Source organism: Mastigoproctus giganteus, chromosome 13 (genome assembly GCF_048544385.1).
Source record: "Mastigoproctus giganteus isolate SK-2022 chromosome 13, ASM4854438v1, whole genome shotgun sequence".
Classification (NCBI taxonomy): Eukaryota; Metazoa; Arthropoda; class Arachnida; order Uropygi; family Thelyphonidae; genus Mastigoproctus; species Mastigoproctus giganteus.
In genome coordinates, this window is record NC_143587.1 from 119957452 (window position 1) to 120454230 (window position 496779).

At 37.7% G+C, this 496779-nt stretch overlaps 1 protein-coding gene across 3 annotated transcripts; it reads left to right on the top strand.

Annotated features, from left to right (window-relative positions):
• The first annotated feature begins 42108 nt into the window (after positions 1–42108).
• Positions 42109–461752, top strand: Hyccin (PI4KA lipid kinase complex subunit hyccin). Of its 3 annotated transcripts, none has more exons than XM_090388084.1 (13): positions 42109–42465; positions 231133–231223; positions 239606–239713; positions 269613–269747; positions 294010–294054; positions 312740–312820; positions 347270–347391; positions 353961–354056; positions 357952–358110; positions 393380–393467; positions 400802–400961; positions 417439–417642; positions 461012–461752. In XM_090388084.1, the coding sequence occupies exons 2-13, from the start codon at positions 231182–231184 to the stop codon at positions 461698–461700; spliced, it is 1929 nt and encodes a 642-aa protein (XP_090244210.1). In that variant the 5' UTR covers positions 42109–42465; positions 231133–231181; the 3' UTR covers positions 461701–461752. The 3 variants fall into 3 exon arrangements, with proteins under 3 accessions (XP_090244210.1, XP_090244212.1, XP_090244211.1); XM_090388085.1 differs by having other exon boundaries at positions 42138–42162; XM_090388086.1 differs by lacking the exon at positions 417439–417642.
• The last annotated feature ends 35027 nt before the right edge of the window (positions 461753–496779 follow it).

Below are 496779 nucleotides of genomic sequence, written 5' to 3' on the forward strand. Positions count from 1 at the left end.
AAAAAATCTCTATAGGCACTTTGAATGGACAGTCAAGTGTGACTGCTTCATTACGGGCGATTTCAATCTGCCTCTTGTAGATTGGAAATCATGGACGGGCAATACATCGTGAGGAAACAGATTTATAAGCAATCGAATGATTTTTATTTTTATTATTCCAGCATGTCAGAGAAAGTACAAAGGGCGCTAATATCCTCCACTTAGTTCTCACCAAAGAGCCAAACTGCATCCAAAATTTGGCAGCACGGGAACGAATAGCGGGCAGTGATCACAATGTCATAAAATATGTAGTGTCCAAAGAGATTTCTGTAGTCGAGGGAAAAGGAGAAGGCTTCAATTCCAATTATAATGGACTGAGGTTTTCCTGGGCTCTATTAACTGGAGAGACAACGCTAAGCTGCCAGATAAGAGTTCATTTTTGGAAGTATTTAAGGAAGCTACCAATACATTTATTCCAGTACAGAAGTTTCGCAAAAGAAAGATGCTCAAGTGTATGACAATACAGGTTCAGGATTTAATTTATCTTAAGAAAAAAGCATTGGATATTTACAGACTGTCGCGATATACTCATTTATGAGTATTACATGCGTTTATGTGACAACTAATGCAGTAAGAAAGGAGAAAGCTGAGTACAGAAAAATCACTAGCAGAGATTTCTAAAAATGGAGACAAAGGATTTCTTTCGTATACATGACTAAGAAAAAACAAGAGTGAATCAGATCGGTTCCTTACTTGATCGAATTGGAAAAGTCATAGAAAGTCCAGCAGAAATAGTAGAAGAGTTGAATAGATATGTACTTTGCAACGATATTTATAGTTGAAAAGCCAATCGAAATGAGGGAGACTACCCTCCGTTTCCTCTCCTCCAATAACCTCAAATCCACTTATACTCGATCATGAGGAATCATATCAAAATCTTTCCTAAAATCTAATATATGATGTGAAAGCTGTTTCTCGATCCAGCTGCTTTATAACCTCGTAATTTGAATTAGCCGCCAGGCTAATTTCAATTAGTACTGGACTAATTCAATTTAGTAAGGGAAGAATTTCCTTTCATGAAACCATGGTAAGACTCATTAAGAATGGCACACTATAGCCATAGTTGCCGATGCGCCTAATAAATCGCTAAACCAACAACAACTCATTAAGGATACTTGTCGAGATGGTCCTGTATTTTATCTTTAACCCACAGATTCCATAATCTTACCAACCAGAGAAGTCAACTGACTAGTCTATAAATGGCCATCACTTCTGTAGCTTCTCAAGTCCAAAAGGAACAGTCCCTAAATCTAATAATGATGATCTTATTAACACTACTAATGATTGAACGCACTTGCTTGCTACCTTTTTCAGTATAACTGAATGTATAAGATCCGTCTGTGGAGTGCAGTATTCCTCTTCAGAAAATAAGTTTGTCAGAGTTTCCCCACTAAGCTGATACTAAGACTTACAGGATATTAAGATTCAAGAGTTTCCCTGCTATTAATTTGAAACTATTTTCATATTTGGAAACTCTGCCTTGGTAGCTTTTTAGATAAATATTTCTGTTTTACCATTACACGAGTGTATCATTTATTTTACAAGGGTTCAATTCTCCTTCAATATCCCCCCCCCCCAGTAATAATGCGGTTTCAATTGCAAGAATGGTTACAAAGTATTAATTAAGCAGCCATGTCAGTTGGTTGCCTATTATTCCACAATTATGATTTTGCGAGGGACCTAGTGAATTTATTCTCTCTCTCTTTTTTTTTTTTTTTGCATTCACGTATGAATAGATGCTTTTCTCCGTTCTTGGCTCTCTTCACATCAACTTTTGAGTATCGTGGCTTTAATAGATATGAGGATTAAAATCGACTCTTTTTCAGGTCTTATCTAATTTGGTATCTTGCTTTCGCAGTAATTCTGATCTGTAAAGAATGAGGTTTAAAACCAGTAAGATAAATAACGCGCCTTATTTTCTAGCTCATCACTCACATTTCAAGATATTCCTTTCATAGAACAAAAACTTTAATGCCACACGTAGGTATAAAATCAGATCAAGGCCATCCTCCTAGACTCAATTTTAAAAATACAGATTGAGCTCTGCTCAGCTGCCTTTTTAGAAATCTTCACTGGAAACAATCACTTCATGGCAAAGATATCAATTGAATAAGAGAGGATTTTCGCAAATTATCACTGAGGGGCCGCTTTACTCAATAAATGAATGAGGTTGTCTTTTTTTCACTCCGAGCTGAGTTATTCGGCCTCAGGCGTAGATAGCAAGGTTCCCCCCTCCCCCAGAAATTAGGGTTTTTTTCGTCCAACAAAGACAAATCGACCAGAGAACACACACACAGTTTACAGACAAAATAAATATATGGGTAGACGTAATCATTTACGGGAAATCCTAATATCATAATCATAATCTGAGGTTGTCCTTTATTTCGTTCCTTCAGATAAGGAGATAGAAAACACATGCACGGTATGGTTTTCATCAGAAACAAAATAACTTATTAGTCAAAAGACCATATGTAGAAATTTGTTCAAATCTACAGGGCTGGACCATTACTTTATGAACGGGATACACCCACTTTGTGAACTCTGAGCTGAAATCAAAAGTACACATTAACAACCAATGTTCTAACTTTCTCATATCAAAACAACCACAGCCTTTAATCCAAAAGTAACCTTAAACCATTTTGGAACTTTTTAAAAAAGAAATAAATCTGCCGATAGTCCCCCTTCAAGACGCCGGAGATTACACCTTTGCGTTTTGGAAGAAACGATATCAAATGCAAAGCATCAGAGATGTGCAACTTCACCGATCACAGCAGTCGCCCTTAATATAATTGATATTAATCTTCAGGATATAATAACTGTACTATTCAAACTCACAAATACTTTCTCTACCAGACCCTATTAGATTCGACTTATCTTATAGAGAACATGTATGCTTCAGCTTTTCGAGGTTCAGATTTCCATACATTCAACTTCTCCATCAACAGATCTTTTTAAAGAAGCCAACATCTTGCTATATTTTTACGAACTGGTCCGCAAAAGTGTGACAACTATCGCCCCATAAGTTCCTTAAATTGGGTTAGTATAATTTCTGCTTGGAAAGGACTTTTGACTCTATTGTTTACAAATATGATGCGGCCTATCTCAATCCATTTACCACAGACACACAGCATGGATTTATAATTGATAAATCCATGATCACACCTCCCTCTCTCTCTCTCTCTCTCTCTTTCTTTCTCTCTCTCTCTCTCTCTCTCTCTCTCTCTCTCTCTCTCTCTCTCTCTCTCTCTCTCTCTACATTCTAGAAGCTGGCAGGAGAGAAACTTCCATATGCATAGCTCCATATGATCCCAACTCCACATCCATCAAAACAGATTTTTGACCCATTCAGCTTCCATTTTCAATTACCTATACCACAATTCATTCAGCCTGCTCACGGAACACCAGAATATCGTCCAATTTACTGTGAACCACATGGCTAATTAAACTGTTTCAATTGATAAACTACTGCTCCTTTAGCTCTAGGTAAAATGTAAAATTCATCTTTATAAACAGTTTTTGTTCATCATGTTTTCTTTTGTCTTATGTCTGATTACAGTACTGTCATGACATTGTGTTTGTGTGCGCCTGCTTTTGTTGAATATATCTACGGATCTAGGCCACCCCCTACTGAAGAAATGTCACCTCGCTTTTAGGAAGTATTGGTGAGTTTAGTGATATAAGTTTGGTAAAGATTGGTAAAGGGGTTGTTAAGAAATAAGCAGATGAAGATTTACAGACTTGTAAATTTTTTAATGAGATTTCTCTATAGACTTTCAATGGTAAATAAATGGAATGGAAAAAATGGAAAGTCATGTTTTCTTGAAAATCGTACAAATAGTTCATTGTAAATATGGCTTGTATACTTAAAATAAATTTTCTGCTTGTGCTTCGAGATAACCACATAAGGTCAGAGGAGCTCACATCACCGTATTTAGTAGTCACGACATGAACTGAAACTATAGTCACTCGAATCCTTGAACCTTTGTACCCCCGTATTTCGCCTCTCTGCCATGGGGACTTCCTTATAAATAGTTTAAATATTTTCAGTTCACCATCTAAATGGATTCCCAATTGTATATGCGCTTTTCTGAAATAAAATAAAACATCAACCAGAAGTTCAAAACGTTAGCATAAGGTTGAAATCTGTACGAACACAATGCCCCACAGGCTCAGTTTTTGTGGAAAAGCAGCGGCGCATAAGCCAGAAATCACTTATCGCAATCAGCAGTCTCCTCGCATGGTGCAACAAACGCCACACACCAGGGGAAATTGTCCACACACCAGTGGAAATTGTTCTACAGAGTAATGAATCTGACCATACACCATTGCAATCAAGTGAGTAGAGAAAGTCTCTGCCGCTGTGCACTGTCAGCAACGAAGTTCGGGAGGGAGATTTTATTGATTGCTGTAGAGTTTCAGGCATATCAGCAACTTAGGCGATATTGCGCCTTATACAATATGTCTCCAAATTGTGTGTTCTATGATCAGTTTACTGGACGAAACACCCGACTTTCCGGGAGAGGAAAAAAAAAACGATGCTACCATCGCCTGAGATCATTGCTGCCCTCGACTGAGCCAGGTTGCGAAAAAGATCCATAAAATTCCTCGCATCATTGACGCGATTTTTACACCCAAGTATGGGAAGGAAGGCGATTCTACAAACTGTGCTACCCATGAGGATGGAAGGTGAGGGTACGGTGTTGTGAAGTTTCTCATTGGATGGCTTGCGATCTTTGGTGGTTGTGCGAGAACCATGAACGCAGATTCAAACATTAAAGTTTTAAACAGTTTAAGGTTTAAAACTTTAATGCTGTCTACGATATGGAAGTTCTTTTGTGTTACAACAGTATAATGCTCCGGCAAGAATGGTTCATAGGCATGAATGCACAAAAGTTAGAATGGACTGCTCAGAGCACTGATTTAAATGTTATGGAACACATAGGAGAAGAAATGAGACGTCGTGTGAGGGCCAGATTCCCGCATTAATAGCTGAACTGAACAGTGTTCTGTAGGAGGAATGGCAGACAGCACACTTGGGACTATAAAAATCACGAAGTAACATAATCACTTGGTGGGGTTGAATTAAAAAGTGGAGGAAGAAATACAGTAGATCTGGGTGTTATGATACGACCGAATATGAAGTTCTCTGATTAGCGTAAATGGTGTCCTATCGATGATTTATCGAACAATAGCCTGTAGCAAAGGGAGATCATAATTCCACTGAATAAGATAATTGTAAGGCCACAGTTGGAAAACTGTGACCAAGTATGGAGGCTTAAAAGAAACAACAAAAAAAAAAACTATTAAGCTTCTTATAAAGGTCCGAAGACGGGAAACTGCATTGTGGGATCGGCAAAAGGGCAACCGTAAGAGGAAAGACTTGGATTACGTGCGTTGGAGGGGGGGAGTTTTGGCCTGGAATGTCGGAAATTTTCTTTTGCCCAGCGAGTTTTTGCGTTCCAGTAACAGAGCAGCAAAAAGTAGCATTAATATTAGTGTTCGTTGGTGGCTAGACTAAGCAGAAGGGTGAAGTGTTTCACAGCAGCCAGAAGGAGACTGATGGAAAGAAGACTCCACTGAAGCGAGTAGTAATGACATTAATGTGAAATCGACGGATATCCGGATACTTTTTTTGGAGGGTAGTGTTATGTGTATTCATTGCCTGTCGTGGCTGCAGATCTCAGCCCAGATGAACTTATTATTTGGCTTATGACGTTTGTTATTTAGATTAATTAAAATAAATTGGGTGGGTGCTTTGCAACTGTTTCATTTCATTATTCGTGAATTATGATGATGGTCCTGGTGTTTATTTGAAAAAACTCTGGAAATAAAATATCTTAAGTTTATTGTATGTTTATTTCATATTTGTTCAACAACATTAAATATGTTATTTTGTTCAATAAGGATTGAGCATAAATTTTCATGAACAACCAGACTGCTTGCTATTTCTAGCTGAGGTGCGGAATTTAAGATAAAGCCAAAATGCATCATATAGCAACAGCGCAATTGACTTGTGCGCACAGTGTGACCTTGGCGGTAGGTCAATTTTATGCCTGCTCAGTTTCGCCTACGTAAAAATGGACGTGACACGCGAGGAACAGTATGCTGCTCTCAAATTTTGTTTCCGTCTCAAAAAACATCAGCTGAAGCGTATGAAATGTTAAAAGAGACTTATGGTGAATCTGCGCTTACATGTAAGCGTAGATTCACCATAATTCACCATTTAAACAGTCCAAAGTCCAAACCACCTGCACAGTTCGCAGGTAGTTTGGACTGTTTAAAGAAGGGCGTGATTCAATCCAAAAATCTGTGTTCCTGGAGCTCCAGTCACTGCTGTCACCATAGAAAACATAAAGACAGATTCTGTAATCGCAGGAGTATATTGTAGTATAACAGTAAGGCAACTGGCAGAGATGTTGAGAGTATCAGCCGGAGGCCTACTGTATTCGCCATGGCCATTTGCATATGACACTTGTTCTGCATGCTGGGTTCCAAGACCAATCGTACATAAGCACCGGCAGGATGGAATGGAGGTTTGCCGGGAGCTGCAACGGATGGTGAGATTCTGCACAAGGTGTTAACGGCAGATGAGACATGGCTTCTTCATTTCGACCCAGACAGTGAGCAACAAAGCTCTGTTTGGAAATCTGCGTCATCGCCAACACCCATCATCGGTGTTGGCGATGACGCAGATTTCCAAACTCGCTTTCTCAAAGGGCATACTGCACATCCACCTGCGTGCCAAGTCATGCGACTGTTACGAGACCATATTACCGAACTGGACTGCACAATTTGCAGATTCACATTCATCGCAACCGACAACTGCATGCAGGTGGCTGTATCACGACAATGCGAGACCTCACATTACTCCTACTGTCATCAGGCAGCAGCTTAACGTGAAATATGTTTCTCATCTGCCCTACAGCCCTTACCTTGCACACTGCACTTTTTTTTTTTATTTTTAAATTTAAAAGAAGGTGCTGCGAGTAAAACATTTCCAGTCGTTAGAAGAAGTTGTAAAGACATAGGCGAAAATTCTTAAATGCATATAAAAAAATAGCTTCCACCATATTTTTGAAGAATGGCAGAAACATTGGAGTAAGTGCATCAAATGGGAACTACTTTGAAAAGGCACACGAAAATATGGATGATTAATAAAGGTATATTGTGAAAAAAATATGATCATTCTTCATTCAACAGTCCTCGTATTTGAACTAGACAGGAAGATAAACGAAAGGCTGCGTACAATGTACATGAAAAAGCGCATGCCCAGAAAAAAAAACGCAATTAAATACTGTATAACAAATTCCTTTTTAGCTCTTTCAAGAAAGAATGGTGGCTCCATCTAGTAACGGAATAGGGAAATATGTGAAGGTTTTAGGTACATACTTGAGCAAGTTGTCTCATTATTTACTTAAAATAATATTGTTTAAGCATATTATTCATCAGCTATATTATTTTTCGATGTTAACTTTAATTTAATTTTTTTTTCTGTATGCAATAAAAGATTTCTATATATCAATGACAAATTCGATTCCCTGTTTCCTTGAAAATTCGCTGTCTCGAGGGGAGGTCTATTCCTAAAGCATATATATATTATTATTACTATTATTCACATGGTGTAAGGAAGCCTGAGGCTTATGCTGCACCAGCCAAAAAAAAAAAAATTTTTTTTTGAATTACCCTGAGAGAGAGAAAGAGAAGTAGAAGGGAATTACCAAGAAAAGAAGAGAAGAATGATGATATCCAGCTCAGGACCCTGGGTATGCCAAGCCCATACTCACCAGATGTGAGCCCCTGGGAAAGGGACCTCAAATTTAAATATGGCCGGGGGCCTATTTCATCCTTATTCCGATCTGATGATGATGCTTCTTCAGTTGTGCTGTCATTTGCAATAAATATAAATTGGTGTTTTTTTTATTTCCTAATTAACCATCTGTAATTTTTTGTACAACTTTTTTTCATCTGATCGAAACAAAAAGAAGGCTGCGGTTCTCTACAAAATAATTATCAAATTTAATTAAATAATTAAAATCGCAACGTAAAATAATTTCTCTGGAACAAACAGCGAAAATATTTTACAAAGAACACTTACTCGCCGATGAATCTCAAAAAATAATAACCAGCTTTTATTTCTATGTAACTACATTCTTCATAATGACATAATTTAAGATAGGAGAATATTGGAGTACACGATAGAGACAATTCCTGTATATTAATGTGATTTATATTCTGAATTTTGTTAACATGCAATTATAATCCATAAAATGGCGAGTAAAATTACTGTATAGACCCATCAAATACGTTGCCTAGCTTAAGGCTGCTGTCCTCCAGCTACATACCATAAATTCCATGTATGAAATTTATTTCAATGTATGCAGTCAAGAGGAGGTATTCACATTAGTGTGCTCGACTGGTTGGGTTTACCGCCGTTCTTTAACAGGCTTCACTAATTATGTGTCTGAAAATTAGCCAGTTTCTTGGTTATGATATTTCTAGAGAGAATTTCGGAGGGGACAAAAATCTGTGTGGTTAAAATGTAGCAGAAAAAAAAAAGCCGAACTAAAATTAAAAGTAATAAACAGCAAAAAGTCGAATTAAAAAACTGACCGAAAGAAAAATAAATAAATAAATAAAAAAACTGATCTTTTAAAAACACTGAAACTGAAAATAACTCTTTACAAACTCAAAATATTTCCTTATTTATATAAGAAAATAACTTGTGATTATTATTTAATTATATGAATTATTTTAATATCAAAATAATTATTTAATTAAAATTATTTTATTATTTATATAAGAAAAAGTTTAAGTGCACTGAACTGCAATACAGAAATCATTAGAAATAACAAAAAAACAACCACAAAACCAATGAAACTATCACGAAGGCTATGAATAATACATATTCAAAAAAATAATAATAATAAATCGCGATTAACTGTCATAATAAAATTTTTAACGAATACACTTCCATCACGCGCATGTTTATGGACACAAGTCACTGTTCGCAATGGGACCCATCAAATGGAAATTCAGCTCTGTAATCAAAATAACGCTTTCTGTTGCATGCAATCTGGCTAATTCATTTGAACTCACGCAATTTCATAGTAAGGTATAATGTAGTTATACTAGGAAATATGAAACATTAAATAACCTTAGTTTCGAAACTGATCCACATAACGTTCATTGACATTTCCCGGTTTTAAAAAAAAGGGCATATGTGCACATTCACAGATTCTTCTCCCTCCCCCTTTTAATTTTTCCGTACAACATTATTCTGTTGGGCAACTCTGCGTTATCAATTTAGCTTCCTACGTTATTCAAACATCAGAATCGCGCCTCGTGTACAAGGTTCAATGAACAATTATTATTTAAGATTTCAACATAAATTTCATTCAAATAATAAGCGGCAAATTAGTACTATCATTAGAACCTTTTCAGGTAGGAAGGTTAAATTAATACAATATTACTGGAACATTTTTATATAAAGGGAAGAGAAAGCATCTTTGTTTTGAATTTGCAGCATCAGCAGTATGCAATACTGCTGATGCTGCAAATTCCTTCTCAAAAGAAAAATAATTTGTTTTTGGTAAACAAAAATTCTCTCTTATTTCTGTATAAAAATTCTCATCAAGCCACGAGTTTGGTAAGTCAATCTCAATGTAATTCATGCTGCATTCAAATTCAATATCGTTCTAATGCTTCTACTACCAACTACAATACAAAACAAAAATTCGCTTACCTTTTCTATCTTTACATTCATCTCTAATTTGTCTTTGATTGCCGAATATTCACCAAATTGATTATCTTCTCAATAAACTGCTGCTTTGAGCACATTGCCTTTCTTCACTCTGTCATTATATTTTCAAAACTTCAAGGAGAGTCAATTCCTTCGCCCCGAGTTACGATACTCATGCGACTGTGCTATCATGTTTTTTTAACTTGCTCAATGAATTAGTATTACCAGCGGTATATGATGCAATACAGCAAGCCTAAACAGTACTAGCCAAATTTTGAATAAATGTAAAAATAGCCACATCATTTGTCCATCCCCTCTAATAATTTGTCTAATCCTTTCTCAAATACTATCTTGACACAATAATTACATTTGTTACAGGAGGATAAAAAATGCAAATTAAGAAATCTTAACAAATATACCTCTACGTAAAATTTGGCTTAAAATCGCATTGTTCCAGTTGTACTTAATAAAATTAGCTGCGCGCAACAGAAAAAAAATAATAATAAAAATTGTGAGCGTGCCCACCGCGCGGAAGTTAAATGAAACTTCTTTAGAATCTTTTGAACCGTTTATTATTTCAATGTTACAGTGGTTTAATATTTTACAATTGTTTTAGAAGTTTATTACAAATTTTTTACAGATCTCTCCTTTGTACTCAATGGAGGTGGTTTCGGTGGTTGCATTGCACGTATTTTTTCGGTGGTCGCATTGCACGTATTTCTACGAAATTTTTTTTCGTAGAAATTTTTATAAAATATGGGAGAAAATGATGAAAGATATATTTTGATTTTTAAATTTTTGAAATCGAACTGCTAGAAGCTGAGATATGGCGATTTAAAACGTAAACGCGACACGAGCGATTATTATTATTATTATTATTATTAGCCATATGGTGAAAGGAAGCCTGAGGCATATGCTACACCAGCCAAAAAAAATTTCTGAGTTACCCTGAGAGAGAGAGAGAGTCAGAAGTAGAAAGGAGTCACCAAAAAAGAGAAGAATGATGATATCCAGCTCAGGACCCTGGGTGTGCCAACACCATACACCGTGGCCGCTCTGTAGGGGTACATTCAAGGAATTAATAGTGGAAGCTACTAAATGTTTCATAGCTATTAAGAAATATTGTTCAAGGTTTAGGCCTAAATGGTTGTCAAATGAACTAATGACACTCGTGGCAGAGAAGAAAAATGCATGGGATATATATAAATTACCAGGCGACACAGAAGCCTATGACATATATAAGCTAGTCTGTAATCAAGTCACAAAGGAGGTTAGGCAGGCGAAGGCAGATTACGAGAAATCTTCGGCAAAGGATGCTAAGAAAAACAGCAAGGATTTCTTTACTTATATAAACTCTAAAAGGCGATGAATCTAATTGGTCCACTTGATATCGATGGTTCGACCGTTGATGATCCTGCTCAGATAGCAAACAAACTGCATGAGTATTTTGCATCTACATTCACACATGAGGAGTTATTAAGGTTTGAAAATTCCACAAGGTTATCAAATTGTAACAGGGTGCTTAATGATTTTGTAATAATAACCGAGAACAAAGTGGGGGAGAAATTGTTGAAGTTAAACACAAGAAAGGCACCTGGGGTGGGTGGGATCTATCCAGTTATATTAAAGGAGGCAGCAAAGGAAGTAAGCAAACGCTTAGCCATAATTATGAGAGCATCCTCGGACTCAGGTCAGGTCCCCACGGACTGCAGATGTGCAAATGTGTCCCCAATTCACAAAGGGGGGGATCGAAGGGTGACACGAGTAATTACAGACCAGTTAGTTTAACTTCTGTTCTGGGTAAAATAATGGAGTCACTGGTTAAAGATTCACAGCAGGATCATCTAGACAAGACTGTAGAAATAATTCAGACACAGCATGGGTTTGTTAAGGGAAAGTCTTGTCTGACAAATTTGATTGGTTATTATGATGTGGTTACAAAGGAACTGGATCCAAAAAATAATTTTGATATCATATACTTGGATTTCAGGAAAGCTATTGACACTCTTGCGCATAGAAAACTACTGTACAAATTGGAGCAGAATGGTATTAAGGGTAAGTTGCTACAATGGATAAAAGGATGGTTGAGTGGGAGAAGACAGAGGGTGGTAATCAATGGGTGCTGCTCTTCGTAGACTAATGTTATTAATAGAGTCCCACAGAATTTGGTGTTGGGTCCACTGTTGTTTTGTATATTTATCAATGATATTGATGAAGGTATATCAGGCTTAGTGTCGAAGTTTGCGGATGATACAAAGGTTGGCAAGGTTGTTAATGATAGTAATGGCAGTGTGTTACTGCAACAGGATCTATAAAATTTGGGCAGATGGACTGAGAAGTGGCAACTGAAGTTTAACATTGAAAAATGCAAAGTACTGCATATGGGTAGAAATAACCCCAGAGAAACGTACCAACTGTGTGGTGCTACACTTAAGGAGGTAGAAAATGAAAAAGACCTGGGAGTAATTCTGCAGTCAGATATGAAGTTTTCTGAGCAATGCAGACAGGCTGCCAGGGCAGTTCATGGGGTGTTGTCAATGATATACAGGAATTTTGCTAGCAGGGAAAAAGAGGTGATTGTCCCTCTGTATAAGGCAATGGTCAGGCCACGCCTTGAGTACTGCGTCCAGGTCTGGAGGCTTCATTTTAGGAAGGATATAGATTTGCTTGAGCGTGTACAAAGAAGGGCAACAAGATTAGTAAGGGGAATGAAGAGATCCTCTTACCAGGAGAAGCTTAAGTCCTGCAAATTGCAGCAGCTGGAGACTAGACACCTGCGAGGTGATCTGATTGAGGTGTATAAGGCCTTGAGTGGGTTGAGCACGCTGAATTCTGATGGGATTCGTCCACTTGTTCAGATTACGAATCTAAGGGGGCATAAATTGAAATTAAGGAAGGACAGATGTAGAATAGATTATGCGGAAATTTGCCTTTAGCCAGCGGGTGGTTAATTGCTGGAACAAACTTCCATCTGTCGTTGTGGAAATTGATAGGTTAAATAAATTTAAGGAGGAACTGTACAAATATTTACAGCGGATTGTTTTGTAATCTTTATTTTATTTTATGTTTTTTTTTTTTTTTTTGGCTGATGCTGCATAAGTTCTTTCTTGTATCACATGCCACTACTACTGATTGCATCATGAGTCGCTGCTACGTATTTCATTTCGTGTCGCATTTTTGCTACGATTTTGTCAAGCCACGGGCGCAAGTTACTTCCATGTGAAAACTGCCTGGGGCGCGCCTAAAGAAGATTCACTTAAAAAATTATAAATAAATAAATAATGAAATAGTCTTAAGATTAATGAAAAATGATGCAAGAAAACAAGCTTATACAGCAGCAATGAAAAAAAAAAAATCCAACTTTACCTGTCCATCCCCTCCAGTATTCGCCCTCGTGGGTAGCACAATCATTTTTCTCCACACACCAAGTGGAAAGGACCCGAGTTCGAGTCCCGTCGATGACGAGAGGAATTACTTAGCTGGTCTCAGGTGAGGGAAGAATAGTTTGTCTCCAGGAAACTCTGGATTTTCATCCAGGAAACAGAAAATCTATCAGAGAACACACGCAGTTTATAGACAGTGCACAAGGAGCGATATGGCCTTAGTCGCTCATGCTCCTAAAACCCTACAACAACAACAACCTGTAGTACCCTGTCTAGTTCTTCATTGTATTTATTAAAATTTCCCAATTGCACAACACCAGTACAACGAACAATTGTGCAACGAAATAGAGTGGGCCAGTAAATCAGAATGTCTCGGAATTGGGGATTTTAATTTTTCAGATATTGACTGGAACTTGTGGATTGGTCACTCGCACGCTAGCAAGACTTTTGTGGATTTTTTGCAGGATTGTTTCCTACAGCAACATGTTCCAGGGTCAACCAAAGGGAGTAATACTCTTGATCTGATTTTTTTTAATTCATGCATTCTTAATGCATGAATAATCACCAGTGATTATTCATGCATTAAGAATTTGCAGCTGAAGGAACCACTAGGTGACAGTGATCACAGTGTACTGTACTGATGTGGGATTTACTTAAAGATGTAACTACCATCAGGAGTAAAGGGAAGGGGTTTGCTTTCGTAAAGGTGACTACAGTGGTCTCAGACAGTTTTAAATTCTATACAGTGATTACGTTAAAAACAGCAAATTCTAAATGGGAAGCCTTCAAGAAATTAAGCTTGGAAACTACTAGGCTTTTCATACCAACTAAGAAATACTGTTCACGATTTAAACCTAAATGAATGTCAGATGAACTAATGAGACTCGTGGCAGAGAATAAAAATGCATGTGATGCATGCTAAATTATCAGGTGACACAGAAGCCTATGATAGCCGTATAAGCCAGTCTGTAATCAAATCACAAAGGTGGTTAGGCAAGTTAAGGCAGATTACGAGAAATCCTTGGCAGAGGATGCAAAGAAAAACAAGGGGTTCAAAGGGTGACACAAATAATTATAGACCTGTTAGTTTAACTTCAGATCCGGGGAAAATAATAGAGTCAATGGTTAAAGAATCATTGCAGGATCATCTAGACAAGACTGCTGTAAGAGTTCAGACAGAGCATGGGTTTGTTAAGGGGAAATGTCTGAACAATTTGACTGCATACTACGGTACAGTCATAAAGGAACTGGATCAAAAAATAATAATTTTGATATCATATATATATACCTAGATTTCTGGAAAGCTTTCGATACTGTTGCACATGGAAGACTGCTGTACAAATTGGAGCGCTATGGCATTAAGGGCAAGTTGCTACAATGAATAAAGGGATGATTGAGTGGGAGAAGACATAGTGGTAGTCAATGGACACTGCTCTTCTTCGATTAATGTTATTAGTGGAGTCTCCCAGGGTTCCTTGTTGTTCCCATTATTGTTTTATGGATTTATCAATGATATCAATGAAAATATATCAGGCTTAACGTCCAAGTTTGCAGATGATACAAAGGTTGGCAGGGTTGTTAATGACAGTAAAGACAGCATGATACTGCAACTGGATATAGAAAAGTTACGCAAATGGGCTGAGAAGTGGCAGCTTAAGATTAACATTGGCAAAATAAGAGAAATATATATTTCTCTTAGAAGTAACCTAAGAGAAACGTACCAACTGTGTAGAACTACGTTCAGGAAGTGCAGAACGAAAAAGACTTGAGGAGGGGGGTAAATGTTCAGTCAAATATGAAGTTCTCCGAGCAGTGCAGATGGGCTGCCAGCGCAGGTCATGGAGTCTTGTCGATGATATATAGGAATTTCGCTAACATAGACAAGGAGGTGATTATCCCCTTGTATAAGGCAATGGTGAGGCCACACCTTGACTTCTGCGTACAGGTCTGGAAGCCTCATTTTAGGAAGCATGTAGAGTTGCTAGAACAAGTACAGAGAAGGACTGATAAGAGGATCAAAGGGGTGCTCTTACCAAGAAAGGCTTGAGTTCTGCAAATTGCAGCGTCTGGAGACTAAACACCTGCGAGATTATCTGATTGAGATGTATAAGGCCTTGAATGGTTTGAGCAGGCTCAATGCTGATGGGATTCTTCAGCGTGCTCAGATTACGAACCTGAGGGGGCACAAATTCAAAGTGTGGAAAGACAATTGTCGAATAGATGTGCGGAAATTTGCCTTTAGCCAGCGGGTAGTTTATTGCTGGAAAGACTTCCATGTGTTGATAGCTTAAATAAATTTAAGGCTGAACTAGACAAACATTTGGAGTGACTTGAAGGGGGAAATGGGAAAGGGTTTTTTTTTTTTTTTTTTTTTTGGCTAATGCCGCTCATGCTTGCAGTCTGAGCTAGAGAAAGACTTCCGTCGGCATTTAGTTCAGTCAATCCATTCAGAACCATGAACACATCACTCAGATCTCCTAGCGAATGCTTAGTCTCCAGACGCTGCAATATGCAGAACTGAAGCCTGTCTCAAAAAGAGAGCACATTTTGTCCGCTCACAAATCACGTTGCCCTTTAATTGCACCCTGTCCAACGTATTTCCTAAAATGAGGCATTCAGACCCGTATGCGGAACCCAAGGTGCGACTTCATCATTGCCTTATATAAAGGGATAATCACCTCCTTATCCCTGCGAGAAAATTTCCTGTATATCGTTGACAAAACACCATAAGATGCCCTGGTATCTCGTCTGCACGGTTCAGAGAACTTCAAATCTGACTGCCACAGTTACCATCAGTTTTTTTTTTTTTTCATTTTCCACTAACCGTAGTGTGCTACCACACAGTTGTAAGTTAATACGGGACTATCGCTAACAATGTGCAGTACCTTGCTGGTTGTTGTAGGTTTTCAGGAGCATCGGCGACTAAAGCAATATTTTTTCGTGTATACTGTCTGTAAATTACGTGGATTCTGAGGTCGATTTTCTGTTTGCTTGACGAAAAATCCGAGTTTCTAGGAGGAAAAAAAACCATGCTACCCTCGCATGGGACAGACTAACTCAGCCACGTTGTGAAAAGGTACATAAAAATTTCTCACGTCATCGATGGGACTCGAATGAAGGCCTTTTCCACCCGGTGTGGGGAGAACGACGATCCTGCCAACTATGCTACCCACGAGGGTCAGTACCATACATTTGTCAGTGTTAAACATCACTGCCCATTTCTTAACCCATCTGCTTAGTTTTCTAGATCTTGTTGCAATTGTATAGCTTGGCTACTATCGTTAAACACCCTGTCATTTTTGTATCTTATGAAAGCTTAGACATTAAGCCTGATATAATTTCATTCAATGATCGTTTGGGCATTTCGTAGAGTCTCCTTCTCTACACCAAGCGAAAAATGTCTGAGTTCGAATCCCGTTAATGACGTCAGAATTTTTTAAACGCCATTTTCTCCAATTTGCTTAGTTAGTGTTAGCAGTGGCAACCACTGCAAGAAAGAAAGATTATTAAAAAATAATAAAAAAAAAAAACAATTCCCAAATAACCTATCCATTCCCTCCAATAGTTTGTTTACTTCTTCCTCAAATTTATTTAAGTTATCAACCGCTATCCACGACAACAGATAGAAGTTTGTTCCGTCAATCCACCATAAAGGCAAACTTCTGCACATCTATTCTGCAACCCTACTTCTTCAATTTGAATTTATGCCCATGTGCGTAATCTGAGAAAGAGGAAGAATCCCACCAGCACTGAGCTCGCTCAATCCATTCTGAGTATTAAACACCTCAATCAGATCGCCGCGCAATTGCCTAGTACCAGACTATGCAATTTGCAGAACTGAAGCCTTTCTTGGTAGAAGCATGAGGTTGTTCCATTCATCAATCTCTTTCCCCTTCTCTGTACTCATTCCAGCACTCTACATTCTTCCTAAAATGAGGCCGCGAGACCTGTATCCAATACTCATGATGTGGCCTGACCTTTGTCTTATACAATGGGATAATCACTTCCTTATCCCTGCTAAAACTAAACTAAACTATTATATTAGGATTACCTGGAAAGTAACTTTCAACAACCCATGTAAATTGTATGTTCTCTGGTCGATTTGTTTGCTTCGCTAGACGAAAAACCCCATTTTTTTTCTGGGTAAAAAACCTTGCTATCTTCGCCTGAGACCGACTAACTAAGCAAGGGTGTGAAAAAAGGCCATAAAAGTTCCTCACGTCATCGACAGGATTTGAATCCGGGCTTTTCCACCAGGTGTGGTGAGGACGGTGACGATACCATTGTGCTACCCACGCAGACCCTTATCTCTACTAGAAAAATTCCTATATACCATTGACAAAACCCTATGAACTAATGTCTATGAACTGTCCCAAGTCATTTTCCTTTTCCACTACCTAGAGTATAGTACCACACAGTTGGTATGTTACTCTAGAATTGCTGTTATTCCAGATCTTGTTGCAGCAACATACGTTCATTACTGTTATTAACCACCTTGCCACCTGAGTATCATCTGCTAAGTTAGATATTAAGTCATTGGGACATTAAATACAGAAAACAACAATGGGCCCAGTACCTGACCCTGTGGGACTCCACTAGTAGAAGAGCAATGTACATTGATAACCATTTTTCTCTTCTCTCACTAAACCATCCCTTTATCCATAGCAGTAACTTGCCCTTAATGCCACAATGCTCCAATTTGTACAGCAGTATTTCTATGAACAACAATATCGAAAGCTTTCCCGAAATCTAAGTATATGATAGGAAAATTATTTTTTGCATCCAGTTCCTTTGTAAGTGCATAACAGTATCCAATTAAATTGATCCGACAAAATCTCCCTTAACGAACTCATGCTGTGACTGATATATAACTGTACTCCTGTCTAGATGGTCCCACATTACTCCTTTAACCAGTGCTTCCATTAATTTTCCTGGAACAGACGTTAAATAAAGAGGTCTGCAATTACTCATGTCACCTTTTGATCTCCACTTTTGTGAATTTGTGATCATCATCATTAGTCATTTTCAATCCATTGCAGGATGAAGGCCTCTCCAGCAACTTTCCAGTTCCTTCTGTTTTGTGCAATGGCCATTCATTTGTTACCCACAAACTCGTGAATTTCATCTGTCCATCTCCGTCGTTGTCTTCCAAGTTTTCTTCTAGCTCGTCTTGGGTACAATTCAGTTATTTTCTTAGTCCATCTGTCATCTTGTCTTCGCGCTATGTGTCCTGCCCAAGACCATTTTAGTTCTTTAGTTTTGATAAGAATGTCGTTTACTTGGGTTTGCTGACTAATCCACGTGTTTCTCTTCTTATCTAACAGTCTGATTCCCAATGTAATTCGTTTCCTTCTTCGCTGTGTAGAAGCTTCTCTTCCATTCTTTTGGTGAGTGCCCAGGTTTCACTTCCATAAATCATGATGGGGAGTATACATTGGTTCATTATTTTACGTTTCAGACAAATTGGGATATTGCTCCTCAGTATGTGACTATATTTCCTGAATGCTATCCATCCAAAATTTATTCTTCTCTTGACTTCCAGCCATTTATCATTATTAAAGCTAATGACTTGTATATGTATATGACTCGACTCTACTTTTTTAGTTAGATAAAAGTATATGACTTTACCTTTTTAAAAGTATATGATTCTACCTTTCTGTGGCATACTTGTTCATTATTACTTCTGTTTCAGCTGTACTCATCTTTAGTCCAAAATCCTTACTGACTCTGCATAACTGATTAAGATTTTCCTCTAATTCTTTGGGATCGTGGCTTATGACCACAATGTCATCTGCAAATCGTAAATGGTTTAGGTACTCTCCTTTCACATTGACTCCTTACTGCGACCAGTCTAATCTTCTGAAAGCTTCCTCAAGGGCAGCAGTAAACAACTTCGGAGATATTGTGTCTCCTTGTCGAACTCCTTTCTCAATTTTAAATTTGCTACTGTCTTTGTCTAGTCTAATAAAGGAGGTAGCACTCTCATATATTTTCTTCAAAATCATAATATATTGGGTATCTATGCCTTGTCTTTCCGTGCCGAAACATTGCCTAAAGCTGTATGGAGTCAAATGCCTTTTTCATAATCCACAAATGCCAGGCATAATGGTGTTTTATATTCATTTGCTTTCTCCATTAGCTGTGATATTACGTGAAGGTGATCCATAGTTGAGAATCCTGTCCTAAAGCCAGCTTGCTCTTTCGGTTGATTCTCATCAAGTATTCTTTCTAATCTGTTAGTAATGACCCTTGTGAACAATTTGTAGATGTGGGATAATAAGCTATCACAAAATGTATCACAAATTGGTCTACAATTTGTGATACATTTGCACATCTCTAGTCTAAAGAATCCAAGGCTGCTCTCATAATTATGACTATGGTTTTATTTACCTCCTTTGCTGCATCTTTTAATATAACAGAGTAGATTCCAACCACCACAGGTGCCTTTTTCCATGTTTATCTTGAACAATTCTCTTCCACTTGCCTCTCCATCATTTGAAATTCATTTATCTCCCTGTTAGAGTTTGAAAACTTCTGGCATTTACTTCCCTAAAGAATTCCTCATATGGGAATGGAGATGCAAAATACCTATTCTGTTTTTCAGCAACCTGAGCTGGATCATCAACAATTAAACCATCAATATCAAATGGACCAATGTGGTTCATCCCCTTCCTTAGAGTGATTACATAAGTAAAGAAGTCTGATGTTATTCTTTGCATCCTTTGCCAAAGATTTCTCATAATATGCCTTGGTTTGCCTAACCTTGCCCAGACTAGTTTGTGTCTACCATAGGCTTCTATACCACCTGAAAATTTATAGGGACCCCATGGATTTTTCGTTTTCGCCCCATGTCTCATTAGTGCTTCTGATATCCATTTAGGTCTAATCCTTGAACAGTATTTCTTAGTTGGTATGAAAAGCCTAGTAGCTTCTATAATTATTTCCCTGAATGCGAATTTGCTGTTGTTAAAAGTCTCTGTATAGAATTTAAAAACTGTCTGAGACCACTCTAGTCACCTTTACGAAAATAAAAACCCTTCCCTTTACCCTTGATGGTAGTTACAGCTTTAAGTAAATTCCACATCAACACATACTGATCACATCCACATAGTGGCTGTTTTATTTGCAGATTCTTAATGTATGAAGAATCACTGCTGATAATCAGATCAAGAGTATTGTTTTCATGCTTTCATCTAACATGTTGCTGTAGAAAATGGGTCATTCAACTCCACAGAAGTTAGTCGATCTCAAAAGAGGGTATCTTGGTTTTATTTCTCCCATAAAGTAGGTTTTTCCATCCAGCAAACAGCAAAACCGGCCCAGGTGATATATAAGAAATTCGCTTAGGTACAATGGATTTAAGCTCATCACAGAGTAACTGTAAGAGAAGAGATAGTACAGTGTGTTCAGAAAGAAACACGACGTACTAAAGAAACCAATATGACATTATTTTGTGTACATTACACAGATTACTGAAAGTGGTGTGATTTGTTCCTCACATAAGCGTTCATGGCCGGTTCATGTTACAAAACGTGATCTGTTATGCTAGTTTTGAGAGATGAAGAACCTCAGTTTCCGGCAAAAGAAACCGCGACCCTTTAGGTACCAACCAACTAATTTGGCTACTATGAAAAAAATGCTTAATAATTCTCCACATTTTGATAGCATTAAATCCGTTTTTTTTTTTTTTTTTTTTGTTCCACATGGTGGGACATGCAGCGATAAGCACTGCGTTGCCATGAAGTCAGCACAATGACTAAGCAGCGTCTCAAGGAGGTACGAGAAGTGTGAGCGTCCACAATGTCTTATCTTGTTGGAACCACTTCTTGCTCTTTATCATTCAGCATGAATGTTACAAGTTTTTTTTTTTTTTGCAAGTACTTCTATGGCGTTCACAGAGTTCTTAAATTTTTCATACAAGCGTTTAATAGCAGACTTGTCCAGAAAAGCATATTCATTATCAAATTTCACTGTTAAATTCCCTCTTGTGGCTTCATATCTGCAGTTTCTAATGTAACTTTATAAAATGAAAATATTTTGTTGTAGACTGTGCACTATTCTTATACTTAATGGTCTGAAGCAGAAAGAAACTTAATTCAATGAGTTGCATTTCATTTTCAATACACAGCATAACGGAGTTAGACGAGAGATAACTTATCTGATAATCAGTTTGCTTTTGTCCTTATTCGTTTAACGAAAAATAATTTTAATATTTAGGTACCTGAGGGAGAAATTTACAGTGAAAAGGAAGTATCTGCCTAAGGTTTTAAGTGATTTCTAGAAGCCACATTAAAAAAATCTGAGCAGAAAAACGTTATACAGTTTCAAGAGATTTTCGTGGGGAGTGAAAGAGGGAAGAAGTTGGCATGCGATATTTGAAACATGCTGAACGACGTTCGATAAGTTTCAGTCCATTGAGGAATCGAAGGAAATTCTTTTCTAATGAATTAAATATAAGAAAAATAAGCAGTTAAAATTAAAGTTCCAGAGATTTTTAATTTGGGTAATCATATTCTGGTTTTTATAATAATTGATGAAGAAATCGGCAGATTGGACGATTAGGGTAAGAGGATGTCAGTATAATGCAAATGGCTGCTAATATGAAAAGTAATGGATGATAAATTACTTTTCACAGTAACGTAAGATAGCATCAGACTAACTAAATATCGCAGGTAACTCGCAAACTGTATGTTTTCCAACTGAAATTTGATAGACTTTAATTCTCAGAAAATAAGACAAGACAATAACAAATCAGCAACACGAAATGGTTACCTTACTGACATATAACGTAGAAAAATTATAATTTCTCTTCAGCGCAACCAGCGTTTCCAGTGATTCCTTAAGCAGACAGTACTAAAGCAGTTAAAAATTTTTGATTTTTCAAAGCAAGTGCACATTGACAGCAACTCCTAATTATTATCTAATGCACGGTGAACGTATTTTTTTCTTAATATTATGTGGAACCTGTTAGCTAATGTATATCGATCGTCTCGAAATAACCGTTATAAATTAGCTAACAGGATTACTGTTCCAGTTTACTCTTCAAACTATTTTTTGTTACTTTTTGATACTAATGGAGATTTTGAGTAAAACATTTTTACTGCCACACACATTTCGATTGCAGCAAGTTCGTTTACTAGAACAGAAATATTTCTTGTTTGATGATGGGACCAGTGTTCAACTATAACTTCTTCCAGCTTCTGCTGGAGAAAGTTAAAAGGTCACGTCGTTAGACTGATCACTAACCTTTTCGTGTGCACCGTTGTCGTAGAAACTGTACTACCTTTACCTACATACAGCCAGTATCATGTCATCGCGTGTAAATTGGAAATTCAGACTACCAAACCAGTAATTTTTCAGAGTTACTATCGTTATAAAAAACAACTAGTGAAGAACGAAATGAACAAACGTCTTATACTCTGCTTTACTGCTATTTTTGCTTCTAACATTTTGGATTTTATGCTGTTCTGAACGACATTCATTTGAAATTGTCATATTGTTTTATTATTTTCAGTAAAGTTCGATAGAGTGACCATTGTTGTTCAAATATTTAGAAATTAAATAAAGGATACTACAATATATTATAAAATAAGAAATATAACATAAATATAGAAATACAGTATTAAATTAAAACTGCGGGTGGTGAGCAACTAAATAGCAGGAAAATTCCATTTTCCGAAAATCTCGCCTGGAAGGACACCATTAACACTATCTTAGACACTCTGCTTCCTTCTGATCGCCGAGCGTAATCTCGACTAATAATAAACAAATAAGACTCCTAAACTACACTACTACTTCTGAATCTCAGCCATATGCGCAGATGGAAGTAGACATAGCTGTCCTAAAAATTAATAACTCCGGTTGCCCAGGCCTCAACCTTCATGAAGGCATCTTTATTAAGCAATTCCACAAGCTACGTCCAATGGTTCTTCCGACCCTATTCAACAAACGTCGAAATACTTTTCCTGTTATCTGGAAGACAGTTCTTCTTAAATCAATTCCTAAACCTTCCAACTTCCCGAGTGGCAAGTATTTTCTTCCTTTTGCTCTGTTATCCCATTTGGCCAAAACACTTGAAAGATTGATTACTATAAAGATTATCTCTCTTTTACTAATACGTTCTTGTATCTGATGATCAATATGGTTTCCGACCAGGACAAGGTACTGAAGAAGCACTCGTTCCTACAGCAGACAGTACTAATTTCTTGCTATTCTTGTTGATTTCTCTGCGGCCTTCGATCTGTTATGGTGGTCTAGTCTATTTCAGCGCACAACATAGACTAGATGTTGTGCGCTTAAGCGTTGCTGATTGTCCTCTCTCTGTAATCTTCTAAAAAGTTATTTTGAAAGTTATACAGTTTCTATTATTTCTGGGTCTAACTCCGTCTCCCGCTGTGTCACTAGGGCTGCCCTCAGGGCTCTGGACCACTCGTCTGGAACATCGTTCTTGACGAGTGGCTCCTTAAACGTTCACTTCCAAATTGGCTTACGCAGATGATCTCACTCTGCTGATTCGGGGCCATTTCCGTACCTCTCTTGAAACCACTATAAATTTAGTCATATCATATCTCACTCTCAATGGTCAACCATAAATAAAATATCCATATACTCCACAAACACTAAGGTGATGTTGGTTAAGCGTTCGCATAATATTTCACGGCCACCTGTTGTAAAACTACAAAACAAATCACTGTCCATGGTTTCTTCTCTAAAATTACTTGGTCTGATCATTGATAGTAAGCTTACATTCACTAAACACTTGGAACATGTTTCAGAGAAAGTCAAATAAATTACTTTCTCACTTTTACATCTCTCCAAACAGTCTTGGGATCTTAATTCTCGCTCCCTACGGTTGTATTATAAAGCTGTGTTTTTTCTCAATATTTTCCTGTAGTGCGGTCGCCTGGCTCTGGTGGGTTAAGAAGGTTTGAGCTCAGACTAAATTTCATGGCATTCAACGTCAAATGCTTTTGACGGTGCGCAAAGATTTGCAAGCCATCTTCTTCCGGCTATCTTCCACCTGGAACTGTTCCTTTTGTACCGAGGCATGCGCTTCTACATCAGGCATACTCTCTGTGATCTTCCTGAATATTACCATCATTGTTACTTCGGATCCCTTTTGATACTGTTGCACATAAACGGCTGCTGCAAAAACTGGAGGAATGTGGCAGTAAGCGCAAGTTGATGCTATAGATAATGGGATGGTTGAGAGGGAGAACACAGAGAGTGACAATCAATGGACACTGCTATTCGTGCACTAAAGTTATTAGTGGATTCCCTCAGGATTCGGTGTAGAGCCCATTGTTGTTTTTTATAATTTATCAACTATATTGATGAAGACATATCAAGCTTAATGTTCAAGTTTGCAAATGATTAAAGTTTGGCAGGGTAGTTAATGGTGATAATGACGTTATGCTGTTGCAACAGGATCTAGAAAAGTTATGCAGATGGACCGAGAAATAACAACCGAAGTTTAACATTGACAAATGCAAAGCACTGCATATGGGTAGCAGTAACGTACTAACCGTGTGGTACTACACTCAGCGTAGTGAAAAATGAAAACGACTTGGAGTTAACTGTGCAGTCAGATATGAAGTTCTCTGAGCAGTGCAGACAGGATATCAAGACAGCTCATAATGTTTTGTCATTGATACACATTAATTTTGCTAGCAGGGATGCGAGGGGAAGGTGCTCTTGCCCAGAAAGGCTTCAGTTCTACAAATTGCAGCGTCTGGAGGCTAAGCACCTGCAAGGAATTTGATTTAAGTGTTTGAATGGATTGAGCAAAATCAATGCTGATGGCATTCTCTGCTTGCTCAGACTATACACATGAGGAGGTGTAAATTGAAATTGAGGAAAAATTATCAGTGACAGTTTGCCTTCAGCCGGTGGGTTTTTGATTGTTGGAACAAACTTCCACCTGGTGTTGTGGAAATGGGTAATTGGAATAAATTCAATGAGGAACTAGAAAGGCTATTGGAGGGGATGGATAGGTGGGTGATGTCGGATTTTTTTTTTTTTAGTCAATGCTGTATAAGCTTTCTTTCTTGCATAATTTTTCACACTACTAATACTATTACTATTTTTACATTTAACAAAAGCAGTAATAGAGTTGGTATGTTTAAATCGCCTATTATACATTTGTTTATTTTTTGAAACCCTTATTAATTAAAAAAACTAATTTAAAAGAGAACCAATGTGGAAAAGTAGAGATCTTTGCATTTGTTGAACAGGAGTGTTAAAAATACGTGTATTAACAATGTTTACGGTGAGGATATCGGCCAAATCATTCGGATTTGTATTTTATATATAAGGGTCATTAAACAAATAATATACCTGCCAAATTAATACATTTTATTCAAAACACATGAATGATTAAAATCTGCATTATATATATCAGCCAGATATACATCAGCTAAATACGAGTTTTTTTCTTTGCCTGGATTAGAGTCTACCCTTAAGCTCTTGCTATTTATAATTATATTCTACCCTTATTATATAGATCCTTCCTGGAATCACAAACTTGCCACACTCCCAGTACTGTGTCGAGACTTCATATCAGTACGTTATTTCGTTTCTACAAATCTAACATTATCGCTAACTAAACATTATTTTGTGTTTGTAGTTGAATTTTCCCTTACCGAGAAAAACGCCTTCGTGCGTAAAATTACAATCAGCACGGGAAACCGAAGAACTCTTCATATGGTTTTTCACAATCATGCTATCTCTGCGTTTTAGTTCTAAGAAATTTTTCTCGCCAGTCATGTTTATACACTTATTTGAACAATAACGTCATAATTATTATTTTATTTGAAATTTTTTTTGGAAATATATGAAAATAACATCACACATATTTTAGCAATAAAACAATAAATAGAACATACGTTATAATTATTTTTAATTCAGATATTTCAACTTCAGTTATTATTATAATGAGGACCTTTCCCACGATTTGAATCGATGTTGTTAGACGAAAGGGAAATGGGAGAAACGTCCCCTTCACCATAAAAAAAGGAAATGGATTTTCAAATTCAAATATCGAACATTTTTTAACTCACTGTTAGAACTGGAACGATTTTATTATCTTATCTTCGTTCCTATATTCATTATACTGCATTATGTGAAATTTTATTCTTCAATGAACAATGGAAGAACAGAACATACAATATACGTGAATGACGTATCATCCTAAAGTGAAAGTAGTGCAGATTTTTGATTGATTTGGTAGTTGTTGGCGCATCGGCTTCTGTGGCCATATTGCACCTCCCAAGGTTTTTGCAGTACTTTGATCCAAGCGGGAATCGAACCCGCGACCTTTGGGTTGCCGGGCAGGTACTTTACCCGAAAGTAGTGCAGCAGCACCAGTAACCTGAGTTCATGCAGGTCCCCACCCAAAGGAAGGGAGATAACATTGTGAACCAGTACACGAAGTGCCATACCAACTTAGATTTCCTGCATCCGTGGCGAAATATAGCAATGAGTATTTGCTTTTCATTCATTTTTATTAAAGTACAGTGTTGTATAATAAATTTTTTATATTAATTATTGAATCATAATAATATGAAAGCATTTAATTAAATTGTAATATTAATTTATTAATTGAAATATTGTTTTGCTTCAGGAGGCAACCGTACTGTTTTATTGTTGTTGTTGTTGTTGTTGTTGTTATTTGGTTTTTAGGAGCATTAGCAACTAAGGCCATATTGCTCCGGGATATGCGGTGGTCATTCCCTGAATGACCTTTCCGCATCCTCCGTATTTGGTGGTGACGGGCTCGACTGTTTTATTGCGTCTGCTAACTGTGACCAGAGTGAATCCGAGCAGTGGGAATGCAGAGGTAGACTTGCGAGACCACATTATGTTGAGGAGCTGAGTATGTCTTGTTGTATTTATACCACATTTAAAAATTTCATCAATTTTACACAACATGATTCCCTACCCCAAATTTTACTTCATCAACATAAATACATCACGAATAGTCAGAATAATCGAACAGACTTATTTGCGAAAAGAACCAAACCACCCTCCAAGAAAACTTCCTAATCGATTTTACAAATATACATGGTTGGAATTCTAATTTAATGGTGTATTTCCATTTACAAATCTTCCAAGTCAAACTTACTTTTTTTAAAAAAATAAAATCAGAATTATCGCTTATTTCAACCACTACTTGTCTCCTTTGTGCTAATTATTCGTTATATGATCCTAAACCAAAGTAAATCAAAAAGAGAAGAGGGCTATTGTGGAACCTCTTCTTAGCCCCAGGGGCTCGCAAATGGTGAGTATGGGCTTGGCACACCCAGGGTCCTGAGCTGGATATCATCATTCTTCTCTTTCTTGGTGATTTCCTTCTCTCTCTCCCTTTCAGGGTAACTCAGATTTTTTTTTTTTTTTTTTTTTGCCTGGTGCAGCAAAAGCCTCAAGCTTCCTTGCACCATATGGCTAATAATGATAATGAGAATGATATCTTTTGGCTTAAAATCGTTATATTCCATTCTGTCAAAATAATTTGCTTTGACAAATTGGTATAAAAAGCATTTGCGAAATGCCAAAATGTTAATGTTCGTCAACAAGATAGTTCTCAAAAGTGTTTAAAACTTAATTTACGAGTGGGCATAACCATAATATAGTGAATGAGACTCGAGAAATGCTCCAGCAGGCCATAAGGAAGATAGACAAGCGGTACACCCCACTCAACCTAAGAGAGGATTTCCCCCACACACACAACCAGGAGGCACAAACGAAGCTAGAAAGATGGGCAGAGAAGACACTCCATGGCAGACACTACAATGATCTCCATCAAGATCACATAGATAAAATGCTTCCAATGCATGGCTCACGAGCGAGACGCTCTTCCGCGATACTGAAGGATTCATGCTCGCCATCCAAGACCTGGTAATCAATACCAGAAACTATAGACAATACATCGCCATGGAGCCCGGAGTGTCCGATGACACATGTTGACGATGCTAACTGGCCTCAGAAACGATCCAACACATCACCGCTAGGTGCAAGGTGATCACCCAGATTGATTACACTCATAGACATGAGCAGGTAGCCAGGATAATACATCAGAAGCTAGCAAGGAAATACCAGTTGATCGAAAAAAGTGTACCATACTACAAGTACGAACCCCAGGCAGTACTAGAGACCCCAACCCACAAGCTGTACTGAGACCGCGCCATAATAACGGATAGGACAATCCCGCACAACAGACCGGACATAACGCTTGTGGACAAGAAGGAAAAAGCTACCTATCTGATTGACACAGCGGTACCCAACACTGGCAACCTGCAGAAAACCCATGAGGAAAAAATCAGGAAGTACACGAACCTAAGACAGGAGATCAAATAGATGTGGTATATGCAACAAGTAACGACCATCCCGATCATCGTGTCAACCACCGGTATGGTGCCAAAGACCCTACATAACAGCCTAGCAGCAATAGGTCTCCCAGAGAACCCTACAAGGAACTCCAGAAAGTCGCAATCCTGAACACCTGTAGGATAGTCAGAGAGTTCCTCGACCAACAGTAACACCAGACATAACAACAACCACCCTGTGTACTTGGTAGCAATACCCGTCACGAGGTGGAAACCCAATCAGGGTGAAATAATATAAGAGCAATAATAATAATAATAATCTCCTCATATCTACTGTCCTCTTTAAATTCATATGTCATAAGTTTCCTCCTGTTCCCCTCAACCTTGAGGATTGTCTCTCCATGACATTTTTCATTACTTCCTCACCTCTCAACACATATCCAATCCAATTTCTCTTCCAACTTCTGATCATTTCAGTCAAACCTTTCATCTCATCCACTCCTCTCAATATCTCCTCATTTCTCACTTTCTAACACATTTTATCTTTTCCATTCCCATATCTGGAATATTTTAAAGCTTCAACCAGTGGAATTACAGTGTATAAAGACATCACAAAACAAGAGTAAGCGCTCCAGCATAGGTTTTAAGAACAAATGGATAAGTGCCATCAGGACTAGAAGATTTCTTGGCATTAAGATTCTTTAGGATTTTTCTCTCTCTCTATCTCTCATTGAATGGAATGTGATTATTATAGTAGAAGGTGAATTACCAAGATTATTACTGCAAGAGCCAGAGTAAAAGTTTCATCTTTATATGCGTATGCAAAATAACCCTCAAGATATAAAAGTGGAGTTAATATGGATAAAGGTTAAATACGGCCAATACCTTTGCGAAGAGACCAGAAGACACCACCAAAATTTAAATAGGAAGCAAGTTTTCCTGCTTTTAATGTTTTCAGAATTGAGTTTAGATTTGTTAAATAACCTGTTTACATCTATTGCGAGGCAGAAAATAAAACTGAAGATCTGGATGCAAGCCAATTGCCATAAGGTAAATTCTTATCTTGGACAGCCTTAATACATTAATTAGAAAACAGAAATTTAGATAAAGGATGAGAGGCCCTCGTGGGTAGCACAGTTGGTAGGAACGCCATCCTCTCCACACCAGATGTAAAAGGCCTGAGTTCAAATCCCGTCGAAGACGGGAGGACTTGACTTGTTATGGGTCTTTTTTTCGCAACGTGGCTGATTTATTCAGTCTTCGCGAGAGTAGCATGGTGTTTTCTCTCGGAAATTAGTTTTTCGTCAAACAAACAGAAAAATCGACCTCAGAACACACGCAATTTACAGACAACATACACCGAGCAACATGGTCTTAGTCGCCGATGCTCCTAAAACCCGATAACAAAGAATAAGAGTTTAGGATGAAATGAGGAATAAAGGAATTTAACCTGCAACGATAATTTCATTGACGATCTGAGAACAAATATTTGGATCAGAGGATTTAAAATAATAGTCCAACGAAGGAAAAGAGAAAGAGAACTCATGCAGTTCATCCTATACCATACTGTTTGTTTCTTTGTTTCTTTGTAAGGCTAAATGATAGAAGGATGAGAACAGAAATGGAACAGAGGCTTCCGTAGAGAAAACACCAGCCAAGTTATGATTGGAGGCACTAGAAAAGTACTAACCTAAAATATGTTTACTTTGAAGGTTTAATGGCGAGGGAAATATTAAGAATGTTAGGTGCGTAGTTAAAATTGTCTATTATTCTAATAGGTAAATGCCTAAGTTATGGGAGGTCATCAGTAATTACAAAAGTCGCTTCCATCTCTCTCTCTCTCTCTCTCTCTCTCTCTCTCTCTCTCTCTCTCTCTCTCTCTCTCTCTCTCTCTCTCTGTGTCTTTCTCCTCCCCAGCAGGTCAAGGCACATAACTCAACAACCACTCTCCATATCTCCCTATCCTCAAATTCTCTGCATCTCTCCAAGCTTAGTCGATATTTATAGAAAATTGAAAATAGCCGGAGTTCTGAACATTGTCTGAGCAAGAGGAAGAAAATCCTATCAGCATTGAGCCTGCTTAATCCATTCAAGGCCTTATACATCCCAATCAGTTCGCCGCACAGGTGCCTAGTCTCCAGACGCTGAAATTTTCAGGCCGACCGGGCTAGCCGGGTGGATAAAGTGCCTGCCTGGCAACCCAAAGGTCGCGGGTTCGAATCCCGCCTCTGGCTTGGATCAAAGTACTGCAAAAACCTTGGGAGGCGCATTATGGCCACAGAAGCCGATGCGCCAACAACTACAAAAAAAAGAAATTTTCAGAACTTATGCCTTTCTTCGTAAGAGCACCCGTTTGTTCCCCTTACCAGTCTTAGTGTACTTCTCTGTACTCGTTCTAGCGACTCTACATCTTTCCTAAAATGAGGTTTCAGACCTGTATGCAGAAGTCAAGGTGTGGCCTGACTATTGCCTTATACAAGGGAATAATCACCTCCTCATCGCAGCTTGCAAAATTCCTATATATCATTGACAAAACCCCACGACCTCGGGCAGCCTGTCACACTACTCAGACAACTTCATATCTGACTACACAATTACACCCAGGTAATTGTGCAGTCAGATATCGTGCCCATTGTTACACTACCCTGAGTGTAACTGCGTCCATTGTTACGGTACCCCGAGTGGAACACAACCCAGTTGGTATATTTCTATGCAGTTACTGCTACCCATATCCAGTACTTTGCATTTGTCAGTGTCAAACTTCAGTTGCCACCTCTCAGCTCATCTGTCCAACTTTTACATATCCTGTTACAGCAGCATACTGTCATTACTGTTATTAACAACCCTGCCAACCTTTATATCATCTGCAAACTTTGATATTAAGCCTGATATACCTCCATCAATATCATTGATAAATATACAAAACAACAATTGGCCCAACATTGAACCCAACCCTGGAAAACATCACTAATAACATTAGACCACGAATAGCTGTGTCCATTGATTACCACTATCTGTCTTCTCCCACTCAACCGTCATTTTATCTATTGTAGCAAATGCCCTTGATGCCACACTGCTGCAATTTGTACAGTAGTCTTCCATGTACAACTGTATCAAAAGCTTTCCTGAAATCCAAGTATATGATACCAAATTTTTTTTTGTACCCAGCTCCTTTGTGACCATGTCATAGTATCCATTGAAATTGGTCAGACAAGGCTTCCCTTAACAAACCCGTGCTGCGTCTAAATTATTACTACTGTCTTGTCTAGCTGATCCTGCAAAGCTTCTATGACCAGTGACTCCTTATTTTTCCTAGAACAGAAGGTAAACTAACAGGTCGGTAATTACTCGTGTCACCCTTTGATCCCCCTTTGTGAACTGGAGATACATTTGCACATTTGCAGTCCGTGATGACGTCCTCTGAGTCCAAGGATGCTCTCATAATTATGGCTAAGGGTTTGGTTACTTCCTTTGCCAACTCATATAATATAACTGGATAGATCCCACTACCCCAGGTGACTTTATGTTTAACTTCAACAATTTCTCCACCACTTTACTCTCAGTTATTACAAATTCATTTAACTCTCCGTTAGAGTTTGATAAGTATCTGACCCTCTCCTCCTTGAATAACTCCTCATGTGTGAATATAGATGCAAAATACTCATTCAGTTTGGCAGTTATCTGAGAATGATATCTAAGAAGGTATGAATGTAAATGCAAAATACCCAATCGGGTATTTTGCAATTACATGCGAACCATCAATATCAATTGGACCAATCTGATTTATCCCCTTGTTTCCGGAATTTGCATAAGTAAAGAAGTCTTTTCTGGTTTTCTTTGCATCCTATGCCAAAGATTTCTCATAATTATGAGAAAGCCAAGGTAGATCATAATCGGCTTTGATCATAATTCGCTTGTGATCATAATCACAAGCGAAGGCCGATTATGATCTACCTTCGCTTGCCAAACCTCCTTTGTGACTTGATTGCAGACTAACTTACATCTACCATAGGATTCTGTGTCGCCTGATAATTTATATGTATCCTATGGATTTTTCTTCTCTGCCACGAGTCTCAATAGTTCATTTAATATCCATTTAGGCCTCAACCTTGAACAGCATTTCTTAGTTGGAACAAAAAGCCTAGTAGCTTCCAAGGTTAATCCTCGAATTCTCCCGATTTAGAATTTGCTGCGGGTAACATTATTAGTTGTATAGAAATTTTAAATTGTCTGAGACCATTGTAGTAAAAAAAAAACAAAAAAACTATTATATTAGGCCACCCGAATATTTAAATGCATATGCCATGCTGTGTGTCTTATGTCTGTTAATTGCGCTGGTTCTATGGTCGATTTCTCTTATTTGTTGGACTAAAAACCCCAGTTTCTGGGGGAAAAAACCTTGCTATCTACGCCTGAGACCGACTAAATGAGACTCGGAGTGAAAAAAGCGCTTTAAAATTCCTTGCGTCATCTACGGGATTCGAACCCGTTCCTTTTACACCCGGTGTGGGCGATGTAGTCACCTTTACGAAAGCAGAACCCTTCCCTTTATCTCTGATGGTAGTTACATATTTGAGTAAATCCCACATCAGTACACTGTGATCGCCAACTAGTAGTTCCTTTATCTGCAGATTCTTAATGCATGAATAATCACTTCTGATAAACAGATCAAGATTATTACACCCGTTTGTTACTTCTTTAACATGATGCTGTGGGAAATAGTCACCCAATAAGTACACAAAATTCTTGTTAGTGTGCAAGTGACCAATTCAAAAGTTCCAGTCAATATCTGGATCGTTAAAATCCTCTATTAGAAGACACTGATTTACTGGCCCAATCCATTTCTCTGTACAGATATTCGTTGTAGTGATCAGAGTGATAGCACTACTCTCAATTTTGCTTTTTCTGTACTTACATTACACTGAACAGACTCAACGTTGCCACTTATGTCAGTTGGATTCACTTCTTTAGATTTTATGTGCTTCTTAAGTAATAACATAACCCCTTTCCCGCTCCCTCTTCTGTCCTCTCTATCCTTGCTGTGCACATTGTACGCCCCATTTCAAATTCTGCATCCCTTATATCTGAGTGACACCACATCTTGGATATCCCAACAATGTCCGCATTTGATGCCGTGATTTTACTATGCTTTTTTACTATAAAAATTTATTTATTGTGCATTGGTCTACATGCAAGTATACAACCATCAGTTTTTACTCTTACTTACCCTAACACAGTCCATGTATTAACTTGTTCCATGATTATTCCCAGCAGTCCTTGAAATCCCCAACACCTTACTTTCAAGTCTGTTGCTTTTTCCAATAGAAGCAGTGCAAGAATCACATTCACCTCTGCCTGTGGCTATTGCTAATCTATTAATCTGTGTATATTCCTCAAGCTAGTATTTTTTTCATCCAACTAACACTGCCTCGATGGTATCAGCAAATATTCTTTTACCCATTCTGTTTTAAGGGTATCGCATCCTTGTAGAAGTTGGCTCTCCTGTTAAGAACCACAGACCACTCTGAGAAAAATTCTACCCCATGAACACAATCTTTCCAGGGATGAAATGATTGAAAAAGCTCTCATCATAAATTCCCGCCCACCATTCCTCTTCCACAATCTTTCCAGGGATGAAATGATTGAAAAAGCTCTCATCATAAATTCCCGCCCACCATTTCTCTACAAAACGACAGACAGAAATCAAATTTAACCCTAACTCGCGACTTTTTGTCAACATTGCCTTGTACTTTTTAAGTACGTCTGAAGATCCCCTACTATTAATGGCATTAGTGACAACGTGTACAACAATATCACCTTTTGTGCCCTTAAAAGATGATATTTGTTCTACGACATAAAATAAATTTTGATGTCGTAGAACAAATATCATACCCTGGTCCTGTTCAACCTATCCTTTTTGCGTATATTTATATTTCCCGTTTACCTGTACATATATTTCCCGTTTTTCCCTGACAATAGATTCAAGAACAACAACAACTAGCTCCTGTGGGACCAGAGCATTCTGCCTTGAGGGTTGCCGCTCTGTCTCCTGATGATCCAGTGCAAGCTCTGGATTTGATGAGGGGAACCTGAGAGCTTTATGGGGCCCCTAATTTAAATCTTTCCAGGGCACCCACTCTTGTCTTCATGCTCTCATAAAGGCCCACAACAAAGCCGAGCTGCTGCTAAATACCCTCACACTTGCTACACGGAACACACATAAAGACATTCCCCCTTGGCAATATCATATCCCGTTGTCCGCAATTCGCAAACATCAAAAAACTAGTGCATTTCATGATTCAGAGGACAACCGATCGCCTTCAGTTCTCCCCCAACCAACAGCACGCCCATTACCTTCAGCCCCATGCTTTGCTGCTCTGGTCTGAGGCATGAATATTGTTCAAATTCAATATAGTTAAAAATACTACAATGAACTAACACACCTAATGTAGCAATAACTGTATGCAGGCTATGCTATGAAGTTTATGTTATATATATATATATATATATATATATATGTATATATACACTGTGTGAAAAACATAAGGACCAACACTATTTCTAAAGGTTACAAAATCAAACGAAACAACCTGTGGTGATTGCATAACTGTGCCCGTTCAGTAGAAAGCTGGTGCACGTGCAAAAATTTGAATCGTGATGAGAGGGCTCACATAAACAGATAAAAGCAGCAGTTCAGCAGTTACGTGCAAATTACCGAATGGTGAGGACGATTGTTACAGACGTTCGATTGGTTTCATACAGTGCTATAGACAACGAAATGGCTAGTAGACAACATCTGGATGACTTTACCCGGGGTCGAATAATTGGAAAGCTTGAGGAAGGTCGAAGTAGGAGGAGTATGGCTTCAGAGTTCGATATCGTCCATAGCATCGTCTCACGTGTGGAGTGGGCCTTCAGAACGACAAGTATAGCTGTTCGAAGAACTAGTAGTAGTCGTCCACGAAAAACAACGCCCAATGATGACAGTTATATACTCCTACAGGCCAAGAAGGACCGACACCAGACAGCGGGATCCATTGCGAACCAGCTGCACAGGAGCATAGGACGCAGGATATCGCGGTTTACTGTGGCCAGGCGACTCCACAAAGGTGGACTGTTTTCCCGACGGCCAGTATCCTGTGACCCTTAAACACCTGCCCATCGGAGACACCGTTTACAGTAGGGCATCGAACACAAGGACTGGACAGCAGCGCAATGGGGTAAGGTACTTTTTACTGATGAGAATAGATTCAGTCTCAGCAGCGATTCTGGATGTCAGCTAATCTGGTGAGAGCTTGGCACATGGCATCACCCCGCAAATATCATTGAAAGGGACCAATATGGCAGTCGAGGTGTTCTTGTCTAGGAGGGCGTTATCTTGGATGGACGTACACAATTCTAGATACTGGAAGGCGGCACTGTAACTGGTGCACACTACTGTACTGAGGTAATCCTTCCCCATGCGTGTCTGTTCCGAAGTGCCATTGGCCCCGAGTTCGTGTTAATTAATATTATTATTATTATTATTAATAGCCGTGTGGTGCAAGAATGCCTAACGCTTAGGCTGCACCGGCCAAAAAAATTTCTGAGTCATCCTGAGAGAGAGAGAGAGAGAGAGAGAGAGAGAGAGAGAGAGAGAGAGAGAGAGAGAGAGAGAAGGGAATCACCAAGAAAGAGAAAGAAGAATGATGATATCCAGCTCAGGACCCTGAGTGTGCCAAGCCCATACTCACCAGATATGAGCCCCTGGGGTTGAATGGATGATAATGCCACAACCCATCGCACTGCAGCTGTTGATATGCGTTTGGAAAGTGAGGACATTCTTCGTATGGATTGGCCTGCCCGTTCCACGATCTAAATCCCATCGAACACATATAGGACGCTCTGGTGAGACCACTAGTGGCACGGGCTCACCCACCAGAAAATGTTCACCTGCTGAATATGGCGCTGACAGAGGAATGGACGATGTTACCGCAAGAACTTATCAACAACAATAGTTCTAAGTATGGACAGGCGGTGCAAAGCCAGCATCGACATTGGGGGGGGGGAGGCATTTCTCCTACTGAGGGCACCTCTTCCCTTTGTTCCATCTTTGGGAGTAATGCATCTGTAGCATGGCAACCAGTGCTATGTTGTCATTTTTGAATAAAGTCCCTCTGTACTTTTGTTTCTGTTGTTGTGTCGGTGTTGTTTCCTTCATCATTTCTGTACTTCATGAGGTTCCCTGAGTATGCTTTTCCCATATCCAGGACACTCCTATGTAAAGCTAGAGGTGAAAACCTGACTGGTTCTTAAGTTTTGCACACCAGTGTATATATACAGGGTGTCTCAAAAATATTGGTACAAACGTTTAGTGGAAGTAGGTAACATCTAAAGAAATGTGAATCGCATAGGAACCCATAACCGGAATCGTCACGGGAAGGTAGTAGCAGAGACACAAGAAGCAGAAATGACACAAGACAGTAATTAGTGGCAAACATTTATTTCACATAATATTAACAATATAGTACAAGATGGATGCATTTCATGATGTTACAACAGATGCTCGAAGGTTCCACCATGAGACGCGATGCATGCGTGACACTGACGCAGCGTGGATTGGCGGACACGGTCGAACACACCTGGAGTTTCTTTGACAGTAGCAGCAGCTTAGACGAGTCTCGCCACGAGATCCATTTCCGTCTCCATAGGCGATTCATAGACGGTAGATTTGAGGGGGTCCCCCACAGAAAGAAATCAAGGCTCAAAAAATCAGGTGAGCGTAGAGGCCAGGCAACGTGTCCGCCACGGCCAATCCATCAACGTCCAAAACGCCTGTTCAAATGGTCACGAACACACCTTCCATAATGGACAGGCGCCCCGTCATGTTGAAACCAAATGTTGCGTCTCACATTTGCTGGAACATCGTCAAGTAACCCTGGTAGAACTTGTTCAAGAAAGATCCGATATTTAGCGGAGTTCATGCGGGGTGGTAACAGGTATGGGCCGACTAAGCAGTCACCGGCCATACCTGCCTACACATTTATTGCGAAGCGATGTTGTGGGGCATGGGGGCGCACACCGTGTGGGTTGTCATGAGCCTATACATGAGTATTGTGCTGATTGAATAAGCCTCATCCGTGAACAAAACATAGGCTGGAAAATTCAAGTCTTGAACACTTTCTTGGAGAAACCACTGTGCAAAATCCACACGTGCAGGATGATCTTGAGGGAGCAGTAACTGAACCCTTTGGAGATGAAAGGGGTGTAAGGAATCATCGTGCTAGACACGCTTTACACTGCAACGAGACACTCCTAAGGCAGAAGCAATGGCACGTGTGCTGGTAGTAGGATTATTCTGGACAGCATTCAACACACTTTCTTTCATGGCGGGAGTTCGCGTCGAACGTGGTCTGCCCGCACTACTCCCGTTAACTCTAAATGACCCATAATCACACAAATTTTGATGCACACACGCAAACAAAGGGTGGTCCGGTACATGTCTGTCTGGGAAGCGTTCTCCGTAAATTCGTTGAGCGGCTTGTCCATTGACCTCTGCTAATTCATACACTAGGTGCTTGTCTGCCAGCTCACAGTTGGTATATCGATGCATGCTCATCGTGCGGCGACTACTGCTTCAATGAGTAAACTAGAAATTTTCCCTCTCGCGAACTGATGAACAGCGCAGTCTACCGACATACGGTGACGTTTCCAGTTATGGGTTCCTATACGATTCACATTCCTAAACGTTTGTAACAATATTTTTGAGACACTCTGTATATATATATATTATATATATATATATATATATATATATATATATACTGTATATATATATATATATATATATATATATACAGTATATATACTGTATATATATATATATACAGTATATTTCAATATCATGATGTGCCCCTTTTTTATGTTTGGGGAATGCGGACAACCTGGAATGGTATATGATATTGCCAAGGGGAATATCTTTCTGTCTGTTCGATCTGTAGCAACTAATTGCTCTCGAATTGGCTGGCTATATTACTGGTGTGCACTCTTTTTTGCAGAACACTAGCATTAAAAAGCTAGAATTTCTCCTACCACTCACTCTATAACACTATTACAATGGCGGCAAAATTCGAACGATACAAAGATTCTATGTACATATTAAGTAATTACCTAGAAAATCTCTATCTAAATTAAAAAATAAACTAACGAGCGTGGTTAAGACTGTAAAGCTATTCATAGAATACGATTTAATATGACAATTAGAGAAATAAAACGGCAAATGTTTTCAAAAAACTAATCGTTCCACACAGCTGAAATTCTTGATAATTCGTGATTATTTGCCTTTTATCTCGTCGAAAAGAAAATTGTCCCTATGCAATAACCTGAATATGGCAATCATGTTGCCAGTCTTGCTTATGCTGTCCCGACTTTTCCCATAATTTCTACATTGATTTACCAGAGGCTTATATATTGAATTACGATCACATGGAGTAATTGCCCAGAGTTCCTGTTCTGCAGTCAATTTATTTTTCGAATTTTTGAAGGTTATGGCGACAGTCTGCAATGTTGCCTTATAACTTTTCCATATATGGCAAGCTGCTGTTCCGGTCGTGGAATGCCTTTTTTTTTTTTCCCCAGCCACACCTGTTCTTTTTATTGATATAGCTACTGATTGAAATTTCTAAACATTGCGTTGACACATGAGCGAAATCTGTTAATCCATATTGATACTTCCGCAACACAATCAGTCATGACCAAGCGTATCTGTAGTGTTGTTTTTGCATCTCATTCCTATTTTGTAGAATGACCGATGAAATGACCCACCCTCCACCAAGGCCCTGCAGAGCGCTTCCTATAGGTCTGTCGTACATGAACCAGCACAACACAGGTTATTTGATTTGCTCACGACGGCAAACATGTGGATATTAGAACACTGGATTCTCTCTAATGTGTTCTTGTTTATACTCTGGCACGGCCACCAGGTCAGTGGAGTTTACAATAAATCAGTCAATACAAATGCTAATCGTATTTAGCGGTGACGGGCTTGAAGCACGGTCCACTCAAAGAGCGTATGCTACTGCACTCGCTCTCCTGACCACATGGCTACGTCAGGCCTACATTGGTATACCATTGGGTTTTCGTGTTTTGCACCAAGTTTTGACAAAAAACATTTTTATCTTGTTTTCAAGTATTAGTGTTTTAGTTACAAATATTTTACGATTGGAGCCTGATTTAGAACAAGTTTTAATTGATTATATGCTGAAAATATAATTTCAACTACTATTTTGTTTAGTTGGGCGTGATCGACTAGTTTACTTGTGCAGGGTAGATTTATGACTAAAAAAACTAAGCTATTATATTAGGGCCACCCAGTAATTTCTTACATATATCCGTATTTGTGTCTGTAAATTGAGTGTGTTCTCCGGTCGATTTGTCTGTTTGGCTGGAATAAAAAAAACCTCAGTTTCGGGGATAAAAACCTTGCTATCTACCCCTGAGGCCGACTAAAACAGCCATGGAGCGCAAAAAAAAAAAAAAAAAAAAAAATGTTATTAAAGTTCCTCGTGTCATCGATGGGATTGAGGTGTGGAGAAGAAGGTGATGATAACACTGTGCTACCCGCACAAACATTAGCATTAGCATTAGTAGAGGCATATGATGCAAGAAAGCAAGCTTATTCAGCATCAGCCAAAAAAAAAAAACAGAAAAAAAAAACACACCACTCCCATTTCACCCCTCCGTTAGTTCGAAATACCTGTCCAGTTGAGCCTTAAATTTGTTTAGGCTATCAACTTCAACAACAAGTGATGGAAGTCGGTTCCACCAACCAACCACCCGCTGGCCAAAGGCAAATTTCCGCACATCTATCCGACATCCGTCCTTCCTCAATTTGAATTTATGCCCTCTGAGGTGATTATTCTGAGCAAGATGAAGAATCCCATTGGCATTGAGCATGCTCAAACCATTCAAAGCCTCTATCAGATCATCTATCATACACCTCTATCAGATCATCTCGCCGGTGCCTAGTCTCCAGACTGTAATTTGCAAAACTTAAGCCTTTCTTCGTAAGAGCAACCCTTTGTTCCATTCACTAATCTTGTTGCCCTTCTCTGTACCCGTTCCAGCAGCTCTACATCCTTCTTGAAATGAGGCCTCCAGACCTGTATACAGTACTCAAGATGTGGCCTAACCATTGCCTTATACAAGGGAATAATCACCTCCTTATCCCTGCTAGAAAAATTCCTGTATATCATTGACAAGACACCAAAACTGGCGGATTTTTAAATTAATAATAAATTAGTAGTAGTGGCAAATGATATAAGAAAGCAAGATTATACAGCATTAGCCAAGAATTTATAAATTTGTAGAAGTAGATTACAAATTATTAGTGCACAAGTGCATATTGACGAGGATTTTGGGAGAATATGTTACAGTAGTGATGAAAAACCTCTAAGTTATTATTACTATTATTAGTCATATGGTGCAAGGAAGCCTGAGGCTTTTGCTCAACCAGCCAAAAGAGAGAGAGAGAGAGAGAGAGAGAGAGAGAGAGAGAGAGAGAGAGAGAGAGAGAGAGAGAGAGAGAGAGAGAGAGAGAGAGAAGGGAATCACCAGAAAGAGAAGAATGATGATATCCAGCTGAGGACCCTGGGTGTGCCAAGCCCATCCTCACCAGATGTGAGTCCCTGGGGTATTTAGACCTGGCGAATTACAGACACTGGACAGCTTACATCCAAACAATAGCTGCTGATTTTGGTGGAAGCGTACGAAATCGATCTTACATATGCATCTGGTGGCTATGAACATTACCTTTCCTGTAAGGGAAGGCTATTCCAGTGTTTTCACCGCTACATCGAGGAAATGTGACTGCATCAGGTGACATTTCTTTATGAGAAGCATTTAGACATTTTTAAGGATATCATTAGTTTCATATGTGTTTATTGTCCATATCTGTAGCAACTACTTGCCCTTCACTACCCTGGCTGTAGTCTGCGCGGTAGCACAGTGGTATCGAAACCGTCCTTCCCACACCGGATTGAAAAAGCCCGGGTTCGAATCCCGTCGATGACGCGAGGAACTTTAGTGGGCTTTTTTCACTCCGTGGCTGTTAGTCGGGCTCAGGCGCAGATAGCAAGGTCCTCCCCCCAGAAACTAGGGTTTTTTCGTCCAGCAAACAGGCAACTCGACCAGAGAGCACATGCAATTTACAGACAAAATAAATATATGGGTAGACGTAATCAATTACAGGGAACCCTAATATCATAATTTTTGTATTACCGGTGTGCACTCTTTTTTTTTTTTTTTTGCAGAATAGCAGCAGGTAATTTTCTTATTCATAGATATTCGAAATCCTACTCCAGTGTGAATATATTAAGCACGAAAGCAAATAAGGCTACGAAGCGTCAGTGTATTATGTCTGTAAAATTGCACCCGGTTTAGGGAAGGTGACTATTTCCAATGTGGTACCTGCGAGGACCCCTATGCCATCGTGAATCGCATATAAACTCCGAAAGGTTGCCGATCTCTTTTTATGTTGCACAATTGTTAGATTTTTTTTTTTTTTTTTTGGAAGTTTGCAGTAAATAAAATTTCTGTCAATAGGTCGCGTTGTTATAGCTCATGAATGATATCTTATCATGGGAGTAGTATCCGAGTGATGATTATTTGCGAGTTTGTGGTGTGTGTAGCGAGTGTTATTGTAAGTGAATAATTACCGTATTGAGTAATTATTGATGATTTATATTAGATGATTGTGCACGTATTTAAACCATAGAATGGTAATGTTATAAAGTTATTAACTGTTAGCAGCTTATTTATGAAGTGTAGGCGGTGACCTATACCCTATACTGACGTTTCTGTGCTGTTTCCTTAATAACTGGCCCTTTTACTATCTTTTCTGTACATTATTACGATCAAAACTTTGACAAAAACTTTCTATGGATTATTCCAACATCTTTTTAGAAGTGAGCATGGCAGTCGTCAAATTAATTTGAAAACACAAGTAAGTACTTGTTTCTTTTACTTAGCACGGCAAGCATATTCACGGTATATATGTATATATATTTTAAAGCTAATCCTTTTAAATACATATTTTGTAATCGTTTCTGCCACGAATTACACATTAATAGTGACTTGTAGTAAGTCAACTATCACAGCTCTGCATTATTTAGTATTTTCTTGTAGCTGGCCATAGATATTTTATTTTTTTTGATATTATCAGCCGCATTTTAACGCAGTTGTTATGTGCTAGTAGTTATAAGTGGAAGTACACCAGTAGTTTTAATATAAGTATTTTTTTTTTCCCAAGGAATATTGCGTATCTTTTCAGCATAAGAATGAGAAGACTGCTTTACTCATAGGAACGTGCGGTTTATATAGTTCGTACACTAAGGTTACAGATGCGATGATCATTAATAAGAACGTGGAAAAACGACGCAAGAGAAAGTTATTGTTATGTACAGTTAAGTTTTCCTTCTTCGTGAGAAGGAAAATCGTACAACCACGGGTGCAGAACGCTTCTTTAAATTGGTCTATAGAACTTTCTAGCAATTCAAAAGTAGTTTTGCTATCCTCTCTGATGAATTATATTATTAGAAACATTGTTTTTGCTATAAAAATTGCAATGTTATGTCTATCCTTTGGCAGTATATATTATTTGGAAGTTGTGTATTATTTTTTAAATGTTATTATCCTTGTATTCTGTCTCACACTCAAAGAAATGTGCTGGATAGTCGCACTGCTTTAATAAGCTGATATTAAAATGAAATGCCAATGATATCAAAGAAACTCGTTAATAAGAATTTATAGTAGTAAAACGCATTGAACAATTCACCGGAACTGAATGTCCGAGTATATATATAAAAAAAGTAATTCTTAAAGGCAGCCTGTCATAAGAAATAATAGGCCATAGACAACAAGCAGTATTTGGAGGTTTAGTAAATTTCAGAAAAATGGTTGGCTCACTAGTAAATTTCAGAAAAATGGTTGGGTCACTCATTGAAGTTGGGGGGGGGGGTATACTTTGTGTGCTAATGTACATCTTAAATAGCTGTTTGCACAGAATCCTTTTCTGTGTCATTGTACTAAGGACAGCCCACCACATATTTATTATTATTAGCCTAATGGTTCAAGGAAGCCTGAGGCTTTTTCTGCACTAGCCAAAAAAAAATTTCAGTTATCCCAGACAGAGACAGAGAGAAATAGAAGGGAATCACCAAGAAAAAGAAGAATGATGATATCCAGCTTAGGACCCTGGGTGTGCCAAGCCCATACTTGCCAGATATGAGCCCATGCAGGTGGTTGAAATATTTTACTCTCCCAGATATGACAACTAGCATGAGTTCTTGACCTGGCTGTGTGTCTCTTGAAAAAAAATTAACACTGAAGTATTAAAAATATAGTTCTTATTTTTAGCAATGATTGGGAACAGTTGAGTATGCAGGATTCAGTCTTTCCTACTTATCCTTCACCTCTTTACTCCTTGGGCCAAATGGATCTACACATTAACATTGGTGCCTCCGTAGCCAGGTGGGAAGGAGCAGCAGTGCGTAGCACACGTTTCTTGATTAGACCGGGGTTCGAGCCCGTCACCACCAAATACGGAGGATGCGGAAAGGTCAGGGAATGACCACCGCATATTCCCGGAGCAATATGGCCTTAGTTGCTAATGCTCCTAAAAAACCAAACAACATTAACATTTTCCTGTTTGGGAATTATAAAAAAAATTATTTGGCTGCATATAATCTTCTATTGTATTTTATTGGTAATAAAATTCACCACTATCAATAGAAGGACCTGTTAATTCATCAGTGGAAATAGTTGAGAGAAAGAGCTTTGTGATTAAATATTCAACAAGTAACTAGTTGGTCATGTATCGTTAATAGCATGATGGTATTAATAAAATCAAACAAATTATGATATGGTGTAGTAACATAAAAATATTTAGATGGATTAATTTTTTTTTTTTACAGGAAAAAAAATAACATGATTATAAAAATAGTCCACAGAATTTTATTTTTTAAAGGGGGAATTCCCTGTAGATGTGTAATAGAATTTAATGTTCTTTTAATATTGTCATTGTTACTCATTAAATTATTAGAAAATAAGTTGCATTTACTTAGCCTGGTTTGTATCAGTTCTATCAATCCAGTTAATTTTTCTACAAAATGCTATTTCTTTAAAAGAATAATCAAAACAAACTGGTTGTTAAAAAAAAAAACACTCGTGACACTTGTGTGATATGGTTCATTTGAGTGCATGAGCTTATACAGATCTAAAGTTTGGCCTGTGCATTTTTTCTTAAAGGGAGATCTGCATGAAAGATCTGTTTATCTTTCGATTTTGCAGTATAGAATTGGTATAGAAATACTCATTTTCAGCTGATTTTTGACCATTTTTATGTTTGTTAAATTTTGTATTTTGTTGGAATTTTTATACATTTATCTGTTAGCATATAAATTATTCTTTTAAGATTTTTTTTTAACCATTTTTAAAATGTTGCTTTGTAATACTGCCTCATAGGACTCATCATTTTGTAAAGAATATACATAGCAAATGAGTTGTGTATTAATAAGTAATTTTATGGGTAATAGAATTTTTTTTGCTGCAGTATTTCTCTCAAACTTGGTCCTGTTCTATATTTCTCAGATATTTGTTGCCACTACCTTTTAGTATTAACAAGATAGTTGTGTATTAGCTTGTTGGTTATCTAATGGAAAAAATCATATTTTGCAACAGATATAACCTAGCCTATTGCTAATAAGAAAACATAGCTTTTCTAAGCATTTTTACCATGGATAACTTGGTTTTTTATTGTACCATTTTATTTTAAACGTCTGTATACAGTATGCACCTCTATATGTATACAGTGATTTCTGATTAAGTAATGGAATGTTTAATTATCAGACAAATAGCAATTAAAAATAGCTAATTGTGGTTCTCAAATGTATCAGTTTTGTATTACAGCAGTACAAAGTATAGTGTATGTGATGAATTATTCAAAACTGACACATTATCTATTATGGCATTTGTTCCCATTTTTGATTTCAGTTCAAAATATTATAGGTGTTTAAAATGACCACTATTGATAAGTATGTTGGTGCATTGTAAAAGAGAAAGCACTTATTTTCTTAGTGTCCAGATGTCTGCCAGAGGTCAACCTTTCAAGTGTTCTTTTAATTAGATTTAATTAAATTAATCAATTTTAATGTTAAAATTAAGTTTAAATTAATGCCGATTTTTTAAATTACTCTATATATAAAAATAATAAATTAAGTAGAGAAGTGTTTAAATTTTTTTTTTTTTTTTTTGTCGTCTCCTTTTCCCATTATTATATGGGGTCAGTGTTTTTATTGTTTTGGCATGCAATTTTTACGGCCGGATGCCCTTCCTGACGCTGACCCTTTATCCGGGCTGATGATATAAAAAAAAAAGTAAAGTGCAGCCATTATCAACCCACTGCAGGATGGAAGCCTCCTCAACAATTCATGCTGAGGGAAATGGACCATAATCTGCCACGCTGGTCCAGTGCGGGTTGGCAGATCGACCGTATTCAGCAGTTAGGGGCTTGAACCCCGGTCTAACTCAAAGAGCGTGTGCTACTGCACTCCAGCTCCTGCCCACTCGGCTACGGAGGCTGATGATATACAGTGTTCATTCCCTGACCTTCTGCATCCTCTGTATTTGGTGGGCATGGGCTCGAACCCTGGTCTAATCAAGAAGCGTGTGCTACGCACTACTGCTCCTGGCTACAGAATTGATTTAAGCACAGGTATATTTGTGTCTTTGTTATGACTTTCATAGTAATACCTTATTTGGATAATTAAATGAAAAGTGCATTGTATAGCACTGTTGGCATGAGTTATGTTATCAACCCCATTGTTGCTATATTAAAACTTTCACTTACAGCCAGCCTCCTGCATGTGTGTGCACGCTTCTGTGGTGTACAAAGTATAAAATGAAAGAGACTTGTATACTTTTATGTGCACATATTACTCTTACAGAGGTCCCCAAAGATAAAGGCCCAAGAATTAAATCTGTAAATTTCATTAAGCTATATCACCTTTTGCACCCACTATTGATGTCACCATAATGGGAAGGGTTGGGTAGACTATGTATATTGTGATTACTAAGCAGTATCGTAAAGAGATCTCCACATTAATGAAATATGTGGGTGCACTGGCCAGAGGGAAATCTTGGATAATGCAAAGATCAAGTTCTGGTTGATGTTACTGTACAACTAGTTAGTGACACGTTACACAGTAATCCCACAGGAAACCAAATTCACTTCAATTGAGTGTTGTAGGTTGCATCTAGAAAATTGTATACAGGTCTGGAGGCTTCACTTTAGGAAGAATGTAGATCTGCTGGAATGGGTGCAGATGTCAACCAGGATTTTGTTGCCATTCTCTGCACCCATTATAGCATATCTATAAATGCAATGAACAAAAGGGTGCTCTTATCTAGGAATGTTTCATTCAGCAAATTTCAGCATCTGCAGACTAGGCACGTGTGTGGTGATCTGATTGAGGTGTTTAAGGCTGCAAATGGATTGATTAAATTGAATGTTAATGGCATTCTTCCACTTGCTGAAGGCATAAATTTAAGTTCAGGAAGGATGGTTGTAGGATAGATTTGGGAAGTTTTCCTTCAGTCAGCGAGTTTTTTTATGGAATAGGCTTCCATTTGTTGTGTAAGTGGGTGGTTTGAATAAATTCAAGGAAGAAATGGACAAATTCTTGGAGAATGTTGGATGAAGTGTGTGTGTTTTTGCTGATGCTATATAAGTTTACTCTCTTGCAATCTTTTGCTGCTACTACTGGTTTAAAATTTTTGCTGTTCTGGAGTGTGCTTTGTAACTGAATAGGACAGTAGTCAAATTTTTAGTGTAGAAACACAAAGATAAACACATGCAGGTAGAAGAATCATGGAGATATTAATATCAGTAATGGCAAATGATGCAAGAAAGCAAGCTAATACAGCATCAGCCAAAAAAAAAAAAAAAAAAATCCTACTTCACCTATCCATCTCCTCTAATAAATTGTCTAGTGTCTTGAATTTATTCAAACTATCCACTTTAACAATGGATGGAAGCTTGTTCCAGCAATTGACCAACTGTTATTTGAAGGAAAACTTTTCACATCTGTTCTGCAACCAACCTTTGTTAATCGTTAAACACCTCAATCAGATCAACTTTTTTTTTTGAAAACTCCAAGCATGAGAAATATTAGAACCTATAGTGCTTGACACCTTCCATGGGTTGATTGTTAAGAAGATGAAAAAAGATACTTGAATGGGTTGAGCATGCTGAATTCTGATGGGATCCTTCCACTTTTTCAGATTACAAACCTAAGGGGGCATAAATTCAAATTAAGAAAGGACAGATGTAGAATAGATGTGCAGAAATTTGCCATTAGCCAGCGGGTGGTTAATTGCTGGAACAAACTTCCATCTGTCGTTGTGGAGGTTGATAGGTTGAATAAATTTGAGGAACTGGACAGGCATTTGGAGGGAATGGTGTTTTTTTTTTTTTTTTTGGCTGATGCTTTCTTGCATCACATGCCACTACTACTACTTGTTGACATTGGACTTGAATTTCTTTAAATAGTAATTTTCAGGAAATACATACAAAGGATAATTGTTCCAGAAAACAGAATTTAAAAGAATAAATGAGGAAAAAGAAAACTTAGTTCTCTCAGTTTGAAGTAGAACAGTAAAAGAATGCTGACTGGTTGTGGCACATATTCGGACTAGTTTGGAAGAGGAGAGGAGGAATTATAGAAGCCAATTCAGTACAAGGTTGCTAATGGAAATATCTACAAAAATGGCATGCAGCAGAAATAGAACATCTGAAACAGAGTTGACTTTGTAAGAGATGGATCATTAATTAACCTAATTGCCCTCTTTTGAAGAGTATCTAGAAGCCTGAGAGAAGTTTTGGGGGCACCACCCCACATGTGGAACAATATTCCTTGGTAGGATGGATTTGCAATTTGTACAGAGTCAGCAGCTGTTCAGAAGCAAAGTAATGCTGTGAGTGAAAGAGAAAACCTGGTTTTTTAGATGCAGGAAGCAATGTTTGTAATGTGCTTATACTAAGAGAGATTAGAAGTCAGGGTAATCCCTAATAAAGATATGCAATATTGCCTAGAAATCTGATGTCATTGAAGATAAGCATAGGAGCAGAAGAATCCTTTTTCCAAGATAAGATAGGACAGAGTTTTAGAAGGGTTGAAATAGAGTAAGTTATCCTTGCCTCACTGGAGAATTACCCAGAGATTAGCATTTAGGGAATTGGTAGTGGATGTTTGAGAATTTGAATCCGCTTATGCAGGCTAAAGCTTCTCAAACTGGAAGGTGGAATACAATGTGTTATCATCTAGGGCTCGACAAATGTTTGCTAGTGGCAAGTAGATACAACTAACTGGCAACTACAGACTAGATCAAATAGAATGTCTTTATTAACATTTAACAAAGTATTATTGTAACATTAACAGAAGTTTTTGAGACCACTTCAAACATAAAAAAAAAAAAAAAAAGGCAAACAGTGATAACCACTGCCACGATAACGGATATACTGTGCTGGTCTCCTGTAGTTTGCGGTTGGGGTGACATGAACCACACTAGTGCATACTGGTTTGACATTACTGTTATTCTTATTAGGACTTCATGCCATTAAAGAAAAGAGAGCACTTCTTTGGGGGTGAGTCCCTGTTTTATGTAGTGAGTAGGGTTTTTATAATTTGTTGAGCTCTGATCATCAGCAAAACTAGGAATAGGATTCCCAGTCAATGGAAGGTCATTAATATACAAGAGGAAAAGAGTGGGAGAAAGAATTGAATCTTGAGGTACATTAGTACAAAAGTTCACCAGTAGTGACCTGTCAGAGAGAAAACTTTCACTGAATTACAAAACACAGTTGACAAATTATATAATGGAAGCTTATTTAAAGACCTTTATGCCAAATGCAGTCAGAGAAGCCTTTGAAATGTCAAGAGCAACTGCTAGTTTCACCAAACTTTCCCATTGAATTTGTTCATAGATGGCTAACATAAGCCAGTATATCACCAGTGGATCGACACTGACGAAATTCATACTGCCAGTCATTGCTCAGGTGGAAGATTTCTAAATAGTTTAGGAGTTGGCAGTTAATAGATTTCTCCATTACTTCAGAAAGAGTAGAATTAATTGCACTAGGATAATAATTGGATGCAAGGGATTTGTTACCCTCTTTAGGAACTGGCTGGATATGAGCAAATTTCCAAACAGAGGGAACAAAACCAGTGGAATGAGAAACAGTAAAAAGGCAATGCTGAATAGAAGTGAGCACAGCTGCACAGGCTTTTAGAACAAGTGGAGAAATACCATCAGGTCCTAGCACTTCTGTGGCATCAAGACTGTTCATAATTCTTGCATTCTTTTGGAAGAAGACCACAGGAGGTATCGAACAAATGTAGTGGGAATGGTAGGAGGTAGTTTACAAGATCATCAATATATGAATTAGAAGAAAAGTAGGATGCTACCAGGTCAGCTATATCTTTAGCTGAGGTGACAATAAAACTATCTGGTTTTGACATAAGTGGAAATAGAGATGGGCAAACCCAGAAAGTAACTTTAGAAAGGGACCAGAATGCTTGACTACCATTTGGAAAAGAAGCAAGTTTCTACTCTTAACCTGTACAAAATCTGGTTTGGGCTTATTAATTAACTGCTTTGTAAACAGAAAATGAACATGGAGATTTTGATACAAGCCAATTTCAATATGCAACATTCTTATCATGAACAGCCTTGTCACCTTCATCAGAAAACTAAGATTTAGATAAAGGACCAGATTTTAGGGTGGAGTGTGGAATAAAATATTTCATCCCTACAAGAATAATTTCTGTGACATGATCTCGGCAAATATTGGCATCAAATGATTTTAAGCAGGAATCTGACCAAGGAAAAGAAGAAAGGAATCACAAACAGATCATTCCATTTGCATTCTTGTAATATCCAACAACATGAAGTTCAGAATGACCACGAGAGAAAGGTTCCATTGGAGAAAATTCCATCACTTGAGGACCACTTACTTTGACTATATACTTGGAAGGGTTTTTTGTGAGAAAAAGAGTGTTGACTGTGTTGTTAGGATTGTCCAATATTCTGGCTTGGTAAATGAACAGTCTGTGCGAAGTCAGTAGTAATTGCAAAAGCCTCAGCATCTCGACCAGCTGGATCCATGTAACTAGAGAATGGAAGCCAGCCGGAGTTGCGAAAGTTAAAATCTACAAGGAAAATTACCTCAAAGTTAGGAAAGTGGGACTAGAAAAGTCAAGTTTCGAAGAAAGGAAGTGAAAGAGTTCCAAGTGATTAGTGGAGATGGGAGAATGATAGAGGTAACAGATAATTTCATGGAATGGGATAAAGAGAATTTAAGACAGAAGATTGAAAAGAGGAGATTCCAAATTACTGTCTTCTCTCACAAGGAATATCTGAGCAGACATGCACAAGTACCACCTTTGAAGTAAAAAGGAATCATACAGCGAATAAGTTGTATAACTGAGTCATGTACACCTAGTATTGCCTGTTAACATGGGCATTATTCCTCTGTCTGTGTGTGGATGTCACATCTCAACCCCTGCTTATGTTTTTTCTCACCTGAGGTCACCTCCAGTATAACAGGTGCTGTATTTTAGTAGTTGCATATGGGTGTTATACTCAGGGTTACTAACAGTCCTACCACCATGAAGATGCAAGCAGAGGATTTGGTTGTCACAGAAAGACCAAACAGCTCCAAAGTTTGGTCCACTTCAATTGAGTGTTGCCTGAATATCAGTTCCATCAGTGTTCTAGATTGATGGCCACATAAGCCCAGCTTGATATCTGCAGTAATGTCACTGACACCCTCAAGGGCTGTGACAGGCTCTTGGTCTCCAGATGATGCAATTTGTGGAACTGATGCCTTTCTTGGTAAGAGCAGCAGTCCGTAGCACACGCTTCTTGATTAGACTGGGGTTCGAGCCCGTCACCACCAAATACGGAGGATGCGGAAAGGTCAGGGAATAACCGCATATCCCGGAGCAATATGGCCTTAGTTGCTAATGCTCCTAAAAACCAAATAACTAACTAAATAACTTGGTAAGAGCACCCTTTTGTTCTCCTCACCAGTCTCATTGCCCTTCTTTATGCATTTTTCAGCATGTACATGAGGCCTGGCAGAGAACTTCATATCTGACTGCACCATTACCCCAGGTCCCTTACATTTTTCACTATTCTGCATGTAGTACCATGTAGTGGGTATGTTACTCTAGGATTACTGCTGTTCATAAGCAATACCTTGCATTTGGGCCAAAATTTGTACATTACATCTTGTTGGAGTAGCATACCTTCATTACTGTCATTAACCCTGCCAGCCTTTCTATCATCTGAAAACTTACATTGTCTCATACCTCCACAATATCATTAATAAATACAGAAAACAAAAACAGACCTAGTACCAAACCCTGTAGAACTCCACTAATAACATTAGCCCATGAAGAGCAGTGTCCATTGATATCCACTGTCTTATCTCACTCAACCATACATTTATCCATTGTAGTAATGCCACACTGCTCAAATTTGTATTGCAGGCTTTTATGTGCAACAGTATCAAAAGATTACTGAAATCCACGTATATGATATCAAAATTATAATTTACATCTAGTTCCTTTTGTACTTTATCTTAATATCCAATCAAACTGGTCAGACAAGATCTACCTTAATGAACCTGATAAATGAACAAGATCTACCTGTGCTCTGACCGAATTATAGCTAGCATTTTTTAGCATTAGTAGAGGCATTTGATGCAAGAAAGCAAGCTTATGCAGAATCAGCCAAAAAAAAAAAAAAAAAAAAAAAAAAACCACTTCGTTTAAAATACCTGTCCAGCTGAGCCTTAAACTTATTTAGGCTATCAACTTCCACGACAAGGGATGGACGTCTGTTCCACCAACCAACCACTCACTGGTTAAAGGCAAATTTCCGCACGTCTATCCTACCTCTGTCTTTCCTCAATTTGAATTTATGCCCTCTCAGGTGATTATTCTGAGCGAGAGGAAGAATCCCATCAGCATTGAGCATGCTCAAACCATTCAATGCTTTATACACGTCTATCAGATCACCTCGCTGGTGCCTAGTCTCCAGACACTAATTTGCAAAACTTAAGCCTTTCTTTGTAAGAGCACCCCTTTGTTCCATTCACTAATCTTATTGCCCTTCTCTGTACTCGTTCCAGCAGCTCTACATTCTTCTTGAAATGAGGCCTCCAGACCTGTATACAGTACTCTAGGTGTGGCCTGATCATTGCCTTATTAGCATTAGCATTAGCATTAGTAGAGGCATTTGATGCAAGAAAGCAAGCTTATGCAGCATCAGCCAAAAAAAAAAAAAAAAAAAAAAAAAGTAACATAAATAAATAAAAATAACCACTTCCACTTCACCCCTCTGTTCGTTCGAAATACCTGTCCAGCTGAGCCTTAAACTTATTTAGGCTATCAACTTCCACGACAAGGGATGGAAGTCTGTTCCACCCACCAACCACCCGCTGGCTAAAGGCAAATTTCCGCACATCTATCCTACATCTGTCTTTCCTCAATTTGAATTTATGCCCTCTCAGGTGATTTTTCTGAGCTAGAGGAAGAATCCCATCAGCATTGAGCATGCTCAAACCATTCAAGGCTTTGTACACCTCTATCAGATCACCCCGCTGGTGCCTAGTTTCCAGACACTGTAATTTGCAAAACTTAAGCCTTTCTTCGTAAGAGAACCCCTTTGTCCCATTCACCAATCTAGTTGCCCTTCTCTGTACTTGTTCCAACAGCTCTACATCCTTCCTGAAATGAGGCCTCCAGGCCTGTATACAGTACTCTAGGTGTGGCCTGACCATTGCCTTATACAAGGGAATAATCACCTCCTTATCCCTGCTAGAAAAATTCCTATATATCATTGACAATACACCATGAGCTACTCTTGCAGCTCGTCTGCACTGCTCAGAGAACTTCATATCTGCCTGCACCACCACCCCCAGGTCCCTTTCATTCTCTACCACTGTCAGTGTAGTACCACAGAGTTGATACGTTGCTCTGGGGTTGCTGTTTCCCATATGTAGTACTTTACATTTGTCAATGTTAAACTTCATTTGCCACCTCGAAGCCCATCTGCTCAACCTTTCCAGATCCTGTTGCAGCAGCAGCATAGTGTCAGTAGTGTCCTTGACAACCCTGCCTACCTTTGTATCGTTTGCAAACTTCGACATTAAGCTTGAGCAGTGCAGACGGGCTGCAAGAGTAGCTCATGGAGTATTGTCAATGATATACAGGAATTTTTCCAGCAGGGATAAGGAGGTGATTATTCCATTGTATAAGGCAATGGTCAGGCCACACCTAGAGTATTGTATACAGGTCTGGAGGCCTCATTTCAAGAAGGATGTAGAGCTGCTGGAACGAGTACAGAGAAGGGCAACAAGATTAGTGAATGGAACAAAGGGGTGCTCTTACGAAGAAAGGCTTAAGTTTTGCAAATTACAGTGTCTGGAGACTAGGCACCAGCGAGGTGATCTGATAAAGGTGTATAAAGCCTTGAATGGTTTAAGCATGCTCAATGCTGATGGGATTCTTCCTCTAGCTCAGAAAAATCACCTGAGAGGGCATAAATTCAAATTGAGGAAAGACAGATGTAGGATAGACGTGAGGAAATTTGCCTTTAGCCAGCGGGTGGTTGGTTGGTGGAACAGACTTCCATCCCTTGTGGTGGAGGTTGATAGCCTAAATAAGTTTAAGGCTCAGCTGGACAGGTATTTGGAATGAACAGAGGGGTGAAGTGGTAGTGGGTTTTTTTTTTTTTTTTTTTTGGCTGATGCTGCATAAGCTTGCTTTCTTGCATCAAATGCCTCTACTAATGCTAATATACCATCATCAATATCATTTATGAATACAGAAAACAATAATGGACCCAACACTGAGCCCTGAGAGACTCCACTAATAACATTAGTCCACGACGAGCAGTGTCCATTGATTACCACCCTCTGTCTTCTCCCCTCAGCCACCCCTTTATCCACAGCAGCAATTTGCCTCCAATGTCACACTGCTCCAATTTATGCAGCAGTCTTCCATGTGCAACAGTATCAAAAGCCTTTCTAAGATCCAAGTATATAATATCAAAGTTATTCCCTGCATCCAGTTCCTTTGTGACTGCATCATAGTATCCAATCAAATTGGTCAGGCAAGACTTCCCCTTAACAAAACCATACTGTGTCCGAGCTATAACTGAAGTCTTGTCTAAATGATCCTGCAGTGCTTCTTTAACTAGTGCCTCCATTAATTTTCCTGGAACAGAAGTTAAACTCACAGGTCTATAATTACTTGTGTCAGCCTTTGATCCTCCTTTGTGAATTGGGGTCACATTTGCACATCTCCAGTCTGTGGGTACCTCCCATGAGTCCAAGGAAGCTCTCATAATTATGGCTAAGGGTTTGCTTACTTCCTCTGCTGCCTCCTTTAATATAACTGGATAGATCCCATCCACCCCAGGTGCCTCTCTTGTGTTTATCTTCAACAATTTCTCCTCCACTTTACTCTCAGTTATTATAAGATTCTCTAGCTTACTGCTAGAGTTGAATGCACCTCTGGCATTCCCCTTGCTGAATAACTCCTAATGTGTGAATGTTGATGCAAAATATTTAGTTTGTTAGTTACCTGAGCAGGATCATCAACAGTTGACCCATCGATATCAAGTGGACCAATCTGATTTATTCCCTTCCTTCTAGAATTTACATAAGTAAAGAACTCTTTGCTGTTTTTATTTGCATCCCTTGCCAAAGATTTCTCATAATCTGCATTTGCTTGCCTAACCTCCTTTGTAACTTGGTTACAGATCAACTTGTATCTATCATAGGCTTCTGTGTCATGTGTTAATTTATGTATCCCATGCATTTTTCTTCTGTCCTATGTCTCATTAGTTCATCTGACATCCATTTAGGCCTAAACCTTGAATAATATTTCTTAATTGATATGTAAAGCCTAGTAGCTTCCAAGATAAGTTCTTTGAATGCTTCCCATTTTGAATTTGCTGTTGGTAACATCTTCAGTTGGTCCCACTGTATAGAATTTAAATACCGTCTCAGACCATCGTAGTCGCCTTTACGAAAGCAGTAATCCTTCCCTTTACCCCTGATGGTAGTTACCTCTTTGAGTAAATCCCACTTCTTGATTAGATTGATTAGACCTGGGTTTGAGCCTGTGACCACCAAATATGGAGGGTGCGCAAAGGTCAGGGAATGACCACCGCGTATCCCTGGATCAATATGTCCTTAATTGCTAATACTCCTAAAAACCAAGTAACAAACAAACATACTGAAGTGCACTAGCTTTACGATAGAGGGCAATGACTTTAATAGTTATGCTCCCTGGCTTTGTGATATTGAAGTCTGTCTGGTGTCCATTGGTTGAAGTGCAGGAAGATTCAACTCTATTTCAATTTCAGGGGATTGTTATTGACTGGATGGTGTCAATTGTTGTAGCATGTGGGATTTTTGATTTGTTTTGCTCACCAATAGGTCTAAAGTGTAACAGAAGTGTTTTAAAAAATAATTTAAAACATGCATTTTTAATAGATTGAAAGTGAATATAGATTCACATATAGATTGAAAGTGACTGTGGCATCAAAAAGAAATTGAAATGAAAGTGGACATTTGAATTATTTCTTGCTGATCTTTGAAATTTCATGTGTAGAGTCATTTACTCCCCTACATCTAGAGACGTAACAGTTTGGTGCAACTGGTTATAGATTTATAAACCATTAATAAGTAGTGATCATAGTGTATTAATTTGTGCTATATATCTAAATAGATAACTGTTGTTAAGCATAAAGAGTAAGGTTAATTTTTGCAAGGGAAATTATAGCCTTAGGCCAGGGGTCGGCAACCTTTTTGAGTGAAGAGCCATATTTGATCTGGTGCCTCCGTAGCCAGGTGGGCAGTAGCAGCAGTACATAGCACACGCTTCTTGATTTGACCGGGGTTTGAGCCTGTGACCACCAAATACGGATGCGGAAAGGTCAGGGAATGACCACCGCATATCCCCAGAGCAATATGGCCTTAGTTGCTAATGCTCCTAAAAACCAAATAACATTTTTGATCTAATTAAAAAAATAATAAATAAAACAGAAGAGCCACACCTCAGCTCAAGCTTTGAAGGTAGGGGGGGAGTTTTTTAAGAAATGGAATAGTGGGAAGGTGTTTTATTAAAAAATAATATTTTGAAATATTATTTATTAATAATATTTCTAATTAATGTGACTTTTGTTGAGTTATCTATTATGGAATATGATACAGCTAAAGGGAGATGGTTTCCATTATTTTGTTCTTGCTGATACTATCAATTCAGTGTTAAGTGGATTGGAAAACTATCTTGATGAGATACTTGTCAGTCAATTCGGCCTTGGAGAGACTGCAAGTCTCGCAATAGACTTCTTCTCAACATGTTTGTGCTTGCTAACAGTTGAGTTACAGGGATGAGATACACTGAGTGGGTGGGGTGCAAAAATATTTGCTGATGCTATTGAGTAAGTGCTAGATGGGTTGGAAAACTGATAGCTTGTGGGAGGGGGTCAGTAAACAAACTAATAGATTAACAGCAGCCCAAGTGATTCGTACATTACTTTTGTTGGGATGCAGCAGCCTGGAAAGCAAAATGTTGGAAATTACTGGGATTCATGTGGGACAAGTAAATTCGTCAAAAAAACAAAAACAAAAAAAAAACAGATGCATGTTTACTTGTACATATGCCAATGCTAGAAGTAGAGTAAACAAAGTTGAATTTTAGTTCTGGCTAAGTCATCAGATATGGGATGTGGAATATGAATATGGTGAGTACAATGTGTATACAGAAAGAATGGACAGAATTGGAGTGTGCAAGGAGTTATGCAACAAAGGGTCGCATAACTCCTTGTAAGAGCAACAAAGGGTTGCTCTTACGAAGAAAGGCTTAAGTTTTGCAAATTAGTGTCTGAAGACTAGGCACCAACGAGGTGATCTGATAGGTGTATAAAGCCTTGAATGGTTTGAGCATGCTCAGTGCTGATGGGATTCTTCTTCTTGCTCAGAATAATCACCTGAGAGGGCATAAATTCAAATTGAGGAAAGGCAGAAGTAGGATAGATGTGCAGAAATTTAGCCAGTGGGTAGTTGGTTGATGGAACAGACTTCCATCCCTTATTGTGGAAGTTGATAGCTTAAATAAATTTAAGGCTCAGCTGGACAGATATTTCGAACAAACGGAGGGGTGAAATGGGAGTTTTTTGGGGTTTTTTTGGCTGATGCTACATAAACTTGCTTTCTTGCATCATATGCCTCTACTAATGCATAATGCTAAAACAATTATGAGTTGAGCCTGTTAGAAGCAAAAATTTAAGTATAATTTCATGAGTATAATGATTCATAAGCATAATGCAAAATGATATAGACAAATAGTGGGCCAGTAAATTGAATTATCTTATAATGGGAATTTTAACTTTCCAGTTATTGACTAGAACTTGTTTGTTGGTCACGTATAGTAATAAGGTTTTTGTGGATTTATTAGAATTGCATTGAATTTGAAATTTAAAGTTGAATTTGAAAGTGTCTGCAATTCCTCTCTAACACACTGCTTTCTACAGCAGTGTGTTAGAGAGGAAACAAGAGAAAGCAATACTTTGGATCTGATTATTAGCAGTGACTTTTTGTGTATTACAAATCTCTAGATAAAGGAACTACTAGATTTTAGTGATCACACTGTATTGATATAGGATGTATTTAAATATAAACTACTTTAAAAGGTAAAAGGGGAATATAGTTTGCTTTCACAAAGGTGATTAACTACAATGGTCCGTTTTTATATTCTATTCAGTGGAATGAACTGATGTTACCAGCTGAAAATTCTAAATAAGAGGCATTCAGGGACATTCTTTCCATTTTATACCAATTAAGAGATGCTGTTCTTGGTGAGACCTTAGTCCTAATCCTTGAACAGTCAGAGAAACTAAGACTAGTGGCAAAAGGAAAATATATGTAGAATATGTATGAATTATTAGTGTATATAGAAATCCTGTGCTAAGTATATACAAGTCTGAAATCAAGTCACTATTGAGGTGAGGCAAGATGAGGGGTCTCTGGCAAAGATTTCTTTGCTTTGAATGGGATAAATCACATGGATCAACTAGATTTGAATGTTATAAATGTTGATTCATTTCAGGTCATCGAAAAACTGAATAAATTTTTTGCATCTACATTTGCATGTGAACAAAATTTTAGGGATAGGGATGTCAGAGGTATATCATTTTTCATGTGAACAAAACAATGATTTTATGATAACTGAAAAGTGGGAGAGAAGTTGTTGAAACTAAAAATAAATAAGGCACCTGGAGTGGGTGGAATTTTTTCAGCTATATCATTTCAGCAAACAAGTAAGAAAACTTTTAGCTACAATTTTGAAAGCACCTTTTCACACGGAGGTCCCTATGGACTGCAGATATGTGAATGTTTCCAATTTACTGAGAGGAGTCAAAAGGTGAGATGGGTAATTACAGACCTATTAGCATTAGTAGAGGCATATGATGAAAGCTTATGCAGCATCAGCCAAAAAAAAAACCCCACTTCCATTTCACCCCTCTGTTCTTTCCAAATACCTGTCCAGCTCAGCCTAAAATTTATTTAGGCTATTAACTTCCACAACAATGGATTGAAATCTGTTCCACCAACCAACTACCCACTGGCTAAAGGCAAACTTAAGCACATCTATCCTACATCTGTCTTTCCTCAATTTGAATTTATGCCCTCTCAGGTGATTATTCTGAGGAAGAATCCCATCAGCATTGAGCATGCTCAAACCATTCAAGGCTTTATACACCTCAATCAGATCACCTCGTAGGTGCCTAGTCTCCAGATACTGTAATTTGCAAAACTTAAGCCTTTCTTCGTAAGAGCAACCCTTTGTTCCATTCACTAATCTTGTTTCCCTTCCCTGTACTTGTTCCAGCAGCTCTACATTATTAAGAGTAGGAGACCAGCGGAATTACTTAACAAGTACAGGTCACTGTTGAAAAAAGCCGTGAAGTAGGGTTGAATTTTAAAGTGTCTGCAATTCTGCCTAGACACGATAAGACGGAGTGTATGATGAGAGCCTAGTCGATCAATTCGGCCCTGGAAAGATTGTGCAAGGCTCAAGGGATAGAATATTTTTTTCAGCCTGGACTGTACTTGTTAACAGGAGAGATTGCTTCTACAGGGATGGGATACACTTAAATAGAAAGGGTGCAAGAATATTTTCTGATGCTATCGAGGCAGTGTTAGGTGGGTCGGAAAACTGCTAGCTTGGGGGGAGACAAAGACTAATAGATTAACAGCCACTGGCAGAGGTGAAGGAGATTCTTGCACTGCTTCTATTGGAATGAGCAGAAGCCTGAAAAACAAGATGCAGGATATTCCAGAGACTGCTGGAAGTCATTGCGGTACAAGTAAACACATGGGTTGTGTTAGGGTAGCTAAGAATAGAAACAGGTGCTTGTATACTTTTGTGTACACCAATGCTAGGAGTTTAGTAAATAAATTTGATGAATTTGAGGTATTGCTGAAAACATCAAAGGCAGATATTGTTGGGATATCAGAGACGTGGTGTCACACAGATATAAGGAATGCAGAACTGGAATTTGGGGAGTACAACATCTACAGAAAGGATAAACAGGATAGGAAGGGAGGAGAGGTTATGCTATTAGTTCAGAAACACATAAAATCCAAGGAAGTGAAGCCAGTCGACATCGATGGACAGGGCAGTGTCGAGTCAGTTTGGTGTGACATAAACATAGGTAAATCAAAATTGAGAGTAGGAGTGTGCTATAGGCCTAATGACTCTGAGTATAATAAGATACTGTACAGGGGAATAGAATGGGCCAGTAAATCAGAGAGTCTTATAATGGGGATTTTAATTTCCCAGATATTGACTGGAATTTGTGGGTTGGTCACTCACACACTAGCAAGGCTTTTGTGGATTTATTGGATGATTGTTTTCTACACCAGCATGTTCGGAAGGCAACTAGAGGGAGTAATACTCTTGATCTGATTATCAGTAGTGATTCTTCATGCATTAAGAATCTGCGGATAAAGGAACCACTAGGTGGCAGTGATCACAGTGTGCTGAAGTGGGATTTACTCAAGGAGGTAACTATCATCAGAGGTAAAGGAAAGGGTTTTCGCTTTCGTAAAGGCAACTATGATGGTCTGAGACAGTATTTAAATTCTATACAGTGGGACCAACTGATGATGTTATCAACAGCAAATTCAAAATGGGAAGCATTCAAGGAACTAATCTTGGAAGCTACCAGGCTTTACATACCAACCAAGAAATATTGTTCAAGGTTCAGGCCTAAATGGTTGTCAGATGAACTAATGAAACATATGGCAGAGAAGAAAAATGCATGGGATACATACAAATTAATGGTTGACATGGAAGCCTATGATAGATATAAGTTGGTCTGTAACCAAGTCACAAAGGAGATTAGGCAGGCAAAGGCAGATTATGAGAAATCCTTGGCAAGGGATGCAAAGAAAAACAGAAAAGAGTTCTTTACCTATTTAAACCCAAGAAGGAAAGGGATGAATCAGATTGGTCCACTGGATGTTGATGGTTCAACAGTTGAGGATCCTGCTCAGGTGGCTAACAATCTAAACAAGTATTTTGCATCTACATTCACACATGAGGAGTTATTCAAGAAGGGGAATGTCGTAGGTGAAGTAAACATTGGCAGTGAGCTAGATGATTTTCTAATAACTGAGAGGAAAGTGGAGGAGAAATTGTTGAGGATAAACATAAAAAAGGCACCCGGGGTGGATTGGATCTATCCAGTTATATTAAAGGAGGCAGCAAAGGAAGTAAGCAAACCCCTAGCCATAATTATGAGAGCTTCTTTGGACTCGGGAGGTACCCAAAGACTGGAAATGTGCAAATGTAACCCCAATTCACAAAGGAGGATCAAAGGCTGACACAAGTAATTATAGACCTGTTAGTTTAACTTCGGTTCCAGGAAAATTAATGGAGGCACTGGTTAAAGAAGTACTGCAGGATCATCTAGACAAGAATTCAGTTATAGCTCAGACACAGCATAGTTTTGTTAAGGGCAGGTCTTGTCTGACCAATTTGATTGGATACTATGATGTAGTCACAAAAGAACTGGATGCAGGGAATAACTTTGATATTATATATTTGGATCTTAGAAAGACTTTTGATACTGTTGTGCATGGAAGACTGCTGCAGAAATTCTAGCAGTGTGGCATTGGAGGCAAATTGCTGCTATGGATAAAGGGATGGTTGAGTGGCAGAAGACAGAGTGGTAATCAATGGACACTGCTCAATATGGACTAATGTTATTAGTGGAGTTGCTCAGGGTTCAGTGTTGGGTCCATTGTTGTTTTCTGTATTTATAAATGATACTGGTGATGGTATATCAAGCTTAATGTCCAAGTTTGCAGACGATACAAAAGTTGGCAGAGTTGTTAAGGACACTACTGATGCTATGCTGCTGCAGCAGGATCTGGAAAGGTTGAGCAGATGGGCTGAGAGGTGGCAAATGAAGTTTAACATTGACAAATGTAAAGTACTACATATGGGAAACAGTAACCCCAGATCAACGTATCAACTCTGGTACTATGCTGACAGTGGTAGAGAATGAAAAGGACCTGGGGGTAATTGTGCAGGCAGATATGAAGTTCTCTGAGCAGTGCAGACAAGCTGCAAGAGTAGCTCATGGTGTCTTGTCAATGATATATAGGAATTTTTCTAGCAGGGATAGGGATGTCATTATTCCATTGTATAAGGCATTGGTCAGACCACACCTTGAGTACTGTATACAGGTCTGGAGGCCTTATTTCAAGAAGGATGTAGAGCTGCTGGAACAAGTACAGAGAAGGGCAACAAGATTAGTGAACGGAACAGAGTGTTGCTCTTACGAAGAAAGGCTTAAGTTTTGCAAATTAGAGTCTGGCGACTAGGCATCGGCGAGGTGATCTAATAGAGGTGTATAAGGCTTTGAATGGCTTGAACATGCTCAATGCCGATGGGATTCTTGCTCAGAATAATCGCCTGAGAGGGCATAAATTCAAATTGAGGAAGGACGGATGTCGGATAGATGTGCGGAAATCTGCCTTGAGCCAACGGGCAGTTGGTTTGTGGAATAGACTTCCATCACTTCTTGTTGAAGTTGATAGCCTAAACAAATTTAAGGCTCAGCTGGACAGGTATTTTGAATGAACGGGGGGGGGGGGGGTGAAATGGAAGTAGTGGTTTTTTTTTTTTTTTTTTTTTTTGGCTGATGCCGAATAAGCTTGCTTTCTTGCATCATATGCCTCTACTAATGCTAAAGCTACATTCTTCTTGAAATGAGGCCTCCAGACCTGTATACAGTACTCAAAGTGAGGCCTGACCATTGCCTTATGCAAGGGAATAATCACCTTATCCCTGCTAGAAAAATTCCTATACATCATTGACAAGACAATGAGCTACTCTTGCACACTATCTGCACTGCTCAGAAAACTTTATCTGCCTGCACAATTACCCCCAGGTCCTTTTTGTTCTCTACCACTGTCAGTATAGTACCAAGAGTTGAAAAGTCACTCTGGCGTTACTTCTTCCCATATGTAATACTTTACATTTGTCAATGTTAAACTTCATTTGCCACCTCTCAGACAACCTGCTCAACTTTTCTAGATCCTGTTGCAGCACTGTACTGTCATAAGTGTCCTTAACAATCCTGCCAACCTTCGCACATCTGCAAACTTGGACATTAACCTTGATATATCATCATCAATATCATTTATAAATACAGAAAACAAAAATGGGCCGAACACTGAACCCTGAGGGACTCCTCTAATAACATTTGTCCACAATGAACAGTGTCCATTGATTACCACTCTGTCTTCTCCCATTCAACCAACCCCTTTATACATAGCAGCAATTTGCCACCAATGCCACACTGCTCCAATTTGTTCAGCAATCTTCCATGTGCAACAGTATCAAAAGCCTTTCTAAGATCCAAATATATATCAAAGTTATTCCCTGCATCCAGTTCCTTTGTGACCACATCATAGTATCCAATCAAATTGGTCAGGCAAGACTTTTCTTTAACAAAACCATGCTGTGTCTGTGCTATAACTGAACCCTTCTCTAGATGATCCTGCAGTGCTTCTTTAACCAGTACCTCTGTTAATTTTCCTGGAACAGAAGTTAAACAGGTCTATAATTACTTGTTGCCCTTTGATCCTCCTTTGTGAATTTGGGTCACATTTGCACATCTCCAGTCCATGGGTACCTCCCCTGAGTCCAAAGAAGCTCTCATAATTATGGCTAAGGGTTTGCTTACTTCCTTTGCTGCCTCCTTTAATATAACTGGATAGATCCCGTCCGCTCCATGTGCCTTTTTTATGTTTATCTTCAACAATTTCTCCTCCACTTTCCTCTCAGTTATTACAAAATCATCTAGCTCACTGCCAGAATTTAACTCACCTCTGGCATTCCCCTCCCTGAATAACTCCTCATGGGTGAATGTAGATGCAAAATACTGATTTAGTTTGTTAGCCACCTGAGCAGGATCATCAACAGTTGAACCATCAATATCCAGTGGACTAATCTGATTTATCCATTTTCTTCTAGAGTTTACATAGGTAAAGAACTCTTGGTTGTTTTTCTTTGCATTCTTTGCCAAGGATTTCTGATAATCTGCATAATCTCCTTTGTGACTTGGTTACAGACCAGCTTATATCTATCATAGGCTTCCATGTCACCCATTAATTTATATGTATCCCCTGCATTTTTCTTCTCTGCCATGTCTCATTAGTTCATCTGACATAGATTTAGGCCTAAACCTTGAACAATATTTCTTAGTTGGTATGTAAAGCCTAGTAGCTTCCAAAATAAATTCTTTGAATGCTTCCCATTTTGAATTTTCTGTTGGTAACATCAAATGTCCCCACTGTATAGAATTTAGATACTGTCTCAGACTACAGTAGTTGCCTTTACGAAAGCAAAAACCCTTCCCTTTACCACTGATGATAGTTACCTCTGAGTAAATCCCACTTCAGCACACTGATCACTGTTCCAGAGAAAATAATGGAGTCACTGGTGAAAGAAGTAATGCAGGACCATCTAGACAGGAATTCAGTTACAATGTAATCACAGCATGGATTTGTTGAGGTGTGATGTTACCCGCTGAAAATTGAGCAATCTGATTGGATACTATGATGCAGTAACAAAGTAACTAGATGCAAAAAATTGTCATATACAGTACAGTACTTAGATTTCAGAAAAGCTTTTGATAGTGGTGCACATAAAGGACTGTTGTCTAAATTGGAGCAGTGGGGTTTTAAGAGCAAGTTACTGCTGTGGATAAAGGGATGGCTCAGTAGGAAAAGACAGTGGTTATTAATTGACATTGCTCTTTGTGAACTAATGTAATTGGAGTCCACCAGGGTTCAATGCTGGGTCTGTTGTCATTCTCTATTTATTAATGATATGAGTAAAGGTATATCAGGCTTAATGTCTAAGTTTGTAGATGATACAATGGTTGGTAGGATGGTTAATTACAGTAACCAAGCTATGCTACTGCAAGAAGATCTAGAATAATTAGGCAGATGGTATGATAAATGGCAGTTGAAGTTGTAACATTGACAAATGCAGGGTACTGCGTAAGGATAGCAATAACCCCTGATTAAAGTACCAACTGTGTGGTACTACACTCAGGGTGGTGGAAAATGGAAAGAGACCTGGGGCAATTGTGCAGTCAGACATGGTGTCTGAGCAATGCAGACAGGCTGCCAGAACAGCTCATGGAGTTTTGGCAATGATATACAGGAACTTTTGCTGGGAGGGGTAAGGCAGCAATTATCCCATTGTAAAAGGCATTTGTTAGGCTGCATCTTGAATACTTCAAACAGAAGAATCTAGACTAGGCACCTGCGAGGTGACCTGATCAAGGTGTTTAAAGCTTTGAATGGATTGAACAAGCTCAATGCTGATGGTATTCTTCCTCTTGCTTAGGCTACACACGTGAATATGGATAAATTCAAATTGAAGAAGGTTGTTCAGAAGTTTTCTTTTAGCCAGTGGGTGGTTGATTGTTGTAACAAACTTGTTGTGGAAGTAGATAGTTTGAATAAATTAAAAGTAAAACTAGACAAATTTTTGGATGGAATGGACAGATGATGTGGGAAGGTTTTTTTTTTTTGTTTGTGTTGCTTTTTTGCATATTTGTCACTACTAATGCTCTCAAATGTGTTAAAATCCAAATTAACAATGTCAAAATTCACTTCTCCATCCGGATCCCTATTAACTCTATCAGAATAGCTTTCCAGATTAGTTAAACATGCTTTTCCTTTAATAGAACCATGTTATATATCCTTCAGGATGCCATTTATTTACAGGCATCTGTATCTTTGGCTCCAAATCTCCACCGCTGAAGTCGGACCTCACTAGTCTAGTTACCCACTTGCTCTAGAACTACCTTTATGTATTGGCAAAATGTTGCCACTGCTGTAATCCAAATAAATCTCGCTTGAGTTCACTGTGCCTTTTATAATCAATCTTAACGGATCAGTGTACTCTCTTGCTAGCTCACTGAGAATTACTGGATATATGCCATCAATTCTGTGGGTCTTATGTGCCTTTAGCCTTATTATATTCAAGTATTTCTAATAAACCATCTTCAATAATTGTAATGTTACTGCTCTTCTTGATTTGTACGATTTCAATTTACCATGAAGGGTCTTTAATCTGTTAAGATTAGTGTTAAGTATCTGTTCATTTCATCATATCAGCTTGCTTATTTTAGACTTACCTGCAGCAAGGGGCTGACTTGATTTCCTCTTTGTATTCATATATAAAAAGGTCCTTGTCCTTTTTCTTAGCCAGTGATTTCTCATAATCAACAATTGCCACCCTAAACTTTTCTGAGGTATTCCTACAGATCAGCTTATAGACATAGTAAGCTTCAGTACTTTTTATATACTACTTGACACGAAAGCTCTATACTTCTCCCATGTGATATTCTTCTGCCCTATTAAACTGGCTAGCTAAATTTTCATCCATCATGACTAGCACCTTCCTCTTGCCTTATCTTCTTATGGTTATAATTCCCTTGTGTTTACCCTCTCTGAGCTATCTTCCTGGTTGATAGAATTAAAGTAGCATCTTACTGTCATGTGCACCTGCACCTTTCCTGAGATTGAAACTCATTCTTTTTAACAATTGTCACCTCCCTCATACTCATCTAACTTAGAAATCTGTGATCATTCCTGAGAGTTCCTATTGGGCTTGTGGGCAGTGATCAGGACTAGAATGTTTCTCCCCCCCCCCAGTATCTAACATGTTCATACAAGTAACAATCATCTAGTTGATTTAACAATTGTCTTCTATGTTGGGCCCCACTTCCACTTGTTCCAGTCATTACTGATTCATTAGGCAAATTGAAATCACCCACAGGAAAACACACTCTTGCCATATACTTCAGTTTTGTGGTCTTGAGCATATCTCCCCCTTCCTCAACTTTTATTTTTCCTTTGCTTTCAACTACCTCACACAATGGAGTCTGCACTGGCATCTGTAAATTACAAATCTAAGGTTTTGTCATACTCTTGTTGCTTTTGATAAGAATGACACTCTCCCTCCCCAAGTCTTTCTTGTCTCTCCTTTCTCCTTCTTAAATGAATTATATATGCCAAGTGAAACTCATTATTCCCTACTTCTGGATGACAAAGTTTCTGTCAGCATTAGTTGGCCTAACCAGGAGTTTGACTTCATTTTATTCACAGCATTACTATATACATAGTTAAGACTAAGTGCTATTGTGTAGTTCACTATCCTCACATCCTCTAGAAAACTGTCTTAAATTCATGTATTTTTCTTTTTATTTAAGAATTTCTAACCTTTTCCTCATGTAGATTTCAAAATTACCTCAATGTAATATACAGTATATAAAACTTTCCTTATTTATTTCCTTAGGTCATTACTCTTGTTTTTCTGTGACATCACATCACAGCATCTTCTCTTATTTATATTAAGCCAGGTGAACTGAGTGATCATAAGGGCACTGACATACTGGGATACCTTTTCACTGTTGCAACTACATGAAGCTTCTCACTACAGAGCTGTTCAGTTTAGTACCAGTTTAGTATCTGATTCCAGCTTGTCATCATTGCCCCACTGTTTTCTGTGTATATTATAGTTCTTCTGCTTTCATTAACTGATTTCTTATTCCACTCTGTGTTCTTTAATTCTATCATTATTGGCTAATATGCTACAAAACTTTTGGCCAAAAGTCACAAGATTGAACTTCAATATGAATATTTTATCTATCAGATAAATATGTTGCTTCACCTAATGCATTTCACTGTCATATTCGATATGGCAGTTATCAGTGTTGGAATTTAAAAGCTCAGTTGTTTTATCGGGTTCTTAGTTATAAAATCATTTTTATCTTTTGAACTTTATTCTTTGTTTATTCTATTTCAGCTTTTGACATATCACTTACTTTTTATCAAAGCATTTATTTTATCCCAGTTTTGTTTAATACAGTACAGGTTTTACTTTGGTGTTTATTTTTTTGATAATTTTTTGATTTCTTTTTCTTTCCTTGAAGTCATTAATTGGCATATGCAGTATATCCTATACACCAAAAGCAGTAAAACTTGTATAAATTTCAATATCTATTAGAATTAAATCATTGTGAACTTCATCATTCCTCCAGTATGACGTTCACTTGTGTTCTCCATGAATAATTTTTTAATTGGAAAAGTGTGCTATAAAAAATCTTTACCAAAACCATTTCTGTCAGAAAACACCCATTTCTATAGTAAACTTTCTATAGGTTTTGGTTTTTTTTTTTTTTTTGAGACTTTAGAGTAGATCAGATTTATGTTTTTTTGTTGATAACATGACTGGTGATGTTTTTTGATCATTATGCCATTTTTCCTCAAAAAAATGGATTGAAGAAAAGGTACTATGTCTGCCATAATGATATGTCAGAAGTTTTACTCTGACATAGTGGATGTAGAAAGAAAGCTGAAATTAGGCATGCTTCTTATTCACTGGCAAAATATTCTTGTAAAGCACATTTTAGTGCCAAGAAAAGAATAAAGAAATAGTCCAAATACAGGATGTCAGTATATTACAACCACATGGTTCTGCAACTTTCTGATGCATGCACACAACTGATTAAACTAGAATGCTAGGGAAATTATATACAGTATATGCATGCCACGTCATTTTCTTTGTTTGCTTGGTGTTAAGCATTTAAGAGGTCACTATACCATTATTTAATAATAAGTAGGTTTATGATAGATCTGCATATATATATATTTGCAGGCATTTTATCCATGTAATTCAATAGTGATTCTTCATGCATTAAGAATCTGCAGATAAAGCAACCACTAAGTGGCAGTGGTCACTGTGTGTGTGTGTGTGTGCGCGCGCGCCGACCGGGCTAGCCAGGTGGGTCAAGTGCCTGCCTGGCAACCCAAAGGTCGCGGGTTTGAATCCCGCCTCGGGCTTGGATCAAAGTACTGCAAAAACCTTGGGAGGTGCATTATGGCCACAGAAGCTGATGCACCAACAACTACCAAAAAAAAAAAAAAAATCAGTTTTTTGCTCTTGTAAAGGCGACTATGGTGGTCTGAGATAGTATTTAAATTCTATACGATGGGACCAACTGATGATGTTACCAACAGCAAATTTGAAATGGGAAGCATTCAAAGAATTAATCTTGGAACCTACTAGGATTTTCATACCGACTAAGAAATATTGTTCAAGGTTTTAGGCCTGAATGGATGTCAGATGAACTAATGAGACATGCGGCAGAGAAGAAAAATTATGGAAAACATAAATTAACAGGTGACATGGACGCTTATGATAGATCACAAAGGAGGTTAGGCAGGCAAAGGCAGATTATGAGAAAACTTTGGCAAAGGATACAAAGAAAAACGGCAAATAGTTTACCTATGTAAACTCTAGAAGAAAAAGGATGAATCAGATTGGTGTACTGGATATTGATGGTTCAACTTTGATCCTACTCAGGTGGCTAACAAACTAAATGAGTATTTTGCATCTACATTTGCACACGAGGAGTTATTCAGGAAGGGGAATGCCAGAGGTGAATTATCCAATTTGATTGGATACTCTGTGGTCACAAAGGAACTGGATGCAGGGAATAACTTTATCATATTTTTTGATCTTAGAAAGGCTTTTGATACTGTTGCACATGGAAGACTGCTGAACAAATTGGAGCAGTGTGGCATTGAAGGCAAATTGCTGCTATAGATAAAGGGATGGTTGAGTGGGAGAAGACAGTGGTAATCAATGGACACTGCTCATCATAGACTAATGTTATTAGTGGAGTCCCTCTGGGTTCAGTGTTGGGTCCATTGTTTTCTGTATTTATAAATGATATTGATGATGGTATATCGAGCTTAATGTCCAAGTTTGCAGACAGTATGAAGGTTTGCAGGGTTGTTAAGAACACTGACAGTGCGCTGCTGCAACAGGATTTAGAAAAGTTGAACAGATGGGCTGAGAGGTGGCAAATGAAGTTTAACATTGACAATTGTAAAGTACTACATATGGGAAGCAGTAACCCCAGAGTAACGTATCAACTTTGGTACTACACTGACAAGGTCTAAGGTATGTTTGTGTCAGATGGCACCTGGGATTTCTCCCATCTCCGTGCGTGTTTTGCTGTATCGAGGATAGTACACTGTCAAGCCAGAGACTTGAAAGTGTGTGGGCCGTATCTGTGCAGTGTGATATGTTGTGCCCATTGTTTGTCCGGCATTGTTAGTTGTCTTAGATTTACACGAAGCCAGTAGAATTTAGACGTTGATTAGAATTTGGCGACATTGTTAAGGGTGTACTCTGTCGATTTAGTGAGAGAGGGCGGGGGAGACTGAAGACTAGTGGGGCCCGACGTTGCCCATACCTTGCCATGTGAAGGCTAGCCGGGTGTATCCAGTATCACAACAAATTGCTCTGGCAGGTCCTGCCACCTAGTTTCCTGCGATTTCAGTGGCTAGGAACTATAAAAAAATTATGCATTTGACATTAATGCTTAATGGGATTGCTGTTAGGAAATCGCTGGTTGGTGTTGAACGCTAAAGAAATGTGTTAAAGGCCTAATAGGTCGGGCAAAATTTTGATGTTATTAAATTTAGACATGTGAGGCTATACACTAGATAAAAGCTAATAGTGTTAGTTGTTTTAGATTTACACGAAGCCGGTAGAATTTAGACGTTGATTAGAATTTGGCGGCATTGTTAAGGGTGTACTGGGTCGATTTAGTGAGAGAGGGCGGGGGAGACTGAAGACTAGGGGAAAACAGAAGAATAGGGATGATAGAGTAGGCATCACCAAGGTCAGTGGAGAAGATCCCCACTGGGCAAAGTATGGGGGGATAGGCAGGGAGGGGAGGAGAAATAGATCTGGCTCCTCCCTCCCCTGCCTGGGAATGGGGTTTTAAAGGGAACCAGGTTAGAGTACCCAGTTCAGATTGCCAATGGCGTGTTGGCAGCAAAGCTGCAGAATGTCTTCATCGGTGTCATGTCCAAGCAGTGTCGAATCCGGTATGAAGGTCAATCTGCCCATCCCGCTCTGGTGGTGGGATATGTTAGCTGGCAGTGGGGAAGAAAACAGGTGAGGGGGTGGGAGAGACACACATTTACTTCATTCATAATCTGCATTCTCACTCTACTTGCATTCTTTTTTTTTTAGTTATTTATTTTTCTTTTCTTATTTTATAATTTTTTTTTTCCAATTTTTTTATATATAAATATATATATATATATATATATATTTTTTTTTTTTTTTTTCACTTTTGTGTTCTTTTTCTCATGTGCTTACACTTTTATTCATTCTTCTAGCTCTCATCTCATTTATTTCTGCACTGCACTCTCTGGGCACCTCAACTTACTGTTATTCTTCAGTTGTGGTGCAGGCCTAGCCGCAAGTTTTTTTTTTTTTTTTTTGCAGGCCAGGGGAGAATGCAGTTGATAGTGTTTATATATATACTTTATATATATATATACTTTATATATATACTGTACCAACAAACATTTACTAACCACAGGTTAGTAAATGTTTGTTGGTACAGTATATATATAAAGTAATGCAAGTTCACCAAGATATCGACAAGGAATATTACAACTTTCTGAAAGTGATAAAGCCCAAGAAACCTATAGGGAAACAGAAATCCAAAGAAGCAAAAATTTAGTCAAGAAACACTTGTCATGATGAACCGAAGACGACAAATGAAGAGCAAGAAAAACACTGACAGGGAGAAAATTGAGTATACTGAGTTATGCAAAGCCATTAGAAAGAGACTCGGAGAGGACATAAGAAGATTTAACACAAGAAAAGTAGAACAGGCATTAAGGGAAAACAAAGGATTTAAATCAGCAGCCATGAGCAGTAATACAGGAAGACAAATGATACTGAAACTGAAGAATAGCGATGGTGTACTTATAAACAGCAGAGAAGGCATAATTCAAATAGCAGAAGACTACTATAGAGAATTATACAAGGAGCGAGGGAATGATACCAGCAGTGGGGAAGATGGATTGCAAAGTAGCAACATATATGACATACCCGATATTCTTCCTGATGAGGTAGAACATGCATTGAAGAATCGGAAATCCCCGGGGGAAGATGAAGTTACTGTAGAGTTGTTAAAATTGGGAGGAAGAGACATAACACAAAAACTGGCAAGGCTCTTCACAAAGTGCATTAGAAAAGGTGTGACGCCTAAGCAGTGGAATAATGCAATCATAGTTTTGCTGCATAAGAAAGGAGATAAATCAGAAATTGGAAATTATAGACCAATTAGCTTGTTATCCCACATCTATAAGTTGTTCACAAGGGTCATTACTAACAGATTAGAAAGAATACTTGATGAGAATCAACCGAAAGAGCAAGCTGGCTTTAGGACAGGATTCTCAACTATGGATCACCTTCACGTAATATCACAGCTAATGGAGAAAGAAAATGAATATAAAACACCATTATGCCTGGCATTTGACTCCATACAGCATAAGGCAATGTTTCGGGCACTGGAAAGACAAGGCATAGATACCCCATATATTATGATTTGGAAGAAAATATATGAGAGTGCTACCTCCTTTATTACACTAGACAAAGACAGTAGCAAATTTAAAATCGAGAAAGGAGTTCGACAAGGAGACACAATATCTCCGAAGCTGTTTACTGCTGCCCTTGAGGAAGCTTTCAGAAGATTAGACTGGTCGCAGAAAGGAGTCAGTGTGAACGGAAAGTACCTAAACCATTTATGATTTGCAGATGACATTGTGGTTATAAGCCACGATCCCAAAGAATTAGAGGAAAATCTTAATCAGTTATGCACAGTTAGTAAGGATTTTGGACTAAAGATGAACATGGATAAAACAAAAGTAATGATGAACAAGTATGCCACGGAAAGGGAAATAATGATTGAAGGAGCAGTAATTGAAAAGGTGGAGTCATATACTTATCTGGGACAAGTTATTAGCTGTAATAATGATAAATGGCTGGAAGTGAAGAGAAGAATAAATTTTAGATGGATAGCATTCAGGAAATATAGTCACATACTGAAGAGCAATATCCCAGTTTGTCTGAAACGTAAAATAATGAATCAATGTGTACTCCCCATCATGATTTATGGAAGTGAAACTTGGGCTCTCACCAAACGAATGGAAGAGAAGCTGAGAACTACACAGCGAAGAATGGAACGAATTTTCCGTGTGATCAGACTGTTAGATAAGAGAAACACATGGATTAGGCAGCAAACTCAAGTAAAGGACATTATTATCAAAACTAAAGAACTAAAATGGTCTTGGGCAGGACACATAGCTCGAAAACATGATGACAGATGGACTAAGAAAATAACAGAATGGTACCCAAGAGGAGCTAGAAGAAAACCTGGAAGACAAAGGCGGAGATGGATAGATGAAATTCATGAGTTTTTGGGTAGTAAATGGATGGCCAGTGCTCAAAACAGAAGGAACTGGAAAGTTGCTGGAGAGGCCTTCATCCTGCAATGGATTGAAAATGGCTAATGATGAATGCAAGTTATTTTTAACTTTGTATTCTTTCAGCCAATTACATTTGCTCTTCAACCCATTCACTCTTTCCCACTCTTTCTTTCACCAAAACTGCCATTTATTCCCTTTTACCATAATTCCTTGTTCACTCTGTGCCCAGCCTATTTATTCTATTTTTCATTCATTCATTCTTCTTTCATTCTGCATTGCATCTCCTTGCTACTAGCTTACTGATATTTTTCAGTTAATCTGCTTCCCTGGCTGCCTGTACATGGTTACTTATTTGATGTGGGGCTCTATGTTCCTACACATGGCGGGGTAGTCCTGGGGAGTTTTGTTATGTCAGGTTTCTGTCAGGGTGCAGAATACTGCTATCCTAACAGTTTTTAAGTCATTGTCTGGGCGTGGTGGGAAACTTGGGGCATTTTACTATTGATTATTGTTTAAATCGCTGGGGGGGGATTGATTTGCCATTCTTTGGGTTACTCTACGCATTTCGAATACTTTCTGTGTGAAAGATGTAAAAGCTTTATAATTTTGCTCTTCTATGATGAACAGATGTTCTTCCCTGGGAAGGGGACCTATCTGTGCTATTAGCTCTGTTCTGGGGATGTCATATATTATACATTCATATAGAATGTGTGCCCAGTCTTCACTTTCGCCACAGGTGCAGTTTGGGTCATCGGTCAGGCCTAAGGAGGTTAGTTTTGCCTTTAGGGAGCTGTGACCTGTCAATATAAATGTTGTAAAAAGTCCAGGGGCATACCACTTAGGTGGCTTTGGGCCAACCATTGACACCCGTAGCAGAAACGGTTTGGTAATAAGACCTCTGGTTTCCTGCTCCCACTTTGTTTGCCATAGCTCATGGAGCTTTGTGGCTATTCTTTTTCTTTCATCATTGAAGGTGTTGAATACCCCCAGAAATTCTGTGGGTATGCTCTTTTTAAATCTATAATATAAGCCTCTTTTGGCTACTTCCAGGTAAAGTGGGAGAGTTCTGGCCAGCAACTGTAGTGCAGGTGTGTGCTTACTGTGTGACATGCTCTGGTAATAGTTAGTAGTATTGTCCTTTGTATCAATTCTAATTTATTCCTATTTCTTACTATGGCCGAGCGGATGAACCACACACCGGCTCCATAGGTGATAACAGGTAGGAACATTGCACGGTATATGATTGCCAGGGTCTTTCTTTTGAGTCCCGAGTCTGCTCGCCTGATCCTGGCAATCATACCTGCATAATTTCTCACTTTATTTGTCAAGTAGATCAAATGTGGGGGTAAAAAGTTAATTTTGAATCAAAGACCACTCCAAGATATTTCAGTTCTGTTACCATTTTTATAGTGATTGTGTTAATTTTGATTTTTGGACGTCTTATGTCGAAATTGCCTTTTAGAAGTACTTGTTTGGTTTTTCAGGCGATTTGAGCATGTGCATTTGTGCCCACTCCTGCAGCTGCAAGAGGGTGGCATTTGATCTTTGCTCTACAACCACTCATGAGTTACCTTTTACAAGGAAAATCATGTCATCTGCAAAGGCCAGGTTTTCCACGGGCCCCAGATCCACGGCCAGAAATTCGTCCAAAACAATGTTCCAAAGGAAAGGGCCAAGGATTGAATCCTGCGGTTAGCCTTTATTCACAGGGCTTGTCAATTCCTGGAACCTTGTGTGTGTGCTGAGACACTTCTGTATGTAAGGTAGCTGTTTATTACCTTATAGAGGTTTTGTGGGGAATTTGCCTGGCAAAGTCTCCTAAGGACACTAGGCCACCAGAGTGAGTCAAACGCCCCAGCAAAGTCAATGGAGATTGCCCGCATATATTTCTCCTGTTTTTAACTGTTGTCAGTAGGTGGTGCATGGCATCCTCCGTAGAATTGCCCTGCTTAAAACCGTACTGATTGTTGGAATGCAAACCGGCTTCTGTGTAATATTGAGCTAATCTGCTGTATATTAGTCTTTCGTATATTTTCCGTAGTGCAGGGAGTAGGGCTATTGGTCTTATATGATTTGGGATTAGTAGGGAGTTTTTTTCAGGGTTTTTGAGAATTAATCTTAACACAGCTTGTTTCCATATTTTTGGGAATATACCTTCTGTCATACAGTTATTATATAAAAATTAGAAGAAATAGTGCTATTTCCTCTAATTTTTTGATAATCTCAACCTCTAAGTGGTCAAAACCTGGGCATTTATTGTTTTTGGTTTGAGATGGTGCTATTTCTAAGTCTTGTATAGTGAACAGAGATTCAATACTACACTGACATTAGTATAGTGTATTCGTGTCTAATGGCACCAGGGGTTCCCCCATCTCCATGTTGTTTTCATTGTAGGTTACCAGTTCACTGGGAAGGCCAGAGATTTAAAGTGTATGGTTTTTGTGAGTGTAGTGTTTCGTTGTTCTTCTGGCCATTTAGCCGCTGGACCCCTGCTGGGGTCCAACGTTGTCCACACTATGCTTCGTGGAGGCAGACCAGGTACCCAGTAATTTTAAGTTTTCACTCTGGCAGGTCCTGACACCTAATTTCCTGAGATTTCAGTGGCAAGGACCTATAAAAAAATAAATAAAATAATTTAATAGTATTGGGAAGTAGTCACTGAAAGGTAGGCCGTAAGGGGTTTTTGTATGCATTTGGAATTTTGACAATTTTTTTTTTAAAATTTTTGACATCGTATGGGGAATTCACTAGTGTTTAGGCAGAGTAAAGGGGAGACTGAAGACGGGGAAAGCCAGAAATATGGAGCCAATAGGGAAGGTGACCCCAGGTCAAAGATTTAAATTTAGACTATGTGGGGTTACGCTGTGAAAGTGAAGAGTAGGGGAGAGACTGAAGGCTAGGGGAAGGAAATAGGAAGTAAGGGGTCGATAGAGGAGGTGACCCCTGTGGTCAGTGGGGCAGGCCCATGTCCCACCAGGAGGGCGAGGAGGGGAGGAGACAGTGAAACCATCTCCTTCCCTCCTCAGGGAAGTGGAAAGAAAGTACCATGCAAGAGAGCACAGGTATAGCCTGTGGCGTTGGCAGCAGAGCTGCAATGAGGTCAAGTCCATGGTAGGTCTTCTATTTGAGTTCTACTTCTTCTAAAGAGATGTCAACTTCTAGGGTTGTAGGTCATTCCTGGGACAACTCCTGTATTTTCAGTTCAGGTTGTTGAGGTTGTGCTTGCAGTCTATAATCAAGTTTTTCGGTTTTAATCTTCTTTCATTTAAAGAGGAGAAATGCTGGTTGGTGATATGTTTTGTCTTTGCGTTGTCATGGTTGAGTGGCATTTCCTCTTTTCCTCAGTGTATGGCAATTTGCACCCTTCTCGCGAAGAGGTCTTGGCCGAATCGTGACAATGCTTTATAATCCTCTTCGGTTTCAAGGAGGAGAAATTCTCTTCCTCTTGGAAGAAATCTCACTTTTGCAATTAGAATACATCTTAGCTCTTCATATATGGGACAGTCAAACATAAGATGGTTCCAGTCTTCTATTTCTGCACAAGTGCAATGTGGGTTGTCTGAAGCCAGTGAGCTTTGCATTGAAGGGGCCATGCCCTGTTATTAAGTATGTTGTATGAAAGTCCTGGGAAGAACCATGATGGTGATTTTGGGTATACTCTATTTGTGTGTGGAAAAAACTTGCGGGTGATCTCTCCTTTTGTGGTACCACCCCATCTGTTTTGCCACTCCTGTAGCAGGTGGTTCTGTAAGCGTACGTTTTCTGCCTTCCTATTATTAGTGGGATCGGTTGTAAAATTCAGGAAGGTAACTGGGACTCCTTTGGAAAGGTAATAGAGCATTCCAGTTCTAACGATTTCTAGGTCTAATGGGAGTGTTCTTGCTATTACTTGTAAGGCTGGTGTACTCACTGTACTGCAGGTGCGGATTATGGCGTGGAGGATGGATTGCTGGGTAGAATCCGTGTTCTTCTATTCACTACTAGCATGGTTTTATCGTACCATATGGCTGAAGCATATGAGATTGCTGGGATGAAAACTGTCTTATAGTGCCAGTGTTCTCTTGTTGAGGCCCCAGTCTCTACTTGAGATCCTGGCCACCAGGGCCGACTAGTTCCTGATCTTCGTTCTGATGTATTTAAGGTGTGGCTGAAAGGATAGTTTGCTGTCTAAGAGAATACCTAAATATTGGAGATGTGGTGCCAATTTTTTCGTGCTCATCAATTTTAATTTGGTGGGGTCTACGCAGGTCGGAGAGCCTTTAAGGAGAATGGATGAGGTTTTCGCAGGTGATATTGTGAGAAAGTTCTTTGCTGCCCAAGTTTGAAGCAGTCAAAGGGCATGATTGGCCAGGGTCTCAAGCTGAGCTCTTGAGTTTGCTTCCACTGTAAGGATGAGGTCATCTTCAAAAGCGTGGGATTTGACTTCCCCCAGGTCCATCCTCAAGAACTCATCAAAGACAATGTTCCAGAGCAATGGTCCCAGCACAGACCCCTGTGGACAGCCTCTGTAGATCTGTTTTACTATATTCTTGTACAGGGTATTGATCTCGACCTTTCTCTGTGATAGGTAATCTTTTATGGTGTCGAATAGATTTATTGGCACCCTGGCCTACCAAGGACACTTGGCCACCAGAGTGAGTCAAATGCCCCGGCGAAGTCGATGGAGATCAGGAGGAAGTATTTCCTGCTGCATTCCCTCGCTGCAGTCAGCAGGTTTTTCAATGCATCTATCGTGGAGGAACCTGGTTCACCGCTGGTAGTCCTGCTGCTTATTGTGCTGGGAAATTCTTTTATGCAGCAATCTTTCGTATAGTTTACTCACCACTGATAGAAGTGCAATGGATCTATAAGAGTCTGGATTCTCTGGCTGTTTGGTTGGGTTCTTCAAAATTAACTTAATATTTGCTGTCTTCCATTCAGTTGGGTATTTTCCTGCTTCCATACAGCAGTTAAACAGATCCATCAGAAGCTTCGGTGCATATTCAGCTACCTTTATAACAATTTCTGGCTCGATCAGATCTAAGCCTGGACATTTCTTGGGTTTGATCTCTGCGACGGCTACTAGGAGCTCCTGCTGTGATGTGTCATAATTCTGGTTTTCTTGGCACAATTGGTGCTGTTCTTGTTGGATTGGTATAGCTGGGTCCTTGAAAATAACGCCGAGAATATTTTCCGTTGATTGCTCCCAAGTTGTGGTGAGCAGACCCTGCAGTGTCAGAGTGGATGTTAAAACTTCGCCTCTGGGTAGTTTGTTGATGGTGACTTCGTAAACCACCCCCCAGGGGTTAGCATTTCCTGTTGTGGAGACCAAGCCTCCCATGATCTCTTTACTTTTCTTGATAGTTTCTGTATAACGATTCCTGACATTTCCGTAGTGCTGCCTAAGCACTTCAATTTCTGCAGCTGGCCAGGTCCTCTGTGCTCTTTGGAAGTCTTCTTTTAATTACTTCTCTCCTTAGTTGCTGAATCTCAGGTGGCCACGAGGGAACTGCCCCAGGCAGTGGGTTTTTTCTTTTTCTGGATGTTGCACTGGCACTTGTAATAATTTCTGTTACTTTGTGTTGTCATGAGTCAGGATCACTCCATTGGTCCAGCATCACTCCAATGTTGGTTATTTTCTACCGTTGCAGTCAGGGTGTTCCTGAAGAGCTTCCAGTCTGCTTTATTTATGGCAAATCTGTTATGGAGCTGCTTGATTGGCGGTGTTCTTGTTAGTTCTGGTAATTTGAAAGGTTATTACACGGTGATCTGATGTTGTCCACGAGTTTTGCGCCCTCCAGTTGGTTACGAACTGTGCAATACTTCCTGTAGCAAGAGAGACATCAATCGTGGACTCCCAAAGAGTGTTGCAAAAGGTCGGGAGTTGGTGTGGCTGATTAAGGACTGAGATCTTGGAGCTGATGAGGAACTCCTCAAGAAGTTGGCCGTTCCTGGTACCCCGTCTGTCCGGTGTTGTGCTAAACCAGGCTGGCAAGTGGCAGTTTACGTCTGCACCAATTATTATCTTTTGATTCGGTAGTACATCAAGGAGGTGTTGTAAGTAAGAGTCTGAGAACTAGGGTTGCCGGTGCGGACGTGCCTTTCCGCCACTCTTGGAACAGAAGTTTTTTCTGATTTATTTTCTGCTTTATTAGTTTAAATCGACATTAACTTATTTTCTAGAGTAGCTTTATATTCCTATTTACAGTACTTAAGTTTAAACTAACTTAGATAGAGATTTTGTAGGTATTACTTAGTATCGGAAAGGGTATCAAATCCACGTATTTACCGTTCGTAAAGAGCCGCCATTGTTACGGGAAAATTAATCAGTAAAATCTATTAATCTTGTCGAACTTCATTGGCAATTAAATTATACTTTTAACTATACATATAACCATTTAGGTTACGTAACATAAATAATTAGTAAAAATAAATACATAAAGATACGGAAGTTATATAAAGGGATTTCATAGATAACACTCGTTACTGAAACAAATATTTCGTAGATAACACTCGTTACTGAAACATAAATATAGCGTTATAACTGTGTTGGGATACAAGTTTAGATTTAATTTTATACTGAAATTGAAATTTTATTGAAAGTAAATCGAAATCATGACTCAAACCAGAGCAGCAAAGCAAAAGGCTCAAGCTAATGGGAATGCTGTGGCTCAGGGGCGAAATGAGGCGGGCAGTTGCCCTCTGAATCACAGCCTTTTAAGATGCACTATTTGCTTGATGTTTGCCGAGCAATCAGGTATGGGACATGATACTGCCATGGGGGATGTCTTTGTATGTGCACGATGCAAGGAGTGTAAGGAAATCAGGCAACGACTCAGCGTTGTTATGGGCCTATATAAGAGCTTAAAGGACAGGGTGGATGCCCTCGAAGGATTACAAGTGAGAGGCCCATCAAGCTCTCAGCTGCCCACACCAATGCCAGAGCTTGCACTTGGTCATCGCACAACACAGTGGCAACCCCCAAGGCAGAATGCACTGGTCCCAAAGGAGCTAGTAGTTGTTGGTGACTCTTGTCAGGGAAACGGGAAAACATGCTTCCTAAAAAGGATAGGTGGAACAGGACCAGGGTATGTCTGCCACGGGCAAACGTTGATGACGTTGTAGAGCGGATATCATCTTTTAAGGGCACAAAAGGTGATATAGTTGTACACGTTGCCACTAATGATATTAAGAGTAGGAGACTGGCGGAATTACTTAACAAGTACAGGTCACTGGTGAAAAAAAGGCGTGAATTAGGGTTGAATTTGAAAGTGTCTGCAATTCTGCCCAGACATGATAGGAGGGAGTATATGATGAGAGCCCTGTGGATCAATTCGGCCCTGGAAAGATTGTGCAGGGCTCAAGGGGTAGAATTTATTTTCAGCCTGGTCTGTACTTGTTAACAGGAGAGACTGCTTCTACAGGGATGGGATACACTTAAATAGAAAGGGTGCAAGAATGTTTGCTGATGCTATCGAGGCAGTGTTAGGTGAGTCGGAAAACTGCTAGATTGGGGGATACAAGGACTAATAGATTAACAGTAGCCACTGGCAGAGGAGAAAGTGATTCTTGCACTGCTTCAATTGGAATGAGCAGCAGCCTGGAAAATAAGATGCAGGATATTACAGAGACTGCTGGGAATCATGGGGGTACAAGTGAACACATGGGTTGTGTTAGGGTGGCTAAGAGGAAGAGCAGGTGCATGTATACTTTTGTGTACACCAATGCTAGGAGTTTAGTAAATAAATTTGATGAATTTGAGGTATTGCTGAAAACATCAAAGGCAGATATTGTTGGGATATCAGAGACGTGGTGTCACACAGATATAAGGAATGCAGAACTGAAATTTGGGGAGTACAATGTCTACAGAAAGGACAGACAGGATAGGAAGGGAGGAGGGGTTATGCTATTAGTTAAGAAACACAAAATCCAAGGAAGTGAAGCCAGTCGACATCACTGTACAGTGCAGTGTCGAGTCAGTTTGGTGTGACATAAGCATTGGGAGATTAAAATTGAGAGTAGGAGTGTGCTATAGGCCTAATGACTCTGATGAGTATAATAAGAAACTGTACAGAGAAATAGTGGGCCAGTAAATCAGAGAGTCTTATAATGGGGGATTTTAATTTCCCAGATATTGGGAAATTTTCCTAGATACTCACACACTAGCAAGGCTTTTGTGGATTTATTGGATGATTGTTTTCTACATCAGCATGTTCGGGAGGCAACTAGAGGGAGTAATACTCTTGATTTGATTATCAGTAGTGATTCTTCATGCATTAAGAATCTGCAGATAAATGAACCACTAGGTGGCAGTGATCAGTGTTCTGAAGTGGGAGTTACTCAAAGAGGTAACTACCATTAAAAAATGGTAGTTACCTCTTTGGTAAAGGGAAGGGGTATTGCTTTCGTAAAGGCGACTACAATGGACTGAGACAGTATTTAAATTCTATACAGTGGGATCAACTGATGATGTTACCAACAGCAAATTCAAAATGGGAAGCATTCCAAGAACTTATCTTGCAAGCTACTAGGCTTTACATACCAACTAAGAAATATTGTTCAAGGTTTAGGCCTAAATGGATGTCAGATAAACTAATGAGGCATATGGCAGAGAAGAAAAATGCATGGGATACATACAAATTAACACGTGACATAGAAGCCTATGATAGATACAAGTTAATCTGTAACCAAGTTACAAAGGAGGTTAGGCAGGCGAAGGCAGATTACGAGAGATCCTTGGCAAGGGATGCAAAGAAAAACAGCAAAGAGTTCTTTACTTATGTAAACTCTTGAAGGAAGGGGATGAATCAGATTGGTCCACTTGATATCGATGGGTCAACTGTTGATGAACCTGCTCAGGTAGCTAACAAACTAAATGAATATTTTGCATCGACATTCACACATGAGGAGTTATTCAGCGAGGGGAATGCCAGAGGTGTATTCAACTCTAGCAGTAAGCTAGAGAACCTTGTAATAACTGAGAGTAAAGTGGAGGAGAAATTGTTGAAGATAAACACAAGAAAGGCACCTGGGGTGGATGGGATCTATCCAGTTATATTAAAGGAGGCAGCAAAGGAAGTAAGCAAACCCTTAGCCATAATTATGAGAGCTTCCTTGGACTCAGGGGAGGTACCCATGGACTGGAAATGTGCAAATGTGACCCCAATTCACAAGGGAGGATCAAAGGCTGACACAAGTAATTATAGACCTGTGAGTTTAACTTCTGTTCCCGGAAAATTAATGGAGGCACTGGTTAAAGAAGCATTGCAGGATCATCTATACAAGACTTCAGTTATAGCTTGGACACAGCATGGTTTTGTTAAGAGGAAGTCTTGCCTGACCAAATTGATTGGATACTATGATGCAGTCACAAAAGAACTGGATGCAGGGAATAACTTTGATATTATATACTTGGATCTTAGAGAGGCTTTTGATACTGTTGCACATGGAAGACTGCTGCACAAATTGGAGCAGTGTGGTATTGGAGACAAATTGCTGCTATGGAAAAAGGGGTGGTAGAGGAGGAGAAGACAGAGTGGTAATCAATGGACACTGCTCATCGTGGACTAATGTTATTAGTGGAGTCCCTCAGGGTTCAGTATTGGGTCCTTTATTGTTCTCTGTATTTATAAATGATATTGGTGATGGTATATCAAGCTTAATGTCCAAGTTTGCAGACGATACGAAGGTTGGCAGGGTTGTCAAGGACACTACTGACACTATGCTGCTGCAACAGGATCTGGAAAGGTTGAGCAGATGGGCTGAGAGGTGGCAAATGAAGTTTAACATTGACAAATGTAAAGTACTACATATGGGAAACAGCAACCCCAGAGCAACGTATCAACTCTGTGGTACTACACTGACAGTGGTAGAGAATGAAAGGACCTGGGGGTGGTTGTGCAGGCAGATATGAAGTTCTCTGAGCAGTGCAGACGGGCTGCAAGAGTCGCTCATGGTGTATTGTCAATGATATATAGGAATTTTTCTAGCAGGGATAAGGAGGTGATTATTCCCTTGTATAAGGCAATGGTCAGGCCAAACCTAGAGTACTGTATACAGGCCTGGAGGCCTCATTTCAAGAAGGATGTAGAGCTGCTGGAACGAGTACAGAGAAGAGCAGCAAGATTAGTGAATGGAACAAAGGGGTGCTCTTACGAAGAAAGGCTTAAGTTTTGCGAATTACAGTTTCTGGAGACTAGGCACCAGCGAGGTGATCTGATAGAGGTGTACAAAGCCTTGAATGGTTTGAGCATGCTCAATGCTGATGGGATTCTTCCTTTCTTTAATCTTTATTGTATACAAACATGGTATATATACAATAGACCCTTCACAGCAACAATGCCAGGGGTTTTACATTGGTTGGTAGACAATAGCCTTGGGGGAACGGGACCCACATCGAAGTTCGGGCTCATCTCCCAGAGCCAACAATAAAATAGAATCAGTGTCAGATTATTTACAGGACATTTTATGCTTTTGACAGTATTTACCATGAAATAATAAAGATATTCATATTTACATTATTTATATTCATAAAGATATTCTTGACTTTATTTACAACACATTCATAAAGATATCGTGCTTTGAACATTATTATGCTGCCCTTATTAATGTACACTTTGCCTGGCCATGGTCAGGCTCTTAAGGATCTGTCTTCGGTACCTCCGACCCTTCACAAACCTACAGAGGTCGCCGTCAATTGAAACAATTGTGGGGAGCATCTCCCTGGGGAGAAAGCAGTTGCTAAGCGATAGTCTGTTATAGTGAGCTGTGAGCGTGGGAGCTGACCTCAGTCCGGGTAGAGGGATCCTCCAGCCACACAGTTCCCAGATGCTTGGCTCCGAGACCATTCCGGTTCTCATCTTGACAGTGAGAACAAGGCGTTTTTCAAATACAAGATCTGGAAGTCGGGCAAAGTGAAGTGACGTCGCCATCGCAGTTGTCCTTTGCTGGGGTGGACGACGATGTTTTTGCGTGATCCAACGAAGGAGCCAGTATTCGGCGGAGTACACGCGCTTGATGTTAGTAGGGGCCGCGGACACCCAAATTTCCGAGGCATACAGTACGACGGAGTATGCTGAGGTGTATATGTATCGACGAGTCACATCCAGATCCCTAACGTGGAGCAGTTGTTGTTTTGTGGTCCAGCGCATTTGACAGAATTTTGCTGTGAGCTTGTCAATGTGGGGGTTGAAGCTCAGTTTATAGTCGAAGACAGACTCCCAAGTCTGTATGCATCTTGACCACTGGGAAGGGAAGGGAATGCCGTCTAGAGAGGCTTGGATTTCAGTGGGTTGGCGCTTCAGAGAAAAGACAATTTGTGCTGATTTGGCAGGGTTAATGAGGAGGCCAAATTGATGAAGATAGGATCCTAAGTTATGTAATTTTTCACAGATCTTTTTATTGATGTTTGAGAGATGTTCGCCGGGTTTAATCTGAGTATATATCTTAATATCATCGGCATAGCAGAGTATGTCTTCTCTCTGTTGCACAAACGGAAGAATAACTGCGGTGAATAATGCTCCGGAGAGAACTCCGCCTTGGAACTCCTGCAGTGATCTTTCTACGGATTGTGTGTTGATTTGCTTTAAGAAGAATGGTTCTCTCAGAGAGCAGGGCTGTGATAAACCATAACATGTCACCTTTTATGTAGAAGTAGTTTTCTAGGAGGTGAACAAGTGAGGGGATACTGATGGAGTCGAAAGCAGCTTCCAGGTCGATGTAAGTGACAGAAAGCTCTGCTTTAGCTTCTAGTGCACTGAGAATGGTGTTGGTTATCGATGTTAAATTGGTGATTGTGGATCTACCTGGAATGCCGTAGTGAATCTGTGGGGGTTTGTGAGGCATGATTTGATTGGTGATGGTGGAAAGTAATGTCTTCTTCATGAGCTTCAAGAGGCTGGAAGAATGAGAGATTGGCCTGAACTGTTTAATGAGGGTTGCAGATTGGCATTTAGGGTGTGGCCTCACAGCATATCTGTTCCAGAGAGGGGGAAAGTAGTGCTGCGTTAATATACGGTTAAAAATTGATAGTAGCGGATCGATGATAAACTCTTCCTCTTGCTCAGAATCACCTGAGAGGGCATAAGTTCAAATTGAGGAAGGACGGATGTATGATGGATGTGCGGAAATTTGCCTTTAGCCAGCGGGTGGTTGGTAGGTGGAACAGACTTCCATCCCTTGTCGTGGAAGTTGATAGCCTAAATAAGTTTAAGGCTCAGCTGGACAGGTATTTCAAACGAACAGAGGGGTGAAGTGAAAGTGGTTATTTTTTATTTATTTATTTTACTTTATTATTATTATTATTTTTTTTTTTTTTTGGCTGATTCTGCATAAGCTTGCTTTCTTGCATCAAATGCCTCTACTAATGCTAAAGTAATTAATTGCAAAAGTGATTTCTTCTCCGCGCCTACAATATAGTGCGACAATGTAAAAGGTGCCCAAGGCTGTAATAATGTGGGCACAGGCAGCCCAAGCCGTACAAAGTTGTAATTCTGGTAGCAGTAATATGTTGGTTCCTGATTAGGATAGCCGCCCAGGGGGTGTCTACATCCATCTGAATTATCTTGTAGTTCAAGGGATATCCCCTAACACTCTTTGCTTTCACATATGGCTCCTGCAGTATGACAATATCAGCATTTCCCTTGTCCGCTTTGACACGAATTTGGTCGGTCACTGCTCTGGCCCTCTGTGCATTTACTTGAAAGAACTTAATCATAGTAGCGTTAAACTTTTTAATACGTGTCCCCATAATTGATTCGTCCTTGGTATAAACTTCTGGCTTTTATGTAGGTTGGACACTTGGGATCCCTGATTGAATGGTTGTAGTCTATTCTCACTGACTTGCAGTTTATGCAAACTGGCTCCTTGGCTTTGTTGGGGCAAGCATTGTAATCATGCCCTTTCTCAGAGCAGTGACTGCAGGTGGGGGTGGTTTGCATGTATGTGTGGGGGGTGTGGCCATATTTGCAACACCTAAAGCATTTGGGCACGGCTATATGCTCCCGGAAGCAGTGGCTTCCCCATTCTATGTAGATCCTGGCTTGATTCTTTATCATCTGCCATGCTTCCGGAGAGAGCTCCACAATCCAGTTCGTACTTGCGCCATTCCTGGATTTAGTAGAATATCTTGGTATTACTAGATTGTGTGATTCCGCGTCAGGAAGTGTTTCGCAAATTCCTCTGATATATTTCTTCTGCTAGGTGTTGTGGTGAAATTTCTTTACTGACGTCAAAAATGGCTATGGACAGTCTTTCTTTTGGGTGGCTCAGCTTTGAGTCCAAGGGTTGCAATCTTGGGATTCTTAATGATGCTTTGCAACTCTTTTTCACTCTGTTTCAATTACCACTCCTACATTTCTCATCTTTCTAATTCCCTTAATTCTTGTTTGCTTTAAGTCCTCTTTCATGTTGGCTATTATCTTATTTTTTATGCCCTCACTAGTACAGGTTTCTTCTGTATCCTTTGGCCGGAATATCACTATATTCGGCATTGGTAGAAGCGGTTTCTTTGTGATTGGTTTCTTTTCCACTGTTGATGGTGTTGGAAGCATCAGAATAGGAGTGAGAATGCTGTGGCGTTTGTTTATCTCTCTCTCTCTTCTAGTAAGGCATCAAGTTTTGCCAATTTTTTTTTTCTTTTCCAGATGCTCCGTAAGAAAAATTGTCTCTAACTGGCTTCATAAAGCGACAATGTTGCTGCGAAAGGAAGTAGTAATCTGGCTCGTTGGCTCTTTCATAAGAGTTTCTAGTTTTGTCCTCAAGACAAGTACCTGTTCCAACACTGTACCCTCTGGTAGGGTAGGATCCAAGGACACAAATGATTGCTATTTGTTTTGGGCCATTTCTTTTTTCTGCTTGCTTTGCTCGGTCGTTCTCTGGGAGAATTTGCGAGTTGTTTCCCTGCAATTCCTTTAGTTGGGATTGGCTCCGTGTCTCACGATCAGAATTGGGTACAACCGTTTTCTTATACTTTTTCTTTGAGGTTGGGGTAGGCTTGGGGGTCCTCAGTCTCATCCAACAGCTTAACTTCAGGGACATCTTGGGATTGATTTTCTCTCTTATCCTGGCACACAAATGTTTTCTCCATGATAATTCGCCTTACCGATTATAGTTCGAATAAATGGGATGTCTGTATGTATCTTTTGAAAAAAATAAAATAAAATAAAAATTCCCTTTTCTTCCGATTGATGCAAACCACAAGTTCGTGGGATAATTTGTTTTAAAAGCTAAAGTTGATAACTCTGTCAGACGTTCAAGATTAAGAAAGAGTTGAGAGTCAGCCACGAAAAGTTTATGGAAGTGGGGGAGGGACACAGAATTCATTATAAAATCAGTTATAGCACAGTGGAAGCGGTGAGGAAGACAACACATGTCTTGGTTTCGCTGTCGTCAGCGAGGTGAAATTCTCACCAGGTCAGTGAGAGGAGACCTGGTGAGAATTTCAAGGTCAGAAGAGTTCCAGAATGTTCAAATACATGTACGCTCAAGTCACAAGCAAATCTAAACACTGTCAGCACACAAGGGGAACCCCACCCAGTCAAGGTCGCCTAGATATATTCGTGGCGGCCAAAGCAAAGAGTGACCGCGCTCTCCAATGCTATGTCTATGGCGGCGTGGTGACCTGACCCATAGACAATAGCGCCAGATAAATAACGAAAATATCTCAGCGCAGAACCCAAAAAATAAACTTACTCCCAGGATAGTCCACACGACGAAGAATCCGATGGCATAAGTTTTAAAATGAAACTCATTGTTAAGACTAATTTTAAAAGAAAAAATCAGGAGCAGTAAACTTGTGCGACTAACCCTCAGGATACCGAAACGTTGGCCATACTACATTGACAGTGGTAGAGAATGAAAAGGACCTGGGGATAATTGTGCAGGCAGATATAGTTTTCTGAGCAGTGCAGACAGTCTGCAAGAGTAGCTGTACAAGCTCATGGTGTCTTGACAATGATATATAGGAATTTTTCTAGCAGGGATAAGGAGGTGATTATTCCCTTGTATAAGGCAATGGTCAGGCCAAACCTAGAGTACTGTATACAGGCCTGGAGGCCTCATTTTAAGAAGGATGTAGAGCTGTTGGAACGAGTACAGAGAAGGGCAACAAGATTGGTGAATGGAACAAAGGGTTGCTCTTACAAAGAAAGGCTTAAGTTTTGCAAATTAGTGTCTGGAGATTAGACACCTGCGAGGTGATCTGATTGAAGTGTATAAAGCCTTGACTGGTTTGAGCATGCTCAATGCTGATGGGATTTTTCCTTTTGCTCAGAATAATCACCTGAGAGGGCATAAATTCAAATTGAGGAAAGACAGATGTAGGATAGATGTGTGGAATAGATGCCTTTAGCCAGCGGGTAGTTAATTGATGGAACATACTTCCATCCATTGTTGTGGAAGTAGATAGCCTAAATAAATTTAAGGCTGAGCTGGACAGGTATTTGGAATGAACGGAGGGGTTAAATGGGAGTGGATTGTTTTTTTTTTTTTTTGGCCGATGCTGCATAAGCTTGCTTTCTTGTATCATATGCCTATGCTAATGATTAATTGCCTGAGGGGAAATAATTCAAACTGACTAAAAACAGTTGTATAATAGAAGATGTGTGGAAATTTGCCTTTAGCCAGTTGTGATTGATTGCTGGAACAAACTTCCATCTATTGTGGAAGTTGACAGCTTAAATAAATTTACAGCTGAACTAGACAAACTTTTGTAGTGAATGGATGGGTGAAATGAGTAGGGTTTTTTTTGCTGATGCTGTATAAGCTTTCTTTCTTGCATTGTAGCTTCTGTTAATGCTAATCAGGTGTGGAATATTCTTTTCTTTAGTACTTTCCCTGACATCTTGATACATATCACAATCATCTAGTTGATTTAAAAATTTTGTCCTCACATTGAGTTTCCTTCCCATGCAGAGGCTGTCATCAAAATCTTCACAATCACCTGTCCTGTTGATTGTTCCCACTCTCATACCTTTTGCTTCCAACTATTTCACATCGTACAGATTCTATACTATTCTTCCCTCAGAATATCTTACTAATATGATCTGTTGTGGTATAACAAACAAGAACATTTAGGTATGTTCAAGTGTTACTTTGACCAATATTATCAGATAAACGTGTATCTATATTATACTTGTTCTCCCCCCTCCCAAACTAGCAGTTTCCCTGAACCCTTATCAATAATACTGGAAAAAAGCCTTGCACCACCTCTGTTTAAATATATCCCATCTCCACAAAATAGATTCCTTCTACCCATCTCCATAAAATAAATTACAATTGCAGGTCAAGCTGATAAAAAGAAATTCCCCCAAAAGCTTTGCAGAGTCCTTCAAGTCTTGAGTTAATTCACAGGGATTTCAGCATATAATCCCTCCTATCGTCTCTGGGCAGAATTGCAGACACATTGACCTAACTGGTGGCATTTCTTCAGCATGGTTCTATATTTGTCTTACAAATCGTCAGATCGCGTATGTTTAATATCATTACTCCCCACATGAATAATATTCCCTTTACCCCCTTAAAATCTGACAGTCTGTTGGTGACACCATTAATAGTTGCCCCCGGCTGACATACCCTGGTTCTATTCCACTTATCCTTATTTCAAAAAATATTCCCTGTTTCCCTGACAAGGAAGTCTCCTAATAGAACAAAGTCCTTCTGAACCAGAGCAGTTTGCACTTGGTTATTCTGCTCTGGGGCCCAAATTGAGAATGCATCACTTGGTAGGTTACTAGAGTCTTGAATCCCTGACAAGCTCCCAGTTACATCCCAGTTACATTGTATTCTCTAGGGCAATTGCCCTTTTTTTTTTTTTCAGTGACTCAAATTGTTCTAACAATAGCGCCTCCGTAGCCAGGTGGGCAGGAGCAGCAGTGCGTAGCACATGCTTCTTGATTAGACCAGGGTTCGAGCTCGTGAGCCACCAAATACGGAGGATGCGGTAAGGTCAGGGAATGACCACTGCATATTCCCGGAGCAATATGGCCTTAGTTGCTAATGCTCCAAAAAAAAAAAAAAAAACAAACCAAATAACCAAAAATGTTCTAACAATGCACCAAATTTTAACTTTAGATCGGTACACTCCGTACAATGGTGATAAAGAAAAGAATCACCAGGTGAACTATGATTATAAACTAGGCTGACCTTTAAATACATGCCACAGGTTCTGCAAATGATTAAACCACGATTCTCCTGGAAATTGCCATCTGCTATTTCCGGATGAATCGTGATACCCTCTGACAAAGTGTTCAAGGTGATTGTGCCACAACTATTTTTAAATTTTAAACTTTTAAAAAATAATAAAGTAACTTTTAAAAATTATATTTATAATATTATAAAAATTAAATTTATAAACTATTACAGGAAAAAAAACATTATCAAAATGAAGTTTACAATGTATTAAATTAATTATTTAAAAGCAATTAACCTCTGAACTTAATCAGATCCACTAATCCTATCTATTCACCATGAAGAGCACCACAAAACAAGTCCCTGTCTGAAAAGGACTCAGAGTAAAGTTATCAGACTTCACTCCAAGTTGGATGATTTCTGATATTGCATCATCCCTACTTCTGGAATTAGCAGGAAATGTCCGACTCCCACAGACATTCTCATATTTCCATTTTTGATGCAAACCTCTCCTATATAATATACAAAAATTTGACTCCAGGGGCTCACATCTGGTGAGTTTGGGCTTGGCACACCCAGGATTCTGAGCTGGATATCATCATCCTTCTCTTTCTTGGTGATTCTCTCTCTCTCTCTCTCTCTCTCTCTCACAGAGTAACTCGGGGATTTTTTTTTTTTTGGCTGGTGCAGCATAAGCCTCAGGCTTCCTTGCACCATATAGCTAATAATAATAAACAAATCCAAGCTTAGTATTCTAAAGCCTTGAGGGCCTCCTGGGTAACGAAAATAGACTTGTGCAAAACTCACAATAAACAAATAATCAATAAATACCTTGCAAGTTACTTCAGTAGTGTGCTCCTTTTCTGTGGAAGTTTGATCTGCTGCACCTCCCGCCAACATCAAGAAACTATGGGGTCTCGAATTCGGAAGTGGCCAACTTGTGGGCTCACCAGGTCTACATGACAGCCAAATCTGCACTCTGCTTGCTCCAACCTTTAATACATGCCCACAGAACCCATGTGCTAAAAATAAAGGCATTCATTCATTTGTGCTCATCTAAGCTAATTATATTATTACCTTGGTGTAAATAGTATCGGGAATCAGAGCCTTAAGGTAGGCAAGTAGGGCTGCTTGTATTCAAAGTATTTTAATCTGATGAAGGCTGCCACCCAGCCGAAAGCTAATTCATTTATCGTAGTTTTTAATGCTCTGTGTAACAAAATAGAAATTAATTTTTGCATTATGAATCCAGAGCACGTAGGCCTGTTTTATTATGCATGGACTATTCTTGGCCAACCAACATATGATATGGTCGTGAGACTCCAGAAAGATTTTATCTTCATAGCCCGTAGCAGGCAACACCTGAGGTTTGCACATAGATGCAAAGCTAACTGGATTATACCGAAAGGGTTTCGCTACAAACAACCGTTTCCTAGTGAGCGTATGGGACGTGCCTGTCAGAACTTCGGCTTCAGAACTCTATGCATATGGATCGGCTGCCTCCATCGTGACATACAACGTGCTTCAGCGAGCAAAGCAGCCCTACTTGCCGACCTTAAGGCTCCGATTCCCGATCCTATTTACACCAAGGTAATCAATACTTTGTTGCCAGGCCGTCAGAGAATCAGATCGTTATTGTGCCCGACAGAAACGTAAGTTCAATACTTTGATTAATGAATCCCGTCAATTTCGGCGCCAGCGTAATGCCCCTCTCACAAATTGCACGGATTTCGTATTGAACCTAAGCAGCAAGCAGTTATCTGCAGAACAAATAAACTTATTGACCCTTGGCATGACATTTGCCGTTCTTCCAAAGCACCCACCGATCACCGACATCGCCTTGGGTGTGAAAGCAAGCTTATCACGCCTCCCAGAAGATGTAGCCAACGCAATCCGCTTAAAGACTGCAGCAGTTCTACACCATGCTCGCCCCCGTCTCTTCAAACTTCAGCCGTATACAGATTTCTACCCTCAAGGCACTGAAACGGGATTCGTCCATCGTCATTCTACCGGCGGACAAAGGCCGTCGTACAGTTGTAATGAACCACACTGATTACATGGCGAAAGCCTTACTGCTCTTACGAGACACTACCGTCTACAAACCCCTAACCATCAACCCCAACAAGGCTTTGAAACGATGGGAGTCAGAGGTGAATATCCTCAACACTTGGCTGAAGCAAGGGAAAATCACACAGTCAACCCGTAATTGCCTCCGGGTGTCAGATCCCACGGTTTTACGGCCTGCCGAAAGTGCACAAAGAAGGCACACCACTAAGACCTATTGTATCTTGCTGTGGATCACCGACTTACGAGCTGTCTAAATTTGTCTCGAGACAGACCTATTGTATCTTGCTGTGGATCACCGACTTACGAGCTGTCTAAATTTGTCTCGAGACTTCTTTCTCCTCTAGTTGGCAAGACCACCTACACCGTCTCCAACAGTGTTGAGTTCATAGAAAGGATCCGCACTATATCCATCTCGCAAGATCAAGTCATGGCATCGTTCGATGTCGTATCACTCTTTACCTCCATCCCAGTGGAACTTGCCATCTCTTGCGCAAAACAACTCTTGGATAATGATGGAACCCGTAGCGACAGAACTAAGCTGACGCCTGATGACATTTCCGCCGCCCTCAGACTGTGCTTAACAGGGGGTGCAATCATGTTTAATGGCTCAATCTACCAGCAGATACATGGCACAGCCATGGGTTCCCCTGTCAGCTCGGTCACAGCAAACATCGTGATGGAGGAGTTAGAGGGATGTGCGTTTACACACGCACCGGATCACATCGCCTTTTGGTGTCGCTATGTAGACGATATGTTCGTAGTGATCCCTAGAGACTCAGGTCAGCGACTCCTAACCCACCTCAACTGACTGTCGCCCTTCATAAAATTCACGATTGAGCTGGAGTCGAACAACTCTATACCATACCTAGATACACTTGTCCGGCGCGAAGACACATGCTTGAAGATGACAGTTTATCGTAAGCCTATGTGTGCTGGCCAATTTACCAACTTCCAGTCAGCACACGCACGGGGCCACCTCCTCTCAACCGCCCGAACCTTGCTAACTCGCGCCTGGACACACTCCAGCTCTGCAGATGAAAGGCGCAAAGAGATCACCAGAGTCAAAGTAGACCTTACGAGGTGTGGCTACCCCATCGACGTCCTTAACAGGTGTGATCTACAAGCACGTGACGACCAAGAGCAACGCCAACAGTGACGAGTCATCCAAGAGGGCATTCATCCCATACTACCCCAACCTGTCACAGCAGATCGGTAGAATCCTAAGATCGCATGGGATAAAGTGCATCCAACTCCCAGGCAAGAAACTGCGTTCTCTCCTTTCCAACATAAAAACACCTGTCCCCACCCTTCTACAGAGTGGTTTGGTCTATTGCATCTCTTGCCGTGACTGCACGAGCTGCTACTTTGGAGAGACTGGACGTCGACTCGAGAAACGCCTCTCAGAACATAAAAGGGCGATCCGTTTGGCGGATGTAGAACACTCAACTATTGCCGAGCATGTCTGGACAACCCACCACGACATCGACCCACACCGCGATGTCGTGGTTGTGGACAAGTCCCACCATTACCTAAGGCGCACCTGGTTGGAATCGTTAAGTATAAAATGCTCGGATACCTCGTTGAACAGGAACAGTGGTTGTCAACTTAACCCCATCAGAGAAGCAGTAATTCTGTCCATAGACAAACGCTGGCCACGTCACCACCATACGTCACAGCCACAAACATCAACAAACAATTAACCACGTGCCTCACGCACCATCCTGGCAGTGTATCTCTATTCCAACTGCCATTCAAAGTATTTTAATCTGATGAAGGCTGCCACCCAGCCGAAAGCTAATTCATTTATCGTAGTTTTTAATGCTCTGTGTAACAAAATAGAAATCAATTTTCGCACCATAGACAACTCTTTAGAAACTACGAAATAGTTGTAGTAGGCATCATTTGCTCTGTTTCTCATATTATTCTCTTCCTTCACAACGAGTTGCCATGATATTGCACTACCTAAATTTAGTTATTTTTAAATATTGTCATATACACCTTTTTGGCATCTCATTGTGTAATCATCTTCAACTGGGTCGTCACATCTGCAATACCAGGGTACCTGCCCATCCACTAATGATAGGCCAATAGCCTTGAAACGGTGCCGTCTGGGTGGTTGGTACTCACTGAGAATAAGTAACAATAGTCTATTAGTGAAGCATTACTTATTCGAGGTAGTGCAATGTCATGGCAACTCGTCGTGAAGGAAGAGCACAATATGAGAAACAGAGCAAATGATGCCTACTAAAACTACTTCATAGTTTCTTAAGAGTTGTCTATGGTGTATCTACACCGATATTATATAGATAAACTCTTAACGTATTATTTATGCCATGAGCATTTAGTTATTTTTAAATATAAATTAATGGATGACATGGAAGCCTATGATAGATATAAGCTGGTCTGTAACCAAGTCACAAAGGAGATCAGGCAGGCAAAGGCAGATTATGAGAAATCTTTGGAAAGGATGCAAAGAGAAACAGCAAAGAATTCTTTACCTATGCAAACTCTAGAAGGAAAGGGATGAATCAGATTGGTCCACTGGATATTGATTGTTCAACTGTTCATGATCCTGCTCAGGTGGCTAACAAACTGAATATTTTGCATCTACATTTACACATGAGGAGTTATTCAGGAGGGGAATGCCACAAGTGAATTAAATTCTGGAAGTGTGAGCTAGATGATTTTGTAATAACTGAGAGGAAAGTGGAGGAGAAATTGTTGAAGATAAACATAAAAGGCACCTGGGGTGGATGGGATCTATCCAGTTATATTAAAGGAGGCAGCAAAGGAAGAAAGAAAACCCTTAGCCATAATTATGAGAGCTTCCTTGGACTCAGGGGAGGTACCCATGGACTGGAGATGTGCGAATGTGACCCCATTTCACAACGGATCAAAAGGCGACAAGTAATTATAGACCTGTTTTACTTCTTTTCCAGGGAAATTAATGGAGGCACTAGTTTAAAGAAGCACTGCAGGATCATCTAGACGAGACTTCAGTTATAGCTCGGACACAGCATGGTTTTGTTAGGGGCAAGTCTTGTCTGACCAATTTGATTGGATACTATAATGTGGTCACAAAGGAACTGGATTCAGGGAATAACTTTATCATATATTTGGATCTTAGAAAGGCTTTTGATACTATTGCACATGGAAGACTGCTGCCCAAATCGGAGCAGTGTGGCATTGGAGGCAAATTGCTGCTATGGATAAAGGGATGGTTGAGTGGGAGAAGACAGTGGTTTTCTCTCCCTTGAACAGTCTTGTCTTTCATATAAGACAGGACTGTTCAAGAATTGAGGTCAGCTGAGTTATCTTTACCTGGAGATCAGCATTTAAAGAATTGATAGTGGGTATTCGAGAAATTAAGCTGCCCATTGTAGGACAGTTTCTCAAATTGGAATGCGGAATGCAGTATGCTAATGATAGTGTATTGTGTATCCAATTACATATACCTAAAATCATCATAAAATTAAATAATTGTCCAGAAAAACAGGCAAATCGACCAGAGAACACACAATTTACGGACCCAATATATATATGGGTATATGTACTGTATTAACTTACTGGGTGACCCTAATGTAATTGTTGGTTTTGTTTTTTTGTGACTCTGGATGCTCAACATTGATCTCGGTATTTTGACAAGGCATATTGTGGTATCTTGGACTATCTTTCTGGATGCAAAGGATAGTTGTGCAAGTGCCAGTGACATCTGCTGATGTCACTTTGTTCTGCTGAATTTGTAGTCTTGTGTTACACTCTGATTTTACAATGATTCTATGGATAGGATTTGCAGTCAGTGAATAAAAGTCATTAATATACATGAGGAGTGGGAGAAAGAAATGAAACTTTTGGGAATGTTGCATTAGTGTCGATGTTAAGAGCCATCTACCATTACCCGCAGTGAGTGGTTAGAGAGAAAACTGGACATCCAATTACAAAACAGTTGTCAAACCATAAGATGGAAGCTTATTAAAAGACCTTTATACCAAACATGATCAAAAGCCTTTGAAATGTCAAGAGTAAACGCTAGAGTTTCGTCAAACTTTTACACTTAATTTGTCTATAGGTTACCATAAGACAAAACATATCACTGATGGATCAACACTGACAGAATCCGTACTGGCGGTCATTGATCAGATGGAAGGTTTCTAGATAATTTGATTTGGTGATTAATATTTCTTCGTTACTTTACTTTAGAAATAGTAGAATTAAGTGCAATGGGACAATAATTGGATGGAAGGGATTTGTCACCCTTTTAATACACTGGCTTGGACATGAGCAAATTTCCAAGCAGATGGGGGGGGGGGAGACTTATGGAATAAGAAAATGAAAAGAGATGACACAGAATAAGAGTAAGCTCAGCCACACAGGTTTTGAGAAAGTGCAGAAATACAGGACTTGATGCTTTCTTGGTATCAAAACTGTTCAAAATTCTGATATCGTTTTGACGGAAGACCATAGGAAGCATAGAGTGGAATGAGGTGGTTTACAAGATCTTCGATATGCAATTTAGAAGAAAATTTGAATGCTAGCAAGTCAGCATTATCTTTGGCTGAAGTGGCAATACAACCATCTGGTTTTGACATACACAGATAAGCCAAAACATTATGACCACCTACCTAATATGTTGGTCTTCCACGTGCAGCCAAAACAGCTCGTACTCAGCAGGGCATGGATGCTACAAGATTTCTAAATGTCTTGTGGTATCTGGTACCAACATGTAATCAGCAGATCCTTTTAGCTCCTGTAAGATCGGTGGTTGAGACACCGCAGATAAGAGTTGCTGTTCCAACGCAAACCACACAGATGCTCGATGGGATTATGTCTGTGGAATTTGGAAGCCAGGGCATTACCTGGAAGTCTTCCTGATGTTCTGCGAACCAGTCTCGAACAATCCGGCCAGTGTGGCATGGCGCATTATCCTGCTGAAAGATGACACTGCCAGAGGAGAAGACTGTTGCTATGAAAGGGTATAACTGGTCAGCAATGATGTTTAGGTAGGTGGTAGACGTCAGAGTGCCTGGCACATGGATGACTGAACCCAGGTATCCCAGCAGAATATTGCTCAAAGCATGACACTGCTGCCACCAGCTTGTTTTTGTCCCATGGTGCATCCAGGTACCATCACTTCCCCAGGTAAATGATGCACACATACCTGGCCATCCACATGGTTCAACAGGAAACGTGATTCATCAGACCAGACGACCTTCTCCCAATCACTCAAGATCCAGTTTTGGTGCTCGCATGCCCATTGTAGGCGCTATCGCCCATGAACCGTGGTTAGCATGGGCATCCGAGCAGCCTGTGGCTACGCAAGCCCCATTTTCAGCAAGGTTCAATGTACTGTGTGTTGTGACACATTACTCCCGTCACCAGCATTCCAATTACTGCGAGTTGCACACAGTCGCCCTTCTGTTGCCACGTACCATCCAGGATAGCCTTCGAGCATCGATGAGCTGTAGTCGTCCAACAACTTGCCGGCGGTTCATGGGTTTTCTCTCCTTGGACCACTTTCGCTAGGTACTAACCATGTCTGACCGTGAGCACCCGACCAGCCGTGACGTTTCGGATATGCTCTGAGTCTGCACGTGTAGGCACAGTGGTATCGTCACCGTGTTTTTGGTTGGTTGGTTTTTTTTTTTTTTTTTTTTTTTAGGAGCATTAGCAACTAGGGCCATATTTGCTCCGGGGTATTGCGGTGGTCATTCACCTGACCTTTCCGCATCCTCCGTATTTGGTGGTGACGGGCTCGAACCCCGGTCTAATCAAGAAGCGTGTGCTACGCACTGCTGCTCCTTTCCACCTGGCTACTGGAGGCGCCTCGTCACCGTGTAGAAAAGGCCCGGGTTCGAATCCCGTCGATGACGCGAGGAACTTTAATGTGTTTTTTTCACTCCGTCGTTGAGTTAGTCGGTCTCAGGCGTAGATAGCAAGGTTTCCCCGCCCCAGAAACTGGGGTTTTTCGTCCAGCAAAACAGACAAATCGACCATAGAACACACGCAGTTAACAGATATAATACACAGCACGGCAAATGAATTTAATTATTCGGGTGGCCTAAATATAATAGTTTGTTGTTGGTTTTTGGTTTTTTTTTTATATGCTCTGAACCAGTTGTATGGCCTTTGTGAAACTCACTTAAGTCCGCTGCCTTTCCCATCTGAAGAACAAGAGTAGCCTAGTGGTCAGGCGCGCGGGTGCATAAGTACACGTGCCTTGAGTGACCGGGGGTTCAAGCCCGTGACTGCTGAATACGTGCTGTTTCTTGTATTCTGTGTGTATCTTGTAAAACTCCTCTGACCGTTTGGTCGTCCCGGAGTATAAACAGAAATTTATTTATTTGTTTTACTGATTAACGGAGCTCAGTATTATGTGTTTTTTTTTTTTTTTTTTTTTTTATACAGTGTCCCGACCCGCGCACGTGACATAGTTCACCTGCAGTTGCTTCGATTTGCATAACAACTCGCTTGGCTCATCAGTGTATGTGGGAATGGATATGTGCAAAAGTTTTGGCTTTGACAATGACCGGAATACTCGACTACCGTTTTGACCAGAACAAGTTTTCTAATCTTTGCCTATTTGAAATTTAGTTTGGACTGATTAATAATTATTAATCAGTCCAATTGTGGTTGTGAAGTTAAAAATACATTGTTTTGTTTTCCCTGTTTACAGTTCGGAGCTGACTTAACGTGGACAAAAAGTGGCTTTTACAAACACACAGAATGAAAGAAACTCAAATATGAGAGTTCGAAGAAACATTGATAATGTGATTTCACTATCGCTTTTAGGAAGCGTAAATATTAAATAGCAGCTTAGTGAGGCTTACAGACTTTCGATCTGCAAACATAACAGAAGAGTTACCAAGAATCGTGAGGTATTATCTAAAATAATTGACTGCATTAAATTTTGTTGACAGTTTGAAATTCCTTTATGTGAACGTGACGAAAAAGAAGATTCTGAAAATCCAGGAGTATTCAGAGGATTAATCAATTTCGCCTGTACATTAGATTCCAATTTAAAGAACCATTTAGAAAGTAATGCAGCATTTGAAGGCATTTCAAAAACTATTCAGAATGATATTCTTGACTGTTTGCTGCAAATATGCCGGAATGAAATAAAAAGAGAAATTAAAGAAGCTTCATTCGTAGATGTAGTAGTAGTGGCTACTGTAATGTCATGGCTGATGACACAACAGATGTTTCAGAACATATACAAATGGTAATTGTTCTGAGATATGAACTGAATGGAGAAGTTTTTGGGGTTTTTTCACTCCGGATAACCAAACGGCAGACGGAATATCGAAGTGCATTCTAGATCAGTTAGACATAATCCTCGAAGGAAATACTCAAACTAGTTGCTCAGACATTTGATGGCGCAAGTGTGATGAAAGGCAAGAAAGGGCGAGTTTAGGCTAAAATAAGAGAACAAAAATGCACACCAACTGAATCTGATGATGAGAAATGCAACAAGTACCCAAGATTCAAGAATTTTCTTTTCGAACCTCATGTCGATGCCAACATTTTTCTCGAGATCACCACAGCGTCTCTGTTCTCAGAAAGCATATGGACAGCCGAGTTGCCCGACCTTCCCCTACAAGATGTAATTTCAATATACGCACCGTGAACAGCGTTTATGAAAATTGACTCCTTAAAAAAAGTGCATGGAGGAACTACAAGCGACAGCAAACGCAAAGACGATTTCAGAAGCAACTGGAATTTTGCACATCTTGAGTAATGAAAAATTCGAGTTCTGGTTAGAATTTTTCCAACAGATAATGCCTCATGTGGAAGTTATTTATAATCAAATGCAATCTCGAGAAATTGAGGCAGTTAAAATACATGAATATGTAGGAAACTTTAAGAATGCCATTTTAAAAATCAAGAATTCAATGTACTGTAAAAATCCTCCCAAAACACTCACGATTGAAGCGAAGGAAGTATGCGACTATATAAGTACTGTAGTAGTAGTGGCATGTGATGCAAGAAAGCAAGTGTTATGAGCTTATGCAGCATCAGCCAAAAAAAAAAAAAAAAAAAATTCACGCAACCATTCCCTCCAAATGTTTGTCCAGTTCCTCCTTAAATTTATTTAACCTATCAACTTCCACAACGAGAGATGGAAGTTTTGTTCCAGCCATTAACCACCCGGTGGCTAAAGGCAAATTTCTGAACAAGTGGAAGAATCCCATCAGAATTCAGCGTACTGAACCCATTCAAGGCCTTATACACCTCAATCAGATCACATCGCAGGTGCCTAGTCTCCAGCCACTGCAATTTGCAGAACCTAAAGCCTCTCTTGGTAAGAGGATCCCTTCATTCCGCTGACCAATCTTGTCGCCCTTCTCTGTACACGCTCAAGCAAATCTACATCCTTCCTAAAACGAGGCCTCCAGACCTGTACGCAGTACTCTAGGCATGGCCTGACCATTGCCTTATACAGAGGGACAATCACCTCCTTATCCCTGCTAGCAAAATTCCTATGTATCATTAACAAAACCCCATGAAGTGTTGACATAGGTGAGATATATTCTTTTACAAAGCAATTAATTGCTGTTAAATTGTTTAACAAGGAGAAGTTTGCTATTTTTCGTACGAAAATGCCCATGGAGGAGGTACGGGAGACTACTGAGGCATATCCCATGATTGAAAGAGAAACTTTTTTCGGAATTACAAGTTTTCTATAGCAGACATGATCTACACAATTATTGCAAATCAGCTGACGCTGAAATTTATCTCAGAAATAATCTAGCTGAAGTTCTTGGTTAACTTACAAAACTCAGTTCTTTTGAGCATTCAGATGACTACTTCAGAGCCCTAACGCTGCCATTCCACATTAAAAATAAAAACATTTTTAAGGAGCACTATGAATCAAGAAAGGCTAAATGCTCAAGCAATGCTTTCAATAGAGAAAAGCTTGGTCAACAGTGCACCAAACTTGAATGAAAAAAAGTTAATCTATTTTGAACAAATAAAAAACAAAGAATGGATTTTGTTTTTAAATTAAAGTTAGCGTGTTAATGGTAAATGTCTAGTTAATGTTTAGTAGTATTTTTAACTTGCTTATTATTATTATTACTGTGTATGTCTACATTTAATGTAAATTTAAGATGCAGCACCCCCAAACATTAGTCACGAGCCGCCACTGGTGGAGAATGATAAAAGCAGTGTTGCTGGAAGAAGCTGTACCTATACTTAGTATTCGCAGCAACGATCAAGTGACGTCGGCGTGGGACGCCAGCGCCACCTGATATGTATAAGAATACAGTTATTCATTTTCTTTTCATAGTTTTTAAATAAAGGCTCTACAGTAATATTTGTTATTTAGTTTTGAGCATTACCTATATCAATAAATTTTCCATTTGTGTTAAGTTTTTTTTTTTTTTTTTCTCTTTTAAGGCTATCTTTTGCTTCACTGATCTAGATTATCGCTTAATCCGGATGACCTCTCCCCCAATTACTCCGTATTAGCGAGGATTTACCGTATATATCTCATTTAATTGGGTTAGTTATTCTAGAAATTGAAAAAGAATCATACGTCAATTACAACTAAATTGGTTCAATATAGTAACCTTCCTTAACCAAGATTAAAAAAAAAAAAAAAAAAACTAGCAAGTTGCACTATAGCAGCCAAACCTGCTCACCTCGTTAATTAATGAGAACCTAAGAACTATTAATCGGAAAGTTCATTTCCCCCTTAACAAAGATAAAATTGTTGCATTTTCAAGTATAGGTGGTAGATAACTTTCATCAACCGGTGAAATACCACCACTTTGCTTATTGGAGGCTTCAAGTGGTGAAACCTATGTTTAGTCTCTAGAGCAAAGTTTCCGGCACCCCCTCTCCCCATACTTCTCCTTCAACCCATGCACGGTACTAAGTACTATAGGTTTTGATACCTTTCGTGTTTGGGGTTTTCATAAAAAAAAAAAAAAAAGTGTAGTGAAACCACTTAATAATTATTATATTAATTCTTTTTGCTATGTGTATTTTAGTGCAATTGCATCATTTATACACAGCTAAATATAGATTAGCAAATTTGCAATAGCGGCATCATTTAAGTTACATATTGTGAATACCTTCACGACGAGTTGCCATGACATTGCACTACTTCGAATAAGTAACGCTTCACCCGAAGGAGAAGACTGTTGTTACTTATTCTCAGTTGATACCCAGACGGCACCGTTTCAGGGCTGTTTGGCCCATCTTTAGCTGTGTATAAATGATGCAATTGCACTAAAATACAGTCTTATCTCTTTCGCAGCTTGAGGCTTTACGCCCTAATGCATTAGTTTTAACTTATATCATACACCATCAAGCATCTCTCTTAATTTGAAGATAAAGAGTAATACCCCGACTTACGCCAACTCGGAGTTATACGGTTCTTGATTTTTTTTTTTTTTTTTCGTTTGGCAACACTGCCGCCCACCATCTTCAAGGTCGTTTTTCATATGCTATCGATATACGGTGCGTTGGCGGAGAGCGAAAGATGAACAAAATTCAACTTTGCTGGTGCATGAGCTGCACACATACAAGAATTTGCTTTCCAACTGTCATATTTATGTGTGCGTTCGAATTCGTGCTCAACTTTTGTCGGAAGTTACATCGTTTTCACGAAGAAAAAAACTTTCCAGGCTTTAAGGTTTCCAAAGACCGATTGACAGTGATGGTTGGCGGGAATGCAGCTAGTGACTGCAAGTTAAAACCTCTCTTAATTTATCGCTCCGAAAACCCAAGAGTTTTAAAAAAATATATCTAAAATTAGCTTATCAGTGATATGGAAGTCAAATGATAAAGCTTGGGGATAGTTTCCGTTTTTGAGTACTGGTTTGGTCACCACTTCATACCCGAAGTCTAACGTTATTGCAAGTCTAAACAGATTCCATTTAAATTGATCCTTCTTATTGACAATGCGCCCGGTCACCCTCCTGCCACTCTAATTTCTACCCATGTGGGAAAGTTGTATTTTTGCCTCCTAACACAACCAGCTTGCTTCAACCGATGGACCAGGGAGTCATCAAAACATTCAAGGCCTACTACACGAGGCGTTCGTTTGCAAATCTGAATGAAGCTATGAGACGAAATAGTGAGATATCTGTTAAAGACTTCTGGAAACAATTCAATGTTTTAGATGCCGTAAGAATCTTGGAATGAAATTCACAAAAAAAATTGGTGTCTGGAAGAAACTGTCCATTTTTTTTTCAAAAATGAGACGAAAACAACGCCAGAAACTGATCATGTGATAGAAGTTGTTAATCTTGCCAGGCAATTAGATTTGGAAGTCAATGGTAATGATGTCAACAAGCTGTTGGATTCACATAGTCAGGAGCTGACAATGAATGAGCTCATAGAGATGCGTGAGCAAAACGTCACTGAAGTATCCGACACTTCAGACCCAGTTCCACCAGAAAAGCACATTACAATTGCAAGCTTGACAGAAGCTTGCAATTGTAATCAATTGAAAGGGCTTAAAAATTTTAGTAAACATAAGACTCCAACAAAGAACGCGTTATAGCTATAAAGCAAGGAATAAAAAATTATTAGATTGCTACGAAGAAATTCTGTGTGAAAAAAAAGGTGCTGTGTCGTCAGACGAATTTGTTAGATTTTATGAAGCCATCGACATCGAAATAACTTTTTTACGTAATTCATTTATTTTTTAATACATAACTTGTATTAATATGTGTAAAGAACTGCAATTTTATTAAATATATATATATTTTTTAAACTAGTGTTTTTGTTAGTCCTTGGTCCCAATTAAACAAAATTTATATGTATTTATATGCAAAGTTGTACCCCGACTTACGCGATTTTCGTCGGACCCACCTATCGCGTAACTTCGGGATATTACTGTACTTCACAACTGTTTTGCCATCATTACATTACTTGGGTACCTACCTACCCACCCACCGAAGAAGGGCCAAATAGCCCTGAAACGGCACCAGGGGAAGCCTGATGATGTCCGGAGTTTTCAAGAATAGGTAACAGCCTTCTCCACTGGGGAAGCATTGCCTATTCGAGAAGTTTGAGTGGTGTGAGTTAGAGTTACTGTCCCTTTCATTCTTCTACACCGTTTCTTTTCGTCTTCCACTCCTATTACTTTCCCTCTACCTTTTTGCTTTTCTAAGTCTAATAGGGACAACTGGATAGTCGAGTTATTATCCAACACAAATACAAAATAGCCCTGAAACGGTGCATCACTTGGGTACCTACCCACCCACCGAAGAAGGGCCAAATAGCCCTGAAACGGTACCAGGGGGAGCCTGATGACGTCCGGAGTTTCCAAGAATATGTAACAACAGCCTCCTCCACTGGGGAAGCGTTGCCTATTCGAGGAGTTTGAATTTTTGAGTGGTGTGAGTTGAAGGAGATACTGTCCCTTTCATTCTTCTACACCGTTTCTTTTCCTCTTCCACTCCTATTACTTTCCCTCTACCTTTTGCTTTTCTAAGTCTAATAGGGACAACTGGATAGTCGAGCTTATTATCCCACACAAATACAAAATAGCCCTGAAAGGGCTATTTGTCTTCTCCTTCGGGTGAAGCTTTACTTATTCGAAGTAGTGCAATGGCATGGCAACTGTCGTGAAGGTATTCACAATATGAGATGTAACTTAAACGATGCTGCTATTGCAAATTTGCTAATGTATATTTAGCTGTGTATAAATGATGCAATTGCATTAAAGTACACAGTCTAATCTCTTTCACAGCTTGAGGCTATAAGCCCTAATGCATTAGAGTTAATTCTTTTTATAAAAATCTCAAACACAAGAAGTATTACAACATATAGTACTTAGTACCGTACATGGGTTGAAGGTTGAAGACGAAAGAAAATATTTATTGACATTAATGGGTTGGCAGGGTTAGTAATGGCAGTGTGCTACTGCAACAGGATCTGAATAATTTTGGCAGATGGGCTAAGAAGTGGCAACTGAAGTTTAACCTTGACAAATGAAAAGTACTGCATGTGGGTAGAAGTAACCCCAGAGAAACGTACCAACTGTGTGGTATTACGCTTAAGGTGGTAGAAAATGAAAAAGACCTGTGAGTAATTGTGCAGTCAGATATGAAGTTTTCTGAGCAATGCAGACAGGCTGCCACGGCAGGTCATGGGGTTTTGTCAATGATATATAGGAATTTTGCTAGCAGGGAAAAGGAGGTGATTGTCCCTCTGTATAAGGCAATGATCAGGCTACACCTTGAGTACTGCATACAGGTCTGGAGGCCTTATTTTAGGAAGGATGTAGATTTTCTTGAGCGTGTACAGAGAAGGGCAACAAGATTGGTGAGGGGAATGAAAGGGATCTTCTTACCAAGATCCCTTTCATTACCAAGAGAGGCTTAAGTTCTGCAAATTGCGCCGACCGGGCTAGCCGAGTGGGTAAAGTACCTACCCGGCAACCCAAAGGTCGCGGGTTCGATTCCCGCCTCGGGCTTGGATCAAAGTACTGCAAAAACTGCGAGGTGCAATATGGCCACAGAAGCCGATGCGCCAACAACTACCAAAATCAAAAAAAAAAAAAAAAAAAAATCTGCAAATTGCAGTGGCTGGAGACGAGGTACCTGTGCGGTGATCTGATTGAGATGTATACAGAGGCGGATTAAGGTCGGTTGAGGCCCCAGGGCGCAGAAGAAAATATTGGGCCCCTTAAAAATCGAGAGAGATAGGGAAAATAAAAATACATGTTAACCATTTTTTTAAAAATAAATAAAAAGTATTATGTACTATTAATGTTTTATTTCCAATAAAATTTGAATATAACATATGTATAATATAATTAATAATAGCAATAATAATCACAGTTTTGAACTAATAGTTGAACATATGTAAAAGTATAATTATGATTAATGATAGTATATGTATAATAGGAGTAACAATCAGAAATTTTGAACAAAAAAATCATAGAATTTGAAATTAAAATTACAAATGTGAAAATATTTAAATAAATTTTTTTCTTGCTTTTCGTTTTGCAATCTATTAACTATCTCATCACAATCAATAATTTTAAGTAAATCGCTCTCTATATATATAAAATAGCCATATTATTTAGTCTTTCCTCTGAAATTTAATTTCTTAGATAATTTTTTACTCTTTTAGACAAGAAAATGAGCGTTCCCCCGATTCGTTTGAAATTGGCATGGTTAACAAAATTTTCCAAATAATTTCCACATTTGGAAAAGTTGCTTTCATATCTAATGCTTTTTGGTATATATTATTAATTGGTCGCTTATCTTCTTCATCTAAAAAGATTAAAAACTCATCTTTAAAATTACTCTAATCAAGGTCATCTTTATACATTTCTATTAAATTATTAACGCATTTTTTTTCTTTTCTTCTACACGCAATGTAAACAGGAAAAAACTAAAATTATAACATTTTCATAGATTTTTCCGCGTCTGTTCAGTTCTGCTATTAAATGATCGCATATTACGTAGAGTACATTATGTAAAAAAATTCCTTTCGATTTTCTGTACATGTTCGGTCGCGATTATCTTAATAATAATCTCACTATGTGGGTCTTATTATTAACAATCATTCTCCAGCTTCTTAATTTAAAAAAAAAATCACTGGCAACTTTATGCAAAATCAAATCAGAAACCGAAAAGCTTTCATTTAAAAAAAAAAAAAAAAAAAAAACATGAGGGTTCATTTCCAGAACATAATAGTACTGAACAGAAATCAGAATACTTCCGTTGTATGCTATTCTGTAAACTGTCAGTCCCAGACAAAGTGATATTGTCAAAAGAAGTTTCCTTTTATTAAACACGCCATTCGCAATTGCATAAGAAGCATCCATAATATGAACTTCATATTTGATGGATTTTCAATAAACAGATTGAGAGATTCTTGACCCAGATAAATCACTCCAGTGCAACTGTGTCCTTGTCTCATAACAAGGACATTCATATAGAACATGACTTCAATTTTCTACTCCGGAAACATAAGGGCGCATGGTATAAAACTAGTTTATGCAACTTCTCACTTATTGGCATATGCATACTCATAGAAAACCATAGATTCAGTTTATTCGACGAATAAGAAACTTATGCGATAAACTTTAATAATTAAACCAACTTCTGCTGTATTCCAGCGTATTTATCAGCTATTAATCAGCTCAATTCCAACATTGAGATTTCTTTTTTCATGTCTCTGCTAATATCAATTGATATTCCTGTGAAATCCTCTGGATTCTGTGGGCGTATCGTATAACAATCTCCCAGAAAACTAAGATCAAATGGTATTTTCCCCGCTGACACTTTAAGAGCAGATGTTGATGTCCTACATGCTTTCAAGATAACCAAGAGCATTGATCTTTAGCTATAAAAAAAAAGTAAAGTGCAGCCATTATCAACCCACTGCAGTGGTGGAAGCCTCCTCAACAATTCATGCTGAGGGAAATGGACCATAATCTGCCACGCTGGTCCAGTGCGGGTTGGCAGATCGACCGTATTCAGCAGTCAGGGGCTTGAACCCCGGTCTACTCAAAGAGCGTGTGCTACTGCACTCCCGCTCCTGCCCACTCGGCTACGGAGGCCGCTGCTTAACTTGAAATATAATGATTACCGCCCTATGGAATCATCTTCAGCAGAGTAGGTTACCATAGTGAGGAACACAGCGTGATAATATAAGCGTCAAGTTTTCCTGGAGATTCCCCACTCAGTTCTTGAAATGCTGCAATTGCTCTAGAAAACTTCTTTCTCAGCCAAATGAGAGAGATAGAATTAAAGTTAAGTTTGTCTGCCGTTATCCCTAAGTATTTTACCTCTTGAACTAAAGGAAGTCGTTGGCCATTGATTTTTTTTTTTTTTTTTCACTTGCAGTGGTCTGTTTAAGTCTAACTTAGATTAAAATATCATTTTAGTCTTATTTAAACTGATTTTAAATCTATCCTGAAGGGTCCAAATATATAGGTCTTGCAGAACCACGTTCTGGAAAGCCTATTTGGACAATGGCTGCTAGGTTTCGCACGTAACTACGTGGAGAAAAATTTGAAGCCGAAGAAATCGCAACACGAGCCCAGTTAATAGGCTTCAACAAAGTCGCGCTCTTATATATTATGTACATATTAGAATATCAAATAAGAATATGCCAGTCGCGATGCAAGCCAAAGTAGAGAATACAAAGCAAACCAATGCATAACTACAGAATAAAACAAAGGAATGGGGAAAGAAATAAATCAAGATAAACCATTATTTCAGAAGGAAAATGCTCCTAAAGTAATTCAGAAAGAACGCAATGTAATAAAAATAGCAAATACCATAAATTTGCAAAAATGCTATTAAATTGAAATTTGATTGCGCCCCTTTGGTCCGAAATGTCACTATAAACAGAGACGAAAGTCAACTACAATTGTGTCCAACAGAATGAAATATTCTAAGAAAAAATATGACCAAGAAGCAGAACCAGGAAAAACGTTGAATATGTATACATTATCGGGGATGGGGGGAAAGAAGTGATTATAAACGTCATTACGCATCGTCTTATGCCTTCGAACAGTGATTGTGTGTACTGTACATCAGTGGTTTCTAGGAAAACTGGTTTTTTTTTTTTTTTTTTTTGAATGCTGTAATACGCCGTTACCTTGGTTACCAAGGCTTTATGGCCAGAAATCCCACCGGCACCTGTTTTTCCGCAAAAAGGTGAACTCAGAAATGGATTGGAGAGCTGTTTTCAGTCCAGTGGCGTAGTTACCATGTAGGCAGGCAAGGTAATTTCCTCTGGGCCCCTAAAGGGCCCGGAGGAAATTGCTTTGCCTGCCTACATGAGGAAACAGCCTCTTTGGCTGTTTCCTCTTTTTGCAATTTTCATTAATTATGGGCCCGAAAATGTTCTTTGCCTCCGTGCCCGAAAAAGGGTAACTACGCTACTGTTTCAGTCCTTTCTCTGTCACTTTGGAATCAATCGCATAATATACAGGGCTGTAGTGGAGAGCATACGCCGTATACCCTCTGGATTTTTTTTTTTATAGGTGAATAGCGTATACCTTCTGGTTTTTGAAGGACTTGAAAAAACAAATCTTATTAAAATATTTATTGAAAATCAAAAAATTATTAGAATTTGATTCTTAGGCAATACTTAGTTTTATTATTTCAATATATATGCCGTATATATAAGTAAGTAAATATGCCGTGTGTGCGCGCGCGCGCACACACACACACAGGTATACGCGCTTATACCCTCTGGAATTCGATTAATAAGCACAGTATACTCTGCATACGTAACATTCACAGAGTATATTTTCTGCAAATTTTGACTACAGCAATGATACTATGTAGTTTCTTTAAAGAAGACAAGTGCCATTGTGTATGATAATACTACAGAGAAAAATCATGGATGAGTAAGGTATCTGTAATTTTTAAAGTTATTTATGAATCAATTTTTAAAAATCATTTAAATAAAGCATGATATATAAGCTAACAAAATTATTTGGAAATAGTAAACAGAATATAGTGTAGAAGGAAATATTCACGATACGATAAATGACGTTAGTTAAAAATGTATGACGAGAAGTGGGCTTCCAAGAATAAATGGCGTGGTATAGAAGTACGTGTTAGATTGGGTTGAATGATGTTCTTGTCATTTCGGTGTTTAATATTTGCTTGATTGCGTGCGTAGCGCAGAAGAAAAGGCCGTTGCTGATATTAATCGACCACATAGTTGATATTCCAGTTGAGTGAGAAATTTGTACAGGCGAAAATTAGCCTCTGCATCTTTTGTGTAATGGTTATTTTACAAGGAAATTTTCAAGGAAATGTTGGCCTCAGATATAAATGAATTCACAAAATCCTCATTTGTGTACGTATCAATTACGAAGTTTACATAATGTATAAATTAATTTATACATTAATTTATACATTATACATTAATTTATGCATTATGTATTAATATAAATTAATACATGATGTATTATCAAGACTAAATGACCCAAAACTTTTTCTGCATCTGCCAAACGTTCTCGTGTGTAGCACGGTTGGTATTATCACCAACCTTCTCACACAGAGTAGAAAAGACCCGAGTTCGAATTTAGTCAATTTTTGCTAGGAATTATGGATCTTTTTTCACAACTTCGTTGAGTTAGTCGGTTTCAGACAAGGGTAGCATGTTTTTTTTCTCCCAGAAACTCCAGCAAACGACAAATCGACCACAGAACATGCGATTTACAGGCATATAATATGTGGCCTAAGTTTGCCTATAAACCCTTCAACAACAATTATGCCCAAATAAAAAAAAAAAATAAAAATAATCGCCGTCCTTTCTTCACAAGGTGCAAAAGGCATGAGTTAATCTCGTCAATGACGTGAGGAATTTTTATAAGCTTTTTTCACGTGTTCGAGTTACTGTCCCGGCTGACAGTTGCAGGGAACCCAGAACTCTGGTTTTTTTGTCCCACAAAAACTAGAATTGCTTACAAATGCAATATGACACCTCGTAGGCATAGGTGCCCTGGGGAGTAACACTCAATAACAATTGCCAAACTATCCGCTTCGACTACTGCGGCAGGCTTATTCTATTGATCTCTAACACGCAGCCAGAAAATAAACTTGTGATCCAGCCTTCTATTATTTCCCAGAATTTTATATTTGTGCCTGTTGGTTGTTATTTCCCGTACCAGTTAAAAGAAAACAGCCGATGTGGGCAAGATATTCTGAAAGTAGCAAGGTTTCAAATAAGCAGGAAGATAAAGCTAGGGTAACAAGCCTAAATAACTTCAAGGGATGTGTCAAGGTGTAAACTATAGAATAATACTGTACTAGAGTTTTAACTATGTGTACAGATTAAAATGGCTAAATTCGAACTTCTGATTAGGACAGCTAATGCTGACATAATAGAGCTAACAGAAACGTGGTGCCACCCGGAAATTGGGGATGACGAGTTCAGGTATGGTATGCATAACGTATTTAGGGAAGATATAAGGCGTGGTGAGTCATGCTTATTATCAAAAGCAGCCTGAGTCCAAAAAGAGCTTTTGCTGTTAGAAGTTGTCTGCCAGCATAAGAATGTGTGGTGTGTTATTTGGAAGCAAAGGTATAGTGGGAGTGTGTGTAATTTAGAGACTACAAGATAGACCATTAACCCCTGGCATGGTGCCGTGAAGGGTATTGTATGGTCGTGGTATCTGCGTGTACCGGTGAACAGTACAATAAAGATCTTTTTTATTGTGAGGATATAACAAGAATCTCTACATGCAGATGAAATTGGCAATTAAGCGTTATGATTGTCTTATTATGAGTGACTTCAATCTGTCCCAGATTGATTGGAATAAGTGGAAGGGAAACACCATGGTTTTTTTTTTTTTTTAATAAATTAGATTATTATTTGTGACAGCGTGTTAGAAAATACTAGGACGAGAATATTCTTGATTTCATCATTACTCACAAACCAGATGCCATATAGCGCTCAAAATCAGGCACGATTGGCAGGTAGTGATCACGCCGTCGTTAGTTTGAAGATTTAGTTTTCCTGTTCCAGAGAAATTAATGGAGGCACTGGTTAAAGAAACACTGCAGGATCATCTAGACAAGACTTCAGTTATAGCTCGGACACAGCATGGTTAAGGGAAAGTCTTGCCTGACCAATTTGATTGGATACTATGATGTCGTCACAAAGGAACTGGATGCAGGGAATAACTTTGATATTATATATTTGGACCTTATATAAAGACTTCATACTGTTGCACATGGAAGATTGCTGAACAAATTGGAGCAGTGTGGCATTGGTGGTAAATTGCTGCTATGGATAAAGGGATGGCTGAGGGGGAGAAGACAGAGTGGTAATCAATAGACACTGCTCATCGTAGACTAATGTTATTAGTGGAGCCCCTCAGGGTTCAGTGTTGGGTCCATTGTTGTTTTCTGTATTTATAAATGATATTGATGATGGTATAACAAGCTTAATGTCCAAGTTTGCAGACGATACAAAGGTTTGGTTAAGGACACTACTAACAGTACGCTGCTGCAACAGGATCTAGAAAAATTGAGCAGATGGGCTGAGAGGTGGCAAATGAAGTTTTTAACATTGACAAATGTAAAGTACTACATATGGGAAACAGTAACCCCAGAGTAACGTATCAACTCTGTGGTACTGCACTGACAGTGGTAGAGAACAAAAAGGACCTGGGGGTAATTGTGCAAGCAGATATGAAGTTTTCTGAGCAGTGCAGATGGTCTGCAAGAGTAAGCTCATGGTGTCTTGTCAATGATATACAGGAATTTTCCTAGCAGGGATAAGGTGGTAATTATCCCCTTGTATAAGTCGATGGTCAGGCCACACCTTGAGTACTGTATACAGGTCTGGAGGCCTAATTTCAAGAAGGATGTAGAGCTGCTGGAATGAGTACAGAGAAGGGCAACAAGATTAGTGAATGGAACAAAGGGTTGCTCTTACAAAGAAAGGCTTAAATTTTGCAAATTACAGTGTCTGGAGACTAGGCACCTGCGAAGTAATCTGATTGAGGTGTATAAAGCTTTGTATGGTTTGAGCATGCTCAATGCTGATGGGACTCTTCCTCTTGCTCAGAATAATCACCTGAGACAGCATAAATTCAAATTGAGGAAAGACAGATGTAGGATAGATGTGTGGAAGTTTGCCTTTAGCCAGCGGGTAGTTGGTTGCTGGAACAGACTTCCATCCCTTGTTGTGGAAGTTGATAGCCTAAATAAATTTAAGGCTGAGCTGGACGGGTATTTGGAACGAACGGAGGGGTGAAATGGGAGTGGTGTGTTTTTTTTTTTTTTTTTGACTGATGCTGCATAAGCTCGCTTTCTTGCATCATATGCCTATGCTAATGATGAAAAATGTTGCAGTAGTTAAAGGCACGGGTTTTAATTTCAAAAGAGGGGACTATGATAGTTTAAGTTGCTATATGGCATCTATTAATTGGGAGCGGATTTCAGAGTGTGGGCGAAAACATTTAAATTATGGAATACCTTTTAAAGCAAAAATCACAAAAGCTATGTACGCATACATACCATTAAGAAAACATTGCGCTAGGAGGATGGCGAAATGGATGAATGCGGAGCTGGCCCATCTGATAGAGCAGAAAAAGATAGCATGACATATAGAGCGACGAAAAGTACATAAGTCTTCAACGGCTACAAGTTGATCTCTAATAGTACCACCTACAGTATAAGATTAGAGAGGCCGAGGATACATGTGAGAAAGTAGTGGCTAAGATGATGCAGTCACAAAAGAACTGGATGCAGGGAATAACTTTGATATTATATACTTGGACCTTAGAAAGGCTTTTGATACTGTTGCACATGGAAGACTGCTGCACAAATTGGAGCAGTGTGGCATTGAAGGCAAATTGCTGCTATGGATAAAGGGGTGGTTGAGGGGGAGAAGACAGTGGTAATCAGTGGACACTGCTCATCGTGGACTAATGTTATTAGTGGAGTCCCTCAGGGTTAGGCGCCTCCGTAGGCAGGTGGGAAGGAGCAGCAGTGCGTAGCACACGCTTCTTGATTAGACCGGGGTTCGAGCCCGTCACCACCAAATACGGAGTTTGCGGAAAGGTCAGGGAATGACCACTGCATATTCCCGGAGCAATATGGTCTTAATTGCTAATGCTCCTAAAAACCAAATAACAAACCCTCAGGGTTCAGTGTTGGGTCCATTAGTTTTCTGTATTTATAAATGATATTGATGGTGGTATATCAAGCTTAATGTCCAAGTTTGCAGAAGATACAAAGGTTGGCAGGGTTGTCAAGGACACTATGCTGCTGCAACAGGATCTTGAAAGGTTGAGCAGATGGGCTGAGAAGTGGCAAATGAAGTTTAACATTGACAAATGTAAAGTACTACATATGGGAAACAGCAATCCCAGAGCAACGTATCAACTGTGTAGTACTACACTGACAGTGGTAGAGAATGAAAAGGACCTAGGGGTAATTGTGCAGGCAGATATGAAGTTCTCTGTGCAGTGCAGACGGGCTGCAAGAGTAGCTCATGGTGTCTTGTCAATGATATACAGGAATTTTTCTAGCAGGGATAAGGAGGTGATTATTCCCTTGTATAAGGCAATGGTCAGGCCACACCTTGAGTACTGTATACAGGTCTGGAGGCCTCATTTTAGTGAATGGAACAAAGGGGTACTCTTACAAAGAAAGGCTTCAGTTTTGTAAATTAGTGTCTGGAGACTAGGCACCAGCGAAGTCATCTGATAGAGGTGTATAAAGCCTTGAATGGTTTGAGCATGCTCAATGCTGATGGGATTCTTCCTCTTGCTCAGAATAATCACCTGAGAGGGTATAAATTGAAATTGAGGAAAGACAGATGTAGGATAGACGTGCGGAAATTTGCCTTTAGCCAGCCGGTAGTTGGTTGGTGGAATAGACTTCCATCCCTTGTCGTGGAAGTTGATAGCCTAAATAAATTTAAGGCTCAGCTGGACAGGTGTTTCGAACGAACGGAGGGGTGAAGTGGAAGTGGGTTTTTTTTTTTTTTTTTTTTTTTTGGCTGATGCTGCATAAGCTTGCTTTCTTACATCATATGCCTATGCTAAGAGAACAAAGAATCGTGACAATTTTTCTTGTATGTGAATACAGCAAAGAAGAAAGCCAATCAGATCGTATCCTCGTGTGCTGAGTGTGGGAAAGTCTTAGATAACCCAGCTGACGTTGCTGATGAATTGAATCATCACTGTGCATCAGTTTTTACTGACAAAAGTCCATCCATGCTGAGAAGATGCTGAGCCTTATGAAATTAGTGTTTTCGAAATTACAGATGATTCTTTATTAGAAAAACAGCTTTCGAACATAAAGGCAAATATGCTGCTGGAGTTGTCATATTTTTTTTATTTTTGGGTAGTTATGAAATGTTGGCGTATCGGCTTCTGTGGCCATAATGCACCTCCCAAGGTTTTTGCAGTACTTTGATCCAAGCCCGAGGCGGGGTTCGAACCCGCGACCTTTGGGTTGCCAGGCAGGCACTTTACCCACCCGGCTAACCCGGTCGCCGTTGATGTCATATACCCAGTAATTTGATGGAAGCCACCAGAGTCTCTATTGAACCATTGAGGCATATTATGAGGCTATCTTTGGATTCGCGAGAGACTCCCATGAATTGGAGAAGTGCCAGCGTATCACCAATATGTAAAGGCAGTTATAAAAATGAAATCTAACTACAGGCCGGTTAATCTGACTTCAATGGTAGGATCATCTTAGTTTCAATCCCTGGATTGCACTCAATCCAGGGATTGAAATGTGCATTCTAAACAACACAACATGGTTTTGTTAGAGGGAAATCATATTTAACTAATCTAGTAAGCTGTTTTTCATACAGTTTCTCATGAAGTGGATGTAGGAAACAAACTCGATATAGTTTATTTGGCTTTTAGCAATGCATTTGACTCTGTCCTTCATGAGAGATTATTGTACAAGCTGGACATTTTGGGATTACTAGAAAGATTCTAAGATGGGTGGCTGCAAGGCAGAAGGTTGTGATTAATGTATATTCTTCAGACTGCCGTCAGAAGTGAGTTCGTCCCTTCCATCTCTTCGTCATCGACGAAGTCTTAACACTTCGGAAGAGCAACGAAAATAACTTACTCGCTTGGTGCGATTGAATTAAAAACAGTAGAGGAAGAAAGGGATCTGGTAGTTACGATATGGGCAGATATGAAGTTTTCTGAGTAGTGTATACAGGCGGCCAGAAAAAACCATGGTGCGCTATTGATGATTTATCGAACATAATCCTGCAGAAATAGGGAGGCCTTAATCCCACTGTATAAGGCAATTGTAAGACCGCATTCGGAACACTGTTTCCAAGTATGGAGACCTCATATGAAAAAAATACGCACGGGTGCACAACTTTCATGGTGCTACAGAGCTTGGCAACCGGCCACCTAAGAGAGCCCCCCTTGTTGAAGTTTATAAGGATGAGAGGGCTAAGTAAAATGAATGAAGAGTCTTTTTACTGTTATGAAAAGTTCAAGAACTTTTTTTTTTTTTTTTTTTGTCCTCGCTTTTTCCCATTATATATGGGGGTCAGCGTTTTTATTGTTTTGGCATACAATTTTTACGGCTGGATGCCCTTCCTGACGCCAACCCTCGCCCTTTATCCGGGCTGGAGATATGCGGTGGTCATTCTCTGACCTGCCGCATCCTCCGGGCTCGAACCCCTGTCTAATCAAGAAGCGTGTGCTACGCACTACTGCTCCTGCCCACCTGGCAACGGAGGCGGCTTGAAAAGTTCAAGAACTACGGGCCATTAATTGAAATTACGGGTGAAGAAATTTAGACTAGATCAGTGGTTTTCAACCGGGGTACCACAACAACATTCCAGGGGTGCCACGTAATTTGGGTTTAAGTTACTTAAACTTATTTTTTTTTAATAATTTATATATTTATTTCGTTATAAAAAGGTGTATGATATCTTTTTAATTTTATCGTGATCTATAATTGATCTTTACTTAGTACCTTTTATATAAAGAAAAATTTTTTTATAGAGAGAGAGAGAGGGGGGGGGAGGAATCTAACAGGCAGAAAATTGAGTAGGGGCGCCAAAAAATAAAATAAATTACTTAGGGCGTGCCGTTATTAAAATAATAAAAAAAAAAGCTGAAAGTTTTCTTTCAGCTTATTTTTTTTTTTTTTTTTCTCGCCGGCTGAAAGTAAACTTTCAGCCGGCGAGTCGTTGATTACTGCAACAAGTAGCCTCCGCAGCTAGTTGAGGCTGATAGTTTGAAGAAATACAAAGATCAACTACAGATAACCCTTGTATAACACGGTAGTTTGGTTCCTACAAAATTTCGGCCGAGCTGGCTGGCTAGCTAGCCAGATGGGTATAAGTGCCTGCCTGGTAACCTAAAGGTCGCGGGTTCGAATCCCGCCTCGGGCTTGGATCAGAGTAAAATGCAAAAACTTTGGGAGGTGCATTGTGGCCACAAGCCGATGCGCCCAACAACTGACAAAAAAAAAAGTATAATATAAAATGTCGTTTTGCGAAACAGTGTTATTCGGGACTAAGAAAAAGTACAAAAAGACGGATTACGTTCCAAACGCTAACAAAAATATTATTTCGTTAAAATGTTAACAAAACTAACAACAATACTGTACACCATTATAGATTTCGTGTATCTTCTACTCTCTTTAAAAAAAATCATTAGTAATCTGGGTTTGTTTGCTTTTTCTTGGTAGAGCTTTGTGAGTTTCGTCATTTTTGAAGAAACTTTCTGCTCCTTTCATTCAAGAATCTGCATTCAAAAAATAGGATTCTAATTGCTGGCTAACTTTATGCCTTCCCGTATGCTTTTTAGTGTAAAATTTGGAATATTAGAATATTCAGCTATCATCCTCTGAATTGATTTGGTTTTACCTCCGATGCCATTTTCACCAAATCCGCTTCGCCAGCCTTTTTTTCCACCAGTAATTCGTGAACGTCTTCAGTAATCATACATTTTTTTTTTTTTATTTTTGTAGGAGCATCGGCGACTGAGGCCATGTTACTTTGTGTATATTATATATAAATTGCGTGTATTCTGAGGTCGATTTACTGTTTCGCTGGACAAAAAACTCGAGTTTCCGGGAGAAACAACCATTCTGCCAAAGCCCGACTAACTCAGCCATGTTATGAAAAAGACCCAAAAAATTCCTCCCTTAATCGACGGGATTCGAACTTAGTTCTTTTCCACCCGTTGTGGAGAGGAGGAGGGCGATTCTGTCACCTGTGCAACTCACGAGGGCTTCAATAGCCATCATCAAAACCTTTCCCTCCTACCGACGTAACAAGTTCTACTATCGCACCGATTCTGTTTTTCGCCTGTTCGACCATATTTCCTGAATGAACTGACTCTGGTCATACATTTTACCACACGCATTTAACATTGACAGTTTTACTTCTTTCAGTGATAAAGCAATGATTCTTGATACAGTCCACAATTGAGAAATGTTTCCATGCCTCCATTAATTTAATAGATTCGGAATCAAATTTTTTCCAAAATCCATTGTAATGATTTTCTGATGTAATGAGTTTTAAAGGTGGATATTAATGCCTTGATCTGATAGCCGAATGAAAAAAGTTATATTAACCCAGTACAACTGTGGCGGTAGGAACTTCAACGTTTGGATGGCATGGCGTGATATACAATAGCAATAAAACTTTGAAATCTAGATTTTTCAACAAGCACAAGTTCAATAGCACAGAGCGTAACACGGGACTCTTCCAACAAAATAAAATACAGGGATTTCTCTTTTTTTTACTAGCGAGTTACAACAGAGGGAATTCAAAAAGAGTGGAAATGTTGAAAAATTACATTGAAACATATTTAACTATATAGTATCGGTGTAAATGCACCATAGTTAACCCTTAAACTTGAGCTACGTATGTAGCGTAGAAGGCATTGTTTTAATTGCATCTCATATTGTGGATGCCTTCACAACGCGAGATAACTGCTATTGCATTACTTCAAATAAATAACGCTTCTCTAGTAGAGAAGACTATACTATTATTTATTTTCAGCGGTACCACCACCCAAGGCGCCTCCGTAGCCAGGTGCGGCAGTGCGTAGCACACGCTTCTTGATTGGACCGGGGTTCGAGCCCGTGACCACCAAATACGGAGGATGCGGAAAGGTCAGGGAATGACCACCGCATATCCCCGGAGCAATATGGCCTAATTTGCTAATGCTCCTAAAAAACCAAATAACAACAACCACCACCACCCAGATATCGTTTCGAGACTATTGGGCTTCATCAGTGGGCGGGCAGGTACCCATGTAATACAACAAGCCATCACAGTTGCGAAGTTATATCCACAATATGAGAGATGCCAAAAGGGTGTGGTAGTAATGTATTTTGAAAACGAAATGCACAAGGCATAATCCTTATGGGTTTTGATAATTAACTATATAGTATCGGTGTAAATACACCACAGTTAACCCATAAACTTGAGCTACGTATGTAGCGTAGAAGGCATCTTGTGGATATAACTTCGCAACTGTAATGGCTTGTTGTATTACCTGGGTACCTGCCCGCCCACTGATGAAGCCCAATAGCTTCGAAACGATCGTCTGGGTCTGGGTGGTGGTACCGCTGAAAATAAATAACAGTAGTCTCTACTAGAGAAGCGTTATTTGTTTGAAGTAATGCAATAGCAGCTATCTCGTTGTGAAGGCAACCACAATATGAGATGGAATTAAAATGATGCCTTCTACGCTGGCGCCTCCGTAGCCAGGTGGGAAGGAGCAGCAGTGCGTAGCACACGCTTCTTGATTAGACCGGGGTTCGAGCCCGTCACCACCAAATACGGAGGATGCGGAAAGGTCATTCAGGGAATGACCACCGCATATCCCGGAGCAATATGGCCTTAGTTGCTAATGCTCCTAAAAAAAAAAAAAAAAAAAAACCAAAACCTTCTACGCTACATACGTAGCTCAAGTTTATGGGTTAACTATGGTGTATTTACACCGATGCTATATAGTTAATTATCAAAACCCATAAGGATTATGCCTTGTGCATTTCGTTTTCAAAATTGAAACATAATAGAAGGGTTTTCCGGGCACGAAAGCTCAAAACTACTCTTATGTGAGGTTTACCGAAATTCTCTAATCGTGTTATATCAGTACCGTGTTGTGCGAGGATTGCCGCAATTTATCAATCGGGTTAGAGCGAAACCGTGTTGTAGAAGTGCCGTGTTATACCGGGGTTGCCTGTATTGTTGATTGAAAAATAAGGCGTTTATTGTTCATGAATATACATTTTTTGAATTGTAATTTTAAACCGCTACTATTACACAGATTCGTATACGTAATTTCTGATGATGCCGATGCAGAAAAGTCGTTTGAAAAATTTTATACGCAGATTAACCCGTAGCCTAGTGGTCAGGCGCGCGGGTGCCTAAGTACACGTGCCTTGAGTGACCGGGGTTCAACCCCGTGACTACTGAATACGGTGCTGTTTCTTGTATTCAATCTATCACGCGAACTTCTCTGACCGTTTGGTCGTCCCGGAGTATAAACAGAAAATTTATTTATTTATTAAATTATTTCTTAAATATAGTATTAATAAAGAAGATAAAGAAACGCTGACTAACCACGCGAATAAAATTAATTTACTATGCTTAGTAAATTAGTGTACCAACCCATCACAGAATATTAACCTTAACATTGGCGACTTGTCTGGTTCTCTTTTGAATCCTCTCATCGATCAGACCTAATTGAAGTTTAAAATAATCCAGTTTTAAAATTAAATACGCACTGTCCACGCACATCCAACTCCGAAAAGAGGAAGTGAGGAGATGCTGGTAGTAACAAGGAACTGATCAATGTCTGTCTCCCCCCCCCCCCCTTAGCGTTCCATAGCCGAGGAATTACGGGTCGAACCTAAGGTTCAATAGTTAGTTCCGACTTCTCATCACTTCGTGTTTTTGTAGTTGAATGTACGTAGACATTACCGAGCCACGTTCAAACTTTTAAACTTTATTAATTTTTTATCAATTTTAATTAGGGCTGATAATTTAAGGTAGAATCCAGAAACTTCTCTAATATTAATTTGATATATTTTGGTGAATTAGTAGCCTATAATTCACTTTGCACAATAAATTCACTTTAACTATTCACTTGGTTAATTAATTTTACTTTATCTTATTAGCTACATGATATTAATAACCACACGTACCTTTTTTCCAATACAAAGGGGGTTTTATTGTAACGTCTTCTTTTGCTTTTATGCACATATTTGACTCGATACAGATAATAATAATAAAAAAATACTTTCTCACAAAATGAAAGGTTAAATTTAATTATCGTATATTTTATATACTTATAAAAAAAAAATTATTTCGAGAGCCTCCGGAGTACAAATGTACACATCTCCCAGCTGTATGTAGATCTACTCTGGTAGAATCACCAAAGAATCGACATTTTAAAAACCGTTGCGCCGCGCTCTTCTGTACGTACATTTTTCAATTACTTTTATGTTATTATAAATCGATCCGAATTACACGAAAAATATATCTTATCTTTTCATGATATTTTCATGAAAACAATTTTTTTTTTTGTTTCAAAAAATTTTTGAAACATAATTTCGAATTTTGCTGCCAATGTTTTAGTATTGATATGGGATACTTGGAGGTTTCTACGTAGGTTTGTAGCAGTCTAATCTCTATTAGAAGAGGCTTATGAATTATAATTATAGCACTACTACGTGTTTTAATAAATTAACTTTATCACGTAATGTACGACATTAATATTAGTAGAGCTTTTAGTATCGGTGATTTTGCGTATAGTGCGCACGTAGGTTGGCGATAGATGAATAAATTTATTATCTATTATAACTACTTGGAATTTACAAAATTAACGATATAGCATTAATACATAACTTAAATTTGTATTAATTTCAATGCTCCACTATATGAATTGGCTTCTTCTTTCCTGGGTGGTGAGGAAGCACTTCCAGTAGGTTGGGCTGGATGGGCTTGCCTTTCAGTTGTGGTAGCCATACGGGGAAACTTTTCGGACCGACTCCTGCCTGTGGCCCGAACGCGAATGACTTAATTATGCGCCACACTCGATGCAGTATGTTCAGTATTTCTACTTCTCATTTTCATCCAGCTATGGAGGTGGACCTGTTTTTAGCTTTCATATCCAGCGATGGATGGCAGTTATGGGAGCGACACCAGATAGTGCCACTCTGTCTCAGCCGTCACTTCGACCATTGGGGAGGTAGGTCCAGTGGAAGCGTTTCCCGTTTTCTACCAATTTTAACATATTTGCTGCACCAGTGTACTAGTATTTGATGATCCGGCGTCGTCACTGGGCTAATCGCGCCCCATTATTATATATATATTTTTTAAATGTAGTTTTCAGTACAATATACTCAAGTCTTATGACTCTGTTTGCATATTATATACATGTATATCAATTTGCATAATACACTGGTGTTCAAAGGAAGTGCATCACCTAGGAATTTCACATTTCTAACCCTTTTTCGCAATGGTACGTTACATTAATGATGTTATATCACAAATAGAAATATATAAACAAAATATATTTATTAATAGTTAAGGCAAAGCTAAGTAATATTTGACAGGTACTCTCAAAATATTCCAAAATGAACATTTGCGGCCTTTATACAACAGTTTTGGTAAACACGACAATTATGGCCGAAATGTTATCAGAAGCCTTCAGTTTATCATTTTAAATGGAAACAAAATGAAAAGTTCACCAGGTGCAAACTAATATTTAGTTGAACCGCCTCTGGCCCTGATGACAGCAGCACACCGTCAAGGCATTGACAAGATCAATTTCTGAAGATAATCAACTGATAGTTCGTGGTTCCAAACACGAATAACGGCTTCCTGAAGTTCACAAAGGTTTGGTTTCTTTCTGGCAACTGCTGATTCCACACGATGCCAACAGTTCTCTATAGGATTCAGGTCCAGGTGTTTCCTGGCCAGCTAAGAGTTGTAATGGACCGTTCTTCCAACCATTTTTTTCACCTATAATAAATGTAAACACATTACTGTTGAACCTCTAATGCAGAAATAAAGCTCAAGTAACTACAGAAATGCCTACTTAACACTTTTCGCCTGATGACAAGGAACAGAGTCGTCCTGAAAGATGCAGTTACTTGGCAGGTTGAAATGGTCTCTAATGGTTGGCAGCAATTTGCCTTCCAATATAGCCAGGTATCCATTGGCATTTACGGAACCTTTTATAAACTGCAGTTGATCTACTCCGCAATACGAAATGCACCCCCATATCATTTGACCGGTAGGGAATTTCACAGTAGACACCACACAGTCTGAATGGTATTCTTCACCATGTCTATGGCGAATCGTTTGTCTCTCATCAGAGCCATGCAGGTTGAATTTCTTCTCACCCGAGAAAATAACTGACTTTCACTGCTCGGGGGTCCATTTGACATGCCCCTTACACCAAATTAATCAGTTGTGTGAGTGAGAAAATTAAAAAAAATATACACATTTTTCTCACTTACACAACTGACCTTAAATACATGATGTACTCACTCCCAGACCATCGTTCAGGGTCCTAACTATAGGAACGGGTTTGCGAGCCCAACTACTTGCTTCTACTTCATTCATCTTTCTGCTTTACTTGCCCCTACTTATGTCCTGTGAGCCATTAGTTTATCGAACGCAATATGCGGGATACTACCTTCTTACTTTACCCAATCTGTTTTTTGCCTTAACCAAGTTTAGCTTCTTTCTCTGCTACTTTGTAAGCTTTTATATCTCTCAACTATCCTGGCCAGTTTGGGCACCATGTATTTAACAACGTTCATCACCACATATTGCATTTCAATTTATACAGACACCATAATTTTTTTTTCCACACCATTTTCTAGGACCCGCTAGCGTACCTACACATAAATATGGGCGCCTCCGTAGCCAGGTGGGAAGGAGCAATAGTGCGTAGCACACGCTTCTTGATTAGACCGGGGTTCGAGCCCGTCACCACCAAATACGGAGGATGCGGAAAGGTCAGGGAATGACCACCGCACATCCCCGGAGCAATATGGCCTTAGTTGCTAATGCTCCTAAAAAAAAAAAAAAACCAAAAAACACATAAATATACTTGCACGCCGCCATCTTGGTCATTTGGTCAGTTTGTCTTACAAGGTAACGGTAAGTTCCTTTCTTCTTGCCTATTCCTACATTCCGATATCATTACTTTAGTTTTTTCAATTATTTTTACTTGCTTCTGTAATGTCATCCATGATATGTATGTAATATAATTACATTTATTGGCACAATTTATTGAACCTTATTCTTGCCTCAGAATTTAAATTTCGTTCTCAACACGTGTCTACAGCACACGTGTACCATAGCATACAGAACATGTCGGAAACAGAAGCAAGAACATTGTCGTCTTTATCATAATTTCGGTGGGTGGCCTCTGATGAAGACACTGAAATTGTGGAAAACACTGCAATGTAATCTAATCTTATTTTGGTCTCCTTTTCATTCCTTATCTTTATTTTTAATTTCTTGCCAATTAACTGTCTCTCTCCTATGAAAAGGTGAGAGACAGATAGTTGGCAAGAAACCTGGTCGCCTCATTCTACCATATATCGCTACATTCCTTATCCATTTAGTCGAGTTCACTTCTGTGTATATCGTAGATTCAATAGGTGTAAACAAAAGTCTTCTTCACACTTTCTACATACGATATATATATATATATATATATATATATAAAAAAAATTATAACAATATGTAAGGTAAAGATAAGTGTATAAAGTACAATACTTTACAAAAAAAGCATCCAAGAGATCCCAAGACCAAAAGAATTGAATATGACAGGTGTAATATTCTTTAATATAATACTTGTTATTTTAATTTTCCTACATTAAAAATTGGACATCTAAAGAGTTTTTTTTTTTTTTTTTTTTGCAGCTGAAGAACGCACTGACCTAGAAATACCCCCAACGGTAACTGGGAGGGAACCATTAGAGATTTCAGTGGTTTTTTTCTTTGTCCGTAATATAGAACCAGAAATATTCTAGGAAAAATATATATTTTTTATACACAAATTCATATAGCTGTTTTTTTTTCTTTATTTATATATGTAGTGTGTACACACAAAGTTAAATATCTTATTGCCCTTACTGAGCCAAACTAATGTAAAATAAGTCTTGCTTTCTTCATTTAATTACTGATTCAGCAGTCATTAACAGTAAAATTACAGGGTATCAATTATCATTATCAATGCAGTGTGTGAATAAATTGACTTAACAGTAATCTGTATATATTTGGTACGAAGGTATACTAAATTGATTATGCGATTAGCAGCAGATGTTAGTTCAGCGGCCTTTCGAAAGTTGAATGACCATTATATGAACGCTTTCTTGCATTCGATCTCTCTCTCTTACATGCAACACAAAAATGGCGTGTCAATGTGTCTTGGTAACCAATAGTAACGAAGCTTGGTACGTCGTGCATACTGTACTTCTTTTGTTTTTTTGGAAATATGCTTTAAATTTTGCCATAAAACACAATTTCCTTTGAAGTTGTGTGGTAATGGAGCGAAATGATAAGTGTAGTGAAAATACCCACTTTGTAGAAATTATTTTCGCTCCTTCTGTAGCGGTTAAGAAACTATTAAGGTTCTACAATTTTTTTTTTAATTGTATCCGAAATATGGAAGGTTGTATCAAAACCGCGCATTGTGTGGGTCCCCCAATAGTTTAATACTTATTGAAAACGTTTAATATAGTAGTATACTGGAATACAAACTATAATAGGTCCATCAAAAGATGGAACCTATTACGCACATTTCTTTTTTAACCCTGAGGAGGGACTCAACGTTTCGCTGTGCCATTGGTTAAAATCTACAATACATTAAGTCTCTTTGATACGGTAGCCATAGTATGGCATATATATGGCTATCGTATAGTATGCATATCGTATACATATAGTATGGATATCGGGGATCTATCCAATTACATCTTTCGCTTCACTCGTTAAATGATGCATTATCCACCAGGATAACGTATCATTTAACATGCCGAGATACCATACAGTAATACATAATATAGTAATACTGTTTATCAGATATATATGGTATCTGATAAGCAGTGACGCATATTTTCATTAAAGATCTCTTTGATTCTAAAAGATGGAATACAGACTTCATTATCGAACATGGGCGTCAGAGAAAATACCCATGTACCACATTCTCGCGTGGGAAAAATTCACCCAAGTTTACTGAATATAACCTAAAGGCTAGATTAGGTTAAGATTTAGTCGAGAAACTAATTTTTTTCCGACAATACTTTATCGGGATTAAAAAAATCTTTAATCTGACTTATACGTTACATTCGGTTACCTAAATTACTTTTTATATATTAAGAAAGCGTGATAGTTTACTACAATAGGATATTTTAACACATTTTGAGCCCTCCACCAGCCGTGCCGGATATGCTCTGACCCAGTCGTCTGACCATTACAATTTGGCCTTTGTCAAACTCGCTTAAGTCCGCTGCCTTTCCCATCTGAAGAACAAGAGTAACACTGATTAACGGAGCTCAGTATCAGTTGTTTTTATACTGTGTCCCCGCACGCGCCGTAGTTCGCCTGCAGTTGCTTCGATTTGCATAACGACTCGCTGGTCATAATGTTTTGGCTCAATGGTGTATATAACAGTACATTTAATTATATGGCTGTTACAGGATTCAGGCAGCCTCAATGACATTTTTCAGTGTAAACGTGAATTGTTTTATTTTTTTTTAAGAGGGATCAAGTTTCACCTAGAATTTTATTATTCTTTGTAATCAACGATGCTGATTGGTATAATTATTTTCACAGCTATTTCACATTAAGCGTATTGTGGTATAACTAAGCACAAGCACTTCGCTGTACCACGAAGGTGGCATCTGCAGAAGTTAACAAGATAGAAGAGTTGCATAATCAACGCTCTTCTATTTAATGAAAGAAAGCAGAACCGGCTGCTATTCACAAAAGTTACCAGTACAATTTTTTTTGTAAAAACGATGGGAAAGAAGAATTCGAGAGGATTTCATTACTTAAGTCAGAAATTTCCAAAGCCGCATTTGTTAGGGACTCGAATCGGAGCTTCTACAAGATGAAAGCTTGGAAAAATGCCTCAGTGTATTAGAACTGAAAGCATGGCAGGCTTTCAAGTCGGTTTATGGGAAATTGAATGTCCACCGATCTCCCACTTACAAAGGTGGAGTTCAGAAGTTTCTCTGCATTTAAAGAAATGTATGTTACTGAAACTTTTTCTTGCATTCGTATTTAGACTTCTTTCCAAAACCTTGGCACGATGAGTGACCAGCCAGGGAAGAGATTCTATCAGCACATTAAGTCAAAGGAAAATTATTATTGGGATTTCTGGAATGAACCTAAACTCGGTGATCGCTGAATTATGACCAATCCATCCGTAATGGACTGTACCGCATAGCGCGCAGTATAAAAAGCCGAACAGCTTTCTTACATTAGAGCAGTGGTAATTTGCATCTTGTCGCGCAGGTCAAAGTGATAAAGTATCAGTTATGGGATGTAGTAAAACTATCACGAAGTTTCAGAAGGTCATGATTGTATGAGCTTGTGCGTCGGGTGCTACCCTATCGGAAATGATACGTCTTGTCTGTTGCTGACGGCCCACTGTATTTGAGGTGTACAAAGAATGGTGTCGAACTGGTCAAACAACCTCCCGCCGACAGGAACTGTTAAAGGATTACCGAAAGTATGTTCGTGGTGAGCGAAGGGTGCAGTGTGTTGTACGCGTTCAACTGCAGGTCAGTGTGCCGCAGTTGACATCAATACAAAATATGGAATGCAAGAACAATGTTATATGACGATGCGCTGCACGCTTAGACGTGTGGGTTCCACAGCAGATGACTCAAGAGAAACCCTCTCCTTACCGCTGATTGTTGCTGACAGTAAATGTTATGGCGTCAACAACATGCTGGTTGGACACTTGGACTGGCTGGTGGGCCGAGTCCAAATACCTGGTGCAACACGCCGACGGACGTTCTTCGTGTGTGACTCGAGCAACATGAGTCCATGGATCCATTGTGCACGGTGCCCACTATTCAGGCAGGTGGCGGTGATTGCTTAATATGGGCCATGTTTTGCTACGACCCCTGGTGTGTATGAACCACCGTTTCACTGGTGTGGTCAAGGTCTACAGGCAGCTCTTAGGAGACTATGTGCATCCTGTCATGTTGCGTTTTTTCCTTGGGCGGAAAAGGATCTTCCAAGACGATAATGCGCCGTGTTATCGGGCCCGCAATCTGCACGAGCGTCTCAAGGAACACAGCGAAGATATCACCCATCTTGATTGGTTTCCAAATTCGCTTGTTCTCAATCCAGTTAAAAACCTGTGGGATGTTTTGGAACGGGAAGTGAGGCCTATGGACACGCAACTGTTATCTATTCCGACATTGTGGAAAGCCTTTCAGGCATCACTTTGCAAATCCCTACAGGCATCTTAGGTGGAGTCGGTGCCTAGGCGAATAGCAGGTTAACATGCGAACGATGACCTAACGCGGTATTAGGTCATCATAGGTTGCCGTCCCATCTAGGGTTGGCAATCAGCATCGGTTGTAAAATATGAAATAATCGTTCCACAGTTTTGCCTGTAAGTGGTCATAATTCACTTATCACTTAGTATATGTTGGTAAACTGCTGCTGGATGTTATAACGCGACATTAAGGACAAATTATTGAGAGTACAATGGTGGAGTGAAGGGGAGGCCGTTGGAGCTGCTATATAGATTTGTATTCTTTAACGTGTTGTATGGAGGCATGGTGGTATGTCGTGAAGAATAGCACGATAAGACGACAAATAACAGCCGCACTAAGGCCTTAATTTCTATAACTCGAGCCTGTAGAACTATTTCCAAGCCCTGTAAGTAATCTCTGGGAAGGCGCCCCATAGATTTGATTTTAATAAAACTATTTATGGAATATGCAACACTGAAGAATAAAGCAGTGGAAATTATGGGTGTATAGGCATCCCCCACATAAATGTGCAGTGTGGGAAAGAAAGGTTATTGATGAATTATGGCAGGAGAGGTGGGGATGTTTTACAAAGGGTAGAATTACTTTTGGATTTCTGCCTGATGTGACAATGATGAGTGTACGCCGAAAATGGCCGGACCTTTTGGTTCCATGACAGTGGTCATTTCTGGATACTGACTCAAGGCAATGAAGGTATGAACTTGGGATAGTTCAGGATGCAAACTGCCAGTGTGAAGAGGGAGGACTCCGACCACGTTGTGCGGTGCTGTATGCCGATTGAGAGAAGTATTGAAAAACAAATTGAACTTAGTTTTTAATTAGCTTGATGTTTTCCAATCTTTGTTTAATTTTGAAGTGTTTAAGGAATTTGTGAATTCTGTGTTTTTGATTAGATGAATTTTAATGGAGGGTATTTATTATGTAAATGTGTATATAGGGGAATTTGATTTTAATGTTTTATTGTGATAAGATTTTATTTAGTGGTATATTTTTTAGAGAAGTTCTAAATATATTTATTAGAGGACATTGGAGCTTGCGACCACCAGGTCGCAAGCTCCAATGTCCTCTAATAAATAGTGTAGTGTGTTTAGTGTCAAACGGCACTAGGATTTTCCCCCATCTTCGCGTAGTATACTTTGTGGGTGCGAAACAGAACACTGTCAATGCCAGAGGTTTAAAGGTGTATGGATTTTGTATGTCTAGTGTCATGTACCGTTGTTCCTCTGGTCATTTAGCCGCTGGGTCCCTAATGGGACCCAACGTTGCTCCACTCTGCCCCCTGGAGGCAGACCAGGTACACCAGGGTTATAATTATTTACTTTGGCAGGTCCTGCCACCTAATTTCCTGAGATTTTAGTAGCAAGGCTCTAAAAAAAAAAAAAACCGTAGGGGAACGTTGAAGTTGGAAAAGCCAAAAACTGGAGATCGCAGTTAATTTGACATGTTTAAATTTAGACGTGTGGGGCATTTGCTTGCATATAGATAGAGGGGGGGGTAGACTGAAGACTGGGGGAAAATACAGAAGTATGGGGACGTTAGGGAAGGCGACCCCAATCAGTCAGTGAGGCAGTCCCATGCCTCACCAGAAGAAGCGGAGACGAAACTCCTCTCCCCCGACAGGGGTGAGGAGTTACAGTTACCACGCGGGGGAGTGTGATACAGATCACCAAATGGCGCTGGCAGCAGAGCTGCAGGTTGTCAAGGTCGGTGCAGAGTCCAGATCATGTAAGTGTCGTATCCGGTGAAGACATCGTTCCTGGCACACAGGTCGCGTCCAGGTTGTACTATCAGTTTTGTTGCCTGGTTTGGTCGTGGGTGGATGTATACCGCGGTTGCTACTAGAGGGACATTCGACGTCAGAATTATGTCTTAGTTAAGCGGGATGGTTTTTCGTCTCTCGAAGAGATCGTGGGCAAATATCTTGAAGGCGACATGTAGTGCCTTTCATCGCTGAGGATGTGATGTTCCTGTTCTAGCGGCAGGTAATATTTTTGTTATTAGTTGGCATCTGAGATCTTCATATAGTTCGCATCTGTACATTAGGTGCTCCCAACTTTCAGGGAGTCCACAGTGACATAGTGGGTCGTTAGTGATGCCTAGGATGGAGAGTTTCTCCCTAATGGTTCCGTGTCCTGTTAGCAGGAAGGTAGCATGTAGACCTGGGAAAAACCAGTGTGGCTACTTTGGGTAGATCCTTTCGACATTGGGTATGAATTTCCTGGTAATGTTTCCTTTGGTGGAATTGGTCCAGCAGTCCTGCCATATCCGCATTAGGTGAGTAACAAGTCGTCTTTTCTGCATCGTGAGGGTGTTTGTTGGGTCCGTGGTTATAGACAAGGCAGGTTACTGTTCTGCCTTTTGTCAGGTTATACATTAGGCCTGTTCGGACAATCTCCGGGTCAAGGGGAGGGCACCAACCAGCACTTATAGGGCATGGGTGCTGACTGTGCAGTAACCCCTAGATATAATCAGCAGTATGGAGCGCTGCATCGTGTCAAGACCGGGAGTGGCGGCGCACTCCTGTAACCCTATGACTGGGAGAAGGGTGGTCTGCCTTGTTTTAATGTGTAAACTATATAGTGAAGATTCTCCTCCTCGCGGCAGGGACAGAAACCCATGTTGCTGAGCTTAAGATGTATTAGGTGACAGCATGGGGCCAAGTGGTCTGAAAAGAAGTGTTTTTCATGTCGTTCCATCACCTGCGCTTGTACAACCAAAACTAAATGACATAGCTATTCCAATTGTCAAAACTCATAGAAATCTCTGGGTAATATGACACTAGACTTACGTTCACTTCACATATTGGGCGTCTCCGTAGCCAGGTGGTAAGGAGCAGCAATGCGTAGCACACGCTTCTTGATTAGACTGGGGTTCGAGCCCGTCACCACCAAATATGGAGGATGCGGAAAGGTCAGAGAATGACCACCGCATATCCCGGAGCAATATGGCCTTAGTTGCTAATGCTCCTAAAAACCAAACAACAGCAAACTTCTCATATTGACATGCTTGTAAATAGAATGAACTTCTTACGTTGGACAACTAAATAGCACCTCTTGCACGTGAAACAAACTACACCTGTACGATATATAAGAACCACAGTGTATTCGGCCATATTGTATGGTTCTGAATTGTGGGCGTCAGTCACCCATACATTAGGAGAATGTATGCGACTGGATTCTGACTGCTGAAGTGGGCCAATAATAGTCACCGTCTCCCCCATCAGTTAAGGACCACGCAGCTTGCTGAACAACTTGTACTACAGCGTTTACCAGACATCATTGCCTGGAAACGATTAATCACAATAAAGATGACTGGCGTGATCTCTTCACCTTGCTTCTGGCAGCTATGTGAGTGGCACATCCCACCATCTGCCTTAAGAGGCTCGAAATCCCCGAGGATGATAGCCAACAGACTGAAGATTGCCGACATTTTCTTACCAGACCAGCCAGAGCATTGCAGTCAATTCACAACTTATCACATGGGAATTGACTTTGATAAGCTTGTAGAAGATCAGAAATACAGAAGTTAAACTGCTGCGTGGTTCGCTGAGGCTACTGTTGCCCAGCAGTTGTATTTCTGTCAACAACTGTGTATGCAATTTGTGTAATTATTTGAACAAGTGTATATCTCCTATGGGTTGTTTCAGTAGAAGTGATGATGTTAAGCTGAACTTTTTACTACAATGACAGGACTCTAGACAAAAATATAGTGATGACTTTCATTTTATATTTCGATTATTCTGTTATTTTTTAGCTATTCTTTTATGTTTCATTTTATGTCGCTCCTCTGGTATTTTCTGCCGTGAAGGGAATTTTTCTCATACCAATGTACCACTATATTTATATTTGGTAGCCAAATAGTTTATATCTTTCTTTCTAAATTGAATGCAAGTCCTTAACGTGGTCCTTTTCCCTTAGCATGAATTGTTGAGGAGGCTTCCATCCTGCAGTGGGTTGACAATGGCCGCACTTTACTTTTTTTACCTTAACGTGGATGACGAACAACATTTTAAGTTGTACACATGTGTTTGTTTACAGAAATGTACTGTATTTTAACTGTCTATAAAGTATATTGTGCAGAGGATTCACTATGTACAAAAATGATGCATTTGCACTAACTCGTACGTTCAGTGAATCTTATCGTAGTGTGAGGCTGTAGCCCAAAATTTGTCAGTGTGTTGTGTTAAATTATTATTAACAAGTAGCATTGTATTTTGTAGTGAAATCATCCTAATTAAATTATATTAATTAGCAGTCGTTATTATTAAAACTACATGCACTCTAAAAAAACTAAGAACATTTTGAAATTAGCCCGCTAAAATGATTTAGAAAAGTGTTTACATCTTCACAAAAAAAAAAAAAAAAAAATTTCATTGTGTTGATCAGTGGAATTGCTGTAGAAATGCTAGAACTCCTATGGCACCAGTTGTATACGTACATGTGGATTTGTTTGTGGGGAAAGCACGTATAGAAGATTGCCTAACAAAAAAACAGGAAACAAATTTTGCTGACACGCTATGATCAAAATTTGAATAAAATTATCTGCTTCTCTCCTTCTCATCGTAAATAGAGCACTAATCACGAAAAAACTAAAGTCGATCGAGACTACATTCCGATTCTTTGCGTTTACTTGTCGATGTTATTTACTGGGAAGGAATATATAATATACTTCTAGGGAGCAGAAATGGGAATAAACGAAGTGGAAGTAGACTTGTTGAGTTTTGAATTGAACTCTGAAGAGATGGGAGGCACAACGGTAATGGAGGGCTACGCCATAATCCCTGCTTTTTCGAAAATTAGCACATAACTACTGTACAGCTTTTGATTAGTCACTGTTGGCGTGGGCATTTCACTTTTACATATGATAAACCCCTTCTTTTGTGTGTATACTTTCTGCTTTTTTTTCCCTTAATTTCTCTAAATTTTCTTCATTGTTGCTCACTAGTTCTAAGAAATCGGAACGTAGCCAGTAAGAATCAATTATCTTGAACGATCAGATTTTAGAGATCTGTAGACAGCGATATGCTACCACTCAATTAACAATATGCTCACTATATGATGAGTGGGAAATCGAAACCAATATCTTCAAACAATTAACTTTTTTAATAACAGACTCGACTATTCGAAATCGAAGAACAGGCACTGCTAACACAATTGGATCTGTGGCAACACCACTCCGTAGCTTGCTTTTGCTTCATTTAGTCAGTGTTGATTTAGATTTTAAGGGAATAATTTCTACCTATCATGAATATAATATTGCGTAAGCAAAGGTAACTTCCTTCTTCTGGGGTAGAGCGACGGAGAAAAGGTGGTTAACATTGAACATTCAGCGACGGATAGGAAAACACACTCACAGATGCCAGAATACTCCGAGATATATAGTTTTAATTTACTTTTACATTCAAAAAGCCCTAATCGAACTCTTATTTTTACTGGAACAATTTTTAGCATACTTTGCGATATAAAACGAAACTTACTGAGATCATCTCCGTCCATAAATTTACGTTCCGATCCAAACCAAATTTTTCGTCATAGAGGAGGGGTGAAGGATCTCAGTAATCTGACTCGCCATTTTAAATAAGTAGCCCGCTTAGATTATAAACCCCCTCCCCCTTTGGAACTTATTTGTAGTCCGATTACCAACCAAATTTACGATACTCTTGTAGATGTCCAAGCATTCTTTGATGGCTGTTTTTTATTTATTATTATTATTATTTATTATTTATTTTTTTTTTTTTCCGATCTGCAATCTTGAAACAAGATTAAAATAGCATCTATTCACCGTGTTGAAAGAACCGGAAGATAAGTTTCATAAGCTGTAATTAGTTTATCTTTTACGGTTTCGGGTTGTCAGATTCTGAGAATGGTTTTGACGGACGTTATAGAAGAAAGTTTTATAGAATCAACCTAATTTTTTTTTTTTTCTGAATATATTTTTGCATAATATTAAAACAACTAAAAAAAAAAAAAAAAAGCATTACTGCTGCTTGGCTCCACAAAGTACTAAATTAAACAACAACAAAAAGCTTATATAAAGTCGCATTGATACTTGTCTTATGCACGACGTAAAGCAGTACGTATCCCTAATACAATAGAACCCGGATAAGTTTTCCAAGGGACTGGAGGTTTAGAACTTCTTAAAGGGAAAATGACCCAAGGGTATGAAAACTATACAAAGATGAAAAGATACACATACATAAAGCTGATATTTCAGAATTTATAAATATTTTACTCTGCCTATGGGGGAAACATTTTTGAACTGAGAATTTCTAATTGCTTAACATTTGTTCATTAAACTCATTACGAAGTTGGAAGAATGAGCTCCTTTGGAGTTTCAGCACACCTTAAAAGGTCACAATTAAATTGGCACAACAATCCACTAAGTGATTCATAACTTAGCGGTAAATGCTTCACGTGGTCGACGCTATCCAATTATTGATATCGATGAAGAAAATTGCAATATGTCACTTCCATTATATCAAAATATCCTCCCGAGGAAATTCTTTCCTCTGGGAGGAGGGAGAGCAGATAGTAGGGGAGGCGTTGCTTATTTGAAGTAGTACAATATCAGGGCAACTCATTGTGAAGACAATTCGCAATATTAGATGTAACAAAAACAATACCATTTCACCTACTTCGGTGATTTACTACGAACTGAAACGAAGCTATGCATTAATTTGTTCGATTACCAAAATGTTTATATTGTTTTATATTTTTTTAATATAAAAATAAAGAATTTCTATATTTAAAAAACGTATTAAGTGGCAAAACGTCCAAAATAATACACCATCTATTCTTCATCACGAACTTTTTGTGCGGGGAAACTTCTTACGCGGGAAAATAATACATTACAAAATACGCTGAGTGATGACTGAATTATGACCACCCCTATGAAAACTGAATGCGACCCGTTGACCACGTGAGTTGCGAGAGTGCAGAGTTAGTCGACCTACGTAGCATAGATAAGGTGTCAGTGGTCAGTAGGTAGTAAAATTCCGAACGTGATGGGTAAAAGGAAGGATTTATCGGACTTTGATAAAGGACAGATTGTGGGTGCTCGACGTGCTGTTGCCTCGATTTCCCAAACTGCTGAACTGGTGGGGTGTTCGAGAGCCGCCGTAGTTAAGTGTACCAGGACTGGCGTCAAAATGGTCAAACAATGACCCGACGGCAAAACTGCAAAGGTCAGCGAAAGGTTGCTGTTAGAGGTGAGCGCCTGGTCCGATGACTCGTACAGGCTAAGAGGCGCAGCACGGTTGAAGAGTTTTTTTTTTTTTTTTTTTAGCGCATCGGTTTCTGTGGCCATAATGCACCTCCCAAAGTTTTTGCATTTTATTCTGATCCAAGACTGGATTAGAACCCGCGACATTTGGGTTGCCAGGCAGTCACTTTACCCACCTGGCTAGCCGGTCGGCGTTGAAGAGTTGACTACCCAATACAACATGGGCCAACCGAGAACAATATCAGGCATGACTATGCGTCGCACGTATGGGCTATACCAGCAGATGACCCCTGCGGCATCCTCTCATAAGCAAAGTTCATCGGCCTAAAGGTCTGGTTCAAAGAGCATGCAAGTTGGACGTTAGAAGACTGGAAGAAAGTGTGCTGGTTGGATGAGTCACGTTATTTACTTCACACAGTGGATGGTCGTGTACAGATTTGGCGTCAACAACATGAGGCTTTTCATCCATCATGCATGGTATCAAAAGTGCAGGCGGTTGTATGGTGTGGGACATGTTTCACTGGAAGGAACTTGGATCCCTGGTGCATATGGAACAACGTATCACTGGTCTCCGCTATCGTCAACTGCTTGCTGACTGTGTACACCCCGCTACGTTACACTTTTTCCGGAATGGCGATGGCGTGTCTTCCAAGATGACAATGCGTCAAGCCATTGGGCGCTTGTTGTAGGAATGGTTTGAGGAACACAGTTCTGACTTCCAGCATGTCGATTGGCCTCCGAACCCCCCCCCCCCCCTTCTGATATCATCCCATAGAGCACCCGTGGGACACTATGGAAAGGCATATCAGGCGTCTGGATACCCCAATCACCACCATACCTACATTGCTGACCGCATTACACACAGCTTGGTTGGTCATACTTCCCGAACGCTTCCGACATCTTGTTGAATCAATGCCACGTCGGATAGCTGCTGTATGAGAGCAAAAGGAGGACCTACGAAATATTAGGTAGGTGGTCATAATTCAGTGATCACTCAGTGTATAGAGTTGAAATTGGGAATTAAGAAACCAAACCTAGTACAGGAGAAACCTTATGCGCGAATTTATCTGGGTTCTACTGTATAACGTTACTGGAAGCGAGGAAATGGAAAAATAGTGGATGAGACTCATTCATGCTGATTCTAACATGTCGGATTGTGAATGGTTAAGCAAGTCTACCGCACTGCGCATATGTTTTGTTTCTATCCATTGATAGAACGGTTCGAATATTTTCAAAAAATGAGTCAGAATGAGAATAGAATACGAGAGTATTCTATTCTCTAATCTAAAAAATTTTCAAAATCAAAAAAGTTAATTGTTTAATCATGCAAATTTGTTAGTATTGCATTTTTTTTTTTTTTTTTTTTTATGGTTTGTTGGTAATTCTAGAGCTGTTGTCGAATTAGTGTTATTTTTTCTCACGTAAAATTCTTATTACCAACGGATATGTGATCCGCTGCTCCTTGACTATTTAATGTCTGCTTTCCTGCGGATGTTGTGTGCTGTAAAAGATAACACCAGCAACTGCTTAATTATTGATTGCAGAATGTTATCCAACATTTCGTTTGTTCTGAAACCATCAAAACGTCGAAGGTGTGACTCTAAACTGTTAATGCAGAGCCTTTTTCTTTCAAAGGGTGCAAATTACTCATTTGCACACTTTGTTTACGAAGTGTTAAGAAAAGTTAAAATACATAGTTTAAGACCCAATGATAGAATAAATACAAGTAAATTTTTAATAAATAATATATATATATATATATATATATATATATATATATATATATATATATATATATATACAAGTCAGATACCACTGTGTTTAGTTTCATGAGCCCGTGAAGATTTTCATCTGTAAGTTTTTCCGAATTTCATCAGCGATAAAACTTGTTCATAAATGTATTTGCGAATAAATTTTGCGCATCAGCCCTTCGGAAGTCATTTACGAACATTCAGAATGTTCTCCCCCCCCCCCCCAAATATCAGCTTGCCACTATTTTGGAGATAGTTTTTAAATTTGAAGTCAAAAATCACTTCTAAAATGGTTTCTGTACCTACCCATCGTATATTGTTGTTGAACTGTTCTTCTGATATTGGAAAAGTTAATGTTATCTAAAAGCTCTGAATAAATTAATGATAATTTGATTGCAAGGCTGCCAGCAAGTTTGATCTGAGATGATTTCTCTTTCAAACGTTGAAATTCAGTTCATTAAATATGTCGGAAAAATCGCATATGAATCTTCAAAGCGGTTTAATGCGTGTTTTTTTTTTTTTTTTTTTTTGCATTAAGAAAAACATTTTCTAAAAGTGGTAATAAACATTGTAAATCTTGTATTTGTTTATTGTAATTTTGTTTACTAATCCAACAAACGTTATATTAAATTACAAACATTCAGCATCTGTCCCTTCCCCTTCTCCCCTAAATATCAGCTGTTTTGAAGGTAGACTTTTTTAAATAAATTTATAGTCCAAAAATCGTTTCTAAATCGTTTATATACTTATACATCGTATATTGTTGTTGAACTATTTTTTTCTAATACAGGTGATCCCCGCTTAACGCTGATAATTCTTTCCGGAAAAACAGCGCTAAGCGAGCTCCGCATTCCCATAAGATAACATGTATTTGTAAGTTGCGGTCGGTGCCATAGGATATTTTCTAATCAATAATAAACGGTAGTGAAAAGATGCACAAATGTTGTTAAAATATTTAAAAATATTTGTACATGTAAAATATTCTGTATTACATAAGTATATAATTATATGGTAACTACTTACGTATCAAAATTAAACTTAATTCCAATTAAAATCATGAATTTAATCATGAAAAATGTGTTGATTTTGCGTTGAACTTTGGCCCTCTTCTAAATAAACTAAAGGGGTATTAATTTTAAATCCCCCGCAGCGTTACCACCCAACAATAAAGTCATCCGATCCTTCGCCGCTTTGAAACCTGGCATGTTTTTTTCTTCTTTCAATATGAAACTTCTTTTAGGCATTCGTTTCCACAAAAGTCCTGCTTCATCTGTGTTATAAACTTGTTGAGAAGTATAACACACAATACCCCTCTAAAATAATTTTAACAAGTTCTTTTTTGAAAGTTTCGGCTCCTTGATCTGCACTTGCAGCTGCTTCCTAGATTTTAAATCTATTCACCCAGCTCTTAACAGATTTAAATGGTTCCACATTTTTTTAGTCGAGTTTTCTTCAGATCATCATATTGGCTAATCTCTCTCTCTTTTTTTTTTTTTTTATATATATAATATTTAACTTAACTGAATTCTGCATTGGATATCATCTTCAATCAAATTAGTTAACGTCTTTCCATTTCAATCCTAATAACCGGCCTAGCCCTAGTTGCTTGCAGTGGAACAACTATCTTTCCCGCTGCTAAAATTAATTCTGTATTTTTTTATAATTGTTCTTACAGTTAAACTTGCAAGTCCTAAATTATAGCACACATCCGCTTGTCGTTGACGGGAATCTTTTCGCTTCAAAAACGTCTAATTTAATTTTCAAATTGAGTCTTTTTCTTACATTTATAGTCTTCGTACTGCGCCCAGACGTTACTTTTTCATTCTTATCGGCCATTATTAACTCTTCGAAAATGTAACTGTAACTGCGTTGGTTGCATTAATTACGATACAGTGTTCAAGTAAACTGTCCGTTACGCACGATACTGTACTGAGTGATGACTAGACCGGATAAATGCATGTAATGCAAATATTACAAGCAATTATACTTGATCATTTTTTAAAATGTCGATCTCGGAACTACGTAACAAGTGACTGTACTGCAATGAAATTAGCTTGCGAAAAAATTTCTCAAGTCGGCGTGGGAAACGTTTTAATACTGTTTTGCTATTTATTTTCAAGCTATCGACTCCATCAAATGAAACGATTTCGTTAAATATGCCAAAAATGCAATCTGTAAAAGAGCGTTATAGTGATCTGTGACAGCGTTATAGTGATCTGTGACAGCGTTATAGTCGGATATGGGTTATAATATAAGAACAGCGTTATAGCGAATCAGGGTAAAGCGAACCAAGTTATAACGGGGGCCTGCTGTATTTGAAAAGTGAATGCTCTGAATAAATCAATCAACCCTTAACATTGTTGCTGTTATGGGTATTGCATCAGTCCATGTTAAAACCTTATTTCTACTTCGCTGATTGGAATAAAGATATAGATAGTGACAGTTTTGACTAATGGTTACCCTTTTACAAAACTATTAGTAATGGCCGCATGGTGCAAGAAAGCCTATGGCTTATGCTGCACCAGCAAAAAAAAAAAAAAAAAAAAAAAAAAATCCGAACAAAACAATGATAAAAAAACTAAATAAATAAATAATAATTAATTAAAAAAAAAGGAAATTAAAACCTATCATCCTATGCGCTTCCCTTACCCGAAAGTACTATCCAGATGACCTTTGAATTTCCCAAAACTGTGGGCCTCTACCACCCATGAAGGCAACTTATTCCAGTAATTTATAACTCGCTGGTTAAATAAAACTTCCTGCAGTCCAATCTAAACATTTCCCCCCTGTAACTTGAATTTATGTTCCCTAGTTCTAGCATCATTTATAATCTTGAAAATTTCTTCCTCATTCATTTTACTGATGCCTCTCAGAGCCTTAAACACCTCCATCAAATCTCCTCTAAGGTGTCTAGTTTCCAAACTCTGCAACCCACATATTCGAAGTCTTTCTTCATAAGGACGCCATTTTGCGGATCTCACCAGGCGAGTTACCCTTCTTTGCACCCTTTCAAGAAGCTCGATGTCTTTCTTTAGGTGCGGTCTCCATACTTGAACACAGTATTCCAAGTGTGGTCTAACATAAGCCTTATATAATGGGATTATCACGTCCCTATCTCTACTTGCAAAAGTTCGACAGATCATCGATAGGACACCATGGGCCTTCCTTGCAACCTGTTTACAATGCTCAGAATTTCATGTCTGACCGTATCGTAACACCCAAGTCCCTTTCCTCCAGTACTGGGTATAGTTGAACTCCACCAAGTGAATAAGTTATTTTGGGATTACTGTTTCCCAGGTGTAATACCTTACACTTTGTTGGATTAAAGCATAGCTGCCATTTTTCTGACCATTCCTGAAGTCTATCTAGGTCTCTCTGAAGAAGCTCAGCTTGACAGTGATCATTAACTACTTTACCAATTTTAACATCATCTGCATATTTAGACATCACGCTCTCTATCCCTTCATCAATGTCGTTTATGAAAATTAAAAACAACAGTGGTCCTAATACTGATCCTTGGGAACCCCACTTCTTACATCAACCCAATCTGAGGAATAGCCATTTATCACAACCCTCTGCCTCCTGCCCTGAAGCCATCCTTTTATCCATCTAAGGATTTTCCCAGTGATTCTAACCTCTTCCAGCTTATAAAGCAACTGCTCATGTGGGACTGAGTCAAAAGCTTTGCTGAAATCTAAATAAACAGTGTCGAAATTATTCCCTAAATCCAGCTCGTGAGTGACCCTTTCGAAATAGCGAACCAGATTTGTTAAACATTATTTTCCCTTTACAAAACCATGCTGAGAATCCTTGAGAATTTCAATTCGATCCAAATGATCCTGAATTCCACCCTTGATCATTGCCTCCATGATTTTCCCTACTACTGAAGTCAGACTGACAGGTCGATAATTTCCAACTTCACTTTTAGAGCCACCCTTATGTATGGGAGATACATTTGCACTTTTCCATTCCAAGGGAATCTCCCCAGAGTCCAGTGATGCTCGCATAATTAGCCTCAATGGTTCAAAGCACTCGCTTTCCGCCTCCCTTAAGATTATAGGGTATATTCCATCAACTCCAGGAGCCTTACTGGTCCACAGGCTCGAAAGTTTTTTTTTCATTGCGAAATTTCAATATCATTAATTACATATTTTTTAACTTCGCTCCCACAATTTCCCATTGCCACAAAAGGCTTTTCATTTGTAAATATCGATGCAAAATAACTGTTGAGTTCATCTGCAACGGCAGCTGGTGTATTTAATACTACCCCTTTCCCTTACGTAAAGGTCCGATCTTGTTTGTCCTGCTTTTCTTGGCATTTATATATGTGAAGAATTCTTTATTCCCATCTTTGCTCTGTTTGCTAGTGAGTTCTCATAAACTACCTTTTCTGTGTCTATTACACATCACCTTCTAGCTTTTATAGGCTTCAGTACTTTTTATTGCTCTGTAACCTTTCCATGCCCACTTTTTCTGCTCAAGTAATGTGGCAACTTCACTATTCATCCAACTTGGAACCCTCCTCCTGGAGTTTTTTTTTTTTTTTTAATGGTATATACGCATTCAAGGCATCTGTGATTAATGTTTTAAAAGCGTACCACAGTTCAAATGTATTCATTTTCTGCACGATATCTACCCAGTTAATAGAGGCCATGTAGTACCTTAAGGCATCGTAATTTCCTTTTCTGAAATTAAAACCCATTCCTTTGCCTTTTACTTCTGCTACCTCTCTCGTCATCATCCACCGTAGAACTCCGTGATCACTTCCTACTACTGGTTCCTCTACTGTCAGCCCTGTTATGTCATCTGATTCATGTGTGATGATGAGGTCTAGGATATTCTTTTCTCTAGTACTTTCCCTGACATGTTGATACAAATAACTGTCATCTAGTTGATTTAAAATTTTTTTGTTCCCCATGTCGAGTTTCCTTCCCATTTACTCCAATCAATTAGAAGCAAATTGAAATCACCCATAATAAGGCATTGATGCTTACTTGCCCATTCCACCAAATACGGAGGATGCGGAAAGGTCAGGAAATGACCACCGCATATCCCGGAGCAATATGGCCTTAGTTGCTAATGCTCCTAAAAACCAAATAACAACAACAACTTGCCCATTCTATTTGCATGTAGAGGCTTTTGTCATAATCTTCATAATCACCTGGTCTGTAGATTACTCCTACTCGCATTATACCTTTGTTTCCAACTATCTCACACCATACAGACTCTATACTAGCATGTGAAATGTCTGAATCCGGGATAGCTATCGTCGCACTCAGGCTGCTTCTGATAAGAAGCATGACCCCACCACCCCTTTTATCTAACCTATCCTTCCTAAATACATTATACAAGCCGTACTGAAACTCATCATCCCCAATATCCGGCTGGCACCACGTCTCCGTAAGCCCTATTATGTCCGCGTTACTTGTTTTAACCAGCAGTTCGAATTCGCTCATTTTATTGACGACACTTCTATCGTTACTGTATAAACAATTAAGATTTACTGTTCTTGTATATTTAACAACCCTTGAAGTTTTTTAGGCTCTCTTCCCTGATATTAGCTACCCGCTCACGTGAAACGTTTCTGCTCCCAGAATATCTAGATAATACGTCCAGTTGGGGTAACAGATAAGAGCTCTTAAGGTATGTGCAAGAGTTACTTTGACCAATATAATTAGATAAACGCGTGTCAGTATTCCGAACATTAGAACGACTGATTGCTGATATTTCTATGTACTATGCAGTGTAACAGATTCAATGACTGAAATGTATGCGATTTTATCAGTATATTTTTAATATTTCGACAATATTTTAATAATGCAGGTGTTATTTTGAATTCCCAGTAATCCACAGTATTCAAACTATCCTCAGGGTCGCATATAAGTTTCAGTTAGGATTGCGACTTGTGATATGATTCGATTGTAACAGAATGGTAGTGTAAGACTCTAGTCTTACAATGTTGACTGTTTGTAGTGCGCGAGAAAAATATGTACATATTGATTTATACTGGAGATATACAGTAGTCAATATTAGGGCTGGTGAACTCGTGGCACGCGTACCCAAAGTGGCACGCACACAAATTTTTGTGCATGCGGAATTCAGAGCGTCCCAAAAAAATTCTAACTTCCAAACAACATCACTCCAAGAAAATCAACCTTGAGTCGTGACCTGCGCACATCTGTTCTGTCTGTCGGGCCTGTAGTAAAGTCACACCATTCAGCAAATAGCTGTATTCATGCAGTGATTTGTTTGAAGTGGATGGGGTAAGACGTACTGACGAAATTGTAACAAAATTGTGTGATTAAATGTCTTGAATATCGTCTTCCGAGGAGCACGCGAGTGTAGTTTTTTAAATGACTTAGCCAATTTTGGCACGCATACTTAAAAAAAAAAAAAAAAAAAAAACACTATGAAACCAAAGAATGGGAAACAAGAAGTTTAAAATGTAAAAAGGACGGAAAGAAATTCCATTTATGAAAGCAGCCAGACAGCAAGAAATCGCCCCTTTGGGAATAAGCAGACCAAGGGAGAATATCGAAAGGGCCAGCAAACAGAACGACGGTACACCCCCGAAAAAAAGGGGCGACTCGCAATGAAAGTTGAGTAGCAAAGAAATCTGGTTGCAAGATACTCTATTCAGCTGTAGGAAGGGATTGTTTGATGTGGAGCGACACAAGGCATTGGAATGGGACCTAAGCAGTGGCTATTTAAGTTATTTGATGTATTCGAATCTGCGAAAATAGAAGAGTCGCTCAAATTAACAGTTCTGAACAGACCATTTAAAAATATCGAGTTACGGAATTCTAAAGGGATGTGCAGATTTTCCATAGGAAATAAGGCTGTTGGGAGCAGTAATTTGATGAATGAAGATATAGTTTTAGAGTTTGAATTTGAACTGAAATGTGTGTGTATTGTGCTTAGGGGCAAAAAAAAAGCCAGTCCTCTCAGTGTAAGACAGTTTTCTCCAAGGACGAAAAAACCAAAACAGCAATGAGGATCATGCTTATCATATTTTTTTCATTATGAATTTGTCCTGCATGGTCAAACAGTGAACCAGGAATACTACAAAACAATTGTACGGAGATTGCTCTATGCCATTGCGTGCTGTGCTATGTCGTGCATATCCCACAATTGGCAGGAAAATGCAGTTATAAATTAAAGGCCAATTCTTTACCCCTGATTCCCATTCTTTCCTTGTAATTCGAGCAATCATCCCACAAACTTTCAAATTTTGTCCACAAAGTATCCGATGTGTGTGTTATGAAGCACACTGCCTGTCAGTCATGACTCTCAGATATTTTAGAATTTTAACTGATTGAAGACTGGCTTCCCTAGGAAGTGACAAGGAATCCAAGGGCATGGCCCTTGGATTCCTTGTCACTGATAAATGGCCCTTGAGTAAAAGTTTTTACTCTTTGTTTTTGAATCTTGAAGTCAGTGTGAAAATCGCACCAGATGTGCAGCTCTGATTTAAAAAAAAAAAAAAAAAAAAAAAAAAATGGAATTCTCTACCAGTTGTAATAGTCGCCCTTCACTAACATACCCAAGTTGTCAGCGTATGCTACCACATTTACTGTTGATGTAGTTGCGCTTCAGTCAATCATTTAAGACTAAATTCCACATCATAGGCCTAAATACAGAACCTTGTGGACCATCCTCTATGAACAATTCTGGTAACTCATACAGAAACAAGTTTAACAGTGACGTTCATGTTGTTGAAGTAATCCTTGATTACAGAATAAATCCGAGGGGAACATTTAGCCTCCCGTAACTTTATTAAGACACTTTGCCAGTGTATTGTATCAAACTCTCCCAAAAAAATCAATGAAGATGCCTAGACAGTATTTCGCCTGCGATTGCTGCACTGTCACTGACTGCCTAAAGCGCATCATCCGTTCCCTTGCCTTGAATGAAATCGTATTGTGCATCTGACAGGAAGCTATTGTCGCAGACATCTAGTTATTCTGACATACGTTCGTAGACTTCCCCCAATCCGTTCGGCAATGCTATTAGACGACATGAATCCACCAATTCTGGAGGCTTCGATGGCGATTTCAAAATTTATTTCAATAATTCTTCTTTTCAAATATCCGGGGAAATCCCGCTCTGAAACAGGCATTATATACATGTATAGTAAGCAGATATGCTGGCATCACACGAAAACCTTTAATTATCTCACCCGCAACCTTTAATTATCTCACCCTGTTATATTTTATTTTATGAATTGCCATCTCGAACTCCTCTGACTGAAATTGGGGCTCATTTCCCATGTAGTTCTTATTCAACAATACCATATCTTCGTTTACTGTAATTTTAGTTTCATTCTCATTGTGATGGTTAAAATGGTCCAGTATTAGTGTTTATATATATATATGTGTGTGTGTGTGTGTGTGTGTGTGTGTGTGTGTATATGTGTGTGTGTGTATATGTGTGTATGAGAGAGAGAGAGAGAGAGAGAGAGAGAGAGAGAGAGAGAGAGAGAGAGAGAGAGAGAGAGAGAGAGAGAGAGAGAGAGAGAGAGAGAGAGAGAGAGAGAGAGAGAGAGAGAGAGAGAGAGAAAACGCGATTTATTTTATTTTGAAATTTCCGATTGTAACTTCAGAAGAAAAGAAAAAAAAAATGGTCAATGTCGATACAGTTTCGAACTCATTTTTAACTAATCGTAACGCGCGCTAACCAGAATCACTGAATTGCATGTGTTGTAGCTTAACAACAAATGTTTTATTTATTTTTTGTTATTGTGAAATATTAGTTTTCCATTTGTTTATATTTTTAAACTTGAGTACTGAGCCTCCTTAGCTGAAGTTTTTAAAAATGGCATAATAAATTAATATTGTATGCACAAATGTTTACCCAATGTTTTCTTAATAATATTTGCTTTCTAAATCTTCAATGAAAATAGGAACAATAAGGGCTTCAGGTCCATTTTGAATTCGAAATAGTAGACCACACGATAACTTTTTCATTGTGTAATGGGCTTTTGGCATTCTCTGCAGGACGGAAACCGAGAAATCATTTTTTGTTATTCGTTATATATAACGATAGAGAAACATGGCTGAATATAGATCAATTTTTTTGAATAGTCTTATCTTCATCCGCAGTATTCCCATTCTATGTCTGTTATCTAGTCACGCAACAATTGAATTACTTGAATTTTATAAGGTTTAGTCTTTACAATCTGGTACTGCCTATCACCTGCTACTCGCAACGATCTATAGGAAGGGGTGCCAGATTGCAAAGACTAACCAAGAAAAGACAAAACGAAGAACAGTTCTTTGAACTTACCTGATAGGTTTGTTTTCTGGAAACATGAACGTTACTTTTCTTCGGTGATTACAGGATTTTATGGAAAACACAACCCATATTGTTATGAAAATGATAATCTTCCCTGCGTGATTGTCTTGTTCGCTGCTATAACACGCTTCTAGTATGAAATTTTCGAACGAGTTGTAGAACAATTGAACCAACCATAGCGCATGATCAGTGTTTTAACTAAATAGTTAACACATGCCGCGCGTTCGAATGCACCTGATACTACAAACTATATATTCTCAGAGTATAAATAAATCATTTTTTTTTTTCTTATGTCTGCTCCCGTGTGAAGAATTCCATTATTTGTTTCACTGATGACCCGCTGTTTCTAGTATTTCCATATAAAAAGAATAATGTTTAGCAATAAACATTATCTCTTTTGAAGTGAGCTCATTATAATAACTATACATCGGATAATATGCAACGAAGCATACAGAAATTGTCACCAAAACGTAATTATATGCAGTAAAAGTTTTTAGCATTTTTACCATTTTGTCACAATTTAATTACAATTTCTTTGTATTCACTATTTTTAAAAGTAACTGAAATGTTGACGAAATGTTACAGAATAAGGATCATTTTACAGTGTGTACGTGGAATAAATAACCTTGGTTACATAAATAGTAATATATTTATCGCTATGATCCCATGTAAATGTATAAAATCATTTTAAAAGGCAGAGAACAATCCACGCACGTCACCGGAGATGATGAAACTAAATTTAAAATGTCATCCTTCGAAGCCTGTGCTTGAAATGGAATTTCCCGTTATTTTCCATTAACAGAGTCATCCGTTTTTCTTAAAATGTGAAATCCAGAGTTATTTCTTAAACATTATCAAATTCATTCCTTATATTCTCTCCTATGTTTCCAGGAGTGGTTGAAACTAATTCAACCCATCTCTCTTCAATCACACCGCTTATGTTTCGACTTCGGTTATAGAATTAAGTCACCAAGCAAAATCAGTCTCGATGAACAGCCAATATTTAGCCAAAGAATGGAAAGAATCGCCTTAGCAGTGCTAATAGCTGTAGCATCTGCAGTATTCAAAGCATCGACATTTCTCATATAATTAGAATTTTTGACATTAAACAGTGCTGCACATAATCACTTTACTCACTTTTTCAAAATAGGCTCTGTTGGAAAAGGAACATGTGGACAGGAGTCTTGAGGACACCCTCAAGGCTCCGTCTTGGGACCCCTTATTTGGAACCTAGTCTTACAGAATTGGTTGGTTCGCACATTCCCTAATTGTAAGGTGCTGGCATTTGCAGATGATTGGGCTCAAAGCTTTAAGCTTGCTATTAGTCCTTACAAAACTAAAATGATGTTATTTAAAACAGCTTTAGATATAAATCGACCTCCTCAGATCAAGTTGAATGGTATACAGCTACCTATGGTCCTTGATACCAAACACCTGGGAATTATTGTGGACAGTAAGTTATCATTTCACCGGCATTTATTATATTTAAGCAATAAAATCAGGAAATTTTCTGGTGCTATCATTAGAATTTCAAAGTCTGACTGGGGCCTATCACACAAAACATTGTTTCTGTATTACAAGGCAGTATTCCTTCCTATAACTACGTACGCTGCAGGAGCCTGGTTCCATAGAGTTAAAATAGCTACGTTTCGGGCTAAACTAAATTCCATACAACGCATCATGCTTCTTGGTGTTCTAAGAGTGTGCAGAACGGTGTCCACTGCCGCGCTGCAGGTGTTGGCCGGAGCGCTACCCTTGGATCTACATTTGTTGTATCGTGGTTTTTGCTACCGTATTAAGAGGGAAATTCCTACAGAACTTTTTGGTATAGAGAAATATTCGCTCTGACTGTAGAGGCTAAAAGAAAAGATGTATGAATGAAATAATCAATTTATGGCAGACAAGATGGGATACCATACCTACTGGAAGAGTGACCAACTTCTTTATCCCGAACGTGACTTTTCTGAATGATAAAAAGGTTCGCAATTGGTTTACACCTAGTTTACAGTCGTCATTTTTGTTAACAGGGCACGGGTCAATGAATGAAAAATTATATGCATTACGACTAAGTAACACGGACCTTTGTTTTTGCGGGGAGAGGGAAGGCTGGCAGCACATACTGTATGATTGTCGAATATATGACAATGCCAGGACAGCGATACGTGAAATTCTTGAGAGTATAGCTCCAGGAGAAGCTATATTTTTAAGAGACTGTAGTAAGTTTCAGATGCTCCAGGTATTTGCTATAAGAAGTATTTGAACTAAGGAAAAGTATGATTCCAGTGATACGAGGTTGATCAAATCCATCTGGCTGAAGGCACCGAAGTGTTTTTATGCTGCCGTTCTTACTGGTTGCACAACTGGAAGATCTACTCTTTTCTTTATCTCTCTCTCTCTCTCCCCCCCCCCCCCTTGGTTTTTCACTTTTTAGTATATATATATATATTTTTTTTTTTGTTATCTTAGTTAATTATTTTTATTCTTTTCTTTCGTTTTCTTTTTTTTTTTTTTCTCTTTTTTTCCCTCTGGAAGTGGGCCCAGGTTTTTTTTTTTTTTTTTTAAGATCTTTGAAAACTGTATTGCTTAACTTATTGAAAGGGACATTGCTGGTTGCCAAGGAGAGATTCTTTGAAAATTCACTTTTCTCGTCTCAAATTGCTGCTTCTGGAGAGTAGGCACCTGCGAGGTGATCTAATTGAGGTGTATAAGGCGTCGAATGGATTGAGCAAGATCATTGTTAATGGGATTCTTCCTCTTGCTTACTCACCTGAGGAGGCATAAATTCAAATTGAGGAAAGACAATTGTTGGATAGATGAGCGGAAATTCGCCTTTAGCCAGCGGGTGGTTGATAGTTGGAACAAACTTCATCTGTTGTAGTGGAGGTCAGCAGTTTAAATAAGTTCAAGGCAGAACTAGACAATCATTTGGAGTGAACGGATGGGTGAAATGAAATGAGAAGGTGTTTTTTTTTTTTTTTTTTGGCTGATGCTATATAAGCTTGCTTTCGTGCATCATATGCCTCTACTAATACTATTGTTTGGATGTTAGGCTGTCCAGTGTCTGTAATTCTCCAGGGCTAAGTAAATTAACGGTTTTTTTCATCACTACTGTAAAATATTCTCCCAAGATCCGCGTCAATATAAACTTGTGCACTAATAACTTTTAATCTGCTTCTACAAATTTATAAATTCTTGGCTAATGCTGTATAATCTCACTTTCTTACATCATTTGCCACCACTATTAATTATTAAATCCGCCAGTCTGCGCGCGTAGCACAGTGGTATCGTCACCATCCTATCCACACCCGGTGGAAAAGACCGGGTTGAATCCTGTCGATGACGCGAGGAACTTGGATAGGCTTTTTTTCTTTATTCACTCTCTCAGGCGTAGATAGCAAGATTTCCCCCCCCCCCCAGAAACTGGGTTTTGCGTCCAGCAAAAACTGACAAATCGACCAGAGAACACACGAAATTTACAGACACAATACATAGTGATATATATATATATATATAATCACTTTCCGCGTTGACCCTAATATAATTTTTTTTTTTTTTTTTTGTTTTGGAAGATTCGTCTGGAATGTTTTGATTTATAGAATATCTTATTTTTTTTCCCCCAAAGATCTTTGAAAACTGTATTGCTTAACTTATTGAAAGGGCATTGCTGGCTGCCAAGAAGATTCTTTGAAATCATGGATCCTTTGAAAATTCACTTTTTTTCTCTTGAGGTATTTGGTTTAACTAAAAAGTAACTGATATGGCAATTTTTCCTTGCGTTCCCCCCCCTTCCTTTTCCTCACAACATTCTTTTAACAAAGATAATCTGCCACCCGTTGATTTGCCATAAGCACGGGCTTTGAGTCGGCCGTAATTCAATCCCGCGGACTGCTGAATACACCTAATGATTGTATTCATTGTCGCAATGATTAATGTTAACTCTTATGACCTATCGTCGTGCTGGAGTATAAACAAGAACAAACGGAAACACGTTAATCGAATATCATAACCAATAGGAAAAATTATAATTGGTCCTTGACCTTCTGGAATGTCCATAAAGAATTTTAAAAATACCTTTTTAAATAACTTTTTAACTGTATATAGTGAAAATAATTATGGAATTAAATGTTTATTGCATAAAACAGCGGTTCTTAAACTGTGCGCCGCGGAATATTTTAAATTTTCGAGGGAAACACAGCGATACTCGACATCTGTCGGACACCGCGCGCTACTAGCTCGAGGTAGTTCAGTTTCAGCATGTATTAAATTGTTTGGACCTAACTACTAAACGAAACTGTTAGGTATTTCTTTTAGTCTGGGTGCGCCTTGAAAAAATTAGTGAGACATTAAAGGCGCTGTGAACCGAGAAACTTTGGGAACCTCTGACATAAAATACACAATGAAGACATTACTGTTGCGGAAATATTTGAACCGTGTTAACTTTCTCTTTTAATCAATCAATTTCCGATAGCCGACAACAATCTTCTCTTGGCCCTGGCGAAATAAATATCGCAGAGAACATCAAACCTTTTGTTTGAGGTTCTATGCGATACGAAAGATTTCATCTAATTCTTTTACCGTTATCTCCTTCGCGGTAACATTTTTTTTCATCTGGCTCATTTAAAAATTTGAATTTTTAAATGAAAGTCTGCATTGACTTTATTAGCAGGAGGCAAACACGTCTTCTGATTGTTGATGGAACACACCGAGGCGGGCAACAGGCAAACGTTTGTTTATTGACCGTACGACTCGCGGTAAGCTTAACGCGCGATTCAAATCTTTTTCAACTATCGCATAAAAAAAAAAAAAGATCGCGTTAACTGGAAATTTTCATCGTGTAAAGCGAAAAGTGGTATTATTTTTCAAATAGCGTTAATCGAACTCGCGTTATGCGAGGCCTAGCTGTATTTGTTTTCGCACTGTCATTTCCTGCCCATTCGGTTTTGTATTTCAGGTACAGATTTTCTAACATGTCTTACGCTTTTAATTTTAACCATCGTTTTTGACTTATCTGTATTTGTTTCCCTCAATTCTTTTGAATTAAATTTATCGTAAGCTTCATTATAAACACTGCGTAGGGACTACCTTGTCCATACTTTGTAGGAGTCATATTGCTTTTCTTTCTCGATTATTTTTACTTTATTTTCAAATTTCTACTCTTACACAGCCTTGGACAAGTATAGAAACGCAGTTCTTTGATGCATGGTCAGTTGTAGTCCCCTGATGAAAAACCTGATCATATATCAATTTTTATTTTAACTGACATCGGATTTAAATGTATTTTTGCTCTATTTCCCCTCTTTGAACTATAGCTAAATTTATCCACCATTATCTGATGCCAGCTCCCTTGCTGCTGCTTTGCACGCTTTGGTGCATATGACATATTGTCTATTTTTATTTTCCCCTTTATTTCCACTGTTTTTAACTCATTGGTACTATATTTGATTATATATATATATATATATATATATATATATATATATATATATAATCAAATACCGTAACATCACACACAAGTCTCTCCTGTTAGAACTCACAGGAACACCACCAGAAGTAAAATATGGACTGCCTCAACCAAGGAAATACCTTTTTTGTATGTATATTTCACGTTTTGTCCAGCACTTTTGATAAAATATTATCTTACTTGGTTTGGGATACTACGGTATTCCAGTTTTCAGGTATTTAATGAAAATTCTGTAAATACTGTTCCTTTCAGGTTAAGCACCCATGTAACCCCCGGACACATGTCTCTGCCTTAACCTTTGAATGTAATAATCGCCTCCCCCCCAGCTTACTGCTATGCAGGGGGGGTGGCTCTAGAACAGAGCAACGAACAGATATTAATAATAATACTGTAATTATTATTTATTTTTTTCCCTCCTGTCTCTTACCTGTTTGTCTTTGCCATGTCCGTTCCCTTGCATGTAATATAGGTACTCCCAGTGGAAGGATTTAATGAACTTTTTTATATGTAATCCTTTTAAAAATATTTGTCAGAGCCATTCAAAATTTCATTAAAATCCGACAAATAGAAATCCGGCAGCTTCCTTTTTTTCCCACACAAATTGTATGAAAAAAATAAAATAAAATTCATAGTTCAAATGTATTTTTAATGCGCATTGTTAGTTTAGACAGTCCGTATACGCTTCTCTTGTACTGTTATGCTAGACTCGTGGACGTGGTATTGCTTGTGAGATATACTGTATACAAAAACTCCCTGACTTACATAAGGGCTGCGTTCCTCGGAACGCTACGCGTAAGTCGGAATTTCACCCCATGCTTGTGCAGCACTCGCAACTGTGCTCGTTGAATTGATTGAATCAAAAAAGACGTGTTCGACGAATATGTAAATAGAATTATTTATTGTGTTTATTCAGTTTATTTCATGCGCAGGAAAAATTACAAAAGCATTCAATTTTAAAAAAAATAATAATTATAAAATTACAAAAAAAGAGACGAGACAGGCATAACGTCAGTAAGTTTTTACCTCTCGAGCATCGTTGCCAGAATCGACGTCTTCAGCTGATAAGTACGCCGCTGCAGAGGTTGGGGGCTTTGGAGATTTAGAAGGGGGTCGGCCGCTCAACCTTACGAAAGAACATATTAATGGATGACTGGACGGTGGCTTTTTCCTTTTCATTGTAGATTTCTTTGTAGCAAGCAAGCATATCATTCACCCCTCTGTTAACTTTAAAGAATCGTTCGCTGTCAGGATCCATTTTTTTCAAACCTTGCCGATGCAATTTCACGAAATGCCATTGCCATCTCTCTGGCGATGAAGCGTCTCGGCTGCTCATTTAGTTCATCTTTAGCTTCGTCAGAATTTTCTTCTTTCACTATTGCAAGTCAATATGTTCTTCGTTAGATAATTCCTTCTCTTTCTCTAACTCCTCCACGTCTTTGGCATCAACCTCCTCCAACTGAAGTAGCTCTGCAGCCTTTACAATCTTATCTGTAACCTCTTCATATGATTAGTCTTCTTCAAATCCTTCGTAGCCTTTTACGTGCCGTGGGCATATTTTCTTCCATGCGCCATTTAAATAACTTTTTTTAGTAATTTCCGCCCAGCCTTAATAATGTTTAAGATGGCGTGGTAAATATTGTAATATTTCCAAAAGTCTCTCAACGTAAAATTTTTCTCATCGTCTACCGCAGGCAGTGCCTGAGCAAATGTTGTGCGTAAATAGTATGCTTTTAAATTCGGATTAACACCCTGATCCATAGGTTGGATGAGTGAAGTCGTGTTTAACGGTAGAAATATGACTGCCGACCGGGCTAGCCAGGTGGGTAAAGTGCCTGCCTGGAAACCCAAAAGTCGCGGGTTCTAATCCCGCCTCGGGCTTGGAACAGAGTAAAATGCAAAAACTTTGGGAGGTACATTATGGCCACAGAAGCCGATGCGCCAACAACTAATAAAAAAAAGAAAAGAAATATGACTCGCGTTTGAATTGAAATCATCTAGATGCGTAGGATGTTCAGGAACATTACCTAATAGAAGCAAAATCGTGAAAGGAACGTCATTCTCTTCACAATATTTTTCAACCTCGGGAATGAAGCAACATTTAAACCAATTCTCAAAGAGGGATATTATTATCCATACTATCTGGTTCTATCGGAAATGCACAGGTAGGATGGTTTTATTGATGCCCTGAAGTGTATGAGGATTTCCAGAATAATACACAAGCAGTGGTTTTAATCTGTAATCTCCCGCGGCATTACTCCCAAGCAAGAGCGTGGCCCTATCTTTTGACCCCTGGCATTGTATTTTCCACTTTGGCAATGCATGTTTGATCCGGGATTTTATTCCAATACAGAGCAATCTCGTCAACGTTAATCTTCTGCGTTGAATAGCCGCTTTCGTCAATTTTTTCAAACCCATCACAATTTCTCTGCAACTGCAGAATCTGCACTGGCGACTTCACTGCATACTTTAATGTTATGGAAAACAAGCGCGATGCTTGAACCTATTAAACCACTCGTTGCTTGCCACGAACTTTGGTTGGGTTTCGCCGTACTTATCCTTAATATCTTGATAAATACTTGTTGCTTTTGCTTGAATCGTCATTATACATCCATGGAACCCAGCCCACCAGTCTCCAAACATTAGAGATCTTGGTCATTTTTGACTCAAAACTCAGCTTTACACGTCATTTAGCAGACATTCAAAGCCACCTTGGTTTGCCAAGCACCACTTTTTAGATGTCACCTAATTGTGATATCACACTACAGTACACTTACCGGTTTGTTCAGCCTGTAATTATCTAGAGCTGAAATCGGGCTGTCTGCAGCAAAAACAATGCTGAAAACCACATCTGACGAGTAGTAACTTTTGATGGATCCTATACAAACATAACCTTCCTCCACTCACACACTTCACAAACAGTGAAAATATTGCACTTCAGAAAAGTCTCAGAATGAATCTTTGCCCCCCCCTCCCCCAGCTTATTCGAACAATAAAAATGACAGCTGGCGAAAGAACGTCGCCCAGTTTTTGGCAACTATGCCAATGGAGAATTCCGCTGTACTGAAAAGCCCCTCCCTACTCTACAGTATGTCGCATGGAGGCTCTGAAAAGTTGACTGGTTCCTGTTTGTATATTGTGCAGCATTTCCAATGGAAATGCTGCACAATGTACAAAAGCCTGATACTGATTTACGGAAGTTAACTGATACAACGCCTATAGAAGGCTTGTAATAGGTGAATGGTTCTTATCATAACGGTCTTCCAATGTTGGTCGCCACGCCAAAGTGGTACAAAGAGTGATACTGCAGTAACTGAGCAATCCAACTGATGCCAAGCACACGTGGTACCGTATACCAAATTGATTCTGCTGCTGAGAGGGGGGGAGGGGAAGTAATAACTGTAAATAATCATTCTTTATAATGATATGTTAATCCTCTAGCAGTACTGTTGTTACGGGTATGGCATCAGTCATCAATGTAAGTACATATTACTGCTAATTGCAATAAAGGTATTTATATTTTTTCAGTTAATTTCGCCTTTTCGATATGTCATCAATAATGTTTTCTTATATCACACCTGTGAAAAATTTATAAAACGCCTATCATTGCTTACTCTTGGTGTTCATATGGGCACAGTAAAAAAAAAAAAAAAAAAAAAAAAGCCAAAATTCGTTCATGTGCAAAAAAATAAGTGTCTAGTTTCATTCAAAAAAAATTCTTTTAAACTGTATACACCAATATTATAATAACATTAAATTACAATAAGTGTGTGTGTGGGGGGGGGGGCTGATGGTTGGTTGATTGTGTTGGATTTTAGGCGAATCAGCAACTTAGGTCTCAGTCGGATCTTTTCCAGCCGGTGCGGAGAGGACTGTGTATCAACTGTGCTACCCACGAGGACAGGGAGAGAAAATAACATCAGCAATGTAAAATACGAGAGTACTAACTGAAAAGAATGTTACATATTACCCATAACACTAGTAGAAGTACTTCTTAAAAAAAAAAAATTAAAAGCACGCGAATTTACATTTTTCAGCGATTTGGCCAGTGGATATAAATGCACATTCATTGGAAAAAGTTAGTTTCGAGATCTCTCCTGTTGTGAGCTCAGACGGCGATAAATTTTCGTTCTTATCAGTTATCTTCGCAGTTTGCATTAGAAAAAATGTGACTGATCGAGGGACGGATCCCCCCCTCCCACTTTTTTTTTTTTGCATAAAACGCCGCCGTAGCCTAGTGGTCAGGCGCGCGGGTGCATAAGTAAACGTGCCTTGAGTGACCGGGGTTCAAGCCCGTGACTGCTGAATACGGTGCTGTTTCTTGTATTCTGTCTATCTTGTGAACTCCTGACCGTTTGGTCGTCCCGAAGTATAAACAGAAAATTTAATTTTAAATAAGATAACTTGTTTTTAATTAACTTATTTTTCTTATGTTACACGTAAAATTAAGGAACTTGTGAAAACAAGCAAAATTAAAATTACTTTAAATACGACTTAAGTTTCAGGTCACTCGTGAAATCTGTGAAAAATTGTTGGCGATCCGCATCTGGACTGCCATTTGGTGACCTGAACGTTGGATAGCAACTGTAATGGAAGAAATCTGCTTGTCAGTCTTTGTAGAAAGTGACTACAGGCTGCAGACAGTCATGGGCACGAAGTGGATAGAGAATTCCCACACTCTCCTCCCCGCTGTTGGAGGTTGCATGTTTCCGCCACTCATTTTGAGTGTTTTATTAAGCAGAAATAAAACGTGGCTGATGTTAGCCGACCTCATGCGGAGGGAGGGAGTATGGTTTTCCGTTTGAATTACAGTGAAACTTCTCCTAACGGACACCTTTCGTTAACGGACATCTCTCTACAACGGACATTTTCAAATTCCCCAACTCACCTCTATTGGTTTTAACGTGTTTGCAGCTTCTGTCTAGCGGACATTCCCTGTAACGGACGCGGACAGGCGATCTGCACCGTTTCGTTTAGATTAGGACTTAATTTGATCTCCCCATAACGGACAGCGGGCGAGCTTACGGCCCTTTTTCTAGGAACGTTTCTTCCACGTATTGCCTCAATCGTGTGTTTATTTTATATTTGCGATTCTCTGAATTTTATCAAGGTTTACGTCGCGGTTCTAAACCCTTTTTCAAGGATTTTAAGGCACGTGTAAAACTTCTGATGAATTCGGTGTGTGCAGGGGGGGGGGGGATTTTGTCGGCCTTTCGTCTTTTCAGTTTCAGTTTTGTTCAGTGTCGTGTGAAGTGCACAATGTCTTCTAGTAAACATTTAACTTTAAAAGATAAAGTCGAACTCATTAATGCGTATAATCGGCAAAAAAAATAGTGTTCGCAATCTCGCTGCAAAATTCAAAATCGGGAAGACGCAGGTAAGCGACATCCTAAAGAAAAAAAATGAACTGCTCAAACAATTTTGGCAACACGGAAATGATCAGGTTCAAAAATCATTCCCGAAAACTGTTGGACTTGAAATTGACAATGTTACGTATGAGTGGTTTTGTCACGAATGTGCTAAAAAAATTCCCATTAATGGGCCTATTATTAGGGAAAAGGCTTTGGGGGTTGCGAAATCTATGGGAGTAAATGACTTCAAAGCTTCTGTGGGATGGCTAGACAAAAAATTCCAAAACTCGGCATAAAATTTCTTGGAAAACCGTAAGTGGTGAAGGTGGATCTGTTGAAAAAATTAATGAATTGAGTGGTTTTTCAACAGTTTTGGAGAAAATATGCGCAACAAAATATGTGAAAAGTATCCTGAAATAAAGAAACTGTACTCAGTTATACAATGTTCCGATCAACATATGTGTGAATCAACGTTTTCAAAAATGAACCGTATTAAGAACGTTTCGATCTCGGCTAACGAACAATCATCGGCGAAATTTCCTTCCAATATCAAGTACAAGGTTTGTTCCACATTTTACAAAAATTGTTTTAGAAAATAAATGCCATTTTTCTCATTAATATTTATATGTGCATAAATTTTAATATTGTATCTATAGTAATTGCATAAATAAAATTTATTAGATGATTATTAATTTTATTTTGATTTCAACCATGCGATAAGTTACTTTTTTTTTCTAATACGGATAACTAATTGTTGACCCGTGGTGACCCTAGGCTATGCCATCACTCACTCACTTAATATATATATATATATATTTTTTTTTTTTTTTTAATTTTTTTATTTTATTTTTTTTTTTAAATGTAAACCCCAAACACGAGAGGTATTAGAACCTGTAGTACTTAGTACCGTGCTTAGGTTGGAGGTTCAGAAGATGAAAGAAGATATTTGTTGACATTAGACGAACTTCTGTAGACTGTAATTTTCAGGAAATACGTATGAAGGAAGGTTGTTCCAGAAAACGGCAGTTGAATGAATAAACGAGTAAGATGAAAAGTTGGTTCTGTGAGTTTGAAGTTAGACAGTAAATGGATGTTGGCTGGGTGGCTGCACGTGTTCGGACTGTTTTGAAAGAGACAGCGGGAATTAAAGAAGCCAATTCAGAAGAACAGTGCCCATGGAAGTATCTGTAGAAGAGGCATGCAGCAGAAACAGTGCGTCTATGAGACAGAGTTAGCATTAGTAGAGGCATATAATGTAAGAAAGCAAGCTTATTCAGCATCAGCCAAAAAAAAAAACACACCACTCCCATTTCACCCCTCCGTTCGTTCGAAATACCTGTCCAGTTGAGCCTTAAATTTGTTTAGGCTATCAACTTCAACAACAAGTGATGGAAGTCGGTTCCACCAACCAACCACCCGCTGGTCAAAGGCAAATTTCCGCACATCTATCCGACATTCGTCCTTCCTCAATTTGAATTTATGCCCTCTGAGGTGATTATTCTGAGCAAGATGAAGAATCCCATTGGCATTGAGCATGCTCAAACCATTCAAAGCCTTATACACCTCTATCAGATCACCTCGCCGGTGCCTAGTCTCCAGACTCTGTAATTTGCAAAACTTAAGCCTTTCTTCGTAAGAGCAACCCTTTGTTCCATTCACTAATCTTGTTGCCCTTCTCTGTACCCGTTCCAGCAGCTCTACATCCTTCTTGAAATGAGGCCTCCAGACCTGTATAAAGTACTCAAGATGTGGCCTAGCCATTGCCTTATACAAGGGAATAATCACCTCCTTATCCCTGCTAGAAAAATTCCTGTATATCATTGACAAGACACCATGAGCTACTCTTGCAGGTCGTCTGCACTGCTCAGAGAACTTCATATCTGCCTGCCCCAGGTCCTTTTCATTCTCCACCACTGTCAGTGTAGTACCGCAGAGTTGATACGTTGCTCTGTGGTTACTGTTTCCCATATGTAGTACTTTATATTTGTCAATGTTAAACTTCATTTGCCACCTCTCAGCCCATCTGTTCAACCTTTCCAGATCCTGTTGCAGCAGCATAGCGTCAGTAGTGTCCTTAACAACCCTGCCAACCTTTGTATCATCTGCAAACTTGGACATTAAACTTGATATACCATCATCAATATCATTCATAAACAGCGAAAACAACAACGGACCCAACACTGAACCCTGAGGAACTCCACTAATAACATTAGTCCACGTTGAGCAATGTCCATTGATTACCACTCTCTGTCTTCTGCCACTCAACCATCCCCTTATCCATAGCAGCAATTTGCCTCCAATGCCACACTGCTCGAATTTGTGCAGCAGTCTTCCATGTGCAACAGTATCAAAAGCCTTTCTAAGATCCAAATATATAATATCAAAGTTATGCCCTGCATCCAGTTCTTTTGTGACTACATCATAGTATCCAATCAAATTGGTCAGGCAAGACCTGCCCTTAACAAAACCATGCTGCGTCTGAGCTATAACTGAATTCTTGTCTAGATGATCGTGCAGTGCTTCTTTAACCAGTGCCTCCATTAATTTACCTGGAACAGAAGTTAAACTAACAGGTCTATAATTACTTGTCAGCCTTTGATCCTCCTTTGTGAATTGGGGTTACATTTGCACATTTCCAGTCTATGGGTACCTCCCCTGAGTCCAAAGAAGCTCTCATAATTATGGCTATGGGTTTGCTTACTTCCTTTGCTGCCTCCTTTAATATAACTGGATAGATTCCATCCACCCCAGGTGCCTTTTTTATGTTTATCCTCAACAATCTCTCCTCCACTTTCCTCTCAGTTATTACAAAATCATCTAGCTAACTGCCAATGTTTACTTTACTTACGTCATTCTCCTTCCTGAATAACTTCTCACGCGTGAATGTAGATGCAAAATACTCGTTTAGATTGTTAGCCACCTGAGCAGGATCCTCAACTGTTGAACCATCAATATCCATTGGACCAATCTGATTCATCCCTTTCCTTCTTGAGTTTAAATAGGTAAAGAACTCTTTTCTGTTTTTCTTTGCATCCTTTGCCAAGGATTTTTCGTAGTCTGCCTTTGCCTGCCTAATCTCCTTTGTGACTTGGTTACAGACCAACTTATATCTATCATAGGCTTCCATGTCACCCATTAATTTGTATGTATTCTATGCATTTTTCTTCTCTGCCATATGTCTCATTAGTTCATCTGACAACCATTTAGGTCTAAACCTTGAACAATATTTCTTAGTTGGTATGTAAAGCCTGGTAGCTTCCAAGATTAGTTCCTTGAATGCTTCCCATTTTGAGTTTGCTGTTGGTAACATCATCAGTTGGTCCCACTGTATAGAATTTAAATACTGTCTCAGACCATCATAGTCGCCTTTACGAAAACAAAAACCCTTCCCTTTAACTCTGGTAGTTACCTCCTTGAGTAAATCCCACTTCAACACACTGATCACTGCCACCAGTGGTTCATTTATCTGCAGATTCTTAATGCATGAAGAATCACTACTGATAATCAGATCAAGAGTATTGCTCCCTCTTGTTGCCGCACGAACATGCTGATGTAGAAAACAATCATCCCAATAAATCCACAAAAGCCTTGCTAGTGTGTGAGTGACCAACCCACAAATTCCAGTCAATATCTGGGAAATTAAAATCCCCCATTATAAGACTCTCTGATTTACTAGCCCACTCTATTTCCCTGTACAATTATACTCATCAGAGTCATAAGGCCTATAGCACACTCCTACTCTCAATTTTGATTTCCCTGTGCTTATGTCACACCAAACTGACTCGACACTGCCCTGTCCATCGATGTCGACTGGCTTCACTTCCTTGGATTTTGTGTTTCTTAACTAATAGCATAACCCCTCCTCCCCTCCTGTCCTGTCTATCCTTTCTATACACATTGTATTCCCAAATTCCAGTTCTGCATTCCTTATATCTGTGTGACACCACGTCTCTGATATCCCAACAATATCTGCCTTTGATGTTTTGAGCAATACCTCAAATTCATCAAATTTATTTACCAAACTCCTAACATTGGTGTACATGCAGGTATACATGCACCTGTTTCTATTCCTAGCAACCCTAACACAACCCATGTGTGTACTTGTACCGCAATGACTCCCAGCAGTCTCTGAAATATCCTGCATATTGTTTTTCAGGCTTCTGCTCATTTCAATAGAAGCAGTGCAAGAATCACTTCCACCTCTGCCAGTGGCTACTGTTAATTTATTAGTCCTTGTATCCCCCCCCAACTAGCAGTTTTCCGACCCTCCTAACATTGCCTCGACAGCATCAGCAAAAATTCTTGCACCCTTTCTATTTAAGTGTATCCCATCCCTGCAGAAGCAATCTCTCCTGTTAACAAGTACAGTCCAGGCTGAAAAAATTCTACCCCTTGAGCCTTGCACAATCCCTCCCAGGCCGAATTGATTGACAAGGCTCTCATCATATACTCCCTCCTATCGTGTCTGGGCAGAATTGCAGACACTTTCAAATTCAACCCTTATTCACGGCTTTTTTTCAACAGTGACCTGTACTTGCTAAGTAATTCCGCCAGTCTCCTACTCTTAATATCATTAGTGCCAACGTGTACAACTATATCACCTTTTGTGCCCTTAAAAGATGATATCCGCTCTACAACGTCATCAACCTTCGCCCCTGGCAGACATACCCTGGTCCTATTCCAGCTATCCTTTTTACAAAGCATATTCCCCGTTTCCCTGACAATAGTCACCAACAACTATTAGTTCCTGTGGGACCAGCACATTCTGCCTAGGGGGCTGCCTCTGTGTTGCCTGATGACCAAGTGCAAGCTCTGGCGTTGATGTGGGCGGTTGAGAGCTTGATGGGCCCCTCAGTTTATTTTCTTTGAGGGCATCAACCCTGTCCTTCAAGCTCTCATAAAGGCCCATAACAACGCTGAGTTGTCGCCTGATTTCCTTGCTCTCCTTACATCGTGCACACACAAAGACATCCCCCTTGGCAGTATCATGTCCTGTACCCGACTGCTCCGCAAACATCAAGCAAACAGTGCATTTTAAAAGACTGATTCAGAGGGCAACTGCCCCCCTCAGTTCTCCCCTGAGCCACAGCACTCCCATTAGCTTGAGCCTTTTGCTTTGCTGCTCTAGTCTGAGTCATGATTCCGATTTAATTCAATAAAATTTCAATTTCAGAACAAAATTAAATCCTTAAGTTATATCCCAAAACAGTTATAACGCTATATTTATTTTTTCGGTATCGAGTGTTTTCTACGAGTTCCCTTTATACAACTTCCGTATCACGTGTACCACTATAGTTATGTATTAATCATTTGTTATGGTTAAGTCGTTATAGAGAGAGAGAGAGTTAAAAGTACAATTTAATTGACAATAAAGTTTATCAAGATTAATAGATTTACTGATTAATTGACAATATTATATTATGCACTATACTACGCTAAACTTATGCTATCGTGTTAAAATGGCGGGAATTCACGAACGGTACTTCTACGTACTCGTAAGTATTGATTAGCTTCCAAATCTCGCTATCTCAATCTAGAATAAACTAAGGATCCTGACTAGGTCTATAATCTACTTATAGAAGATAGAGTTGGGAGACTCTGTTAGAGATGAATCATTAATTAACCTAACTGCCCTCTTCTGAATGGAATCAAGAAGCCTGAGAGGTTTTGGGGGGCCCCACCCCAAATGTGAGAACAATATTCCATGGTAGGGCGGATTTGCGATTTATACAAAGTGAGCAGCTGTTTGGAAGAAAAGTAACGCCGTGAGCGAAAGAGAAAAACCAAGTTTTTTCTATGCAGAGGAAACAATATTTGTAATGTGCTTGTGCCAAGAGAGATTAGAAGTCAGGGTAATCCCCAAAAGAGATGTATCATTTTGCCTAGAAATCAGAGTGTCACCAAAAATAAGCATAGGAGCAGAAAAATACTTTCTGCAAGATATAAGACAAGACTGAATTTTAGAAGGTTTGAAATCAACTAAAGTGTCTCTGCCCCACTGGAGAATTACCTGAAGATCGGCATTTAAGGAATTGGTAGCAGATTTTCGAGAAGTTGAAGCTGATTGAGCAGGCAAGGTTTCTCAAAATGAAAAGTGGAATGCAATTTGCTATCATCGGCAAAACTATGAATTTGATTTCTAGTCAATGGAAGAAGGTCATTAATATACAAGAGGAAAAGAGTGGGGGAAAGAACTGAACCTTGGGGGATTAGTGGAGAAGTTAGAAGACAGAGAGCCATCTACCATCACCCTCAGTGAGCGATCATAGAGAAAACTGGATAACCAATTACAAAAAAAGTTGGCAAACCATAAGATAGAAGTTGGTTTTGAAAACCGTTATGCCAAACACGATCGAAAGCCTTTGAGATAAGCCAGAATATCACCAGTGGATCGACACTGACGAAATCTATACTGGCGATCGTTGATCAGAATGAAGATTTCTAGGTAGTTTGAGTTGGTGGTTAATTGATTTCTCCATTACTTTAGAAAGAGTATAAGTAATTGCAATGGGACGATAATTCGATGGGAGGGATTTGTCACCCTTTTTAGGAACTAGCTGGATATGAGCAAATTTCCAAGCAGAAGGAAAAACACCTTTGGAATAAGAAAGTGAAAAAAGGCGTCAAAGAATAGCAGGAGTTAGTTCCGTTGAGAACAAGTGGAGAAATACCATTGGGACCTGGAGCTTTCTTATCAAGATTCGTCAAAATCCTTCTGACATCCTTTTGACGGAAGATCACAGGAGACATTGAATGGACCGTGTTGGGCATGGTGGGAGGTGTTTTACCAAGATCAGTAATACAGGAGTTGGAAGAAAAATGGGATGCTAGCAGGTCAGCTTTATGCCTGGCTGAAGTGACAACAGAACTATCTGGTTTGGACAGAGGTGGGAGCAGAGATGGGCAAAAGTTGCGGCCAATAGCTTTAGCAAGAGACCAGAATGCTCGGCTACCATTAGGGCAAGAAGCTAGTTTTCTACTCTTAGCCTGTTCAAACTCTATTTTGGACTGATTAATAACTGCTTTACAATTGTTGCGAGCTTTGGTGTAGGCAGAAAATGAAACTGAAGAATTAGAAACAAGCCAATTACGATATGCAACGTTCTTCTCTTGAACAGCCTTAGCACATTTATTGGAAAACCAAGTTTTAGATAAAGGAAGAGATTTTAAAGCGGGGTGTGCGATAAAGGATTCCATTCCTGCAAAATAATTTAACTGACAAGATCTGAGCAAACGTTGACATCAGAAGTTTTGAAACAGTAATCTGACCAATAAAAGAAAAGAAATCTCGCAGGTCATCCCATTTTTGCATTCTTGTAATGCCAAACAATACGAGGTTGGGAATAGCCATGAGATAAAGGCTATATTGTAGAAGAGACAATCACCAAGTTGTGATCTGAAGTGCCTAAAGGACCTCTCACTTCGACCGTGTACTTAGAAGGGTTGTTTGTGAGCAAAAGATCAAGCGTGTTGGCTGTATGATTAGGATTGTCCGGTATTCTTGTAGGTAAATGAACAATCTGTGCTAGGTCATTAGTAATTGCAAAAGCCTCATCATCTCAACCTGCTGGGTCGGTGTGACTAGAAAACGGAAGCCAGCTGGAGTTGTGAACGTTAAAATCACCAAGGAAAATTACCTCACTGTTAGGAAAGTTGGACTGGAGAAAGTCAAATTGCAAAGAGAGGAAGTCATAGAGCTCCAAATGATTAGTGGAGTTGGGAGAACGTTAGACAACGGATGAATTTGACACAATGAGGTAGAGAGATTTGAAGCCAGAGAACATCGAAGAGAGGAGATTCCAAATTACCAAGTCTCTGACAGGGAATATCAGAACGGACATATGCACAAGAACACCTTTGAGGCGAAAGCAATCATACAGTGAATAATTGGGCATCTGAGATGAGCAGTAGTTGAATCAACCGATAACTGAGATTCTGTCAGAAAAAGTACATGGAGTTTGGCAGACTGCAAGTGGAAATGGACATCGTTGAGATTAGAATTGAGACCACATATATTTGTAAAATGAATTAGGAAGTGATTGGGAGGTTTAGATGTTTTCGCAGATAAGCTTGCTCTATTAGTTTGACAATTCATGGTATATTCAATAGTAAGAAAATGTGGGTGGGACATGCTGTATGAAGGCATGAAATTTTTGGATATAGCGTACATGGTAAGAATGTACCCAGATCCTTGACATAACGTGGCCTCGACAATGCCCCCCGCATGCACTCTACTCGGACTCCCTCCAGTCAATATCTGGCATACAGCAATACCTCGCTTAGCAAGGCTTCGAATAGCACGGTTTTCAATTAAGTTTAAGTCGAAAATGTATTGTACGTATTAAAACTCATTCAGTAGCCTAGACAGGTACTACACATATATGCTGCATTTTCGTAGCCAGGTACTATACATATATGCTGCGGTGCCAACTCTATTGTCTACCATGCACATGGTACTTCCGAGACGACATGATACTTTTTCAAACTTTTCATTTCAAAATTTATTTTTTTCACTCCTTTAAATACGATCGAAAATATATCTGCAACTTGGCTAGAAATCACTACCAACAACAACATGCGTTCTGTTTGGCAGCATGTTTTGCCCCATTTTGGTAAGTGATTTCACTGGTTTTGAATCGCAAGTTCAGATAATTTCCGAAGACATTGTTGAAGGTCGGAAAAGACTTGGGATTCGAAACTTTGGACACTGCCAAAGTACATGACTACATTGTCACTCACATGCAAATGACTTAGATGGTGCAACTCTCCTTGAAATTGACGAGCAAACTGCATATGCAGATGAGGAAAACGATTCTGAAGTGGATAACACTGAAGTGCCACCAAAACAATTTTCAACAGAACTGGAGAAAGTTTTTTTTTTTTTTTTTTTTTTGGGGGGGGGGGGGTGACATGGCCTGCGGGACGATTAAGAATGGAGATCCGAATGTTGAACGTAGCATCGAGATACGGCAAATTTTACCAGATGAATTCGATGCTACAAAGACGTGTACGCAGAGAAAAAAAAGAGACTGCTTCACCAGACTTCATTATTGAAATACCTAAATAAACAACCGCTTTTTTTTAAAGCTTTTTTTTCTCATCTCTCATATCTTTTCATTAATAAAATTTTTGCAATATTTTTTTTAAATTTCAAATCTTTTTAATTGGCTATTAAGTGCAAATGGTTTATAGATATATTATAATTTGTTTATAGACTGTTTTTCTGGTACGCATTCAATTAAAACCCATTATAATTATACCTCTATCAGCACGGTTTCACATAACACGGAATAGTTTCAGTACCAATTATCAGGCCGACTGGGCTAGCCAGGTGGGTAAAGTGCCTGCCTGGCAACCCAAAGATCGCGGGCTTGGATCACAGTGAAATGCAAAAACCTTTGGAGGTGCATTATGGCCACAGAAGCCGATGCGCCAACAACTAAAAATAAAAAATAATTATCAGTGCTATGCGGGGTATTGCTGTACACTGCTGCCACTTTATTAGGTACATCCCTGCTGCTCACACAAATGGTTTATCCCACAACGTTGCAAGTCACAGGAACACAGTTGTGGATATAAATGCAGCAGAACAACCTTTCTAGTATCAGTTAAGCGTACAAACTGTACGCTTAACTGATACTAGAAAGGTTGCAAGACGTGCTGGACAAAGCATCTCTGAAACCGCAATTCTCCTGAACTTTAAGCGCACCACAGTTTCAAGGGTGTATCGAGAATGGTGCAACGAACAGAACCTCCTCTCAACGGCACTCCTGTGGAAGAAACTCGCTTGTTGGTGAGAGGTCAGAGGAGGATGGCTAGAATTGTGCAAGCAAACAGATGGGCCACAATGTCACACATCACGTCAGAATACAATCTTGGTGCGCAGAACAAAATCTCGCAACGGACCACTAGTCGCACTTTGTCGCGAATGGGCTATAACAGCCGACGGCCACATCGCGTACCTTTGTTATCAATGAAGAACAAGAGAGCACACCTCGTATGGGCACAGCAACACCACACTGGACTATCGAGGATTGGAAAAAGTTGCTTGGTCTGACGAGTTGAAGTTCCTGGTGCAGCATGTTAATGGAAGGCTCAGAATTTGGCGAAAACAACATGAATCCATGGACCCGTCATGTCTGACGACTACTGTGTACTGTGCAAGATGGTGTGGGGAATGCTTTCTTGGCACACGTTGGGTCCATTGATACCCATAGAATCACGTCTGAATGCCACATCGTACCTAAACATCGTTGCTGACCGAGTGTATCCATTCATGTTGACAGTTTATCCTCAGTGAGATGGTTACTTCCAGCAGGATAATGCGCCGGTGCACAAAGCCCGAATTACTATGGAATGGTTCCAGGAACATGACAATGACTTTTCTTTGCTGCAGTGGCCAGCTCAGTCCGCAGATCTCAATCATATTGAACATCTTTGGGATGAGCTGGAAAGGGCTGTTCGCTGCAGGCCTACACCTCCGTCGAATCAACAAGGAACTGCGTGACACACATGTTTGCATGTACTCCATTCCTGCACAAAGTTTTCAGCATCTTGTTCAATCCATGCCTAGAAGAGTTCAGGCTGTTTTTGAAGGCTAAAGGAGGCTCAACACGCTACTAGGTAGGTGTACCTAATAAAGTGACAGCATAGTGTATATAAAAGTCGGATGTGAGAGAGAGGAATATCTTTATATGCACTTTCTCATGTTCGAATGACCTCATTACATCATTATAATTAAGCAGTATTTGCCTATGAAAAAAAGTGGCACTTATAAGGTACATTATGAGAAGTATAATGCTATTTGTAACATGGGCAGCATATTATGTCTCAGTGACATTAAAAGTATTATACTTGTATTTTTAGGCGAAGTTATTTTAGTGTAGGACTCAACTCCTAGCATTTATAAATTGAGGGTCCTGGAAATATCTCTGTACGGAGCACCTACACTAAACATGGCGGGGGGGGACTCAAATAATGATGTTAGAAACATCAGTCTATTTAAATATATAAATAATGCTAATTAAAAGACGTCTTTTTTTTTTTTTTTTACTTCATTTATTCTATTTATCTATAAAACAAGTGTTAGTACTCGTATGAAAATAGACGACCTTTCTAAAGCTCTTTGTGCATGTATGTGTACCTGCAGTGATGATAAACATTGAAATCATGTCTGTTAAGTTAGTTTACCTAAAAGCTTTGCAAATGTTCAAATCCAGTCGAATTAGAAATTTAAAAAAAATAATTGTAAGATTGAGCTAACTAATGAATAGAATATCAGAATCAAATGCTGTTTACATATTATTAACAAAAGAGAAAATAAGTTTTTTTTTTTGTTTTTTTTTCCCTACATGAACTGCAATCATGTGATGAAGACATTTTTATTGCTTCCTTAATCTAGTAAATACTTTTACAAATGTCACGAATTCTTTGCAGTTAACTGAGCTGCATAGGAAACCAGTGGTAGCAGAGCTACATATGCCTGCCAGATTTTTCGAAATCAAGCGAACAGATAGCCAAAGTAGGTCAACTGTAAGTAGAGAGAGACATGAATTTAACGATGGTTTGTAAGCATAACTTGAAAATACAGTGAGTTTTTTTAAACTTATCTTTTCATGTAGCGCTGTCTGTTATTTGTAATGTTAGTATGGCTCTGAAGAGCGGATCATCAGAAACAGCAGTCACTGTTTCTGATGACCATGGTGATTTGGCACACAGTAGTACAAATATTTATCAGGGATGATTCATTATGAGAGAAAAACAAGTAGTGAGTGCAAAACGCATTGTCAGAAAGGAGTGATTGATACCCGATGTCATTCATCAGAATTGTATTGATAAACATGCTTTCCGAAATGAAGCCTCAGTGCTACATCTGTCATAACGCGATGAGTCGAATATTATCTAGTTTAAGTCGCATTGACAGAAGATCACATGACTACATGGAAAGAAAAGTAATAGATTCATGTCTGCATGTAACGAAATAAAACATGGACAGTTGACCAAGAATCACTGAAGGACTGGACACGACCATTGAAGCGGGTAACTAGTTTCACTTGCATTATACAAAAAGTAGTTTGGAAAAAATGTGAAGCCATGTCAGCCATATTTAGCAGAAATATCACAAATCAGTAACTTTTTCTGGGAAAAACTGGTATTCTCTATGGCCCAACATCTGTATAGTTGAGTTTACTTGAGCATCAGGTGCATTCTCTCATGACTCCCTATGTATAAGGAGACTATGTTCAGGACGATAATGCCATTGGACTTTCATTTTGGTGGAGGGGTTAAAAACATGACCGTAACGTTCCTATTTTTCTAGCTGACCAGCCACTGAAACTTGATATAGCAATTGTGTAAGTCAAGTCGAATGAGCCATCAGCTGTGTGAACCTATCTATGCCCACGTTAAAATTGCCAGCAATTCACTCAAGCCGAGGAGAATTGTTGCTGTTTGGAGATGAGTGAGATCCTATGGAATAGGTTTACTGTGTTTATTCAGCACGGCGTTACCAATAAATTGTTTATGCAGTTAGTGCTGCAAATCAAAATACTTCTATATGTTTATCTCCTACTTTTATATCAAACATTTTGTAATTCCATCTAGTCTATTAAAATTTTCTGAAGCTGAAACCTAAGATCTGGGCTTCATCTTCCGCACCTCTCACCATCCAATATTTGTCAGACTGAATGCTGCGGAAGATGAAGCCCAGATCTTAGGTTTCAGCTTCATAACATCACAAATGATTTAAACACCACCAACGAATACAGCTGCCCTCAATTACGCACCGCCTCGGGCTTGGATCAAAGTACTGCAAAAACCTTGGGAGGTGCAATATGGCCACAGAAGCCGATGCGCCAACAACTACCAAATCAAAAAAAAAAAAAAAAAAAAAAATCAATTACGCAACTATAAAATCAAAGGTTGAAGAACAAAAAAGACCGACTACCACCATAAAACTGATTACAGGCTACGTCAGCTCATGATTTTTGGGACATTTGCTATTGGAGGACCTCCAAACCTGCAGAGCATTTCCCTTTCTCCACAGCAACTGTAATAAAATCCACTTAACTGACCTCTTCATCCCTATCAGCATGCTTTAGACTGTCCTGAATTCTGCATGCAGACACCCATCCTGTTATCTGTAACAAAGTATAGAAAAGATGTCATTGCATGTATATAAGATTGTAGGGCAGAGGATTCACGCCACTACGATCTCACCGGAAGTCCAGTTGGAAAGTGTCATTATCTACTGTTACCTTTTCTAAATTTCGTATTATTTCTCTCTTACTTTGTTTATGTAGTATTCTAATTTATTGTATTTTTATTCATTTTCAATTGTCTACCTCTCTAAATTATTTAATATTTGACAAATTTACTCCCATAGCCCAGAGACTCAGGACGTTTCAGCTTTCTCGATGTTAAATTCCTGACTGTTTTGTCGTGAAGGGTAGTATTATTGTAATACAATAAATATTTAATAATTAAAAGGTTTACCGTATGATTTTTTTTGATTAGGCACACGTTTGTTAGTTGTATTGGTTGAGCCGGAAAATTTCCTCAACTCTACAAGATTTCTCTTGCATTATACACGCTGACTGGCTGTACAGATAATCTGTACAGCCAGTCAGCATGTATAATGCGTTGTATGACTGGCCTCTTAGTCCTCCGCTTGCCTGGCAGAATTAAGGGAGCTCATGAGGGGAAAGTTCCCCGTATCACGGAGGTGCTGGGTTGTACGGCTAAGACGGAGTAATTTTCCTACTTATCCATTCTACTGATCTTTGTATTTATATGCCGGAGACATAGGATACCGACGTAGACGAGTAGCCAAACGCGAGGGTGCAGTAATACGCGTTTGAATGAACCGTGGTTCAAGACAGCGTTACTGCAAAAAACGATTAGCGATTATATTCATTGTCAAAATAATTAACGTAAACTCCTCAGCGTGATGATCTTGCTATAAACAAGTACTATATAAACAATAATATAATTTGAATTTTTGAGAGAGAGAGAGAGAGAGAGAGAGAGAATAATAAATGATCCAGTATTTCCATTGTTAAGCTTAAACTAAATATGTAAGAAATTACCGGGTACGAGTTATGCCCAGTGGCGGACTGGGTATAAAAATATTGGTTGCCAGGAGACAAAGGGGACCCACCCACAACTATTATATTTTCATGCTACTAAAAGGTCATTAACATTAGACTGACCAGTCCGCAACTGGTTTTGCCATAATAATGGAAGGATAAATTATTTTAATAAAATTAAAATAATATTTTTCATCACCAGCGTATCATGTTACTGTAAATTCCCAAATTAAAACTTGAGTGCCTTTGGAAAAAATAGTGAAGGGTTGATCAAAATTCCTAATTACTTTGTGAACTAACATTAGTGGTTGTCCTAGTGGAAAGCAGGACCCAGAGCGCCAGTTTTTTATGATCATTTATTTGGATAATAACAGGTGGCATATTTTTATAAAATAAATTATAAATTCAGTTATTATTTTGGTCACCTTTGGTGAATCGTCGCCTGTGGCCGGGCCGCAATGCCATACCTTATCTACATCTCTAATAGTTAGTAGCAGTACTTCTCACGCGAAGTGTCAGAGGTGTCTACACCAATGTCTTGCAACTTTTTTTAGATATGGATAACTTTTAAATTTGAAGCAGAAATCACGGACCAGGGGGAAAAAAAAAAAAAACATTTCACTACATATGTAAAGGTATTAATAACAATTTTTTAAAAATACAATATGTACTGATACTTACACAGGGCTCAACAAAGATGGCGTTCTTGGTGACAGATCAGTCTGAGGTTGTCCATGCTATCCGATCGCTGTGCTCTTTACTTTGCAAGGACTGTCATAACAAAGGTAAACCACAAAATTCCTGGTACTGATGCAGAACTGTCGACAGCATTATTTTGCGGAACATGAAGAATAATAGCCCACCCAGTCATATTCGGCTTTCGTTAGTATAGCACGAAAAGTGAAGTTGTATGAAGATCATTTCGTTATTAGTTTCTTATTCAACATCGATGCTTATACAGTATAATTATTTTATGTAGGCGGTCGCAGCCATAAGAAGTCATCTTACAGATAAGGGCCTTGTCAACACCGATACATTTATTTATTTAATTAGGTATTTCCAGCCAACGATTGGAAACCCCGACAACCTATAATACAGTTTACAGTTTCATACACAGATATTGATACAGTTTACAACGTCATACAAAATTCAAAGTGAGGTACAATATCTTACAAAATGAATATACTGGAACTTACCACTTCGAATATCATACAGAGAGATGAGTAATTGTGTTGCAGGGCAGGCTCCCACAAGTTACAGAACGGAGTTGCCTCTCATCCTACGCTTGCTCTATTATCTTTCGTTCTGTTTTCTTTTCCATCCCATTTATAGATTTCATCTCTTAAAATTTTGTGTAGCAAATTCCTTAAATGCCTCAGAATCCTCCTTTGTTTTAGCCATTTGAACCTCAGAACCTCTACTCATATTCTTATTCATACATGGAGCACCACATTCCTTAAGTCTGCTTGGTCATCCAATTGTGTAAAACATGGTCCCATGTTTCCGCCTCCCCGTAAACACATCTTATTCTCGAAACTGTTCCAAACTTTTTTTCAAAGAAAGATCAATTAACTGTCATGAGAAACAAACTATATAAGTTTATCTGAAACCATTTACAGCTTGCATTCTTTCTTACATCTGATAAAAATTTTCTTGTTATTTCTCCTTTACTGAAGTCTCCCGTCGACTTTGTCAAATCTCTAGCAACTTGTTCCACACTCTTCTTTTCTCCCGCTTTCTATCTTCTAGATTTAATTATATTTCTAGCAGCAGCATATATGGTTTCCGTCGGCGCAAATAATAACGCAATGCCTGGTACGCTAGTAACAAATTCAGTGGAAGTTTCCCCGCTTCATTGGATACAGTCCTACACTCTACCAACATTTGCATCAACATTACTCTTTGTACTGAATACAGATTTCGTTTACTCCTTTCTTTCATTCCTTCTGATAACCATATTGGTGCGCCATAAGTTGTTATTGGTGCAAAGATATTCATACAAGATTTATTGCTTACCCATTGCTTCCTGGTTATATTAGATATTATTCCTACAAATATTTTAATTTCATTACTTATTGCATTGATATATCCAATAGAGTTCATATGCGTAGCTGTATGCACTCCTAAATACTGTAAAGTCATCACTGATTGCAGACTAAACCCCCTGTCTTTATGTACGGATGTTTTCTTACAGATAGTCTCCCCTTCAAGAATAAAATATTTTTTCCCCCAGAAATCGGCAATCTGTGCAGTTTACACCATTCTTTCAATTCTGACAATACTATATTTGCTGTGGTTTCCAGTTTTGCTCTCGATCCTCCTACCGTTATCACTACGTCATCTGCAAAGGCAGTCATGTGGACATCCTGAAATTCTTTCCTCAACTGATCTTCCAACACTGTCGACAATATTAGTGCACCAAAAGCGGATCCTTGTGGACATCCTTTCAGTACCTTTCTTGTTACTGCTTCATATTCGTTCTTGACTGTTACAAATCTGTCTCTGAAGTAATCTTTGATTACATTATAGATTTGCGAGAAACATTGCCTTCCTCAACATCATTAGAACACTCTCCCAACTGATGTTTTCAAATGCACCAGCGAAATCTATAAAGATTCCAATAATGTGCTTGACATTTGCCTCTTATACTATATTTTTAGTGGCATTAGCCCATCTTGTTTCTTTCTTTTGAGTAAAGCCAAATTGTTTCCCTGAAATTGGAATCTTCTGTTCATTATAATAGTTTCTCCTTCCTGTAAGCATTCTCTCATGGATCTTCTTACCCAAACCAGACACTAGAGTAATTGATCTATATGAGCTTGACTTATTTCTAGGTTTCTCTGGCGACTTTTAACACTATTTTTAATAGGGCATCCTTCAAACACTCATTATACATCCATAAAAGATGGTTTGGCCACTTTTCCCACATTCGCTTTATCACTTCACCCTCGATAAAATCCATACCAAGGAATTTTCCTAATCTTACGCTTCCAATTGACTGCTCTAATTCTTCCATTGTGAACGGCTTCACGCTTTCCATATTAAGATACTCATTTCCCTTTATTATTTCCAATTGCAACTGTGTATATTTATCCTTCCTTCTACTCCAATTATATGACCCAATATCCTATTAACAGAACTTCTGCAATCCAATGTTTCTTCGTTACTCCGCCCAACTGAGAAAACAATGTCACCGCAGGGGATTTAAATTTCCCGGTTGATATATCAACACGTTATCCATTTATAATTTATTATTATTCGGAATTCCTTCAGTATTTGTTGTTTCTGTAGATTGTAATTTTCAGGAAGTGCATTAGTAGTGGCATATGAAGGAAGAAAGCAAGCTTATACAGAATCATCCCCCCCCCCCCAAATTCTAATGTCACCTATCCATTCCTCCAATAGTTTGTCTAGTTCTTTCTTGAATTGATTTAAGCTATCAACTTCAACGACAGATGGAAGTTTATTCCAGTAATAACCTACTGACGAGGCTACTGGACTAGATGCTTTTTTGGTAGCAACAAAGTGGAACTTTATTTATTGATTTAATTTTTTTTTAAATTTAAAATTAGTAATGTAGTATTTATTTGTAATTCCCTGATTAATTGTATATGTGAAGGAAGGTTTTTCCAGAGAATAAAAGTAGAAGGGATAAATGAGAGAGGAAAAAATTAGTTCCATGGATTCGGAGGTTCGACGTCGAATGTACGTTAACTGATTGCAATACATGTTCGGACTAGTTTGGAAGTGAGCGGCGTAATTAAAGAGGTTCCTTAGGAAGAAGTGTCCATGGAAGTATCTATAGACAGGGCGTACAGCTAAAACTGAACGTGTATGAGATTGCTTATTGATCTGCATTGGCTGACTTCATCCGCCGTGGCATTCCCTGTTCTTTTCTGAATATACAGGTGGATATCTTGGCAGATCCTAGGAAGGAAAGGACAAGAATCTGGGATGCTTTGATAAACGTCTGGCAAGAACGTTGGAGTGTTGGTGATAAAGGCAGATTACACAAATTTTTACCATATTTAAGAAATGCTGCCAATAAAATTCAAATGGTTTGCCCCAAACTTACAAGCTATGTTCTTATTGACTGGTCATGGTTCGATTAATGCAAAGTTGCATGATTTAGGAATTACTGAAAGATCTAGTTGCCATTGTGGCGAAAGAGAATCATGGGAACATTTATGTATAACTGAGGAGTACAGCGATCTACGAATTGAAATGGTATCTCGGGTTAGTAATCTCAATCTTATGGCAAAAGGCTGCGAGACGATTCTAGTTGATAAACAGAACTTCTTGGCTTTCCAAGCCTTTGCAACTGCAATATTTCTTGGACGGAAGACTTCTGCATCTGGAAGCCTTGGATTTGTAATGCGGTATGGTGTATGCCGAATTACCTAAAGTTCTGTGAAATCGTGGCAGACTTGAGTCTGCTATGTCCACTCCAGCTCCTTGTGCTGGCATTTCTGTTCTCGGCAGCTGCTGGCTTTCCAACAGGCTGTTAACAGATGTAGCTCTTTCCAATTAAGTTTGGACTTTGTCTGAAATTTAATTATTTTCAGTTTGTTCATATCAATCTTTTGGTCTGGCAGATTTTTTCCCTCCCTGTACTTGGGCAAACAGGAGAGGGAGTTTTTTTTTTTTTTTTTTGGTAGTTGTTGGCGCATCGGCTTCTGTGGCCATAATGCACCTCCCAAGGTTTTTGCAGTGCTTTGATCCAAACCCGAGGCGGGATTCGAACCCGCGACCTTTGGGTTGCCAGGCAGCCGACTAGCCCGGTCGGCGAGAGAGAGGGAGTATATAAGAGTACTGCTAAATTATGTGTAACTGACAGCGGGGTTGCCATTGTTTGGCTGGGACCGCTTTAAGTAATAAATATCAATCAGTAGTGGGAGACTTCGTAAGAGAAGGGTCATAACTAACTTAAATGCTCTTTTGAACAGTTCAGGAGCTTGACAGAGGTTTTGAGCATCGTTCCAATGTGGTGAGAACAAAATATTTTATGGTAGGAAAGATTTGAGATTTGTAATGAATCATTTGCTGTCTGGAAGTCAAGTAACGCTGTCAGCGAAAAACCCAATTATTTGGATGCAGAGGAAGCAATACCTGTGATGTGCTTAATCCTCTAATCCCTCTTTGTTTAGGCCAAGAGAGGTTAGAGGAACTATTCTGCAAGAAACAGGATTGAGTGAGTTTCAGAAGGATTGAAGTTAATCAAGTTTTCTCTGCTCCATTGGAAAATTGAGGATCGGAATTTAAGGCATTGGTAATGAATATTCGAGAAGTTTAAGCTGTTTGTGCAGGGCACAAACAGCTTAAACTACATTTCCACCGAGAGGTGGAAATGTAGTGTGTTGTCATCAGCAAAACTATGAAAAGTATTTCTAATCAGTGGAAGAAGGCGGTTAATATACCAGAGCAACAGAATAGGAGAAAGAACTACAACGTTCGGGAATACCAGCATTAATGGAGAAGTTAAGAGAGCCATATATCATCCGTAGTGAGCAGGCAGAGAGAAAACTGGCTACACAACTTTTTTGTGTAGTCGGAAATTCATGATAGTCCAAAATAGTCGAAAATTCATGATATGGGAGCTTGTTTGGAAGACCTTTATGCGAAACACAATATAAACAACTTCTTGCAACTGTTTGATGTATCGACTTCAATATTGTCTTATACTCGTGGATTCTTTGTTTATTACATTTCTGGCCTGTTCTGACCTTGCATTATTTGAATTAGAAAATATTCTTTATTACACGTTTGCTGATTCTTAGGAAGAAATACGCCTTGCTATTATTATTATTATTCTATTTTTTTTTTTGTTTGTTTGTTTGTTTGTTTTTTGTCTTGCTATCTCGGTTTTTCTTTTTTTTTTTTAATTCGGAAAAACCTCGATTATGGTTAACAACCTATCAAGAATTATCCTAATTATTTTATCTACTGGATATGGTGGCCACGAAATAAAATTAAAGATGGCATATCTATAATAATCAATGTCATTTTAAAAACAAAATAACTAGCATTATTCGTTTTCACTCTGTTTTTTAAGTTACAGAAAGAAGACACCTGTGAGTAACATACAAGCTTAATGCCAGAGATATTTATTTTTAGAATATTCTGTAAGCTCTGAACATTGCTCATGATTATTTCTATACTAGGTAAGAGAACGGAATATCAAATATCACTAAGGGTATTTTAAGTCTTACACTGACAACAGTCGGAAAACACGCTAATGTCAGTAAATCTCTGACCGTCTTCGATCAATACATTGATCGAACTGCCGCTCTTACCTGAACTGTCTTCGTAGTAAAGGAAAAAGACAAAAAAACTGCTCGATGAAGACATTGGCAATTTCTTCCAAAAGTTAGGCTGTTTTCAGCAAAGAAAGCATCACGTATTGTTCAATTTATGAACGCTATCCCCTCTCAGTTAAAGTCATCATTTCGGGAAGTAAAGTGAACTGCCCACAATGACGATAAATTAAAAGGTTGAACTGAACAAATTTTTTTTTGCATGACCGCGCTTTTAAACCGGAAGATCAGAGTTTCGATCACCAATTATGGAGAGCCGATTTGATTTCATGCAAAGCAAACAAGTTTTGCCAAAAATTACGATGGGTGTTTGAAAAGTTCTTAGACTGGCCATACTTGTAAAAGGACACAGTAGTGTTACTGAGCTAGTACTGTTGTGATCACCATGTCACTCATTTTTATGCACTGTTTTTCTGTGGCAGAAAACCGTGCAAAATGGGTGACTGGATTTTGTGTGAAACTGTAAAAAAGTGCATAGGAGGCGATGCAGCGTATGCATTAAATAGGGTGCATCAGCAAATTAGGTGGTGGAACGATTTTCAGCCCGCAATACGACGGAAATCAACTGCTTATCCAGCGAAGGATATGCTTATTTATTTTTAACGCCAAAGGCATCATTCTACAACACTAGGTTCATCACCAAAGTTTGAGTAATATTTGCGGATGTTACAATATCATCAGAGATATTATATACAGTAGTTGTTGGTATGGCTGTTTAGCAGCATAATGGTATTAAAGGTAAGTTCTACAATGGATAAAAGATTGGTTGAGTGGGAGAAGACAGAGTGGTAATTAATGGGTGCTGCTCTTCTTGGACTAATGTTATTAACCGAATCCCACAGGGTTCGGTGGTGGGTCCTCTGTTTTGTATATTTATCAATGATATTGATGAAGGTATATCAGGCTTAGTGTCGAAGTTTGCAGATGATGCAAAGGTTGGCAGGGTTGTTAATGACAGTAATGGCAGTGTGCTACTGCAACACGATCTTGATAATTTGGGAAAATTGGCTCAGAAGTGGCAACTGAAGTTTTAACCTTGACAAATGCAAAGTACTGCATATGGGTAGAAGTAACCACAGAGAAACGTACCAACTGTGTGGTACTACACTTAAGGTGGTAGAAAATGAAAAAGACCTGGGAGTAATTGTGCAGTCAGATATGAAGTTTTCTGAGCAATGCAGACAGGCTGCCAGGGAAGGTCATGGGGTTTTGTCAATGATATATAGGAATTTTGCTAGCAGGGAAAAGGAGGTGATTGTCCCTCTGTATAAGGCAATGGTCAGGCCACGCCTTGAGTGCTGCGTACAGGTCTGGAGGCCTCATTTTAGGAAGGATGTAAATTTGCTTGAGCGTGTACAGAGAAGGGCAACAAGATTGGTGAGGGGAATGAAGGGAACCTCTTACAAAGAGAGGCTTAAGCCTCTGCAAATAGCAGTGGCTGGAGACTAGGCTCCTGCGCGGAGATCTCATTGAGGTGTATAAACCTTGAATGGGTTGAACACGCTGAATTCTGATGGGATTCTTCCACTTGTTCAGATTACGAACCTAAGGGGGCATAAATTCAAATTAAGAAAAGACAGATGTAGAATAGATGTGCGGAAATTTGCATTTAGCCAGCTGGTGGTTAATTGCTGGAACAAACTTCCATCTGTCATTGTGGAAGTTGATAGGTTAAATAAATTTAAGGAGGAACTGGACAGGCATTTGGAAGGAATGGTGTGATATATATATATATATATTATTATTTTTTTTTTTTTTGGCTGATTCTGCATAAGCTCATACACTTGCTTTCTTGCATCACATGCCACTACTACTACTTTACGCCCATCATGTGCCTGTCCAGAGATTGCCTGTGAGGGAGCCGGTTCATGAAAAAGCTATAGCAAATCGGAATTTATGATATATCTGAATGTGTTCTAAATACGCATATAAAGATGTTTTAACGTAGTAATTGCAGTCAACAAGGATGTACCTGGACTGAAAGCTGTGTGTTGATTATTCTCTCCAATTAGTAGATACAAGTGAGAGATATGTATGGCCAACACATGCCATTGCTAAAACTACCTCTTCCTGCCTAATTATGCCTTAACCAGATTGCCATAGTTGGTTGCCTTTCTTATTTATTATTATTTTTTTTAATATATGAAAACTCCAAGAACGAAAGGTATTGAAACCAACAGTATTTAGTACCATGGGTGGGTTGTGAAGGTTGAGAAGATAAAAGAAGGTACTTCTTGACATTGGACTTGAATTTCTGTAAATTGTAATTTTCAGGAAATATGTATGAAGGGAGGTTGCCCCAGAAAACGGAAGGAAGAAAAGATGGTTCTGTGAGTTTGAAGGAGGAGAGTAAACAATGCCGAATTGTTGCATCACCTGTTCGGATTGGCTTGGAACAGAGAGCGGGAATCAGAAGCCAAACATTTATAATACGAAGTAGAGAAGCTGTGTTAGATGAATCATTAATACACGTATATAAATACAGGTTTGTTAAAATTAAAGTATCCTTATGTAGAGGGCGCTGGAGCGAGTTCTAAGGCTCCTACTGAAGAGAAATTTGGAAAATAGGTACAATAAAGAATGCGCTCGCCATTTATTGGGAAAAAAAAAATTAGTCACTGTATGGCGTGTTGTAACTATCTTAGTTACGATTATGCAAATACTTACGTTATTTGCATAATCGTAAGTTATTGCCATAGCGCCACTACTCAGCTCTACTGTACTGTACAAAAGCAAAGCAGTCTCTTCAAAATCATACAGTAGATGTTTGCCTGCACTACATCAGCAATTCCAACAACGTTGCAGGAAAAGGCATTATTAGTGAAGCTATACTATCAGAACAGCAACAGTGTAGCTGCGGCTATCAGAATTCCGGCATCAGATGTGCATAAGGTGTGGACCTATGACTGTTTGTGCTGTCTGCAAAATGATTGCGAAATTTGAAGCAACAGGACATCGTGGTGTTCAACCAGGGTAGAGATCGAAAACGAGTGGACTCCTCGTGTTGAAGATATGGCTGTCGTGGATTTATCAAGTTAATTTTCCATGTGGTAGTGAAAGTGTGCCACCTGTTTCTTGTGAAGTGGACATACCATATTCCACTGTAACTAGTAATGCGTAAGGTGTGTTGCAGTACTGTCCTTACAAGATGCACATGTTACAGCAGCTAAAGCATGGTGATACAGATATTTGTTTCACATACGCCCTTCAATTTCTGGCGCTAATGACAGTGGATAACACTTGGCCATGGAACACCCTTTGGAGCGATGAAGCCCACTTCTGCTTAATGGACAAGTGAATATGCACAACTGGCGCATTCGGGCAACAGAAAACCCTCGAGTTATCCAGGAGGTTCCTGTTGCATTCTCCAAAAGTGACAGTGCGGTGTGGATTTATGGCCACATTCATGATTGGGCCATATTTTTTTGAACAGGTAATAGCGACTGGATCCCACACATGCTCCATCACTAGACAGCAATATTATGAAATGTTGGCAAATTTCGCAATACCAGAGCTGCAACAACATGGGTGCCTTCAGGATACCATATTCATGCAAGGTGGTGCACCACCCCACATCCACCGTTGTGTCCAAAGGTTGCTAAGGCAACACTTTACAGACGAACGGGTCATCTGCCATTGTTTCCAGACATCTTGGCCACCCCAATCATCAACCGCACTCCATGTGACTTCTGGTTGTGGGTTTTTTTGAAAAGAACCAGGTCTATCGGGAAGGAGTGATGACAATACATACAACATAGATAGAATGATGCAAGATCTGACTCTACCCATGTGCACACCATCTGTAAAGAGCACAACGAATTTCTACATCAGGTACATGGAACTGGTTCAAAATCGCTTGGGTAGTAATTCAGCAATATTTGCGATGGATTCTAACGCAAGCTCAGCATCGTGGTTTGATAGAATTACAAATGATCGTGGTCGTCGACTAGATGAATTCTTGGCTTGTTGTGGATTGTTTATACAAAATCTAAGTTTAGATAGTACTTTCTTCACTGTTAATGAAGAATCAAATATTGACGTGACAATCTGTAATGTAAGGGCAGCTGGTATCGTGGACGATTGGCGATTGAGAGCAGACTGGGTCTGCTCTGACCATTGGGCATTTGTATTTTCTGTCAGGGACATAACAAAACTAGCTCAGTCTCAGGAACAGTTACGACGATTTGCTATCGAAAATGCAAAGTGGAATAGGTTTGACGAATATATACAGATGTCTGGAGAGAATGCAGTGGAGTTACTTCAGCACTCTTTCCCTTTGAGGCTTCCAGCACATCTGTGAAGCAAAAGAACTGTAATAGGATTCCAATTAAATGGTAGTCTGGTGATTTAAGCCAATTTCTGAAGAAGGTTCATAAAGCGCGGAAAAGGTACCAAAGAAGTAAGCGAAACAATGGGGAGGAGGAAGTTAATGTACTTAAAGTAGAGTATCAGAGGATGCGGAGTGCATACGTACGTATGATATCTAAATCGAAATTAACTGCCTGGAGAACGTTGGTTAGAACAGTGGGCAATGAGAACCCATGGGGAATTGTATATAAGCTATGTACTGGCAAGACTAAAATATATAATGGAGATACAGTATACTCTATTGGAGGTGTTGACCAGGAAATTACGAGTTGGAGAGAAAGTATATCTGCGATTTTGGATCATCTGATTGGAGATACTATCTCTGAGCAAGACTATGAACAGATGTTGATGAAAAGGCTTAATCATGCTTACTCTGGGGTACATGAGGATTCCTTTAGCCTGATTGAACTCTCTGAGGCAGCACAATGCATAAGGAACAATAAATGCCCAGGGATAGATATCATTGAAGGAGAGTTCATTAAATGGGCTCATCGACTGATACCAGGGATCCTTCTTGAAGCTTTTAATAGGGGCCTGCGTGATGGCCCCTTTCCATCACCATGGAAGGATGCCCTATTAAAGCTGATACTGAAGGGACCATCTAGACCAAAGAATGATCCACGATCTTATCGACCTATTGCCCTCCTCCCTGGATTAGGAAAGGTATTTGAAAGGATGCTAGTGAGACGGATTACTGACTATACTGAAAAAAACTTAGGCTGGTCTGGCAGACAATATGGTTTTACACCAGGTCATGGAACAGAAGATGCGCTTCGGGCATTGCGAAACTATATATTAGGCTCGAACAGTAAATATGTCCTTGGAATCTATTGACTTTGAGGGAGCTTTCGACTCCATTCAATGGAGCAGCGTTCTTATGATTTGAGACTTGCAGGCTGTTCAACTAAGATATTTAGGGTGGTAAAGGACTACTTCACGCACCATACAGTGACTGTTAAGTCGTCGGTTGATTCTATTGACCAGGGGATGCCCACAAGGATCGGTTTTTGGACCACTAATGTGGAACCTAGTTTTGGTTGTGTAGGGACTTCGAGCATACATAGATGGTGGCATATGCCGATGATCTTGTGTTGCCTATTGAAGGAAATACACGGATGCCACTAGAAGCCAGGTCACAGCAGGTTTTGTTTGAACTAAATAACTGGTGTAGGTTACATAAACTGATTGTATCAGGAACCAAAACAAGGACAATGGTCTTTAAGGATCAATTTTCGAGTAGAAGACCCTCGGTTGTTAGAATGATTGGGTCGAGCCTAAAATCGGCAAGTCAATTAAAATATCTGAGCATTATGTTTGACGGAACTGACTTTCAACTCACATGTTACTTATCTATCAGAAAAGGTGAGGAAATTTATTGGGATGATTACTTGAATCACTAGAGTTGACTGGGGAAAAAAAGGTAAGGCACTGAACTTGCTATATGAATGTGTATTTATCTCCATGGTAATGTATGGTGCACCAATTTGGTTTGAACGTGTAAGTGGAAAAGTATTCACTAGAAAGCTCAGTTCCATTCAAAGAGTAATGCTCTTTAGGATATGCATGGCATACAGAACTGTGTCGACCCCAGCTTTGCAGATTATAACTGGATGATTGCCTATTGATCTGCATTTATTGTATTGTGCGTTGGCTTACTTCATCCGCCATGGCATTCCCTGTTCTTTTCTGAATATAGAGGTGGATATTTTGGCAGATCCCAGGAAGGAAAGGACAAGAATCTGGGATGCTTTGATAAAAGTCTGCCAAGAGCGTTGGAGTGTTTGTGATAAAGGGCAGATTACACAAAATTTTCCAGAGGTGCCTCCGTAGCCAGGTGGGAAGGAGCAGCAGTGCGTAGCACACGCTTCTTGATTAGACCGGGGTTCGAGCCCGTCACCACCAAATACGGAGGATGCGGAAAGGTCAGGGAATGACCACCGCATATCCCCGAGCAATATGGCCTTAGTTGCTAATGCTCCTAAAAACCAAACACAAAACACAAACAAAAAACAATTTTCCCAGATTTCAGAAATGCAGCCTCGATAAAATTCAAATGGTTTGCCCCAAACTTACAAGCTATGTTCTTATTAACTGGTCATGGTTCGATTAATGCAAAGTTGCATGATTTAGGAATTAATGAAAGATCTAGTTGCCATTGTCACGAAAGAGAATCATGGGAACATTATGTACAACTGTGAGGAGTACTGCGATCGACGAATTGAATTGGTATCTCGGGTTAGTACTCTCAATATTATGGCAGAAGGCTGCGAGACAATTCTAGTTGATAAACAGAACTTCTTGGCTTTCCAACTGCAACATTTCTTAGGCAGAAGACTCTTCTGCATCTGGAAGCCTTGGATTTGTAATGCGGTATGGTGTATGCCGAATTACCTAGAATTCTGTGAAATCATGGACGCTTGAGTCTGCTATATCCACTGCAACTCCTGGTGCTGGCATTTCTGCTCTCGGCAGCTCCTACCTCTGCTGGCTTTCCAACAGACTGAACAGATGCAGATCTTTCCAATGAAATTTGGACTTTGTCTGAAATTTAATTATATGTATATTTTATTTTTTATGTAATTTGATTATTTTTCAATTTGTTCACATCAATCTTTTTTGGTCATGGCAGGTTTTTTTTCCCTCCCTGTACCGAGCCTACCTTTAGAAAAATTAAATCCCATTTTGGCTTAAGCCACTTATTTAACAGAAATTTATTATGTTTGCCTTATGAGTTTTTAAAATTTATGAAAAGGAAAGAAAGAGATTTAATTTTAAGGTAAGCTAAGCTTAACTACATATTTTTTTTTTTTTCAAGAAAGGTTGCCTAAAGAGTCATTTAGTTTTAAATCATCTCTCATCGTTCCGTTATTCCACGAGTCGACATAGGAAGCCTCGCCACCATGCTCTGTTCGTGTACTTCTCTCCATCGTTGATTTCATTCCAGTTTCTCCCCCTCTTAATGAAATCGGCCTTTATCATATCCTGCCACCTCATTCTTGGTTTTCCCCTTGGCCTTTTGTCCCTCAATTGTAAATCAAACATTCTTTTTGGCAAAAGCCTCTCATTCATAGTTTTGTCCCTCCCCTATTTAAAACTACTCTTGTACATACCATACATCATTAGCATCTTGTATAGTAGAAATTTGTGATAAGACTTTTAGGCCTACTGGGACAAGGTTAAAAAAATCGAGTAGGAAATTAAAAAAAAAAGGAAAAATTGAAGTTCCCTCAACCTACATTACTAACTTGCATTAGAATTGGTATCTTTTGTGGGGAGGGGGAACCACACAAAAAAGGGTGTGGCTAATAAGTTGGCCAAAACAAACAATCCGCAGAAAAGAGCATCGACAATTATTATTAGTTTATTATATTTACAACTTTAGTGATGATGCTAACATACCGTGAGCTCTAGTTATAATTTTTATGCGGGGGGGTTGAAAAGGCTGCTCTATATACTGCCCACAGATGGGTACGTCCAAATTTTATCCAGCTCGCAAAGGAATTTTGATAATGAAATTATGTATCAATAGAGGAAAAATATGCAACTGTAGTTTCGCACGACATCAGTAAACTTCAGAGGCTCTTCAGATATCTATGAACGTGCGTATTCAACGTTTTTATATGCACGTAACACAGCTACAAGTGCTTCGAGATTTAAAGTATTCGTTCAGCGGTATGGTGCTAGGTAAACTTTGTTATTTGAATATAATAAAGCACTCCAACCCTCGAATTTGAAATTATGTATATAATGGAGTCAAACGTTTCGTGGTATTTTCTTACTTCTTCAGTAACAGCTGTCTCTGCAAGGTCACCAGAACTTATTCTTGTCACAAAATCACATGCATGTATTACAAGATCACTGTCAAAAAATGTCGCTCCGGTCACAGAAATTTGTTCTTGTGACGGTGATACTGCAATGGAAGCTGTAACTGAAGAAGAGGTAAAGAAATACCACGAAACGTTTGATTCATTGTGTACATATTTTCAATTCGGAAATAAATATAATTATACCAGCTTAGGTTTGAGTTTTTTTTTTTTTAACATTAGTGTTCATAATTAAATATAAATTTAAAAATATTTTCTTATGCTTAAATGCCTCAGCTTAGTTATTTTTCCAAGAAGACATCATGCATGTTCATTAGCTCTTCTGGGACAAAACAGTACGACATTAAATGAAAATCAACCCATTCCTCACGTGGCCTGCGGTGTTTCACAAAATTCCACTGCTCTGTGTAAAACATTTCCTTATGCATAAATCCTTCTGAACTTATGTAGAAGCTGTTCATTTATTAAAATGACTTAATTGAACATTTAATAAAAAAATATATAAATTTCTAAAATTTATTTTTTCTATTATGTTTAAACTTGTTTTAACACATTTATAACGTGCTTATTTTATTTTTATTTAAACTAGATTTATTTAAAAAAAATTAAACAGCTCGATAAGTACCTCGTCCCTTCCCCCCCCCCCCGAAAAATCAACCCCTTACTTATCAAATTTTATTTATGGCAAGTTTTTGTTGTCTTAAGTAAAGACACAAAGAACTCTATTCCATAATCTAATGATAATAAGGATAGGATGCAATAAGATTTTGATTAATTCAGCTAATAAAATTATAAAAGGGGTAAATTACTCCAATTTTTAAAAGTTTTTCTTTTAAAACTGAGTTTCAAACAATACTGCTACTTCCTTAAAATGGTCTCAATTCTAAGAAGATATTCCATAGCCTAGGAAAACAGTGACACAAAAATGCAAGCTGGCTACAGGCCAATTTCCACAGGAAGCCGTATTGTTAACTCACAGAAACCATTTGGGTGTGAACTCGCTATTTATAGGAAGTGATGTCGAACTGCGTTTCTAACTTGTTTGGGAAACTAACGCAGTCTTCAATAACTGTTGCCTTCAGGATGTAAACGCCCAAAAAAAAAAAAATTATATATATAATAATTAAATTTTGAAAAGTGCTGTCACATACACATAATTTCAGGCTTCCTTCTTTGCATGCAGGAAAATCACTTTTAATCCATTCGGCGAGTTAGTAAAAATTATCTAATTATGAAACGTATATTAAATGTTATGGTATATTCAATGTTATTAAAGTTTAGTGTATTGTTGATATGAACCAAAATGGTATTTAAGAAACATCACTTTTAGATTATTATGCAAGGAAGGATTTCACTTTTAGATTATGCATGGTGCAAGGAAGCCTGAGGCTTATTCTGCACCAACCAAAAAAAAAAAAAAAAAATCCCGAGTTACCCTGAGAGAGAGAGAGAGAGAGAGAGAAATGATGATATCCAGCTGAGGACCCTGGGTGTGCCAAGCCCATACTCACCAGATGTGAGCCCCTGGGGTTGAAGATGGATTATTGTGAATAACCCAGCCAGTGACAGTCTGTGCATCTTCAGCCATTTGGCGTAAAAATATGTCTATATTCACTATGCACAAGAAGAATTCGAACATATACCTATGAGCATCGTTTCTTATTAGTTGTGGCAAAATGATGCAATAGTTTGAGAAAATAATCTAATCCTAATTGTGTGTTTCTACCCGTAATGGGCACCAATATTCTTAAATGGTACAAGGAAGCAAGCTTATACAGTATCCGCCAAAGGAGAGGAGGGTGGGGGGGGATGAAATGCCCAATCCTTTAAATTTGTTCAAACAGATTCTCTGGATTAAAGCAAATTAGCCATTATCTATCCTACGCCCATCGTTTTTCAATTTAAATTTGTCCCATCTGTGTGCGCGCGACCTACAAGAAAGAGTAAGGATGCTATCTGTATTTTTAATACTAGCTGGAATCTTAAATGAGAAGAACGAAGGTATAAATATATACGAATTAATGGACACCCATGAACCAAAACATTGACCACATTTCAAACCATGTTTGGCCACCTTTCGCCGTGATAACCGTTTGCACCCGGCGTGTCATCGACTTCAAGTCGATGACACGCCGGGTGCAAACGGTGTGTCCAGGACACCTTGCGCAAACCGCGCAAGGTGTCCTGGACAAAAGAACGTCCCAGAGTACGGCAATGGAGCGGGGCACTGGCGTGGACTAGCGAATGCTGGTTCCACCACATCCCACAAATATTCGATGTGATTGATGTTGGGGGAAATTTGTCGGCCAGGGGAGCACACGTAATGCTTCTGTCCTCGAACCATACCTGCAAAATACGGGCCTTGTGACACGGAGCGTTGTTCTGTTGAAAGAGACCAGTGCCGTGTGGATACACGGTCACCACGTAGGGCATCCGAAACAATGCTGAGGTAGGATCTGGTGGTGAGGGTGTGTTCAGTGAGGTTGAGGGGGATCCATGTGGACATGTGGACATGTGTTTTTGTAATGGGCGGCTCCTAGAACGTTAGTTCAACTCCGCCTCGTATCTCTGTGAAGAACAGTATCACTACAAATGGGCCAGATATGTGTGTGACGTCGGTTTGTGTGTATTATGTGTGTGTTCTGTTGTTCTGTTCTGGCCACTTGGCTACCCAGAAGCATCAGTCACCTGGACAGATGATTCTGGGTACTCGTCCACACCACGGGAAGGTGGGCCAGTCTCAGCTAATCACGTACTGTCTCAATATGAGACTCTGATCCACCTGATGTTGCCAAAAGGTGGGCCAGATTCCTCTAGGGGCCCACTCCAGAGGAGAGAAAAAAAAAAAAAAAAAAACATATATATTTATTTAGATTTTCCCGTGGTGCAAAAGAAAAAAAAAAAAAAAAAAAAAAAAAATAATAATAATAAAATAATAATATCACTGTAAAACGCAAAAAAAAAAAAAAAAAAAGTGACAGCAACCCTGAAGAACGCAAAAAAAAAAAAAAACAACCATGTGACTGATTTAGAACGCGAAGAGAGAAAAATAAATAATAAATAAATAAAAAATAGTAAGAATAAAAGAAATAAAATAAATTAAATAAATAAAATAATAATAATAATAATTAAAAAATAAAATAAATTAAAAAAAAAAAAACAGCCATGGATTGATTGTAGAATGCGAGAAAAAAAAAAAAAAACATATATACATATATATTTATTAAAAAAAAAAAAAAAAAAAAAAGGGGGGGGGAAGAGAGAGAGAGAGAGAGATGTTTTCCTTCCTGAACACAGGCCGCAGAAACAAGCTCCACAGCCCATGCAGCAGGCTGGGGGGAGGGGGGAAATACATGGTCGGTTTCAGTCCACTGCTGGGTCATCGATGTTTGCCACTGGTGATCTGTTAATCCTTCTTCTGCGCCTAAAGACTTCAGCTGAGTAGGTTTGCAGTGCAGGGAGGTTGTTAGGGTTCTGTAGGAAGAGCTCTAGATACTCGCCAGAGATCTGTGTACAGCTGACAAGGTTGTGTCTCAGATCAGCATACGCAATGCACTCGAATAGTACATGCCACCAGTTCTCTTTGGCTCCACAATGGCAGAGATCTGTTGGGTGGAGACCCAGATGGTGTAATTTTTCATTCATGGATCCGTGTCCGGTAATTAGGTATGATGTTTCTAGTGAAGGGGTGAACCAAGACTGTACAGATTTAGTAGCAGTGTAGGTTACATCAGGTAGGAATCTTTTTGTGACAATGCCCTTTGTTGAATTATGCCATCGAGTTTGCCAAATGTTGAAGAGCTCGTTGTAGCAACGTGTCATCTCAGCCTTGGGGTCAGCATCCAGATTAACCTCAATGTCAAGGATCCTTGTTGGGATATTTTTCGTAATGCGGAAGCACAGCCCTCGGAAGGTGACATGTAGATCGAGCGGAAGTGCTCCCGCAATGACCTGAATGGCAGGAGTGGAGACCGTTCTACACACTCGGCAGATTGCCATTAACATTGACCTCTGGATGGTTCCAAGCTTGTCTCGCATCTTTACAAGAGTTACCCGATGGAACCAGGCTCCAGCTGCATAGGTCACAATTGGTAAAAATACTGCGTTGTAATACAACCGCAGGGACCTTTTGGAGAGTCCCCAATCATTCTTAGAGATGCGTATGATGGTTCCTGAGAATCTCTTAACTTTGTTTCTTAAATTAACAAGATGTGGAAGAAAGCTGAGTTTGTGGTCAATAATCACTCCAAGTACTTTGGTTTCGGTGACGATTGGCAGTTGAGCATTACATATCTTTACCTGCGGTGGGCGCCTGAGATCCAGTCTATTCTTGAATAGCATCATTTTAGTTTTTGTTGGGTTGATATGCAACTTATTAAGTGCGGCCCAAGTTGAGAGATCGTCGAGGACCTGGTTTGCATTTTCTTCAATGGCCTTCCGTGAATGCCCTGACACCACAACTGTGAGATCATCGGCAAAGGCCACAATTTTTGTATTCCTGAAGGTGCGGGAGAGCCAGTCTTGGAGGACTATGTTCCAAATGAGGGGTCCCAGGACTGACCCTTGGGGACAACCTCGATTTACTGATCTTGTGACTTGCTGGAATTTTGACTTGAGAATAACTGCTCGGTCGGAAAAATAGTTCTGGAAGAGGCTGTATAATTGCTGGGGGCAAGCGGCAGTTCGAAGGCGTACCAAGGCACTATCCCACCAGACGGTATCGAAGGCTCCCTCGAAGTCTATGAAGATGGCCAATTCGAATTTTTCTTCAGAACTTTCAATATGTAAAACCAAATCGAACAGAGCTTCTTCACACGACCTTCCACGGGTGAAGCCATACTGGCATGGTGAGACCAAATCGTGCATTTGTAGCATGGAGACAACCCTGAGAGCCATGAGTCGCTCAAGGACCTTACCAAGGTTAGCCAGCAGGGCAATAGGCCGGAAGCTGCGGGGGTCTGTTGGTGGTTTGTGAGGCTTCTTGATGAGGCGAATGAGGGCAAATTTCCATTCTTTTGGGAAGCATCCTTCTTCCAAGCATTTATTGAAGAGAAGGAGTAGATGGTGCGGCCGCAGTGTGTGAAAGCGGATGATGAAGATGTATTCTATTAGGTCAAGGCCTGGACACTTTTTGGCATTAATGTTTTTAAGGACTGCTCCCAGTTCTTCTAGTGTGAATGGGTTGGCTTGCTCTTTTGCTATGTAATTGCTGTTGGCAGCTCTAATTGCTGAGTGTTCTGGATGATCCTCAGAGATGTCATCAGGTGGAAACAGTTTGTCTAGAATAAGGTTGGCAGAATCTTGCCAACACTTAGTTTCCTGAGCGTCTACTGAAACAGTGTTGAATATTTCTGGGGAGAAGGTTTTCTCTCTCAAAATCTTATATGCCAGGCCCCATGGATTTGTACGGTTGGTTTCTTTTACGAAATTTGCCCAAGTTTCTCTCTTTCTGGCTGCAATTGCCTTGGTATACTCATTCTTTTTGGCGATATAATCCCTATGAAGGCGTTCGACATCAGGAGCTGGCCAATCACGGTGTCGCTGGTAGTTCCTGCGCGCAGAGTGGACTGCCTTACGAAGGATGGTAAGTTCCCGGGTCCACCATGGGCAGATTGCTGGGCGGAACACCTTCTTCCTTGAGGACCTGTATGAGGCTCTGAGTATGGAGTGCTGGATAAAGGTGGTCAAGTCCTGTGCATTTAGCGAGTCCATCTGTGATGGGTCTGGATTTGGAAAGTCCAGTTCTATGGAGCTGTCATATGCTTCCCAATTGACGTTTCTCGAAGAGAATCTAATGAAGTCAGTTGGCCTTGTTCTGTTGTTGTTTCTCGGTGGAACCAAGTCAAGATGGAACAGTATGGCTCTATGGTCGCTAACAGTCAGATCCGGAGTTACCTTCCAGCAACTAACTGACTGACGTAGGTCTTTTGTAGACAGGGTTAAATCAATATTAGATTCACCGGTGGAGCTAGAGTAAGTAGTGAACTGGCTAGGCTGGTTATGGATAATAAGATTTTGGCTGAGGATGAAGTCCTCAAGAAGCTGGCCACGGCCATTGGCAACTGCACTGTGCCAGAAGGGGGATTTTGCGTTCAAGTCAGATGCAACCAGGAGTTGTTTGGAGCCAATAAAATTCAGGGCAAATTCCAAAAAGTTTAGTGCTTCATTGATGTTACTTGAGGGAGGGCTGTAGAGTGACATCAGGTAGAATGATTGATCTGTACATGTAATCTGGATACAGGTGGAGAACTGATTGCAGAGGCCCTGGACAACCAGGACATCGAGATCCCTATTTATGACTGCTATACATGTTTTTGGGTCCACTGGGACAGGTTGAATGACTCGCGTGTGTATGGAAAAGCCAGTAATTTTAGAGGTTGGATGGGGTTGTATTCTTGCAGCATACGGCTCTTGAATCAGAACAACATCAATTGAATGCTCCTCAGTGGCCTGGCGTATTTCATCCGCAACTGTGCGGGACCTTTGCCCATTTATTTGCATCATTCGCAAGTATTTAGTTTGAGATACAGGGGCTCCTCTTAGGCTCCCAGAAAGAGTGGGCAGGACTGGAGCGGGGACACAACTGGGATTTCTTGTTGATTTAGGCATCAGCGGTCCTTAGTCTTACGAGTTCCAGAGCCCTTTGGTATTCTGGGCATAAAATATCCCGGAGGGAATGGTTATGTGCTCGCCTGTTCCTTTTACAATTCACACAAGAGGGCTCTTCGTCAATGTAGGGACATTCTGCTTGGACATGCCCACTCCTGGCACAATGCCCGCAGGATGGAGATTTGTGGGAGCAGCGTTGGGAGGTATGCCCATATCCCAGACATAGGAAACACCTAGTGACAATTGTAAACGGGCGAAATCGGTGTGCACTGCAACCAAGGAATAATCTATCTGTAGAGAGGACAGTTCTATAAATCCGTGGAGAGAAGCTGATTACTTTGTGTTCTGTAGAGTTGGATTTTGATTTTGTTGCAAACCTAAAAGTGGTCTCATCCTTAACTTCCTCCCAGGCGAATCCCCGGTCCTGTAGGTTTCTGTGGAACAGATCTTCAAGTAATTCGTCGTTGGAACTGTGCTTTGGAACATCGTACACTATGATTGACGGATTTGACTTTTTAGGAGGAGCTATGACCACTCCTGCATTTGTGAGAGTACCACATGTGGCAATACTTGTTAGGTCTTCTTTTGTTGCGGTCTCCAGTAGGACTCCTTTGTTCCTAATGGGTCTCAGGGATTTCACTTTTAGATTCTTATAATCAGCCCTTATAGTGCTTTGCACCAGATCTTTGACGTCATTGCTAGTCTTGAGCTCTGAGGTATCACTTGCTCTCAACAGTAGTAGATGCTGTGGCTTCTTCTCTGGGCGGTGCACATGGAGAGTTTGTATCATGCCACGGGCAAGGGGCTCCTGTCCCGACTTCACTGCATCAGCATAGGAAGTGACATCCGCAGCAGGCTCAGGGGGGCACGGAGTCTCAATATAGTCAGGGTCAGCATTAGTACAATTTTGGGGCCTGCCAATAGCATCAATGACCTTTTCCAGGACATCAGTTTTGGATCGAAGTTCTTCATTCACAGCTTTGAGCCTCTCATTGTCAATGAGGAGCTCAGTTGTAATTGACTCAAGGGTGGACCACAACTCCTGCACACGGTTACCTGCACTTCTGGTGAAGCGACTGGAGTCGTGGTTTAGGAATGCGATCAACTGCCTACGAAGTCGAGAGATTGTTTGTTGAAGGGTAGCTGGCTCTGGAGTGGGTTCACCTTCTGGGACACTAGATGGAGGAGGTATCCCCAGTCTAGGAGAGGGTTTTAACCCAACTGCGATAGCGTTGGCAAGGGCTGTCGGTGTGATAGTTTGGGAGACACTTTTAATCTCTGTATGGGTGGAGGCTATTTCCCCAGAAGGTGGAGCAGCATCAGTGGGTTCAGCAACAGGGCTTTGGTCAGGGGCCAATGCCAGTGGTTGCCCCTCATCTTGGGTCACAAATTCCGAGCAGAGGAGAGCAGCCCATGTCTCCATGGTCTCCTTAGTTTTCTTGTTGGCCTTCTTTTTCTTTTCTTTTTTCCTCGCGAGATAGCCACTTTTGAGCTGGATCTTTGGCAGGGTACTAGTTGGAGGGGGATTCTCTGGAACTGTTTCAGGCTCCTCCTCACTAGCAGAACTGGAACTTTCCCTCCCGCTCATGTCAGGTGAAGGGAGTGCAGGATGAAAAGCAAAGCACAAGTGTAGCGATGTAGCATTGACAAAAACCAGCAGCTTGTTGGGCTGGAGGTTGGGCTGTCTGAGGAGATAATTTTTAATTTGCACTTGCTGCGAACTTGCTAGGGGGCACTGCGAATAGCGCGCTGTTACAATCTGAAGGTTTTGATCAAGTTTCCAAGCACTAATTAACTATACTGATTGTGGAGACAATTGAATTAATTCCACTCATTATACTGTATAACACATTATGAAATAAGGGGATTATAAATTTAAGAAAATAAGCAGCAGCATAATTAAAATATAGGTTCATGGCAGTTTTCAAATGCAGGAATTCCAGCAACCAATCACAGAAGAAAGCACTGTTCACGTGACTTGCTTCCGGAAGAAGCAATGGCCGACTATTTGCTAATTAATTTATCGCTAAATGTGGCAACAATACTAAGAACCCCATAGTCTTCTTGGTAGTGAGTATAACTGATATAGAAATAATAACAATTTCCCCAGTGTTCCAAAAGTACAGTTAATCAAACTAACAAGCAGCAGGAACAGTATTAACTGACACTATAGAAATTATTACAAGACATACAAGACATAGGCAGAACTACAGTGGGAGCGGCCATTACATACAAGCAACAACGAGGTAGCATGTCTGTACAATGCAAATTAGAAAAACGTTAATATCTTCTCACTCACTTAAAATTTAGCCACAAAAATACATGCACCAACTCACCAACTAATATGGAGTCGACGACACTACTTTAAAATCGCTAATTCCAAAAGTAATCCAAAATTTGAACGAACTTTTGAGGAGCTTCACAAACACAACATAACTATCGGTCTTGTCTGCCAATCTGGACCTGAGGGGGATCCAGTGACGTCTATGGAAACATTCCCCAAACCATGATGCCACCCCTACCCTATTTTCGTCCGACTGTGCAGTTTAGTTGCAGCTGTTCGCCGTCGAATATGCACTCATCTATTGGCTTGGTGGAGCTGGAATTTTGATTCATCAGACCAATGGACTAGTCGTCTAAATTCCAGGAACGGTGCTCCCGTGCCCACTGTAGATCGAGCTGTCGATGATAGTCAGTCAACGTGGGCACATGAATATTTTTGCCTGTTTGCTAGAGCGTCCACTGGTCTGTGTACTCGGAAACGTTTCTGTGCGGTTGCAGTCTGTTGGCTCGGACAGCACGTGCAATCGCCGTTCACCTCGACCAGGTGAACTGCTGATGACTCCCCGTCTCAGCACTTTTGGTGTTTTGTGTACTTCTTCAGACTATTCCTGCCACACCTTTACTATTGCGACCCTTGAATAGCCTACAGTACCTGCCAAGCAGGTACTGTAGGCTATTCAAGTAACTCCCATTTCAAACTGTCAGCTGCTTCCCTTTCTCCATTGCACGGCTTCGTACTGAAGGGCACTGCACCATCATTATATACAGTGCATCGGTCTGTGACATCATTCCTAGGTGCTATGGAATGCGTCCACTTGTGGAGACAGGGGTGGTCGTAATGTTTTCCTTATGAGTGCGTTTACCCCAGGTGGTTGAGAAGGCGAAATGCTGCTGACGACATGTTTCCGAACTGTAAATCTACAAAAAGCTGTCTTTTCCTATGCGGACTGGCGTAAAAGTCATGTACTGTATATAAGTACGAGCGCAAGCTTACTTTTCCATTTTCGTAGCTGACAATGTCAAGGACCTTAAAGTTACTTCATAATCTAATGGGTCATTCCATAAACATATCTATGACATTACTAATTCACCATATACAATGACGGTTTTATTAGAAGACGTGGATCCAAATTTACATTAGACTGTAAATTTGGATGCAAAACTGGATGCAAAAAATAATTTTGATATCATATATTTGGATTTCAGAAAAGCTTTTGACACTGTTGCGCATGGAAGACTATTGTACAAATTGGGGCAGAATGGTATTAAGGGTAAGTTGCTACAATGGATAAAAGGATGGTTAAGTGGGAGAAGACAGAGGGTGGTAATCAGTGGGTGCTGCTCTTCTTGGACTAATGTTATTAGTGGAGTCCCACAGGGTTCGGTGTTAGGTCCACTGTTGTTTTGTATATTTATCAGTGATATTGATGAAGGTATATCAGGCTTAATGTCGAAGTTTGCAGATGATACAAAGGTTGGCAGGGTTGTTAATGACAGTAATGGCAGTGTGCTACTGCAACAGGATCTAGATAATTTGGGCAGATGGGCTAAGAAGTGGCAACTGAAGTTTAACCTTGACAAATGCAAAGTACTGCATATGGGTAGAAGTAACCCCAGAGAAATGTACCAACTGTGTGGTACTACACTTAAGGTGGTGGAAAATGAAAAGACCTGGGAGTAATTGTGCAGTCAGATATGAAGTTTTCTGAGCAATGCAGACAGTCTGCCAGGGCAGGTCATGGGGTTTTGTCAATGATATATAGGAATTTTGCTAGCAGGCAAAAGGAGGTGATTATCCCTCTGTATAAGGCAATAGTCAGGCCACGCCTTGAGTACTGCGTACAGGTCTGGAGGCCTCATTTTAGGAAGGATGTAGATTTACTTGAGCGTGTACAAAGAAGGGCAACAAGATTGGTGAGGGGAATGAAGGGATCCTCTTACCAAGAGAGGCTTAAGTTCTGCAAATTGCAGTGGCTGGAGACTAGGCACCTGCGCGGTGATCTGATTGAGGTATATAAGGCCTTGAATGGGTTGAGCACGCTGAATTCTGATGGGATCCTTCCACTTGTTCAGATTACGAACCTAAGGGGCCATAAATTCAAATTAAGAAAAGACAGATGTAGAATAGATGTGCGGAAATTTGCGTTTAGCCAGCGGGTGGTTAATTGCTGGAACAAACTTCCATCTGTCGTTGTGGAAGTTGTAGGTTGAATAAATTTAAGGAGGAACTGGACAGGCATTTGGAGAAAATGGTGTATGTTTTTTTTTTTTTGGCTGATGCTGCATAAGCTCATATACTTGCTTTCTTGCATCACATGCCACTGCTACTACTACTTAGCACTTGTGCTCTGCTTATCATTCGTAAATACCCATTGCAGATTATCCATCATCTATCTGAATTTGTAGATATGTGATCAAATATCTCTGTTACAGGAATTTGATCATATTCTATACCGAAGATTATGCAGACATATGTGGTGTCTTCAAACTTAATTCCTGTTACAACAGAAGAAAATATATCGATATTTTATTAACACTAAGGGGGACTGTTCAGCTCTTCTTGTCTGCGCATGTAGCACAGTGGTATCGTCACCGCCCTCCTCACGCCGGGTGGAAAAGGCTCGGGTTCGAATCCCGTCGATGATGCGAGGAACTTTAATGGGCTTCTTTCACTCCGTGCTGAGTTAGTCGGTCTCAGGCGTAGATAGCAAGGTCCCCCCCCCAGAAACTGGGATTTTTCGTGTGTTCTATAGTCGGCAAATCGACCATAGAACACACGCAATTAACCGACCATAAGAGACACAGCACCGCAGATGAATTTAAATTATTCGGGTGGCATAAAAATAGCGTTCAGTGCTTCTTGGAGCTTTTAATTTTAATGCCTCTCGCTTTTGCACCCGAAATTCTTCCACCTATCATCCAAGAATATAGAGAACTAATTATGGACGATACAGTTACGTAACTCGCATGATGTGGAAAGCGAACTGTGCAGGTGACTTTGACGTTTTTGCTTTTACAAAAAAATCCTTTAGCTCACTACAAATGCATTACAACCGGGAAAGGTACAGATAAACTGCCGCCATTATCAATCCACTGCTGGATGGAAGCCTCCTCAACGATTCATGTTGAGGGAAATGGACCATAATCTGATCCAGTGCGGGTTGGCTGACCGGCCTACTCAAAGAGAGTTGCTACTACACTCCCGCTCCTGACTACTCTCGCTTTGGCTGCTGAAGCGTGATAAATGCCTAAATAATTTATAGTGTAATGATTACTTACTTCACTTATCCATTGTCGTTCCAGCTTCTTGTTTGGTCGATAAGAAAACCAACTTTCTCCATTTAGCTGTCTTCCCACCATCCCCCCTTTTCTCTCCCTCCAGTACCTCTTGTCCAACGCCTTTTCTCTCCGCATCACTCTCATCCCATCCTCTTTACATGTTTAAACCATCAGTCGGTCGGTTCCTCTGTTTTTTCTTGTGATCATTACCCTCTCTCTCACTTACTCCAGAATGGCCGCGCTAGCATTTTGCTGATGTCCTTATCCGTATTACCCAAGATTCTGATCCATAGGTCTTTATTGGTACATTATACGATCTATAGAGGACCATCTTGCACTTATTGGGTACTTTTTTTCTCCAAACTAGATCTCTTACGCGGTTATAAATCATTCTGCCCTTATCAATTCTCCCTTTTTATATTAGGTAGTCCCTAAATATCCGAAACTGCCCTTTTCTGTTCCCCCAATAAATATGTTAATTGCCTCTTTTCCTTCCTTGTCAGTCTTATTGCGTTACTCTTGGCAAAACTAACCTCTTTGCTTCCTCCAGCCACCTTACTGCCTGCCTGATTCCTCCTTTCCATCTCCGTAAATGGACAAATCACTTAATTAAAATAATGGAAACGTCTGATATGAAAGTAGTAGTATTTCTAATGGCTGTATGATATATTTATGAATATGCAGTCATGATTATTTTTGTTACTTTAAGGTAGTACTATGAAGGAGAGACCTTAGCTGATGTTTATTTAAAGGTGATATGTATTAAGAAAATGACTGACCCATATAAATTCCAGACAGGTCAAGTTGTTGATGTATGTTTAAGCAGGAGCATCGGTGACTAAAATGGCTAGTTTAATGTATCCATAGAATTGTTCCATTTACCAAGTATAGAAAAACAATCTGATAGGACAAATCATGACTGAAAGAGATCGGCGGATACTGAAAAGGGCTATATTATTTAACTGCCCACTTTTTAATGTGGGTCCCAGCAATCCAGTTTCAAGCAAAAGAGTTTCTGCGAGAAGTTCATAAAGTTGAAATTTATCACAGAGCTGCTATTGACAAGCCCCTGATGGTAATCTAAAAAGAGGATGCAGAGGTGCAAGGAGCACAAAAACTGGACACTTGATGATTGGAAACTTCATAATTTCAGAAGAATCGTCATTCACACTTTTTCCAACATCAGGAGAGTTTTTTTTGGCGAATGCCAAAGGAAGAGGCATCATCCTGACTGCCTTGTGCCAACAGTCAACTATCGAAGAGGATCAACAATGATTTGGGCAGCAATATCTTGATATTCTTTAGGTCCTGTCGCTTGATATTCTGCGTGATCAGGTTCATTCCATGGTGCAAACATTGCTATGTTTGCATCATGGAATGAACCATAGCATCGTTTGTGTTCCTCACAAACGATGCTATGTTTCAAGGTGATAATGCTACAATGCGCACAGCCAGATGTGGCAAGTCTTGCGGCATCTTCCATGGCCTGCGCAATGATCAGACTTAAACGTTATTAGCCGCTCTGGGCACATTTGGAGAGGAGAGCGAGAAGCAGATTTCCTGGACCTTCACTCGAAGAGCTTGAAACATTCCTAAATGAAGAATTGCACAATATTCCTCTTAAGACAGTTCAGGATTTGAATGTATTCCATGCAGAATGCAAGTTATTTTAAAAGAAAGGGATGCCCAAACACCATATTAGTGTATACCTGTAAAGTCCTAGCATAGTTGTTTCTGCTATTTTGTCCATCCCCCCCCCCTTTAAATAGTGCTGGTTGCTAATTTGTAGGCTTCGTTCGCACTTCTCACTATGTACGTAAATAAATAAAGAGGAGATAATTTGATATGAGAATCATACATTCAGGGAAAGAAGATAAACTATTAAAATGATAAAATTTGTTATTGTATTAATCAAGCGAATAATCGGAAAGCGAAATGAACTTTGAGAAACAAAATTCTAAAATTGTGAAGAACAACAAGCAGGGTAAGAAGGAACGCTACATCAAGTACAGTAATTGATTAAGTGTGTACATCTTTAAAATATCTTTCGATGTTTGAATATAGGAGAAATGTGGATATGTACTGTATAATATCAATATTGTTGGGGCGGGGGGGGGGAATCCTGAAAAATTCAAATACAATTTTGGCACAATAAGGGTCCTGAAATTGCATTGTTAACGGCAGTAACCCCACTGCTGTTAATAATGAAACCAATTTTTAGGTTTTAACTTTTTTTTTTTTTTTACTTCTGCAGAGTCCTTGTTTATTAGCATCATGCAAATATATAAACAGTTTGTTGCAGAGAGTTCTGTTTTACAATCGGCCATCACATCTCAAACCTGCACAAAAGAAAATAGTGTATCCTAATTTTCTTCTGTTTTGCTCTTTGCCTTTTACGTGCATCTCAATCATTGTTGACTGGAGTTGTCCAAAGCATTGGACATAGTTGTCCAAAGCATTGGACAACTATGTTTTAATCTCCTGTTCTATGTTTTAATATTGGACAACTATGTTTTAATCTCTTAGTTAAAATAATAAAGGAAAAAATCTTTAAAAATGTATAAGTTACTTGAAAAACCACTTTATTTAAATTTTAATTTGTATTTTGAATTTCTCCTAGCATTTCCTAAAAGATATGCTCTTAATACCAGAAAAGCATAGAAATTTGTGAAGATAATAAAGCGCTCAAACCTACGTTGGTATGATTAATGATTTAAAGGTACTAACCCAAATCAATCCAGGTGACTTGTCAACGCTAACATCTGTGCAAATCTCAGCGACCTCGAAAATGCCTTTGACCCGTGCTACTCAAAGTGTAGACCGGTGCCGGTCCTTGAACTGTTTGTTACCGGTCCGCGACGAGATAAGTACAGAAATTGAGAGTAATTAATTTATTGTATTTTACAAAAGTATCCGTCCGCAACGGATTGGAAATAAAAGAAACTGGTCCTTCACTACAGATAGTTTGAGAAGCACTGCTATACACTCATCAACGCATTTAAATCTGCCCAGATTGACTTCTCACTGTAAAATAATCAAACACAGGCCGTAGCCACTGTTGGTGGATCCCAGATACTCAATGTGCCCATGCACCGACTTAGGAATAGTCTTCAACCCAAGTTACGATTTCACAATCACATTGAAAAAACACGCAATAAATTTCGTCGGATTCTCTGGCTAGCGAAGAGCCAAGCCCGTGAGGCTGCTGCACTAATCTCAAATACGTAACTATAATTGCCTTCCTCTATGCTGAAATCTGGGCATCCGGTGCCCACACTAAAGCACGTTTATGCCGAGGAATACTGGTTGTTAAAATGGGCCACCCACAAATTTGATCTTCCCCGTCTCCAGCGGGCAACAGTAATGACACAAGAACTGAGGCTAATTAGGCTACCGAGCTTGGTTGATGACGAAAGACTTGTTTTCACTGCAAAAATGGTCAACGCCATTATATCAGAACCCAATATATAGTGCCCTTCATACTGAAGGCACTACACCGTCATATGTACTCCGTCAGTCTGTGACATCATTCCTAGGTGCTATGGGATGCGTACACTTGTGGAGACGGGTGGTAGTAATGTTTAGTATTAGTAGAGGCTTATGATGCAAGAAAGCAAGCTTATGCAGCATCAGCCAAAAAAAAAAAAAAAAAAACCTTTACAATGATCAATTTTACGAATTTGCGCAGATCAGCACTCCTAGGCCAGTGCCTAATCGCCCTACACTAAGCCACACCTGATGACAGGGAGGTACAATTTAAAAAATAAATAAATAAAATACTCCCATTTCACCCCTCCGTTCGTTCGAAATACCTGTTCAGCTAAGTCTTAAATTTATGTAGGCTATCAACTTCCACATCGAGGGATGAAAGTCTGTTCCACCTACCAACTACCCGCTGGCTAAAGGCAAAATTTCCGCACATCTATCCTACAACCGTCTTTCCTCAATTTGAATTTATGATCTCTCAGGCGATTATTCTGAGCAAGAGGAAGAATCCCATCGGCATTGAGCATACTCAAACCATTCAAGGCTTTATACACCTCTATCAGATCACCTCGCCGGTGGGCACCTCCGTAGCCGGGTGGGCAGGAGCAGCAGTGCGTAGCACACGCTTCTTGATTAGACCGGGGTTCGAGCCCGTGCCCACCAAATACGGAGGATGCAGAAAGGTCAGGGAATGACCACCGCATATCCCCGGAGGAATATGGCCTTAGTTGCTAATGCTCCTAAAAACCAAATAAGAATAACAACCTCGCCGGTGCGTAGTCACTGTAATTTGCAAAACTTAAGCCTTTCTTCGTAAGAGCAACCCTTTGTTCCATTCATAAATTAAATTAAAATTTCTGTTTATACTCCGGCACGACAACCAAGTCAGTAGAGTTTACAATAAATCGTCAATACAAATATTTATTGTATTTAGTAGTTACGGGCTTGAACCCCGGTCCACTGAAGGAACGCGTGCTATGCACTGTCGCCCCTGACCACTGGGCTACGTCAGGCGGTCTTGTTGCCCTTCTCTGTACAGTACTCGTTCCAGCAGGTCTACATAAGGGGGTACGCGTTAATGACATGTACCCACCTCACGTCCAAGATCAACGCACAACTTTAATTGCGAATTTAATAGGTTTGCCTTATCGAACCGTTTGCTACCAAATCAGATGCTTACCAGAATCCAGTAACTCGATGCTAACCTTCATCGGTTTACCACCAACGCAGCTTATAGGAGCTATGTGCCTCTCTCCACAAGCTCCCCAGCTGATTCGTCATGATAGCTGTGTAGACTGAGCCATTCAACACTTGCGGCTGTACATTTGGCTTCAGCACCTCCAGCTGTGGATGGACGACCGTCATAATCTCGAACTGGACTACTGCATTTGTTACAGTTCTCCATAGGCCCGTTAAGTCTTTACCTATGCACAAATTAATTATATTGTACCTCCCTGTCATCAAGTGTGGCTTAGGGGTAGGGCGAATAGGCACTGGCCTAGGAGTGCTAATCTGCGCAAATTGGTAAAATTAATCATTCTAAATAATGAAAATCTTTGCATCGGCGGGAGGGGCGCCATCAGTCATTGTGGCCGAGGGATGCCATATACCTTTTGAGTCAGCCCTGCTGTCATTACAGGATATGTTATAGTGGTTTTGTTTTTCTTTGTTTTGCTTATATGCTATTTTTTCTACATGTAACTTTTTTTTTTTTTTTCCTCCTATGTGGTATCCATTTACTTAATAAACCCCTGACAACTTGCCGGCCGACCGGGCTAGCCGAGTGGGTAAAGTACCTGCCCGGCAATCCAAAGGTCGCGGGTTCGATTCCCGCCTCGGGCTTGGATCAAAGTACTGCAAAAACCTTGGGAGGTGCAATATGGCCACAGAAGCCGATGCGCCAACAACTACCAAATCAAAAAAAAAAAAAAAAAAAACAACTTGCCGTGATGGGAATAAAGAATTTTTATTTGTTTATTTTCGAATTAGGAATATGTAAATAATGGAGTCAAATGTTTTGTGGTATTTGCTAACCACATATTCAGTGACAGCTGTCTTTGCAATATTTACCCGACCTTTTGTGATATTATAAAGACGCTGTCATTGAGGAAGTCATTGGTAAGAAAATACGAAATATGTGATTCCATTATGTACATATTTTCAATTCTGAAATAAACATAATTATACTAACGTAGATGTAAATAGTTTTTTTCCTCCAAACACTACAGTTTACTTACTGACCAAGCCTCTCAAGGAATACGAAACATTTAAATGAAATCGAAAATAAAATACGCATTTGTGTCGACCGCGGTTCATCCTCGCGTGGCTTCTAAATATGGTAATTATCTTGTATTCTCTTTATTGTGTGAACTTCTGCTTTGTGGTCGTCCCGGAGTATAATCCGAAATTTTAATTTAATAATCGAGGACATCAACGTCTTTATATTATCCTCGCTTAATCTGTGTTGAATTTTGAACGAAATGCCATTAACCAACCATCATCAAATGCACGTGCCTACGAACTCTCCAGATTTAAGACAAAATCGGTCTTTTTCATCCTTTTTAATTCCTTCTACGTCTCGCCGGCGTACCATAATTTCTTCGTCTCTTTCTGGGTTAACAAAGTTAAATGCGACTTCGTGGTTACTAAATTTGGAATATTTTAATTTTCTGATTATTTTGATTGCAGAATTAGTTGTCAGCTGTGCTAGTTCACGGTGCACGAAGTACTGGAAGTCGGAACGTAGGAAACATTTTGCGTTGTTCGCTGTAACGTTTCACCTTAGTGTTTAATAGTGATGTATTTTTTTTTATATATATATATATATATATATTTTTTTTTTTTTTAGTCGCGTTAGCGTAAAGCGCGTGTTGTCTTTGTGTTCTTCCGCCCTTGTGCCCTGCCTCCTGTTATTACTCCACAACCTAGTGGATGTATTTTAATTAAATTTTGTATTCGGCGAGCCATCCTAAATCACTAAAATCGGCCCAGTAGAAATGCGCCAGTTATTTCCTTTTCTGTAACTGTTTATTATTAGTCATATGGTGCAAGGAAGCCTGAGGCTTTTGCTGCACCAGCCAAAAAAAAAAAAATTTGAGTTACCAGAGAGAGAGAGAGAGAGAGAGAGAGAGAGAGAGTATCCAGCTCAGGACCCTTTATGGACAAAAATCATGTAATAACTCATTCCCAGTATATTATTTTTTGTGAAATTGTATTTTCAGAACGATTTGTGGAGCTGTTTTCAATTTCATTAAAGTAGAAATCTGGAAATTATTATTATTATTTTCATGCATATTTTAGCTGAAGCACTGGATATTACATTTATTACCATGCACTAATTGGAAGAATGAATTGGCGATATGAGGCATGTGCAGAAATGAAAGGGTCTGTTTGCACCTGCCTACAGGTGCCTCGGTGGGCACGAGCAGTAGTGCATAGCACACGCTTCTTGATTAGACCAGGGTTTGAGCCCATGACCGCCAAATACGGAGGATGCGGAATGTCAGGGAATGACCACCACATATCCCCAGCCCGTATAAAGGGTGAGGGTTGGCATCCGGCCCTAAAAATTGCATGCGAAAACAATAGAAACACTGACCCCAGACCCCATATATAATAGGAAAAGGCAAGGGGGGGGGGGGGAGTTTGCAAATAAAAACTGTTGCTATTTGGCTAATTTTTCATTATCAGTTTACTAAACATCATAATCCCAGCAGAAAGATAAATGCCGTTTTGTATTTCAGTTGCTATTTAAAGTCCAGGAGGAAAAAAGTAAGCTGCATTGTGAAAAACGATTGGCTGTTTCATATGTTACATCAGAGCCTGAAATGTTGTATTCCAACTTGATGATTACAAAGTACTATAAAATGTGGAGTGAATATTACTCGGGAGCTGTGTGCAATGAAGTGAAAACAATTGCTTTTATGTATCAGTTAATCAACCATAATTAACTATTAATTGCATAATAATTAATAGGTAAGAAGGAAATGAGTTACTTCTCACTTCTCTTAATCACAGAAAAAGATAAGATTCAATTAATTTAAGAAATAAAAATCTAACATACACTAACTTTGTGTGTGAAGATTTTTAGTAGTGGTTAATGATGCAAGGAAGAATGCTTACACAGCAGCAGGAAAAAAAAAGAAAAAATCTGTTCATTCCATTCTAATAACTTGTCTAATCCTTCCTTAAATTTATTCCAACTGTATGCTTCCATGACACCAAATGGATAATTGTTCCAACAATCAATTATTGCAACCATCCTTTATCAATTTAAGTTTGCCACTTTATGAGAACACTTCCATCAGGACTACTGGAAGATATCTAGTTTTGGGTACCTTTTTTGTCTCTAATTTTGTTGCTCTTCTTTGAACCCATTGCAACAGATTCCCATATGTCTTAAAATGGGACTTCCAGATCTGTGTGAAGTACTCGAGATGCAGCCTAACCATTGCTTTCATATAAAGGGATTCCCTCCTTTTCATTGATGATAAAATCCTTTTATATCATTAACAGAACCCCAAGAACTGTTCTAGCAGCCTGCCTGCATGTCTCCAAGAACTTTGTTGGACTTTGCATTACTCCTTGGTCTCTTTCGTTTTCTTTTACCTTGTGTGTGGTGCACCCAATTGTTATGTTATTCTAGGATTACTGTAACTTATGTGAAGTACCTTGTATTAACTGATGTTAAATCTCAGTTGCCACTTCTCAGCATGTCTGCCTAATTTAAAAAAAAAAAATTTTTTTTTTTTCATGTACAGTAGTTTTTCCTCAATTCCTGTCACTAGCTACCCTTCCAATCTCAGTACCACCTAAAAACTTAGAATTAAGCTTCATATATACCTTTTTTAATAAATTTTGAAAACAGAATGGGACTCAGCACTGAACTTTGAGGGGCTCCACTAATAATATTAGCCCCAAACACTCTCTCTCCTCTACCATTCAGCTAGCTCTTTATCTATAGCAGTAAGTTGTCCCTAATGCCAATCTTATGCTCTAATTTGTAGTGTAGTCTTTCATGTGAAACAGTGTCAAAATCTTTATTGTAATCTAAGTTATGATGTCAAAATTATTTTTAAATTCAGTTCCTGTGTTACTGCATTGTGGTACCTAATTAGATTGGTCAGACAAGACTGTCCCTGAACAAATTCATGCTGTCATTTCCATATCTATCTTAAGACATTCAATTTTGTTTTCTTTAGAAACAACTATAAGGCATTTAATTTGTTCTGTTTCTGTCGTATTTAGCGAACTACTCCACTATTTTCCTTAGAATAGAACACCAAAATCAACAGGTCTGTAGTTTCTCACTTCACCCTTTGAATCCCCTTTTGTGAATAGGAGAGCCATCCACACATCTCCAATTTGTAGTGGCCTCTCAAGAATCCCAGGATGCTCTCATAATTATGGCCAGGTGTTTGTTTACCTATTTTGCTGCTGCTTTTAACATACTTGATGGATTCCATCATCCCCTGCTGCCTTATTTACTTCTAGCTTCAACAATTTTCATCCACTTCCTTCTCAATTATCAAAAAATCTTTTAGTTCCCAACTTGGGATACTTCTGATATTCCCATTCCTAAATACTTCTACACAAGCGAATATGGATGCAGACTATTTATCCAGTTTGTTAGCAGTTTGAATAGGACCATAAATAGTTGTCTTTCTTATCCAGTGGGCCAGTATGGTTCAACCTTTTTCCTTCTAGTATGAACATAAACAAAATTCTTTACTGCCTTTCTTTGTATTATTCAGCAAAGACATCTCACAAACTGTCTTAGCATTCAAAATCCCTTAATGACTTGATTGCAAACCAGCTTATATACTTACTTTAGGTTTCTACATACCTGAAAATTTATAATGCCATGCCTCAGATCATCTGACATCCATTTAAGCCTTGAATGATATCTCTTAGTTGATATAAAAAGCCTAGTAGCTTCTATGATTACTTCCCTGATTGCTTTTTTCATTTAGAATTTGCAATGAGTAACATCATCAGTTAGTTCTGCTGAAAAGAATTTCAAACTAAGACTATTTTAAAGAAGTACCAGTATTTACTTCTTTAGATAAATCCCACTCAAATTCCCTCCCCTTTATTCTTAACAGTATTTGTATCTCTAAGTAAATCCAACATAAATATATTATGATCACTATTGCATGGCAGGTCCTTAAGCCCAAGATTCTTTATGTATGAATAGTCACTCCAAATAATCAGATCAAGTGTATTACTCTCTCTTATTGTCTTTCTAACATGCTGTTGTAGAAAAGTTTTCCTGTAAATCCAGAAAAGACCTGACAACCAACCCTCTAGTTTCATTCAATATCTAGAAAGTTGAAATTCCCCATTGTAAGACATTCTGATTTGTTGATCCACTTTTGTCTCCATAGTTTGTCATTATAGTCATCACAGTTCGGCCTATAACACTCCTACTCTCGTATTTGTTTTTCAAGCTCTTGTGTCACTCTAACTCAATGTTACACTCCCTTTCACACACAAGGTTATAAAATTGTAACAGGGTGCTTAATGATTTTGTAATAACTGAGAACAAAGTGGAGGAGAAATTCTTGAAGTTAAATATAAGAAAGGCACCTGGGGTGGATGGATCTATCCAGTTATATTAAAGGAGGCGGCCAAGCAACTAAGCAAACCCTTAGCCATAATTACGAGAGCATCCTTGGACTCAGGGGAGGTCCCCACGGACTGGAGATGTGCAAATGTATCCCCAATTCACAAAGGGAGATCGAAGGGTGACACGAGTAATTACAGACCAGTTAGTTTAACATCTGTTCTGGATAAAATAATGGAGTCACTGGTTAAATATGTATTGCAGGATCATCTAGACAAGACTGTAGCAATAATTCAGACACAGCATGGGTTTGTTAAGGGAAAGTCTTGTCTGACAAATTTGATAGGATATTATGATGTGGTTACAAAGGAACTGGATGCAAAAAATTATTTTGATATCATATTTGGATTTCAGGAACGCTTTTGACACTATTGCACATGGAAGACTATTGTAGAAATTGGAGCAGAATGGTATTAAGGGTAAGTTGCTGCAATGGATAAAAGGATGGTTGGGAGAAGACAGAGGGTGGTAATCAATGGGTGCTGCTCTTCGTGGACTAATGTTATTAATGGAGTCCCACAGGATTTGGTGTTTGGGTCCACTGTTGTGTTGTATATTTATCAATGATATTGATGAAGGTATATCAGGCTTAGTATCGAAGTTTGCAGATGATACAAACTACACTGAAGGTGGTAGACAATGAAAAAGACCTAGGAGTAATTGTGCAGTCAGATATGAAGTTTTTTAAGCAATGCAGACAGGCTGCCAGGCCAGGTCATGGGGTTTTGTCAATGATATATAGGAATTTTGCTAGCAAGGAAAAGGAGGTGATTGTCCCTCTGTATAAGGCAATGGTCAGGCCACACCTTGAGTACTGTGCACAGGTCTGGAGGCCTCATTTTAGGAAGGATGTAGATTTGCTTGAGCGTGTACAGAGAAGGGCAACAAGATTGAGGGGAATGAAGGAATCCTCTTACCAAGAGAGGCTTAAGTTCTGCAAATTTCAGTGGCTGGAGACTAGGCACCTGCGCAGTGATCTGATCTGATTGAGGTATATAAGGCCTTGAATGGGTTGAGCATGCTGAATTCTGATGGGATCCTTCCACTTGTTCAGATTACGAACCTAAGGGGGCATAAATTCAAATTAAGAAAAGACAGATGTAGAATAGAATGTGCGGAAATTTGTCTTCAGTCAATGGGTGGTTAATTGCTGGAACAAACTTCCATCTGTTGTCATGGAAATTGATAGGTTAAATAAATTTAAGGACAGGCATTTGGAGGGAATGGTGTGTTTTTTTTTTTTTTTTTTTTTTTTTGACTGATGCTGCATAAGCTCATACACTGCTTTCTTGCATCACATGCCACTACTACTACTTGACAGGTTCTTGTGCCATAAAAATCAAATCAATTTCCCTTGACAGGAGTTACTTCTTTAAATAAATCTCACATCAATACATGGATCACTTCCCTCTGTGATTCTTTTACTGCAGATTGTTAATGCATGAAGAGTTTCTGCTGATAAGAGTATTTATTGCTTTCTCTTGTTGCCTCGTAACACGTTGGTGCAGAAAAAGTGATCCAATGAATCCACAAAATTCTTTCTACTGTGTGAATGACCAACCCATAATTTCAGTTAATATCTGGGAAGTTAAAATCTATCATAAGGCATTCTGATTTACTGACCTTCTCTGTATAGTTGTTATAATTATCATAGTCATTAGTATTAGCCATATAGTTTAAGGAAGCCATAGCCTTTTCCTGCACTGGCCAAAAAATGAAAAAAGTAGATAAGACAAAACAAATGTGCTTCTCTCCTTACGTAGGTAACTATACAGTTGACCTTTGAATTTCTCCAAACTGTCAGCCTCAACTACCTGTGGAGGAAACTTGTTCCATTAATCAACGATTAACTAGATAAAAATAAACTTCCTATGATCTAGTCTTAACTTCTACCCCTGTAATTTAAATTGATGTCTCCTAGTTCAGGAATTCTTTATAATGATGAAAGTTCTGTCTTCATTTTCTGCCCTCTAAAGGGCCTGTTTGCCAAGTGCTGTTGCCTGCATAATCATACAGTTGCCCTTTGTCACTTGCACCTTAAAAGTTGTCAGTCTTTGGCACCTTTCAAGAAGCTCAATGACTTTTTTTCCAAATGAGGTCTCCATACTTGCACACAGTATTCCGAATGCAGTAACAATTGCCTTATACTGTAGGATTAAATCCCTATTCCTACAGAATATGGTTTGATAAATCATCACTAGAACACCATGGACTTTCCTGATGGCCTGTTTATATTGTTCAGAAACTTCATATCTGAACTTATAACTCAGATTCCTTTCTTCCTCTACTGATTTTAATTCATTTGCACGAAGTGAGTAAATCATTTTTGGATTGCTATATCAAAGTTTAAGACTGAATTTTGCTGCATTAAAACATAGTGGCCACCTTTTTTTGGCCATTCTTGAAGCCCCTTCGAATCGTGCTGAAGGAGCATTGCTTGGTATTAATGCTGGCAAATGATGACGAAAGCAAGCTTATACAGAATCAATCAAAAAAAAAAAAAAATTACCATTTCACCTATCCATTCCTCCAATAGATTGTCTAGTTCTTCCTTGAATTTATTTAAGCTATTGACGTACACAACAACAGGTGGAAATTTGTTTCAGCAGTCAACCACCCACTGGGTTAAGGCAAACTTCTGCAAACTTCCTTCCTCAATTTGAATTTTTGCTCCCTTGTGTGTAATTTGAGCAAGAGGAAGAATCTCATCAGCATTTGAGCTTTCTCAATCCATTCAAAACCTTAAATGCTTCAGTCAGATCACCTCACAGGTGCCCAGTCTCCAGATGCTGCAAATTTCAAAACCAAAGCCCTTCTTCATAAGAGCATCCCTTTGTTCCCCTAACCAATCTCATTGCCCTTCTCTGTACTCATTTCAGTAGCTCTACACCCTTCCTATAAAAGCTAGTGTTCCCTATCATCAAATTTGATTACAAATGTTCATCAGTTAATGCTGATCTGTAACGAGATTTTGTATTTCATGTTGGAAAATGTTGCTGTAGAGCAAAACACGTGGCACTCAGCCCTATCAAGTTGTCACTGCGATTGTAGTGAACTGAGCAGCAGTGCAAAGCGATGAGACTGCCACATAATGTCTGTTGCAACTACTCAAATCTGCTGTTGTAGCGCAAAAGCAGCCATATACATTACGTAAACGAATGAGTGTAGTTGTGTTCCAATTAAACTTTATTCATGGACACTGAAATTTGAATTTCATAAAATTTTCACATAACAAAATATTGTTGTTCTTCTTTCGATTTTTATTTCAATCATTTAAAAATGTAAAACCCATCCTTAGCTCGCAGGCAGTAAAAAACAGGCAAAGGGCCAGATTTGTACTGTGGGGCTGTATTTTGCCGGACCCAGCCTTATACAATGAAATAATCACCTTTCCCTGCTATCGAAATTCCTGTATATAATTGACAAAACCCCATGAGCTGTCCTGACAGCTTCTATGCACTGCTCAGAAAATTCATATCTGACTGCACAATTACCTAAAAGTTGTTTTCATTTTCCACTATCCTGACTGTAGGAGTACACAGTTGGTAAATTACTGTGTGACTGCTACATATATGCAGTGCTTTGCATTTGTCAATGTTTAACTTCAATTGCCATTTCTCAGCTCATCTGCCTAATCTTTCCAGATCCTGTTGCAGTAGTACACTGTCATTGCTGTCATTAACCACCTTGCCAACCTTTGAATCATCTGCAAACTTGGATGTTAAGCCCCTATATGCCTTCATCAATTTCTTTAATAAATACAGAAAACAACAATGGGCTGAACACTGGGGAACTCCACCAATAACATTTTGTCAACAAAAAGCAGTCCATTGATTACTACTCTAGTCTACTCAACTGTCCCTCTATCCATGGCAGTAATATACCCCTAATGCCATGCTTCTCCAATTTGTGCAACAGTATCAAAAGATTTCCTGAAATCCAAGTACAATAACTCCCCGACTTAAGTAATACTGGACTTGTGAAAATTTGACTTTACATACGTTTTTGCCGGCTGGTGCAAACTGAAAAAAAATATGGAAATATATTTTGCATCTGTAGGGATAAATGGGGGTGTTTTGACAATATCATAATGTTGAACCCAATAACTTTTTTTTTTTATAATTCGTTCCAAGTCCTTGGAAGTTAAATTTTGCTATATTACTAAACTATTTATCTCTCTAAAAGGTCATATTTATAATAGAAATTGCACTAAACTTTATCATATGTTCCCATTATAAGAATGATAAGAATATAAAGGCATTCAATTTTGAATGCCTTTATATTTTTCTAAAATACTTTTCTGGAGGTAACGACCAAAAAACAAACACAATATGCACTTTCTGGTTTTTTGGGCCTTTCAGTTAGTGCAATCTATTATAAACGGGTAGTAAACTATCTTATTGCATTTGCGATAATCCCAATAACTGGAATTCTGTGGGTTTTTACGTTATGGTATTATGGTGAAATGAAATCTTCAATCATATAAAAAATCAAATTTTCGGAAACTTCTCTTCATTCCTATTTACGTATTACAATGTGAAGGGAAGGGGACCAACACAAAGTGCAGGTGCTGGCATTGCCACAAAACAAAATTGATTTAGAAATGAAGATTAAAATGATTAAGAAGGGGGACAAAGTTTGTCATCTATTGCATGGAATTTGGTCTTGCTGCTTCAACAGTGAATACTATTTTAAGGGATAGTGTGCATATAAAAGAACATGTCAAAGGATCAACAATGTTATCAAAGACTGGCAGCCTCTTTATACCTGGTATTTCTGCTTTCTGTAGAGGTTCTCTCAAAGCATCCCAAATATATATATATATATATATATATATATATATTTTTTTTTTTTTTTTTTTTTGTTTTCTGCCATTATTGGGATAATAGAATCAGAAGCTATATTAATGCTATGGTTAGCAAAAAAAAAAAAAAAAAAATTTTTCCCACATCTATACTCCAACTTGCTAATATGTGTCCTCATAACTCAAGTAATAAGGAATTGGTCTATTTGATAGGAATAATTTATAAGTGAACATATTTTATTTTCTTGGAAGGAATTATTTTTTTAGATTAACCTTCAGCTTAGTTTAATCAATCATTGCTGAGTTTAGCAATTTCATTTTTTTTATAGTTCACTTAAGATCAACAGTGATCACAAAAGTGTTCAGGTGCTATATCGAAGATGAAACAGCTATTAATAATACGGATGGAAAATCAGATTCAGAAGCGAGTCCCCCTGAGTCCAATGGCCATTCAAGCAAAAGCAAGGAGTATTTATGAAGATATTAAGGATAAGTATGGTGAACCCCAAGCCAAGTTCGTGACAAGCAATGGGAGGTTTAATAGGTTCAAGAATCGCACTGGTTTCCAAACATTAAAGTATTCAGTGAAATCACCAGAGCTGATTCTGCAGCTGCAGAGAAATTTTGTGATGTGTTGAAAAAATTATTGCTGAAGGCAGCTATTCAATGCAGCAAATTTTTAACGTTGGCAAGACTGCTCTGTATTGGAAAAAAAATGCCAGATTGAACATACATTGCCAAAGAGGAAAAGACAATGCCAGGTTTCAAGGCTTCAAAAGATAGGGCCACACTCTTGCTTGGGGCTAATGTAGTGGGAGATTACAAATTAATACCACTGCTTGTGTACCACTCTGAAAATCCCTTGGCATCAATAAAGCCACCGTACCAGTGCATTTTCGATCGAACCAGAGAGCAATGATAACAATATCTCTTGGAGGATTGGTTTAAATGCTGCTTCATTTCCAAGGTTGAAAAATATTGAAAAAAAGTTGAAAAAACAACTTCACTCATCCAACCTATGGATCAGGGTGTTATTTCAAATTTAAAAGCATACTATTTATGCATAACATTTGCTCAGGCATTGTCTGCAGTAGACTGTGAGAAAAATCTTACCTTAAGAGACTTTTGGAAATCTTACAATATTTACCACACCATCTTATACATTAATGACGCCTGGCAGAAATTACTAAAAGTTGTTTAAATGGCACATGGAAGAAAATATACTTGCAGTACGTAAAAGGCTTTGAAAGATTTAAAAAAGACAAATCATATGAAGAGGTTACAGATAAGATTGTAAAGGTTGCAGAGCTACTTCAGTTGGAGGTTGTTGTCAAAGATGTGAAGTTTAGAGGAAGAAGAGAAGGAATTATCTAACGAAGAACTTATTGACTTGCAGGCAGCGATGGTGAAAGAAGAAAATGCTGACTCAGCTCAAGATGAACCAAATGAGGAGCCTAGATGCTTCATCACCAGAGAGATGGCAATGGCATTTCGTGAAATTGCATTGACAGTAGCGAGGTTTGAGAAGATAGATCCTGACAGTGAACGATCCTTATAAGTTAACAGAAAGGTGAATGATATGCTTGCTTGCAAAAAAAAAATTATGATGAAAAGAAAAATATCCTTTATCCATTAATATGTTCTTTTGGAAGGTTGAGCGGCCAACCCCTTCTAAATCTCCACAGCCGGGTATTTATCAGCTGAAGATGTTGATTCTGGAAATGCTTGAGAGGTAAAACTTACTGATGTTATACCTGTTTCCTCCCTTTTTTTTTTTTGTAATTTTTAAAATTTTAAATTGTACGCTTTTGTAATTTTTCCTGTGCATGAGATAAAAAAATTGAATAAATACAATAAATAATTCTATTTACATGTTCGTTGAACATTTCTGTTTTGATTCAGAGTATTTTTAGATCTAATGGCAGCAGGGATTTACCCCATCTCTGCATCTTCACCGCATCTTTTTTTGATCAATCAGTTCAGCGAGCACAGTTGCGTGTGCTGCACAAGCATGGGGGAAATTCCGACTTAACATAAAATCCGATTTTATGTAGTAGTTCCATGGAACGCAACCCTTACGTTAACTGGGGAGTGGCTGTATATGATATCAATTTTTTTTGCATCTAATTTGCTTTGATTTCATTATAGTATCTGGTCAAATTAGTCAGAAAAGAATTTCCCCTTAACAAACCCATGCTGTATCGGAGTTATAACTGCAATCTAGTTTAAGTGGTTCTCCATTATTTCTTTAACCAGTGACTCCATTATTTTCTCTGAAACAGAAGTTAAGCTAACAGGTCTGTAATTACTCGTTTTCACTGATTGTTCCACCTCTTCCCCCCCCCCTGTGAATTTGAGATACATTTGCACATCTCCAGTCCGTGGGAACCTCCTCTGAATCTAAAGATAATCTCATAATTATGGCTAAGGGTTCGCTGACTTCCTTAATATAATTGGATAGATCCCACCACCCCAGATTCCTTTCTTATGTTTCACTTTCTTCTGAGTTATTAATTGCTGGTGGTTAATTGCTGGAACAAACTTCTATCTGTCATTGTGGATGTTGATAGGTTGAATAAATTTAAGGAGAAGCAGGACAGGCATTTGGAGGGAATGGTGTGATATTTTTTTTTTTTTGGCTGATGCTGCATAAGCTCATACGCTTTCTTTCTTGCATCACATGCCGCTGCCACCACCACTACTACCTCCTTTTCCCTGCTAGCAAAATTCCTATATATCATTGACAAAACCCCATGACGTGCCCTGGCAGCCTGTCTGCATTGCTCAGAAAACTGCAGATCTGACTGCACAATTACTGCCAGATCTTTTTCATTTTCTACCACCGTAAGTGTAGTACCGCACAGTTGGTACGTTTCTCTGGGGGTACTTCTACCAATATGCAGTACTTTGCATTTGACAAGGTTAAACTTCAGTTGCCACTTCTTAGCCCATCTGCCCAAATTATCTAGATCCTGTTGCAGTAGCACACTGCCATTACAGTTATTAACAACTCTGCCAACCTTTGAATAATCTGCAAACTTCGACATTAAGCCTGATATACCCTCATCAATATCATTGATAAATATACAAAACAACAGTGGATCCAATACCGAACCCTGTATGACTCCAGTAAAAACATTAGTCCACGAAGAGCAGCACCCAATGATTACTGCCCTCTGTCTTCTTCCACTCAACCATCCTTTTATCCATTGTAGCAACTTACCCTTAATACCATTCTGCTCCAATTTGTACAGTAGTCTTCCATTGCTGCCGACATTGCTGGACAGTGCAGTGTCGAGTCAGTTTGGTGTGACATAAGCATTGGGGGATCAAAATTGAGAGTAGGAATGTGCTATAGGCCTAATGACTCTGATGAGTATAATAAGAAACTGTACAGGGAAATAGAGTGGGCCAGTAAATGAGAGAGTCTTATAATGGGGGATTTTAATTTCCCAGATATTGACTGGAATTTGGGGCTAGTCACTCACACACTAGCAAGGCTTTTGTGGATTTATTGGATGATTGTTTTCTACATCAGCATGTTCAGGAGGCAACTAGAGGGAGTAATTCTCTTGATTTTATTATCAGTAGTGATTCTTCATGCATTAAGAATCTGCAGGTAAATGAACCACTAGGTGGCAGTGATCACAGTGTGCTGAAGTGGGATTTACTCAGAGGTAACTACCATAGGGGTAAAGGGAAGGGTTATTGCTTTCGTAAAGGCGACTACGATTGACTGAGACAGTATTTAAATTCTATACAGTGGGACCAACTGATGATGTTACCAACAGCAAATTCAAAATGGGAAGCATTCAAAGAACTTATCTTGGAAGCTACTAGGCTTTACATACCAACTAAGAAATATTGTTCAAGGCTTAGGCCTAAGTGGATGTCACATGAACTAATGAGACATATCGCAGAGAACAAAAATGCATGGACATACAAATTAACACGTGACACAGAAGCCTATGATAGATACTTGATCTGTAACCAAGTTACAAAGGAGGTTAGGCAGGCGAAGGCAGATTACAAGAAATCTTTGGTAAGGGATGCTAAGAAAAACAGCAGAGAGTTCTTTACTTATGTAAACTCTAGAAGGAAGGGGATGAATTGATTGGTCCACTTGATATCGATGGGTCAACTGTTGATGATCCTGCTCAGGTAGCTAACAAACTAAATGAATATTTTGCATCGACATTCACACATGAGTAGTTATTCAGCGAGGGAAATGCCAGAGGTGTATTCAACTCTGGCAGGAAGCTAGAGAATCTTGTAATAACTGAGAGTAAAGTGGAGAAATTGTTGAAGATAAATACAAGAAAGGCACCTGGGGGTGGATGGGATCTATCCAGTTATATTAAAGGGGGCAGCAAAGGAAGTAAGCAAACCCTTAGCCATAATTATGAGAACTTCCTTGGACTCAGGAGAAGTACCCATGGACTGGAGATGTGCAAATGTGACCCCAATTCACAAAAAAGAGGATCAAAGGGCGACACAAGTAATTATAGACCTGTTAGTTTAACTTCTGTTACTGGAAAATTAATGGAGGCACTGGTTAAAGAAGCACTGCAGGATCATCTAGACAAGACTTCAGTTATAGCTTGGACACAGCATGGTTTTGTTAAGGGGAAGTCTTACCTGACCAATTTGATTGGATACTATGATGCAGTCACAAAACAACTGGATGCAGGGAATAATTTTGATATTATATACTTGGATCTTAGAAAGGCTTTTGATACTGTTGCACATGGAAGACTGCTGCACAAATTGGAGCAGTGTGGCATTGGAGGCAAATTGCTGCTATGGATAAAGGGGTGGTTGAGGGGGCGAAGACAGAGTGGTAATCAATGGACACTGCTCATCGTGGACTAATGTTTATTAGTGAGGAGTCCCTCAGGGTTCAGTATTGGGTCCATTATTGTTTTCTGTATTTATAAATGATATTGATGATGGTATATCAAGATATTGAAGAAATGATATTGATGATGGTATATCAAGCTTAATGTCCAAGTTTGCAGACGATACGAAGGTTGGCAGGGTTGTCAAGGACACTACTGACACTATGCTACTGCAACAGGATCTGGAAAGGTTGGGCTGAGAGGTGGCAAATGAAGTTTAACATTGACAAATGTAAAGTACTACATATGGGAAACAGCAACCCCAGACCAACGTATCGACTCTGTGGTACTACACTGACAGTGGTAGAGAATGAAAGGGACCTAGGGTGGTTGTTGCAGGCAGATATGAAGTTTTCTGAGTAGTGCAGACGGGCTGCAAGAATAGCTCATGGTGTATTGTCAATGATATACAGTGAAACTTCTAACGGACACCTCTCGTTAACGGACATCTCTCTACAAAGGACATTTTCAAATTCCCCAACTCACCTATTGGTTTTAACGTGTTTGCAGCTTCTGTCTAGCGGACATTCTCTGTAACGGGCGCGGACAGGCAATCTGCACTGTTTCGTTTAGATTAGCACTTAATTTGATCTCCCCACTACGGTGCCTCCGTAGCCAGGTGGGAAGGAGCAGCAGTGCATAGCACACGCTTCTTGATTAGACTGGGGTTCGAGCCCGTCACCACCAAATATGGAGGATGCGGAAAGGTCAGGGAATGACCACCGCATATCCCAGAGCAATATGGCCTTAGTGGCTAATGCTCCTAAAAACCAAACAACAAACAAACAACAATCTCCCCACTACGGACAGCTAGCGAGCTCACGGCCCTTTTTCTAGGAACGTTTCTTCCACGTATTGCCTCGATCGTGTGTTTATTTTCTATTTCCGATTCTCTGAATTTTATCAAGGTTTACGTCGCGGTTCTAAACCCTTTTTCAAGAATTTTAAGGCACATGTAAAACTTCTGATGAATTCAGTGTGTGCAGGGGGGGGGGAGGGTTGAATATGGTCGGCCTTTCGTATTTTCTGTTTCAGTTTTGTTCAGTGTCATGTGAAGTGCACAATGTCTTCTCGTAAACATTTAACTTTAAAATATAAAGTCGAACTCATTAATGCGTATGATCGGCAAAAAAATAGTGTTCGCAATCTCGCTGCAAAATTCAAAATCGGGAAGACGCAGGTAAGCAACATCCTAAAGGGAAAAAAAAAATTAACTGCTCAAACAATTTTGGCAACACGGAAACGATCATTTTCAAAAATCATTCCCGAAAACTGTTGGACTTCAAATTGACAATGTTACGTATGAGTGGTTTTGTCGCGAATGTGCTAAAAAAATTCCCATTAATGGGCCTATTATTAGGGAAAAGGCTTTGGAGGTTGCAAAATCTATGGGAGTAAATGAGTTCAAAGCTTCCGTGGGATGGCTAGACAAGTTCAAAACTCGGCATAAAATTTCTTGGAAAACCGTAAGTGGTGAAGGTGGATCTGTTGATACTGGGGTTGTAACAGAGTGGACCGTCAAATTGGATGATTTATGTCGTGATTTTGAAGCTAAGGGTATTTACAACTGTGACGAAACAGGGTTGTTTTTTAAAGCTCTTCCTGAAAAAACAATGAGTCTAAAAAATGAAAAGTGCCAGGGCGGAAAAATTTCTAAGGAACGCTTGACTGTACTATTGTGTACAAATATGCTGGGAGACTTTGAACAACCTCTTGTTATAGGAAACCCACAAAATCCTCGTTGTTTCAAGGGCATAAAGTTGAATCTTTTGAATGTTGACTGGAAGTCTAATAAAAAAGCGTGGATGACACGAGATATCATGAGCGAATGGATAAGTCACTTTAACCAAAACATGATTTGTCAAAACAGAAAAATTATTCTTTTCATGGAATAATGCTGCATCTCACCCGCACATTGAATTCTCCAACATTCAAATCGTTTTTCTGCCACCAAACACATCTGCAGAGTGTCAGCCCTTGGGTCAAGAGATAATAAAAAAATTTAAACTTCATTACACAAAATGTGTTTTAAGACATCTCACTGCAAACATGAATGATGTAACATGTGCGAGTGACCTTGCAAAGAAAATCAGCATCCTAGATGCGATTCAGTGGATTTCCTCTTCAGTAAACACAATTAGAAAACAAACTGTCATGAACTGTTTTGTAAAGTCTGGCTTCTCAAACGCAAAAATTGAAGTTGTGAACAGCAATGTGGAGCACCAAGAAGAACAAGAACTTCAACATCTATTGATAATGTACGATACTTCATCTACAAGTGACACTGGCTACAAAGATATAGACTCGAACCTCACTACAGAAGATGGTGCTCTAGATATCAATGACATTATCATCGATATTTTTCAAGAAGTTCCTCATGAGGAAGAAGAAATGGAAGGTCATTCTGTCGAAGAACATATTAACGACGAACCACCGATGAAAATAGAAGAAGCGCTCATACAAATCAATTTTAAAAATGTTTTTAGCTGCTGAAGAAGATACTGAAGGACTTTCGATGGTTTCTTCAATCCAAAAAAATGTTGAAAACAAAATTATCAGCCGGAAGAAGGTGCAGAAGAAAATAAGTGATTACTGTATGTATTTTTCTTAAGATAAAGTCATAATATGCATAGCACAATTGTATGTATATTATTTACAAAAATATTGTTCAAAATCTGTATATATTTTAATTTAATTTTACATTAAACGTTTAACGATTTTTCTATTTTTTTTTTTTTTTTTTTTTTTTCTCCCTCAGACTTCTTGTTAGCGGACACTTCTCTCTAACGGACAATTTTCGTTCCCCATGGCTGTCCGTTAAAGGGAAGTTTCACTGTATAGGAATTTTTCTAGCAGGGATAAGGAGGTGATTATTCCCTTGTGTAAGGCAATGGTCAGGCCACACCTAGAGTACTGTATACAGGTCTGGAGGCCTCATTTCAAAAAGGATGTAGAGATGCTGGAACGAGTACAGAGAAGTGCAACAAGATTACTGAATGGAACAAAGGGGTGCTCTTACGAAGAAAGGCTTAAGTTTTGCAAATTAAAGTGTCTGGAGACTAGGCACCAGCAAGATGATCTGATAGAGGTGTATAAAGCCTTGAATGGTTTGAGCACGCTCAATGCTGATGGGATTCTTCCTCTTGCTCAGAATAATCACCTGAGAGGGCATAAATTCAAATTGAGGAAAGACGGATGTAGGATAGACATGAGGAAATTTGCCTTTAGCCAGCGGGTGGTTGGTTGGTGGAACAGACTTCCATCCCTTGTCGTGGAAGTTGATAGCCTAAATAAGTTTAAGGCTCAGCTGGACAGGTATTTCGAACGAAAGAAGGGGTGAAGTGGAAGTGGTTATTATTTATTTATTTTTTATTATTTTTTTTTTTTTGGCTTATGCTGCGTAAGCTTGCTTTCTTGCATGAAATGTCTCTACTAATGCTAATGTGCAACAGTGTCAATTGCTTTCCTGAAATCCAAATATACGATATCAAAATTATTTGTTGCATCTAGTTCCTTTTTTTTTATATCCTATCATAATATCCTATCAGATTTGTCAGACAAGGCTTTCCCTTAACAAACCCATGCTGTGTCTGAATTATTGCTGCAGTCTTGTATAGATGATCCTCCAATGCATCTTTAACCAGTGACTCCATTATTTTACCTGCAATAGAAGTTAAACTAACTGGTCTGTAATTACTCGTGTCACCCTTCTATCCCCCTTTGTGAATTGGGGACACATTTGCACATCTCCAGTCTGTAGGAACCTCCCCTGAGTCCAAGGATGCTCTCATAATTATGGGTAAGGGTTTGCTTAGTTGCTTTGCCGCCTGCTTTAATATAACTGGATAGATCCCATCCACCCCAGGTGCTTTCCTTATGTTTAACTTCAACAATTTCTCCTCCACTTTTCTCTGTTATTACAAAATCATTAAATATCCTGCTACAATTTGATAACCTTCTGCCATTTTCAAACCTTAATAATTCCTCATGTGTGAATGTAGATGCGAAATACTCATTCAGTTTGTTTGCTATCTGAGCAGGATCATCAACACTCGAACCATCGATGTCAAGTGGACCAATCAAATTCATCCCCTTCCTTTTAGAGTTTATGTAAGTAAAGAAATCCTTGCTGTTTTTCTTAGCATCTTTTGCCAAGAATTTCTCTTAATCTGCCTTTGCCTGCCTAACCTCCTTTTTTACCTGGGTACAGACTAGCTTATATCTGCCATAGACTTCTGAGTCGCTTGATAATTTTTATGCATCCCATGCATTTTTCTTCTATGTTACGAGTCTCATTAGATAACCATTTAGGTCTAAATCTTGAACAATATTTCTTAATAGGTATGAAACTTTTAGTAGCATCCACGATTAATTCCTTGAATGCTTCCCACTTAGAATTTACTGTTGGTAGCATAGTCAGTTGATCCCACTGTACAGAATTTAAAAACTTTGAGACCAGTGTACTCACCTTTACGGAAGCAAAAACTTTTTCCTTTACCCTTGATGGTAGTTAAATCTTTAAGTAAATCCCACATTAGTACACTGTGCTCACTGTCACCTAGAGGTTCCTTTATCTGCAAATTCTTAATACACGAATGATCACTGCTGATACCAGATCAAGAGTATTACTCTCTCTGGTTGCCTCTCAAACATGCTGCTGCAGAAAACAATCATCCAATAAATCCACAAAAATCTGACTAGTGTGCGAATGACCAACCCACTAGTTCCATGTCAATATCTGGGAAGTTAAAATCCCCCATTATAAGACATTCTGATTTACTAGCCCACGCTTTTTGTCTGTACAACTTTTCATTGTACTCATTCGAGTCATTAGGCCTATAACACACTTCCTCCTCTTATTTTTGCTTTTGCAGTGCTTGACACACCAAACTGACTCAACAGTGCACTGTTCATCTATATCAACTGGATGCACTTCTTTTGATTTTGTTTTTCTTAATTAACAGCATAACACCTCCTCCCTTTCTATCCTGTATATCCTTACTGTACACATTGTACTCCCCAAATTCCAGTTCTGCATTCCTTATATCTGTGTGACACCACGTCTCTGCTATCCCAACAATATCCACCTTTGATGTCTTGACCAACACTTCAAATTCATGAAATTTATTTACTATACTTCTAGCATTGGTATACATGCTCCTATTCCTATTCTTAATTTCCCTAACACATTCCATATACCCACATATTTCACAATGACTGCCATCCATCCCTGAAACCCCAACACCCCTCGCTCCAGGTTGCTACTTATTCTAATAGAAGTCGTGCAAGAATCACCTTCACCTCTGCCTGCGACTACTGTTCAACTATTAGTCCTTGTATCCCCCAAGCTATCAGTTTTCCGACCCACCTAACACTGCCTCGATAGCATCAGCAAATATTCTTGCACCCTTTTTATTTAAGTGTATCCCATCCCTGTAGAAGCAGTCTCTCCTGTTAGCAAGTACAGACCAGGCTGAAAAAAATTCTATCCCTTGACCCTTGCACAATCTTTCCAGGGCCAAATTGATCAACAAGGCTCATCATATACTCCCTTCTATCGTGTCTGGGCAGAATTGCAGACACTTTCAAATTCAACCCTAATTCACGACTTTTTTTTCACCAGTGACCCGTACTTGTTAAGTAATTCTGCCTGTCTCCTACTCTTAATATCATTAGTGCCAACGTGTACAACTATATCACTTTTTGTGCCCTTAAAAGATGATATCAGCTCTACAATGTCATCAGCCTTTGCCCCTGGCAGACATACCCTGGTCCTGTTCCACCTATCCTTTTTACAAAGCATGTACCCTGTTTTCCTGACAATAGAGCACCAACAACTACTAGGTCCTGTGGGACCAGTGCATTCTGCCTTGGGGGTTGCCACTGTGTTGCGTGATGTCCAAGTCGTTGGTGTGGGCAGCTGAGAGCCTGATGGGCCCCCCTCAATTTAGATCCTTTGAGGGCATCCACCCTGTCCTTCAAGCTCTCATATAGGCCCATAACGCTGAGTTGTCGCCTGATTTCCTTACATCACACACACAGAGACATCCCCCATGGCAATATCATGTTCCGTTCCACAGAGTTCGGCAAACATTTCACAAGTTGCACATTTTTTTAGGCTGTGATGCGTTGGAGAATCGCCCTCATCAGTTCTTCCCCGAGTCACAGCACTCCTGCCACTTTGTGCCCGTTGCTTTGCTGCTCTAGTCTGGGGCATGCTATTTTAAATTAATAAGATCAATAAATTAAATTAATTAAATGTCAATACTCCGTTATCTAATCGAAACAGTGAAGCGTATTACTGTTTTATAATTATACGTTAGAGCTACTTCAATTAAAAATTTGAGTTTCCTACCACTATATACAAAAACAATGGCTGCAAGATTCGAACGAAAAATGGTTTAATAATAAGTACCAATGTACTGGTGATACATTGACACTTCTCCTTTCCAAATATGCAGAGTACAATGTGTACAGAAAAATGACACAGGATAGGTAGGGTGGTATGGTCTTAGTTAAGAAGCATATAAAATCTAAGGCAGTCCTTCCAGTCGACATGGATGGCCAGTGCAATATTGACTCAGTTTGGTGTAACATAAGCACTGGGAAACAAAAATGAGCATTTGAATGTGTTATAGGCCTAATGACTGTGATGACTATAACAAACAACCATACAGAGAAATAGTGGGCCAGTAAATCAGAATGTCTTATAATAGGGATCTTAACTTTCCAATTATCGGCTGGAACTTATGGGTTTGTTGCTTCCACAATAGCAAGATTTTTGTGGATTTATTTGATGTCTTTATGTTTTCTATAGCAGCATGTTACAGAGGTAACAAGAGGAAGCAATGCTCTTGATTTAATTATCAGCAGCAATTCTTCACACATAAAAAAAAATCTTCAAGTAAAGGATTCTCTGGGTAGCTGTTATCACAGCGTGCTGATGTGAGATTTACATAAAGATGCAACTACACTACTGTCAAGGTAAGGGCTTTTCATTCATAAAGGTGACTACAATAGTTTCCCACAGTTTATCAATTCGAGCCCGTCACCACCAAATACGGATGATGCGGAAAGGTCAGGGAATGACCACCGCATATCCCGTAGCAATATGGCCTTAGTTGCTAATGCTCCTAAAAACCAAATAACAAACAGACAAACAGTTTATCAATTCTGTACATTGGTACTGTCTGATAATGCTACCAACAGCAAATTCTAAATGGGAAAAAATTATAAAGCTACTAGGCATTTCATACCAACTCAGAAATATCATTCCAGGCTTAGACCTAAATGGATGTCAGATGAACTTATGAGACTTGTGGCAGAGAAGTAAAAAGCATAGGATGCATATAAATTATCAGGTGAAACAGAAGCCTCTAGTAGTTATAAACTAATCTGTAATAAAGTCACAAAAGAGGTCAGGCAAGCTATAAGACAGATGATAAGAAATTCTCAGCAAATTCAGCATGCTAGTAATGAAGTTTGTTACTAGCAGAGTTAGTACAAAAATAAAAATTGCCTCTGGTTTTCATTCATGACTGAAAGCGGTGAATTAATGGCCATCCACAAATTATGCAACACAAAGGGAGTGGCAGGTAGATAAAACATTGTGTTATGAGTGGAGCATGAATGTTACTTAGCAAATTTTTCTCATAAAAAAAAAAATAAACAGTGCGACTTGAACTAGAGTATTTCATTACATAATAATAGGAAGATCAGCTGTTTTTAAAAGTGTTCACAGGAAGAGATGGGGGGGGAGGGTTCAGAAAGTTAAAAATCATCTTCTAGAATGCATATGAATGGTTCCTTATAAAAAAAAATACAGAAAATATGTTGCTTGATAGAAATAATCAGAATAATAATCATTACAGTAATCAGATCAGTGATTAGCAAAGGCACGTGATGCAAGAAAGCAAGCTTATATAGCATCAGCCACAAAAAAAAAAAAAAAAAAACCTTATTTCACCCATCCACTCACTCCAAATGTTTGTCAAGTTCTGCCTTGAATCTATTTAAGCTATCAACTTCTACCACAGATGGAAATTTGTTCCGGCAATCAAACACCCACTGGATAAAGGCAAACCTCCACACATTTATCCTACAAATGACTTTCCTCAATTTGAATTTATGCCCTCTTAGGTGATTATTCTGAGCAAGAGGAAAAATCCCATCAGCATTGAGCATGCTCAAACCATTCAAACCTTTATATTCCTCAATCAGATCACCTCACAGGTGCCTAGTCTCCAGACACTCTAATTTGCAAAAGTTAAGTCTTTCTTTGTAAGAGCAATCCCATTCAATCTTGTTGCCCTTCTCTGTACTCATTCCAGCAGCTCTACATCCTTCTTAAAATGAGGCCTCCAAGACCTGTATACAGTACTAAAGGTGTGGCCTGACCATTGCCTTATACAGGGGAATAATCACCTCCTTAGCGCTACTAGAAAAATTCCTGTATATCGTTGACAAGACACCATGAGCTACGTTTGCAGGCTGTCTGCACTGCTCAGAAAACTTCATATTTCCCTGAAAAATTACCCCAGGTCCTTTTCATTCTCTACCACTGTCAGTGTCGTACCACAGAGTTGATACGTTACTCTGGGGTTATTGCTTCCCATATGTAGTACTTTGCATTTGTCAATGTTAAACTTCATTTGCCACCTCTCAGCCCATCTTCTCAACTTTTGTAGATCCTGTTGCAGCAGCATAGTGTCATTAGCAACCCTGGCAACCTTCATATCGTCTGCAAACTTGGACATTATGATGGATAGGATATTATGATTTGGTTACAAAGGAACTGGATGCAAAAAATAATTTTGATATCATATATTTGGATTTCAGGAAAGCTTTTGACACTGTTGCGCATGGAAGACTATTGTACAAATTGGAGCAGAATGGTATTAAGGGTAAGTTGCTACAATGGATAAAAGGATGGTTAAGTGGGAGAAGACAGAGGGTGGTAATCAGTGGGTGCTACCCTTCTTGGACTAATGTTATTAGTGGAGTCCCACAGGGTTCGGTGTTAGGTCCACTGTTGTTTTGTATATTTATCAATGATATTGATGAAGGTATATCAGACTTAGTGTCGAAGTTTGCAGATGATACAAAGATTGGCAGGGTTGTTAATGACAGTGTGCTACTGCAACAGGATCTAGATAATTTGGGCAGATGGGCTAAGAAGTGGCAACTGAAGTTTAACCTTGACAAATGCAAAGTACTGCATTTGGGTAGAAGTAACCCCAGAGAAACGTACCAACTGTGTGGTACTACACTTAAGGTGGTAGAAAATGAAAAAGACCTAGGAGTAATTGTGCAGGCAGATATGAAGTTTTCTGAGCAATGCAGACACGCTGCCAGGGCAGGTCATGGGGTTTTGTCAATGATATATAGGAATTTTGCTAGCAGGGAAAAGGAGGTGATTATCCCTCTGTATAAGGCAATGGGCAGGCCATGCCTTGAGTACTGCCTACAGGTGTGGAGGCCTCATTTTAGGAAGGATGTAGATTTACTTGAGCGTGTACAGAGAAGGGCAACAAGATTGGTGAGGGGAATGAAGGGATCCTCTTATCAAGAGAGGCTTAAGTTCTGCAAATTGCAGTGGCTGGAGACTAGGCACCTGCGCGGTGATCTGATTGAGGTGTATAAGGCCTTGAATGGATTCAGCACGCTGAATTCTGATGGGATCCTTCCACTAGTTCAGATTACGAACCTAAGGGGGCATAAATTCAAATTAAGAAAAGACAGATGTAGATTAGATGTGCGGAAATTTGCCTTTAGCCAGCGGGTGGTTAATTGCTGGAACAAACTTCCATCTTTCGTTGTGGAAGTTAATAGGTTGAATAAATTTAAGGAGGAACTGGACAGGCATTTGGAGGGAATGGTGTGATATTTTTTTTTTTTTTTTTGGCTGATGCTGCATAAGCTCATACATTTGCTTTCTTGCATTACATGCTACTACTACTATTAAGCTTGATATACCATCATCAATATCATTTATAAATACAGAAAACAATAAAGGACCCAATACTGAACCCTGAGGGACTCCACTGATAACATTAGTCCACGAAGAGCAGTGTCCATTGATTACTACTGGCTTCTCCCATGCAACCATCCCTTTATAGCAGCAATTTGCCTCCAATGCCACACTGCTCCAATTGTACAGCAGTATCAACAGTATCAGAAGCCTTTCTAAGATCCTAATATGTGATATCAAAGTTATTATTTGCATCCAGTTCCTTTGTGACTACATCATAGTATCCAATCAAATTGGTCAGACAAGACTTCCCATTAACAAACCCATTCTGTGTCTGAGCTATAACTGAAGTCTTGTATAGATGATCCTGCAATGCTTCTTTAACCAGTGCCTCCATTAATTTCCCTGAAACAGAAGTTGAACTAACAGGTCTGTAATTATGTCTCCCTTTGATCCTCCTTCATCATTTGCACATCTCCAGTTCATGGATACCTCCCTTGAGTCCATGGAAGCTCTCATAATTATGGCTAAGGGTTTTCTTACTTCCTTTGCCGCCTCCTTTAATATAACTGGATAGATTCCATCCACCCCAGGTGCCTTTCTTATGTTTATCTTCAACAATTTCTCCTCAGCTTTACTCTCAGTTATTACAAGATTATTCAACTTACTACCAGAGTTTAATACACCTCTGGCATTCCCCTCCCTGAATAACTCCTAATGTGTGAATGTAGATGCAAAATATTCATTTAGCTTGGTAGCTACCTGAGCAGGATCATCAACAGTTGAACCATCGATATCAAGTGGACCAATCTGATTCATTCCCTTCCTTCTAGAGTTTACATAAGTAAAGAACTCTTTGCTGTTTTTCTTTGCATCCTTTGCCAAAGATTTCTCGTAATCTGCCTTCACCTGCCTAATCTCCTTTGTGACTTGGTTACAGACCAGCTTATATCTATCAAAGGCTTCTGTGTTACCTGTTATTTTATATGTATCCCGTGCATTTTTCTTCTGTCACATGTCTAATTAGTTCATCTGACATCCATTTAGGCCTAAATCTTGAACAACATTTCTTAGTTGGTATGAAAAGCCTAGTAGCTTCCACGATAATTCTTTGAATGCTTCCCATTTTGAATTTGCTGTTGTTAATGTCTTCAGTTCCACCATATAGAATTTAAATACTGTCTCAGACCGCCGTAGTCACCTTTACGAAAGCAAAAACCCTTCCCTTTACCCTTGATGATAGTTATCTCTTTGAGTAAATCCCACTTCAGCCCACTGTGATCACTACCACCTAGTGGTTCCTTTATCTTCAGATTCTTAATGCATGAAGAATCACTACTGATAATCTGATCAAGAGTATTACTCCTACCTCCCGAACATGCTGCTGTAGGAAACAATCATCCAATAAATCCACAAATGCCTTGCTAGTGTGTGTGAGTGACCAACCCACAAATTCCAGTCAATCTCTGGGAAATTAAAATCTCCCATTATAAGACACTCTGATTTACTGGCCCACTTTCTCTACATAATTGCTCATTATACTCATCAGATTCATTAGGCCTATAACATACACCTACTCATTTTTCCTTTCCCTGTGCTTATGTCACACCAAATGGATGCAACATTGCATTGTCAACCAGCATCGATTGGATGCACTTTCTTAGATTGTGTTTTTTAACAGCATATCCCTTCCTGTTCTATCTATCCTTTCTGTACACATTGTACTCCTCCAATTCCAATTCTGCACTGCTTATGTCTGTGTGACATCAAGTCTCTGATATCCCAACAATATCTGCCTGTGATGTCTTGACTAGCACTTCAAGCTCATCGAATTTATTAACTATACTCGTAGCATTGGTGTACTTGCAAGTATACATGCACCTGTTTCTACTGTTAGTTACCATAACACAGGCCATGTATTTACTTGTCCCACTGACTCCCAGCAGTCCTGGAAATCCCCATTGCCTTGTTTTCCAAGCTGCTGCTCAATTGCTTTTCAATAGAAGCAGTGCAAGAATCACTTTCACCTCGGCTACTGTTAATCTATTAGTCCGTGTATCCCCCCCCCAAAGCTAGCAGTTTTCCGACCTACCTAACTCTGCTCCGATAGCATCTGCAAATATTCTTGCACGCTTTCTGTTTAAGTGTATCCCATCCTTGAAGAAATAGTTTCTCCTGTTAACAAGCACAACTGCAACTGTGATAACTGTAACATAAATATATCTGCATATATAGATTATCAACTGGAATCTAAAACACAGCATCATAATTGAAGTAATAAAAGGAATATAAATTGACCATTCTGAAAATAATTGTAGCCAAAAGTTCAGAAAAGTTCCGACATTTCAGAAAAATCATGTTGGTTCGAAGTCAAGACATCCATTTTTGTAGTGTCTGCTTCTTTGTATAGAAGTACTGAAGCTAATAGTTGTCATTGATAATAGAAATCTTTAATTACATTTTTGTTTTTAAATGCTCTGTTATGTCTCCTAGTGGTCAGAGGAGCCTGTGTCTTCAAAACTACTTATGGAATTCAATAAACCAGTGGCAACGTGTGGACTATTATAAAATGTATATTGTTGTTATAATCTGATATCATTATTTCTGTGCATTGAATAATACTTTGCTTCTAAAATTTATTGCTTTCTTAACAAGTGTTAAATCAAGCACCCTTTCTTGCACCCTTTTTGTTTAAGTGTATCCCATCCCTGAAGAAATTGTTTCGCAGCCAGTATGAACTGACTGGATGACATCACTGGGCAAGGTGCACCCTATTAAACTATCAGTAATTATAGTGTTTTTAAAAATTTCATATTACCTCTGCTGCATTTATATTTATTGATCTTTTAAATTGTCAATTTGTAACTAATATATTAATTCTGTTTGTAGATAGGGTTGTTTACAGCCTAGCCACAGAGGTGACGATGTGGCTAGTGGAATGGCGGAGGCCATCATCCGGGAGTGGCTGACTGACTATAAGGTACTTTTACATAACATTGCAAAAATGCTTGTGTTGCATTTAATTAGCATTTTATTTCTTTATCTGGATTGTTTTTGTATCAAACTATATAATTTTTGAAATTATTTCATATAGTAGCTTAATGTATAAATTGACTGTCTTCAAGAAGACACTAGTTGCAATCAATTATGATTTTTATCAAAGTTGCCTAATAATCATTCATTAGAGAAAGCTTTAATGTTTTTCACTTAAGTAATTCTTCTGTAGTGCCATTTCTTGTTTTGTTTCCAGAATATTGCTTTCTAGGATAATGATGGCAAAGAACAACAGTTTTTTTTTTTTATAAAAAATTTTGTACTAAGTGTGAGTTAAGGTCAAGTTCTTATTACTATTTACTGGGAGCAATCAGTAAATGGGTAATAAGCAGGTTGATTAAAAATATATATATAATAAGCTTGTTAATGAGGAAGACTAGAAGGATTGTTTGAAGAAAAAAATGAATGCACAGTTCAAAAAGCATGCAACATTCAAATCAAGTTCTTTGTAGTACTTTTTTTATACTAAAAAATAAATTGCAATTTTTCCAAAGCCCTCATTTCAAAAATGCCAACTACTGTTATTTCAGAATTAAATAAATTGATGAAATATTAGATTTATAAGCAGGTCTGGTCTTTTAAGTCATTATTCTGGTCTGTTATAGTTACATTTGTTTTATGGTATGCTTGTGATATACACTGCTCAACAAAATTAACAGAACAATGTTTTTCATGAATATTTTACTGTGAACAGCATTGTCGAAGGCGATTATTTGATATAATAGATATTCGGGCATGAAAATTCAGAGTAGCCAATAGAAATCGATCTACCACCTTACGGAGCTGCACATTATGCAAATTATTCATGCCTATAAAAACACTGGTTTTGACCACATCACTTCATTCCTGTTTTTTGGCTTTCTCAGTGGAATAGCCACATCTCCAGTACTCAGGAAGGCAAGTCATCATCGTTTAGAAGAGTCTTTGAGATGATGGGCAGTTGGATGACTTGAAGCTGGGCAGTGGTAGCACATTGGCTTATTGTGTCATCTTGGCACTATGGAACATTTCAGGAGACCGCAACCATTACAAGAACAGCTCCCCAAGGTTACCCAAGGGCTATGTCAACCAGAACAGACTGCTATCTGTTCTAACAGTAAAATGGAACACTATGATTTACTGTCATCAACTGTTTCTTGAGGTGAAACTTTTCCAACCGGACTGTATTAAGAAGGCTCAATTCAAGTGGACCTACACAAACCAGTGGTTTTTTACTATAATTCCAAGCCGCTGCAGAGCTCGTCGAAACTAGTGCCTTGAACATGTGACTTGGAACCCTGACAAATGGGGTACAGTCCTGTTATCTGAATGAATCCCATTTTAGCCTATAAACAGATTCTAGATGTTATTTCATCTGGAGAAAACGAGGAATGCAGTACCATCCCTTGAATTTCAGATAAAGGGACACTTACTGTGGAGGTGTTCTCGTGTGGGGCGGAATAATGGTCAACGGCTGCATCCCTCTTCATGTTTTTGATAGCGGTACTGTAACTGCGAAGAGGTACTGAGAAAAGATCCTCCAACCCTGTGTGCAATATTTTAGAGGTGTGGTTGGCACAGATTTTCTTTACATCCGTGGTAGTGCCACTGCCCATAGAGCTCAAGTGGTGGAAGACTATCTTGAAACTGAAGATATCCAACTGCTGTGGCCAACATATCACAAGACAAATCCAATCAAAAATGTGTGGATACCCTTGGTTGTCACATTGCATGCCAACAGCCAGCTCCTCTGTCACTTGGTGAGCTAAGGCATTCACTGGTGGACAAATGTGATTTATTGCCACAGAATCTTATCGACACCCATATATCAAGAATGGTTAACTGCCACTGTCTGACCTGTTTAGCCATTGGAGGGAGATCATGTGCCATACTGATGTAATGTGACCTTTTTGGTAATTCTTATACAAACCCCTATAAATGTCCCTTATACCTGTCTGAAGTGTCTCACCATCTTCTCATTTCATCATTTTATGGTACATCACCATACCAAATTTTGTTCAGCTTCATCCCAAGCTGCACAAGTTGCACCATGTTTTCTATGTGTTCTGTTAATTTTGTTGAGCAGTGTAGTTCTCAAATATTGTTTTGTTGTCAGTCAGTGGCATATGACTTGTTTTAAAATTTAAGGTCTTATTTTAATATTACAGTGGGTACTGGAAACCACCTGTAATGTTCCTTGCATGAGGAAATTATGCATTTTTTGTTGGTTAAAGGTTGACTGAAACTTCTTACACTTCTTTAAATATAGACCCACCAAGTTGTTTCTGAAGTGATATTTTACAGTTTTCTCAGAGTAATTGTGTGACACATCAGTCTTTCCTTTTATAAGAAAAAAAATAAAACATTGTTAATTTGAATTTTTCTTCTAAATTTTGTGAATTTCTGCACATTTTTGTTTACAAATTGGCCAATAGGTATGTGCTGTGGTAGTTTACATTGCCAAATAGAAATGAATAATAGCATTGTTCTTTGTTATGTGCAATAAATTCATAGAACTTGCATAGTACAATGCTAATTAACAATGCCTTTCAGTAAAATGCTGAAGAAATAGGATGAAATTAATTTCAGAAGACATACAACAGATTTTCAAAGTATTGAAAATCTGAAAAAAATAATACTGTATATTAATACCTTTGCCTATAGTACCATATGTAGATACAATTTTTCAATTTCAAGTGGTAAGAAACATGATGTAAATTGCAGCATGAACTGCATAGCAAGAAATGCAGAAATAGATATTTAAACTCATGATGATGTCTTATGTGACATTTTTTTGCATTGTTTGTATCTTCAAATATCTTACTGTGAGTTGTGCTCGTTTTGTAGGTGCATTGTTCAGAAATATGTTTCCAAGTAATGCAATAGGGAGGGAAAAATGCAGTTGTCAAAGAACAAAATCAACAGAAATTGTTACTGAAGTTGCAGGGATAGAGAAAGAGGTAGTGATAGCTCTGAAAAATGGAGAATCTTCCCTTGCTACACACAGCAGTAATGAAAGTGATTCTAAGTTTTATATTACATTGTGGAAAGCTTTTGTAATATTAAAAAAAAAAAAAAAAAATATATGTACAACTACACTGGTTGAAATAGTTGGCAACCTTTGATGGTGACAATTCTGTTAAAAGAAGAGTCTAGAAGTCATTAAAAAAGAAATATGAACACTTTTTAGAATTACCAAATTGAAAAGTATGATAAGTAATTTGCTAATAAGTTGCACTGACTCATTTTCAAACGCAGTTCGTAATCCAAAAGATTTGCAAGAAGAAAAAATTAATGAACTCAAAAAAACTTCTGAATTATTAACTTCAGATAAAATCAATCCTAAACAGGCCAAGCAACTTTAACTCTAGGCACCTATCCTCATGTATGGAGAAAGTCTGTTCAAGTTTCTCTCTTCTGGCTTGAATGAAGCAATTTGCTTGTTTATTTTAAATTTTATGCCAACATTTTAAAAATGGAATGTAGCTCTTCAATCCAGTGCACCTCACATTCGCACCTCCATAGGCAGGAGCAGCAGTGCATAGTGCACACTTCTTGATTAGACCGGGGTTCGAGCCTGTGACCACCAAATACAGTGGATGCGGACAGTTCAGGGAATGACCACCGCATATCACCGGAGCAATATGGCCTTAGTTGCTAATGCTCCTAAAAACCAAATAACAACAACAGCACCTCACATCCATGTTCTGAGATCATTAACTGTAGATATGTTGAAGAATGTTATATAAAAATTTATTTTACTAACAGTTTTTAAATCTTCCACTGCTGTTTTGGGAAATGATTACCATAGCAGACTAAACCAGGAGGATGATTCTGACTTGATTATAGGCATTTATACTTCCAAAGTTGTAGAGAGGCTGAAAAAAAGAGAAGATTCTGTTCTTTTGCTCAGTGAAAAAGTACTTTATGGCTGTATGTGACTACGTAGTGCACAAGTTTCCACTGAAAAATGTTCTTATAAATGCTGAGATAGAACATTTGATTAATTGGCAGTGCATCATTTTCAAATTTAAAGTTTTTGTGGACAAGTTTTAAATACTTCTTAATATCATTAAAGGTAAAGAAACAGATGAAGTAGTAGGTGTTTAGCAGCATCAGTTCTATCAGTTTTGATGTGAGGACCTATGAAATGCTATTATGAAAGAAGAAGAAAATATTGATGAACAGGAGTCCTCGATCAAGGAATTGAAAGTTCACAAGGGAGTTTGAAAGTAGCTTATAGGTATCTATGAGCTTCTACCTAAGTAGATCATAGGTATCTAAAGTTTTGAATCGCATTGAGTGGCGTAAATAAATAATTTTAACCTTATAAGAAATTTGCAAATGTAACAGTATAGCAAAATACCTAGCGTATATAACATAATGTAAACTTGATAACATAATAGATATAACATAAACTTGAAGTGTAATTACACATTGTTCCTGCATAACTAGTGAGTAAGTAGTGGTGTTTTTTTTTTTAACAGTAGTTGCATTTAATTATATTAGTTTAGTACAGTGTTTCTCAACATTTTCATTGTTGTAGCACACTACAATCTCATATTTTATATATATATATATATATATCCATCTGCCAACCCACACTGGACCAGCATAGCAGATTATGGTCCATTTTCCTCAGCATGAATTGTTGAGGTTTCCATCCTGCAGCGAGTTGACAATGGCTGCAGTTTTTTTAGTTTTTTATTATAAATAATATATATATATTCACAAACTGGAAGTTATTTCTGTTGGATGTATTTAATAATACACTTATTAAATATACCCAATTATAGATATTACCAAGAAAGATTTCAGTTCTGCAAATTGCAGGGTCTGTAGTCAAGGCACCTGTGAAGGGATCTGATTGAGGTGTTTAAGGTTTTGAATGGATTGAGCAAGCTCAATGCTGACTGGGTTCTTCCTCTTGTTCAGACTATGCACATAGGATCAGATTCAAATTGAGGACAGATGGTTGCAGAATAGATGTGTGGAAATTTGCCTCCATTTGAATGCTCGAAAAAATTTGAAGTGGATGGCTTAAATAAATTCAAGCAAGAACTAGGAAATCTATTGGAGCAATAGGTGAAATTCAGTGGTTTTTTTTTTTTTTTTTTATGTTTAAGTTTGCTTTCATGCATCATTGCCACTACTATTATCAATACTATAAATTATCCTAAGTCATGCTTGGTATTACAACAATTCCCAATAACAATGCTAAGTGTGACAGAATGTTCAACCAGATTAGATTCTTTACAGCCAAGTCTAGGTAGCAGAGCCATTGTTATGAACAAAGCTTTGACTCAGCATTTCTGAAGAGGACAAAGCCCACAACTGTATCTATTTTCTTGAAGAAATCATAAACAGACAATTAGATAAATGTATGAAAGACAATCCACATATTGCAAAATGTTCAAGGTAGTGTTTACCAGTATAGTATGTTTAAAAGTATACTGTATTGGTACACAATTCTATGGCTGTATTTTAATATGAAATATGTATGTTATCAGTGGAATTTAATTTTTAGTCCATTATGGACTTTACAAAAAAGCACTCTTTTTCTAAATAGTCTCCTGTTTTCCTCGTACTTACAAATGCTTGATTTCCTTTTTGAAAGTCAAAAGTTGGCAGCTATGATGTGGCCATGCTGCTTCATTTCCAACACTGTAAGCGAGAAGTGAAGGACAAACCATACTGGAAAAAAAAAAAAAAAAAAAAAGTTATGGTTACATATGTCACTCTAATTGGTATTATTTTAATTATTTATTTTTCTTTTAAATAGTATTGGTTCCAAGGTTATATTTCCCTGCAGACAGTGAAATAATTTTGAAGTTATTTGCAATTTTTGTCTTGGATGCTTTGATTCCTCCAGTGAGAAAGGTTGGACTTGGTGCATCATGGCCTTAATTGCCTTTGTGCCATAAAAACTGAAATAAAATCAAATGCAATGAGAAAGGCCAACATTTTCCATTAAGTCTTGGGCTTGTGTTCACATGAGGGGCAATGCTGTTATGCATGGGTTGACCTAAATTTCCTAAAAAAAAAAAAACATAAATAGCAATTAACAATACCATTTTTACAAATTGCTATTGTCAAAAACTTGACTCCATTGTAACAATGTTTCAAGACTTAGTGGTCTATAATTGGGTGATAGGTGGCTTCTGTTAGCAAGATTATGTAAACGTGTTAGTAATGTATCAAGTCTAAGTGAGCAGCCAAACAGTGTATAGAAGAATGCTCCAGTTTAAACTTAATAATGGTTATGCGTGCACATTTCACACCTAATACTGGCAGCATTTGTTTTGCACAGCAAAGTAGCAAAAATTGCTGAGTTCTCTTTCATTACAGATATTGAAATAATTTTAAAATTGTAAACGTTTCTGCATTCCTTCATTTGGAGATGCTTTGGTTCCTCCAGTGACAGGAAGCAACTTGTGAATGTGAAGGCTTTCGTTTATGTTCACATTAGGGACAAAACTTATCCTCAAGTTAACCCAAATTACTAATATTATTTTCAGAAATAGGAAATGGACCAAAACACCCCATGGCAGAAATTGAATGTAGAAATTCATACAATTTTAAAAATTTCCTTTCACTGTACTTTGTATGCCCATTTTAAAGAAATGGTATACTTCTTCAGAACAGTATCACATGTTAGTACCATGTGATACTTTTCTGAAGTATTACCATATAATATAAAGCAGGTGGACAGATACATAGAAGCTGTATGAGACTTTGAATGTGACATGGTAGTCAATGCCAGATGCCCTGGTATTTAGAATCATGGGATCTCCAGCCCTGCTAGGATTTGCATGTATTGCTATGGCTTGGGTATACTGAAATTGGTCTAATAAGAAAATAACATCCAGCCAATGATGTGGCCTGAAACAGCTTCTTTGTTCAAGAGGCCAGCGGAGGTTGACATGAGTGTGTTTAGGTAATAGAACTGTACAATACAACAGTGGTAACCAAAGAGGCATTTCAAAACATGCAACTCGTACCACGTCACAAATGGGGTATCACAGCTGATGACTGAAGTGGGGTTCCACTACTGTAAATAGATTCTTCCAACAGGATAATGCACCGTGTGACATGGCCAGAATTGTACTGAAGTGACCTACCCATTCTCCAGATCACAAATCAGCTGAACTGTCAAATGAGGTAGAATTGTGTATGGCTGTGGGTCTCTTTAGAGTAGAGATCCATAGCCATACAATTTGCAGCAATTTTGGAAAGCAGTCAAGTCACCATGGACCAGCATCCTTGTGGCATTCTTCCAACAAAAAGGGACTATTAGGTAGGTCAGTCTAATCATGTCACTGCTAATTGTTTTTGAAAAAGACATTTCTGTTTACATTTTATTTTTATTGGTGTCATTTATTGCCCTTCTCTGTACCAATTATATTTGCTACCAGTCCCAATCCATGAGTCGGGCTGGTAGCAGATATTTTTCAGTGACAGTGGAACATTATATTTAAAAGTATGGGGACCATTGGTCCATGATACTGATCCAAAATCTCATTTGTTGGGATTGGGACCAAGCTCAATCTGTAAAAAGTATATTTTCTGGAAAAACAAAAATTTATGATTATTTACTTTAAGAATTTTTGAAACATATGTTACTAAGCATGATATGTTTGATAATATGTGAATAATGATGAGAAATGAAATATGCTTGTGTTTATCTTCTGCTATTCCCCTTTATTGTGTAATTGCAAAACAATATACACAAAAACTAAGTGAAGTGTATAACTAACAAATGTGCAAAAAAAAAAAAAAAATCTTTTGGTAGAAAAAGCCTCAATTTTCATGATAAAAAAAAAAATAAATAAATTAATTAATTAATGTTATTTAGTACCAAATTTAAGCTGGGGGTATCTTATTAGTGAACTTTTGTTAATTTCTATGAAGACCGCATGACAACCGTAGCCAAGTTACAGAGTTAGTACAGAGTTAATCACAAGCATGTTTAGATCCATGTGTATCACAAAATTATATTTTTTGTGATATCCTGTGAACTGCAAGAATATTATCTGATCCTATGTGGTTCTGGACTATAAACAAAATATTTATACTTGGAAGCTAACGTGGCTTTAGCCTGCTATGACAAGTACCATCTCCAAAAAAAAAAAAAAAACATCAATAACATCGTAGAATGTCAATCTCCATATTATTGAAGATAACTCTAGAAAATTGGGATTATGCAGTAATTTGTTTTAATAATAACAATTTGAATTTATTCCCACATTTAAGTCCTAAAGCCAGTTTTTATATTTTGTTAGTAATAAGATCATTATCAAATTGTAATATAACCCTGAAATTTTTATAGGCTCTAAGTTCTTCTGAGATCCATAGCTTCGCTAGTACCATTCAGCATAATGATGAGCTGATCCAGGCTATATTCACTGTCCTGGAAGAAAAGAAATATCACCAGGAGGTATATCTTGAAATTTTACAAGAATCATATAAATTTTATTGCTGTATGTGAATAATTGTATATTTTATAGGTTGTTCTATTACTTCACCATGAGTACAATAATTGTCATCTAGCAGAACATAATTAGGTTTATCCTGATTATTTTAATAATTGTCTTTTAAATTGTAACATTAACTGTATGCAGATTAAACTCTGCCAATATGTCCATTCTTAGTGCCGGATTAACTGTTGCACACGTTGTGAACTCCTGTTTAGGATAACTAATGCTGACATAATAGGGCTAACAGAAATGTGGTGCCACCCAGAAATTGAGGATGATGAGATCCACAATAATATATATAATGTATTTAGGAAAGATAGGGAAGGTAGAAGTGATCTACAGATCAGAAGACTGAAGTGTATAATGAGATCAGTACACCCAGACAAAATGGGCAAGTAAAGGTCAGTGTCTTATTATGGGCAGACTTCAATCTGCCCCATATTGATGGAATAAGTGGGAGAGAACTCGCCATGGAGAAATTTATTTTTTAAAAAAAATTAAATGATTATTATTTGTACCAGCATGTTAGAGAAAATACTAGGGGTGAGAATATTCTTTATCTCATCATTATTCAAAAATCAGTTATGAGGGCATCTTTGCAGAAATTACAGGTTAACAGTGGCTGCAGGCAGAGGCAAAAGTGATTCTTGCACTGCTTCTATTAGAATGAGCAGCAGCATGGAAAGCAAGGCAATGGAGATTTCCAGGAGTCATAGTAGAACAAATAAATACATGGGCTGTGTTAGTGTAACTAAGAGTAGAAATAGGTGCATGTACACCAGTGCTAGTCAAGACATCAAAGGCAGATGTTGTTGGGATATCAGAGACTTGGTGTCACACAGATGTAAGCAGTGCAGAATTGGAATTTGGAGAGTACAATGTGTACAGGAAGGGAGGAGGGGTTATGCTGTTAGTTAAGAAACACAATCTAAGGAAGTGATAAATGAACCACTAGGTGGCAGTGAACACAGTGTGTTGAAGTGGGATTTACTCAAGGGGGTAACTACCATCAGAGGTAAAGGGAAGGGTTTTTGTTTTTGTAAAGGTGACTATGATGGTCTGAGACAGTATTTAAATTCTATACAGTGGGACCAACTGATGATGTTACCAACAGCAAACTCAAAATGGGAAGCATTCAAGGAACTAATCTTGGAGGCTACCAGGCTTTACATACCAACTAAGAAATATTGTTCAAGGTTTAGGCCTAAATGGTTCTCAGATGAACTAATGAGACATGTGGCAGAGAAGAAAAATGCATGGGATACATACAAATTAATGGGTGACATGGAAGCCTATGATAGATATAAGTTGGTCTGTAACCAAGTCACAAAGGAGATTAAGCAGGCAAAGGCAGACTACGAAAAATCCTTGGCAAAGGATGCAAAGAAAAACAGAAAAGAGTTCTTCACCTATTTAAACTCAAGAAGGAAAGGGATGAATCAGATTGGTCCACTGGATATCATCAATATCCAGTGGACCAATGGGAAGCATTCATCCTGCTGTATCATCCTGCTCAGGTGGCTAAGGTGGCTGACAATCTAAACGAGTATTTTGCATCTACATTCACGCATGAGGAGTTATTCAGGAAGGAGAATGATGTAGGTAAAGTAAACATTGGCAGTGAGCTGGATGATTTTGTAATAACTGAGAGGAAAGTGGAGGAGAGATTGTTGAGGATAAACATAAAAAAGGCACCTGGAGTGGATGGGATCTATCCAGTTATATTAAAGGAGGCAGCAAAGGAAGTAAGCAAACCCCTAGCCATAATTATGAGAGCTTCTTTGGACTCAGGGGAGGTACCCATAGACTGGAGATGTGCAAATGTAACCCCAATTCACAAAGGAGGATCAAAGGCTGACACAAGTAATTATAGACCTGTTAGTTTAACTTCTATTCCAGGGAAATTAATGGAGGCACTGGTTAAAGAAGCACTGCAGGATCACCTAGACAAGAATTTAGTTATAGCTCAGACGCAGCATGGTTTTGTTAAGGGCAGGTCTTGCCTGACCAATTTGATTGGATACTATGATGTAGTCACAAAAGAACTAGATGCAGGGAATAACTTTGATATTATATATTTGGATCTTAGAAAGGCTTTTGATACTGTTGCGCATGGAAGACTGCTGCAGAAATTGGAGCAGTGTGGCATTGGAGGCAAATTGCTGCTATGGATAAGAGGATGGTTGAGTTGCAGAAGACAGAGTGGTAATCAATGGACACTGCTCAACGTGGACTAATGTTATTAGTGGAGTTCCTCAAGGTTCAGTGTTGCGTCCTTTGTTGTTTTCGGTGTTTATGAATGATATTGATGATGGGATATCAAGTTTAATGTCCAAGTTTGCAGATGATACAAAGGTTGGCAGGGTTGTTAAGGACACCACTGACACTATGCTGCTGTAACAGGATCTGGAAAGGTTGAACAGATGGGCTGAGAGGTGGCAAATGAAGTTTAACATTGACAAATGTAAAGTACTACATGTGGGAAACAGTAACCCCAGAGCAACGTATCAACTCTGCAGTACTACACTGACAGTGGTGGAGAATGAAAAGGACCGGGGGGTAATTGTGCAGGCAGATATGAAGTTCTCTGAGCAGTGCAGACGAGCTGCAAGAGTAGCTCATGGTGTCTTGTTAATGATATACAGGAATTTTTCTAGCAGGGATAAGGAGGTGATTATTCCCTTGTATAAGGCAATGGTTAGGCCACATCTTGAGTACTGTATACAGGTCTGGAGGCCTCATTTCAAGAAGGATGTAGAGCTGCTGGAACGGGTACAGAGAAGGGCAACAAGATTAGTGAATGGAACAAAGGGTTGCTCTTACGAAGAAAGGCTTAAGTTTTGAATTACAGAGTCTGGAGACTAGGCACCGGCGAGGTGATCTGATAGAGGTGTGTGTATAAGGCTTTGAATATTTTGAGCATGCTCAATGCCAATGGGATTCTTCATCTTGCTCAGAATAATCAGCTCAGAGGGCATAAATTCAAATTGAGGAAGGACGAATGTCGGATAGATATGCGGAAATTTGCCTTTGGCCAGCGGGTGGTTGGTTGGTGGAACCGACTTCCATCACTTGTTGTTGAAGTTGATAGCCTAAACAAATTTAAGGCTCAACTGGACAGGTATTTCGAGCGAACGGAGGGGTGAAATGGGAGTGGTGTGTTTTTTTTTTTTTTTTTGGCTGATGCTGAATAAGCTTGCTTTCTTGCATCATATGCCTCTACTAATGCTAAGTGCATCCAATTGATGTTGGCGGACAATGCAATGTTTAGTCTGTTTGGTGTGACACAAGCACTGGGAAAGGAAAAATGAGAGTACAGTAAACCCCCGTTATTCGTGGGGGTTACGTTCCTGAGAAATGTCGCAAATAACGAAAACGCGAATACTGAGTTATGGCTCCCATAGTAATAAAGGGGTTCCGTTCCGAAGTATGAAATATATAAGAAAAACTAGTCTAAAATTTTGTCTATGTATGTATTATATATACCTTCATAATATGATTATGTACATAGACAGTACATAGTGAAATGCAAGCATATGGCTTCTAAATGAAAATAAGAAACAATTTAATATTAAATGTAATATTTATTAGAAATTTCAAACCAGCGCCTTTGCTAGCAAAAAAACTTATCCTGGCAGTGCTATCACCAGTTTTGCTAAAGTGTTGATAAAGGAGTTTTGCCTTTTCATGGATGATGAGTGAACTTAATGGAATTTTATTTTGAGTTCGGTCTTCTCTCCACAGATTTAAAGCCTTTTCCATTTTTTTAACATCACGAGTTACAGAGCAAATTTTTGAAGCAATTAGCGCGTTATCACGGACACTACGGCGGATTTTTTCTTCCGATTTCTTGATTGATCGTTGACTCATTGATTTTATAATGTTTTGCCACTGAGGAGACACTTTCACCATTAGAAATTTTATCTAATAACTCAATTTTATTCGCTAATGTCATCACCTTCTTTGATCTTTTCACATTTCCCTTGTTATTCGTAGCCATAATTTTGTATGGGTTAGAAAGAACTTTCCACAATAAAGTCACTTTCTTCCATTAACACGCTCGAAAAAGTCTGTTTTACACTGCAAAACGGTATATTTATCATTTTTGTAAGCATGTCAATTTATAAATTGATAAGTTTATTCAATTTATAAGCATATAAATTAAAAGTAAATGACGAAACCTTCCGTGACAAGTGCATAACACATACTGAACAAGGATTAGCGAGAAACATCCACGCTCGCGATTTTGTCACCCCTCTCCCCCGCACCCACTGAGCGCTGTTTTGACGGGGAAAGATAATTCTAGCCACGCCCATGTTTTTTTTTGTCAGAAAATATTCACGGCGCTTTAAAATTCACATTTTTTAAATTTCATTTTATATTAAATCGGCGACCGCAAATAGCGGGGGTTTGCTGTAGTTGTGTTTTGTTTGTTATTTGGTTTTTAGGAGCATTAGCAACTAAGGCCATATTGCTCTGGGGATGTGTTGTGGTCATTTCCTGACCTTTCCGCATCCTCTGTATTTGGTGGTCACGGGCTCGAACCCTGGTCTAATCAAGAAGCGCATGCTACACACTCCTGCCCACCTGGTGTGTTATAGACTTAATTGTGCACAGAAATAGTGGGCCAGTAAATTAGAATATATTATGATGGGGGATTTTAATTTCCCAGAGATTGACTGGAATTTGTGGGTTGGTCACACACACTAGCAAGGCTTTTGTGGATTTATTAGCATTAGCATTAGTAGAGGCATATGATGCAAGAAAGCAAGCTTATTCAGCATCAGCCAAAAAAAAAAAAAAAAAAAAAAAACAACCACTACTCCCATTTCACCCCTCAATTCGTTCGAAATACCTGTCCAGCTGAGCCTTAAATTTGTTTAGGCTATCAACTTCAACAACAAGCGATGGAAGTCCATTCCACAAACCAACTGCCCACTGGCTAAAGGCGAATTTCCGCACATCTATCCGACATCCGTCCTTCCTCAATTTGAATTTATGCCCTCTCAGGTGATTATTCTGAGCAAGAGGAAGAATCCCATCGGCATTGAGCATGCTCAAGCCATTCAAAGCCTTGTACACCTCTATCAGATCACCTCGGCGATGCCTGGTCTCCAGGCTCTGTAATTTGCAAAACTTAAGCCTTTCTTCGTAAGAGCAACCCTTTGTTCCATTCACTAATCTTGTTGCCCTTCTCTGTACTCGTTCCAGCAGCTCTACATCCTTCTTGAAATGAGGCCTCCAGACCTGTATACAGTACTCAAGGTGTGGCCTGACCAATGCCTTATACAAGGGAATAATCACATCCCTGTCCCTGCTAGAAAAATTCCTGTATATCATTGACAAGACACCATGAGCTACTCTTGCAGCTCGTCTGCACTGCTCAGAGAACTTCATATCTGCCTGCACAATTACCCCCAGGTCCTTTTCATTCTCTACCACTGTCAGCGTAGTACCATAGAGTTGATACGTTGATCTGGGGTTACTGTTTCCCATATGTAGTACTTTACATTTGTCAATGTTAAACTTCATTTGCCACCTCTCAGCCCATCTGCTCAACCTTTCCAGATCCTGTTGCAGCAGCATAGTATCAGTAGTGTCCTTAACAACCCTGCCAACCTTTGTATCGTCTGCAAACTTGGACATTAAGCCTGATACACCATCATCAATATCATTTATAAATACAGAAAACAACAATGGACCCAACACTGAACCCTGAGGAACTCCACTAATAACATTAGTCCACGTTGAGCAGTGTCCATTGATTACCACTCTCTGTCTTCTGCCACTCAACCATCCCTTTATCCATAGCAGCAATTTGCCTCGAATGCCACACTTCTCCAATTTGTGCAGCAGTCTTCCATGCGCAACAGTATCAAAAGCCTTTCTAAGATCCAAATATATAATATCAAAGTTATTCCCTGCATCCAGTTCTTTTGTGACTACATCATAGTATCCAATCAAATTGGTCAGACAAGACCTGCCCTTAACAAACCCATGCTGTGTCTGAGCTATAACTGAATTCTTGTCCAGATGATCCTGCAGTGCTTCTTTAACCAGTGCCTCCATTAATTTTCCTGGAACTGAAGTTAAACTAACAGGTCTATAATTACTTGTGTCAGCCTTTGATCCTCCTTTGTGAATTGGGGTTACATTTGCACATCTCCAGTCCATGGGTACCTCCCATGAGTCCAAAGAAGCTCTCATAATTATGGCTAGGGGTTTGCTTACTTCCTTTGCTGCCTCCTTTAATATAACTGGATAGATCCCATCCACCCCGGGTGCCTTTTTTATGTTTATCCTCAACAATTTCTCCTCCACTTTCCTCTCAGTTATTAGAAAATCATCTAGCTCACTGCCAATGTTTACTTCACCTACGACATTCCCCTTCCTGAATAACTCCTCATGTGTGAATGTAGATGCAAAATACTCGTTTAGATTGTTAGCCACCTGAGCTGGATCCTCAACTGTTGAACCATCAACATCCAGTGGACCAATCTGATTCATCCCTTTCCTTCTTGAGTTTAAATAGGTAAAGAACTCTTTTCTGTTTTTCTTTGCATCCTTTGCCAAGGATTTCTCATAATCTGCCTTTGCCTGCTAATCTCCTTTGTGACTTGGTTACAGACCAACTTATATCTATCATAGGCTTCCACGTCACCCATTAATTTTGTATGTATCCCATGCATTTTTCTTCTCTGCCATATGTCTCATTAGTTCATCTGACAACCATTTAGGCCTGAACCTTGAACAATATTTCTTGGTTGGTATGTAAAGCCTGGTAGCTTCCAAGATTAGTTCCTTGAATGCTTCCCATTTTGAATTTGCTGTTGGTAACATCATCAGTTGGTCCCACTGTATAGAATTTAAATACTGTCTCAGACCATCATAGTCGCCTTTACGAAAGCAAAAACCCTTCCCTTTACCTCTGATGGTAGTTACCCTCCTTGAGTAAATCCCACTTCAGCACACTGTGATCACTGCCACCCAGTGGTTCATTTATCTGCAGATTCCTAATGCATGAAGAATCACTACTGATAATCAGATCAAGAGTATTACTCCCTCTAGTTGCCTCCCGAACATGCTGGTGTAGAAAACAATCATCCAATAAATCCACAAAAGCCTTGCTAGTGTGTGAGTGACCAACCCACAAATTCCAGTCAATATCTGGGAAATTAAAATCCCCCATTATAAGACTCTCTGATTTACTGGCCCATTCTATTTCCCTGTACAGTATCTTATTATACTCATCAGAGTCATTAGGCCTATAGCACACTCCTACTCTCAATTTTGATTTACCTATCCTTATGTCACACCAAACTGACTCAACACTGCACTGTCCAGCGATGTCAACCTGGCTTCACTTCCTTGGATTTTATGTGTTTTTTAACTAATAGCATAACCCCTCCTCCCTTCCTATCACTGTCTATCCTTTCTGTAGACGTTGTACTCCCCAAATTCCAGTTCTGCATTCCTTATATCTGTGTGACACCACGTCTCTGATATCCCAACAATATCTGCCTTTGATGTTTTGAGTAATACCTCAAATTCATCAAATTTATTTACTAAACTCCTAGCATTAGTGTACACGCAAGTATACATGCACCTGTTTCTATTCTTAGCTACCCTAACACAACCCATGTGTTTACTTGTACCGCAATGACTTCCAGCAGTCTCTGAAATATCCTGCATCTTGTATCTTGTATCCTGCATCTTATTGGATGATTGTTTTCTAGAGCAGCATGTTCGAGAGGCAACCAGAGGGAGTAATATTCTTGATCTGATTATCATCGGTGATTATTCATGAATTAAGAATTTGCAGTTAAAGGAACCACTGGGGTGACAGTGATCACAATCATCATCAGCCCTTATCAATCCACTACAGGATGAAGACCTCTCCAGCAACTTTCCAGTTCCTTTTATTTTGTGCAATGGCCATCCATTTACTACCCACAAACTCATGAATTTCATCTGTCCATCTTCACTGTTGTCTTCCAGGTTTTCTTCTAGCTCCTTGGGTACCATTCTGTTATTGTCTTAGTCCATCTATCATCATGTCTTCGGACTGTGTGTCCTGCCCAAGACCATTTTACTTCTTTTAATTTTTATAAGAATGTCCTTTACTTAAGTTTGCTGCCTGATCCATGTGTTTCTCTTATCTAACAGTCTGATTCCCAATATAATTTGTTTCATTCTTTGCTGTGTCGTTCTCAGCTTCTCTTCCATTCTTTTGGTGAGTGCCCAGGTTACACTTCCGTAAGTCGTGGTGGTTAGTATACATTGGTTAATTATTTTATGTCTCAGACAAATTGGGATATTGCTCATCAGTACGTGACTATATTTCCTGAATGCTGTGCATCCAAAATTTATTCTTTTCTTGACTTCCAGCCATTTATCATTATTACAGCCGATGACTTGTCCCAGTTAAGTATATGACTCCACCTTTTCAATTGCTGCTCCTTTAATCATTATATCCCTTTCTATGGCATACTTGTTTATCATTACTTTTGTTTTAGCCATGTTCATCTTTAGTCCAAAATCCTTACTAACTGTGCATAACTGATTAAGATTTTCCTCTAATTCTTTTGGATCGTGGCTTATGACCACAATGTCATCTGTAAATGGTTTAGTTACTCTCCATCCACATTGACTCCTTTCTGCAACCAGTCTAATATTCTGAAAGCTTCAAGGGCAGCAGTAAACAACTTCGGAGATATTGTGTCTCCTTGTGGAACTGCTTTCTTGATTTTAAATTTGCTACTGTCTTTGTCTAGTGTAATAAAGGAGGTAGTGTTCTGATATATTTTCTTCAAAATCATAATATATGGGATTTCTATGCCTTGTCTTCCCAGTGCCCGAAACATTGCCTTATGCTGTTTGGAGTCAAATGACTTTTCATAATCCACAAATGCCAGGCATAATGGTGTTTTATATTCATTTTCTTTCTCCATTAGCTGTGACATTACATGAAGGTGATCCATAGCTGAGAATCCTGTCCTAAAGCCAGCTTGCTGTTTCAGTTGATTCTCATCAGTATTCTTTCTAATCTGTTATTAATGACCCTTTTGAGCAACTTGTAGATGTGGGATAACAAGCTAATTGGTCTATAATTTCCAATTTCTGATTTATCTCCTTTCTTATACACCAAAACTATGATTGCATTATTCCACTCCTTAGGCATCACACCTTTTCTAATGCATTTTATGAAGAGTCTTGCCAGTTTTTGTGCCATGTCTCTTCCTCCCAATTTTAACAACTCTACAGTAAATTCATCTTCCCAGGGACTTTCTGATTCTTCAATTTCTTCAATGCATGTTCTACCTCATCAGGAAGGATATTGGGTATGTCGTACATGTTACTAATTTGCGATCTATCTTCCCCACTGCTGGCATCATTCCTTCGCTCTTTGTATAATTCTCTATGATAGTCTTCTGCCATTTGAATTATGCCTTCTCTGCTATGTATAAGTACATCATTGTTATTCTTCAGGTTTCAGTACCATTTGTCTTTCTGTATTACTGCTCATGGCTGCTGAGTTAAGTCCTTTGTTTTCCCTTAATGACAATCCTCGAGATTCTGCAAATTCCACAAGTCTTTCACCTCTTTCATATCTTTCACCAATTCCAAAATTTCCTATAGTTCCCCTTTCTGCACTGTTTTGTCTCTTACCTTAATATTGAAGTCTCCCATAATGATAGTGGGTTTTCTACTCATCTAGATGACTCAAATTCGGTGTACATTCCTTCAACCTCTTCATCATCATGGCTCGATGTTGGTGCATAAATCATTATAACCTTTACTTGTGCCTCTTAGAAATCCATCTTAGAAGTCTTGACACCCTTGGTGATGTACTTTTGAATTCCAATATGTTGTTTTTTCTATCTTTATGGACCAGAAAGCCAACTTCACCTTTGCTCCTTTCACTGTTTCCATTGGTGTACAGCAGATTTCCACTTGATAAAGTTATTTATTTAATAAGTGATTAAGTGATTATAAGTGAATAATTTCTTGTTTCAGCCAAACCAATGACATTCCACATCACAATGTACTGATATGGGAATTACTTAAAGATGTAACTACCATCAAGACTAAAGGGAAGTGATTTTGCTTTCGTAAAGGTGACTACACGGATCTCGGACAATTTTTAAATTCTATACAGTGGGATCAACTGATGATGTTACCAACGTTGAGTTCTAAATGGGAAGTCTTCGGGGACTTAATTTTGGAGGCTACTAGGCTCATTCCAACTAAGAAATATCGTTTAGGGTTCAGGCCTAAATGGATGTCAGATTAACTAATGAGGCTCGTGGCAGAGAAGAAAAATGTATGGGATGCATGTAAAGTATCAGATGACACAGAAGCCTATGGCAGATATAAGCTTCTCTGTAATCAAATCACAAAGGAGGTTAGGCTGGCGAAGGCAGATTACGAGAAATCTTTGGCAAAGGGTGCAAAGAAAAACAGCAAAAAGTTCCTTAAGTAAACTCTAGAAGGAAAGGGATGAATCAGATTGGACCATTTTACATAGATGGGTTTACTATTGATGATCATGCCCATGTAGCTGATAAACTGAACGAGTATTTTGCATCTACATTCATACATGAGGAGTTATTCAATTAGGGAATGCCAGAAGTTTATCAAACACTAACAGGGAGCTATGTGATTTTGTAATAACTGAGAGCTAAGTGGAGGAGAAATTATTGAAGTTAAACATAAGGAAGGCACCTGGGAATGGACGGGGATCTATCCAGTTATATTAAAGGAGGCAGCAAAGGAAGTAAGCTAACACTTAGCCATAATTATGAGAGCTTCCTTGGACTCGGAGGTGTCCATGAACTGGAGGTGTGCAAATGTATAGCCAATTCACAAAGGGGTTTCAAAAGTAACTATAGACCTGTTAGTTAAACTTGTATTCTGGGGAAAATAATGGAGTCACTGGTTAACGAAGCATTACAGGATCATCTAGACAAGACTGCTGTAATAGTTAAGAGACCTCCCTTTAACAAACCCACAGCATGGGTTTGTTAAAGGGGAGGTCTTGTCTGACCAGTTTGATTGGATACTATGATGTGGTCACAAAGGAAGTGAAGTCAAAAATAATTTTGATATCATATACTTCAATTTCAGAAAAGCTTTTGATACTGACATGGAAGACTGCTGTACATTGGAGAGGTATGTCATTAAGGGTAAGTTGCTACAATGAATAAAGGGATTGTTGAGTGGGAGTTGGCAGAGAATGGTAATCAATGGACACTGTTGTTCATGGACAAATGTTATTAGTTGAGTTCCCCAGGGTCCGGTGCTGGGACCTTTGTTGTTTTGTGTATTCATCAATGATATTTATGAAGGTATATCACGATTAATGTCCAAGTTTGTAGATGATACAAAGGTTGGTAGGGTTGTTAATGATAATAAAGACAGTATGCTACTCCAACTGGATCTAGATAAGTTGGGCAATTGGTGTGAGAAGTAGCAACTGAGGTTTAACATTGACAAATGCAAAGTACTTTATATGGGTAGCAATAACCGAAGAGAAATGTACCAACTGTGTGGTACTACACTCAGGGAAGTGGAAAGTGAAAAAGACTTGGGTAATTGTGCAGTCAAATATGAAGTTTGCTAAGCAGTGCAGATGGACTGCCAGGGCAGATCATGGAGTCTTGTCAATATATAAGAATCTTGCTAGTAGGGACAGGGAGGTGATTATCCCATTGTACAAAGCAATGGTCAGGTCACACCTAGAGTACAGTGTATAGGTCTGGAGGCCTCATTTTAGGAAGGATGTAGAGTTACTAGAAAGAGTACAAAGAAGGCAAGAAGATTGGTGAGGGGAACAAAAGGGTCCTCTTACCAAGAAAGGCTGAAGTTCTGAAAATTGCAGTGCCTGGAGAGTAGGCACCTGCGAGGTGACCTGATTGAGGTGTATAAGCCTTGAATGGGTTGAGCAAGTTGAATGCTGATGGGATTCTTCCTCTTGCTCATATTAAGCACCTCAGGGGGCATAGATTCAAATTGAGGGAAGACACTTGTAGAATAGATGTGCAGAATTTGCCTTTAGCGAGCAGGTAGTTGATTGGTGGAATAGACTTGCATCTTTTGTTGTGGAAGTTAATAGCCTAAATAAATTAAGGCTGAGCTGGGTAGACATGTGGAACGAATGGAGGGATGAAATGGGATGGGTTCTTTTTTTTTTTTTTTTTTGGCTGATGCTGCATAAGCTTGCTTTCTTGCATCATATGCCTATGCTAATGTTAAATTTGCCTTCAGCCAGAAGGTGTTTGATTGTTGGTATAAACTCCCATCTGGTGTTGTGGAGATAGATGAAATTAATAAATTGAAGGAAAAACTAGTTAAACTGTTGGGGGGGTGAGGAGGTGAAATTGGGTGGTGGTGGCGGTTTGTTTTTTTTGCTGATGCTGTATAAAATTACTTTCTTGCATCATTTTTCACCACCACCACCACCACCACTACCACAACTACTATTTAGATGGATGTGGCATTCTGAATGACAACATGGTTTTCTGGGAATCATGTCAAAATAGCCTTCTAACTTAGTAGGCTATTTTGACACAGTTACTCATGAGCTGCATGTAGAAAACAATTTTGACAGTTTATTTGGATTTTAGCAAAGCGTTTGATTTGATCCCTTATGAGAGGTTACTGTGTAAGCTTGAACAGGTTGAGATTACTGGTAAGATTCTAAAATGGATAGTCTTCAGATTGGTCTAATGTGAGGAGTGGGATCCCAATGATCGGTTACCCTGGACCTCTTATTTCTTAATTTCATAAACGAAGTCAACAAATGGATAGATGATTTGATATCAAAATTTACAGATAGTGTAAAGATTGGTAGAATTGTTAATGATCAGTTCAAAGCAGAACTCCTTCAGGATGACCTGAAAAGACTTCAAAAATGGTCAGAAAAGTGGCAGCTATGTTTTAATGCAGCAATGCAAGGTCTTACACTTCGGGAATAGCAATCCCAAAATAAATTGTACACTGGGTAGGGTTGAATTAAATACAGTAGAGGAAGAAAGGGATCTTGGAGTTATGATACAGGCAGATATGAAGTTTTCTGAGCAGCGTAAACTGGTAGCCAGGAAAACCTATGGTGTCCTATCAATTTATCAGATCTTATCCTGGTGAGATTGGGAGGTCATAATTTCACTTTTTAAGACAATTCTAAGACCACATTTGGATACTGTGTTCAAGTATAGAAACTTCATATGATAAAAAGACGATGAGCTTCTTGAAAGGTCCAAAGACTGGCAATTTGTATGGTGAGGTCAGCAAAAGGGCGACCATATGCAGGAATACTTTAATTATGTGGGCCACAGAGCTTTGCAACCAGTAAGCTTAGAGAGGACCTTATTGAGGTGTATAAGGCTGTGAAAGAGGCTAGCAAAATGAATGAAGGCAGAATTTTCACTGTTATGAAAAATTCAAACCTAGGGGCAATAAGTTCAAATTACAGTGAAAGTGATTTAGACTAGATTGTAGAAAGTTTTCTTTTAGCCAGCGAAGTCGTTGATTGCTGGAACAAGTTGCACTTGCAAGTAGTTGAGGTTGACAGTTTCAGTAAATGCTAAGGTCAACTCGATAGTTACCTGTTGAGAAGGAAGCACATAATTTGTATTTTCTTGCCTTTTTTTTTTTTTTTTTTTTTGCCAGTGCAGCAAAAGCCTATGGCTTCCTTGCACTGTATGGCAAATACTATTACTAGTGTTACAGCCCAGGGCTTACAAAGCTCCCAAGGACTAACAAAATGGTTTAGGCCTAAAAAAAATAATCTGGGGGGACCAGAAAATGAGAAACAAATTGATAAATCCAATTGAATTACTTTATAAAACATTTTTGTAAACTATGTATTAGTATTAGTGGCATAGATGCAAGAAAGTAAGCTTATAAAGCATGAACCAAAACACACACACACACACACACACAACCTTCCCATATCACTTGTCCATTTACTCCAGTAATTTGTCTAGTCCTTCCTTGAATTTATTGAAACTTCCTGCCTCCACAACAATAGATGGAAGTTTGTCCTGACAATCAGCTACCAGCATGTCTGAAGGAAAATTCCATACATCTGTTCTGCAACCATCCTTCCTCAATTTGAATTTATTCCCTGTCCCCCCCCCCACAAATGTAGTTTGTCCGTTCAAAGCCTTAAACACCTCGGTGTGATCACCTTGTAAGTGCTGTCTTCAGATACTGCAGTTTTCAAAACTGAAGCATTTCCTTGTAAGACCTCCCTTTTGTTCCCTTCATTTATCTCATTGCCCTTCTGCACCCATTCCAACAGATGCATGTCTCTCCTAAAATGAGAGTTCCAGACCTGCATTTGGTACTCATGATGTGACCTAACCAATTGCGCTGTACAATGGGATAATCACCTCCTTATCCCCATTTGAAAAGTTCCTACATATTATTGGAAAAAAAAAAAAAAAAACCATGAGCTATCCTGGCAGCCTGTTTTACACATGCCAGAGAACTTCATATCTGACTGCACAGTTACCACCAGGTCTTTTTTCACTATCGTGAGTGTAGTACCATGTAGTTGGTATGTTAATCTGAGATTACTGCTGTCCATATGCATTACCTTGTATTTATCAATGTTAAACTTCAACTACCATTTCTCAGGCCCATCTGCCTATTTTTTTTTTATATATTTTGTGGCAGTAGCATTACTGTCATCCACCAAACTGCCAACCTTTGTATCATCTTCAAACTTAGACATTTAACCGGATACATCTTCGTGAATATCATTAATAAATATAGGAAAAAACAATGGACCCAGAACTGAACATTGGGAGACTCCACTAATAACATTAGTCCATGAAAAGCAGTGTACATTAATAATCACTGTATTTTCCCACTCTACCATCTCTTTATCCATAGCAGTAACCTGCCCTTCATGCCACACTGTTCCAGTATGTACGGTAATCTTTTATAATCTTAGATTATAGGTGAAACCCTCCTACCTTTGAGTAGGACTGTTAATCTCTCAACACGGCAATGGAATTGGAAAGAATCACAGAAAGATGGCGGCCAACAACCTCCAAAAACCAACCAACACAACAAGCCATCATGAGAATTGAAAAACAGTTGTTGCAAAATTCTAAAAATGACGACACAAATAAGTTAATTCACACATTAAACTTTAAAATCGTTATTTAAATTCTTAGTCATAAATGAAGAATTTAAATAACGATTTTAAAGTTTAACTTATGTGTGAATTAATCTTTGTGTCATCACTTTTAGAATTTCGCAGCAATTGTTTTTCAATTCTCATGATGGCTTGTGGTGTTGGTTGGTTTTTGGAGGTTGGCCGCCATCTTTCCGTGATTAATTCCAATTCCCTTGATGTGATATGAGAGATGAAGGCCTGCTTATTTTAATTAATAGTTATTTTAACTTGATTCATTTATGACTATACAGGGGGTAAGTTCATATTATAATCATTCGCAATTGAGTGTTGAGAGATTAACAGTCCTACTCAAAGGTATGAGGTTTTTACCTATAATCTAAGATTATTATTATTATTATTATAATAATAGGACTTATTGGGCTTCATAGTCCCTTTTGATTTGAATTAGTAGGCTTATGTGCAAAAATATCAAAATCTGTGGTACATGATGTCAAAATTAATTTTTGCATCCAATTCCCTTGTTACTGCATCATAGCATCCAGTCAGATTGGTCAGACAAGCCCACTTCTTAACAACTCCATGCTGTCACTACAGTATAATTATATTCCTCTCTAGATGGTCCTACGTTGCTTCTTTAACCAGTGACTCCATTATTTTCCCTGGAACAGAAGTTTAACCAATAGGTCTGTTATTACTCATGTTGCTCTTTGATCTCCTTTGTGAATTGGGGATACATTCACACATCTCCAATCTACAGGGAACTCCCCTGCATCAAAAGATGCTCTCGTAATTATGGCTGAGGGTTTTCTTACATTCTTTGCTGTCTCCCTTAATATAATTGGATAAATCCCAGTCCACCCCAGGTGCTTTTTTTTATTTTAAGCTATAACAATTTCTCTTCCACTTTCCTCCCAATTATCACAATCATTTAGCTTCCTGTTAGATTTCAATGAACATCTGGCATTACCCTCCCTAAAAAACTCCCTGTGCATGAATGCAGATTACTTATTCAGTTTGCCAGCAACCTGAGCAGTATCTGCAACAGTAAAACCATCAACATCAATTGGACCAATGTGATTCAACCCTTTCCTTCTGCTGTTAATATAAGTAAAGCCTTTGCTGATTTTCTTTGCCAGTGACTGTAATCTGCTTTATCTTGTCTAACTTCCTTAAGGAGGTTAAACAAAGTATCATCAGCTTCTTGCAGATTCAGACCAGTTTGTCTACCATAAGCTTCTGTATCACCTGATAATTTATATGCATCCTGTGCATTTATTTCTTCCACAAGTCTCGTCAGTTCATCTGATATCTATTTTCATCTAAGCATGGAATGGTATCTTAGTTGTTATGAAAAGTCACCCTTAGATTTAATATTCTCCTTAACAACCCCCTCCCCCCAGTCTCCCCTCCTCTCTCTGTCATTGTATAGAATTTGATATCCTAACAACCTAATTTGCTGACTTAATCAGTACTTCAAATTTATCGTATTCATTCACTTTGCTCTTGGCATTAGTATGCATGAACCTGCCCTTACTATTAGTTACCCTAACACAGCCAGTGTATTTACATGTTTCATGATGACCCACAGCAGGGCTTGAAATCCCCAACACCTTGCTTTTCAGGCTGCTGCATATTCCAAAAGAAGCGGTGTGCAAATCACTTTAACCTCTGTGTACAGTTCTAGTTAATCTGTTAGTCTGTTTCCCCCAAGCTATCAGTTTGCCTATCCACTGCCTCAATATCATCAGCGAATATTGATCCAATCATATTCAGAGAGGCAGCATAGGAGGTAAGTAAGCCTTTAGTCATAATTATGAGGCATCTGCAAATTCAGGGGAGATTCCTATAGACTGGAGATGTGTAAATGTATCTACAGTTCATAAAGTGGGATCAAAAGGTGACATGAGTAATTACAGGCCTTTAGCTTAACATCTGTTCTGGGGAAAATAAGTGAGTCACTTGTTAAAGAAGTAATGCAGGACCATCTGAACATGCAATGCAGTCACAGAATGCTTTTGTTAAGGGGTGGTTGTATCCAACCAGTCACAGAATGCTTTTGTTAAGGGGTGGTTGTATCTAACCAGTCTGATAGGTTACTATGATGCAGTGAACAAGGAACTGAATGCAAAAAATAATTTTCATATCATATACAGTTGGTCGTCGACTTATGACCGACTTCCGTTCTGACTGACAGGTCGTAAGTCGATCTGGTCGTATGTCGGCCATATATTTATTAACAGTATTTTTTAACTTTTCTAATCTTTTTATCATCTTTATGATTTATTTTTATAATCTTTTATTTTTCATTTTAAATACAGTAATGTTTTTATCTTTTACTTAGCGATACTGAATATACCTTCGTTTCTACGCCTAGGCTATCTCTCTCTCTCTATGAGGTTAAATTCAAACGTTCTCTACATTTTAATTGGTTTATTATTCATACTGTTTATAAAAAAACAAAACTACAATCTATAATTATATTGTACATAATGTACTGTAAACACAAAAATACAATCTAAAATTAATGTAAAAATTAATACAAATGAAATTTACAAAATCAATTTTCAATCTTTGCTTGTGCTGGGTTGTGCATCGTCAGGGCCATGTTCTTGGGTTGAGGTAGGAAATGTTTATTTATAGAGACATTATGCAAAGAAAATCTTTTTTAAAAACGCTTAAACCACCCAGTACTAGCCTGAAAATCTTCTGTGTAATCGTCTCCGGCACGTGATTTTAAACTGAAACAAACTTCTAGCCTTTGCTTGCACTGTGTGAAGGCTCATGGGTGTATTTTTTTGTATTAAATCTTCCATCCACATAAACAACAATTTCTCCATTTCATGGATGGGTTCCTGTCGTTGTTTGGTTAAAATTGTAGACTTAATAAGTGCAGAACCTTTCACAGCTTCCCGAATTCTTTCTTTGTTCTTAAGTATCGTCAATACCGTGGAATGTGATAACTTCAAGTCACATGCTATCGTATTCACTTTCTTTCCGCCTTCATAGTGCTGGATAATTTTAATTTTACACTCTAAATCAATAGTTTTCCTTGACTTTTTAGCTGGCGTATATGTAGATGAAGTCATTTTCCTTTTACTAAACATTTTATGCGTATTTCAGTAGAATTTTAATTAATACACCACACGCAACAGATACTTGAAAGCGACTCGGTGTATGTGAGAGAGAGTGACCGGGTGTATGTGCCTGGTGCTGTCTTCAGGCCTCCCACCATCGATTAATTAATTTATTATTATTATTATTTTTTTGTGGTCGTAAGTCGCATAGGTCGTAAGTCGACGACCAGGTGTACTTAGATATCAGGAAGACACTTGACACACTGTTGCACATAAAAGACTGCTGTATAAACTGGAGCAACATGGCATTAAGGGCAAGTTACTGCTGTGGAAAAAGGAATGGTTAAGTGGAAAAAGAGAGATTGGTTATCAGTGGGCAGTGCTCTTCTTGGACTAATGTTTTTAGTGGAGTCCACCAGGGTTCAGTGCTGGGCCCATTGTTGTTTTCAATATTTGTTAATGATATTGATGAAGGTATATCAAACTCAATGTCAAAGTTTTCAGATGATACAAAGGTTGACAGGGCGGTTAATAACAGTAATCAGGGTGAGCTACTGGAACGAGATCTAGGATCAATGACAAATGCCAGGTACTGCATATTGGTTGCAACGATCCCAGTGTAATTTATCAATTGTGTGGTACTATACTCAGGGTAGTGGAAAATGAAAAAGACTTGGGGATAATTGTGCAGTCGGTGAAGGTAAAGAAAGCCAACACAAGAACCATGGAAAACTTCAATAAACTTAGTGGGCAAACTCGTTTCTCCCTGCATTCTTGGTAAACAGATGGTATGTGTTAGTGGCAGTAGAAGTCGATAACGATGTATTGATTAGTTTTTTCCTCATTATTAAAAGCACATTATTGGAGTTCATGAGTGTTAATGCCTTTGCGATTGAAATTTACTTATGGGTACACCCTCCAGACTGCCTCAGAGGGTATTTTCACCGCCTTCCTGCTGTTGTAAAATAGGAAAAAGACTTCTACAGATGGTGCGTGTTATCGGTAGTGGCAGTAGAAGTCATTTTCCTATTGGGTTAGAACAGAAGGAAGGTGGGGGATAAACACCCTAAGACTTAAAGCAATCTGGGGTGTACCTGTAAGTAAATTTCAGCCCATTCATGAATTCCAATAATCTGCTTTCAATAATGAGAAAAATTTGAGGTTAAAACTGGAGTAGATATTTTCACTTAGATTTTATAATTCAATTTTTCAGGCAAAATTAATTTTTCAACAATTAAGACAAATTTTACTTTTGCCTAATCACCTGCTTTTTTTTTCTCACTGTGTAAGTTGTTTCCAGTCCTCTGTGTAGTCTGAAAATGTTATCAGTGTTCTTCTGGAATAAAGTTCACTAATGAATATAAACCAAATAAAATTGGTTTAAATTCATTTAAATTAACACAAACACACACACACAGTTGCATGTGATGTTTTCTCTTCAGTACACACATTTAGCTAGAACAGCTTGCTGTATGAGAAACACTTGCTGTCAGTAATAACTGCGAGCAAAGTGGAGGAGAAATTGTTGAAGTTAAACATAAGATAGGCACCTGGGGTGGATGACAATCTATCCAGTTATATTAAAGGAGGTGGCAAAGGAAGTAAGAAACACATAACCATAATTATGAGAGTTTCCTTGGACTCAGGGGCGGTACCCATAGACTGGAGTTGTGCAAATGTGACCCCAATTCACAAAGGAGGCTCAAAGGCCGACACAAGTAATTATAGACCTGTGATTTTAACTTCTGTTCTAGGAAATTTAATGGAGGCACTGGTTAAAGAAGCACTGCAGGATCATCTAGACAAGACTTCAGTTATAGCTTGGACACATCATGGTTTTGTTAAGGGAAAGTCTTGCCTGACCAATTTGATTGGATACTATGATGCAGTCACAAAAGAACTGGATGCAGGGAATAACTTTGATATTATATACTTGGATCTTAGAAAAGCTTTTGATACTGTTGCACATGGAAGACTGCTGCACAAATTGGAGCAGTGTGGCATCGGAGACAAATTGCTGTTATGGATTAAGGGGTGGTTGAGGGGAAGAAGACAGAGTGGTAATCAATGGACACTGCTCAACGTGGACTAATGTTATTAGTGGAGTTCCTCAGGATTCAGTGTTGGGTCCTTTGTTGTTTTCGGTGTTTATGAATGATATTGATGATGGGATATCAAGTTTAATGTCCAAGTTTGCAGATGATACAAAGGTTGGCAGGATTGTTAAGGACACCACTGACACTATGCTGCTGCAACAGGATCTGGAAAGGTTGAACAGATGGGCTGAGAGGTGGCAAATGAAGTTTAACATTGACAAATGGAAAGTACTACATATGGGAAACAGTAACCCCAGAGCAACGTATCAACTCTGCGGTACTACACTGACAGTGGTGGAGAATGAAAAGGACCTGGGGATAATTGTGCAGGCAGATATGAAGTTCTCTGAGCAGTGCAGATGAGCTGCAAGAGTAGCTCATGGTGTCTTGTCAATCATATACAGGAATTTTTCTAGCAGGGATAGGGAGGTGATTATTCCCTTGTATAAGGCAATGGTTAGGCCACATCTTGAGTACTGTATACAGGTCTGGAGGCCTCATTTTAAAAAGGATGTAGAGCTGTTAGAATGAGTACAGAGAAGGGCAACAACGAAGGGTTACTCTTACGAAGAAAGGCTTAAGTTCCGCAAAATACAGTGTCTGGAGACTAGGCACTGGCGAGGTGATTTGATAGAGGTGTATAAAGCCTTGAATGTTTTGAGCATGCTCAATGTCGATGAGTTTCTTCCTCTTGCTCAGAATAATCACCTGAGAGGGCATAAATTCAAATCGAGGAAAGACAGATGTAGGATAGATGTGCGGAAATTTGCCTTTAGCCAGCGGGTAGTTGGTTGGTGGAACAGACTTCCATCCCTTGTTGTGGAAGTTGATAGCGTTAATAAATATAAGGTTCAGCTGGACAGGTATTTCGAACGAACGGAGGAGTGAAGCAGAAGTGGAAGTGGGTTCCCCCTCCCCCCTCGGCTGATGCTGCATAAGCTTGCTTTCTTGCATAATATGTCTGCCAGGGGCAAAGGTTGATGACGTTGTAGAGGGGATATCATCTTTTAAGGGCACAAAAGGTGATACAGTTGTACATGTTGGCACAAATGATATTAAGAGTAGGAGACCGGCAGAATTACTTAGCAAGTACAGGTCACTGTTGAAAAAAAGCTGTGAATTAGGGTTGAATTTGAAAGTGTCTGCAATTCTGCCCAGACACGATAGGAGGGAGTATATGATGAGAGCCTTGTTGATCAATTCGGCCCTGGAGGGATTGTGCAAGGCTCAAGGGGTAGAATTTTTTTCAGCCTGGACTGTACTTGTTAACAGGAGAGATTGCTTCTACAGGGATGGGATACACTTAAATAGAAAGGGTGCAAGAATTTTTGCTGATGCTGTCGAGGCAGAGTTAGGTGGGTCGGAAAACTGCTAGTTGGGGGGGGATACAAGGACTAATAGATTAACAGTAGCGACTGGCAGAGGTGGAAGTGATTCTTGCACTGCTTCTATTGAAATGAGCAGAAGCCTGAAAAACAAGATGCAGGATATTTCAGAGACTGCTGGGAGTCATTGCGGTACAAGTAAACACATGGGTTGTGTTAGGGTAGCTAAGAATAGAAACAGGTGCATGTATACTTGCGTGTACACTAATGCTAGGAGTTTGGTAAATAAATTTGATGAATTTGAGGTATTGCTCAAAACATCAAAGGCAGATATTGTTGGGATATCAGAGACGTGGTGTCACACAGATATAAGGAATGCGGAACTGGAATTTGGGGAATACAATGTGTATAGAAAGGATAGACAGGACAGGAGGGGAGGAGGGGTTATGCTATTAGTTAAGAAACACAAAGTCCAAGGAAGTGAAGCCAGTCGACATCGATGGACAGGGCAGTGTCGAGTCAGTTTGGTGTGACATAAGCATAGGGAAATCAAAATCGAGAGTAGGAGTGTGCTATAGGCCTAATGACTCTGATGAGTATAATAAGATATTGTACAGGGAAATAGAGTGGGCCAGTAAATCAGAGAGTCTTATAATGGGGGATTTTAATTTCCCAGATATTGACTGGAATTTCTGGGTTGGTCACTCGCACACTAGCAAGGCTTTTGTGGATTTATTGGATGATTGTTTTCTACATCAGCATGTTCGTGAGGCAACAAGAGGGAGCAATACTCTTGATCTGATTATCAGTAGTGATTCTTCATGCATTAAGAATCTGCAGATAAATGAACCACTAGGTGGCAGTGATCACAGTGTGTTGAAGTGGGATTTACTCAAGGAGGTAACTACCATCAGAGGTAAAGGGAAGGGTTTTTGTTTTTGTAAAGGCGACTATGATGGTCTGAGACAGTATTTAAATTCTATACAGTGGGACCAACTGATGATGTTACCAACAGCAAACTCAAAATGGGAAGCATTCAAGGAACTAATCTTGGAGGCTACCAGGCTATACATACCAACTAAGAAATATTGTTCAAGGTTTAGGCCTAAATGGTTGTCAGATGAACTAATGAGACATGTGGCAGAGAAGAAAAATGCATGGGATACATACAAATTAATGGGTGACATGGAAGCCTCTGATAGATATAAGTTGGTCTGTAACCAAGTCACAAAGGAGATTAGGCAGGCAAAGGCAGACTACGAAAAATCCTTGGCAAAGGATTCAAAGAAAAACAGAAAAGAGTTCTTTACCTATTTAAACTCAAGAAGGAAAGGGATGAATCAGATTGGTCCACTGGATATTGATGGTTCAACAGTTGAGGATCCTGCTCAGGTGGCTAAGGTGGCTATAAATCTAAACGAGTATTTTGCATCTACATTCATGCATGAGGAGTTATTCAGGAAGGAGAATGATGTAGGTAAAGTAAACATTGGCAGTGAGCTGGATGATTTTGTAATAACTGAGAGGAAAGTGGAGGAGAGATTGAGGATAAACATAAAAAAGGCACCTGGGGTGGATGGGATCTATCCAGTTATATTAAAGGAGGCAGCAAAGGAAGTAAGCAAACCCCTAGCCATAATTATGAGAGCTTCTTTGGACTCAGGGGAGGTACCCATAGACTGGAGATGTGCAAATGTAACCCCAATTCACAAAGGAGGATCAAAGGCTGACACAAGTAATTATAGACCTGTTAGTTTAACTTCTGTTCCAGGTAAATTAATGGAGGCACTGGTTAAAGAAGCACTGCAGGATCATCTAGACAAGAATTCAGTTATAGCTCAGACGCAGCATGGTTTTGTTAAGGGCAGGTCTTGCCTGACCAATTTGATTGGATACTATGATGTAGTCACAAAAGAACTAGATGCAGGGAATAACTTTGATATTATATATTTGGATCTTAGAAAGGCTTTTGATACTGTTGCACATGGAAGACTGCTGCAGAAATTGGAGCAGTGTGGCATTGGAGGCAAATTGCTGCTATGGATAAGGGGATGGCTGAGTGGCAGAAGACAGAGTGGTAATCAATGGACACTGCTCAACGTGGACTAATGTTATTAGTGGAGTTCCTCAGGATTCAGTGTTGGGTCCTTTGTTGTTTTCGGTGTTTATGAATGATATTGATGATGGGATATCAAGTTTAATGTCCAAGTTTGCAGATGATACAAAGGTTGGCAGGATTGTTAAGGACACCACTGACACTATGCTGCTGCAACAGGATCTGGAAAGGTTGAACAGATGGGCTGAGAGGTGGCAAATGAAGTTTAACATTGACAAATGGAAAGTACTACATATGGGAAACAGTAACCCCAGAGCAACGTATCAACTCTGCGGTACTACACTGACAGTGGTGGAGAATGAAAAGGACCTGGGGATAATTGTGCAGGCAGATATGAAGTTCTCTGAGCAGTGCAGATGAGCTGCAAGAGTAGCTCATGGTGTCTTGTCAATCATATACAGGAATTTTTCTAGCAGGGATAGGGAGGTGATTATTCCCTTGTATAAGGCAATGGTTAGGCCACATCTTGAGTACTGTATACAGGTCTGGAGGCTTCATTTCAAGAAGGATGTAGAGCTACTGGAACGGGTACAGAGAAGGGCAACAAGATTAGTGAATGGAACAAAGGGTTGCTCTTACGAAGAAAGGCTTAAGTTTTGCAAATTACAGAGTCTGGAGACTAAGCACCGGCGAGGTGATCTGATAGAGGTGTATAAGGCTTTGAATGGTTTGAGCATGCTCAATGCCAATGGGATTCTTCATCTTGCTCAGAATAATCAGCTGACAAGGCATAAATTCAAATTGAGGAAGGACGGATGTCGGATAGATGTGCGAAAATTTGCCTTTGGCCATTTAAATTGATGATGGGTGGATTGGTTGGTGGAACTGACTTCCATCACTTGTTGTTGAAGTTGATAGCCTAAACAAATTTAAGGCTCAACTGGACAGGTATTTCGAGCGAACGGAGGGGTGAAATGGGAGTGGTGTGTGTTTTTTTTTTTTTTTTTGGCTGATGCTGAATAAGCTTGCTTTCTTGCATCATATGCCTCTACTAATGCTACTGCTAATATGCCTCTACTGATGCTAATGCTACATTGATAACTTGGAAACAGACCCAACAAAAATAGAAAAAGGAGTACAAGGAATGAATACCCTAAACATAAGCATGAGTACCTCGAGATCAAGTTTTTAATCTGGCCACCCTACGTTACAGTGAAGTTTCTTCTCCGACTGACTTCACAGTTTACACTAAACAGGGACCACAGAGTACTACTCTGTGAAAGGGACATGACGAGATTCTTGTGACGTGATAATAGTGTGTTTCCGCCCTTAGTCACTCATCTACCAGTCTCTTTTTGCATCTTGAGTGATTGGAATAGGCATCACCCCCTATGAGGTTCCTTTCATCTTGATAAGAGAGGTCAATAATTGAAAATATTCTTAAAAGGCACAATTTAATATTGTTAAACAATGGCAGTCACATAAGTGCATCTCAAGATCAGCTTCTGAAATTGACCTTTCAGTATACTTGTCAAACTTGTTTTCCTTTATCGATTGGACCACCACTGACAACCCTCATAGCACTGACTAATCTCCAGTAATATGCACACTTTTGACTAACTTTCCTCAAACTGAAATAATTTTTGGAGTTTTTGTTTTTAAGCTTGAAGGTGGGAATAAATTAACATTCCAAACTGGGTTTTTTTTTTTTTTTTTTTTTTTTTTTTTTATAGTTCTGTTATGCCCAAGATTCCCTTTGAATTTTTTTTTTTTTTTATAGTTAAATTGATGGTGTGTGTTTGGGTGAAAATATTGTATTAGGCAAATGAAATAGCACTCCACTCCACTGGGTAGAGATAAAATATTTAATGCTTCTTAATTTCAATTAATTGGAAAAACATTAACAAAGCTATATGTTATGAAGCGTACAAACATTTAGCTTCACTAATAATTTTTCAGTTAGGTTGTACAAAGAAGCAAATGTTTTTTTTTTTCTATATACGTTGATTAATGCATGGGGTAAAACATTTGTTTCATTCTTCTATTCTGTCTATCTTGTGAACTCCTCTGACCGTTTGTTCGTCCTGGAGTATAAACAGAATTTTTTTTTTTTTTTTTTGTACCTTGATATTTAATATATTATTTTTGCTGACAAACTACTCTCAAACAGCTGGCTGTGTGAAAGCAGTTTGATGTCTCCTCACAGTTCACCTGTTATGTTATATTTCAATGGTCGCGGATTCGAATCCCGTAAAAATTTGAATTTTTGTACTACTTGATCCAAGCCCGGGGCTTGGATCAAGTAGTACAAAAACTTTGGGAGGTGTATTATGGCCACAGAAGCAGATGTGCCAACAACTAACAAAAAAAAAAAAAAAAAATATATATTTCTTCAAATAAAAATGGTTCATCATCAGCCATTTTCAATCCACTGCAGGATGAAGGCCTCTCCTGCAACTTTCCAGTTGCTTCTGTTTTGAGCACTGGACATCCATTTACTACCCACAAACTCATGAATTTCATCTATCCATCTCCGCCTTTGTCTTCCAGGTTTTCTTCTAGCTCCTCTTGGATACCATTCTGTTATTTTCTTAGTCCATCTGTCATCATGTCTTCGAGCTATGTGTCCTGCCCAAGACCATTTTAGTTCTTTAGTTTTGATAAGAATGTCCTTTACTTGAGTTTGTTGCCTAATCCATGTGTTTCACTTCTTATCTAACAGTCTTATTCCCAATATGATTTGTTCCATTCTTCGCTGTGTGGTTCTCAGCTTCTCTTCCATTCTTTTGGTGAGTGCCCAAGTTTCACTTCCATAAGTCATGGTGGGGAGTATACATTGATTCATTATTTTACGTTTCAGACAAACTGGGATATTGCTCTTCAGTATGTGACTATAATTCCTGAATGCTATCCATCCAAAATTTATTCTTCTCTTGACTTCCAGCCATTTATCATTATTACAGCTAATAACTTGTCCCAGATAAGTATATGACTCCACCTTTTCAATTACTGCTCCTTCAATCATTATTTCCCTTTCTGTGGCATACTTGTTCATCATTACTTTTGTTTTAGCCATATTCATCTTTAGTCCAAAATCCTTACTAGCTGTGCATAACTGATTAAGATTTTCCTCTAATTCTTTGGGATCATGGCTTATGACCACAATGTCATGTGCAAATCGCAAATGGTTTAGGTACTCTCCGTTCACATTGACTCCTTTCTGCGACCAGTCTAATCTTCTGAAAGCTTCCTCAAGGGCAGCAGTAAACAGCTTCGGAGATATTGTGTCTTCTTGTCGAACTCCTTTCTCAATTTTAAATTTCCTACTGTCTTTGTCTAGTCTAATAAAGGAGGTAGCACTCTTGTATATTTTCTTCAAAATCATAATATATGGGGTCTCAATGCCTTGTCTTTCCAGTGCCCGAAACATTGCCTTATGCTGTATGGAGTCAAATGCCTTTTCATAATCCACAAATGCCAGGCATAATGGTGTTTTATATTCATTTTCTTTCTCCATTAGCTGTGATATTACGTGAAGGTGATCCATAGTTGAGAATCCTGTCCTAAAGCCAGCTTGCTCTTTCGGTTGATTCTCATCCAGTATTCTTTCTAATCTGTTAGTAATGACCCTTGTGAACAACTTGTAGATGTGGGATAACAAACTAATTGGTCTATAATTTCCAATTTCTGATTTATCTCCTTTCTTATGCAGCAAAACTATGATTGCATTATTCCACTGCTTAGGCGTCACACCTTTTCTAATGCACTTTGTGAAGAGCCTTGCCAGTTTTTGTTATGTCTCTTCCTCCCAATTTTAACAACTCTACAGTAACTTCATCTTCCCCCGGGGCTTTCTGATTCTTCATTTTCTTCAATGCATGTTCTACCTCATCAGGAAGAATATTGGGTATGTCGTATGTGTTGCTACTTTGCAATCCATCTTCCCCACTGCTGGCATTATTCCCCTGCTCCTTGTATAATTCTCTATAGTAGTCTTCTGCTATTTGAATTATGCCTTCTCTGCTGTTTTTAAGTACACCACCGCTATCCTTCAGTTTCAGTATCATTTGTCTTTCTGTATTACTGCTCATGGCTGCTGATTTAAATCCTTTGTTTTCCCTTAATGCTTGTTCTACTTTTCTTGTGTTAAATCTTCTCATGTCCTCTCTGAGTCTCTTTCTAATGGCTTTGCATAACTCAGTATACTCAATTTTCTCCCTGTCAGTGTTTTTCTTGCTTTTCATTTGTCGTCTTCGGTTCATCATGACAAGTGTTTCTTGACTAATTTTTTCTTCTTTGGATTTCTTTTTCCCTATAGGTTTCTTGGGCTTTATCACTTTCAAAAAGTTGTAATATTCCTCGTCGATATCTTGGTCCTCAGCAGTCTGCAGAAGCTCATACTTGTTCTTAAGTTCCAGTACATACTGCTTTTTCTCCTCTTCTGTTATCTCAAAGACCTTTGTATTATTTACTCGAGTCAGTTTTTTCCTTTCCTTTCCTACATCTATATCAAGTGTACATCTTACCATTCTGTGATCACTTCCAACATTTACCTTATTCAGGACGGTGACATCATTCACAATATATCTTCTATTAGTGAGGATGAAGTCGATTTCATTAGTAGTTAATCCATTTGGACTCTTCCATGTCCACTTTCTGTTCACCCTTTTCTTGAAAAAAGTGTTCATTACTGACAGTCCTTGAGATTCTGCAAATTCCACAAGTCTTTCACCTCTTTCATTTCTTTCACCAATTCCAAAATTTCCTATAGTTCCCCTTTCTGTGCTGTTTTGTCTTTTTCCAACCTTAGCATTGAAGTCTCCCATAATAATAGTGTAGTGGGTTTTCTGCTCATCTAGAAGACTCAATTTCAGTGTACATTTCTTCAACCTCTTCATCATCATGGCTCGATGTTGGTGCATAAATCATTATAATCTTTAGCTTGTATCTCTTAGGAATCTTGAGTATTAGTCTTGACACTCTTGGTGATGTACTTTTGAATTCCAAAATGTTGTTTTTAAAATCTTTATGGACCAGAAACCCAATTCCACCTTCACTCCTTTCACTGTTTCCATTTGTGTACAGCAGATTTCCACTTGATAAACTTATAAGTGATTCATTTCTTCTTCTTGTTTCAGCCAAACCGATGATATTCCAATTCACATTTTCTAATTCCTTTTCCAGCTCTAATATCCTGTCTTCACCGATGAGTGATCGTACGTTATAACAGGCCAAGTTCAGTTTCCGTGCATGGCAGCCTGGTCGTACCCAGAGATTCTTAACACCCTCTGCTTCCACTCTAATCCTCTCGCTGCCGTTTTTTTTTTTTTTTTATAGTTAAATTGATGGTGTGTGTTTGGGTGAAAATATTGTATTAGGCAAATGAAATAGCACTCCACTCCACTGTGTAGAGATAAAATATTTAATGCTTGTTAATTTCAATTAATTGGAAAAACATTAACAAAGCTATATGTTATGAAGGGTACAAACATTTAGCTTCACTAATAATTTTTCAGTTAGGTTGTACAAAGAAGCAAATGTTTTTTTTTTTTCTATATGCGTTGATTAATGTATGGGGTAAAACATTTGTTTCATTCTTCTATTCTGTCTATCTTGTGAACTCCTCTGACCGTTTGTTCGTCCTGGAGTATAAACAGAATTTTTTTTTTTTTTTTTTGTACCTTGATATTTAATATATTATTTTTGCTGACAAACTACTCTCAAACAGCTGGCTGTGTGAAAGCAGTTTGTGATGTCTCCTCACAGTTCACCTGTTATGTTATATTTCAATGGTCGCGGATTCGAATCCCGTAAAAATTTGAATTTTTGTACTACTTGATCCAAGCCCCGGGCTTGGATCAAGTAGTACAAAAACTTGGGGAGGTGTATTATGGCCACAGAAACAGATGTGCCAACAACTAACAAAAAAAAAAATATATATATATATTTCTTCAAATAAAAATGGTTATTTGTATTAATCAATTCCATTATGTTGTCTGTAATATTATGACCTTAAAATAAAAAAAAAAAAACAAATTAAAATAGTTTTGTGCATTAGATTTGATTGCTTAGAACTTTATCTGTTGAGATTCCTGTTTTTGTAATTAATAAAATTGTAACTTCCTTGGCTGATAACATTTCTTTTGTTCCATGGTAGCTTCTCGAAAGAGTTTGCCATCAGCTGTTCAGCTTTTTTAGATCACGGGAAGAGCAACTACAGAGATTTGCTCTTCAATATATTCCTGTTTTGATTGGAATATATTTAGCTGCTGTTGCAAGGGGACACAAGAAAGTAAGTTAAATTTGTAGTAACTCTTAATTTACTAAAATTGACTGTTAGATTTCCTTATTGTTTAATTGCCAGTGTAGGTTATCTATTTTATTTGTGTACTAGAGTGAAACAACTTAAAGATTTAGCTAAAGATATATGCTAAGTTTTAATATATATATTTACATTTTATGATATATAAAAATTACACAGTGAAATTTTCTGTTAATGCTCCTGTGACCCACATAGTTTGTGGACCTTAGAAGATAAAGAAATCAATAACATTACCATATTGCATTTATGTGAGTTTGAACCATTGTCAGTTTAAACATGTGTACTGATCTATTCTACCCCCTACATTGACCACATGCTATGTTGTCAGTCCTTATAAACAAAAATAAATGCTTAATTATGACTATTAGTTATTTCTACTTTATGAGAATTTGTAAGCTGGCCTGCTAGTTAAAATGTTCACATCTACCTATATTTGAGAGTGCATTCAGTGTGCCATAGCTTTAGAAGAATTGAATTTAACTAAGTTATCTTTGTTCAACTGGAGATTTACCTGGAGGTCAGCGCATAAGCAATTGGTAGTTGATATTCAGTAAGTTGAAGCTTTTTGTGGAGGGCAAAGTTTCTCAAACTGGAATACAATGTGCTATCATCAGCAAAACTATGGATAGGATTTCCAGTAAACAGAATAATGTCATTAATATACAAGAGGAAATGAGTGGGAGAAAGAACTGAACTGAACCTATAAATTGTCATTACTTATCTTATTTTAAACTTATTTTTATCAAAACATGTTATACAATAAATTTTAGAAGAATAAGAGAAATTTATAAGATAAATGAAGGTATCTGATACTCTCCAGAAATTAAAACTAATACAACATTAATGCAAAATAATTAAAATAAATTGAAAACAACTAAAAAATCAATTGTACACAAAGATTAAAGGCAAAAAAAAGGGAAAAAGTTGTTGACATAGAGCAGATATCAACTTTTAAGGGCACAAAGGGTGATACATTGTATATGTTGGCACTAATGACATTAAGAGTTGGGCTATAATTAACAAATATAGGTCAACATTGAAAAAATGTCTTAAGTTAGGGTTAAATTTGAAAATGTCTGCAAATCTGTCCAGACACGATAGGAGGTAGTATATGATGAGAGCATTGTCAGTCAATTTGACCCTGGAGAGATTATGCAAGGATCGTGGGGTAGAATTTTTTTCTCAGCATGGTCTGTGCTTGTTGACAGGAGGGATTGCTTATACAGGGATGCCATACACTTAAATAAGAAAGGGTGGAAGAATGTTTGCTGGTGCTATTGAGGCAGTGTTAGGGTTTGTCGGAAAACTGCTAGCTTGTGGAGACTCACAGACTAATAGATTAACAGTAGCCACAGGCAGAGGTGAAAGTGATTCTTGCACTGCTTCTATGGGAATGGGCAGCAGCCTGGAAAGTTACATGCTGGGGATTTCAAGGACTGCTGGGAGTCATCATAGAACAAGTAAATACATGGCTTGTGTTAGAGTAACTTAGAGTAAGAATAGGTTTATGTATACTTGCATATACACCAATGCTAGGAGTATAGTAAATAAAACTTGAATTTGAGGTGCTGGTGAAGACATCAAAGGTGGATATCGTTGGAATATCAGAGATGGGGTGTCGCACAGAGATAAGAAATGCAGAATTGGAATTTGGAGAGTACAATGTGTATAGAAAGGATAGACAGGATAGAAAAAGAGGAGAGGTCATGCTGTTAGTTAAGAAACACAAAATCTAAGGAAGTACATCCAGTTGATGTAGGTGGAGAATGCAGTGTTGAGTCAGTTTGGTATGACACAAGCACTGGAATGGCAAAGTTGAGAGTAGGAGTGTTATAGGTTAATGAGTACAACAAACAACTCTGCAGAGAAATAGTGGGATAGTAAATCAGATTGTCGTATGGGTGATTTTAACTTCCCAGATATAGACTGAGCAAGACTTTTGTGGATTTATTGGATGATTATTTTCTGTAGCAACATATTCGAGAGGCAACCAAAGGGAGTAATACTCTTGATCTGATCATCAATAGTGATTATTCGTGCATTAAGAATCTGCAGATAAAGGAACCATTAGGTGGCAGTGATCAGTGTACTGATGTGGAATTCACTCAAAGCAGTAACTACCATCAGGGTTAAAGGGAAGGATTTTTGCTTTCATAATGGTGACTACAGTGGGCTTGGACATTTTTTAAATTCTATACAGTGGGACCAACTCTTGATGTTACAATTCTAAATGGGAAGCATTCAAGAAATTACTCTTGGAAACTACTAGGCTTTTTATACCAAATAAGAAATACTGTTCAAAGTTTAGGCCTATGGAAGTCAGATAAACTAATGAGACTTGTGTCAGAGAAGAAAAATGCATGGGACACACAAATTATCAGCAGACAGATCCTATGGTGGATTTAAGAAAGTCTGTAATCAAGTGAAAAAGTAGGTTAGGCAACCAGAGGCAGATACAAGAAATCTTTGGTGATGGAAGCAAAGAAAAACAGTACAGACTTCTTTACTTATGTAAATACTAGAAGGAAGCAGATGAATCAGATTGGCTCACTTGATATTGATGGTTCGATTGTTGATGATTCTGCTCAGGAAGCTGACAGACTGAATGAATATTTTGCATCTACATTCACACTTGAGGGAGGGCAATGCCAGAAGTTTATCAAAGTCTGGCAGGGAGCTAAATGGAGGATAAATTGCTGAAATTAAACATAAGAAAGGTATCTGGGGTGGATGGGCTCTATCCGGTTTTATTAAAGGAGGCAGTAAAGGATGTAAGGAAGCTATGATTATTTCCTTGGACTCGAGAGGTTCCCACGGTCTTGGGATGTACAAATGTTTCCCCAATTCACAAAGGGGATTGAAAGGCGGAAAGAGTAATTACAGACCTGTTAGTTTAATTCTGTTCCAAGAAAAATAATAGTCACTGGTTAAAGAAGCACTACAGGATCATCTAGACAAGACTGCAGTTATAGTTCAGACACAGCGTGCATTTGTTAAGGGGAAGTCTTATCTGACCAATTTGATTGGATACAATGATGTGGTCAGAAAAAGGAACTGGATGCAAAAAATTATTTTGATATCATATACTTGATTTTAGGAAAGCTTTTTTGATACTGTTGTACATGGAAGACTACTGTAGAAGTTGGAGAACTATGGCATTAAGTGCAAATTGCTACTGGATAAAAGGATGGTTGAGTGGGAGAAGACAGTGCTAATCAATGGACACTGCTTTTCCTGGGCTAAAGTTGTTAGTGGAGTTCCCCAGGGGTCTATGTTGGGACCATTGTTGTTTTCTCAATTTTTATCAATAATATTGATGAAGGTATATCATGCTTAAATGTCCAAGTTTGCAGATAATTCAAAGGTTGCCGACCAGGCTAGCCAGGTGGGTAAAGTGCCTGCTTAGCAACCCAAAGGTCGCGGGTTCGAATCCCGCCTCGGGCTTGGATCAAAGTACTGCAAAAAACCTTGGGAGGTGCATTATGGCCACAGAAGCTGATGCACCAATAGGAAAAAAAAAAAAAAGATACAAAGGTTGGTGGGGTTGTTGATGACAGTAAGGACTGTACGCTACTGCACCAGGATCTAGAAAAGTTGAGCAGATGGGCTGAGGGGTGGCAACTGAAGTTTAACATTGACAAATGCAAAGTACTGCATATAGGCAGCAGTAACCCCAGAGTAACATAACAACTATGTGATATTACACTCAGGGTAGTGGATAATGAAAAAGACCTGGGGCTAATTGTGAGATATGAAGTTTTCTGAATACTACAGACAGGTTGCAAGAGTAGCTCATGGGGTCTTGTCAATGATATATAGGAATTTTGCTAGCAGGGATAAGGAGGTGATTATTCCCTTGCATATGACAATGGCCACACCTGGAGTATTGTATACAGGTCTGGAAGCCTCGTTTTATGAAAGATTCTGAATGAGTACAGAGAAGGACAACAAGATTAGTGAGGGGGAACAAAGGGTTGCTGTTATGATGATAGCCTTAAGTTCTGCAAATTGCAGCATCTGGAGACTAGGCACCTGCAAGGTGATCTGATTGAGTTGTATAAGGCCTTGAATGGTTTCAGCAAGCTAAACGTTGTTGGGATTCCTCTTGCTCAGATTCTGCACTTGAGGGAACAAATTTAATTTGAGGAAATATCTGTTAGAAATGAATCAGTTATAAGTTTATCAAGTGGAAATCTGCTGTGGAAATCTGTCTGTTGGAAATGGTGAAAGGAGCAAAGGTGGAGTTGGCTTTCTGGTCCATAAAGATAGAAAAAACATTCTGGAATTCTAAAGTACATCACCAAGGGTATGAAGACTACTACTCAGGATTTCTGAGAGGTACAAGCTAAAGGTTATAATGATTTATGCACCAACATCGAGCCATGATGATGAAGAGTTTGAAGAAATGTACACCGAAATACGTAGCATTATGGGGGACTTCAATGCTAAGGTTGAAAGGAGACAAAAGAGCAGAAAGGAGAACTATGGGCAATTTTGGAATTGATGAAAGACTTGTGCAATTTGCAGAATCTTGAGAAATGTCAGTAATGAACACTTTTTTTCAAGAAAAGGGTGAACAGAAAGTGGACATGGAAGAGCCCAAATGGATTAACAACTAGTGAAATTGACTGTATCCTCACTAACGGAAGATACATCATGAATGACTTTACTGTACTGGAAATGTTGGAAGTAATCATAGAATGGTAAGATGCACACTTGGTATAAATGTAATAAAAGAAAGGAAAAAAGTGACTCAAGTAAATAATACGAAAGTCTTTTAGATAACAAAAGAGGAGAAAAAACGCAGTATGTACTGGAACTAAGAAAATTTTGAGCTTCTGCACTCTTCAGGATCAAGATATTTGATGAGGAATACTACAACTTTCTGAAAGTGATAAAGCCTAAGAAACCTATAGGTAAAAAGAAATCCAAAGAAGAAAAAAATTAGTCAAGAAACACTTGTCATGATGAACACTGACAAGGATAAAACTGAGTATACTGGGTTATGCAAAGCCATTAGAAAGACTCAGAGATCACAGAAAATATAACACAAGAGAAGTAGAACAAGTATTAAGGGAAATCAAAGGACATAAATAAGCAGCCATGAGCAGTAATACAGAAAGAAAAATGATACTGAAACTGAAGAATAGTGATGGTCTACTTATAAATAGCAGAGAAGGCATAATTCAAATAGCAGAAGACTATCATAGAGAATTATACAAGGAGCGAGGGAATGATGCCAGCAGTGGGGAAGATGGATCGCAAATTATTAACTTGTACGACATACCCGATATTCTTCCTGATGAGGTAGAACGTGCATTGAAGAAAACGAAGAATCAAAGTCTAGAGTTGTTAAAATTGGGAGAAAGAGACATGGCACAAAAACTGGCAAGACTCTTCATAAAATGCATTAGAAAAGGTGTGATGACTAAGGAGTGGAATAATGCAACTATAGTTTTGCTGCATAAGAAAGGAGATAAATCAGAAATAGGAAATTATAGACCAATTAGCTTGTTATCCCACATCTACAAGTTGTTCAAAAGGGTCATTACTAACAGATTAGAAAGAATACTTGAGAATCAACCGAAAGAGCAAGCTGGCTTTAGGACAGGATTCTCAGCTATGGATCACCTTCACATAATGTCACAGCTAATGGAGAAAGCAAATGAATATAAAACACCATTATGCTTGGCATTTGTGGATTATGAAAAGTCATTTGACTCCATACAGCATAAGGCAATGTTTCGGGCACTGGGAAGACAAGGCATAGAAATCCCATATATTATGATTTTGAAGAAAATATATCAGAACGCTACCTCCTTTATTACACTAGACAAAGACAGTAGCAAATTTAAAATCAAGAAAGGAGTTCCACAAGGAGACACAATATCTCCGAAGTTGTTTACTGCTGCCCTTGAGGAAGATTTCAGAATATTAGACTGGTTGCAGAAAGGAGTCAATGTAGATGGAGAGTACCTAAACCATTTACGATTTGCAGATGACATTGTGGTTATAAGCCATGATCCAAAAGAATTAGAGGAAAATCTTAATCAGTTATGCAGAGTTAGTAAGGATTTTGGACTAAAGATGAATATGGCTAAAACAAAAGTAATGATGAACGAGAAAGGGGTATAATCATTGAAGGAGCAGTAATTGAAAATGTGGATTCATATATTTATCTTGGACAAATCATTAGCTCTAACAATGATAAATGACTGGAAGTCAAGAAAAGAATTAATTTTGGATGGATAGCATTCAGGAAATATAATCATGTACTGAGGAGCAATATCCCAATTTGTCTGAAATGTAAAATAATGAACCAATGTATACTAACCACCATGACTTATGGAAGTGAAACCCAGGCACTCACCAAAAGAATGGAAGAGAAGCTAGGAACAACACAGCAAAGAATGGAACGAATTATGTTGGGAATCAGACTTTAGATAAAAAGAGAAACACATGGATTAGGCAGCAAACTCAAGTAAAGGACTTTCTTATCAAAACTAAAGAACTAAAATGGTTTTGGGCAGGACACATAGCTCGAAGACATGATGACAGATGGACTAAGAGAATAACAGAATGGTACCCAAGAGGAGGTAGAAGAAAACCTGGAAGACAACAATGGAGATGGACAGATGAAATTCATGAGTTTGTAGGTATTAAATCGATGGCCATTGCACAAAACAGAAGGAATTGGAAAGTTGCTGGAGAGGCCTTCATCCTGTAGTGGATTGATTTAAAATGGCTGGTGGTGATGATGATTGTAGAATAGATGTGTGGAAATTTGCCTTTAGCCAGTGGGCGGTTGATTGCTGGAACAAACTTCCATCAGTCATTGTGCAAGTTGACAGCCTTAAATAAATTCAAGGCTGAACTAGACAAACTGTTGGAGTGAATGGATGGGTGAAACAGGAAGGGTGTTTGTTTTTTTTGGCTGATGCTAAATAAGCTTGCTTTCTTGCATCATATGCCTCTACTATTGTTAATGTTGTGTAATATCACCATCAACTTTGTGGAATCCTGCTTCTTTTGCAAGACTTACAATTTATTTTGTAAACCGGTCACATTGCATTCATCTTATTCTCGAACAACATCATATATAACTATTTCCATGAGTTAATATTAAGAATATTAAAACTTTTCCAAAAATCCTCCATGTTATTTTCATTGCTTGTAGCAGTTTCAGAAATTGTCTAAATGCAAGTTTGAAGGTAACAAGTCTTTGAAACAGCAGTAGCTCCTTGGTCCATGGGTTATATTACTGGTGTCGTTCGTGGCAGTAAAATTATATTCTTAACATTAGGGAACAAGTCATTGTCAGCATCAACGTTATGAGCTGTGGCATTATCTCCAATAAGAGCCATGTACTCTATATTTGAATTCTCAATATTTTTTTTCATTTCGGGTACAAAAAAAAAAAAAAAAAGAATAAACCATTCACAGAATATTTCTTTCATAATCCATGCTTTTCATTGGGACTTTCATATTGCCGGTAGTGAACATTTGGTATGTGGGGTTTTTTGTTTTTTTTTGAGATTTGGGATTTTCTCTCCCATATACAAATAAAGGCCTTAGTTTTTTGTTGCCATTTACATTTCTGCCAACAAATGAAGTGTTAAGGGATCTTTTGATGCCTTGAAACCAGGTGTTGCCATTTCTTTGATTGATATGTACATCCTTGATGGCATTTGCTTCCAATTTAATCTGGTTTCATCAACATTAAAAACTTGTTTTTTTTTAGGACTATATTTCCCTCATCAATGAGTCTTTTAAATTCTAAAGATAAGATTCTACAGCTTTTGAATAGCAGCTTCTCTTTGAATTTTGACATTTTTGAATCCATATTGCTTTTGGAATCAACAAACCAACCCTTAGATGCTACAAATATTTTGAGATTTTCAGCTGCAGTCTCCTGCACTCTCTCTCTCTCTCTCTCTCTCTCTGTATGATAAAGGGGTGGGGTTGATAAAGGTCTTCTATCCAGGTCGCTAGTTGTCTTTCCATAGTCTAATAGTACATCACTCCTTTTTCTCTTCAATTTAACCTCAGAATGCCGAATCATATTCTTTGTTCTCCTAGTTGTCTTTCCATAGTCTAATAGTACATCACTCCTTTTTCTCTTCAATTTAACCTCAGAATGCTGAATCATATTCTTTGTTCTGCTTTCAGTATATCCTTTGTTATTTAGGATGGTGTGAATTTTTGTTTCTGGGATCTCAAGGGAATGCACAATATAGATTACTCATTCTCCACTTCTTTTACAATATATAACTTCTAATTTAACATCAAACCATAACTTTTGCTTTGTCTATTTTTATGTGTGTAATGTTTTATCATTGGTACTTTGCTGCTTTGAATGTATAAATAAAAATAAGAAAACTAACAATTCGCTTAACTTAAAAATTATCGAAAATATCAGACTTCTACTACAAACAACAGTAAACAAGAAACTGACCAGGGGTAGAGGGAGTAGAGTCAACAGGATGCACACAGGATGAGTGGGACAGAAATAGTCAAGTGTGTAATGGGAGTGCTTCAACTTAAGTCGAAACAAAGTACATAGATATTATTTTTTATGTTTTCATAGTTTGTATTATTTGCAACCTTGTAACTGCAGAGACTCAGATAGTGAATATTCAGATACCAGGAATCCCCTGTATAACATTAATTAGTGCATTTTCATTATTACTACATTGTTGAATTTTACGTAGTTTGGGGCTTTCTGCCCTAAAATATTTGTCTCAGAAACCCACCTTTCGCTGTGTCTCATATTGTGTAAATAAGTCACAACTGGGTTGTCACCATTTATACCACTGAGCAGGTTCACCCCTTATACTACTGTGTACATACCCAGTGGTATAGGGGCCGACTCACTGATGAGAATCAAATAGCTTCTCAAAACAGTGCTGTGTGAGTGGTGATACTCAACTGAAAATAAGTAACAGTAGTCTTCCCTAATGGAGAAGTGTTACTTCTTTGAAGTATAAGAAGGACAACTCATGAAGGATTTTGCAATATGAGATGTTACAATATGTCATTGCAAACTTTGGCTTGTCTAAAAAGGTCATCTCTGTAGTAATGATGCAAATTCACTAACTAATGTCAATGTATACCACTTAACTAAGCAAGTATATAGGAGAGGAAATGCTTATGACATAACAGAATCTCTTCTCACACTAGAAACTTTTGTGTGGAATGCCACATTTTTCATTATGAAGGGTTTGGACTGGTAAAACAATAAGCTTTTCTTGGATCCTAAAAGCTTCTTCTGATATAATTCACTCAACAAAATTGAAAATGATGATATAGCAAACCCTATGTGTTTTCAAAAGTGAGTTAAGAAAAACCCTGTGAATTTTCAATCCATAAACATTAAGCCTCAACTTTTGAGAGGTCTGGGATAAGTTTTTGGACCTGTAATGTAGAATCTGTCAGTAAATTTTAGTACATCGATTCTGTGGGATAGAGTATTAGATAACCTAAGGCTTTATAATTCTGAAAAAAAATATAACTGTGATTTAACTAATCATAAAAGAAGCCTTCATTGGTGAAATAGTTATGGCAGCTGCCCTTTCACTCTATGTAGGTATAGAGGAGTGAAGATAGAAAAATGGCCTAAGTTCAGTTTGCTAACCAAAGATAAAAAAAATAGTTATAACATGAGGAATTTTTTGGATTTTCTTTACAACTACAACCTCTGAAACATGTCATACCATATGAACTGGTGCATTATGGCCCACATAGTCTATACACCACTAAACCCCAATACAAACCAATTGCAACTATGAAGGCGCAGTCAAAGTTCTGAGAACTTTGACTGCCCTTAGTATCTTATAAAATAACATTTGTAAAATAATGAGAAGTTTACCTCAATATAAGTACGTAGAACACTTCCGTATAATACTCTCCAGAAATTAAAACAACAAAATCGAAAAACTTGCATTAAAGTAACAAATAATTTAGAAAATAATTAATCAATTTAACAAAATTAAACTCAATTTAACACAATTAAAAATAAGAAAATTAATTAAAAGAATTTATTGAAAAAATTGCAAAACAACTAGCACTTGCCACATCATGTAATATCGTTAAACGTGCCTTAAAATCTCGATATACTAATAAACAAATATACCTTTCCCAGGTTAGGAAGCTTCGCAATAAATTAAAAAATTATCGTTTTAAAATTTTTTCGTTAAATTCTTTTAATTAATTTTCTTATTTTTAATTGCATTAAATTGAGTTTAATTTTGTTAAATTAATTATTTTTTTAATTATTTGTTACTCTAATTTCATTTTAATTTCTGGAGAGTATCATACGGAAGTGTTCTATGTACTGTATTGAGGTAAACTTCTCTTATTATTTTACAAATATTGATATCAACGTAGAATGTATTGAGCATTACAGCTCTGGTTACAGCTATATAAAATAACATGAAAAAAATTCATTGTCTTGTACAGTTTCTAAACTTGAATTTTTTGTGTTGGTAGTATTAGGAAGAATGGATGTTGCAAATTGAGCATCATTTGGTAATAAAAAAAAAATTACCATGAAAGAATGACTACAGTGTTTGGAGAATTATCATCCAGTTATGCAACTGTTGCCAAGAGTCAGCAGTGTTCAAGTGAGGATGGGAATCAGTTGCAATGACTCAAGGTGTGGTCAGTCATTTGAAACAATCAGTTCTGAAACATTTGCCATCATTGAAGAAAATTTTAGGAAACAGAAAAGTGGCTGAACTTGGAAAGAGTACTTAACATTTCCCATGGAAGCATTTTAACAATAATACGTGAACATTTGGAAATGTCCAAAGTTTGTGCAAGATGAGTTCCCGGGAACCTTTTCATTCATGACAAACATCAGCAGGTGGAGTTATGAAAAGGGAATTTAAAATTTAATTATTGCTAACTCAGATAGATATTTATTGTGTTTGGTGACTGGTGATGAAACTTGGCAACATTTTCGTGATCCTGAATCTGAATTATAAAGCATGCAGTGGAAGCACAAGGGATCCCCCACTCTTAAAGTTTTGAACCCAACCATTAGTTAGGAAAGTGTTGGCCTCAGTTTTCTGGAACACAGAAGGATTGTTAAGTGTGATTACCTTGCACCTAAACCACAATAATAGGGAAATATTATGACACCCTTATGCCAAAGTTAAAAGCTGCAGTTCAGGAGAAAAGACTAGGAAAGTTGGGTCATCGTGTTTTGCATTCTCCATTACAGTGCACCTATGCACAATGTCTATATAGTTTCACAGGCTAAAATTCATGAATGTAGATTTGAACAATTAAAGCTGATGGAAAAGCAACTGTGGAAGAAGCCTCGTTTAATGTCCACCCTGAAGAATTTTTTTTGAAGGATTAAACTCTGAAATGAAATACTAACATGTAGGTTAGTGCAAATGCATCATTTTAACTTGGCTATCTAACAAATTAATTAAATTAATTAATTCAACTACTTTGGTAGATAGCTATGTTAAAATGATGCATTTGCACTAACCTACATGTTAGTCATTCTACCTCATAGCACCAAGCCCATAAATACTTTATATGAAATTAAATACATAAGTGAATTGAACTTCAGGGTGAATATGTTGAAAAATATATTATAAAAAAAAAAAAAAAAAAACATGGAATTTTGTATCTCTATCTTTTACAGAGTTTGGTATTATTCAAATAACTTTATTTGAATAATAATTTGAATAAAAATTTATTTGTTATTCATCTATTCATTATTATTTTTATTCAGACTACAAATAAATCACTAGACAAACATTCTTGAAAAATTTCTTTATTTGATTAATTGGCTTTATATCTTGATTAAGAAATTGAATTATAAGAAATAAATGAAATATATTGCTCCCTGCTATAAAATAGTTTAATTTAAATGCAGATTATTTTTAAACACCATGATTATGTTGGGAGGGCTCCTATATTGTGCTTATTAATAAGAGAGAAAAAAAAACGTTTATCTTACTTTGAGTTCAAATCCTAATGCTTTCCCAGAATTTCTCCTCCTCGTGTCTATGCAGTCGTTAATTTAGAATGCTTTTATTTTTATAATGTAATATGGAATTCTCGTATAAGATTTTAAATTTCATTAAAATAATTAATTTATTACATTTTTTCATTTGAATTGCCATCTCTCTCACTTATGTTATGTGGAGGTGCTGTATGTAAATTACATAGAGCACCTTCCTTTTCATATCACTTTTCACATCACTTTCATATCACTACAAGTATATAAACAACTGTCAATTTGTTTTATTTGTTACCCACTACATTCAATCACAGTTTTGCTATCTCCTCAGCGCTTCCTTTGCTTTGCAAGAGTAAACCAATTTCTTTAAATATTCTTTTCTTGTTAATCCATTTTTCCAATTATCTAATCTTTGATTACTAGAAAAGTTTTTATTTTTTTAAGCGTAATTTTTTTCAAAGAAGTGTTTAGTATTTTTTTCTTTGTGATAATTCTGTGTTGATCTAGCTGCAATTTTTATTTATTTTATTCTTTGTGATATTTTATTTATTTTTATTCTTTGTGATAATTCTGTGTTGATCTAGCTGCAATTTTTATTTATTTATTTTTTTATTTACATTTATTTTAACTCTTTATTCACAATGGACTGAAGTGTAATAGTGATACCCGATGAAGTTTAGGCCTTTTGAGCCTCGAAATATCCATGAATCTATTAGCAATGAACATGAAAGTTAGTTGCAATATAGCAAGTCAAAAACACACAACTAAAAGAAGTTGTGAATCTGCTGGGGGGAAAAAAAGTGTCAACGAATATGAAGACAAGTATCTCTCAACAGTCTTTTAACAATGACATTCATAATTCATGCTATAATTTATCTGAGAACTGTTGAAGGTTCACACTTTTTAAAAATGTTTGATAACTTAAATATTTGTAAAGCTGGTGTAAAAATTATTAGTTGTCATGATCTCAGATGCCATATTGATGATTTATATATTTAATACAGAAACAGTTTTCTTTACTCCATCAGTGTGAATGATAGGCTTAACTGATTGCGCTGGAAGTGGTCTAAAATTGAAGCTGTTTCTTCCTAGATGTGTACAGAGTTCTTAAAATTAAAAATTCCAAATACAGGTGACCCCTCCCTGCACACTTAACGCTGATAACTTGTTCCAGAAAAACGGAGCACTAAGTGAATCCACACTAAGCGAGCACCGCGTTCCCATAAGGTAATCTCTTTGTGAGTTGTGGCCAGTGCTATAGGATATTTCCTAATCAATAATAAATGGTAGTGAAAAGATGCACAAATGTTGGTCAAAATATTTAATATTCAAATATTTGTACATATAAAATATTCTGCATTACATACGTGTATATAATTTTGTGGTAACTACTTGTGTTTCAAAATTAAACTTAATTCCAATTAAAATCATGAATTTAATTGATCTAAATTGATTTTAATTGATGAATTTAATCATGAAAAATGTGTCGATTTTGGGTTGTACTTTGGCCCCCTTCCTGGTAAACTAGAAGGGGTTTTAATTTTAAATCCCCTGCAGTTTTACCACCCAACAATAAAGTCAACTGATCCTTTGCCACTTTGAAACTTGGCATGTTTTTTTCCTTCTCTCAATATGAAATTTCTTTTAAAGCATTCGTTTCCAAAAAAAGTCCTACTTCATTTATGTTAAAAACTTGAAGTATAACACATAATACCCCTCTTCAATAATTTTAGTTTTTTTTTTTCCAAATTTTTTTTTCAAAGTTTTGGCTCCTTGATCTGCACTTGTGGCTTCTCCCTGGATTTTAAATCTATTCAACTAGCCCTAACTAGTTTTAAATGGTTCCAAATTTTTTTTTTTTTTAGGTGATTTTTCTTCAGATCATCATATTGGCTAATCTCTCTCTTTTTTTATAATATTTAATTTAACTGAATTCTGCATTCGATATTATCTTCAATTAAATTAGTTAGTCTCCATTTCAATCCTAATAGCTGACCTAGTTGCTTGCGGTGGAACAGCTGTCTTTCCCACTGCTAAAATTAATTCTTTATTTTTTATAATTGTTCTTGCAGTTAAACTTGCTAGTACTAAATTATGGCACACATCCACTTGTCGTTGACCTGAATTGATTTGCTTCAAAACGTTTAATTTAATTTTCAAATTCAGTCTTTTTCTTACATTTTGTAGTCTTCATACTGCACCCAGACATTGTTGCTTTTTCATTCTTATCCGCCATTATTAATGCGTACAGGTCTGTAGGCCTCATTTTAGGAAGGATGTAGATTTACTTGAGCGTGTACAGAGAAGGGCAACAAGATTGGTGAGGGAAATGAAGGGATCCTCTTACCAAGAGAGGCTTAAATTCTGAAAATTGCATTGGCTGGAGACTAGGCACCTGCATGGTGATCTGATTGAGGTGTATAAGGCCTTGAATGGGTTAAGCACGCTGAATTCTGATGGGATCCTTCCATTTGTTCAGATTACAAACCTAAGGGGGCATAAATTCAAATTAAGAAAGGACAGATATAGAATAGATGTGCGGAAATTTGCCTTTAGCCAGCGGGTGGTTAATTGCTGGAACAAACTTCCATCTGTCGTTGTGGAAGTTGATAGGTTGAATAAATTCTGGACAGGCATTTGGAGGGAAGGTGTGATTTTTTTTTTTTTTTTTTTTTTTTGGCTGATGCTGCATAAGCTCATACACTTCCTTTCTTGCATCACATGCCACTACTACTACTCTTCGAAAATGTAACTGTGTTGGTTGCATTAATTATGATACAATGTTCGTATAAACTGCCCGTTACACACTGTGTCTAATACTGTACTGAGTGATGAGTAGACTTTGCATCAATGCATATAACGCAAATATTACAAGCGGTATACTTGATCATTTTTTAAAATGTTGATCTCAGAACTACATAAGTTACTAAAATTGCAGTAACTAAATTACTCCAATTAAATTAGCATGCGAGAAAGTATCAATGAGTGTGGGAAACGATTTCGTTAAATATGCCAAAAATGCAATCTGTAAAAGTGTTATAGTGATTTGTGACAGCGTTATAGTCAGATATGGGCTATAATATAAGAACCGTGTTATAAGTAGGGCCTGCTGGAATTTTATTTTACGGAGCAGGCCAGTTTTGTAGTACAAAGTAGAATAGTTCAACATTCACTTCATAGATGGAGCCACAGGAAGATGTTAACTGTTAAACAAACAGTTGTCTAAGTTGATAAGGCATTTTTTTTTCTTATGAACAATTTGCATGTTCACACAATTGTGTCCCTTGTTCTGGAAAAAAAAAAATTCTCTACTAGCGCAGCCTACCTTAAAAGAACTAATCGTTAGGATTCCATTACACTGCTTGCTCAATATATGTCCCTACATTGCACACACTGGCTCATACACTCATTGCCATTTTTTGTTTAATGTGTTTAAAATGTATTTGAAACAAAATTGAATTAGATCCTAATATAATGGTTCATGACAGTTTGATTCCTTTTGTTTTTGGCCACAACCTTATGTATACGCAACCTCATTTATAAATACAGAAAACAGCAATGGACCCAATACTGAACCCTGAGGGGCTCCACTAATAACATTAGTCCACAATGAAGTGTCCATTGATTACCACTCTCTGTCTTCTCCTCCTCAATCATCCCTTTAACCATAGCAGCAATTTGCCTTCAATGCCACACTGCTCGAATTTGGGCAGCAGTCTTCCATGTGCAACAGTATCAAAAGCCTTTCTAAGATCCAAATATATGATATCAAAGTTATTCCCTGCGTCCAGTTCTTTTGTGATTGCATCATGGTATCCAATCAAATTAGTCAGGCAAGACTTCCCCTTAACAAAACCATGCTGTGTCTGAACTATAACTGAAGTCTTGTCTAGATGATCCTGCAGTGCTTCTTTAACCCGTGCCTCCATTAATTTTCCTGGAACAGAAGTTAAACTTGCAGGTCTATAATTACTTGTGTCAGCCTGTGATCCTCCTTTGTGAATTGGGGACACATTTGCACATCTCCAGTCCATGGGTACTTCCCCTGAGTCCAAATAAGCTCTCATAATTATGGCTAAGGGTTTTCTTACTTCCTTTGCTGCCTCCTTTAATATAACTGGATAGATCCCATCCACCCCGGGTGCCTTTTTTATGTTTATCCTCAACAATTTCTCCTCCACATTCCTCTCAGTTATTACAAAATCATCTAGCTCAATGTCAGGGTTTACTTCACCTTTGGCATTCCTCTTCCTGAATAACTCCTCATGTGTGAATGTAGATGCAAAATATTCATCTAGTTTGTTAGCCACCTGAGCAGGATCCTCAACTGCTGAACTGTCAATATCCAGTCGACCAATCTGATTCATCCCTTTCCTTCTAGAGTTTACATAGGTAAAGAACTCTTTTCTGTTTTTCTTTGCATCCTTTGCCAAGGAATCTCATAATCTGCCTAATCTCCTTTGTGACTTGGTTACAGACTAGCTTATATCTATCATAGGCTTCCATGTCACCCATTAATTTATATGTATCTCATGCATTTTTCTTCTCTGCCATATGTCTCATTAGTTCATCTGACATCCATTTAGGCCTGAACCTTGAACAATATTTCTTAGTTGGTATGTAAAGCCTAGTAGCTTCCAAGATAAGTTCTTTGAATGGTTCCCATTTTGAATTTGCTGTTGATAACATCATCAGTTGGTCCCACTGTATAGAATTTAAATGTCTCAGACCATCATAGTCGCCTTTACGAAAGCAAAAACCCTTCCCTTTACCCCTGATGTTAGTTACCTCTTTGAGTAAATCCCATTTGAGCACACTGTGATCACTTGCACCTAGTGTTCCTGTATCTGCAGATTCTAAATGCATGAAGAATCACTACTGATAATCAGATCAAGAGTATTACTCCCTCTAGTTGCCTCCCGAACATACTGATGCTGAAAACAATCATCCAACAAATCCACAAAAGCCAACGCAAGTGCGTGAATAACCAACCCACAAATTCCAGTCAATATCTGGGAAATTAAAATCCCCCATTATAAATCTCTCTGATTTTCTGGCCCACTCTATTTTCCTGTACAGTTTCTTATTATACTCATCAGAGTCATTAGGCCTATAGCACACTCCTACTCAATTTTGATATCCCAATACTTATGTCACACCAAACTGACTCGACACTGCACTGTCCAACCATGTCGACTGGCTTCACTTCCTTGGATTTTGTGTTTCTTAACTAATAGCATAACCCCCCCCCCTTCCTATCTTGTCTGTACACATTGTACTCCCCAAATTCCAGTGCTGCATTCCTTATATGTGTGTGTGTGACACCATGTCTCTGATATCCCAATAATATCTGCTTTTGATGCCTTGAGCAATACCTCAAATTCATCAAATTTATTTACCAAACTCCTAGCATTGGTGTACATGCAAGTATACATGCACCAATTCCTATTCTTAGCTACCCTAACACAACCCATGTTTACTTGTACTGCAATGACTCCCAGCAGTCTTTGAAACATCCTGCATCTTGTTTTCCAGGCTTCTGCTCATTCCAGTAGAAGCAGTGCAAGAATCACTTTCACCTCTGCCAGTGGCTACTGTTAATCTATTAGTCCTTGTATCCTTCCAAACTAGCAGTTTTCCAACCCACCTAACACTGCCTTGATAGCATCAGCAAATATTCTTGCACCCTTTCTATTTAAGTGTATCCCATCCCTGTAGAAGTGGTCTCTCCTGTTAACAAGTACAGACCAGGCCGAAAAAAATTCTACCTCTTGAGCCTTGCACAGTCTTTCCAGGGCTGAATTGATCGACAAGTTTTCCTTATCTTTGAAGGAATGGCTGGGACACGCACCTGGAAATGATATGCAGTAACGAATCAGTGATGTATGATATGCGCTGGACAATCTAATAATAAAACTAAGGATGCCGTCAGGGCCTTCACATCTATCAAGGAGTAATTGGTTAATTACACAGGGTTAATTACACACTGAACTGTATTCTTGTTCACAATTTGGTTAATTAGCAGGGCTTAACTAGGAGATATATCGTGTTTCACGCTATCTACTTGTTCATAAGAATTGAATTTTTAAATCTGTTTTGTATGCCTTCAATGTAGATGTCAGAATTGCTTGTTTCTATATTGCATCTTATCCATTCGAAAACTAGATGCTACTGTAAGGTAGTTTTTTTTTGTGAAAACCCTAAACACGAAAGGTATCAAAACCTATAGTACTTAGTATCGTGCATGGGTTGAAAGAGAAGTATGGGGGGAGGGGGATGCCGTAAGCTTTGCTCTAGAGACTAATCATGGGTTTCACCACTTCAAACCTCCAATAAGCAAAGTGGTGGTATTTCACCGCTTGATGAAAGTCATCTACCACCTGGAAGTTTTTTTGTTGAAAGTGCTCTTTTATTGTGCTTTGCTGTGGACATAACATAATTTTTGTATGACTGAATTTTTTTTGAGATGAAACAATGCTTTGCTCTTTTAAAGTATGGTTTCAGGTGGGATTTAAACAAGGTTTGGAGTGAGAAGATATTCTAACAAGTTTGGATGCCCACTGTTTTCATTTGATTCAGCCATTTTATAAGAAGAAAGGTGGTGTTGTGTATAGGAATATTTTTGAGAGAATCCCATGGGTAGTATTTTAAGAGCTGCAAAAGCTTTTCTTTCTGAATTAATTTAATTGATGATATTCTTTTTTTGATTTACAGAGGGGGGCGAGGATCCCCACAGCAAATTGTTGCTTGCAGTTCTATACTTTTGTGGTCAAATTTAAATGTAATGTTGCTGTAAGTTTTTCTTTCAATGGAAAATTAGAGTATACAAGATCAAGCACTTGATTACCTCTTGTAACAGGGATGTTGATTTTTTTTATCTCCTAGAACTAAAAATGAGTTAGACAGCAACTTCATTTGTAAATTATATTTGGGCAGGGGAAGATTAAAGTTGCCCATTATAATGATGTTAGTTTGAGGCTTAAGAACAGTAGTGATTCAGGTTATTACTTCATTAATGATGTCATCATTAATCCAGGCAGATTATAAATTTGAAGCAGAGAATCTTTAACTTTGTTCAGTAGGGAAATTCCTTCAAAGCTGAAGTTACTAGAGTTGTAAGTGTTCAAAACTTTAATATTGGATTTTAAAATTATTGCTGTCCCTCCACCTCTGCGATTAATTTTTGATGTCATGTATGGCATGTAGCTAAGATTCTTCGGCAGTAGGAGAAAAGCCTGTAGAGATTCCTGCATCCACGTTTCAACTAAACATGTGATGTCGTGAGATTCTTCAACCAATAATGAAATAAGCGTAGGCAGTTTAATTTTTATGCTTCTTACATTTTGAAGAAAAATGCTGAGATGGACATATGTGTTAGAAGGATGTTTACAAACAGATATGTTAGGTGGCAGGTTAAATGATGGATTAGGATAAGAGTCAGGATTGCCGATTGACTGAATTAGCAATTGACACTATTCAGTAACTATTTTTTCAAGTGCTGAGGCAGAAAATGCAGCTTTTGCTGCATTTTCTTATCCTCGTTTTTAGGATAAATGATTAGTCTGCATGGACCCTTCTATACAAAGATGACTGCTTACCCTTTATGCAAACCACAGCTGCAGAAATCACAATGCAAAGTGAAGAGAACATACATTCTTCAACAGAAAGTAGAGATGACGATTTTTTTATTTTGGATTAGAAGTAAATCATCATGCAGAGAAAAAATTGACCATCAAATAGAGAACTGGAAGTACTGCACTTTTTAAATGACCCACACATTGATAAAGCTGTTTAAAGAAAAGTTTGGCTGTGAAGAAAGTATTTCTTCAATTTAATGCACCACTTTCTTCTTCTGCTCCAGTAGAAAGGCTTTTCTCTTTTGTTAATGTTCCTAAGTCCCATAGACTGTTGATGACTTATTTGAAAAAAAGTAGTATTGAAAGCTAATTTAGAACAAATGGAATGATTATAATGGATGCACATTGAAGTGGCAAGTATAAATAGGATGGCAACTGCAGTTATAAGCCAAGTGAGGGCTTACAAGCTATTCAAATACAAGAAATGCCCTTCCAATTATCCTACTTTTTATTAGCAAATATTTTGTTATTCAGTAAATAAAAATGTATTCATTATAATAATGAATAAAAGAATAACTTTTTATTTCGTAATGATTATTTTATTCATTATTCGTCATTCTGAATGACATTTGGCAACTCCTCATATTTCTGGCAGATGTAGACTATTTCTCATTGTGAAAATTCTAGGTTTTCATATCACAAACAAACAATTATAAATTTTTTTTTTTTTTTTTTTTATGTAGACCCCAAACACGAAAGGTATTAGAACCTATAGTACTTAGTACCGTGCTTGGGTTGGAGGTTGAGAAGACGAAAGAAGATATTTGTTGACATTGGACTTGAACTTCTGTAGACTGTAATTTTCAGGAAATATGTATGAAGGAAGGTTGTACCAGAAAACGGCAATTGAATGAATAAACGAGGAAGATGAAAAGTTGGTTCTGTGAGTTTGAAGTTGGACTGTAAATGGATGTTGGCGACACGTGTTCGGACTGTTTTGAAAGAGAGAGCAAGAATTATAGAAGCCAATTCAGAAGAACAGTGCCAATGGAAGTATCTCTAGAAGAGGCGTGCAGCAGAAACAGTACGTCTATGAGAAAGCAAGTGGAGAGACTCTGTTAGAGATGAATCATTAATTAACCTAACTGCCCTCTTCTGAATGGAATCAAGAAGCCTGAGAGAGGTTTTGGGGGCACCACCCCAGATGTGGGAACAATATTCCATGGCTGGGGGATTTGCGATTTATGCAGAGTGAGCAGCTGTTTGGAAGAAAAGTAACGCTGAGAGCGAAAGAGAAAACCAAGTTTCTTAGATGCAGAAGAAGCAATATTTATAATGTGCTTGTGCCAAGAGAGATTAGAAGTCAGGGTAATCCCCAAAAGAAATATATCATTTTGCCTAGAAATCGGAGTGTCACTAAAGATAAGCATAGGAGCAGAAGAATCCTTTTTGCAAGATATAAGACAAGACTGAGTTTTAGAAGGGTTGAAATCAACTAAGTTGTCTTTGCCCCACTGGAGAATTACCTGAAGATCGGCATTTAAGGAATTGGTAGCAGATTTTCGAGAAGTTGAAGCTGATTGAGCAGGACAAGGTTTCTCAAAATGGAAAATGGAATGAAATGTGCTATCATCGGCAAAACTGTGATTAGCATTTCCAGTGAATGGAAGAAGGCCATTAATATACAAGTGGAAAAGAGTGGGAGAAAGAACTGAACCTTGGGAGACACCTGGCATTAGTGGAGAAGTTAGAAGACAGAGAGCCATCTACCATCACCCTTAGTGAGCGATCAGAGAGAAAACTGGATAACCAATTACTAAAAACAGTTGGCACACCATAAGATGGAAGCTTGTTTAGAAAACCTTTATGCCAAACACGATCGAAAGCCTTTGAGATGTCAAGAGCAACTACTTGTTTTTCACTGAACTTTTCCATTGAATTAGTCAGTAAATGGGTAACATAAGCCAGAATATCACCAGTGGATCGACATTGACGGAATCCATAGTGGCGATCGTTGATCAGACGGAAGGTTTCTAGGTAGTTTATGAGTTGGCGATTAATTGATTTCTCCATTACTTTAGAAAGAGTAGAAGTAATTGCAATGGGACAATAATTGGATGGGAGGAATTTGTCACCCTTTTTAGGAACTGGCTGGATATGAGCAAATTTCCAAGCAGAAGGAAAAACAGCTTTGGAATAAGCAAGTGAAAAAAGGCGGCAAAGAATAGGAGTAAGTTCAGGAGCACAGGTTTTGAGAACAAGTGGAGAAATCTCATTGGGACCTCGAGCTTTCCTAGCATCAAGAGTCGTCAAAATCCTTCTGACATCCTTTTGACGGAAGACCACAGGAGGCATTGAATGGAGCGTGTTGGGAATGGTGGGAGGTGTTTTGCCAAGATCATTAATACATGAGTTGGAAAAAAAATGGCATGCTAGCAGGTCAGCTTTATCCTTGGCTGAAGTGACAAAAGAACAATCTAGTTTGGACAGAGGTGGGAGCAGAGATGGGCAAAAGTTGCGGCCAATAGCTTTGGCAAGAGACCAGAATGCTTGGCTACCATTAGGGCAAGAAGCTCTTAGCCTGTTCACACTCTAGTTTGAACTGATGAATAACTGCTTTACAATTGTTGCGAGCTTTGGTGTAGGCAGAAAATGAAACTGGAGAATTAGAAACAAGCTAGTTACGATATGCAACATTCTTCTCTTGAACAGCCTTAGCACACTTATTGGAAAACCAAGGTTTAGATAAAGGACGAGATTTTAAAGTGGAGTGTGGGATAAAGGATTCCATTCCTGCAAGAATAATTTCACTGACACGATCTGAGCAAACATTAACATCAGAAGTTTTGAAACAGTAATCCAACCAAGGAAAAGAAATCTCGCAGGTCATCCCATTTTACATTCTTGTAATGCCAAACAACACGCGGTTGGGAATAGCCATGAGATAAAGGTTCCATTGGAGAAGAGACAATCACCATGTTGTGATCTGAATTGCCTAAGGACCTCTCACTTTGACTGTGTACTTAGAAGGGTTGTTTGTGAGAAAAAGATCAAGCGTATTGGCTGTATGATTAGGATTGTCCCGTATTCTTGTAGGTAAATGAACAATCTGTGCAAGGTTATTAGTAATTGCAAAAGCCTCAGCATCTCGACCAGCTGGGTCGGTGTGACTAGAAAATGGAAGCCAGCTGGAGTTTTCAACATTAAAATCACCAAGGAAAATTACCTCACTGTTAGGAAAGTCTGACTGGAGAAAGTCAAGTTGAAAAGAGAGGACGTCAGAGAGCTTCAAGTGATTAGTGGAGTTGGGAGAATGGTAGAGACAACAGATGAATTTGACACAATGAGGTAGAGATTTTAAGCCAGAGAAGATCAAAGAGAGGAGATTCCAAATTGCCAGGTCTCTGACAGGGAATATCAGAACGGACATATGCACAAATACCACCTTTGAGGCGAAAGGAATCATACAGCAAATAATTTGGGCATCTGAGATGAGCCGTAGTTGAATCAACCGATAACTGAGATTCTGTCAGAAAAAGTACATGGAGTTTGGCAGACTGCAAGTGGAAATGGACATTGTTGAGATTAGAATTGAGACCACGTATTGTGAAATGAATTAGGAAGTGCTCGGGAGGTTTAGATCTTTTCGCAGATAAGCTTGCTCTATGAGTTTGACAATTCATGGTGTATTCAATAGTAAGAAAAAGTGGGTAGGACATGCTGTATGAAGTAATGAAATTTTTGGATATGGCGTACACACGGTAAGAATATACCCAGATCCTTGACATAAGGTGGCCTCGACAATGCTCCCCGCATACACACTACTCGGACTCCCTCCAGTCACTATCTGGCAGAGTAGAGGGAGCAAGATTATACACTAGCTGATCCAGAAACCTCCTAGAGAGTTACCAATAGGTTCGGTCCAGTGTACTAACTAGCGGCCGGCCTGCGAACACCATTTTAGAGCTGTACCCTCGAAATGTAAGGAATAATGGATCTCGCCACAATGTTCATCATTACCTCAAAAGTCATCAATCATACTGCATGATGGAAGAGATAGGGAAGGGTTGACTGGAACTTAGCTGTAGAGACTAAACATGGGTTCCACCACTTCAAGCCTCCTATAAGCAATGTGGTGGTATTGCACCGGTTGATGAGAGTCATCTATCACCTAGTAATTAGTAAAATGAATAAATTAGTGTCAAAAATCAGATTTGTAGCCATAAATAGTGGAATGGGTAAGCATATCTTCCACCTGCAAGGTTAGTTAGTTAGTTAGTTAGTTATTTGGTTTTTAGGAGCATTAGCAACTAAGGCCATATTGCTCCGGGATATGCGGTGGTCATTCCCTGACCTTTCCGCATTCTCCGTATTTGGTGGTGACGGGCTCGAACCCCGGTCTAATCAAGAAGCGTGTGCTACGCACTACTGCTCCTTCCCACCTGGCTACGGAAGTGCCTACCTGCAAGGTACTGCTGTAGGTTAGAATGAAGAAGCTTTTTTATTAAAGATTAATTATCTTATGAGTTATTAAAATTCAGACATTTTTGTGAAAGCTAAATGCAGATGACTTGTAAATCATGTTTGCTATTTCTTTCAAACAATTTTTTAAAAGATTTTTACCCATAGAATAAATTTATTACCATTAAATTAGGCATTTTGATTTTATTTTCAGAATGTCAGATGTGTAGAAGTCCTCCTCCTAGGTGTTTACAATTTAGTAAGTACAATCTATATTTAAGTTGTTTTTTATTATTATTTTTTTCTTGTGATCAATATATGCTTTATGATTCATTGCAGAGAGACACATTTGTCAATGAATCATTCAGAAATGGGTCTGATGCATTTACTTCCAGCTTGACCTCTGATCTTCTAACACAGAATTCAAAAATCACAGGAGTGAGTCAGTTTAAATTGAGGGCGGAGACATTTTTTGGGCTGTCTTCTCAGTATGCTTCAATTAATTAGGCTCTGGTGAAGGATGATTGACAAAAATATATAGTTTTTCTTCAAACAAATTGGAATAAAATAGTTCTTAAAGTCAGGTGGTTTTTCATTCAGGTGGATTAAAAACCCTTCATGCATATCAGTGTTTTAATTGGATATTATTTCATCATTTGGGATAGAATCCCAAACTATATTTATATTAAAGTCAAAAAAAGGAGGTTAGGCACTCAAAGGCAGATTACAGGAAATCTTTTTTGCCAAAGGATGTGCAAAGAAAAGCAGCTTCTTTACTTATGTAAACACTAGAGGGAAAATTATTCAAATTGGTATACTTGATATCGATGTTTAAAGTGTTGATGATCCTGCTCAGGATGCTGAAAAACTGAATGAGTATTTTAATCTACATTCACAAATGAGAAAATCTTTAGGGAAGTGGATGCCTGAAATTTATCAAACTATAATACAGAGCTAAATAATTTTGTAATAAGTGAGAGGAAAGTGGAAGAGAAATAGTTGAAGGTAAACATAAGAAATGTACCTGGGGTGGATGGGATCTATCCAATTATATTAAGGGAGGCAGCAAAGGAAGTAAACAAACCTTTCGCCATAATTATGAGGGCATTCCTTGGGTTCAGGGAAGATTCCCGCAGACTGGAGATGTGCAAGTGTATACCCAATTCACAAACGGGGATAAAAGGCTGACACAAGTAATTATAGACCTGTTAGTTTAACTTCTGTTCTGAGGAAAATAGTCAATGGTTAAAGAACTAATGCAGGATCATCTAGACAAGACTGCAGTTATACTTCAGACACAGTATGGGTTTGTTGAGGGGAAATCTTGTTGGACCAGTTTGATTGGATATTATGACACAGTTACAAAGGAACTGAATGCAAAAAATAAATTTTGATATCATATACTTTTGATACTGTTGCACGTAAAAGTCTGCTGAACAAATTGGAATGGTGTGGCATTAAGAGAAAGTTACTGCTATGAATAAAGTAATGGTTTTAATGGGAGAAGATAGAGTGGTAATCAGTGGACACTGCTCTTCGTGGACTAATGTTATCAGTGGAGTTCCTGAGGGTTCTGTGTTGGTCCCATTGTTGTTTTTAATATTCATTAATGATATTGATGAAGGCATATCAAGCTTAATTTCCATGTTTGCAGATGATATAAAGGTTGGCAGGGTGGTTAATGACAGTAACGAAGGTATGCTACTGCAACAAGATATAGAAAAATTAGGCAGATGGGCTGTGAAATGGCAGTTGAAGTTTAACATTGACCAATGCAATGACTGTTGGTAGCAGTAATCCCAGAATAATGTATCAACTAGGTACTACACTTAGGGTGGTTGAAAATAAAAAGGACCTGGAAGTAATTGTTCAGTCTGATATGAAGTTTTCTGAGCAGTGCAAACAGGCTGCCAGTACAGCTCATTGTTTTGTCATTGATATACAGGAATTTTGCTCGGAGGTGATTATACCATTGTATAAGGCAATGGTCAGATCACATCTTGAGTACTGTATATATGTCTGGAGTCCTCATTTTAGGAAGTAGAGCTGCTGTAACTTATTGGATGGTGAGGGGAACAGAGGAATTTCCCTTACCAAGAAAGGCTTCAGTTGTGCAAATTGCAGAGTTGGGAAATTGGGCACCTGTGAGGTGATCTGATTGAGATGTTTAAGGCTTTGAATGGTTTCAGCAAGCTTAGTACTGATGGGATTCTTCCTCTTGCTCAGATTGTGCACGTCTGCATAATTTCTATTTGAGGAAGGACAGTTGCAGATTAGATGCACCGTACTTTGGTTTTACCTAGCAATTGTTGATTGCTGGAACAAACTTCCATCTGCTGCAATGGAAGCTGAGAGCTTAAATAAAATCAAGGATGAACTAGACAAACTATTGGAGTTAATGGATAGGTGAAATGGGAGTCTTTTTTTTTTTTCTTTCTTGCATCATATGCCTCTACTATAATGATAGTAATAGCTAAGGACTGTTTTTCTCATTCCCCAATGGGGGAAGGTGTTTGCTGTAGAGAGCTTCAACTGTATTATTAATCTAAAAAATCGGTGGTCGAAGCTCTGAGTTTGCCAAGTTTACATAATCTGTTTGCTCTATAATTTTATTGTACAGCACTATAGGATTGAAATCTTTTGATAATGTAATATATGGAAACAATAGCAATACAAAATTTAAAATAAATTTCACTTACCAGTTTGGTTTTCTGGAGGAGTGGTGGATTAGATTGATGTTGTTATGCTGTTATTGTCAAATCCTTCATTGATTCTTTATTATCACAGAACTTAGTCTGTAGAATTTAGGAGTAATTAGCATTTAGCATTAGTAGGGGCATAAGATACAAGAAAGCAAGCTAATGCAGCGTCAGCCAAAAAAAAAAATTCTAACATTTTACCTCTCCGTTCGTTCTAAGTACATGTCCAGCTTGGCCTTAAATTTATTTAGGCTATCAACTTCCACAACACAGGATGGAAGTCTGTTCCACCAACCAACCACCCACGGGCTAAAGGCAAACTTCCGCACATCTATCCTACAACTATTTCCTCAATTTGAATTTATGCCCTCTCAGGCAATTATTCTGAGCAGGAGGAAGAATCCCATCAGCACTGAGCATGCTCAAACCATTCAAGGCTTTATACACCTCAATCAGATCACCTCACCTAGTCTCCAGACACTGTAATTTGCAAAATTTAAGCCTTTCTTCGTAAGAGCAACCCTTTGTTCCATTCACTAATTTTGTAGCCCTTCTCTGTACTTGTCCCAACAGCTCTACATCCTTCTTAAAACGAGGCCTCCAGACCTGTATACAGTACTCAAGGTGTGGCCTGACCATTGCCTTATATAAGGGGATAATCACCTCCTTATCCCTGCTAGAAAAATTCCTGTATATCATTGACAAGACACTATGAGCTACTCTTGCAGACCATCTGCACTGCTCAGAAAACTTCATATCTGCCTGCACAATTACCCCCAGGTCCTTTTCATTCTCTACCACTGTCAGTGTTGTACCACATAGTTGATATGTCATTCTGGAGTTGTTGCTTCCCATATGTAGTACTTTACATTTGTCAATGTTAAACTTCATTTGCCACCTCTCAGCCCATCTGCTCAACTTTTCTAGATCCTGTTGCAGCAGCATACTGTCATTAGTGTCCTTAACAACCCTGCCAACCTTTGTATCGTCTGCAAACTTGGACAATAAGCTTGATATGCCATCATCAATATCATTTATAAATACAGAAAACAACAATTGACCCAATACTGAACCCTGAGGGGCTCCACTAATAACATTAGTCCACAATGAACAGTGTCCATTGATTACCACTCTCTGTCTTCTCCCACTCAACCATCCCTTTATCCATAGCAGCAATTTGCCTCCAATGCCACACTGCTCCAATTTGTGCAGCAGTCTTCCATGTGCAACAGTATCAAAAGCCTTTCTAAGATCCAAATCTATGATATGAAAGTTATTCCCTGCATCCAGTTCCTTTGTGACCAAATCATAGTATCCAATCAAATTGGTCAGGCAAGACTTTCCCTTAACAAAACCATGCTGTGTCTGAGCTATAACTGAAGTCTTGTCTAGATGATCCTGCAGTGCTTCTTTAATCAGTGTCTCCATTAATTTTCCTCGAACAGAAGTTAAACTGGCAGGTCTATAATTACTTGCATTGCTCTTTGATCCTCCTTTGTGAATTGGGATCACATTTGCACATCTCCAGTCCACGAGTACCTTCCCTGAGTCCAAAGAAGGTCTCATAATTATGGCTAAGAGTTTGCTTATTTCCTTTAATATAACTGGATCAATCACGTCCACCCCTGGTTCCTTTTTTATGTTTATCTTCAATAATTTCTCCTCCACTTTCCTCTCAGTTATTACAAAATCATCCAGTTCACTGCCAGAGTTCAACTCACCTCTGGCATTCCCCTTTCTGACTAACTCCTCATGGGTGAATGTAGATGCAAAATACTCATTTAGTTTGTTAGCCACCTGAGCAGGATCAACAACAGTTGAACCATCAATATCCAGTGAGCCAATCTGATTCATCCCTTTCCTTCTAGAGTTTACATAGGTAAAGAACTTTGTTGTTTTTCTTTGCATCCTTTGCCAAGAATTTCTCATAATCTGCCTTTGCCTGCCTAATCTCCTTTGTGACTTGGTTACAGACCTGCTTATGGTTACAGACCTTCCCATCTGTCAGACTTCCATGTCAATCATTAATTTATATGTATCTCATGCATTTTTCTTCTCTGCCATATGTCTCGTTAGTTCATCTGACATCCATTTAGGCCTAAACCTTGAACAATATTTCTTAGTTGGTATGTAAAGTTGGTATGTAGTAGCTTCTAAGATAAATTCTTTGACTGCTTCCCATTTTGAATTTGCTGTTGGTAACCTCATCAGTTGGTCCCGCCGTATAGAATTTTAATACTGTCTCAGACCACCGTAGTCACCTTTACGAAAGCAAAAACCCTTCCCTTTACCCCTGATGGTAGTTACTTCTTTGAGTAAATCCCACTTCAGCGCACTGTGATCACTGCCACCTAGTGGTTCCTTTATCTGTCAATTCTTAATGCATGAAGAATCACTACTGATAATCAGATCAAGAGTATTACTCCCTCTAGTTGCCTCCCGAACATGCTGATGTAGAAAACAATCATCCAATAAAGCCACAAAAGCTTTGCTAGTGTGTGAGTGACCAACCCACAAATTCCAGTCAATATCTGGGAAATTAAAATCCCCCATTATAAGACTCTGATTTACTGGCCCACTATTTCCCTGTACAGTTCCTTATTATACTCATCAGAGTCATTAAGCCTATAACACACTCCTACTCTCAATTTTGATCTCCCAGTGCTTATGTCACACCAAACTGACTCGACACTGCACTGTCCAGCGATGTCGACTGGCTTCACCTCCTTGGAGTTTGTTTCTTAACTAATAGTATAACCCCTCCTCCCTTCCTATCTTGTCTATCCTTCCTGTGCACATTGTAGTCTCCAAATTAGAGTGCTGCATTCCTTATATCTATGTGACACCATGTCTCTTATATCCCAACAATATCTGCCTTTGATGTTCTGAGCAATACCTCAAATTTATTTTTCAAACTTCTAGCATTGGTGTGCATGCAAGTATACATGCACCTGTTCCTATTCTTAACTACCCTAACACAACCCATGTGTTTACTTGTACTGCAATGACTCCCAGCAGTCTTTGAAATACCCTGCATCTTGTTTTCCAGGCTGCTGCTGATTCCAATAGAAGCAGTGCAAGAATCACTTTCACCTCTGCCAGTGGCTTCTGTTAATCTATTAGTCCTTATATCCCCCCCAAGCTACCAAGCTTGCAGTTTTCTGACCCACCTAACACTGCCTCGATAACATCAGCAAATATTCTTGCACCCTTTTTATTTAAGTGTGTCCCATCCCTGTAGAAGCAGTCTCTTGTTAACAATTAAATGATACACAAGAAAAAATGTATAATGGTAAATTATATTGTGACAGTATGAGGCAACTTTGTAGCTCGAGATGCTATCAGTAATTAACAGTTTCTTGCTGTGTTGACTTTTTACTGGTAATTTTTTATATAGAAATAACAGTCCTAGCCCATGGAACTTTTCAGTACTTTAAGTTGATCCATTATCCCCCCTTTCTCACAATACAGTATTTTTGCCTACTCTCATAATAGAAAAAAAAAAAAAAAAAAAAAAAAATCAAAAACAGAGACAATTTGTTTACCGGTTTACCTATGCTGTCATTTCATATCTGTAACCAATATGTTTCACGGCAGTTAATACAAGAATCCACATGATGATGCAAATCCATTATTTGTTGCATCAACTAGCAAGAACTTCATTTCATATGTGTTGTTTTGTTAAATGAGCCACAGGTACCGGTTTTTACATAATTTGAATCTTTTGCCCTTAGCTTCACATACAGAGTGAATAATTGCCGTATACATTTCTAATTGGAAGTGAAACTATAACATGTACCTGCGCTATAATTTTTTTTTTTAAAATGAGTGTTTTATGAAAATTTCATAATTATTAAGTCTGAAATAATGAAGTAACCTTTTATGCTCATGCCTGCTATTTACTCTACCAGATCAACGTTAGTGACTGCATTAACATCATTTAGGAATTGACGTAATTTGTGTAATTTCCATTTCACATTTTTGTGACAAATTCGTTTTACTTCAGTCTGAAATTTAGTAGGTGACACCAAAGATGTTTTCACATCAAGAATCAACGTTAGTGACTGCATCAGGAAGTGACGTAATTTGCGTAATTTCCACTTCATATTTTCATAACAAATTGGTTTTATAATAGTCCGAAATTTAGTAGGTGCTGCCAAAGATGTTTTCACATCAAAAATATATGTTGAACAGAATAACAAGAAAGTGGAAAACAAGAAGGCAGAAAAATGGAAAAAAGAGGAAGTAATCTAGCGCAGTCAGAGGCAGCAAATGCTAAGCCTATCAGAGCATGGACAAAGTGGGGGAAAATGGAGTAGTGATAAAAGGTAAAAAAAATATATGTATAAAAAGAGAAATAATTACAAAATAAGGATGTTTCCACACAAAAAAAAAAAAAAACAGCCAGGAAAGTTTAAATAAATAAGTTAAAATAAACAGCACCATAAATATTGAGCTTTCATTAGAGGCAGCAACATGCACATCCTCTATATGAAGCCAAGATATATCCAATATTTCAAATTAAAATAAAATAAAACATAAGCCAGTAGTATGGCAAAAACTGTAGAGCGAAAATTAACATATAAACAACCCAAAATAAAACGAATGGGAAAGTAAAAGTAAGACATAAACAGTAGCCGAAAAACCCCTATATAATTTAGCACTTTAAATCCAATTAATAAAACCAATATAAAATTTAAAATAATGCCAATTACATAATAATGGTCAGTCTATTATTTTGATTTTGTTTTCTTTTAGTAATTCCTTTAACCCTTTTTGGTGATATTTCTCATCTTTTGGAACTGGGGGGTACCGCTAAATTATTATGTAATTGGCATTATTTTAAATTTTATATTGGTTTTATTAATTGGATTTAAAGTGCTAAATTATATAGGGGTTTTTCAGCTACTGTTTATGTCTTACCTTTTACTTTCCCGTTCGTTCGTTTTGCTTTCGGTTATTTTTATGTTAATTTTCGCTCTACAGTTTTTGCCATACTACTGGCTTATGTTTTATTTTATTTTAATTTGAAATATTGGATATATATATATATATATATATATACACGTGTGTGTGGGTATATATATAAGTATAGTAGAAAAATTGTTCTATAAGCAAACTAAGCAGATGAGAAAAAATAGAGAAATTTTTGAAACTTATCGTATATCAAATGCTCCAAAACGCGCAGGGCCTGCAGTAAAGGAAGCAAAAGAATATTTAAGTGTGTGGTAAGAAACTAGTAAGAAAATTAAGCTATGCTATACTTATGATCTAGTAGTATGAAACATTAATACAGGGTCTGCAAAGGTGGATATGAGAAGTACATATAGTGCCTGAACTAAAAGGGTGTAAAGGATAGCAGAAAAAAGAAATAAAATAGTAATGTAATAGGTGAAAGAATGTTAAAATCCTAGTACGATTATGAATTAAGATAATTAAAGGCATAATTAACAAGCTAATAGGAAGAAATGGGACTGGAAAAAGAAAATATATAAAATAAATTAAAGGGATATATATATACATTCTAACTTCTCTATAACAAATTCGTTATATAGAAATTTCGTTATACAGAGAATATCTTTTTTATTATAAATTGTTATCTAATTAGAAAATGAAAACGAATCTTCATTTATTTTTAATGTATTTTATTTTATAAACACTTATTAAAATTAAGTTTACACAATTTTTGCCAGTATCACAAATTAAAAAAAATCTAATTTTCGTTTGCACAGTGCAATTAAAAAATGTCTGATTCTCAAAGAAAACCTCACATTTGTTCAGAGTATTAAAAACATTGTTTGTTCCTGTTCAGACTATCAGGAACATTTTCACAAAACTGTAGACCCATATGAACTGTTTTTTAAAAGCATGAATCATTTCTTCGCAAGTTGGCTTTTCTATGGGTTGCTCTGATGCTTATTCAGCGTCAGTGTTAATTTCTTTGTGATCATGGTCGCGTCTACCACTGTTCAGCAGTATTTCGTCTTCATTTGGATGTTCTGTTGTAGTCAGATCTTGATCTACATAAACATAACTATCCAGTGTTATTTCATTTTCGATGTTTCCAGACGATTCTAATGTCCAAAAGTTTTTCAACTGTGAAAAGGGCAATTCATCTTGTTTGTCCAGTTGTTCAACTTCTGTATTCAATGGAAATCCCACTTTCGAAAAACAATTTTGAATAGTGTATTCAGTGACATCGTTTGTCCAAACTTTTGCCAGTTCAGAGATGCAATTTCTAAGGATAATTGTAACCTCCAAGTTTCTATTTTTTTTATTACGCATTGACAATCTTCAATGAAATTTAGAATTTTTAATAATTCCTTGGTCCATTGGCTCGAGTTTTGAGTGGTATGTTTGGTGGTAAAAACAACAACTTCACACTTAAGTTTGGCAGGATGTGCCAGACAGTTGTCAGTTACCAACACGATTTTCCTTTTTTCTTTTGTTACACGTTTGTCTAGTTTTAATATCCATTTTTCAAAAATATCTCTTGCCATCCATGCTTTTTTATTAAAGGTATAGTCAACTTCCAAAGATTTTGTGCCTCTAAAACATCTTGGATTTTCTGATGACTAAAATTCTTAATTTTTCACTTCCTGTCATATTTGCTCCACTAGCACAGTGATTTTTTACTTTGTTTTCTGACAAAACATTTATCATCCTTAAAAGCAAGTGTTCTATTCAGTAAACATTTAAAGAATAAACCGATTTCGTCAGCATTATAAAAACATCCTTAGGTTCATATTCTTCCAAAATCTTTAAGGTATTGTTCCTCCAACTGTTGCAATCTTCTTCACTTCTTCTACATTAAAACTTTATCCACAAATAACCTTTTCCACAATTCTGTTGTGCTTCTTAAATTTATCTAGACACCCAGGGCTCACATTATATTCTGTATGTCCAAGGGACTGTGCAAATTTCAGAGCTTGTTGCTTTTGGGCCAGATATTGGTATATTCTTTTCACGTATCATTTGCACCCATTTTAGAACAGCTTTATCAACATCTTCGTATATACACAACTTAATTCGCTTCTTGTCTGCTCCTCCTTCAATTGCATTTAAAATTGATTCTAGATTTTTTAAAATCATAGATTTTAAAAAATCGAGAATCAATGTTGCGGAGAAATATGGCATACCTGCTTGCAGGTATGCCATATTTCTCTGCAACATCGTTTTTCTTAAAACCCTGGTCAATATCATGAAGAATCTTTACTTTATCATTAATACTTCGACATTGTTTCCACAATTGTAAAAATTACTGGACTGCAATCTTGCCGATACACACACCGCAAACTTCGTGCGCTGGCCATATAGTGAATTGTTAGTACCGCCTACTCAATGACGTTCACTTGCCAATTCAACAGTATCACGTGACCTTTCCTATCAATCACTTTGAAGAAATATACAACTCTGTGAATTTCTTTTATTCTGCTTTCATTCATATATACACGAAAGAAAATTTATGGTTAATGTATGCTATACGTTACTTTTTGGGGGAAAAAAATCAAGAGCATATGGCCTATGTGATTGATGACAAATTGTTCTAAAAGAACGGAATTAAAAAAAAAAAAAAAAATTCATGAAAACCATCTACTGGGAGTCTAGTCAGTTGAGAACGGACATATCATATAATTTGACAGGAAGGTCATGTGGTACGGTTGAGGTGAGAAGCGAATGTCACTTGTAGGCGTTACTAAAAACCAACTATGGTTGCATTCTATGTATTGCTGCTGCAGCATGCTAAAGGTTTACCGCAGTGAATTTTGTTTTCCCCTGAGCCAACATCAATTTACAAATCTACCCTATTTATTGTAAAGTTTATGACCACTTTTAAGAAAACCCATTTGATTTTATAACTGTAACAAAAATGAAACAAAGACCCTCCTATGGGTGTCAGTGGCCACAAGTGTTCGCTGAAAGGATGATTATTTAATTCCAGATGCTAATGCGCAATTTTAAAGGGAAGGAGGCAGTTTAAAAGCTGCTTAGCAGTAAATGCCTGAAAATCTTCAAAAATGCTTTTACTATTTTTTATTATATAAAAATTCGTAATACAGAGACTCACTTCGCTATATGGGGTTAATTTTACATGTAATTTCGTTTCAAGGTGCAGTGTTTTGCGAAAACATTCGTAATATAGAGATTCGTTAAATAGAAGTTTGTAATAGAGAAGTTCCACTGTATATTACAAAGGGGTTTACAAAATAAATACAAAGGGGTATAATTGTATTCATATTTAGATTGGGCAATTTTAGAAAGGAGGTTGAATATAGGGATGGCAAATATGCAAAATCTGAAGATATTTAAAAAGAAAAATTGATATATGGCCAGGCATTTCATCAGGGGACTACTCCTGACCACGTATCAGGAACTGCATTTCCAAACTTGTCCATAGTACAAGAAAAGGGGAAAAATACAAAAGTAAACCCCTGTCTTAATACTATCAGACAAGGTAGTCCCTACGCAGTGTAAATTAAAATTTAAAAAGGATAAAAATATAATGCAGTGTTTACAGTGTGATATGGAGAAAAAACAAACTGTAACAAGACAATTAATAGTACAAGTGTAATTTGAAGGAAAAATATGGTTAAAAATAATGAGAACAAGCAAATGATATAGGGGGAGATAAAAAAAAATTCTTGGGGAAGGGGAGAAAGAGTGGATGAAGACGAAAATAGCAATAGGATGAAGGATAGTAGGAGGATTCTTATCACCCTCGTATTACACTAATAGTTTTACGAACTGGAAAAAGAAAGCAAAAAGGTAAAAAGTGTAGAAAAAATAATTACTGAACTTACTGGGTGTGTAAGGCCCAACCTTAAAGAAAGTGTTCTGGTATTTGTAAGAGTTAGTAAAAATGGGTGTTAATACCATAAGCTTGTAGAGAAGAAAGTCAAACCAAAATTGAAACCAAAAGTAAAACGTTACCTGGAGTAATAAAGCAAAGCGAAGGCAAGATAACAAGGCATAGGGCACCTCCGTAGCCAGGTGGAAAGGAGCAGCAGTGCGTAGCACACGCTTCTTGATTAGACCGGGGTTCGAGCCCGTCACCACCAAATACGGAGGATGCGGGAAGGTCAGGGAATGACCACCACATATCCTGGAGCAATATGGCCTTAGTTGCTAATGCTCCTAAAAACCAAATAACTAACTAACTAACAAGGCATAAAAATAAACTGCCAACGGTGAACACACAACCCCGACGTAAAGTGAAACAAGAAATTATTGGAAAGCTTTAAAAATGCGAATGGGATGACATTTATCGTCTGATACTGGACAAAAAAAAAAAAAATTGAAGTATAGAGTAAGATGGTATAAAGGCCTAAATAAAACAGCTGAAATCTGGCAGAATGAACAAGTAATTTTAATCTATTGACTGAGGAGTATGTCAGACTAAAAGGAAAAGTAAAACCAGGATTATTTAGATCCACAGTGAACAGGAGATGAACATCCAGTAAAACATAGGTTTAAAGACCAATGAAATAAACTTGGTAGATTCAACGAAGCAAGAACAAAAAAAAATTGATGGTCAGAGAACAAAGTCTACTAATCAAGATTCAATGCTACCATATTGGCTTACATCTGTTGAATGAAGAAAAGCATTCACTTTTAGGGGTTTATCTAAGGCTGAGTGGAACTATTGGTAAGAGTACATCCATCAAAGGAAATAAAAGTTTAATCCAAAGAAGCAAGAAATGCCAGAGCCCCGGCAGCTACCAAAAGCAAAATTTATAGCCCAGAGATGGCGAAGTTGAATCGTACATCATAAAGGGCCAGGTTTATGAAAGCAAGTGGTGAAAAAAATAAAAAATATTGCTGCTGGATGTCAGAGTAACAAAGCAACAAACCTAGTGATTATCAAGAGATAAAACAAAACACCATTTTAAGGAACAAGAGTAGATTATCCATAATTCAAACTAGATTAAAAAGTAAAATTCAAACTAAAAAGGTAAAAAACTTAGTACAAAAGCAAGGGGAAATACTTCCGAAAAAGAAACTAAAATCGGAAATCATGAACAGTGATTACTTACTAAGTAGTGGAAATCCTACCAAATTATATACAACTGTACAATACCTTTAGCATAGACAAGTGCCAAGTAAGTCATTGAATTTATTTTTAAATGGAAGTGAAACTATATTGAAACAGTATTTGATGAAAAAGGGAGGTGTATTATTATTTAACAGCTTATTATAAAAATCTTGTATTGCTTTGCTGAAAAGGATATGATTACTGTAAATGTTGGCTAATCTAATAGCTTGTGTACAATTGTATTTTTCTGTATCTTATAAGAAATACACAAATGGTTGAGTGGGAGAAGACAGAATGGTAATCAGTGGACACTGCTCTGTGGACTAATGTTATTAGTGGAGTCCCCCAGGGTTCAGTGTTGGGTTCATTGTTGTTTTCTGTATTCTTTAATGATATTGATGATGGTATATCAAGCTTAATGTCTAAGTTTGCAGACGATACGAAGGTCGGCAGGGTTGTTAATGACACAAATGACGGTACGCTGCTGCAACAGGATCTAGAAAAGTTAACCAGATAGGCTGAGAGGTGGCAACTGAAGTTTAACATTGACAAATGTAAAGTACTGCATATGGGGAAACAGTATAATGTATCAACTCCGTGGTATTACACTGACAGTGGTAGAGAGTGAAAAGGACCTAGGGGTAATTGTGCAGGTAGATATGAAGTTTTCTGAAAGTGCAGACAGTCTGCAAGAGTAGCTCATGGTGTCTTGTCAATGATATACAGGAATTTTTCTCTAGCAGGGATAAGGAGGTGATTATCCCCTTGTATAAGGCAATGGTCAGGCCACACCTTGAGTACTATATACAGGTCTGGAGGCCTCATTTTAAGAAGGATGCAGAACTGTTAGAACAAGTACAGAGAAGGGCAACAAGATTAGTGAATGGAACAAAGGGTTACCGTTACAAAGAAAGGCTTAAGTTTTGCAAATTACAGTGTATGGAGACTAGGCACCTGCGAGGTGATCTGATCGAGGTGTATAAAGCCTCGAATGGTTTGAGCATGCTCAGTGCTGATGGGATTCTTCCTCCTGCTCAGAATAATCACCTGAGAGGGCATAAATTCAAATTGAGGAAATAGTTGTAGGATAGATGTGCAGAAGTTTGCCTTTAGCCAGTGGGTGGTTGATTGCTGGAACAAACTTCCATCTGTCATTGTAGAAGTTGATAGCTTAAACAGATTCAAGGCAGAATTAGGCAAACATTTGGAGCGAGTAGATGGGTGAAATGAGAAGGGGATGTGGTGTTTTTTTTTTTTTTGGCTGATGCTATATAAGCTTGCTTTCTTTCATCGTGTGCCCATGCTAATGCTAAATATTGGATTGCCAATTTGTGAGGTAAATGCCATCAAAGATAAATTTATTTCTTTTATCATATAGGAAAATATGATTAAGGAACTACATTACTAAGTATAATATTTGGGTCAAGGAAGTTGGCTGTGCCTTTAGCAGCATTTTATTTGTTAAGTTTAAGTTCTAAAGGGTAAATAGCTTTTGCTAAGAGTTTAAAGTCTGTATTTAATACTAAGATGTCATCTACATACCTGAAAGCTAAAAGTTTATGATTGGGATTGCTTGTTATATATAGTTCCTCATAATAGTGTAAAAATAGGTTAGATACAAGGCTAGAAATTTGTGAACCCATAGGAACTACAATATTTTGTTTGTATGCTTGTTTGCCATCAAAAATGTATGCAAAGATTGACAAAGTTTTCCCAAGTACCTAGGGACTACCTTGTCCTTTACTTTTGTATTTTTCCCCTTTTCATGTATTATGGACAATTTTGGATTTGCAGTTCCTGGTGCATGGTCAGAAGTAGTCCCCTGATGAAATGCCTGGCCATGTATCAGTTTTTCTTTTTAACTGTCTTCAGATTTTGCATATTTGCAATCCCTAAATTCGACCTTCTTTCTAAAGTTGCCCACTCATATCTGAATACAGTTATACCCCTTTGTATTTATTTTGTTATATATATATATATATATATATATCCCTTTGTAATTTATTTTATATATTTTCTTTTTCCACACTCCCATTTCTTCCTATTGGCCTGTTAATTATGTCTTTAATTATCTTAATTCATAATTGTACTAGGATTTTAACATTCTTTCACCTATTACATTACTACTTTATTTCTTTTTTTCTGCTATCCTTTACACCCTTTTAGTTCAGGCGCCGTGTACTTCTTGTATCCATCTTTGCAAACCCTGTATGAAGGTTTCTTACCCCCCCCCCCCACACACATGCCTATAAATAATGTGTGGTTTGTAAAATAGATGGTGTCTGTGAAAGTGGAAATGCAAAGTACACACTGTGCCTGAACTAAAGTTTAAGGGATAGTCGAAAATAGAAGTGAAGTAGTGGTCAAACAGGTGAAAGAATTTGAAAAATTCTTTCACCTGTTTAAAATGAACTGGTACAAAAATGAACTGGGACTGAGGAAGCAAAAATTAAATAAATAATAAATAACAAAGAAATAAGTAAATAACACTATATTCAGATATGGGAGGGCAATTTTAGCAAGTGGTCAAATCAGGGGATGGCAAATATGCAAAATCTGAATATTGTAGATGAAAATATGATACATAGTTAGGAAATTAATCAGGGGACTACTCCTGACCATGTATCAGGCACTGCATTTCCAAACTTGTCTGTAGTAATAGAAAAAGGAGGGGAAGCAAATATGTGGCCTTTATCATAATACTAGTAGACAAGGTAGTCCCCCTACGAAGTGTAAAAATAAAGTTAATAATGTAAATTAAAATATTTACAAATTTATAAATTTGGAAAGGGTGAAGGGTAATTAAATTAACGTGGTTGAAAATTAAAATTCAAATATAAAGCAGAGAAATTTGAATGAAAAAGTGTGGACAAGCAAATGGTATAGGGAATGATACCATTCCCTATACCATTTGCTTGTCCACACTTATATAGGGAATGCTACCATTTGAATGGTATCATTCCCTACACCATTTGCTTGTTCCACACTTTTTTGTTAAAATTTCTCTGCTTTATATTTGAATTTTAATTTTCAACCATGTTAATTTAATTACCCTTCCGCACTTCACATTTGTTATATTTCACATTACACTTTTGTAAATTTGTATTTATTTTAATTTACATTATTAACTTTATTTTTACACTGTGTAGGGGGGGACTACCTTGTCTACTAGTATTACGATAAAGGCCACATATTTGCTTTCCCCCCTTTCTAATACTACAGACAAATTTGGAAATGCAATGCCTGATACATGGTCAGGAGTAGGCCCCTGATGAATTTCCTGACTATGTATCATATTTTCATCTACTATATTCAGATTTTGCATATCTGCCCTCCCATATCTGAATATAGTGTTATTTACTTATTTATTTCTTTGTTATTTATTTATTTTATTTTATTTTTATTTTTTTGCTTCCTCAGTCCCAGTTCATTTTTGTACTAGGTTTTTCAAATTCTTTCACCTGTTTAACTACTACTTCACTTCCACTTTTGACTTTCCCTTAAACTTCTCTTAGTTCAGGCACTGTGTGTACTTTTCATTTCTATTTTCACAGACACTTTATCTATTTTACAAACCACACATTATTTATATCGTTTTGCTTCCTTTACTGCTGCGCTGCATGTTCTGGAGCATTAGACATATGATAACTTTTGTTATTTTCCTTTTTAGCAGTTGTATATTGCTACTATATATATATATATATATTTTTTTTTTTATAGCTTTAGTAAAATAGGTACGTGCTATTTAATTGGATATTATGTTAGTCATGTTGGTAGAGGCCGAAAATATAAAACCGAATCTGTTTAAATATACGAACATATGTAATTTAACATGCTGACCAAAATATACCTGTAGATTGAATCACCCAAGTAACTCTATAATAGCCAATACAGGCTTCCGTGGCCAAACCTAGTAAAGAATACTAATCAGTAATACAATGTAATTATAATATTATACCAATTGTTAATTATAGGTATTAGGATACATTGAAAGGGACTTTATCGAGGGCTAACCCTCTCAATATATCCCACTCATAATTAACAGAGCTATCTGAAATAGATAGCTCTGTTATATTGAGAGGGTTAGCCCTCGATAAAGTCCCTTTCAATGTATCCTAATACCTATAATTAACAATTGGTATAATATTATAATTACATTGTATTACTAATTAGTATTCTTTACTTTTTTTTTTACTAGGTTTGGCCACGGAGGCCGGTATTGGCTATTATAGAGTTATTGGGTGATTAGATCTACAGGAATATTTTGGTCAGCATGTTAAATTACATATGTTCGTATATTTAAATAAATTCGGTTTTATATTTTCGGCCTCTACCGACATAACTAACATAATATCCGATTAAATAGCACGTACCTATTTTACTAAAGCTATAAAAAAATATATTACGACGGATGTAATTTACAATCTAATATAGATGGCATTAATCCGATCTGGATTGTATTATATTATATTACTTATATATATTGAATTGAAAGCACTCAAACGTTTTTCCGAAAGAAAAAAAGTAACGTTAAAATGAGTCCCTGTAGTTTGACTAGTTTAAAAAAATAAAAATAATAATAAAAAATATTGAATGGTCATCTTTGATATATGCATTTTTAGGAGCATGACGCTACCATGAAGTCTAATAAGTTGTACTTTTTTTTTTTACTTGACACTGCGACTAATTAGAAGTTAACATTTGATATTACAAGATGAGCAATCATTGGATGGTATCTCTGAACAAACTTAGAATTTTTAAAACATTCTTTTCCACTGATGTAATGCTTTGATTTAATTTTATCAAAGAGTAAACAATTGATAGATGATTAATATAAACAATCACATTCTTACTTGGCTGGTAGGATGTTGTTTTGCAGTGATCTTGCATTGGTATGCATTCACAGTAAGACAGCAATCTATCAGCTCAAGTGTTTGGATCTTGAGATTTATAGAGAAGTAGTAACAAGTGCAGTGTGCTATGAATGTTGATGTGGATATTGAACATATTTTTAATGATATTTGGCCATTTCATCAGTGCAGTGTAAGTTCTTAATGGGCATACTTAGTAACTACACCTGTATGCAAATTGACTACAGAGCTCTTTGGTGCACATTGTCCATGAAAATTTACAACTTTGCAAAAAGTGGTTGCAGAAATATACTGTTTATAAGAATGACTCTTAGAAGATTTTTCTCTGAAAAATCCAATTGGTATTAAGAAATTATAGCCAACAATTGCAATCTCAGGTCTTTACTATTAACAAAATAGTCTATTTTTCCTAGTTCATTTAATGTTTAATCCCCAGATAAACATGTTTTATTTATTATTTATTTATTTTTATTTGTAAAAATAAAATTAATTTCACTAAAAATACCAGTTTATAATTTGTCTAGATCATTCATAAGCCTTTGAACTACTGTACTGCTCTGAAAGGGTCATATTTATGATTGTGAATGTTAAAAATTCCATGATATATAGGTGATTTAAAAATTTATACACTACTAACAGATTCTCTCGGCAATTAGGGAGGGCTGATTGGGATAACTTATTTTAATTACTTTGGAATTTTTATATCAAAGTGAACATATATTAAAGTTTACTTTTTTTTAGCCTTATATAGAATATGATTCTTGTAAAATAATAAGTTTACTTCGATATAGTACATAGAACACTTCCGTATGATACTCTCCGGAAATTAAAACGAAAAAATCAAAAATCTTACATCAGAGTAACAAATAATTAAAAAATCAATTTAACACAACTAAAAACCAATTTAATGTAATTAAAAATAAGAGAATTAAATTTAATTCTCTTAATTAAAAATAAGAGAATTAAATTTAATTCTCTTATTTTTAATTACATTAAATTGGCTTTTAGTTGTGTTAAATTGATTTTTTAATTATTTGTTACTCTGATGTAAGATTTTTGATTTTTTCGTTTTAATTTCCGGAGCGTATCATAGGGAAGTGTTCTACGTACTGTATTGAGGTAAACTTCTCTTAGTATTTTACAAATACTGATATCAACATAGAATGTATTGAGCATTACAGCTCTGGTTCATACTATAGAATATAATTCTTATAATGCATTTTATTTCTTCAATAAATATAGCTTCCATCCATAGTGGAAATGACATTTCATTAGAGTAATTTAGAGTAGTTTAACGATATGCATTGAAACATGTATTCACATATTTTATTCCTATTTTAGGAAGTAATTGATTCATCTGGGAAGCCTATAAATCACACTTTTTGTATCCCATCCATAACAAAACCTTCCATCTATCACGAGGTGAGTGTTTTGCTTTCTTTAAATTAGTGTGAAATACAATCAAATTATCTGGATTCTCCATTTCAGAACTATTAACTTAATAATAAAATTTAATTTTACGGACTTGCTTCTAAGTGTTATATACGAGAGCCATATAACTTGCTGTATTAAAAGGTTCTATTAACAGGAAAGTTCATGTTGATAGTGTGTGTGTGTGTGTGTGTGTGTGTGTGTGTGTGTGTGTGTGTGTGTGTGTGTGTGTGTGTGTGTTCGTTCTACATGATTATTTATTAACCAGTGACTCCATTATTTTTCCCAGAAAACTAATGGAGTCATTGGTTAATGAAGCATTGCAGGGTCATCTAGACAAGACTGCAGATACAGTACAGACACAGCAGGAGTTTGTTAAAAGGAAGTCTTGTCTGACCAATATCATTGGATACTATGATGTGATTACAAAGGAACTAGATGCAAAAAAATATTTTGATATCATATACTTGGATTTCAAGAAAGCTTTTTATACTGTTGCAAATGGAAGACAGCTGTACAGATTAGAGCAGTGTGGCATTAAGGGCAAGTTGCTGCTATGTATGGAGGGATGGTTGAGTGGGAGAAGCCAGAACGGTAATCATTGAACATTGCTCTTCGTGGACTAATATTATTAGTGGAGTCTCCCAGGGTTTGGTGTTGGACCCGTTGTTGTTTTCTATGTTTATCAATGATATTGATGAAGGTATATCAGGCTTAATGTCCAAGTTTGCAGATGATATGAAGGTTGCCAGGGTTGTTAATGACAGTAATGATTGTACACTACAACATGATCAAGAAAAGTTGGGCAGATGGACAACTGATGTTTAACATTGACAAATGTAAATTACTGCATATGGGTAACAGTAACCTTCGAGTAATGTACTATACTTGGGGTAGTGCAGAATGAAAAAGACCTGTGGGTAATTGTGCAGTCAGATATGAAATTTTAGAGCAGTGCAGACAGGCTGGAAGTGCAGCTCATGAGGTCTTAATGATATACAGAAATTTTGTTAGTAAGGATAGAGGTGATTATCCCTTAGTATAAGGCAGTGGTCAGGCTACACCTAGAGTACTGCATACAGGTCTGGAGGCCTCATTTTAGGAAGTATGTAGAGCTACTGGAACATGTACAGAGAAGGGCAGTGAGATTGGTGAGGGGAACAAAGGGTTGCTCTTACCAAGAAAGGCTTAAGTTTTGCAGTGTCTGGAGACCAGGTACCAGCAAAGTGATCTGATTGAGGTGTATAAGGCCTTGAATGGTTTGAGCATGCACAGTGCTGATGGGATTCTTCCTCTTGCTAAGATTACTCCCCGAGGGGCATAAATTCAAATTGAGAAAAGACAGTAGAATAAATGTGCGGAAATTTGCCTATAGGCAGCGGGTAGTGGATTGCTGGAACAAACTTCCATATGATGTTGTTGTTGTTGTGGAAGTAGATAACTTAAATAATTTGAAAGAAGAACTGAACAAACTATTGGGGGAAATGAATAGATGAAATTGAGGTCTTTCTTTTTTTTTTTTTTGCTGATGCTGTATAAGCTTGCTTTCTTGCATCATATGCCTATATATGAGGGGCTATCAAAAAGCTTGTACTCTTACGTAGAAATAATAGCCCTAGAAAGGTAACTTCACAGAAACTTTAATCTTTTCCATGTATAGTACACATTTTTCCCAAATTTTTGGATCAGTTATTTATACCTTGATCATAGAAGTCTGCCATTTTTGCCTGAAACCATGATTCCACTTCATTGAAGAGGTGCGTTTCCTCTTTTTTTTTTTTTATGAAAACCCCAAACACGAAAGGTATGAAAACCTATAGTACTTAGTACCATGCATGGGGTGAAGGAGAAGTATGGTGGGAGGTGGTTGCCAGAAACTTTGCTCTAGAGACTAAACATTGGTTTCACCACTGAAGCGCCGACCGGGCTAGCCAGGTGGGTAAAGTGCCTGCCTGGCAACCCAAAGGTCGCGGGTTCGATTCCCGCCTCGGGCTTGGATCAAAGTACTGCAAAAACCTTGGGAGGTGCACTATGGCCACAGAAGCCGATGTGCCAACAACTACCAAACCAAAAAATCACCACTGAAGCCTCCAATAAGCAAAGTGGTGGTATTTCACCAGTTGATGAAAGTCATCTACCACCTAGACTCTGCTTTGATATGTCTTTAGTTTCCAGATCATACTGGTACATCCAGCATTCGTCATTTGTCACCAACCACTCAAAAGTTCTCAAAACCCGCATTACACAAATCCAACAGTTGGCGAGAACATTGCTTTCAACATTACGTAAGCAATCTGGGAACCCATTGTGCAGAGACTTTAGACATGTGCAGCGGTCATGTAAAATGCTGTGCATAGACCTATAACTAATTCCTACTGCATTTGCGATGAAATGAATTGTCACACATCTGTCACTCAGCACCAGCTGCTCAACCTTTGTAACCATCTCACTGTCTGTGGATGTTCCCTTCCTTCTCTTGGCTTGACAAGGACACTTGTATGACTGTACTGGAACTCCCATTTCCACTTTTTTTTTAGTGTCATAGAATTGACAATTTTGCCCATATACAGCTTTAATTTCTTCAATTTCCTGACCTCCGTTGCCCTGCAAATGCAGGAACTTGATCACTGCTCAATGCTACACTTTGTCAATCGTAGCGTCCTTCCTCAGATTCCAGGCACCACCTCTGGTGTACAATTACCTATGGGAATGAAATTTCACATTAGTTATTGAATATGTAGACAACTTATATTAAAAACAGCATCTTCCTACTATTATCTAGGTCAGGGTACTAACTTTTTGTTACCTCCTTGTGTGTGTGTGTGTGTATATATATATATATATATATATATATATATATATATATCTGATAATTAAAATAAATATGATATTTAAAATAAAAACATCAGCCAGTAGTACGGCAATAATGCAGAGCGAAACGAAACGTAAAATAATAAAAAATAAACAAACAGGGAAGGGAAAGTAGCGGTAGTAGGACAAAAGGTAGTCGATAATTCCCTATATAATTTAGTCAATTATGTCATTAAACCCAATTAATAAAACATGATATAAATTTAAAATAATGCCAATTATACATAATTTAGCGGAACCCCCTCGAAAGGTACCATTTCCAAAAGACGTGAAATATCACCAAAAAAGGGTTAAAGAAACTACCAAAAAACTAAAATATCAAAATAATAGACTGACCATCATGCCCCATATCGACAGAGGACCACGAGGAAATGCAGCGATTCCATGACCATTATTGGCCTCGTGGTCCTCTGTCGATATGGGGCATGATGGTCAGTCTATTATTTTGATATTTTAGTTTTTTGGTAGTTTCTTTAACCCTTTTTTGGTGATATTTCACGTCTTTTGGAAATGGTACCTTTCAAGGGGGTTCCGCTAAATTATGTATAATTGGCATTATTTTAAATTTATATCATGTTTTATTAATTGGGTTTAATGACATAATTGACTAAATTATATAGGGAATTATCGACTACCTTTTGTCCTACTACCGCTACCTTCCCTTCCCTGTTTGTTTATTTTTTATTATTTTACGTTTCGTTTCGCTCTGCATTATTGCCGTACTACTGGCTGATGTTTTTATTTTAAATATCATATTTATTTTAATTATCAGATATAATTAGGCATCATGTGGAGGATGTGCATTTGCTGCCTCTAATGATAGCTACATAGCCATATTTATTTATTTTTATCACTTTTGCCTAACTTTTATCTCACATTTTATATATATATATATATATATATATATATATATATATATATATACACAGTCAAACTAGGTTATAACGAGCATGGAAATAACAAGATCACAGCTGTAACGAGCAAAAAGCCATAATGATTTTAATTTACGTGTATTCCCATACAGTCGCTTACTGTTATAATGAGTGTACTACACAGATATACCATACAAATTTTGGTAACCATGAAAATATTCTTAATTGCTCAGTAGTCAAATGCCCAATTCTTGGAATACACAAAAATGAAACGGGCAACTTAGCTTTTATGACCACCAGCATTGGATTAGCGGCCAGTTTATAACCTTGCCCTTTTGGGGATGAGGGCTGTACAATAGTGCATTGGTGTTCCGCTTGTTGCTTACTCTAATTACAGATTTTCTTGTATTCACTGAACCATAAATTTATTTTGGGATTTCTAAGAATATTCGAAGAATGCTGAAAATTCCGTGGACAGCCAAGATAACCAATACACAGGTCCTGCAGGACATGCACACGGAACGGGACCTGCTCAAAACCATCATCAGCAGGAAATGCAAATACCTAGGTCACATCGCTAGGAACCAACAAAAATATCACCTACTACCACTCATCCTGGAGGGAAAGATCGAAGGCAGGAAATGCCCAGGCAGACCGAAAATGGCATGGCTAGATAACATCAACACCTGGCTTCACATGACAACAGCACAAATTCTACACGCAGCGCTAGACAGAGAACAATATCAAAACGAAGTCGCAAACGCCATTCGGCAGCATTGAAGAAGAATATTGGAAACGGGACTTCTAAGAACTTTGTATGCAGATCACTGTACAGTCATTTTAAAGTAAAATTAGTTAGAAACAAACTCTTCCTTCGGAAATATGTTTACTAACAAAAGGAAGTGTCTCTCGATCCACAAAATTATTCATGAGTTAGAACCTGGTGCGAAAAATGTTGAAGTGTGTAAAAAGTTTTTGTCCTCTTCAACAGTATTGACATTGTGGAAGAATAAACATGTTTACATATCAGCACTGGAAAAAACCATAACTGAAAAAAAAAAAAAAAAAAAATTTCAAAAGTGTGAGGTTACAAATGTCGACGAAGCATTGCTACAGTTGTTCACTACACAAAGAAGTGCTGGATTTTCGATAAACTATCTGATCTTGAAAGCTCAAGAGAAAAAATTCACTAAACAATTTTGGCTCAACAATTTTGTATGCACAATGGTTGGCTGGATCGATTTAAAAACTGACATAAAATCATTTATGCAAAAATTAGTGGAGAATCTGGATCTGCAGATCCAATAATGGCAAATTCCAGTTCAGTGTTGTCATTTGAGGTGAGCGGATGCGCTTAGTCAGGGCTCCTCAGTTAAGTGGTTTACTTTTGGATAGTGCTTTTAAATATTTGATTTATTTAGATATTGTTGGATTATTTTGTTATAGGTTTTCCTGTTACAGTTTGATTTTAATAATATTATAGATATAATTCTTTAAAGTTACCTTTCATTGATATTTATTTAATTTTATAATGGTAGTTACGAGATCTGCCTTAAACACGTCACAGGGTATCGTGACTCACACGGAAATAGCCGATGGCGATTTATGGGTGAGTAATGATTGTGGATCCTGTGGAATGTTTTCCAAGGTTGACCTGGTGACTGATCCTACCTCACCTGGGGATTCTTTTCTTTGTGATCGATGTTGAGGAGTGCGCCAATCTTAAATTACAGTTTGGTGCACTGATGGAACATTTTGAGTCGCTGAAAAAATGGGTGCTTGCCCTCGAGAATAATGCATCTGGGTGCTCGTCAGGGACTCAAGATTCCAGCAATCTACCAAGTGATGCACACCCGATTCGAGCCTCAAAACAGAAAAACCAAGTGCAAACTACTCTGGTTAAAAAGGACATTGTTTTATTAGGAGACTCCATTGTCATGGAAACGGGGAATATTTTTTGTAATAAGGATAGGTGGAGTAGAACCAGGGTATGTCTGCCAGGAACAACTATTGATGATGTCACCAACAGATTGTCAGATTTTAAAGGGGGTAAAGAGAATATTATTATTCATGTGGGGACTAATGATATTAAACGTACATGATCTGACGATTTGTTGAAAAATACAGGACCATGCTGAGGAATTGCCACGAGCTAGGCCACAATGTCTGTGTCTGCAATGCTGCCCAGACAAGATAGGAGGGATTATATGTTAAGAGCCTTAGGGATTAACTCAAGACTTGGAGAAATCTGCAAGGCTTTAGGGGGGAAATTTCTATCAGCATGGCCTACACTTGTAGGTAGAAGGAATTTGTTTTGTAGAGACGGGATACACTTAAACAAAGGTGGTGCAAAAGTTTTTGCCAGTATTATTGAGGATACCTTAAAGGTTCAGGGAAACTGCTAGTTGGGGGGGGGATGTGGGTAATATTGACATGTGTTTATCTGATAATATTGGTCAAAGTAACTCTTGCACATACCTTAAGAGTTCTTATCTGTTACCCCAACTGGACATATTATCTAGATGTTCTGGGGGCAGAAACGTTTCACATGAGCGGGTAGCTAATATCAGGGAAGAGAGCATAAAAAACTTTAAGGGTTGTGTTAGGGTTGTTAAATATACAAGAACAGTAAATCTTAATTGTTTATACAGTAACGTTAGAAGTGTCGTCAATAAAATGAGCGAATTCAAACTGCTGGTTAAAACAAGTAACGCGGACATAATAGGGCTTACAGAGACGTGGTGTCACCCGGAAATTGGGGATGATGAGTTTAAGTACGGCTTGTATAATGTATTTAGGAAGGATAGGGTAGATAGAAGGGGTGGTGGGGTAATGCTTCTTATCAGAAGCAACCTGAGTGCGACGATAGCTTTCCCGGATTCAGACATTTCACATGCTAGTATAGAGTCTGTATGGTGTGAGATAGTTGGAAACAAAGGTATAATGCGAGTAGGAGTAATCTACAGACCAGGTGATTGTGAAGATTATGACAAAAGCCTCTACATGCAAATGGAATGGGCAAGTAAGCGTCAATGCCTTATTATGGGTGACTTCAATTTGCCTCTAATTGATTGGAGTAAATGGGAAGCAAACTCAACATGGGGAACAAAATTTTTAAATCAACTAGATGACTGTTATTTGTATCAACATGTCAGGAAAAGTACTAGAGAAAAGAATATCCTAGACCTCATCATAACACAGAATCAGATGACATAACAGGGCTGACAGTAGAGGAACCAGTAGCAGGAAGTGATCATGGAGTTCTACGGTGGATGACGACAAGAGAGGTAGCAGATGTAAAAGGCGAAGGAATGGGTTTTAATTTCAGAAAAGGAAATGTAAAAGGCCATGTAGTACCTTAAGATGCCTTAAGGTACTAAATGGCCTCTATTAACTGGGTAGATATCGTGCAGAAAATGAATACATTTGATTGTGGTACGCTTTTAAAACATTAATCACAGATGCCTTGAATGCATATATACCATTTAAAAAATACTCCACGAGGAGAGTTCCAAGTTGAATGAATAGTGAAGTTGCCACATTATTTGAGCAGAAAAAGGTGGCATGGAAAGGTTACAGAGCAATAAAAAGTACTGAAGCCTATAACAGCTACAAGGTGATGTGTAATAGAGCCACAGAAAAGGTTCGACAGGCAAAGGCAGTTTATGAGAAATCACTAGCAAAGAGGGGGGATAAAGAATTCTTCACATATATAAATGCCAAGAAGAGCAGGACAAACCAGATCGGACCTTTTACGTAAGGGAAAGGGGATAGTATTAAATACACCAGCTGCCGTTGCAGATGAACTCAACAGTTATTTTGCATCGATATTTACAAATGAAAAACCTTTTGTGGCAATGGGAAATTGTGGGAGCGAAGTTAAAAAATATGTAATTAATGATATTGAAATTTCGCAAGATTATTTAATGAAAAAACTTTCGAGCCTACAGACCAGTAAGGCTCCTGGAGTTGATGGAATATACCCTATAATCTTAAGGAGGCGGCAAGCGAGTGCATTGAACCATTGAGGCTAATTATGCGAGCATCACTAGATCTGGGGAGATTCCCTTGGATTGGAAAAGTGCAAATGTATCTCCCATACATAAGGGTGGCTCTAAAAGTGAAGTTGGAAATTATGAACCTGTCAGTCTGATTTCAGTAGTAGGGAAAATCATGGAGGCAATGATTAAGGGTGGAATTCAGGATCATTTGGATCGAATTGAAATTCTCAAGGATACTCAGCATGGTTTTGTAAAGGGAAAATCATGTTTCACAAATCTGGTTCACTATTTTGAAAGGGTTACTCACAAGCTGGATTTAGGGAATAATTTCGACATTGTTTATTTAGATTTCAGCAAAGCTTTTGACTCAGTCTCACATGAGCGGTTGCTTTATAAGCTGGAAAAGGTTGGAATCACTAGAAAATCCTTAGATGGATAGAAGGATGGCTTCAAGGCAGGAGGCAGAGGGTTGTGATAAATGGCTATTCCTCAGATTGGGTTGATGTAAGAAGTGGGGTTCCCCAAGGATCAGTATTAGGACCACTGTTGTTTTTAATTTTCATAAACGACATTGATGAAGGGATAGAGGGCATGATGTCTAAATTTGCAGATGTTAAAATTGGTAGAGTAGTTAATGATCACTGTCAAGCTGAGCTTCTTCAGAGAGACCTAGATAGACTTCAGGAATGTTCAGAAAAATGCCAGCTATGCTTTAATCCAACAAAGTGTAAGGTATTACACCTGGGAAACAGTAATCCCAAAATAACTTATTCACTTGGTGGAGTTCAACTATACCCAGTACTGGAGGAAAGGGACTTGGGTGTTACGATACCGTCAGACACGAAATTCTCTGAGCATTGTAAACAGGTTGCAAGGAAGGCCCATGGTGTCCTATTGATGATCTATCGAACTTTTGCAAGTAGAGATAGGAACGTGATAATCCCATTATATAAGGCTTATGTTAGACCACACTTGGAATACTGTGTTCAAGTATGGAGACCGCACCTAAAGAAAGACAGAGCTTCTTGAAAGGGTGCAAAGACGGGTAACTTGCCTGGTGAGATCGGCAAAAGGGTGTCCCTATGAAGAAAGACTTAGAATATATGGGTTGCAGAGTTTGGAAACTAGACACCTTAGAGGAGAGTTGATTGAGGTGTTTAAGGTTCTGAGAGGCATCAGTAAAATGAATGAGGACGAAATTTTCAAGATTATAAATGATGCTAGAACTAGGGGACATAAATTCAAGTTACGGGGGAGAAATGTTTAGATTGGACTGCAGGAAGTTTTATTTTAGCCAGCGAGTTATAAATTACTGGAATAAGTTGCCTTCATGGGTGGTAGAGGCCAACAGTTTGGGGAAATTCAAAGGTCATCTGGATAGTACTTTCGGGTAAGGGAAGCGTATAGGATGATAGGTTTAATTTTTTTTTTTTTTTTATTAATTATTATTATTTATTCATTTTTTGTTTTTGTTTTTATCATTGTTTTGTTCAGATTTTTTTTTTTTTTTTTTTGGCTGGTGCAGTATAAGCCATAGGCTTTCTTGCACCATGTGGCCATTACTATTACTAAATGAATTGATTGACTGTGTTTGGGCAGAAATCAGGAAAGATTTTGATGATGAAGACATCTACCATGCCGACAAAACAGGACTCTTTTATAATTTGTTATCTGACAATACATTTAAATTTAAAGAGGGAAAATGTGTTGGTCGAAAAAAATCAGACTCACTTGATGGTGTTCTTATGCACAAATATGACAGGGACTGATTAAAAAAAAAAAAAAAAAACTTTATTGGAAAATCGTTAAAACCTCTGTTTCAAAAACGTAAGGAAACTTCCTGTGGATTACATTAGGAACAAGAAAGCTTGGATGACTTTAGATATTTTTCAGCAATACATAAATGGTTGCAATAAGGAACTATTCAAAAAGAATAAAAATATTTTATTATTAGTTGATAACTGTCCTGCACCCCTCCAGATTTAAAATTTGTCCAACATTAAGCTAGTGTTTTTGCTTCTCAATGCGACATAAATTTTACAGCCAATAGACATAGGTGTAATGAAGAGTTTGAAAGGATTTTATAAAAGATTTCTAGTTCTACATTTGATTAGTCGAAGAGAACAGAAACTAAAATGGTTTTAGGGCTTAATCCTCAGGCTGTGTGAAAGTTTAACAACATACAATTTTGTGTAAAATAGCTGAAAACTCTAAAATAGCTGAAAACTGCATCATTTTAGGTGTATCTCATATTGTGAATACCTTCACGAGTTGCCATGATATTGCACTACCTCAAATAAGTAATGCTTCACCAATGGAGAATACTATTGGTACTTATTTTCAGTGTATACCAGGTGGGTGGGTAAGTACCCTGGTGATGCAATGATGGTAATTCAGTTATGAAGTATAACTCCAATATGAGAGATGCCTATTGGTGTATGAAGTGAATCAGACTAAAACACTTATGGCTTAAGCCTCAGGCTGTGTGAAAGTTTAACAACATACAAATTTGTGCAACAGCATCATGTTAGTATCCACAGAGAATAAGTAACAATAGTCGTCTCCATTGGCGAAGCGTTGCTTAATCGAAGTGGTGCAATATCGTGGCAACTCTTGAAGACATTCACAATATGAGATACATCTAAAATAATACCATTTTCAGCTATTTTAGAGTTTGCTGCATACCGACAAGGATGAGAGCCTTGTCGATCAATTCGGCCCTGGAAAGATTGTGCAAGGCTCAAGGGGTAGAATTTTTTTCAGCCTGGACTGTACTTGTTAACAGGAGAGATTGCTTCTACAGGGATGGGATACACTTAAATAGAAAGGGTGCAAGAATATTTGCTGATGCTATCGAGGCAGTGTTAGGTGGGTCGGAAAACTGCTAGCTTGGGGGGAGACAAAGACCAATAGATTGACAGTAGCCACTGGCAGAGGTGAAAGAGATTCTTGCACTGCTTCTATTAGAATGAGCAGATGCATGATATTTCAGAGACTGCTGGGAGCCATTGCGGTACAAGTAAACACATGGGTTGTGTTAGGGTAGCTAAGAATAGAAACAGGTGCAGGTATACTTGCGTGTACACCAATGCTAGGAGTTTAGTAAATAAATTTGATGAATTTGAGGTATTGCTAAAAACATCGAAGGCAGATATTGTTGGGATATCAGAGACGTGGTGTCACACAGATATAAGGGATGCAGAACTGCAATTTGGGGAGTACAACGTCTACAGAAAGGATAGACAGGATAGGAAGGGAGGAGGGGTTATGCCATTAGTTAAGAAACACGTAAAAACCAAGGAAGTGAAGCCAGTCGACATCGCTGGACAGTGCAGTGTGGAGTCAGTTTGGTGTGACATAAACATTGGGAGATCAAAATTGAGAGTAGGAGTGTGCTATAGGCCTAATGACTCTGATGAGTATAATAAGGAACTGTACAAGGAAATAGAGTGGGCCAGTAAATCAGAGTGTCTTATAATGGGAGATTTTAATTTCCCAGATATTGACTGGAATTTGGGGGCTGGTTACTCACACACTAGCAGGACTTTTGTGGATTTATTGGATGATTGTTTTCTACATCAGCATGTTCGGGAGGCAACTAGAGGGAGTAATACTCTTGATTTGATTATCAGCAGTGATTCTTCATGCATTAAGAATCTGCAAATAAATGAACCACTAGGTGGCAGTGATCACAGTGTGCTGAAGTGGGATTTACTCAAAGAGGTAACTACCATTAGGGGTAAAGGGAAGGGTTATTGCTTCCGTAAAGGCGACTACGATGGACTGAGACAGTATTTAAATTCTATGCAGTGGGACCAACTGATGATGTTACCAACAGCAAATTCAAAATGGGAAGCATTCAAAGAACTTATCTTGGAAGCTACTAGGCTTTACATACCAACTAAGAAATATTGTTCAAGGTTTAGGCCAAAATGGATGTCAGATGAACTGATGAGGCATATGGCACAGAAGAAAAATGCATGGGATACATACAAATTAACACATGACACAGAAGCCTATGATAGATACAAGTTGATATGCAACCAAGTTACAAAGGAGGTTAGGCAGGTGAAGGCAGATTACGAGAAATCCCTGGCAAGGGATGCAAAGAAAAACAGCAAAGAGTTCTTTACTTATGTAAACTCTAGAAGGAAGGGGATGAATCAGATTGGTCCACTTGATATTGATGGGTCAAGTGTTGATGATCCTGCTCAGGTAGCTAACAAACTAAATGAATATTTTGCATCGACATTCACACATGAGGAGTTATTCAGCGAGGGGAATGCCAGAGGTGTATTCAACTCTAGCAGTAAGCTACAGAATCTTGAAATAACTGGGAGTAAAGTGGAGGAGAAACTGTTGAAGATAAACACAAGAAAGGCACCTGGGGTGGATGGGATCTATCCAGTTATATTAAAGGAGGCAGCAAAGGAAGTAAGCAAACCCTTAGCCATAATTATGAGAGCTTCCTTGGACTCAGGGGAGGTACCCATAGACTGGAAATGTGCAAATGTGACCCCAATTCACAAAGGAGGATCAAAGGCTGACACAAGTAATTATAGACCTGTGAGCTTAACTTCTGTTCCAGGAAAATTAATGGAGGCACTGGTTAAAGACGCACTGCAGGATCATTTAGACAAGACTTCAGTTATAGCTCAGACACAGCATGGTTTTGTTAAGGGGAAGTCTTGCCTGACCAACTTGATTGGATACTATGATGCAGTCACAAAAGAACTGGATGCAGGGAATAACTTTGATATTATATACTCGGATCTTAGAAAGGCTTTTGATACTGTTGCACATGGAAGACTGCTACACAAATTGGAGCAGTGTGACATTGGAGGCAAATTGCTGCTATGGATAAAGGGGTGGTTGAGGGGGAGAAGACAGAGAGTGGTAATCAATGGACACTGCTCATCATGGACTGATGTTATTAGTGGAGTCCCTCAGGGCTCAGTGTTGGGTCCATTATTGTTTTCTGTATTTATAAATGATATTGATGATGGTATATCGGGCTTAATGTCCAAGTTTGCAGACGATACAAAGGTTGGCAGGGTTGTCAAGGACACTACTGACACTATGCTGCTGCAACAGGATCTGGAAAGGTTGAGCAGATGGGCTGAGAGGTGGCAAATGAAGTTTAACATTGACAAATGTAAAGTACTACATATGGGAAACAGCAACCCCAGAGCAACGTATCAACTCTGTGCTACTATGCTGACAGTGGTAGAGAATGAAAGGGACTTGGGGGTGATTGTGCAGGCAGATATGAAGTTCTCTGAGCAGTGCAGACGGGCTGCAAGAGTAGCTCATGGAGTATTGTCAATGATATACAGGAATTTTTCCAGCAGGGATAAGGAGGTGATTATTCCATTGTATAAGGCGATGGTCAGGCCACACCTAGAGTACTGTATACAGGTCTGGAGGCCTCATTTCAAGAAGGATGTAGAGCTGCTGGAACGAGTACAGAGAAGGGCAACAAGATTAGTGAATGGAACAAAGGGGTGCTCTTACGAAGGAAGGCTTAAGTTTTGCAAATTAGTGTCTGGAGACTAGGCACCAGCGAGGTGATCTGATAGAGGTGTATAAAGCCTTGAATGGTTTAAGCATGCTCAATGCTGATGGGATTCTTCCTCTAGCTCAGAAAAATCACCTGAGAGGGCATAAATTCAAATTGAGGAAAGACAGATGTAGGATAGACGTGCGGAAATTTGCCTTTAGCCAGAGGGTGGTTGGTTGGTGGAACAGACTTCCATCCCTTGTGGTGGAGGTTGATAGCCTAAATAAGTTTAAGGCTCAGCTGGACAGGTATTTTGAACGAACAGAGGGGTGAAGTGGAAGTGGGTTTTTTTTTTTTTTTGGCTGATGCTGCATAAGCTGGCATTTCTTGCATCAAATGCCTCTACTAATGCTAAAAAAAAAATAATATAGAAACTTAATGAGTATATCAATATTGGGTGCTATAAATTTATTTAATGATATGTGGAACAACATTACTTTCACAACCATATCGAATTTCTTCAAGATATCGAAATTAAATTTCAGTTGTAGACGAAGATGATGGAAACGAAGAAAACAACTTGCCATTATCCAAATGGTTGCTACGTAACAATGTTGTAGGTTTTGATACAGATACCATCGATGAATTTGTACGAGTCGATGATAACTTGTTAACTAGTAGTCTTCCTATAGAGTGATATTGTAGATGCTGTTCTCAGTAAAGACAATGATATGCTAACAAGTGAAAGTGAACCAAAATCGGTGCCAGCAATCACCCATGCTCAAGGTGCAATGGACACATTAGTCAATTTTTTTGAAGGACCTGAGGCAAATGAGGCTTGTAATGTGTTCGATGTTTTAAGGGGAAACTTGAGAAATATAAAAGTGAAATCTTTAAAGGAAACATCAATTTTAAGGTTCATAAAATAGACTAATTGAAATAGTGTTTATTATTAATTAGTATTGTTTTTAATTAGAGAAATAAATTGTGTGTTTAGTATTATGTGTATGGTTTTAAAATTACAGACAAATAAAGGGTTTAATATTAAATGTATTGTAGTTTATACAAGCATATTAATACAAATAATATGTAGGTATCTACTTTTCTTTCTTTTTTTTTCTCTCTAATATTTCTTTGTTTTTTGAATATCTTTTTATCAGTTTATTGAGAATTCAAAAAAATAGGAGGTAGATTTAACTCATCACTGATATGAGTAATGGTTATAACAAGGAAATTTTGTCGGTCCCTTGATGCTCATTATAACCAAGTTGTGTGTGTGTTCAGGGTGTCTGAAAAATACACGGCATAACTTCAGGAATAAGTTCCTCATATGGTTGACAATAAAAATATTTTATATCAACATAGTTCCGGATATTCTTGGTTCCCGAGTTATTCACCGGAATGTCTTATCTCCCGCAGGTGATTTCCTTCATCACAAGGTAATGACAGAATCTGGTGGTTTTCCATTAAGACCATGTACTCAAATCAGGAGCAAGCGGATATGCACTTTATGTATGGTTTGGCAGACGGCAGTGCTTTGGAGGCTCATCATTTACCACAAAAGGTTCCCAGAACTAAGATGTGCAGACAGGAAAACAAACATGCATGTGTTGATTCCAGGAGTGGCATGCACAGCATCCAAAATCTCCTCCTCTACTTCAGGAGTTGCAGATCTTGGTCGTCCTCTGTTGGCAGCACAAGGTGTAAAGGTCCCATGTTCACAAAGGTGGCAATGGATACCTTCAAACGTTTTCCTGTCTGGACATCTTCGTTCTGAGAACCTCTCGTGGTACAAACGATGAGCCTCCAGAGCTTTGCTGTCCACCAAACTGTACATAAAGTGCATATCTGCTTACTCCTGGTTTGAGTACATGGTTAGAATGGAAAACCACCAGACTCTGTCAGTACCTTGTGATGAAGGAAATCACCTGTGGGAGATAAGACATTCCGGTTAACTCGGGAAACAAGCATTTCCGGAACTATGTTGATATAAAATATTTTTGTCTACGTATGAGGAACTCATTCCTGAAGGGGGGGGGGGGTGTATAATGACTAGTTAGGAAAATAAAAAAAATAAAATAAGAAAATAAATTAAAGCTATTATTAGAGGCAGCAAAGTACACAATCCTCCACATGATGCCCAATGCATAACCAATATTAAGTATAAAATTAAAACATATGCCAGTAACATCTATATGTTAATTTAACCATTATGTTTAAATTTTCACTCAACAGTTTTGCCATACTACTGGCATATGTTTTAATTTTTAAAACATATGCCAGTGGACCATATGTTTGGTCCACTTGATATCGATGGTTCAACAGTTGACGATCCTGCTCAGGTAGCTAACAAACAATGTACATTTTGCATCGACATTCACACATGAGGTCGTATTCAGCGAGGGGAATGCCAGAGGTGTATTCAACTCTGGCAGTAAGCTAGATAATCTTGTAATAACTGAGAGTAAAGTGGAGGAGAAATTGTTGAAGATAAACACAAGAAAGGCACCTCGGGTGGATGGGATCTATCCAGTTATATTAAAGGAGGCAGCAAAGAAAGTAAGCAAACCCTTAGCCATAATTATGAGAGCTTCCTTGGACTTGGGTGAGGTACCCATAGACTGGAGATGTGCAAATGTGACCCCAATTCACAAAGGAGGATCAAAGGCTGACAAGTAATTATAGATCTGTGAGTTTAACTTCTGTTCCAGGAAAATTAATGGAGGCACTGGTTAAGGATCATCTGAACAAGACTTCAGTTATAGCTTGGACACAGCATGGTTTTGTTAAGGGGAAGTCTTGCCTGACCAATTTAATTGGATACTATGATGCAGTCACAAAAGAACTGGATGCAGGGAATAACTTTGATACTATATACTTGGATCTTAGAAAGGCTTTTGATACTGTTGCACATGGAAAACTGCTGCACAAATTGGAGCAGTGAGGCATTGGAGGCAAATTGCTGCTATGGATAAAAGGGTGGTTAAGGGGGAGAAGACAGAGTGGCAAATGGAGACTGCTCATCGTGGACTAATGTTATTAGTGGAGTCCCTCAGGGTTCAGCGTTGGGTCCATTATTGTTTTCTGTATTTATAAATAATATTGATGATTGCATATCAAGCTTAATGTCCAAGTTTGCAGACTATACAAAAGTTTGCAGGATTGTTAAGGACACTACTGACGCTATGCTGCTGCATCAAGATCTGGAAAGGTTGAGCAGATGGGCTTGAGAGGTGGCAAATGAAGTTTAACATTGACAAATGTAAAGTACTGCATATGGGAAACAGCAACGTATCAACTCTGTGGTACTACACTGACAGTGGTAGAAAATGAAAAGGACGTGGGGGTAATTGTGCAGGCAGATATGAAGTTCTCTGAGCAGTGCAGATGGACTGCAAGAGTAGCCCATGGTGTCTTATCAATGATATACAGAAATTTTTCTAGCAGGGATAAGGAGGTGATTTTTCCCTTGTATAAGGCAATGGTCAGGCCACACCTTGAGTACTGTATACAGGTCTGGAGGCCTCATTTCAAGAAACTTGTAAAGCTGCTGGAATGAGTACAGAGAAGGGCAACAAGGTTAGTGACTGGAACAAAGGGTTGCTCCTACGAAGAAAGGCTTAAGTTTTGCAAATTACAGTGTCTGGAGACTAGGCACTGGCGAGGTGATCTTATAGAGGTGTGTATAAAGCCTTGAATGGTTTGAGCATGCTCAATACTGATGGGATTCTGCCTCTTGCTCAGAATAATAACCTGAGAGGGCATAAATTCAAATTGAGGAAAGACAGATGTAGGATAGATGTACGGAAATTTGTCTTTAGCCAGCGTATAGCTGGTTGGTGGAACAGACTTCCATCCCTTGTTGTGGAAGTTGATAGCTTAAATAAATTTAAGGCTCAGCTGGACAAGTATTTTGAACGAACGAAGGGGTGAAGTGGAAGTTTTTTTTTTTTTCTTTTTCTGACTGATGCTGCATAAGCTTGCTTTCTTGCATCATATGCCTCTGCTAATGTTAATTTTATACTTCATATTGGTTATATGTGTGTGTGTGTGTGTGTGTGTGTGTATGCGCACACACACACACACACACACACACACACACACACACACACACACACACACACACACACACTGATGAGCCAAAACATTGGCCAGCAAGTCATTATGCAAATCGGAGCAGCTGCAACTGAACTACAGCACGTGTGTGGGTCGGGACATGGTATAAAAAACACCTGATACTGAACTCCATTAATCAGTGTTACTCTTGTTCTTCAGATGGGAAAGGCAGTGCAGTTAAGCTAGTTTGACAAAGGCCAAATTATAATGGCCAGACCACTGGGTCGGAGCATATCCTGTAAATAATCTGACACTGATTCTATTTTATTGTTGGCTCTGGGGGATGAGCCCGAACTTCGATGTGGGCCCCGTCTCCCCAAGGCTATTATTGTCCACCATCCAATGTAAAACCCCTGGCATTGCTGCTGTGAAGGGTCTATTGTATATACCACGTTTGTGTACAATAAAGATTATATATATATATCCGAAATTGCACAGTTGGTGGGCTGCTCAGTCAGCTGTGGTTAGTACCTACCCAAAGTGGTTCGAGGAGGGGAAACTCACGAACTGCCGGCGAGGTGTTGGACGACCACAGCTCATCAATGCTAGAGACGAGCGTAGGCTCTCCCGAATGGTACATGGCAACAGAAGGGCAACTGTGGCGCAACTTGCCAATAATTGGAATGCTGGTGACTGGAGTAATGTGTCACAACACACAGTACATTGAACCCTGCTGAAAATGGGGCTGCGTAGCCGCAGGCCACTCTGAGGGCCAATGCTAACAATGGTTCACTGGCAACAGTGCCTACAATGTACATATAAACATCAAAACTGACCTTGAGTGATTGGCAGAAGGTAGTCTGATCCGATGAATCGCGTTTCCTATTGCACCATCTGGGTACATGTGGGGAAGTGATGGTGCTTGGATGCACCATGGGATGAAAACAAACCAGTGGCGGCAGTGTCATGCTTTGGGTGATGTTCTTCTCTGAGATATCCCGAGTCCAGTCATCCATCTGCCGGGCAATCTGACATCTACCACCTACCTAAACATCATTACTGACCAGGTACACCCTTTCATGGCAATGGTCTTCTCCTCCGGTAGCGTGCAGTCTTTCAGCAGGATAATGCGCCATGCCGCACTGCCCGGATTGTTCGAGACTGGTTTGCAGAACATGAGGAAGACTTCCGGGTACTGCCCTGGCCTCCAAATTCCCCAGACATCAATCCCATCGAGCATCTGTGGTTTGTGATGGAACAGCAACTCCATTCTGCTGCGTCTCAACCACTGACCTTACAGGAGTTAAAGGATCTGCTAGTTACATGTTGGTACCAGATACCACAAGACACATTTAGAAATCTTGTAGCATCCGTGCCTTGCTGGGTATGAGCTGTTTTGGCTGCACATGGAGGACCAACATCATATTAGGTAGGTGGTCATATTGTTAGGTTAGGTTAACTAGGGTGAAGCAAGCGGGGCATGTGCCCTGGGTGCCAAATTTGGGGGTGCAATTTTTATGGTTAAAACAAGAATTCAGCCAGAATTTTAAAGAACAGTTTTCAGTGAACACATTTTTTTTTTTTTTTTTTTTTTGCACTGACACCATCAACTCTAGTGATGCATATGATATATATATTTATAATTATTGAGAAAAAAGTAAAGAAAGAAAGTTAAAACGACAATAACTGTAACTAATATCTAAATAATATTTGAGTCAATGCAGTTGCAAGCAATCATGCAATACACCCATAATGTCTATATTAAGGATAATATAAATACTTAGCATATATTGATCATCACAGAAACAGAACTTCTTGTCGTTTTTTGCCTTCATTCTGGGTGGTTGGCCCCAGTTGAAGTCATCTAGATTGTTGGTAAAAAGCGATAATTTTTTTTTTTTTTTTTTTTTTGCGTTTTCTTAGATCCCTGATGGTATTATTATTGGATTGATTTACTTATTCCAATGGTTCTTTATATTATCCTTAATATTATATATATATATATATATAAACAGTAAATCCTCACTAATCTGGTTACAGTTAATTCGGATCGAAATATGAAAAATTCTGTTCACAGTTGAGTACTTTGAAAAACTCATGGAATTTAGGAAGGCAGATGAGTAACTCTCACTGCATTCTGATTCTCTGTGGAGGGAAGGAGAGAGAGAGAGAGAGAGAGAGAGAGAGATATCGTACTTTGCATTGTCTTGTGTTTAGTATCGTCGTTGACTCTGAGTCGGATAGATGTCATTGCTTATATCGCTTCATTTTTGTACTTCTTTATACATATAAAGAAGTGCACTTTATATCTATGTACATAAGTTAACATACTTTATGTAATTATGGGGTTCTAATAAATTAAAGTGAAATAAAAAGAAAACACTAAGTATCATTAACAAACTCAAAGTGAACAACTTAAATGGTGTTCCTGGGGAGGAAAAAAAAAAAAAAAAATTGCTTAAGAATTTGGTATTGACCAACAGGCTGTATCAGATATTAAAACAAAGAACCTATAGAGACATTTCCTTTAAATTTTTGTGTGGAGAGTGATAAAAGCAGTGTATCAAATAGACAAACATTAAAAAAAGTCAAAAGAAGTGTTGCTGAAAGAAGCTGTATTAAGCAGTGTTCACAGCAATGATCAAGTAGTGTTAGCGTGTGACTCCAGTACCACCTGATAAATGTATTAAAAGACTAAAGATAATACATTTATCCATTGATAGATGGATAATTATCCCAGGTGCTCACATCTGGTGAGTATGGGCTTGGCACATCCAGGATCCTGAGCTGGATATCATCCTTTTTTGTGATTCCCTTCTAATTTTCTCTCTCTCTCTCTCTCTCTCTCTCATTCAGAATTTTTTTTTTTTTTTTTTTTTTTTGGCTGGTGCAGTATAAGCCTCAGGCTTCCTTGCACCATAAATAATAATAATAAATGTACCATTTTTTTATAGTTTTTAAGTGAAGGCTCCACAGTGATATATATATTTAATTATTTATTTTTATTTTTTTTCATCAACACTATCTATATCATTAAATTTTCTTAAATTAGGGCTATATTTTGCTTCACTAATCCAGATTATCGCTTAATCTGGATGACCTCTCCCCCAATTACTCTGGATTAGTGAGGGTTTACTGTGTGTGTGTGTGTGTGTGTGTGTGTGTGTGTGTGTGTGTGTGTGTGTGTGTGTGTGTGTGTGTGTGTGTGTGTGTATTTATTTATTATTTTTCAATCTGTGCATTATTTTTTTCCTGTTATTTCAAATTTGATATTTATTTAACATTAGAAGTATGGCAGTGGGTTAATTCAGTTGCTGAATGTTTTTATTATTGTAACTTTTTTTAATATGTTATTTTCTGCAAATTCACAACTTATTTTTCTAAACTGCAGCCCTCTACACAGTTTTTTACTTGTTTTTAAAAAATATGGAATATACAGAGAGTTAAATTGGCTGCAGTCAATGTGACCATATCATGTTTGCTCAAAGTGTCCTTTTTAAAATGATTTTATTACATCATATTTATTTGTACACACGTACATATAAAATTTCCAGAATCAGTAGTTAGGAAAAGTAAACGGTTCAAAGTTTAAAATTTCCTTTTATTATTCTGTTTTATGCTACAACTGGATCATTTATCTGAAAATGATACATATTCACTGAGATATCTCCTGTAAATGATCTAGAGAGGATTATAGCCTTAGAGACTTATAGTTATTCAAACGATAATCACAAATAAGCTGGAAACTTTTTTTTTTATAAAATAACTTGCATCATTGAATCTGCTTATTTAAATTTCCATAAGAAAAGTTGAAATTAAGAAGAATAAACAAACCTTAAGAGCCAGAAAATCAAAGTACCAATTCCCTGAAGTATATTTCATTGCAGTCTGTCGGTTTTAAAACTGCCATTTTTAGCAAAAAAAAAAAGTAAGTTTTAAAGCAGAATTGTACAAAGTGCACTGGTCTTCTTGAAGCAAGTCATTGTCAATTATCACGTAATAGTGCACGTGGGAGGAAGCAGGGAGTCTAGAGTTGTCACATGGTGTTGATGATCAACTTGTGTCAAGTTTCATTGATAAACTCAATTTTGTGCTAAATGCTTAAATTCTTGGGTGTGGGTCTGGCATTCATGTTTGGATACACTCCTTTATATTTGATTAACGCTAATGCCTCCATACCATGTTGTTCAACTTAATTACAACTTTTGCAGTATTTAATTGGGGATTATGTGTGAGGTGTTGAGCATGCATCAATCTCTGTAAGAGCAGATCAGCTCCAAATACTTTAAGCATACAAGTTCAAGATGTCACTCTGCTGGACCTAACAGAAGTAGAGCCAAGATATTTGATCTAGCAGCGCTGCTGGCAATTGATTTAGTATTTAAATTACTGATGTAGAAAAGCTTATTTTCTGTTATTCCAGCGAACCATTTTAAAAGCAAAAGGAATGATCTTGATTCTTGTAAAATTGTTAAATATATTGATTGTTTATTAATAAAAAAAAGAAAAAAAAAAAGAAATTATACTTCAGGTATCTTATACATATGAGGGAGTGGGGAGGAACCCTGATTATAAAGTTTTATTATTTAACAAAAAATGGTGTGGATGTAGTTGAACAGGTGAACAAGAAAATATGTCAAAGAAAATTCTAGAAGACTTAAAAGGCTTCTGTAGTCTTTTTAATATAGCTCAGTGAATGCTTGGTTTTGTTTTTTTTTCCCTGAAAATTGCAAACTTAATTTCTCAAAGGAAATTTATTTTGCAAATGGTTAGCGAGCTTAAGAGAGCTTTCATACAGCTAAACAGAGAAAGATGCTCTGTCAGCATCACCAAAATCACAGTCGGGACCAATGTAAAATGACAACAATACTGAATACAAATGTGCAAAAACGAACCCAGTTATATTCGTAATAAATCTCAGACCTGAGTTGTGGCAATGTACTGGAGTTCATGCTTATATTTTGCTGCCTAAATTAATTTCACTTCTTTCTGTAATGCTTTGCAAAATTTAATTTTTCATTTAATTAGAAATACAAACAAGTGTTCCTTTTTGGCATAATGAAAAATTGTTTTATGAATTTGTACGAGTGTCTAATTTAAATAAAGAACAATGATATGAAATACTGCTAATTTACACATGTGATCAAATTAACTACTATTGCATTTATAAATAGTTCAAGAACCATCATATTTATAGTGCTAACTAGCTTATATATTTTAGATCAATAAGTAGTGTGTGTGTGTGTGTGTGTGTGTGTGTGTTTAATTACTTAACCTGTTGTTGAATTGCCTTGGTCCTTCAATAGTGACAACTAGACTTTAGCATAATTTGCTCACTAGTGTTGTTTGATTCTCAGGTAAATCTTTATACTGTTACTCAAACAGTGAATATAGTATTTGTGTAAAGTTCTCCTTTTCCCACCCAGTGGCAATACAATGAACTGATTAAGCATTATTAAGATGTTTATTTGGAGTACTCTTTAGAGTAATAATGAATTCTTGACACTAACTAGGCAGAATTAACTAGTTTTAATATTTAACTATAAAAATTAAATGTATCCATACAAATATAAAATAAAAATGATTAAAAATAAGTAAAATATCTATACATAAAATAAAATAAGGCTCGGTCAATAAGTTCTGAATAGCCCTATGTATTTCCTAAAATGTAGCAATGTCATAATGACTCACTGCTTCTTCCACTGGGAAGTTGCTTGTTTAAAAAACTATTGGGGCGGATTTTAAACAAAGCCTTGATGTAGCTGTGGACATGGTCAGTTTTATAAAGCAGTGCCCTTTTAAGTCATGCATGTTTACAAAACTATAAGAAATTATGCCAAAAGTCCATGTGACTCTTTCTAAACATCACGGTTAGATGGCATTCAAGTGGGAAAGTTTTAACAAAGGTGTTTGAGCTGCAAGGTGTGAAGTACTGCATCTTCTTCAAAGATGTAATTAAAGCTAGCTTTTCTGACTTTCTTGAAGATACAGAATGGCTCCTGAAATCAGCCTACTTATTAGATATCAACACTTAAACATCTTGAACACCAGCATGCAAGGCCCAAAAGAAAACATTCTCATTTCCACAGACAAACTTTCTGTGTTAAAAATAAACTAGTTTGAAAAAAAAAAAAAAAAAACTCCTTTCAAGTGGAAATTATTTAAATATTCCTTGCTTGCAAGAAGAAAAACATTAATTGGAACTACAGTGATATTGAACTTCAGAGATCGGAGGTAAAATTCAACTAAGTGTCACCTGATGGGCTTTGGATTTCAATAAGAAAAAAATATCCTGTAATCTCGGCAAAAGCAGTGATCATCTTACTATAGTTTCAACTTCCTATTGCTGTGAACAAGCTTTGTCTTTTCTGACAAATATTAAAAGCAAAGAAAGAAATCATCTGCTGTCTGTCAAGAAAGAACTGAGACTGTCAGAAATTCAGCCATGAATTCAACATTTGTGCAAAAAGAAACAAGCTCAAATGTCATGCTGAAAGTGAACCTTATACTGACTTTGGATGTGAACTTTCTTTGAATGTTTAAGTAAACTTTATTTTGATTTGCTATTTTCATAGTTAAAAAAAAATTAATTAATTAACAATACAAAAAAAAAACTTGAAAAACAATTTTTTCTCTCTCTTTTTATCTTGTATATTAATGACCTTCCATTTGACCAGAAATCCTATCCATAATTTTGCTGATGATAGCACATTGCATTCTATCTTCCAGTTTGAGAAACCTCACCCTACTCAAGCAGCTTCAACATTCTTGAATGTCCACTACCAATTCCTTAAATGCTAATCACATAATTTTCCAGTGGGGCAAAGACAACTTAGTTGATTTCAACCCTTCTAAAACTCAGTTCTGTCTTATATCTCGCAAAAAGGATTCTTATGCTTATCTTCGATGATACTCCGATTTTGAGGCAAGATCATATATCTCTATTGGGGATTACCCTGACTTCTAATCTCTATTAGCATAAGCATGTTACAAATATTGCTTCCTCTGCATCTCATAAACTGGCTTTCGCTGTAGGCGTTATTTTTCTTCCAAACATTTGCTCACTCTGTAAAAATCGCAAATCTGCCATACCCATCTCTGACAGAGAATCTCCACTTTCTGTCTCATAGATGTTCTGTTTCTGCTGCATGCCTTTTCTATAGATACTGCCATGGGCACTGTTCTTCTGAATTGGCTTTAATTCCTTCTCTCTTTCAAACACGTGCCTCAACCAGTCAACATCTTTTTACTGTCCAACTTCAAACTCACAAAACCAACTTTTCTTCTTCCTCATTTATTTATTCAACTTCCTTTTGCTGGAACAACCTTCCTTCATACGTATTTCCTCAAAATTATAATCCATAGAAGTGAACAAATGTCTTCTTTCATCTTCTCAACACATGCACAGTACTAAGCACTATAGGTTCTAATACCTCTCGTTTGGGGCTGCAAATAATGCAAGAAAGCAAGCTTATAAAGCATCACCCAAAGAATAAACTTCCTACATTCCCTGTCCATCCCCTCCAATAGTTTGTCTATTTCTTCCTTGAATTTATTCAAACTACCCAACCTCTTGAACACCAGATAACAACTTGTTCCAACAATCAATCCTCACGCTGGCTGAAAGCAAACTTCTGTCCTTCTCCAATTTGTACTTATGCCACCTTGTGTGTAGTCTGAATCAGATGGATAATGCCATCACCATTGAGCTTGCTCAGTGGTGATGGCATTATCTATCTGATTCTGATCCATTCAAAGCCTTAAAACACCTCAATCAGATCACCTTGCAGATGCCTTGTTTTCAGATGCTGCAATTTACAGATGAAGCCTTTCTTGGTAAGAGCACCTTTCTGTTCCCCTTAACCAATCTCAGGGTTACAAAGAGAGTAGAAACAGTTGCATGTATACTTCCATAAACACCAATGCTAGTAGCATAGTAAATAAACTTGAATTCGAAGTATAGTCATCAAATGCAGTTATCAGAGATGTAGTGTCACTCAGATATAAGAGATACAGAATTTCAATATGGGAAGTACAGAAAGGACACATAGGATAGATGAGGTTGGTTTTATTCTCCTTAATTAAGAAGGGCATAAAATTGAAGGCAGTGCATCCATTGGACATGGGTAGCCAGTGCAATGTTGAGTCAATTTGGTGTGACATCAACACTGAGAAAACAGAAATGAGTGTGTTTATAGGCTTAATGATAACGAGTACAATGAACAATTCTACAGACTTATAGAGTGGACCAGTAAATCAGAATATCTTATAATGGGGCTTTAACTTTCCAGATATTGGCAGGACTCTGTTGTGGTTGGTCACACAGTAGCATGACTCGTGATTTCTACAGTAACATGTTAGAGAAGCAATGAGGGAAAGCAGTACTCTTGATCTGATTATCAGTAGTGATCCTTTGTGCATTTAGAATCTGTAGATAAAAGACCTACTAGGCAGCAGTGATCACAGTGTGTTGATGGGGATTTGCTTAAATATGAAACTTCTGTCAAGTGTAAAGGGATGGGCTTTTACTTTTGAACTGTAAAGGTCTTCGGCAGTTTAAGTTCTCTGTGGGACCAAATAATGAAATCGTTAACAACAGCAAATTCTAAACAGGAAGCATTCAAGGATGCAATCATAGAAACAGTTGGGCTTTTTATACCGACTAATAGATACTGTTCAAGGCTTAGACCTAAATGGATGTTGGATGAACTGATGAGCTTTGGCTGAGAAGAAAAATTGCATGGGATGCATGTAAATTAGCTGATGATGTAGATGCCTACAGTATAGATAAACTAGTCTGCATTCAAGTTATACAGGAGGTTAGACAAGTTAGGGCAGATTACAAGAAGAATGCAAAGAAAAACAGCAAACCTCCTTTACTTTTGTAAACACTAGAAGGAATGGAATGAATCACATTGGTTCACTAGATCTGAATGGTTTGACTGTTGATGATCCTGTTCAGGTTGCTTAACAATCCGAATAGATATTTTGAATCTACATTCACACATGAGGAATTTTTTAGGGATGGGGATGCCTGAAGTGTGTGTAATTGTAGAACAGGGAGCTGAATGATTTTGTGATAACTGAGAGGAAAGTGGATGAGAAATTAACCTAAATGTAAAAAGGCACCTGGAGTAGATGGGATCTATCAGTTGTATTAAGGGAGGCAGCAAAAGATGCAAGCAAACTTTTACCCATGATTATAAGAGAATCATTGCATTCAGGGCAGATCCCTGGGGAGATGTGTAAATACAGTAGTCTCGATTTTCCAGGATAGATGATTTCCCGGTTAATCCAAAAATACAGAAATCCCCGACATACGTAACAGATATGTTCCAGGACTTCTTACTTCATCGAGTTTTTGTGTAACTTTGGAATGACATATTGCTACTATATTATTATTGACAAATCTGAATTCAGCGTGATACTTATTAATGTTTGACCATTTTCATACATCCTTATTAGTTTAATTTTCTGATCCAAATCATTCGCTTTCCTTTTCCTGGTAGATTTACTAGTACTGCTGTCACTTATTCTCTTAGTCAGCACCATGATAACAGTCAAAATGAAATTTTCTGTGAAGAACTTCACAAGGATAGGGCAAACTCACTATCACTCCGTGCGAGCTCATATTTTGCTAAAGCACATTTCTGCAGGTCACTACCATAAAACAATAAAAACAGTTTGCACTTTCCATGTTATTGGGCTTTTCTGTTGGTGCATCTAATTATAAACGGATAGTAAACTCGATCTTATTGCATTTGCAAAAATACCGATAGCTGGAATTCTGTGGGTTTTTACGTTATTATGGTGAAATATGTCCCCTTCATAGAAATCTTCAGTCATATAAAAAAAAACCATAAATAAATTAAGAATCTTCTCTTCTTTCTTATTTTTTTTGCTTGTTACACCATATCTCACTTGTGCAATTCATGCATGCCGTGATCGTCATTATTGATTGCTTATTTTATTTTTGTTTGTTTTAAATTTTACAATCACTTAAAAAAAAAGTGAAAAAAAAATTTACGTAAGTTGGTTATTTGGTTGTTTTTTTTTTTTAGGAGCATTAGCAACTAAGGCCATATTGCTCTGGGAATATGCGGTGTTTATTCCCTAACCTTTCCGCATCCTCCTTATTTGGTGTTCACAGACTCAAACCCCAGTTTAATCAAGAAGTGTGTGCTACACACTGCTGCTCCTGCCCACCTGGCTACGGAGGCGCTGCATAAGTCAGGACTTATTGTATCAAATGTTCAGCAACCTACGTTAAAAAATATGGCAATAGATAAACAAAAAACTTACCATGCACTACTCGCATGTACAATACAATGCTTCCCTTTATTTTTTACGATGTTGCATATGGGTTGGTCACCAATATTATAATGGTTCATTAGAGATTTAACGGATGCACCATTTTCAAGCTTTTGAATAATTTCATGTTTTTGTTTAACTGAAAGCGCAACTCTTTTGCATTTACCAATCATTTTCACGATTTCTAAACAAAACAAAAAAATTTTTACTATAAAAATAACAAAACAAAATTTGTCATTTTGCAGTGCAATGGAACACAACAATCAATGCAATGTACTAAACTGACTGGTCATCCCGGAGTATAAACAGATAATTTATTTTACTTATTTATAAAACTATATATTTGTTCTCTTTTTTTTTTTTTTTTTTTTTTTTAGCAGTGGGTATGAAGACAGCAGGGGTTGCAAGATAATAGGCACACTAATCTTCCAATGACTACTTATAATGCTGTTATTTGCAACTTGCAAAACATCTGTTTATACTTATTCTATTTATTATTTGAATTTTATGATTTCTGTTTATTTTTTTTTATTTTTTTTTTTTATTTGGAATCTTGAAGTGTCCCGGTTAATCCGATCCCATCCCAGTAAACTGAGAGTCAGCTGTATATCTCCAATTCATAAGGGGTGAACAAAGATTGACACAAGTAATTATAGACCTGTTAACTTGACTTTTGTTTCAGAAAAAAAAATAGTCAGTAGTTATAGAAGTAATGCAGGACCATCTAGACAGGGATGCAATTATACTGCCATCACAGCATGGGTTTGTTTAAGGGCAGTCTTTGCAACCAATCTGATTGGGTGCTTATGACATAGTAACAAAGGAACTGGATGCAAAAAATAATTTTTGACATGTTTACTTAGTTTCAGGAAAAAAGCTTTTGATACTGTTTGTACATGAAAGACTACTAAAAATTGGAGCAGTGTAGCATTTGGGGTAAGTATTGTTTTGAATAAATGAGTGGTTAGGTGGAGACGGTTATCAATGGGCACTGCTCTTCTTCGACTAATGTTATTACACTACTAGAGTTCCCCATGGTTCATTTCTGGGCCCAATTGCTTTCTAATATTATTAATGATATTGATGAAAGCATATTAGGCTTAATTTATTATTATTATTATTAGCTTTATGGTGCAAGGAGCATGCTGAAAATTCCCAGAGAGAGAGAGAGAGAGTGAGTGTGAGTGAGTGAGTGAGTGTGAGTCAAAAGTAGAAGGGAATCACAAGAAAGAGAGAATGATGATATCCAGCTCAGGACCCTAGGTGTGCAAACCCCCATACTCACCAGAATAGCCCCATGGGGTTAAATGTCTAAGTTGCAGATGATATGAAGGTTGGTAGCGCCGATTAATCACAGTAATCAGCACTATTTACTACAACAGGATCTGGACAAGTTGGGCAGATTGCCACTTAGGAAATGGCGATCGATGTTTATCATTGACAAATGCAGAAGTACTGGCATATGGGTATGGAGTATTTCCAGAGGTAACTGTACAACTGTGTGGTACTATACTCAGGATAGCAGAAAATGAAAAAGACTTGGGGGTAATTATGAGGTTCTCTGAACCAGTTGTAGGACAGGCTGCCAGGACAGCTCATATGGTTTTGTCAATGATATACTGGAACTTTGCCAGCCCAGTATAAGGAGTTGTTATCTCATTGTATATGACACTAGTCAGGCCATATCTTGAGTCCTTACTATCTTGAGGTCTGGAGGCCTCATTTTAGAAAGGATGTGGATCTGTTGGAATGAGTGCAGAGAAGAGCAATAAGATTAATGAGAGAAACAAGGGCTACTCTTACCAGGAAAGACTTCAGGTTTGCTAATTGTAGTACCTAGAGATGAGGCACCTGCAGGGAGATCTGATTAAGGTTAAATGGATTGAGTAAACTCTTGTTGCTAGTGGAATGAGGCTCCTCTTATTCTGGTATACACATGAGCGGGGCATGAATTCAAATTAAGGAAGGGTGCTTGTAGAATAGATGTGCTGAAGTTTGCTTTCAGCCATCGGTTAGTTTTTTGTTGGAAGAAACTTCTATCTGTTGTGATGAAATTGAGTAGTTTGGATGAATTCAAGGTTGGTTGCAAGGTAGATGTGCAGAATTCTAGCTTATATTTAAGGGAGGCAACAAAATATGCAAGCAAACCTTTAGTCATGATAATGAGAACATCCTTGTATTCAGGAAGATCCCCATGCACTGGAGATGTGCAAAAGTATCTCAGTTTCAAAGGATGACATGAGTAAATTGCAGATCTTATAACTTGACTTCTGTTTCAGGGAAAATAATGGAATAGGTACTGAACAAACTCCCATTTTACGGAGGTGGTTTGTTTAAATTCAAGGATGAACTAGACAAGCTGTTAGAAGAAATGGACAGAAAATATCAAGAAAATAGGAAAATGTTGGATCAAGTGTGAAAATGCTACTAAACTTTTTTTTTTTTTTTTTTTTTTTAGTTTAGTTTATTCCTGGCATTAGTGTATGTGACCCTCAGTAAACCTCCAGTATGATTTTGGGCTATAGAGGAATAGCCCAAAATCACTGAAATGTGATAGAGATAATGGATCCATGTGGGCTACCAAAGGGTTATAGGGTCTAGTTGAATCCTACCAATGGAAATCCATGATGTGATTCATGCTGAAGGAGAGGGGTTACACTTTATTAATTGAAAAATTGCACTGGTGACTAATTGTTTGCCTGGTGTCTATATTTCTCCAGACTTTAATAAATCAGACTTGTCCATCATTCCAAACTTCACTTTCAATATTCTAAGCATCGCTGTAGGTGACTTTTCATATTGATAATATGCATCTCCTTATTTAAGAAATTCTTAATTATGCAATTCCATTTGCACTCTTCTCAACTTATCAATCACCTGGAGAATTTTTAGCGGCATGACTGTCAGTAACATTGGGATTCTCCTGGACAAATCTAGCAACAATTTATGCTTGAGGCTCTGTTTTTTGTGCAGTGTTATCATTACCATAGTCAGTGCTAGATATAAGCATAAGCAGGATAAGTGACTGCTTAGGATTTTAGAATTAGTGGGCTCCCAAAATTATTGTATGTGAGGTACATTATCAGTCGCTAATTCAGATATTGAGGAATTCACTTACAATGTAATTCAAAGATAATTAATTCATAAAAAAACATTTTCCTTATGTTTTTGTGTATGTAGTGTACTTAATCATGTATTTTCGTAGCTTATGGGCCCCCCCAAAAAAGTATTCTCCTGCTTGGGATGTCGAGGCTACATAATCTGCCTGTAGTCTTCCATTTGTTAAGAATATTCTCTACAGTTGATTTGGAAATTCATAACAGAGATCTTGCACATGTTACAAGATAATTTTCTAGTTCCATAGGATTTTAGTAATTTTGATTTTCAGTAGATCTGTAATAAAATAGTGCCACTCACTTTAAAAGTTGTTTGCTGGCAGCAGAACATAGCTATTTCTGTTTATACTGTAATTATTTAGGAAGCTATTCACTCTGCTACTCTGTTTGTAATTTTATTTATCTGGCAGTAATTTTGTCATCATAGCCTCGAAAAATATTATTGTAATATTTTACATCTTATGTAGATTTCAATTAAGTTTTCATTTCATGACTTGATAAATTTTGATAATTCAAATAGAGATTATATTCCTTATGACACCACACCATGGACTCCTTTTATGACTTTACTTGAGTACAAAGTCATATAAAAGTTTTTGTAAAGTTATAGGTATTTTGGGTAAAGCTTGGAATGATTCAGGAACCTCACTTCTGTTCCACTATTATGTAATGACTTCTCTAGTGCAGATTTCTCACTAATGGACTCGTTCAAAAAACGTAACCTACTAGCACCCCCACCAGTGCATTTGAAGAGGATGCCCCGTACTCAGTATCTGTGACAGCAGCCAGTAAACAATGTGTTGGAGAACTGTCAGCTCTTTCACTGACTGCACCTAGATTCTAGTTTACTAAATCTAATTTCTACACGTCTATAAATCAGGTGCTGCTTTGCATATTATGCACAATGGTGAAATATGCTATCACATACTGTCCTCATTGACAGTATAAAAGTATTGCCATTTGTCAATCATTTATTATTATTATCATTAGCTATATGGTGCAAGGAAGTCTGAGGCTTTTGTTGCAACAGCCAAAAATAAAAATTCATGAGTTACAGACTGACAGAGAGAGTCAGTTAGTCAGAAATTGAAGGGAATTGCCAAGAAAGAGAAAAATGATGATATCCAGCTCAGGATCCTGGGTGTGCCAAGCCCATACTCACCAGATATGAGGATGATTTGGAGAGGTCTCAGTTTGAATTCCTTCAAACTGGAGGAATTAAAGGCTTCACTCAGGAGAGCTGTAGTTAGACGATATGTGGCAGTGGGGGAGAGATGGGACACCTGCGAGTTATTCTGAATTTTTCAGAATACAAAACATGCATTTCAGCCCACAAACACACTTGTACAGAGATAGTACATGTAAAATGTTTTGAACTGGAATACCCTAAAAACTTCTGCACATACCCTGTCAAGACATCACAGCTTTCTAGGACTAAGACTAATTAAGATTAGGAAAAGGAAGGGGATGAATCAGATTGGTCCACTTGATATCAATGATTTGACAATGGTCAGATAACTGCCGAACTAAATGAGTATTTTGCATCTACATACTTGCATCACACATGAGGAGTTATTCTAGGAGGAGAGGGCTAGATGTTTATCAAACTCTAATAGGGCATTAAATGATTTGATTTTGTAATAACAGAGTAAAGTGGAGGAGAATTGAAGTTAAACATAAGGCACCTGGGGTAGTGGAATCTATCCAGTTATATTAAAGAAGGCAGCAAAGTAAGTAAGCAAATCCTTAGCCATCATTATGGGAGCATCCTTGGACTCGGGGGAAGTCCCCACGGACTGCAGATGTGCAAATGTATCTCCAATTCACAAAGGGGGGGGGGATCAAACAGTGACATGAGTAATTACAGACCTGTTAGTTTGACATTCTGTTCCAGGGAAAATAATGGAGTCACTGGTTAAAGAAGCATTGCAGGATCATCTAGACAAAACTGCAGTAATAATTCAGACACAGTATGGGTTTGTCAAGGGGAAGTCTTGTCTGACCAATTTGATTGGATACTACAAAGTGGTTGGTGCCTCCGTAGCCAGGTGGGCAGGAGCAGCAGTGCGTAGCACATGCTTCTTGATTAGACCGGGGTTTCAGCCCGTGACCACCAAATACGTAGGATGCGGAAAGGTCAGGGAATGACCACTGCATATCTCCAGAGCAATATGGCCTTAGTTGCTAATGCTCCTAAAAACCAAATAACAAAAACAAATAACAACTACAATGTGGTCACAACAAAGTGCCTCCGTAGCCAGGTGGGCAGGAGCAGTAGTGCATAGCACACGCTTCTTGATTAGACTGGGGTTCGAGCCCATACCCACCAAATATGGAGGATGCGGCAGGTCACTGAATGACCACCGCATATTCCCAGCCTGGATAAAGGGTGAGGGTTGGTGTCAGGAAGGGCATCTGGCCATAAAAATTGCATGCCAAAACAATAAAAACGCTGACCCCCATATAATAATGGGAAAAGGTGAGGATAAAAAACTACAATGTGGTCACAAAGGAACTGGATGCAATAAATAATTTTGATATCATAAACCTGGATTTCAAAAATGCTTTTGATACTGTTGTACATAGAAGACTACTGTACTGTACAAATTGGAGCAGTATAGCATTAAGGGCAAGTTGCTACAATGGATAAAGGGTTGGTTGAGTGGGAAAAGACAGAGGTGATCAATGGGTACTGCTCTACGTGGACTAATGCTATTAGTAGTGTTCCTCAGGATTTATGTTGGGCCCACTGTTGTTTTTTATATTTATCAATGATATTGATGAAGGTATACCAAGCTTAATGTCAAAGTTTGCTGATGATAGGTTGGCAGAGTTGTTAATAACAGTGATGACAGTATGCTACTGCAACTGAATATAGATAAGTTGGAGAAATGGGCTGAGAAGTGGCAACTGAAGTTTAACATTGGCAAATGCAAAGTAATGCATCTGGGTAGCAGTAACCCCAGAGAAATGTATGAACTGTGTGGTGTTACACTCAAGGTAGTGGAGAATGAAAGAGACCTGGGGGTAATTGTGCAGTCAGATATGAAGTTTTCTGAGCAATGCAGACAGGCTGCCAGAGTAGGTCATAGGGTCTTCTCAATGATATACAGGAATTTTGCAAGCAGGGATAAGGAGATGATTATTCCTTGTATAAGGCAGTGGTCAGGCCACTGCTAGAACAAGTACAGAGAGGGGCAACAAGACTGGTGAAGGGAACAAAGGGATACTCTTATGAAGAAAGGGTTAAGTTCTGCAAATTGCAGCTTCTGGTGACTAGGCACCTGCGAGGCGATCTGATAGAGATGTATAAGGCCTCAAATGGATTGAGCAAGCTGAATGCTAATGGGATTCTTCCTCTTGCTCAGATTACAAATCTGAGAGGGTGTGTGCACCCACCCATATATGCATGTACAGAGTTAAAGGGCTGTTATTTTCAGTTATAGGATGATCTTTAAATATCTGATTATAAGCACATGACACTTTAAAATGACAGCTTGCTATATTTAATATTAACACATTGCCCCATTCTGTAATGCAGTTATGTGCATAATCTTTTCACGATCTCTTATGTACTTGTCTGTGAACCCTTGCTGACTTTTTTTTAAACTACTACATAGTAAAAATATTTTAACACTATTGAAAAAAAAACCTATGTATATTCATTTACATATATATAAATTGACTATCATTTTAATTTTTTTATTTAACAGCCCATAAGTTTATCCCACTCCATGCTAACAGAACATGCACTTTCGAAGCTAGAACATGGCGATAATCGCACAAATGTTATAGGTCCATTTACAGAAGTTGAAAAAATCATTGCCAGCAATAGGTAAGAAAAATAAAATTCAGGGAAGTTATAAACTGTTTAGAAAACTAATCTTAAATTCTTTATTTTCTTAGTTGTTTAAGCTCAGATGTTATAATAATCAATTGCTTTTCCAGAATTTATTAGTGCAGGCAATCCCCACTATAACAAATTGCAGTAAGTAGAATCCTATTAAGAAGTTTTCCAAGGGCATGGAGGTTTAGAACTTCTTAAGAGGGAAAACTTCCTAGAAGGGAAAATGACCTAAGGGTATGAAATTTTAACTACCAAATAAAAATGAAAAGATACACATACATAAGTTAAAGATGATTTTTAAGTACTATTTCAGAATTTATAAATATTTTACTCTGCCTATGGGAAACATTTAAACTGAAGATTTCTAATTACTTACCATTCTGTTCATTAAACTCATTACCAAATACTTCAAACAAACGTGTGGAAAGAATTTTCATTTCAAGCTTACCTTAATAAAACTAATTTCTGGAGGAGGGACAAATAATTAGGGGCAGTACATAGTAGATAGATAAAAATACAGTTTCTTTAAAGAATTACGAAAAATGCTAATGATAATGTACAGAAATAAAGTATTATAAGTTCAGCTTTCAACATACCTTAAAAGGTCACAATTACATTAAGACACAGCAACAATCCACTAAGTAGTTCAGAACTTAACGGAAACATGTGGTCAACCCTTGTGATTCATATGATATGAAGTAAAAGTGACTGGAAGCATGCCTTCCATATAGAATTTTAATGCCTATAGTTTTCTCATCGTGGTAAATGAATAGTTTTAAATTTGGATCCTCTTGCTGTATTATCTTCTAGCAAGAGAGTCAATCTATCCTTGTAAATTTTGTATCCAGCCATAGATTTCTCCTCTTGAGCAATTCATTTTCTGGAAAGCATCTTCTAGAGTAATCTTGTCTGATCAACACTGAAAACTTCCTTTGAAGTTTACCTCCTTCAGTTATTTATTTATTTTTTTTTTAATAGCCTTGCAGTTGGTAATATGTAGTAGTAATAGCCATATAATGCAAGGAAGCCAGTCTTTTTCTGCACTGGCTTGGGGGGGGGGGAGAGTAGATAAGAAAATACAAATTATTTGCTTCCCTCCTCACATATGTAACTATCCAGTTGACCTTTAAATTTATTCCAACTGTCAGTTTAACTACCCATGAAGGCAACCAGTTCCAGTGAGCAATGACTTGCTAGCTAAAAGAAAACTTCTTACAATCTAGTCTAAACCTCTTCCCATGTAATTTGAATTTATGCCCACGAATTCTATAATTCTCTGACAGTGAAAATTCCATCTTCATTCATTTTATTAACACTTCTCAGAGCCTTATAAATCTCAATCAGGCCACCTCTGAGGTGCCTAGTAGCCCACATATTTTCTTCCTCATACAGTTGCCCATTTGTTAATGTCGCCATGCGAGTTGCCCATCTTTGTATCCTTTCAAGAAGCGTAATGTCTTTTTCAGATGAAGTCTATGTACTTGAACATCACACAAGGGAGCCATGTATCACTTACAAATTTGCATTAACTCAGTATGTTGAGTTCAGTGTCCAACCAACTTACCCCCCCTCCTTTGAAAGATACTAATTCAGATTGTTTATACTTAGGAGCATTCATTTTATAATAAATGTTTTCTTCCTTCTAAAATGGGACACCTCATCTTAATTGCCTCCCTTATAAACAACCATGTAATGTTTTCTAAGATTTAAGATTTTTTAAAATCTAATTATCTTGAATTTTTAAATTTAACTGACAAGAAAATGGCTAGAAATAATAATAAACAATAAATAACATAAGTTTTATAATTATAGCTATGATTGGAAACTAAATTTTAAAATCATTGCTATAACTGGAAAATTTATTTTTATTATATATATTTTTTTGGAATCAGTATAATACAGTTTTGTAAAGCAGACCTAATATAATTTTTATCACGTTCAAAAAATTCTGAATGATTTAAATTCAAATCTTATAAACCAGCTTAGTGTTTACTGTTGTTACTGGTGTGTTATTTTTATCTTGTGGGAATCTATAACTAAAAGTATTAAAATAGAGAACATGGCATCAGCACATTGCACAAGAAAAGTATATATATGTACAATGCAGTCTTAGGAATTATTTTTCTACACCACACTTAGGAAAAAACCATTACTCAGTGGGAGGGGAAAAAAATCTGAAAATTTGCCAGTCAACTAGTTAAATATGCAGTGGATTTGATATGAGAAAAAGTACATCCTCTAACATTTCATGGATTTTTAAATTTTGAATTCAAAACAAAATATGGTTGCCTTTTGAATTTAAAAGTTAGCTAAAATTGTTGTTAATTATTGCAAACAATAAATTATACTCAACCAAACAACCAGTCATGAAATTGAAGAAAAAGAATATGTTGGGACGTTTGCCATTTTCTCCTCCTATGTGCCACATCAATTAAGGGAAAAAAGATCGACTTATGAAGAAGCACAGGTTTCAAAGCAGTCAGACAGAATTTAGTTGTTTTTTGTTCGTTTTTTAAATATTTTTCATTAAAAAAGTTTCAGTATATTCTAATTTGTTTACTTATCTTCTTGTTTTATATGAAAATTAAGGTAAAGTATTATTTTCTTCATTCATTTTCCATTAACCTAAATAGTGGTGTGAGTAATTTTTCCAATTCAAACAACATGTTTTTCAAATGTTTTTAATTTTAGTAATAGTCTATGAAATATGGATTCTTTTACTTTGTTTCTTTACTTTAAATTTCACTGTTATCTAACTCTCTCTTTAGTGTATTTATATATTATATTTTTGCAATTAATGTTGAAATTATTGGTTGCTTTTTATATATATATATATATATATATATATATCTGATAATTAAAATAAATATGATATTTAAAATATATATATATATATATATATATTGGTGATAAATTATTATTTTGTAATTTTGATTTGTTTTTAATTTTTTGCATATTGAACAATACTCCCCCACCCCCAGTACATTTAGGCATTTGTTCTTTTACTGCCACTACTTTCAGTTTAGGCATTTGTAATACAGTAAGTTCCCAAGTTATGTAACTTTGGACTTGTGTAAATTTTTTTTCACTCTTTTTTTTTTTTTTTTTTTTTTTTTTTTCAGGATTTTAAAATTTAAAACAGTAAAAAAAAAAATAATAATAAAATAAGCAATCAGTAACGATGAACACAGCATGCACAAATTGCACAAGTGAGATTTGGAGTAACAAGCTTAAAAAATAGAAGTGAAGGGGACACACATTTCACTTTAACATAAAAACCCACAGAATTCCAGTTATCAGTATTATCTCAAATGCAATAAGATTGAGTTTACTACCTGTTTAATGAATTGCACTAACAGAAAAGCCCAATAAACCAGAAACTGCAAATTGTCTTCATAGTTTAATGATACGACCTCCAGAAATGTGCTTTAGTAAAATGTGTGCTTCTGTGAGGTGACAAGTGTTTCCCCCATAACCATGTGAAGTTCTTTACAGAAATTTTCATTTTGACCGTTATCATGGTGCCAGCTAAGAGAATAAGTGACAGTGGTACTAGTAAATCTACCAAGAAAAGGAAAGCAATCGATTTGGATCAGAAAATTAAAATAAATTTTGGCATATCAGGGTTATAGTGGCAATATTTTATTAGTCATTGCTGAGTTACATAAAACTTGACTTGACATAAGAAGTCCTGTAACGTATCTCTTACGTATGTTGCGGACTTACTGTACTTTAGTGGTGAGAATCATGAAACACTTCCACTGAAGTGTTATATCTATATTTCAATTATGTAAATGTAAACGATCCATTTGCAGATACCCCTGTGACTGTCAACAAGTTTATCCTTGCATGATCAGAATTTAAATCCTTCTGCATTACTTCTTTTCAGTTCCACTAATTCAATAAACTTAACAAATATATTAAATAATTGTTTTAGAGGAAAGCACCTTCTGTGGTAAAAAGCTTAAAAAATTAAACCATATAATTGTGACTTTCATCCATTACAATTTTTTTCTACAGATTAAAGAAGCACAGTTCTCTGAAATGTATGTCTTTGTTAAATTATGATTTTACAATGCAGGAATGTTTTAATCAAATTAGTAAAAATTTACATTGAATAAAAAATTCATTTTTCCAAAATCCCTGGGTTGTCTGACTACATTTTCATAATGTGCATGTATAGAGTAGTTGCAATTAAAGTGTAAAAATTTTAATGGAAACTATCACCAGGAAGCAAAAGTCATTTTGTGTTCTAGAATACAAATCCAACCTTGTCATATGGCTACTGCTCATGCTTCTGAGAATTTAAAAACGGAATTGGTCAACACACTTCAAAATTGTACTCCAAAGAAAGATCATGCTTTCAAATACATATATATATACACAGTTATGCCCAGTTAACTAATTGGGCATAACTGTGTATATATATATATATGTATTTGAAACTATGGACCCCAGTACTCCAGGCCCATTTGTCACTAGATCATGCTTTGTTGGCAAAGCTGTTTTACCTGTACAACAGCAATGCAGTGGCTGTACTTAAAGAATACTAGTGTTAAAAGGGATTAAGAAGAGGACCACTTTCCTAAAATAGGCTTTGCAAATTGATGGGAAAATTCAAAGAAACTAGGTAATTATCTATTACTCCTGATAGAGGTTTCCCCGTCCCCAATCCCCACCATCAGTGGGCTATGGCTGATTATGCACCATGAAATCAACATATGCCCATTAGTACTATGGAGGTACCACAACAGCTTTCATTCATTGGTTCCCATACAGTATCTATGTGGCACAACAGCTAACAAAAGGTGATCCACATCAGCATAATGCCTTTGTTGCTCTGTGGTTTCTGATAAGGATGGAGATTGATTACACAGGCTAGGGAATATCTTGTGTACCGATGAGACTCATTTCCAGTTGAGGGACAGTGTAAATGCCTATAACTGTTAACTTTGACTGTAGGAATCATCGCCTCCACTTGTTAGCAAAGTTCCTTTCCATTTGTCCAGGTATTACATCAAATTAGTAAACATTTACATTGAATAAAATTTATTTTTTTGTGATAACTGCTTCAAGGTTTTGAACAAAACCTTGAAATAACATTGTATAACATTCTATGGTGACTCCAAGCTCAGTGCCTCAACCCATCTACTGTATTTCATTGCTCTGTTGATTTCTAGCATAAATGAGTTTACAATGAATTTAATTCATTGTAAAAAAATTGGGCTATTTTTTTCAATGAGGTTTTGAACTTGTGGTCAAGAGATGTGTACTGTAATAGCTAGTCATTACTATGACCTTCATGACCATGTGAATTCTGCTCTTCAAGGGAGAGAGGATGTTTGGAAATGACTTTTTTTTTATAAAGAACAGAGTTCTTCCACACGTTGATTAACAGTAACTCAGCTGCTTCATAACACATGAGATGACTACTTCATTTCCCATTGGTTTAGAAATGTTTGGCAACCTCAATCCTTGTGGCTTTTTGGTTATGGGAATATTTCAAGGATATATCCAGTCTCTGGCTAATATGAAGGAAAGCATCACAAACTAATATTCCTAATGATTATACACTGGGCAGCAGATGGCCATGGCATGCTGCATTTGTAGTTGTCACAGTATTGAACGCTGAATCATCATATAGCAATATAGCAGTTCATCCAAACAGTACTTCATCGGTTGTATACAGTGCCAATTGCCCCCTGGAAGCAGCTTTTAAATTTTTTTTTTTTTTTTTTTTTTTGATAGCATCCATTCCATTTTTTTTTTTCCCCTTCCATTAACAGTTTTCCCCCTACAGCCAAAGTGATGTGCTTTATGATTTAATTAATGATGCACTTTAATTATCAGTGGGTTGTGTAGTTACTGGTTTCTTGTGTGAATTGTAGATAGTAAATATGCCTACAGATCATATTCCATAACTTTCATATGACATTTCTTTGTAATGCAAGGATATGTTTACTTAATTTCTGTTATGCAGCTATTCTAATAATTTAATTGTTATCATTAGATTTGGAATGTCAGGAAGAGCCAGGATGCCTAAAACTATTTAATCCAGATGTGTAAACAGTAGCTTCAATGTAATTTGAATTGTGACCTGGTTTTTCATATTGATGGACAGGGAAATAATATCAAAAGGATATATTTCTTTGAAGGTAATTGATAAGCAAAGGATGAGAAGAACAATTTGGACACTATCCTTTCTATATTCACTTAATCCAGTACTGTTTCAGTAAATATCTTATTTCAGTATTTGCAGTAGTGGTTTTATGTAGGTAGTTACATGTTGTAGATATAGTTATTCATCTGTATATCTGTCAGTACATAATAGGAACTTTGGCTTATATCAAAATTTTCTGTGTATATTAAAAAAAGCTCCAGGATCCATGAAGCAATGAATTAAAACATTTTCAAAAATTAGCATCAGGTTAGCTATTAATTTGAATAATATTGTCCACAAAAAAATTTTAATCTAATTTACTGAAATATTTATTAATTAATTTTACTAAAGATGTCTGTTTTATTTATTTATTTATTTTTATTTTATTTTTTTCCAGGTTACAAGTTATGACCGTTTTAATGTCAGTGTATAATAGGAACATTGGCGTAGCATCAAAATTTTCTCTCCATTCTGTTTGTAAAATGTGTTCTAGGTATGTATGTGTGTGATGTAGTTAATTAAAACTTTGCATGATAAATGGTTTAGTTTAAAAATTACATATCAGGCCATACAAGCTTGGCATAGCCGGAGTGTTAAGGTGATCTAATTGCAGTAAGCTTATGGTTAGAATGGTAAAGATGAACAAAAATTATCAATGAAATTGCAGAAATGATTGTATTTACAAGATATCATACCCATAACTTATTTGAGAACTGTACTAGACGGCAAACTGAATCATCCACCCTGTGATTATTTTATCTTGATGTAACTTAGGAAATTGTCAGGATTAGCTATATTCACGTGCATTGTGTGAGTGTATAATATCCTTTCACTAAATTACAAAGTGTTTAAAGATATGAAAACCCTATTGATTCAAATCAGAGTTGCTGTATTTATTTTCTGGACTGTAATACTAATTACATTGCATTGGCTAACCGTAGATAAACAGATCATACAGATAAAGACAAATCCACCATCTTCACAATTGATTTCAGCAGATGTATCATATGATGGAGCCTCATAGCTATTATAGTACAATAGAACGTTGGTTATCTGGAATGTCTGTTATCTGGAATAATTTGAAAGGCTGATTTTTCTTCTTTTTTTTTATTAATGGTAGTATTTGAGAAAAATGTTTGTTTATTATGCTACGAGAGGGTTTTTTTTTTTTTTTACATCGTATAATATCTGGTGAATGTTGGATTAGGACTAATGGGTTTTCTCAGAAACCATGAGTGATAGTTAGTTATTTGCTTCCGTGAACCCAATTTTCAATGATATATTTTGTTCTCTTCATTTCATATTATGTTTAGTTTATCTCCAGATTCGATGAGAATAATAATATTGGCCTGACACTGATTTATTATTTTTCTGTTTTTTACGGTAAAATGTCAAGGAAAAGAAACAGCACTGAAATAGGCAGAAAACCTGGAAGAATGCAATGTAATCAAATTGATATTATTAAGGAACTTGAGAGATTTCGCAGCAAAAAAAAAGTGACCATCAAATGAAACAAAACGATCGAACATTATTTTAAAAATTACTTTAAATTTTTTTTGCACGTAAAATTTACAGTAAAATACCTATCCAAATATACATATGTAAATGTGCAAATATTTATAAGTTATTTTTTAAATTGAATAAATTCATTTTTTTCACGCTATTTAAAGCTTTTTTTTACCTTAATACATTATAACAGAATTTGATAGCATAAACCAGAGCTATGATGCGTTCTACTTTGATATTGAGCTAAATGTCTCTTATTCTTTTACAAATTATAACAGAATTTATTTAATTTTACTTTACATTCAATTATCCAGAAAATTTTGCTATCCGGATGAGGTCTGATATTAATTATTCCAGATAACTGATACTCTGTAGTTGCAATCACTTTTTCTGCATAACTTTTGAAAAATCTGTGTTTTGAGACTCACCCAGACGGGAGGAATTTTTGTGAATCTTCCCCCCCCCCCCAAACACACACACACAGTAATTGGTTAGTTGGCCTTGAGTTAAAGGTTGCATTGTTTTTTTCTTCTGGTAACTTGGTTTTGATTTTGCACAAAAAAAAGGACAAAACAGCAATTTACAGACATAATATACACATGCCTTTACTGATTTTCCTTTAGCACAAAATCTGAAAATATTCAACAAGCAGCATATGATTGAATGTGATGGCCACATAGTTTTGGCATGTAATGTAAAGTTTATACTTTATATTGAAAAAAAAAAAAAAAAAAAAAAAAAATGAAGAAAAACTTGTGCTACTGACAAGTTATGATTTGTTATGTTATTGCAGTTTTATGTACTCTAAATTAAATATGAATATTCATTTTTATCAGTTTCATTATTTATTTTTTCATAATATAAATATCAGTCAGTGATATATGAGAGTGGTTCTCTTCATCTTGCAACACATGACAGTTTCTGGTATTGTGGGTGAAACAGATGGGCGTATGATTAAACCATCACTTAAAGATATTAGTTCATAATAAAACCTTTTTTTTTTTAGGTTATAGATGTAAATTTTTTCCTATAGTATTTCAAATAGATATTACATCTAAAATAGACTAACTTGCAAAGATTAGGTAAAATTGAATTTCTGCTTAAATGAAAGAATCAATAAAATACATACTAGGATATGGTGAAGATTAATACAGGTAGTTCCCAACTTTAAGAGTTAATTTGTTCCTAATGTGCACTTGTAAAGAGGGTATTTATTCCCCATTGACAATGTTAAAAAACTGGGGTTACATTCTCAACAATGCAGTTAGTTAGCTAATTAGTTTGTTTAAACAATGATTGATTTAGCTAAAGAAATAAAAACATAGCCTGTAAAATCAAGCAAATTATAATAAAGAAATTATTTATGACTTACAAACGTTAAAGAATGTTTATTCTTCGTCGTCATAGACTAAATTGCACACTCGTTGATCACTCATTACTGGCTCGGCACTCATTGGTTTTGTTGCACAAGGAGTTGTCTTCTTCAGAAATACTTTGAAGCATTTGTTTTCAAGATAATCTTCTCTTTTCTTTATAAATTTCACGATACATGCATAAGCATTTTTTAACAGCACGCAGAAATTGCAACTAACACGATTCACATAGAGTAACAAGTTTACAAAGTTTAAAAAAAAAGAATGAATGAAGATTCTGGAGATTTGTTTTTTATACGATTGAAGATTTCAGTGAAGGGAAACACATTTCACCATAATGTAAAAACCCACAATTCCAGCTATCAGTATTTTCGAAAATGCAATAACATCAAGTTTACTACCCATTTATAATTGATTGCACTAAGTGACTAACAGAACAGCCGAATAAACTGGAAACTGGAAATTGCTTTTATTGTTTTATGTTAGTGACCTCCAGAAATGTGCTTTAGAAAAATATCACAAAGACGTTCAAAATTAATTCTTATAATGGAACATATGATAGCGAAGTGTAGTTCAATTTCTATTATAAAAATTACATTTTAGAGAGATAAATTGCTTAGTTATATAGTGAAAATTTTACTTCCGAGGTCGTGGAATGAATTACCAAAAAACAATGTGTTATTGAGTTCACATTACGATATTCTCCCGATGTGATGATGTCTCTGGAACGGATTAATATCATAAAGTGGGGTACACTGTATAGTATTGTGCATGGTTTGAAATACGGTATTTACGAATGTTTGACATTAATGTTCATATTTTGGATTATGTTGATAAAAGATTCTTGAAAAAAAAAAAAAAAAAAAGAACTCTTAAACCTGGGAACTTGTAAAGCGGGAACTGCCTGTACCCAAAAACCACTGTGATAGTGATCAACAAAACAGTAGAAATATTCTGTCTCCAAGAGGGCAAAAAATGTTAGTCCCAGATTTCTGCCACAAGTTATGGTAACCATTTTCTTTGACCATCATGATCTTTTGCTTATAATTGTTTTTTTCCAAGAGCAGGCCCAAGAATACAACTCAACAACCAGTTCTCTGTTTCTCCCTATCCCCAACCCTTATCTTCATTTCCCTGTATCCACTATCCCTTTTCAATTCATCTTTCAGTTTTCTTTGCTCACTTTCCCTCATTCCCCCAGCTTTTTCCTCCATCACATCATTCATTAATCCCTTAAATAAGGTATTGGAGTAATAAAGTAAAATACAAATTAAAAATAAAATAAAAAAACAAAGAGAATAAAGAAAAATAAGTGCTGCTTGAGTTGACAGCTTTGATTTTAACAGTTCTACTAGTAGATCATGGCCAGAATAATACCAGCTTGATCTTTTTTTTTTTAATTCAAACATTCATTTTTTTTTTTTCTTTTAATATAACTACTCCTTTCGTATATATCTATATGTATATTTCTTAAAAATGAAGCTTTGTTACTTATTTTTCTCTTTTTAGAGTAGTTAGGCAGGGTTATACTAGAACAACTGGCATGAGTGTGTGGTCCTCCTATAGTAATGAAAACAGTTTTAGCAATCCTCATCCTCGGCCCATTCCAAGGATACCATTAACTTCTTCCGTATTGCTGGAAATGGTACATGCTGCTTATTTCTCAATGTAAGTAAAGCTGTGGCAGTTTTAATTAATTGTAAGTGCATGCACATTCTATTTATATTCAGACACATTTTTCTTTTTGAAAAACAGCTTTAGTAGATAAGTAGCATGAAATAAATGCTTCTTGTACAGATTTTTTTATTATATTTGCTGTGTTACTTTCTGTTCATTTCTCATGAGGTAAACAGGAAGTTTCTTTCTAGAATATGTAGGACAGTGGCTGTCAACAATATCCTTATTTTATACTACCATGCTAAATCAGTTAACATTTAGTCTTTTCTTTGCTTCACCACAGCCACTGTAAATCCACTAGGTACAATTTATAATTTATTAAAAAGAAAAACATTTTAAAGATTTAAATTAAGTTATCTAGAAATTTGAACCAGAAATATCAAATTTTTTTTATATTTGGCCTTGACTGTTGTTTTTGTGTCATTTGTAGAGTTATGATGTATCGTGTTTGGTATTTGGGTCACATGTTGAGCACCATTAATGTTTTCACATGCTCTCGTCGTGCAGATTAATGAAAATACAGAAAACTTCGTAAAATTTGGCACTTTACAATATGATACATTTTACAAAAAATCATCATTTTATAATCCATAAAGGTTTAAGAATGCAATTCAGCACTTGTATTCACATTTCTCTTTAACAATCCATTCAAAAAAGGATGATGTATCTCTTTTAGGTGTTACCTTCATAACTTGGCACAAAATTATAGCTATATGGCTTGTCATGTAGCAGTTGTGTGAGCTAGTGGCAATTATGATCACTTTAAAACAGCTGAGAGTAAAGAGAAAAATGCCCAGTGTGAGTACAGTTGTGAAAATGTATTATTAATTAAATCTGTGGGTAATCTCTTCCATAACAGTGCAATACATTTAATTCCCCTAACCAAGCTGCCACAATTAAAAATAGTCATACAGCTCATCAGCTGCATGGCAAGTTATGATGTTTTAAAAAATGAAACTAGTGATCTTTGTTATTGTATGAGAGAAATTGAATGAATTTTGACACAGTACTTTGAAATTCATGAGTGTGTGGGTAGTAAATGGATGGCCATTGCACAAAACAGAAGCAACTGGAAAGTTGCTGGAGAGGCCTTCATCCTGCAGTGGATCGAAAATGGCTGATGATGATGATGATGATGACAGCACATTATAAAAATCAAAACCATTGTGTAAATTGATGAAGGTTGCATGTACCTTGTTATTATTCTTTAAGAATAATAATTTTTTTTCCTCCAGTGGATTCAGGAAGGGGGCAGTTGAGACAAACACCTCACTCACCTTGAGCCCGAGTAAATTAAAACAAATGTGTTTTATGATATTAAGTTTTTGCATGGTAGCTATTCATGTTGTAAAGCTGGTTAAAAATTTTATATAAACATAGTTAAATTTTAGCTTCAATTTCAATTGCTGTCAGTCATATATATATAAATATATATAATAAAAATATATATAAATATAAATATATATATAAATATAAATATATATATAAATATAAATATAAATATATAAATATAAATAAATATATATATATATATATAATAAAAATATATAGATGATGTACTCGTGATCAACCATGACAGCTTTATAAATGTAGCAAAGAACAATTACCCAGCAGACCTAAAAATTGAATGTACAAATCCGGATAACAACCAAAAAGCTGTATACTTAGACAGCGAAATTGCCATCCACCCAGACAAAATATATACACATCACCATGATAAAAGAGACCATTTTAATTTCGAAACAATAAAACTCACACACTGGGAAAGTAACATATCAAAGCATATACATGGTAATACCATAAGAAATCAAACAGACTACTAAAAATATGCAACAATATAAATAGCGGAAAAATAGCAATACTAAAACTCATCAAAACACTGGATAGAAACAAAATTCCCAAACAATACAGTAGATATCATCACATAAAAACTGCCATATATGCAAATATTAGAAAACACCACCCCAATGTAGACCCACATACATTTATCAAAAACCAACTAAAAATAAAAATAAAATAGTAATTGCTCAGAAGAGTATCCCCTTATTTACTAGGTTTATTGCACTCAGGCGAGGCTCGTCGCCTGACTGCACTACGACCTATTGCCAAAATTGACCCCCCCCCATAGTAAGAGGCTGTATATATGTATAGGGCTTTGCATCTGGACAAATAAGTGCTATTACGCCTTGGAAAAGCGGGTACCGGCGCTGTCCGAAGTAAGGCATAAAACAAATGTAAATACACAAATATGTAAATACACAAATAAATAAATTCATCGAATCAACAAAAAACCACCATAATAGACATTGGCCTGAAAATCGGGGACTTCGGCCAATACACTATCGGCACACAGTTAAACGTTAATGCGACTGCGCAATAAAAATAGCCATCCTTAAAACAAGTTAAAGGCGGGAAACTCCCTTTTCAACTCTTCGACCTCCACTGGAACACATCAAGTAAGTAATAGTAATGCAAGACAAAAAACTTACCCATAGGGCTTTGTGCATTCTATCACAGTTGCTGTAGAGATTATAAAGAATTAATTTAATCCATAATAAATAATGTGAATTAACTAACAACAATTAAGAAGAAAAAGATAAACGTAAGTCCAAAAAATTCAAAAAGAACCTTGGAATTTAGAATTAATTAAATAGCAAAGCTGTGATAGATGCAAACAGAAACGGGTAAGTAAATAATGCATTACATCGAATAGGCCGTCAATCCACTCAAAGCCCCCGATGAAGTAGGGGATTGACGTCCCTGTGATGTAATACAAAAATGTATAAAAATGTATAAATTATATTATATTGTTATAAAATAGTATTGATAATTTGACTATTGCTACAGTTTTTCATCAATAAGTGTTATGGAATTTTCTTTAGCAATACGCAACAAGTTGCAAAATCCTAAATGTATAGGCCGCGGGTAATTAAGATAACCGAGAATAGGCTAGCTTAAAGACCAGTAATGTATTAACTATAATATCTTTAGGTAAAAAACACCGGCATGGACAATGTTTAATTAGCCATCATGGCGAAAAACAATGACATTAATGAAGAACAAAGACGAGTTAAACCACAATAGAATGATAATACAAAAGAATAATATATATATATATATATATATGAATATGAGTTAAGTTGATAATGGTAAGAGTTTTTAAAAGTAAAATATACTAGATTATCAGGTAAACCATAAACCATGGCCGGTACCCAACGTGACCTGGAAAAAATCAATCTATGCCATGACATAAGCAATAAATTATAAACATATATTAAAATGCTAATTATGGCAATAAGATACATTGAAAGGGACTTTTTCGAGGGCTAACCCTTTCAATGCATCAACCATAATTAACGAGCTATCCGTTTCTGTAGTCATCGTCCAGCATAACTATGTCCAAATATATGTAAAATAATAGTAAGTTAGAGCCAAAAGGTAGTGATGAGAATAAAATTTTGTAGTAAGTTAGAGCCAAATAGTAGTAATAAAATTGTTAATTAATCCCAAATTTAGCAGTAGGCTGGCAAGATGACTGTTAGCCCGACGGATAGCCAAAATTTTAAATTAAAATTATAGAAAGAGCTATAATTATTGTTAGGCATATGTGCGTAGTTGATAGTAAATGCAGTCACGGTAGTCTAATCAAAAATAATAACAGTGTGAGCTATAGCTAACCAAGGCGAACGGAAAAAAGGTATAGGAATAGATAGTACCTCAATCCCCCTCGAATACTCTAATAGTTCATGAGGTATGAATAAATAGGGATAAGAAAGTGAAAGTTAAACAGCAAAGAAAAAGCAAATTAATTAACATAGGATGTAACCTTATAGTAAGGTATCCTGGTTAGAATGCTTTAAGATTAAAATAAGAATGCTTACCACCGTATAGCCAAGGTACTAGAAAACCACGTGTATAGGCACGTGTAGCATATATAACTACCGATCGTAGCCCCCCCCCCCAGGAAATGTAATAACTAAGTTAGGTGATAAAATAAGTATAATTGCATGCAGCGCCCTCTGCTGTTTTTTTAAAAATCCTGTATAATATTACACATAGAAAAGCCGTCAAATAAGTATCACTCTCGAAGTCATAGTAGAAGTTTACAGAATAAGTTCCTACCCATGGAGCAAATATAGGTACAAGTTTTTAATGCGAGTAAGCTATATGTAGCTTACTCCATGGGCAGTGCCTACTATTTACATAATTACATATCCAACGAAATTTATCTAAGCCAAAGAAACACCTACGAAAAATTTTACAAAGGCTATGTTATATTAGCGCCTGTTTAGGACTTTATCTATAATACTCTGTGCGTTAAGGTTATAATTCCCCTTGTTGTTTGCTATCAATATAGCTTTATACAGATATCTTGTAATTATGTGGTGTGGGAAGTGATTTTTTAAAAGCTTGGATCTGAATTCAATGAGTGTATCTATAATATAATCAGTCTGGTTACGTATGTGTATTCTTCTGATGCTTTGTGCGATTAGGGTATTGCAATGTATCCTTTTTGAGATATTCGAGTTCCAGTTAGTGAGGTCAATAGTATTAAAATGAAAATTTTTGCGTTTATCATACAGTATGGTGTGTACGGTATTGTTATCTATCCTTATGTCCAAGTCCAGGAAGTTAGCAGATTTGGAATTATTAGTGTTGGTGCGTTCTAATGTTAATTCAGGCGGATAATATTTGATTGCTTCTGTCAGGAAGTCAGGCATATTAAAAACTATCAAATCGTCAATATATCTGTATAGAACCATATTGTGTTCAAAATTATATTCAAAGTGGTGTAGGTATAAATTTGCTACTATACAAGAGCTACATGCACCCATCGGTATACCAGTATGTTGCCTATAAAGATTACTGCCATTAAATATGTAGTTATTGAAGATGCAAAGGTTAAAAAGGTCATCCCAGTAGTGTTTCTCACAGGGTAAGATATTTTTGTATTTATCATAATAATCGCTGAACACAGTTTTTAGGCTGTTATGCGGGATACTAGTAAACAAGTTATTAAAGTCGAATGTATTGATATGTTCTATGGTATTGATGCCAGTGTTGCTATTGATGTAATTTAATACCGGTCTATTATTAAGAATAATATTTGATTTACCTATGCTATCAAAAATAATTTGAAGTAAATTAATGAGTTTGCGATGCGGAATCTTAGCGTAGCTATCCCTACACGAAGTTATAAATCTAAAACCAGTCGGATTTTTATGAAACTTAGGTATACATTATATGTATGGGTATATAGTTGTATGGTTAGTAAGCTTTAATTTTTTATGCCAAGCACGTATTTTCTTAGTAATAGTGTTTCGTTTATCCGTTACTATTTTGTAAGTGCTACTATTGTTAAGTTCATTTAGTAATGCTGTAGTGTAAAACTTTTTACATATAAAGCTGTAGTTATTAGAGGCTTTATCAATAGTAGTAATTATAAACTTATTTTGTATCAGTTTAAGCTTCTGCTTAATAGCATCTATATTAAAAACCTTAGTAGGTGGTAGTTTCTTGCATATGGACTTTATCTGTTTCTTGATGGCCTGAAAGGTGAGCGTAAGCCACTTGTGGAAGGCTTCCAAGGATATGTTATATTTGTAGGATAACTTTAGGCTGAACTTCATTATATCTGAGTGTAGTTGTTTAATGATGGCGTTGGTATTAATATCGGTATTTGGTCAAAATTTAAATCCAAATGATAGAATCTCACGTAGCTCAGGATAGTCTATAATGCTCAAATCTCCTGTGATAATGTTTATGGTGTGCGTCCACAAATGTCTGATATTGCGGTAAATGGCAAAAGCAAACCGCCTCAATATCGCTATTGACGAGGTTAGTAGCTGCTTTTTTATAGCTGAATCTGGTGCGTATCTGTGCATTGGTAATAGGCAAATCACTTATATATACGTTAATGATTTTATCTAGGCAGACATAATCGAATAATGCGTGGCTGAATTTAATGTTGATATATTCATATGTAACTTTAGTTTTTTTATTACTAAAAATGAATTTAATTATGTCTTTAATCAGGAGGTTAAGGTGTAAGTTATTATGCCTATAGTTAGAGTTGATGGTGTCAAGTGCTCGGATTTTACTGTGTTTCAACCCGAATACAAAATCATGAATCTGTTTGACATGTATAATTGGTTTGTCCCAATACATTAACATGTCATTAAAATCGTCTGTTATATTTGGTGTGCAGACTTTTTTATTATTGTATGTTTTGGCTATTCTGTTAGATTTGGGTCTTTTCACTATTTGAAACAGGCTATATATACAAGTGTCGTTTATAGTATTGCTAGTGTAGCAATTTCCATTAAATTTATTATTAAGACCATAAGGATACAGTGTTTTATATTTTAATATATTGATATTTTCGGATTCTAACCTGGTATTGTGGTTACTTTCAACAGCTAATATAGTAATAGTAGTATTGCTAAAGCTGTGTACTTGAAAGTGCTGTAGTTCGATGTCTTTAATATTTACGAAATTTTTAATGTGAGATCTATGCACGTTAATTCTAATATGCAACTCCCCTCCAGTTTGCCCTATGTATTTTGCTTCACATAAGTTGCAATTAATGAGGTACACCACCCCACTAGCATGGCAAAAAACTGGAGCGTCAAGGTTATTAGTAATATGATTCTTGCTCATGTTTGGACAGGTCTGACAAAGTGTTACAACTATTAAATTTTAGATAGCTACTATTATGTGTATTGCAAGTTACTACGTCTGTAGTATCAGGAGCAGTAGTGTCAACAGTGAAAGCTTGGCAGGCAATATCGGTAAGCGCCACATTATTATTTGCTATCTCGGTTAGATCATTAGGATCGCAGGCTATGTTAGGAGCCTCAGCATTGGCACTGAATAGATTCAATTGGACAGCAGCATTAGATGCTGAATGGCTAGTATAAGAACTTGTCGGATCACCCAGAGCCCCAGTGATATCCACATCCCAGTGATATCCAGACCCAAATCTAACAGAATAGCCAAAACATACAATAATAAAGTCCGCACACCAAATATAACAGACGATTTTAATGACATGTTAATGTATTGGGACAAACCAATTATACATGTCAAACAGATTCATGATGTGATGAAAAGTACTTCGCAACTTAAGTGTTAGCAGCCTAGTACCTTAGCCTATACATTTCATAGTTTAAAAAAAGTTATTTTAATGTTTATATTTAAAAATAAAAAACTCGCAAATTGTAATATTTTCATTGTATTACTTGTTAGAAAATTGTATAACAAGTCGTACAACTTTAAAAGTAATTATCACTTATATGGTACGTAAAGGTAAATTATTTAATCATATTTAATATCATATTTGGTTAAATTTAATAACATATTTTCATCATGTTTTGACATTTTTAAGGTCATAAAAATCCGGACCGTAGTATAGATTTACCATATTCAGTTGTTAGTGCCTAATATTCATTGAAATTTAAGCCAACAGAAACTATCAGCAACTTTCCCTTAAACAACCAGGCTGTATCGAAAATACTTCAAGTACAAGACCTATTAATCAATACAGGAACACAGCTAAACCAGGCTACAGGAAGATGACTATTAACCGTTATGTGTAAACAAATGCCATTCTCCATGGAGCTATTCTGATAATCTCATCAGTGAAGAGCTAGGTGAAGATCTTTGTTCACATCACTGTGAACATAAAGATCTAAAGTGAAGATAATTATAAATGTCTTTAATTCAGACTGAGCACAGCCATTTTAGCTCAGGGTAAACTGAAAATCCTATATCCTTAATAATATTTTTGAAGGGGGAAATAAAATCAAATAACTAAATCAGTATTTTGTGAATTTAAATATGAAACCTCATACCAAATCGATAAAATAAATGAAAACCTTGTCAATAAAATGTGACCACAGATATAACTGCTAATAAAAAAAAAATATAATAAAAAAATAGCCTTTGCTTCTGTAAGTTGAGACAAAAGGACTATACATTTATCTGCAGTATTTTGAAAATCCTAAAGAAACAAAAAAAATTCAAATGTATCTAACAGTGGGGGGACATTTCATTATGAAAAACCAAACATTAATAGAAATGAAAAAAACATCAACGATATATTGTTAGAGGAAGTGCTACATTAGCAGACATTACAGTGCCAAAAATGTACATTCCTAAGAATAGTATAGGTGGAATGCACAAATTGCTTTAGGTGCACTATATCTCCAGCAGCTTATGTGCCCTTAAACTCACCATAACACGCACACACAGTGCTATTGGCTCAACCTACAGAAACAAAGGCTATATATTAATTAAATAGTATGTACCACAGCTGTGATGCTCAATACGTTCTACATTAATATCAAATATTTGTAAAATAAAGAGAAGTTAACCTCAATATATTACGTTAATATCAATATTTGTAAAATAATAAGAGAAGTTTACCTCAATATATCATTGACAAAACCCCATGACCTGCCTTGGCAGGTCATGGGGTTTTGTCAATGATATATAGGAATTTTGCCTGCAGGGAAAAGGAGGTGATTGTCCCTCTGTATAAGGCAATGGTCTGGTCACGCCTTGAGTACTACGTACAGGTCTAGAGGCCTCATTTTAGGAAGGATGTAGATTTGCTTGAGTGTGTACAGAGAAGGGCAAGAAGATTGGTGAGGGGAATGAAGAAAATCCTCTTACCAAGAGAGGCTTAAGTCCTGCAAATTGTAGTGGCTGGAGACTAGGCACCTGTGCGGTGATCTGATTGAGGTGTATAAGGCCTTGAATGGGTTGAGCATGCTGAATTCTGATGGATCCTTCCACTTGTTCAGATTACGAACCTAAGGGTTATAAATTCAAATTAAGAAAAGACTGATACTATATTATTATTATTATTATTATTAGCCATATTGTGCAAGGAAACTTGGGGCTTATGCTACACCAGCCAAAAAAAAATTTCCTTTTTCCTATTACCCTGAAAAAGAGAAAGAGAGAGAGAGAGAGAGAGACGTAGAAAGGAATCACCAAGAAAGGGAAGAATGATGATTTCCAGCTCAGGACCAGACTCCATACTCACCAGATGTGAGCACTTAGTACAATGACATTTAAACATTCAAAATAAAAAGCAATGTTTTTCTAAAATTTTAACTTTACCCAATTTGTTTAACATCAAAAAAAGATCATTTTAAACTAAAAACCAAATCACAAACAAACAAAGCAAGCTTATGCAGCATCAGCCAAAAAAAACTGCTCCCATTTCACCCTTCCATTCATTCCAAATACCTGTCCAGTTCAGCCTTAAATTTATTTAGGCTATCAACTTCCACAACAAAAGTTGGAAGTCTGTTCCGCCAATCAACTACCCGCTGGCTAAAGGCAGACTTCCGCACATATATCCTACAACTGTCTTTCCTCAATTTAAATTTATTCCCTCTCAGTTGATTATTCTGAGCAAGAGGAAGAATCCCATCAGCATTGAACATGCTAAAATTATCCAATGCTTTATACACCTTAATCAGATCACTTCGCAGGTGCCTAATCTCCAGACACTGTAATCTGCAAAACTTAAGCCTTTCTTTGTAAGAGCAATCCTTTGTTCCATTCACTAATCTTGTTGCACTTCTCTGTACTCGATCCAGCAGCTCTACGTCCTTCTTGAAATGAGGCCTCCAGACCTGTATACAGTACTCAAGGTGTGGCCTGACCATTGCCGTATACAAAGGGATAATCACCTCCTTATCCCTGCTAGAAAAATTCCTGTATATCATTGACAAGCCACCATGAGCTACTCTTGCAGACCATATGCACTGCTCAGAAAACTGCTTACACAATTACCCCCAGGTCCTTTTCATTCTCTACCACTGTCAGTGTGGTACCACAGAGTTTAAAAGTTACTCTGGGGTTACTGTTTCCCATATGTAGTACTTTACATTTGTCAATGTTAAACTTCATTTGTCACCTCTCAGCCCATCTGCTCAACTTTTCTAGATTCTGTTGCAGCAGCATAGCGTCAGTAGTGTCCTTAACAACCCTGCCAACCTTCATATCATCTGCAAACCTGGACATTAAGCCTTATATACCATCATCAATATCATTTATAAATACAGAAAACAACATGGACCCAACACTGAACCCTGAGGGACTCCACTAATAACATTTAGTCCATGAAGAGCAGTGTCCATTGATTACCACTCTGTCTTCTTCCACTCAACCATCCCTTTATCCATAGCAGTAATTTGCCTCCAATGCCACACTGCTCCAGTTTGTGCAGCAGTCTTCCATGTGCAAGTGCAATAGTATCAAAAGCCTTTCTAAGATCCAAATATATGATATCAAAGTCATTCCTTGCATCCAGTTCCTTTGTGACCACATCATAGCATTCAATCAAATTGGTCAGACAAGACTTCCCTTAACAAAACCGTGCTGTGTCCGAGCTATAACTGAAGTCTTGTCTAGATGATCCTGCATGCTTCTTTAACCAGTGCCTCCATTAATTTCCCTGGAACAGAAGTTAAACTAACAGTTCTATAATTACTTGTGTCACCCTTTGATCACCCTTTGTGAATTGGGGTCACATTTGCACAGCTCCAGTCCATGAGGGGTACCTCCCCTGAGTCCATCAAGTATCATTATATCAAGTTTGTCACTAAGCTGTAATGTTATTGTTCTGTATGAATTGCTCCGGAATATGCGGTGGTCATTCCCTGACATTTCTGCATCCTCTGTATTTGGTGGTGACGGGCTCGAACCCCCGATCTAATCAAGAAGCGTGTGCTACGCACTGCTGCTCCTTCCCACCTGGCTATGGAGGCACCCCTAAGCTTGCTTTCTTGCATCGTATGCCTCTAGTAATGCTAATACAAACTATTACATTAGGGTCACCTGTAAAGTTAATTCATATGCCCATGTGTAGTGTCTGTAAATTGAGTGCATTCTCTGGTTGATTTGCCTGTTTTTCCAGATGAAAAACCCCAGTTTCTGGGGGGGGAACCTTGCCATCTATGCCCGAGACTCACTGACTCAGCCACAGAGTGAAAAAAAAGCCCATAAAAGTTCCTCATATTACTGATGGGATTCGAACCCGATCCTTTTCCACCTGGTGTGGAGGAGGGACGGTGATGATACCACTGTGCTACCTGTGCAGACTAAACTTGATATAATAAAGAAAATGGAATGGTGTGTAAGCAGGAGTGTATTATGGCAGAATATAGCCCTAAATTGTCAACATGTTTATGTTTTTTATGTGAATTTAATAAAATTGCAATCTTACTCTCTCTATTTCTTATTTAGTTATTATTTCTGCATTAAATATATTAAAAATAAAACTTTCTAGATAATGGAAAAACTGGAATAATGGCAACTTGAATCCCCGAAGGTGCTGTTATTCTGAAAGTCTGCTGTATTTCCTCACTAAGAAAAAGAACAGAATAAATCTCCATTTATACTCTAGGTGGCTGAGGCCAGAAAGGTTCACTGTTTTTAACTTGTTGCAGCTAAAAATGGGCTGTGCTCTTGTTGTGGCATGTATAGGCCTCAGTCTCACGTGCAACTTTGCATCCATGCACATTACCCCAGGAACATAGCTATCCTCTCTTGTTTTAAACTCTCCACAAGCTGACCCTGGCAAAAAAAATGTCTACAACTATTCAGTAATCCTTCTGGTATGCTTATTGGTAATCAGTTTGAAAAATGGAAGTGGAAGGTATGAAAACCATTGGTAAAATAAATTGCACATAAATTATTCTTCAACATATCTAGAAGTAAAGACTGCACACTGCAGTACCTGGAATGTAAGGTATGTGAGATAAAACAGTTATGTCCAGGTTTTCAAACACTGGAATAACAAAAGAAATAAGAAAATTGCTTTATTCAAACCAGAAGAGAGAAACATGAACAAACTTTCTTCATGAGTGAGAGTAACATTGTCTAGAATTATCAATTTGTTTTTTTCAGTTTAGGATTGATTTTACCAGAAGTTTGCAATTCAGTTCTTTTTCTTGAGTTCGTTAATGTCTTCCTTCAAAGCTTTTCAATCACGAACTGGATCTGAACATGAGTCAGTGACAAGCACTAGGGATAACTTGTTCTTTTCATTTTGGTAATTGAAAAATGCTCACATTGCTCTTCTCACCACTTCTTTAAAGACTTGTCAAGGGTTACTACAGTTCTTCTGGTCTAGTTACACATTTAATGAGAGACAGCTAACATGTACACGCAAAATCTTTTTTAACTTCAGTGGTAAGCAGTTCAAATTGTTTAAATATGTCTTTTCTCTGAGCGCTTCATTCTAAATGGTAATAAAACTTGGCCACTTTCACAGAAAGGCACCCAGCTCCATCTTCAGTACACAAATTACTAAGATGATAAGGACAGCCTGTTACCATCAAATGCTCAATCCCTTTTTTTTAATACTCTTGCTACTCCACATTTTAAACCCACCATAGCAGGTATATTATCAATACTAATTGACAGATAGGTTTCTAAATGAATCCCAGATATTTCTCGTTGTTCAGAAGATGATATTAGTATTAGTAATGGCTGCATGGTGCAAGAAAGCCTATGGCTTATGCTGCACCAGCCAAAAAAAAAATCTGAATAAAACAATGATAAAAAAAAAATAAATATAATAATAACAATTAATAAAAGAAAAGGAAATGATATTCTGTAACAGGTTAAATTGCCAGGTAATTGCATTGTTGTTATGTAAACTTAACAGCTCAGTCAAATTTCTGATAAAAGTCCATCCCCCACCTTACTAGAAAAGCATGTTCAAAATAAGAATGTAGCATATTGCAGTTGTGTTTGATCCAAATCTCCAGCTTCATTTCCTGCCTACACAATTGTCTTCATTTTTTAACTTTTATAATTGTCACTAGCCGGTAGCTTGCAACTATTGTAAAACAGTTAGTCAATCCAAACTTGATTTTGAATAGGCTAACAGTAGAAAATTTATTTCTAGTCAGACATTGTGGTCTCTTATCAGAGTTATTAGCTACAACTTTTGTTCATCAATACTCCCATCTCCATTTTAACATAATGGTTTACCAAAATAATGTAGCCTAATGGTTACATTATCTTGGTAAACCACCTCCTGCCATACTCAGTGCACACCACTCAGTGTCTTCTGCAGTCTTTCAACAGAAGGCAGTTAGAAGATTCTAAACTATCTTGATGCCGAGGAAACTCCAGGTCCTGATGGAATTTCTTCATTTGTGCTCCTGTTCTGTTAAGTTTTTACACTTATTTAGTCCCTGTTATTTTTACTTTTGCTTGTAACTTTGCTAATATTCTCCCAGAACCTAAGAAAGAATAAATCCCTCCCTCCCAGTTGTCATCCAATTGTGCTTACCTCCCCTCTTTCCAAAGTATTGGACTAATCCACCAACTCTTAAACTATCTCAACCTTCCATCTGATTAATGATTGCCAGTGTGGATTCTGCTAGTGTTGATCAACTGGTGATATATTGGCCCTCGTTATTCATCTTTGGACACATTCAAAGGAAAAACTTGAAACTCAAGCAGTTGCTCTTCACTAGGGCTCACAATACTGGTGGCCCCAGGTGCCAGGTGATTGATCAAGCATTTTCTCTGTGCTTAAAGTGCGATTGTCTAAAAGCGATTTATAGTTATTTTTACGTTCCTGTCCTTAAGAAATTTATTTATTTAATAACAGCTCCTGTTGCCAAAGTACTTATACAGAGCAAGAAAGGAAAGCCACCTTTCTTTATTTCTCATATATTTATTACTAACACTTACTACTTTATGCTTGGTCACACCAGACACTGTCTCCCTGTGGCAGGGCCGGAAATCTTGGCAGAACAGTTAATCTGCCAAGGAGCAAATATGGATCACAATGTGTTTCCCCTCTAGAGCCAACAAGCTCTCATCCAGAGATAAATACTGAACATGACACATTGCAATCCAAGAGGTTTAAAACAAAATCCTCAGTGGTGGAGTTTTCTGCATTTTTCATAGTGCACTGTCTTACAGATCAGCCTCTCAGTAAGCTGTCTCCATTCCTTATCCAGAAACACCTGGAAAGTCTGGCAGGATCTCCTAAGACAGTCAAGAGACTGCAATCAGGGTACTTGCTAGTGGAAACAAACCGTAGGCATTCTGAGAAACTGCTAAAACTTACAAACTTTGCTGGAATTCAAGTGAAAGTTTCTCCCCCATTCAACCCTAAATTCATCAAAGGGTGTTATGTCCAGCTGGGATCTATTGAATGTCTTGGAGGAGGAGATGAGTCAAGAGCTTCAGGAGTAAAATGTAATTGCAGTGAAAGGAATCATGACTAAAAAAGGACAACATACTCACACCTACAAGGAATATTATCCTCACTTTTAATATACCCCAAACCTACCTTCATCCATAAAAGCAGGTTATTCTCTTTGCCACATTCGACCCGACATTCCCAATCTCTTGAGATGTTACAATTGCCAAAAGTATGGCCATTCTCAAACGGCATGCAGAGGAAACCCAGTTTGTCCCAACTGTGGGTCCTTCAATCACACTCAGTGTTTGTTCGGCAACAGAAATGATTTGCCCTAACTCTAAAGGCAACCATCCTGCTCATTCTAGGACAGTGTTTCCCAAACTGTGTTCTGTGAAAAATCGTGATTAATAATTAAAAAAATAAAATAAACAAATTTTGCATATTTGTAGCGTACACAACTTTTGTATCATTATAATTTTTACATTTTTCTCCTGGTTATTAATATACTGGCAAAGACATAATCAGATAGATCTCGGAACACTTTATTTTGGCGGCCTTTTTTGCGTAGAGGTAATGACATCTACAAAAAAGTAGCAAGGTAGTGAACTAATATGCCATTCGTATGCAATTTAGCCTGGAATACACATCTGTTTGGGTTTGAAGGAGAGGGGGAAACAAACCGATATCATAACTAAACTCACTTTGTATAATTTTTTTTTTATAATTATCAGTATTTCGAATTATTATTAAAATAAATGACCATGAATTTCTGGTTGAATAAAGGAACTTTAAAATGAGAAGCAAAAGTACTTCTAGTATTGCAGCTGTGGTCGATGAACACAATATTGCCTCACTTCAAAGTGAGGATGAACAATCGCAGCCTTTTGTTTCCCAAAAATCTGAAGTTAAAAACAGAAACCAACTAATAAAAGACCAAAATGAAAGTATGATGACAGTTATTTGAATTTCTTCTTTACGTGTGTTGGAAATAAAGATGCTTTTGATGCAGTGTGTCATATGTAATAAAATATTAGCAAACGGTTCTTTGACTCCTGCTAAACTTGTGTTCCGTAAATATATTGTGAGATGAAAAGTGTTCCGTGACTAAAGTTTGGGAAACGCTGTTCCTAGGACATGCGACAATGGGAAAACTGAAAAGAAAATTGTGAAATATAAGATTGAAAATAAAGTAAGCTTTCAAGAAGCAAGGAAATTAATTGCTCCCACTATTACTAAATGTACATACTCCAGTGCTGTGCAAAAATATCATTCAGTGACCTCCCAAACTGACGTTGCAGTCCCTTCAAACACCACAATCTCTGAATGGGGTCGGACTGTTCTCTCTCAACAACAGTCCAACACTAGAATCAATCTATCTCCCACCAAGACATACCTTTTCCTACCAACATCTTGAAAACCTGCTTACAGGTACCGTCACCTGTCTGTCTCTTGGGGAATTTCAACAGCCACCACCCCTTATGGGGATAGGCATAGCCGACTAATTGAAACCTTTCTGATTAAGCAAAACCTTACCATTCTTAATACTGGTCCACCCAGTTACATACAATTACCAACTGGACAAACTTCTGCAATCGATCTCTTGATATGCTCCCCAATTCTGTTTCCAATCATGGAATGGTATGTTATGGACAATCCCATGGACAGTGACCATTTTCAGATTATTTGTGATCTGCTCACTGCACAACCACCATTAGCCCAACCCTGCAGAAAATGGAAGTTCTCTCAAGCCAGCTGGTTTTAAGTTTCAGTCAGTTGCCACCCTGGATGAGCAATTTATATGAACACAGTCGATAGATGAAGCCACAGATTATATCACTCCACATCTACTATCTGCAGCCAAATGTTCAAATTCCATTGTCGAATCCCCAGTCCCGATGGCACATTAACTATTGGTGGAATGAAGACTGCACAAAAGCAAAGAAATCCGGAGAATAAGTTGATGCTGCTGAAACTTGGCAAAACCTTTGCCCAAGTTTCAGCAGCATCAACTTATTCTCCGGATTTCCAAAAAATAAAGACCAAGACCCAACAGCCAGCCATCAACTTTCAAACCTCAGTTTTTCTTCTGTATAATCAGCCTCTTCAATATTCTGAACTTATACACACACCATTAAAACAACACGCAACAGTGCCGCTAGGCTAGATGAAATATGCTATGTCATGTTACAAAACCTTGTAACATGACATAGCAAAACCTTGGTGACAAATTTGCAAATACTGCTGGTCTACTATAACCAAATATTTCTGAAAAACATTTATTCCAGCTCTTGGCATCATGCCACTGTTCTTGCCTTTTTGAAGCCTGGAAAAGATTCTACCAGTCTGTACAGTTACAGACCAATTTTCCTCTCCAGTTGCCTCAGTAAATTACTTAAATTATCCATAATCAACTAGTTTGGATCATCGAAATGCAACACATAATGAGTAACAATCAGTTACTCAGTTACAATCAGTTACAATCAGTTAATAATCAGTTACAATCAGTAACAATCTCTTCTTATGGCTTTCATAAGAACAGGTTCTCCTTAGATATCATGATCAAGGCTGAGTCTGTAATTTGCAATGCCTTTGTAAAATATTAACATCTTTTTATGGTTTCCATAGACATTGAGAAGGCATTTGACACTACTCAGACATTCTCAATGACCTCCATGCTCTCTTGGTCTACGAGGCAACCTTCCTATATTTGTCAGGAACTTACTCCAGAATCGTTTGTTCCAAGTTCAATACCACAACTCACTTTCTATGACATTTTTACAGGAAGAAGGTATGACGGGTCTGTACTGAGTGCAACCCTTTTTGCCTTTAAAATTGATTCCATCACAAAAGAACTTCCAAATACTCTTGAGACCTATCTTTATGTGGGCGATCTCCATTTCTTGCCACTCTCAGAATATGAAATACATTGAATGGCAATTGCAGATATCCCTGAATAAAGTCCAAAGGTGGGTGGGGAGCAATGGCTATTTTCTATCACAACAGAAAGTTGTGGCAATCGACTTTTGTAATCAATGAAAGATGCCTACAGATCCTGAACTGCAGATGTCAAACTTTACCATTCCAGTGACTAACAACATCAGATTCTTGGGATTAATCCTCAACAAGAAATTAAATTTCTTTGAGCACATTAAATTTGTGCATACTTTCTGCCTCAAAAAGCTGAACATACTAAGAGCTTTATCTGCCCTGTCTTGTGGAGCAGACCTTACATCTTTGCTGCTCTTATATAGAGCATTGATCAGATCCCATTTGGATTATGGGGCTCCAATCTAAGATTCTACCCGAAAGAGTATACTACGCTGGCTGGATCCTATACAGCATTGCAGATTGCACTTAGTGCTCTCAGGACATCTCCAGTCCATAGTTTATATATTGAAACCCATGAGCCCCCTCTTTACTTCCACAGAAAAACATTACTACTTAAGTACGCAGCTAAAATACAAAGTTGCTGTCACTTTCTATTATGCCATACCTCTAATTCACCACTGCAAAATCTCTATAGAAATAAACCCAGTAAAATAAGACCAGCAGGCTTACTTTATTGAATTAACAGAGTTGGAATGTTCCTATTTTCAACAGGCCAAAAGTAATGAATTACTCCCAACCACCTTGAATTTCCCCTCCTCAATTAACTTTGATTACTTCTCTTCACAAATGGGGAAAGAATCGTCTACCAACACTCAGTAAGAAAACTCCATGCAAGCCATATTCAGAAATGCACTGATTTTTTACCAATATATACTGATGGCTCCAAATCACATTCAGCGATTGGAGCAACAGCAGTATTTCCCTCTATCATTTCAGCTGACCTTCCACCTGAGTATATCAGCTTCTCTGCAGAACTCCATGCAATAAAATTAAATTTAGATAACCTGAATCTCATCTCTAAAATACATAATATACACGGACTCTCTCAACTCAATTACAGAAATGCAAAACTCCTCCTACATGGTTCACCCTGTGTTAAATCAAATCAGAAGACTTATTACAAATTGAAAAATGTTATCAATCAGTGACCTCTTGCTGGATCCCAGCACATTTTGGGATAAAGGGGAGCAAACTGCTAAAAATCCATCAAAACTTTTGATTTAACTTCCGTTCCGGTTCCAGCCTCTGATCAATCACTTCATACAAACAGCATGTATCGCACAGTGGAAAGAGCTGTAGCGCACCCAAACACCAGTTGAAACACGATCCAAAGCTTTGTTACTCTAGCACCAAAACATTGCAAAGAGAAGTGGTACTTTCACAACATGAATCAGACATACATATCTGATTCACCTCCATCAACTCACAGGTGAAGATCCTCCTCAGTGTCCATACTGTTCAGCAAATTTAAGTCAAACTTATTCTGATTGACTGACCTCACAATCACCAGGACAGATCATCTGTCCTGTTTTCCCTGAGAAATCTGAGAACCAATGACGTTTATAACATTACTGGTGATGATGCAAACAGTTTTTCTTATCTAAAAAAAATGACTATGATAAATTCTAAAATATCTCTGTAAAAAAAATCAAGTGGTTATGCCTAAATTTTGTTTTTAGCATTTTCCTGTGAATAGTCACAGCAGCTTAGAGGGGGCTTAGAGGGGAACAGGTATCCTGTGTGTTATCAGACACTCAGCCTAAAACACTGATGGATCCAATATCTCTCTATTACAGAAGATTTAGGAGAAGTCCGGTTGGCCTGCCTCCCTAAAATCCACTCATGCACACCTTCTCGATGGCAAGTCCTGTTATGTCACTTAGGTGGCAACGAACGTGTAGAGTGGTTCTCTTCAAGACGCCTGGTCAGCGTGAAGAGGAAAAGACCAAACCCTCCAGCACATGAGAGCACAACAATACAAATGGCCCTCAGTCCCCAGCAGCTTTTACTCTCCCTCTTACGGCAGCGAGAGGATCAGAGTGGAAGCAGAGGGTGCTAAGAATCTCTGGGTACAACCAGGCTGCCGTGCACGGAAACTGAACTTGGCCTGTTATAACGTACGATCACTCATCAGTGAAGACAGGATATTAGAGCTGGAAAAGGAAATAGAAAATGTGAATTGGAATATCATCGGTTTGGCTGAAACAAGAAGAAGAAGTGAATCACTTATAAGTTTATCAAGTGGAAATCTACTGTACACCAATGGAAACAGTGAAAGGAGTGAAGGTGGAGTTGGGTTTCTGGTCCATAAAGATTTTAAAAACAACATTTTGGAATTCAAAAGTACATCACCAAGGGTGTCAAGACTAATAATCAAGATTTCTAAGAGGTACAAGCTAAAGATTATAATGATTTATGCACCAACATCGAGCCATGATGATGAAGAGGTTAAAGAAATGTACACCGAAATTGAGTCTTCTAGATGAGCAGAAAACCCACTACACTATTATTATGGGGGACTTCAATGCTAAGGTTGGAATTGGTGAAAGAAATAAGAGGTGAAAGACTTGTGGAATTTGCAGAATCTCAAGGACTGTCAGTAATGAACACTTTTTTCAAGAAAAGGGTGAACAGAAAGTGGACATGGAAGAGTCCAAATGGATTAACAACTAATGAAATCGACTTCATCCTCACTAACAGAAGATATATTGTGAATGATGTTACCATCCTGAATAAGGTAAATGTTGGAAGTGATCACAGAATGGTAAGATGTACACTTGATATAGATGTAGGAAAGGAAAGGAAAAAACTGACTCGAGTAAATAATACAAAGGTCTTTGAGATAACAGAGGAGGAGAAAAAGCAGTATGTATTGGAACTTAAAAACAAGTTTGAGCTTCTGCAGACTGCTCAGGACCAAGATATTGACGAGGAATATTACAACTTTCTGAAAGTGATAAAGCCCAAGAAACCTATAGGGAAACAGAAATCCAAAGAAGAAAAAATTAGTCAAGAAACACTTGTCTTGATGAACTGAAGACGACAAATGAAGAGCAAGAAAAACACTGACAGGGAGAAAATTGAGTATATTGAGTTATGCAAAGCCATTAGAAAGAGACTCAGAGAGGACATAAGATTTAACACAAGAAAAGTAGAACAAGCATTAAGGGAAAACAAAGGATTTAAATCAGCAGCCATGAGCAGTAATACAGAAAGACAAATGATACTGAAACTGAAGGATAGCGGTGGTGAACTTATAAACAGCAGAGAAGGCATAATTCAAATAGCAGAAGACTACTATAGAGAATTATACAAGGAGCGAGGGAATGATACCAGCAGTGGAGAAGATCGATTGCCAAGTAGCAACACATACGACATACCCAATATTCTTCCTGATGAGGTAGAACATGCATTGAACAAAATGAAAAATCGGAAAGCCCCGGGGGAAGATGAAGTTACTGTAGAGTTGTTAAAATTGGGAGGAAGAGACATAACACAAAAACTGGCAAGGCTCTTCACAAAGTGCATTAGAAAAGGTGTGACGCCTAAGCAGGAATAATGCAATCATAGTTTTGCTGCATAAGAAAGGAGATAAATCAGAAATTGGAAATTATAGACCAATTAGCTTGTTATCCCACATCTATAAGTTGTTCACAAGGGTCATTACTAACAGATTAGAAAGAATACTTGATGAACATCAACCGAAAGAGCAAGCTGGCTTTAGGACAGGATTCTCAACTATGGATCACCTTCACGTAATATCACAGCTAATGGAGAAAGCAAATGAATATAAAACACCATTATGCCTGGCATTTGTGGATTATGAAAAGGCATTTGACTCCATACAGCATAAGGCAATGTTTCGGGCACTGGAAAGACAAGGCATAGATACCCCATATATTATGATTTTGAAGAAAATATATGAGAGTGCTACCTCCTTTATTACACTAGACAAAGACATTAGCAAATTTAAAATCGAGAAAGGAGTTCGACAAGGAGACAATATCTCCGAAGCTGTTTACTGCTGCCCTTTAGGAAGCTTTCAGAAGATTAGACTGGTCGCAGAAAGGAGTCAATGTGAACGGAGAGTACCTAAACCATTTACGATTTGCAGATAACATTGCAGTTATAAGCCACGATCCCAAAGAATTAGAGGAAAATCTTAATCAGTTATGCACAGTTAGTAAGGATTTGGGACTAAAGATGAATATGGCTAAAACAAAAGTAATGATGAACAACTATGCCACGGAAAGGGAAATAATGATTGAAGGAGCAGTAATTGAAAAGGTGGAGTCATATACTTATCTGGGACAAGTTATTAGCTGTAATAATGATAAATGGCTGGGAGTCAAAAGAACAATAAATTTTGGATGGATAGCATTCAGGAAATATAGTCACATACTGAAGAGCAATATCCCAGTTTGTCTGAAACGTAAAATAATGAATCAATGTATACTCCCCACCATGACTTATGGAAGTGAAACTTGGGCACTCACCAAAAGAATGGAAGAGAAGCTGAGAACTATACAGCGAAAAATGGAATGAATTATATTGGGAATCAGACTGTTAGATAAGAAGAGAAACACATGGATTAGGCAGCAAACAGGTAAAGGACATTCTTATCAAAACTAAAGAACTAAAATGGTCTTGGGCAGGACACATAGCTCGAAGACATGATGACAGATGGACTAAGAAAATAACAGAATGGTACCCAAGAAGAGCTAGAAGAAAACCTGGAAGACAAAGGCGGAGATGGATAGATGAAATTCATGAGTTTTTGGGTAGTAAATGGATGGCCAGTGCTCAAAACAGAAGGAACTGGAAAGTTGCTGGAGAGGCCTTCATCCTGCAGTGGATTGAAAATGGCTGATGATGATGATGTCACAGCAGCTTATGCGCCATTTAAAACCCAATAACACACAATACGGTTGAAAATCTTAATACCGGTATTTTTAATTTATAAAACTAGGATACCGGTATTCCAAAAGCAAATATTTTTCTTAATGAATTTTGATGACAATTAGATGCAATAAAGTAAGGAAAAAGCAAGTAATTACTTGAATTCATGTTTTAAATCAAAGTTTTATTACAATAATAAATATTCTAACAAAAAATTATTAAAAATACAGTTATCCTATAAACAAAAATATATACATATTGATACTGCAAATTTTAGTTATGTTTAAGCATTCACACTACCTGTCCGAATAAAGTGAGCTCTTAAGAAACATAAGCAATCAATAGTGTGAGCATTTAAACTGGATTTGATTAGTGGCAGAAAACGCCCTTTCGGATTCTGTCGGATGATGCTCTTGTACTGAGATAGTTGTAGACAAGTTGCAGGTTTACCCCCTCCCCCTTATTCCCTCATCTTCAAAAAATCTTGTTTCCTTTTTAACCATATTTTCTAGACTTTGAACTTTTTTTTTAGCAGAAACAGTTAAGTCTTTCATTAATTGCCGATTCAAGTTTATTTTTTAATGACTATCTCATTAGAGTTGGGCATTTTCTTATTTTGGAAAGAATTTGCATGGAACAGAACATTTATGTTCTGTTCCATGTTGGTCTTCTAAGGTTGAATTCTGTTCATTTTCTGAAGGAGAAAAGTTTTATTAAGTGAAGTATAATTTTCACTGTAGAACCTTTACTAAGTGTGGGAAATAATTTGCTATCATCTTGTGTCCCGCTTTGCAAATAATGAAGAACCTGTGATAAATTTGAATGCTTCTGTGAAATACGGAGTTTTAATGCCGTATGCCAGGCATTGCAACTCTAACTATTTCAGAATTTTAATTGCCAAGAGTTTGCATCATAAATTTTATGGCAGCATCTGCAGTTAAAAGATTTGCTTCTTTCCAGCATAGCACATCTACCACTAACTTTATAGGCATTAGTGTAGATATAGTGGCAGATATTAAATTAATAATAATCTAAATCAATTAGAACGTTCGGCACACAATCTCAACTCAAAAAAACCTTTCAAGCATGAACAGTAAACTGTTCCAACGAATCTTGGAACCTAATTGCAATACAATTTCTTTGCCAAATTCTGCTGCAATATACTTTTGTAAATATTTATAATTTTGGTTAGTGAGCTTAAAAAAATTCTAACTACTTTTCTTATTTTTGTTTGTGATAAGTATGTCATGACTCGCCATCACACATTGTGTTTATAAAATTACCTTGCTAACAGAAAAATATTTTTAGATTTTTATAATATTTTATAATCTTTGAAATTATTCATTAGCATGCAATATTTACTTTTTCTTTTGTGTGCAACAAAGTGTAGTAAACCAGATCAGAATTTCATGACGTTTTCAGGTTTCCATTACGTTTGTATTGTGTTAACAATTGGTCAATTGCAAATTCTGTAACGTCGATGATTTATTGTTGTTGAATTTTGTAACCTTTATGTGAATAAATCATAAACAATTATTTTTTGAATTAGTACCGAATGACCGGTATTTTTGTATCAGTACCAGTATTTGAATACCAGGGGAGGAAAATAACCAGGATCTCGGAATTATAAGCCTACTCTTGATGTTTTCAAAGCTTTTGATCATTTTTGACATAAAGGAATTCTAAACAAAACTCCCATCTTATGGCCTGCTGGCTGTTTTTTGCAATTGGTTGTTGTAGTAGTAGTAGTGGCATGTGATGCAAGAAAGCAAGTGAATGAGCTTATGCAGCATCAGCCAAAAAAAAAAAAAAAAATCGCACCATTCCCTCCAAATGCCTGTCCAGTTCCTCCTTAAATTTATTTAACCTATCAACTTCCACAACGACAGTTGGAAGTTTGTTCCAGCAATTAACCACCTGCTGGCTAAAGGCAAATTTCCGCACATCTATTCTACATCTGTCTTTTCTTAATTTGAATTTATGCCCCCTTAGGTTCATAATCTGAACAAGTGGAAGGATCCCATCAGAATTCAGCATGCTCAACCCATTCAAGGCCTTATACCTCAATCAGATCACTGTGCAGTTGCCTACTCTCCAGCCACTGCAATTTGCAGAACTTAAGCCTCTCTTGGTAAGAGGATCCCTTCATTCCCCACACCAATCTTGTTGCCCTTCTCTGTACACGCTCAAGAAAATCTACATCCTTCCTAAAATGAGGCCTCCAGACCTGTACACAGTACTCAAGGTGGGGCCTGACCATTGCCTTATGCAGAGGGACAATCACCTCTTTTTCCCTGCTAGCAAAATTCCTATATATCATTTACAAAACCCGATGACCTGCCCCGGCAGCCTGTCTGCATTGCTCAGAAAACTTCATATCTGACTGCACAATTACTCCCAGGTCTTTCATTTTCTACCACCTTAAGTGTAGTACCACACAGTTGGTACATTTCTCTGGGGTTACTTCTACCCATATGCAGTACTTTGCATTTGTCAAGGTTAAACTTCAGTTGCCACTTCTTAGCCCATCTGCCCAAATTATCTAGATCCTGTTGCAGTAGCATACTGCCATTACTGTCATTAACAACCCTGCCAACCTTTGAATCATCTGCAAACTTCGACACAAAAGCCTGATATACCTTCATCAAAATCATTGATAAATATACAAAACAAAAGAGGACCCAACACCGAACCCTGTGGGACTCCACTAATATCATTAGTCCACGAAGAGCAGCACCCATTAATTACCACCCTCTGTCTTCTCCCACTCAACCATCCTTTTATCCATTGTAGCAACTTACCCTTAATACCATTCTGCTCCAATTTGTACAATAGTCTTCCATGTGCAACAGTGTCAAAAGCTTTCCTGAAATCCAAATATATGATATCAAAATTATTTGGTTTTATCTCTGAATCTCATTGTAGGTGATATTCTTCTTCTTCTTCTTCTTCTTTGGTCCTTAGCTGGCAGCTGGGGGAGGCGGTTGGCCACGCAACCAGTATGCTGCTGTAGGTGCCGCAGGGTTTCGGACTTGCTCTGTGATGTTCTTCCATACCTTACGATCCATGGCTTCAGTCCTGGCCTGGTTAAGGTCGAGACGTCGGCTCTTCAAGTCATCTTCCACTTGCTTGGCCCACGTTTTCCTAGGCGCGGTCCGTTGGATGCTCCATTGGGTGGGTCGTTGTCTCCAAAGGAGTGTGGATGGTATTCTGTTTGTGCCCATTCTACATACGTGGCCAAACCATCTGAGCCTTCGCTTCTGGATTTGGTCGGCAATGGTTGGTTGCTGTTGGCATCTGGCGCGGATGGTATCATTAGTGATGCGGTCGCGAAGAGAGATGCCCAAGATCTGCCGCAGGCATCGCATTTGGAATACCTCAAGTTTGTTCAAATCTAACTTGAGACAAATCCATGTTTCCGATCCGTAAAGAAGAATGGGCAGGATCAAAGTCCGGAAGAGTCGGATTTTAGTCTTTGTGGAAATGTTGGTCCTCTTCCACAGACACCATTTGAGCGAGGCGAACGCAGTGGCCGCCTGTCCAATTCTGCTGTGGATTTCCATGGTGGATGCAACTTTCTTCTCCTGGACCAGCGACCCAAGGTATTTAAAGTCCTGCACTTGCTCGATCTGGACGCCTTCGAGATAGATGGTGGCTTGCGACCCATCTGTTGTCAGGGCCTTTGTCTTACCAGCATTGATCTTCAAACCGTATGGCCGGGCAATGCGGGCAATGTCGTAGAGGATGTCCGTGGCTTCAGCGTCGTTACCGGCAAGGATAGCACTATCATCAGCAAACATCAGGTCAGTCACATAGTGATCCTTGTCATATTGTATGCCCTGTCTGTTTCTGAATGCTTGCCTCATAATGGCGTCAACCACGATGTTGAAAAGCAACGGGGAGGCTACATCCCCTTGGCGGACTCCAGTTTGGATGGTAAATTCCTCTGATAAATCGTTCTGGATGCGCACCTGGCTGGTTAAACCGTTGTATGCAGTTTGGAGGAGTGTGATGACTTTTCGAGGTACATGTTCAACCTCAAGTAGTTTCCATAAGGCAGGCCGGTGGACACAGTCGAAAGCAGACTTAAAGTCAATGAAAACAATGACGGTTCGCTGTCCACACCGGATCCTCTCCTCCATCAGCTGACGAATGGCAAAGATTTGATCACAGCATCCTCGCCCGGGTCTAAATCCTGCCTGTTCTTCTCGACTGGTTTGCTCGCGATGTTTTTGCAGTCTTGACTGGATGATCTTCATAAAGACCTTTCCGATGATGGAAAGGAGGCTGATGCCACGGTAGTTCTTGCAGTCCCGGTTATCACCTTTCTTGTGGATCGGTACGATAATGGCTTTCCTCCATGTTAACGGAATTTGTTCAGTACATCTCCCCCACTGCTGGTGTTCTCCAAGGTTCAGTTCTTTCTCCCACTCTTTTCTCCTTGTAAGTTAATGACCTTCTGCTGACTGTAAATCCTATCTGTGGTTTTGCTGATGACTACACACTACATTCCACCTCAAAGTTTGAGAAACCTTGGCCTGCACAAACAGCTTCAACTTCTCAGATAGTCACCACCAATTCTGTAAATGCTCATCTCCAGATAAATCTCCAATGGAGCAAAGAAAACTTAGTTAACTTCATTCCTTCCAAAACTTTGTCCTATTTCTGTCAAAAGGTCTTATGCTCTTATGCTCACCATCGATCACACTCAGTTTGCTAGAAAAGATTACATATCACTATTAAGGATTATCCTGACTTCTAATCTCCCTTAGCATAAATACATTAGAAATGTTTCTTTCATTTTCCTCATTGCTTTTTTGCTAAATAAGCACTCTACAAATCTCACATCTGCCCTATCATTTCATCTCTTCTGTCATGCAGTATGATTGCTCTTTTAAGTTATGATAGACATCATGGCACTATCCAATCTTCCTTACTTTTTGAGGGTACAGTTCTAAACGGACACTGGCTACTAGACAGTCCAACAGACCAAACCTATTGGTAACTCTCTAGGAGGCGTGCATATCAGCTAGTGTATAATCTTGCCGCCTGTACTCTGCCAGATAGGGATTGGAGGGAGTCTGGGTAGTATGTATGCGGGAGACATTGTTGAGGCCACATTATGTCAACTAGCTGGGTATATTCTTACCATGTTAGCATTAGTAGAGTACATCTATTCTACAACTGTCCTTTCTCAATTTGAATCTGTACCCCCCTCAGATTCTTAAACTGAGCAAGAAGAAGAATTCCATCAGCATTCAGCTTGCTCAACCCATTCAAGGCTTTATACACCTCAATCGGATCACCTCGCAGGTGCCTACTCTCCAGGCACTGCAATTTGCAGAGCTTAAGCCTTTCTTGGTAAGAGCACCCCTTTGTTTCCCTCACCAATCTTGTTTCCCTTCTTTGTACTTGTTCTAGCAACTCTACATCCTTCCTAAAATGAGGTCCTGTACACAGTACTCTAGGTGTAGCCTGACCATTGCCTTGTATAACAGGATAATCATCTCCCTTTCACTTCCATTTCTTTGAAACTTGACTTTCTCCAGTCCAACTGTCCCTGCTTGCAATATTCCTATATGTCATTGACAAGACTCCATGACCTGCCCTGCCAGCCCATCTGCACTGCTTGGCAAACTTCATATTTGACAATTAACCCCAGGTCTTTTTCCACTATCCACTTCCCAGAGTGTAGTACCACACAGTTGGTATGTTTCTCTTTGGTTATTGCTATCCATATGGAGTACTTTCCATTTGTCAATGTTAAACTTCAGTTGTCACTTCTCAGCCCATTTGCCCAACTTATCTAGATCCAGCTGGAATAGCATACTGTTGTTAACAACCCTGCCAACCTTTGTACCATCTGCAAACTTGGACATTAAACCTGATATATACCTTCATCAATATCACTGATAAATAAACAAAACAACAATCGGCCCATTAGCAAAACCTCCACTAAGAGCAGTGTCTGTTGATTACCACTCTATCATCTCCCACTCAACCATCTCTTTATCCATTGTAGCAACTTACCCTTAATGCCATATCTATCCAACTTATACAGCAGTCTTCCATGTGCAACAGTATCAAAATCTTTCCTGAAATCCAAGTATATGATATCAAAATTATTTTTGCATTCAGTTCCTTTGTGACCAAATCATATTGGTCAGACAAGACCTCCCTTTAACAAACCCATCCTGTGGTTTACTTATTCAGTTTATCAACTACCTTAGCATGATTATCAATACTCAACCCATCTATGTTAAGTGGTCCAATCTGATTCATCCCTCTCCTTCTAGAGTTTACATAAGTAAAGAACTCTTTGCTGTTTTTCTTTACATCCTTTGCCAAGTATTTCTTGTAATCTGCCTTCGCCTGCCTAACCTCCTTTGTGACTTGATTACAGACTAGTTTATACCTGCCATAGGCTTCTGTGTCACCTGATACTTTACATGCATCCCATACATTTTTCTTCTCTGCCATGAGCCTCATTAGTTCATCTGACATCCATTTAGGCCTAAACTTTTTGAATAGTATTTCTTAGTTGGAATGAAAAGCTTAGCCGCCTTCAAAATTAAGTCCCTGAAGACTTCCCATTTAGAATTCAATGTTGGTAACCTCATCAGTTGATCCCACTGTACAGAATTTAAAAATTGTCTGAGACCCCTGTAGTCACCTTTACAAAAGCAAAACCCCTTCCCTTTAGCCTTGATGGTAGTTACTTCTTTAAGTAATTCCCACATCAGTACATTGTGATCACTCTCACCCAGTAGTTCCTTTATCTGCAAATTCTTAATGCACGAATCATCACTGCTGATAATCAAATCGAGAGTATTACTCCCTTTGATTGCCTATTGAACATGTTGCTGTAGAAAAAAAGTCATCCAATAAATCCAGAAAAGTCTTGCTAGTGTGAGAGTGACCAATCCACAAGTTCCAGTCAATATCTGAAAAGTTAAAATCCCCCATTATAAGACATTCTGATTTACTGACTCACTCTATTTCTCTGTAAAATTGCTCATTATACTCATCAGATTCATTAGGCCTATAACACACACCTCATTTTTCTTTTCCCAGTGCTTATGTCACACAACACACATTAAATGTTTCATTGTCCACCAACATCATTTGGATGCACTTCCTTACATTTTGTGTTTCTTAACTAACAGCATAACTCCTCCTCCCTTCCTGTCCTGTCTATCCTTTCTGTACACATTGTACTCCTCGAATTCCAATTCTGCACTGCTTATGTCTGTGTGACACCATGTCTCTGATATCCCAACAATATTTGCCTTTGATGTCTTGAGTAGCACTTCAAGCTCATCAAATTTATTAACTATACTTCTAGCATTGGTGTACATGCAAGTATACATGCACCTGTTTCTTCTCTTAGTTAACCTAACACCGCCCATGTATTTATTTGTTCCGCTATGACTCTAAGCAGTCCTGAAAATAATCTCCATTGCCTTGCTTTCTAGGCTGCTGCTCATTCTAATGGATCCAAGAACCACTTCTGCCTCTGCCTGCAGCCACTGTTAACCTTTTAGTCTGTGTATTCCCCAAGCTATCAGATTTCCGACCCACCTAACACTGCCTCGATGGCGCCAGCAAATATTCTTGCACCCTTTCTATTTAAGTGAACCCCATATCTGTAGAAGCAGTCTCTCCTGTCAACAAGCACAGACCAGGCTGACAAAAATTCTACCCCGTGAGCCTTGCAGAATCTCTCCAGGGCCAAATTGGTTGACAAGGCTCTCTTCATATACTTACTCCTATTGTGTCTGGGCAGAATTGCAGACACTTTCATATTCAACCCTAACTCGCAACTTTTTTTCGACATTGACCTGTACTTGTTGAGTAAATCTGCAGATCTCTTACTCTTAATGTCATTAGTTTCAACGTATTCAACAATATCACCTTTTGTGCCCTTAAAAGATGATATCTGCCCTATAATGTCATCAACTTTTGACAGGGGCAAAAGTTGATGACGTTATAGAGCAGATATCATCTTTTAAGTTGATGGCATACATGTCAAAAGTTGATGACATGTATGCCCTATCCAAAAATATCCTCGCCACCTTTTTTTTTTTTTTTTTTCTCTCTGAATATACCATGAATTGTCGAATAATAGAACAAACTTATCTCCAAAAAAGATCTAAACTTCCCAAACACCTCCTTGTTCATTTCCCAAATATGTGGTCTGCTTTCCAATCTCAATGATGTCTATTTCCACTTGCAGTCTGCCATACCCCATGTATTTAATCTGATAGAATCCCAATTATCAGTTGATTCAACCACTGCTCATCTCCATTGTCCAAATTATTCACTGTATGATTCCTTTCGCTTCAAAGGTGATACTTGTGCATACTTGCTGACATTCCTTGTCAGGGACTTAGTAATTTGAAATCTCCTATTTTCAATCTTCTCTGACTTAAAATCTCTACCGCATTCTGTAAAATTCATCTGTTGCCTCTATTGTTCTCCCAACTCAACTAATTACCTGCAACTCTTTCACTTTCTCTCTTTGAAACTTGATTTTCTCCAGTCCGACGTTCCTAACAGTGAGGTAATTTTCCTTGTTGATTTCAATGTTCACAACTCCAGCTGGCTTCCATTTTCTGATCACATGGATCCAGCTGGTCGAGATGAAACTGGGTGGCCATGCAACCAGCAGAAGTGAAAAGCGAGAGCTACGCCAATCACTATTTCAATATGGCATGGAGTTTACTCATGGGTTGAGCAACAATGTTAAATTCATTGTTCTTAAAAATGTTAGAGTTGTCTATACCAATGCTGTATATGCGGAACTTTAATAAAATGTTTATGATCCACTCTGTCATTTGTTGTACCTGTCTCCAATTTATGTTTTGCCTGTTGGCTAATTTGCATAATGATACCTAATGAATAATCCCTATTTAAAAATCTTTTTGTTAGTTCCATGAGCTTATCTAACAAGGAATCCTGTGTGGAGCATATATTTATATGCATTGTGAAACTGATTAAAAATAATGCTCTTTTATATGTGAAAGGATGATAGCTCGAACAATGCAAAAATTTCCCAGTATTCTTCAGCTTCCTATAAATTTTCAAATTTATATTTTCAGTAACCCTGGTTAAAGTAAAATTTTAAAAATTTATGGATTTAAGAACGCTGAATTTTAGATTGTTACTCAACCCATGAGTAAACTCCATGCTGTCTTGAAACAGAACGATTCATGTAGTCTCTACCATGGAAGCTCATAACATTGTTTACATTATTCCTTGTGGTGGGTGCAATTCTGCTTATATAGGATCGACCCAAAATTTCCTTTCAATAAGGATACTGCGGCATGGGTTAGGGCAGGTAGGACAGGTGCCTCAGAGCTTGCACTTCATGCGATCAATGATGGACATAATGTTCCTTTTTAATGAATCGAAATTTCTTAATACACAGCAGGAATATTTTAAATTATTAATTGCTGAAACATTAGAAATGAGATTAAATGCCGACTATTAATATTTGTAGACTTTATATTTCCGACTCGTGGACTCTAATGCACATGTATGTAAAGTAATTCATACATTGGTTTATATAAATAATCTTGTCAGGTTTTCATAATTTTTTTTTATATACAGGGTGTTTCAGTTAAACGTTTCAGAACTTCTAAGAGGGGTAGGGTACATCCTGACAACTCGAAATCATATAGCAATGTGGGGTCGGAAATGCTTTCCTGAAGCGGTGTTGTACACAGAAGCACCATAAAGAAAAGAGACCGTAAGTGAGAAATCGTTTTAATAATACATGAAAAGAAGCAAAAGGTACATGGATTAAAGTAAGTGTTCGAAGTTTCTTCCACGGGCTACAATGCACGCCTCACATCTCCGACGCATGGACATCCGAACATTCTGGAATACTCCAGGCGAATTTCGAATTTCTTCGGCAGCTACTGCGATTCTTGCAACCAGCTCCTCAGCATTGTCAACAGGGGTGTCATAAACTAGCGATTTCATATGACCCCAGAAATAAAAATCAAGACATGATAGGTCGGGTGAACGAGCAGGCCAACGCACGGGACCACCACGTCCGATCCACTGTTGACCAAATGTGACATCCAGGTAGTTACGAACATCTCCGCTATAATGGGCAGGGGCTCCATCGTGTTGGAACCACATTGTCTGTTGCGTCGATGCAGAAATCTGTTCATCTCTCAAAAGTTGTGGCAATACTTGCTGCAGAAAGATCAAGTAGATAGGTCCGGTTAGACGACACGGTAACAGGTGAGGTCCGATGAGGTGATCTCCCATAATACCGGCCCATACATTGACCGAAAATCGAATCTGTGCTGCACGACGTCGCACGACGACTTCTGTGTACAATACCGCTTCAGGAAAGCATTTCCGACCCCACATTGCTATATGATTTCGAGTTGTCAGGATGTACCCTACCCCTCTTAGAAGTTCTGAAACGTTTAACTGAAACACCCTGTATAACGGGATATCATTCGTGTATGGTTTTGTACTTCTTGTGAACACGGAAAATCCAAATAAGTTGGTCAGTTAAAAGAAGTTGTAAATGGTTTTTTAAAGTTGTTTGTGAATTGATGAATATTTGTGTCGTGGTTTTAACTTTTTTTTTTTTTTTTGCAACAATTGTTTTTCAATTCTCATGGTAGCATGCGATATTGGTTGGTTTTTGTGGGGCTTGGTGGCCGCCAACTGTCCATGACTCCTCTCGGTGCACTTGGTATGATATGAGAATTGAATGAGTGATGATTTTAATTAGTAGCTATTTTTAATTTGATTTATTTAAGTTCATATAATAATACATTCATCCGCGATTGAGTGTCGAGAGATTGTCGTACTAAAAAGGTATGAGGTTTACTCTTTTAATTTAAGACAATAATAATAGGACATATTGGGCTGCATTGCTCTTTTGATTCTAATCATTTTCTCTCACATTCAAATGGGAGCCCATGTATTCCCTTGTTCCATGATGACCCACAGTTTGCCTTGAAATCCCTGGTACATTTATTAATGATATTGATGAAAACATATCAGGCTTAATGTCTAAATTTGCATAGTTGTTAATTACAGTAATCACGGTATGCTACTGCAACAAGAGCTAGACAGATTAGTCAAGTGGTTGAGAAGTGACAATTGAAGTTTAATATTGACAAATGCAAGGTACTTCATATGAAGTGCAGTAATCCCAGATTAATGTACCTGCTGTATCACCATAATCAGGGTAGTGGAGAATGAAAAGGATCTGCAGGTAATTGTGCTGTCAGATATGAATTTCTCTGAGCAGTGCAGATGGGCTGCCAAGACACATCATGAGTTTTGTCAATGATATACAGTTATTTTGCCAGCAGGGATAAGGAGGTGATTATCCCATTGTTAAGACACCCTAGTCAAACAACATTTTGATTCCTGCCTACAGGTCTGGAGCCCTCATTTTAGAAAGGATGTGGATCTGTTGGAATGTGCAGAGAAGAGCAATGAGATTAATGTGAGAAACAAAAGGCTACTCTTAACATGAAAATGCTTCACTTCTGCAAACTGCAGTGCCTAGAGACTGGTTACCTGTGACAAGATGTCATTGAGGCATTCAAAGCTTTTAATGGATTGAGTAAGCTCAGTGCTGATGGAATCCATCCTCTTGCTCAGGGATAAATTCAAACTGAGGAAGAATGGTTGCAGGGTAAATGTGCAGAAACTTTCCTTCAGGCAACAGATGGTTGATTTTTTTTTTTAACAAACTCCCATTTGGTGTTGTTGAGGTGGGTAATTTGAATAAATTCAAGAAAGCACTAGATAAAATGTTAGCAGGGATGGACAGGTGAAATGGGAAGTGTTGTTGTTTTTTTGTTTTGATTTTTTTTTTTTTTTTTTCTGATGCTACTGTAAGCTTGCTTTTTTCTTTTTTATCAGTTGCCATGTGAAGTTAAGTTAAGAATTATCTCATATAAAAACATACAAATTTGAATGTCAAATGTCATTCAGTATTATCTGTATATTTTGGGGTAAAACATTTCACTCTTAGCTTACTGCAGTGTATAGTATATTTGAAATCTACATTCAGCACCTAATTTGACATGCGAAATAATATGGGAAAATAATTTATTTCTATACTTTGTCATCTGTTGTATCACAAGTGTATTGTGTGTGGGGTTTAACAAACAAGGTTGCTACGGTGACTGATCTGACTTGACAACTAATATTTTACAGTTGGTCTAGTGACTGTGAGGCCTTTTTTTTTACATGTTTAAAGGATGTAACAGTGACAAATAATAGCAAAACCAATCCTATATAACTTTTGTCTTTTGTAAGGATAGTGCAAAAAATTACCTGGAGAGTATTTTGTAATTGGTTTCAGTACTTGTCTGTCATCCTCCTGCCAACATCAGTTAAGTTTAACATAACCTAATCAGTTTATATTTATAGGGTTGGTTAGTTACACTTGCTTAACTTAGACTGATAGAAGGATAATAGACAGGTACCTTGATTTCTTACTTAACATTGATACAGCAAACTTTTGCATTTTTAGTTCATCAGGAAAAAATAAATATTCAAAAACTGTTCATTTGTGTAAACATTATATTGTATCTTATGGTTTGTTTTTGTTTGTTTGTTTGTTATTTGGTTTTTAGAAGCATTAGCTAAGGCCATATTTCTCCTGGAATATGCGGTGGTCATTCCCTGACCTTTCCCCATCCTCCAGTATTTGGTGGTGACGGGCTCGAACCCCGGTCTAATCAAGAAGCATGTGCTACGCACTGCTGCTCCTTCCCACCTGGCTATGGAGGTGCCGTATCTTATGGAGCTTCATTTGCATGCATTATGGATATAACTTGGGCACTGATGTAGTAATTTTATCATGTTTTGGGTTTTTAAATGTGTGTTGTTTCGGTATACTGGTAATTCTTAATATATCACTTATAATTAATGTAATGTATAGGTAATAAGGTAATAATGTAATGTATTAATCACATAAAAAAAATTTAAGAATTTAATTTTCACAGGATTTAATTATTACCAAACTAGTCAGTATCATAGCCTGAGGTTGAGGGACATGACATGAGCATGCTACATAACTGCTGTTTCAGAAGACATTTTAGTATGCCCTTTCCCTAGCTGGTGATTAAATGTTGGCAATGGCAACTAGATCTTGAAAAATATTTGCCTGATCATATATAATTTTATTTTCGCATCCATTTTTCATTTTAAAATTGGTGTGTGTGTGCGTGCGTGCGCGCTGTGTGTATATATCAGTTAATAATGCTGTGAAATTTCATTTTATTTTAGGTTTAATGGACAGTCGTCAGTAGGGCTCCAAGCTCTTGATGATATCCACTTTCGAGCTATGCAGGAAATATCCAATGATGTGTTACTGGTAATAACTTTTATTTAAGTTTTAGCACTTCTACTGCAAAATTCTCTCCTGCAATTATGTTTTAAATATTTTTCAAATGCTTAACATAATAGTTTCAACTTGTTGACTGGGAACTATAATGATGTATTAGATATGCACCACTTTCTCAATTAACAATCACTTTATTTATGAAATTGAAATATTTGCATAATTGACACTAATTATCTTCTCTTCAATTAATAGTTTCTCCCCCCCCATCATAACAAACAACTTGCAGAGATTTTTTTTTTTTTTTTTTCAGGATACCCATATGACTGAATGTCATTGCTTTTATAAAACTATTCCAGTGTGGGTTTTTTTTTTTTTTTTTTTTTTGCGATGCACTGCACGTTTATACAGAGTTCCTGTGATGATATCATTATGTAAACTCAATTGTTTGAGAACTCAAATAATTGAAAAAAAATTTTAATATCTTCACAAAAACAACAAGAGGTACAGTTGACTCAATTGCTTAGTATGCATTTTTCACTGAATTTTTAGAAAAGGAGAAATCAGAAATGTCTTCATGTTATAGTATATGAGGTTGCTGTATATCTGCTTGCCCCAAAACAGATTAATTTTTGTTAAATACTATACAGTTTCCAAATGATAACTTCTGAAGTTTTTTGGAAAGTTAATTTGGAAAGACTTAATTTTTGAAGTATGAGTTTTCAACTTTCAGCCAGCTGTAGAAAATGCATACTTCTAATGTGTCCCAAGTTATCTTTCCCCTAACAAAGGCTTTTAACACCCCCACTGTAGGTATTACACATGTAACTTAATTAAATTAGCAACTAATAAAATTTTAGAGCATGTATAGTTGATTGCATTTTAGAGCATGCATGCATTACTACATAGTTGAAATTTTAAACAAGCCAAAGTTTGTGCATTAGGCATCATCATTATAGCATCTCATATTGTGAAATCCTTCAAGTTTCCTTCCTCCTATACTTAGTAACACTAAGTATAGGAAGCCGACCGGGCTAGCCGAGTGGGTAAAGTACCTGCCCGGCAACCCAAAGGTCGCGGGTTCGATTCCCGCCTCGGGCTTGGATCAAAGTACTGCAAAAACCTTGGGAGGTGCAATATGGCCACAGAAGCCGATGTGCCAACAACTACCAAATCAAAAAAAAAAAAAAAAACTAAGTATAGGAGGGAGTAACACTTCCCCCATCAAAGGTTATATGGCTTTGAAATGGTGCCATCTGCATGGTGATACTCAACTGAGAATAAGTACAGCAGACTTCTCTAATGGAGAAGTGTTATGTATTCAAAGTATAAGAGGAAGACAACTTGTAAAGGATTTCACAATATGAGATGTTAAAATAACGATATCTAAAGTACAAACTTTTGGTTTTTCTTAAAATTTAACTGTTGTTATGGTGCATTTGCATTAAACATGTCATAGTTAAATTAGCAATTTGATTCAGTGTTTCATGGTGCCTTTAAGATTGTGATATAATTTTAAGTTGACATCTAGTCGATCTCTATCACAGATCATCAAATATAAAGGTTAGTTTTTAAATTTTGTAAAAGCTATGTGTTTTCTTAATTAATCTGTGTTCATTCATGCATCCCAGTTTTTCCAAATTCTGATTTTAGGTAATTCGCTGAAGTGCAGAGCCATTCATGCAATTTATGTTGGCCAAAAAATAAAAAGGAAATAAATAAAAATACAAAACATAAACAACACTTCCTACATCATCTGTTCATCCCCTGTAATAATTTGTCCAGTTCCTCATTAATTCATTCAAACTAACCACGTCCACAGTGCCAGATGAAAGTTTGTTCCAACAATTAACCACCCTTTGGCTGAAGGCAAATTTCCACACATCTGTCCTTACTCAATTTATGTCCCCATGTGTTGTCTGAGCAAGAGTAAAGATTCGATTCCATTAGCATCTAACTTACTCAAACCATCCAAAGCCTTAATCACTCAGTCACATCTCCACGCAGGGGACTAGTTTCCAGATGCTGCAATTTACAGAACCGAAGCCATTTTTAGTAAGAGTACCCATTTTCTATTTTTTGCTCCATTTCCAACAGATCTGTATCCTTACAAAAATGAGGCATCTAGGTCTGTATGCAGTACTCGAGGTATGACCTTACCAGTATGGCCTTATACAGTGGAATAATTACCTCCTTATCACTGCTGTCAAAATTCATGTATATCATTGACAAAACTACATGAGCATCCTGGAAGCCTGTCTGTACCGCTTAGAGAACTTCATGTCTGACCAGATTTACTCCCTGGCCTTTTCTGTACTCTACTATCTTCAATGTGGTAACATACATTTGGTATGTTATGCTGGGATTACTGCTGAATACCTATATGTAGTACTTTGCATTTGTCAACATTAAACTTCATTTGCCACTTCTCAGCTCTGCCTAATTTTTCTAGATTTTATTCTAGTATCATACCCTGATTACTGTCATTAGCCAACCTGTCAGCCTTTGTATCTGCAAACTTAGACATTAAGCCTGATTCGTGTTCATCAGTATCATTTATAAATGTTGAAAAATAACAGTGGGCCCAGCACTGAACCCTGAAAGACTGCACTAATGGCATTAGTCCAAGAATACCAGTGCTCATTGATAACCACTCTGTCTTTTCCCACTCTATTATACTTTTTTCCAAAGTTGCCTTCAGCCAAAGCTTGCCCTCTAATGCCGCATTGCTCTACGTTCATTAGTCTCATGTGGAATAGTATCAAAAGCTTTCTGAAATTGAAGTATATGATGTCAATTTTTTGCATCAAGTTTCTTTGTTACTGTGTCATAGTATCCAGTCAGAGTGAAGACACAATTGACCCTTAGTGGTCCATGCTCTGATTCTGTATAACTTGTATTCCTGTCTACATGATGCTGCAGTACTTCTTTAACCACTGTCTCCATTATTTTCCCTTGAACAGGGGTCAAGATGACAAGTCTGTAGTTATTCACTTCACCCTTCATTGCCCATTTGTGAGTGAGGAGATATTTATCTCCAATCCATAGGGACCTGACCCTGAGCCCAAGGATGCTCTCATAATTGTCACTAAAGGTTTGTTTACCTCCTTCATTACTTCTCTTAATATAATTTGGAGACATCCCCTTCAGCCGCAGTTGTCATTTACTTTTAGGTTCAGTAATTTAAATTCCACTTTCATCCTTCAGTTGTTTCTGTTCCACTTTCAACCTTCTTCTGATTTCTCCCTTCACTTCTGTTATTTGGAACTGCTTCCTTCTTGTATTTCTTGAAAATTATAATTAGAAATTTGAGTACCACATCAGTCTTCTGTATCTTCCATCTTTCAACCTACACATGATACTAGTGTACTATAAGTTCTATTACCATTCATGTTTTGGGTCACCACAAAAAAAAAAATTGTGGTGTTTTCTGGAAATTCAGTTTTTGAATTTTCAGAAAACAAAGAACTCCAATTGCGATGAATGGATATATTACTAAAATAAATCTAAAAGAAAAATAACCCAATGAAAGGAAATACATAAATGATGAAATTACATAAAAATTAAGTAAATACAGTGATCTATATATTATAAGCAATACACTACTTCCCAAAAAGTATCTTTATGCCCTCTGCTTTCATAATCCATTGTACATTTCCAGATAAACTTATGTATCAGGCTGATATTAGCATTGGCAAGGGCACATGATGCAAGAAAGCAAACTTATATAGCATCAGCCAAAAAAAAAAAAAAACCCTCCCCCTTCTCATTCACCCATACAAGGGGATAATCACCTCCTTATCCCTCCTAGAAAAATTTCTGTATATCATTGACAAGACATCAAGAGCTACTCTTGCAGACCATCTGCACTGCTCAGAAAACTTCATATCTGCCTTCACAACTATCCCCAGTCCTTTTCACTCTCTACCACTGTCAGTGTAGTACCACACATTTGATACGTTACTCTGGGGTTACTGCTTCCCATATGCAGTACTTTACATTTGGCAATGTTAAACTTCATTTGCCACCTCTCAGCCCATCTGCTCGAACTTTTCTAGATCTTGCTGCAGCAGCGTACTGTCATAAGTGTCCTTAACAACCCTGCTAACCTTCGTATTGTCTGCAAACTTGGACATTAAACCTGATGTACCATCATCAATATCATTAATGAATACAGAAAATAACAATGGACCCAGCACTGAGCCCTGGGGCACTCCACTAATAACATTTGTCCACGAAGAGCAGTGTCCATTGATTACCACTCTGTCTTCTCCCACTCAACCATCCCTTTATCCATAGCAGCAGTTTGCCTCCAATGCCACACTGCTCCAGTTTGTGCAGCAGTTTTCCATGTGTAACAGTATCAAAAGCCTTTCTTAGATCCAAATATATGATATCAAAATTATTCTTTGCATCCAGTTCCTTTGTGACTACATCATAGTATCCAATCAAATTGGTCAGACAAGACTTCCCCTTAACATACCCATGCTGTGTCCAAGCTATAACTGAAGTGCTATCTAGATGATCCTGCAATGTTTCTTTAACCAGTGCCTCCATTAATTTCCCTAGAACAGAAGTTAAACTAACAGGTCTGTAATTACCTCTGTCTCCCTTTACCTCCTTTGTGGATTGGGGTCACATTTGTACATTTCCAGTCCATAGGTACCTCCCCTAAGTCCAAGGAAGCTCTCATAATTATGGCTAAGGGTTTGCTTACTTCCTTTGCTGCCTCCTTTAATATAACTGAATAGATTCCATCCACCTCAGTTATATTAAACGAGGCAGCAAAGAAAGTAAGCAAACCCTTAGCCATAATAATGAGAGCTTCCTTGGACTCAGGACCAGTGAACTGGATATATATAAGGAAGGTGTTAATAGCAACACAAATTGTTTTCATTGGGGCATGTATGATCTTTGTTACAAATGTGCCTAAACCCTACAAAAAACTACCTGATTTCAAGAGGGATGTTATTGTCAGGTGCTGCTGCATTGCTAACAACCTACATCACCCAAATTTGACTATGGGTCCTGTTATCATAAAATGGATGCATGATAGTAGTACTACTGCCAGCTTGCAATGCACAGAAGAACCACAGAAGCTTAATTGATATGACCAGATGGTACTCAGGAGGGTTGTACAGCCATCTTCTCAGATGTTCCTGAAAATCATCAAACAGGAGTTTACAGCCTCAACACAGTTGAGTTCTGCATGAACACATTGCATATGCAGCTCATCAGCCTCTGCTTTGTTTTTGTAGGAAAGCAGTGACACATAAGCCAGATGTCATGAACCACAATTAGCTTTCCCACTTCATGTGGTGCAATAAACACTGTAATTGGTCCCTAGAACAATGGAAATTAGTTCTGTGGAATTGTCTCTCTCACTGAACTCTATTCTGATCAGATGAGCATGTTGCCTGGAGAATGTCTGTTTCTGTGGTGCATGATATTAACAATGCAATTTGTAGAAGTTTGGAGTTATGGCATGGGGCTTTTTTTTCGTGGTATGGCCATTTGTGGTTGATTGTTCAGGAAACCATGAATGCCAATCCCTGGCATAATAATTTGGTCAATTCTATGCTCCCTATGATGTAGCAGTTCTTTGATATAGATCCATATTTGTTTCAATAGAATAATGGGCTATCAGAGTCCTGATTTGAACCATATGGTGCACCTATGGGATGAACAGGAATATCTGGTAAGGACCAGACAAATATATCCCATATTGGGTACTCAGTTGGTGATTGTTCTAAATTCCTCTTAGTTGTTCAGCTAGGGGATGGAGGAGCTTACACAAGAAGACCTCCAGTTCAGGATGAAAGAATACCAAACCATTGCACCTCAGCCACACTGACTGAGCAGAATCACAAGATTAGAATGGGCAGCACACTCCAGTGTTGTCACAAACTCCAGGAGTGTGGCAGGGCAAGTATCTAAATTTGCCTGTGTGGCTCCACTCCATCTTCCTCCACTCTGTGGCATCAAACTCCACCTACTATCAATGTGCAGGACCCACCTCATAAGGTCATCCATCTTCAGCAGTGCAACCTATACTAGCCATAGTAATTTAGGTTAGCATTAGGCTTCCACACACATACACCAATCTGCTTAAGAAGATCATGTGATCCTAACAACAGCCTTTGATGAGACTAACACTTGGGAGTGTCAGATGCTCTGCCACTCCATGTACTTTAGCTGTTTCAGCCAGTCAGCCTTCCCTTAGATTTCTATAGGTAAAAATTTTTTGTATATTTTAATTCCTGGACACTTAACTCCAGTAGTACTTAAGGTTCTGCAATGTCTTTCTTCCAAGCTACAGAAAGTCATGTATAATCTAGCTTGTTTGTTTACTTACTGTACATGCTTTACATGCTGCCAATGAAAAATTCTCTTCCTCATTCCTAAAATGAATCTGAAGCATTCTAATTAATGAATCTGCCAGCATTCTTATGCTTCAGGTTGAAGCTCTAAGAATGCTGGAATTATATTTTTAGAAGAAAAATCCTCTGTACATTGGAAATATACAGTATATCCTCTTTAAATTCAGTTAAAAAAAAAAAAAAAAAAAAAAAAGAAAGAAAGATTGGGCCCAGGTCAATGATTTCAAGCTCTATTAAATAATTTCTTGTGTTATATTCATGATGAAACCTGTTCTATTAATAATCCACTCTATTGTATTAATTCCTGTAGCCATTTAATATATATAATATTTTACAATAATTTAATTAAAAATACTTTCTTTTAACCTGTTAGCATCAGAAGAAGGTAGCAAGCCCAAAATTTCATATTAATAAAAGCTGTCCCCCCCAACCCAGGTAGATGAAGTATGCTTTAGTTCCTTATTAAAAATTTTCCCATTTTTCTACTGCAGTTACAAAATATCAAAAAACCTTATAACTAGGAATTTGACCCATTAGTTTGTACACACTTCCATATGGTGATTTAAAAAAAATGTTTGTCTCTTAAGTAATGCCTTCCCATCCTGAGCTGCATATCATCATTCTTCTCTTTTGTGGTGATTCCCCTCTGCTTTTCTTTCTCTCTTAGGGTAACTCAAATTTTTTTTTGGCTGGTGCAGCATAAGCTTCAGGCTTCCTTGTACCATATGGCTAATAATAATAATAATTAAGCCTTTTGTAAATGAAGAATTTTTATATTTAAGAGTTAAATGAAGCTTGAGGTAAAATAATATATTCATTACAAATATATTTGTACATGAATATTGTTCTGATACTTGTTTTAGCCCAGTCAAGTTTAATACATTACTATCTTCTACATGCTCATAATGAAACATTGTAATAATTCTGAAATGATGGGTGATTATAATAGTTAGCTGTGCTTTTATGTGTTTTCTGTGTTTTAAATAGGTTACAAATGGTATTCGGAATTCTCTGAAAGTAAACCCATCAGGACAACCTAATGATGGGCCAATGGGCATTAGTGTAGCTTTATCACCAACTACCACCACTACAACAGTTTCTAAAGCAATCATCACTAATGCTTCCTTCCGTACAAAGAAACTTCCAGGTAAGAAATTGTGTTAAAATAAAATTACATATTTATGTTAAGGATAAATACTGAAAGAACTTTTTTTTTTTTTTTTATATATATATATATATATATAAAATTAAACATAATGTTTAAATGTACTTACCGTCACTTTCAGTAGTAAATCTGGCATTCCAGTTATAAAATTTGCTGGAGCCACTAGTAATTAACAGCACTGAGTACTAAAAAAAAAAAAATTTAATTTTTTACTTAATTTGGAAAATTACATATTAAGGGAAAAAACACATAAGAATATGGAAATTAATTTGAAGCATATAACTTGGAAAAATTCATTAGTTGCTTGATGATTTTTTTTCCAAAGGCTAATTAATCAAATAAATTTTGTTATTAATTCCAAAAGTATATTTTGTTCTCTGTGACTGCATATAGTGCATTTGCCAGTTGTGTGGAGGTCTGAGTTCATATACTGTTGGAGACAGGAGAAAGTTCTAAAGGCCACTTAAATATAGGCTGTACTTAAGTCAATCTTTGGTTGAGGTAGCTTCCCATTCCTAAATGAATTATTCTGGATTTTTCAGCCTGCCCAGCATAGAAACCAACCTATGAACAGACATTTATTACAGACATACTATAGAAACTATATGGACTGGCACCCTATGTCTTGTTGAATGGGCCATTTTGGAGTCGTTCAAAGATATAGTAGGCCACAACATTATTTTTAAATTAGATATTAAGTATTTATTTTCTTACTTAATATTAAGAAGAACGCATTCAGTTTTTGCCCACACTAAAATTCTGTGGTTGGCCAGGGGGCCAGTGGAACTCATTTTACAGACCATTCTTAGACAATCCCTTAATTAGTGGAAAAAATTCAATTTTTAATAAGATTGACATTATTTTTATTCTGCTGTTTTATGATTGCATACTTAAAAACTTAATGAACAAGTTAAGTAATGTGTACATTGCATTAATCAATGGACACTGCTCATCGTGGACTGATGTTATTAGTGGAGTCCCTCAGGGCTCAGTGTTGGGTCCATTATTGTTTTCTGTATTTATAAATGATATTGATGATGGTATATCGGGCTTAATGTCCAAGTTTGCAGACGATACAAAGGTTGGTAGGGTTGTCAAGGACACTACTGACACTATGCTGCTGCAACAGGATCTGGAAAGGTTGAGCAGATGGGCTGAGAGGTGGCAAATGAAGTTTAACATTGACAAATGTAAAGTACTACACATGGGAAACAGCAACCCCAGAGCAACGTATCAACTCTGTGGTACTATACTGACAGTGGTAGAGAATGAAAGGGACTTGGGGGTGGTTGTGCAGGCGGATATGAAGTTCTCTGAGCAGTGCAGACGGGCTGCAAGAGTAACTCATGGAGTATTGTCAATGATATACAGGAATTTTTCCAGCAGGGATAAGGAGGTGATTATTCCCTTGTATAAGGCAATGGTCAGGCCACACCTAGAGTACTGTATACAGGTCTGGAGGCCTCATTTCAAGAAGGATGTAGAGCTGCTGGAACGAGTACAGAGAAGGGCAACAAGATTAGTGAATGGAACAAAGGGGTGCTCTTACGAAGAAAGGCTTAAGTTTTGCAAATTACAGTGTCTGGAGACTAGGCACCAGCGAGGTGATCTGATAGAGGTGTATAAAGCCTTGAATGGTTTGAGCATGCTCAATGCTGATGGGATTCTTCCTCTAGCTCAGAATAATCACCTGAGAGGGCATAAATTCAAATTGAGGAAAGACTGATGTAGGATAGACGTGCGGAAATTTGCCTTTAGCCAGCGGGTGGTTGGTTGGTGGAACAGACTTCCATCCTTTGTCGTGGAGGTTGATAGCCTAAGTAAGTTTAAGGCTCAGCTGGACAGGTATTTTGAACGAACAGAGGGGTGAAGTGGAAGTGGTTTTTTTTTTTTTTTTGGCTGATGCTGCATAAGCTTGCTTTCTTGCATCAAATGCCTGTGCTAATGCATTGTTCCAGGTGCTCTGATTGTATGATGTACCACACAAGTTAAAAACTAATTTACTGCACTGAAGAAGTGTTTACCAAAAAAATTCACTTCGTGGCATTCATGTAGATAACCTTGAAGTGAAATTTGTATACTTAGGGGAAGAGTAGAAGGTGGTTGCGCAGGAGATATGGGTTAACCTATCAACATATTTGATAGAAAGACCCCTAGGAATATTATAAATAGTTCCTGAAAACTTAAAGGATCAGAATTGGACCTAAAACCTTCCCAATGTATGGTAAAAATTGAAAATCTGTTGTCAGTCCATTTCCTTTTGTAAAAAGAATTGACAATTAATAGTTCTCCTTTTGGAGTAATACTAACTCAAACATTTGAAACCTACTTTAATATATAGGTTTCTGTTGAAGCTATAAATTGAAATAAAGAAATGCCTAAAACCTTTCCAAGAGCCACAAGAACTTAAACTGAAAATTTGGTGTAAATCCAAATTTTCCTTCTTGAAATGAAATGGCTGAACTTCTGAAACATACTTTCATTTATGTACTCTGCCTGCCAAGTTAATAGCTTGTTGGACTACTATGAGCTTGAATCGCTGTTCCAACATGTGGCATACAGTCATAAGATGTTCAAACAAAATTGCACTATTTGCAGTAACACAACTGTCGTCAGTTCCGGGAGTGGCTTGGGCAGAGGAATGTGCTGACAAAATCATTCCAGTATGGAAGATTTCCAATTGGAAGGCAATCTGGTTTCATCAATATTTGGAGAATGGGCTGGCCAGAACATAATGGATTCAGCATGAGAATCTATTTCTAATCACTGCCAAACTTGACAAATAAGATAATTTCATTTTTTACAAATCCACCAGCACTGCTAAATGGCAGCCTTGTATTTCTGGGTGTCTAATAGCAGGAAGACAGCAAGGAAATTTTAGAAGGCCCTCACTGAGATCATCTGCACTTTTACAGATACTTAAAGTATCTGTAAAGTTTTCCTGATCCAAAGACAACATTCAAAATCAACCCAATGGGGGTTAGGCATAAACAATATGCTGATGGCATTTTGCTGCAACTAATTAACTTGAAATCATTGACCTGAGCCCAAAACATTTTTTTTCAACAGAAGTTAAAGGGGATATATATTTCTAACATACAAAGGATTTTTCCTCAAAAAATATAAAGCCAATATTCTTAAGCTTCAATTTTAAATCCATAGCTTGTAACTGAACTGCTAGGGATGGGGAAGGGAATTTGTCATTGGCAGCATTCAAACAATAGGTAAAAAAACAAGCTAGATTATACATTTTCTAAGGCTTGGAAGAAAGGTGTTGCAGAACCTTATGCATACTACTGGAGTTGTGTCCAGGAATTAAAATATACAAAAAATTCTTACTTATAGAAATCTAAGGGAAGGCTGACTGACTGAAACTGCTAAAGTACATGGAGTGGCAGAGCATCTGACACTCCCGAGTGTTAGTCTCATCAAAGGCTGTTGTTAAGATCACATGATCTTCTTAAGCAGATTGGTGTGTGTGGAAGCCTACTGCTAACCTAAATTACAATGGCTAGTATAGGTTGCACTGCCGAAGATGGATGACCTTATCAGGTAGGCCCTGCACATTGATAGTAGTGTGGAGTTTGATGCCACAGAATGGAGGAAGGTGGAGTGGAGCCACAGAGGCAAATTTAGATGCCCACCTTGCCTCACTCCTGGAGTTAATGACAACACTGGAGTGTGCTGCCCATTCTAATCTTGTGATTCTGCTCAGTTGGTGTAGCTGAGGTGCAGTGGTTTGGTCTTTTTTCATCCTGCATTGGGGAGTCTTCTTGTATGAGGAGAACCCCCCCCCCCAGTTGAGACTGAAATGCTATGGGATTTTGGTGGTGTTAGAATTGACAATGGGGGCTGGCCTTAGGAGGTAAAAGAAGAATTTAGAACAATGACCAATTGAGCAACCAATGCAGGATATATTGGCCTGGTCCTTGCCAGATATTCCTGTTCATCCAATAGATGCTCCATATGGTTCAAATCAGGACTCTCTGCTAGCCCATTACCCTATTGAAACAAACACGGGTCAATACCAAGGCACTGCTACATCATAGGGAGCGTGGAATTTTCCAAATTGTTAATCATTGGCATTCATGGTTCCCTGAACTACCAACCACAAATGGCTGTACTATAAGATACAGCCCCATGCCATAACTCCAACTTCTGCAAACTTCATTGTTAGTACCATGCACCACAAATGTATTCTCCAGACATCCTCTGCTCCTTGCATACTTGCTCATCTGATCAGAATAGGGTTTAGCGAGATTGACTATTCCACAGAACTGATTTCCACTGTTCTAGGGACCAATTACAGTGTTTGTTGCACCACATGAGGTGAGAAAGCTGATTGTGGTTGGTGACTTCTGGCTTGTCACTGCTTTCCTACAAAAACAGACTGATGTGCTGCATATGCAACGTGTTCATGTAGATCTCAACCTGTGTACCTTAATCTCCTAGTTGATGCTTTTCAGAAGCATCTCAGAAGATGGTTGTACAACCCTTCTGAGTACCCTCTGGATGTAGATTGAGCTTCTGTACTATAAGATACAGCTGATACAGCTGAGCATTGCAAGCAGGCAGTGGTGTTATTGTCATGCATCCATTTTATGATAACAGGACCCTCTGTCAACTTTGGGTGATGTAGACTGTTAGCAATGCAGCATCTGACAATAACATCCCTCTTGAAATCAGGCAGTTGTTGTAGGATTTAGGCACATTAGCAACTCAGATCATATGTGCCCTGATAAAGTTGTTTTTTTTTTTTTTTTGCTGTTTAACACCTTCCTTATTTATCAGCCTGATACACTCATTTATGTGGAAGGTCCAACAGATTATGAAAACAAACGGTATCAAGATACTTTTTGGAAAGTAGTGTATTGCTTATAATATATAACACATTATATTTACTTTATTTTTATGTAATTTCATCGTTTATGTATTTCCTTTCATTGGGTTATTTTTCTTTTAGATTTATTTTAATAATATATTGCAATTGGAGTTCTTCCTGTTTCTGCAAATTTAAAAACTGTATCAATTTTTTTTTTTTTTTTTTTCATGGTTACCTGAAACATGAATGATAATGGAACTTATAGTATGTTATAAGCTACAGGGATAGGATACACTTAGATAGAAAAGGTGCAAGAATATTTGCTAATGCTATCGAGCCAGTGTTAGGTGGGTCAGAAAACTGGGGCTAGGGTGGTACACAGATTAATGATAGCCACAGGCAGAGGTGAAAGTGATTCTTGCCCTGCTTCTGTTGGAATAAGCAGCAGCCTGGAAAGCAAGGTACTGGCGATTTTAAGAACTGCTGGGAGTCATTATGGAACAAGTAAATACATGGGTTGTGTTTTGTAATTAAGAGCAAGAACAGGTGCATTTATCCTTGCATGTACACCAATGCTAGGAGTATAGTAAATAAATTTGATTGAAGTGCTGGTCAAGACATCAAAGGCAGATATTGTTGGTATATTATATCAGAGCTGAGGTTTCACACAGATATAAGCAATGCAGAATTTGAATTTGGGGAGTACCATGTGTATATGGCAAGGAAACAGGATGGGAATGGAGTAGGGATTATACTGTTAGTTATGAAACAAAATCTCAGGCAGTGCATCCAGTTGACATGTGTGGCTAGTGCAATGTTGTCAGTTTGGTGGTGTGAAAGTAGCAGTGGGAAAGCAAGTGTGCGTGCGTGTGATAGGCCTAATGATTCTGAGTACAACAAGCAACTGTACAGAGAAATAGTGGCCCAGTAAATCAGAATGACTTATGGGGGATTTTAACTTTCCTGATATTGACTGAAACTTGTGGATTGGTCACTCGCACACTGGCCAGACTTTTGTGGATTTATTGGATGATTGTTTTCTACAACAGCATGTTTGACAGGCAACCAGAGGGAGTGTTACCCTTGATCTGATTATCAGAAGTGATTAATCATGCATTAAGAATTTGCAGATAAAGGAACCACTAGATGACAGGGATCACAGTGTGCTGATGTAAGATTTACTTAAAAGATATAATTAACATCAAGGGTAAAGGGAAGAGTTTTTGTAAAAGTGACTATGGCATTCTCAGACAGTTTTTTTTTTTTTTTTTTTTTTTTTCAATTCAGTACAGTGGGACAACTGATAATGTAACCAACAGCAGATTCTAAAGGGGAAGCATTCAAGGAATTAATGTTGGAAGCTACTAGGCTTTTTATACCAGCTGAGAAATAACTGTTCAGGGTTCAGGCTTAAATGGATGTCAGATGAATTAATGAGAATCGTGCCAGAGAAGAAAAATGCATGGGATGCATATAAATTATCAGGCAACACAGAAGCCTATAGTAGATATAAACTAGTCTGTAAACAAGTCACAAAGGACATTAGGCAAGCAAAGGCTGATTACAAGAAATCTTTTGCAAAAGATGCAAAGAAAAAAGACTGCTTTACTTATGTAAACTCTAAAAGGAAAGGGATGAATCAGATTGGTCCACTTGATATCAATGGTTCAACTGTTGATTGTCCTGCTGAAGTAGCTGACAAACTGAATGGGTATTTTACATCTACATTCACACACATGAGGAAATCTGTAAGGAATTGGAGGCCAGAACTTGATCGAACTCTAACAAGTTCCGGTCAACCCTTCCCTGTCTCTTCCATCATGCAGTATGATTGATGACTTTTGAGGTTATGATGAACGTCGTGGCGAGATCCAATATTCCTTACATTCGAGGGTACAGCTCTAAAACGATGTTCCCAAGCCGGCCGCTAGTTAGTACACCGGACCGAACCTATTGTAACTCTCTAGGAGGCTTCCGGATCAGCTAGAGTATAATCTTGCTACCTCTACTCTGCCAGATAGTGACTGGAGGGAGTCCGAGTAGTGTGTATGCGGGGAACATTGTCGAGGCCACGTTATGTCAAGGATCTGGGTATATTTTTACCACATGTACGCCATATCCAAAAATTTCATTACTACATACAGCACGTCCCACCCACTTTTTCTTACTACTGAATACACCATGGATTGTCAAACTAATAAGAGCAAGCTTATCTGCGAAAAGATCTAAACCTCCCAAGCACTTACTAATTCATTTAACAAATATACGTGGTCTCAATTCTAATCTCAACGATGTCCATTTCCACTTGCAGTCTGCCAAACCCCATGTACTTTTTCTGACAGAATCTCAGTTATCGGTTGATTCAACTACTGCTCATCTCAGATGCCCAAATTATTCGCTGTATGATTCCTTTCGCCTCAAAGGTGGTACTTGTGCATATGTCCATTCTGATATTCCCTGTCAGACTTGGCAATTTGGAATCTCCTCTCTTTGATCTTCTCTGGCTTAAAATCTCTGTACCTCATTGTGTCAAATTCATCTGTTGTCTCTACCATTCTCCCAACTCCACTAATCACTTGGAGCTCTTTGACTTCCTCTCTTTGCAACTTTACTTTCTCCAGTCCAACTTTCCTAACAGTGAGGTGATTTTCCTTGGTGATTTTAATGTTCACAACTCCAGCTACCTTCTGTTTTCTAGTCACACCGACCCAGCAGGTCGGGATGCTGAGACTTTTGCAATTACTAATGACCTTGCACAGATTGTTCATTTACCTACAAGAATACGGGACAATCCTAATCATACAGCCAATACGCTTGATCTTTTTCTCACAAACAACCCTTCTAAGTACACGGTCGAAGTGAGAGGTCCTTTAGGCACTTCACATCACAACTTGGTGATTGTCTCTTCTCCAATGGAACCTTTATCTCATGGCTATTCTCAACCTTGTGTTGGTTGGCATTACAAGAATGCAAAATGGGATGACCTGCGAGATCTTTTCTTCTTTTCCTTAGTTGGATTACTGTTTCAAAACTTCTGATGTCAACGTTTGCTCAGATCGTGTCAGTGAAATTATTCTTGCAGGAATGGAATCCTTTATCCCACACTCCACTTTAAAATCTTGTCCTTTATATAAAACTTGGTTTTCCAATAAATGTGCTAAGGCTGTTCAAGAGAAGAATGTTGCATATCGTAATTGGCTTGTTTCTAATTCTTCAGTTTCATTTTCTGCCTACACCAAAGCTTGCAACAATTGTAAAGCAGTTATTAATCAGTCCAAACTAGAGTTTGAACAGGCTAAAAGTAGAAAACTTGCTTCTTGCCCTAATGGTAGCTGAGTATTCTGGTCTCTTGACAAATCTATTGGCCGCAAATTTTGCCCACCTCTGTCCAAACCAGATGGTTCTGTTGTCACTTCAGCCAAGGATAAAGCTGACCAGCTAGCATCCCATTTTTCTTCCAGCTCATGTATTAGTGATCTTGGTAAAATACCTCCCACCATTCCCAACATGCTCCATTCAATGCCTCCTGTGATCTTCCGTCAAAAGGATGTCAGGAGGATTTTGACGAATCTTGATGCTAAGAAAGCTCCAGGTTCTGATGGTATTTCTCCACTTGTTCTCAAAACTTGTGCTCCTGAACTACTCCTATTCTTTGCCGCTTTTTTCACTTTCTTATTCCAAAGGTGTTTTTCCTTCTGCTTGGAAATTTTCTCATATCCAGCCAGTTCAGGGAAAAATAATGGAGTCACTGGTTAAAGAAGCAATGCAGGATCATCTAGACAAGACTCCAGTTATAGTTCAGGCACAGCATGGGTTTCTTAAGGGGAAATCTTGCTTGACCAATTTGATTGGATACTACAATGTGATCACAAAGGAACTGAATGCAAAAAATAATTTTGATATCATGTATTTGGATTTCAGGAAATCTTTTGATACTGTTACACACAAATAACTGCTGTACAAATTGGAGCAGTATGGCATTATGGCAAACTGCTGCAATGGATAAGGGTTGTTTGAGTGGGAGAAGAGTGGCAATCAATTGACTCTTCTTGTACTAATATTATTGGTGGGGTCCTCCATAGTTCGGTGTTTGGACCATTATTGTTGTTTTCTTTATTTATCAATGATACTGATGAAGGTATATCAAGTGTAACGTCCAAGTTTGCAAATGATACAAAAGTTGGCAGGGTTGTTAATGACAGTAACAATGGTACACTGCTTGAACAGTATCTTGGTAAGTTTGGCTTAGAGGTGGCAACTGAAGTTTAACGTTGACAAATGCAAAGTACTGCGTATGGGTAGCAGTAATTCCAGAGTATATGTACCAACTGTGTGGTACTACACTCGGGTAGTGGTGTTTGAAAAAGACCTGGGGGTGGGGGTAATTGTGCAGTCAGATCTGAAATTTTTAGAGCAGTGCAGACAGGCTGCCAAAGCAGCTCATTGTGCCTTGTCAATGATATACAAGAACTTCGGCGGCAGGCATAAGGAGGTGATTAACCCCTTATACAAGGAAATGGTCAGGTCACGCCTCGAATAGGAGAGATAAAGGTCTGGAGTCCTCATTTTAGGAACAATGTAGAGCTGCTGGAATGAGTACTGAGAAGGGCACAGATTGCTGATATTCAAGGAAGAACTGGACCAAATGGATAGGTGAAGTGGGAAGAGTTTTTTTTTTTTTTTTTTTGTCTGATGCTGTGTAAGCTCGCTTTCTTGCATCATATGCCACTACTAATGCTAAAAGTTAGTTTAACAAGTTTGGAGTTGAGCAGTGATTGAGTAGCTGAAGCACATGTCCTGACTTCAAAAGTAAGAGGTGGAATCACTGAAGCTAAATTAGAAAAAAGTGCATGTGGAAATATCTGTAGTAAAGACATGCAGCAGAAGCAGAATATACATAATAGGTAGTGGAATGAGTTTGCAGATGAAGGAAGGTTCATTAATTAATCTGAATACTCTCATCTGGATAAAATCCAGGAGTTTAACAGAAGTTTCTGATACACTACCCCAAATGGAAAAACAACATTCCACATTAGGACAGATGTGTTATACATACAGGATGAGAAAGTAATGCCAAGAGCAAAAAGGGAAAACTTCCATTTGCTGTTGTGTGTTAGTGGGTTGTTTTAATAAATTTAAGAAAGAAAACTTTTTACAGGGGATGGGCAGATTATGTGGGTAGATACATACAGAATCAGAAAGTATTTGTCATTAACAAAATTTGATGCAATTATTAATATAATTTAACTTTTTTTTTTTTAATTATGCATGCTACTGGCAAAATATGAAATAAACTTTTCTTTATTGTCCTATGATACCATTATTAATCGAATTGCATTTCCGACTTTTATACCAAACATAATGGGGGTGTGGGGCTGGGGAATATTGCTTTCTGTATCTTACTGTTAAAATGAATATATACTTGTTATAAGTACTAAATATATTATAAGAAAAATGCTTAAAACATGAAAACGTTGGCTAATTCCCAACTGCTTTACACTTATTAAATGCATATTCCACTACTATGTTCCTAACATACAGAATTTTTTGAACTTTTTATGTTGTATATTTATATATTAGTTTTGCACATTACTTACTGTATTTTGTATAAAAATATTTCAATAAATTAACATCTGCAATATCCCTATTTTATTTCTCAAATTTTTACATAAAATGTGGTTCTATTTTCACTCGTAATATGGTTCTCTTTGAATTTTGTAGACATCATTTAGTAAAAATAATTCCTTCAACTCACTTTTCTGGTCCAATAAGACCTTCCAGATTAAATGCAGTATAATAACTGCACTGGCCTGACTCGATCCTGCTGCAGAAATTCAACAGCCAAAAAATAAATAAAAATACAAAGGATAAACATATCATGTATGTATTCATTTTAACGAGATATGGGGAGTAGTACCCCCCCCCCAGTATTCCTTTGCATAAGTCTGAATTGTGATTCCATTAATAACGATCTGTACTGTAATAATGTGTCTGAACTGTAATAATAATGATTAATAATCATAGGACGATAAAGAAAAGTTCCTATTTCATACTTTGCCAGGCATTCTATACAATGCTTGGTTTCTGCACCTTGCTAGTAGCATATACACTGCAAAAAAGTATCTAGATATGACTGGAATGTGAGAAATTTTCATCACAGTTTATTTTTTTTTATTTTTTTTTTTTTGTGATATTAATTAGTTGTTCGTGTATCATGGAATATTATTATGATTATTCAACTAGTATACTCGATGGATCTAATCCACAAAGAAAATTGTTGGTGCAAATGAAACTTTAAAACTGATGGCATATCAGCGGGTTTAAAACTAGAATCATCAAAAAGGCATAAGGCCCAAAGTGGCCTGTGTATGGACAAACAGCAAGAACAGTCTCTTCTTTCCAATGCAGGGTCTGATGAGTGACTGAAATGCCTTGGCATGTACTGTATTGGACATCCCTAACTTTAAATAAACTGGTTTGAATTTCTATGTACACTTCAATAGCATTGGCATTAGTAGAGGCATATGATGCAAGAAAGCAAGCTTATGCAGCATTGGCCAAAAAAAAAAAAAAAAAAAAAAACGCTCCCATTTCATCCCTCTGTTCGTTCATTCCAAATACGTGTCCAGCTCAGCCTTAAATTTATTTAGGCTATCAACTTCCACAACAAAGGATGGAAGTCTGTTCCACCAACCAACTACCTGCTGGCTAAAGGCAAACTTCCGCACATCTATCCTACAACAGTCTTTCCTCAATTTAAATTTATGCCCTCTCAGGCGATTATTCTGAGCAAGAGGAAGAATCCCATCCACATTGAGCATGCTCAAACCATTCAAGCCTTTATACACCTCAACCAGATCACCTCACAAGTGCCTAGTCTCCAGACACTAATTTGCAAAACTTAAGCCTTTCTTCGTAAGATCAACCCTTTGTTCTTCACTAATCTTGTTGCCCTTCTCTGTACTTGTTCCAACAGCTCTACATCCTTCTTAAAATGAGGCCTCCAGATCTGTATACAGTACTCAAGGTGTGGCCTGACTATTGCCTTATACAAGGGGATAATCACCTTATCCCTGCTAGAAAAATTCCTGTATATCATTGACAAGACACTATGAGCTACTTTTGCAGACAGTCTGCACTGCTCAGAAAACTTCATATCTGCCTGCACAATTACCCCCAGATCCTTTTTATTCTCTACCACTGTCAGTATAATAGTGTGCATAAAAAATGGAACAAGAGTATGTGCAACTGCCACACAAAGTAAGAGACTTCTAGTTCAACCAGATATGGCAATCATGCCCATACATACATTCAGAGTTATAATTCCACATGCTAACTTTCTCTCAAATACAAACAGCCATCTGACCCTTTCACCAGAATAAAACAAGTGATATCTTTCTCAAAACTCTCTCTCTCTCTTAGACGTAGAGTTAAAATTACCATTTTTTTCTCTCTAAAGACACTTTAGATGAAATCCACATACTCTGTCCATTCCTAAAAGTGAGCCTCTTCCCACACTGCAATTTATGAAGAGACTCAAACTCCATTATATGCATAATGGCCATCTATTGTTGTTATTAGAGTTATTTTATCATGCATTTCATTGCTGTCAAAGCCATCATTTACAACTTTTATTTGAAATAGACAGGGATGACATATCTCCTCTTATAGCTCATTACAAAGCCTTTGTGTAAGGCTATAGAAAACTACTCAAATTCTACAATAACAGATCCACAAGGATGTCTTTCTTGCCAATATTAACAGTTTCCTTTATTTGAACATGAATCCTATTTGAATCATCCTACACGTACAAACTTTAAACAACATATTGGATGCAATACAAGGAATTGACTTGTTAAAATATATCATCCTTATGTTGAATTATTTCATTATTCCTTTAAAGATTATTAGAACATTGTTTTAATATAGAAAAAGCTATATTTCCCATGAAATGATGGCATGTGAAATTCTGTTGTGCACAAAATACATAGGCGTACAGGATAGCCTTCAGTTCACTATTTCATAGGTCATATAGCATTTGCCATATGCCTATTATGTTGATCAAAGTTTTAACTTCTTTATACCACACGACAACATACAAAGAACTCTGTTTCATCACTCCCAAGTTGGCGCCTCCGTAGCCAGGTGGGCAGGAGCAGCAGTGAGTAGCACACGCTTCTTGATTAGACCATGATTCAAGCCCTTGACCACCAAATACGGAGGATGCGGAAAGGTCAGGGAATGACCACCGCATATCCCCGAAGCAATATGACCTTAGTTGCTAATGCTCCTAAAAACCAAACAACAAACAAACTCCCAAGTCATCAGAGAACAATAAATTTTGAAACAGACTTTCAACACTGTCTCATATTTTAAATAGTGCAATATCCTCTTTTAATACAAAGTAATACAAAGTATTTTTACTTTGTACTTTGTATATGTATGTTCATTTAAACATTCACTGAATTTTCATTCAATGTTCATTCACTTATTGCTAAACAAATCTTTTTTTTTTTTGTCTTGAGCAATAAAACCATTATGTATGTATGTATGTATGTATGAATGAATGACTAACTATATTTCTAGAACTGTTGTTATGGGGTCTATCCTTTTTTTTTTTTAATAACCTTTAAAGCCATTGTAAATCAGAGCATTTTCTACATTATGAATTAAAATCTAGATCTCTGAGTTACATTTAGGGAGATAAAGAAAAGTAGTGTTTCATATTTTGTTTAAACATTATCAGAATTAGCATAGAGATTATAGTGCAGCAAAAGATTGGGAATCCTTTTTTGGATGAGCTCTTCTGTTTTAAGTCTGATACTGTTTTTTTTCTCTTTGTATGTGTTAACATGTGTAATTTTTAATATGTTAACAAAAAAAGATATTTGTTTAAGAAACAGAATTTAATATTTTTTTATAGGCTAGATGTAGTATTTAATTAAAAAGCAACACTTTAAATGTCTATTTTTACAGAATCTGTTTATTTTAAATTGCAATTTGATTTTAAACTGATTTAGTCATTTGTATTTTGTATTCTCCTATTTGACTGTAACAATGTGCTAAAAAAAATATGAAGTTTAAGTGGTATTTTATATAGTAACATTAGTAGAGGCATATGATGCAAGCTTATATAGAGCATCAGCCAAAAAAAAAAAAAAAAAAAACACCTCCCCATTTCACCCATCCATTCACTCCAAAAGTTTTTCTAGTTCTGCCTGGAATTTATGTAAGCTGTCAACTTCCACAACGACAGATGGAAGTTTATTCCAGCAATCAACCACCCACTGACTAAAGGCAAATGCACATCTATTCTATAATTATCTTTCCTCAATTTGAATTTATGCCCCCTCAAGTTCATGATCTGAGCAAGAGAAAGAATTCCATCAGCATTGAGCTTACTGAAACCATTCCAAGCTTTATACATCTCCAATCAGATCACCGTGCAGGTGCCTAGTCTCCAGATGCTGCAATTTGCAGAACTTTACTCTTCTTAGTAAGAACAATCCTTTGTTCCACTCACTAATCTCGTTGGCCTTCTCTGAACTTGTTCCAGCAGCTCTGCATCTTTCCTAAAATGAGGCCTCCAGACTTGTATGTTTAGTGAGATAATCTCATTCTTTGTGTGATGAGCATCACTTTGTACTTAAATTAGAGTATTATATGGAATTATTACCAAATAACTGAAATTTAAACAGTTTCAGTTGATAATCTTTTTCCATGTGAAATGTAAATAATGATAATAAATTGAATAACAACAACTGAACTTAATTTTTAGTTTATTTTTTTGAATATAGATAACCATAGTACCTCTTGAGCTAAACTTGGTATAGTTATAGCAGTGCTTTCATGGGGAAAAGGAGTTTAAATTTTAGCTGACACAAACTTATTTTATATTAGGAAGAATAACTTTATTCACTGAATAAAATTTTTTTTATTATAATATAAGCATTTGTATATAAAAGCATAAGTGAAAGTATATTAAACTACAAATGTAATAAATACAAACATTGAATATTTTGAATCTTAAATTAATCACACTGAATGACTGAATGGCACTAACTTAAATCTATATAACAATTAAAAACTTACCTAATAAAAATAGGTGCAATTTAATTCCACTAAAAGTGCTGTAGGAATGAGAATATAATAAATTTCCCAGTAGATAAATACTAGTGAAGTAATACAGATGAATAAAGGGTTGGGGCCTCGGTAACTGTTATTTTCAGAAACTGTCTGGGTTTATTTCCCTGCACCCAACCTTTCAGTCAGTATCTATCATTAATATATTAATGATATATATATTGATTGAAATTCCATGACCTTATTTTTAAAATTACAGTACTGTCATTTTTATTCAATTTTATATTACAAGAAATAAAATCTTATGTATTCTACATTGTTGTTTTAGCAACAAATTAAGCGCTAATAGATAAATGTGTTCCTTACAAAATGCTAAGAATTGTATATACCAGTTTTTTTTTATTTTTTTATTTCTTTATTTTTAAATAGTTTACATCATAATTTATTATGTAATTTGTATAATTCTCAACTCAGTTAAACATGCAGTTTTTTGCAGGTTTTTGTCATTAGGTAAATAAACGCCATCCAAAAGAAAGATTACAAAATGCTAAGAATCTGTATATACAAGTTATTTTTATTATTATTAGTATTTCTTTATTTTTAAGTAGTTTAAATCATAATTTATTATGTAATTTGTATAATTGTCAACTCAGTTAAACGTGTAGTTTTTTTGCAGATTTTTGTCATTAGGCAAATAAACACCATCCAAAAGAAAGATAGTTCAAATTCAGTTTTTAATTGTATACAAATGTTACGTTTGGATATACATTTTAGCTGGCAGTTAGTATTTTTGAACATTAGTTAATTAGGAATTACCCTATGTAAACAGTCTCAATTCCATCCTAAGTTCCCTTTATAGTAGTCATTAGCTTAAAGTCATCTTTTGAGCTTGGAAAAGCAATAGTATTTACCTCAAGAAAATAATTACCATCCCCATTTTAATTTTCAGATTTCAAGCTGTTATTTTTCTTAGTATTTTTATTTTTGTTAAATAGAAAAAAAAAATTGCATTATGTGTACTTGAGGAATGTTTTAGCATATTATCTATTATCATTTATTTGTTTAAATTATAATGACCATTAAAACGATAGGTCTAATCAGGATGAGAGCATATGTCTATTAGGGATTAACCACACACACTTTAATTATATTGCAAATGGCCTCAAGTTGAGATAATCAAATTAAAGGGCTGTTACTTGTGGATTCTCCTAGTGTGTAGATAAGAATTGTAGCAATAGATATGGTAGGGAAATATTCAGGTAAGGTATATTTTATCTTTAGCATATTACTCAGTAATAAATTCATTTGTTCCCTTTCTGAAAAATGCATGAAAATGCTCCTTTGCTTGTGCATGTCACCCTGCTCCTTAAATAATTGTTGACTAATGGTTTTTGTGCTTTATCATTTTCCAATTGTGTGTCGAGCAGTTCCTTTCTCTTTACCCAAATATGGTATATATGGCACGTTATGTGGCTGTTCTTTCTCTTCTTCTCATGTGCTTGCTGTAAATTATTAAACATTTTGCAGACATCAACTTCTTTCACTTAATTGTAGAGGACATTGGAGTTGATGATGCCGAACCAAATAATCACTGTGCCAAATTGCCAATTAAAGCAGAAGAAACTGAAAATGAGCATCTCCTCTTGTCTGGTGAATCACAGACTCCATCTTCTAATGTGGAGAGTGTGATTGATTCCTCTGTTTCGCATCTTCAACCAATAGTTTTTCTAGATGATGAATATAGTCCTTTAAGGAAAGGTTAGTGTTTACAGCTTGGGATATATATATATATAGAGATATGTGTATATATATATAGATAGATAGATGTGTGTACATATGTATACATGTATGTATGTGTGGGTTTACCATAGCTAACAAATGGTACAGTTTTTATAAAACCAAATGTGTGTATATCTCATATTCCTTCTCAGACTAGGGTAAAAAAAAAAAAGGTTATAAAAGGAATATTATTTTAATTCTCTTTGACATGTATAGTATTGTTCAGTGAAGATCATTACCTAAACTTTTAACATTCTTGATATTTTGAGGATATTTGCTTAACTGACATTAGTATAATGAGATATTAACACACAAAGTATTTAATTAGTCAAGGTCATATATTTAAATTAATTTTTCATTTTATACAAAAAATTGTTTTAAAGGCAAATTATTTCAAAGATCATTTAGTCATGTTTCACCAATACAGGATAATTTGAGTGTCATTAATATTTTGTTGCATAATCCTCTCACCAACTTTAATAATTGCAGCAAGCGAGGCATTAATAAAATCAGATTCTTAATGTAATCTGTTGACGGTTCATAGTGCCATACAAAAATCAAGGCTTGTGAAATTAAAGTCTGGTGTTTATTTTCTGCAATAGCTTTATCCATTATGTTCCAGCACTTTTTGAATGGGTTGAGATCAGAGTTGTTACCTTACCTGGCCACAAAAATCTTTTAATTTACCTTTACCGACCCTATACTTTTTCAAGAGAAAACAGGGAGATAGGCCATTAAAATTATTAAAACCCTAATAGTAGTTGATTGGCACTAGAGTCCCTAGAAAAAAAGGCAGCTACTTGCCTGTTGAATATGGGAAAATGTAGATAGTTAACTCTATTGTTCAAAAACCTGAGGAGTGATAGAATCCCTAATTCCATACATCTTCCATGAGATCTGTCTGGTCCCCATCAGTGGAAAGTAGTGGCACTAAATGACTAGGGACTTTTTGTTATGGGCTTGGTGCATACTTAATCACCAGCCTAGGATCCCTGGAGAAGGGCACTTCCCTGTGAATTTTGCTTCTGGGCTATTTGGAATCCATATTATTTTAACTCTATTAGTGTCATTTTATTTATCATTGTTTAGTTTTATATTTATTAATACTATTTTGTTAGCATATGATTATATTGTCTTCATATTTTATCTTTATCTGTTTTCTGATGTGAATCCCTGGCTTATAGCCATGAAGGGATTTATATACTGGAACATAATAGACAATCATGTATATAATAAAGGGTTATTTACTGTTGGAAACTTCACTGTTGATACCAATCTGAGTCTCACTACACACCAGACTGTTGAATGACCCTCCCCCCCCAATGTAATTTCTAACAACCATACCAAACAGTCATTGGGACCCCCTGACTGCTTGCCTCCCCCCCCCCCAGTAATGGCAGTATGATACTTTCACCACTGCTAGGCAGTCAGACTTCCTCACCTTTATCACCTACTTCTTACCTTTTCTCTTTCTTAAAAAATTTCTGTCCATCAGACGCATGCAAATTAAATTTTAACTAAGTTGGAGAATATAAAAGACTTCCAGTGCTCTGAAAAAATCACTTTATAATCTTTTTAGTCCAATTTAAATATTGAGTTCTCATTCTTCTATGCAGAAATTACTTCTTTTTAGAGACCACAAATCCTCATTAGAATAATCATCTTCTCACAGTCATAGAACTTGCCTTTACTCCACTTTTCTGGTGTGAGATGCTGTAGATTTATGACAATTAAAATGACCATCTACATGACATAGAAATTCCTTCTTTTACTTAAAGCAGGTGACACTCCTTTTATCTTGTTAATTGCACATACTTTCCCTGCAACTCCAGCACAAAACTAAGAGCAGTGTCACATGGACCTCTTTTTATAGCTATAATCAAGGTGATGCAGTGCATTAGCATTAGTAGAGGCATTTGATGCAAGAAAGCAAGCTTATGCAGCATCAGCCAAAAATATAAATAAATAAATAAAAAATAACCACTTTCACTTCACCCCTCTGTTCATTCGAAATACCTGTCCAGCTGAGCCTTAAACTTGTTTAAGCTATCAACTTCCACGACAAGGGATGGAAGTCTATTCCACCAACCAACCACCCGCTGGCTAAAGGCAAATTTCCTCACGTCTATCCTACATCTGTCTTTTCTCAGTTTGAATTTATGCCCTCTCAGGTGATTATTCTGAGCAAAAGGAAGAATCCCATCAGCATTGAGCATGCTCAAACCATTCAAGGCTTTATACACCTCTATCAGATCACCTCGCTGGTGCCTAGTCCCCAGACACTGTAATTCGCAAAACTTAAGCCTTTCTTCGTGAGAGCACCCCTTTGTTCCATTCACTAATCTTGTTGCCCTTCTCTGTACTCGTTCCAGCATCTCTACATCCTTCTTGAAATGAGGCCTCCAGACATGTATACAGTACTCTAGGTGTGGCCTGACCATTGCCTTATACAAGGGAATAATCACCTCCTTATCCCTGCTAGAAAAATTCCTATATATCATCGACAATACACCATGAGCTACTCTAGCAGCCCATCTGCACTGCTCAGAAAACTTCATATCTGCCTGCACAACCACCCCCAGGTCCCTTTCATTCTCTACCACTGTCAGTGTAGTACCACAGAGTTGATACGTTGCTCTGGGGTTGCTGTTTCCCATATGTAGTACTTTACATTTGTCAATGTTAAACTTCATTTGCCACCTCTCAGCCCATCTGCTCAACCTTTCCAGATCCTGTTGCAGTAGCATAGTGTCAGTAGTGTCCTTGACAACCCTGCCAACCTTCGCATCGTCTGCAAACTTGGACATTAAGCTTGATATACCATCATCAATATCATTTATAAATACAGAAAACAATAATGGACCCAATACTGAACCCTGAGGGACTCCACTAATAACATTAGTCCACGATGAGCAGTGTCCATTGATTACCACTCTGTCTTCTTCCCCTCAACCACCCCTTTATCCATAGCAGCAATTTGCCTCCAATGCTGGCGCCTCCGTAGCCAGGTGGGAAGGAGCAGCAGTGCGTAGCACACACTTCTTGATTAGACCGGGGTTCGAGCCCGTCACCACTAAATACGGAGGATGCGGAAAGGTCAAGAAATGACCACGCAATATCCCGGAGCAATATGGCCTTAGTTGCTAATGCTCCTAAAAACCAAATAACAAACAGCCTCCAATGCCACACTGCTCCAATTTGTGCAGCAGTCTTCCATGTGCAACAGTATCAAAAGCCTTTCTAAGATCCAAGTATATAATATCAAAGTTATTCTCTGCATCCAGTTCTTTTGTGACTGCATCATAGTATCCAATCAAATTGGTCAGGCAAGACTTCCTCTTAACAAAACCATGCTGTGGCTGAACTATAACTGAAGTCTTGTCTAGATGATCCTGCAGTGCTTCTTTAACCAGTGCCTCCATTAATTTTCCAGGAACAGAAGTTAAACTAACAGGTCTATAATTACTTGTGTTGCCCTTTGATCCTCCTTTGTGAATTGGTGTCACATTTGCACATCTCCGGTCCATGGGTACTTCCCCTGAGTCCAAGGAAGCTCTCATAATTATGGCTAAGGGTTTGCTTACTTCCTTTGCTGCCTCCTTTAATATAACTGGATAGATCCCATCCACCCCAGGTGCCTTTCTTGTATTTATCTTCAACAATTTCTCCTCCACTTTACTCTCAGTTATTACAAGATTCTCTAGCTTACTGCCAGACTAGAATACACCTCTGGCATTCCCCCTGCTGAATAACTCCTCATGTGTGAATGTCGATGCAAAATATTCATTCAGTTTGTTAGCTACCTGAGCAGGATCATCAACAGTTGACCCATCGATATCAAGTGGACCAATCTGGTTCATCCCCTTCCTTCTAGAGTTTACATAAGTAAAGAACTCTTTGCTGTTTTTCTTTGCATCCCTTGCCAAAGATTTCTCGTAATCTGACTTCGCCTGCCTAACCTCCTTTGTAACTTGGTTACAGATCAACTTGTATATCTATCATAGGCTTCTGTGTCACTTGTTAATTTGTAGGTATCCCATGCATTTTTCTTCTCTGCCATATGTCTCATTAGTTCATCTGACATCCACTTAGGCCTAAACCTTGAAAAATATTTCTTAGTTGGTATGTAAAGCCTAGTAGCCTCCAAGATAAGTTCTTTGAATGCTTCCCATTTTGAATTTGCTGTTGGTAACATCATCAGTTGGTCCCACTGTATAGAATTTAAATACTGTCTCAGTCCATCGTAGTTGCCTTTACGGAAGCAATAACCCTTCCCTTGACCCCTAATGGTAGTTACCTCTTGAGTAAATCCCACTTCAGCACACTGTGATCACTGCCACCTAGTGGTTCATTTACCTGCAGATTCTTAATGCATGAAGAATCACTACTGATAATCAAGAGTATTACTCCCTCTAGTTGCCTCCCAAACATGCTGATGTAGAAAACAATCATCCGATAAATCCACAAAAGCCTTGATGGTGTGTGAGTGACCAGCCCCCAAATTCCAGTCAATATCTGGGAAATTAAAATCCCCCATTATATAAGACTCTGATTTACTGGCCCACTTTATTTCCCTGTACAGTTTTTTTATTATACTCATCAGATTCATTAGGCCTATAGCACACTCCTACTCAATTTTGATCTCACAATGCTTATGTCACACCAAACTGACTTGACACTGCACTGTCCAGCAATGTCGACTGGCTTCACTCCCTTGGATTTTATGTATTTCTTAACTAATAGCATAACCCCTCCTCCCTTCCTATCCTTTCTGTAGACATTGTACTCCCCAAATTCCAGTTCTGCATCCCTTATATCTGTGTGACACCACGTCTCTGATATCCCAACAATATCTGCCTTTGATGTTTTGAGCAATACCTCAAATTCATCAAATTTATTTATTAAACTCCTAGCATTGGTGTACACACAAGTATACATGCACCTGTTCTTTTTCTTAGCTACCCTAACACAGCCCATGTGTTTACTTGTACCCCAATGATTCCCAGCAGTCTCTGAAATATCCTGCATCTTATTTTCCAGGCTGCGGCTCATTCAGTAGAAGCAGTACAAGAATCACTTTCTCCTCTGCCAGTGGCTACTGTTAATCTATTAGTCCTTGTATCCCCCCAATCTAGCAGTTTTCCAACCCACCTAACACTGCCTCGATAGCATCAGCAAACATTCTTGCACCCTTTCTATTTATTTGTATCTGATCCCTGTAGAAGCAGTCTCTCCTGTTAACAAGTACAGACCAGGCTCAAAAAAATTCTGATACTGCTTCATATACATGCATATTTGAGACATATCTGGTGTAAAAAGTATATAATATTACAACAACTTGCTATCATAATTTTATTTCAGAATGTAACAAAAATCAGTTTTTAGAGGTGTGATGCAGTTTCATTGAACATTACTATAAGAGTTTTCTTTTTATCATGAGGCTATAAAACATGTTTATAGGTGAAAACTATTCTTGTCAGCAGAGTAGAAAATAGTATATTTGTCATAAATTTCTTAGAATACCGAGTTAAAAGTATATCTTGATTGGGAATGAATGGTTGGCTGGCCAAATAATTTCTTAATGTGAAATCCTTTAAACCATGATAATTGTACAAAAACCCATTTGCATTTATTGGCAAAAAGCCATTATAATAACAGTACAGCAAACTGTCATTATTAATTTAAATTGCCATGATAGAAGATCAGTTTGTTGAAGGTTGCTTTGCATAAAGTTTTTTCCTTCTAAAATTAAACAGTTCAAAAAAATAGATCATTTCTCACTTCATTATCTCCTTAAAATATAAGGAAATAGTGATTATTGAATCAAAAGGAGCTTCTGACATTAAGTGAAGTATTTTGGATGAAAATAAAGATCCCCCCCCCCCCAATCTCTACTGTACAGTAAGATGCATTTTCAAAATAAGTTCAACAAAGACACAATGCAGTATTGTATTTAAATTAGAAATTCTGTTAGAAATCACTGTAATCCTGTACATCCAAACACTAACTTCTTTCAGTGGCATGTTATCAGTAATTTAGGATGTAGTTTCATATTTCTAACCATCTAAACTTTGCATTCTTTTAACCTGCATTCTCGGTCTGATCACACATGAACCAACTTACATCATCAGCCATTCATATAATTTGAAATCTGGAATAGAGAAATAATTAGGAAATGCATATCTAAATGTAAATATTTTGCTGGCATGCTAAAAGTTGGACCAAACTAAGAGCAATTATATTTAAAAAATATAATTTTTAGCCTTAACACAATGAAATTTTCTTTCCTACTTGAACACCTGTGAGGGTTCATTTTCCTTTAACATTTACAGTTTGCATATGCACAGATACATTACAGTAATATTTTTATATTATAAATGAGACTACAGAACCTGAGTTATGCAATCTGGATTATGTATAACTTTATTGTATCAAAATTAGTGCATATTTTTCAGCAGACCTTTTACATGGGAACATATAAAAATTATATTTGTTAAGTTTTCTACTAGTATTCTTACTAATTAGATTTATTTTCTGGTTTCTCTTATGAAGATGGGCAAATAACAGGAAAGTTTCTTTCCCCCTCCTATTGAAAATAGCAATCTGATAACAAATCAAAAAAAAAAAAAAAAATTGCTCATTAGAAATTATATTCTTTGAAGAGGCCTCTGGAGTTGGGAACTCTGATTCATCTATGATCCTACTAAAACACTGACTCAAATCGATAAAATGCCTTTATTAAACAAAAAAATAAATAAAATAAAAAATACACATGCTGTGACTGTATAAACTGTATATTAAAATAATAATAAAATAAAATAAGATGGTATATAACAAGAATAAAATACAATAAAATATAAAATTAAAAGTGCTAAAAAGATGTTTAAAATCACTGAAAACCACTAAAACAGCTGCTTTCATCAGCAATAATGGTTGCAGGTTATCCGACAATCTATATATGTACAAATACACCGCAACACAAACTATGGTACTTGTGCCCGGTCCACTTCTCATGCATTGGAACCAGAAGTTGAACGAACCATTCTAAACTGTCCATTTCTCCTTAGGATAAGGGCTTCAAAGAGTGGTTGAATGCAACAGCCCTTATCCCTATTAAGACTACAGCTTCCAGACGAACATATCCCTAAACTCTCTAGCCATTTCTGGTTCCAAAAGCCATGTGCCTCTATCCCCGATCATGGCCGCTTTAGCTGTAATGCCATGCAGTTTCCCAGACAGCCAATTGTGGGTTCAGCTACGGCTGAGCCGACCGTGTTGTAAAGTGCCTGCCTGGCAACCCAAAGGTCGCGGGTTCGAATCCCGCCTCGAGCTTGGATCAGAGTACTGCGAAAACCTTGGGAGGTGCATTATGGCCACAGAAGTCGATGTGCCAACAACTACCAAAAAAAAAAAAAAAAAAAAGCTACAGCTGAACCCACAATTGGCTGTCTGCAATCACAACCTACATTTCATTTCCCCCACAATCCAGACACTGGATTGTGGGGCAAATTTCATATACAACCCCATTAGTGTCATTACCCGCAATAGGATCTTTGATTGTAGACTCTGCTGTGTGCAGTCTCCAATCCAGCAGCTGCACACAGCGTATCTTACACGAATGTAAAATATGGGAAATGGTTCTGAAATGCCCGGATAGTAGGGAATGTACGCAGTGGCAACAGGTGTAAAAGCATCCTGCGACTGCTCCTCAAATCTCTTAAACACCCCTCAATAATGCTCTGGGGGGTAACCGCATGTTACTAGGTCAGCCGTAACCCGTTTAGTCTCGTTGCCTCTCTCCTTATATGAAGAGCAGTGGGACCCCCACTCTTCCCATTAAAGCCTTAACCACACTATTTTTATGACAACCAGCCTGAGCAGTTTTAAAGTGTGTATTGGCCACAACACAGGTTTTCTGTAAACCTTAGTTTTCAAATATCAGCCTTCTCGCATCTAGGAACAGCAGGCCCCTCCCCCGCTCAACTTCGGAGGTAAACTGAATATAGGCCGAACCATATTCAACCAAGTACTTCTGTTTCTTTGTATTACCATGAACATATCATCGACATACCTCTTTTACGCCCATAATGGGAGTGGACTAGAGCTTCCCAGCATCCTGTCTTCGAACTCTCCCATGGCTAAATTGACTATAATTTCACTAATAGTGAACCCATGGCTAAATTGACTATAATTTCACTAATAGTGAACCCATGGCCACTCCACAGACCCGCTGCTACATAGCATTTGAAATAACATGGTAGTACTAGATAAGCATAAACTAACACCCTCACAAATGTCTTCACCACTTAGGGCTGTCCTATCCTTTAAAGTACCATCCCTACTCAAAGCCTTCTGCACACAATCCAAGCCATGTTCAACAGGTATACATGTGAACAAAGAAACATCGAAAGATGCCATAATCTTTATATATTCCTTTTAAATAAAAGGAATATATAAAGATTATGACATCTTTCGATGTTGTTTCAAATGAACTTTTCAAATTTCCTCTGAGTTTTGGATATTCATAATGTATAAGAAAGTTGAAGGATCTTATCATAAAGCACTTGTGCAAATAGGCTCTATAATGTATATCTCAATAAATTAAAAAAAAAAAAAAAAATCCTAGATTTATCGATACCATATGGTATCCCACTGAAATCCTTCGCTTGTGGTAATTTTATTGCAGTGCATCAAAGTTACCACAAGTAAAGGAAGTTATCACAATACCACTTAGGAAAAACTATTACATTGGGTCTCTTGTTGCCTTCTCTGTTATATCTGTTTTTAAAGATGAATAACCTATTATGGTGAAGGGTTACAATATTACCTGAGACTAAAGAGCTTGAAGGATAGGGTGGATGGTCTCGAAGGATTACAAGTGAAGGGCCCATCAAGCTCTCAGCTGCCCACGCCAATGCCAGAGCTTGCACTTGGTCATCGTGCAACACAGCGGCAACCCCCAAGGCAGAATGCACTGGTCCCAAAGGAACTAGTAGTTGTTGGTGACTCTATTGTCAGGGAAACGGGAAATATACTTTGTAAAAAGGATAGGTGGAACAGGACCAGGGTATGTCTGCCAGGGGCAAAGGTTGATGACGTTGTAGAGCGGATATCATCTTTTAAGGGCACAAAAGGTGATATAGTTGTACACGTTGGCACTAATGATATTAAGAGTAGGAGAACGGAGGAATTACTTAACAAGTACAGGTCACTGATGAAAAAAAGGCGTAAATTAGGGTTGAATTTGAAAGTGTCTGCAATTCTGCCCAGACACGATAGGAGGGGGTATATGATGAGAGCCCTGTCGATCAATTCGGCCCTGGAAAGATTGTGCAGGGCTCAAGGGGTAGAATTTTTTTCAGCCTGGTCTGTACTTGTTAACAGGAGAGACTGCTTCTACAGGGATGGGATACCCTTAAATAGAAAGGGTGCAAGAATGTTTGCAGATGCTATCGAGGCAGTGTTAGGTGGGTCGGAAAACTGCTAGATTGGGGGGATACAAGGACTAATAGATTAACAGTGGCCACTGGCAGAGGAGAAAGTGATTCTTGCACTGCTTCTATTGGAATGAGCAGCAGCCTGGAAAATAAGATTTTTTTTTTTTTTTTTTTTTTTTATGAAAATCCCAAACACGAAAGGTATCAAAACCTATAGTACTAAGTACCGTGCCTGGGTTGGAGGAGAAGTATGGGGGGAGGGAGAGAGATGCCGGAAACTTTGCTCTAGAGACTAAACATGGGTTTCACCACTTCAAGCCTCCAATAAGCAAAGTGGTGGTATTTCACCGGTTGATGAAAGTCATCTACCACCTCTATATATGCTGGATATTTCAGAGACTGCTGGGAATCATGGGGGTACAAGTGAACACATGGGTTGTGTTAGGGTGGCTAAGAGGAAGAGCAGGTGCATGTATACTTGTGTGTACACCAATGCTAGGAGTTTAGTAAATAAATTTGATGAATTTGAGGTATTGCTCAAAACATCAAAGGCAGATATTGTTGGGATTTCAGAGACGTGGTGTCACACAGATATAAGGAATGCAGAACTGGAATTTAGGGAGTACAATGTCTGCAGAAAGGATAGGAAGGGAGGAGGGGTTATGCTATTAGTTAAGAAACACATAAAATCCAAGGAAGTGAAGCCAGTCGACATCGCTGGACAGTGCAGTGTCGAGTCAGTTTGGTGTGACATAAGCATTGGGAGATCAAAATTGAGAGTAGGAGTGTGCTATAGGCCTAATGACTCTGATGAGTATAATAAGAAACTGTACAGAGAAATAGTGGGCCAGAAATCAGAGAGTCTTATAATGGGGGGTTTTAATTTCCCAGATATTGACTGGAATTTGGGGCCTGGTCACTCACACACTATCAAAGCTTTTGTGGATTTATTGGATGATTGTTTTCTACATCAGCATGTTTGGGAGGGAACTAGAGGGAGTAATACTCTTGATTTGATTATCAGTAGTGATTCTTCATGCATTAAGAATCTGCAGATAAATGAACCACTAGGTGGCAGTGATCACAGTGTTCTGAAGTGGGAGTTACTCAAAGAGGTAACTACCATTAGGGGTAAAGGGAAAGGGTATTGCTTTCGTAAAGGCGACTACGATGGACTGAGACAGTATATAAATTCTATACAGTGGAACCAACTGATGATGTTACCAACAGCAAATTCAAAATGGGAAGCATTCAAAGAACTTATCTTGGAGGCTACTAGGCTTTACATACCAACTAAGAAATATTTTTCAAGGTTTAGGCCTAAGTATGTCAGATGAACTAATGAGACATATGGCAGAGAGGAAAAATGCATGGGATACCTACAAATTAACAAGTGACACAGAAGCCTATGATAGATATACAAGTTGATCTGTAACCAAGTTACAAAGGAGGTTAGGCAGGCGAAGGCAGATTACGAGAGATCCTTGGCAAGGGATGCGAAGAAAAACAGCAAAGAGTTCTTTACTTATGTAAATTCTAGAAGGAAGGGGATGAATCAGATTGGTCCACTTGATATCGATGGGTCAACTGTTGATGACCCTGCTCAGGTAGCTAACAAACTAAATGAATATTTTGCATCGACATTCACACATGAGGAGTTATTCAGCGAGGGCAATGCCAGAGGTGTATTCAACTCTAGCAGTAAGCTAGAGAATCTTGTAATAACTGAGAGTAAAGTGGAGGAGAAATTGTTGAAGATAAACACAAGAAAGGCACCTGGGGTGGATGGGATCTATCCAGTTATATTAAAGGAGGCAGCAAAGATAGTAAACAAACCCTTAGCCATAATTATGAGAGCTTCTGTGGACTCAGGGGAGGTACCCATGGACTGGAGATGTGCAAATGTGACCCCAATTCACAAGGGAGGATCAAAGGCTGACACAAGTAATTATAGACCTGTGAGTTTAACTTCTGTTCCCGGAAAATTAATGGAGGCACTGGTTAAAGAAGCACTGCAGGGTCATCTAGACAAGACTTCAGTTATAGTTCAGACACAGCGTGGTTTTGTTAAGGGGAAGTCTTGCCTGACCAATTTGATTGGATACTATGATGCAGTCACAAAAGAACTGGATGCAGGGAATAACTTTGATATTATATACTTGGATCTTAGAAAGGCTTTTGATACTGTTGCACATGGAAGACTGCTGCACAAATTGGAGCAGTGTGGCATTGGAGGCAAATTGCTGCTATGGATAAAGGGGTGGTTGAGGGGGAGAAGACAGAGAGTGGTAATCAATGGACTCTGCTCATCGTGGACTAGTGTTATTAGTGGAGTCCCTCAGGGTTCAGTATTGGGTCCTTTATTGTTTTCTGTATTTATAAATGATATTGATGATGGTATATCAAGCTTAATGTCCAAGTTTGCAGACGATACAAAGGTTGGCAGGGTTGTCAAGGACACTACTGACACTATGCTGCTGCAACAGGATCTGGAAAGGTTTAGCAGATGGGCTGGGAGGTGGCAAATGAAGTTTAACATTGACAAATGTAAAGTACTACATATGGGAAACAGCAACCCCAGAGCAACGTATCAAATCTGTGGTACTACACTGACAGTGGTAGAGAATGAAAGGGACCTGGGGGTGGTTGTGCAGGCAGATATGAAGTTCTCTGAGCAGTGCAGACGGGCTGCAAGAGTAGCTCATGGAGTATTGTCAATGATATACAGGAATTTTTCCAGCAGGGATAAGGAGGTGATTATTCCATTGTATAAGGCAATGGTCAGGCCACACCTAGAGTACTGTATACAGGTCTGGAGGCCTCATTTCAAGAAGGATGTAGAGCTGCTGGAACGAGTACAGAGAAGGGCAACAAGATTAGTGAATGGAACAAAGGGGTGCTCTTACGAAGAAAGGCTTAAGTTTGCGAATTACAGTGTCTGGAGACTAGGCACCAGCGAAGTGATCTGATAGAGGTGTACAAAGCCTTGAATGGTTTGAGCATGCTCAATGCTGATGGGATTCTTCCTCTTGCTCAGAATAATCACCTGAGAGGACATAAATTCAAATTGAGGAAAGACAGATGTAGGATAGATGTGCAGAAATTTGTCTTTAGCCAGCGGGTGGTTGGTAGGTGGAACAGACTTCCATCCCTTGTCGTGGAAGTTGATAGCCTAAATAAGTTTAAGGCTCAGCTGGACAGGTATTTCGAACGAACAGAGGGATGAAGTGGAAGTGGTTATTTTTTGTGTATTTATTTTACTTTATTTTTTTTGAAAGTTTCTCCATCAGTATGTCATTCAAATTTCAATCTTTTCTAGCATCAGTGTTCCAACCTAAGTTGCTTTTGTATAATATACTATGACGAATACACAAGATTAGTGACTCCCATCATTGAAATTTCATCTTTCACAAGGAATAAAGACCGTTCATCTTTCTTTTAAGATGTAGAGGATATTTTATTATAGTAAATTGTTACATAATCATTAATATTGGGTATTATCTGTGACAAGTCAAAACAGGTAGTTGGGATATGCCTTTGATGTTAAGACTGGCTGGTGTAATTATGGGATATGATTTTATATCAAGTTGTATCACAAATTTTAAAACAGAAGAATTAATATGGCATATTATAAAAATTATAACACCTTCTCGATGTTAAGCTCTGTTACATCACTTTGGTGGCAATCAACTTGTAGAGTGGCATCTCTTCAAGATGCCTTGTCAGTGTGAAGAGGAAAAGACCCTCCAGCACATGAGAACACAACGAAACAAATGGCCCTCAGTTCCCAGCAGGTTTCACTCCCCCTCTTACAGCAGCGAAAGAATTAGAGTGGAAGCAGAGGGTGCTAAGAATCTCTGGGTACAACCAGACTGCCATGCACAGAAACTGAACTAGGCCTGTTACAGTGTGAGATTGCTCATCGGTGAAGATAGGATATTAGAGCTGGAAAAGGAATTAGAAAATGTGAATTGAAATATCACCAGTTTGACTGAAACAAGAAGTGAGTCACTTATGTTTATCAAGTGGAAATCTGTTGTACGCCAGTAGAAACAGTGAAAAGAGCAGAGGGGAGTTGGCTCTCTGCTGTATAAAGATATAAAAAACATTTTAGAATTCGAAAGTACATCAAGGGTGTCGAGACTACTACTCAGGATTTCTAAGAGGTACAAACTAAAGGTTACAATGATTTATGCACCAACATTTGAGCCATGATGATGAAGAGGTTGAAGAAATGTACACAGAAATTGGGAGACTTCTAGATAAACAGAAAACTCACTACACCATTAAAGTGCGGGATTTCAATGCTAAGGTTGGAGAGAGACAAAACAGTGCAGAAAGGGAAACTATGGGGAATTTTGGAATTGGTGAAAGAAATGAAAGAGGTGAGAGAATTCTGGAATTTGCAGAATCTCGAGGAATGTCAGTAATGAACACCTTTTTCAAGAAAAGGATGAACAGAAAGTGGATATAGAGGAATCTGAATGGATTAACAACTAATGAAATAGACTTAATCTTCACTAACAGAAGATATATTGGGAATGATTTTACCATCCTGAACAAGGTAAATGTTGGAAGTGATCACAGAATGGTAAGATGCACATTTGATATAGATAAAAGAAAGAAAAAACTGACTAGAGTAAATAATATGGTCTTTGAGATAACAGAAGAGGAGAAAGAGCAGTATGTACTGGAACTTAAGAACAAATTTGAGCTTCTGCAGACCTTTCAGAACCAAGATATTGATGAAGAATACAACTGAAAGTGATAAAGCCTGAAAAACCTATAGGTAAAAATAAATCCGAAGAAGAAAAAAATTAGTCAAGAAACACTTGTCATGATGAACCGAAGACAATAAATAAAGAGCAAGATAAACACTGACAAGGACAAAATTGAGGGTACTGAGTTGTGCAAAGCCATTAGAAAGAGACTCAGAGGGGACCTAAGAAGATTTAACACAAGGAAAGTAGAACATGCATTAATGGAAAACAAAGGACTTACTTAAATCTCAGCAGTCATGAGCAGTAATATAGAAAAACATATGATACTGAAACTGAAGAATAGCAATGGTGTACTTATAAATAGCAGAGAAGGCATAAACTATTATATGAGAAGGGAGTTATGCCAGCAGTGGGGAAGATCAGAAATTAGCAATGCATACGGCATACCCGACCTCCTTCCTGATGAGGTAGAACATGCATTGTACAAAATGAATAAATCAGAAAGTCCCGAGTAAAGATAAAGTTACTGTAGAGTTGTTAAAATTGGGAGGAAGAGAAATGACACAGAAATTGGCAAGGCTATTCACAAAATACATTAGGAAAGGCATGACACCTAAGGAGTGGAATAATACGGTCAGCAGTCATAATTTTGCTGCATAAGAAAGGAGATAAATTGGAAATTATAACTTGTAGATGTGGGACAACAACCAATTAACTTGTTGTTCCATATCTACAAGTTGTTCACAAGTGTCATTACTAACAGATTAGAAAGAAAACTTGATGAGAATCAACTGAAAGAGCAAGCTGGCTTTAGGACAGGATTCTCAACTGTGGATCACCTTCAAGTAATATCACAGTTAATGGAGAAAGCAAATTAATATAAAACTCCATTATGCCTGGCAGTAGTGGATTATGAAATGACACTTGACTCCATACAAGGCAATGTTTTGGGCACTGGAAAGACAAGTACGTTATGATTTTAAAGAAAATATGTGAGAACACTACCTCCTTTATTAGACTAAACAAAGATAGTAGCAAACTTAAAATTGGGAATGGAGTTTGACAAGGAGACACTATCTCTGAAGTTGTTTACTACTGTTGAAGAAGCTTTCATAAGATTAGACTGGTTGCAGAAAGGAGTCAATGTGAATGGAGAGTACATAAACCATTTGCGAATTGCAGATGACGTTGTGATCATAAGCCATGATTCTGAAGAATTAGAGAAAATCTTAATCAGTTAGGCACAATTAGTAAGGATTATGGACTAAAGATGAATATGGCTAAAACAAAAGTAATGATGAACGAGTACGTCACAGAAAAGGATATGATCATTGAAGGAGGAGTAATTGAAAAAGTGGATTCATATACTTATCTGAGACAAGTCATTAGCTGTAATGATAAATGGCTGGAAGTCAAGAGAAGAATAAAATTTGGATGGATAACATTCAGGTAATATAGTTGCATACTGAGGAGCAATATCCCAATTTGCCTGAAACGTAAAGTAATGAACCAGTGTATACTCCTCATCATGACTTATGGAAGTGAAACATGGGCACTCACCAAAAGAATGGAAGAGAAGCTGAAAACTACATAGTGAAGAATGGAACGAATTATATTAGGAATCAGACTTAGATAAGAAGAGAAACAAATGGATTATGCAGCAAACAAATGAAGGACATTCTTATCAAAACTAAAGAACTGAAATGGGCTTGGACAGGACATATAGCTCGAAGACATGATGACAGATGGACTGAGAAAATAACAATGGTACCCAAGAGGAGCTAAAAGAAAACCTGGAAGACACCAATGGAGAAGGATAGGTGAAATTCACAAGTTTGTGGATAGTTCATGGCAGAAGGAACTGGAAAGTTACTGGAGAGGTCTTCATCCTGCAGTGGATTGAAAATGGCTGTTGATGATTATTATAAAAATAGCAAAGACAAAGCTTTCTCTAACCCAACTTTTTACCACCATTTCCTTTACGTGATATTGCGTCTAAAGATTTCCAACATTTTTAAATTTAAAAAAAGACATCAAATATAACCTTGTGTCACAGAGTAATAACTGCCTATTCAAGATTTAAATGGAAAGGTTGATTTGTTGATCCAAAATGAGAACACACTTATTATCAAGAATGAATACTGAATGCAGAATCATCATACTCAGTACAAAATTGAGATGATAATTTTTTTTTATTATAGGCATAATGTCAGCCAGGACTTTCTTGTCCAGGTAATGATCAAACTTTCTGGTCTCTTGCCAAAGCAGCGTTATTGGCTGTAATTTCTGTATCCAGCTAACCTTTTTATGTCCTGACGGTTCTATTACATTTTAATCTAAAGATTAAGCTGATTTATTAATTCTTTACTCTTCCTCTAACTACATAATAATACATACTAAATACATTCCATTAAACACCCCCCTGGTTTTCTTCCATAAAGAGATTAGAAAGATCCTGAACAATTTTAATACCAAGAAATCTCCAAAGTCTTGATGGCATGCTCCATATCACCTTATATACTTGTGCTCCAAAGTTATCTCCTGTTTTGTTTCCTTTTTTTATGCTTTATTCAACCCATGTTTTTCTTTCAGCATGAAAATTGCACTTAAGAGATGTATGATTTAAATGGTATCATACTTCAGTCACAGTGTGAATTTGTTAAGGGGCAATCTTCTCTGACCAATCTGATTGGTCAGACAAGATCTATAATGCAGCAACAAAAGAACTGGATGCAAAAAATAATTTTTATATTACTTGGATATCAGGAAAGTTTTTAATACTGCACATAAAATACTTCTGTGTAAATTGGAGCAGTGTGTCATTAAGGGCAATTTACTGCTCTGAATAAAGGGATGGTGGAGTAGGAGAAACAGAGGTTATAACTGGACACTGCTCTTTGTGGAGTAATGTTATTAGTGGAGTCCCTCGGGGTTCAGTGCTGGGATTGTGTTTTCTATTTATTAATGATATTGATTTATCTGGCTTAATGTCTAAGTTTGCAGATGATACAAAGATTGGCATAGTGGTTAATGAGAGTAATAAGGATAATCTATTGGATAATCTGCAAGAAGATCCAGAAAAATAGGTAGATGGATTAAGAATTGGCAGTTGAAGTTTAACATTGCCAAATGCAGGATTTAATGTACCAATGGTGTGGTACTACACCCAGTAGTGGAAAATGAAAAATACCTAGGGTGCAGTCAGATATGAAGTTCTCTGAGCATTCAAAACGATTGCTAGGATAACTCATGGGGTTCTGTCAATGATATACAGGAAACTTGCTAATAGGAATAAGGAGTTAAGATTATCCCATTATACAAGGTGATGGTTAGGCTGCATCCTGAGTACTGCATACAAGTCTGGAGGCCTCATTTTAGGAAGGCTGTAGATCTGCTGGAACAGCAGAGAAGAGGTGCGGAAAAGGGCAGCGAGATTAGTGAAGGGAACAGAAGGATAGTCTTACTAAGAAAGGCTTCAGTTCTGCAAATTGCAGTGTCTGGAGACTAGGCACCTGTGAGATGATCTGATTGAGATGTTAAAGGCTTTGAATGGATTGAGCAAGCTCAATACCAATGGCATTCCTTCCTCTTGCTCAGACTACACCCATTGAAGGTGGCATAAATTCAAACTGAGGATGGTTACATAATAGATGTGTAAAAGTTTTGCATTCAGCCAGTGAGTGGTTGATCATGGAACAAACTTCCATCTTTTGTGGAGGTGGATAGTTCATGCCAGTATGCCAAATAATACAAGTTTCCATAAATTCTGCATTTGCTAAGACAAACTATAAGTAACAGTTTGGATTTCACCACTCCCATAGATCACAACAGTGACTTTAGTTGTGGTTGCAACCTATTGTATTAATGTGACAATGTTTGCTCATTCCGATATTGCAGTTACCTCTCTATCTAAAGTAACAGAGAAATCCATCAAACACACTCTTTTTCCATCCTTAAACCTTCCATCTGATTAATGACCAGTAATATAGATTCTAATGGAGTTGATCCACTGGGTGATACCTTAGATTGTTACTCATCTTTGGGAAAATTCCATTGGACGGTTTGGAAAGCTCAAGCAGGTTGCTCTCTGTTTTAAATCTTTGATATAAATCAGTAATCAAGCTTCAATTTTATGTCTGCCTTCCAGTTTTCATTTGCTTTACTACTTTCCTTTCTGATTATTTATTGTATGTAATGGCATGTGACACTGCTCAACTAATGAAACGTATAGTTCTCCAAACTTGTATTCTTTCATTGAATGTAAATCTTATCCATAGTTTTTCTGATGATATTATACTACATGGATTTCCCAGTTCAGTAAACCTTCTTTGGCACAACCACAGCTTCTTAAATATCTGCCACTTTATTTTAATGAACCACATTAGTTCACTAGATTTGAATGGCATAACCATTGATGATCCTGTTTTGGTTGCTGACAAACTGAATAAATATTTTGCATCTGCATTCATGCAAAAAGATGTGTTTACTGATGAGAAATCTCATACCAGAAATATATCAACTTATAACTGGAAGCTAAATGCTTTTGTGATAACAGAGGAAGGTGGAAGGGAAATTGTTGAGGCTAAAAGTAAATAAAGCACCTGGAGCTGATGGTATCTCCAATTGTATTTAGCCAACTGGGCTAGCCAGGTGGGTAAAGTGCTATCTGGCAACCCAAAGGTCGTGGGTTCGAATCCCGCCTTGGGCTTGGATCAGAGTAAAATGCAAAAACTTTGGGAGGTGCATTATGGCCACAGAAGCCGATGCGCCAACAACAACAAAAAAAAAAAAAAAAAAAAATTGTATTAAAAGAAGCATCAAAAGAGGTAATTTAAGCCTTTAATCATAATTATGAGAGTATCCTAGAATTTACTGGGGAATTCCTATGACTTTGAGATATTCCAATGTCTCCCCTATTCATGAATGGGATCAAGAGAAGTGTGTAATTATAGACTTTGTAAGCTTACCTTCTTTTGCAGGAATGCACCCGACACCAGTCACAACACAGCATTCTGTCAAAGATATACAGGAATTTTTCCAGCAGGAACAAGGTGTCATTTTTTATAAAGCAGTGGTTAGGCCAGATCTTGAGTACTGCATATAGGCAGTGGCGGATTACCCATTAAGGCAATGAGGCACGTGTCTAGGGGCCCCAGGCTTTGGGGACCCTAGGCAAGACATTTTCCTATAGTGTTCTAAAATAGATTGTTTTCAGTAAACATCATAAAAATCTTGATTAATTTAAGCAAAAAAATTCAAAAGTGCGAAATTTCATTTATTTGCCACCTAACTTTTATTTATTTTTATTCCCTTTTTTTTTATTGTTATTTTTGGGGGTCCCCAAATATAATTTGCCTAGGGGCCTCAACTATCCTTAATCTGCCACTGCATATATAGGTCTGGAAGTTCCATTTTAGGAAGGATGTAAATTTGTTGGAATGGGTGCAGAGAAAAGCAACAAGATTAGTCTGGTACTCAAAAGGATACTATTACCATAAAATACTTGTTATGGAAATTGCAGCATCTCTAAATTAAGCATCTGCAGGGGAACCTGATTGAGGTGTCAGAGGCCTTAAATAGATTGAATAAATTAAATGCAGATTGTATCCCCTAACATCTTGTCCAGATAACACATAAGGGGACATAAATTTAAATTGAAAAAGGAGTTGCAGGATAAATGTGAGGGAATTTTCTTTCAGTCAAAGTGATCGATTGTTGGAAACAACTTCCATCTGGTGTTGTTGGAGGTGGGTATTTTGAATAACAAGAAATAAGCAAATTGTTAGAAAGGATGGATAAGTGAGATGAATAAAATTATTTTTTTTTTTTTGTGTATATATTATATAAGTTTGCTTCCTTACATCATTTGTTAATATTAATACAGGGACTCTCTGACTTAAGTAATACTAGACTTACTCAAATTTGACTTTACATAAGTTTTTGCAAGCTGGTGCAAACCGAAAAAAAATATAGAAACATATTTTGCATCTATAGGAATAAATGGAGGTATTGTGAAAATATCGTAATGTGAACCCAATAACATTGTTTTTTTTTTATAATTTATTCCAACTCCCTTGGAAGTTAAATTTCACTATACATGTATTGCCAAGTTATTTATCTCTCTAAAAGGTCATATTTATAATGGAAATTGCACTACCCTTTCATCATTATCATATGTTCCTGCTATAAGAATCAATTTTGAATGCCTTTGTGATATTTCTCTAAAGCACGTTTCTGGAGGTCATGACCATAAAACAAAAACAATTTGCACTTTCTGGTTTATTGGGCTTTTCTGCTAGTGCATCTAATTATAAACAGGTAGTAAACTCTATCTTATTGCATTTGCAATAATACCGATAACTGCAATTGTGTGGGTTTACGTTTTGTGAAATGTGTTCTTCACTGAAATCTTCACCCATATAAAAAACAAATTTTCAAAAACTTCTCTTCATTCCTATTTACGTATTGCAATGATGAAGGGAAAGCGACCAATGGAAAGTGCAAGTGGTGGTAGTGCCAGGAAACAAAAGGAAATTGATTTAGAAATGAAGATGAAAATGATTAAAAAGTACAAAGCAGGACAAAGTTTGTCATCTATTGCAAGGGAATTAAGTCTCACTGCTTCAACAGTGAATACTATTTTAAAGGACAGTGCACTTATAAAAGAACATGTCAAAGGATCAGTGCACTTGAGATCAGCTGTTAATAATATGGATGGAAAATCGGATTCAGAAGCGAGTGCCCCTGAGTCTAATGACCATTCAAGCAAAAGCAACAAGTATTTATGAAGAAATTAAGGTTAAGTACGGTGGACCCCAACCGAAGTTGGTGCCAAGCAACAGGTGGATTAGCATTAGTAGAGGCATTTGATGCAAGAAAGCAAGCTTATGCAGCATCAGCCAAAAAAATAAAAAAATAATAAAGTAAAATAAATAAATAAAAAATAACCACTTCCACTTCACCCCTCTGTTCGTTCGAAATACCTGTCCAGCTGAGCCTTAAACTTATTTAGGCTATCAACTTCCACGATTTAATAGGTTCAAGCATCGCGGTGGTTTCCACAATGTTAAAGTACGTGGTGAAATCACCAGTGCTGATTCTGCAGCTGCAGAGAAATTTTGTGATGTGATTTGAAATTTTTGGAAAAAATTGATGAAGGCGGCTATTCAATGCAGCAAATTTTTAACGTTGACGAGACTCCTCTGTATTGGGAAAAAATGCCAGATCAAACATACATTGCTAAAGAGGCAAAGACAATGCCAGGTTTCAAGGCCTCAAAAGATAGGGCCATGCTCTTGCTTGGGGCTAATACAGTGGATTACAGATTAATACCACTGCTTGTGTACCATTCTGGAATTCTCATCCACTTAAGGGCATCAATAAAGCCGCCCTACCCGTGCATTTCTGATTGAACCAGAGAGCATGGATAACAATATCTCTCTTTGAGGATTGGTTTAAATGCTGCTTCATTCCAGAGGTTGAAAAATATGTTAAGACTATAACGTTCCTTTCAAGATTTTGCTTCTATCAGATAATCCTTCTGGACATCCTACGCATCTAGATGATTTCAATTCGAGCATGAGAGTATTTCACTCATCCAACCTATGAATCGGGATGTTATTTTGAATTTAAAAGCATACTATTTATGCACAACATTTGCTCAGTCATTGTCTGCAGTAGACTATGAGAAAAATTATGTTAAGAGACTTTTGGAAATCTTGCAATATTTACCACGACATCTTATTAAAGATTAATAAGGCTTGGGTGGAAATTACTAAAAGTTGTTTAAATGGCGCATAGAATTTCGAAAATATACTTGCAGCATGTAAAAGGCATCAAAGGATTTGAAAAAGACAAATCATATGTAGAGGTCACAGATAAGATGGTAAAGGCTGCAGAGCTACTTCAGTTGGAGTTTGATGCCAAAGATGTGGAGAAGTTAATAGAGAAAAAATAGAAGGAATTATCTAACGAAAAACTTATTAACTTGCAAGCAGCAATAGTGAAAGAAGAAAATGCTGACTAAGCTCAAGATGAACCAAATAAGCAGCCGAGACACTTCATCACCAGAGAGATGGCAATGGCAAGGTTTGAGAAGATGGATCCTGACAGCTAACGATTCTTAAAAGTTAACAGAGGGGTGAATAATATGCTTGCTTGCTTGCTTGCTACAAAGAAATCTATGATGAAAAGAAAAAAGCCACCGTCCAGTCGTCAATTAATTTTATTTCATAAGGTTGAGCAGCCAACCCCTACCAAATCTCCAAAACACTCAAACTCTGCAGCGGCGTACTTATCAGCTGAAGACATTGATTCTGGCAACGATGCTCGAGAGGTAAAACTTACTGACGTCATGCCTGTCTCCTCATTTTTTGTAATTTTATAATTTTAAAATTTTTTTTAACTTGCAGCTTTTGTAATTTTTCCTGCGCACGAGATGAAAAATTGAATAAATACAATAAATAATTCTATTTACGTGTTCGCCAAACATTTCTTTTTTGATTCAATCAATTCAGCCAGCACAGTTACGAGTGCTGCACAAGCATGGGGAAATTCCGACTTATGTACAGTTCTGCGGAACGCAACCCTTAACGTAAGTTGGAGGGTTTCTGTATTGTATAGGTTGTAGTGTTACATTTCAGGCACCTTTGATTATCAAATAGTCAAAGTACTTCTGGGGGTTAAGACCTATAACCAGTAAATCAGAGAGTCTTATAATGGGGTATTTTAATTTCCCAGATATTGACTGGAATTTGTGGGTTGGTCACTCGCACACTAGCAAGGCTTTTGTGGATTTATTGGATGATTGTTTTCTACATCAGCATGTTCGTGGGGCAACAAGAGGGAGCAATAGTCTTGATCTGATTATCAGTAGGGATTCTTCATGCATTAAGAATCTGCAGATAAATGAACCACTAGGTGGCAGTGATCAGTGTGAAGTGGGATTTACTCAAGGAGGTAACTACCATCAGAGGTAAAGGGAAGGGTTTTTGTTTTCGTAAAGGCGACTATGATGGTCTGAGACAGTATTTAAATTCTATACAGTAGGACCAACTGATGATGTTACCAACAGCAAACTCAAAATGGAAAGCATTCAAGGAACTAATCTTTGAGGCTACCAGGCTTTACATACCAACTAAGAAATATTGTTCAGGGTTTAGGCCTAAATGGTTGTCAGATGAACTAGGAAGCCTATGATAGATATAAGTTGGTCTGTAACCAAGTCACAAGGGAGATTAGGCAGGCAAAGGCAGACTACGAAAAATCCTTGGCAAAGGATGCAAAGAAAAACAGAAGAGTTCTTTACATATTTAAACTCAAGAAGGAAAGGGATGAATCAGATTGGTCCACTGGATATTAATGGTTCAACAGTTGAGGATCCTGCTCAGGTGGCTAACAATCTAAACGAGTATTTTGCATCTACATTCACGCATGAGGAGTTATTCAGGAAGGAGAATGATGTAGGTAAAGTAAACATTGGCAGTGAGCTGGATGATTTTGTAATAACTGAGAGGAAAGTGGAGGAGAGATTGTTGAGGATAAAAATAAAAAAGGCACCTGGGGTGGATGGGATCTATCCAGTTATATTAAAGGAGGCAGCAAAGGAAGTAAGCAAACCCCTAGCCATAATTATGAGAGCTTCTTTGGACTCAGGGGAGGTACCCATAGACTGGAGATGTGCAAATGTAACCCCAATTCACAAAGGAGGATTAAAGGCTGACACAAGTAATTATAGACCTGTTAGTTTAACTTCTGTTCCAGGTAAATTAATGGAGGCACTGGTTAAAGAAGCACTGCAGGATCATCTAGACAAGAATTCAGTTATAGCTCAGACGCAGCATGGTTTTGTTAAGGGCAGGTCTTGCCTGACCAATTTGATTGGATACTATGATGTAGTCACAAAAGAACTGGATGCGGGGAATAACTTTGATATTATATATTTGGATCTTAGAAAGGCTTTTGATACTGTTGCACATGGAAGACTGCTGCACAAATTGGAGCAGTATGGCATTGGAGGCAAATTGCTGCTGTGGATAAGGGGATGGTTGAGTGGCAGAAGACAGTGGTAATCAATGGACACTGCTCAACGTGGACTAATGTTATTAGTGGAGTTCCTCAGAGTTCAGTGTTGGGTCCGTTGTTGTTTTCGGTGTTTATGAATGATATTGATGATGGGATATCAAGTTTAATGTCCAAGTTTGCAGATGATACAAAGGTTGGCAGGGTTGTTAAGGACACTACTGACGCTATGCTGCTGCAACAGGATCTGGAAAGGTTGAACAGATGGGCTGAGAGGTGGCAAATGAAGTTTAACATTGACAAATGTAAAGTACTACATATGGGAAACAGTAACCCCAGAACAACGTATCAACTCTGGGGTACTACACTGACAGTGGTGGAGAATGAAAAGGACCTGGGGGTAATTGTGCAGGCAGATATGAAGTTCTCTGAGCAGTGCAGACGAGCTGCAAGAGTAGCTCATGGTGTCTTGTCAATGATATACAGGAATTTTTCTAGCAGGGATAAGGAGGTGATTATTCCCTTGTATAAGGCAATGGTTAGGCCACATCTTGAGTACTGTATACAGGTTTGGAGGCCTCATTTCAAGAAGGATGTAGAGCTGCTGGAACGGGTACAGAGAAGGGCAACAAGATTAGTGAATGGAACAAAGGGTTGCTCTTACGAAGAAAGGCTCAAGTTTTGCAAATTACAGAGTCTGGAGACTAGGCACCGGCGAGGTGATCTGATAGAAGTGTATAAGGCTTTGAATGGTTTGAGCATGCTCAATGCCAATGGGATTCTTCATCTTGCTCAGAATAATCACCTCAGAGGGCATAAATTCAAATTGAGGAAGGACGGATGTCGGATAGATGTGCGGAAATTTGCCTTTGGCCAGCGGGTGGTTGGTTGGTGGAACCGACTTCCATCACTTGTTGTTGATAGCCTAAACAAATTTAAAGCTCAACTGGACAGGTATTTCGAACGAACGGAGGAGTGAAATGGGAGTGGTGTGTCTTTTTTTTTTTTTTTGCTGATGCTGAATAAGCTTGCTTTCTTGCATCATATGCCTCTACTAATGCTAATGCTATATTGTATTCAACAAGTTTTTTACCAGAATGTTAGTCTCACTACTCCAAGTAATTTTTCCGGTGAGGTAGAAGAAAACTTAGCTATTCTAAGACCCAGTAGTCTTTTATTTCTTCTAGACAAAATTACATACTTTTACTGAGAAAACTCCAAGGGCAGATAAACTTCTTATATTTTGTTACCAGGGCAGAGGTCGTTGGCGGGGGGGGGGGGGGGGGTAATATATTATAGCAAAATAAAGGGGAACATGCAACATCCTTTGAAATAATCTTTGGGGGTGGGGGTAATTATACAATTCCCAGGTACAATTTTGTATAGCTGTGAATATAATTTTTCTTGTCATAAGGTTATCACAAATAATTTTTAATCCAGATGGGAAAAAATGAATAGTCTTTCGCTCTTACAAATCTTCAAATTTTTCATTCAACCACAGAATATTGTTCCACACCTTGGGGTAATGCCCCCAGAATCTATTAAACTCCTAGACCAGGGACTGGCAAATTGTTGATGACAAAGCATATGTTGGTCGGCTATGGTGCATAGAAATAAAAGCTTATTATAATATCTAGAGAATACCAGCCAGAAATCTGATTAATTACTTGCTCAGTTTAGTTTTAATTTTACTTCAAGTTTTTATGTATCACATAAGATGCTTTTTTTTTTTTTTAAACAAAAATTAAAACAGTTCTACAGTAGCATATTTTATTTAAGATAGATACATAAAAAATTGTGAAGAATCAATCCAGAGACCTTGTGTGTGTTGTAAAGGAACTCATATGATGAAAATGTGTGATGGTCACTGTCCATAGATGCTACCCAAAAGAGGATAGTACAGTTAATGTGGCCCCCTCACAAAGTCACACCATTCCCTATCACAGATGATGTAAAGTTTTGCTGCATTGCTTTTTCTACAAATACATTGCAACTTCTATACACTTCACCTTGTTGAACTGCAGTTTTTATATCATGTGGGTGTGGTTGTGTCTCCCTCCCATTTCAAGATAGATATACAAGTTAATGTATGCATTGCTTTACATTCCAGGCACATTTGATTATCAAATAATATACTTCAGGGGTTAAAACTTTCTATATTACAGTAAGTTCCCGACTTTACAAGTTAATTCGTTCCTGGTGCACACTCATAAAGTGAAAACTCGTAAAGCGGGAATTTTTTTCCCATAGACTTAATGTGAAAAATAGGGGGTTACGTTCTCAACAATGAAATTAGTTTGTTTAAACAATGATTGATTTATCCAGAGAAATGAAAACGTAGCCTGTAAAATCAAGCAAATTAGAATAATAAAGAAATTATTTATGACTACAAACATTAAAGAATGTTTATTCTTCATTACCGACTAAATGCACGCTCATTGATCACTCATTGGTTTGTTGTACAAGGGGTCATCTTCTTCAGAAATGCTTCAAGAGGCGTTTGTTTCCAAGATAATCTTCTCTTTTCTTTATAAATTTCAATAGCATGCATATAAATTTCAATAGCATCCACACCTTGGGGTAATGCCCCCAGAATCTATTAAACTCCTAGACCAGGGACTGGCAAATTGTTGATGACAAAGCATATGTTGGTCGGCTATGGTGCATAGAAATAAAAGCTTATTATAATATCTAGAGAATACCAGCCAGAAATCTGATTAATTACTTGCTCAGTTTAGTTTTAATTTTACTTCAAGTTTTTATGTATCACATAAGATGCTTTTTTTTTTTTTAAACAAAAATTAAAACAGTTCTACAGTAGCATATTTTATTTAAGATAGATACATAAAAAATTGTGAAGAATCAATCCAGAGACCTTGTGTGTGTTGTAAAGGAACTCATATGATGAAAATGTGTGATGGTCACTGTCCATAGATGCTACCCAAAAGAGGATAGTACAGTTAATGTGGCCCCCTCACAAAGTCACACCATTCCCTATCACAGATGATGTAAAGTTTTGCTGCATTGCTTTTTCTACAAATACATTGCAACTTCTATACACTTCACCTTGTTGAACTGCAGTTTTTATATCATGTGGGTGTGGTTGTGTCTCCCTCCCATTTCAAGATAGATATACAAGTTAATGTATGCATTGCTTTACATTCCAGGCACATTTGATTATCAAATAATATACTTCAGGGGTTAAAACTTTCTATATTACAGTAAGTTCCCGACTTTACAAGTTAATTCGTTCCTGGTGCACACTCATAAAGTGAAAACTCGTAAAGCGGGAATTTTTTTCCCATAGACTTAATGTGAAAAATAGGGGGTTACGTTCTCAACAATGAAATTAGTTTGTTTAAACAATGATTGATTTATCCAGAGAAATGAAAACGTAGCCTGTAAAATCAAGCAAATTAGAATAATAAAGAAATTATTTATGACTACAAACATTAAAGAATGTTTATTCTTCATTACCGACTAAATGCACGCTCATTGATCACTCATTGGTTTGTTGTACAAGGGGTCATCTTCTTCAGAAATGCTTCAAGAGGCGTTTGTTTCCAAGATAATCTTCTCTTTTCTTTATAAATTTCAATAGCATGCATAAGCATTTTTTAATGGAATGCACAAATTGCAACTAACATTATTTGCACGGAGTAACAAGTTTACGAAGCGGAATGAAGAGAAGATTCTGAAAATTTATTTGTTTTTTTATACGATTGAAGATTTCAGTAAGGGGGAAATACATTTCACCATAATAAGGAAAAATACCACACACACCACCAGCTATCAGTATTTTCAAAAATGCAATATCATGGAGTTTACTACCTTGATCCTTGAGGTTGTCACAGACATTCTCTCAGATATGCCAGACAGGCTGTACTTGCTGCCCAGGAGTCTAAAACGCTGATGGAACTGATATTCGGGTGACACTCAAGTCAAGTGGTCCCATTTTGGCGAAGTCCGGATGGTCTGTGACAGCCAAATGCTCTGCTTGCACCTTCACGATGGTGGCACTGTTAGTAATCCTGGGTATAACCTCCATGCACGTACATGGTGGGTGACCACCCAGGTGTGAACCAGTGTAAGCAGGGGTTGAGGTGTGGCACCCACACCACATGGAGGAACGCCGTCCCTCTATGTTACCAGGTGGTAGATGACTCATCAACCGGTGAAATACCACCACTTTGCTTATTGGAGGCTGAAGTGGTGGAACCCATGTTTAGTCTCTAGAGATAAGTTCCAGTCAACCCTTCCCTATCTCTTCCATCATGCAGTATGACTGACTTTTGAGGTTATGATGAACGTTGTGGTGAGATCCAATATTCCTTACATTTCGAGGGTACAGCTCTAAAACAGTGTTCGCAGACCAGCGCTAGTTAGTACACTGGACCGAACCTATTGGTAACTCTCTAGGAGGCTTCCGGATCAGCTAGTGTATAATCTTGCTACTTCTACTCTGCCAGATAGTGACTGGAGGGAGTCTGAGTAGTGTGTATGTGGGGAGCATTGTCGAGGCCACGTTATGTCAAGAATCTGGGTATATTCTTACCACGTGTACGCCATATTCAAAAATTTCATTACTTCATACAGCATGTCCCACCCACTTTTTCTTACAATTGAATACACCATGAATTGTCAAACTAATAGAGCAAGCGTGTCTGCGAAAAGATCTAAACCTCCCAAGTACTTACTAATTCATTTCACAAATATACGTGGTCTCAATTCTAATCTCAACGATGTCCATTTCCACTTGCAGTCTGCCAAATCCCATGTACTATTTCTGACAGAATCTCAGTCATCGGTTGATTCAACTACTGCTCATCTCAGATGCCCAAATTATTTGCTGTATGATTCCTTTCACCTCAAAGGTGGTATTTGTGCATATGTCCATTCTGATATTCCCTGTCAGAGACTTGGCAATTTGGAATCTCCTCTCTTTGATCTTCTCTGGCTTAAAACCTCTGTACCTCATTGTGTCAAATTCATCTGTTGTCTCTACTGTTCTCCCAACTCCACTAATCACTTGGAGTTCTTTGACTTCCTCTCTTTGCAACTTGACTTTCTCCAGTCCAACTTTCCTAACAGTGAAGTAATTTTCCTTGATGATTTTAAAATTCACAACTCCAGCTGGCTTCCGTTTTCTAGTCACACTGACCCAGCAGGTCGAGATGCTGAGGCTTTTGCAATTACTAATGACCTAGCACAGATTATTCATTTACCTACAAGAATACCAGACAATCCTAATCATACAGCCAATATGCTTGATCTTTTTCTCACAAACAATCCCTCTAAGTACACGGTCAAAGTGAGAGGTCCTTTAGGCACTTCAGATCACAACTTGGTGATTGTCTCTTCTACAATGGAACCTTTATCCCATGGCTATTCCCAACCTCGTGTTGTTTGGCATTACAAGAATGCAAAATGGGATGACCTGCGAGACTTCTTTTCTTCTTTTCCTTGGTCAGATTACTGTTTCAAAACTTCTGATGTCAACGTTTGCTCAGATCGTGTCAGTGAAATTATTCTTGCAGGAATGGAATCCTTTATCCCACACTCCACTTTAAAGTCTCGTCCTTTATCTAAACCTTGGTTTTCCAATAAATGTGCTAAGGCTGTTCAAGAGAAGAATGTTGCATATCGTAATTGGCTTGTTTCTAATTCTCCAGTTTCATTTTCTGCCTATACCAAAGCTTGCAACAATTGTAAAGCAGCTATTAATCAGTCCAAATTAGAGTTTGAACAGGCTAAGAGTAGAAAACTTGCTTCTTGCCCTAATGGTAGCCAAGCATTCTGGTCACTTGCCAAAGCTATTGGCCGCAACTTTTGCCCATCTCTGCTCCCACCTCTGTCCAAACCAGATGATTCTGTAGTCACTTCAGCCAAGGATAAAAGCTGACCTGCTAGCATCCCATTTTTCTTCCAGCTCATGTATTAATGATCTTAGTAAAACACCTCCCACCAATCCCAACCTGCTCCAATCAGTGCCTCCTGTGGTCTTCCGTCAAAAGGATATCAGAAGGATTTTGATGAATCTTGATGCTAAGAAAGCTCCAGGTCCTGATGGTATTTCTCCACTTGTTCTCAAATCCTGTGCTCCTGAACTTACTGCCGACCGGGCTAGCCGAGTGGGTAAAGTACCTGCCCGGCAACCCAAAGGTCGCGGGTTCGATTCCCGTCTCGGGCTTGGATCAAAGTACTGCAAAAACCTTGGGAGGTGCAATATGGCCACAGAAGCCGATGCGCCAACAACTACCAAATCAAAAAAAAAAAAAAAATCAAAAAAACCTGAACTTACTGCTATTCTTAGCCACCTTTTTTCACTTTCTTATTCCAAAGATGTTTTTCCTTCTGCTTGGAAATTTGCTCATATCCAGCCAGTTCCTAAAAAGGGTGACAAATCCCTCCCATGCAATTATCGTCCCATTGCAGTTACTTCTACTCTTTCTAAAGTAATGGAGAAATCAATTAACCGCCAACTCTTAAACTACCTAGAAACCTTCCGTCTGATCAACGATCGCCAGTATGGATTCCGTCAGTGTCGATCCACTGGTGCTATTCTGGCTCATGTTACCCATTTATGGACTAATTCAATGGAAAGGTTCGGTGAAACACAAGTAGTTGCTCTTGACATCTCAGAGGCTTTTGATCGTGTTTGGCATAAAGGTCTTCTAAACAAGCTTATGGTTTGCCAACTGTTTTTGCTCTCTGTCTTCTAACTTCTCCACTAATGCCGGTGCTCCCCAAGGTTCAGTTCTTTCCCCCACTCTTTTCCTCTTGTATATTAATGATCTTCTTCCATTGACTGGAAATCCTATCCATAGTTTTGCCGATGATAGCACATTGCATTCCACCTTCCATTTTGAGAAACCTTGTCCTGCTCAATCAGCTTCAACTTCTCGAAAATCTGCTACCAATTCCTTAAATGCCGATTTTCAGGTAATTCTCCAGTGGGGCAAAGACAACTTAGTTGATTTCAACCCTTCTAAAACTCAGTCTTGTCTTATATCTCGCAAAAAGGATTCTTCTGCTCCTTTGCTTATCTTTAGTGACACTCCGATTTCTATGCAAAATGATATCTCTTTTGGGGATTACCCTGACTTCTAATCTCTCTTGGCACAAGCACATTACAAATATTGCTTCCTCTGCATCTAAAAAACTTTGTTTTCTCTTTTGCTCTCGCCGTTACTTTTCTTCCAAACAGCTATTCACCCTGTATAAATCGCAAATCCACCCTGCCATGGAATATTGTTCCCACATCTGGGGTGGTGCCCCCAAAACCTCTCTCAGGCTTCTTGATTCCATTCAGAAGAGGGCAGTTAGGTTAATTAATGATTCATCTCTAACAGAGTCTCTCCACTCGTTGTTTCATAGAAGTACTCTTTCTGCTGCATACCTCTTCTACAGATACTTCCATGGGCACTGTTCTTCTGAATTGGCTTCTATAATTCCTGCTCTCTCTTTCAAAACAGTCCGAACACGTGCCACCACCAGCCAACATCCATTTACTGTCCAACTTCAAACCCACAGAACCAACTTTTCATCTTCCTCATTTATTCATTCAACTGCCGTTTTCTGGAACAACCTTCCTTCATATGTATTTCCTGAAAATTACAATCTACAGAAGTTCAAGTCCAGTGTCAACAAATATTTTCTTTTGTCTTCTCAACCTCCAACCCAAGCATGGTACTAAGTACTATAGGTTCTAATACCTCTCTTGTTTGGGGTTCACATAAAAAAAAAAAACATTTATAATTGCTTGCAGTAACAGAAAAGCCCAATAAACCAGAAAGTGCAAATTGGTTTTGTTTTATGGCCGTGACCTCCAGAAATGTGCTTTAGAAAAAATATCACAAAGCCGTTCAAAATTGGTTATTATAACAGAACTTATTATAATTATACAATGAAAGTGTAGGCTGTTTTAATGATTTGATTTGGTAACTAATACAATTTACATTATAAAAATGGCCTTTTAGAGAGATAAATCGCTTAGTTATATAACGAAAATTTCAACTTCCGATGTCGTGGAACAAATTACCAAAAAACAATGTTATTGGGTTCACATTGCAATATTGTCACGATACGATGGTGTCTCTGGAATGGATAAATATCATAAAGTGGGGTACACCGTATTGTATAGCAATGCACATGGTTTGAAATGTGGTAATTATGAATGTTTAACATTATTTTTTTGCAATTAATGGCCTTCATTTGATATTTGTGATATATATTATTTGTGAGCAGTTTTTTTGAATGGGAGGAGATAGTGATGTGAGTTAACCTATTGATATGAAATTTGGTGCAAAGGTTGAGAAGAACATTCTAAATAAGTCTTGAAATTTTGACAATTGTTGGTTTTACTGTTCCAAATTTATCACTCTTAGATGGAAAAATTGGGGCTAATGTAATTGGACCTTAAACCTCCCCAGGGACCAAGAAAACATACACTAAAAATTCGTTGTTGATCTGACTTTTTTTCTCAAGTAATTCAAGAATATCCTTTCATTTATATATTGATTTCAGTGGGAAAGTATGGAATCACACTTGATCCGAAATTCCAGGTTCCAGTGAAATGTGCACTGAAAAGTTGGTATTGATCTACTTTACCTCATTGAGTATGAGACGTGAAAAACATGCTTCCATTGATATATAGAGAAACTTTGTTTTAAAAAATGCTAGATTTCTATTGGCTGATTAGAGTTGTTACATGTGAATGAGCAGATGGATGTGAAGAAGACAATATGCACTTCATGCATGTGTTAATACAGTACACTTAAAAAAATAAATGCAATTCATAAAAACACTTATTTCATAATAAGGAGAGTATCATAAAATGAAGTGTTCTACATATTATATTGAGGTAAACTTCTCTTATTATTTTACAAATATGAATTCCATAATAAAATCTAGAAAATCTAGATGTCTGTGCCTCTCAAAGGGGTCATAACTACTGAAGTATTGTCCAGTTGTTGGACACCTGTACCCTCAGGCAGAAAGTTGCACACAAATTTTCGTGCTAACAAATTCACTCATTCAAAGTGAAGGAGAATACACTGTAAATGACATTATACAAAATGTCCATGAACTGATTAACAGCATGTATGTTGTTTTAAAGTTTGTTACTGACTGCATTTTAGTATTCTTCATAATTATACCAATGTGAAGTTCACTTATGCTATTTACACTCGAAAGCAGTAAATCCTTGAAAATATAAAAAAAATCTGAAGTCTGCTCTAGACCCAACCTTGTTATGGAAAATGATTTTCAAGATGTGAATTTTTGCTCTGAGTAGCAACTTCCATGAATGTAGTAATCACATAGCTGGAGGGATGCCTGTGTTACGTCTTGGGGGAGGAGTTTTCTTTTTAACAGTACTCCTCTGTAATGACATGCAGAAATGTATTTCTGTTCTTTTATTCAGAGTTTAAAGTTTACATTGACTTTGTTATTCTACAGCACTCTGCCTTTCCAAATTTTGAAAGGGATATTCTGCTTAGTATTAATATTTTATGCAATTTGTTTGTTAATAAATGACACATATAAAAATTACATCTTTTTGAAAAGAACTACAGACAGAACTGCAAAATATCAATAGAACTTATTATTTTTAAGCTTTATCGGTTTGCAGCATTAAATGAAGATTGGTTTGGAAGATAAGCTCAATTTGTGGTTGGTTAATGGAAAGTGGTAAGTGAAATGAAATTGCCCTAATCCTATGAAGTTCATGGAATCCAAAATCACATGCAAGTCCTTCATATGAAACTTGGCAGTTCCTTGTTACCCACTTGTAGTGCTGTGCTGTGAATTGGTTTCTCTTTAAACATACCTCATTTGAAAGTGTAGGCCAATATAAGAAATTGACAATTTCAAAACTATTTTTTTAAACCCATGCATTATTGCTGTTCAATATGTTATGTTGAGGTGCAGTACTATTCTTTTAAAGATGCAGTAATATTGTGTTTGCCTTTAAAATGCATTTTAACTTGTATAGACTTCTAGTAGCATTAAATGGGAATTAATAATTAAAATTCAAAAGGTAAAACACAGACGCCACATTACAAAATTAAATACTTTATTGATACCAACAGTGCAAATATTTCCTATATAAAAGCATGTTCAGATCCACTAAAATTGCTTTGATATCATAATTGTGTATCTGCTGTTTTCTCAAAACCCCTCAGCTTAGTGGTACACCAGAACCCAAGCTCGTACTGATATGCTGCTATCTGAGATTCCACTATCAATACAAGTTGCTATGTTGTAGAAGTGACGACTCCAGTGAAACCAACTTCAGAAGAGTCCAGTCACTTCTACAGCTTAGAAACTTAATTTGATAGCAAAATCCCAGAACAGGTCTAAAACTCTGACATCAATGCAGTTTTGTTTGGCGAGTCTGACCATACCTTTGCATTGGAAATATTTCCACCCTTTGTCTTTTTTGATTTTAAAAAAAAAAAAAAAAAACTATTAATATGCATTGAATCTAGTGATTTCTTTTTTTTTTTTTTTTTTTTTACCTTCTGAATTATGTAAGGCTGGTTTGGTCCTCTTGTCACTCTGTTGTAATGTCTTTCTCTAGAGAAAGATGTGGTTGAGAAATGTAATTTTTTTTTTTGTATGTTTATAGTCCAATAAATGTGCAATTATCATAAAAGTATATCATTTAATTGATGTAACAGTCCTATTTTTTTTAGAAATAAACTGGTTTTTCCTTTTGAGCATTTAGACTAGCCTTCAGTTAGAAGGGTGGGAAGGGCTGTAGCTTTAAGCATTATGCTTCTCTGAAGTTAGCAAAACTTTTAAGATGTAATCTAATGGAGGTATAGGTTGAAACAGCAAAAATTTACTTCACATTTATTTTTTAAAGTAAGTTTAAAAGCTTTGTGTGCAAGAGACTGTGCAAAAGTTTAGTCTTTAATCGTATTACTGACATGTAGATTCAGTAATTCTACAGATCATTGAGTTTTTAAATAATATAATTTCATAATTTAAAAGTTTAATTTAATAATGATGTAATAAATAAGTATTATAATCAAAGAGTAGAAGTAAATTAAATTATTTTATTTTCTTCTGTCAGTTCCAAATCGTCTCTTCATTGCTCTCCTTGCAAACTCCACAGAAGAATTGCATGTGACTGGTGACTGGAAAGTGTAGCAACTTGCTGATGTTTGGGCCTATCCATTTGCTTAGCATGATCTGGATTAATTGTCCAACAAGCATGATATACTGCATGTCTTTCTTACTAACTTTTGCATGTTAACACCACAACCACTACTATAGCAAGCTTTGAAATGGATATATATTTTGCAAGTTCACCTAGCATCTTGTTTGTATCAAAGCTCTTTGTCTCTTTATTACCATTACAATTTTAAATTACCTTTCCTCTTTTTTCAGATATGAATTGATATATTGATAGAAAATATTTTGTCAAATATCAGTTTTATTCTCTCACTTTTACCAAATGAGTATACATACAAATAAGTATACTTATATAAGAATGATTTAGGATTGGTTTAGGATCAAATAAGATTATTCAGATAAGATTATAATTTTAATGGTAAGTATAAAATATTTGTAAATATATATTTTTAACAGTTTTTTTATGTACATAATAATTTTCTCAAATTATTCACATTTATTTTCATTAGCTGTATTCTGAAACAATATAGTGTTCATTTTATTGCAGGCTCTGAATGAAGTGTCATGGCAAGTAAGCAGTAAATTACAAACAGATCAGACACTTCATTAGTGGCAACAGCTCTGTTTAGCTGCTTGTGTTTTGTCAAATGCTTGTATATTCTAAATTAATTTTGCTCACTATAGTTTAAAGATAAGACATGCACAGCTCTGCTAAAATTCTTATGATACCCTTTTGTAGACAATTATTATTGTGATATGGCAATAGACTGCCTTTTGGCAGTCTATTGCCATATCACAATAATAATTGTCTACATTTTATTATGCAACTTAGCAACAAAAGTGTCGTTTAATACTTAATTTTGTAAATAAAAGTCAGCATGTGTTTAAGTGTGGCTAATATCATAAACTTAATTCTTTATCAAGACGACCTTTTTAATGATATGTCTTTGGACAAACATATATTTAAGAATGGATTTAATAATGTATAATAAGTTATCTAACATTCTGCATTCTCAAATTCGTCACCTTGGTGGTTAAAAGACTTTCATATTGCCATCTCACTGACCTATAATGGTATCACCCACAACTGGTTTTCATCTCTAGTGGTGTCCAGCTTGGGATAAAATGATTATTTATTCTTTCTGGTTCTTATGTCCTGGTAACTGTAATGCCCATTGTCTAGAGTGGAAGATTGTGTCAAGTCATACTAAATTGGGAGCTCTGTCTGTGAGGTAAACTCTGTTTGGCTGGTTGAGATGAATTCATGGCCTGTGGGAAGCCCCCACAATAATCCTTGTGGATTGCCACACAAACCTGCTAATGCTAGTTGGACACTAGTCATTCACAGGCTTACAGAGATTAATGAAGATTAACAGAAGACAGTCAGCTTATTGGCACCTCCGTAGCCAGGTGGGCAGGAGCAGCAGTGTGTAGCGCACACTTCTTGATTAGACCGGGGTTCGAGCCGGTGACCACCAAATACAGAGGATGCGGAAAGGTCGGGAATGACCACTGCATATCCCCAGAGCAATATGGCCTTAGTTGCTAATGCTCCTAAAAACCAAAATAACATAACAACAAACAGTCAGCTAATGTTGAGAGCCTGTGTACAAATTGACATAGATCTCCAACCTAGCAGCAACGGCACATACCAGACGAACACCAGCAGAACTAATAAGAACAAAGAATTATTTTATCCTAGGTCAGATACCGATGTACACTTGCATGACACTTGTGGATCCTTTGTTTACAGGTGAGTGAGCCAGTAGTATAAAGTCGTTTGTTATTCTAAAGGCTAACAATGATAAATTAGGAGAGAATTTGAATTGCTTGTCAATTGCAAGTATTTTGTAAACTTCAACTAAAAGTAGGGCATAGGCATTGGTTGTACAACAGCTCTAAAACTTTATTGTACAGGTAAAGCAGTAGCCTCTGTTCTGCATGTAATAGTTTGCTCCAAAATTCACTGATCTCATATTGTGAAGACAACTTTGGTGTTGTGCTTGTACTTCTAACAGAAAATACTACTCCCAAGAGAAATTCAGCTATATATTTGAAATGTGTGCTGTTACCTGGCTGGCTGGCTTACTGGTCCTTCACTGGCTATACTTGCTTACTTATCAATATGGTCCTAAAAATTAATAAAAAAAAAAGCTGCCTAGGTAATGGTATGCATTTCAATATATTTCAGAATCAGTGCAGATGCAATGCCAGAGCAACTTGTCCTGAACCTGCCTTCAGAATGAGATTGATGCATCTTGTAGCAAACTTGATTTGCTTGTAGCTTTGTATATGAACTGAGGCTGTTGCCCTACATAAAGTTAATCAGTGTAAGTTTTGGCTTTACTAAATTAAATTTCTTTATTCCCACACAATGTGATAATTTCAGCATCACTGGTACATAAAAAGCATACCTTTCTTAGTATGCTTTTTATGAGTAACTTATACTCATATTAGATTTTTAAAATTATAGCAATGCTATAGGACTTCTAAGAAATTATAAGAAGTGTAGAGGACAGTCATGTCTTTTCGTTGTTTTTGCAGCCAGGCAGATTTAAACTGCTTTTATGCAATAGTCTTAATTCTCACGGAACAAACTTTGTCTTCACAAGTTGCCCTTTTATTGCACTACTTTCAGACAAATAGCTTAACCAAAAGGTTAATTTTACCATTTTTTTATAAAGATGTGACACTGCTATGACAGACTTTCAGGACTCATTAGTCCTTCATCAGATAGCAGGTAGTTTCTGTGACATACTCAAACAAAACAGTTATAAAGAAGTTGTTCAATGTGTTCTGCCATGCAGTACATGGAGATGAAGCTTCAAAATTATAATATCTAATGATTTATTTGCAGCCAACAGGATTTAAACTACTATGTGACAAGGAACTAATAAATCCTGAAAAGGGCTGTCTCTTTAAAAAGTCTCTTAATCCAACAGTTTTGCCTCTATAAGTGATCATGCCTCAACTTTACTTTTATTTCCGGGGAAAAAAAAAATTTTTAATTTGCATTAGAGTATACCAATGTGTTGCATCAATTGTTATATTAATTCCACCCATTTCTTCAAGATAATGATTGATGAAATGGGTTGCATCTTCATTTCATTAAAAAATATATAAATTTTTTAATGAAAATTTTAAATTTAAAAATGTGTAAAAATACAATTTTAAATGTTGTAAATTGTGATTTATTATTGATTAATATTATCTTCAATAAAATAAAGCATTTATTAATTCTTCTGGAAAAAAAGTTATAAACATACAAAATAAGCATTGAAACTGTCTCTAACATTTCCCAGTTTATAAAACGGTTTAGCTTACAGAATTTCAAAATTATGTATGCACACATATTTCTGCTTATTATGTACATAAATATTTTTAAAAATATATACACGAGAGTCACATTGAAACTAATGCCCCCAAATTTTTTGTCTTGGATACTGCTCAGACATAATTTAAATTATATGTTGTGTTGTTTAATTATTTACATTTATTTTTCCATTTATTCATAACTGTTTTGTATACATTTTCTCCACTGCTGAACCAATGCCTGCCTATATACTCCTCAAAGTTTTCTGTCTGCTTCAAAGAGCCACTTCTTGATGGCTGCAGTGTCATCATTATTGAAAAAGTGTCCCCCCCCCCTTAATAAAGACCATCTTTCATAGGCCTGAACACTCAAGTCCAATGGCATAAGGTATGGATTATTCAGGGGATGCAACAGAAAAGTCCACCAAAATTCATAATATTTACTTTGTCGGGATGCATATATGGGGTCTGTCACTGCTATGCTTGAAGGAGAAATTCTCCTTTCTTCAGTATCTCCAGGTGATGAACAGAATTGAATTTGAATTATGGCCTCTGTTCAGAAAATCCACAAGGATAAACTTCCCTCTCTTCTCCCAAAAAAAAATTTTTTCAGTGGATGGCTGAGCCTTGAATTTTTTCATTGGTGAATACTTGTGTTACCACTCCATAGACTTCCTCTTTAACTCTGGTTCATAGGGGTACAGTGATGATGATGATGCTACTCACAGTAGTCTCATGCCATCAGAAGATTGGCACAAGCCTACGTTCTCTGTTCCTTTGTGATCTGGGGTTAGCATCCATGAAATCCTCCTAACATAGCGTTTTGTATCACATGCTATCCATATTGCTTTCAGTGCATTAAAGCCTATTCCAACTCTCACAAGTTTCCTAACTCTTAATACATTGGCCTTCACAAATCACTTTATCCATTCCCTTCATTTTCTGCCATCTTTTCGGTGTGAGGACAACCTGACCTTAAAGCCACTACTGCTATCACTAACATGCCTAACTTGAACCCATAAATGATTCTTCAAATAAATCTCAATGGGTGCAACATTCTCTACATCTAGGGGCTCAGCACACTGTGCTAGTTCATACATGGAGAAGTGTAACCCTCCATTATCTCGGACTCTATAGCCTTGTCACCTGTCATGCACCCAGGTATATCCCCATGTGCAAGATCAGAAACACTGCATCTAGTATACTGTAGATGAATATCCTGTGAACCAATGTAAGCAAAAGTTGAGGTGAGATCCACATCACACAAAGGGTTGGTAGGCAATACTATATGGAAAATGACTCATCACACACTGCAATACCACCACTTTGCTTATTGGAGCTTTAAGTGGTGAAAACCATTTGTCTTCAGAGCAACGCTCAAGCATCCTCCCCATCTCTTCTATCATGCAGTATTGGATTGTGTCTGTTTCCAGCATGATGGAACTGTAATCCTGATCCTTCAGACCAGGCAACTCTTTTCCGGTCATCCAATGCCCAGGAGTGGTGCTCCCATGCCTACTGCAGATGGAGGTGTTGATTAACATGGGCACATGAACAGGTTGCTTACTCCATAGGCCTATATGCTGTATAGTGTTCAAGAAGTTTCTCTGTATGCCCTGATTGTAGTCTGCAATTGAGGGATTGTGAGTCTTTTGTCCTAGATAGCACAAGTCAGCCGACCAGGCTAGCTGGGTGGGTAAAGTGCCTGCCTGGCAACCCAAAGGTCGCGGGTTCGATTCCCGCCTCGGGCTTGGATCAAAGTACTGCAAAAAAAAAACCTTGGGAGGTGCATTATGGCCACAGAAGCCTATGCACCAACAACTACCAAAAAAAAAAAAAAAAAAAATAGCACAAGTCAACTGCTGTTCACCTTTATTTTCAACCAGTGGTGGTGTTCTGCCCGTCCTGGCACATTGAGTGGATGTATGTCCCTCTTTGGACCATTCCTACTACACCTTCACAGCTGATGCCTGTGATTGCTGAGATACTGGCCCCCACCTTCCTAGGACTACAAATCATCCCCTGTTCAAACTATCAGATCCTTCCCTTCCCTATTGCATGGACTTTGTACTGACAAATTGATAGGCACTACTGTGCCATCACTATATATGCTTCACTAGTCAATGATGTATGCTTCACTAGCTCTTAGGTGCTGTGGGATCCTTCTGCTTGTGGAGACAAAGGGTGGTTATAATTTTTTGGCTTATAATTATATTAATTATACTTTTAAAATAATATACATTTCTTTTGTCATGTCTCTTTCTGTTTTGGCTTCCTAAAAAATTTATTGATTACTAAATTTTTAGATATTATTCAGTTATTTTTGGTGCTTGGCTGTTAATTTCATTCTAATTTTAGTAGCTTAAAATAGTATTTAGTATTCACAATATAATGCAAGAAAGCAAAGCTTACTTGCACTGAAAGGACAGAATTCGTGGGGTCATCCCTCTTGCTAGTGGATGAACTCACTGCTTGGCATATATATAGGTACACTGCATTCATGAAGATGATAAATCTGTGTCAGTATGGATAAACGCCGTGAGTTAACAGACTTTGAAAGAGGAATGATAGTGGGTGCCCGACACATGGGTCACTCTATTGCAGAGGTGATACGGAAATTGCAGTATCTAGAGTGTATCGGGAATACGGCATTTCCAGAATAACGTCTCATCGTGGACAGTGCTGTGGCATGAGAAAGGTGGTGGATGAATATGGCTGTCAGCATCTGTCTCGCATTGTTTCAGCCAACCAGAGAGTGACAGTGGCACAAATCACTGCAGACTTCAATGAGGGAGGTGCCAGAAATGTCTCCACCATCAGGTGATCATTAGCCACAATAGGTTATGGGAGCCACTGACCCACCAGAATCCCATTGCTAACACCATGACACAGAACTCTACACCTCAACATGAATCCTGTGCAGCATCTTTGGGATGCTGTGGAGAGGTCAATTCAAGCTCTGGATCCTCCACCCAGGAATGTGACGGAATTATGGATAGTGGTGAAGCAAGCACGAATGGAAATACCTGTGGAATGTTTTCGTGAACTCAGTGCCTCGCTGTTTTGCCCTTATCCGTGCAAAATGTTGGCCTAACTGTTACTAGATAAGTACCCTGTGATTTCTGTCCACTCAGTGTATATAGCACCAGCCCAGAAAACCTTCATTTTCCTAACCCTTCCATTAATTTGTCTAAACCTCCCTTAAATTTATTCAAACTATCCACCTCCACAATGCTAGGTGGAAGATTGTGTTCCAGTAGTTAACTATCCCTTGGCTGAATGTAAATTTCCACACATCTAACCCTCAACCATTCTTTTTCAATTTAAATTTATGCCCCTGTGGTGTCTTTTTCACCTGAAAAAGAGTAAAAATGCCATCAGTATTTAGTTTACTTGTCTGTTTTAAAGTCTTATATACTTTAATTGGGTCACCATTCACATGCATAGTTAATATACTTCTATCCATAATTTCCTCTTTAGAGTTATTGGTTACAAATATAAAATATCAAAGTATTATTTATACTTTGATATTTTATATTTGTGCTGTATCAATCTATACAGCTCTGCATGAGTGTATATACAGGTTCTCTCATGTGTTTTCAATTTTGTCTGTTTAATTCTATATATATATATATATATATATATATATATATATATATATATGGTATTAGTCTGAAGTATGTATCTACAAAGAAAAGTGGTAGTTGGAGGCTAATATTAAAATCTGTAGATATATAAAATGTAACGGTTTTGCCCAAGCTTTTGAATGATTCAATTGATATTCAACAGAATTTTCCAGTTAGAAAACTTACAGCAAACATTGCTTGTCCTGTCACAAAATGGAAGCTTTTGTGAAAGAAACAAAGGCACTAAAAAAACATTTGATTCAGTAGTGGAGTGTCAGTTTTCCTGTGGTGGAGGCATATGGAGAATATGCCTTAGAAAGAAGTACCATTAGTCTCTGGAGGTTTTCTTTTTAGCTTCCAATGACAAGTTGTGGGAATTACACTGGATGTAATTGCTAGCAATTAAAAATTAGTGATAGAGCACCTTACACCACTATATCCAGAAACTTGAGGAAACAAGTAATATTGTACTGAGTACTTCACCTCCTTACTGATAGACTTGTGAGGGGGGGGGAGAACTTTCATTACTTACATGTTGGAGAAAGAATGAAGTTCCTCAAAAAGATTGTAATAATTGTAGTATGGGTGTGAATTGAAGTACTAGTTATTAAAGTGGTGTTATTCAACTTCATAATGATAATGTGGGATAACAGATTAAAGTAAGTGGTAATTTCTGTATAGTATCCACCAAATTCCTGGGGATGAAACAAGAATTACTAAGTCATTTTTAAGAAGTACATTCAGTTATCTGTATGCAAGAAGCAGCATTCAGGATTGAGGTGCCTGGTTATGTATGACAATACATCCTACCAAAAAATGCTTAGTCTTCAACTATTCCTGCACCACCATGATTGGAAAGTTTATGTATGTTATGGAATAGGAAGTGTCTACTTTGAAGGAATTTAATCTCTTAACCGGATTAAATTTATATAAAAATTAATTTCTGCATAAAAATGATACATTTGCAAAGGTCTGTGAGATTTTTAATTGACCCTCATGTATATCAGTTTAATCTGACTGCTGCTTCTTTGTAGTTAATATTAATTTCATTTAATTAATAGAAATCTATATGTATATATTTTTCTTTCAGATGACATTCCAATTCAAGAAGAAAACACAATCAATGAAACTCATCCTTTATCATCTATCAGTGAGGAAGTTGAAGAACTTGATCGAAATTCACGCCCAAATTCGGCCACTTCCAGGAGCCGTGAGAAAAGAAGAGGAAGTGGTAGCAGTACTAGTGGAGTCTGTTCAAATGTAACAAAACTCCCAGTACAGCAGCTTCGCAAAGAGAAAAGCAAAGAAAAAAAAAAGGAAAAAGAAGCAACACTTCATGAGTCTAATAGCAGTTCCCGATTAAGAAAAGATCTTGAAGCATCATCCTCACAGTCTTTCAATAAAATAAAAAATTCAGAAGAACTAAGCAATAGTGACGATCTTAGTGAAGATGGAGATTTTAATCTATGCAGCAGTAAAGAAGATATAATGATGAAAAAATTGAACTTAACATGCAATGACGAAAATGAATTTAATAGTGTTTCATGTCCGAGAAACTCATCACTACTCAGCATTCCAGATAAATTTGAAACCAACTCCGCTGAAGTATCTACTGCTGTAGAGAGCAATAGCATTATATATGTTAATAATCATGCACATGATGTGGAAGAAACGGTGATAACAAGTGATGGTAAACTTATTTTGCAGCCTAGTGTATACAAAAGAGAAGAAGCTGGTAATGTAGGCAAACAGAATTCTTCCTTACAAACAGTTGTGTAAGATACAGTATATTTAGCAGAGTTAAAAGTATAGTGATATATATTTTAGGGAAATGTAATTCTCTGCTTTATTTTTAGGTGTCATATATATATATTTGGCTTGAATTGTATCAGCAAAAAAATGAAAATTTGCTTTTATTTGGCAGGAATTATGTTATCACTTGATTTTGGCATGATTTAATTTGAACATTTTCTAATGTTTAATTTTTTTTACTTAATGTTAAATATTAATAAAGAATAATTAAGGTTGTGTATATTATGCTACGAATGCTGAAGTGTAAATACCTAACATATTATAACCATGTTGTTAAAAAAAAAACTGGGTATTCTAATTGTATAGTATAAATAATCTAGTATTTCTTTTTCAAAATGTTGTCTCATGTATTAAGACTTTCTTTCATTAGCCCAGTATTTTATAGATCAGTTCTCAGTTTACTACAACCTTTTATTTCTACATGATGCAAAAAAAAAAAAAAAAAATCAATCGTATTGAGTTTGGAACCATTAGCCTTTGCAGAGCTGGTGTGTACTGAAATATATTTCAGTACACAGCTGTAAATCGAATATAAAACCACTGCTGGAATCAACAGTTGCCTTCTGTTATTTGTTGATGTTCTGTAACTTTCTGTTAATATATAATTTGTCCACAGATTCATTTAGTGTACAAGATGGTTCATTAGCAAAGCAATTTTGTTTGCATTTTCAACTCATTGTATGACTTTGCTGTCAGTCAAGCTATTCTCTCATAATCAACATGCGTTTACAAGTCTCAGAAATAAGAATCAAAAATATTATCATGTTAGCATCTTATTTGAAATATTTGTATTTACATTAATGTCAGAGAAATGGATATTTCATTAAATTATACTTCTGATAATAAGAAAGGATATAGTAAGGTAAGGCTGTACAGTGATTTGTAATTAACTTGTAATTTGTGTTTAAATATAAGATGTTTGCAGATTGGTATTATTTCATATGATACATCATTTAAATAACATTATCATAAAATTATGATAGTTCATTAATTTACAAGTATTATATATGAAATGAGGACTGAACATTAAAATTAGCAACTAGCCATCAAGAGTTAAATGAGAAAAAGGTATAATTGCTCCAGAAATAAAACTATTCACACACTTTGTATACCACAATAAATAATTTTAATAAATGGGCATTACATTACAAACCCTTTACCAGGTTATTGTTCACTTCCATAATGGATGTTCACATTGTGCATGTGAACACTAACTCAATAAAGGGCTTGTAATGTAATTCTAATTTATTAAAATTATTTTTCATGGTACAAAGTGTGTGAATAGTTTATTTCTGGATGGTAACACCTGCAAAGAAAACATCTTTTTAACACGTGATTAAAGATATAATTGCATATTATAAGAATGGACTTCCTCATTAATTGTTTTTATTATAGAAAGTCCTCTTTCACTTGTTTGAAAGTATTTTATTTTGTTTCTCAGTTTAAAACTTGTAGAAACACAAGCTCAAGAGTGATACTCTCAAAATTTGTTGGTTGAAGTGTCCATTGTTTATGGTTTTGTGAATAAAAATACTATTCCTCCATCTTTGATCATTCAACCAGGATATACCAGTTTTTTAATTTCTAAGATTGAAACCAATTTAATTATCACCAGCAGACTTGCCAATTTTCATGTTTATCATAAGAAAAATAAAATATCATATTATCCAAGAATAATTTGCAGCTAACTCAGTGATGTTGCATTGAGTGGAAAAGTTTTACCAGAAAAAATACCCCAGCAGTCCAAATCAAGAAAATGTTTTTCTCAGGAAGTAGATAATAGGTATTCTAAACATCTTGCTGCCATTATTTTATAGATCAGGTTTTTTTTTTTGTTTTTTTCCTCTTTTGTTTCCTGATTATTATAATATTTACTTGGCTTGCCAGAATTAAAGTAGACATTTCTATAAAAAATTTTATACAATATAAAAGAAATTTTCAGCATTTTATGCATACTGTTGCACAGCTTTAATTACTTATTCATCATAAAATATGTTTTTATATGTCACAGCTAAAGATGAATAAAAAAAAATTTAAAGTGCGAGTTGGGGTTTGGGGGTTTTTTTTTTCGTAATTCAGTTAAATTTCAGCCACTTTTTTTCTAGGATAGGTTTTTGTGATATCTTTAAAGAGGAGAAAAAAAATAAAACAGTTTTTAGCCTCTCTTGCCTTTCTTATAAAATTAACGGTTTCATGTGATAGCTAAAATGTAACTCACATAATTGTAGACCATCAGGTTGTATTAGTTATGAATGTGTCATAAATTATACCTAGACATACTAAAACACTTGCATGTGTTGAATGTGTAAAAATTTCTTTTGTACAAACATTTCTTGGTATAAAGTTTCCTACTCATCTTTTAGAATCTGATAGAATTCATGGAGATATTTTAAGAGGTAATTTTTTTTTCCTTTGTGTCACATCACTGTATAATAGTGGTTTTAAAGGTTGAACACTCAGAATATGTAATGAGAAATTTTTAAATATTTAAAATTAGTGGCTGGGGAAAAGGGGTATATCTAGAAACGTACATGTGTAATATTATTCTTTCACTTAAAACAATTATTAAATGTCAGAAGAGAGAATTGGGTTGCTCCTACTTACAAAGGAATTATAGAGCATCTGCTAATTATAATTTGAAGTTTTCATTCATTGTTAGTATATTTAAAAATAATTTAATAATAAAATAAATAACACTTAGAGTTCATTGTATTTTAATCATTTATTAAATTTAATTAGCAAAGAATTTTATTTTACTTGTAAAAGTTGCCTACCCATATAGCAGATTACTTAAATTCTCAGAATACTTTTAAAGTAATGACTGATCAGCTGATGCCTTTGGTTGATTGTCTAAACATTTTATTTACATTTGTATTATAGAATTAATGGTGGGGGCATTTTATAAGGGTACATTAATATATTATTAATATACACTCAGTAACAAATGTTGCCAATGCTTCAGTATAGTTTAAAAAAAAGTGTTTGGATGTAAATGATAAGTATTCTTGAAGCTATGCTTATTATTGCATTTCCATTTGCCCAACTTTACTTCCAAGCTTGAGTAAAGAATCCAAACTATGTATTGTGCAGGAATTTCTTATCAGTGAAATTACTTTCATGAAATTTAACCTACATTGCCAGTATTTCTGTTCTATAAATAAGCAGAAGCAGTGTAACTTTGTTCCATTAGAAATGTAACCTACTAAATTTGTGAATATCTTGAACTGTATAGAAATGTATGTATCTACTTATACATATTATATACATATATATATCTCAAGAACAGTATCTTACATGACAAGTATGTATTTTATATGTGTAAATCTTTCATCTTGAATGCTAACTGAGAGTGCCATTATTTTTTCTTCAGTAAGGAATACCAAATATAGCTGAAATCAAAAAAAAATTGCATTAACCCAGTTATCTCTTGTCATTTTTGTTTGGTTTGTTGCCAGAAGAAATTATGGTATGTGCCAATGCAAATAATTGGTCTTCACCGTGTGGCCAGAATGAATTTTATATATACATTTAACATTTCTAACAAGTTGGTATATTTACCACCTTTAATTCTTTTGCTGTCATTCCTCCTTCCCTTCCTTCCTTGCTTCCAATGTACATGTGAATAAAATGTGTAAGTTACTGTACCATACAATTTACAGATATATAGGTGTGCCTGTAAATAACAAGAGTTTCAGAAGTACATTAATTGGAAATTATTATGTATTCCTAAATGTTTTATTCTGGTTAGCAAATCTTGTAATGTATTGTTAATATTCACAACATGAGAAATGCAGCAAAATGTTACTGGTATTTTCTGAGGTAGGTCGATTAAAACCTCATGCAAATATGAGATTGTTGACTAATTTTGTGACTCTCTGAGTACTGTAGATAAAATTATTTCATCATGTGGTGGTCTTTTCTTTTGTTCTTTGGCTATACATTTTAAATACTTGTACCAAATGGAATAGGAATTTTCTTTAATATGCTGTCAGTTCTGGCCCTAGCATAAACAGCACCTGTTGTGAATGGTTCTATTGAATCATTCTGCTTTATAAAAATAGCTACCTCCAGAGAAATATTCATTTTACAATAAAAGCATAATTTTTATTAATTACATTTTTAAATTTTATTAACTGTTTGAAAATAACTCTAGCTGTAAAATTGGCTAGAAACAAAACACTGTAATCATAAATTATAAATTTTATTCCAACACAATGTCAGGTCTAGCTTACTAGCAATCTCATTTTCAGTTGATATTGCCAATGATGAGAGCTCACGTAAGTCATTTTGCACCAAAGGTATGTTTTAATTAGTTTCAGTTTTAAGAAGAAACTTCTTTTCAGCACTGGGCTCCATCACTGGTAACATCAGTAAAAAAAATAGTGAGCTTGTCTTCGTAAATATTTCTCAGTAAGTAGAACAAAATGACTTTCTTCAGTTTTTTAGTGCAACCATTCTGTTTATATCAGAATGGGTTGCACTAGTGAGGATGGAGATCCTGATATAAATGGAACAGACTTGTAAATTCATTCAGTGAATAGCTAGTTATATAAAATTCTCATAGTATATGATTTTGAAACTTGTCAACCTGCTCTTTCAGGGAAGAGTGGTCTGTTATAATGTAGAAAAGTTCACATTTTTATTTCCTCCAGTTGTTACCTTAATGATTCTTATCAAACATTATTCATCTACACTTTCATGCAGGTTCCTTAAATGAAATCATCACCAAGAGATTCTTTTTTATATTGTCATTAACAATTATCTTGTTAATGTTGCAATCTCTTTTGCAACATTAACAAGACAAGAGACCTTCAAACCCACTATTGATGTACCAAGACAAATGCTCTGAACAATGCATAAGAGACATTACAGTTCTGTCAGATTCTATCTTATGTCAGATTTTCATCTTACTCACAATATTTACTTGAAATAAAAATGTTGTACCATGTGTAGTAAATAGAATTATAAATTAGAAGTTCATTAACTAATTTGCTAGGCACAGTGCTTCATGCCTAATACCAGCATCCCCATGACTTTGACTCAAACACCTTTTGTTTTATAATGTAAGCTTTCAAACTGTCAGCATTAAGAACAAAAAAAATAGATTCATGGTGTGCTAATCACTTAGTGCCCAAGGCAGTTACCTAACTTTAAAATTAGCACTGCTCTCTAAATGCGACATTTCTACATTCCTGTATGTTATGCAATAACAAAAAAATAATATTTGTAATTTTCAGTATCAAAGGTTAGTCATATGTTACCATATGAATTATTTTTGATACTAAATAAAAAAACACTTAAAACAGTATTTAGTTTTAATAATAGAATAAACATTTAAAAAGTAAATGCACTGAATAATAACCAAAGTTTTTAATAAAAACTGATAGAACATTACTGTAGCTTGAGCTCAAGTGAGCACCAGATGACACATTTATATTTTGTTATTTTGGTTTTTAGGAGCATTAGCAACTAAGACCACATTGCTCCAGGGATATGCGGTGGTCATTCCCTGACCTTTCCGCATCCTCCATATTTGGTGTCAAGGGCTCGAACCCTGGTCTAATCAAGAAGCATGTGCTACGCACTGCTGCTCCTGGCTACGGAGGCACCATGAGATTTTGTACCTAAGTCATTAAGCTTATCTAAGATTATTTTGTGAAGATTGGGAGCTAGGAGAAGATGCAAAGTTGCTAGCATGGGAAGATATCTTGAAGAATTGAGTGCTTATAGCTTTTGTACTGTGTGGAATGATTAATTTTAAAAGTTCATTCTTTGTGAGGGTTTATTGAGGACTTTGAAAGGAGGTATTAAGAAGAGCAGTCTTCATTTCCTCCATGGGACAAAAATAACTACTGCTATACCTGAGAGTCAATTGATTAGGGGTCTCCAAATAATAATGGTATGTTCCAGGGATATGAGAGCTTGTTGTAAATTCTAGCTAAGTTATAAAATGTAGAACTTGTCTGAGAAAACAAAGGGCTTGAGCAACAGATTTAGTAATCTAGTGAATATGAAAAGTGATGTTTAATCAGGATGACTGCAAAACTTTAAATGGCCCACTTACTAAAATCAAAAGAATAAATTAGTGTTTTAAAACGGAATAGGGAAGGGACAGAAAAGAGAAAGTAGCCATAAACCGTAGAATAAGGAATAATATCTGAAGTGTCAGAAAAAGAAGTTCATTTCAAGAAATCAATGGGAATTACAGAGGCTAGTGTTGTGGATAGAAGCAAATGGACATGATTGATGAAGCCAAAAGAGAAGACAGTGTTTGATTAAATGACTTATTCATGGCCCCAGTTACAAATGAAAGTAAGACTAGAGGGATGGTATATCTAAAACAGACAAATCTCTCTCTCATGATATTTAAGTTGGCTTCATTGCATCATTTTGTCACTATTAATACTTATACTGTGTTGCTCAGGCTTTAAAAAATGATTCAAAAAAAAAAAAAATGTGCAGTTTGTCATAGCAATCTTGTCTGTTAATTTTGCAAAAAACACAACTGTGGTTATTTGGTGAAAATTTTGGATGCCCTTTGAAATAAACCTGGGGAGAATGAACAGTAAAGCAAAATTCCAAGAAGGAAAGTACAAGATGTCTAAGATGGGATGAGTGTGGGGCTCTGGGGAAGAATGCAAATTAAGAGTAATACTATATACAGTAAATTCCCATTATAGGGATTTGAAAGGTACCACGGCACAAAGTACTATGAGTGGGAAAGCATAGTATATATACTTCACAGGATGGCACAGAAAAGCACAAAAGCAGAGATCAGAAGTTTGTTGGCATTAAGAAAATTTGAAATTTAGTGTTATCTGTAGTTGACCTGCTATCCTGGCCAATATTCTTTGGGGTGGCTGTGATGGGCTATAGGATGGAGGAGGGTTATTGCTGCTGTGTGGCACTTCCTTCTGATCTACTGGAGTAGCCATTGATTCAGAGGAGGGAGAAACCATCCCCCTATGTTCCATTTGATTCTTCAGGCTTCTGTAGGGTGGATTTCTGGTGTTGTTCATCTGTTTTTAAGAGTTTTTAAGAAATGGAATAGTGAAGATTTTTTATTAAAAAATATATTTTGAAATATTATTTATTAATAATATTTCTAATTAATGTGACTTTTGCTGCTGAACTTCTTGAGCGAGTCTCTCAACATCAGGAAAGTATGCCATAATTTTCATCTTTAAGCATGCTGAGAGAGACTCGCGTTGTTCAGATGGTTTCTTGATTTATTTTTAATATAGTTAATGTTCAAAAATATTTGCCTGCAGAAATTCGTCGAACCAAAAACTGAGAGAAGTTCAAATGCAAATATTTTCAAATTTATATATGTGTTTGGTAGCTACACCATGCATCGAACACAATTTGGTCTTGCTTTTTCAACTCATCTGTTGGCATCCATTTTTGAAGAATTGCAAGGACAGCCTTTTGCCTCCCCAAATCCTCAATTTCAGTTTTAAGGCAATTTTACGCTTGCACTCCACATGTCCTTGATTTTTAAGTCCTCTAACTCCATTTCAAACTTTGCTTCATGTGGGTTGAAGAGCCGCAGTTAGATGCTCTAAGAGCTGCAGGTGGCCAACCCCTGCCCTACACTTATTTTAGGGGGGAGTTTGCAAAAATTTAACTTGCATAATAAATCACTGGTTTTTTGATAACAAAAAACTGACATAAGGCTGATACTCATAAACTGTGTTTGCATTGCATTATGTATTGTATTAAGCAGGCTATACAGTTTGCTTACAGGTCTTTATTCTTAATTTCAGATAATAGTAGGCTTCTTATTTGATGCTATGCTAACTTCAAGTCCAATGTCTGTACTGTGAACTTCTTACAATTTTAGAGCAACAGCATAGTTGATGTGAGAAATGTAACACATGCATAATTCCATTGCTTCTTTAATGAACTCTTGCTTATCGGAAATAATGAGGAAGGAAATAATACTAAATGTGTTATTGTGGGTATGAAATTCTGAAATTACTGGTGTTGGCACAAGGATGAAAAACTGGACATATTAAAATATTTATAGAACATATAATTTTGAATATTTTTTTCACATTTTTTTTTATCATAAAAGTTAAATGATTTTTTTTTTCCCTTGGTAATGTTACGACAACTTTAAAAATGGAAAGTCATATTTACAGTTACAGTAATTATGTTATATTGGTTAATTACTATGACAGGATAATGAAAATATTTGGATGTAAAAAATACTTTTAACATAATACACCTAGACTTTTAGCTTTTGATATGTATACATATGAGTTGTACACACTGAAGAAATGCTTACTGTAGGCTTTTGTTTTCCCTGATAATTCTTAACCATCCTATGCATTTTGCTTTTCTCCCACTAATCTCATTCGTTCATCTGACTTAGGTGTGAGATGTCCCATTATCCTGTTGAAAGAAGCCTTTTGCAGATGGATATGCTGCAGCCATGAAGGGATGCACCTTGTCTGGAACAATTTCAAGATATGTGGCATCCAGATGCTGCTTCACAGGTATCAGGTTTTTCAATTTTCATCATGAAAACACTCCCCCATCCCATTACACTGCCAGGACAAACATGCATTAATGGCACCACCTAGCAGGTCTGATCCATGCACTCATGCTGCTTTCCATATCCCTGTCCTCCCAGTAGTCCAGTGTTGGAGTACCTAAGTTCACAGTACAACCTTTTTTTTTTTTTTGCTTGCAGGAATGAAATGAACCCATTTCATACATTTGTTGCAATACCTCATCTATGACAAGGTACAATGAGTTGTGTTATGAAATGCTTCTTTGGTTACAGCCGTTATATTGAGTTATTTGATTGACTTTAGCCTTTCTGTTACTCTTCCCTCATCACTGTCTTTTTTCTCTCTTGAATTAGTGACTTGTTTATGACCTTGGGATCACCATTTGCTGGGCACGATTTGGTTTTTGGACCAATATTGGCATGAGATGATCTTTATGTAAATACCAGCAAGGTTGGTTTCCAAGGTACTCATAACTGCAAGTCTGGTGCTCACTACCATGTCATATTCATAGTCACATAAGTCTTGCATCTTGCTAATTCTTGCAGTAATTTATATATAATGGTGTAAATAACCAGTTTACCCATAAGTTTAATTACAATATGGGTAAACTATGGTGTGTTTACACTGATATATAGTTAATTTCAACCCATAACGTATTATACTTTGAGCATTTAGTCTTCAAAATATTCCATTTCAATGAAATATTGCATCACAAGGCATGCAACCGTCTACCCAGCAATGGCAATGGGAAATTTCAAGCCCTCAAATGTGCACGGCAAATGTTGACATGGAGAAATTGGTTCCCTCATCACTCTCTTTTTCTCAATATAAGATTATACCATTGCCAGAAGCTCCATGAATGTCACATGGTCCATTCCAAGATAGTTCTGGTAATCAGCTGGTGGTGTCAACAGTAATTTATCCAAAAGGTTGATGTGTGAATTTTGCTCTTTTTTTTTTTTTTTCTTTCTGAGCCACTCTTGCCCAAAATCTCTTTCATTTTTTCTTTTCTTCATTAGCACAAAGGGAGAATAGAATAATAGCGATACAAGCCTCTTCTTAGCTGTCCATAATTGTTTTACTAGTACCGTTTTCTTTGATGGTCCAAGAATGACATATTTTATATATGTCACACATGTATGATGGTGCATGGGCAATCAACATCAAACATGGTATGAACAAACATGTTCATGCCCCATGATATGAACACGTTTGTACATGGGGCATCTGTTTGCAGTCCACTGGACTACGAACGGATGTCCAGTACTTTTTGGAAAGTAGTACATATTTGCAGGTATGTCAAGGCCAGCAGGTATCCAGGGGAAACTCACCAGTCTCTCTAATTGATCCTACCTAGTCTGAGATGTTAATTGAAAATGAGTTTGTTAATTTTATTTTTTAAAAAAATCTGGATATTTGTTAAAATATAAATTCATTCAAAGCTGGTTTTAAGCAGACCAAGTGGCAAACTAGGTTGTGCCCTATATATTGTCTCTAAACCGAGTGAACTGTGGTCTGTTTGCCGAAGTTAAAACCTGAGTTTCTCAGAGTTGGGGGAACCATGCTACTGCCTCAGATTAACTTTTTTTTCTTTTTATGAAAACCCCAAACATGAAAGGTATCAAAACCTATAGTATTAGGTTTTGATACCTTTCATGTTTGGGGTTTTCATATTAGTACCGTGCATGGGTTGAAGGAGAAGTATGGGGGGGGGGGGGATGCCAGAAACTTTGCTCTAGAGACTAAACATGGGTTTCACCACTTCAAGCCTCCAATAAGCAAAGTGGTGGTATTTTACCGGTTGAAAAGTCATCTACCACCTACAAACTAAACCAGCTAAGTTGCAAAAAAAAACCATAAAAATTCTTAATGTCAAAAATGTGATTTGAACTCAGGTCTCTTCCTGCAGGTGTGTTGAGAAAGGTGATTTTTTGAAAGCTTGACAACTTTCTTATAATTGTTCCATCTGACATCTGTTAAGTGATCAATTAATAAAATTGTGTAATAGTAATAAGCCAATAATATTCAGTAATTAAAACTTGATTTTAGTTCTCAACTTTTTTAAATTGTATAAACATTGTCTAATCCTGTTAGATAAAAGCAAAAAGGCCAACGCCACCATCAATAACCATTATGGCTCATAAAAAAAAAAAAAAAAAAAAAAAAGGAACGTGCTCTTTTACTAAATCTGTTCTACCAGAATAATAGTAACGCTAATGCAGCACCATGTGAATATCGGAAACTTAAAAATTTGTTATAAAGGACCTTTGACCTTGTCAGTGGGGCTTTGAAAACTAATAAATTTGAAGCGACTAACCGGTGAGTTAGGTGTAGTTCCAGGCAGGGGAGGACCAGATAACTACATATTGGAACCGAGGTAGTGGCGGCAGTGCAGCGGCATGCTCAGGTTTTTCCTGGGGGGGGGGGGCGCAATGGTGACAAAATAGGTGCCATACAAAGGTCAAGGGATTATTTCAGAGCCATTTCACATCAACCACTTTTTTAAGAAGACCACGTGCGTTTTCAAGAGCGCATCAATTTAAATTGTAATGTATATGTTGCTTTATTCAACAACGAAAATATAAAAAGATTCTTTATTAACATAAATTTTATACAATAGTGATTCTTTACACAGAAAGCCAGAGGAATCTTACAATTAGTTGTTTATACAAGTGATTTTGTTTATAATAGAGGGTAAAAAAAGATAAAATAATAATAAATAACTAAATAATTAATAGATAAAATGTAAAAATGAAGTAATTACAACGAAAAAGGACTACAAGTTGAGGAGAACATGAAATGACATTGGCTAAGATCGGCACTTACATAAATGTCCTTTACAAACAGCAAGAGAGGACAAGATGCCATCATGATATGCCTTGTCTATAGTCCACAGGTCGATGTTGAGAGTGTCCAGAGTCACATTAGGGAAATGTCTCTTGAAATTCTGTAATCACTGGAGCCTAGAGCACAAGGAGGGGGGGTACTACGGTACGGAGATGTCTGCCTGGCAAATGCCAACCAACCGCGTTCCAGATGATGTGATCCTGCTTAGATGAGCACAGATGAAGGAATGACTATTTTTAGCACATGGGGACTGTGGGTGTGTATTGCAGGTTGGAGCAAAGTGCAGATTTAGATGTCATGTAGATCGGGTGTGACCACAAGTTGGCCCACTTCAGCACCCAGAATACAAGGCCCACAGTTTCCTGAGGCTGGTGGGTGGTGCCGCCGACCAAACTTCCACGACATAGAGCACACTACAGAAGTAAGTTGCAAGGTATTTCCTGATTATTTGCTTATTGTGTGTTTTGCACAGATCAATTTTCATTCCCCAGATGCTTTAATTAAGGCTAACAAAATGCAAGCTTATGTTTGATAAATTTACCTGTTGTTACATTCAACACCAAAAAATAAAATAAAATAGCCTTGGCTCACAAAACGCATGTAATATGTTATACAGTCAGAGCTGGAACTAGAGTGGAGCGAGTGGGATGCCAGCCCCAGGTGCAGCATTATAAGGGCATGTTTGATCAGATATACTTTAAAATTGCTTCATTTTTGATTTAATTACAGTTGCCAGTCGGACCTGTGTTTAATCAACTTCTTTATAGTGAATTTTTTGAATTCCTTTTGGTAATTACATTTAAAAATTTCTGTAAAATGAAGAAATTTCAATATATAATGAATAGATTATGAGAGACAACTTTGTATTCACCTCCATCATTTAGGCAATTTAAGCAATTAGAAACTGAAAATTAAGGGTTAAAAGAAATTCAAAATTTGTTATTCAGTTGCTTCGTCTTCACATTTAAAAAAAATAGGTTAATAAATTGTTATCAACAAACCGTTCTTTATGTATTTTTATTTCCTTCAGTTGATTTGTAACCACATACAGTAGAACCCTGATTAGTTTTCCTAGGGACTGGAGGTTGAGAACTTCTTACATGGGAAAATGACCTAAGGGTATGAAATATCAGCTACACAAAACAGGATGTCTAATTGCTTAACAATTTGGAAGGATGAACTCCTTTGGAATTTCAACATACCTTAAAAGGTTACAATTACAATAAGACAGAGCAATCGACTAAGTAATTCAGAACTTAATGGCAAATGCTTCACGTAGTCGACACTATCCAATTATGGATATCAATGAAAACAATTGCAATATGTCACTTCCATTATACCAAAATGTTTATACTGTACTTTAAAAAGGTTTGGGGAGGTGAAAGCCTCACACTACGGAAAATTTACTACTCGAATAAGTTCGTAGGAAATCGTTGAAGTAGGTGGTATCGTTTTTGTGATATCTCATATTGTGAATGCTTTCACAACAAGTTGCCATGATTTTGAACTACCTAGAATAAGCAACGCTTCGGCACTGGATTCTTGCCGGATTGTGAAGGCTTTCACAACATGAGATGGAAAAAACGACGGTTTATTACGAACTAAAATGATGTTTAGCATTAACTTGTTCGATTACCAAAATTTATATATTGTTTAATATTTTTTTAATCTAAAAATAAAGAATTTCTATATTTAAAAAAACGTATTAAGTGGGAAAGCGTCAATATAATAATACACTGTATTCTTTATCACGAACATTTTATGCGGGAAAACCTTTTACCCGGGGATAATAATACAGTACCGTATAAAGAGGTGAAATCGGGACTAAAGAAACGAAACCTGGTACAGGGGAAAACTTATGCGGGAATTTCTTATCCGAATTTTACTGTATTTTATTTTTATAGGTTATAACGTATGTAATTATTAGGACAACGTCGATTTTCTCTTGAATAGTTTGGAATAAAAACTTGCTAATGGTGAATTTTAGACAGATAATGGCTGATTTACTTCAAAGAAACAAGTATTTGTATTGTTTTCCGATACATTTTATTTGGAACTAATAAAAGTACTGGCAATGTGCCTTCACTAGTCAACTCACAGAAAGCCTTTTCCTGTTGGAAAAGAGTCTAAAAATTCTGAACTTATTCATGGTGCTCTACAAAAAGCAATTTTAACAGACAAAGAAAAATGGGGAAGAATTATTTAAAAAATTATTCTGGGCACAATATTATTTTGTGAAAAAAAGTAGTCGGGAATCCGAAAGCTGGAATATCATTGAACTTATGTCATTATAATAAAGAACTAGCAGAACAAATTTCAAATCATCAAGGAAGTGTGAATTATTTAGCGCATAAAATTCAAGACTATATGATTAATTGGAAATGAAATTCGGGTCAGTATTATTTCAAAAATTAAAAAAGCTGATTACTGTACTTCCTTGTAAATTGATTGCACACCCGATTTATCACATCGTGAACAAATGTCCCAAATATATCAATAGAAGAGTTTCATTGATTTTATAAAAAGTAAAAGGCTGCCATTGGATTGGCAACAAAAATTTTTACTAAATTAGAAAAGTATGAGCTTGACATTAAAAATATAAGGGGGAAACGATACGATAATGTGGCCGATATGGCAGGGGATACAGCGTACAGGCAATAATTTAAAAAAAAAAAAAAAAAAAAAAAGAATTTGTCACGTTTGTACCATGTTCGACACAGTCTTAATTTAGCTGGTGTACGTGCAGCATCAGTAATGGCTGGGATAAGTTTTTTTTTGGCGTTGTTCAAAGAATATTTTCTTTTTTTTTCTGGTCCCACTAGTCAATGGGAAATTTTAATGATTACTTTGGAGATTTCACTTAAAGGACATAGACACAAGATGGTCGTTTAAAGAACGAGCTATAAAATCTTTGTTCTTAAAAATAAAAGTTCATGAAGTCTTAATTACTATAGAAGATATGTCTGAAAATGCAGAACTATCAGTATTGCTCTGTCTGCTTTTACAAATAGACTATTCATTTTTATGGAGATATGGAATAAAATTCTCCATAATATTATTATTAATACTAGCCACATAGTGCAAGGAAGCCTGAGGCTTATGCAGCACCAGCCAGGTGGGAAGGAGCAGCAGTGCGTAGCACACGCTTTTTGATTAGACCGGGGTTCGAGCCCGTCACCACCAAATACGGAGGATGCGGAAAGGTCAGGGAATGACCACCGCATATCCCGGAGCAATATGGCCTTAGTTGCTAATGCTCCTAAAAACCAAATAACCAACACCAGCCAAAAAAAATTCCAAGTTACCATGAGGGGGGGGGGGAGAGAGAGAGAGAGAGAGAGAGAGAGAGAGAGAGAGTGTGTGTGTGTGTGTCAGAAGTAGAAGGGAATCACCGAAAAAGAGAAGAATGATGATATCTAGCTCAGGACCCTGGGTGGGCCGAGCCCATACCAGATGTGAGCTCCTGGGGGGGGGGGTAAATATTGACTGAAAATAAGGCAATACAAGCTACAACGCTTTGTGTACACAATTGTTCCCAATTAATAAGCGAATTGATAAAAAAAAATCTCCAAGAAATACGGGAAAGTGAATTTCAGATATTTTCGGATATACTGCTTCCACAGCAGAAAAAACGGATATTACCAGTTTCATTTCCAGATGAAAGAAAAAAATGACACTTTAAATTTATCTGCCAAACAACAATTTTTTATTGAAATTAAATGTGTTTTGGATGTTTTTATGAATGGCTTAAGCACTAGATTTGAAAAACTGAATACTATTGGGAGTGTGGGAGTGGTTTTTTTTTTTTTTTTTTTTGGCTGATGCTGCATAAGCTTGCTTTCTTGCATCAAATGCCTCTACTAATGCTAATGCTATTTCTTCATATTTTTATTTTATTTGGAACTTCACTTGCATTAATTAATAAATCTGACTGGCAGAGGTCTGCTTCCGACCTTGCCTTAATATGCATCTAAGATTTAAATACGTCGGATATTTGAAAAATCATGTTTTATGAATTGTGCAGGATATAAAATCTGAAAGCCCTTTACAACTTCTCCAATTCCTTCATGATCATTGTCTAATAGAATCTTATGCAAATATAGAAATAGCGCCATGAATTTTTCTTATCCTGCCTGTAACAGTAGCGTCTTGTGAAAGGTTCTTTAAAGCGAGAAAAATTCAATTAAAATAATACAAATTCATTGCATATTTTTATTTTGTATAATGTTAAAAGTACTATATTTCGCAATATTTTATTTCTATGGTTTTGTACTAGGTATATAAACAAACTACCTGTTTTTCTAATTTCTTTGTAGTTTATATAGAATTAAATTTTAAGGGCACAAAAGGTGATATAGTTGTACACGTTGGCACTAATAATATTAAGAGTAGGAGACCGGCAGAATTACTTAACAAGTACAGGTCACTGTTGAACAAAAGCCGAGAATTAGGGTTGAATTTGAAAGTGTCTGCAATTCTGCCCAGACACGATAGGAGGGAGTATATGATGAGAGCCTTTTCGATCAATTCGGCCCTGGAAAGATTGTGCAAGGCTCAAGGGGTAGAATTTTTTTCAGCCTGGACTGTACTTGTTAACAGGAGAGATTGCTTCTACAGGGATGGGATACACTTAAATAGAAAGGGTGCAAGAATATTTGCTGATGCTATCGATGCAGTGTTAGGTGGGTCGGAAAACTGCTAGCTTGGGGGGAGACAAAGACCAATAGATTGACAGTAGCCACTGGCAGAGGTGAAAGAGATTCTTGCACTGCTTCTATTAGAATGAGCAGAAGCCTAAAAAACAAGATGCATGGTATTTCAGAGACTGCTGGGAGCCATTGCGGTACAAGTAAACACATGGGTTGTGTTAGGGTAGCTAAGAATAGAAACAGGTGCAGGTATACTTGCGTGTACACCAATGCTAGGAGTTTAGTAAATAAATTTGATGAATTTGAGGTATTGCTCAAAACATCAAAGGCAGATATTGTTAGGATATCAGAGACGTGGTGTCACACAGATATAAGGGATGCAGATCTGCAATTTGGGGAGTACAACGTCTACAGAAAGGATAGACAGGATAGGAAGGGGGGAGGGATTATGCTATTAGTTAAGAAACACATAAAAACCAAGGAAGTGAAGCCAGTCGACATCGCTGGACAGTGCAGTGTTGAGTCAGTTTGGTGTGACATAAGCATTGGGAGATCAAAATTGAGAGTAGGAGTGTGCTATAGGCCTGATGAGTATAATAAGGAACTGTACAGGGAAATAGAGTGGGCCAGTAAATCAGAGAGTCTTATAATGGGAGATTTTAATTTCCCAGATATTGACTGGAATTTGGGGGCTGGTCACTCACACACTAGCAGGGCTTTTGTGGATTTATTGGATGATTATTTTCTACATCAGCATGTTCGGGAGGCAACTAGAGGGAGTAATACTCTTGATTTGATTATCAGCAGTGATTCTTCATGCATTAAGAATCTGCAGATAAATGAACCACTAGGTGGCAGTGATCACAGTGTGCTGAAGTGCGATTTACTGAAAGAGGTAACTACCATTAGGGGTAAAGGGAAGGGTTATTGCTTCCGTAAAGGCGACTACGATGGACTGAGACAGTATTTAAATTCTATACAGTGGGACCAACTGATGATGTTACCAACAGCAAATTCAAAATGGGAAGCATTCAAAGAACTTATCTTGGAAGCTACTAGGCTTTACATACCAACTAAGAAATATTGTTCAAGGTTCAGGCCTAAATGGTTGTCAGATGAACTAATGAGACATATGGCAGAGAAGAAAAATGCATGGGATACATACAAATTAATGGGTGACGTGGAAGCCTATGATAGATATAAGTTGGTCTGTAACCAAGTCACAAAGGAGATTAGGCAGGCAAAGGCAGATTATGAGAAATCCTTGGCAAAGGATGCAAAGAAAAACAGCAAAGAGTTCTTTACTTATGTAAACTCTAGAAGGAAGGGGATGAATCAGATTGGTCCACTTGATATTGATGGGTCAAGTGTTGATGATCCTGCTCAGGTAGCTAACAAACTAAATGAATATTTTGCATCGACATTCACACATGAGGAGTTATTCAGCAAGGGGAATGCCAGAGGTGTATTCAACTCTAGCAGTAAGCTACAGAATCTTGAAATAACTGGGAGTAAAGTGGAGGAGAAACTGTTGCACAAGAAAGGCACCCGGGGTGGATGGGATCTATCCAGTTATATTAAAGGAGGCAGCAAAGGAAGTAAGCAAACCCTTAGCCATAATTATGAGAGCTTCCTTGGATTCAGGGGAGGTACCCATAGACTGGAAATGTGCAAATGTGACCCCAATTCACAAAGGAGGATCAAAGGCTGACACAAGTAATTATAGACCTGTGAGCTTAACTTCTGTTCCAGGAAAATTAATGGAGGCACTGGTTAAAGAAGCACTGCAGGATCATTTAGACAAGACTTCAGTTATAGCTCAGACACAGCATGGTTTTGTTAAGGGGAAGTCTTGCCTGACCAACTTGATTGGATACTATGATGCAGTCACAAAAGAACTGGATGCAGGGAATAACTTTGATATTATATACTTGGATCTTAGAAAGGCTTTTGATATTGTTGCACATGGAAGACTGCTACACAAATTGGAGCAGTGTGACATTGGAGGCAAATTGCTGCTATGGATAAAGGGGTGGTTGAGGGGGAGAAGACAGAGAGTGGTAATCAATGGACACTCCTCATCGTGGACTAATGTTATTAGTGGAGTCCCTCAGGGCTCAGTGTTGGGTCCATTATTGTTTTCTGTATTTATAAATGATATTGATGATGGTATATCAAGCTTAATGTCCAAGTTTGCAGGTGATACAAAGGTTGGCTGGGTTGTCAAGGACACTACTGACACTGTGCTGCTGCAACAGGATCTGGAAAGGTTGAGCAGATGGGCTGAGAGGTGGCAAATGAAGTTTAACATTGACAAATGTAAAGTACTACACATGGGAAACAGCAACCCCAGAGCAACGTATCAACTCTGTGGTACTATGCTGACAGTGGTAGAGAATGAAAGGGACTTGGGGGTGATTGTGCAGGCAGATATGAAGTTCTCTGAGCAGTGCAGACGGGCTGCAAGAGTAGCTCATGGAGTATTGTCAATGATATACAGGAATTTTTCCAGCAGGGATAAGGAGGTGATTATTCCATTGTATAAGGCGATGGTCAGGCCACACCTAGAGTACTGTATACAGGTCTGGAGGCCTCATTTCAAGAAGGATGTAGAGCTGCTGGAACGAGTACAGAGAAGGGCAACAAGATTAGTGAATGGAACAAAGGGGTGCTCTTACGAAGAAAGGCTTAAGTTTTGCAAATTACAGTGTCTGGAGACTAGGCACCAGCGAGGTGATCTGATAGAGGTGTATAAAGCCTTGAATGGTTTAAGCATGCTCAATGCTGATGGGATTCTTCCTCTAGCTCAGAAAAATCACCTGAGAGGGCATAAATTCAAATTGAGGAAAGACAGATGTAGGATAGACGTGCGGAAATTTGCCTTTAGCCAGCGGGTGGTTGGTTGGTGGAACACACTTCCATCCCTTGTGGTGGAGGTTGATAGCCTAAATAAGTTTAAGGCTCAGCTGGACAGGTATTTTGAACGAACAGAAGGGTGAAGTGGAAGTGGGTTTTTTTTTTTTTTTTTTGGCTGATGCTGCATAAGCTTGCTTTCTTGCATCAAATGCCTCTACTAATGCTAATGCTAAAATTCTCTGTAGATATAAACGAATATTTATAAGTTTCTTTTTCTTTGATATTTTTGTTTTGTTATATTCATTGTATTATTTAAATTATTTTATTAAGAAATATAGGTATATACAAATCGTAGACCGTTGCAATAGTAATTTTTATAAATTCATAAAGATTGCAAAGGGGTGTAGAGTGGGGAAATTTTCCCTGGGCACTGAGCTTTCAGGGGAGCAAACTGAAGGAATTATCTATCACAATCAGGGGCGCCAGAAAGACATGGTTCCCGAGCGTCGACGACCCTAGTTACCCTACTGAAAGATTCACTACATGCATATAATGGGAACGTACTTATAACACGTTTGCCCCAGGTGTAAGATTGCCTAGTTCCAGCTCTATATACAGCTGAACAAATCGGCAGTTAAATATTAGTCTTGAGTCTTAGAGAAATTTCTTGCATGTTGGTTGCATTGTCGCAAAATGATCTGTCACGTTGCTGTAGTCAACCTTGCTCGCTAATTCCTTTTCAATGGACAGGATAGCTAGTCCTGACAGTCTGTCTTCTGTCATAGTAGAGCGTAAGTAATTCTTAATCAGTTTTAGATGGCTAAAAGATCTTTCTGCGGAAGAGGTGCTTATGGGTATGGCGTAAAATATTTGATATAGTGTGGTTACATATGGATAACTTGAGAGCAAATCATTGGTAGTCATAAATTTCAACATTATGGTGATGGTAAGTTCTCCAAAATTTGTTTCGCTACTCATATCTTTCATCAGGACTTTCGTAAAGGTGACTACGGTGGTCTGAGACAGTATTTAAATTCTATACGGTAGGATCAACTGATGATGTTACCAACAGCAAATTCAAAATGGGAAGCATTCAAAGAAATAATCTTGGAAGCTACTAGGCTTTTCATGCCAACTAAGAAATATTGTATTGACTTTAAATTAAGAACAGGGGCGGCTCGTCTGTAGGCACTGAGGATCTGCAGCCTCCCCAGCTTTTTCAAATCTAAATATACAGTCAACGGAATTATATGAAATTTTGTGAAGAACAATGCAACGCAATGAATATTTTTATTAATAGGTGCCGCATATAGTATACTCATCCTCTATTTACAATAATCAAAAAAATAAATAATTTCTTTATTTAATACAAGCATTAAACAAGCAAAAAAGGCCCTGGGCCAACCATGGTCTAAGGCCTTTAGTTCATGGGAAAACAACTATTTCCAATAATCATTTCAATAATAAACAAATAAAAACATGATATCATTTTCAACTTTGAAGTTTAACCGTAGGCGGAACTGTGTACTAGACGTAATGCAAACGTTTTACTGTCTGTTTGTAATATGGTCTATTTCCCTGTCAAGGAATTGTGCACTTTTCCATAGGCGCCATTTAAGGTAAAAATGTTTAATGCTCCCTTTGTACGCTGGTTCTCGTACAAGAACTAAAGGCTTGTGATCAGTAACAACGAATAGACTTTGCTCTACAATTTCTGGCTCGTATAGAACTTGACGATACATGGGCTCCAATGATATTGTGGTCTGATGAGGCACCTTTCATTCTTCATGCGGCTGTAAATGCACAAAACTGTCGAATATTGGCAACTTCTCGTCCATCTAGTGTGCATGAAAGACCACTACCAAGCCCATACGTTACAGTATGGTGTGGATTCACAGCAGAATTTATAATCGGACCATTTTTATTTGAAGAATCTACACCTCATGGCCCCGTAAGGTGTACGGTAACTAATGCACGGTACTGCGCTCTTCTAAGAGATCGCATTATTCCCGCTCTGCAAGAAAGGCAATGCTTGGAGACCGTAGTGTTCATGGAAGACTACGGACATCGAATTACAGTCTACATGAATGCAGTGTAACTAGCGAGAGGAGTGACAGCGTTGTGTTACATACGAAATAGGTATTCCGAAAATTCTGTCCTTTTAGTGTTGTTTACTGTTGGATAAGAACAACGATGTTTCAGTGACAAAGTTGTTAAGTCTTGTCATAAGATACTGTTCCAAATATAAAATGCATATCGTGGTTACATATTTAGAATTAGTGGAGCTAACAGAATTTACAGATGATGCTATTGTTGCTACCATAAAGGAATGTAGTAGTAGTGGCATGTGATGAAAGAAAGAAACTGTATGAGCTTATGCAGAAAGAAACTGTATGAGCTTATGCAGCATCAGCCAAAAATAAATAAATAAAATAAAAAAAATCACACCATTCCCTCCAAATGCCTGTCCAGTTCCTCCTTAAATTTATTTAACCTGTCAACTTCCACAACGACAGATGTAGGTTTGTTTCAGCAATTAACCACCTACTGGCTAAAGGCAAATTTCTGCACATCTATTCTACATCTGTCTTTTCTTAATTTGAATTTATGCCCCCTTAGGTTCGTAATCTGAACAAGTGGAAGGATCCCATCAGAATTCAGCGTGCTCAACCCATTTCATGTATCTGGAATAGAAGTTTAAATTTGACTAAATCAAAGCATTAGGAATAGATGACTCAGTTATGATTGACATAAACAATAGGGTTTATGTAAAGTTGAAAATGGAATACCATATATACATTTAATAAGATGTGATTGTTGCAACTAGTCATTTCATACGCCACAGAATGTGTCCCGAGAAGTTTGGATTTTTTTGTCCGAGAAAGTTTCACTCGGTTTTGCCACTCAGCATTATACCAAATGGCATACAAAGAGGTCTATGGGATTATCAATGAGGGTGGATATTTGGACCAACTTCAAATTCACCTTTGAAGTTGGTCCAAATAAACGAACCTAGGTGGTTGTCAATTTAAACTGCAGTAACAAGAATGCTGCAACAATGAGTTGAACTCAAAGTTTATTTTCACATTGCGCTCCCAACAAAACTACTTGACGATTTAGTTTTCCTCACTCTGCACAAAGATCATATTGCCAGGATTGATACTGATGTCATGGAAACTGAAATTTAAGATCACTTGCGGCTTATCCACACAAGGACAAATGTCAACTTTTATGTTGAACTTTGTCGAAAGAAGTTTCCACAAACACGAATCATGTAGCAACACGAGGAAATGTCTTTCCACGAGAAACTTGTTGCTAGCACAAAGCGTCCTGAAACTAGTTGTTCCGTGTTTCTCAAAGCTAGTGCCCATATACGGGCAACAGAAATTTGTGGATCTGCATGGTAGTTGACCATTGGACAGTGCATTTATTGAAATATTGTGCGAAAAAGTAGTAATAGCAGTTACTGCGGCCTCCGTTGTTATTAGTGAAGACAACGAAATGAAGAAGCGGAACTGCTTGGGAGGAACTTCCTTAAAAAGAAGGGTTCATCAAGAAGGGACGCAGCTCATGATTGAGTTGATATTTGACAATCAATTAACAGTTAGTGATCATCTGAAAAACTTCCTCGAAATGTCAGCTCCGATTTAGAAACATTGCCCGCCAAAATTCGGCAAATTATCTCACAGCAAGATTCAAATTGGAGACATACTGTGTCTGCCAAAGAGCGCGCGTCGCTCACAAAGGTTCCTCGCTACAGGAGATTCCTCTAAGTTCTCTGTGAGGTACTTACTTAATACAGTACAATATATCAAAACAAGCTACTCTTATAACACCAGAAATGTGTGATACCCATTAGAGGATTTTAAAATAAATTAACTAATGACATTTAATGATTTTTGTTTTAAATTTAATGTAAAATACAATAATAAATAATCAAGTATTAGTATTTAAATAAAATAATATTTAGATAATTTGTGTACTATTACGAACCGGTAAATTAAATAAATTAAAAAATATATATATATATAAGAACATGTTAGTAGAACCATGAATTTAAAAATGCTCGAAGGATTATGTCACTACAAGAGTCGGTTGTTGTTGTTTGTTTGGTATTTAGGAGCATTAGTAACTAAGGCCATATTGCTCCGGGGATATGCAGTGGTCATTCTCTGACCTTCCGCATCCGGTTGTCACGGGCTCGAACCCCGGTCTAATCAAGAAGCGTGTGCTACGCACTGCTGCTCCTGCCCACCTGGCTACGGAGGCGCCGCAAGAGTCGGAATCGTAGCTGTTTGTCTCACTTACTTATGCATTAAAACTGCCCCAGTAAAGGGGCCGGTACAGTAGTAGCTTCGTAGTCCACTCGTTTCCTGTGAAGGTATTGAAATTCCTATAGATTAATGCTGTTACGCAAAATAGCTTTGTGATAATCTCGTTTCCTAGGATGGTGAAGGCATTGACGTTCCTATAGATGTATGCTGTTGTGTAGGATAGATTTGTGATCCACTCATGTCTCCTGATGGTGAAGTAATGCGTGTTCCTAATTGAGGGGAAGGGAGGTCAGTTATTACAGACTTAGAAGATTAAATTAGGTCAAAAAATTTTAATTTAAAAATTATTTCGCTTAACGTTATATCTATTTTTTTACAGATGCCTACAAATGAACAACATTGGCAAGCCGTAGCAAGTGAATTTTATTCTCGTTGGAATTTTCGATATTATGTGGAAGTAATGGATGGCACGCATGTAGTAGTAGTAGTAGTAGTGGCATTTGATGCAAGAAAGCAAGTGGATGAGCTTATGCAGCATCAGCCGAGAAAAAAAAATCACACCATTCCCTCCAAATGCCTGTCCAGTTCCTCCTTAAATTTATTTAACCTATCAACTTCCACAACGACAGATGGAAGTTTGTTCCAGCAATTAACCACCATCTGGCTAAAGGCAAATTTCCGCACATCTATTCTACATCTGTCCTTTCTTAATTTGAATTTATGCCCCCTTAGGTTCGTAATCTGAACAAGTGGAAGGATCCCATTATAATTCAGCGTGCTAAACCCATTCAAGGCTTTATACACCTCAATCAGATCACCGCGCAGATGCCTAGTCTCCAGCCACTGCAATTTGCAGAACTTAAGCCTCTCTTGGTAAGAGGATCCCTTCATTCCACTCACCAATCTTTTTGCCCTTCTCTGTACACGGTCAAGCAAATATACATCCTTCCTAAAATGAGGCCTCCAAACCTGTACGCAGTACTCAAGGTGTGGCCTGACCATTGCCTTGTACAGAGGGACAAACATTTCTCTGGGGTTACTTCTACCCATATGCAGTACTTTGCATTTGTCAAGGTTCAACTTCAGTTGCCACTTCTTAGCCCATCTGCCCAAATTATCTAGCTCCTGTTGCAGTAGCACACTGTCATTAACAACCCTGCCAACCTTTGTATCATCTGAAAACTTCGACACTAAGCCTGATATACTTTCATCGATATCATTGATAAATATACAAAACAACAGAGGACCTAATACCAAACCCTGTGGGACTCCACTAATACCATTAGCCTACGAAGAGCAGCACCCATTAATTACCACCCTCTGTCTTCTCCCACTCAACCATCCTTTTATCCATTGTAGCAACTTATCCTTAATGCCATTCTGCTCCAATTTGTACAATAGTCTTCCATGTGCAACAGTGTCAAAAGCTTGCCTGAAATCCATATATATGATATCAAAATTATTTTTCGCATCCAGTTCCTTTGTAACCACATCATAATATCTTATCAAATTTGTCAGACAAGACTTTCCCCTAACAAACCCATGCTGGGTCAGAATTATTGCTGCAGTGTTGTCTAGATGATCCTTCAATGCATCTTTAAAGAGTGACTCCATTATTTTACCCGGAACAGAAGTTAAACTAACTGGTCTGTAATTACTCGTGTCACCCTTCGATCCCCCTTTGTTAATTGAGAATACATTTGGTCATCTCCAGTCCGTGGGGACCTCCCCTGAGTCCAAGGATGCTCTCATAATTATGGCTAAGGGTTTGCTTAGTTGCTTTGCCGCATCCTTTAATATAACTGAATAGATCCCATCCACCCCAGGTGCCTTTCTTATTCAACTTCAACAATTTCTCCTCCACTTTGCTCTCAGTTATTACAAAATCATTAAGCACCCTGCTACAATTTGATAACCTTCTGCCATTTTCAAACCTTAACAACTCCTCATGTGTGAATGTAGATGCAAAATACTCATTCAGTTTTTTTGCTATCTGAGTAGGATCATCAACAATCGAACCATCGATATCAAGCGGACCAATCAGATTCATCCACTTCCTTTTGGAGTTTATATAAGTAAAGAAATCCTTGCTGTTTTTCTTAGCATCTTTTGGCAAAGATGTCACGATAAAAGCTCCAAAAAATAGCGGCAGTAAATGTAAATTTACCTGTTTTAGTAAATGAGAATTACCTCTTTAGTGTAGAATATCCGGGTCGAATATCGGAAGATGAAGTGTTTGAGAGCACTACTTTAAAGGAAATTTTCAGCGGCAGTAAATTAAACTTGCCAGAACCAACACCTCTGATTGTATGCAAAAAAAGATGTTCCATGCGTGTTTTTAGAGGATATTTAGAGGAATTTCCTCCGTTCCCTAAAAAAATTCTCTGAAACCATGTGCTAGGCCTCAGGAAAAAAGGATCACCAAGAATAGTATTTAATTATCGTGTTAGCAGATCCTGGAGAATTTCGGAAAACCTATTTGGAATTTTATTTGCCAATTTTTATTCTCAATCCGTTACTTCTGGAACCTGAGAAAGTCAAAAAGTTCGTTTGTGCTTGCATCCATTTGCACAAATATCTGAGGGAGTTCTAGCTGAAGACGATATTATACGCCAATGGATAGTTTTGATCTTGAAGGTAATGACACCGTAAAAATCATACTGGGTTCCTGGAGGAGAAATAACAGGAGAAAGTCAGTTCATTTCTTTGAAAAAAGCAGCTCGAAAATCATCAATATTCAACTCAGAATATACGGAGAGAATTCATTGAATTTTTCCAGACGCCGGATGACTCAATGACCTGTCAAGAAAACTATTAAAATGAACATCTATTTAAAATTATTATGGTATGAGGCGGGAGGTGGAAGAAGGGCACATGGGGCAAAACCTTTTTCTAGAGAACACGTATTTGGATTTCATGCATCGAGAACTATTTTAGACCAATATTCGTTTTAAGGAAATGTAAAAAAATGTTTCATATCTTTTTTTCTACTTTTTAATTCATTTTTATTTTCCTAGAATGAAAAAGTAATGTGAAAATGGCTGAAATAAATTTTTAATTCTTTTTAGCTTTATTCTTTTCCAATCATCAGTTTCCTGCATGTTTTTAAAACTCAAAATTCGTTTTTGGCGAAAAGTGCACCCAAAACTGAATTTTTAATTTCCGGATTTTAGATGTTTCTTTATAAGTACTTATAATGTACTTTTCAATAAACTAATTAGAATTATTTGAAATCTAAACCTTTAATATTTGTTACCATATTAATGAAGATATATAAACAATCTAATTAAAGAAAAAATTTAAGTCAATTTTTTCAAATCACTATTTCTGCTTGTCTGTCCTTCTTCTACCTACCACTTCAAATTATAATTATGATAAGCATTTAAAAATGACAATAAAACACGAAATAAATAATGACTTGCTTCGTTCTGGAGTTTGCCTTCCTTACAGGGTTGAACCTTGTTTTTTATTGTTTCAGGAACAGCATACAGTTGCAGGCAACCCACTTGGAAATAAATTCATCTCCCACTCCAGATTTTTTCGATTGGCAATACTTCTTTCGTCCTCTATAAAACTGTGGACATACATTTTTGACTTCACCCTTAATTTCCGATACGTCACTTCCCACAGCAACAGAAATAACTTTCGCAGCGTCGTGAAGAGAATTCCTGCATTTATGATTGGGATGTTTAGTGTTGCCAAGGCAACCAGTCACCCCCCCCTTTATCCTAATATGTAGTTACTACAGCAGCTGTCTATTAAAAATTGACATTATTCAAAACATAAACATATTCCGAATCTGTTCAAGACAAAACAGATTCTGTGTGAATCAACATTTTCCAAGTGCAAGTTTTGTGTTTCCTGCTACGCAAGTTAATCTCTTTCAGACACATTACATCCGCCATAAGGCTATACTTTCCTTAGTATTAGAATCAAGGAGACACCCAGTGATTCCTGGTCAATACCAAGTCTGTAGCATAACTGAATGTTGTTTCTGCATCAGGGAATCACCTTAAAAATGGAGATCGGTTTGACAAAGAAGGGGAACGTATATGGATAGAACTCTAAAAGGGGAGCGAATGAATATTTTATTAGTTGGGGATTTAAGTACAAATATATAAAGGCCTTATGAGCTAACTGTCTTATTCAGTAATTTCAGTAGATTGATAAAACTTTGCTACAAAAGTAAAGGCAAATAAAAGAATGCGAAGAGAAAGTTAAGTCACCAGTCTCGCCCACATCCTGGTTCCTGTCACAGATAATGTTATCAGCGGTACCAGACGGTGGATGGCGCAGTGGTAAGTGAGAAAGGAAATCGAGTTTACGGTTACAGCATTAACGCAAGGGCGCAGCTGTATGTTGGCCGGCAAGCCAACAGGATGGAGGCCGAGGCCCAGCAAGTGCGTAGGTGCTTGCACCAAGACCTGGAAAGGTCCCACTAGAGGGCTGTTGACTTTGTCTCGAGGTCATAATCCTCATTGGATGGCAAGAGTCACCCCAGGAATTTAGTATCCAATCCGAAAACTCCTTTATGTTTGTGAGGTGATGTAAAAAGGGAAGACGAGGAGCAAGAGAAGAGGTGTGGAAGAAGCCAGGTCGTTAATGTAGACCAAGTGAACGTCTCATCCCCCCCCTACCCGTAGTGCGGTCGCCACGTCCACGGTGGACACGAGTCCTCAAAATTTCGCCTGCATCAGTATTCTCCCGAGTTCTCCTTAGAAGCTACTGACGTTGAGGCACACAAAAGTCCGTGAAATTGATCGGTAAGTGCTCCTTCTACAAATAGTTTGCTTATTTAGACATCCCGGACTCGTGACACCGCCCCACACATACACACATACCCACTCCACACGGAACAGTACACTCCTTTTAGGTAGACAGCTCCCGAACCGAATTCCAACAATGTTAGGGTGAAAGAATTATGTAATGTCGTGAATCATTAAATGGCGTGATATTGATCATTGAATCAACTAAGTACAAGCTAATAAGATATTGTACCACTACTCAGTTGTCTAAGGGCCCACTCTAAAGAGGTAATTGTAAGGTGTTGGCCTATAACTCTGTCGTCTTGACTCTTGCCCATAACCACCATATGTGGAATAGTTGTATTGTTAATAATCCTGTTTTCTATTAAAATGTTTATCTGTTAATCCATAAATGTGTCCATGATCCTTTTATTTACTTGGGGGCATAAACTGAACTAAGAGACATATATAAATAGATAAGTGAACATATATATATCTAGAGGAATCTAGTTAGAGCAAGAAGTCTCTAGATAAAACACCACCGTCAACAAGCATAAAGGTGGAAATAAATCAGTTAAGTACTATTATTTTAATACGGGTTATTGCGGCTCTAGGTTGAAAAGGAAGACCCAACCTGGAAAACCTAGGGTATCACACAACGCACTCTAATCTGACCCTGCAAGTGAAAATAAACCCTTTTCACGATGGGGGGCGGATTCGTCCTAGACTCTTCTTTGAGTTGAAAACCACTAGTCCTCAGTTGGAGGTTTAATCGCCAAGTGAGCATTAGCTAAAGATTCCATTTAATGATGTTATTATAAGGCCAGGGGATTAGACCTCCCAACAATATTGGTTGCGTGTCCAGGATTATCTTAACTATAACAAATAGGACAATATTGGTTTCCGTGTCTAGGACTATCTTAACTATAACAAACAGGCCAGTTCGACTATAACATTCTAATCTCCCCTAACTCATTATTATTGTCAATTGACGTCTATTATAGTAAACAAAAAAAAAACGATACACCTGTATATATATATCTTATATAAGTGAAAGTGTTGTCAATAGTGTTGAGAACTTGTTCGGTATGAAATGATGGGAGTGATAATATGTTTAATAAAATGTTATAGTTTCAGAATGAGGAGCTCTTCGACAACAGAAAGGTAAGACAAAAAAAAAATTGTGTTTTGGTAGCAATTATTACTAATTCCAGTTGACTTGAATGTCAAGTGTATTTATGTGGGAAGGTAGCATACATTCCTGAACGTATTATGGAGAATAACATGGAACAGAATGGGCAGGATCAACTCAGAGCTGCCGCACCCCTATTACAACCTACAATTGCTGGATTTTCTAACCTAGTACCTGTGTTATCAGGCTCGCCAGAAGATTCAATTTCTCCTAGCCATTTCTTTGCTAGTTTAGAGGAAATAGGTGGTCTAGCTGGATGGAACGACTTAGTTAAAATTATAGTGGCAAAAAGTCGCCTGAAGGGACCAGCATTTGATTTCCTATGTGAATCAACGGATCTGAAAAGAGAAGTAGACTTTGAGCAATTTAAACAAGCTTTCATAACTCGATTCGAGAAAACTGAATCGTTGATAGTGCAGTTGCAGAAGTTTAATTCTGCCAAACAGGAGAATGGAGAGAGTGTGGTTCAGTTTGCTACCAGGTTGAAAAACCTGTGCCGTCATGCTTTTAAGACTAGAGGAGATAACGAGGCAGCAAGAGAATTAAGAGATCAAACGTTATTGTCTCAATTCTTAGCTGGGCTGCAAAGTAAAATTAAGAGATTAGTGTTATCGCAGAATCCTCCTGATTTTGAAACAGCATTTGCTTGTGCTAAACTCGAGGAGGAGAACGAAAATTTAATGAAGAAACAGTCTCATGTTGGTGTTTTAGAAGTGATGGAAAGAAAATCTAAGGGTGGTAAGGAGCCGAATAAGATTCCTAGAAGTTTGGAGGAGCCGGGCAAGAAAGAGGCTCAATCAGACCTAGGTATAGGGAAGTTAGAAAAACAAATAGCAGCGTTGAGCACTGCAGTAGAGAATCAAATGGTAGATTGGCGACATAGAGTGGAGCACTCACAACCAGTTGTTTCTCCCTCGGCTGTGAATCAACCTCTGACAAGGGAACCTTTAATTCTCTTGCCCAATGAGGACACTCTAACTCTACAGCCAGAAAGATCAGGAGGGCGGTATGTGAATTATGTACCTGTTGATAACCGGTACACTCCACAAGGGCTGTCGTCTAACATCCCTCGCTACAGGTATGGCAATCAGAGGCCATTATCTTATTGTAGTTCGGATGCACAAGGTTTTCAACCACGGTTTTCTCCAAGAGGAAGGAGGGTGCATTTTGATATGGCACCACGCCCACAAAGGGAACAGTATTTTCCTCCGAATCGAACCTATCGTTCACAGATGGGCTTCTATCAACGAACGCCCAGGAATGTGGCTGTGCAACCTACTCAGAGATGGTCTGGTGTGGGTAATATTCGAGCGAATTTTCAGTCAAACCAACAAACACGAGGAGGAAGGTGTGCTACCTACCCTAAAGAGAGATGGTCCCCTAGACAACTTACTCCGGTACAGAATGGTTTACAGTCTTATGCGTCTGTTAGCTATAATGATCCAAGCGGTAAACGGAAAGGAGCAAATAGAGTTTATCCTTCTAACATAAATGGTGAATATAAGGGTAGCAGGTCCCAAACAGTCAATAACGTAACCGTAAATGAAACAGGGGGATTTTCAAATAAGTGTGAGGGTTCTGAGCATAATGATTCTTGACTAATTAAGAGAGGTAGGTTAGGCGCGCGGTCAAAAAGGGTTAAATTTGAATGCGGGAGCGTATCAAAATTAGATGATAATATTTTGCCTATCGTTAAAGGCCTAGTTCAGGGTATTCCAACCTTGTTTCTGGTAGATTCAGGTGCATCGGTCTCATTGCTCTCCCCTGAGATATTTTCTAAAATACCTCATAACGACCAATTGCCAAATAATCCAATATCAGAGACGGTTTATTCTGTTACGGGTCATGAACTTCCAGTGCAGAATAAAGTGACTTTATGCATTTCCTTAGATGGTGTGGAATTTATTGAAGATATCCTTGTCTCAGAAAGTAAACTGAGTGATAAATATCAGATGGTTTTGGGAGCTGATTTGCTGCGGAAGCACGACTTTGTAATACATATGGGGACAGGTATGATTAAGTCTGTGCCAAGGCGTGTCTGTATGCGTGAAGAAGGTGTTAGGGAAAAAATAATGAAGTCCTATGAACCTACCCCAGGTAGAACTGTTACACAGGAAATAATTCCACCTCTAACGGAACGTATTCTAATGCTACAGTGCGATGATCAGTTAAAAGACGAATGTGAAGTGGTTATAGAACCTAACCCTAAATTCAAGAATGACTCTTTGGCAATTAAATGTGTTCTTTCATGTCTCAATGACAAAAGACAGGCCCATGCTGTCATAGCTAATTTATCTACAGAACCAGTACGCCTGCAAAAGAACTCTAAAGTAGTTCAGGTTCACACCATAAGTGACCAGCAGTTTAAGTTAGCTTCTGAATCTTCAGAAGGAATGGATGAAGACGTTATTACTATGGACGATTTTGAATTAGATCATTTGAAGATGCACGAGAAAGAACAACTGCAAGAGTTGCTATCAAGATATTTGAATGTCTTTGCAAAAGCACCACATCAGTTGAGTGGTTCAGATGTTCTCAAACACAGAATTAAACTCACAGATGATAGACCTATCAAATTAAAACAATATCGTGTTCCACATGTTTTCAGACCTGAAATCGACCGCCAAATACAAGAATTGTTAGATGCTGGAATTATTGAATATAGCAAGTCACCGTTTGCGGCGCCATTAGTGCCAGTTCGGAAGAAAGATGGCAGTTTACGCATCTGCATTGACTTTAGGAAATTAAATAGTATTACTGTACCAGATGCTTATCCAGTGCCAAACATGGAAGATACTCTTAGTATGATCGGGAAGGCTAAACTATTTTCGAAAATGGATCTTGCGTATGGTTACCATCAGCTATTTGTACATGAAGCTGATCGTTTCAAGACAGGCTTCATCTGTCATGCCGGGTTATTTAATTACCGACGCCTGCCTTTTGGGCTTCGAAATGCGCCTGCAACGTTTAACCGTGGCCTTCAATTCGCTTTAAGAGGTCTCCAATCCGAAGCCATCTTCATCTATCTGGACGACATCATTTTGTGCTCAGAATCGTTCTCTGACCACCTCCGCAAACTTGAATTAGTGTTTGCAAGATTGAGACAATATAATCTGAAATTAAAGCCTAGTAAATGTGAATTTCTGAGAACTGAGATTGATTTCTTGGGACATGTCGTTAGTGCCGAAGGAGTGAAACCCGACCCCAGAAATGTGAAAGCTGTAAGGGAGTGTAAACCCCCAAAAAACGTGAAACAAGTTCGTGGATTTTTAGGAATGTGTAACTTCTATCGCAAATTCATCCCAGACTTTGCTAGTATTTGTCTTCCTTTGACAAAACTGACAAAAAAATCTGTGCAGTTTGTATGGGACGAAGCTGCAAATAAAGCTTTTGAGAAGTTAAAAGAACTGTTGACTTCCGAACCAGTTCTTATATATCCTGATTTTGAGAAGGAATTTTATTTAACTACAGATGCCAGTGAAAAAGCGATCTCTGGAATTTTGGAACAATGTGGACAAACTGGTGTTCGCCAACCAATAGCGTATGTGAGTAGGCAACTAAGGGCGGCCGAGCTAAATTACAGTGTTACAGAAAAAGAAGCATTAGCAATTGTCTTTTCCATCAAACAATTCCATCCCTTCATATATGGACGACAAATGGTTATAGTAACAGACCACAGACCTCTGCAATACTTACTTCATCTGAAGAACCCAAATGCACGTCTTACACGTTGGAATCTTATGTTGATGGGGTACGATTTTACAGTTCAGTATCGCCCGGGAAAGAAAAATCAGAACGCAGACTATCTGTCTAGACCAGTTAGTGCACTGGACACACAGATGCCAATTGACTTGAATCAGCCAAGTCAAGATGGGAGCAATAGTGATGGTAGCGATCCACAAGAGATCACTCGTAAATTGCAACGAGAAGATCCAAAACTAAAACCAATTTTGGAACAATTGGAAGGGAAGACAGAGTCTCTTTCCCCCAAATTAGCAAACCAATACTTTGTAAGAGACGGACTGTTGTATCACTATTCCCTACCATCAGATAAGTCAACTAGGGGTGAACCTTTGGAACAACTAGTAGTACCAAGCAAATTAAGAGGTGAGATATTAAAAGCATGCCATGATGCACACTGTTCAGGACATATGGCTCTCACCAAGACTCTTCAGAGAATCAGGCAGGACTATATATGGGACAACATGTACTCCGACACAAAGAATTATGTTAGTTCTTGTTCAAGTTGTATGGAAAGACGAGGTTTTAAACCTAAAGCCAAAGCGAATTTGGTTAGAGCTGAAGCGGAAGCAAAACCTTTCTATAAAATTGCAGTCGATGTGTTAGGACCTTTACCAACTTCAGAAGAAGGTTACAAGTATATCTTAATGGTAGTGGATCACTTTACACGGTATGTGGAGGCATATCCTATGCGTACTCAAACAGCTCAGCAGGTTGCAGAAACTCTCATCGATGGAGTAATAAGTCGTCATGGGATACCATCCGTAGTACTCTCAGATCGTGGCAGTAATTTTGTATCACAGTTAATGCAAGAAGTGTACGCAAAACTTGGAGTTAGAGCAGTACGAACGAGTGGATATCATCCCTCAAGTAATGGAAGATGTGAAAGGATAAATCAGACGTTAGAAAACATCTTGTCACACATGGTTGCCTCTGCTCAACATGAATGGCCTAAATTTTTGCAGATTGCTTTGTTAGCCTATCGTTCTGCATTTCACAGCGCTACAGGAGAAACTCCTAGTTTTCTACTGTACGGACGTGATGTTGTATTGCCACAGCACATCTGGAAATCTGATGTTCAGCCAACATATTCGTCATTGGAGAATTATAGTGAAGCATTGTGTGCACGACTGAAGAGAACTTATGAGATTGTCAAAGAAAACCTAGAGGAGGCTGATGAAGAACAAGAAGCCTATAGACGTCGGAAAGCAATTGACAAGAAAATACGAGTTGGCAGCGTAGTTTATTTGTATGTGCCCAGAGTGAAAAGAGGTTTTACACGTAAGCTGGCTCGACAAAATGTGGGACCGTATCGAGTTATTAGTCAGACATCTCCTGTAAATTATGAAATTCAGAATTTAACAAAACCAAAAGACAGACCACTTGTACATGTAGATAGACTTACAAAGATTACTGAAAGGAAACCCTTTTTGGAAGTGAAAACTAGAATAGAGGAGCAAACCGCTCCAAAGCATGTGGAGGTACACCCTAAGGCAACCTCAGTTGAAATAGAGGAAGGAGAGGAGAGCGACCAAGAAATTTGGTGGGATGCTCTCCCTGGTCAGCTGGGTAGGACATATCGGCAGATAAGACCGGTATCCAGACCAACAGATGAGTCAAACAGGACAATTAAGCGATCACTATCGTCGGAGGAAGTTCAACAAGCATCACGAAGTGACCCACAAGAGTATCCTGACTCTAGAATGTGGTTGGATCGACCAACACATCACTATCACTTAAGAAGTAGAGATCGCCAATTAGAACGAACCTCAGAAGAAGCAGATGTCAAGAGTCCTGTTGAAAGGCGTAAGCCAACTGTCATTTTTTTAAGCCAAGAAAAGGAAATTCCAACAGATGGCGAGGCATCACTATCCACAGGTGAAACAACGCATGAGTTCGAGATATCTGCAACGGAGGAAGACGATGTAACAGATGACGTTGAGACAGATAATGATGTTGAAGGAAGAAGACTATCCACAACGGAAGAAGTTTCAGATGTTGAGGGTACGGAGGAGCGGTCATCGCAAGATGCTTTAGAATGGTTTAAAGAAACCGTTGGAAGATGGAAAAGTTAAAAAAAAAAAATAATAAATAAATAAAAAAAGAAATAATAATAATAATAAAAAAAAAAAAAAAAATATATATATATATATATATATAACAAAATGAAAAAGTACATCATCTCCTGAGGAAGATATTGATGGAACAGGTGAGGAGCATCTA

Bases quoted from the DNA above. Each gene is read 5' to 3' on its own strand.
- Hyccin (XM_090388084.1), top strand. From the start codon at position 231,182: ATGGCGGAGGCCATCATCCGGGAGTGGCTGACTGACTATAAG. The intron at 269,748-294,009 runs GTAAGTTAAATT...TTTTATTTTCAG, and splicing joins TTGCAAGGGGACACAAGAAA to AATGTCAGATGTGTAGAAGT. The intron at 400,962-417,438 runs GTAAGAAATTGT...ACTTAATTGTAG, and splicing joins CCGTACAAAGAAACTTCCAG to AGGACATTGGAGTTGATGAT.